The sequence below is a fragment of the Pogoniulus pusillus genome, chromosome 4 (assembly GCF_015220805.1).
Source record: "Pogoniulus pusillus isolate bPogPus1 chromosome 4, bPogPus1.pri, whole genome shotgun sequence".
NCBI classification, from domain to species: domain Eukaryota; kingdom Metazoa; phylum Chordata; class Aves; order Piciformes; family Lybiidae; genus Pogoniulus; species Pogoniulus pusillus.
Window position 1 is genome coordinate 4,022,852 of NC_087267.1, and position 456,871 is coordinate 4,479,722.

General features: G+C 40.8%; 3 protein-coding genes and 2 long non-coding RNA genes across 28 annotated transcripts; all 5 read left to right on the forward strand.

Annotated features, from left to right (window-relative positions):
• Positions 1-15,318: 15,318 nt before the first annotated feature.
• On the forward strand, positions 15,319-61,570 carry LOC135174653 (uncharacterized). 2 transcript variants are annotated; one of them, XR_010302047.1, is made up of 6 exons: positions 15,340-15,373; positions 24,409-24,538; positions 38,089-38,166; positions 48,951-49,023; positions 49,995-50,034; positions 61,227-61,570. It is a non-coding gene; the product is annotated as an uncharacterized LOC135174653 (long non-coding RNA). The 2 variants fall into 2 exon arrangements; XR_010302048.1 differs by lacking the exon at positions 24,409-24,538 and having other exon boundaries at positions 15,319-15,373.
• Positions 61,571-68,414: 6,844 nt separating this feature from the next.
• Positions 68,415-384,048, forward strand: CADPS2 (calcium dependent secretion activator 2). 19 transcript variants are annotated; one of them, XM_064142016.1, is made up of 31 exons: positions 68,419-68,856; positions 134,220-134,333; positions 172,015-172,347; positions 190,805-190,885; positions 193,959-194,195; positions 197,708-197,829; positions 217,868-217,979; positions 233,341-233,480; positions 265,553-265,619; positions 271,674-271,782; positions 272,587-272,790; positions 281,016-281,152; positions 284,550-284,737; positions 299,719-299,820; positions 303,079-303,142; positions 306,963-307,086; positions 309,496-309,516; positions 319,248-319,351; positions 322,697-322,853; positions 330,009-330,150; positions 330,281-330,400; positions 337,383-337,538; positions 340,028-340,175; positions 341,175-341,189; positions 345,442-345,516; positions 349,032-349,115; positions 349,236-349,268; positions 358,578-358,685; positions 378,123-378,227; positions 382,058-382,224; positions 382,870-384,048. In XM_064142016.1, exons 1-31 carry the CDS (start codon positions 68,533-68,535, stop codon positions 383,090-383,092), a joined length of 4,116 nt encoding a protein of 1,371 aa, XP_063998086.1. In that variant the 5' UTR covers positions 68,419-68,532; the 3' UTR covers positions 383,093-384,048. The 19 variants fall into 19 exon arrangements, with proteins under 19 accessions (XP_063998103.1, XP_063998098.1, XP_063998097.1 ...); XM_064142017.1 differs by having other exon boundaries at positions 330,281-330,388; XM_064142025.1 differs by having other exon boundaries at positions 68,420-68,856; positions 382,058-382,259; positions 382,870-383,037.
• LOC135174658 (uncharacterized) lies at positions 73,598-86,402 on the forward strand. The gene is made up of 2 exons (XR_010302049.1): positions 73,598-73,658; positions 85,545-86,402. It is a non-coding gene; the product is annotated as an uncharacterized LOC135174658 (long non-coding RNA).
• An 8,084-nt stretch (positions 384,049-392,132) lies between the features above and the next one.
• FEZF1 (FEZ family zinc finger 1) lies at positions 392,133-394,979 on the forward strand. The gene is made up of 4 exons (XM_064142884.1): positions 392,133-393,004; positions 393,185-393,319; positions 393,596-393,728; positions 394,345-394,979. The coding sequence occupies exons 1-4, from the start codon at positions 392,207-392,209 to the stop codon at positions 394,650-394,652; spliced, it is 1,374 nt and encodes a 457-aa protein (XP_063998954.1). The 5' UTR covers positions 392,133-392,206; the 3' UTR covers positions 394,653-394,979.
• Positions 394,980-420,371: 25,392 nt separating this feature from the next.
• On the forward strand, positions 420,372-453,034 carry AASS (aminoadipate-semialdehyde synthase). Of its 5 annotated transcripts, none has more exons than XM_064142037.1 (24): positions 420,372-420,667; positions 425,531-425,751; positions 426,923-427,099; positions 427,664-427,748; positions 428,465-428,532; positions 428,646-428,792; positions 430,176-430,254; positions 430,340-430,467; positions 430,628-430,776; positions 431,861-431,983; positions 432,136-432,247; positions 432,752-432,811; positions 432,904-432,971; positions 436,639-436,757; positions 439,458-439,587; positions 440,461-440,571; positions 441,609-441,717; positions 442,111-442,251; positions 443,723-443,890; positions 446,116-446,211; positions 448,608-448,723; positions 448,832-448,920; positions 449,255-449,431; positions 450,870-453,034. In XM_064142037.1, the coding sequence occupies exons 2-24, from the start codon at positions 425,539-425,541 to the stop codon at positions 450,986-450,988; spliced, it is 2,784 nt and encodes a 927-aa protein (XP_063998107.1). In that variant the 5' UTR covers positions 420,372-420,667; positions 425,531-425,538; the 3' UTR covers positions 450,989-453,034. The 5 variants fall into 5 exon arrangements, with proteins under 5 accessions (XP_063998107.1, XP_063998108.1, XP_063998109.1 ...); XM_064142038.1 differs by having other exon boundaries at positions 420,372-420,663; XM_064142039.1 differs by lacking the exon at positions 420,372-420,667 and adding an exon at positions 423,403-423,552.
• The last annotated feature ends 3,837 nt before the right edge of the window (positions 453,035-456,871 follow it).

A 456,871-nucleotide genomic window follows, 5' to 3' on the forward strand; every position in this document is an offset into this window, starting at 1 on the left:
GTGAAGAAAAAAAAAGTCTTAAACCCTGCTTTCTACAACTTTTTTATTAGATCTAGATACCAAGCCAGTTCACATACTAATTACAACAACCAAATGACTATTGTATGTTATGTGCAGGTGCTGGCAGGAGTGGATGGCTTCTAGTGACCCTTTAGATGCACAAAAGTCTAGTCATGATGTCTTGCCTTACCATTGGCAATCCACAGTAGGACACCACCTGCCCTGATGGAGACACCCTGCTGCCCCAGAGCTCTTGGGGTGGGGGATATTCCCCAGTGGTCAGATGTGTACAGATGTCAGATTGCTTGACAGCTATTAGTGGCAGTTATCAGGTTAGATCTTTGTTTCCACGGAGCTGATTTGATGGTTTATGGGTTTTAACAATTTCTGAAGCTTTTCTCAGTGTTGTTCCTTAATACTTTCACCTTTGGAAGCTGTTGTACATTTCTGTAACCTGCACGATGCTCGATTTCTATACAACTTTCATCTACAATACTGATCTTCCATATTTCCCAAATACTGTACAGTCCAATCTGTATTGATCAATTACCAAGAGCTACAATTATGGTCTGTGAAGAAAGTTTATCTTTCAATAAAAGCACCTTAGATTTCTTTAAACTTTTTTATTGTTATAATATCTCAACATCTGAGAGAGGAGTGGCAGAGTACTCACTTTGTCGTTAGATAATAATGATTTAAACTTCCTGCATACTTTTTTAGATACACTTATAAAATTTTAACAGGAGAAAGGTCTTCTAGCTTTATTAAACAGTTATAGTAAAATTTCTGCTCCCTGCTATGCTTCTCTACAAACATAGAATAAATATATCATAGTCTCTAACTGCTTGATGTTTCCATTAGAAAATCAGAAAGCAGTGCATATACCTGTGCAAAACAGCCTCTGAGTGCCCAGTACCTGATTTAGAGCCCCTTGAAGACAGGAAGAATCATATTAGGTCAGACTGCTGGAGCAGGCTCTCAAAGATAGCTGGAAGAGTCATTTCCAAGCATTTCATTTGGTCATATTTGACATCTGCTGTGCTCACTTATGACAAATGTGGAAACTTGGGTGTCAAGCTCCAACCGTGGGCTTCAGAATGTACAAGATGTGTGAGAAATTAGGTATCACATGAGGACTGAAGAATCAGAAGGCTGATAAACTCAAATCTTCCAAAATAAAATGCTAATGAAAAGCACGTGCCTGAAAATCTGTTTTCAGAGGTAGAGTGCTACAGGGCATTTTTATGCAGCCTGCTTGAGTCACTTAAAATCACAAAACCATAGAACATTTCTGGTTGAAAGGGACCTTAAAATCATTTAGCTCCAACCACCTCGCCATTGATAGGGTTGCTCAAGGTGCCATCCAACCTGTTCCCACCCTCCCTTTGATTCTGACCCATAAACCCTTGGTTGATACTCATCCACTCCCAGGTGGAGCTTCGTGAACTCCAGCTGATCACATAGAGGGTGACATTCCCTCCTTGTCTCCCTTGCCTATCCTCCCTAAAGGGCCTGTATCCTTCCATTTCAGTGCCCCAGTTATAAGAGCCAAACCACTACCTCTCCATGATGTCAATAAGACTGTAGCCTTGCAGGCTTGCTAAGGTCTCTAACTCCTCTTGTTTATTGGTGTGTAATTTTTAGTCATGTTTTATTTATTCATGTGTATTTGCATGACCCTAATGAAGCCAATTTACTGGATAAAGTGGCTGGAATCTTGGAGGGCTCTTCCAACCTGGTCGATTCTATGATTCTATAAATTTCTTGGTGCTGCTCCTCGGGTGTTCTCCTGCTGACCTGTGATAATTTTCCAGACTCTGGGTATCTATGGGTAGAGCAACACTGGCATCAAACTGGTAGAAATTGGATGGCCTGAAGTTTCTTCTCCACCAGAAACATTAAAGCTCCTTTCACCAATGAAAATGCAATTAATTCAGTGCAAATGCACTTAATTTCAAGTGCATCCATTTCAAATGCACTTATAAAAAGGTTCATAGAACCAAGGCAATTGGAAAATAAACAACTACATAAAAGCACTCATTTGATTCATTGAAGTAAATTTGTTTGTTTGTTTGTTTGTTCTGGGGGGAGGGAGGAAGAAAAAGACCATCCAAATCATAGAATTATAGAATCAACCATGTTGGAAGAGACCTCCAAGATCATCCAGTCCATACTATCCCCCAGCTTATGCAATCAATGAGACCATGGCACTAAGTGCCTCATCCAGTCTTTTCTTGAACACCTCCAGGAATGGTGACTCCACCACCTCTCTGGGCAGCCCATTCCAATGGCAAATCACTCTCTCTGTGAAGAACTTACTCCTGACATCCAGCCTATACCTCACCCAGCACAACTTGAGACTGTGTCCCCCCTTTCTGTTGCTGGTATATGTTCATATTCCTGCTTTTCCAGACTTTAATTTTGATAGACTCAAAAAAGTAATTTCAAGGAGTAATTTCTAGGAGTTCATAAAAATAAAATATTAGTCCCTACACAAAATTATTCCTTTGGACTGAACTTGGCTGAGTTGACTTTCTTCAGAGAGTGTAATGTCACTATCTCCATGGACCAGTTCTATTCACTGCCAGTCTATCACTTTTCAGAATTATTGGACACTAAAAAGTAAACAGAAACAAGTAGACTGGAAATAATATTCTCCAGAGTTTTTCAGCTGCTAGTTTTGTTTTTTCACATCTCTATACATGAACAGGAGAATAGATTCCTCTTCCCAGTACTATAAACACAGATAGATGTTCTCACTGTACTACCAGTCAAATATTTCAGGAACATGTGGCAAGAAAGTAGTAGCAGAATGAAGCATTGCTATAAGTGGAGGAAGATCGGTATACAGAACAGGGTGCATTTTATAACTACTAACCAACACTAAAATACTTTGAAGAACTAGAGTAACAGACAGATGAAAATGCCTTCATTTCTGGTATGAAAAATGCACAAATTAAAGCTAGTTTAACAGTTTGCCTAAAGATATCAAGCAAGCCATCAAGATAGGAACCATCCCTGCTCCTTCTTCCTTTATGCTTCCTTTTCGTTTGAATTAAGTCAGAAGAAGTTCTCTGTTCATTCATGCTGCCTTATGGCAGGGTAGACAAGAGGATAAATTTTACTAAGCATTCTTGCAAAGAGGGTGTCTGGCATACATTGGCAACTTAAGCATTCCAGGCATGGCTAACTAAACCATGAACCTTTGGTAGCTTTTACTACTTGGCTCAGCAGAAGTAAACAGTATAAAAGATTTATTTATTGTAGCACTTGCTTGAGTGCATAACAAATGGAAAAAACAATTTCTGTTTCTTGGAATCATTATCCTTTATCAGACTTTTTATGTTGTCTTGAAAAATTCCACCTGTTATTGTAAAGAAATGAAAAGAAAAAAAATCAAACTGAAACAAACACAAAATAATTGAGAAGGGGATGGGAACAGGGAAGAAGCAAAGAGGAGAAGGACAGAAAGCAGCTAACCTGCACTCCGCAGTTGTGAGTCTCACCTTTCAGAGTTGAAAATGATCTGCATACAAGACTGACAAGTTTTGCTGACATCCTTCCGAATTTGAAAAGTTCAGTTTGCATTATACAGAAAACCATGTGCTGGCTACTTCTGTCTTTAGATGCTATTATAATGCATTAGAGGAGAAGGAAAAGAGGACGGCAAGGATAGTGCCATAATTTTCCCTGTCCGCACTGTGAAAGCAGATGGAGTTTTGCACCCATTAAGAACAATTCTTCAATTTCAGTGTGCCATTAACCCTTTTGTAGTTGGACTGCATATTTTCAGTGTAGCAATCATCTAATTCATGGCACAGACAGCATCACCTGAGTGACGTTTTTGAAAACTACTAAGTTCTTAGGCGTGGGACACTCTCCATATAATAGCAAATTATGACTAAAACCTTATAATTAGAGTTGAAATTCCAGTGCCCTTCTGCAGACTATTGCCCCCCAATCTCAAATTGTAATGCACTTCCAGGATGATTTTAGAGATCACACTGAAATAATAGATTCTGTTAGGCATGATGCTGATAAAGCTAGTGAAGGCTATTACATGAATGTGCCAAGAGCATAGGAACTTTCTGCTTGTGCTACGCAGCCATGGTGGGACTAAATCACAGGAAACCAAAAGCTCCTCCTAGCTAATCAGAGATAGAAACTCCCATCTGCTCTGACTCCTCTTCAAAGAGCAGTGGACAGATAGCCTTTGTCCAGCCAAACAGATATCTTGTCTATAATGCTCCTTCAAATTGTTTCCTAACCAATATTAGCTAAATTTTAGCTGGACCTTGACCCGGCCTTTTCCCATTGCCTTAACTTGTACTCCTACCTGGAATTACTATCCTTGAGACAATACTGGAGATAGCCTTCTGACAGCAGATACCACTACAAGGAGCCTATTGTCCAAACAGGCATCCTCAATTTGATTGAGATTTTGCAGCAACTTCCAGAATGAACCTTCCCTAAGAACATCATAGGTATTCTTTTTACTGTGTGTCTGTGTTTGAGAAATGTCAATATATATCTGATTTGAAACCACTGTGGTATTCTTCTGGCAAGCAGAAAGATAGAAAACATTAAAAGAAAACAACAGTACTAATTACTGATAGCTAGTGGGTTGTGTAAGCTTTGGCAAAATTGTGTCTTTTAAGGCAGGTGAAGCAAATGAAGGTAAAAAACCTTTTGAGAAACCAGTGACAGGCAACATTAATGGAAATCTAGAGCTTTAAGCAGTGGATCAGAGCTGTAGAAAATCTTATTTTTCTACTCAGGAGAATAGTTGCAAGCCTTTCCATTTTGATTACCCAAGGTTGTGAGCCACATCCTGCTGAAATCCATTTGTAAATAAAATTCATACCTTTTTTTTTTTTTGCATAAATAAAGTCATAGCATTTGATTATGGCTGTAAATGAAATAGAACATTTTCCAAGATACATGCTCCCCTAGGATAAAATGATTCATCTCAGCAGGACCAAACAATTACTTGTCAGCATTATATTGGCTCCTTTCTTAATTGTGAAAATAGCTACAGATTGATTGTAAAGGGGAATTGGCTTTGGTGTTTTTTATGTTTTCTTCCTGTAGCTGCTAAGATCTCAAAGAATAGAAACAGGAAAATGTTGTTGTAGCTATTTATAGCCAAAAATTCAAAGTGGAAATATTCCTTTGTAAGTTTGATTATAGACAAAACAGTAATTAAATTGTGTCAGCAATACTTGTAAAAGCAAGGAAGTGTGGTAAAATGGTTTGAATTTGGCTAACCATTAGCAAGCAATAATGCTGCTGTTAACTTCAGGAGATGCTACTCCAGCTAGAAATTAATAGCTAATGAGGAAAGAGAGCTGCATGTTACAGAAAGTTGTATAGTACAAATTCTAATTCTAGATATATAATCTATTTTTTTCTCATGCAAATTAGTTCCATCTCAGATACTGCCAGAGGACATGGTGAGCAGTTGCAATGGAGGGGTAATTAATTAATGCAAGACTTCCCTCCCTCCCCAATTTAATATTGTTTAGTAATGTTGATATTCAGAACTCTCACCATCCCAGACCACTGATTTTAATAATAGTTAGTTCTTTGCATGGCCACGGAAACTTTATACAGGTCATAAAATAGTATCTAGAAATAACCAGCAAAAATAGAAACATTAATTGAACTGGAAGAGAAGATTCCTGCAGTGAATCTATATACTGCTTGCAGTAAATACTGCTTGCCCACTGGATGGACTCAAGGAGCTCCTTTCTGCTTATGGCAGAAGGCTATGGTGAACTACAAGAGGCTATAAATATTTACTCACAAAATATTCTCTCCCAACTCCTGGGGCTAGCTACAACTTCAGACAGTACCCAAACACTTTCAAGGAATTCTGTTACTTGTCTTGTTGGCCACTGAGACTTCTGATTCTTCCTAGGCTTCTGAGAAAAGGAAGCAGACTATCTTTGACCTGGTCCTCTGGATGATCTGTGTATCCAGGACTTCCCGTCTTGGCAGAAGACTTTCAGGTTTAGGCAGGATGTCTTGTGATGTGCAGTCTTAGCATGATGCCATGCTGACTACAGAGGCTGATCACATGGAGATATTTAGAGCCTGTTCCTGGTAAACTCGAGGCAGGCAGTTTCCAGGCAATACATCAGAGCTAGCTTACAGCTTTAGCATAATGCTGCTGAAGGCAATAAGGCAGCAAGGCACTATACTGCCAGGAAAAGAGAGCAATGGCAGCAGGCAGCAACAAGCTTGAATACAACAGTAGAGTATATTGTGTTTACCTGCATATCTCCTTTTACCAATGTAGCTGAGACTAATGGGACTGTGGACACAGAATAGCCAGTCAGAATGGCAGTTTTCCACGCTTGTCCTCCTGACATCCAGCCTGTACTTCCCCCAGCACAACTTGAGACTGTGTCCCCTTGTTCTGTTGGTGGTTGCATGGGAGAAGAGGCCACCCCCACCTGGCTATGACCTCCCTTCAGGTGGTTGTAGACAGCAATGAGGTCACCCCTGAGCCTCCTCTTCTCCAGGCTAAACAACCCCAGCTCCCTCAGCCTCTCCTCATAGGGTTTGTGTTCCAGGCCCCACACCAGTTTCATTGTACTTCTCTGGACGTGTTCCAGTACCTCAACATCTCTCTTGAATTGAGGAACCCAGAACTGGACACAGTACTCAAGGTGTGGCCTGAGCAGTGCTGAGTACAGGGGAAGAATAACCTCCCTTGTCCTAGTGTTCGGCATTTTACACAGTTCAGTATTTTACACTAAACTCTATGGTTTAATTTTACTTCCCATATGACAATCCCATAGTTTAAGATACGGCTTGTCTTTGCTTCTTTCTCACCGGGTCACTTGGGCTAAAAGGAATTTTGCTGAAATGAAAGCAGAAGACATTTTCTCAGCGTGAAGTGATACATAAATGGGCTTTTTGTCACCATGTTTTTCTGCTTCAGGATGCACATCATTATTGAACTAATGATGCAGAAGCATGTTGGAAGTTCTTTTAACAGATGAGCAGAAACTTAAATGTATCTACCTGGGATGTAACAGAGTGGCAATTTTGGCTATTCTGTTTCTGAGCAGTGTCCATATTTATGGATGTTTTGCTAGTTTCACAGAACTTTGATGAAGTGCCTCCAAGAAAGAAGCATCTGAATTATTTAGGGAAACATTTGCAGCACTATAATGACTACTAATCCAACTCAAGAATAAAGGTCAGTAAATCTATTGAGGTCCTTGAGCTTTACCTTGCTGATATTTCCAATGCCTTTAGCTCATTTCCCTCTTCTGTTTAAGAAAAATAAGATAGTTTGACCTTGAATTTATTAATGGCCTATGGCACTATTTGAACTGCAGGTAGCAGTTAGAAAAACACAAGGAAGATGAAACTAAATAATTATCCACACACTTACATTTTCTAGTTTAAGTTTTAACTGACATTGCCTTAGATAATCACAGTTAATGAAGCAAATATGCAACTTGATATACTCAGCTACAAGTACACTTGTATCAAAAAGCTGCTTAATGGATCTGTGGTGAAATAACAAATTACACTAATATAGCAACATGGTACTCACTATTCAGCTCTCACTGGAAAAAAGTTAATGTACAAAAGGTCAGTATAGTGGCTAAGAGAGGAGCCTGGGGTAGGCAGCATAGGCTTCTCTTCATTATTTTGCTATTGCCTCATGATAAGCAATATCCCAAACTTCCTGTACTGTACTCTTCTCTTCTCCTTTTCTTTTCTTTTCTTTTCTTTTCTTTTCTTTTCTTTTCTTTTCTTTTCTTTTCTTTTCTTTTCTTTTCTTTTCTTTTCTTTTCTTTTCTTTTCTTTTCTTTTCTTTTCTTTTCTTTTCTTTTCTTTTCTTTTCGTTTCTTTTCTTTTCTTTTCTTTTCTCTTCTCTTCTCTTCTCTTCTCTTCTCTTCTTTTCTTTTCTTTTCTTTTCTTTTCTTTTCTTTTCTTTTCTTTTCTTTTCTTTTCTTTTCTTTTCTTTTCTTTTCTTTTCTTTTCTTTTCTTTTCTTTTCTTTTCTTTTCTTCTTCTCTTCTCTTCTCTTCTCTTCTCTTCTCTTCTCTTCTCTTCTCTTCTCTTCTCTTCTCTTCTCTTCTCTTCTCTTCTCTTCTCTTCTCTTCTCTTCTCTTCTCTTCTCTTCTCTTTTCATTTCATTATTATTCCTGGCTATGCCAACACTATTGAAGGTGATGGAAAAATCACAGTATCACAGCATCACAGTATCACCAAGGTTGGAAGAGACCTCATAGATCATCAAGTCCAACCCTTTAGCACAGAGCTCAAGGCTAGACCATGGCACCAAGTGCCACGTCCAATCCTGCCTTGATCAGCTCCAGGGACGGCAACTCCACCACCTCTCCGGGCAGCCCATTCCAGTGTCCAATGACTCTCTCAGTGAAGAACTTTCTCCTCACCTCCAGCCTAAATCTCCCCTGGAGTAGCTTGAGGCTGTGTCCTCTCGTTGTGGTGCTGGCCACCTGAGAGAAGAGAGCAACCTCCTCCTGGCTACAACCTCCCCTCAGGTAATTGTAGACAGCAACAAGGTCACCCCTGAGCCTCTTCCCCTGAATCCCTCTCTCACACTTCTGGAAACTGATGACATTCAAAAGAATTTGTTCAGTATTGCTTGAGTCAGAATTAATGCTTTCATTGGAACAAGGAAAAGGTCATAAGAAGGTGCATTGAAACTTTCACTGTAATGCTTTGTTAAATCTGTACTTGAAATAAAAATTATCCATTGTCAGGATAATACAAATGAGTATATCACACCAAATCCAAGTTTTGGTAAAAGGCAGCCAACTTCAGGATGAAATGGGGAAGCTCTTCAGTAGTAAAGAGGGCAAAACTTAGTGTGTAAACATTGAGTCATAGGATCACAGAATCGCAGGATCATAGGGTATTAGGGGTTTGCAAGAGAGCTCCACAAATCATCCAGTCCAACCCTCCTGCCAGAGCAGGACCATCATCTACTGCAGGTCACACAGGAACACATCCAGAGAGGTCCTGAAAGTCTCCAGAGAAGGAGACTCCACAATCTCTCTGGGGAGGCTGTTCCAGTGTTCCATGACCCTTACAGTAAAGAAGTTCCTCCTCATGTCCTTTAGAATCATAGAATCGTAGAATCAACCAGGTTGGAAGAGACCTCCAAGATCATCCAGTCCAACCTAGCACCCAGCCCTAGCCAGTCAACTAGACCATGGCACTAAGTGGATCATCCAGTCCAACCTAGCACCCAGCCCTAGCCAGTCAACTAGACCATGGCACTAAGTGCCTCATCCAGTCCTTTAGGAGGACTCCATACTTGGAAAAAATGCAGAGCCAGTTATTGTAGAGAAGAATGGCATGGTTCAAACAGAGGGAAAGAACCTGAAAAAATGATGCAGTGCTGTTCAGCTGTAGCTCAAAACATTACCACTTATTCCAAAAGTGCTGAATATCACTGACATCTGTGTAATGCATCATGAACAAATACTAATGATCAGCGAAGGACTCGTCTGCCGTGGCCAAATGTTCAATCATTTTAAATTAGGACGATGATCATAAGCCTGATTTACATGAAGTTGTTTATCCAACCCATGTGTACACTGTGATGTGAATGTGGCTGTAAAGCACTATAGTATACCAGTATACCACTTGCTGATAACAGATAGCATATTGATTATTCTACTCAAAGAAAAAAGAAAGGGGGAAAAAAAGGAAAATGATGCTTAAAGTAACTCAGATGAGGCATGCTGAGCATAATGTGGGAATATTGTACTTTATTCGGATCTACCAAGAGCAAAATCAACTAAGGTTAACTGTTTCTGGGATTGAGAACTACCCATAGGAGAGACAGCCTCCTAATGAGAGAGTTGAGCCCAGTGAGATCATGGCACAATCCCTAGACCTCACATTTTGAAGCTAAAAAATAAAGAAATCCTCAAATCCTTTTTAGCACCTAAACAAAGGAGTTTTGTTAGCCACTCTACTGGCTGCCTGGTTTTCCTAGATAGTTCAGTTTCCAATTCCATTTTATAAAACAACCCTCTCCTCTGCATTGTCACATTTCTTTTGTCCTGAAGTAAATGTTCAAGCACATGCATAAAAGAGGACACACATGGTTATGGCTCCCTCGGGAGACTGGGTTAGTATTTGGCCAATCTTGTTCAATGCTGACAAAACAGTGGGAATGCTTTGTTCTACAAAAATGCCACAGTGAATAGATCCCAAATTTCCACAAGCCATGATAACTGTTTGTTTGGTCATCACTGCTCTTCCTTGGCTATGACTTGCTGGTATCAGGACAAATCTCCTGCGTGGACAGGAGCACTAAATGCGTGGATTTCAAAAGAAAGAGTTATGACTTCTTGAAACATTCCTTGAAGACATAGCAGCAAGAGAACTTGGCCAATGTAAAAATAACTATCTGAAAGGGTCTCACATGTGCCCAGCTAAGACAGAGTTTTGTGAACAAATACAGTCTGTTCACAGAAAGTAGTTTAAATGGTGCCATGGTCTAGCCTTGAGCTCAGTGGTAAAGGGTTGGACTTGATGATCTATGAGGTCTCTTCCAACCTTGGTGATACTGTGATACTGTGAATAGTCCCATTTCATGACAATCCAGTATTTTTGTACCATAGAAGAATTACTGCTTTCTGGGAATTCAAATTTCTGCTGTGTGGTCAGCTACTGAACATAAATATGTGACTTACAGAACCTAAAGTCAAAAGGTGATTTCTGATCTAACAACGTGGAGTCGCCGTCCTTGGAGCTGTTCAATGCAGGATTGGGCGTGGCACTTGGTGCCATGGTCTAGCCTTGAGCTCTGTGGTAAAGGGTTGGACTTGATGATCTGTGAGGTCTCCTCCAACCCTGATGATACTGTGATACTGTAATATGTCTCATCTGCCTTAAAAAACTCCAGAGATCAGAGTTTGCCCTTTAATCCATGTAACACAACTGTTACCATCCAGGGTTGGGTGGTGGTTTGGAAAAATAATGACCCTTGTGGTCTGGATTCACTGAAAGGAAGGTATTCTAAAGCACTAGTTTTGCTAGAAATAATTTTAAATGCTGCAGTAGAGTGCATTTTTTTTTGTTTATTTTAGTCATTTGGGTTGAAGACAGATGAGAAAAATATCCTTTTACATCTTAAAAAAGTAGGGGGGATGAAGAGGAAGTGCTGGCATCCATGGTAAGAAAATGACAGATGTGACAGTCCAATAACGTGTTTATAACAAGGTAGAAGAAATAAACATATATTCCCAGGCAGAATCTTCAGGAATCCTAATCTGACAAGCTATGGCCTTATTTCAGCAATAGCAGCCAAACAAAAAATTGACTTTACAGAAATGCACATTAGCACTTTTTTTTTCCTATCAGATACAGATTCAGAAGATGTGAACTATTATTTATCTGGACGTTGGACTGCAGACATAGCAACAAATCTGCTAACTGTAGTTAAAATTGAAATAATGGAGAAAAAAAGTGTATATAATGTAGGTGTACCTTCCCTACCTGGTGGTATAATAATACATTTGAATCAACACTACACATAGGTGACTTTAAAAAGCAGCAGGGTAGTACTTCTTCCAGGGCTTGTGAAACTGCTTATCACTGGTTTGTTCCAATATGCTGCTGGGTACTCTGATTTGAAACCAGGGCATCATGTCCTTAGATTAACAATGTGTAAGTGCTCTACTGGATAGTGGCCAATGATACCATGGTGAGCTTTTAATGCTACAGTTGTAAAGTTAAAATTTACAGATAACATAAATTAGATATACTTGAGAGTCTCTTTTTTTTTCCCCCATCATATTTGGGAACATATCCAAGTGTTTTCCTTACTATTTATTATTAATAGATTTACCCTGAAGACCATGATGTTTGTACCTTTAAATTCCACCTGTTTGGTAGGGAACCCAGCTGCTTGACAGGTTAACTGCTTTTAAAACCAGAAGCCTAATTACCTGTGAAAAGAAATATTCTCTTTCAGTAGCAGAGTCTTAAACTCCAAACTATCTCACTCTGTTGATTTTCTTTTCTCACAGTCACAGAGATTGTATGTACATAAGTAAGGAGGGGAAATGAGTTAATATTTTCTCAAAATGTATCTAAGCACTGTAAAATGAAAGTCAGAGGCAATTATTATCCTGTTTTCCCATTCTGTGACTTCCTGTCCCACCCTGCTGTCTGCAATATAAAGATCCATTGAATCATTTTTTTTTCTATTGCAAATTAAAACTATGTGAATGCAGCTCTGTTTCATGTTTAATATAAAGTCTTTATATAAAGCATTAAAGATTATAGGACATGCTATTGATTTTGAATGAGTTTATGAAAGACAGTTTGTAGTGTCATTTGGACATATCCTCTTCTTTACATGTATGAGATAAATAATTTCACCTTTAAACCCACAGTTGCTGTCCAAAAGAAATTAACATCTGAGGTTCACCAAGCAAAAGTACAAGCTGAAGTAGGAGCTGAGGTATTGAAATGAAGTGATATTTTAGGTCTGCACAGAACTTTCACTATGTTTTAGCTGTCTGCAGCACAGATGTTTTAATCAATCCACTTGCCTGGAAGTCCATGCCATTGGAAAGGAAGAGAGAGATGCCCTTGGAAGATTCATTTAACGTAGTAGCTATGCTACAGAACACAGCTTCAGCTTTCTGAAATGGCTCCTTCCAGAGACAAGAGAAGAAAGACTGGCAAGAGGATGCTTTGACTAAGACGTTCAACAGTAAAATGGCTAAAGTCTCGGCTTGCTTTGAAACAGTGCCACAAGCTGTTGAGTCAAAGAGCCAAGAAAAATTAGATGGTTACGTCTGGTGGCAGATGTCATCAGCTCAAAGTTTTCAGGTGTTGGCAAGTAGCAGAGTATGGCCGGCTGCAGATCCTGGCATGTCAATACTGACAGGTATGGCTGTGATATGGGCGCAAAATTTAGTAGCCCTGGAGTTACTTATTACTGCCTTCGCCTGCTTTGGGCTACAAATACTCTCCTGGGAATGTCACAGTGACACAGAGCTTATTACTAGGTCTTTACTCACCTCTTTCTGCAATTCCTTTAGGGCATTTTGTAGCTTCAGACAGATAGAAACAGCAACTGGCAGTCAGTACATGGCGACAATTTTCAGAGAACCTATGGTTGGTTTAAATTACAGAAATCTTCAGGCTATTATATGAGTGTCTGAATTTCTCAGGGTTGTAAGAGAAAAAAACAAGGACATTTTCTCTTCTGCTCAGTAAAAGAAAATTTCTTGTTGTAGGCTAAGACAAAAAGAAAAACCAAACACAAAGCAAACTTTCTCATTAGTTTTTGTTCATATGAACAAGACATCAAAATTTTAATGGCAATTAAATATTTTTTAGATAGTCCCCAGGACTATGGAGAAAGAGAACAGAGAGAGATGTATACAGCCTCACACAACTCACACTGTGGTCCCAGCTTGTTCTGAACACTATCCCATCAATCCTAACTCATAAAGGCAGTTCAGCGTAAGGAGGGAAAAATCGTTACTGATTGTTCAGTGTTTTATCACAAGTTGCATTCTCCCAGAAATGACTTTTCAACCCATAACGAGCCCATTAAATGGCACTTTAAAAAAAAGAAGTTTGAAAGACTTTTTGATTCTGTCATCTGACTTCGTTGTACTTGTCTAAAATTCACCCTGCAATTTATTTAACCATAAGTATAAATTATGTAGCTGCTAGCTGAAGAGCTCTTAATAAGTGGAAGTGACAGAAGGACAGAAAGAATGAAATTAGCTGACCAGTTCCTTTCTCCACAGAACACAGAGCTCTGATTTTAAATCACATGATATTAATTTGCTTTTCCTTCACAAATTATTTCTAGTTCCAGCCCTTTCAGACTGATGTGCATCAATATAAAACAGGGCAAGTGCATGAGCTTCTTGGTGTTTCATTTGAATATTTACAAGTGGAGAAAGTAAGACTCAACAACAAGATTTCACAGTATCACAGTATCATCAGGGTTGGAAGAGACCTCACAGATCATCAAGTCCAACCCTTTCCCACAGAGCTCAAGGCTAGACCATGGCACCAAGTGCCATGTTTCAACGCAGGATTTTGCAGTGCCACTTTGGAAAGATATTTGTATGATTAACAGTCATTGTTGCAAGTACAGGATATGAATCAGCCTCTATGTCCTGATGATTGGCTCTGTAAGAAGAAAAAAAAAAATCATCATACCAGGAGAAAAAAATGTATTTATGAAAAATTACTGGAAGTGATTTAAAGCAATTTACTCGGTGACTTGCTTAGCTGGGTAATCACTACATCAACAAACTAGGGAAAGAAAGATTTCTGGCCCAGCTTCAGTTTAAAAATATGAACTGATATTTCAGAACATCATTCCAGAGCAGGTCATTTCTGCTTTTTATGCACTGGGCAGTTTAACTGCTCAGTGGAGGGCCTAATTGCTATGAATGTAATGTGCCTAGCATAAAAAGAAAGATAATGATTCATTGTACAGATCTGAAAAGTGGTGCAAACATAGACTTACCTAAGGGGGAGAAAAAACACACCAAAACAAACCAAAAAAACCACAAAAAAAAACCCAAAACAAAACAAAAACAAAGAGAGAGAGAGAGAGAGAGAGAGAGAGAGAAAAGGTGCTATATTTAATTATCTTAGATCAATAGCAAATCTCTGACTATAACACTGCAAATTAGACATTCCTGTGCATTCTGTATTACAGCAATTTGTGATCTCTTTTTCCTTTGGTAATAGGTTTTATCTAGAGAAATGTAGGCATTAACATCTTCAATTATCCTCCTGAAATACAGTGTCGTTGTTTCTTTCTCCTGCCGCTTTATCCATGGATGTTTTCCCAGCCGTTTTTAGTTATTGCCTCCTGTGGGCTTCTACAGCAGACATGCTGACTCCTTAATTAAAATTGCATGCCAGGAAGTAAGTAACTGCCAACTGAATGCTTCCCTCCTACTGTTGCATTCTGTCAGCTCAGGGATGGTTTTCTTTCTCCTCCCCTTTTATTATATTTTTTTAGGAAATATCAGTTTCTATTTCTGAAAATAAACTTTGGAAACTCTGGAAGATCACAGAACGTTAGAAGCTGAAAAGGGCCTTGAAAGATCACCTAGTCCAACCCCCCTGCCAGAGCAGGACCACCTATACCAGATCACACTGAAACACCGTTTCTACCCCTTTTCAACCCTACCCACCCCATTTTGCCACCTTTTCTTCCCCTAAACCCAGAACGCCTGGGTTCTATTGGAGTCTCCTCCCACCACAGGTGTGACCACTTTGCCCTCCCTGCCCACTCCCCTTTATAATCATCCCCAGAAAAGGCAGGTCCTAAGCTTGCCCTGCTGGGCAGAGGGATCCTTCTTCCATCATCACTGGTGAGTAAACTGCCTTTGTGTTAGATACATGCGAATCTGAAATTTCATCTTCACCCAAGTTAGAACAGCACCTTTCAGTAGGGACCAGGATTCAAGGCATATACCAATGTGCTGAAGCAGTCATGGTCCTTGGCTTCCACTATTTCTTCAGGCTCACTTAACTGCTATGAGCAGAAACAGATATGTTAGAAGCACAGCCAAAAATGAAAAATCCTGTTTCGCTGCATCAGTAGATCTGCAATGCTTTCTACCACACTGCATTCAGAGGTGTTGTTGACCACCACTGGTGTTAAAGGGTATGATAAGAAATAATCAGCTTCCAGGTAAATTCTGCTTTATCAGTCCCCCGGAATGGAACTCCTGGGCAGCTGCAGACCTTGGCAGTTGGCACTTCATGGGCATGCTGCTCTCCAGAGCTTTCAGGCAGAAACAAAACTCTATTGTATGGGATGGTTTGCCACTTTAGTTATGTGTATCTTTGGGGTATGATTGTTTGTTTTTAAATCTTTGCTTTTTTACTAACAGAGTAAAAAAATTTATCCCAGGAAAAATACTAGAAAAGTTGTTGCTAATTTTAGCTAGGCTAGGATGTCACCTTAATCATGTAAAATGGTGAAGTAAAACAAAGATTTTAGAGACAAACAGCGTATTTTATTGCAGAAATTGACATACTTGGAAACAACATGTAAGCCTTTGGGTGCACAAGTTTTATAGTTCATATTGCACTGTGTTAAATATTCATCTCAATGAGCATTAGCTAAACACAGCTGGAGTAATATTTTAGCTAATTCTCAAATTAAACACACTTTTGAGGATTCATTTTGAAGACCCCACTCATTTTAGGATTCCAGTTTTAGGCTGAAACTGATAAAGCACAAAATCCCACCACAACCAAAATAAAATTAAACCAAAAAAAAAAAAACAAACCCACAAACTAAAAATATTCTTATGGTTTGCTCTAGGTTATTTTCTCTGCCTAAGCCATCATAGTACAAATTAAAAGCTAGGTAAGAACAGATCCTCACATAGATGAGATAGCAATGGCTTTCTTTCCCTGGTTTGTGTTTTAATTCCTTTCCCTGTTTATTTGCAAGCAAGTAGGAGCAAAGATCATGAATTCAGATGCCTAGCTGCACTCAAAATTTCTGGAGTTTAAATTCCAGTGAGGAGAAAAGGAGTAGAGAAAAAACATGGATAAACACATGATAAAATTTGAAACAAAACCTTTAAAAACTAATTACGGTTGCTAAGTAACAAAAACATACTTAACCTCTGCTAATGATTAACAAACCTCAAAAATCACATAAGCCAGGAAACAAAGGACCTAAGGAATATTGCAGGCATTAGTTTGGGGAATTTTCCAGGTTGTTTACAGTTTTTGCTCTTTTACAATTTGTAAGGAGGTAAGAGGGAGGAACATAATTAGACCAGTGAACTAAAGAAGGCATTGTTCCCCTGTGAATTCCTAGCAAGTGTTACTTGTGTTCTGAAGTTACCTTTTTACCCTAGTGAATGATACCCTGGAATGAGATCTGAGCCTGAATGTACCAAGTGAGCTTTAAGGGAAGGACCTGGTTTTGTAAGGTTTATGTCACCTACTCATCACTGCAAAGATATGGTATATAACCTTTCCTTTGACTCTTAAGAGTCAACTGATAAGAGCCTTCACAACATATATTGTCTATCAGATCTTTTTGCTTTTAATCTCAGCATAACTGATCACAGATATTGCTTAGAAGTTATTATTTCTGCCTTTGAAACTATCCTGTTGCATTTGCTGAAGTGAAACCCAGTCTATCTCATCCATGTATCTCTAGTGTCTTATGTTTATAAAGTCTTTATCAATATGTATTGCTAAGCTTCTTGCAAGCTTCACACAGAACTATGTATGAGGGATCAAATTAATCTCTAAGGGTCAAGCTGTTAGATAACCAAAGATTGTGCAGTGAGGTGAGCATAAAGCTATGAAAAATGCATTCTACATAACTATGAGAACATAGTTCAATCCACAGCTGTCAATGCCTCAAATATATTTTACTTCCCAAGTAGTTTTGCTTATAAAAATCTCAAGAAATGAAAGACTTTACAGAACAATCTATCTCTTTTTTTTTCTATCTAATGAAGCCCAGCTAGATAAGCTTGGCTTTAGCTGTTAATTACAGCTCATCTAAATGTGTTTGTGTGTATGTGGCTATTTGAGAACGGAAGAAGAAACATCCTGCAGTTATAAAAGCAATGGTTTAATCTCTGACTGTAAGATCTCTGATCTCTGCACGTTTCTGCTGCGTTATTCCATTTCTGGATCTTGTGACATCTTTTACTGTTCTCCACTCTGCTTTCCCTTTCTGGATTTCAATAGCAGGCAGTACTTCCTCCCAGGGTACACTGACTTCATGCAAAGAGTAGGTGTCCATTACTATCACACAGCCTTTGTTTGGACAACCAAAGACAAGAGAATAAAATGGAACATTCTTATTAGCTCCAGCTCAGAATAGCATGTCACACACAGCTCTGTCCTGGAAAATGAGATTGTCTGTAAAACTGCCTGGATATTTGCTGGCTTATACCTTTTGCTCTCAGCAAAATAACAATTTCTTGAAATGGAAGCATTGAAAGGAAACAGTATTGGTGTTCTTTGATCCAATTGCTCTTATAAAAATACAGGTTCTGGCTTCCCAGTCTCAAATTATATTTGGCTTCATCATTTAGGATCATAGAATCAACCAGGTTGGAAGAGACCTTCAAGCTCATCCAGTCCAACCTAGCACCCAGCCCTAGCCAGTCAACTAGACCATGGCACTAAGTGCCTCAGCCAGGCTTTGCTTGAGCACCTCCAGGGATGGTGACTCCACCACCTCCCTGGGCAGCCCATTCCAATGCCAATCACTCTCTCTGGGAAGAACTTCCTCCTAACATCCAGCCTAGACCTCCCCCAGCACAACTTGAGACTGTGTCCCCTTATTCTGTTGCTGGTTGCCTGGGAGAAGAGGCCAACCCCTACCTGGCTACAAACTCCCTTCAGGGAGTTGTAGACAGCAACGAGGTCCCCCCTGAGCCTCCTCTTCTCCAGGCTGCACACCCCCAGCTCCCTCAGCCTCTCCTCACAGGGTTTGTGTTCCAGGCCCCTCACCAGCTTTGTCGCCCTTCTCTGGACATATTCCAGCACCTCAACATCTCTCTTGAATTGAGGAGCCCAGAACTGGACACATTTAAGCCAACAAGGGAGAACTTTAAAAACTATCTAGTATCAATTGGAGCAGTACATTTTGATGGACACAAAGATGGTCATCATGGCAAAAACTTTCAAGATGTCAACTGCTTATCTAGAGCTTTGAAAGGAAATGCTTTTGATATCACAAGAAGGTTCTTGGGATTCATTGCAGCCATTGGATTTACTGCTCTGAGAACGAGGTCCTTCACAGTCAGCAGGTGTTTGTTAAATGGTGATCTGCCAAGCTGGCCTGCTGAAGAAGGGAGTTTTCTGAAGGAAAATGGCCCTGTTTTGATTAGAACTGATGAAGCAGGTTCAGGTAACAAACGTCCAGCTTCGAAGCAGTTTGAGGTGCAGGGTGCCCAAACAGACTTTTGTCCAGTTGACTGTAATTTTAACATTAAAGCAGGCACTGCTCAATATGTTAACGAGGAAAATCAAGTACGTGCTGAACATATCTGACTTTGTGTTGTGGGCTAAGGGTTAACTGGTAGGCAGGTGGCAGTCATCGGACCCCAGGTGGCAGTTACCAGGTCATGTTTTTCCCTCCCCTTTCCTGCCTCTGTTTAAGGGGACAAGAAATTCTGGTTGCTATCTCTTGCCCTTCGCCTGCCTGCTCGAGAGCTGCTGAGTACGCGGGCAGGCCTCTTTGACACACAGCTGGGCCTACTCTGCGTGCTCTGGCCTGTCTCTGGGGAATCCATTGCCATCCAGGGAATCCATTGCCATCCACGGTCTGGTTTTGCATATATTCCTCCCCTCAACATCCCTGTACGTTCCTTTTCCCTAAATACCTTTCATTTTGTCATAAATAACAGGCATAAACTGGCGTTCATGTGTTCAGTTCTGGGCCCCCCCAGTTTAGGAGGGACACTGAGATGCTTGAGCGTGTCCAGAGAAGGGCGACGAGGCTGGGGAGAGGCCTTGAGCACAGCCCTACGAGGAGAGGCTGAGGGAGCTGGGATTGGTTAGCCTGGAGAAGAGGAGGCTCAGGGGAGACCTTATTGCTGTCTACAACTACCTGAGGGGTGGTTGTGGCCAGGAGGAGGTTGCTCTCTTCTCTCAGGTGGCCAGCACCAGAACAAGAGGACACAGCCTCAGGCTGCACCAGGGGAAATTTAGGCTGGAGGTGAGGAGAAAGTTCCTCACTGAGAGAGTCATTGGACACTGGAATGGGCTGCCCGGGGAGGTGGTGGAGTCGCCGTCCCTGGAGCTGTTCAAGGCAGGATTGGACGTGGCACTTGGTGCCATGGTCTAGCCTTGAGCTCTGTGGTAAAGGGTTGGACCTGATGATCTGTGAGGTCTCTTCCAACCCTGATGATACTGTGATAAGGGTTTAATAGAGTTGCAGGAATCAAGCAGTGTACAGGCCTGGGTGCGCAGGGAGGCTCAGCTCTACCTTAACACACAAACTTTGCCTTCAGTTTTCTCTTTTTATACTCTATTCTATTATGTATTCATTACCAATTCTAAGAAAGTTAGAAGTTCCAAGAATGGGAGGTGTCTCTTCCACACATGTCTCTTTATCCGGTGGTCCCTCTGGTGGTCTTCAGTGATGAAGAAAGGGGTCTTCCTCAAGTGTCCTTTCCCTGAACTCCAGACTAGTGCTCTGTTTGCTCATGCACAAAGGCTGTCTCTTCCACCTGCCTCCCTCCTCCACCAACCTTTCTAGTTTCTAATTATTTATTGCTGTTATCTTAAGCCAAGTGTATGCTTTTGTGATGGTTGTGCAAGGAGGAGTGCAGCTCCACTCAAAACCCCCCTTCCTCCCCGTCTGTGGCCTCTTGCCATGAATTGATCACATCAAACATATATTTCTCACAATTTTTTTACTTAATTACCTTTTTTTTAACCTCCAGTTCTGCTCAAGTCCTTTCTGTTTATCCCTTTACCTCCTTTCCCTATCTTTTCCCTACAGGGGGAGGGGAAGAGGGAAGTAACCAAAACTCTATCCCGTGGAGTTTTGGCCCTGAAAACTTAAAGGGTGAGATTCTGTTACTTCACTTTCCTATCAAATAATGCTAAACATCACTTAGAAGCCAGAAACAATCTGGAATGGGGTATAAATCCCATGAGAGGGACATTTTGGGACACACCACCTCTGGCATTGGGAGCATGTGTGCTGTTGGTGCTGGTTTGAAGGTCAGCAAGGTGGCATGTGGAGTGCGCCAACATAGGCACCACCAGCAGCTGCAGTAGAATCTGAGACTGGGGAAAGAGACAGAGACAAGGATGGTCTGTGGGCTGTGCTCCTTTTCCTCCACCCAAGACAGGGACACCTTTTTTGGTGAGAATTGCACCTTCAAAATATGGCTTAACTTTTGCTGTGTTTCTGTTAGAGCTATTGCAAAGGTTTGCTTCTCTGTGTCAGATATTACCCAGGATTTGTTAATCATAGAATCATAAAATGGATTATGATGGAAGGGACCTTAGAGATCATCTACTCCAACCTCCCTGCCATGGGTAGAGACATCTCTGAATTAGACCTGGCTGCTCATTCTCATCCAACTTGGTACTGAGCACCTTCAGGGAGGGAGTAACCCCAACCTATTCCAAAGGACCTTGCACTTTGACTTGTAAAAACTCATGCAGTTCACACTTGCCCACTTCTCAAGTCTATCAAGATCCTTCTGGATGGCATCTCATCTCAAGTGAGTCCATCAAAACACACAGCTTGGTGTCATCATCAAACAACTACTTGAAAAGATGATGTCACGAGGTGGGAGTCCATCTCCTCTGTAGAATCAGGTAACAAGATGTGAAGAAATGGCCCAAAATTGTGGCAGGGAAGGTTTAGATTGGATATTAGGAAAAAATTCTTTACTGAAAGAGTTGTCAGACACTAGAACAGGGCACCCAGAGAAGTGGTGGAGTCACTGGAGGTGTTCAAGAAATGTGTGGACATGGCAGTTCAGGATGTGGTTTAATGGCCATCACGATTTTAGGTGGATGGTTGAACTCAATGATCTTCAAAGTCTTTTCCAACCAAAACAATTCTATGATTTTATGGTCCTGGCTAATCAGCTGTGTCTCTGGAGAAAATATTAGATCTTCACATAGCTCTAGATAGGATTAATCACAAATACAAGTTCTATTAGCATTTCCAGTGTACTAAAAACTTTCAATGCAAGCAAACTGAAATTGCTCCAGCATTATGCATGCCACTACAACAGCTTCCTAACAGTGCTCTTTTTAAGTACATTAAATATCAAATTGATCTTAAATGCCAAGGTACAAAATCAAGAAGAATCATGGATTTGTTTGGCATAAATATTTCTGGAGTTGTATAATTTCAGAGCAAAACCAAACTACATGAATGCACTCCCCTTATATTTGCAGTTGAGCGCTCATATGAAACAAGAGAAAATTATTAAGGCTGATGAAATTAGGTAATAGACTCTGCTATAATCAATGAAAACATCTTAATGAGTTTTCTTTTTAGCGTGAAAAGTTATATGAAACTAACCAATGCACTGGAAAATGAAAACACTGATGGGCTGGAGGAAGTGTCATGATTAGTCACAAAATACCCCAGGTGTAATACTTTGCCCATTTGCAAGCTATAAGAAGACACAGCTTAACTAATTTAGATATTCAACAAGCAGTTACTCTTTATATTGAAAGAAGAGAGAGAGAGAGGCTTTATTTAAAAAAAAACCCAACTCCTTCTTTCCCTTTGCAACATCCTCACAGGAGGGGAAATCTCCTGCTCTGGTGCAATTCAAAAGTCTAGTTCTGCAGTTATGCTCAGAATTTAGATGGTCTGATATGGCAATCTCCAGGTGAAACATTAATATCCTGACAGCTTATTTTTCAATTCTACTTGAAATTTTGCATCAGCTACATATGTTCCACGTTCCAAGATTAATTTGCTTTAAAAAAACGTTGTCAGGAGTCCAGTCATTGTACAAAAACAAGGAAAGCCTGTCAGAGATTTTACTTTCCTGAGGAAGCATGGCTTTTGAGCCTAAGTCCTGGCTCAGAGTGAACTGAGTATCTGATGTACAGTGGGAAATAGTGCTCAGAGATCTGACAAAGACAAGACAGAGATATTCCCATGCCTGACACAAATGAAACAGAAGTTTAACTCTCCTACCACAGAAGACTTAATCAGCCCCCTACTTTGTTACATGTAGTATTCCAGAGCAATTTTGTTTCCTGTATCAAGGCTCACATGTGCCTGCACAAAAGAAAGCTCCCCCATGATCAGATGTCTCCTCTAAAATCTAATTTCAGTGCCAAAGTATCATGGCTACTGGACAGCTCAATGTCCAAAGAGGAGTAGATAGGCTGATTTAATCATTTGCCTGTCAGAGTAGAAAATGAGTTCTCAGTTCTATTGCCATTAGCATTTCAAAGACAGTGTGACAGGCATATATAGTATTTTATAAGAAGTAATAACTCTGTTTCTTAGGTGCAGAATCCAGCTGTCTGAAACTAACACAAATAGGAAACCAGAGGCTATTGCATATAATCCAAAGGAGTTGGCCCTCCCAATCTCCACTTAAAGGCTGGATTTGATATAAATGCTTGAAACTCTTGGATTGTTCAGCTATTTATTATTTCAGTAAAAGTAACACTTCAAGGAAAACTGATAAAGGAGTAGCAAAACCACAGAGGTTAAGCATGAAACTTGAGAAAAAACCCACCCCACCCCGGCAGGTTTAAAATTGCCAAAAAGCATAACCCAGCACTGAAGATCAAATAATCCCTAGTGAGCTCCTACTGAATCTAAAAGTCACCAGGTGCTTCTGTTTTGGTTCTGAAAGTTCTTTTGCCTTTGGCATCTGATCTTAATCTTATGGAGACATCCTGACTGCTGACAGCACAAAGTCCTAGCAAAGGCACAGTTACTGCTCAGATTCACAGCAAATAAAGGTGGCAATAAGTTCTACAGCTCGATCCTGCCACACACTACCATGAAGGAAAGAAAGATCAGGGTTTAATTCACTCCCTACTTTGATGGCATTCAGAGCCACTTTCCCCAAAAGAGTGCTGCAACCATCAGGCTAAAAAATATTACCAAGCAAATGGATGCATCCTGTGGGCAGATGCATTTTGTGCTTTAGCTAAAGAGAAACAGGAAATCAGATACTGCCTGTACTCACTCCTCTCTTGTTCTGTAGACCATTCTAAAACAGCCAGGTGCTTCAAATCATTCAGCATCAAATCATCTTCATGACAAAACTCTTTTCCCTGACTACATTACAAGGAATATTGCAGCCCTAGCTTAACCCTCCAAGATACCTTAATGGTGTTAGTGGCTAACTTCATAGTGTTGCAATGGTTGATTTGCCAGGGTTTAAGTGGCTTCTTTTCATCTGGGTCTCAGTACACAAGGCCCTCAAGAGATTCCTGTGGAGTGGAGATAAAAATGTGTTCCCTGTGGCTTTATTGAAGTTTAGATTATTTTTTTTTCCTGTAAATAAGTCCTTTGGCTTTATGAATGGCTCCACAGGACAGCCCTTCATATGAACTATACTACATCAACATCTAAAGTGATTCTAAAGAAAAATGTTTCATATCTCACATGAATGCCTGAGAAACTTGCTCCTTCATTGACTGAAAGGCATTTATTTTGGAATCTAAGGTTTTTTACTTCTGTTTTTGTCATATCACTAATTAATTGATTATCTTGTTCCGTGACATATCTGTGAATGCTTAATATTTACACATGTGTACAGATTCTTTCATGTTGGGAGGGGGCCTGTTTATACACTCATACTGACCAACATTTTCTTTCATAGAAATAATTCATTCACAGATTAAGTGCAGTTATTATAAGTTTGGAAAATAAATACCTTTGCATTCCTGGTGTTTTCAGGAACTGGATACAGACCAAATTCCTGCAAGTCATGTGCTCCATTTGTTTTCTGCCATTCCAGTACATGATCTTCACTACTCACTAAGGCTGCTGTATTCTTGTTGATGAGACTTTTACTTTGGATCAAAGGGTAAGAAAAGTAGCAGTTAGCCAGACTGGCCAGCTTTCTACAAGTCTCCCAGTCTTGCTCAGACTAGCCCACCGTGTTATTGCTATCTTGTCAATTTTCTGTTGGCATTTTTTGTCCTCACTCATATTAAAAAAAACTTACTGGGGTTTATTGCTCATATGGGAGAGCAGAGTATCATCCTAAATCCTCTGTGCCCTTTTAAGAGTTACTATACAAAACACCATCAAAAGTTTTCACATCTGGACTTTATAGCATGTTTCTCAGTGTCAGGTGCAGAGTGAAAAATCCCAGCTCCATCTCTGTGATATTAATGGTGTGCAGGGACATCAAATTAGCCTAGGTATATGTTGGAAGTTGAAAGAAACAGAGTTGTAGAGGCAGAAAATCAAGCCCATAGCTTAGGCAAGAAATTAAACAGTTGTCCAGAATTTTGATATATCAGAGCTACTAGTTCAGATGTGTATAACCCATCCCACTGTACAAATGTAGATAAAGATCAAGGCTGAGTGTAGAATGTTTCTGGCAGGAGAGCATGTCACATCTCATGTAACTTGCAACCACTTTAGTTCTTTCTGTTAATTCAACACTGATTAACCTGAGAAGAGTTGGGCTTCATTCCTCTTTCTGCAGTGTGACTTTGGGGAAATCAGCTTCCACAGATGTCATTTCCCCTTCCCATGAAATGGAATAATAAGAGCTATCTAAAATATTCTAAGACCTAAGAGGGGAAGGAAGCACAGAGAGAAAAGCACTGGTTTTACTTCATCTTATCTATACTATAACTCTTCCTTCAAAGAGCTTTTTATTCTAAACAAAGGGAAATCATCAGAAGTTCATCATTATCCTTGGCCCAGCATGTTTCTATGGTTACAGAGCTTGTGTTTTTCATCTGTAGAAACTAGAGCGATTTTTCCCTTTTTTGTAAGACTGCTGTGCCTTGTATCTTTGACCCTCCCTTATCAAGGACTGGTTCTTCTCATTTTACCAGTCTCACCAAGCCCTGTACTGAAAGCATCTCGGAATCAGACTTCAGGGCAGAACATTTACATACAACATACACATTGTTTGCAGTAATATCCAGAAATATCATCACAAAACCCCCCGGGAATGTTGGAAGAGATGTTAAGCTTTACCCCAGAAGGCTTATCCAGTCTCTGTTTTTCAGCTGATTGGGCAAGGCTTTGAATGAATGAGGGAATCACAATCCTCTTGCTAATTGCTTCATGCCTTGGCCTTTCCTTCAAGCATGTTGCATAGCTCACGTCAAAGGCAAGCCACCAAGGTTCATCTCAAATCTAGCCCAGCTTGGGTATTTTCTCATGCAACTACGTTTCCTATATGAAGTGTGATACAGTGCATACACAAGCATCCATCTATCTATGCATGCAGAGATTCAGTAGATAGGCTTCCATGTGTTTGTGTATTTACATCTATTGCTTACCTACTTCACAAGCTACTGTGATGCAGCACATCTGTACTCACCTCCAACTATTCATTTCTATGATAAGAGGGTATTCTTACTGACTAAACTTAAGCTTCTCATAAGCACAAGCTTGCCCTTAAGATCTTTATAAGGCACCACTTTTATCTCTTTTCCACTATGAAGAAAAGAAGAACTCACTTCTCAGAAAAGAAACACAGCCCATCCCTTCTCAGGGCAATGTTAGAATATGGCTGCTTCTCAGCCAGGTCTCCCTTTACTCTTGACTGCTGTATTACTCATTTGCATTCCTCTCCTTCAGAAATCTGCATCATTTCATCTGTTGCAGTAACATTAGTGCAAATTGCTACTAAATCAAAGGTAGTTTGGTGCAGTGATCTACTGTGACTTCCTCACAGCATGCTTGATAGTAGGTTTTGTGGTGACACAATAACCTGTGCCAGTACCATGCAAGAGGTTGAGGTGCCCTTGAAAGAGCAATAGTGATGCTGGATGATTCATCTGTTTCTCCTGTTTGAGGGGAAGCCACAGAATCATAGAATTGTTTCATTTGGGAAAAAACCTTTAAGACTATTGAGACCAACCATTAGCCTAGCACTGCCTGCTGCTAATCCATGTCCCTAGCACCACATCTACAGGTGACTCAATCACTTCCCCAGGGGCAGCCTGTTCCAATATTTTTCCAATCCTGGCACAACTTGAGGACATTTTCTCTTGTCCTATCATTTGTTACCTGGGAGAAGAGACTGACCCCCCCCCCCCCCACACACACACACCTTGCTACAACTCAGGAGAGTTGTAGAAAGCCAATAGGAATTGTGTTGTAGAGCTCTCATCAGCTTTGAGCCCTCCTTTGGATGCACTCCAGCACCTCAATGCCTTTCTTGTAGTAAAGGAGTCATGTAAGCTCTCCCTAGGCCAACCATGACCACTAAGCTCCAGCTTGCAGACGTTGCTGTAAGTTTGTCCACCTGAAGTTGTCTGAATGCAAGCTTTGCTTCTGTGACCACATCCCTCTAACAGAAACCAGTGCAGGTGCCTTTTCCATTTTTAAAAAAAATTCTTTCATCATTCCTAGTCTGATTCCTTATTTTACTGGGCTACTGCTGACTCCACAGGAAAAACCGAGGCTTAAGAAACCTGAAAAAGTGCCTGAAAAGAAGCCCACGAAAAAGTACAAAACAGAATAACCAAATCTCCTCCTAAGCATCACTAGAGGAAATGGAGACTTCCTCTACTTCATTAAAAGCAACTTTTCTGTTTAATAACTCTTTCTGGTCATTTTTTTCCCATGACCCAATGTCAAACCTCTACAGTATCCCAGAGCAAGGAGTTTTGATGTAACTAGGCATGCAGTGAAGCAACTCTCTCTCTCTTTTGTTTGATTTTGTAACATCTCTACCATGCAATGTCAAAGTATATTTCTCTGGACTGTATTTTTTGCTGTTAGCTTGTTTCAATTTACAGTGAAGCAAAGCAGATTAATAAATCAATAGTCAGCATGCTGTTCCAAATGATTGACAGAAAGGTTCAAAGCAGAGATGAGAAGACACAACCAAGACGTCATTAGTTTAAGAGGTAGATCAACTAAAAGTCACTGAAGTGCAAGGTGCTTTTCACTTTTTCTTCTAGACTACAGAATGTAGTAATAGCACAGATATTTTAAGTGTGAAAGAAGGGTGACATTTGCCACAAAAAGGATAAAAGAATGAGAGCAGGGTGCCTTAGAAAGAAACATGTCATGGCCTATGTCTGAAAAGCTGCTGGTTCAGCATGATAACTACTCCCAAATGTTCAATTACTGCTTTACTTTTTGCTTTCAAATCTTAGCAATGCTGCCAGAAACAGATAGCTGCTCAGCCTAGCTCAGGAGGAGGACAGGACAGAAATGATCAGACTGGGATTTTTCTGGGGAAAGAAAAATATTCTTCTACAAAAGTTTCAGTTGGGGAAGGATCTATTCTGTGGTGGGCTAAAGTGTAGCTGCCTTGGGGTGGTTTACAGGAGAATCGCATACCATGAGCAATACCCTCAGTATAAAGAAGGAAGTTTGCTATGGAGAAGGAAGCCTCATGCTTGGGCCTTCTTCTTTGGCTCCTCTTCTTCCTGCTTTTGAGGACTGCTTTCTGGATATTGTGCATGCTGAAGCTTTGCTCATCTGAGTATGATTTTATTTATCTTGTATTGATGTTGGTATTAATTTGACTACTCCATAATATCTGGTTTAATTTCATCCTCTGAGTCATCTCCCCTTTCCTAATTCCCATCTTTGCTGGGGAGGGGTCATTAGATGATAGAGTAACTGCCGTATCTTAGCCCCAGATACAAGCTAAATGTATACACTGATATAATTAATAATTAACAACTTTATTCTGGATTATTTTCTCCTTTTAATTGCATTTTGTTAAGCTGTCAGCAGAACAGAGTAAAACTAAATACCTCCATCAATTTTAGACTGAGCATTTCTGTAGAATAGAAATAAACTGCAATATTAAGGCCAAAGTGTATTTAAAAGGTCACTTTTTACTCTTTTGGATGTAATTTTCTGGAAATAAAATCTTTGAATTGTCAGCTGATAAAGGCTACCTCAGGGGTGACCTCATTGCTGTCTACAGCTACCTGAAGGGAGGCTGTAGCCAGGTGGGGTTGGTCTCTTCTGCCAGGCAAACAGCAATAGAACAAGGGGGGACAGTCTCAAGTTGTGCTGGGGGAAGTACAGGCTGAATGTTAGGAGGAAGTTGTTGGCAGAGAGAGTGATTGGCATTGGAATGGGCTGCCCAGGGAGGTGGTGGAGGCACCGTCCCTGGAGTTGTTCAAGCAAAGCCTGGCTGAGGCACTTAGTGCCATGGTCTGGTTGATTGGCCAGGGCTGGGTGCTAGGTTGGACTGGATGATCTTGGAGGTCTCTTCCAGCCTGCTTGTTTCTATGATTCTGCTGACATCTGTTTCCCCTAGCTGTGAATTTGGGGACATAGCTTAGGTCTGGTTATGGTTAAGGGTTTTTTTAATGCCTTAACAGAAACTTAAATGCTTGGGTTTTGTTTTGTGTTTTTTTTATTAAATTGATAAGAAAGTGGTTGCAAATTCCTCCTTAATTATCACATTGCATACTAGAGCTAGCTTGTCAGCATTTTGAATTTCCTAAGTGGAAAGAAAGACAGAAAATAGATGTCAATTTTGCAAACTGCAATTAAGATTATTGGCAGATGAAGACCCTCAGGGAACTGGAGTATCACATAGCAGTAAGCCTGATAATCAGATGGTCTGCTCTTGCACTGAAGTGAATGAGTCATGTTATACAAGATAGATTAGCCATTTAAAATTTTAGGAGAAAAATAGCATAGAGAAACACACATGCAAAACTGTTACTATTTTTCTCATGTTCCAAGGGAGAAATACATTTATCATCTGATTACAGGGTTTGATGATCTCAAAGGTCTTTTCCAATCTAGGCAATTCTGTAATTCCTGACTACATGCAAGGCAGAGAACCCAGGACCTCCTGGCACACATCAGCCGTGTCCCATCTTTGCAATGTAGTGAGACCCAAGTGTACTCTTGACTAAATAACATCTGACAAAGGAGCTTGAGCATGTAGTCCCTAAGGAGACTAACTGCTCCCTGTCTTAGCTGGGGGAAGATCTATTGGACAGCCTTGCAGGATTGTTGGTGGGACCTACATGTCAAGGCCCACCACCAGCACATCCCCAACAGAAAAATCAAGATGCTGCTTTTTCTGTTGTTAAACCACAGCGAAAGCAGTCAGCTGGCCTCCTGTAGATTATCATAACAGCAGAAACATCTGAGAACTGACATTGACAACAATATCTGGAATTTAGGAAGTTTCTTAGCTTACTACCTTCTGTGGCAAACTCAAAAATTACTGCATTGAAAGAGAAAAATCCATACCCTCTGCTATTGAAGACAAGAACAGCTGTTTAGAAATGGTGGCAATCTTTCTACCAGCCAGCATCCTCATACAGCAGTATTAGTGTCAAACGATAAGATTGTTTCAGTTCATGCTTCTTCCCATCACATCTCTCTCCAACAATAATGAGGAAAGAATAGAGCTCAAGTTTGAGAACTAGGATAGACTGGGCATGGAAACTGAGGTTTTTTTCAGAGGCAAGATATTTCTTCAGTGGTTACTTGAAAGATCCAGAAGCTTAGCACCCTGTGCCTAGAAAGGCTGACAAAACTTGGCAATTATTCCTAATAGCTGTCAAAGATGACAGCTGCTTTTCTGCATACCTGGAATATTGTGACTTCCAGCATCCAGTGCAGATAATGGGGTTGTGCAGGTGACATCCACCTATCACTGACTGGTCTTGGGCCATGCGCTCAGAGGGTAGCTGGGGGCCATGGTGCCTTATCAGTAGGTGATAGGCACAGTTCAGGCTGCAGTTTTACAACCTTAGGCTGCAGTTCCATAATCTGCTGAAAATCATCAGTTTACCAGGCACAGTGGAACACAGCATTCTTCCTTATCACAGCTGCAGTAGTGAGCTGCTCTCCAGTGTTAGCACAGAATGGGAGAGTGGGCCCAGGGCTCAGGCTGTTCCTGGAAACTTCTCCTACTCTGAAAGACGGTTTTGGTTTGAAAGAATTATTATAGGTCTATACAACTATATAATATTGGCCCCATATTCTTGAGTAATGTCTCCTTTATTTCTTTTAGCTGAAACTTAGTACACTACAGTGTCCTGGGAAATATCTGGCAGCCTTTTATTGGTGATCTCTTACAATACAGCATAGGAGTGACAGGTTTGCCTAAGTAGTACCAGGATTAAAGAAAATAGCAATGCATGGCAGTTAGTTGGAACTATATCCTGTGCATGTGGGTGTTTTTGAAGCAAGCATAACTCTTGGTAATAACACAATCATTTGAAATGAGATGCAGATATTCCACAGTAATCATTAAATTACACTTTCTTAAGGATAAGAAAAAAAATAAATCCCTGTGGTTAAGGCACTTCATGTTTACCTTCGTGTGCTATAGCATTGATTATTGTAGGGCTTTTTCCTTTATTAACTTTACATCAGAATTATCTTTCCAAAAGGCATGCTGTATCTTAAATGGAAAAGAAACAATTCAGAGAAAAAAAATTGGGAAGGAAGGCTGGAAGATCTTAAAAAAAAAAAAACCAAAACATTTTAAGGTAAATTGGGACAGGTTTTTGCAGTGTTTCAGAAAAGCAGAATTCCATTTTGTACTTAACCTTGGAGGAAAACCAAACAGATTTTGAATGGAGCTACAGATGGTTTGGTTGCAAAAGTTTCTTAAAGGTGTGCATATATGCAATTAATTATTTAACAGTCTAACAATCTCAAGACTGAATGTAGAATGCTGATAGCCTATCCAAAGCTAATATTTAATAAAGCATTTCTATATGATTCTGGTATAGAAAACTACTTCCAGCTTCAGTGCTTTTCTTCTTCCCAATTTCATCAAAAGAAAGAAAATATACAATTTGCACAGATGAGCTCATCCCTGTCCAGAGAAGTTTTTCAAGGAAATTATAGTAGTTATTTCTGTTTATTTTTTAACATTTCTTTAACTTTGTTTTCTAATTTTCTGAAAATGACAATGGCATGCAGGAAATTTATTTCAATAGGACAAGGGAGCTTATTCTTCCCCTGTACTCAGCACTGGTCAGGCCACACCTTGAGTACTGTGTCCAGTTCTGAGCCCCTCAATTCAAGAAAGATGTTGAGGTGCTGGAACATGTCCAGAGAAGGGCAACAAAGCTGGTGAGGGGCCTGGAACACAAATCCTATGAGGAGAGGCTGAGAGAGCTGGGCCTGTTTAGCCTGGAGAAGAGGAGGCTCAGGGGTGATCTTATTACTGTCTACAACTACCTGAAGGGACATTGTAGCCAGGTGGGGGGTGGCCTCTTCTCCCAGGCAACCAGCAATAGAACAAGGGGACACAGTCTCAAGTTGTGCCAGGGTAGGTATAGGCTGGATATTAGGAAGAAGTTCTTGCCAGAGAGAGTGATTTCCCACTGGAGTGGGCTGCCCAGGGAGGTGGTGGAGTCACCGTCCCTGGGGGTCTTCAAGAAAAGCCTGAATGAGGCACTTAGTGCCATGGTCTGGTTGATTGGATAGGGCAGGGTGATAGGTTGGACTGGCTGATCTTGGAGGTCTCTTCCAACCTGGTTGATTCTATGATTCTATACAGTTTTCATAAGCTGTATATATCTCTGAAATTATATGACAAATATCTTCTTGGAAGGGATATTAGGAAACTGGGGGTCTATGAGAAGAAAACTAAGAGCTAGATATTAAAATTAGTTCAAAGTGAAAGCCATCTTTTGAGTGTAATGCATATTAGTTGATAGCTTCAACAGTAATGGACTACCCTCCCAGTCACAGCTGCCAGTGGTTTATCATCTTTGATTGCTCTAAAAAGGTTTAAAGCAGGTACGTGCGTCTGCTTACATGTTCCTCTCCAAAACAGGATGGAGAGTGTCCTCTCAGTGACGTGGAGCACTCCAGATGGTGGGCAGCACAAAATCTGTAGGCACAGCACATGAGCCTTGCTATTCCATTCTTCCGTTTCTCAAAAGAAAAAAGTGTATTTTCTTTCTTTGCCACCAGTTACCTCTCATGAAAGCTACTTCTTCAGGGAGTCCATCCCCTCCTTCAGAACATGTTTCTGCACCTAAGAACTAGACAGTGTCTGAAACATCCTTTTATCTCCTCCTTCCTGATGTAAGATGGAGAAGATCCCCATTTACTCAGGTGTGCTTTTCTGCTGGTTTTTGCTGACCTACTTTGTCATCTGATTGACCATACACCACAAGCAACAAAACACCTCTCCTCTTCCTTTTACCAGTCTGATTAAGCTTTCTAATGTCTCTGAGGCCCAAAGAACATCCTTTCCTGGCTGGAGAGGTGAAAATCAGAAGTGTGTCATAGTCTCCCTCCTGTATTTATTCCACATGCGAGGGGCTGTCAGCCTCTCCTTGTGTTTTGTCTGCAATAACTGCAGCGTCCAAACAGCTCCCAAGACTTATGCTGAAAGCATTTGCTGCTCTGGGATTTGACTGCTACATTCTGCAGTGCTGTTGCAATTTTCAACCATGCATGAGCCATAGTTGCAATGGTAGAAAGCCAATTATCATACCAATAGATACAATCCGGAGGAAATTCCAGTGCTGCTGTTGAAATGCTCTCCTCTATGAAGTGTACTCCATCCACATACTTATCTTAATGGAGCTCAGATAAAGTCCAATGCCTCTCTATCTCTTTCCATTCCTCTCTTTTCAAATTCATGTTTTCTTCTTTAGTTATGTTTGTCAGATCCATGTTAAGCAAACAGTCACAGTTAACACATCACAACCTAGCATTCTCCCCTCCCTTAGTGAACTTATGCATATAGTTTTGCAATATACAGCTTTATGCATAGTTCAACTTTGTGGTCCTGCACCTGCCATTAAACAGGTTTTGCACAATTGTTATCTCAAAAATAAATGCAGAACAATATATATATTTTAAAGAGTAGTTATGCAACATATAAGTAAATTATTTCTAGTATATTTAATTGAATCTCTGAACTGCAGAGAAAGTATATAGCTGAGGTTACCTTGAAAAATGGCTAAACTATGTCTTTACAGTTTACTAATTATTTAATCTACTAAAAATAATTTTTAAGCACCTAAGCATTTGTTATAACTATATTTTAAGTAGTTATTAATAACCATTATGTAATTAAAACTTTATGCATGTATTTATACATTCATCAGTGATCACTGGCTTTAATTTACTTTGCTGTAATTTTACATTCACCCTTCACACAACCTTGTGGTTTTTTTTCTACCATTTATTTATGCCAGATATACTTTATATCATTTATTTAGAATCACAGAATCAACCAGGTTGGAAGAGACCTCCAAGATCATCCAGTCCAACCTAGCACCCAGCCCTAGCCAGTCAACCAGACCATGGCACTAAGTGCCTCATCCAGGCTTTTCTTGAACACCTCCAGGGACGGTGACTCCACCACCTCCCTGGGCAGCCCTTTCCAATGCCAGTCACTCCCTCTGGGAAGAACTTCCTCCTGACATCCAGCCTAGACCTCCCCCAGCACAACTTGAGACTGTGTCCCCTTGTTCTATTGCTGGTTGCCTGGGAGAAGAGGCCACCCCCCACCTGGCTACGATGTCTCTTCAGGTAGTTGTAAACAGCAATGAGGTCCCCCTTGAGCCTCCTCTTCTCCAGGATAAACAACCCCAGCTCCCTCAGCCTCTCCTCATGACAAATTCATCCTGTATGCCTTTCAGCTACTTCTCTATACCATGCAAATATTTTTGATTTTGTTTCCTCCAGGTCAAGTATTGGCAGAGTTGATCCAGAGAAATCAAAATCACACTGAATATAACCAGTCGACCCCAAGGAGTCCAGCAGTATCTGATTCACATACAAAGTATTTCCTTCTGACTCCTGTTTGAATTTTAGCATTTCTGAAAACCACTCTCCAGTGTAAAAACAGAGAGAAACAATACAGAGATCAAGGAGTTTTGCAAAATCCCTGGGCACTGGGAAATCCAATTGCACAGATGCAGCTCCTTGAGGAAAGTAGCCTTCAAGCCTGGTGGGGTTGGTGTAACCTGGTGCTGTTGGGAGGCATCCATCATTCATTCCCACGAATCACATTGGCTTAAGTCGCTCTCATCACTGTTGGAGACAAAAGGTTTAATTCAATCTCTTATCTTCCTCTCAGTGAATTTAGCTGGAAGTACTGCTTTGTGTTATCCCTCTGACATTTAGCACAAAGGCTTTCTCTTTGGCTTTCAGCTTCTAACACCCCTTTTCTCTTTCCCTGGTTTTGTTTTGATTTGAGTTTTGTTGAGTTTTTTCTGGTTTGGGGTTGGTTTGTTTGCCTGCTTGGTTTTAAATTCTGTTAGTGAAGCAGAAGCTACACTTAGCAATTCCTCCATGAGTCTTTCTTTCAAGTGAAACTTGCACAGTCCTGCTCTTGGCAGGAAGTACTTTCCCCATTCCAGAAAAGCCTCTGCTACAGCACTGTCCTTTCCAGAATCAAGGCCATGGGGATAGAGACAGAGTTTAACATTAGGACTTGTATGATTATTTAACTTCATTAACTACCCCAAGCTTTCACTGTCAGAAAAATCTTCCAAATACCATACTGAAATGTGTATGGTTACCTGAGAAGTGTCTAGTTGTTTTACTTGGAGTATTGTAATGTCTTTCTCACACTTCAGTGCTGTTGCTGCTGCCTGTAACAGATGGCTGGTTTAGATCTTTTACCCTTTGCACAGAAATATTGTCGTTATTGTCATTTGAGGAAATAACTGGCTGTCAGCAGTGCTTTTGATTTAACTGATGTACTTTTGGGGAGACAGGTGAAACTCTAAAATATTTTGTTGAGCCAAAGTGTCTGGTCACAGGCACACGTACATAAAATGAGGAACACGTACAAGGCATTTGGGGCAGACATTCAGAACAATGGCTTGCAAAAACAGTGCTGTTTCTAAACATCTATTTACATAACCTGCCGTCTCTGTTATCTGCAACGTTCTGCACAACAAAGCTACTGTGAACAAATGAAATTTAAATGTCACCACGCAAACTGATCTTAGCCAAAGAATGAAAAATTTAGCTCATACATAAAGCAGCTTGCATGGCACACTTAGATAATGAAGTATTCTCTTCAGCAGGACAAGGATGGCGGCTCCACCATGGTCTTTGCTCAGCTGGTAATTTGGCAGTCCTTCCATTTTTTCCATGTGAGAGCTGTCATTCTTAGAAGGTGGCACACCAGGCTGCCAAAATGACACGTCACATGGCAACTCACCTGCAGTTCACCTTATGCTTCAGTTTGAACTTTTGAACAAAGAGTGATCCTTTAACAGCACAGTAATTGATATTGTCACATCTGGAGCAACTTACCAACAGTGAAAAAACTTTGAGCATTATGTGTTCAGTCCCTGCAAGTATCTTCCAGCCCTGATTCAGCAAAGCATTTAAGGCTATGCTAAATGGGAAGAATAGTCCCAGTGAAACTATGCTATTTGAACTCAGCACTGTGGGTTCCAGTAAGATATCTAACCCAGTTTTCTTGAGTTTACCTATAAGGATGTTGTGGGAGACGGCATCAGAAGCCTTGCTGAAGACAGATGATATCCTCTGCTCTCCCTACATCTATCCATTTGGTCATGCCTTCCTAGAAGAATATAAGATTAGTTAAGCAAAATTTCTCCTGAGTGAATCCATGCTGACTATTCTTGATAACCCTCTTTCCTTTCATATGGTTAGGTATTGCCTCCAGAACAAGTTGCTCCATCACCTTTTGTGCTGGTTTGAGGCTAACTGGAATATATTACTGAGAGAAATGAAATCCTTATCTGTGAGGGGGAAAAAAAAAATCAGTACCCTGTATCACTCATTCTTCTGCTGAGATACACAACTAGTCAAAATATAGCTAAGACACTCACTTCTCAGCTCTCAGTTCTGTTCTTTCTTTCTGGCAGTCTGGTCTCTGTGGTGGCCTCTGCCTTAATTCTAATCCGACCTAACCTTTTTTTCCCTCTAACCTCCTTGATGTCTCACCTCCGATCTCTCCAGATATACCACATGAGATATACAGAGGTTGATCAGGTTATTTCTGAAAGGATGGAAAGAGGGAGGAGGTTTGGGTTGGGAGCCTCCTGGGGACTCTGATTTTTCTGGGAGGGGTATTGTGTTTCTGTATTACCTTTAACTTCTATAATCAAGTCCTTTCCTTACATCCACCATGGCCTTAGTGGCTGAGGAAGACCTGGCTCTTAGGAGTGGAGTCATCTTCTCTGGAGACTTCAAAAACCAACTTGGACACGTTCCTGTGCAACTGACCTAGATGACCCTCCTTTAGCAGGGTAGTTGGCCTAGATGATGTCCAGGGTCCCATCCAATTTCTACTATTCTGTGATCTCGTGCAGTTCAGCATATCATTGGAATTACATTCAGTTGCAGCCAAGAAACACACCTGTATGCATATGTTCCTCATGTCTAACTCTGGATCCACAGTGCAATTTAATTTATACAAAGCCAGCTCAATCCAGGTGATGTGGTGTAGCTTCACAGGGGAAGTCAACAAGAGAGGGAGAGGAGCTTTTTAATGCCCAGATGCAAACATCACTTTTGCAGATCTTATCTCACCTCATATACATGTTTTTGTAATGGGAACCATATATGAATTCATGACACAGTGATAGAGATAAAAAATGAGCTACAAACTTTACACAGACAAAAGTAGCATAGACAACTGCTACTCTAAAGAGGTACAGGAACATCTTATGGTCCCATGTAACAGGAAGAAAAAAATGTCAGAGAAAAATCCATGTAGGAAACCCTTCTAAGAGGTGTGCATAAAGATAAAAACTCCTAACTTTGTATAAAAAGGATCAGCTTCAAAACAACTATTTCCAAGGGAGAAAAAAAAAGGTATTGTACTAAGCAGTTTTATAGAAAGTAGTTTTATGAAAGGTAAGAATTCTAAGTCATCAGTGGAACTCTTTCCAGAGAAGAATAAATCTGTTTGTTCTTTCACGTAGTTCTAAGGAATACTTTGCAAATACTCCTGCAACTAATGATTTTACAATGATATGTTAATAGTTTTGTGCTTAAATTGATATTGTGAGAAAAAACTCATGCAGATTGTTTTGTTTCCTGCACTTTATCATTTCCTTATCAAGTTGCTTGTAAAGGCTGCTGAAAAATTCTGAGGGTGCCATAACTGTGTTTCATAATACAGTGCTTGTATGTGTAAAGCTTCAAAAAGGAGAAATCTTTAGGGACATCTTCCTTTTATGGGAAGGATCATGGCACTATCACAATCATCTACAGTCCTACAGAAACTGAAATAATTAAATGACTGAATTTACACCTGGTTTTAACTTTTGCCACTAACCCTGTCACCCTCACTTGCTAATACATCTTCTTATAGTCACCTATACAGTGTTGTCAGAGAAAACCCCCTTACAAATCATTAATATTTTGGGTATTTCAAAGAATAAACTTTATCTATTTTTTTAAAAAATAACTCATGTATCAGATACTAGATCAGTACCACTGAAATGACTTCTGCTTTTCTGAACTGTGTTACAGGACTAAATGACCTCCTGAGTTCCTTCCAACCCGGATTACTTAACAGCTCTGTGATCACTGCCCAGGACCAAGCCTGTGGTAAAGTATAGTCTACCCCTTCAGTAGCACCCTAGTAGTTAAATGCATTCTTTGCAGAATAAAAAAAGATATGGGCAATATTTTTTATTTCCCCTCTTCCTTATGAGAAAGTAAGGAATCACAGCCCAGCCCCAGCACTGTAGCTGTAGCTTTAAACCTGTGTGTAGTCTTTTATCAGTCTATCTCCATTTACTTTGGCTGCCTTTTACAGTCACATGAGTGTGAAATGAATCATGGCCTGTATTTTCTGTTAGCATGCTTACAACCAAAGTAAAATCCTAAGATAAGCCAATGCAAAGGGAAGCCAGGATCTTAAAAGGCAAACTGTTAAGTTACTTTCATACCCTACTCCTAAGTTGGAAACTGACCATTTCGATGCTGAGACAAAGAAAACCAGGAATGGTGAGAAACATAAGGACTGTGGCAGAGAGGAGGATCCCTGAACAGTTGTCTGACCTCTGTGCCTTTTCAAATCCAGCAATAGAAAATTGTCATATTAATGCCTATTAAAGAAAGGACTAGTAAAAGTCAATGGAAGAAGAATTATAGCCTTCCTTGGACTACAGATTTATTCCAGTTAGTTGAACTACTCCCAAAACCTGAAATAATAATAGTATTAGCTAATTAAGTGATCAAAGGCTATATTTATATCATAATGTTTCTGAGGTTTTAGCATAATAAACTCAGTAAACACAGAATTTGTCCTGCTTAACATAAACTCTATTAACAATCACTTAATTAAATACTGATTCATTTGACTTGCTTCACCATGGTAAGTGGAGATCTATGTCCGTATGTAATGAATCTTGGCAGTAATGGTCTTCATGCAATGAAAACTTGTGATAGTGGGTGTCATTGCATTTAAAAAAGCAATATAAGCAGTCACAGAAGACTGCATGGTGGCCACCTGGAGATGTATTTCAGAGTATTGAGTTTTTGACATGTGAGCACACACAGGCATAAGGAATTCAAATGCACAAAATAGATGTGTCCTACAACGCTAGATTAATGGGCAAGTAAAGGCTAAACATAATTTCCACCAAAGTGAAACCACAGAGAGCAGAAGATAAAGCTTTGTCTCTCCAAGGAGAGAATGAAATGTAAGGTAAATAGAAAGGCCTCTGATAAAGGAGAAGGGTGCATGCCTCTATTTACTGCATGTCATGGGTTTTCTTAAAAGAGAGCTGACAGAATGAAGCTCTCAAATGAACTGGAGGGAAAAAAAACACCACAATTATATTTGGAAAGAGAGATACAGAAAATACATTACAATGCAGATATAAAATCCACAGCAAACCCCTTGAATTTTCCCCCATGACAAAGGGAGGAGGAGGAAAGGAGAACGAGTCCCTAGATGATTTTCTAACCCTGTAGTTCCCAACCTGGGACACTGCTCTATTTCAAAACTGTAGAGACTGAGGCACTAGCTCCTAAGTTCACTTTAGAAATACAACTCCCTTGATTTCAGTGGAGCAGATCCAGAGTTTCAGCATTTTTAATGGCATCTGTCCTTGGACTCTCCATTTGACTCTAACATCTTTGTTTTCCCTAAACCTTAAATATTATTGCTGTAGAATGTTTGAGTAAGATCAATATTTTATCTCTTGATGTTCTTTCTAACATTGCAGGGCATCAGACAGTTTCTGTAATGTTCTGTGTGGATGATGCCTCCACAAACTGTTCTTATTCTAAATTGATTGAGCAGGTGTTACTTTTATACACTTGCAGAAGGTAAGGCTGCCAGAAAGGCAATCAAAAGAAAGCTAAATGGCACTTCTGATAATATATAATGTCAATTCTTCAGTCAGTGTATGGCTATCATGACTAACTTGAGCAGCCTCTAAATACTGAAGTAGACTTAAGAGTAGTGGAGATACAGTTAGGGATCCAGTCCACAAAGTCTCACACTTTCTACTGAAAAGTATGATTTTATTTTACATAAAAGTTTCTCCCCAGCACTTGTTTCTGATCATCATATTTGACTAGACAATGTCTTAACTGCTTTCCTTTAAAATAACTGCACAGATTCAGACCAATCCAAAAGTTGCCATGACACAACCTTATTACCCTGATCCAATGCCTTTCTCACCAAGAAGGATGTGAGCTTCTTTTGCTGCCTGAAAGATGACTCTGCACTCTTTGCCTCCTTCCCACCATAGTTCTGATGCAGGAGGCACCTGCAGTTCAGGGAGGTTATATGCACTATCAGAATACAAAACCAACATCCTCTAAATTGGCATTGAAAGTTGTCATAGATTGGCTAAGGTTCTAGATGGAATTAATAGAGGTTATGATTTTCTCAGCAAAATGCACCAAAAAATTCTGTTGATCTGAAGGCAAATGGAATCACAGGCCTATTGCATGCTAAATCACAAGATGCAGTCTACACTTTGGATTTAGGGAATCTTTAACAATATTTACAATACACAGTGTAAACTGTTATTCTAGTAGCCTCCACAACATTAGGTAATGTTTGATGCATGTCAAACACATTGTATTTGAAGGTTTCTAACCAAATATAACATTTCAGGCAAACAAACTAAGTCACAGAGGTAAATGGTGAAGTAAACCTTCCTTGTTACTTAGCAATGAATGTTAAGTAAAGAAAAAGCTAGCTTGTTTCTGATTGAACCACTAGGTCTTGAAAACTGCTATATTATTTATCAAGTCCAGTTGGAAAAAAACTGTATATCAGTACCCAGACTTGAATATACATGCAACTAGCTGAACAGGCAGACTGACTGTGCAAGTACTCATATTCAAGGCCAATTTACATTTATGACCAAGTCCTGAATATGTGTAGTTATATGAAGTCTTAGAGTTCTGTATTCATGTCCTTGTTTATTTAATATACAAAATGCAACACCAGGTACATTAACAAAGAAACCATAATATTTTATTAGACAAGAATAAGCACACAAAAGGAAAGGAAGCATTATTATCCCAATTTTACAGAGCATGAAATAACGAACAAGGAGCTTAGCAACTTATCTTGGGGTACATAGCAAGTCGGTGGCACAGCCAGGAAATGAAACCACATCTGCCTGTCTTTCCAATTTCTTAGATCATCCCTCATCTTTAAGTCTGCATATCTGGAATCAAAGGCACATGCATTCTTTCAGGCTAAATCGAGGAAGGGTTGTACAGCTCTGTCCTTGCAAGTAGCAAACCTTAAACTTAATCTCTATTTGAAGAGACAGCATTTCCATGAAGCAAGCCCATGCCAGGGCACTGGGTGAGTACAGAACATAGCTACTCGTGAAATTTTTAATATTTTTTTTCTAATATCACCTATGTGCTCCTTAAAGATTGCAGTCTGAACTTGCAATACCTAGTAAAATCATGACTATAAATAATAGGGCAGCAAGGAAATGAAGCAATAAAGAATAGCACAGAAATAGTCTGACCAAGAGACCACTAGTTTTTACAGAGCAGAACAAGAGATATTACCTCATTAGACCTAAGGCCACAGGTTTGTAAAATGAAGTCATATTGACAGGTTACTAGCCAGTGTAAGCTCTTGCTGGACATGTCTCCATTGTGAGCTGTACACCCATACAGGCCTCTGTTACACAAGCTCCTAGATGCTAAGACTGAGAGCACTGCTGGAGAGCCCTACCTGACGGTTCTCTTTCCTTCCTGAGAAAATCAAGGTGTACAGAAGAATGATGAGGATCAGATTTGTCATGATGTACAGTCTGCAAGAGGCCAGACTAGACATAGCTATCACACTACAGCCTTACAGTACACACACAGCTTCTAAGGCTCAGATTTTCCACCACATCTCCTGCTTTTTGATTCAGCTTAGCCCATCACAACACCAAAAAGAAAGGTAACCTTTCTACTACTAAATCTTCACGAGAAATTATTGTCTATCTGAAGTTCCATTTTTTTAATAGAGTATAAGACACTCAAAGAAAAATAAATGAACTTTCTAAATGCAAAACAGAATTAAGAATATAACATATGTATGTTATTATGACTTAGAATGCTAACATGAACTACTGTTGCTAAGAAAACGTACTTTGAGGTCACAGAACAAATACCAGTGAGTTAAAGCGACGGTGCTACAGAGGTAGTTTATGAATGGAGAATCCAGACCAGCAGTTTCCATTAATATATGTGACTTATCAGTACCACTGTTGTTTTCTTGAGTGGAATGAGAGTTCTTGCTGAGAAGAATAGATTCCTCACCTCATAATGAGCAATAAAAAATCTAGGCACTAGAGCCAAATGCTCTATGTTTAATTATGCGCTGCTTGATGGATGTTAGCTCATGTATTGTTCTCCTATAAACATAGAACTGCATAACCTCAACGTTCATGTATTATACATAGCTGGATAAATATATATGCACAAATAACCTACCCACACTTTAGCATTGCTACTACTATTTTTACTGTTTCCTTGTCATGCACAAAAAAAATACAGCTCCTTAGTTGTCACATGGAGTTTACAGAGTTTAAGGCGGATTTTATTTCTTTTTACCTTTTCCACTTACACTAAAAGAAGATCTCACCTTCTGGAGAAATGCACAAAAAAAGTACTCCTAGAAAACTTGCACTTCAACAGTCCACAAAGCTATTTGGCCAAGAAAACCAAGGATATTTACCCACCCAGCAGTCCTGTACAGAGTGCATGGCTGCAATTCTATTTGCTTGTGTATCTGAGGCCTCGAGAGAAGGGCTTCAAGTACACATGGAGACTGTTCCAGTCTTTCTGGAGTCTAAGTGAAAATTGCTTTCAAAATGCTTTCTATTCTTTCTGCCTTAGCATTTCCACTTGAGCAGAAATTTCAGAATGGTTTCACTTGCTTAGATGCTGCACTTCCAGGGCCTTCTCCTTCCCACGGTTAAATTCTCTGCTCTACCTGCCTGCCAACTATTAGTTGATAGCTGGGGACCTTCCAATCGCATCTTCCCGTTCATTTGAAGGAATACCATAGCTTCTCAGCTGGCCCATTAAAGTTCTCCCTGATTTAATTAAGAACTGGTCTGCACCCCCTGCTGAACTTCAGAAGATTACCACAGTCTCAATATTGTTTCATAACTCCTTTAAAACTCTGATAAAATCACCTTGGGTGATTATAGGACTTTCTACTGCTCATTTGACTCCTCTGTGCTCATTGCTTTAACTCAGCTCACAGCTTTAATTGCATTATTCCTGGCTGCCATGGGGGCCTCATAGTTGCCTTGGTTCTTGGGAAGTGCTGCTCTGATCCAACTTCCTCCCTAAGGGATTCTCCATCTCCCACATCTCGGTGTGGCTGCCTCTCCTGAGCTTATCAACATTTTCTGTTCAACCTCTATGTGACTTTAAATCTGTGAGCCTCAATGACTTCTTGTAAGCATTCAATTCTCATCCAATTTGTCTGCCCTTTACTTTGCTAATGTAGTAGTCGGTCCTGTCTATGTCTCCTCCACCTTTGGCCATCACCATGGAAACCTCCTCCATCTTGCATGTCAGTCAAGCCCACAGCACAGCCAGGCCTTATGTCAAGAGCTCAGAAATTCCAGGATGTTTTCTCAATTACAATCTTTATTACTGTCGTGCAGCTAAACATTTTGCCAGATTCTTATGATCTCAATATTTCATTGTTGTAATAAAATTTTCACTGATTTTGACATGCATCTTCTTGTCCAGTTACACCTATCAAAACACTTATTTCAAGGGCACCTTCCTGGCATGTGGCTACTGCAGTGTCACTTTCCTCTCTGTCATTCCATGGATTCTGCTTTTGCTGCTTCCTAGATACAGATCATACATCTTGAATTCCTCCTAGCCTCTGTCTATTCCACCTGAACTTCTTATTCAGTGTCAAGTTAATTCATAGCTCCCAATTTCCAGCCTCCACCATGCACTTGCCTTTTTTTTTTTTTCCTTTTCTGAGGCATCTTTAGGTTTTCTCCCAGTGTTCAGCACTGGCTGCTTCCAGTGTAAAATCTCCTGGGTTTTATGTCATACTTGAGAGGCTACCATTAATATTCTCTATTTGTTGGGATAAGCAAGTCAGAACAGAGCTTCGGGCTCCTTAGCAGCATGGTGTTGGAACTAATATATATGCTTCAAGATCTGAGTCCTAATACTTTCATAGCTGAATTTGATGATCCCAGTAGACTCTCTGAACTTAAGTCAAAGGCAAGCAGGAATCAGTTTGTGGATTACAGGTTTCATTTTAATCTGCATAATGTGGTCACAGTCTGAATATGATTTTACAGTATGCAAGGACTATTTCCTACCATATACATCTTTATCTAAGGAAGAATGTAGCTATGTCACTTAATCACAGGATATCTTCCTCATCACAAATTATACATGAAGTCTTGTTATGATGTACTAAACCTTCTGAAAATGTCTGCACTCATGTGTCAGCATGAATGATTCCAGATTTTGAGGTGTTTCACAGATACCTGTAGAAGACACTTTTAGAGTTGCCAATTTAGACTCAATACTCTATGAAAATTACTCAGGAAAGGTTTGTTATAGTATTAATGAAATTCAATACTGGGTGACTTTATTAAATCTACCAACTAAAGGAATAAGATAGAATAAGCAAGAGAAACTGAAAAGCAGTTACAACACGTGGCAGGGGAACTGCTTTACTTTTAAGGTTTACCTGAATTGATCCTGAATTTCTGCACTGGGTTAATACATTGGTTCGTGTGGGACTGGTCTCTGATAACTACACAAATGCAATTCACCCAGTAAGGTTAGGGGGAGAAAGAAGAGGTTTTGTATAAACTCATAGGTACAAATCTATTCTGTTTTACCAGGTTGGCAGGTTTGCGATGATGCATTTAAAACTCTGTGAACAGTTTTTCAGATCTATGACTTTCCCGGTCACAATGTTTAACAAAAGCTCCAAGTGCAGGGTGCTGCACTTTGGCCACAACAACCCCATGCAGAGATACAGGCTGGGGTCAGAGTGGCTGGAGAGCAGCCAGACAGAAAGGGATCTGGGGGTGCTGATTGATACCCACCTGAACATGAGCCAGCAGTGTGCCCAGGTGGCCAAGAGAGCCAGTGGCATCCTGGCCTGCATCAGGAATGGTGTGGCCAGCAGGAGCAGGGAGGTCATTCTGCCCCTGTACTCTGCACTGGTTAGACCACACCTTGAGTACTGTGTTCAGTTCTGGGCCCCCTAGTTTAGGAGGGACATTGAGATGCTTGAGTGTGTCCAGAGAAGGGCGACGAGGCTTGGGAGAGGCCTTGAGCACAGCCCTACGAGGAGAGGCTGAGGGACCTGGGATTGGTTAGCCTGGAGAAGAGGAGGCTCAGGGCAGACCTTATTGCTGTCTACAACTACCTGAGGGGTGGTTGTGGCCAGGGGGAGGTTGCTCTCTTCTCTCAGGTGGCCAGCACCAGAACAAGAGGACACAGCCTCAGGCTGCACCAGGGGAGATTTAGGCTTGAGGTGAGGAGAAAGTTCTTCACTGAGAGAGTCATTGGGCACTGGAACGGGCTGCCCGGGAAGGTGGTGGAGTCGCAGTCCCTGGAGCTGTTCAAGGCAGGGTTGGACGTGGCACTTGGTGCCATGGTCTAGCCTTGAGCTCTGTGGTAAAGGGTTGGACTTGATGATCTATGAGGTCTCTTCCAACCTTGGTGATACTGTGATACTGAGAAAAGGTGCAAGAGAAAATTAATCTGAAACAAGGTTACTGCTGATAAAACAGCTGTTTAAGACCAACCCTCCATAAAACCAGGTCACAATGAATTTGTGAGGAGCTACAGCCCACGCTGAGGTCGCACCACTGCATGGGGACCCGCTGCCGGGCAGGCGGCTAGATGGCGCTGTTCTGCTGCGCAGCGCCGCGAACGCAAGCCCTTCGCCTGCTCCAGCGAAACCCAAGTCCTCACTGAAGTGGCTTTCGACATCGATACTAGCACACGCCAAAAAGAAAAGTGAAGCTTATTATCTTTTTATGTTGACTACGTATGTTTTGTTTTGCTCTTGAAGAATTTTAAAGTTCCCGTTTGCCGTAAGGCTACTTAAAGGAAATCATGCATTAAAACCAGGTAGACTCTACGTATGAAGAGGTGCTACCTACAGGTCAGTACACTCAAGTACAGGTCAGTACACTCAAGATGGATTTTCTATCTTTGGTACAGCAAGAGGTGAATTCTTCATTGTCCAGTTCAGGAGGAATCAGACGAATTAACTTATATCCCCTCCAAAGCGGCTCCAAGGAGAATGCTTGTGTGATCCCATCTGTTCTACAGAAAAGCCTGGGAAGCAAATATTCCCAGACTGGCATAAAATCCAAGCAGAATAATGCTTTGTAACAAAGTGTAGCTTTAAATAATTTAGATAATTCAACACCGTATTTACAATTCTGTTAGTCTTGGATGTGATCTTATTAGATAAATGCTTTAATTCATTGTAGAGTCTGAATTAAAACCAAGGTGCAGTAAGCAAGGTCAGTCACATCAATAACATATTTTCCATATGAGTCTTAATGGTTTTAAGAAAAGCTAACTTTAATATGATTGATGGTCTAAGAAGAATTCAGTCTTCCTTGTCATTCAGAAGGAGATTCAAAACCAATTACATATTTGAAAAGTAATTGTATCTATGAAGCAGAGGAATTTAAAAGACAGACCCAAAGGATGAAAACGTTAATAGTTAAATGATGACATATCTCAATGCATTGTTTGAACCAAGACAAGAACCTCTGATTAACAAAATCAGGGTTTAAATCTGCTTTGTTAACAACCTAGGGTGAATTTGTAGTCTGTACTTTAAAGCCCAGAGGTGACCTCCCTCTGCAAAGCCAGCTGGAGCCACAGACCTGCATGGATGCATCAACTGGAGCTCATGGATTTTCCAGCTTTGGTATACAGCAAGAGGTGAATTGTTCATTGTCCAGTTCAGGAGAAATCAGGCAAGTTAACTTATATTCCCTCCAGAGTGGCTCCAAAGAAAATGCCTGTGTGATCCCATCTCTTCAACAGAAAAGCCTGGGAAGCAAATATTCCCAGAAAAAGGAGCTGCAATAAATGCTTGCAGGTTAAAAACATCCTCAGTCATTGATGGTCTTTGCAAAGTTAATGTCTACACTTAACATATTTTTTCCTTATAGGGTTAGTTTGTCCAGAAGTTGGAGAAGACCTAAAGTACTTCAGATTGCACTGGAGAAAGACAAAATATCTTTATAAAAGTTAGCCTTTCCCAGTATGCTTCTGTCCCTGTCTGCAATAATCTTGTGCATCCCGCACCTCCAACTCAGACTTGGCTTTTTCTTTTCTGCTGAAGCTATGAGGAACACTTCAGAGTGTTTGGCAGTGTGAATCTGCCACATGCCAACCATAAAACTTTACGGTCTTATTCTAGCACTTCAGTTTTTTAATCCAGAAAAGAAAAGCCAAAAAGTGAGGACTTTTTATCTTACATTTATTCAGACATCTAAAGTATCTTTCTCTACTACATCAAAGAATGCTGTAGATTGTTGTGTGACAAAAGATTTGTCTGGTTCATCAAATCTTTTGCCTGAGGACTTTTGTGCCTCCAGTATTTGCAATGAGGCACCTTCAATTTCTAGTAGCTACATTATTCTTTAACAAACCTTTGGCCTACTATTATTGTAGTTCAAATGTAAACTATTCAGCTATGCCCACAATTAACCATAGAATGAATTGCCTTGAAGCACAGAAAAGAAAATATGACTCAAAGACCTTTAGAATCAATTCAATAAAATTGATAGAATGCTTCCAGCACTTTGTCTGGGAGCAAAGCATTTCTCAGCAGGTCCATCAGATCTGGCACAGGAAAACCAGACACACCACTCACACTGCCTCTTGGCGTGGGCTAGAGCCCATACATTTATGTACAGCAGCCTCTTTTCTAGCCTCTAATCCCACATGTCAGACCCAGTTAGATGATGGGGCACTCCTGAATGTTCAGAGACAGATTCAGTCACTGAGGTTTTGGTGTGTCATCTTTTTCATTGCAGTTCTTTTATACATAGCTTTTGTTGTTATCATTATTCTTGCTTAAGAAGACTGAGAGGATGGTTTACAAAATTGATATACTTTCTGGGACCATTAAATTGTGTTAAAAGTAACTTATCAGGGGTTTATTATGGTTTGGTTTTGGTTTTTTTTCTGTAGTGTGTTTTAACCCACTTTAGTCCTTTGTTGTACAGCTGACAGGAGATTGACTTAGTACAAGGGAACTAATGATGTGAGGATAAGAAGAGACAAGCATGTGAAACAGCGGCAGGGACAGCTTTTCCTATGGCAAGGAAGTGTTACTCTGGCTTGATGCTGAAACAAAATACAGCCTTTGACTTATCACGGGAAGACTGTTGCCCTAGGTCCTCCTGGAGCATGGGATGGTCAGGTGTTTCACTCCTGGCAGAAGAGCGGAGTCTAAGGTCAGACATTCAAACAGCAAACTGATGGTGAGCATTGTGCCTCTGTGCCTCACCACAAGGGTAATGCTGCAGAGCCCTTCATTTTTTTCTCTTGAGTCAGCAGTGAAGACTTGGAGGTCTCTTCCAACCTGGTTGATTCTATGATTCTATGACTGTTAAAATATTTAAAAGAGTACTGTAGGAATTAGTTGTTTTCTATCTAATACCTACAGATGTGATTCTTTCAACTTGCCTTTTTCTATCTATTAACATCTGTTTTTCTTTATTAGCCCAGAAAAGCAGACGTCAATAAAAATGCCACTACCACAAGCTTCAGGATAAAATTCTGTTAACTGGCAATGCTGAGTGTATGAGATGCTACCTTCTGAATTACCAATTCACTTTGTGTTATTTTTTCTGTCTTATTTCCAGTGTAAACCCATCTCACTGCCTCACCAACTCCTCTCTGCTTTGCTTATGAGCTCTGATAAGATCACAGCTTGAGGTAGGGTGGCTTGCATACAATAGGATGAAAAGGCTTGTGATCATGATAATTGACTGAGCCATCCAGGCCCATAATTGCTTAATAATAACCCTATCTGGTGGGGTTTTTTTTCACACAGCAATCCTGTGTTAAAATTGTCTCTGACTGCTTAGCTAACTAAAAGCCATAGTGGAACTGCATGCATATGGTGTGACAAACATAGAAACTATCACATATGTAAAATATTCTGGGGTAGAGAAATTCCTGCTGTGGAAAATCAAGGTTTGAGAAGTATCTCGGGTTCCTGAAATAAAATAGTTCTTGACAATGACAATTCTAGAAAATACAATTCTCTATTTCAGATTCCTGTTTTGTACAACACCCTTCCATTGTCCACTTCTGGCCACTTCTTAATTTTTCTTAGTTGTTTTTCCACAAACTGGTCTCACAGTGACTCTTCACTCCATGTCCAGCAGTTATTGTATGTTATTCTCTCAATGCTATTTGTTAAAGAAAGCCACCTGGGTGAGGGTTATAAAGAGGCAGTTTTGAGGACCAGCTTTCATGAAATGTCCTCTGTATTAAACTGTTTTAAGGACTCTGATTGGCATGAATTTCTGTGAACCAACCACTATAAATATTAGCAAGAGCAAGTCCTGAGGATATTGAGATGATTTTTTTTTTTGAGCAGGAGGAAATTAATATCTGGGACAGATTGTCAAGTAGTAGTTGTATCTGTCACCATCACTTTGTATGTCTGTGAAATAAAAAATGGTTAACTGTACAGAACAAAATGACAGTCTAGATGTCAAAGTTAGACAGGATATACAGACTCTGATAAGTCACTTTATCTGCCTTTTCTAATGAAATTTTACCATTTGGATTTGCTTCTCAAGACAATAAGCACAGAAATTATATGAACAAAAACGCAGTCTAGGTTTTTTTATTTACTCTTTTAGCAATTACATTCTCTGTATGTGCTTTCTTTTTAGGTGCAGAGGCAGGACTGCGGCACTCAGGAGACGACTCACTGTGAGTTAGCTGCAAGTAGTGCACTTTATTGAGGCAATACAGCAGATTATCTACTAACTTGGAAGAGGCACGCAGAGCCAGCTTAGTTTAAGATTGGTACATGTGTCCAGTTCTGGGTCCCTCAATTCAAGAGAGATGTTCAGACACTGGAGCATGCCCAGAGAAGGGCAACAAAGCTGGTGAGGGGCCTGGAACACAAACCCTATGAGGAGAGGCTGAGGGAGCTAGGGGTGTTTAGTCTGGGGAAGAGGAGGCTCAGGGGTGACCTCATTGCTGTCTACAACTACCTGAAGGGAGGCTGTAGCCAGGTGGGGGGTGGCCTCTTCTCCCAGGCAACCAGCAACAGAACAAGGGGACACAGTCTCAAGCTGTGCCAGGGGAAGTACAGGCTGGATGCTAGGAGGAAGTTGTTGCCAGAGAGAGTGATTGGCATTGGAATGGGCTGCCCAGGGAGGTGGTGGAGTCACCATCCCTGGAGGTGTTCAGGAAAAGCCTGGCTGAGGCACTTAGTGCCATGGTCTAGTTGACTGGCTAGGGCTGGGTGCTAGGTTGGACTGGATGCTCTTGGAGGTCTCTTCCAACCTGGTTGATTCTATGATTCTTCCACACGGAAAGAAGAAGCGGGAAGAAGGGGCCAAAGTATTCAGGCAGGTGTTTAGGGCATATGATAGATACATATTCTAGGTGTAATTTGGACGTTCCACCACACTTACTCAGGGCAGTTGAAAACTGTTATGAAGATGAAGGGGTTTGACTGGTCACAGATACTCCAAAAGACGTTTCACCAGCTCCAAAACAGCAGCAGTTAAGGCCCTAGACTTCCCTCCACAGGCTACAGCTAGTATTTAACTGATAATGTTGACAGGTATGTCCAAGCACTGCTACTAATAATGAAATTTTGCCTTCCTCCTACATTCATGTTCTTGTACTTGAAAAGTTATACAACTAGGGTGAAAAGTGAGCTAAATTACTTTCTACAAGTTAAGAGTGTGTAGATAACCTATCAAAAATACCGTGCAGGTCAAAGAAAGAGATTTGTACATATACAAATATAGCGAGACTTAAGCAATCATTCTCTACCACTCTTACTCTAAAAATTAAGCTACTTTTTTTTTTCCTTTTTCTTCCCATGGGTATACTAATAAAAAGTTGACAAGTCAATTGTTATCCTTGGCAGCACTGCATTTTCACCTTCTGTTTTTTTTTTTTTTAACATGATTATATTACAAGCAAAGGTCCTGCAGGTCCAGTTCTGGTTTGTTTGTGTTTTATCCAGCTGCAGTGTTTTGGAAAGTGTGAGAAGTAGAAAAGTCAAAAGAGATAACTGGGATAACTTTTGGGATGAAAACCATGTAGGGCTTCAAAGAGAAGATTCACTTTCATACAGTAAGAGAAAAAATAGTAATTTAGGAGCTATGTGACTAGAGAGACTGGTGATAGAGATGAATTTTGGAGCACCCTATTGGTCATGCTGATGTGAACAGATAAAGCATTAGCTTGAGCAACTAAGTTGCCTTGGGCAGGAATTTTAATGGTGAGGGAGAGCAGAATTTGAAATGTTAATCAAGAAAAAGCAACAGGAATTTGAAAGGAGCTTGATCTTGGGGAACTAGAGACAGTCATTAGGGAATATGACTCCAATTGCACGTATTACCTTAGGAATATCTGTACTTGGTACAGGGATTACATTGAATGTGTCATTCTTCATCAGTCCTTTCTCTTGTGTCAGAAGGCCTGTACAAATAGTCTCTTGAAGTTAACCTGAAAAATCCCTTTTTCTTTTTTGGCAATCAAAGACTTTCTAAAGGCTGGGGAACAAAGGTAATTGGCTTTCACACAGTAAGTAGCAGGGCTTCAATCTAATTTGGTAGGGGATGCTTTTCAAATTGAGTATTCAAGGCTTTCTTTCCTAAAATGATACAAGCATATACTTTTTCCTTCATTCTTATGTTCATGCAACCTAATTAACAGTAAAAAGGATTAAGCTTTTCTTAAAAGTTGACAAATGTAGCTTAATGAGCAATGGAAAGAGCAATTTGAACCATGCAGCCATGCTACTTGGTTTTAAATTAAGTGTAACCATTCAGGAAATGGACTTGGGAATCATTGTGGACAGTGCAATACAAATCTCTGATCTGTCTGTGAGAGCAGTTAAGAAGCAAACAAATTGCTAGAATTTAAAAGGAGCAGGTGGGAAAGCAATAACAAAAGTATAATAATACAGCTCTGAATTGACAGAATAATGCATCTCTTAAAAAAAAAAAAGCTGTACAGAAGTAAAGAGCTCAGAGGTAAAGAATGAGGATAATCAGTACTGTTTTAAGAAAAGAATTTACACAGATATGGACATTACTGAATGAAAAATCCCTTTTTAAATACATTTGTACACTGTGCCTGTTTCTAAATCATAGAATCATAGAATCAAGCAGGTTCGAAGAGACCTCCAGGATCATCCAGTCCAACCTAGCACCCAGCCCTATCCAATCAACTAGACCATGGCACTAAGTGCCTCATCCAGTCTTTTCTTGAAGACCCCCAGGGACGGTGGGAAGCAACCAATCTTGACAGTGCTTTTACTATAGATACTTCATGTCAGTCTTATCTACTTCCCAGGTGATAATACTAGCACCAAAAAAATCTGTGTTAAAGATTTTCTTTAAGCCAGCTCTGTGGGCACCTTGCTATGTAATCTGTCTTTGACATTTTTTGTGACCTGTCTCCTATCCCTAATGAGGCCTATTGATGTACTTGGAATCCAAAGCAACACAATTATGCTAGCAGTAGGTGAGCCACTGACAGAGACATGCATAGTAATGCCATGCAGATGGCACAGCTCTAGCTGTTCTTCAAAATACTTGGTCACATCCGTGTTGGTAAGTTGCTGGGTTGTTTGGTGTATTCTCTCCAGTGTAAGGACCAGCAAGCTGCCTCTGATCTCAGATGAGGCAGGACTGTCATAGCAGGAAGGTGAAAGCATTTTGAAGAGTTTTCTGTGCAGCCATGGTTAGAGGAACATACTCATATGGCCTACTGAGCTTGTAGCTAAGGCATGCTCTTTCAGTTTTTAGTGTCACTAAACTCTCCCAGGCAGTATCTCCAACTGGCTTTGGCCTGGAAGACCCCACTCCACCCTGGCAAGTGGCAGCTGGCCTCCCTTAAACACATCTTCACAAACATCTCTTCCAGGCTACAGTGACCTGCCTGTGCACAAAGCAGTCAAGTCAGCATCATAAAGCACACTTGTCCATCCCTCCAACAACCTGAGCAACTAGAGAAGACCACTGATTTCCCTCAGAATGCCATTCAGTTTCACAGCAGACATATTTGTTTTAAAGATATTCCACAGCACAGGCCCAAACCAGCTGGAAAATCCAGGATGAGTACCAAGATTTGTTTATACCTCAGGGACAAAATAATTTAGTTCTTAAATGGTTACAGAGAACTCAAGAGTTTTCAGGTGTATGAAAACGTGATGTGCATTCCCATAGGCAGTAAGGTCAGCTGCAAACTTCACTCTGTTGCTTCAACTGCAGAGAAAATAGCTTCAAAATTACCTTCTGTTAAAGTAAACAGCAGATTATGTAATGAAAATGGAAAAAAAACCCAACGTAACCTTAAACAATAATCCCATCAAAGCAAAGCACATTTATTTCCTTGGAGAACAGAGGAAGAAAAGAATGAACCACATGTAGTTTGGGTCGTTTAAAGAACTACTGCCAAGAAACTGGGCGAACTTGGCTGTGACTCACATTTTTCTCTTAACATCTCCTAGTGAAAAAAACAACATTTGTGACAAACCTTGTCTTCTTAGCAATAGCACATCGCATAACTGCTTGACTCTTTGGGCCTGTCTTATTCCTGAACCAAGAATCTTCAAGCTTCCAGGGAAGATTATGGCTGTTTTCTTTCAGAACTGAATTTGCATGGAAACTTTTCAAGAAACAAACCAAACCCCTGAAAATGCACGAAGCAGATCTTTAGCTATCATCACAAAAGAAAAAAAAATCTTCAAATAACACAGGTCCTTCTTCTTTACATGCAAATATTTATCTGATATGCTGTGGAGTATTTTACAAAAGCTGTTTAGATCTTGTTGAATCATAGAATCAACCAGGTTGGAAGAGATCTCCAAGATCAGAAATGCAAGGATTTACACTTGCACTCTTACCAGAATTTACTGGAATTCAGTTGGACATTTTGAATGAGCTATATAGAATCATAGAATCAACCAGGTTGGAAGAGACCTCCAAGATCATCCAGTGCAACCTATCAACCAGCCCTAGTCAGTCAACTAGATCATGGCACTAAGTGCCTCATCCAGGCTTTTCTTGAACACCTCCAGGGATGGTGAGTCCACCACCTCCCTGGGCAGCCCATTCCAATGCCAATCACTCTCTCTGGCAACAACTTCCTCCTAGCATCCAGTCTGTACTTCCCCTGGCACAGCTTGAGACTGTCCCCCCTTGTTCTGTTGCTGGTTGCCTGGGAGAAGAGGCCACCCCCCACCTGGCTACAGCCTCCCTTCAGGTAGTTGTAGACAGCAACGAGGTCACCCCTGAGCCTCCTCTACTCCAGGCTAAACACCCCCAGCTCCCTCAGCCTCTCCTCATAGGGTTTGTGCTCCAGGCCCCTCACCAGCTTTGTCGCCCTTCTCTGGACATGTTCCAACACCTCAACATCTCTCTTGAATTGAGGAGTCCAGAACTGGACACAGCACTCAAGGTGTGGCCTGACCAGTGCTGAGTACAGGGAGAGAATAACCTCCCTTGTCATACTGGCCACACTATTCCTGATCCAGGCCAGGTTGCCATTGGCTCTCTTGGCCACCTGGGCACACTGCTGCCTCGTCTGCAGCCTACTGAATATAGATCTATTCCTTCAAATAATTTTTTTTTTTTTTAAAGTGTTCCTTTAAACCTCTGTTGTAATCAGCCTTCAGATAAAATTCCCAGATGGTAGTTTCATTCTAGACAATCTGCTCTCTCGAGTGCCTCTCTTTGTAAAGCCCAATGAACATCAAGTGCATTTATTACTCTCTGATGCAACTCCTAGCACAAGGTAAGTTTACTTCTCCTCTAATAGTATATAAAATACTTTGCACTGTAATGATTGATGCAGTGATTGAAAAATTGCTGTTAAGCAGAGGAAAATAATGTCATTGAGGAACAAAGCCAAGCCTGCTGACAACAGCACGTGAACTCTAATGAATAAGCTGATGAATGAGCACAATAAGTTTTGCTCAAGTGTGTTCTCTAAGTGGCTATTCAGTAAATCTGCTTTTCATTGTATTTTTCCCTTACATGGATAAAGTCCACTCAAATTACTTCTCAGCTGGGGTGTCAGGTGAAATGTACAGAAACATACCAAGATCAGCTTCCAGTGCCCATTCTGGCTCTGTGTTGTGCTCAGCAGTTCCTTTATGCACACTAAACACCCGAGTCTCTCAGCACTAGCAATGCTTTAACACTTAGGATCTATGACATTGAAAGAGGTAGAAGAGATGGAACAATGACATTTTTACACTTCAGCATAAACCAGGTTTTGCTCTGCTGAGGAGTGATTCCCTTGGACTCTTGTAGCCTTTGTCTCAGGAGAGTCCTGCTCTAGACTCCCAGGCCCACACTGCACCTGATGAAAACTCCACTACACTGAATCTGCTAAAGATACATTCAAGTTCTTTACCCCAATCATTGCACAAAATCTGCCCATCAAGTGCTCTGCAAATCCTGTGCTGGAATATTTTGACTCAGGAGTAAGATGTAGCCCTTGTGTCAGCAAAGGCTTACATGTCATTACACACATACTATGAAAATCACTGTTGTAATCTTAAGCATGTTTTCCACAACTGATTCAGCACCGACATTTGCTCTCCATTGTCACAGTATTGGGTAGCCTGGATGTTTTTTGGCTGTTCCTTGTGAACTCATAATAGTCTTCATCACTTCAAACAGAGATGGGACAATTCTGCATGGAAACACCAATGTACATCTTGTCAGAAAACAAGGTCCCCATTCTGAACAATCAGGAAAGACTGTCGATATGAAACTGCAACTGTAGGTCTAGTCACTTTGAGATGGGATTATTCTTTACAACACTGTGCTCTGGGCCTGAAGATCTCACGTGGCAATAGATACAAAAGCAAAAAACAAAACAAACAAATAACTTTGGAAATGGAGATTCCTTTGCTCTGCTAATAGTTTGCAACAGGAGCAACTTCCTCAGTCTCAGCAAGCCCTGGCTGCTAAGGTCACAGGAACAAGCAGACCAGCAGTCAACTCAGCAGGAAGGGCTTAAATCAGAGTGGAAGAAGTTTAGCTCAAAGCTGCATCCATATTTGTTGTTCCCTTCAGTACCTGAAAGCTTAATTGCCTCATCATCCTCATTATCCAGCCACAGTGCCTGACAAACACACCACAAATACTCAGGTATGAAGGTACGAGGGAAAGGAGAGAAGACTCAGGGCTGCTCACCCTGTCGTAGTACCCAGAAGTCCTCTGGCCAGAGTGCCCCTTGGAGATGACAGTGATTTTCCATCCATCTGGAAGGAGTGCCTCTTGGAAAACATTTTCAGGAATCTGACCCACTGCTGTCACATAGGAGACCACAGATGACCTTGCAGAGAAAGCATTGTGATAGAGTGTGATGGTAGCTTAAGCTGAAAAAAAGGGAGAAGGCCTATGCTTAAGCCACAGAGAGCAATTCTCCATTGCAGAGTTTTACTTGCAGAGATAGAAAAGGTACATCAGAAATGCAATAAGATAAGTACATTCCAGAAACAGTTTACTTTCTTCCTTTTCTTTTTTTGAATTTTATTTTAATGATGGGCTATATATATAAAAGGCAAACCAAGAATTCTGCACATCAAGATCATATGGATGAGTTCATGAGTTCCTCTTCTTTTTAATAGTCCTTCTTGGTTTTGAATTATCTAAGAAGTTTCATATAGTGGAAAAGACAAAGCCCACAGGGCATTTTGGTACTGCTGCATGCATACAGCTTTTACCCTGAATTCATGCTTGGCACATTTCATCTTTGTAGAAATAATGTGAGCACTTTGCTTTGTTGATGTAGTACACCACCTAATGTATCAAATGAATGAGGTATCAGGTGGCATTATAATAACACAGCATATCAGCAGAGTTAGCTGTCTCTAAAATCAGGTCTTGCATCATTACACCAGAGAGCAATCAGAATGCTGCTTGAAAGATGGCACTATAGGAAGAAAGAAGAATTCCAAAGTGTGTTTAAGAAGAATTCACAGGATTAAAGCAAAACAAAATACATTGTCAGTTTACTGGCCTTCCATGACAGTCAGCAACTGTTACATAATGTAAAGTTCTACCCATAAATTTATACACAGCCTCTTGAAACTAATCACCGTCCCTGGGGGTGTTCAAGAAAAGACTGGATGAGGCACTTAGTGCTATGGTCTGGTTGACTGGACAGGGCTGGGTGCTAGGTTGGACTGGATGATCTTGGAGGTCTCTTCCAACCTGGTTCATTCTGTGATTCTGTAGCATTTCATGAATAATCTGGCATACAATATATTTGCTTTATATAGGCATAGTTTTAGACTCTGATTTATATAAGCTCCATTGAAGTATCATATCATTCCCTCTTTTCCCCCTTGATTATCAGTTCCTCCTTGATACCAGTTGAAGTCTCAGGGATCAAATTACATGCAGAGAGGTGTTATCATATGATCCTGTACCACTAAGAATGATAATTTACTCTTTGCTTAACAGCTGAAGTGGTATGTTGGCTGCAAGAACCTTCTTTTCCAGTTCAATTAATGTTCATATATTTTTGCAAGTTATTTCTAGATCGAGTTATTCCTCTATTAATTTCCTCTTCATAACACAGCTCGGGTGCAATGCCAACACTAAGCGTTCTCCCTCTCTTTCAGTCATGGACAATTTATTTACCTAGATTTTTTGCCTTTTTGCCTACAACATGGTGCTGCACCAAATCCATCTTCTCTTTCTTGTTTTCTTTCTGTATTAGGTAGTTCATATATTGTGTCTTCCCTGATTCTTTTTTTCCAGAAGATAGACTCAAGCCATGTATAAATAACTCCAGAAGTAAATACGTAACTGAAATATTGAGAGCCAGAGATTTATCAGATGATCAGCTGCTCTTGTCACCTCACCCCTTCAGAGAAATGAGCAGGGAGGAAACATACAAGCAAAGCTGAATGATTGCTGCAGGCAGAATACCCAGTGTGACAAAGTCTTTGGGGCATTATGGCCTTTGATCTGAAACACACATGGAACTGCAGGGACCTCATCAGAGCATCAGAGGGGACAACCTTTTTCCTCTTTGATGGTCTTTTCTCTCCTCCTGTTTGGCAATTTAGCTGGTTTGGGCTGGAAGCCACAGTACCACCACCATACCACCCTGGCTATGCACAACTCCAGCCATGAGATGTGGAGGAAGGTTGCAAAACTCAGTTGTGAAAGCAAGCTCCTAACAACTCATATTCCATGCAAATCTGAAACTACCTTTTAGCTAGTTTAATAATTTTCAGGCTTGAACAAAGATGCTGTTGACTAATATTTTAATACATGTAAATTAACATATTGGGAGTGTCTGGAAACTAACATTTGCAATATGCCTGCCAAAGTAATTGTTCCCAACATTCAGTTTATAACAAGAGCTCTAAGCTACAATTGCCATGTGTTTTTTAGTTTTCAAAGCAAATTTCTCCAGTCAGGTTTAAGATACAGCACCATCTTATGGATATTTTTGTATATGTTAACAAGTGCAACTGTTTCTGTGCTGGCAAAAATGTTTCTTTGCCAATAAAACATAGCAAGGCAGAATTATCCATCACTGTGCTTTCTCTATCAGCAAGTCAGAATGAGCTCTGGGGATATGGAGTTGACACAGTTCTGACACACTTGCTTTTGCACATTTTCCATTTAAACACCAAGTCACCAACCAGGACACTGAGTATTCCTAGCCTCCCAGTATCACAGCTTCCAATAAGTACTGGAATTTCATGCAAGAGATCTCAAAACACTTGAATTTTATTTCTTAATCAGGATATTAAAAAATACTTTGAAATCTCATTTTATTTCTGTTTTGGTTTCTGGGCCATTGAGATGAGGTAGAGTTCATATTGTCAAGAGTTTCTCTGAAACTTTAACACTGACTATATTTTTTCATTGGTTTTTTTGTGTCATGGTATAAGTTCATTCCTATTTCAATGGTTCCAGAAGCTCCAAAAGAAAAATACAACAAAAGGCAAATAGAAAACAAAGCAGAGGTGATTGGTGGTAACCAGCAATGGCTTCACCAAGGGCAAATCATGCCTGACACATTTAGTGGCTTTTCATGATGAAGTCACAGCAACAGTGGACAGGGGAAGGACAACTGACATCATCTACCTGGACCTGAGCAAGGCATTTGAGTCTGTTCCACATGACATCCTGGTCACCAAACTGGAAGAACACAGACTGGATGTGTGGAGCACTGCTGGGTAAGGAATTGGCTGGATGGTCACACAGAGAGATTGGTGATCAAGGGCACAATGTCCACCTGAAGACCAGTGCCAAGTGGTGTTCCTCAAGGTCAGTTCTGGGACCTGTGTTGTTTACCATCTTTGTCAGTGACATGGACAGAGGAATCGAGTGCACCCTCAGCAAGTCTGCAGATGACACCAAGCTGTGTGGCACAGTCAACTTGCTAGAGGGCAGGGATGCCATCCACAGGGACCTGGACAGGCTAGAGAGGTGGGCCCAGGCCAACTGGATGAAACTGAACAAGGCCAAGTGTAAAGTCCTGCACCTGGGTCGGCGCAATCCAAAGCACAGATACAGGCTGGGTGGTGAATGGGTGAGAGCAGCCTTGAGGAAAAGGACCTGGGAGTCTGGGTTGATGAAAAGCTCAACATGAGCTGGCAGTGTGCACAGGCAGCCCAGACAGTTTTGGAGCCACCAACACAAGAAGGTCATTGAACTGTTGGAGCTAGTCCACAGGAGGGCCACAAAGATGCTCAGAGGGCTGCAGCAGCTCTGCTATGAGGACAGGCTACAAGAGTTGGGGATCTTCATCCTGGAGAAGAGAAGGCTTCAAGGAGACCTTCTAGTGGCCTTCCAGTGTCTGAAGGGGGCCTACAGGAAGGCTGGGGAGGGACTATTTACAAGGTCTTGTAATGACAGGGCAAGGGGTAATGGGTTTAAACTGGAAGAGGGGAGATTCAAACTAGATGTTAAGAAAGGATTCTTTGCAGTGAGGGTGGTGAGACACTGGAACAGGCCTAAAAATAACCCTCTCCAGAAAGACTATAAGAAGGTCTTCTAAAGGTTCTACTAACAAAACTTCTCTTCTCCATGGTTTAAAAATTACTGTGTTCTGATATATGCAACTAGCAACTTCATACAAATGCCAGGCAGAGTTGAGGAGCCTGTGGAAAATGAATGAAAAAAGCCCACTGAAGTGAAAAACAAAAAAAAAAAAAGGCTTATTTCTGTCATCAGTGGACTTTGAATTGAGTCCTAACTTAGCAGGATTTACATTCAAACCATGGACAACCAGCTTCAATCAGAAGGCTTTTCAAAGGCGTATAATCACAATGATAAACTTTCTGTCCTTCCCAGTGAGCAGTCTCTGAGTATGCTTGGTACAGCTGCCCCTATCTTTATGCACTGTAATATTTTCCTGTACTTAAGTACATAAGCTGCTTGCAAGGAATTCCATAGAAGAAAATATATCCAATTCAATCTTATACATAGGCATCTGAGCAGATTTTGACTGTCCAAGTACTCAACAGGCAGACTTCAACTGTGACAGCAGGGATTGTTTTTGATTTGACCATATGCTGTGAAAGCTCTGCCAACGTGTTCATACACTCCATCACAAAACAGAAAGCTATCATCTATCACTCCATAACACTTTGAACCAAGCTGATTTACTTACATATGTAGGAAGACCTGGTTGTAACCTCAAGGTTCTCTTGTTGGCATTTCAGACTTTTGAAGACCATACTTGCAGAATAGTTTGATTAAACAGCTAATCTTGGTTTGCCACCTAGGAATACTTTCTCTATAAGAATCATTTAGGATATGAGTGAATTACTCTCTGTACCATTTATTTACTTATCCAGAATGTGAAATGGAAGACATTGACTCTGAGTGTATATCTTGATGTTAGGGCATCGATGCTTAAAGTTAATCTGTTTCCTTTTCCAGCAGGTTGATTCTCCACTCATCAGTCAGTACAGTGCAGAACAGGATCACATTAAGTGACAACTGGAATGGAATGGAAGATATGCAAATGATATTGTTTATCCACCTGGACTCCAGCATACATCTTAAAATCAAAAGAGGATCTCCTGGAACTATGCAAGTAGTCATTCATTTCACCATTCAGGTGAAATACAGGCTCAGTTCTTGGTAAAGGTTCACATAAACTGGATTTTTTTTTTGGTTAATTAATCACTTATGTACACAGACAAGAATCTGAGTTCACACGTGAAACGGAATTAACATGACAATAATGACCTCAAAACATTTTTAAAGTGGTTGGTACAAAACTGCAGGCTTGTGTGGGAAGAGTATGATGAAGTGGAAAGGCTGAGCCCCTGCTGCATCCATTTTGTTTTTCTCCCCACCTCAGCTCTACTCCTCTCGTGATCACAGAGCTGTTCACACTGCCAACAGCGCTATGCAAAATCCCTGCTTTAACTGGAGAGTGATGCCACATTTCTAACACAAGCAGAATGACATCAGTGGGTGCTCAGAGCACAGCGTTAGGAGAAAAAGAGGCTCTGCCACTGGAAGGATTAGAAGGATCATTGTGTGATCTTAACATACTCTGTCTGCTCAGCATGATGTGGTAAAGTCTGGCTTACATTTGAGAGTGATGCTTCAGGAAAAGTTAACTTCAAGTGGGAAGAAACAGGAATAATCAGAGTTTGCACCATTCCCTATGTAGAAAGACTGAGGAATCATGTAGCCTACAGAAAGGTGAGCAGATGGGAAATAATTCCCTTTTTATACAAAACCCTTTTATAAGGAGCAAGGGAACTAACTTTTCTCTATGTTCACTGCTGACAGATAAGACTGATAGGTTTAAATTGCTCAGGGACATAGTGTTGATTTTTGTGACTCTGAGCTTATCACTGCCAAGAGGCTGAAAACTTCTTCTCTTGATCTTCCTTGCCTCTCCCAGCCACTGTTCCTTTTGATTCCTGTCTGACTCTCTGCAGAACTGGGACCAAGTGCAAAGGCAATGCTGAAGGGAGAAGAAGAATGAGACAGCTCCTTTGCTCCATGCCCTAAAGCACCTCTGGAGCACACCTCGTAAAAAGAGGGATGGGGTCTGGATCAGTGCATGCCTGACCTCTGCTTGCTTCCCAAGAAACAAACACTATGCCCATTCTCCACACTCTAGTATCAAGTGAAGAACCAGATGAGAGCCCCTTTGCAAGCATCTTTCTTCTTCTGCATATAAAGATGAACATCACAGGTTTTTTTCCACATAAGCTCCTTTTGCGCCCAGATAGATTTCACTCAGGGTCTTTCCCTTCAACACAGGGAAAGTTCTTAAGGTCTGCCCTTGACTCAACTGAGCAGAACAGATGCCATAGGAAAGCGGTTTTGTCCTCCTGTGTGCCCAGGAACTGAGAAAACAGTGCAGGGTAGGCTGGGACAGGATTTAGGATCTTTTGAGCAACACCGACAGGGGCTAGGGTGCATGCTCCCACGCATGGCACAAGATTCTAGAACGAGAGGCTCAGAGTAACATTAAGCTTTCTGAATTCAAAGAGTTCAGTGTTGCAAACGTTTGCCTAGGGAGATGAAATGCTAGAAAGTCCTGAGATTAGATAGCATCAATCACAAATTAGTTAGGTGCAGCAGGTCTTATCTGGGAGCAGAAGTACAATTCCAGTAACTTCTTAAGACCTTTTCCAAGCTTATTTTCTATTATTGTTTATAGACCTAAAGAGGTCTTAAGCAAGCACATTCCTCTGGAGACGTGACAGGATTCACTGGAACTCACTACCAGTGCAGCATCTGTATCATGCCCAAAAAGATAGTGTTTCCCACTACATTGCTCACAGGGCTCCACACCACTCACGTCAGCAACTTTTGTGTCATCTGGGCTTGCTAGGAAACCAGGTGCTTTTTAAAAGCAGTAACAATCCCTAGTAAATAACACTACCTGTGCGTTGATCATAACCACCACATCAAAGTATCCATGCACTGTGGCTAAACGACAGCTACTTTATGTCTGTGGTTTATGGCTCTCTACATTTCTTGACTTGCTATTTCAGAAGTTCATTAGCCTATAACATGACTAATTTTAAGATTCCCACTGGCATTATTCAGCTAATAGGACAATAGACCCTGTGATGTGTATGGTCCTAACATCCTTTGCCAACACACACAAGTTGCAGGGTAGAGAGCCTTCTTCTTCTTGTCACAAATATCCTTTTAAGAAAAATAGGTTTAGATATTTCTTAAGAATTTTAAAGGATACACTCATGTAACTTTCAACTCTACACTCAAAAATCAGACTGCCTTAGCTACTCGAGCTTCAGGGGTGCTGAACACAGCATCACAGACACAAGGCTACTCTGAATCAAATTAATTATGAAATCTCCTTCTTTTTTTTAAATAGCTCTTGGTACTAACTGATGTGACATAAATTTTAATCTGACCCATTAATAATAATCTCATTACATTGATGCTGCACAGCTGCAGCATCTCTAAAATGTTAGAGTAGGACATATGATTAGGATTTTCTCATATATTCACATACATTTACATACATATGTATGAACTAACTCTGAATTACAAAACTGGGAACTATGCATGGAAATACTTGGATCTGACAGGTTGTTGTTTTGTTTGTTTGTTTGTTTTCTATATATGAAGTGGATATTAACATTACTTACCGTGGTCATCTGCCCCTCTGGACTCACCTGAGGAGAGGGCTGGAAAAGCTAGTTAAGAATTAATCTTGTGGATGCTCTTTATTACTGCCTATGCTCTTATTTGAGACCTATCCAGCTCATGAACACTGCCATTCAGTTTTGGCACAGCAAAATAAAATATCAGCACAAGTTTTTCTCCACAAGTTCATGATATACAAAGAAAGATGGTCACAGTGGCGAGGGCATAAAGGAAAGGCAGCACTTCACCCACCACACAGTGTTGCCTGGGACAGTATATTCCCATAACAGAGCAGCCTAGATACATAAATGCCATGTCTAGCTTCAGCTATGATTTACTTACAAATAACATAAGGTGAGATTCTTCCTTACTTGCACGATTTGTCAGTCCAAAGCGTTAGGGGAAAATTGTACAAGAAACATCTAAATGGACAATACACTTCATGGAGCTAAAACTCATTCCTGTGAACTACTGAGCTACCAAATAATAATGAATTTTATGAACAAATGACAATTTATAAGTGAATTACAAGGCAATGATTCTTTAACAGGAAACATTTACTGACAATAAATATATTCTTATACACATTATTTTTAGTCACATATTTCTCAAGTAAAGGATTCAAAACCATAGCTAAAATCTTTATCTGCATTTTGAAATCCTGAAAATCTTAGATCAGTTCAGAACTGTATTTTCCACAACTATTTTTTCTGCTCTTTTTATCCCCTAAATAGAAGGCTTTATTGACAAAATCCTCGTTGCACTGACATATGAAAAAAAGAGCAATTCAGTTCTTAATGCCATTTTGTTAAAATAAAGATGCTCTCCAACTAAATTAGGCAAAATTTGACATCTAGATAGAAAAAAACTGCTCTTGAATGAGTGCAGTTGTAAATAAATCTGTACTGAGGTTGGACAAAGTCAAGCAAAAGTACAAATCAAATGCAGTTGGTTAGAAGAAGAACTAATGAATTACTTTTCATTGCTGTGAATGGATTTTTATGTGCTTATAGGCATTTGAATATAATATTCCACATTGACATTTGTGTACTTAACCATCTGAGCAACATCTGAGCACAAGCATCTGAAGGGAGGTTGTAGCCACGTAGGGGTTGGTCTCTTCTCCCAGGAGGCCAGCAACAGAACAAGGGGACACAGTCTCAAGCTGTGCTGGGGGAGGTATAGGCTGGATGTTAGGAGGAAGTTGTTGGCAGAGAGAGTGATTGGCATTGGAATGGGCTGCCCAGGGAGGTGGTGGAGTCACCATCCCTGGAGGTGTTCAAGCAAAGCCTGGCTGAGGCACTTAGTGCCATGGTCTAGTTAATTGGATAGGGCTGGATGATCTTGGAGGTCTCTTCCAACCTGGTTGATTCTATGATTCTATGAATTCAGGGACAAGCTCTGATTGATCCTTATGAGGCTGATACCACCAGGGTTTGATGGTATCATTATCAGTAAAGCATACAAGAGGAACTCAGGAAGGGTGGCTTTTGTGCTCTGCAGAAATGTTTAAAGTATAGAAGAACATACTCTACATTTAAATGCACTCAATGAAAAAATAGCACCAAGAAACAAGAGATACAAATCAAAAACTGCAGTAGTGTTAGAGGAGAGTAGCTTTACAGAATGGAAGCACAGAATATCAAATAAAGTAGCTGCAAAAGGTAAGTGTTCATCATAAGCTGTTAGATATGCTGATATTGTCAATTCATTTTATCAATGCAGTCAATTCCAATATGAGAACATTCTATTATGAGCCTAGTATGATAGAAAAAAAATCTAGATTGTTCTTGATTTTACCTTTTTTCCCCCAAATAAAGAGATACAGTGAAAATAGATGAGGCCTAAGAGTAAAGTATGAGACTTTTGCTGCCTTGCTAGAGGTCCTTTGCATGCAGCTCCAGAGAAGATATTTTAAATTGATGTTTAAGAGATGGAGTAAAGCAAATAACACTCCTAGCTTCAAGAAAGGAAAGAAAAAAGAACTACAGGTTGGCTTGATCCCTAGGAAGGTGACAGAACAAATCCTGAAAAGTCTTTCCAAACATACTGAAAACAAAAAAGTAAGAGAGTACTCAGCATGGAGAAGCCACAGCTGACCAACCTTAAGCTTCTATGACCAGATGACTGGTTTGGTGGATGAAAGCAGTGGATGTTGTTTATTATGACTTCACTCAGGCTTTCAACACTGTCTTTTGTAACATCTTCATAGACAAATCAATGCTGTGCAGGCTAGAAAAGCATGCAGTGTAGTGAGAACTGACTGAACTATCATCTGTCTGAGATCGTTGTGATCAACAGCACAAAGATCAATCAGTCTGTGTTTGTAGCACAGAAACAAAAATGGGGAACCATGGGAATCGAAGAAAGGAGTCAGCTAAATGTGATAAATGATGTGTCTCTGGAGTGCATCCCTGTGTACCCTTAATGCAGAAAGATTGAGGCTAGAAACAGTAAACTGGCATTCTCACCTCGTGTAACATTTGTATAGGAGCACAGCAAACTTAGAACAAAGAACTGAAAATAGTCTGTGCCAAGATAGCCAACACCTCACTGTTACCCATTAAGAATGTTAAAAACAATATTTTACTCAATCATTGTATACCATAACCACAATTTGTAGAATGGCATATAAAAAGACTGCTGCTATAGTAATAAATGGCTTCAGCTTCAACTACTATATCCACTTATTCTCATAGAATCATAGAATCAACCAGGTTGGAAGAGACCTCCAAGATCATCCAGTCCAACCTATCATGCCACTGTTATTTTGTCCATCACTAACTAATATATACAACAACACTTATCTACTACAGGACTAGCACTACTTGCAGTGACACCCTGAGAATACAAGCACTGACACATGACTGGTGATGGTGGTACTCACAAACACTGGCTTTAGAAATTCTTGTACTAAGGAAATATGACCAAAGATGTTCATTAGGTTAGCATTAATACTTCTCCCTGACTGCTTGCCTGCATTTCAGAAAATTTGCCTACTATTAGCAGTTAAATGTTAAGAACATGAGCCAATTGCATAAATAATCCATCTATTTTTATGACTGCTACACTTAGCACCCAAACTTGGCAGAAAGCAGGTGCGTTTGTCAGCGTGACCCTCCCTCAGCGCTCTGCTTCCTTCCCCTGGCACAGATTCAGAAGCAGAACCCAGGCTCTTCATGCTCCATGGTGCCACCTAGTCAGCAGCTGCTGCCCGCAGCAGGAATCATGCCACTTTCGGGAAGCTGGCTTACTCAGGAGGTAACTGCCAGCTTTAGAGATCCTTTCCTAAATCTCCTATGGGAGTACTGGGTACTTCAATATATTGGTAACAGACTGAAGCCTTTCACCTCGCTAAACCCAGCCCAGCTCACACGGTGAGAACTGGGTAGACCAGTGGAGTCTGTTGAGTTTCCATTCAGCGCTCGGAAAACTCAACACTGTGAGTGGGCAGAGGTCTAGAGCTATGTGGGCAGTTGTTTCAAAGCAGCCTACAGGGACACTGCCTTTCTGTGAGCCAGTCCACTCCTTCAGCCTCTGCCCTCCTGACCCGTGGTCCTTCACTGTTCAGTGCTTCCCGTATCTTCCTGGTACCTGTGTCACTGTGAGTGCATAGGGAGCAAGAGAAGCACTTGTTGATCCATGTGGATTCTAAGATGCTTTCCCCCCCAAGGCCACTTTCCCTTAAGGCCCTAACAGGCTCCAGAAATTTATCTTTCACATTGCAAAGCCCTTTTATTTTGGGATATGATAGCGGTGGGCTTCCATACGTTTCTCACAGCCTTAACTGCAGTGATAACCATCGTGAATACGAACTCGGTTGGATCTGTAGATAGCCTGGGACAAGTTCAGAGTGTGAAATAGCTATTTGTGGCAGTGAGCTCTCCAAACAAGTATCCTGCTTAGCAACGCGTGCTTCCGCATCAGCTCTCGGCACTTCGGAGAGGCATGGTTTCTTCGGCTTCTTTTTCTGGGACTGTTCGAGATCCCTCTCGTTTTTTCTGCACACTACATGGCAGAGGATGCCAGTGAGCGCGGTGGCGAGCTGTGCCGCACCGTGCCGAGCGAAGCGAGAGCACAGTCTCCGCTCCCCCGTAGCACGGCGTGCTCCGGAATGTCTGAGCCAGGTGGCGCACGGCGGGCGCGTCCTCCACGCGGCCCCGAACGCCGCTCTGGGCGCAGCCAGGGCAGCTGCTGTCAGCACCTGCAGGGTCCGAGCCGCACAGCGCTGCTGCGCGCAAGCCAACGCTTCCCCGGCCAGCACCTGCGCTCGTCGTTAGGAGCAGGGCAGCCGTGCCGTGACACGGTTGGCTCGGCCCCTCCCGGCCAGGCCACCTGCGGGCCGCTGCTCCCGCCGGGGCGGGCGGAGGTGCAACTGCGGCCCCGCCTCTGCCGGGAGCCGTTCGGACCAATTCCCACGGCAACCCAGGCTCGACCCCTTTCCCAAACCCCGCCTTCACTCTCCGCCCCTCCGCTCCCGCCCGGCGGCCCGCGGCGGTCGGAAACAGTCTGTGTGTAAACTCGACGTGTCCGGAAAGGTGTGCGCTGGTCTCCGCGTCGCTCCGCGCCCGGCAGTGGGGCGCGTCCTCCGACCACCATGCTGGACCCTTCCTCCAGCGAGGAGGAGTCCGATGAGCTGCTGGAAGAGGAGCGGCGGGACGTAATGGTGGCGGCAAGCAGTGATTCCCCGCGCTCGCTGCCGCCGCCGCCCCGGGACGCACGGGGCAGGGAGGCCGGCGCGGCTCGGGCGGCCAGTCCTAGCCCCTCGGTGCTGAGCGAGGGCCAGGAGGAGCAGGAACGACAGCAGCGAGAGGAGCGGGAGAAGCGGCTCCGGCTGCAGCTCTACGTGTTCATCGCGAGGTGCATCGCACACCCCTTCAACGCCAAGCAGCCTACGGACATGGCCCGCCGGCAGCAGAAGGTGAGCCCCCGGCTCGTCGCCCCTACCCTGCCCTCCCGGCCCCACCGCCTGCGCTCGCTCCGCGGCGGCCCATCCCGTGGCTGCCCGCTGGCAAGTGCCGCGGTGCGGTTCGCAACAGGTTGAGGCGGGCGGGGGAGCCGGACCGGGCCACGGCAGGGGGAGAGGACAGCGGCCCCGCGGTCGCAGGCGGTGTGCCGGCAGGGTGCTGTAAAGCGGGGTTCAACGAGGCTTCTCTAAGTCTGTCCGTTTGCCAGGGAATGCAGGGAGAAAGTGTTTTAAGTGTTTAGAGCTGCACTTAAAGTGGCCGTTCGGAGTGCGGGCATGAGGGCTGGCCGGGCCACTTCGCAGTGGAGATGTTTCTGCTGCGCGGCGTTGCGTGAGGGATGGAGTTAAACCTCCCAGAGGTACCTCCTGCAAGTCGCGTTCTGGCCGTTTGTACCCAGCTCCAGCATATGCAACCACAATACGGAGGTGAACGAGAAAACTTTTGTTTCATTAATAATTAAGTGCGGTCTCTCTGTTCAGAGGAAGAATAAGCTCGCGTGTGTGTGATGAGCATGGCCTTCTAGCCAAAGTTCACTGAAATTATTCTCTGCATCTCGTACATCAGAGACAAGCTCTTGAGAGCTGGCAGTTATCTACTAGGTATTTATGCTCTACCAGCGCTCTTTCTCCGTTACTTCTGAGCTACTGAATAGGTAGAATACTTAGTTTTGAAACAAAGTGCGTCATTCCCAGATCACCTCTTAAAAGGTCGTTTTAAAAACATTTCACCTGAAAAAAAAAACCAAAAACAAAGCAAAACCCACTCAAAAAAAATCTTTAAAACAAACAAACCCAAACCAGAACTGAAAAGAAATGCAGACACAACAACAACAGCAAGCAACCCTTCCCCATCACCTTCCAGAAGGACACAAAAAGTGAGAGAGTTCCACTTGGCTTTTTATCATATTGATACTTCCATATCTCAAAGGGTTTGTAAAATCCAGTAGTAAATGTTTTGAGGTGTCTGAATTTATGCCCACTATAGGTAATTTGTGTTTGGTCAATTACCTAACAAGCTAATGTAGCAATAATATTATTTCTGGAAGAACATTTTGGGTTTAATTAGTGGCAGATACTTAAACTGTGAAGCCTATATAAAGATTTCTTGTATGCAGGAAGGCAAAGAAAATACGGCAAAATGAGAATTTTCACTACTCCACTGAGGACTCCCTACCCCAAAACAGTCACTGTAGAAATGATACTTAGATACCTGGAGAGTCATCTAAGTGTGACTTTCCACTGGACAGAGCCAGAGCTGACCCTATGTAGTATTGATACTCTAGATTAAAGCAGAAAGCTTAGAGGTCTGCAGAGTTAAGACACCACAACCCTTTTGTGTGACCTGCTCCAGTGCTGCATTGCCCTCCTCTTGAAATTTTCCTAATCGGCTTCCAGCTTGCACCATGTAGCTATCACCTGCAGAAAACACCAAACATTAAGAAGTTCTTCCTGATTTCAGTCATTAAGTATAGGATTGCCATATTAAAAAGGACTGCAGTGTGAATTGTTTTTATTAGTAAATGTATGAAAAGAGGTAATGATGTGCAGTGAGTACAGAAATACAACAGTTGTAGATAGAAGTTGTGAATAATGAACAATAGTGATCGGCAAAACTGACTCGATACCTGAAATGAAATGGTACTTTTGCTGTTTACTGCTTTATTGTGAAATCTGACTTTTGGTTTAAGTGCTGTATGTGTAAAGAAATTTTTGTCATGTTTAGGAATTTAACTGCAGAATGAGGATGATTTGTCTTTTGCTGATATTTTTAAATAAGACATAACACCAACAATATGTAGTCTTTCTAGAAGGTGCACTTCTCTCCAGAGGTAATGAAGTGCACATGAACACCCTTCCTTCCTATTTTACAATTTGATCTATTACCCAATGAATTACTAAATATAGGGTAACAGAACTGGTTCTGGGTTTTGAAAGTTCAGGGAAACTGCTTGGGTAGTTCAGAGTAGCTGAGAGCCGTATGAAGGAGCCCTCTTGAGCTCTTAATGCCCTCTATTCTGCACAGTGGGCCCAGGTGAGATAAAGATATGGACTGTTCCTTAATCTCTTGCTCTGTTGTTTCCCATCTGTCTTCTGTGATGTGACTGGCAGGTGACATCAAGTTGAGAGCATGTGTCGATCTGTTAGAGGGTAGGAGGGCTCTGCAGAGGGACCTGGACAGGCTGAACAGATGGGCACAATCCAATGCCATGAGTTTTAACAAGGCCAACTGCTGGGTTCTGCACTTTGGCCACAACAACCCCATGCAGCACTACAGGCTGGAAAGCAGCCAGGCAGAGAGGGATCTGGGAATGCTGGTCGACAGCAGCTGAACAAGAGCCAGCAGTGTGCCGAGGTGGCCAAGAAGGCCAACAGTATCCTGGCCTATGTCAGGAATAGTGTGACCGTCAGGACCAGGGAAGTCTTTCTGCCCCAGTGCTCAGCACTGGTCAGGCCAAACTTTGAGCACTGTATCTGGTTCTGGGCCCCTCAATTCAAGGAAGATGTTGAGATGCTGGAAGTTGGGGAGCTGGGGTTTTTCAGCCTGGAGAAGAGGAGGCTCAGGGGAGACCTTATTGTTCTCTACAACTACCTGAAAGGAGGTTGTAGCCAGATGAGGGTCTTCTCCCAGGCACCCAGTGACAGAGCAAGAGGACACAGTCTCAAGCTTGAGACAGGGGCAGATTTAGGATGGATGTTAGAAAGAAATTCTTCACAGAAAGAATGATTTGCTATTGGAATGGGCTGCCCAGGGAGGTGGTGGAGTCACCATCCCTGGAGGTGTTTAAGAGGAGGCTTAGTGCAGTGGTTTCATTAATTAGAAGGCGTTGGGTGATAGTTTGACTCTATGATCTTAGAGGTCTTTTCCAACCCGGTTAATTCTGTGATTCTGTGACTGTCCATTGTGAACTGGACTGAGATTTCTTACATATTTTATTTCACTGGAATCATTAACAAACACACTGTGTTCGTCATCAGTGGTAGGTGATCCAAAGTATGGTTTCAAACCAGAACCTATTCTGCTCTGTGGTTTCAGCTCTCAGCCCAGTCTGCCTGTCTCTGGCTGTGCACTCTTCATAATGCTTTTGCACCAGCAGTCTTTCTGATAACCTAAGAATAGTATCCACCCTGCTTGAGAGTAGAAGTAATTTGTTCTTTCTGCCAGTTCATTCGGCATATTGCTGAGCAAATATTGCAGAAGGCATCTTTAATGTGGAACATATTATCCAGTAAGGGAATGAGATGTAATCCACATATTGAATATCTTCAATTGCATTGTCAGATTGGTAAGGCAATAGTTTACAATATGGCTGGCTTCTTATGTTCTTGCTTCAGTACCAGATTGAAATGTACTATATGGTGTCTTGAAACCATCGTACTTAATGGACAGAGTTGCACTAATTAGTGTGAAGAATTTTAATTGCAAGTAGTGTTTCACTCCTCTGTTGTAATTTCTCATGCTTCTTTCTTCTTCCTAAGAAAAATGACCTCAACTCTATTCTGATAGATCACATTAAATAAATAAATTAAACCAACAAACCTTGGGGGAAAAATGAGAGCTACCATAATTCACCGGAGTCCATCCACTTTGCTAACTTGTTTTTAATGCCAAATTAATTGTAATTTAGCCCAGATTTTGCTGAAACACATCTTTCTATAATCTGGCTGCATTTCTTTTTTTCATCTGTGACGTGTAGTAGAAGTACTCTTGAACTGTTCTGAGTTAGTTACTGGCCATCTATAACATCTGGTCTCACTCTGGTCACTGATGGAATTGTGTTGGAGAAAGAAAAGTAAGGTAATATTGGACATTTTCCAGGAAAATAACTAATATGTACTTCATAACACATTTTCAATAGATGTTTATAGACATTTAGTCACGTATTTCCCAAACAGTTAGAGAAATATTAATGCATTGATGCATTACATGTTGTGCTTTATCAAGGAAAGTTTATCTGTCTGTGGTTTAAAAGAGACTTGTTTATTTCTTTGTAGTTTCCTCTTTGTAAAATGAGCCTTTTGGAACATATTTCAGCTTGTTTGTTTTTGCTGCCTTTCCACTCCTCTTCCTTTCTAGCTCAACAAAAGAAAAGAGAATAATTAACTAATCTCATTCCTCTTTTTTTCTCTCCTGAATTTCAAACCAGCAGACTGAACTTGTCAATGGAATGGGGTTTAGATGGTGAAAAGAAATGCATTCCTTCCATGGCTGTGTTCTATCAAGAGAAAGTGATGTATGTGAATGACATAGTCACTGATTAGATGATGTACCTTAGTAACTATGGTTTATGCTAATCAGTTGTACACTTCACAGAATCACAGAATGTTAGGGGCTAGAAGGGACCTTGAAAGATCATCTAGTCCAACCCTCTTGCCAGAGCAGGAACCTTTTTTTTTTCTCACAGTTCTGTTTTAGTTTAGTTTTGTTTTGTTTTTTAAATCCCACTTCTCCCCCATCTTCCTCTTTTCCTCTCCATCTGCTTCATTGTCTCCCATATTCCTCTTTTCATCTCCATCCTTTTCCTCTCTATCTCCCTTCTTTCAGCACCACCTCCTCTTTTCCACTCCACCTGCCCACACTGCATTTTCTCCTTATTTCCCCCAAACTCAGAGCACCTGGGCTCTGTTAGAGTCTCCTCCCACCCCAGGTGTGTCCAATTTGCCCTGCCTGCCCACTCCCCTTTATAATTGGCCCCAGGAAAGGCAGAAGCCTCAAGCTTGCCCGACTGGGCAGAGGGATCCTCCTCCTGGCATCACTGGTGAGTTCCTGTGGTGTGCACTGGGTGAATGGTGGAGGGGATCAAAAGGCCGGGGGGCCTGGTGGCCCCCCGGTTAGGTAGGCTGGAGAACCAATGCTCATTCTAACATCACCTGTGGGTGCTGGCTGGACCTACTTACTTAGGCTGAGCTTCTCTATGTTTAGCTGCTTCCTGCTCACTTATGATCACAGAATCACAGAATGTAGAGGTTGGAAGGGTGGTCTGGTGAGGAGTGGCTGAGGGAACTGGGGTTGTTTGGGTCAGAAGAGGCTGAGGGGACACCTTATTGCCCTCTACAACTCCCTGAAAGGAGGCTGGAGTGAGGTGGGTGTTTGTCTCTTCTCCCAAGTATCAGGTGATAGAACAAGAGGAAATGGTCTGAAATTGTCCTGGGGGAGGTTTAGGTTGGATATTAACTAAAACTTCATTGCTGCAAGAAAGAGTGGTCAGGCATCGGAACAGGTAGTAGAGTCACCACCCCTGGAGGTGTTCAAGAGAAGTGTAGACATGGCATCTTGGGATGTGGTTTAATGGCTTCAATCTTAAAGCTTTTTTTCCAACTGAAACAATTCTGTGTTTTTATGATACATGTACTTCATTTTGAGTTCTCTCCACCTTCAAAACGAGCTATAATTTTTCTTAAGTTTGTCAATCAAGCACCTTCATAAATTCTCTTGTATGTACATGTATTGTTTTGCTCAAGGAGTGTGTGCCAAAGGTATGTTTTGTATCTGAGAGTTGAAGCTCCTGGGGAAGGAAGGAAGACACCCTGAAATGCTACAGTTAGCTGACAAAAGTGATGTCCTCTCAGTGTTTATCTTCATCAGCATTTTAAAACTTAGAATTCAGATGGTAACTCAGAAACTCAAAAGTGGAGAAGTAACACTCCTGTGCTGAAGAAGAATTCATAATGCTTGAAAGTCTTTGTACATCAAACCTGATAATTCAGGTTTTGCTTTCATGGGTAGTAAGTAGTAGGAGTAATTGAGTTGACTGTTTAGAAATAGTAACTAAATTACTTTCTGAATACATGACAACACATTTTCCTTCCATTTCTTCTCTGTCTACCTGCTCATTTATGAGATCAAAACCATTTACTTCTAGTTAATTCTCAAAAGTAGCTGTGGTAATAATCAATAGTTTATTTTCATCTGAAACTCACAAGTTTGTTCCTTCCTATTTCTTGGACTTCACCTCTAAAGGATAGTTTTGAAATGGTGCATGCCTACTAAATATCAAGAAAATACTGGTTACAGGGATAGACTTAATTCTCTGGATCACACTTTTATTCTTACCATTTTTATTTTGGTTCTCCTGCTCCAAGTCTCACTTTTCATTGCTTTTGAGATAGTAGCATTTTTTTTTTACTGACTGAGCATGTTTTCAGAGAGGAAAAAGTGTCTTTTGACTTCTGAGCCTTTGTAAGATGCTGTTTTCCACTGCTAAGACAACATGGAAAGTACATCCCAAGACATTGAAACGTTAGAACTTCTAAATGTATTTCAATGGAAGAATTTAGCTATAAAATGTGTTCATCTGTTCAAAATTCTGCTAAAGAGCTTTCATGACTGACATCTTCCATCCCTATTGTCAGTGTTTTCTTTACAAATTTAAGAGTTTTTGTGAAGTGTTTCAAGTCATTTTAACTCAAGTTGATTTGCTGCTCTTTTTGTTGTGATGCCCTGAGCTGCGTATATATCACACTTTGTTGTAATGCCCTAAGATGCATGTATTTTGTTTTCAGTCAAGTATACAGTATTTTGGTAAATCCAGTCAAAGCCCATTAAGGTAGTACCCTACACAGGTCTGTACTTATTATTCACAAACAGATCATTTTACCCTAGACAGAGCACACTCTTCAGCGAGGAAGCATAGGCTGGATGTTAGGAGCAAGTTCTTCCCAGAGAGAGTGATTGGCATTGGAATGGGCTGCCCAGGGAGGTGGTGGAGGCACCGTCCCTGGGGGTCTTCAAGAAAAGCCTGGATGAGGCACTTAGTGCCATGATCTGGTTGACTGGCTAGGGCTGGGTGCTAGGTTGGACTGGATGATCTTGGAGATCCCTTCCAACCTGGTTGATTCTATGCACTAGGAAAGGAAAGGGCAACTGAGTCAACCATGGTGGAAGAAACAGAATCATAGAATTCAGCAGGTTGGAAGGGACTTTTAAAGGTTATCTAGTCCTACCCCAAGTACTGAAGTGTGATGAGAGAAGCAGAGCCTTCTCTCTTACCAGCACCACTTCAGAAATGACAGTTTTGTTTTAATCTTAAGTTCTTCTGCTGGCCTGCTAGCTCAGCCCTGATTAGTGTGTCTTGGCAAAAACCTTGTCAATGTGCAGGGTAAACGAGGCTTTGGTAAACAGCCTTTTAATAGAGTGGACATGTAGCAACAGTCTGCAAGCAGTTTACTATGCTGAAAAATTCATCAGTCTCTTCTTTTGGTTGCTTGCTTTGTTTTCCCTGCCCGTGCTTGCCTTTGAAATTGGATTAATTTAAGCTAATTATTTTTTGAGGGGACAACTTCAAATTTCTTTCTGAATGAGCGATCTCAGGTTGGTTGTCATCTGCAGTTTGACTAGTGTTATTAACTCTGTGGGAAAATAACCTGTTCAAAGTGCATGAGAAAGACTACTCAGGGTTTTTTTTTTTCTACAGGGAGCTGACCTGAAAGGAGTTTGAAGGATCAGTTGACTGTCACCATGCCTGTAGGAGCAGTATAAGGAAATTGGCTGGCAAGGCTGCCTTGCATTTCTCACCATTTGCAGGCAGTTGTTCTTGCATTATTTTTTGTGTATCTGAGCCACTGGTAATTGGTGACAGAGAAGCAGAAATAGGAAATCAGCTCCTCTCGTGCATGCAACTTTCTCTGACATCATGTAAGGAACTTATTCATTGCTGTCATGGAAGAACAAAGCTGGTGAAAATAATGATTTTTTCCCCTCTGAGCCATGCTCCTTTCCCTGTATCTGGAAAGGGGTGGTGTATACAAATATTCATTGCTGTATACTGTCTTCATCTGTAGAATACTGCCAGAGCAGAAAATACTCATTACTTGCCAGTTGACTATCCATTGAATGATTTATTTCTATAAAAGCAAATTTACCATTTTCCCCTTCTTCCTTCTCCATGCACACTTGCCTCTAGTTCATGTACATCTCTCCACCTGCGTGCTGCTTATTAGACTTATTTCTTTCTGGCTTTGTACCATTTATTTTTAATATGGAAGATCATGATCCTGAAGTTTTTTATATGTACTTTCTTGCTTTTTTTAATGTATCTCTGTGTTTTGTTCAGCTTTCCTGTTATCCTTTTTTCTTTTTTTGTGTGTAGATGTCTTCTACTTTGCTAGCTTAAAATGTTCTTGTCTCCTGCTGCTTCCATTTTATTAACACACTTGCTAGAACTGGAAAGCTAATAGCCAAGGGACAAAATTTGTTTACTGTCTATCAACTCAAGATGTATCCTTGATGTAAGATGGCATGATGTGTCTTCTTGGAGGATGCATCTAGAAGAATGGGTTAGCATGTCTTCTTGGCTGTTCTCTACTGATTGAGGGGCATATGTTGCAGTGCTAGTCCTCGTGCCTCAATTCTGGTCCTATATGTAGTTGTACTGAGCCCCAGCTTGTGTATTACACCATCTGAACTGGGTGCCAGCCTCTGAGTTTTTTTAACTTAAAGTCTTTTTTCCTGTAGTTTTTTGGGTTATTTTTTTTTGGCACAGTGGCTGAAGAGATGCCTGCTGTATTTCTTTCCAGCTTACTCTTCTTGTTCCCTGCTGATGGCTGTGGCATGCACAGGTCTGGTACTCAAACTTTTCCTTGTCTTCTAGCTATTGCCATTCGGAGTAGGAGGCAGGAAGAGAAACAGCATCTGCTGGACGCCTGTTCCTTTTGCTTAGGGCCTCTCTCCAATACTCGCTCCTGCCTAGAAATGCTGGCACCAAATCGAAAGCAGCCCAGTTATTGTGTGTTGCAGCTGATTCCTCCAGGTTTCAGAATAGCAGCTGTGAAAAGACAGTTTTCAGTTTGTTGCTGTGTGGGGGGAAACTGAGCAGCCAGAGAGGCAGAGTGTTTACATGTGGGTACCAGGATGCATCAGCTTTGCTTGTGTTTTGATGATTATTTGTGTTGAAGGCTTCTTGTTTTCTTTTGTGTAAAGTACTCTAGAAGTTGATGTTACTTGCCCAAAAGAATTTATTTATGGTTCTCATTTGTTTTGCTGTGAGAAGATAAAGCATATGGTCCTCTTTAAGTGTGTGTCAGTTTAGGAAGGTAGTTGAGTGTTTACCTGTCAGGAAGGGGAAAAGCATTAATTAACAACACTGTGACAAATGAACAGAGCTACAGTGAGTACTTCTTTAATGGCATGACCTGGAGAAGAATAACTAGGAAAAAAAGGTGATTGCACAGGAATTTTGTTTTCACCTCTTGTTTCCATTTTGCTCTCATGCATTAATTAATGATTTGTATTTCTTGTCTTGGCTATGGGGTTTTGGAAATAGAGGCCTACAGCTTTGAGTGATACAATATTCACACACAAGAAATCCTTGGGATCGTACTTTGAGTAGACTTGTTTGGGCCACAGACAAGGATGTAAAGGAGAGGTCAAAACTCACAACTGTATAAATGAGATCTCCAAAGAGATGATGTAGAGCTACAAAGGTTAGGCAAGAAGTGGAAATCCCTAATGGAGGATTTAATGGACCAAGTTAAAAGTATAGAGAAAGTGCATGTAGCTGAATTAATTTTGGATTAGAGGAACTGTTCAGCAAGGACAATGACAAAGTTAAGAGCAATGAATTTGTAGCAGAGAAGTCTACTGGTCACAAGAGTAATGGTTTTCAGAATGAAACAGACATGAAGGAAGAATGGAGGGACCTAGACAGGCTGGATGGGTGGGCAGAGGCCAATGGGATGAGATTTAACAAGGCCAAGTGCAGGTTTCCACACTTTGGCCACAACAACCCCAAGCAGCACTACAGGCTGGGGACTGAGTGGCTGGAAAGCAGCCAGGCAGAGAGGGACCTGGAGGTACTGGTAGATAGTAGGCTGAAGATGAGCCAGCAGTGTGCCCAGGTGGCCAAGAGAGCCAATGGCCTCTTCTCCCAGGCAACCAGCAATAGAACAAGGGGACACAGTCTCAAGTTGTGCTGGGGGAAGTACAGGCTGGATGTTAGGAGGAAGTTCTTCCCCGAGGGAGTGATTTGCCATTGGAATGGGCTGCCCAGGGAGGTGGTGGAGTCACCATCCCTGGAGGTGGTCAAGCAAAGACTGGATGAGGCACTTAGTGCCATGGTCTAGTCGACTTGATTGGGCTGGGTGCTAGGTTGGACTGGATGCTCTTGGAGGTCTCTTCCAACCTGGTTGATTCTATGAATACCATGGGGATAAGAATTTGTAAGAAAGATAGTGGTCTAAGAAAAGGAGATAAGGTTTAAGCTGGAAAAAAGAAAAGTAGTCACAATATCCATGTCAGTGTAATACAGAATAACAAAGACAAAGAGTTGGTGAGAAGCATCATGCTTGGAAGTTGGAGTTCATGGAAATCAGAGGTTTAGGATGTGGGAAAACTGTGGTTTTGTCATCACAGTGTCTTTGTTGTACAAAAGGTTGCAGTTGTTGTGTCTTCTGTTTTTTCTTATAGTGAATCCAAGAGTTTTCTTTTAAAAAAAAAAAAATTGAAATACCCACCTCCAGACTGTCTACACCAAATATTTATCTTGCTGGCTTTTGCTGGAGAGCATCCCCAGTTTGTGCCTATTGCTCATATGTCCTTTCATTCATTTACAAATTAAGCACTCTGAGGCCTTGTAGCAAAGTGCTGGCGGCTTTCTAATTCAAAAGTATTCTATGAACATTTCACCATTCCAACTGTTTAATGCATCAAATATGCATTAGTGTTAAAATATTTATATTGACCAAGTGTTTTATTTATTTATTTGGCATCTCTTTCTGCATAGAGCATCAGAAAAGAAAAGATAAAGTTGTTTGGTATAGATCTGATATTAAACCATCTTAGCAATCAGTTCCCCTCTGACTCTATTAAATGGCAGAGGATTTTTAAGTCTCTTACTGATGGGTAGAAGTATTCTTTAGAGATGGAAGTTAACAAACTCCATTAGACTGTTTCTCTAAATATTTTTTTCCCCAGTAACATTCAACTTGCAGAGTTGGAACACAAACCATATGAGAGGAGGCTGAGGGAGCTGGGGTTGTTTATCTTGGAGAGGAGGAGGCTCAGGGGGGATCTCATTGCTGTCTACAACTACCTGAAGGGAGGTTGTAGCCAGGTGGGGGTTGGCCTCTTCTCCCAGGCAACCAGCAACAGAACAAGGGGACACAGTCTCAAGTTGTGCCAGGGGAAGTATAGGCTGGATGCTAGGAGGAAGTTCTTGCCAGAGAGAGTGATTGGCATTGGAATGGGCTGCCCAGGGAGGTGGTGGAGGCACTGTCCCTGGAGGTGTTCAAGCAAAGCCTGGCTGAGGCACTTAGTGCCATGGTCTAGTTGACTGGCTAGGGCTGGGTGCTAGGTTGGACTGTATGATCTTGGAGGTCTCTTCCAACCTGGTTGATTCTATGATTCTGTTTGCTAGAATGGACATTTGTGGATTCAGCTACAATGACTTCAAAATGGCAGTGTGCTCAACTTGTAGTGACTTAATACCAAATGCCATATCACTTTCATGATGACCTATAACTTGTGGAGGTTTTGAGCATGGTAGCACATGGTTATGAAATAATTAGAACCATTTTAGTGGAAATATTTGGTGGTAGGAATTCTACCAATCTCATTTATATGATTTCAGGGGTTTGTTTCAGCATACTTTGGCTCCTCAAATTCATTACTTTAAAAACATCACTTGAGATTTTTAAGGCCTGCTTTTAAAGTTGTCTTTCTCTGCCATACAGGTTTTTTTACAGTTCTTAGTTTTACATAATGCTTCCAGGCCTTTTTCTGTTAGAAAATGGCTAACTATGCTTTGTGTATATAGGCCCTCAGTTTTACCACTTGAAATATCAAAAAATAAGTGTTCTATAACCATACTCTGAGCCTTATGAGACCTGGCAACCCATGGATACACTGATAGATTTTTCTTGTATGTTGCTAAAATGGAAAGAAATGTAGAATGTCACCCTTAGCTGCTTCATGTGCTGATCAGTCACCTGCTAGTATCCCAGTTTGTGACTATTTTTGTGCGTGGCTCTAATTCAGACACTGTCTGTAGGATGGTGAGCACCTTCTGGGACTGCTGTTACAGTTAGATGAAGATTTGTTTGGCCCCTTATTGCTCCCACCTCTCAAAGGCAGGGGTGTGGAATTTTTAAGACTTCTTTTTTTGCAAGGAAGAGCAGTGATACACTGTGAACAGGGGTGGGTATTTATAATAATAGGTGGTCCTTCCTTGGCTCTTCCTCAAAGCTGCCTTTGAGCAACTGTATTACAACAGTCTTTCTGCTACCTAAATGCAATTTACTGTCTGCAGATGGAAAGCATGATGTAAGGAAGAATGTATTTGAAATGGTAACAAGATTATCCAGATATTCACTAAGCCACTAGCTGTTTTATGTGTTCTGGATATTACAATTCAAATAGATTATTAACACATTAATTTGATAACTGTAGTTGTTAGTGAGAACTCAGTCTGGTATGTGCTTCAAGAGGTCGCAGAGATGTGATAAAATCAGTAAACTGGTTAAAGCCTCCATGCATGACCCTCTTGCTGTGTTACAGATTGTATCTGTTTCAAGTGCACTTGATTATGCAGAGGAGCACACAAGGGAAGGGGACTGTGCAGGCTGCCGGAGTTCTTCCCCTATTTGTCAAAATCTACTTCGAATCCTAACTGCTGTATTTTACTACTCCATCCTTGATAGCACTGGGCTCATGTGCTGTGGTCATGGCTACTGTCCAGTAGCTTCAGAAGTAGGATCTAAAATAATTGAGGCTCTTCTAATAAGGAAAGACATCTCCAAAGGCAGCACACTTAATTACTGACAACATCATCATCTGCAACACCATTTTAGCTTGGATCACCATTCTAGTGGTGCCGTGTGCAGGGTTCTAGTGGTGCCGTGTGCAGGGTTCTAGTGGTGCCGTGTGCAGGGTTCTAGTGGTGCCGTGTGCAGGGTTCTAGTGGTGCCGTGTGCAGGGTTCTAGTGGTGCCGTGTGCAGGGTTCTAGTGGTGCCGTGTGCAGGGTTCTAGTGGTGCCGTGTGCAGGGTTCTAGTGGTGCCGTGTGCAGGGTTCTAGTGGTGCCGTGTGCAGGGTTCTAGTGGTGCCGTGTGCAGGGTTCTAGTGGTGCCGTGTGCAGGGTTCTAGTGGTGCCGTGTGCAGGGTTCTAGTGGTGCCGTGTGCAGGGTTCTAGTGGTGCCGTGTGCAGGGTTCTAGTGGTGCCGTGTGCAGGGTTCTAGTGGTGCCGTGTGCAGGGTTCTAGTGGTGCCGTGTGCAGGGTTCTAGTGGTGCCGTGTGCAGGGTTCTAATTTGGACTGCATGAATTTGACTGTGTTTGGTTAAAGGTAGACCAGCAAGTTGCGTTCCAGGATCAGACTAAGTCTGTGCAACTGGATTGAGGTAAAGCCTCCTGAAATACATTTAGAGTGGCTATTAGGTCCTCAGCATGAACTGTTTCATAATGTAGATGCATTTTTTATGGTGTCACACTGCTTGCTAGTGTAGATGTAACTTCTGAGAGATTTAAAATCCATGGCTAACAGAAAGTCAAGAGAGAGAGATGGAACCTAAATGAGATAAGTAACACAACAGGGCAGTCTCCTTTCTGAGCCAGTAAAACAGGAGAGAATATGCAATGCAAACATAAAAACAGAGGAAAGAACAAAGTAACAGAGTTGCTATGTCTGAAGTTAATTAGGGGAAGCAAACTGCCCCTAATTACTGAAAGTGTGGAATCCTCAGCAAAGCTGCCTTGTATACTAATTAAAAGAACTTATTATAAGTAATAGAATGCATAATTAATGACTGAGAAATCATTTTCAGGAGTATCTCCAGACAGCAAAAAGGTGCCCTTGGAAAATACTGTGACACTCTGAATCATCCACTGAATCTAATCTCTCAGATAGACCTGAAGTGATTTGTAAGAGGTGGCTGTAGCTCTGCTCTGTAGTGCTGAGTTAGAGATTAGTGGGGGCAGAATGACAAGTGAAATAAGAATAGTATTTCCATTTTAATATCAAATCCTCTCTTGATTTTTGTTTTATGTATGACTTCAATAAAAAAATGCTCACAAAATATGCTGACATCCTGTATTTTGGTTTAATAGTTGTCTTGGTGATAATATGTTGCTCCTACAGTTGAATAAGTTCTCTAATACTTGGAGAGGGTCTTTGGGTGGCATCCTCTCTGTGTTGATTAGTAGCATGTGCATGTGTTGGCTGTCATGTGTACAGGCCACTGAATGGACTGTGATTTTATGAAAATAAATACCAATCTGAAAATTACAGAACAAAATTGGAGAGTTTCAAGATACATCCTCCCCAGGAAAAAAAACCAGTTCAGTTATTGAGGTGATTTTATCCTAATCAGTTCTTTAAAGGGGTTAGTCAGAGGTTAAGTTTTATCCAGGCACCTGTTTGGGTGTTCCTGCCTAATGGGCTCTCCTTAATTTGTGAATTTGAGATGTTTTAAATAGCCTTGGTCCTCAATTACTTTGACATGTTTGTAGAAACAGATTTGGAATAAGAAAGTTATAAATTCTTGAAAGCACTGAACCTAAGTTTAATTTTCTATACTGCTTTTAAATGTCTACTGGGGGCCAAGATGGGAGGCTGGATGTGCCTTCAAGTGCTGGGATATACACGAGGGCAGCCAAGAGGCTTTGTGACCAACCCACAGCTGTCTGATATCCCTCCAGGCAGACATTATGCATCTTTTTTGCTGGTAAGTCTGTGATCGTTGTAGTGAGCCCCACTTCATGTGGGATTTATGCTCGTAGTGGGAGCAGACCCAGACCTCCGTAGTGTCTTGTACATGTTCTCGTGCTTCAGCAAACTGATCAGTGTCTCTGTGATGCCTTAAGGCTGTGTGCTGTCAGGTTGTGTTTTAACTTTGAATCTATTGATATACTGGAGAAGGGGAAGCAATCAGTATCACAGTATCACCAAGGTTGGAAGAGACCTCACAGATCATCAAGTCCAACCCTTTACCACAGAGCTCAAGGCCAGACCATGGCACCAAGTGCCACGTCCAATCTTGCCTTGAACAGCCCCAGGGACGGCGACTCCACCACCTCCCCGGGCAGCCCATTCCAGTGTCCAATGACTCTCTCAGTGAAGAACTTTCTCCTCACCTCCAGCCTAAATTTCCCCTGGCACAGCCTGAGGCTGTGTCCTCTTGTTCTGGTGCTGGCCACCTGAGAGAAGAGAGCAACCTCCTCCTGGCCACAACCTCCCCTCAGGTAGTTGTAGACAGCGATAAGGTCTCCCCTGAGCCTCCTCTTTTCCAGGCTAAGCAATCCCAGCTGAGACCACAACTGAGGCAGGGGTGTCCTGCTAGTGGTGGCATATCCCTGTTTCCCTGCACACTCTGGCTCTGCCAAATTCTCTATGGGATATGAACTGGATATGTATGGATATATATAAAAGGAGGGAGAGAATGTGTGCACACGCGTGGGAGAGGTGGGGGGAGGAAGAGCTATGGATACTAATATGAGGGTGGTAGAATTTGTGCTCTCTATCATTTTATGATGTAATTTGTTACACGGTGAGCACGAAATACTGAATACATGTCACTTAGTGCTGCTACTTTGGCAAGTATCTTTTTCTGTTTGTTGTGAAAGTTGTAAATTGCCAGTTTCCATCTTCCCAAACCAACAAACCAAGCACCTGAAACCTTGCCTTGGCTCAATTTGGTAGCTATGACATGGAAAATGAAACTTCTAAACCTATGATAAGGAGGCAAAGATGTTCCTATGGCTTCTTTTAACAGTAGACATTTTGTTTTTTATTAATACTGACTTTTCAGAATTGATCTGATTCCTTAGGGCTAACTCAGAGTGTGTCCTGTTGACATCTTTATACCGAGTTTCTACTTTGGTATTTCTGCTCTTTAAGTCTTAAAGGTATAAGACTGAAATATCTGATTTGGTTTTGTATTTGACAATGGATTTACACCTTGGCTGCAGACACTTGCTCTGGATTGGAACAGCATATGTGTTACCAGTGTGAAGGATAATTTATTTTCCCAATGTAATTCAATTTGTACTTTTTGCCCAGGGTGGAAAAATAATTAGTTGCAACAGGCAAACAACTGTCTTCATGGTGTGGTTAAAAAAAAAAAAAAGGATAAACACAAAACAGGCAAAAAAAATACCTCTCTGCTCTGTACAACTGTGCAGATGCTCTTACATTTTTGTCATTCTGACTTCAGTGAGCTAAAGAGCAAATAGTACATCTTGTCATAAGCTACTCTTTAGGGAAAAATAAGTTGCCTATTTTATTTTTACCAGTGTTGTTAGAGTGAAGCAGCTTCTTCAAGTCAGTGATCAGAGTCACGCTGCCTTAGTGCCAATAAGACAAATGACATTTAACAAGGCCAAGAATGGCAGTATTTTAATTTGCAAATAGAACTCTCCAGAACTTTGCAGCAACTTTTCTGGAGGCCTTCTGTTACTCCTTTAATTCTTACCTACATGATTTTATGGAATTTTTTATTCCCCTTTGTGGTGTTATCTCAACTGTTGTCCACACAAGGTCCACAGAATTCTTCTTCCCAGAAAGCAAGAATAAAAAGCAAATGGATTATGTGATTTTATAGTATTTTTAAATAATTTTGGCAATTTTATGGCCTTGTGTGACTAATCCTTCCCATTTGGGATCAGTTCTTGACTCTTTACCCCAATTCTAACATTATTTTTGTATCTTTTTCCTGAGGAATCTGTGCTTCACCGAATATAGAGACCTCCTGCCATCCTTTGGGAACAGGCTTCTTTAGGTGATACTGGACAACTTTTGGACTCCTGTTCTAAGGAACCTCCATGCAGCCTCATTCAGGTCTCTCAACAATTCAGTCCAAATTCCTGAATTAACTAACCTCTTCTTAATTCCTTGTCATAGACAATAAATTGTCAGATCTCATTTTCTAGGCTAAAAAGTCTTTCTGACAATATAAAAACTGCTGACACTAGATTCATGTTCAATAACCATCCATATGAGCAACCTCTCAAAATAATTAAGTGCTGCAGTGATAAAGAACAAAGACCATTCAGTAGTGTAATTAATTTGCTGCATTCAGTTGCAGCATTCCTGCATGCCTTCCTTCTAATACATTCTTAGCCTAACAGCTATCACAAGTCCTGAGTTCCAGGTTGTCCAATACCCTTCTGAAAGGGCTGATTCTGGCATTCTGCCCCAGTCACATTTGGAATGCTGCAGAGCACAGCTTAACAAACATCTGTTGGGCCAAGCTTTTTTGTTGACCATGGGTGGCTAACTGGTTAGAACATCCTGATTCCTTTACCAAGTATGTCTAGCCTTGTGATTTTTTACTGTGCATGTAACTTGAATGCTTGTAGCAGACAGCATGTCTAACAGTGCAGTTATGTTCCAGCATTTGGAGTTAATTCTCCCCTCTAAGATATTTTCCAGCATATTTGAGCCAGAGTTTTTGTTTTCAAGCCCACTGTCATATATATGTGTGTGTGTGTGTGTTTTCTGGGTGACTAAAGACTTGTATGCTTCTTTCCTACCTTATGTTGACAACAGAACTTTGAATAGAGCACTACAAGTGACTTTGGGTCTACCTCATCTTTTACCCTGCCAATTCAAGCATTTCCCAGCTTTGGAAAATTGTAAGGAGCCAAGGCCTGTCTGCCATACACCTACTCAGCACTTTTAAGTAATTACAGTTTTTGGAAAAGCTGGTAGAAATAACATACTGTGAATTATTTTGAGGGGAGGTCGTTGTTTCTGTGCTGCTTAGGATCAGTGTTCATGCTTGGGTTAGAGACAGTGAATCACTTAGAAGCTTTGTTTCTTGTTCCTGTGAGTTTTATCTGCATGGACTTAAGTAAACTTCATTCAGCACAATTTTCTTCCACTTCTCACACTTCTCAACTGTATTGGATTTTACAGAACAGCATGTGTCTTTTCTTTTTCTGCAGGATTGTGTTGTGTAGTCCTTTGCAGCAGAGGGAAGAAAAGATTTAGAAAGGAGAGAAGAGGCATCTTAGAGGCATCTTGTCAAATTAACTTGATAGTCTTGGTAAAAGTGTAGAACTGGGAGCTGGAGGGAGGAGTAAACTCAATCTCTCCCTCCAAAAGCTCTGATTTCTGTATGCTCAGTCCTTCATTATTATGCTCTCTGCACAAAAGATGGAGGATTGATAAGTACTGGTCACCTTGCAAACAATAGAGGTATTGAAAGTTGGGATTTTTTAGTCTCATTTGGAAAGGAAATTGCATCTTCAGCATAGCAGATACATACACTTAGTAGATGTGTGCCCCCAACAATTCACTGTGCAATAGCTATGTAAGAGTGTCAGCTGTGTTCCTCTGGCATTTCCTGATCAACATCTCTTTTTTTTTTTTTTTTCCCCCTCTCATAGTGGGAGAGGAATTCTGTTGTGCTGCTTTTAGTTAGATACATGAATTATCAGCACAAAATCTTATGCAGCTTTTGCAGGATAAAATATAAGAATTTGATGTAGACTGAACATCTGAAGATCTGTCACCCAGCCCCTCTTAGTGACCTGAGTGGGAAGAGAACTCATAAGTGACAAGGTTAGTCCAATTTCTTTCCCCAAAAGTGATGTTTTACTGTTAGAAAAATTTGCTTTAAAGCAAATCAAACAAACAAAAAAAACCCACCACAAACCAAACCAACACCAAAACCACAAACCTCAACCTCTGGATTATGCAGTGTTGTGGGGAGATTAAAAATGCAGGTTTTCACCTCCTATTAGTCTTAGCAAGACTTTGATGTCATTTCAGACACTGATAGGTTGACTGAGTACCTTACTCAAGTTAACTCATTAGAGGTTTAAAAGACATCTGAAAACACTGCATTATATTCCTACATTTTACTGCTCCATTCATAAGCAGAGAGTGACTGTTGGCTGTCTCCTAAGCTTGTTGTAAGACCACCTGCAAAGAACTTAGTGTGTGAGTTTATTCCAGAGTAAGGTCATTGGTTTCATTGTGTGTGAGTTTATTCCAGAGTAAGGTCATTGGTTTCATTGTGTGTTGAGTTTATTCCAGAGTAAGGTCATTGGTTTTATTGTGTGTGAGTTTATTCCAGAGTAAGGTCATTGGTTTTATTGTGTGTGAGTTTATTCCAGAGTAAGGTCATTGGTTTCATTGTGTGTGAGTTTATTCCAGAGTAAGGTCATTGGTTTCATTGTGTGTGAGTTTATTCCAGAGTAAGGTCATTGGTTTCATTGTGTGTGAGTTTATTCCAGAGTAAGGTCATTGGTTTCATTGTGTGTTGAGTTTATTCCAGAGTAAGGTCATTGGTTTTATTGTGTGTGAGTTTATTCCAGAGTAAGGTCATTGGTGTCATTGTGTGTGAGTTTATTCCAGAGTAAGGTCATTGGTGTCATTGTGTGGTGAGTTTATTCCAGAGTAAGGTCATTGGTTTTATTGTGTGTGAGTTTATTCCAGAGTAAGGTCATTGGTTTCATTGTGTGTGAGTTTATTCCAGAGTAAGGTCATTGGTTTTATTGTGTGTGAGTTTATTCCAGAGTAAGGTCATTGGTTTTATTGTGTGTGAGTTTATTCCAGAGTAAGGTCATTGGTTTCATTGTGTGGTGAGTTTATTCCAGAGTAAGGTCATTGGTTTTATTGTGTGGTGAGTTTATTCCAGAGTAAGGTCATTGGTTTTATTGTGTGTGAGTTTATTCCAGAGTAAGGTCATTGGTTTTATTGTGTGTGAGTTTATTCCAGAGTAAGGTCATTGGTTTTATTGTGTGTGAGTTTATTCCAGAGTAAGGTCATTGGTTTTATTGTGTGGTGAGTTTATTCCAGAGTAAGGTCATTGGTTTTATTGTGTGTGAGTTTATTCCAGAGTAAGGTCATTGGTTTTATTGTGTGTGAGTTTATTCCAGAGTAAGGTCATTGGTTTTATTGTGTGGTGAGTTTATTCCAGAGTAAGGTCATTGGTTTCATTGTGTGTGAGTTTATTCCAGAGTAAGGTCCTTGGTGTCATTGTGTGTGAGTTTATTCCAGAGTAAGGTCCTTGGTTTTAGTGTGTGAGTTTATTCCAGAGTAAGGTCATTGGTTTTAGTGTGTGAGTTTATTCCAGAGTAAGGTCCTTGGTTTTAGTGTGTGAGTTTATTCCAGAGTAAGGTCATTGGTTTTATTGTGTGTGAGTTTATTCCAGAGTAAGGTCATTGGTTTTATTGTGTGTGAGTTTATTCCAGAGTAAGGTCATTGGTTTTATTGTGTGTGAATTTAAATGGAAGACCCGAGAACAGAAAATAAACCTTTAACATAAACTGTAGCCAGTTAGTGGGTTCTTGCTGGGTTGAAACAGTTACTATGCTGTTCAGAGGAGAAAGCCCTGGCTTCCCCTGCTGTTTAAATATGGAAGGAGAGACACTGTCATGCACTCACACACCCTGGAGAGAGTAGTTAATTGTTTTTTCTTGGCCATACGCTGGAGATGAACAGGGCATGTTCACAGGGCAGTGGGGCATGCTAACCTACCAATTTGGGATTTTGTTCTTGCTCCTTGTACCTTTGTGTTCCTGCTTTGTGGTGCCAAGGTGACATGCCAGTCTCTCCTTCAGCTCCTTGGTGGCACTCCCCAACGCCCTGAGGAGCTGCTCTTTAAATTCAGACACATAATGGTTTGTCTTTGAAAGTGTCTTTGTTCTCCCTCGGATCTGTTTTTTATACCTTTTGTTCAACTTTTTTAATTCTCACTGGCTTTTTTTTGTTAGTCTTGTCTTTGAGCATGATTATTGTCAACAGGGGAGGTTGGGAGGCTTTCAGCTGACTTCCTTTCATTGTTTCTTTCAAACATCTGATGTTATCTCATCTCTCTTCATGTTATTAAGTGTATGCTGTCCTGGAATCACTTGATCTCTTACCATTGACGTGCCTGCAATGCCCTGCTCAATGCTGGCTTTTAGAGAATATGCACAAGTGATTAATTTCACTGGGGTGTGTGCTAGTTTGAAGCTAGCTAGAATGTTTTGGTGAGAAGAACTAGATTATAGGCTGTGAAAGAAATAGTGGTGATGTCTGCTTCACTCATAGGCTTGCTGAGATGTATGAGAGCAAGAATCCACACACAGAAAAGACATTTGGTCACTACCTGGGTTTTGAGATGCATTTCTCTCTCTCTCTAACCTAACCTGATTAATCCACCTGCTTCCTAGCTCCCCCTGGCCAACCCTCCATTCTTCCTTGGGCTCAAGGCAACATCTGTGGTAAGGCAGAGAGATGGGTGGGAGAAGGCAGAAGGGCAGTTGGGAGCCCCTCCTGGGGACTCAGGTTTCTGAGAGGGCTGTTGTGTTTCTGTATTACTTTTTACCTTGTATATTTCTGTCTATAACTGCATGCGCTGTAAATATCTGCTTGTATATTGTGCTAAGCTTTCAATGTAAAAGCTTCATTCAATTTCCAGAGCTGGCTGAGTCTAGTCTGGGTGATTTCTAAAGTGGGGTGGGGGTGGGTAACACCCAAACCATCACAGGGTGTTTGCACAAGTAGATGCTCTTTGAATGTGCATTTGAAGTTGTAACTAAGCATTTACAGAGGGCAATAATTTAAGACTATTTTATTTTTTTTCTTTCTTTTTTTTTTTCCTTTATGAAGGGAACAAAAAGTAGTCACATCACTAAGCTCTAATTAGAGCAGCTTCAGAGAGACCTGCTTGATTTGCCTTTTGAGCTCTGTGCTGTGTCAGGCAGGTTTTGATTGTTCCTGCCAGCATTCAGTCATTACGATTCAGTCTAAGTTAGTCACCACTGAATTATGGTCTGTGATATGGTCCAGGTCACATTGCTGTGGTTCTTTTTATTGATACTCATTCTTGTTTTCATTATGGCCTTGGTCTCTCACTGCATGCTTCCTAGTGCTTTTATTTTATAGCTTTTCAGAATGAATATCCATGAGTCATGATTTGAAATGAAATGCTAATAATGACATTATGCAACACTTTGAAATAAACACTTCTGAGATTGTTCCTAGAGCTTAAGTGGTAGACTTTGAGAAAAAAAAAATAGAATCATGAATCATAGAATCAACTGGTTGGAAGAGACCTCCAAGATCATCCAGTCCAACCTAGCACCCAGCCCTAGCCAGTCAACTAGACCATGGCACTAAGTGCCTCAGCCAGGCTTCTCTTGAACACCTCCAGGGACAGTGACTCCACCACCTCCCTGGGCAGCCCATTCCAAAGCCAATCACTCTCTCTGGGAAGAACTTCCTCCTAACATCCAGCCTGTACTTCCCCCAGCACAACTTGAGACTGTGTCCCCTTGTTCTATTGCTGGTTGCCTGGGAGAAGAGGCCAACCCCCACCTGGCTACAACGTCCCTTCAGGTAGTTGTAGACAGCAACCTCCTCTTCTCCAGGCTAAACAACCCCAGCTACTCTGCAATGATAAATCAATAGTGAAAAAAACCCCAAAAGGGCTGGTTAACTAATACTTTAATTTAAATACCTCATTCTTGAGTATATTTGCCCTCATCAAGCAGATTTAGAAAATTTTCTTGGCCATTTCCTTTAATAAGGAATCAAGTAATTAAATCATAACTGCTGCAGAATTAGAAGTGCAATAAAATTGTGCACATATGTCCACATAATCTACACAGATCTAGAAAATGGATAAAGAGTGTCCCACTCCCTCTGGGTTCCTGTCTGGAACGATGTGCAAACATGAAATCAGCCAAGTTCTTCTTAGTTATCTGGGGAAATGCAACATGGTATGGCCAGAGAGTCAGCCACTGCAGTAAAATCTGTAGTTAGGAGCATGGGCTATAAGTATACTCACATCTTGCTAGTTTTTCATTCTCTCTAATCAACTGCTGGGTCTTTGTTTCCAGACCGATTTCCTCACCCCCTTTTTTCACTGGTTTGCTTCTGCCTGGAAGTAGAATTTTAAAGACCTATTGATAGAAGTGGAGAGCTCTTCTGCTACAAATTTGTGTCCCTTGTTTTCCTTTTTTTTACAACAGCTGTCTTCAAACTCAGTGAGGTTATGGGATGCAGCTGTTGATGTTTCATTATATGTTTTGCTGCAGTGCAGCTCCCATCCTCGCTCCTGATTTCTCATTAAATAATTTGTAATCTGAATATTATAATTTTGATTATTAGTTTCCATAGGGGAAGCCTTCTCAGCTGTGCTTGCTGTCACTGAAGAGCAGCAAAGCTGCCAGCAAATAACTTGCTGGAGTTGGTGACTGAAACTTTGGGTAGCTTGTCTTTAAAACAAAACCTCACAACAAAACAAACTCTGCAAGTGAAGAAATCTATCTGTTATCACTCCTATCTCATGGTGTTTTCATTTATTTGTTCATATTTTTGCAGTGAGATTGTTTTATTGAACATTTTCAGCTCTTTGTTCTTTTGGTTGATGTATTTTGAGAACTTGTTACCTGTGCAGTTTGTTCTCAGTGATTCACCGTAGTGTGAAACATGTTATTTGGAAATAAGCCTCATGCTCAACTTGTAGTGAGTGCTAGGAGGATTTTTCCTGTCTCTTGCTCTGAGCAAGGGAGGAATTTACATTTTTTTTTTTTCTTAAACTTCTTCCTACCTTGAAAAATCTTTAAGATTTGAGAGGAAGTTGTCCTTATTTTGAAATACCTTAAATTTATTTTAAGGTCCTTGAACCTTATGGCTGAAGGTCTAAGCTTATCTCTCTTTATTACAGGATGACATTTGAGAGTAAGTTGTCCTTATTTTGAAATACTTTAAATATATTTTAAGGTCCTTGAACCTTATGGCTGAAGGTCTAAGCTTATCTCTGTTTATTACAGGATGACCTTTTTATTTAAGGCAAATTGCCTCCAGCCTATCATGAAGATGTTGCATTTTCTTCTAGAGAACCTGATGCTGGCATATGTTGTAGAGTACTGGCTTAGCCTGAAAGTGAAATGTTTTTGACCCTCTAAGTTCATGGCTGAAGGAAATCTAGTCTATTTTCAGGAAGATGTATAGTATGTACTTTCTTGACTATTATTGTAAGAAAGGAGTAATGTCATAGAATCATAGAGTCAACCAGGTTGGAAGAGACCTCCAAGATCATCCAGTCCAACCTATCCCCCAGCCCTACTCAGTCAACTAGACCATGGCACCAAGTGCCTTATCCAGTCTTTTCTTGAAGACCTCCAGGGAGGGGAGAGGTTGGAGGTACCTCAGTTTTGTCTAGAGGTTCAGTTATCCTTTGCTAGAAAGTTGGTGAATCTGCTAGTCTCATTGCTTTGCAAGCAAAAAGCCCTCGAGACTGAAGGCTACTGCTCTTCTGTCCTGCTCCATGTGTGCCCTAGGTGACAGCATGAGGAGCAGGCTGAGTATTAGCAGAGAGGTCAATACACAGTGTAATAACATGTAGGTGAAAGGGGAACCAATTTATTCTGGGGGAGACAGTCTGGATTTTCCCTTACTGGTGGTGATGAGCACCCTTGCATGAATGTTCCTGACTTAACAGAAAACTGCAGTGGGGTTAATGAAGGAAAACTGTCCCTTTTTTTGGACACAATTGTTCAGAACACAGTGTAAGTTTAGTTTAGGGTTGTAAAATATTTTGTTGCAATTTATATTTTAAAAAAAAAAGAGAGTTTAATTGATTTTTACCTGTTTTGACAACAGTGCCTCTGAAGGTCAGATATGAATAAAAGAAACATCTCAAGCTGCCCAATCTTTTTGCTCTTCTTTGAAGATACTCATTTAGTCCAGTTAATAGGAGTTACACAACTGTTGGTTGATGGAAGCTTACTACTTATGACTGTAAGGATAAAAATCAGTATTAGAGAAGAGACTAGCATCTGAAAGGTTTGGATAACTTAAACACTGGTATCAGACATTAGGTATTTGAGGCAAATCTGTCATTATTGGACTTTAAATGGGCTGCCCAGAGAGGTGGTGGAGGCACCGTCCCTGGAGGTGTTCAAGCAAAGCCTGGATGAGGCACTTAGTGCCATGGTCTAGTTGATTGGAGGGGGCTGGGTGCTAGGTTGGCCTGGATGATCTTGGAGGTCTCTTCCAACCTGGTTGATTCTATGATTCTAAAAGACCTGGTGAGCTAATATGCAGCTGAACAATCATGAATTGGCTTATGATGTAAAGGCAGTGGGATAAGTAATCAAACAACTTCAGTGTCAGGGGTGACCTCATTGCTGTCTACAACTACCTGAAGGGAGGTTGTAGCCAGGTGGGGGTGGCCTCTTCTCCCATGAAACCAGCAATAGAACAAGGGGACACAGTCTCAAATTGTGCCAGGGGAAGTATAGGCTGGATGTTAGGAGGAAGTTGTTGGCAGAGAGAGTGATTGGCATTGGAATGGGCTGCCCAGGGAGGTGGTGGAGTCACCGTCCCTGGAGGTGTTCAAGCAAAGCCTGGCTGAGGCACTTAGTGCCATGGTCTGGTTGACTGGCTAGGGCTGGGTGCTAGGTTGGACTGGATGATCTTGGAGGTCTCTTCCAACCTGGTTGATTCTATGATTCTAAGTGAGGCCATGCTACCTGTAATGGGAACTACTGCACTGAAAATTAGGTGCATGGCAGTACCAGCTCATGGCTATATTCTAAAATGCCTTCCTTTTTTTCTTGTTTAATTTCTTTCAACTTTTTCTTCAGAAGTAGATATTCTTCTGACTGCTGTCAAAAGGGACAAGCTGCAAATTTACTTTCAAAAGATGTGTTTGTGAATGTGCCTTAGAGGGATTTGTTATTTTTTTACTAGGTGTGTTCCTCTCAAAAGAACAGTCATGTATTATTCTTATGTTTATACAAGAGTTCTGGGTGGAGAGGGTGAATTTGTCCTTTAACATGTGACTCTGGGACTTCATTGTACATAAGCAACATAATCATCAATGTTTTTGTTTTTAAAGATTCTTTTGTTGCAGTTGTTCATAAGAGCAATATGATGTGGCTAAACATTCCTGCATCTCTTTTTCAGATGTTAGGAATTTAGGTTAAATATGCATTATTTCAGTAGCTCTGAAAGTTAAAAGAAGTGGAGATTAAATACTGGGGGGGAAATAGCATTGTCAAAGGATGAGGTGATGTTTACAGAAGGCTCACAGAATCTTGGTTTCTTTTCCTTATTTTTCTGTTGTTTGATATTGTTTCTTTTTAAGCAATTCATCAAATACTGTTATGAAAACTCCAATTTTTGGCTTATACAGATATATTTTCTAAAGTAAGAGAGGCATTGGTCCTTAAGTATTACTCCTTTTAAGTGTGGTTTTCTACAAGCTGTAGGTTATTGTGGATGTTGTGAACATGCTGCTGTCTTGTTGTGATGCTAGAAACATCTGGTATTTTTGAGTAATAAAATACTCTACTTTCAGAGTGTCTTATAATCTGTGATGCAGCATCAAGAAAAGCCTGGATGAGGCACTCAGTGCCATGGTCTGGTTGACTGGATAGGGCTGGGTGCTAGGTTGGACTGGATGATCTTGGAGGTCTCTTCCAGCCTGGTTGATTCTATGGTGGAACACTGGAAGAGTTTACCCAGGGAGGTGGTGGAGGCTCCATCTCTGGAGCCATTCAATAGAGATGGAAACTGAGCAATGTAGTCTCATGTCAGCTTTTTTAGTGCCTGTACACTATTTGTGTACAGAATCTGTGTTTGTTATACCATCCTGCACTGCAATTACCCTTCATTTATTGTACAAATAAACCAATGGAAAATATGCAGGGAAAATACCTAATTACTGTAAACTACAGAAATCATCCATACAGTAGGACTCTTTCTCTCAGTGGATCTATGAAGAGACTTCAGTACTTCTCAAGAGCTGTAATGTTGAACTAGCAGATATTGTCATGGATATAACCAGTCATTCAGAAATTATCTATCTAGTTTTAATGTTTTTATTTAACTGGAAAGATTCTTTTGCTCATGCAAGGAGAAAAGTTTGGGAGGGTGACAGGTTCAATAGGATCGGTAAATATGGGCCCATTTGTCTGGACTTGCATGTAGTTAGTGTGATCTGGTCAGCAGAGGCTAGTGTGCATCAGTTCATTCATTAGGGCATCCATTCATCTGGGCCATTTATAAGACATCTGCTAAAGTGGAATAAATACAGGTGGTGGAGTCACCATCCCTGGAGGTGTTCAAGAAAAGCCTGGATGAAGCACTTAGTGCCATGGTCTAGTTGACTGGCTAGGGCTGGGGGATAGGTTGGACTGGATGATCTTGGAGGTCTCTTCCAACCTGGTTGATTCCATGATTCTATGAAAGAGTGAGGTGACTTGCTTGCTTCAGTACTTTGACTGTATGGACAAGATCTCCACTGAGAGTCTGGGAGTATTTTAACAGCTCAAGGGTGAAGACTGTGTCCTCTCTGGACATGATTTTAGGAGTTTGACTGCTCTTACCCTTTATCTTCTTTACAATATTAACTTTATCCGCAGTCGAATTTGTGAGTTGTCTTCATTTTGTTAATGATCTACATTTTTACAACTTTATGTTTTTTTTTAATGAACTCTGATCTTTCAGGACCAGAGTTCATTAAATCCAAAATGATTGGACTCTCACAACACTTTTTGCTTACAGACAAGAAGGAGATTAGGGAAGAGGCTGTGAGAAATCTGTTTTTTCTCTTGAGGAAACCAAGATGTCTTTGTATTTACTGAGAAAATCATAGAATCATAGAATCAACCAGGTTGGAAGAGACCTCCAAGAGCATCCAGGCCAACCTATCCCCCAGCCCTAGCCAGTCAACTAGACCATGGCATTAAGTGCCTCAGCCAGTCTTCTCAGGAACACCCCCAGGGATGGTGACTCCACCACCTCCCTGGGCAGCCCATTCCAATGCCAATCACTCTCTCTGGCAACAACTTCCTCCTAACATCCAGCCTGTACTTTCCTCAGCACAGCTTGAGACTGTGTCCCCTTGTTCTATTGCTGGTTGCCTGGGAGAAGAGGCCACCCCCCACCTGGCTACAACCTCCCTTCAGGTAGTTGTAGACAGCAATGAGGTCACCCCTGAGCCTCCTCTTCTGCAGGCTGCACACCCCCAGCTCCCTCAGCCTCTCCTCATAGGGTTTGTGCTCCAGGCCCCTCACCAGCTTTGTTCCCCTTCTCTGGACACGTTCCAGCACCTCAACATCTCTCTTGAATTGAGGGGCCCAGAACTGGACACAGTACTCAAGGTGTGGCATGGTATTTCATTCTGTTGAAAGATGGAATCTTATTCTTTACATGAGTAGCTTTGCATGATAGCTTCTGCTGTCTCAGGAATATTAAACTAATTTTCAGTCATTCTCCTGAGAGAAAATCCTTTTAGGGTATCTTGCCTCTGAAACCTTTCATAATAAATTCATGCTACTGTACCTATTGCTTCACAGTGTGATATCCTATGTTAGTCTTCAAAATAACAGAAGCTCTGCCTCCTTCTTTGCAATTTTTAAAGGCAAAAGTTCTTGGAATGTGGGCTTTTGAAAATAAAACTTGTAAGTTTCAAGTTCTGTTTCAAAGGAAGACATAATGCCTTTATGAGGAATGCTTTCTTCTCTGCAAGCTTTGACTTCTTGTGCATTGGAGGCAATACCTTGAGGAATCAGTGTTCTCTTCAAAGAAGTAGACTTGCAGATTGTAATGAATTCTAATATCAGGAAAGATTGTGATGTGAGATTTCTGTATTTAGAATCGTAGAATTGTTTTGATTGGAAAAGACCTCTAAGATCATAGAGTCAAACCACTGACCTAAAACACCTAGGCAGTTAAAACATGCCCCAAAGTGTCATGTCCACATGTTTCTTGAACACCTCCAGAGGCAGTGACTCCATCACCTCCCCGGGTAACCTATTACAATGCCTGACCACTATCTGTAAAGAAATTCCTGCTAATATCCAATCTAAACTTCTCTGACTCAATTTCAGGCCATTTCCTCTCATCTTCTCACCTGATACTGGAGAGAAGAGGCTGACCCTCATGGCACTATGGCTTGCTTTCAGATAATTGTAGAGAGCAGTGAGGACTCTTTTAAGTCTCCTCTTCAGACTCAACAATCCCAGTTCCCTCAGCTGCTCCCCATAAGACTTCTTTGATAGACCCTTCACCAGCTTTGTTGCTGGACATGTTCCTGCAGCAAAGTGTTGCAATTTCAGTAGTATTAGAGCAGAATTGTCAGTTAAAATTTGAGTTGTTTTCAGCTGACTAGCTTTAAAAGCCAGTAGTAGCAAAGAGTTTTGAAATGTTATGAGAAAGATGTAAAATTGAATTATTTAATGAATTTAGCTGAAGGTGCATGTGTAGTAACTAAAATAGATGAAAACTAAAATACAAAGTTGTGTTGCCTTTAGAGAATAGGAACAAAATCTGGAGGAACAAAGGATCATAGAATCATAGAATCAACCAGGTTGGAAGAGACCTCCAAGATCATCCAGTCCAACCTAGCACCCAGCCCTAGCCAGTCAACTAGACCATGGCACTAAGTGCCTCAGCCAGGCTTTTCTTGAACACTTCCAGGGACAGAGACTCCACCACCTCCCTGGGCAGCCCATTCCAATGCCAATCACTCTCTCTGGCAACAACTTCCTCCTAACATCCAGCCTGTACTTCCCCCAGCACAACTTGAGACTGTGACCCCTTGTTGCAGGTTGGTCATCTTGACCAGCTTGTTTTGGAGCCACAGCTGTGTAAAATGATTTTTTTTTCCTAAAAAGAACAGAAAAGTCAGAACTTAAATGTCATATTCATGTAGTCTTAAAACATATCTGTAGGCCTTCCTATGACATTTTGTTTAAAAGCCAAAACAAAACCTTGACTTCTTTTTACAGATCTTTGTGGGGGGAAAATAGTTTTGTTTAGCACTTTTTTTCTAAACTGCCTTCATGATAAGGAAAAGGAATTTTCCTTCCCAGGCTTAATATCTCTCCTTGCTTGATTATTTTTGGAGCTTTTTCTTGTCTTCTGTTGGACTGGAATATGGACTGGAGAGGTTACAGCAATGACTCTGCCAGAGTATGTTCACAGCCTGGTGGTGCTCTGGGATGGGCACTGCCTTCTGTTTCTTCAGACTTCACCTACAGGAGGACTGAATTACAGCTCTGTTTACTTGAACTCGTGCTTGTAACAATGGTCTGCCTTCAGCCAAGGAATGTAATTATGTAGAGGAGACTCGTATAAAGTAGGAACAGGCATGCCATGTGCATAATGCAGCATTTATATTGAGTTCCAGTTTCATTCACTGCAAGTCTTGTCTTCAAGTGTAACATGCTCCTAAGATCTGGCACTTGAGGATTTCTAAGAGCTCTTCCATCGGTGCTGCTACTTGTCTCTCGAGGGTAGAAATGCTTTTGATGTGCTACCCTAGAGTGCTATCTAAGAGTTCACTTAGGTGAGGGATGGAATAATCTGTTTCAGAGGGATAAACAAAAGTATTGCAGAGATGTAATCTTTCATATAATTACTACTTATAGTAGTGATGATCTACAGCACTTCTGAGAGTGTACTGTGATGGTTTGGGTGTTCCCCACCCCCCACTTTAGTAATCACCCAGACTAGACTCAGCCAGCTCTGGAAATATGAATGAAGCTTATATTTACAGCTAGCAAAATATACAAGCAGATATTACAGTATATACAGTTATGGACAGAAATAGACAAGGTAAAAGGTAATACAGAAACACAACTCCCCTCCCAGAAACCTGAGTCCCCAGAAGGGGCTCCAAACCACCCCTGCACCTTCCCCCTGCCCCTCTCAACCTTACCCCAGTCCCAAGGAAGAACAGAGGTTCAGCCAGAGGTTAAGAAGCAAAGTGGGTTAGCCCAAAATGGAGGGTGAGGTTAGAGAGATGCAGCTCAGCCCCAGCGAGAGTGATGGCGAGAGTGTTATCTAATGTTTTTGTTTCTTACTCCTATACATCTCAGCAAGGCTGTGAGCGAAGTAGACATCACCATTGTTTTCTTTTCACAGCCTGTAACCTAGTTCTTCTCACCAAAACATTCTAGCCTGCTTCAAACCAGCACATGTACAAAATTTACACATGACTTGAAGCACAAGAAAAAAAATTGCTCCATAATAGTTAATATATGTCGGAATCCAGGCTCACATCACGTCTGAATGCCAGTGAGAAAGCAGGTGAGAACCTTTATGAAGGGCTGTAGCTAAAAAATTGACATCAGTGATCCTTCAGCTAAAGTTTCCTAACTGTGTTACAAATTAGGAAAGGAGTGGCTGGCAGTTACTTGGCGTACCTGGGAAACAATTTTTGGAGTCTTCACTCTGACTAGACTAGTGTGTAGCTGAGAGGCTGGGAAGCTAGGTGCAAGGTCCTTATATGGGCCATGGGATGGAAGCGGAATACTTACTGGGGTAGATGTTCTAAGGCCAGAAATCTTATTGCAAGTGTCTTGCAGAGAACTGGTGAATCTTAGTTCTGTGAGCTTTGCTCCTTTTTTTGTATCATCTTGACCACTTTTTCCCATCTTGCAGGGAAAGAAATTACTTTGAAACCACAGAAAGCTCCTTTTAAAAAAAGATATTAAGAAGCAGAAGCTTTTTGGTGTTGCAGTCTCTTCACATGGATAGCACAGCAGTTATCTTGTCAGACATTTTTTTTGTACAATCACTTAATTTACTGTGTGGTAGGGTTTTTTTCCCTCCTAAGTAGCTCTTTATCTGTGAAAAGCTCCATTTAGGAAAAAATTATCTAAAGTAAACTAGGGGATGGGAAAGATGCTGCATTTAAAAGATACATCAGCAGGCATGTCTCCTCAAACCCAAATGTAAGTAGTGGTTAGTATAGGATGTCACTTGCAGTGATGAATAATCAAGTTACTTAGAATCATAGAATCAACCAGGTTGGAAGAGACCTCCAAGATCATCCAGGCCAACCTAGCACCTAGCCCGATCCAGTCAACCAGACCATGGCACTAAGTGCCTCATCCAGGCTTTTCTTGACCACCTCCAGGGATGGTGACTCCACCATCTCCCTGGGCAGCCCATTCCAATGCCAATCACTCCCTCGGGGAAGAACTTCCTCCTAACATCCAGCCTGTACTTCCCCTGGCACAACTTGAGACTGTGTCCCCTTGTTCTGTTGCTGGTTGCCTGGGAGAAGAGACCAACCCCCACCTGGCTACAGCCTCCCTTCAGGTAGTTGTAGACAGCAATGAGGTCCACCTTGAGCCTCCTCTTCTCCAGGCTGAACAACCCCAGCTCCCTCAGCCTCTCCTCATAGGGTTTGTGTTCCAGGCCCTTCACCAGCTTTGTCACCCTTCTCTGGACACGTTCCAGCATCTCAACATCTCTCTTGAATATAGTGCTGTTGGTCTTACCATAGCAGAACATCTATATAAGAATGTTTGGTCATGCATAAGAAGAGTCAGGATTATTAAGAAGTGAACTGTCTTTTTATATAGCACAGTTATTACTTATTTGTTGGTTTTCTTCTCTCTGCATTCTGGTAGAATAATAATCTTGATTACTTTCTTCTGGTAATACTGAAATCCATCATCCTTGCACTTTGGTTATTTGAAAAGCTGTAATTAGCTTTCTATTTGCTTGGTTTGTTGAGGTCTAAGTTGACTGGATACTATGCTCTTTTTATTTACTGGTCATGGCAGCCAGAGAAGCAGTGTTCAATCAACAACTCTACAGTCCTTTGTCAGATTGCTGCCTTTTTAAAAGTTACTTCTTTAAAACAAAGAATTGATGTAAATAATGTGGGAAGAAAAAACAGCAGGCTTTACAGAGGTTTCATTTTTGTTCTTTGTACTCATAAAAGCTTGAGGAGGGAGCTTTTCTGAAAAATACAGCCACTTAAACCTCCTTGTGTTAAATGTTATTTCTTCATGGCTGTTGTTGCTGTTCTTAATGGTTTGTTTTCAATATTAAAAAGACAAAGGGAACTCAAGCCTCCTAATGTGTGAGGTTAGACCCTTAGAGGTGTAAAGCAGACACCATTCCCTTTTTGTGCCAGTGGCATTGGTGGAGTTTTGTTGTTTCTGTGGCACAAGTGTTCATACCTGAACTGATTCCAGTTTTGAGGCTGGAATATGAGAGAGCATGTATGGTGGGAGGTATGATGAGAGGCTCTTTTTTTCCCCCTTTCTCTCTCAGGTTTTATCTTTTACTTGAAGGACACAAACAAGACACAAATATAAAGGTTTTCTGTCCATTGCAGCTTTGATTGGTTCCAGGAGGGAAAATAAGAGCTGCTCTGCAGTACTCTGTCTGTAAAGGTGACCCTGTACCACTGCTGGAGATAAGAGATTTACTTTCATCCCTCCTAGCTTTTTAATGTACCAGGAAACCAAACTTCTTAGCAAAAGCTAAGGGTTTTGGTGCTTTATTGCACAGGGGAAATTCTTGGGTTTTTTGTAATCTTTCCTCTTCTGCCTGATGCACTTGAGGGAGTGCTTAGTTTTGGGCTTACACTAGACAAGTAAAGCTGGTGTGAAGCATGGGACTTAGTTATTTTTTAGACTACTTAATGTTTAGAAATTCTTGGACTTTAGCTGTGATAGCATTACATACAGATGCATGAAGTAAGTTCACATTGTTCCTCTTGTTGGAGAAGTCATCTTGACTTTTCTAGTGTAGGTGTTCTCTTGAAATACAGAACAAGGGTAAAAGAGTTATCTGTGGGAAGACTGCATCTGTAAAACAAGTTAAATCTTCAGGAAGAATCAGGAAGCTAAAAGAAATGCAGTTAGAAATGTAGTAACCTACAGCTAAAAACAGAGCATTATCCAAATACATATAATAGTGGAACTTGGTGTTAAGTTCAACTTGATGAATTTTAACTAAAAAATATTACAAATTGTTTTTATCTTTTTAAATCAGGACTTTAATTGCATTCCCATTTTTAATTACTGATGCAAATGATACCTCATATTCCTTGTTAGATACAGTAATTTCAACTGGACCTTTCTTTAAGTGTAAGGGAAAATCTGTTTTTTTAGGATTTGGGTAAGATTTTATTTGCTACTTAGAACGGGTTGGGTTGGAAAGGACCTCCAAAGGTCATCTAGTCCAACCCCCCTGCAATGAGCAGGGATATCCTCCAGTAGAGCAGGTTGCTCAGAGCCTTGTTGAGTCTGCCCTTAAATGTCTCCAGGGATGGAGCCTCAACTATCTCCTTGGACAAGCTATTGGGGTGTTGCACCACCCTCACTGTAAAGAACTTGTTCCTAACATTCAGTCTAAATCTACTTTTCACTGTATCACACAGTATCACAGTATCACCAAGGTTGGAAGAGACCTCACAGATCATCAAGTCCAACCCTTTACCACAGAGCTCAAGGCTAGACCATGGCACCAAGTGCCACGTCCAATCCTGCCTTGAACAGCTCCAGGGACGGCGACTCCACCACCTCCCCGGGCAGCCCATTCCAGTGTCCAATGACTCTCTCAGGGAAGAACTTTCTCCTCACCTCCAGCCTAAATCTCCCCTGGCACAGCCTGAGGCTGTGTCCTCTCATTCTGGTGCTGGCCACCTGAAAGAAGAGAGCAACCTCCTCCTGGCCACAACCACCCCTCAGGTAGCTGTAGACAGCAATGAGGTCTCCCCTGAGCCTCCTCTTCTCCAGGCTAACCAATCCCAGCTCCCTCAGCCTCTCCTCGTAGGGCTGTGCTCAAGGCCTCTCCCCAGCCTCGTCGCCCTTCTCTGGACACGCTCAAGCATCTCAGTGTCCCTCCTAAACTGGGGGGCCCAGAACTGGACACAGGACTCAAGGTGTGGTCTAACCAGTGCAGAGTACAGGGGCAGAATGACCTCCCTGCTCCTACTGGCCACACCATTCCTGATGCAGGCCAGGATGCCACTGGCTCTCTTGGCCACCTGGGCACACTGCTGGCTCATGTCTTATTGGTGCTTTTCCTGCCTCTAGTTTGCCATATAATGCTTTATGCAAATGTTGTTTCCTCTCTTGTGATTCCTTTTCTACAGTGCTTGTAGAGGTATTTAAAATTCTTCTGCAGTCTAAGAAGTGTGGTAACATATTTAAAGTCACTAATGTAAACATTCTTTACTGCCTTCTTATTATGTGAGTTGCTGTTGTATTTTGCATGACTTGGGTGGATCAAGGACTTACTATTTGTGAACATAAATGAGTTCCTTCACTTGTTCAGTCTGACCTCAAGATTTTGTATGCTTCCTTCTACCTTTCTAGCTCAAATTAGAAGACATAACTCAGAAAATTCCTCGGATGTGGTTTGTCTGTTTGAATCCCTTCTTGGACTCTTTCAAAATGTTCTAAACTTAAAGATGTATGTCTTGACATATAAGGAGGGAAGTTGTTGCTAGGAAGACTTTGAGATACAAGACTATAAACTTCTGGCACAATGGTTTTATTGCCAGTCAAGTTGCTGTGTAATTAACTAATGAATTGGAATCACAAGCTTTTGTCAGGAAATGAAGTACTACATCATTAAGAATTAAGTGTAATCTGTTTGCTTAAAAACAGAGTAAATTGTCCTCTGCTTCCCAATACTTAATGCTTTTTTTCCATGATTTTCTTTGGGAAATGAATTTTCTTAAAAAATTCTGAGTATTTGCTTTATCTTCAGCAGTTTGCATTTAAATGCAAACTATGACTTGGTCTTTTTGTGCAAGCAGAATATAAGGAAATGCTGATAAAGTCATAATTAGCTAGCACTTTACTTCAAGATAATGGTTTGAGGATTTATAATTGTTTGGTACTAAGATAAGGGAAAGGAAAGAAAATTGATCATGTTGTGCTGGTCCTTCATATGCTCTACTTCCATAATGCATCCATTGCATGCCTGGAATTTGAAACCAGAAATCTGTACTGACATCAGAGTTTTAGGGGTAATTGGTCTTCATACTTTATAAGAGTGATGGTCTGTGAGGCTCTGAATATGTACACATATATAGAATGTACTGATGAAGAAAGGTACCATTTATCTAATTACTGATTTTTTTCCCCCCTTCCTCTACTTCCTTTGCTTTTCCATTATGTTAACACTTAAAGTGGAACTTGACAGTCATCTCTTCAAACGTGTTCTGTAGGAATGAGGAAATGAGAGGGGGAAATGACTGTTGTATTTGCTTACATGGACCTGTAGAATCACTCCAGCAGGATAAATGGTTTTGGCATTTATGGTATAAAAGTATCTGTATGTATAGGAGTGAAATGACAGTGTGTAGCTATGAATAATTGAAATAACATACTATCTATAAAATACACTCCTAATAGGTACTACAGAAGCTTTGCTGTGATGTGTATGGTTCTGGAAGAGACAGAAGTGGGAAAAGGAGGCAAAAGAGATAGTAGAAAGAAGCATAGAAAGAGAAGATAAACACACTGTCTTCTCTTGTCAGGGAGTCTTCTGTAAGCTGGGAGATCACAGGAGCACAGGATGTTAGGGGTTGCAAGGGACCCAAAGAGGTCATCGAGTCCAACCATCACGCGAGAGCAGGACCATATAATGTGGCTCAGGTCACAGAGGAATGCATCCAGACAGGCCTTGAAAGTCTCCAGAAAAGGAGAGTCCACAACCTCTCTGGGGAGCCTCTTCCAGTCATCTGTGATGCTTACAGTAAAGAAGTCCTCACTTGTGTTGAGGTGAAACCTCTTGTGCTGCAGCTTATATCCATTGCTCCTTGTCCTATCACAGGGAGCAAGTGAGAAGAGCCCTTCTTCTCTTCTCCAGATTAATAAGCTCCAGGTCCTTCAGCCTCTCCTCATAAGGCAGTGCTCCAGTCCCTTTATGGTCCTCCACTGGACTCTCTTGAGCAAGTTTTTGCACCTCCTTCTATTCAAACCCACGGGGGCAGGTGAGAGAAGAAAGGAATTTTGAGTACCCAGGAACAAGGAGAACCTCCCTCAATCTGCTGGACACACTCTTCTTTATACACCCCAGGATCCCACTGGCCCTCTTGGCCACAAGGGCACATTACTGTCCCATGGGCAACTTGTTATCCACCAGGACTCCCAGATCCCTCTCCGTGGGGCTGCCCTCCATCAGATCACCTCCCAAAGTTTGTTGCATGTATGAACCCTTTTGGTACTTACAGTAGTTTGTATAGAAATGAATCCTAGAGAGTACAAAAGCCCAAATTTGTATTTTCATCAAACTTTTGTAAAATCACTTATGCTACAAGGTTGAAAGAGATATAAACTCTAATACCCTGAAGTTTCAGCTAGCAGAATTTAGTTTCCTAATATTAAATGGGAGGATTTAAGTAAATGCAGTACTCTAACTATAGAAAAAAAGAGCTATTTAGATTGTTTTCACACTGATAGCAATTTGATAGCATTCCTTCTGCCCAAGAAGTTGAGAAATAGGAAATAACTACTACCATAGAATCTCTTGTGGTTATATCCCCACTAAAGATCTTTTAACTTCACTTTTTAATTTCTTCTCATAGAAATTTATAGACTTGTTTGAAAAATCTTTCAGTGTCTGGTCAAAGCAGACTGCAGAAAAATGTAATACATGTTATTTTATCTCCTTTGCTCAGAACTTTTCTCAGCTTATTCAAAGACTTTAGCTATGTTTCTGTGGTTTCAAACACTTTGAAAACTGTTTAAGGTTGTATTATCTTATGAGATGCAGCTGTTTGTTGCCCAGAGTAGAGTTGAAAGCTCTAGGCTTAGGTGTGACTTCACGTGGAGTTCTGCACTCTGTAACTTAGTGATCAGCCAACATAGGAAGTGTGGAGGCTTCTCCACACCTTTCTGCACATCAAACAGAAAAAGGTGGCAGGGCTCAGAATTGATGAATTATGTTTGGTTTTTGTAATCACCATCGAGATAGTCACCTAGAGATGAGAGAGAGTTTTAACTGTTGCACTAGTTCACTTAGACAAATTTCTACAGGCTAGCAGTGCTCTCTCAGAGATTATGGGATTTGGGGGTTTTGTTTGTGGGGTGTTCCATTGGTTTGGGGTATTTTGTTGTTTGTGTTGGGTTTTGTGTGTGTGTGTGAAAGAACTGAATTTTAGTTTTTTATTTTGGATTTTGTATATTTTAATGTGACACAAGTAGGATTTAGCACATTTTTAAAGGAAGAATGGAAAATGATTGTAATTTTCCTACCCTAAGGAATCAGTTTTCCTAATCCTAATGGACCTCTTCTTGCCTGGTGATTTGAGCACTTTCTCTGCTAAAGAGCATTTGGAAGCTTTACGCTTTTTGGCTTCTTGGAAAGAACTTGGGTGAAGTGTGGCATTTGATATTGCACAAATTGTTGCAAATTGGTGTAATTTAAAATGTACAAGGCATTATTTTAACTTTATTTTTTTTAATACCTATTGCCTTTCAGGCAGAAAGGGCTGAACTGTGTTGCTTCTAAATTGAACCCTTGGCTGTATTAGAGTGCCTATATATTTTAGTATTCTAACAGGGGATCATGCCTGTTTTCTTTCATGTAGATTACTCTAGAGGGTTATTTTGAAACCAGATATGCTGCCTGTGCTCTTTAGACCACACTCAGTTATATATACACCTCTTACCCTGAAAATTCAGCTGCTGCCACAAAGTTAGTGGTTTCCTGGTGGAGCATATGTTGCCCATATGGACATCTCTACATGCTGCTTCCTCTCCAGTCATTCATTGCAACTGTGTTGTGGATCTGAGAGTTTTAAATTCCAACACTGGATCACCTACATAAGGCTGAAGTGTAGACTTGTTTTTTAAGCTACTGCAGGTATTTTCAAGCAACTGTGGAAAGTGTTTAGGAGAAGTTGCATTTTGAAGTATGTCAGGCTGTCTTTGTGCAAAACACTTAAATTGTGTGCTTTTGCTTAATGCTGTGTGTTTGCTTAGGCCAGGGAGGTATGCTTTATGGGCTTGGCAACTGACAGAAGAATGTGGAAGAGCCACCAGCGTGCCAAGTGCTTCCATGAGGAGCGAGTGGTATTAGACCAGCACTTGCCTCTAGCATTCGGCTTGTGCACAAGCTCCATGCTGCACAGTGAGATGAAGAGGTGCTGGAGCATATAAGCATAAGAAGAGTCAAGCTGACCGTTGTCCCAGAGCCTGGTGGCTGGCAGGGAGTCTGTCATCAGTGCTGATTAGAGGAAGGGACGTGAGCCAGGGCATGGACTGAAGTGTGAGCCGAGCTAGATGCGGAATCCACTCTGAATGCAAAAGGCCAGAAAACAGGGAAAATTAGTTGATGGCAAGAATATTACCTAGGAAAACCATCAGTTGGGATTGATGAGAATGGTGTGGTAGGAGAGAGCTGATGGCAGGGGGAATGGTAAAAAAAGTTTCTTCAACAGGAACAAAACAAATTAAATGAACAACTGCCTAAGCAGTTTGTATTAACCAGGCTCTGAGATAATTCACCAGTGTAATAAAATCAATTACATGCTGCAGCTCCTGTAGCCAAATATTTCTTGGGCAAAGCAAACTAATAAAATGCATCACTAAAGGGCCATCTGTTAACATGAGACATTATATTTAAACCTGTCCTATTACAATTAGCATGTGTGCATATATAAAAAAGGCATCCTCTAGTCCTCTAGAAAGGAAAAAAATGTAATAGTCTCATCTCGTGGGAAAAAAGCTATGCAGATACAGTAATTCTAATAATATTTTGCCAGTCCCCTTGTTGATGTACATGTTTACAATTGTGTAGAATGTTTTTAAGTGAGAGAATTCAATTGTCTTTCCAAAAGATAGAAATTGTTAGCATAGAGAAGCCTTGAAAAAGGACTTTGCACCAGCCTCTGGTATTACCACAATGTTCAGTCATGTCATAGAATCAACCAGGTTGGAAGAGACCTCCAAGATCAGCCAGTCCAACCTATCCCCCAGCCCTATCCAGTCAACTAGACCATGGCACTAAGTGCCTCATCCAGGCTTTGTTTGAGCACTTCCAGGGATGGTGCCTCCACCATCTCCCTGGAGCCAGGCTCTTCTCAGTGATGCCCAATGACAGGACAAGGGGCAGAGAGTGGAAGCATAGAATGTTCCATGGAACATGAGGAAAAGTGTTTTCATTGTGAGGGTGGCAGAGCACTGGAACAGGCTGCCCAAGGTGGTTGTGAAGTCTGTTTCTCTGGAGATATTCAAGACCTGCCTGGATGCATTCCTGATCTGGTATAGGTGATCCTGCTCTGGCAGAGGTGTTTGACTAGATGATCTTTTGAGGTCCCTTCCAATCCCTAACCTTCTGTGATTCTGTGGTTATTCAAAAATGACTATGGAAGCACCAAACCACCACATATCATGGTTCTAATGCATTTGACAAATTAGGACATTGGTAGAATTGTCTTGAGGTGTGTCAGGATGGTAAATGCTGGATTAATCTGATTGTCTCAGGAAGGCTTTTAAATACTAGTCGGAGATGACTTAACTGGACAGACAAAATTTCACAGAAACCTGCAGAATCCCTGAATACCAGGTTGGAATGACCCCAAGGATCATCTGGTCCAAGCTTTCTAAAACCAAGGTTTAATTTCTTTTTATTACTTTGAAGTAATTTATTGTTTGTTGATTTTTGTTGTTGTTGTTGTTGTGTTTTGTTGGATTTGGTGGTTTTGTTTTTGTTGTGTGGGTTTTTTTTTCCTTGAAACCTTTCTTACATCAATCAATTCACAACAGTCTCAAGTTGTGCCAGAGTAGGTATAGGCTGGATATTAGGAAGTTCCTCACAGAGAGAGTGATTGGCATTGGAATGGGCTGCCCAGGGAGGTGGTGGAGGCACCGTCCCTGGGGGTCTTCAAGAAAAGACTGGATGAGGCACTTAGTGCCATGGTCTAGTTGATTGGATAGGGCTGGGTGCTAGGTTGGACTGGATGATCTTGGAGGTCTCTTCCAACCTGGTTGATTCTATGATTCTATTCTATGACTTACAAATGAAGGCTATCTGAATTATCTTGGATAGCTATATCCCTGTGAATGCTCTAGACAACTTTATTTACCTTTGAAGATAGCTTTGTTCTGGGTCCTGGGGTTACATTAAATGACTTCCAGGCATTCCTGACAACCTAAATTTTTCTGTGATTGCATTGAAACAATGGGTGGCTACAGGATTGGATCAAATTGATACTTCAAATCCAAAGTTCAAAGACTGCAAACATGCTTGATCTCAGGTGTGATTGCAGATTAGGCAATTAACTTGTCAAACTCCATTTAGAACTCATGTTTCATGCAGGTTTGAAAAAGACAATTTGACTGCTCTGAAATAAATCTTCAGTTTGAACTCTAAACCAAATTAGAATTTGTCACTTGGATTGGTTTCTTGTCTTCTATGGACAGCTAGGATTTAAGGAGCTCATTAACTAGTCATTCCGCATCTTTCAACATAAGTATCTATCATTTAGAGCCAATGGATCATTAATTAGTGTACTAATGATCTTCTTGCCTTTCATGATTTCATGCTAAGAAATCTGTGAAGCAGTCTTGCACAGCAGATTTAGTAGAAATGCAGTGGTTAATAGGACAGATCTGAAAACACTTGGTCCGACTGCTTGGTTCAGTTCTTTGACACAATTACTTATTTATTTACTCTTGCTCTTGAGATTCAGCTTCATCTGTGTAAATGAAGATCATTGTATTGCAGAAAAGAAAAAAAAGTGAATAGTTTGGATTTCCACCAGCTGTTTAATTGCCTCTTTTCATAGAATCATAGAATCAACCAGGTTGGAACAGACCTCCAAGAGCATCCAGTCCAACCTAGCACCCAGCCCTAGCCAGTCAACTAGACCATGGCACTAAGTGCCTCAGCCAGGCTTTTCTTGAAGACCACCAGGGACAGTGACTCCACCACCTCCCTGGGCAGCCCATTCCAATGCCAGTCACTCTCTCTGGGAAGAACTTCTTCCTAACATCCAGCCTATACCTCCCCCGGCACAACTTGAGATAGCAACAAATGGGGTACAAGAAGCATTCTTAACTTTGTCCTCACTTGGAGAGTTGTTTATACTTCAGAATGGGAACAGTTTTCTGTATAGATACCTGACATGTAGGGAAAGCAAACATACATATGTCTGTGTGCATGCTATTTGTCTGCAGCAATAAAACAGGGAGCAGCAGGTACAAAATGGAACATAGACAATTTCACCTCAACATAAGGAGAAACTTCTTTACAGTGTGGGTGATAGAGCACTGGAACAGTCTGGCCAGAAAGGTTGTGGAGGCTGTGTCTCTGGAGATTTTTTGAGACCCACCTGGATGCATTCCTGTGCAAACCACCCTAAGTGGTCCTGCTTTGGCAGGGGGATTGGACTTGATCTCTGGAGGTCCCTTCTAACCTTTAATGTTCTGTGATTCTGTGAATGTCACATCAGAAAAATACATGATTGTGGTCACTTTTGTGATGTCAATCAGTGTGACAGCAGTGTGTATGGATACAATGGAGCCAAGACAGGGTGGCAAGTTTAATTTTGATTTTCTAGAGTCTTTGGTGGATTTGTGCTTTGAATGGGTAATTTGAACATATCTTAAACATACAATTGCTTATCTTTTTGCTAATGAAATCATATTCCATAATCACTCAATTTTATTAACAAGAATTCCAGTTTGTGGGAACATGCTATTAACTGCTTGCAAATGTCTCATTACAAAAGGAGAGGTAGGCTAACAGTACTGCTGTTGCTGTATTGGCTTGGTTGTCAAACTTCTTAGTACACATACACAATTTTGTTTGTTTCTATATGAGAATTTAAGAAGGACATTGAGATGCTTGAGCGTGTCCAGAGAAGGGCAACAAGGCTGGTGAGAGGCCTTGAGCACAGCCCTACGAGGAGAGGCTGAGGGAGCTGGGATTGGTTAGCCTGGAGAAGAGGAGGCTCAGGGGTGACCTTATTGCTGTCTACAACTACCTGAGGGGTGGTTGTGGCCAGGAGGAGGTTGCTCTCTTCTCTCAGGTGGCCAGCACCAGAACGAGAGGACACAGCCTCAGGCTGTGCCAGGGGAGATTTAGGCTGGAGGTGAGGAGAAAGTTCTTCCCTGAGAGAGTCATTGGACACTGGAATGGGCTGCCCGGGGAGGTGGTGGAGTCGCCGTCCCTGGAGCTGTTCAAGGCAGGATTGGACGTGGCACTTGGTGCCATGGTCTGGCCTTGAGCTCTGTGGTAAAGGGTTGGACTTGATGATCTGTGAGGTCTCTTCCAACCTTGGTGATACTGTGATAGAAGCCAGGACATATTCAGACATCTATAGTAGCTGAATCCGAACAAAGCTTCAGGGCAAGTACAAAACAAATTAGAAGTTCAGGGCTGTGATTTAGCTGGCAAAGATGTGCTGCAAAGATTCAGAGCTTCTATGGGATACTGCATTTATCTTGTCTGAAAGGACACAATATTAGGTGGTGAAAATTACACTTATTTGTAGGCATAACAAACATTTTAAAATACTGAAATGAGAGAAAAATGTATTGGATGTGTTATTTTCTGCAAGGAGCTGAAAGCAATACTAAAATCTTGACAACTTGCAACCTAGCTAATGGCCATCAGTTCTTTCCTCCAAATTGAGTGCTTAAAATACATTTAATGCCACTTTATTGGAGAGTTTTTACCAAAAATCATTTAAAAAATGTGGCAATCACTTGATCTGGTGAAGTGCTTCTTTTTTCTTTATGTGTTGTTTGGGTTTGTTTTTTTTTCCAGTGAAAAATACCAGATGCTGAAGAGTAAAACAGCATAATGGGGGGAAATACCTACACAAAACCCCTTAACAAAAACAGTGCATGAAATGAAACCTCTGTGTATGCAGCCCACAAATAACCATGCCTTTTTCCTCTGTCTTCTCTCTTCAAGGCAAGGTTTAGCAAGCCCTTGAACTTAAAGATACATTTTCCTGCTTGGTATACAAATTGTCACTTTGGAGTCGATGTTTGTGTGGAATTGGTGGTATCTAATAGCCAGGTCTCAAGTGGTGGGTGTCTGTAGTGCCATCCTAATGATTCTGCTTTTTGCCTTCCTCCTGTAAGTTTGTTGTAAACTGGGGGGTTTGCACTCATTCACTGCTGAAGTTGGAGGGCCTTTCAGAAGCAAATAGTCCTGCCTGTGCCACTTGTTTTCTCTCTGCCAAGGTAGCAGTTCTGTCATCAGGTTGTTTTCTGGACACTGTGCCATCCTTCTGGTGAGGCAGAAATATCTGAGGCTGTGTTTTAAAGCACAAAACTATACCATTTTTATGAGAGCTTTTCCTGTTTTCCTTATCAGTAGCATCCTCATCTTTTACTTTCTTATCTCTGTTCCTCAGTTCAAATTGCTCTCCTGTGTGCTAGCAGAGACCTGGCTGGGCTTGTGTGAGGACACTCTTCTTTCTCCTCTTTAAAGGACAGTTTCTGCTAGTGTTGAAATAGTTATCATCTACTCTTCTGTAGTCATGTATGTTGAAATCCCTTGTTCAAGGTGGATGGATGTTTGGCCTTTTAAGTTAGGGAGCAAATAAGTGTGACCGTGGTGAAACTGACTTAAAATGAATAACATAAAGCTGAAGTCTGATAGGGACTAAAAGATCATTTCAGAGTGGAAAGTAATTTTAAGGGAACTAGAAGATTTGAATCAATACTCTTTCAGTATCTTTTTCAGTCTGGTTGGAAGATCCAATTGCTCCATGGGAAGCTTGTTTCCTTTCCTGTAGTATTCAGCCTCTGACTTAAAACTCACTTGGACTATACCAGTCTAGAACTCACTGTCTTCCTTCCCACATACTCTTGGAGTGGATGTGGAGAAGATTGTAAGGAATTGGATATTGATGAACTAGAAAAAAAAAAATCTTGAGTTGATATATGGAGAATCTTGGCAGACATTTCTTATCATAGTTGGCACACAGTAACTGTGCTGCAGGTGCATAAGTAAGTGTAATTTGTAGTTGTGAACATACTCTGTTTCTCTGGTCAGGATGATAAATTCCCAATAGGTGTACACAATATAAGCTAAAACACATTGATAACAAAGGGTCCACATGAAGATTTTTAGGCAAACTGATGCTTAAGATTACTGGAAGAAAATACACTGACCTGTTTATTTGGCTCACAGAGGTGGAAAATGCAGCCTAATTTCTTCAAAAATAAGTACGAGTTTAATACTTTGTGCCATCATGTTAAGTGACAAAGGTACCTTGTATGATGTGGGATCTTCAGAAGAGGAGGCTCAGGGGTGACCTCACTGCTGTCTACAGCTGCCTTGAAGGGAGGCTGTAGCCAGGTGGGGGCTGGTTCCTTCTCCCAGACAACCAGCAACAGAAGAAGGGGACACAGTCTCAAGTTGTGCCAGGGGAAGTACAGGCTGGATGTTAGGAGGAAGTTGTTGGCAGAGAGAGTGATTTGCATTGGAATGGGCTGCCCAGGGAGGTGGTGGAGGCACCGTCCCTGGAGGTGTTCAAGAAAAGCCTGGATGGGGCACTTAGTGCCATGGTCTGGTTGACTGGCTAGGGCTGGGGGATAGGTTGGCCTGGATGCTCTTGGAGGTCTCTTCCAACCTGGTTGAGTCTATGAAATGCTATGAAAAATTCTATCTTCCAAAAATTGTATGATGTGTAGTTAATTACTGCACATCAGTTTCTTTTACAGTTTGTTAGTTTCTTCCTAGCTTACTTGGTTACCTAATTTTTATATGTTACGATGGCAGCAATGTGAGGGAGTGAAATGACTCTCAGAGCCATAACTTGCAATGTGTTAACCAGGCACATCATCCTGCAAATACTTGTTGGCGTAGAAGGAAAGGCAAATTAGGAAGTGTTCCTTTTGTAGATTTCATAAATTTGGGAATGAATTCCAGCAGGCCAGAGACAGAGTGTTCCCAGTAGGTTTTTAATGAATGCTCAGGAATAACTGGATTTGGCAGGCTCTGGTGCTCTGATGTTGCGCATCAGTTAGGTTGATTTTTTTAGTGGTTTTTTTTTTTTTTTAGCCGTTTACTTCCTCTTCCCTTTTTCCCTTTTGTACTTGTCTGTGAAAATCTGGCGCAGGACATTGTCCCTTGGTGCCTGGATCCCATCAAGTGTTGTCCTTGTCTTGCAGCTGGCCAGTTTGAATGCCAGAAAGTGGTGGAACTGATACTAATGAATTCCGCTATTTATTCATGACTAGCTGATTTCATTTGCATATGTCTCCCCCCCCCCTCTTTTACACAGTATCACAGTATCACCAAGGTTGGAAGAGACCTCATACATCATCTAGTCCAACCTGTAACCACAGAGCTCAAGGATAGACCATGGCACCAAGTGCCACATCCAGTCCTGCCTTGAACAGCTCCAGGGACGGCGACTCCACCACCTCCCCGGGCAGCCCATTCCAGTGTCCAATGACTCTCTCAGTGAAGAACTTTCTCCTCACCTCCAGCCTAAATTTCCCCTGGTGCAGCCTGAGAGAAGAGAGCAATCCCCTCCTGGCTACAACCACCCTTCAGGTAGTTGTAGAGAGCAATGAGGTCTCCCCTGAGCCTCCTCTTCTCCAGGCTAACCAATCCCAGCTCCCTCAGCCTCTCCTCGTAGGGCTGTGCTCAAGGCCTCTCACCAGCCTCGTTGCCCTTCTCTGGACACACTCGAGCATCTCAATGTCCCTCCTAAATTGAGGGGCCCAGAACTGGACACAGTACTCAAGGTGTGGTCTCACCAGTGCAGAGTACAGGGGCAGAATGACCTCCCTGCTCCTGCTGGCCACACCATTCCTGATGCAGGCCAGGATGCCACTGGCTCTCTTGGCCACCTGGGCACACTGCTGGCTCATGTTCAGGCGGGTATCAATCAGCACCCCCAGATCTCTTTCTGTTTGGCTGCTCTCCAGCCACTCCGACCCCAGCCTGTATCTCTGCATGGGGTTGTTGTGGCCAAAGTGCAGCACCCTGCACTTGGAGTTATTGAACCCCATCCCATTGGACTCTGCCCCTCTGTCCATGTTTTCCTACCGTTATAAATTGTTCTAGTCTAAAAAGAAGCAAAGCAAAATATGTAATGAAAAGTTTTATTGTCTTATATTAGGTTGTCAGTAGTGAAGAGCTTTCATCAAGTGTGAAAGCTGAGCGACAGGCTCCATTCTCTCCTTCATATCCTCACACCAAGTTTTAGTTGTTTACCTTGCACATAAAATCCAAGCAGTTCAGTACCCAGGCAGTTGCTGTATTCATAATAATGTATCCATAATAATATTTTTATGGACTACATTCCCTCAATGGCTGTCCTCTAAATAAGTGGTAGTTGAATTTTAAAAGTATTTTACCGTGAAATGTCCTGTAACAGTGTAGTACTTTTCTATTTTCTTTAGCTAGCTCCTAATCAGAAATGGAAGACTTCTACAATGTTTATTTAATCTTGATTGGGATTAGGTTTTTTTGCCTCTGCACTGCATGTAACAAATGCACACACTCCAAAATACCATGTCAGTCCAGTTCCCTTTCAAACCTTAATGAACATGCTATGACAAGCTAATTAGGGATATTTATAACAGTTCTAGACTTCATATATTTATCTAAAAAAAAAAAGTTAAGTGCTGTACTGTCCTTGCACAAAGAAGTGGTCTTAGATGAGGTACAGTTCAAAGGTGATAGAAATGGAATTATCTATTGGTAATTGATATTGAAAAAATGAGTTATCTATTGGTGTGTCCTGTCATTGCAGAGAAACCCTGGCAGTGGTTTATGTGATGTAATTTCTAGCTAATGTTAAAGGGGAGAAAATGAAAATCATCACTTGTTGGCTGATTGCTAGCTTGAGCTGAAGATCAGTAGAATATTGTTGCCATAAAATGATTTCCAGATTTGGGCTACTTTATCATGTCAGAGGACAGTTGTTTCCTCTAGCCAAATGCTTTGGCAAGTGACAACCTACTGAGTTTGACTCAGACTTGACTCCTTCACTGGGCTCTTGTACAGTCTGTCCCTGCTCTAGCTAGCTCGGTGTGCTAGTTTGAAGCAGGCTAGAATGTTTTGGTGAGAAGTAGTAGATTACAGGCTGTGAAAAGAAAACAATGGTGATGTCTACTTTGCTCACAGTCTTGCTGAGATGTATGGGAACAAGAAGTAAAAACATTTGATAACCACTCTCACCTTCACTCTCACTGGGGCTGCTGACTGAGCTGCATCTTACTCTCTAACCTCACCCTCCAGTTTGGGCTAACCTACTTTGCTTCTTAAACCTCTGGCCAAACCTCCATTCTTCCTTGGGACTGGGGTAAGGTTGAGAGGGGTAGGGGGAAGGTGTTGGGGTGGTTGAAAGCCCTTCCTGGGGACTCAGGTTTCTGGGAGGGGAATTGTGTTTCTGTATTACCTTTTACCTTGTATATTTCTGTATCTACTGTAAGTATCTGCTTGTATACTGTGCTAGCTGTAAATATAAGCTTCATTCATATTTCCAGAGCTGTCTGAGTCTAGTCTGGGTGATTTCTAAAGTGTGGGGGGTGGGGAACACCCAAACCATCACACTTGCATCCAATGCTATTGCCTTTTCCTGATGCTTTCTTCCTGTGTTTTATCAAACCTGATTCTGCAGCGTGCCCTGAGAATTGCTGCAGTCTAATTCAATAGTATAGGCATGTCAGGTTTTCTGTCACTTTTCTCTTTCCATCCTCATTCCTGGAGGGCTGTACACTGCACTTTCACTTCTTACCAGGGAAAAGGGGACTGTTGATATAAGAAAGGAATACTCAGGTTTCACAGTTATGGGCTGTTCTGGGAGAGTCATGAATCCTACTAGGAGTATAAAAAAGAATATAGTTTTTAAGATGTTACCATAGGCAAGTCTTCAAATTCAAATGTTTTTGTAGTGACTTTTCTCCTAACATTATTATTTGGACTATTGCTTTGGAGAATGTCATAGAATCACAGAATCAACCAGATTGGAAAAGACCTCCAAGATCATCCAGTCCAACCTATCCCCTAGCCCTATCCAATCAACCAGACCATAGAATCATAGAATCAACCAGGTTGGAAGAGACCTCCAAGATCATCCAGTCTAACCTAGCACCCAGCCCTAGCCAGTCAGCTAGACCATGGCACTAAGTGCCCCATCCAGGCTTTTCTTGAGCACCTCCAGGGACAGTGCCTCCACCACCTCCCTGGGCAGCCCATTCCAATGGCAAATCACTCTCTCTGGGAAGAATTGCTTCCTAACATCCAGCCTATACTTTCCCCTTTGTATGGAGGCTCTACAAAAGGGGAGGAAAATAAAACATACTTGCTGCATGCTGCACAGAGTAAGAATGAAGACCTTAGAGGAAACATTTCCAGTAGATGCTCTTTATAATATTGCAAGTTGCAAAAAAAAAAGAAAAATCTTTGCTAGGGAATGAGTTTCAGTAACTGTGTTTGTTGTTGAATTGAACATGCATGTATGGAGTCAGCAGATCTGTAGTATTATATCATACAACCTTGTTGTCTGTTGTGATTCCTTTGGTTTACTGAATGGAGAGAGAACAAGTTGTCAATCCATCCTGCATAGTAGAGAGTTGTGTTTCAACTGGCAGACGGTCAGCTTTTGTTTTCAGTGTCTGTCCTGTTTAGTACTCAGAGCATGGAGGAGAATGTGATGTAATGGAATTGGTTTGCTGTTTTACCGACTGACTCAGCCATTTAACTCTGCTCCCTCAGGGCATCAAAGACTGCAATAAAGGAAATACGTTTTGCTAATAACTTTCTGTGGAAGTAAGTGCAGCTTAATAACTTTTCTTTAAATGAGTACTAACATTATTGCACAGCAGAGAACACCTTAATTAAACTTGGCTTTTGGTTGTTTCCTCCATATTACTGAAATTCAAAATCTTCTCTAAATCTAACCTGGTTTATAATTGAGAATGAGTTTTGTTTTGTTTTTTTTAAGGTGAAACTTCAATTGAAAAGTGATTTCTTCCAATACTGTTTCCGATGGGAAAGCAGAATTTTGCTATGACTTTACTTCTTCTTGTTTTTAAGTAGGAGAAGTGATAAGGTTGAGGCCAGACTTCCTCAGATTTTTATGCTCTATTTTCACATAATTAAATTTCTCTCAACACTTTGCATTGTGCATTCTAATGTGTCTGATGGTCCTTGCTGCTTGTACAAAAAGGCTGTGTGGCAAATGAGTTACTGGGATACAGCTGTACAGGTACAGTAAGTTTTTAGTTAAACCCCGTTTTGGAAACCTATTAAAATATCCTAATAGGTCTACCTGGAGTGCTGTGTTGAACTCTCAAGCCCCCAACACACAAAGGATATGGAACTATGTTAGAGCAGGTCCAGGGGAGGGCCACAAAGATGGTCATAGGGATGCAGCACCTCTCCTATGAAGACAGGCTGAAAGAGCTGGGGTTGTTCAGGCTGAGGAGAGAAGGCTCTGAGAAGACCTTAAAGCAGCCTTCCAGTATTTGAAGGGGGCCTACAAGATAGCTGGAGACAGACTTTTTACAAAGGATTGTAGTGATAGGAGAAGTAGTAATGGCTTCAAACTCAAAGAATTTAAATTTAGATTAGATATTAGGAAGAAATTCTTCAGCATGATGATGGTGAGGTACTTAAACAGGTTGCCCAGAGCCATCCGGAAGGCTCCAACCATGGTCAGATGGTGCTTTGAGCATCCTGGGCTAGTAGGAAGTGTCCCTGCCCATAGCAAGGAGGTTTGACTGAGTGATCTTTTAAAGTCCCTTCCAACCCAAACCATTCTGTGGTATGACAAGATCATATGTCAACTGTTTGTCTTTTTTTCATGGCAAAAGGGAGGAGCAGGTATTTGCAGTGGTGAATAATCACACGTTTGGAAGATAATGGTACTGTGCTCCTAGGGTAGAATTTGAAGGTTGTATTGGATGTAGGAGAAGTTGGATCAGAGGTTATTTAAGCAGAAGCAAAAACTCAACCTTGAAGGAGGACTGAGCTGGAGCTGATTTCTAGTACTGGCTGAGAATTGCAGTGTTCATGCAAGAGTAATGAGGAAGGGAGGGAAAGGAGTACTCAACTGCAGGTAACATTGTATGCCTCTGAAGGGGACTGTACTGACCTCAGGTTAACACCACAGGTGTTATAGGAGATATATCAGAATGATATATATAGGAGGTATATCAGAATGACAGTGTAACACCAGTCTGTTTTTCTAAATCACAGTATCACAGTATCACCAAGGCTGGAAGAGACCTCACAGATCATCAAGTCCAACCCTTTACCACAGTGCCCAAGGCTAGACCATGGCACCAAGTGCCACATCCAACCTTGCCTTGAACTGCCCCAGGGACGACGACTCCACCACCTCCCCGGGCAGCCCATTCCAGTGTCCAATGACTCTCTCAGTGAAGAACTTTCTCCTCACCTCCAGCCTAAATTTCCCCTGGCGCAGCCTGAGGCTGTGTCCTCTTGTTCTGGTGCTGGCCACCTGAGAGAAGAGAACAACCTCCTCCTGGCCACAACCACCCTTCAGGTAGTTGTAGACAGAAATGAAACCTGAGGGAAAGGAAGAAGCAGAGAGAACTGTGGATACTCTGGTTACATGAGCATGTTGAATGAGATTTCCTTGTGCGTGTGAGCTGAAGTAGATCCGAAAGAGGTAAAATCTTCTGGATCCCTTCTGAAGCATCTGTGAGGAAGAAGATACATAAGGAGAAATTTGATTTATGAAAGACTGTAAAAAAAAAAAAAAGAGAGAGAGAGTACAAAAATGAGGAAAAGAAAGATACAGCATGAGCTATGTTTGGAAAGAAATAATTTCAGATCCTGATGAGAGCTACTCTGAAAGCATCAGTGAACAGCTTGTATGGTTTACATAGGGTGGACACAGAGATCTGCAGGAGGGTGTTATAAATGGCATAGTTTCTGCTTGTATTTTGTGTAATGTAGATTCAAATGTCAAAGGTACATTTTTGTTAATGAGAGTGAGGTGAGGAGTGGTTGGTTTTCAGGATATTCTTCTGCCATTGTGCTGAGAGTGTGCCTGACAGAAGATGAGGAGAGGTGACATGGGGATCAACGTGCCGCAGCGTTGTGGTCACCAAACCTAGAGGCAAGAGTAAGGTGAGGGAGGAGAATAGATGTGGAGGCCCTAGGAAGGGGGTGATTTTGAAAGACACTGAGGGGAAGTGAAAGAGATGTTGTGGAGCATTAAGAGCAGTCTGGCTTTTAAGGACAGGCAAGCTGGGATTCTGGCTGGAACATGGAATCAAGATCATGTCTAGAGGCAATGTTAAGGGTCAGCCTGTGTCTGGTGGTCCCTTGGGGAAGCTATGGTGATGATGAGAGTCCAAGGTCAAGCCAAGGAGACATGTCAGTGAATGAGGATTGAGCTGATGATCAAGGAGGCAAGAGACAGGATGTTGACAAGTGCAGTGCAGCCACCATAAGGGCCAGAGACAAGCAGCTCCCAAGACAGAAGGACCTTGTTGCTGCTCTTCACCACAGATCTTTTTCATGAAGGGGCTGATCCCTGACTCAGCCAGCACATTGTATGGCAAGGGTGACAAACCCAGCTATTTTACTCAGAAATCTTAATGTGCTAATATTGACCATTGTTCAGGTCATCTGGTGTGCAAGTATCTGTGGGCTAGAAACCAAAGTAAAGCTCAGCAATTCCAGGAAATGCAGTGACCTGAGTTGTCATCAGGTCACAGAAGGGCTTAGTGAGAACTAAGGAGCATCTGTGTTGGGTTTCTTTATGCAGCATTTTCACAAGGGAAGACAAAAGTAACACTTAGAATGAAATTTGTAGATGATAATTGGTAGGCAGTGTGATAGCAAATACTGCATCTTCATTTCAAATGGTTAGGAAGAGAGAAATAATTACATAAAGAAGGATACAGAATTCAGAATCTTGGTTATGAAAGAAAAAAATCCATCAGATATGTTCTTCTTAATGTACAAATCTGTTTCTTCCCTCAAAAAACCCTCACAGGAACAAGGATGAGATGGGAAAAACATGCACATAAACAGAAGTAAATTCTAAAAGGCTTGGATGATGTATCCTAAGTAGAGGACATTGCTTAACATAGCAGAAGTCAGTGTTAGAAATAGAATTAAAATACAGCAAAAAAGGATGAAGATCTCAATCACAGTGAGGAAAAGCCTGACACTAAAATCTAGTATCTACTGTCACTGCTGGAGAGCAGCCAAACTGAGAGGGATCTGGGGGTGCTGATTGATACCCGCCTGAACATGAGCCAGCAGTGTGCCCAGGTGGCCAAGAGAGCCAGTGGCATCCTGGCCTGCATCAGGAATGGTGTGGCCAGCAGGAGCAGGGAGGTCATTCTGCCCCTGTACTCTGCACTGGTTAGACCACACCTTGAGTACTGTGTCCAGTTCTGGGCCCCCCAGTTTAGGAGGGACATTGAGATGCTTGAGCGTGTCCAGAGAAGGGCGACGAGGCTGGGGAGAGGCCTTGAGCACAGCCCTACAAGGAGAGGCTGAGGGAGCTGGGATTGGTTAGCCTGGAGAAGAGGAGGCTCAGGGGTGACCTCATTGCTGTCTACAACTACCTGAGGGGTGGTTGTGGCCAGGGGGAGGTTGCTCTCTTCTCTCAGGTGGCCAGCACCAGAACAAGAGGACACAGCCTCAGGCTGTGCCAGGGGAAATTTAGGCTTGAGGTGAGGAGAAAGTTCTTCCCTGAGAGAGTCATTGGACACTGGAATGGGCTGCCCGGGGAGGTGGTGGAGTCGCCGTCCCTGGAGCTGTTCAAGGCAGGACTGGACGTGGCACTTGGTGCCATGGTCTGGCCTTGAGCTCTGTGGTAAAGGGTTGGACTTGATGATCTGTGAGGTCTCTTCCAACCTCGGTGATACTGTGATACTGTAATTTCACTTTTTATATATATATATGTATTAACCTTTATGAATATCCCATTGCTGGAAACCTCTAAACCAGCTCTTTATTTGTGAAATGCTAGGGGGCATATTTTTAAGTGCTTTTCTTTTTTAGGGAATTTTAATCAAGTGTTTTCTTGTCGCTCTTCGTTATATAAAGATTGCCCAGGGAAATATCACTTTGAATAGAATTAGTATACCAATCTCTGGGGCCTCTCAAGAAAATGTTTGAAGTCTGACACATTTATTTAGAACTTGAAAGCTGTGCATTTAGATTTATATACTATATTTTCTTTCTACATTTGAATGTTACAGCGTAGGCTTCTGAGTCAAGCTCATTTTTCTAGAGAGATGAGTGAATTTGCACCAATTGGTGAATTTGCCTGTTAGTAAATATGCTCTGGAAAACAAATGCCAACAGATGTTTCAGTGCTGTGTGTAAGCTTTTCACAAACTAAAAGCATGCTTTGACAAAAGAGGACACCATGCCATGTATGGTATATGTATTTATGACTGAAGTGAGATTGACTGTGCAGTGGTAGATCTTACACTTCACATTTGTGGGTCAGTATGACCACATCTGTGGATTTGGATAGTGTGTCTGTGGATTTTGATATAGAAAGAATTAACACAGACATCTGACAGAATATGTTTGCTCACAGGATGCTTGCAGATCATATGAGAAAAGGCTGAGGGAGTTTGGTTTCTCTTACTTGGAGAAGAGGAGGCTGAGAGGTGACTTCATTAATGTTTATAAAGATGTATACTGTGAGTGTCAGGAGGACACAGCCAGGCTCTTCTTGGTGATGTCCAATGATAGGACAAGGGGCAGTGAGTGCCAACTGGAACCTAGGAGGTTCTGTGTGAAGGTAAGTAAAAACTTTATCACTGTGGGAGCGACAAAACACTGGAGCAGGCTGCCCAGGGAGGTTGTGGAGTCTCCTTCTCTGGAGACATTCCAAACCTGCCTGGACACATTCCTGTGTGACCTACTCTGGTGATCCTGTTCTGGCAGGGGTGTTGGACTAGATCATCTTTAAAGATTCCTTCCAACTCCTAATGTTCTGTGATTCTGTATGTTACTGTTGCATGCCTGTTAGAAGGCTTTTTTCTTTTCTTTTTTCCCTCCTTTCTTTTTCCTTTCTTTTTCCCCCTTTTTTCCTTGCCTTTTTTTTTTCTTTTTTTTAATTACATTTTTTTTTTATTGTTTGAAAAATCAAAGTTGAGTGAAGTAAGTTTGTGGATGACCCCAAGTTGAGAGCATGTGTCGATCTGTTAGAGGGCAGGAGGGCTCTGCAGAGGGACCTGGACAGGCTGAATAGATGGGCACAGTCCAATGCCATGGGTCAGCTGCTGGGTTCTGCACTTTGGCCACAACAACCCAGTGCAGTGCCACAGGCTGGGGACAGCATGGCTGAAGAGCAGCCAGGCAGAGAGGGACCTGGGGATACTGGTTGACTGAATGTAAGCCAGCAGTGTGCCCAGATGGCCAAGAAGGCCAACAGCATCCTGGCCTGTATCAGGAATAGTGTGACCATCAGGACCAGGGAAGTCTTTCTGCCCCAGTACTCAGCACTGGTTAGGCCACACCTTGAGCACTCTGTCCAGTTCTGGGCCCCTCAATTCAAGGAAGATGTTGAGGTGCCTGAATATGTCCAGAGAAGGGCACCAAGGCTGATGAGGGGGCTGGAGCACAGCCCTACAAGGAGCAGCTAAGGGAGCTGAGGTTGTTCAGCCTGGAGAAGAGGCTCAGGGGAGACCCTATTGCTTTCTATATCTACCTGATAGGAGGTTGTAGCCAGGTGGAGGTTGGTCTCTTCTCCCAGGCACCCAGTGACAGAACAAGAGGACACAGTCTCAAACTTCACCAGGGCAGGTTTAGGCTGGACATTAGGAAGAAATTCTTCACAGAAAGAGTGATTTTCCATCAGAGTGGGCTGCCTGGAAAGATGGTGGAGTCACCATCCCTGGAGGTGTTTGAGAGGAGGCTGTATGAGACACTTAGTGCCATGGTTTAGTTAATTAGGAGGGTTAGGCGATAGGTTGGACTCTATGATCTTGGAGGTCTTTTCCAACCTGGTTAATTCTTTGATTCTGTGAGGTACTGCTTAAAGCTACAATCACATGTCATTGTAAAACCTGTATTGCTCACATGGTAGTTTCAGGTGCATAAATTAAACCCTTAGAACTTTGTGCAAACTGACCAGAAGAGCTGTGGTGATCTAATCTGACTTCCTAATTATATGCATGCAAAACTGCATCCTGTTGTTCCTTTTTCATAATCCTTTCTTTCTACCAGAACATTTGGTTCAGGAAGATGTTGCTTTATACTTAAGCCTTCACATGATGTAGACCTCAAGTGGGTTTCATGAGAAGCAAAACGTAATGGTGTATTAAAAAAAATTGTTTGAGTGTACTAGATAAACTGCTGCTGTTGAGTAATGCTGTGGAAGTCATGGATCTTGAATCTAAGAAGGAAAAGATTTGTGTGGGGAAATTTGTGCCTTCTGTTAGACTAAACTGGTTGATTTTGGAGGGATGGGGCAAGGAGGGAAAGAAGTTTTAAGCAGGTGAGATACTTAAGGCTGAGACAGAAGCATAGAATTTCAGGATGAATTGCTACCTGAGGATGCTTGTTTTGATTGAACTATGTTGCAGTAGTCAATCAGATTGTGTTAGAGAGTAAATAGTTGTAGAAGGTGTACATGGGTATTGGGGAGTGAGTGGACATGACAAAGCTTTTACTTATTGGACATCTCTGTGGTAGAATGCAACACAAATGTAAACCTGGATTCATGAATATTGCAATCCTCTAGGTTTATGGAAATTTATTCCCAGATATAGCTCTGAAAGATGGGTCTGTGAGGTCAGAGATGGAGCACTTGCATGGGAAGTGATCTCTACTGTTAAGGAAATGTTTGTGCAAGTTGGTTGCCATGTGCAGTTGCTTAGTTTCATCCCTGTGGTTTTCCTGATATTGTCTTTTGTACTGATTCAAAATCACATGATGTGCTGAGAAATAAATCTATTAATGTGACTGCCACAGAAAATGTGGGGATTTTTTCTGTTTGGTTGTGTTTTTTGTGAAGGCTGTGCAGATGTTGGAATTTATTGTTTAGATTGGGTATAGGTGGTGGAGTCGCCGTCCCTGGGGCTGTTCAAGGCAGGATTGGACGTGGCACTTGGTGCCATGGTCTAGCCTTGAGCTCTGTGGTAAAGGGCTGGACTTGATGATCTGTGAGGTCTCTTCCAACCTTTGTGATACTGTGATAATATCAAGGAAACAAAGCTACAGTGCCACTGTGTACTCTGCAGTGGAGTTGGTCCCAAACAGTGGTGGCATGAGCAACAGCAAAACATAGCTGGCCTAGCTCTAGTGTGTCTGTGCAGTGTTATTCCTCTGTAAGCAGTGATGCCTGCTTACAGGAGAAATGATTGCAGCAGCCTAAATCTAGCTGGTGATTGTGAGACTCTATAGCAAATCTCAAGCAGTAGGAGTATAGGTACAAAGAAAATGATTGCAGCTGCACAGACAACCTCATCTCAGAGGAGACAGCTTTTAATGGAATGGGGTATTTACTACATTTATGGCAAACACATAGCAGATGCTTTCTGACCTAATGTGGCACAGTCTGTAAAAGGTTGGCAATTAATTTTAACAATAAAGTTATATACCATTGCTGTGGGGAACCTCAAAGTACTTTTTTTTCCCTGCATTTCTTGATCTATTTTTTATTATTCTGTCTCAATTTAGGTAAGTGATTGTTTTTCATTCCCTCCCCCCACTCCTAAAATATGTGTCCCCCTTTGTTATCAAAATACCTTGTTTTCTTCTCCTGTGAAGTGGACAATCTGTTTGGAAGCTGTCTTTAGGCCTGTGTTTTGCTTGTCAGAGTTGTACACTTGAATGCCTTCACATAAGTCAACACTTTACCTTTGTTTGCTGCCTCTGATTTTTGTCCCAACCCAGTCTAATCCCTGAAGAAAAACAACCCCCAGACCTGCTCTTTGTTGTGAAGTCTTTTACAGTCATAGAATCATAGAATCAACCAGGTTGGAAGAGACCTCCAAGATCATCCAGTCCAACCTAGCACCCAGCCCCATCCAGTCAACCAGACCATGGCACTAAGTGCCTCATCCAGGCTTTGCTTGAACACCTCCAGGGACGGTGCCTCCACCACCTCCCTGGGCAGCCCATTCCAATGCCAATCACTCTCTCTGACAACAACTTCCTCCTAACATCCAGCCTAGACCTCCCCCGGCACACCTTGAGACTGTGTCCCCTTGTTCTATTGCTGGTTGCCTGGGAGAAGAGGCCACCCCCCACCTGGCTACAACCTCCCTTCAGGTAGAGCCTCCTCTTCTCCAGGCTAAACACTCCCAGCTCCCTCAGCCTCTCCTCATAGTGTTTGTGTTCCAGGCCCCTCACCAGCTTTGTTGCCCTTCTCTGGACACATTCCAATACCTCAACATCTCTCTTGAATTGAGGGGCCCAGAACTGGACACAGGACTCAAGGTGTGGCCTGACCAGTGCTGAGTACAGGGGCAGAATAACCTCCCTTGTCCTACTGGCCACACTGTTCCTGATTCAGGCCAGGATGCCATTGGCTCTCTTGGCCACCTGGGCACACTGCTGCCTCATCTTCAGCCTACTATCCACCAGTACTCCCAGGTCCCTTTCTTCCTGACTGCTTTCCAGCCACTCTTGGTTGGCTCCTCCCTATGACTTTCTTTTTGTAGTCAGCATAAGGAATATTTTAACTCTATAAATGCAGTCATCAGCTCCCAGTGTTTTCCTGAAGCATCCATGTAGTCTGAGAAAGGGTAGTTTCACACTACGGTATGGGAGTAAGGAACTAGTGCTGTTGCCTGTGTTAAGATCAGGGGTTGATTGATACTTGCACAAATCTCAGCTCTGAGTTTGAAGGTGTGCAACCTGCAACTCTTTCATTGCTATATTTCTAAAATTGCCACAAGATGGCAATGGTTCAGAACATTATTTCTCCAGTACTGGCTCTTTGGCTGACTGCTTGTGGGGAATAGGGTCAGCTGCAGGCTGTGGTTGCACTGCAAGACACATCCTCTGTGCTCTGGGACATGGCAGCAGAGGCTGGTTGTGGCCAGCACATGGGTCCTATTTTAAGCTTTTTTTCATTTGAAAGGCCAAAGTTTTGTAGAGGACAGTTGTGCTGTGAGTGATGTCTTTGTCAGCTGCTGTTTTAGGGCAGTAGTGAGCTGCTCTGTGTGGAGGTGAGAGCAGTGGAAATAACATCAACTCTGCAGAACTAGGGTTCTTCTTCAAACAAGACATAAGGAGCATTACTGTTACACATACATACATGCTTCATTTTTCCTCTCAAAATGTTGGAGTTTATTATTTAATGGAGTAAAACCTGTAAGTATTTAAACTCTGTGTGAAATCCTTTTTTTTTTTAATTGTTTTAATAATGAGTGGAACTAAACCAGAAGTGCCTCTAGCTTTTCATACCCAAGTTTAGAAAGGAAAAAAACCACACATTTTAAATTGGTGCTCAAAAAGGAATACATTCAATATATAAGACCTCTTTGAAATGTTAAATGCAAGGTGAGAATTCTTTAGAGTTAACTGCTTGAGGCTCTGTTGAGACTTTTGTATTACTTTGCAAATTATGAAAAGTTAAATTACTACTGCAACTTGGAAAAAAAAGGTACTCTATAATTAAATAGCTCATCGAGGAGTTTGTTATAGCTTAAATGTGTTTTTATTCTTTGATAGTCTACTAAGACTGGCAAATGTAAAGAAAAAAAAATAGGTGTTTACTTTGCACAAGGTACAGGAACAGAGGACAAGAGTTTTTCTCTGTTGAGTGGCTGCAATAAAAAAAGCAGTTAACTATATAGGTGCTGGAAGGTGTCCAGAGAAGGGAGATAAAGCTGGTGAGGGGCCTGGAACACAAACCCTGTGAGGAGAGGCTGAGGGAGCTGGGGGTGTGCAGCCTGGAGAAGAGGAGGCTCAGGGGGGGCCTCATTGCTGTCTACAACTACCTGAAGGGAGGTCATAGCCTGGTGGGGGTTGGCCTCTTCTCCCAGGCAACCAGCAATAGAACAAGGGGACACAGTCTCAAGTTGTGCTGGGGGAAAGTATAGGCTGGATGTTAGGAGGAAGTTGTTGCCAGAGAGAGTGATTGGCATTGGAATGGGCTGCCCAGGGAGGTGGTGGAGTCACCATCCCTGGAGGTGTTCTAGAAAAGCCTGGATGAGGCACTTAGTGCCATGGTCTAGTTGACTGGCTAGGGCTGGGTGCTAGGTTGGACTGGATGATCTTGGAGGTCTCTTCCAACCTGGTTGATTCTATGATTGGACTCAGTGATCTTAAAAGTCTTTTCCAATCTAAGAAATTCTGTGATTCTATGAATGGTTTGGGTTGGTAATGACCTTTACAGGTCATCTAGTCCAACCTTCCTGCAGTAAGCAGGGACATCTTTAACTTGATCAGGTTGCTCAGAGCCCATTCCAACCTGATCTTGAATATCTGAAGCAATGAGGTTTCTGCCATCTCTCTGGGCAACTTGTGCCAGTGTTGCATCACCCTCGCTGTAAAAAAATTCTTCCTTGTATCTAATCTAAATCTACCCTTAACCCTTGTCCTGTTAAATCATGCCCTGCTCAAAACATTGTCTCCTTTCATGTAGGCCATCTTTAGGTGCTGAAAGGCTGTTGTAAGGTCTCCTTAGAGTCGTCTTTTCTCCAGGCTGAGCAACACCAACTCAGCCACTCCTCACAGGAGGAGTGCTCCATCTCTGATGATTTTTGTGGTCCTCCTCTGGACTCAGGCAAAGGAGGTTCCACATGGATATAAGGAAAAACTTCTTCCACTGTGATGGTGACAGAACACTGGAACAGGCTTTCCAGAGAGGTCGTGCAGTCTCTTTCTCTGGAGACATTCCAAACCTACCTGGACGTGTTCCTGTGTGACCTACTGTAGGTGATCCTGCTCTGGCAGGGGGATTGGACTTGAATGATCTTGTGAGGTTCCCTCCAACCTCCTAACATGCTGTGATTCTGTGTTTCTTTCCTGCGTTGGGTACTCCAGAGCTGTATGCAGTAGTCCAAGTGCAGTGTCAGAGGAGAAGCATAGAAGGGGAGGATCACTTTATTTGACTTACTGGCCATGCATTTTTGATGCAGCCCAGTTTACAGTTGGCCTTCTTGGCTGCAAGCAGACATTTCCAGCTCATGTTTAATCTCTATTTTCCTTCAAGTTATCACTACTTCTCTTTGGTCACCACAAAACACAATGAAACCTGATATATTCCAAGTTACTGAAATTCAGTTATATGTTCTCCCATGAAGCAGCAGGAGTTAATTATGAAGGATCCCACAAAACGATGGCAACAGTTTTCATACCACTGAGAATGCAAAATCCAACTAAGTAGTAGAAAACTAACCCATATTGATGGAAAGCAGCAGAATCAGAGAGGCTTTGCTGTAAGCTTTTGGTGATAATCAGAGTTTAGTTTTTACATTTAGGAGTACATGTAGTAGTGTCAAATTTTAGTTTCATTTTGCTGTTCATGGTTCCTTTAGGTGGAATTAAAATGTGAACACAAAGATGCTGAGGGCAAGGGACTGAAAGCAAAGACTGACTTGTATGGATCTCACACAAAGGAAAAGGCATGTGCAGTGGTGAGGTAAACCTACTGCAGAAGGTCCTTTATGTGATCATCTACCAGAGAGAATGTAGCTAGGCTTATTGCCCTTCAGTTTAAGCATTTCACTTGGAATTCTGCTTATGCATAATGTCCTCATCTTTTATTCCTTATTAACCAAGGTGGAGAACTTCAAAAGGTAGCCCAGACCCAGGCTGAGCTCTTTGGCTGTAACCAGCAGTTGATGTACTGTACAGACACCTGTTTCTCTCCATTTACTATTATGGCATTCTAAGGCAATTAAACTTCCTTTTTTTTCTCCACATTTCTAAGTTACTACTTCTGTTGTTTTGTTTTACTTTTAATGACACTAAGATGCAAATTGAAAAATGTCAATGAATTAATTAAAAAATACCAATATTTAAACAATTATAATTAAATTAGAATTCACTATACACTGAATATTGCAGCAAATGAAAAACCTGGTGAAACTGTGTGCTACAACACACTGCCATAAATTATTCTGTATCTCAACAGCTAACACAGCTGCATCTCTGTGTATGATGGTACTTAGGACCTGTAAAACAGCATTTGGATCATCCTCACTGCAAAGGGTAGCTTTTCATATTTTCCATTGGAATTATTACTCTTATTTTTTAGCTTGACAGGAGAACTTCATTCCCCTACACATCCAGATTTTGCACTAAAATAGTACAGTAATCCTAAAATGCCACTCAACCCTTAGAATTACTACCAGAAGCAGTGAATATGAAAACCATATATACATATTTTAAAGACATTTCAGTTCGCTTAACTATGATGGTTAGCAGTGAGGAAATCAGAATTATATTTCTATTTCATTGCCTTATTCATAATGTTTTTGTTTGATATGTGGGTAATTGACAAGCAAATCACCTAAAGAATGAAGTTTGCAAGCATGAAAACAGATTTCCATAATTGCTTTGGCAAGAAGCCCACATGTTCTTGTGGCAGAGCTGTGAATGTTCCATGGGATGAAGAAGCTACTTGCTCAGCAATGGTATACCATCTGTGGGAGCCCTTGACTCCTTTTTTAAATCCCTCATGAGAATAAGTTTGTGTTGAAATAAACCTCAGACCATCCTTAATGATTTGCATTTTCTAGTGTCTCATCTTGTTCAGTATCTTTAGAAAATAAATAAAGGATTGAGGAAAGGGAAAGACCTATCCTGTATGTCTGTGAATAAAGTTCAATTTGTGTTAGGAACAGCTAACCTTTGTGGGGGCAGATTCTATGTGAGGAATGGATGCCTGGCAGACAGGTGACTAGATGGCATTTTTGGTGTATCTGCAGGCATAATACAAATATTTCTATCCCATATATTTTTAACTAGCAGTGGTAGAGGCTGGCAGTGTGTTAGTGTTGGACCACTGCTCTCAGAATCATAGAATCAACCAGATTGGAAGAGACCTCCAAGAGCATCCAGTCCAACCTAGCACCTAGCCCGAGCCAGTCAACTAGACCATGGCACTAAGTGCCTCAGCCAGGCTTTGCTTCAACATCTCCAGGGACAGAGACTCCACCACCTCCCTGGGCAGCCCATTCCAATGCCAATCACTCTCTCTGGCAAGAACTTCCTCCTAACATCCAGCCTAGACTTCCCCTGGCACAACTTGAGACTGTGTCCCTTTGTTCTATTGCTGGTTTGCCTGGGAGAAGAGGCCACCCCCCACCTGGCTACAATGTCCCTTCAGGTAGTTGTAGACAGCAATGAGGTCCCCCCTGAGCCTCCTCTTCTCCAGGCTGCACACCCCCAGCTCCCTCAGCCTCTCCTCATAGGGTTTGTGTTCCAGGCCCCTCACCAGCTTTGTTGCCCTTCTCTGGACACCTTCCAGTACCTCAACATCTCTCTTGAATTGAGTGGCCCAGAACTGGACACAGCACTCAAGCTCATGCAGAAAGTTTTTGTGAGTCACAGCAACCTCTGTTGAAGTTTGCTTGCCTCAGTGAGAGGCTTTTTCATGTGTTAGAGTTTCTTGGGGCTTGTTCTGTATCACTAATCATTTTTGTAAAGAAGAGAAATAGGATTCTCATGTGCTTTTAACTAGCTGAGATTCTTTTCATAGGCATAGTTCTTTGGCTTTGCATTGCTACTGCCTGCATTCCACCACTTTTCAGAGGATTTCTGGTATCAAGTATTTAGATGGCATCTATACTAAGCTTTCAGGTTTGTGCTTGTTGAAAGTGCATTACTCGACAAAACTTAGCAAACTCCACGTGGGATAAAAATCCTCCCTTGATGTGAAGGAAACAGAGGTTGGACAAGATAGGCACATTATCAGAATAGCAGCAATTTTGCTAATCTCTGAGTAGTGTTATAGTCTAAATGGCATCAAAGTGTCCACACCAGAGACCTGAATGCCCAAGGTCACCATACTTACTGTACATCCCCAAAAGTTTCAGTGTAAAAAGTAGTGATGTTATTTGGGTAGTGTTATCTGTTGCAGGTTGGCCTTTACAAATAGAACTTTCTGTTCTCTGGAAAAGCATTTTCAATTGCTGGCTAGACTGTGGGAATGCAAAATGCAGAAGAGTTGTGGGGTTCATAGAATCAACCAGGTTGGAAGAGACCTCCAAGATCATCCAGTCCAACCTAGCACCCAGCCCTAGCCAGTCAACCAGACCATGGCACTAAGTGCCTCATCCAGGCTTTGCTTGAACACCTCCAGGGACGGTGCCTCCACCACCTCCCTGGGCAGCCCATTCCAATGCCAATCACTCTCTCTGGGAAGAACTTCCTCCTATAACATCCAGCCTAGACCTCCCCCGGCACAACTTGAGACTGTGTCCCCTTGTTCTATTGCTGGTTGCCTGGGAGAAGAGGCCACCCCCCACCTGGCTACAGCCTCCCTTCAGGTAGTTGTAGGCAGTAATAAGATCACCCCTGAACCTCCTCTTCTCCAGGCTGCACACCCCCAGCTCCCTCAGCCTCTCCTCATAGGATTTGTGTTCCAGGCCCCTCACCAGCTTTGTTGCCCTTCTGTGGACACCTTCCAGCACCTCAACATCTCTCTTGAATTGAGGAACCCAGAACTGGACACAGTACTCAAGCTGTGGCCTGAACAGTGCTGAGTACAGGGGAAGCATAACCTCCCTTGTCCTACTGGCCACACTGTTCCTGATGCAGGTGCAGGACTGCTGTGGGAACGGAATGAAGAGAAGTGAAAACCTTTTTCAACCAGTTTCATTTGTATTTTATTTAATGTTAAATTTAAAGTTCAGGAGCACTCAGTTGAATAAAATATTTGTATTGGGTTTTGAGATCTATGAAAGCAAATGAACTATTCCAAATGTTGCTTTGTTAGGATGTTAGTGACAGTCTCCTCTGATGTGACAGTCTAACTTCTCACAGATTTAATAAGGAGAAGAACCTTACTAAATAATTTAAGAGTTGATAGCAATCTTGACAAAAGGCCTGTGTCTGGAGAGCTTCCAGATTCTGGTTTTTTCCCTATGACATTAAAGTTTGGTAGAAATGGGTTGATTAGAAGGTTTGGTCACTCTCTGCTAGGAGTCTGCTTTCAGAAAATGCACCCAGGTTTAATATGAAGTTCAAGTTGTCAATGTTGGAGCCTTGTGATTGCTGTACCCCAAGATTGGTTGTTTCATGTCACTCATAGCAGTGTAACATGGGTGGTTAGAAGTCCATTTTCTTCAGGTGAAGCAAGTTTCATCCATTTCATTCACAATGTGTTTGCTGAAACATGCCAAATGTGGTGCCTAGATTACTCAGATGAGGCATCTGAGTTGTTTTTCACTTATTTGAAGGCTGGAAAAAAAGTAAATATTTGAAGACAGGAATCAAAATCTAATTTTTATTAGCTGGTGCTGCTGCCTTGGGGATGGTCAACTGTTTTATTCAACATATATATATATATATAATATAACATTCAGTATTTTACACCCATGCAGACTTACCTGTAGCATCCCAAGGGCACAAGGGAAAAAGCAGAGGTTTAGTTGCATGCTGAGTGCATGGATGACTTGCTGCAGCAACCTGGCTTGCCACTCAAGGAGGAGTCAGATGTCCTGGGAGCCTTTTCTTTCCTATTCACAGCTTAGTGTGTGTAGTGCTTCGTATTTTTACTCCAGGACTAACTTTGTTTATTATTCTCTCCCCTCTCCTTTTTGTCTTGCATAGCTCAATAAGCAGCAACTGCAGATACTGAAGGAACGATTCCTGGCCTTTTTGAATGGGGAAACACAAATTGTAGCAGATGAAGCATTTTGCAATGCTGTGCGGAGTTACTACGAGGTAAGTTCTCTGCTTTGACTTCTGTATTGTTTAAAAAGTTTATAGGATCTCTTTTAATGCAGATAGGATGAAAATCATTTTAAGTTTTGAAGGCTGTGAACCTTCTAGAACCAGCTTTCTCCTATTCCAGCTTTGCTATTTTGAAGTTTGAAATCCACTGCCTGGGCATGAGAGATAAACCAAAGTGGAAAATACCAACTTTTTTGGAAAGGGGGGGGGGAGGGGGGAGGGAAGAGACAAAGTGAAGAGACAAAGTGAAGAACCCCTGGTGCTAAAAATCTTTCTGGCAGCGTGTGATATGATGAGGCACCACTATCTTTATCTCCATATGTTTGTTACCTCTTTTAATCAGTGCTTCAGCTCTAAGTTACCATCTTGAGAAATATGCCTCTTCTCCCAGGCAACCAGCAACAGAACAAGGGGACAGAGTCTCAAGTTGTGCCAGGGAAAGTATAGGCTGGATGTTAGGAGGAAGTTGTTGCCAGAGAGAGTGATTGGCGTTGGGATGGGCTGCCCAGGGAGGTGGTGGAGGCACCGTCCCTGGAGGTCTTCAAGAAAAGCCTGGATGAGGCACTTAGTGCCATGGTCTAGTTGACTGGCTAGGGCTGGGTGCTAGGTTGGGCTGGATGATCTTGGAAGTCTTTTACAACCTGGTTGATTCTATGATTCTATGTAACATCAGCAGCAACATCAGCAAAATTTTTTTTCTTGCTCTTAGCAAATGGTATTGCAAATTAATTTCATTTCATCTAACTTCAGACTTGCTCAATGAATCACCAGGGCTATGTGTTAAAATTCTCTTTCTCTTGAAGGATCTTCCTCCATTTTCACGCTACCACATTTTTATCTTTGTTTTTTTTTTATTCAACATTTGTAGCTTTTTTATGTATTGTTTTCCTTTGTTGCCTACTCTTTGCTAGTGAATGAAACTTCTTCACAAAGAATATGTGGATTGTGGCACAGCTTGTTTTTATCCACCTGAAGTTATACTGCGCAAGAGAAAGATTGAGTGGACAAATGATTTCCCTTTTGTACAGAAATGTGATTACTTAATGCAAATTTCTCCATGTCACAGTCTAATTAGTACTGTGGTAGTTGAAACTACAGAGATCTCATAAAAACACTTGTGTAAGGGATGGGTCTGCAGATGAAACAGTATTACAGATTCACAATGCACTACATTAGGATGCAAGAGCAGTACAGAAGTTTATAGAAAGTAGTCATTTTTTCTCAGTCACTGATGAAGGCTGTCAGGAAGGACAGTTTGGAATGTGTTGCAAAGCTCAGCAAAGCAAGGCTGAGTTAGTTAGTGGCCCAGCAGTAGGTTTTAGAGGAATGGAATTTCTCAAGATGCTGGATATAGGTTAGAATTGAAAAGGACATAATGTTTATAGTTCTTTCTGTATAAGAAACTTGATGTGTAAGAGAATTTAGCTTGCCCTTGGAAATTATATGATAGTGAATAAAAAATGCTTTAAAAATTAGTGCCTGAATGGTAACTGTCCAGCTAAAATTCACTTTGTGTCTCTTGTTAATATGACACTTTGGACACATGGAGAGTTCTCAGCTTATCAGCATCTACAGTGCAAGGCCACACATGACCCAGACAGTCCTATAAAATGGATGACTCAAATTCTCCAGCTGTTTTGAGCCATTCACCACTTTGAGTTGAATGTACAAATGTTCTAGCTGTTCAGTTTCAAAGAGAGGATTCCAAAGACCTAAGCCTGTAGTGACACCGTGGGCTATTGGGATCTTCATCTTGTGTTAATACAATGTAAATATATCTACCAGGATTAATTTGGTATTTTAGTATTTTGTTGTTGTTTATCCCAGCCCTTCAGTTACATTTTTCACTCTTTCCAGATATTTCCTTCCAGACTTGCACAGTCTTGTCCTTTTCTGCAGTTGGAGTGAGCATTTGCCATTTATTATTGATTTCTCTCCAGGGTTGTAGTAGACAGTCACCACTATGCAATATTAGATTCAATGAACAGTGCAGTGGTGGAATCCATCTGGAGATTTAGTACAAGCTACTGTTCCTCTTTAATGCATTTTAATCACATTTCATGCATCTTGTCACATACTCTTCTCATATCTCTTATATGTATATCTTGTGCCTTTACTATTTGCTTCGTTGCCCATTGGTTGAAAATAACTAATGTCTCTTCTTTCTGTGTTCTGTGGATGCTCTGATCTGATGCTTTCTCATCTCAGTCTTCCACATGTGGTCCATCATATCTGGTGTTTGATTATGTTTGTTAGTAATTTAAATTGTGGACATCTTGCTTGTTTCTGTCATACAGCATCTCATCAGCTTTAGTGCTAACTTCCTTATAATTTAATTGCTGAGATACAGTTCTATTTTTATCTGACATGGAAGGAAACCCAAATGGGAGGGTATCCTGAAGCACTCACGGGCACATCAGCCTCTCTTGACTGCCAGAGCAGGTTTGCTGGATTGAATCTAAGATTTGGGGTAGGAATGGTGATGGTACTGCTCACTTCTGTATGGATTGAGCTTTTTGGTCATGAGGATTAGTTGGAAAGCCCCTGGCTCTAGGGAACCATGTGCCTGCCTTGGCTAAGGGTAGGTAGATCTGGTAGAGGTCTTGACAGGGTGTTTGTTGAGTGATGTAGAAGGACCTCTTGCTGACAGCTGAGTTTGAGAGGATTCCTCTCAGTGGTATTGGGATTTGGAGGCTCAGCTCTGCTAACTAGAGTCTTCATCTTTCACTTTGACCTGGTGCAAGTGTTGGTGAAGGGGTTTGTGAGATTTCCATTTGATGGCTTCCCTTCTCCATGTGTTGTTTAGCTTTGTTCTTTCTTGCACAGAGCTACTGGAACAAGGTCAAAGAGGAGAAAGGTTCCCAGGGCAGTGGCACAGTCGCCACGGCTGAAGGGATTAAAAAACTGTGTAGATGTGCCACTTGGGTCCATGGTTAGTGGGCATGGTGGTGTTGGGTTAAGAGTTGATCTTGGAGGTCTTTTCCAACCTAAATAATTCTATGATTCTGCAACAAATATGTGGTCTGCACAGTAATTATTTTACTCTGAAAATGATTAATTAATCTGTAATCCTATGCAGTCGTCATGGTTTGTGACTTACTGCATTGCTGCCAAAGCCAGGGTTTCTTATTAGTGTAGCTGATATTCTGCACCCAACTCTTTTAACTTTGGATGTGAAAGAGAAGACTTGTTTTGAGCCACGCTTATGTTCAGGACTATTTGGGAAGGTTTACTCTGAGTCAGTTTGGTTACTTTGTTCTCCAGCAGGATGTTTTTTTTCCAATGCTACTGTGTTTTTTAAGATTTTCTATCCATATTCTAGCATTGTTTTTCATTTATCTTAAAAATTTAATAGGAAAAATAAATCATAGGAAGAATTCAGTTTTCCAGAAATGTTTCTTCTCTTTTTCTGTGTAATCTCCCCTTAGTATCCCACCACAGTTCCTGAAAATCTCACTGAAATTTAGCATGATTCATTCCTGTATATATATGATTATCATTGTCTCAAGGAATTCTTTCTTTTTGCCTCTCAGTTTTAGAGAAGGCATGGAAGTGTTTACAATTCTCGTTCTGTAATCACTCTCTCAGAATTAACAGAGGATATATTTGTGGAAAATTCCATTACAGGCATTGAGCCACATTCTGATCAGTAGAACATCAGATGCTGGTAATGCTTTTTGGATAAAAAGAGAAATTCAATCATATGGCAATTTATTATCAGTAATTATATTGGACATGCTGCTAATTGTAAAATTAAGGGCAAAAGGGGACTTAGGAAAGTCTTTCTTTGCATATCTCAACCCAGTTTTTAAAAGCAAGTTATCAATAAAATAGCAGATAGTCTTTCAGTCACCATGCTCTTTTGTGCAGGTTGGGAAACACTCTTGTGCAGAGCCCTAAGAGTTCGTTTGCCACCTTCAATATATATGTGTATACCTTGGGCTGAACTCACAGTGCTAATTCTATGTTACATAGAATCAACCAGGTTGGAAGGGACCTCCAAGATCATCCAGTCCAACCTATCACCCAGCCCTAGCCAGTCAACCAGACCATGGCACCAAGTGCTTCATCCAGGCTTTTCTTGAACACCTCCGGCAACGGTGCCTCCACCACCTCCCTGGGCAGCCCATTCCAATGCCAATCACTCTCTCTGGGATGAACTTCCTCCTGACATCCAGCCTGTACTTCCCCTGGCACAACTTGAGACTGTGTCATAGAATCATAGAATCAGGAACAGTGTGGCCAGTAGGACAAGGGAGGTTCTTCTTCTCCTGTACTCAGCACTGGTCAGACCACACCTTGAGTACTGTGTCCAGTTCTGGCCCCCTCAATTCAAGAGAGATGTTGAGGTGCTGGAAGGTGACCAGAGAAGGGCAACAAAGCTGGTGAGGGGCCTGGAGCACAAATCCTATGAGGAGAGGCTGAGGGAGCTGGGGGTGTGCAGCCTGGAGAAGAGGAGGCTCAGGGGTGATCTTATTACTGTCTACAACTACCTGAAGGGGCATTGTTGCCAGGTGGGGGTTGGTCTCTTCTCCCAGGCAACCAGCAATAGAACAAGGGGACACAGTCTCAAGTTGTGCCAGGGTAGGTATAGGCTGGATGTTAGGAGGAAGTTGTTCCCAGAGAGAGTGATTGGCATTGGAATGGGCTGCCCAGAGAGGTGGTCGAGGCACTGTCCCTGGAGGTGTTCAAGCAAAGCCTGGCTGAGGCACTTAGTGCCATGGTCTGGTTGACTGGCTAGGGCTGGGTGCTAGGTTGGGCTGGATGATCTTGGAGGTCTCTTCCAACCTGGTTGATTCTATGATTTTATTCCTTACTCTTGAATTTATGCAGACTTAAATATGAGTAAAATGCATGCAAAGAACTATAATGAATGTTTAGAATACTGTGAAAACCTTTTTCAGTATTGTAGCAATTGAAGATTCTCAGGTTTTCGACTCTCTGCTTAAAGCATTGTGAAGCTGCAAGAAATTTTATGTACTGCTGTTTTTCCTGTTTTTCTTGCTGCTTCATTTTAAATACCTGGTTCTAACCCATAATTGCTGCATACTGCTCACATCTGAATGTTAAATGCAGGATCTGTAGCAGTTAGCACTATGAGGGGTTTCCAGAATTTCAAATCAGCCTTAATTCGACTGCACCAGTTTGCCTGTGATACAGAGATCATATTTAACTTGATTTCTATCTACATTCAGGTGTTGTAGTCCTTAGTAAATTAAACTGTTGTCTGCTACGGTCAGGCAATAGGGCAAAGATGAGGTGTGGCCAATGGCAGAAACTAATGAGGTAGGAGATTTGTGTACAAAGCTAGCTAATGGATCGACACTGCCTGGCTGGGGGCAGGGCCCAGGGGAGGGAGAGGATTAAAAAAAAAAGAAAGAAAGAGCAGTGTTTTCATGTCATAGAATCACAGAATGGTTTGCACTGGAAAGGACCTTAAAGCTCACATAGTCCAACCTGCCACAGGCGAAGATACTTTTCACTTTCTGCTCCAAGCCCTGTCCAGCCGTGAGTGATTCCAGTGATGAGACATCTACAGCTTTTCTGGGCAGCCTCCTCCAATGACTTACCACTCTTAACTCAAAAATGTCTTCCTAGTTTCCAGCCCAATGTCTACTAAACCTATTTCTAAATGGTAAGAGAAACCTTTTCCTTTCCCTTTCTACAGTGGGCATAGGTGACATCTTTCAGCTTCTGCAGTAAGTAGAGCAAGTGTACTACAAATACCTTATTCATTTGGTACCAAATCCTGAACTGCCAGTGCAAGCCCCTGTGGGTCATGTGGGCAAAGGATGAACAGGGCATGAATCCTGGTGGCATGTTGCTGGTTAGAAATGCAGTGGTGTTTGTAGGCACACCTCTCCTTAACCTGACTGAGCTGCTTTGATCAATCTTTGCTTGTGTAGCCTGCTTTCCTTTCCTCTTGAGGCTGGGGTCACTTTTCTTCCCTGTGCTGTGGCTGGCATGCAGAAAGGATTTCTCACGTGGGATTTGGCAGCTAGTCAGGAAGATCATGGTGTGAGTCAAAGGTGGGCAGCTTGTCTTGGACACATTCATAATGGTTGGTATTGGGTTGTGAAGAAGTCTGAAGGCTCTACATAGGCTGAGAATGAAAGAAAAGCATATGTAAAATAATTCCATAAACATCTGCCAGTGCAAAGGTGCCTGTGCTAACACAACCATTTGTTTGTTTTGGTCAAATCTGTGTGACCATTTACAGGCATCCTGAAAATGTTTTCTTCCCTTAAGACAAAACATTTGTTTGGCCTATAGTGGAAGCACACACACTAATTATTTCTTGCACTTGTTCTTGGGAAAGGATGAATTGTGCTTATGGGGTATTTTTTTGTATGAATCCATTCAGATGTTGTGTTAGTCTGAAAAAAGCTGAGGCATTTCTGTAAAAGCAGTAATGAAGCAATGATGCTATTTCTGCCTGTAATTGCAGAAGATTTGGTGGGAAGGTTGTTTTGCATGGAAGTGAGAGGCAAAATGAAACTGCTGATGCAACTGCAGAAGAGAACTGTCTTTCTGCACTAAATGGTATTTTGGTTGCTTTTACAGCTCAGTTTTTAATATCAGCTATTTTAGGTACACAGCTTTTATTCAGAGCAACAAAAGGCATAGTTGATCCTGATGAATACTTAAGGGATGAAGATGACACCTAAAGGAACTAAAAAGCACTCATTAAAATTAAAGCATAGTACACACAAAATAAACAGTAATTAAATGTTGGATGGTTCTGTATTGATGTTATTGAGGCAAAATAATGGTATCAGTAGGTTAAACATTTGTTTAAATACATTAGGGTAATAATTATAGAAGCTAACAGGGTTTCAGGACATACATTCACTGGTTTCTGCTTTCATGTTTCTCAAAAGTGATAACTGGCAAACATAAGTATTGGAGGATGTAGGCTTTTTGCTCTGTTCAGATCCTCTTCAAAAACCTGAATAGTAGGGCAAATTGGGATATTTGTTGATACACAGAGAGAGTGATTGGCATTGGAATGGGCTGCCCAGAGAGGTGGTGGAGGCACTGTCCCTTGAGGTCTTCAAGAAAACACTGAATGAGGCACTCGATGCCATGGTCTAGTTGACTGGCTAGGGCTGGGGGATAGGTTGGACTGGATGATCTTGGAGGTCTCTTCCAACCTAGTTGATTCTATGAACTATGAACTACAGTCTCATTTGGAGAAGCTGTTTCATCAGGATGTTTTCTAATGTGAACTCTAGTCTAGTCATGTATTTTGCCTTGTGAGGGAGCCTTTTGAAAACGAATAGGTTTTTTGTTGCACTTAGCACCTTACACAGTTAGTTCCCTTCCAGTTGCTTTAAATCATTGGTACACTCAGTGTCAGTATTCTTAGGCATGTGTGCGTCTATGTGCCACACCTTCACTGGAATTCTCTCCAGTACGATGTTGGCATGAGGGCTGATAGTTTAGACATCTGGTTTAGCTCAGTTCTTTGAAAACCTTCATAAAAGTGTTTTTAGGCCACCTCCAAGAAAAAGGCATAACAAAGGATTATCTGGGTCATCCATTTCACTGAAGAAGCTCTGATGCCTTCAACATTTTGGATCTACTACCGCAATTTGGTGTGTAATGGAGATTATAACAGTGTTAGCAGTCTAACTATTTTCTTCAAAGAAGTGAGGAAGAGATAAGATATGATGATTAAAATAGGCTTTACATGACCTAGACCTCTTTCATGCTAAGGAGAGACCTGACAGAGTCAAATTGCAGGCTTTGTGATGCACAGCTTTCTCTTGAGAGAATAGTGATGTATTGCTCTTGCATGGATGGCATGCCAGTGCTGAAATCCTCTACTCTCTTGCTTTACAAATAGCTACATGTAACCTTTTTTTTTCCCTTTTTTTGAAGATTAGCAATCTTGTTTTTACTTCCACTTGTATGGTGCCAGAGAAATCAAGCATTTCACTGTACTTAATTGCTACCTCTTGAAAATGTCTATCCAGTCTCTTGGGACATGGATATTCGTGGATGATCATTGTGAATTTCACTGCAGATGTTATATGATTTCCATATTAGTGTTACAGAGGTAATTATAACAGGCCTGCATTTCAAACCTGTACATGTAGACAGGTAGGCAGACAGAGTTCAGTGCATTTTGGAATGGGCTGCCCAGGGAGGTGGTGGAGGCACCATCCCTGGGGGTGTTCATGAGAAGACTGGATGAGGCACTTAGTGCCATGGTCTAGTTGACTGGATAGGGCTGGGGGATAGGTTGGACTGGATGATCTTGGGTGTCTCTTCCAACCTGGCTGATTCTACGATTTGCAGGCAATGTGTGCTGAGATGGAGAGCAGGGAAAGCGGCTCAGTATATTTAGATTAAAAAAAATTCCCAGTAAGGGTATCCTTTCTTTTTGTTTTGTGACCACAGTTGTTCCAGGAAAATGAGGATGCCTTGTGGATCTGCACTACACTGCAGAAGTCATTAGTGCTGAGTAGTGGGGTGTGTCTCTACTGTAGTAAGCATTGCATGACATTATTTACTTGTTTATTAGGTAAATTTTGAGTGTCTGTTAATCTGAGCAAACCAATTGGAAACTCGGGAATGGCTCAAATTGTTGCACAGCAGTGAATTTTGTATATATAATATACATATATATGTAATTTTGTATAGTTATTTTTCTCCTAATCACAGTGTGGTTTTACTTGATCTTAAAGGAAAACAAAACTCAGATAGATGTGTTTTTGGACAGTTAACAGTATGTTGTACTGAGGCACAATTATAGCATCATTTTGGTTGGAAAAAAGACCTTTAAGATATCAAAGTCCAACCATTATTTAACTACCAAGTCTGGTGTTAAACCATGTCCCTTAACACCACATTTACATGTCTTTTAAACACCTCTCGGGATGGGGATTCAACCACCTCCCTGGGGAGCCTATTCCAATGTTTAATAACTCTTTCAGTGAAGAAGTTTTCTCTCGCAGCCAATCTAAATCTTCCCTATTGCAACTTGAGGCTACCTGCTCTTGTCCTATCATTTCACAGTATCATCAGGGTTGGAAGAGACCTCACAGATCATCAAGTCCCACCCTTTACCACACAGCTCAAGGCTAGACCATGGCACCAAGTGCCATGTCCAATCCTGCCTTGAACAGCTCCAGGGACGGCGACTCCACCACCTCCCCGGGCAGCCCATTCCAGTGTCCAATGACTCTCTCAGGGAAGAACTTTCTCCTCACCTCGAGCCTAAATTTCCCCTGGCGCAGCCTGAGGCTGTGTCCTCTTGTTCTGGTGCTGGCCACCTGAGAGAAGAGAGCAACCTCCTCCTGGCCACAACCACGCCTCAGGTAGTTGTAGGCAGCAATAAGGTCTCCCCTGAGCCTCCTCTTCTCCAGGCTAACCAATCCCAGCTCCCTCAGCCTCTCCTCGTAGGGCTTGTTACCAGAGAGAAGAGATGAACCCCTATGGACTGTACATGTTTTTGTTGATGTTGTCTTCTGGGCAACTGAAAGTAGTGGTGTTCTTTTCAGCTAGTCTGATACTAATAGGCAGTGTGACTCTTTGACATCAGTGCTGCAGAAATCTCTCAGGAGATACTATTTTTTTAAATCATTATTTGAAGGGCTTTCTGTTTCACTAGATGATAAAATGATGCCAACTCTTGATACTTAAAGTTATTCTTCCAGCTGCCTTTTCCAGCTCTCAGTACAGAGCCGACCATAAGGCCCATTGGAAATAGAAATCATATTGCAAAACATTTCATTACAAGTGTAATGTCAATGCCAATGAATTTTCAGTGGTACCTTTGTATTGTTATGTATGTGTGTTCTGGTGAACAGTATCTTAGAGACTCTCTGAACTAGTGGGAAGCAACAGGACACTTTTTCAGCTGTCAGCAGTTTTGCAGGTATTTAGCCCAATCTCTGACTTGCTCTCTTTCTCCTTGACCAGGGGGAGGCATATAGTTTCACATTTCACTTACACTTGAAGTATCTAAATATGACAGACTCTGTGTCTTGCATACAAACTCTGCTCAAAAAACCAAGGTCTCTTTCTGCTGACTCCGTTGACATATTTTTCTAATTAATAATTCCACTGAATTGCAAGTAACTAATAGCTAAAAGGTTTCTTGGTCTTCAAAGCAAAGCAAGCAAACAGATAAAAGCCACAAGTAGAATCATAGAATCAACCAGGTTGGAAGAGACCTCCAAGATCATCCAGTCCAACCTATCCCCCAGCCCTATCCAGTCAACTAGACCATGGCACCGAGTGCCTCACCAAGCAAACAAACAGAAGAGGAGGAGAAAACCTCCTATTTTCATGTATCATTAGATTAAATTCATAGGACTGGCATTTACTCTGGGCATTATTTAGTTTACTCTCAGGTTTCTAGATGATGTGATAAGTAACTTCTGTTTGCATATTTTAATTGAAACTCTCTGTTAACATTTTACTTCATGATAAAAAGCTTTAGCTGTCAAATCTTTGAGGTGTGTGACAAAAACATTAAAGTAACATCTTGGAAAAGTGGCATTTCATTCCTGATGGTGAGTTGATAATCTCTGAATAAACCCAGCCAGAGATCATTGTGGTAAGGGATAAAAAAGGTCAGCAAATGCAAATGCATGGCTGAAATTCAGAATTCAGTGAATGATAAGCAAGGTTTTAAATTCTCAGCAGTATTTCTCAATCCCATTTAATTTCTGTACTATTACTAATATCAAATGATGGCAACAAATTCTTGCATCTTGTGAACTGTGAAGGTAGAACGCAGGCAATGATGAGATAAATATTTTCTTAAGTGATTATTTTCAGGTCTTGATTTATCTGTTTTTCCCACCACTGGGTATTGCTGAAAAAAAAAGAAAGTAGAAAACAACTATTTTCAAACTTTTGTCTTCTGAAACAAGCTTTAGGGTACTGTTGACATGTCATTTTCTAGTTCATTTTGCTTTAAAAAGTTATTACTCCTCACAGAGCAAGAGAGAGGTTTCTTCCAAGTGAAATCAAAGCATAAAGTTGCTCTTCACCCAAGATTCTAGACAAGAAACAACATTATCTTAAACAGAGCATACTAAAAGAAATAGATTACCCAGTCTGTTCCGGTTTGTAAATGCCTGCTTTGAGCACTGCTAGTGAATAGTAAGTACCTCATTAAGGAAACTCTTCTTTCTGCTTGGCTTTGCCATCAAACCATTTCCCCTAATTTTCTTATTAACTGAAGCTCATTGCTGAGCTTGCTGTTTTCTGAATGTACATGGTACAATGTCTTCTCTTATTGTGTTCCACTTTGTAGAAGAGGGACTGTTTTGTACCTCCTTAGCAAAACCAAAGTTATGAGCAAATTATATGATCTTAATCTTCACTAAACAATTTGATATTGGGCATTTATTATGGCCCTCTTTGGACCTCTCTCTTCATGTAGTTTCAAAAGGAGGTTTCAGGCACAGCCCCAAATCCTGGTGTGGTTCTGATACCTTGTACTGCTTCATCTTTTAGCCCTGTAAGTCTGATTGCCTAGGTGACAGTCCTTAAAAAAATAAGTGATCAGCAGTGGTATGAGTTTTGAGGTTGGTGGAAGGAGGATTCACAAGAACTGTACTAGGACAGGAAATGCCATGGACCTTTGATCTATGTCTGCAGGTATTTTGAGCAGGTGTCTGGGGTAGCTGTGTGCAGATCTACTCTGTCTGTAGAACTTGAATTGCCTAGCGCAGGACTAGCTTCTCTCTGCTTGCCTGCATGTTGTCATGGAAGTGCACTCCAACACTCTGAGTCCCACACAGCATACCCACTTGCAGAGTTGCCAGTGACTGTCAAAATGATTAAAGACAGTGCTGCTGTCTTCTTTTTTTTTTTTTTTTTTTTTTGTTTTGTTTAGTTTCAATGAAATGACAGAGTCAAAAGATGCAGTTCTGCATCTCTGTATACACATTCATAGGATCCTAGACATACAGGTAGTTTTCTGGACATCTTTCTGTTTCTTGATCTTTTCAGCAGTGATGGCAAAGTAAAGGTTAAGATGCTCACCTGTAGTATGCTACTAGGCCAACATGGCCCAGCTGGAAAGCTGCAGCTCAGTGCTTGGGACCTGAGAGCATTGCATGACCCTGTACTCAACACTGCTCAGGCCACACCTTGAGTACTGTGTCCAGTTCTGGGCCACTCAATTCAAGAGAGATGTTGAGGTGCTGGAACGTGTCCAGAGAAGGGTGACAAAGCTGGTGAGGGGCCTGGAGCACAAATCCTATGAGGAGAGGCTGAGGGAGCTGGGGGTGTGCAGCCTGGAGAGGAGGTTCAGGGCAGACCTCATTGCTGTCTACAACTACCTGAAGGGAGGCTGTAGCCTGGTGGGGTTTGGTCTCTTCTCCCAGACAACCAGCAACAGGACAAGGGGACACAGTCTCAAGTTGTGCCAGGGAAAGTCTAGGCTGGATGTTAGGAAGAAGTTCTTGCCAGAGAGAGTGATTGGCATTGGAATGGGCTGCCCAGGGAGGTGGTGGAGGCACCATCCCTGGGGGGGTTCAAGCAAAGCCTGGATGAGGCACTTAGTGCCATGGTCTAGTTGACTGGCTAGGGCTGGGTGCTAGGTTGGCCTGGATGATCTTGGAGGTCTTTTCCAACCTGGTTGATTCTATGATTCTATGATTTTCCCTCAGTTTGGAATGTCGACGTGCTGGTTTACAGCCCAACATGAGAAAATAAATAATCACCTGGGGATGAGACTGTGATGTTTGTGCTACCCTTAAGTTTTCTGTTCTTGGTGTACCTTTCCTAAAACTAGGAAGGATTTTCCACTGACAGCAGCAGGCATCCTTTGTGTGCATTTGTATCTCTTCAGTCTCACTGTGGTAAATAAGCCCACGAATACTGTGTTGTTCTGCTCACTGTATGCAGATACTACTGCAGCACAGCCTTCCAGGTGTAAGAGAGACTTTAATCAGATATTAGTTTCAATGAAATCCAGTGTTTTCTTAGCCCTTTCTTCCTGATTAGCACAAAAATAGCTATGAATACATACTTATCTCCCTGGTTTGAGTCTGTTCACTTGTGAGCCTTCTATAATCTTCCTTTAAACATTAACAATAAAACGAGTATACCTTTGTCAGTTTGTATATGAAATTGCAGCCTTGTTTGGGCATTTTTCAGTTCCACTTCTTGGTTTGTTTACGTCTAGACAGTCTAGAATGCTGTGGTAGGTAAGTTACAGGAGTCAATATTCCTAGTGCTGGCCCCTGTTTATCTTACTGATTGTGTCTGAACACAGATCAGTTTGTAATGCTTTCACAAATATTTTCTCTTCAAGTAGTTACAATGGATGGAAACAAAATGATACAAAGCAAAAGCAACAGGTTCAGTACTTTTTTCTTATACCTGGAATGAGCTGTGGCACATAGAATGTGATCAGTAGTACTGAAAGGTCCCCATCAAACCCCGTTGGCTTTACTCTTGTGTAATCTCTCTGCACATTCCTCCAGGGAAATAGTTTCTTATTTGAGATAAATCTGCAAATTAAAAATATCCTTATTTTATTGCAATTACCTTAGAAGTAGGTTTGTGATTTTAAAGTCTAACCTTTCATAATGGAAAGCAAGTCACCTTTTTACTTGGCTTCTGAGCTTTCGCTAGCTCAGTAAAACTTAGTGGAAAACTAAGAAAAAGAAACACACAGCCAAATGTTTTACCAAATTGTCCTGATAAAAAAAAGACAATGGACAAGTGCAAGTTTTGCAAGCTCATAGCATTTGAGTAGCAATATTGTTTGAGATCAAAGTCCAAGGAAATCAGTGTCCTTTCTCAGATATTACCAGATCAAAGGAGATGTCGCATGAGAAATACTGGGGCAGAAGAGAGCCACACAGTGATTTCCATATATTCTCCCTGATTCAAGTCATCAGAGCTCAGGGCCATTCTGCACTTACCTACCTTTCCAGCACTGATAACATCATAAGGCAATTAAATAGTTCTTCAGTTTTGGCTTCCATCAACTGGAAGAGCTTGGTATTACTGAGTTCATCTTCTGTGCAGGCAGTCTTTTGTATCTAGAAAATGAAACTTGCATCAGTTGTTAAATGTTTCCATTTCTCAGTGTGATGGTTTGGGTGTTCCCTGTCCCCCCACACTTTAGAAATCACCCAGACTAGACTCAGCTGGCTCTGGAAATATGAATGAAGCTTATATTTACAGCTAGCACAATAGACAAGCAGATATTTACAGTATATACAGATATATACAAGGTAAAAGGTAATACAGAATCACAACTCCCCTCCCAGAAACCTGAGTCCCCAGGAGGGGCTCTCAACCACCCCTGCACCTTCCCCCTACCCCTCTCAACCTTACACCAGTCCCAAGGAAGAATAGAGGTTTGGCCAGAGGTTAAGAAGCAAAGTGGGTTAGCCCAAACTGGAGGGTGTGGTTAGGAGAGAGATGCAGCTCAGAGCTCACCAGCTGGCTTTATCTCTATGTTCTGCTTTTTATTCTTACACATCTCAGCGAGCCTGTGAGGGAAGTAGACATCACCATTGTTTTCTTTCCACAGCCTGCAATCTAGTTCTTCTCACCAAAACATTGTAGCCTGCTTTAAACTAGCACACTCAGAATTTTATTTTGGGGGTAGAAAGGATGGATGTGGTTGAGGTTTTAGAAGTCCTGTGGTCTTAGCTTCAGAATCAATTGATTTCCATGTCTTTGCTGTAGTGGAGCTGGTTTTGGTTGCTCTCTGACCATTTCTCTGTTTGTGGTGAAAGAGAATGATGCACTTACAGACGTGATCTTAAGGTACAATCCTTTTTATTCTGGACAGTGACTTCCCGTCCTAACAACTATACAAATGTTCAATTGTGAAAATACCAAGTAGGCTGGTCCTTGCAGCCCCAGTAATTGATGTAATTTGTGTAGCTGGAGAGGAAAGCTCTTTGGAAACACAGTTTCTGATCTGAGGCAGTAATTGGTGATTAATTGTAAATGATCCCCATTGCCTTATTCTAGCTCTGAGCTTCTGAATGTGCTTCAGACCTGCAGCAAATACGACTGAGAAAATTAAACAAGGGAACAAAAGGAACTGATGGTTTCTATCTAGCTCCCTCCCTTTCTCTGCATGCTTTGAGCTGATGGGTCTTCAGTGCCTTCCTTCTGGCAAGGGACTCAGAGGGGAGCAAGAGTAAACATGTGTCTCAAAGTATTCTGGGAATCCACAGCTCCACCACAGCAGTGCAGCTCGCTGTGATGCTTTTAGTTCTGTTTTACTCTTGAAGTGCTGAACATATCCATAAAGGCTCACTGGGAAGTAAGCTAAAGCTTTCATCTTTCATATGAGAGAGGCTTAGCGCTTTTCTGATCCAGCTAGTAGCGAGCACTGCTTTGGAAAGTCAAGTCTCTGCTGCTGCTGGATTGATGAAAAGGAAAAGCTAAAGAATGTTCTTCCTTCTTGGATTCTTCTTTGAGCAGAAGAATCGCTTTAACTGCATTTTTCCCTTTACTGTAGAGAAAGGTTGAAAAGCATGGGCTGCCTTCCTGGTTTTATATTTGCATTTCCATGAGCATGACATTGACATTAAGGATGAACTTGAGGCAAGTATTTGTATCTAAACAGAAATGTATTCTTCTTATGCTCTGGGTGTGACATGTGGTGTTAACTACACCGGCAGCTCTCTCAGCTGCTGGCATAGTTAACACTGATTCCTCATTAGTCACGTTCAGCTTACTCTGCGACTTAGTGCTCTGATGCTTTTGTCTAAAGGATTTTCAGATGTGCAGAGCTGCATGGCTAAAACTGCACCATCATCATTTGCTAACAACACATTCTGTGGCATGGAATGTCTCAGATAAGGGACAGGAAAGTTCATCATCTGACTGTAGCTATTTCCTCGATGCAGTGACATTCCCACTGTTGGGAACCACACCTGAAACGGTTGTTACTCTGAAATGACTTGGAGAGAGAAGTGCATTATACTTTAGAGTTACAGAATTATTGAGGCTGGAATAGACCTCCAAGATCATCAAGTCCAACCTATGACCTCACACCACCCCATCAACTAGGCAATGTCACTAAGTGCCACATTCAGTTTTTCCTTAAACACCTCCAGGGACATGACTCCCATCACCTCCCTGGCCAGTGCATTCCAGTGTCTAATCACCCTTTCTGTGAGGAAGTGCTTCCTAACAGCCAGCCTAAAACTGTCTTGGTGCCGCTTCAGGCCATTCTCTCCTGTCTTGTCACAAATTGCCTTGGAGAAGAGCCCAATCCCCACCTTACTACAGCTTCCTTCAGGTAGTTGTAGAGTGTGGTAAGGTCCCCCCTGAGTCTCCTTTTCTCCAAGTTCAACAACTCCAGCTCCGTCAGCCTCTTCTCATAAGACCTTCCAGCCCCCTCACCAGTCTTGTCACTCTCCTCTGGACCTGCTTTGGACACAGAATAGCCAATCAGAATGGCAGTTAGCCAAGCCTGACCATATTAGGTGAAACCATAGGCTTGCTTTACCCAAATCTGGGGAAAAACATAAGCCTTGCATGAGGCAGGCAAAAGTGAGTACCTTGTTTACCACAGGATGTAAACAGGAGCAAAATCAGTCTGGGCAAGTCAGAGTCCTTAGACTCACTGGCTCCAGGTTCTTTGTCCTCTTCCCTGCAGTTGTTTCTCCCCACAGCAGAAGAAGGGAGAGCAGAAAAAGACATCTGGGCAAGCCAGGACATATATAAGCCTATTTTGGCCTATTTAGGCCTACCACAACAGTTGGATATCTGTTCTGTTCACCTGCTCAAGGCCTTGGCAGACAAAGCACTGACCCCAAGGAGTGCTGCTGGATGAGTTTTCAGAGCTGGTATAAGACCTCTGTCATGTGCAAGGCAGCTGGTACTGCTCTTCAGGCCCCCACTATCTGCTCACAGCATCCCAACTCACACTTCTGGCAAAGAAAATCCTGGCCAGCTGTATCATACTGCTTAACAAACAGAAAAACCAAGGGCATGGAATGAAAGGATGTATCCAGCCCTAAGGAAAACATGTGAAAAGTACACAGTCCTGCCCATGATCAATTCATCTGAAGCACCCCAAAAATAGAAAATAGTAATTATGTTAAAAAAGTAGTTCTGATCATGTATGCCTTGTGGCCATGCTCATCTTCTTGGCAGAAAAGTAATGGAAGCAACAATCTGAAAGATAAGAAATTCTCAAAATTAACTTCACAGATAGGAGGCATTTCATGCAGGTCACTGATTTAAGTTTGAGAGTAGGAAAAGCTGGGGTCTCAATTTCATTTCAAGGAGAAAAGTTGTCCTGGGAAATTAGGTGGCTTTGGTTAGAGATTTCATGGGTCTGTTTGTAAAATACTCTCATCTCTCTTAAGGGTTCTTATGGTGCTGTTTCATATAGTATAGACTTCTAAAGGGAAGGAATTGTTTTGGGTCACGTTCAAAAAAGGGTTAAAGACTAGAATTTCCACAGCAGCTTTCTGTTTAGCTGGCCCTGTGCCTAGTGCTGGGAGCATTTCAGTATGTTCTTGAGGAGAATATTGTGAGGAGGAGGAGGTTTGTTAAGAATTAGCCGAAGTTTCAGCAGACAGCCGTATAAAAAAGCATCACTTAAGCCAGAAAAGAACTAGGTTGCTGGTACCTAAAATTAGAAAAACATTGTATCAGATTTGTGAAAGTAAACTGTAGGGGAAGGTAATCACTTTGAGGTGATACATTCTTTGTAAATTAAATCATAATATAATGTCTTAGGAAAAATAGGAAACAACCTGTAAAAATCAGTTACTAAATGGCAAAGAGCAATCCAAACAAATGTCAGTTAAGAAGAGCATGTAAATTATAAGCTGAAAATAATTTCCAGTAAATCCAGCCATAAAGTCCAAATGAGTACTCATGTGAATATTCCCCATAGTCAGTTGAAGGGGCAGATATCTTCAGGAAGGTGCAGCATATTTTCAGATGGCAGGAAAATCAAACTGTGATCTAAGAGAGCAAGCAAGACCTTTACAACGGGAAGTCTACTTAAGAAAGAAAGCAAAGCCAGCATTATTCTGTGTGAATTTAACTGCTGTCTACTGCTACAGTTGTTCCACCTATAGAAATGGATATATCAAATCTACTTAAGAAAGAAAGCAAAGCCAGCATTATTCTGTGTGAATTTAACTGCTGTCTACTGCTACAGTTGTTCCACCTATAGAAATGGATATATCAAATCTACTTAAGAAAGAAAGCAAAGCCAGCATTATTCTGTGTGAATTTAACTGCTGTCTACTGCTACAGTTGTTCCACTTATAGAAATGGATATATCAAAACTAGAAAAGCCAAATAAAAGGACATCATATGTAGAGAATCATGAAATTGTTGTGGATGGAAAAGGCCTTAAGATCATTGAGTTCAACTGATTTGTTGGCTGCCAAGCTCAGGTTGCCTCAAACATGTCTGTTCAAAACTATTTCTTGTTTCTAACATTTTAATAGTTTGCAGGGAAAACTGAATGAGGCTGTTATTGGCCTTGTTAGATGTCATTATTTAGGTGATAGAGACAGTGTTAATATACACGTGTACAATAATTCAAACTTAATAATTGGAAGAACTCTTTGTTTAATAGTATTTTTCAAAGTTATTAGACAATTCCAATACCTTTTCAGTTTCATCAAGCATTCTGTAGCAGAGATCTTAAATCTTTGTCCAGAAATAGCAATACTATAGGTACACACCTGTGCTATGTATTTGCACAGATTAGAACATGCAACTTTCCTCCTGCATTGTTCTCAGAGCTCCCAACTAGATAAAAAGAGAAAAGCTGATCCTAGCTGAAGTACCAGAAGATGTCATCCCGGAAGATGAGAAAGTAAATAACTCATTTCCATTGGGTTTTAGATTGATAACACTGATTTCTTCTCCATGGCTGTGTTAGAACCAGAAATTCATATTGCCTGTATACAATTAATTACTCTGAAGCGTTCTCCAGTCCTTTAGCTGTTTCTTCTATGAATAATGGTGCAGAGTGGAAGCCCAGCCTCAGGCTTACTTTAAAATTAAAAAAAGCCAAGCAAACAAAAAAAAGAAGATAAAGCATAGTGAATATGAGCATAATATCTAGAAAGTTGTAGCAAATTAGAGTTAGCTAAGTTACTTCTGGACTGGAACTGTGCAATGTTGACAACATAAAACTACTGTTTCCTCTTGCTTTATGACTTGCTTCCCAGCTACCTTGATGGGCATAACAGTCATAAATGGGCACTGTTCATAAACAGTGTGTTTGATGGAGTAAACACTAATGTGGAGGATGCATCTGGTTTAATGCCCTTCTTCAGTTTGGTGGTTATTTCCAAGTGTGGCTGGGCAGTCAAGAGAAAGGGATCTGACTGCATTCAGTAGAGGCTGAATGCTGAGTCAGGAGAGACCTCTGATGAAGTGACGTTCCATCTTCCTTCATGGAAGATCTCCTAAAGATCTTCCACCAGGGAGCAGACCCCGCATCACAGGCAATAAACAGGAGTTTTACTTTCCTGAGGACCAGGAAAGCATTAAAAGTTTCTAGACTATAAAAGAAGAGCAATGGAAAAGGAGTCCATCTTGAAGGACTGCTGGAGAGATCTGAGGTCAAGGACTGTTTTATCTGAATTACCCAATTTTTCTCTGAGTTCTCAGTAATCAGAGTTTCATTCTTCTAGATTACTATCTCAACTTCTTTTTAACAGGAAACATGTCTTCAGAATTTTGAAGCTTTGATGTTTTTCTGATGTATTTGATTTAAACTGAGAGTGATTTGCCATTGGAATGGGCTGCCCAGGGAGGTGGTGGAGTCGCCGTCCCTGGAGGTGTTCAAGAAGAGACTGGCTGAGGCACTTAGTGCCATGGTCTAGTTGATTGGATAGGGCTGGGGGATAGGTTGGACTGGATGATCTTGGAGGTCTCTTCCAACCTGGTTGATTCTATGACTGAAGGTGGGACAAAGTTGGCTGAGGGAGCTGGAGTTGCCCAACCTGGAGTAGAAAAGGCTCTGGGGAGACCTAATAGCGACCCACCAGTATCTTAAGTGTGCCTACAAGAAGGATGGAGAGAGTGGGCCTGTAGTGACAGGACAAGGGGCAATGGCTTCAAACTAGAGAAGAACATATTTAGATTGGATGTTAGGAACAAGTTCTTTACCATGAGCATGGTAGAGCACTGAAACAAGTTTCTCAGGGAGGTGGTCAAGGCCCCATCCCTGGAGATAATTTCAGGGTGAGGCTCAACAGGGCTCTGGGCAACCTGTTCTAGTTGAGGATGTCCCTGCTTGCTGCAGTCACCATTAGAGGGGCCTTCCAATCCAAGCCATTCTGTGTTATAAACTCGTATATCAGATGACATAGAGAAAGGCAGCTTTTGTCAAAGTAGCACCAATATGGTCAAACTTCAATATAATTCTGTTTCTGTTGCTGACGTTGAGACATAACTAATTGCCTTTGCTAAAGCTTTAACTTGGGATTGGTTCAAACCTAGCAGTGACTGCTCAGCTGGATGTCATTTTATTTTGGTGTCAGTTCTTTGTACCTCAAAATGTCAAAGGTTTGAGAGTGACAGTGAAGTTTTCAACCCTTTTCACAATGTGCTTATGAACTGCCTCTATGGTAATTTCACTCCTGATCTCTTACTTAGTGACATTGCAGATTTAATTGCTTCCTGATTATGAGTGATGCTTCACCTTGCTCTGTGCCTAGATGCTCCAAGGGTTTTGGTATAATTTAACGTAGACAGATTCCAAATGTAGCCTGCCAAAAGACATATTATCTTGGAAATTAAAATTGCTGAACTTGGTGCTGTCAATGTGTGAAGGAGTACTCACCAAAAACAATTAGATGAGCTGAATGAGGAGGACAAAGGCAACTCCAGGTAATATGAAGGCATCGTTCTTGTACTTGCTGAAGCTTTTGTACATTGTTGTGAAGGGTCTTGAGAATAAGTTGTATAAAGAGCAGCTCAGGGAGCTGGGATTGCTTACTCTGAAGAAAAGGAGGCTGAGAGGAAACCTTTCCATTCCCTACATCTGCCTGAAACTAGTTGTGGAGAGATGAGTGTTGGTCACTTCTCACAAGTCACAACTGATAGGACTAGAGGAAATAGCAAGTTACATGAGTGGAGGTTTAGGTTAGACATCAGGAATAACTTGTACATGAAAAGGGTTATCAAAGTCTTGAACAGGCTGCCCAGGGAAGTGGTTGAATTGCCAGTCCTGGATGTAATTAAAAATTATCTGGGTATGGTGCTTAAGGTGTAGTAATGGCCCTGTACAGTTAAGTAATGATTTGACTTGATGATCTTGAAGGTCTTTTACAATCATAGTGATTCTGTCTTCTTCATTGTTGCTGCTCTGCTAGCACATGTTCTGGATGTGGTAGCTGACAGCTACTCAGCTTTACTTCAGTGTACCATTGTAGTTTGTATCTAGCAATCCTGTAAAAACTCTTTCCTTCTTGGCAAAAAATGTTACTTCACATTTTTTCACATATGGCACCTGTGTACTGACTTTGTGACTGCAGCAAGTATTAAACTTACCTTCTAGTTAGCTGCCTTCTAGGTTTGTTTCTCCTTTTTTTCTTACCTGTTCAAATTCAAAAAGCCTTTTGCCTGTTTCATTATTTATGGGCACAATTCTTAATGTAAAGGTCAGACAAAAGGAATTGTTTCACTGAGCAGAAGCATTAGTCCTGCCATGACACTAATAGTACAAATTCTGAATGTGTAGTTCCCTGATTTTTTTGCTAACTGCTTTTTTTCTGTTGTTATTTGAATAATAATGAAAAAATATATATATAAATTCAACTGTAAATTAATCTGCTTGCAATATAAGTGTCTTGGAAAGTACAATTGCTTTTAGAAGTGGCCGAGATAAGGAGGTTGTTTCTGCCTGTCATAAAATTTATGATGAAAGTTAAAAACCTTGAGGGATTATTCTGGGCTTTTCAGACCTTCAAATTGGAAATCTGTGTTGGAAGATGGCAGAAGGCTCTTGCTATGAGTAATGTGTTTCAGAAGTTGGCAGACGAATGCTGCAAATGTTTCCAAATAGCCTGACACAGAATTGAGTTACTTTTTTTATAAGAACTACTTAGATCAGTGCAAGTCTGCTTCTTAGATAAGTGGGAAATATGTTTGCAGAACAGTCTAGAAGAAGCTGTAATAAAATTGAAGAATCTTATGCATTAGTGGAATTATGTCTAGAAATTGGGTAGAATAACAGCACAGAAACTAAGATGAGAAGAATTGCTATCGGGCTTGGGCTTTGCAGTGTTTAGAACTCAGCTCTAGAGGTGACAGGAGATGCACCTTATTCTCTCTGCGCATTCAAAAGACATCAGGATGTTGACTAATAGGATACTCGCAATAACCAAGCAACTTAAGCCTTATCTTGCCCTAAGTAGCACTGTTTTTACAGCAGGAGGGTAATGCTTGTTTGCTTTTTATGTTTGACTTGCATACCATTTGCATTTCTTTCCAAGGCTCTTGACTGGCTTATTTTGCAAATATTTTGCAATATCTGTATAGGTACTGCTGGCATTTTAAAGCTAAAAGGAAAAGCATAATGCCCTGTATCTTCCTAGTTTGCTTTTTAAACCAATGCCCATAATTGCAGAAAAGAAGATGAAGTCTTGTTAATGTGAAGTTGAAATTGGTCTAGGAATCCAGTTTGGACTGGAGAAGTAAAACTTTTCAACATCATGGGCGGCAGTGGTGGTTTTCCTTTCTTTTTCAGTTCTGTACTCTGTACTCATTGCTAAGAACTGTGAAGCAAAGAGGTTCTGGAGTTTGGAGGGGAGTGGGGTGGGATGGGATGGGTTGGCAGGTAGCAACTGGTGCTGTAGTAGATAGAGGTAATAACTAGCCAGTGTGGCTATAAGGAAATCTGAAGGAAAGTTAATGTTCACTTTTATGTCTTAATTTGTTTGCTTAACTAAATCCCTGCTATAGAATATTCTGATAGCAAGACAAAATAACTGATAGTGGCATAAAATAAAGCAGAAACTGAAAGCATTTCAGACTTGAGATGATGTAGTAGAAAATATTCTTTTAAATGGCCTGAGGGCTACTGCCGTGATGTGAATTAAGTTTGTCAAAAACTTAAGTGGTCTTAAAAAGAGAGCAAACTATGACTAAGAAGCCTGCAAGTTACCATTAAAGCTATTTGGACCTTTACATATAATTGGAATGCATAAAAATAGTCTCTTTTATAAAAGTTTGTACTGTGTGTGCTAAACTCTAGAGGGATTAAACTACAGACCAAATGGGACACAGTCTCAAGTTGTGTCAGGGTAGGTCTAGGCTGGATATTAGGAAGAAGTTCTTCACAGAGAGAGTGATTTGCCATTGGAATGGGCTGCCCAGGGAGGTGGTGGAGTCGCCATCCCTGGAGGTGTTCAAGAAGAGACTGGCTGAGACACTTAGTGCCATGGTCTAGTTGATTGGATAGGGCTGGGGGATAGGTTGGACTGGATGATCTTGGAGGTCTCTTCCAACCTAGTTGATTCTATGATTATATGATTCATTAATCTTCCCATAGAGGCATTGCTGTCTGAAGTTTAGCCAGCTGGGTGATTATTAAATCTAAAGAAGGATTTATAATTCAGAATGCATTGTGATGCTTTTATGTATATTACAACTTTTCTACCAACACCATGAATTGGTCACCTTGTTTAAAAAAAACCACAATAGATAGATAGATATACAAATTAATCAAGGAAAGAATGCTGTGTCTTGACACAGAAAGATTGCAATCCCAGTCCTGCTAGGGCATAAATTCTGACAGGGTGATTTAACCCTTGCTCTCTTCCTCTTTGTATAGGGTTAACCCTCCAGGGGGAGTAACCTTGAACCTGACGCTAGGTGGTCTTGACCCCTCCCCAGGTGATGGTTAGCCCACTCCCCCTTCCTGTCGAAAGATCCATGAAAGCAGGGGGACTTCTTGTTTCTCTCTCTCTGCTCCCTGCCTCCCTGCTTAGCAGGATCACCATCCTGTTCCTCCTTGTTTTACCACGTGGCCATCACCCATGAGGCAGACAAAGCCATCACCATCCAAAATAGGGTTGTATTTAGACATTTTGTATTTGTTTTCCCTTCCCTATACCTTTGGAACTTCCCTACTTCAGATACCCTTTTTAAGTTATTGTTAAACTTTTCTTTTTAACTTCCAAGTTGAGTGAGATTTATTTATTTGGGTGTGCTTACCTTTTCTCTCTCTACATCTAATCCCTTTCTTTTGAGAAAGAAGGGGGAAGAGGAGAGGGCACTCTAAAAAAAATTGTTATTTGTTCTATCAAATTTATTTGAGTCTCTGGACATTTAAATTAGAACTGAGACACTCCTATTGTGGCTATGGGAGTGGATGAGCAAAATGAGAGTTTGGGCTAGAGGCTTAGCACCATGTGCCGCCCCTCAACATGCCTGCATGGTCACACGAGGCACGAAGCTTTGAATTCATTGGCCAGAACAGTGATGCTGGTGCCTACTGGCCAGCTTCATTTTCAGAATGATGTGTTTGATGGGGGGTGATTTAGAAACTGCCTTTCTGCACTGACCCTCCACCAGCAGTAGTGCCCTGTTTGCAGCTTGTTAACTGGGAATCACGGTGGCCACATGTTTGCAGCTTGCACTAGCAGCTCAGCAGGAGCAACTCAGTTCTTCTCTCCTTCCCTCTATCTGGAGTACTTCATATTTTTACCTCGGGATAATGAGTTTTGGAAGGGTCTTTGTGCAGGAAACTTACTCAGGGACCAAAGCGTCGAGAGTACATATGCTAGAGTTAATGCTAAGGCTCCATAAGCATGGTTAGAATGTTCCTGGTTTTGCATTCCTATTTTTCCAAGTTCTGATTGTTTAAAGTGTTTAATACCATGTTCATAAATACCCTTTGATTCTGTGCAACTACTTCCTGTTGACCAAAAATCCAAAGAATCTCTGGGAATTTTCCCACTTAAAAATATTAATAATAAAAACAATATTCATACAAAAATAATATTAATAATTCATAACAGGTTATTGATGTTCACCACACTCCATAATGGTGGAGAGAAGGGAATGTATTTATAATAAAAGCTGACTCTGTAAAAACTTGTATTGGAATAAATACAGGTGGTGGAGTCACTGCCCCTGGACGTATCACAGTATCACCAAGGTTGGAAGAGACCTCACAGATCATCAAGTCCAACCCTTTACCACAGAGCTCAAGGCTAGACCATGGCACCAAGTGCCACGTCCAGTCCTGCCTTGAACTGCCCCAGGGACGTGCCTGGATGAGGCACTCAGTGCCATGGTCTGGTTGACTGGCTAGGGCTGGGTGCTAGGTTGGACTGGATGATCTTGGAGGTCTCTTCCAACCTGCTTGATTCTATGATTCTGTGAAAAATATTTATAAGACTACAGTTAACAGCTAAATCCTACACACCAATGACTTTATGTCTAACAGCTGCATAACTTTGGTATCACTTTCCAGAACACAAAGTAAAATCACTGGAATGAGTGATGAGATGATATTGCTGTAAGAGAAATGTCAAGATGAATAGTAATGCATTTCAAGTGTAAAACGAAAACAATTCCCCAAGCACTCCTGTTTTCGTGATGCATTGTCCTTGTCTGCATTTGTACTGCTGTTCATGTCTTCCTCTTGAAACAGAAACATTTGGAAATACACTTTGTCTTGGGGAGGGGGCAAAGAGGCAATTTCTCTAACATCAGCTATGTTGTCTGTGCTAGTTAGAAGCAAGCTGGAATGTTTTGGTAAAAGAACTAGATAATGGGCAGTGAAATGAAAACAATTGATGTCAACTTCTCTCACAGTCTCGCTGAGAACTCTGGGAAGAAGTAGTAAACTTTCTTCATTTTGTCTTTCACTTCTGCCTTTGCCTTCAGACCTGGTCACATCTCATTAACCTTGCTCCCACTAACCTTGCTCCCTAACCTCTTGGCTGCACCTCTCTTCTTCCTGAGAACTGGGGTAAGGTTGAGAGGGCGAGAGGAGGTGTTGGGGTGGTTTGAGAGCCCCTCCTGGGGACTCAGGTTTCTGGGAGGGGAGTTGTGCTTTTGTATTGTTTATCCTTTGTATATTCCTGTATATAATTGTATATAACTGTATATATTGTAAATAGCTGCTTGTAAATTCTGCTAGCTGTAAATAAATTGCTTCATCTATATTCCCAGGGTCCGTCTGAGTTAGCTGGGGCACATACAAAGTGTGGGGGGCGGGTAAGAGCCCAAACCATCACATTGTCACCACAAAGCAAGTATTATCCATCACATCAACCTGCACTTAAACTTGACTGTGCCTTTGAAGTCTTATGGTTGGACAACTTTGAAACTTTAGGAAAGCCATCACATCACTTGCCTCGAGATGCTTGGTAAAGCAAACTGGACAAGGAAACTTTGTGAGCTTCTCTGTCCTGTTTGTGCAGAGAGTTTCCTCCACGGAGCGCTTCAGAAGACTGTCACGGAAGACAGTTTGGGGGGATTAGGGGAAAATAGGCGAAGGCTCACGTGTGGATTTCAAGTGATTTATTGCTCAGACACGGAGATCCCCTCCCGAACTAAATTCCCCACCTGAATTCTTTTGATCTGAGGGTGTAGAATAACATTTCAGAAAATAGCAAATAAAAGAGAGTCTGTGATTTCTTTAGAGTCTTTAAAGCTACTCAGTCTTTAGGTAGAAGAGTCTTTTCTTTGACTCACTCACTGTCCCGCAGCTCAGCTCAGCCAGGTTCGAAGCTTTGGGCGTGTCCCTTTGTTTGTCAGGATCAGGCCTAGGCGGGCTTCAGGCCTCTGCGGCCCCTGCGTGGGGCAGGCCAAGGCAGGCAGCGAGCAGGCACAGAGCCGAGAGCAGAGCGAGCAGCTCCCGACCCAGGCAGGCACAACCATTCTATAGTGTTCTCAAAGAGCTGTAACCCACCAGCCCAGGCTATTTTACGTTGTTCTTACAGATTGGCACAAAGTTATCAGCAATCCATACAACTGGAGAACTTTTACCAAAACAGTTTCCAAGACCACCCCAAGCTCGGCCCACACCAGGTGTCGAGCGGGCATGAGAACTGCCCTTCCCCCTGGCCCAAACAGTGGCCATTGTTTGCCTTTCCTCTCGACTAGGGAGAGATTCTCTCATGGGACTGAAAGATTGTTTTGGTTTTGCGATACTCTTGGCATTAATGTGAGACACTGTAACTTTCACAACAGGGAGGCCTGCTAAGGGCTTCTGCTACTCTCCATGACAGCCACACCTTGAGTACTGTGTCCAGTTCTGGGCCCCCCAGTTTAGGAGGGACATTGAGATGCTTGAGCGTGTCCAGAGAAGGGCAACGAGGCTGGGGAGAGGCCTTGAGCACAGCCCTATGAGGAGAGGCTGAGGGAGCTGGGATTGGTTAGCCTGGAGAAGAGGAGGCTCAGGGGAGACCTTATTGCTGTCTACAACTACCTGAGGGGTGGTTGTGGCCAGGAGGAGGTTGCTCTCTTCTCTCAGGTGGCCAGCACCAGAATGAGAGGACACAGCCTCAGGCTGCACCAGGGGAGATTTAGGCTTGAGGTGAGGAGAAAGTTCTTCACTGAGAGAGTCATTGGACACTGGAATGGGCTGCCCGGGGAGGTGGTGGAGTCGTCGTCCCTGGGGCACTTCAAGGCAGGATTGGACGTGGCACTTGGTGCCATGGTCTAGCCTTGAGCTCTGTGGTAAAGGGTTGGACTTGATGATCTGTGAGGTCTCTTCCAACCCTGATGATACTGTGATGCTGTGATATTTAGAGTGGCAATGGGATGGGAACAATCTGAGCAAAGGTCCTCTGACTATTTGCTGCAGGTGTTGTTTTTAAAAAGGATCAGACAGTAGTGTATTCATTCAAACTAAAAAGCTATTAAAGCATACTTTGAAAGTGGTTAACTCAGTAGAACGTTAATGGTAACAGGTAAATGAAACAGCCAGGTTTTTTCAGTCGCTGACAATATGAACCCATTGCAATGTCAACGATGAAACCTTTACATAAGTTCCACTTTTTCAGTCAGCTGGGGTTGTTTAGCCTGGAGAAGAGTAGGCTCGGGGGGACCTCATTGCTGTCTACAACTACCTGAAGGGACATTGTAGCCAGGTGGGGGGTGGCCTCTTCTCCCAGGCAACCAGCAATAGAACAAGGGGACACAGTCTCAAGTTGTGCCAGGGGAAGTATAGGCTGGATGTTAGGAGGAAGTTGTTGCTAGAAAGAGTGATTGGCATTGGGATGGGCTGCCCAGGGAGGTGGTGGAGTCACCATCCCTTGAGGTGTTCAAGAAAAGCCTGGATGAGGCACTTAGTGCCATGGTCTAGTTGACTGGCTAGGGCTGGGGGATAAGTTGAACTGGATGATCTTGGAGGTCTCTTCCAACCTGGTTGATTCTATGATTAGGAGCACAAGTGACTCCAGAGAAAAAATTGGTGGATCCTTATTGTACTTGCTTATTTACTTCACTTTTTCTCAAAGTTAATGCACTAATTTTGATCTTATATTTAGAAAGCTTATATGCTAAGAGTTAAACACTGTGATAAGAGATAAAGTGGTGGGTTTTGAGTTTTGTACAGTACTAAATCAACACAAATTGAGGAATTCCTTAGCAAGGGAAATGGAAATGTGTGCTGTTGATTTTGAGCAGCTGTGTGTTTTCTCAAGTTTGCAGATACCAAAGGAGGCAGTTATGCATAAACTAATCATCATCTGTGATTGTGAATTAAATAAATACTCTAAGTAAATGCTTTTTCTAATCCTTTTGGCATGGCTGTGTTTGGTCTTCACCATTTTTTATGCATATATGTTATTTTAGAAGTCTGTTTCTTTCAATCTTCAGTTGCATCTTATTTTTACTTTATTTCTAGCAGCTTTTGTTGTCTTTTATCCTCTTCCCTCATAGTTAGTCACAGAACTTCCTTCTATAGTTTATATGCTGGAAAATGAATGGGACCAACAGTAGAGTGAAAGTAAGCCTTTTTTCAGGGGTTATCTCCAAGGCATGCTGTGTTACAAGTTCATGTTAATAGCATTTACCTGGCTTATGGTAGCTAAAATAGACCTTTTGAAACTCTAACCAGCTGCAGATTTCCATTGGTCCCCAAAGGGAGGAATTCTGGTCATGCAATATCAGCATACTGGGGAGCAAGTTTTCAGCTCATACAGAAAGGTGGCTGAAACTCTCACTGTCAAGACACTGGTCTTGACGAGCTCCTAATGTTTGCTGAATTTCACTTTACTACCAAAAAAAATGCAGTTTAGCAAAAAGAGACTTTGCAAATTACTTCTTTGCCAAGTAGACGATGATGGATATCATAGAATCATGCAATGGTTTAGGTTGGAAGGGACCTCACAGATCATCCAACCCCTGCCATAGGCAGGTACACCTCTCATTATAACTAAGGACAGTGAGCATGTTGCAGTCTTGCACCATGAAGGAAGAAGTTCCCTACATGGTCAAGGAAAACCTCTGTTCTGTATCTTCATGCTGATATAGTTTCATGTCTACTCTAATTTCCAAGACCTGAATAAACTGGGAAAATAGCATAGCAATGTGTTATTGGTAACTTGTCTGGCCTGGTGACAAGGCAGCCCCTGCATTTTACTTGCAAGAGAACAAATGTGTGCTTCAAAGCATAAGCTTTCTCTCTCCCTTTGGGGTCATGTGTTGTTCAGTATGGTCTATATCAGTCAATAGGTTGAAAAGGTAGATGTTGAAAACATTTCATGTCTAGCAAGGCAGTTTTGTTTCTCTTGCTATGATGGTGATTACCATCCTTCCCTGGGCAGGCTAACAGCTGGAATACCACTTCTGTTTGGAGCTATTGAGCTTAATGATTTCTTCTAGGTCCACTCTGTGCTGTCTTTCTCCTATGTCTGACAGTCTTGAGAAGCGTCTACAGAGATAATAAGGCTTTTTCAGCAGGAGAGAGCTGTTGGATAGAAAAGCCCTAAATTTACCCTGCTCCAGTTTAAAACCATTGCCCCTCATCCTGTTGCTATAAGCCCTTCCCATGCCTTCCTGTAGGTCTCCATACTGAAAGGTATGTATACGGTCTCCCCAGAGCTGCCTCTTCTGCAGGCTGAACAGCCCCCATTCTTTCAGCCTGTCTTCATGGGACAGGTGCTTCGGCCGACTAAACATCCTTGTAGCACTCCCCTGGACCCACTCCAGCAGATCCATGTCTCTCTGGTTTAGGGGGGGCCCATAGCTGGACACAGGTGAGATATCATCAAAGTGAAGTAGAGAATCACCTCTCTCAATCTGTTGAATTTGTGGATCAGCATTCACAGATCTCAAACACGCAAACATTCATTGCCTGTGTGAGCAGAGTGACTTATGAGGGAGGTTGGATCACTTTGAAGTTGAACATCAAGGTGATATTTGGAGGATAACTTCTCCAAATGGTGGTATCAGTAGTTTGCAGAGCAAACACCACTCTGCACAAAGTCTCTCAACATGCTCCAGACAGTCAGTGAACTGTGAGGCTTAGTGGGAGACTAGTTTTAAAGAGGAGATAGCAGTGGCTGTATCAAGTAGAGTTATTGCTAAAGTAATCTGCAACTATGCTCATACAGTCAGCAGTATATAACTTGCTCACTAGGGTACAAGAACAATTGTTGATGTTGTCAGCTTTGAAAGGAGGATAAATATGCTTGTTCCAAAAAGGCATCTGGATAACTTTAATAAATGAATCCAGGAGAAAACATTACTTCTGGGTGAAATAGTTTTGTGGGTTTTTTTCTTTTATGGTAATTGTCACTGTAGTTCTGTTTGCTCTTGTGCCCAAGGCACAAACATTTCAGTACATGAGCCTGTGAAATGTGTAGCCATTAGGAACAGAAATTTGGGAAGACCTTGGGCAATTGCTTGTGCCAATTTAAAAATGTAGGCAAATAAACAAATCATTTTGCACATTGTTGTGTAGTATGCTTACAAGCAGATAGGCCTAGAGAAGGAGCAGACATGTTAATTTGAAAAGGTTCTGGTGTTGAGGTTTTTGTGCAGATAGCTGGTTGAGAAGTTGTGTGGAATGTCTGATGTGCAGCTGTAATACTGCCCAAAAGAGCTGAAGGAAACAACGTAAAACTTCTAAAGTTTCTTTTAGTTGTGAGACACTGCTCTTGATAAGGAGAAATAATAGTTTAATATACTCCAGAAGAGTAATAGATGTGGTACTGAAAAAATAAAAAGAGGAGGAACAGCAAATGAAGATTAAACCCATTCAGATGGTGAGGGCTTATTCCTTTAAATTTTGTTTCTTTTTCTCATTTTAATGTAATCTGATATTTTAAGGAGGTTTTAGAAAACAAAACAAAACAAAACCACCTAACTTCATAGAATCATAGAATCAACCAGGTTGGAAGAGACCTCCAAGATCATCCAGTCCAACCTAGCACCCAGCCCTAGCCAGTCAACTAGACCATGGCACTAAGTGCCTCACCCAGGCTTTGCTTGAACGCCTCCAGGGATGATGCCTCCACCGCCTCCCTGGGCAGCCCATTCCAATGGCAAAGCTTCCAATGGTGAACTTGCTGTTCACCAAAATCTAAAGTGCTAGGGTTTTTTTAATTCCAGCTTTTTTTCTTCCTCTGTATTAGAAAAAAATATAGTGTAGTAGATGTCCAGGAGAAGATACTTATGATGAATATAATCATGACAATAATACTTAAATAGAGAAATGGGAGTTAATTAGTGTGATCTCTTGAAATTTCATTATCTTTTACCTGAAGGTAAGTACTCTGTTCTGAAGACTTGTAAAGAAAAATGGCCATTTAACACTGATGAATTCATTGAGGAAAAAGAAAGGGGGGGGGGGGGGAACAAAAAAAACAGTGCCTGGAGGTTATTTCTATGGGGTGATAAAGAATAGGTGAGGAAGAAGACCTCTAAGCTAGCTTGTCTTTTTTTTTCTCTAAAAATGTAGAAAGCAATTCTGATCTTGAAACACTGAGCAAATCTCCAGAACTCACTTTCCAGTCATGTTCAGCAGCCAATAGTTGTTAGCATAGAATTTAGCATAGAATCGGTCAGGGATGGAAGGGACCACAACCCCCCTGCCATGGGCAGGGGCACATCTTACATCAATTTCACATCTCGCCCCAAAATTTAGCATCTCACCTCAATTTACATCTTGTCTTTATTTTATATCTTACCCCAAAAATTCAGCATCCTACCTACATTTGATATCTTACCCCAAAATTTAGCATCCTACTTCAATTTACATCTTATCTCCATTTTATATCTCACCCCAAAATTTAGCAGCTTATCTCCATTTTAGATCTCACTCCAAAATTTAGCAGCTTATCTCCATTTTGTATCTCACCCCAAAATTTAGCATCCTACTTCAATTTACATCTTATCTCCATTGTATATCTCACCCCAAAATTTAGCACCTTATCTCCATTTTGTATCTCACCCCAAAATTTGGCATCCTACTTCAATTTACATCTTATCTCCATTTTATATCTCACCCCAAAATTTAGCAGCTTATCTCCATTTTAGATCTCACCACAAAATTTAGCAGCTTATCTCCATTTTAGATCTTACCCCAATTTAGCATCCTACCCCAAAATTTAGCTGCTTATCTCCATTCTATATCTCACCACAAAATTTAGCAGCTTATCTCCATTTTAGATCTTACCCCAATTTAGCATCTTACCCCAAAATTTAGCATCCTACCCCAAAATTTAGCATCTTGTCTCCATTTTAGATCTCACCCCAAAATTTAGCTGCTTATCTCCATTTTGTATCTCACCCCAAAATTTAGCATCCTACTTCAATTTACATCTTATCTCCATTGTATATCTCACCCCAAAATTTAGCAGCTTATCTCCATTTTAGATCTTACCCCAAAATTTAGCATCCTACCCCAAAATTTAGCAGCTTGTCTCCATTTTAGATCTCACCACAAAATTTAGCAGCTTATCTCCATTTTAGATCTTACCCCAATTTAGCATCTTACCCCAAAATTTAGCAGCTTATCTCCATTTTAGATCTTACCCCAATTTAGCATCTTACCCCAAAATTTAGCAGCTTATCTCCATTTTAGATCTCACCACAAAATTTAGCATCCTACCCCAAAATTTAGCAGCTTATCTCCATTTTAGATCTCACCACAAAATTTAGCAGCTTATCTCCATTTTAGATCTTACCCCAATTTAGCATCTTACCCCAAAATTTAGCAGCTTATCTCCATTTTAGATCTCACCACAAAATTTAGCATCCTACCCCAAAATTTAGCAGCTTATCTCCATTTTAGATCTCCACACCAAATTTAGCAGCTTATCTCCATTTTAGATCTTACCCCAATTTAGCATCTTACCCCAAAATTTAGCTGCTTATCTCCATTTTATATCTTACCCCAATTTAGCATCCTACCCCAAAATTTAGCATCCTACCCCAAAATTTAGCTGCTTATCTCCATTTTATATCTCACTCCAAAATTTAGCAGCTTATCTCCATTTTGTATCTCACCCCAAAATTTAGCATCCTACTTCAATTTACATTTTATCTCCATTTTATATCCCACCCCAACATTTAGCATCTTGTCTCCATTTTAGATCTCACCCCAAAATTTAGCATCTTATCACCATTTTATATTTTACCCCAAAATTTAGCATCCCACCCCAACATTTAGCATCTTGTCTCCATTTTATATCTTACCCCAAAATTTAGCATCCTACCCCAACATTTAGCAGTTGAAAGCAGTTGAAACTGTTGAAAGCAGTTATTAAAATGCATTGGTAACTATTAGTCTCTCCATAGAATATAAATGCTGATTCAATTCATAATGCAGTACTTCAACTAGCAAAAAAAAGAACAAATATGTACTATTAGATGTAGGAAGCTGCTACATATGCTGCTTATTTTTTACCCCAGATCTTGTTCTTGGAGTCAGATTAGTTGATCAATTAAAGAGAATCTAAACATCAATTTCATAATTTTCTGAGTGTTTTTTTTGTTTCTTTCAAGATGTTTAATTGTGGTGAGAATGTCATGTCTGAAGTAGTGTCTTTTTTTTTTCTACAGCTCAAGGGTACAGCAGCAAATAGTGTTAGTTGCAATTACATTAATTCCTGCTAGGTATAAGTCTTTGTTCCTAAAATATGTAGCTGTGGAAGCTGTTCTCCAAACTGTCAGAAGTTTTTTGCAGCTTCATCAAACTATTCCTAATTCTCAATGTCATGCACTGTGCAGTTTCAGAATGCAGTGGAATTACTAAGGGCTGTGTGAGCAGATCCCAGAGAACATCACTCCTGGTAATGACTGTAATGGGGTATATTTTTACTCCTGTGGAACACGAAGGACTTTAAAAAGTGTGTAAGAGCTATTGACTACAGTGAGAGTTGATAATGAGCTTTTGTGAGAGGCTTTGAGCACCTGCTGCAGTAGCAAAAATGGTACTTAATATTATGTAGTAATTGTCCTGTGCTTTGTTTTGGATCGAGTGATGCTCCTAGCACAGCAGGGTGATGCACATCACATAAAATTTTATGTAAGAAACTTAATCCAATTCAGTTTAGCTCCTAGGGAGAGAATTACTGTCTTTTGCAGAAAAATTTAGATCTCAGATTAACTTCAAAAAAATTCTGTCTGTTCTTTAAAAAAAAAATGTGTGTGTCTTAATATCAAGAGTTCTGATGACTGTAAGGGTCACATAGAATCATAGAATCAACCAGGTTGGAAGAGACCTCCAAGATCATCCAGTCCCTGAATACCTCACATGTTTTTATAGAGTGATTCCTTTTGGTGTTTAGTAGTTAGCAATAGGTAACATGGAGAATTGATGTTGACTTAGATTCAGGGATGCAAAAATGATACTACAAGCTCAAATGCTCCCTGACAAAGAGCATCACTCCAGAACTTCTTTGAGCAAGTCCAAAAAACTTTGGTAGAAACAGGAGGAGAAAGTTCTTCACTGAGAGAGTCATTGGATACTGGAATGGGCTGCCCAGGGAGGTGGTGATATCTGCCATATCTTTTTGTGAAAGTACTTCTTCTTGTTGTGATTATTATATACCAACATTTAAATAAAAATACAGGTTTTGACCAAAAATACTTCAGAAGGGAACATTTTAAGGTCAGGGATACGTGTGAAATTGTGTTTTGCATTTGCACATACCTGTTGTTTTGGCCAACGTCAACATACTGTCATTTTGTCAGTGTTGCAGGCAACAAATGTTAAAATATTACTTTCCTGCCACAGATAAGTGTTGAAAAAAAATGGAACAGATTCTTCCTGCAGTCTCCTAGAAAATTGACTTCAAAATTAGAAATAGATTTTGAATTAGTCTGGTTCATTAATCAAGGGTAGTGCTAACAGCTTTTCAGCCTCGGCATTCTGGATTAATGGGTTTGAATAATATGACTGAAAGAAGGTAAAGAGAGATGGATGATATTCTGGTGGTCTTACAGTGTGTATTTTGCATGTTTTTAATTTTACCTTTATTAGATTGACCCAGTTACACACAGTATATACACCCAATACATAGGATTGTGTAGAAACATGAGGTCTTGGGGGCAGAGCCTGTAAACACCCTTGATTTAACTTTTTTTCTTCTGTATCTGCTTTCACTCATTGGATATGGAAATTAACGAGATGGAGGATTTAATGTTGTTTATGAACACTCCAAAGTAGCTGAAGTTAGCTTACAAAGTCATTTTCTTTAAAATATGGGTTTTTTTCTTCTATTTGCTCTACAGTGAAGCCGATGGAGAAATTAATCAATTGTAATTGCAGAGTGTCAAAACAAGGAAAGGCTTCATATCCTTTTACCAGTTCGTGTTGATAAGTTTTATTGCTGCGTGGAATTTATGGCTACTACTTGTTTTGAAATTAAATTGGATTCAATATTTATGTAGTGTTTTGAGGAAATTAATATCAGCATTAATTGGCAGTAACTATGCTAGGTTCCATTATGGGTAAGAATTTAACCTTAGATGCTTATATCTCCAAAAAAGTAAGTCCATCATAGAATCAACCAGGTTGGAAGAGACCTCCAAGATCAGCCAGTCCAACCTAGCACCCAGCCCTAGCCAGGCAACTAGACCATGGCACTAAGTGCCTCATCCAGGCTTCTCTTGAACACCTCCAGGGACAGTGACTCCACCACCTCCCTGGGCAGCCCATTCCAATGCAAATCACTGTCTCTGGGAAGAACTCTCTCCTAACATCCAGCCTGTACTTCTCCTGGCACAACTTGTTTATTCCTTGTCCAAGGCACACGTCAGTTGTGTTGAACTGCTCATGCTACAGTGGTCATCCCCTTGTTGCATTTTGCAAAGGAACAGTTTCATGAGACTTTTCTACTAGAAATGGGCTTGCCACACAGAGGGGGTGAAAAGATCAACCTTGCCAGGGCCTGGGTTTGATAAAATATAGGCATCTGTCCCTGAACACTGAAAAATTCCTACAGAATGCTGATTTAATTAGTTTGTGGTTGTAATTTGCTTTGTCATACCCTAAGAGTACATGTGCTTGGGCAGGATTTTTTTAGTATTGGTTTGGGTTTTTTTGTTTGGGTTTTTTCACAGAGAAATCATATTCTCTGTCTTCAGTATTCTGTCTGCAGTGCAGAACAGGTTCTGTATCTCTGCATTGTTCTTCTCACTATAGTTTATATTTATTGTAGTATTTCTCTGGGTTTATTTGCTTTTCTCTTGGATTTCTGTCTCATCTTGCATTAGATTCTTGATTGGCTTAAAGATGGTATTTTAACTTACACATGCAAGTTTTGAAACAGTTTGGCTTATCCTTTAGTTACTTGCAATTAACTTTAGGCTTTTGTCATTTCCACAAAGTAAAGGTTAATTAAATCCTGTAGGTAAGTTTAAAATTGGCTACTGTTAACTCAAACTTAATTCTAGCTTAGCTACTGTAAGTTTATGTATAAATAGCCTTAAAAATACTTATTTTAGATACTTATTCAGTCATAGAATCATAGAATCAAGCAGGTTGGAAGAGACCTCCAAGATCATCCAGTCCAACCTAGCACCCAGCCCTAGCCAGTCAAACAGACCATGGCACTAAGTGCCTCAGCCAGGCTTTGCTTGAAGACCTCCAGGGACGGTGCCTTCACCACCTCTCTGGGCAACCCATTCCAATGCCAATCACTCTCTCTGGGAACAACTTCCTCCTAACATCCAGCCTAGACCTCCCCTGGCACAACTTGAGACTGTGTCCCCTTGTTCTATTGCTGTTTCCCTGGGAGAAGAGGCCACCCCCCACCTGGCTACAATGTCCCTTCAGGTAATTGTAGACAGTAATAAGATCACCCCTGAGCCTCCTCTTCTCCAGGCTAAACACCCCCAGCTCCCTCAGCCTCTCCTCATAGGATTTGTGTTCCAGGCCCCTCATCAGCTTTGTTGCCCTTCTCTGGATACATTCCAGCACCTCAACATCTTTCTTGAATTGAGGGGCCCAGAACTGGACACAGCACTCAAGGTGTGGCCTGACCAGTGCTGAGTACAGGGGAAGAATAACCTCCCTTGTCCTACTGGCCACACTGTTCCTGATGCAGGCAGAGACTTACTTTTTTCAAATGGTTATTTGTGTTTTTAGGAAACATTTAGCAGGTGTGGCCTGTGTAACTCTTTATTCTAAGGCCATTTTACACAGAAGTTGAATGTTAGCTTGTACTCTCTTTGTAAGAGACTGGTTTCTGTTTGTGTCCATGCCTAACTTTCTGGGCTTTTTTGTTGTTTCTTTTCTCTTCTTTTATTTTTAAAGGTATTTCTCAAGAGTGACCGAGTTGCAAGAATGGTCCACAGTGGAGGATGTTCTGCAAATGACTTCAGAGATGTTTTTAAGAAAAACATAGAAAAGAGAGTCCGAAGCTTGCCAGAAATTGATGGATTGAGCAAGGAGACTGTGTTAAGTTCTTGGCTAGCCAAATATGATGCCATATACAGAGGAGAAGAGGACTTCTGCAAACAGACGAATAGAATGGCCTTAAGTGCTGTATCGGAGCTGATTCTGAGCAAGGAGCAGCTTTATGAAATGTTTCAGCAGATCCTAGGGATCAAAAAATTGGAACATCAATTGATTTATAATGCCTGCCAAGTAAGTATTGGTGTCACTTGGTTCTGTTGTGTTCATAATATCTCCCCCATGCCAACAGGTCAATTGCTTCCTCTCTGTGTGTAGAAGCCTTCAATTTTAAGTACATCTCCACAGTCCCAGGAGATGAAAACCCTCAGAAAGGAATCTTGGAATCATTTGATTGCTGGAGAACAATTGGAAAAAGGGTATGCCAGACTATATGATACTTACTATGCAGAGATCTCCTGAGACCTTTTACAGTGTCACAGTGATTTGAGTGAGTCTGCAGAATGTTATGTGGCCTATATGCCTGCACACCCTCATATAAATCACATGTGAATGCACATACATTTATGTGTCTGTGTGTACATCTTTAAAAGACTTTTGCTAATACAAATAGATAGATGACAAGAGACTGAATTCAGGATGCTCTTGTCCATCTGGTATCTAGAAGGTCCCTGTGTTAAAACTCATTGTGCTTCATTTCAAACACCATCTACAATGCTGATTGGCACAAGTTTACTTCATTGTTTCATTCTATAAATGTGGTATTCCATGCAAATTACTGAGGCCAAGACAAGCAGTCCATTCAGCAATCATATTTGGATTTATGTGTGTCACCATCTGTAGTGTTAATGGTACATAAAATATTTTATCTGGACAGTCTGCATAGTGATACAACTATAAATTATCAGTTACTTAGGGAGGGAAAACCTGGAAAATGGGAAGTGTTTCTGAAAGTCTCACAACTGACCAGAGTGGATGTGGCGTTTAAACTTAGCTCACACAGTTCTTTACACTGTCTATAAATTACTACACCAGAATACAGCTAAGTTGTTTTCATATATTCTGTTGAAGGTTGGCTTGTAGTTATGGGCCATCTTATTAGGCAAGCAAATGAGGAATCTTTGACATTGTTACTTATTTCATCTATATATTAGTGTGGCATGGAATTGTGCAACTATTTTGTGAAACATCTATAGAGTTCAGTGCTTCTCAAGGTCATAAAACCAAGTTTCATAATGAGGATCTGCATCATAATGCATCAAATTAGTAAGGCTTCCTGTTTTCATGGTGAGCTGTTTACCAGCAGGGTGGAAAGTGAGCAGTGGTTTGAATGGCAAGAGATAGAAAATACTCCTTTTTTTCCCCTATTTGCCCCATCTTCTTTCTTTTGATCCTCCATTCACATACATGTACATTGTGAAGCTAACCTCTGGGCCATGCAGGCTGGTAATGAGAGATAAAAACACTGACATCTTGGGGAATACTCCTATAGATTTGGGGATTTCTCTTTTTTTTTTTTTTCACAATATCATGTAGAGACATGAAATAATTCAGTTTGGAAAAGACTGTAGGAGGCCATTCAGTCCAGCTTCTTATGAAGACATATCAGGTTACTGAGGCCAGTAACATGGGTCTTAAAGAATGGAGGTAGACCACACAAACTGGGTGTGAAGAAACTGACTGGTGTAGAGGAATCCACTGCTTCTCTTGGGAGATTATTCCGATGTCTCACTGTTCTCATGTGAAAAATTCTCTTCTGCAGTCCAACCAGAATCTCCCCAGAAATAACTCGTACCCATTACCCCTTGTCTTTTCCATGTGACTCCTAGTAAACAAGGGAATTTCTGTCCTCCTGGTAGCCACCCTGTATGTATTGATATGTGGTAATGAGGTCTCCCCTAAGCCTTCTCAAGGCTGAACACTCCCAGTTCTCTCAGCCTTTCCTCATATGGGAAGTCCTCTCATCATTCTCATGGCCCTTCTATGAACACTTTCCAGCTAGCCTGTTCATTTAGCCTGTCCAGGGCTTCCTGATGGTGACTCTCCCTTCTGGAGTGTCAATCTCCCTGCTTATTTTGGTGTCATTTGCAAACTTCACCTGAGTGCTCTTGATCCCAACATCCAAATCAGTTATGAAGATATTAAGCAGTGCTGGGTCCAATATTGATCTCTGGGAAGCCCCACTTGTGGCTAGCCAGATTGAGAAAGAACTATTTATTACCACCCTTCGGGTACACCTGTCAGCTATTTCCCCACTCACCACACAGACCACCTATCTATGCCATAACATCTCAGGTTCTCTAGGAGGATGTTGTGGGTGACTGTCAAAAGCCTTGGCGAAGTCCAGGTAGACCATGTCAGCTGCTCACCCTGCAGTTCTGCTTTGGAACCTATAGGGAACACCTGTAGATGATGGTGACATTAACCTTCTTCCAGTCTTTAGGAATGCCTCCTGATTCCCATGACTTATAGGTTATGCAGAGCAGCCTTGCAACATCAGCCAGCTCTGTTGGCACCCTTGGGTGGATGGTATCCAGGCCCACCAATCTATACTGATTAAGCTCCTGTAGCTGTTGGCTACACCACCTTTTCCTTCATTGTAGGTAGTTTTGTGTCTACATCAACCTGCATTTTTATTCCCGTGGCTGGGACCCAGAAGCATTGGTAAAGACAAAGGTGAAAAAGGTGTTGAAGATTCCTGCCTTTTCAGGTTTGTTGATGACTGGTTCATCTCCCCTGTTTAATAGTGGGGCTGTAGTCTCTCTGGTTTTGCTTGTTGTTAATGTATCTGAGGAACCCTTTCTTGAAGTTTTCATCATCTTTGGCCAGTTCCAGTTCAAGCTGAGCTTTTGCTTTCCTGACTGCATCTCTGTTAATGCCCTTGTAATCTTCAGCAGGTAATGTTCTGTTTTCCCACATTTGATACATTTCCCTTCAGGTTCTGAGCAGATCCAGAAGCTCAGACTTAAGCCAAGAGGGTTCTTGTTCTGCCTACTTCACTTGCCTTTAGAAAGGATGAGCTGACCTGGGTTTGTGTGTCTAGGAGAGTGTTCTTGAAAAAGTCCCTGCACTCCCTGGCTCTTTTGTTATCGATGGAAGCTTCCTTTACGGTCACTTCCAACTGAGCCCTGAGCAGGCTGAGGCTTGCTCTTCTAAGATCTAAACCCTTTGTTTTGGAACTGATTTTTAGATCCCCTGTCCAAGTCTCCAAAGTACACAGTGTCATACAAGTCATAGAAGTATTGGAGAACAAGAAGAAAAGGAGACTTACTTTTTGAGAGCAGATGTAGGAGTACCTACATGTTTCAAGCTGAGAAGAATGAAGAAGGAAAGGCTTTGAGCTTATACCCTTCTTGTTTGGGGTTCTAGCTTTCAAGGCAAAGACTACATTATATTGATAAAACAAAAAAATTTCATTATGTCCTCCAGGAGAATTGTTACAAACCATACATTTCATATACTGTTCCTGTGTCCAGTCAAGCACTAAAGGTATGAGAGGTCTGTTGCAAATAAAAGGGCAGCAATTGTATCCTTCCCAGGAGGTGTAATGCAGACAGCAACTGGTTTGTGATCATGTAGTGCCTTTTTTCCACTGATGCAATCCCCTTTTTTCTCATTATAGTTTTAATAAATATTTTTGTTTAGGCTGTATCTTGCTCCTTTCTATTGACTGTGTACTTATGGAAGATGAGGTGAAGTTAGGCTCAAATTTCAATCAACATGATCAATTTTCATTCTGCCTCAGAAGCCTCTGTCTGCCTTTGTATGAGAATGCTCACTTTCATTTCCCTTTGCCACTGCTGTTTAGAATACTAGAGACTTGCAGATAACGATAATCAATACTGTCTGGGAGCAGTGAGATAAGTGAAAGTCCAAACAGATGTTAAAATTGTATTTTGGTAGAGGTTTTAATGAGTTGGCTTCTAGCAGAGAACCAGGTATATGAAATTCTGTGTATTTTGCAGCTCTGAGAAACAGCTACCCTTAACAGCAAGTCTGCACAGTTATCATTTGTGCAGAAAAGTCTGCATTTTTCTTCTCCCACCGTTTTTGTGTTTTGGTTTGGTTTGAGGGTTTTTGTTGTTTTTTTTGTTTGTTGGGTTTTTGTTGGGGTTTTTTTGTTCCTTCCAGCCCTTTGGAAATAGGAAGCAGAAAAAGTCTTGTAATGTCGATAAGAGTAAATTATCCTGCACCTAGAGGGCTGCTAAGCAGACAAGAATGTTATTTGTAACAGTAGGAGGTATTGTCTGTCAGCTGCCTCCTCCTGACTTTCTCTGCGTCTAGAAACTTTTTAATAGTGTTTCAGGAGCTTTTGCTCCCCAGACTCTTCTAAATGGCACATTCTCTTCAACCCTTCAACCTTTGGTATCTTGCAGCAGCTCATCAGATAATTCTGGTAGGGTGTACGTTATTAGAGGTCCATCTAGGTTGCCAGTCTCCATCCTTGGTGTGATAGCAGTGAGAAACTGTTCATTCAGTCGTCCCAAGAACTTAAGAAAAAACGTAGCAAATAGTAGTACAGCAGCTCTCTGACACTGTCAAACACAGTCCACATAGCTAGGAGAATTTTATCTTTGAAGAATAATTTCCTTGAGATGTTGAGGTGCTGGAAGGTGTCCAGAGAAGGGCAACAAAGCTGGTGAGGGGCCTGGAACACAAAGCCTATGAGGAGAGGCTGAGGGAACTGGGGGTGTGCAGCCTGGAGAAGAGGAGGCTCATTGCTGTCTACAACTACATGAAGGGAGGTTGTAGCCAGGTGGGGGTTGGCCTCTTCTCCCAGGCAACCAGCAACAGAACACGGGGACACAGTCTCAAGTTGTGCCAGGCAAAGTACAGGCTGGATGTTAGGCATAAATAAGCCTATTTTCAGGCCTACAGGCCCTCCTCGACAATGTTGCTTTGAGCTGTATTTTGTGATAAAGAAGTGATTGCCAGTTAAGTGGAACTTAATGATCTCCTTCGCCCACTTTAGAGATTCCTGGCCATGGTATGGTGTTACAGTTTCTTTGATTTCTAGAGATCAAACATGAGATAGTCTTTTTCTTTCCTTTATTTTTTTTTCCTTAATTATTCACTAATGTAGATGATAACATTGATGCAGAAAGTCAAACTGAAAGTCAAATTCAGACTAATTCATGGCTGTGCTCTATTATTACAGTGTTTCTCCAGTAATAAAATTCTGCACCAGGTAATTTGTAATTCCATGCAGCATATATTTTGTTTTGAAGCTGCCTGTAGAAAACTGAATTCTTTTGCTGATCTAAAGCCCTTGTCTTGGGTGTGGAAAGGAGGGAACGACACTGGTATTGGTAATGAAAGAATTCCAGCAAATCACATTCTTTTTCTGAGAGGTAATAAATAATTTTCATAGAATCATAGAATCAACCAGGTTGGAAGAGACCTCCAAGATCATCCAGTCCAACCTAGCACCCAGCCCTAGCCAGTCAAACAGACCATGGCACTAAGTGCCTCACCCAGGCTTTTCCTGAACACCTCCAGGGACGGTGCCTCCACCACCTCCCTGGGCAGCCCATTCCAATGCCAATCACTCTCTCTGGGAACAACTTTCTCCTAACATCCAGCCTAGACCTCCCCCGGCACAACTTGAGACTGTGTCCCCTTGTTCTATTGCTGGTTGCCTGGCAGAAGAGACCAACCCCCACCTGGCTACAATGTCCCTTCAGGTAGTTGTAGACAGCAATGAGGTCCCCCCTGAGCCTCCTCTTCTCCAGGCTGCACACCCCCAGCTCCCTCAGCCTCTCCTCATAGGGTTTGTGTTCCAGGCCCCTCACCAGCTTTGTCACCCTTCTCTGGACACGTTCCAGCACCTCAACATCTTTCTTGAATTGGGGGGCCCAGAACTGGACACAGTACTCAAGGTGTGGCCTGACCAGTGCTGAGCACAGGGGCAGAATAACCTCTCTTGTCCTACTGGCCACACTGTTCCTGATGCAAGCCAGGATGCCATTGGCTCTCTTGGCCACCTGGGCACATAATGTAGGAGATTTTGGAAACAAGTCAGACTAAGGGCAATTTAATTTGCAGCAGGGACTTCATGACTTTGGCACATGTGTAGTTCTGATCCTTTCTTCAGTAAAATTGTGAAAAGTAGTGCAAGAATTTCCCATACTTCTGGATATTTTCCTTGGAAACGTTCATACCCTGTATAAGTTCAGAGGGACAAATGCAGCTTTATGAAACACAAAGTATAATGTATCTGGAGAGAAAGTTTTAGTGTAGAGATTATAATCTTATCAAAGTAAGTAAACAACTGTTAAGATTTTCTGCAGTATACAGATCAAAATTTAAACAGATTGATTTTTTTTAAGTTGGAGCAAAGCATAGGAGAGAAAAATGGATTGGGCCTTTAAGCAATACATGTGTCTGACTCTGTTTAGGAAAAAGAAAAGATACTGGCTCTGTGAGGTAATGTGATGTAACCAAGGCTTCAGCTAAGCCAAATGCCAAGTTATCAATGTGCCCTTGAGGCCAAGAAGGCCAGTGGTATCCTAGACTGCATTAAGAAGACTGTGTCCAGCAGATTAAGTGAGGTTCTTCTCCACCACCTCTACTTCACTCTAGTGAGGCCCTACTTGGAATATTGCATCCAGTTCTAGGCTCCCCAGTTCAAGAGGGAAAGCAATCTACTTGAGAGAGTCCAAAGGAGGGCTACAAGGATGCTTAAGGGACTGGAGCACTGCCTTATAATGACAGGCTGAGATACCCAGGGCTTTTTAGTCTGGAGAGAAGCCTGAGAGGGGATCTTATAAATGTATACTAATAGATGAGGGCTGGGTGTCAAGAAGGAAGGGACAGCCTCTGCTTCTTTGTGCCCTGTGATAGGACAAGGGGCAATGGATTTAAACAACAGCACAGAAAGTTCCACCTCAACATCAGGAAGAACTTCTTTACTGTAAGGTTAACAGCACAGAAACAGGTTCACCAGAGAGGTTGTGGAGTCTCCTTCTCAGGAGACTTTCAAGAGCCATTTGGATGCATTCCCCTGTGATCTATGCTAGATTATACAGTCCCTTCCAATGCCTAACATCCTGTGATCCTGCAAGCTGTTATCTTTCTGTTGGTCAGTAATAACCCGATAACAAAGTAAACTCTGAAAAACAGTTGACAAGGCACATTGCTGTACTTGTGAGGCAGCATCAGGTGTTCAGTAAGACATCCACTAATGTCTTAAAGTCATAGAATCAACCAGGTTGGAAGAGACCTCCAAGATCATCCAGTCCAACCTAGCACCCAGCCCTAGCCAGTCGACCAGACCATGGCACTAAGTGCCTCATCCAGGCTTTGCTTGAACACCTCCAGGGACGGTGCCTCCACCACCTCCCTGGGCAGCCCATTCCAATGCCAATCACTCTCTCTGTGAAGAACTTCCTCCTAACATCCAGCCTGTACTTCCCCCGGCACAACTTGAGACTGTGTCCCCTTGTTTGTTTCTATATTAGAAGAGTGTACTTTGGGGGAAAAAAAATCTCTGATTGCCTCAAAGGGTATTGATTTGTTCTCATTTACTCTAATGACAGAAGCATGATGGAACAAATATTAAAACAGCCTTAGAGAAGCAAGTTACTTTTTTTTCATATTTAAATATCTGACTGTACAACATTTAAAAGCTTTGCAATTTGCATAATGGAGAAAAGTACTTTGAAATATTTTTCTTTGTAGTTGAAGGAAAAATGAGAAAATAACAGTGACAAATGGTGTGTTTGCAACAGCAATGCATTTTCAGTATTTGAGGTATTGAAGCACCTTCCTTATCACAGTATCACCAAGGTTGGAAGAGATCTCATAGATCATCAAGTCCAACCCTTTACCACAGAGCTCAAGGCTACACCATGGCACCAAGTGCCACGTCCAATCCTGCCTTGAACAGCCCCAGGGACGGCGACTCCACCACCTCCCCGGGCAGCCCATTCCAGTGTCCAATGACTCTCTCAGTGAAGAACTTTCTCCTCACCTCCAGCCTAAATTTCCCCCAGCATAGCTTGAGGCCATGTTCAGCTTTTGGGTGAGAAAAATTTGCTTTGACATCTACATTTAGAAGAAAAACCTGAGTGGAACATCTGAAAATCATGACAGTATGTAAAGGTTTATTTGTTCACTCTATGTTTTAGAAATAAACAATGAGGCATGGTTCACTTTTAGTCACTTTCAAGACAATATTTACATGTGCATTTTTCCGTCATGGAGCTCTCTTTGTGCAATTATGGTTTCTGTTCTTGTGTATTGTTTTGCACTTGCATGAAGGAGTTGGATGTGTGTGATTTCTAGCAGCCTGAGAGACTACCAGCACTGATAGACTGGTGGATTTACTTGTATTTGCAAAGCTAGCATCTTTCTAGGCTTATTCTCCTCTGTATCACCTTTCTTGTCACAAGAGGTAAGCCAGGCTTGGCTGACAATCAGCAGAGAGAAGCTGAGAATTACCTATCTCCCTTACTATGGCTTGAACTTCCTCTGAGAATTGAAGTCATCAGTGTTGGGGTTTTGGCTGCAGATCTTCCAGGTAGTTTTGATTTCTGAGACTCTTTGGCATTCAGTGAGTGCAGGAAAACAGTGGCAGAATGGTCATCATAGCATAGAAAAATAAGGGAAGTTTGTTAAAGAAGATCTTTTTAGGTTTCTTCTGGGTTTTTTTCACCTTCCCCCCCTGTTTCTTCCCCTAAAATGTTCTTTTGGAGCCTTCATGAATTAATTAATGCTGATTTCCATATTTTAGGGAGTTAAGCCACCTCAACACTCAAAGCCAAATATATCCCAGCATTTAACTTGCACTTACATTAACATCAGCAGTACATTTGATTCATCATGTTGAACATTACTGGCTGAGGAAAAAGTTCTTCTGCTTTGGCATTAAGCAATTAAAATAAATATTGTCTCCCAAAGGCTGTTTTTTTTTAAGCTGTTTTTTGTGTTTTAAGGAGATATTCATGTAAATAAATGCAAACCAAACAATTCTTACAGCTGCATTACAAAATCTGACCATTAAGTTAATTAATGCATCTGATTACTAGCTTATATGTACATTTGAATGAATTCTTGTGAGCAAGCTGAGTAAGTTAATGTTATCATGAATTTATTACCTGTGCTATTTAAGGCTAGATAGTGTTCTGTATTCCCTCTTTATCAATTCAAAGTAAAGTGGTTTTGCTTAGAACAATCAGTTTCATCCCAAGGATCAATGTTATTCAAGTTTGTTCCTCTGCAAGCTTTTTCATCCTGAGGTGTCTTTAGCAGCCAGTATAAAGCCAGTAGAAGAAGCTGAAAAAGCCACAGGAGGGAGCTGGGATTGTTTAGCCTGGAGAAGAGGAGGCTCAGGGGAGACCTTATTGCTGTCTACAACTACCTGAAGGGTGGTTGTGGCCAGGAGGAGGTTGCTGGCCAGCACCAGAACAAGAGGACACAGCCTCAAGCTGTGCTGGGGGAAATTTAGTTCTTCACTGAGAGAGTCATTGGACACTGGAATGGGCTGCCCGGGGAGGTGGTGGAGTCGCCGTCCCTGGAGCTGTTCAAGGCAGGATTGGACGTGGCACTTGGTGCCATGGTCTGGCCTTGAGCTCTGTGGTAAAGGGTTGGACTTGATGATCTATGAGATCTCTTCCAACCTTGGTTGATACTGTGATACTGTAAAAGAATGAGCCTATGTTTCTGTATCTCTCACACTCATTGGTACTGAGTGTCTTGTTTGGAAGCTTAGCTGCTTTTTCTCAGGGAGAGCTCTCTTGACTTCTAGAGAGGACAAATTCCATATGGGTTCCTGCACCCCAGTCACTCCAAAAGGAAAGATGCAGATAAATTTAGAAATGAGTCAGCTAATATTTATGGTAGATATGCTTTTTAAACAGTGATATTAAAGCACAACCGTAATGGAGGGTAGCCTGTCCTGTTGAGTAGCTGTATGTGTAAAATAGCTGAGAATCTGCTGCTGTCTTATAGCTGTGCTATAATTTCTGTGGTGTTGTTTTTTTTATCTCCTAGAAAGTGTTTTTATGACTGTCCTAAAAAGGAAAGAACTCTCAGGTCACCTTTTCAGCTGTGTCCTCTGCTGAAGCTGTCCTAATCTCCAGGATCTAATCTCCATCTTTCAGGCTGTTGTCCCCAGACATCCTCTCACTTTAAGAGGATTGATTCTCAATGTAATAGTCATCATAAAGGGAGGTGGTCCTTGGCCTGTCATTTATTCCTGTGCTTTGTATTACAAGACTCAAAGATAGTTGCTCATATCATCCAAATTCAGTGTGGTGTCAGTGCTGAGGCTGTCTGCTTTGTGATTAGATGTTCATCATAGCAGACTTCTGACACACTTACAAGAAAGCGACTCTTTCTTCTCTGTAGGTCTTCTATTGGTAGGTTTAGTTTTCTGCTACAGGTATGAAAATTTCTCAGACCAACTGAAGTAACTCTGTGTTTAGTCAGTAACATGAGCAGAGAGAAGGAAAAATCATTGCAACCCTCAGTCCAAAATTTACAGCCAACTAGGAAAGGGAAGCGTAAGAAGAGACTAAAAATTGAGTTCATCTGTATTTTGTGTCCTCTGTGGGAATCTGTTGCTTGAGATAACAGGTAAATAAATTGACTTCCAGGCATTTTAGCTATAAACAGGAAAAATCTGAAATAAAATTGAGGCTACTTCCTTGGTGGAAATATTGACTTCTAGCTGCTCTTAAAAGGAACTGGTGTACGGTAACCACTCTAGGGCCAAGGCAGAAGAAATATGCCTTTGCAAATGAAGTAAGGGAAGAGTCAGTTCCTCTCTCACTTCTGAATAAACTGTTTTCCTAACTGGTCATGCAGTGCCAAGCTTTTCTAATGTAGGAACACTAGGACTGCTCATAAATGAGGGAATATAATATTGAATCATGCCTGTGTCACATACTGAAATAACAAACCATGAAGGGTGTATTGATAGGAGGTCCTGACAGTGGTACACAGTTCCTGATATAAACACCTAGATATTGCTGTCCATAATTTTGCTAGGTACCAAAGACAAGTGTCAAAGTCAGTTGGAATCTAGCTAAGCAATGAAACCTAGAGAGTACTATCAGGTAGACCCTTTCTGGTCAGTTCATCTTTGAGTGAAGCTTCTTAAGTATTGAAGTAGCCTTTAACTAGAGTTGGCTTGGAGAAAATGTGGAGTTTTTGCCACTTGAGACGTTTTAAAGTTGGAGAATTATGTTCCTAGGCTGGGCTAAATATAGCTGGTCCTGCTTTTGGGATAACTGATGCGCTAGATGCTCTCTGAACTATTTTCTAAGCTCTGTTACCCATGGAGTTGGTTGTAAAGTTGGGAAATCTCTTATTACATTACTCTTTCAGCTGAGAGTAACAGTCAATTGGCTTGGAAACAGATCTCTCTCTTCTTGCATCACAGGATACATGCTCTTAAACAGTATTTTTTCATCTTCTTTATTATGATCTTTTCTCCTAATCATTAAATAAGCAAAATATAGAGTGAAGATCTAGAATCTGGGTTTTTTTGGACCTCACTCCAAATGTTAGAACCTTCATAGGTATGGAAGTAATTTTTGATTGGTGCAGCACAAGTCTGTAGATGAAGCCATGCATTAGCCTTCTATAACATTAACATCTGGATTAAACCTATTCATTCTGTCCTTACCTAACTACTCTGGATTTTTCTTTTTATGGATAGCCATTAATACCACTGACCTCTAGGAGAAGGTAGCAATATACAACGTTCTTCAGTCTACAACTACCTGAAGGGACATTGTAGCCAGGTGGGGGGTGGCCTCTTCTCCCAGGCAACCAGCAATAGAACAAGGGGACACAGTCTCAAGTTGTGCTGGGGAAAGTATAGGCTGGATGTTAGGAGGAAGTTCTTCCCAGAGAGAGTGATTGGCATTGGAATGGGCTGCCCAGGGAGGTGGTGGAGGCACCGTCTCTGGGGGTGTTCAAGAGAAGACTGGATGAGGCACTTAGTGCCATGGTCTAGTTGCCTGGCTAGGGCTGGGTGCTAGGTTGGACTGGATGATCTTGGAGGTCTCTTCCAACCTGCTTGATTCTATGATTAGATGATGCTGTAGGATTAAATAGTAAGGGAGAAAATGAGATTCCATTTCCGTCATCTTCTAGCTTCTCCACTTTGTATTTGAAAAAGATTTAAACAACATTTCTTTTTATCCAATTATTGTCTTAAATAGTTTTTCTTGAAGAAATGACTACCTTAAAAACATACATGAAACAAAACATTGTTAGTGTGCTCCCATATTGTGTCATGTTTAAACACAAATGCAGACTTTCAAGTAAATAGAAACATCTCAGCAATTTGAAACAAGAGCTATTTCTATGTGTTATGAGTTTCTGTCTGTTTCCCTTTTGAAAACAACATCATGTTTAGTTTTTGGAGAATCTGTGAGAAATCAGTTGTGAGTCGTCAGCATGAATTTTAATCTTTCTAATTAAGTCAGTCGCATGTAATTATTTGGTAAAAGATACTGGCATGACATCTAAGGTCCTTTTGCTTACTTAATGTAATGCTCATTAACATTTATTGCCCTAATTGCATATATTCCCTTTGGTTTCAACTCCAAAGAAGATCTAACCAGTGATTAACAAGACAAGAAAACATTCTTCATGATATTTTTAGAGGGTGAGGAGGCTAAGCAAAAGGAGAGAGGATTTCTTTCTGAAGCAAGGATAACTTCAGAATAATATAAATTATACTGTGAGCCCATTGAGGACATAAATATGCAAACACCCACGAGATTTGCATGCTAATCTTTGGTTTGTCTTGGATATGGTAATCTCTGTGCAGGGTACAGAAAAGGAGGAGAGTGGAAGACTTTCTCTAAGGAGGATCAGGACATGAGTCATAGCTCATTTAAGGCACATCTCTTCCTGGCTGGGGTGGATGTGGGAGGGTATTCCCTAGACAGAACCTAGAAGCAATTTGTATTGAAGGAGATAGCCAATATTTATTTCAGCAGGGTCTGGGGGAAGGCAAGAGAGAGAGAACAAGAACACCCATTTATTTGATTATCTTCCTTACCAGAGGTTACTAGTGCAGTTAGAATCTCCACAGTATTTGTGTCAGGCATTTAGGTAACCAGCTAAGTAACTCTCTGGAGGCTTCTCTGTCCCTTCATCAATGAGCTATGGACCCTACATTTCTGACTTAAACCAAGCAAGTTTGACTTTTAAAGTGTATAGAATCTGGTTTGACAGCATCCATGAACTCCGATGTGGATGTGATCCTAATGTGGATGTGAAAACTAAGATAAAGTTAGGAAGCATATTTTTACAGTATAACATGTCACAGACCTTAACTTTTCCATTCACGTTAAGAATATATGCATTGCATCCATGTCTTTATGTGTGAGACATACTTCTGATATTTAGAGTGATTGCAGCTGCAATCAGTAAAAGTCTACTGCTGTTCTACTTCCATCTCAGCACACCATACTTTCCTTGGGTTTTGTCCTGTCCAGCAGAGTTTGTTGAATATTGTAGTCTCAACCAGTTAGAAGGGCACATCTGAACTTTGCTAGTTGATGTGTGCAATCACAAATGCCAAAAGAATGAGCAGCAAAAAATCCATTGCTTGTAGTGACAATTTCCACTTGTGCTAGCTTTTCTTTCCCCCCTCTTCTATAATCCACTACTGAGCTGCTAATGTGGATCCTAATGTGATTCTAATTATGTCTAATTTCAGAGTTTAAAGTTACTTCTTGTTGATTTAAAAACAGTGCTGTTCTCAAACAGAGAACACTTTTTTATTTCCTGAATGACAGAGTCTGTAGTAAGTATCCTAGTCCTGATGGTAGTGTTTTTATGCTGCAGTCTTGATATTTTAGAAGGAGGTTCTGGGGGAAGATTTCTTTTGTTTTCTTTTTGACTGTTTCCTAGGGAGTGTGAAGTGTGGTTTCTATTTACTCTGTTTAGGAGAAGTGTTGCATCTTTGCTGCATCTTCATGAATGTGACACCTTCTGGGTGTTCTGGATGCTCTAACATTGCTCTAGTTGCACAGAACTCCAGAAGGACCTCACAAACCTGCATGGGGAAAAGCATGACAAATAAGTGCTAATTTAGCCAAATGTGACAATAGAAGCAATAAACTAGCACATGCCCACAGGATGCTGAAGTGAGCATTGGCAGTTACAGTTTGAGCAAGACGTTGGGGCAGCACCCTGTGCTGCAACTGTAGCATCGTTTTTCTGCTGTATGCAACCTTCTTCTGGCCATACATTTAGTACTGGGTCTAGCTTTGGTGTCCCCATCTCAGAGATGTACGGAAGGCCACTGCAGGCTAGAGTGACGTTGAAAATCACAGAACAGCTGCCTTTCGAGGAGACACTGAAAGGAGTGAAGGGTTTCAGTCTGGAGCTGAGAAGGTTGACAGGGAGGAATGCAGTTGAGGCTTACAAAGTTAGGAAGGTAGTGTCCAAAGAAAATGCCACGCCTCTGGGACACTAGGAATTTGTGAGGAGATTTAAACTAGTTGCCACACTTCCTTATCTGACTTGTGGAGAACTTTTTCCTGGGGATTGATGAGGGAAGACAGCAGCAGGAGGTTCAAAAGGCTTTGGAGATGTTCCTGAAGTGTACAGGGATACTTAAATTTCCTTTTGTTATCTCTGAGTAGGGGCAATCATTTGTGTAACAGGGGAATTGTAGATGAGTTATGAAGACAATGGGAACTACAGCTAAAAGAAACATTATTGGAGGAGGCATGGTTTGTGGTTTTGGGAATCAGCTTTATAGAAAAGAGCCTCTGCCACAAAAAAAAAGTCTGGCATTAATGTTGAAGGAAACTAAAGAAGGTGGAGGAACCCATTTCAGAAAAGGGAATCATTGCAGTGAAACTGTTCTTGGTCAGTATTTCAATCAGTGTGTATATATCTTGATATTTATACAATTAACAAAATTGATATGTGCTTTACTTATTTGTCTTCTTGAAGATACTCAGGAAAAGGTTTTGAAAATATTTATTTGTTTTGGTTTGATTTGATTTTTTAATCTGGTTGAGGCCACTGTAGAGTATTTGACAGCTGACTGGTCTTACTCTTTATCTGCAGTATTACTTGCTAACAATGCTGGCTAGAGAGAAAGTGATACACTAATTGCTTTGTCTGTTCATATATTCCCCCTTTACTCAAGTTTCAATATTTATATTACTGGAAAACTGCTGCTACCATTAAAAAAAACAAACAAAAAACATATAAAAGGGGAGAGGAGTGAAACAATAATAGCAGCCATAAAGAATTTGTATTAAAACTAATTAATCCAAACTGCTGTTTGAGGTTTGTGCTTGCACAGTGTTGCAGGAAAACTGAGTGATCAGTTTAGCCAATTGTCTGAAAGGCAACCACATACCTTAGTAGAGTAAAATAGGTAAGAAAAGGCTGTGAGGCCTCATGGTGCTTTAAGACATTTGAACATTTTATATGGTCTTTAGACATATTCGTTTTTATTAGGTTGCTGGCTGTGAACAAATTGGAAACAGGAATGCTCTAAGTAGTTGCTGAGTTTGATTTACAATCAACTGAAAATATCTGTACTGGTACTCCACAAGAGAAATTTCAAAAAAGGATGCTTCTCCTTCTCTTTATTTTAACCAGTAACAGATTTTTCTCTCACTGACATCCTTGCTCTTATGTTTTACTTTGATGCTGTGTTGCACATGCTCTCTACCACCTCTGAGTTAATTTGCCAGAAATAGCAATTTGTTGTTATTGTGTACATTGACTAGGAGAAGGAGTGAGTTGGGAAGTTTAGGAACTGAGTGTTTAAAGTTTGTTTTTTGCAGAGGTCTGTGTGAAATCCACAGGATTTCACAGTATCACCAAGGTTGGAAGAGACCTCATAGATCATCAAGTCCAACCCTTTACCACAGAGCTCAAGGCTAGACCATGGCACCAAGTGCCACGTCCAATCCTACCTTGAACAGCTCCAGGGACGGCGACTCCACCACCTCCATGGGCAGCCCATTCCAGTGTCCAATGACTCTCTCAGTGAAGAACTTTCTCCTCACCTCAAGCCTAAATTTCCCCTGGCGTAGCTTGAGGCTGTGTCCTCTCATTTCACCTTCACACAGACAGGGTCAGCCATTAGTATAGTCATTTGTGTGATGCATTTACATACCTTATTATTAATCTGTTTTATGAAGCTAAAATGAATACTCCCTACACTCTACACACAAGCAAGAAAAAATACCTTTAAAATAGAAGTTAAATGGCATAGGCTCATTTGAAACAGAGGAGTGCCTACCTTTTCTTTCCTTTTACAGCTGTGTCTTTCTTGCTGTGAAACAGAAGGTAGAAAGTTTATGAAAAGGTCCAGCAGAGCCATTCAGAAAGCTTGACACATCCTGCCCTTTAATCAAATATGGTTTTTCTCTTCTCTAGGAAGTTGAAGCAATTTACTTCTGTCACACCTTTGTTCTTCAGAAGTCCTATCGAGTGCGTGTCCAAAAAGTCCCCACTGTTGCAGACTGGGGCTGGGTCCTCTAGTTTTAGCCTGACCTGGAAGTTGTTGATTCTTTTACATATGTAGCTGCTAATCTTGGTTCACCAGCTTGAGAAGCTTAGGCAATCTCTGCAGGCTTTTTGTGTTCAGTGTATAATGGCTCCATAACACTGTAGATGCTAATTTTCTCCAGTCTGTTCCTTTAGAGCAACTCCACCCGTGTAAAGACAAGACCAGGAATAAATCCTGCAGGTCTTAGAGACAACAGGTCTGTCTGAAACAAAAATCCAATTTTTTGTAAAGTCAAATAAGAGCAGGAACAAAAACAATCTGAAAAATGCTGCTTTTTGCATCTGCTACAACTGTCATCTGCTTGCTGCTTACTTGATTGACAACCAGATTTGAACACTAGGATTTCTCCAGCCTTCACTTTCTCTTCCAGCATTGCTGCCACATGCCGTTAGTTACTTCCAGAAATCCTTGTTTTTTTCAGCATGGTATTATCACCATGCCTTAAATCCAAGCCATTTATTCTATTTGGTGTAGGTTGACAGTTGTTGCTCTGGTTGACAGACAGTAGTCAAAGACATACCCTGCAGGTTACCTTATGTGGGCATCCACAAATAACCTATCATTCAGCAGGGCTGAGTCTTGGTTACTTGTGGCAGACTACAAAGAAAACATTACCATTACTGTCACACAGAGTGAAAAGACTTTGGATTTTGTGATGCAGAAAGAAGAGCAAGTCCTAAGATACATGTACTGTTGAGATAGTCATTAAATGTAGAGAAATTTATATCCCTTTGGGCAGGTAAACATAGTTTCACACTGATGTTACTGTGAATTGAAAAGCTGCGGGGAAGCTAACCAAATATTAATGAAATAGTCACTTGGAGGAGCTGGCAGTTAGCTTAAACACTTGTGAATGTAAAGAACAATTTGCAGCAGGTCAGTACTCATACATACTTAAACTTGTTTCTTGGATACGAGATATCTGACTCACTTTGTACTTAGAGGATGCATGTAAGTGCCAGGAGCTTCAGTGCAATACCTTTGGACAGCATTCATACCTTTTTTAGCTTAAGTCGCTCTTGCACTTTAACCAGATTTTTTTGCCACTGTGCTATTTTTCTTTTGTTCTGAAGCACAAAGATATGTTACAGCTTTTTATTTTTTAAAGTTCTTATTTAAATAGGAATCTCAATGCATGCAGTCTTTTTCAACCTGTTAAAACAGAGAACTGTTAATTCATTCAGATGTATTTCTATTCTGCGCGGTTATGCACAGAAATTAAGCAAGTTTGTCAAGCACAATATCATGCTGTTGATCCAAATAATGACTTCCAACTGATAACTTAGAATCTTTTTTAAATGAGCAAACAATCCGAGGAGCTTAGACTGCATCCATGCTCAAGACAGACTGCAGCACATCTTGGAAGATGTGTCTGAATGCTGAATCTGCTTTAGCTTCTGTGGCTGTTTGTAACCTGACTGCTGCGAAGTTGATTTTTCAAAGGTTCGTAACTGGCCAGAGTTGAGCTGATCTTCACAGATGGACCCTGCTGAATTTCTGATCCTTGCATCAAAACAAGATGGTGCTAGAGCTCTTTGACAAGATGGTCACTATTTTTTCTTATTATGGATAAATCCAGTTGTGCCGGGGGAAGTACAGGCTGGATGTTAGGAGGAAGTTCTTCCCAGAGAGAGTGATTGGCATTGGAATGGGCTGCCCAGGGAGGTGGTGGAGGCACCATCCCTGGAGGTGTTCAAGAGAAGACTGGATGAGGCAGTGCCATGGTCTAGTTGCCTGGCTAGGGCTGGGTGCTAGGTTGGACTGGATGATCTTGGAGGTCTCTTCCAACCTGCTTGATTCTATGATTCTATGATCAGTGTGTTCTCTTCAGAAGCCATGGAGTGTTTTGGTTTAAATTGTTACAGCAGAAAATTGGAGTAGAAAACTTCACTCTGTCTTTCAGAAATGAACACTTACATCACTTACATAAGCAACTTAAAATATCATATAATAAGAAATGTTGGGCATATTGAGGATGTTCCCATCTCTGCTGATAAAGTTGTTAGTAAAAGGAATGGTTCCCCATTTCAGAGTGAGAAAAAATAAAGGCTATTTCAAGGATTAGTGACTAAACCATTTTTAAATGAATGCTGTCTTGTTTTTAACTACATTGCTTGCTATACAGTTAAAATGCAGTGCATATTTCTCACAGTTAGCTTTGGGTTTTTTTCTCTATCCAAGCTGGATAATGGAGATGAGCAAGCAGCCCAGATCAGACGTGAACTAGATGGACGACTACAACTGGCAGAACAAATGGCAAGGGTAAGTAGTTGCTTTCGTGTACCAAAATCATCTCTCCATATAAGATCAAGTGGGATGGTACATAGCATGGGTTTCCAGCTTCTGACTCTAAGGCTGAGGAGAGGATTTTCTGAAGATGGTCTGGCTAGTGTACACATATGCATAGAATGGTTTGGTTTGGAAGGCACCTGAAAGATCATCTAGCTGCAGTCTCCCTGACATCAGCAGGGACACTTTCCACTAGACCTGGCTGATCAGTGTCTCACATCTGTCCCCACTGTCTTTCTTTTGGGGTATATTCCCATACGTTGCAATCAGAGTTCCAGTGCTGTGCTGGAGCATGTGTTCTTCAGACTTCTCAAATCAATGTAATCTTATTCCTGTGAATATATACTGAAGAGCAGTAGGAATGCCTCCCTATTTTTGTTGTGTCTCTTAAGTTTTTTTAAATGCTGTGTGCTATAGCAATTTGTTACAAATTCACCATCTTCAAAAGGGAAAAAGGTCGGGGGGGGTGGGTGGGAGATGAGATTTCTATGCCTCAGAGCTATTATGGAGGATCCTCGCCCTTGTTTTGTGAAGAAGTGGCTACAAGAATTCAGATTTTAAAGAAATAAAGTCCTCCACATATTTTAGTAGTGTCATGTTAAATCATGGAAGATTATAGTCATAAAAAATATACAGCAAAAGGCAGTATCAAAGTCCTTAATTTTTACATTGGAGTGAACAAAACATCTTAACAAGTAGAAAGATATTTTAACAACATAATACCAGTCTATCTTCTCTCTCTTCTGGGGTGGAATATTACTATTTGAATGATCTTCACAGGATAAGGTATAGTTTAAGAAACACTCTAAAATGGGTAGGGGGATTTGGCATAGAGCACCCTAGATTTCATAGAATTTCATCGAATCAACCAGATTGGAAGAGACCTCCAAGATCATCCAGTCCAACCTAGCACCCAGCCCTAGCCAGTCAACTAGACCATGGCACTGAATGCCTCATCCAGGCTTTTCTTGAACACCTCCAGGGATGGTGACTCCACCACCTCCCTGGGCAGCCCATTCCAGTGCCAATCACTCTCTCTGGCAAGAACTTCCTCCTAACATCCAGCCTGTGCTTCCCCCGGCACAACTTGAGACTGTGTCCCTGAACTGAACCTTACCCTGTAAATTTGGGTTTTAGCTGTAAGTAACTTTTTTCCTTTTCAATCTATAACTCACTGGCACTGTAATGCAGTAATGAGCCAGACCACTTGACTTGCTGAAGTTCTTTTGGGTCACAGTCAGCTTGATTGCTTTTCATTATTGAGACAATCTGTAAAGGTTTTCATGTGAAACTTTTTATGGTACTCCTCGTAACTCCTTGTAAAAATAACAATTGTCTGGTTTAGGTGCAAGGTGCCTGTTAGACAATATATGGGGACTAGTATTTGTTTCTCATTCATATTTAAAATGTGGTTTTAAATCATTTGGTTTTGTTTAAGCTTGAGTGACATATTCTCCAGAACTGCTCTATATTCAGTGTCAGGAGAAACTGTGCCTAAAATTGGATCTGACCTTGTTCATGTATGCATTATATACATTTATATGTTCCCTCATGGTATCTAAGCACTAATATGTAACCCCTAAAGAGGTAAAAAGCAACTAAGTTCTCTCTAGCACCTCTGTTTAAAACAATCCCTTGTGTAACATTTGAGCATTACTTTCAAAACAAATGACCCATTATTAAAAATAGATATGAATGATGATGGGGGTTTCAAGTCATAGTGGTGACTTATTTTTGGTAGCATGGTAATTAAATTAAATAATGCAATTATTAGTGGACAGTTTCTCATTTAATAAAGTATAAGAAAGTAACACTTAAGGTTTATTGCCAACTGAGGGGTTTAAAACATGTATTAGAAATATCTAACATGTACATATTCAATCTGAGTTTATGGGTAAATGATTTAGAGGGGCAGAAGACTGTTTCTACACAACTAGAGGCAGCAAGATAGGAGCAGGTGTGGATCTGTTGAAGGGTAGGAGAGCCCTGCGGAGGACCTTTGACAGGCTGAATGGGTGAGCAGAGGCCAGTGGGATGAGAATTAACAAGTCTAAGCACAGTTCTACACTTTGGCCAAAACAACCCCAAGCAGCGCTACAGGCTGGGGACAGAGTGGCTGGAGAGCAGCCAGGAAAAAATGGACCTGGGGGCACTGGTAGATAGTAGCTGAACATGAGCCAGCAGTGTGCCCAGGTGGCCAAGAGAGCCAATGGCATCCTGGCCTGGCTCAGGAACAGTGTGGCCAATAGGGCAGGGGAGATTATTCTGCCCCTGTACTCAGCACTGGTCAGGCCACACCTTGAGTACTGTGTCCAGTTCTGGGCCCCTCAATTCAACAGAGATGTTGAGGTGCTGGAGCATGTCCAGAGAAGTGTGATGAAGCTGGTGAGGGTCCTGGAACACAAACTCTATGAGGAGAGGCTGAGGGAGCTGGAGGTGTTTAGACTAGAGGAGGCTCAGGGGTGACCTCATTGCTGTCTACAACTCCCTGAAGGGAGGCTGTAGCCAGGTGCGGTTGGTCTCTTCTGCCAGGCAACCAGCAACAGAACAAGGGCACACAGTCTCTAGTTGTGCCGGGGGAGATCTAGGCTGGATCTTATGAGAAAGTTCTTCCCAGAGAAGAGTGATTTGACATGGGAATGGGCTGCCCAGGGAGGTGGTGGAGTCGCTGTCCCTGGAGGTGTTCAGAAGACTGGATGAGGCACTTAGTGCCTGGCTAGGGCTGGGTGCTAGGTTGGACTGGCTGATCTTGGAGGTCTCTTCCAACCTGGTTGATTCTATGATTTGCTTCTGGCATTGTATTTATTTTGTCCATTATATTTGAGGAATATGATGGAATTCTCAGTTGAAATTACACTTATTTTTTTAAAAGCTAGCTATATATGGGATGGTTTTAGCCTTCTCCATTAATGTTTTAAATAATCAAGACTCTTTTTTTTATTAATATCTTTTAACTGAGAGAAAGTGAATAAATAAATATGATATGATATATAATGTAGGATGATTTTTTTTTTCCCTGCCTAACTTCTAAAATACCTCTTCCAAGGAAAGAAAATTCCCAAAGTTTGTAACAAGAGAAATGGAGAACATGTATATAGAAGAGTTGCGCTCGTCGGTGAATTTGCTGATGGCAAATTTGGAAAGTCTTCCAGTGTCTAAAGGTGGGGCAGAATTTAAACTGCAGAAGTTAAAGCGATCACAGAACTCTGCGTTCTTGGACATAGGAGATGAAAATGAGGTTCAGCTGTCAAAATCTGATGTTGTCCTCTCGTTCACATTAGAGGTAATCACATATTTCACCTAAAAGTCACTAGGTCATCTCTGTCTTGGTACTGTTTTATTATTAGCTCCTTGAAAATGTTCTGTCTTCCAAGTTTCCTTCATGGTGAGAGATGTAAGAAAAATAAAAGCTTCCTTTATGCCTCTAGAGAGAAATAATTTTTAGTGCATACTTAATATATGATCTTTGGGAGAAAAGCACAGTAAAAGACAGAAACAGCCATCATATACAAAATGATGGATGTAATTTTCAGTAAACTTGGATCAGACTTGCTTTGTTTACAGCTCTTTCCCTCTGACATCAGAAATGTAGACTATTAGATTTGGTCATTTAACTTTCTTAGTTTTTTTCCTTCACCATCAATGATAAAGAAAGCACATAAATGTTCTGCAAGGTTAGTAACTGCTTTTCATCATGTGCAAGGCAAAGGATCAAACTGTTGCTCTACCTGCAGCAGTTTTTAGTACAGATTCTTGTTTTCAGACATGATGTTAACCACATAAGTCGAGTTTCTTGCTGGACAAGAATGTGCTTTCAGCCTCTTGGGAGGCTAAATCAGCACATAGGAGGGCAAAAGGAAGCAGCTGAAGTGATAGTTAACTGAAAAATAGAAGATAAGCTCTTTTTCTGTGCAAATGGGCAAATGAAAAAAGCTGGTTGCAGTTCCTTGGAGACATACTACTTTATTTTTTTGAGAATGTGCACACTTTCATGTTTCTTGCATAGCACATAATGCTATCCATGTCATGGCTTTTGTGGTTGTGACTAAATTATGGGTAGCAAGCAAAATCCCCCCTGAAGGTGACTGCTGCTCGGGCACGTGGGCAAATAGGAAATCAGTAATATGTCTAAATACTAGGAAAGAGTAGAAGAGGTCAGTGAAACCTTCATGGCAAGGGGGAAGTGGCTGAGGTTCATGATGCTAATCCAAGTTATTCTTAAGACAGAACAGCAAAAAGTTTTAGTGACATTTATAATGTTCTGGTGGGAACAGACTTTGCTGACTAAGGGAAGAAGCACCCTTGGGCATCACTGCAAGCAGCAGTGACTGGTTTGACAAGTTGGCTGTTTCTCAAATAGCCTGTTTTCAGAAATTTGTAAAATAAAATATCCAAGCAGTAGGAGAAGGTTTAATTGCTTATGTTCTTTAGCTGTGGGACAGTTTCAGAAATAGGCAAGCAATATTTAGGAAGCTGTTATCAGCTGAAGAGCTACTAAATTAACTAGTGACAGTTTCCTTCCTGAAGAAAGGCAGCATTTTTCCATTGCTGGCATCCAGAATTGCTGCCAAGGACAAATGTACTGGGCAATTGGAAAATCAAGGAAAAGAAAGATCAGGATAAAAATGAATAAATATGAAGTCTACATTCAACAAGGACATCCATTTGGCATGTGGAAAGACCATATAGGCAGTATTAGCTACAAGGACCTCTCTGTGGCCACTGATCACTCTGATAACTACTTGAAGGTTGACCATGACCTAGCAATGTGCTCTTGTGTCCAAGGGGCCCCATACCATTCTGAGTTGTATTAGGAGGGTTGTGGTTGGTAGGTTGAGAGAGGTTCTCCTTCCCGACTACTCTGCCTTCATGGGGCTGCACCTGGAATATTGTGTCCCATTCTGGGCCCCTCAGTTCAAGAAGCATGAAGAACTGCTTGAGAGAGTCCAGTGCAGAGCCACAAAGATGATTAAGGGAGTGGAACATCTCCCTTATGAGGAGAGACTGAGGGAATCTGGGCTCTAGTTTGGAGGAGACTGAGGGGTGACCTTATTAATGTTTATGAATATGTAATGGGCAAGTGCCAAGAGAATGGAGCCAAGCTCTTCTGGGTAATGCCCAATGATAGGACAAGGGGCAGTGGGTGGAAGTTGAAGTATAGAAGGTTCCATGGAAACATGAGAAAAAGTTTTTTTCACTGTGAGGGTGGCAGAACACTGCCACAGGCTGCCCAGGATGGTTGTAGAGTTCCTCTCACTGGAGATACTCAAAACCTGCCTTGATGCATAACTGTGTGATCTGGTATAGGTGATCCTGCTCTGGCAGGAGCGTTGGACTAGAAGATGTTTCAAGATCCCTTCCAACCCCCAACATTCTGTGATTCTGTGAATTCTTGGATTATAAAAGATGGAAAAGAGAGATGATCACGTTATTCTTCCTGAACTGCTGTTATTATTTATTAAGCATACCAGGCAGTGTTGACAAGTTACGAGTCATTTTCAAATGTTCTAAATGATCAATGTTTGTCATCTGACTGTAATATTACCAAACTATCAATTTTACAAGACATCTAACTATTACTAAAGTTCTGAGAGTTTTAAGGTACAAAGGATTTTGCAGCTAGAGGTGAAATCTTGAATGGAAAGAAATTGGCAAACATGCAAACAGTAGCAAAATCATTTGTTAGTTAATTGCTGACCTAAGAAACCAATTGCCTCTATTGAGACCAAAAGCAATTATTACTTTTGTCACCTCTGAAACACTGAAAAAAACACTGATTTTTTTTGTGTAGTTCAGTTGAGGGCAGCTTCTCTGCTGATTAAATGGAGTACATTTTCCCCAGTTTCTTCTCGTAGACCCAAACAGGGCTGGAAAGGAAAACAGCTTTTCCAAAGCAAGCAGGGAAACCTGACTTTTTTCTCAAACCTCTGAGTTAGAAACATCTGAAGTGTAAAAATTCCAGTAATTTCACACTGTGACAAACTGTAAGGTTTATAAAAGGCAGACAGCGTTTGAAGTAAGGCTGCATTTGGATCTTCTGAGTACTGTAGAGGAGCTGAAAAGCTATGGTGTCTGCCAAGCTCTGAATTTCCCTGGTGAGGAAATTACTCAGGGTGCAGCTGGTAGAGGTGACTTTTTCCCTTTATCTAGCTCAGCCCCATCCCCCATATGCACACTGAACCTGACTGCAGGTACTGAGCTAGGAGAAGGAAAAGAGCTAAGTGACAAGGAAAAAAAATGCAGCAACTGATAGCAGTCCTCTACCTGCCTCGTGCTCAGCACATCACCAAATAATTTCTGAGATTCAAGGGTTACAACCTCTGGTGTCACAGCATCACGATTAACCTTTCAAGATGTGATCAGTATACTTACTTGTTGTGTTTACAGGCTACAGTTTACTTAGCAACCTGTTCATTCTATCCTTAAACGACTGCTTAAAAGACACATTTACTCATGTATTAAGATTTAGACTTAACCTTTAGACATTAGTCTCAAATTCAGCTACTAGCATTTAAATTATGTTTGGAGTGAGTTTTTAGTAGTTCAAGTAGAAACAGCACAAATATTTCAATTCCTGCTACACCTTGTTCAAAGTGGAAAAAAAGAAGACAAAATGTGGGAAAAAAATAAAAGAAGACAAAATTAAAACTCTTCTCTCTGTGATGATTTGATTGAGTGGGTTGGGGGGGATTTATTTCTTTTCCTTTTTGTTTTTACCTGCATGGAGCTTAGTACAGCATTAGCTGTGCTATGTAATATTTTCTGAAAGATAAACTATTTCTTTCTTTTCCTCAGATTGTTATAATGGAGGTGCAAGGTTTGAAGTCAGTTGCTCCCAATCGAATCGTCTACTGCACCATGGAAGTGGAAGGTGGTGAGAAGCTTCAGACGGACCAGGCAGAAGCTTCCAGGCCACAGTAAGCCATGCTACTGTTTCTTCATCCAGCATCTCTTTCCTTAGTATCCCAAGAAAGCCTAACTAACTGTCTTTGCAGTATTTACAATTAAGTCAGCATCTGATTATATGATGAGTTTTTTTTCCTGGGTAGTTATTCTTCCTGAAAATAAACCCAATAATTATTTATGGGAAAGTACCAAGTGGTTGCTTTCCAAATGAATGCTGTTGAATGTATGTGTGAGGAAAGGAGCTAAAGACTGCATTCTCAGGAAATACAAACCTCTCAATAGATGTTAGCCTGAGGTGATTTTATGGATTCTAGGTTAATGTGCAGGTGGCCTGGTGGAGTGTAACTGGTACAATAGGTGGGAAATCAATACTCAGTAATCAATCTTGACAAAGCTTCCTCACCTGCTGAGCCTATTTCTTTTGAAATTATGGAATCCACTTCTTTCAATTAATTTTTGAAGGAGTCAGTCAACAAACTGACTTGAAGGGGAGAAAACATCATGCCATCTGTAAGTTGAACTAGTCAGAGTAACAGAAAGGAAGAAAATTAAGTGTCATTTTTCTTCTCATTTGATTCGTTGACCTGTGCACTGGTTTCAAACACTTTTTTCTCTGTTAAAATGTCATTTGGAGTCTTTTATAGATAACTTTCCAGACAGTGTGTTGGGTTTTACTGGCACCATAGTGTGCCTTGTGAAAGACAATTTAAAAATTGCAGTTGTTACAGTACCTGAGAAAACATTTTCAAGGGAGTTGAGATTGTAGTCTCAATGCCATGCAGTCTGTAAGTATGGGCTTCTGTTAGGAGGAATTATAAGCATGGATGATTTTTTTTTCTGCCTCTTCTGGGATTGGGAGGAGGAGGAGATCTAATTTGATGGACTTTCTCCTAGTTGCAGCAATTTTCCTTCTCAAGTAACCTAGCAGCCTAGCCCAGTAATATATTCAAACAGCTTTGCAGAACTCATAAGTAAGATGTAAAATTCACTTGGCACAGTCCTCAGCTGCATTCCTTCTCCAGAGCATAGGAATCTTATCATAGTCTTATCATTTGCATGTAGTACATACAAAGCTTTGAAAATCAACAATAGCACAACACTCACACAGATATATGCAAGGTCATAAGTGCGTATGGAACATTCCCTGCTCATTTGTGGGCATGCTGCAAGTGTTCTCTGGTGGCCCAGGGTCCCCAGGGAGCTGCGAGGCTTTCTCATGGAGGGCACATACCCAAGCTGTGCTTTGTCTTCTAACTCAGTTACTCTCAAACTGTTACCTGCAGTGCATGGCCCCAGCCATTGCCTACTATGAATAAAGCATGATGGGGATAATTCATGGTCAGCTGATGGTTTACTTACTACATACTAAGGGCTGCAGGTTAAGGTAAAGGTTGTAAAACCAATCAGAAGGTATACCTGGTGTGTAAATACATCCAGTAAAAGTTAATAACAGATTAGCTGATTTTCCTACCTGTCAGAATAGTCACTTTGTGAAAAAGAAGTTCCAAAGTCAGTGAAGTCAATACAAGAAGTGGAGTTTTTCTAGAAAATGGACCTGCTCTGAGATAGTAAACTGATTTAGCAGATTTCAGGCTTAATGAATCTGAGTTGATTAGATATGGGAGACAGATAGGTTATGGGCTATTCTGTACAAGAGGTATTGTATGAAACAGGTTCATATGGATTTGTGTGGAAAAAAATTCTACATCTTTAGAGGTTAGATGATTGAGAGTCAGCTCTTGACAGCCTGAGGTTAAGGGCTGTGATTGTTTTCTAATTGTTCTAAGCAGGGGAAGAAACAGGCAGCACCAAGCACATGCTGCTTTGGGAAGTACAAGGAAGGTGGGGAAACATAACAGCAAAAACGTGAAAAACACAGAGAAAACATATCATGCTGCTTCAGCAAATGGGTGAGGGGTACTCAGGGTGGGGGAATTTGGTTTGGTTTTTTGTTTGGGGGTTTGTTTAGGGGGGGTTGTTTGTTTTGATTGTTGTAAATGTGGATCTGCTGCTGATATATCCGTAGCTGTCCTTTGCTGCTGATGTCTTAATGACATTATCAAATGACATTTGTCACCTGCTGCAGGTGAATCTGCTTGATCAGCACTGGACCAGATGATCCCCAGAGCTCCCTTCCAACTCTTGCCATTCTAAGAGATGCCGTAAGCTGAACATTAGTGGTGTAACTCAACATCACTGGGAGTTACTGGTGCTGTTGACCTACTGTCCTCCAAAAGAATGTACCCTGAAGGGGCACAGCTGACAGAGTTCTAACATCTCTCTAGTTCTTGTGCTCTTCTGGGTTGTACTGTTCTCCAGGAGTAACTATGAGATGTGACATGCAGTATGACTATGAGTATATAGAAACATACAGTTTGTGAGAGGAGTTTGAGGAGAATATTAGACAACCATGAAATCAGCAAGCTGGGCTAATAGTAAAGAAGATGGTGGGATCTGCCTATGAAATGGGACATCCTTTGATCCACAGTTTAATTTTTCTAGTAGAGCCAAATCATGTTTTCTTCACAGTAGCAATATTCCTTGTTTTTTGCTTGGTGGCAGAAGGATCTAAGAGCTTAATCAGAAAGTTAAGCTAGTGGACAACATCCTAAGAAATACTGCTACAGGCAGGGAGGAGTCCTCAGATTTTAGAATACTTAAAGCATCTCTCTCTTTCCAATCCCATCCTGTGTCACAGTCCTTCTAAGATCTTTCTTATCTTTATGACCAATGCATTTCTTGCCCCATGCAATCATCTGCCTCTCTCATCCTTCTGCTTATTTCAGTATTCCTCACTATTGAATCATAGAATCAACCAGGTTGGAAGAGACCTCCAAGATCATCCAGTCCAACCTATCATCCAGCCTTGTCCAATCAACTAGACCATGGCACTAAGTGCCTCATCCAGGCTTTTCTTGAACACCTCCAGGGATGGCAACTCTACCACCTCCCTGGGGAAGGTGATGAGCGATATAGACCTGGTGGAGTGATGAGGCCAGTAACTGAGGAAGGGTTGGATATTCTTCTGCAAAGAGGAAGTATTGAAGGGGGTGAAAATTGAAGTGACTTTCTGCTTCTGTTGATATTAAATAATGGTATTACTACTGGCAAGAGGAATGCATCTTTTTTCCCTTTGGTTCTCTGGCAGCAGTGGGCAAAGTTATGTAAGTAGAAGCCAGAAACCAGCTGGGCAAGCACAGTCAGTCCATCTCTTCTCTTATACAGAAAAAAGATCAAGGTGTTGGCTGCCCTAGAGTATTGCCACTTTTCTGCTGCTGGAGCTGGCTCCTTACTGGGATAATAATCAGTGAGGTTGGGGGAGAAAACACAAAATTCATTGCAAAAAAAAATGAAATAATCAGAACCATAGTTCAGCTCAACTCTTCAAATCACTCACAGAAATGTATTTCCTCTGACAAATCCCAGATAAATGAGAACACAACTTCAGATTTTATATAGGACATGGAGATAGAAAAGGATAGCAAAGCTGTCATACTAAGTGTTGAATGAGACAGTGATGAAAAGTGAATTATTACCACCAGCCTACTGCAGAAGACTGCTGGCAAGAACTCTGAATCATGTGCTTGTCAAGAAAGACTTCTGTAACTGGTATATCTTTTTGGACTAGTAGCTATATTTGTGGAAAAAAAGCAGTATAGAGAAGTAGTTGTGCCTATTTTTGTCATCTGTGCAACATCAGTGCACGTAGTTTCAAAAGCTTTGATAGTAAAAAGGAGAAAATGACATACTTAAATGCTTCCAAGTGAAGTGCAAACCAATCTAACCTTAAAATGAAGATTAATGAAAGCACAAGTCAAGTGGAGACTTAATTCAGTGTTTATCCACTATTCAAAAATGCTGAATATTTTCTCAATTGTTTTTATGAATATGTATTTAAGTATTCCTCTGAGTCCCTGAAAGCTACCCCCAAAAGTAATAAGGAAATTAGAAACAGTGTTCCTTCTTAAAGGGGAGAGACCTAACTAGAATTCCGGAGAGGAGAGCACAATTATTATCAGTAAGAAATATTTTCTGATTTCTTAAGGCTTTTAACCCCTGTCTGAATTCTCTTGCTTGGAATAGTAATTCTGTGAGTTTATACTGAAGTTCTTCATTTTCTTCTTTAACAAGCTAAATAAAGCACTCTTCGTATGTGTGTTACTGAGTAGCTAATGGTCATTCTAAAATGCAAATTCTATAGAACAATATAATTGGACTGAGCTTAAGTCTTGGGCAGTTTTACAGATGAGTGAGTTATTTAGCTTGACTTGAAAGCCCTATAAAATTTTTATTACTGCCTGTGAAATATTTCTTCATTCCTTCCAGCTGTTTCCTGCCTTTAAGCCTTACTGAAAATCCTTCCAGCATAGCCTGTGACCTTTTCTTCCAGAGATCAGTAAGCAGAGCCTTCAGAGAACCCCTTCAGTTCCGTGAAGCTTTGCATAGCTTTGTTGCTGTGCTGCCACAGGGGGTCATCTTGCAAAATCAAGTGCTAATTTAATGTTTAAAATGTTACTGATGTGGCTTAGTTTTTAGTCTTGTGGAGTCTGGTGTCTGCATGTTTTCTTATCACTGCTTTGTGTTCTTTCTTGAAAGTGTCATCTTTTGGGTATGTGTAATCATGCCTAAAGATAAAATAAGGAAACGTGCTATCTTTTATCTCTACAAGTGGCATTCTGTTGTCACATATCTATGCCATAGAAAAAGATCTTACCTTGCATGAGAAAATGTTTAGGGAACCAGGATTAGAAGTATGTAAAAACAAAAAATCCCAAACCAAAACCCTGTGATTCGGTGTCTGACCAGAGGAGGCAGGAAACTTCAGTCAAGATTGCACAAATACAATAAATGCTGCTCATGTTATTTTCAGGCAATATTATACCATCGTTAATACCATAAAGTATTTTGAGTACTAGAATCATAGAATCAACCAGGTTGGAAGAGAGCTCTAAGATCATCCAGTCCAACCTAGCACCCAGCCCTAGCCAGTCAACTAGACCATGGCACTAAGTGCCTCATCCAGTCTTCTCTTGAACACCTCCAGGGAGGGTGACTCCACCACCCCCCTGGGCAGCCCATTCCAATGCCAGTCACTCTCTCTGGCAAGAACTTGCTCCTAACATCCAGCCTAGACCTACCCTGGCACAACTTGAGACTGTGTCCCCTTGTTCTGTTGCTGGTTGCCTGAGAGAAGAGGCCACCCCCCACCTGGCTACAACCTCCCTTCAGGTAGTTGTAGACAGCAATGAGGTCCCCCCTGAGCCTCCTCTTCTCCAGGCTAAACACCCCCAGCTCCCTCAGCCTCTCCTCATAGGGTTTGTGTTCCAGGCCCCTCACCAGCTTTGTTGCCCTTCTCTGGATACATTCCAGCACCTCAACATCTCTCTTGAATATACTAGTGGATACATAAAGATTGCTTTCAAAAACATTTCTATAACAGCTAAAAAAAAAGAGGGGAAAAAGTGCCTTGGTTTCTCAAATACAGAACTTTTCTTTAAGAACAGGAAAAGAGGTCAGACTTTTTTAGTAGAATATTTTGAGCACATGGCATTTCAAGCATCGATAACATTTATACCCTGTGGCAATCATGCTCCAAGCATCAGATGGGTTTATTTCTTCATTACATGCCCTGCAATTTTGTAATTTTTATTTTTTATTAAGGGAAACAAACCAATGATCATAACTACAACTCTACATCGATAGGGCACACTTAACTTGTGATTGCGCAACACAGACTTACAGTATGCAAGAAAAGCCAAGGCACACCTAGTTTGTTTTTATCTTTTCCACCTGCCACTGCTTTGTATTCAAGATATCTGCATAAATGAGATTAAGTTTTGTCAGTAATACTTCAATTACTTTTAGTTTTCAGTAATCACTCCCGATACTGTTTATGTGTGCAGAAATCTGTGTTATTGCTATTACATGGGAGAAAGAATAGAATTACAGCTTTGTTCCTGCCTTCTTGTTTCAAGACTTAAGTATAAAACTAGAGACTAAACAGGAAGAAATGGAGAACAGAACAAGTGCTTGCTGTTCAGACAACTATTTTGATGATCAGTGTGTTGTTAGCAAGCTGACCAACTCTTCTTAAGGTGTGGGGCTTTTTTCTGTTATATGCCTGGCTGCTTTTTTGTTGAAATCAGTCTATTTACACATGGGATCTTTTTCAGAGGAATAATGAGATTGCAGTTTCATAGTGTCTGATCTAACTGTGCTTAGCTTGGTGTTCATCTCCTTCCTACTCTATCTTAGTCTCAAGTTGTGCCGAGGTAGGTCTAGGCTGGATGTTAGGAGGAAGTTGTTGGCAGAGAGAGTGATTGGCATTGGAATGGGCTGCCCAGGGAGGTGGTGGAGTCACTGTCCCTGGAGGTGTTCAAGCAAAGCCTGGATGAGGCACTTAGTGCTATGGTCTAGTTGGCTGGCTAGGGCTGGGTGCTAGGTTGGACTGGATGCTCTTGGAGGTCTCTTCCAACCTTGTTGATTCTATGATTCTAAGCACTTCTTCCACAAATGGGATAATTGTGGAACGACATTGCCTTCGCAGTGGCAGGGGAGAGCCCAACTGCGCAGCCAGGAAGGAAGTTGCCTGCTGATATAGTCCAAGAGTAGTATGCCCAAGTGCCACTGGCAGCTCCCTCAAAGGACCCCAGGGCTTGCCAAGCCTGCAAGTTTGCACAGAATGGTGCAAAATTGAGGAGAACCATCCAAAGGCAGGGACGGTGTAAAACCAAGAGCCAGGCAAAAAGGTAGGAGCCATCCAAAAGCAGGGACAGTCCAGAACAGGAATTCTGTCACGGCAGGAACCTGTCCTGACGGGCACTCTGTCAAGGCAGGAGCTCTTTCAAGGCAGGAGTCTTTCAGAACAGGAACTCTCAAAGCAGGAACTTTCAAGGCAGGAACCTCCTCCCTTCTCCCTTGCTCTATTTAAGCTTTTCTAGACAAAACGTCCATTTACCATTTTATACTGGGCAGGAAAAGGCAGCCAGCCACTAGGCCAACTCCAGAACGGGCTTCCACATGGCTCAGCCCACACACAGCAAAGTGCCTTTTGCTGTGGCCCCCTCAAGCCCGCAGGGTGGAGGGGAGGGAAGCAGATTTTGCTCCTTCTCCCATTCAAACCTGTGGGGAGGGGATTTGGGGGGTGGGAGAAGAAAGGAATTTGAAGTACTTTGGAACAAAGAGTAAAGAATTGTGACAGGAAAAAAAGGTTATCTATTTGCACAAACTAGATATGATTGAGTTGCATAATGGCTCTTCATCTTTGCATCTTTAAAGAGTAAACATCCTCATGCCTTTCACCTTGTCATATGTCAGTAAGTCTTTCTATTTTGAATTGTCATGATTGTAGCAATTCACAAAATAGGGTGGAAGAAATTACCTTTCAAAAATTGGATAGTATGAGCAAATATATTATATCTTGGTCTAGTATTTGTCTGTGAAGAAGAAAAAAGAAATTGCCAGTAGAAAATTATCTGGTATTTTCTTGGTTCTGCAAAGGAAAAGATGGAAAAGAAAAAGTAGACTTTTATCCCAGCCTGTATTCTGGACTAATAATGGAACAGTTTCACAAAAGAAGTACAGATTCGGATGAAAATTTAGACAATAATTTTATTCAGTTATTCTTTATGTCCAGTCAATTGCTTGTTCTTTAAAGAAATTATACCTAATCGATTCAAATATAAAAAGCAATATGATATCCACAAGAAAAAGATATGCGATTTCTCAAATAAGGAAGCTTCTATGGTATATTCTGCCATTGATTACTATTTCATATTGTATAAGAGAGTTTTGAACTCTCTCATGTCACACAAATATAACTTGCATATGGATTCTTCACATTAAAAGAAATACAAAATTTGAAACGTGCCTGGATAATAACCTGAGCAACCTGATTGTAACTGGCTTTGCTCTGAACAGGTTTTGAACTAGATAACCTCCAAAGGGTCCTTGCAGCCTAAATTAATTCCCAAAATATGCTCCCCTAAATCTATCTACCTAAGGGACTTCTGAAAACTACTGCTGTTAGAAGGGAATGTTCATTTGTAAGATCAAGTATTTCATGGAAGAAATTGGGGTAAGAGAAGGAAGGACATTATTAAAGTTGTTTGTAATCTCTGCTTTATTTCAATAGTTAGCAATAAGCATAACCTTTCTGCCTCCAGGATACATCTCCTTTTTTGCTTTTCCTTCCTAATCTTTTTGTTTGTTCGAGCTAAGTCCTGGTTATTTTTTTTGCTCTTATGTGATCAGCATGCTAATAATGGACTGAAAGTAACCAGAGTTTCTGCTCTGGTATGATGTTTGCACTTGTGAAAAATTGTTCTGGTTTGGTGCAACACCTTCTGCTGTTTGACTTAGACCCGAGGCAGAAAGGCAGTGGTATGAGTGCCATACAATTAATAGATTCTCTGTTCAGAGTCAGGATATTAACCCTCCCACCTTCCTTCTCCCTCTCTCTGTTTCTCTCTCTCCCCTCCACTTATGTGGGATAACAGAAGGGAAGTAGAGAGTTTCAGATGAGGTACACAAACGATTTGCTACTAACAGGATCATAGGATGTCAGGGGTTGGAGGAGACTCAAAGAGATCATCAAGTCCAACCCCCCTGCCAGAGCAGGACCATACAATGTAGCTCAGATTACAGAGGAATGCATCCAGACAGGCCTTGAAAGTCTCCAGAGAAAGAGACTCCACAGCCTCTCTAGGGAGCCTCTTCCAGTGTTCTGTGACTCTTACAGTAAAAAAGTTCCCCCTTGTGTTAAGGTGGAACCTCCTGTGCTGCAACTTACATCCATTGCTCCTTGTCCTATCCCAGGGAGCAAGTGGGCAGAGCCTGTCCCCCCCCCCCCCTCCTGACACCCAGCCCTCAGATATTTATAAACATTTATTAAATCCTCTCTCAGTCTTCTTTTCTCCAGACTAAGAAGTCCCAGGTCCCTCAGCCTCTCCTCGTAAGGTATGTGCTCCAGTCCTCTAATCATCCTTGTAGCCCTCAGCTGGACCCTCCAGCAGATCCCTGTCCCTCTTAAGCTAGGGAGTCCAAAACTGAATGCAGTATTGAAGATGAGGTCTCACCAAGGCAGAGTAGAGGGAGAGCAGAACCTCCTTTGATCTGGTGGATCCTGTATTCTGAGAATATCAGATTACACCAAAAGGGGGAGGGAAGGGGGATGTATAAATTAAAAACAAACAAGGAAAATACCCCAAAACATCCATGCAGGAACCTGTGCCGTGCTACCTGCACAAAACAATGGAAACCAGAAAAAGAAAGCCCAGCCTCTCACCCTGGAAGAAGGAATTTTACAAACTACATAGCATCCCAGAAACACCCACTTCTGTCATGCAGCAAGCATTGCTCAGAGTGGTGTAGGATAGATACATAGATACGTAGATAGATATGTGTGATTTTTGGCTCAAACACCCTTTCACAATGATAATCAGGGCTTGGAGAAAGGCTGTTTACACAGTGCTTGAGATACATCATATATCTGTTTCTCATTCCCACCAATCCACAGCATATATGACTAATATTTCACAGATGGACATAAGTGTCCTCTGACATTGTGCTCAAGTACCTATAGATGTGTGATACAGCTTCAAACTGAAAGGCGTTTGGCAATGAGTTGTGTGGTGTTGAGCCAAAGCCAATTAAATCTTGCTTAGAAGAAAAATATTTTCTGTCAGGCTAAGCCTCATACTATTGTTATTAGATGGTCTCTGGCTGGGTCAAAGGCAGCCTGTAGGCTGTGTCCAGTTCTGGGCCCCTCAATTCAAGAGAGATGTTGAGGTGCTGGAAAGTGTCCAGAGAAGGGCAACAAAGCTGGTGAGGGGCCTGGAGCATAAACCCTATGAGGAGAGGCTGAGGGAGCTGGGGGTGTGCAGCCTGGAGAAGAGGAGGCTCAGGGGTGATCTTATTACTGTCTGCAACTACCTGAAGGGACATTGTAGCCAGGTGGGGGGGTGGCCTCTTCTCCCAGGCAACCAGCAATAGAAGAAGGGGACACAGTCTCAAGTTGTGCCAGGGTAGGTATAGGCTGAATGTTAGGAGGAAGTTCTTGCCAGAGAGAGTGATTGGCATTGGAATGGGCTGCCCAGGGAGGTGGTGGAGTTGCCATCCCTGGAGGTGTTCAAGAGAAGACTGGATGAGGCACTTAGTGCCATGGTCTGGTTGCCTGGCTAGCGCTGGGTGCTAGGTTGGACTGGATGATCTTGGAGGTCTCTTCCAACCTGGTTGATTCTATGATCATGTAGAGGGATGATGGTGAGTGAAACAGAAAAAAATAGATGGAGTAGGGTGGGATTATCTCAATTTTTACCTCAAGTCTCTTTCTGGAATTCTTTGGTGGAGTGGATTTGGAATTTTTTGTTCAAGGTCATCTGTAGCTGCCTTTGGAAAATGTGTAGGTATTGTTTGTGGGCAGTAGCTGACACGAGAACAACTCCTTTGGATTTTTCTGAAGTGCAGTCTGATCAGAAGGTCTCGCTTTACATTTTCAAAGTACACCAGTTTAGTATCTTGGTTTGAAGAGACCTTTCCAAAGTTTGCTTATGTTTGTTGTAAGCAATGGAATACAGGTGCACTCAAAATAACTGCTAAACACTTGACTAGATAGACTATTTACTTATTTAGATTTGGGTTGTTACTTTGGGTGGAGAGGAAGTTTAAGGCAAAGGCTGGTAAAAGAAAAATCAAGGAGTGCTGACAAAGGGCTTTACAGACCAGATGCACATTTTTGAAGAACCGGGGTGGAGAATGGGAAAATACCTAAGTTAATGAACTCTTACTATTAATATGCATGCTCTTGTAATATAAATTGTGGCTTGTACCAGCATGATTGATGGAGCAATTCTACCTGCACCCTACAACTACCTGAAACGAGGTTGTAGCCAGGTGAGGGTTGGCCTCTTCTCCCGGGCAACCAGCAATAGACCAAGGGGACACAGTCTCAAGTTGTGCCGGGGGAAGTACAGGCTGGATGTTAGGAGGAAGTTCTTCACAGAGAGAGTGATTGGCATTGGAATGGGCTGCCTGGGTAGGTGGTGGAGTCACCATCCCTGGGAGTGTTCAATAGAAGACTGCCTGAGGCACTTAGTGCCATGGTCTAGTTGGCTGTATAGGGCTGGGTGCTAGGTTGGACTGGATGATCTTGGAGGTCTCTTCCATTCTATGATTCTGCTTCATAACTCTGTATGAGTTTTGGGGTTTGTTTAGCAGGTCAAGGTCTAAAAAAAAGAATCTTTGGCTTTTGAGTCTTGTTCAGGCTGGTTCAGGCATCTCAAATGCTCATGACACTCAGAAAACTGTTTTTTGCCCCACCACTGGCAGACTCTTCTTTGCTGGCCATGTGCATTGATCCTCAGAGGTGTTAAGAGGTCCAGTACTTTCGGAATACAGAACAGATGAAGAAAAATAGATCCTAAAATCTCTTAATATCTACATAGCATATAAGATGTGGGTCTACAGGCTAATGTGCCTACTTGAAAGCAGTACCAGCAGATTGAGAGTAGGAGGACAACAGAAACAAAGGCAGAGGAATGTGGATAGCTGGTAAGAACATTAAGTCAGAAAGAAGAGTAAAAAATATTTCAGAATAAAAGAGAAGTGGTCTAATGCCAGATAGAACACTGAAATTCTCTCATTTGATTCCTGGGGCTTCCCTGGTATTCTGTGCAGGCTCAGTATGTCAGTTTATTTTGAGAATTGTTTTCCCACATCTTTAGACTGAATTGACAACATCTATCTGCTTCATCAAAGTGCTGTCAGTTTCTCAACACTCGTACAACATTTTGAAGGTTTGAAATGTCACACAAATGCTGAATAACATTCAATCAATAGGATTCACAAGTTTTAACAATGCTGGATGTAGCAATGGTTAACCCTGCCTGGCAGTATGTAGCAGTGGCTAATCCTGGCTGGTAGTGTGTCAGTCTTGTTCCATGACCTTGAAAAACGTCACCCTTACTTCTTGTGGTTGCCTCTCTCACAGTATCACAGTATCATCAAGGTTGGAAGAGACCTCATAGATCATCAAGTCCAACCCTTTACCACAGAGCTCAAGGCTAGACCATGGCACCAAGTGCCACGTCCAATCCTGCCTTGAACAGCTCCAGGGACAGCGACTCCACCACCTCCCCAGGCAGCCCATTCCAGTGTCCAATGACCCTTTCAGTGAAGAACTTTCTCCTCACCTCAAGCCTAAATTTCCCCTGGCGCAGCTTGAGGCTGTGTCCTCTCATTCTGGGAGGTGAGGTAGCAAAGTGCGGGGCTTGCCTGTACTTTTGCCATAAAAGGACATTATGACTTGTTTAGAACTACTTTCAGCTCCAGTTTAATGGCCTTGCTCCAGTGGAGGAAATTTTGCTCCTTGTACTTCCATCAGAAGAGATGATTAATTTTTAAACAGAGAAATACAAAAAATTTTGGCTTTTTCTTTGCTACTTAAACCACATTCTAAGTCTTTTGGAAAGACACAAACTCCCATGTGGCTTCAGATATGAGTTCAGATTCCCACTGATGTAACAGAGAACATATATATATACACAGAGATAGATGGGAGAAAAAAATAATGATTGTACTGTTGCATATAAGGACTAATCACTGCCCTACTAAGTTACTGATGCTGCATAATAAAGCTATGTTATAGTCTATTGTGGACAGATTATAGATACCTGACTTTCTGCCATTTAAGTATGTTTTTAAACAAGGTAGAAACACCAAAGTCTGTACATATCCTTGAAATACTTAAGATAGGGAGATGTTGCAGTGGTATGAACATTGTGTTGCCAGTCTGGCTCTGAGGTGTGCAAGGGTGAACTGCTGGTAAATCTCTTAATCCTGTGGAGCAGTCAGACACTTAACTGTTTTTGGTGAGTGTTCCTGCTCGTTCCAGCTCTGCAGCATGTCCCTAAATATATAGGAAGTAAATGACAGCATGAGGTCTTCTGAAACAGTTTTCTTAACAAAGAATTAAGAAACATCATGAGGTAGTTTTATTGAGTAGATATAAACCAAAGATCACACCTCAAAAGATGCAAAAGTAGGCAAAATAGACCAATACACTCTGGTGCTGTTTTCATAAAGGAGAAGATTTCCTAATTGCTGAGGGAAATCAATTCCTAATGGTGCAAAATTCTGTAGACTTGGTAATCTGTCATAAAGAAAATGTTCCAGTAAGTAAGGCTGAAATAGAATTCCTGGATGTTTACTTAATGATAATAAATTTTATGACAATCACTCCCATTTAAGACTGGAGATTTTAGACCCCATAGAGAAAAGGGTTTTTTTACTAACAGAGACCATGATTAGAGTGGAAAACAGGAGAGAGAGAAATTTGCTGTTTCCAGTTTATGAAGTCATAGAATCATAGAATCAACCAGGTTGGAAGAGACCTCCAAGATCATCCAGACCAACCTAGCACCCAGCCCTATCCAGTCAACTAGACCATGGCACTAAGTGCCTCATCCAGGCTTTTCTTGAAGACCCTCAGGGACGGTGCCTCCACCACCTCCCTGGGCAGCCCATTCCAATGCCAATCACTCTCTCTGGCAAGAACTTCCTTCTAATGTGATCCAAAATAGGGTAGAAAAATAAACTTAGGGTTCTGTGACAGTGATAAATCTTTACCTGAAATAAACATTCACCTCCTTTCTGGTAATGAGCACATTCACAGTGAAAGGAAAACAACTTCTGTGAAGAAGTCTGACTCTGTTTGTGATATTAGCCCACATACTTCTGACAGCGGTGTAAATAGGGTGAAAAGAGTATAGCTTGAAGCTGAACATGATCAAACATAAAATCATTGTAATTTTTATAGTAAAAAGAGTGAGTAGGTGAAAACAGAAAGAATAGATATGCAAAAGAAAGTAATGTGATAAAATGAGAGCCTGAAGAGACAGCATTTTTTTTTCTCAGAGTTAAAACCAGTGCCTTTAGAGGGCTCAAGCATGCTACATGGGCTGCAGCTGACAGTGCAGTGAGTGACAGCAGCATTCAGCACTGAAATCATTGTTAATTCTGACTACTTTGCTAGCAAGATTTTGAAAAAGAGCAGACAGTAATGGGAATTATTTTACTATTTAAATACTGCATGAGACCCAGGCGTGTTTTGACAAAACTGTTGCACTGTTGTCAAAGTAAAGAAGTTTTGCCTCATGTTTAGGTGGAAATTCCTGTGTTCCAGTTTGTGCCTATTCCCCCTTGTCCTATCTCTGGGCACCATTGAAAAGAGTCTGGCCCCATCCTTTTGACACCTGCCCCTTAAATATTTTGGGGCATTGATAAGTTCTTCTATCAGTCTTGTCTTTTCCCAGCTAAACAGCCACAGGTGTCTCAGCCTTTCCTTACCAGAGAGATGTTCCACTTCACCTTCCTAGCCCTCCACTGTACTCAATCCAGTAATTTCTTGTCTCTCTTGAACTGGAGAGCCCAGAACTGGGGACAGTACTCCAGATGCGGCATCACAAGGACGAAGTAGATGTGAGGGAGAACCTCCCTCAACATGCTGGCCACACTCTTTTTAACATACCCCAAGATACCATTGGCCTTCTTGGCCAGAAGGGCACATTGCTGGCTTGTGATTAACTTGCTGTCCACCAAAATGCCCAGATCCTTTTGCACAGATCAGATCAGCTACTAAACAGTACTGGTTCATATATTTATTCTTCCATAGGCATAGGACTCTACACTTGCCCTTGCTGAACTTCCTTAGGTTTGTCTCTGTGCAGCTCTTCAGTTCGTTCAGATCTTGCTGAATAGCAGCACAGCTTTCTGGAATCTCAGCCACTCTTCTCAGTTTTGTGTCATCAGCAAACTTGCTCTGGATGCATTCTGTTCCTTCATTCATGTCATTTATGAATAAGTTGCAATAAGTTATGTTAAGGATATACTTTTTCTAGAAAGCTGTTTCAGAAATTAGGTGAATTAATTCACCTATTCTGCCTTGTCACTCTTCCTGCCACAATCCAGTATCTCCATAGCAGAACAATCTTGAAATAAATCATCTGCAATATGCTTTGACTCAAATGAGATCAAAATGTCACCTATGATTTTCTTCTGTTTTCATTGAAAACCATTTTACAACCGACAAATTCACCTGCTCCTCTAAGTAAAAGTCAGCTCTAGGATTTCTTTTCTTGCAGAAAGTATTTCACTGTTAGTGCTGTTGAAAGTTAAAACAGAAAGAAAAGTATTTTTTCGTAGTTGAAAGCTGACAGGTCTTGAGCACAAACAGAATTTGATTTCATAACAATAAAGTGTATTTGATGACCAGCTTATGTACACCTCAGTCTGTCTCCCTCGTTTTGGATCACCTTTAATAAACATCTCATTATATTCATGGCACAATCTTTACAGCTCAGAATTTTATTTTTAACAAGACAAAAATGTGTTCATTAGCACTGACATCACAAAGTGTGGACAGTAAGGCCATTCTTATTACAACACTTCATTTTGCACTGACAAAACAGGAAAATGCACATTGCAAATTGTTATTAGCAGCAATGCTTGTATAGGTTAAGTCTACAGCTCAGAGTTCAATGCCATAATAATCTGCCTGGATTATTTGGTACCTCATGTTCATTCATGGACAAAACCAATCAGCATGAACATAATCCTGCTTAATGCTTCCACCATGACCATTAAGATTTAGTCCAGGATTTTCACTTGCTACTGCAGATGGAACAAGGAGTTGGGAGAAAGATCTAGGATAGTGATCAGATCTGATGTTAAAGATGATGTATAATACTGCATAAGTGCTAACAACAGGTGACTGAGTTCCACATCAGTTTCTTTCTGTGTATTTAAATTAGAGAAGCAGCAATTTCTGCCAGGCTCCCTGGACAAGGCTTATGGGTGCCCCATCCCTCCCTGCAATGGGGCATATTAGATTGAGGTTTTTTGGGTTGGGGGAAAATTCAAGGGAGTTTGCCAGGGATGTGGTAATTGCTCTGTAATGTCTATCTCTGTATTTCTCTCTAAATATAATTCTGTATTTTTTCTCCAATTTCATTTGAAAGCTTAATTTCTGTCAGTTATCTCTTAAAAACCACAACAGTACCCAAACACTTGCAGGGAATTCTGGTGCTGTCTTCTCAGCTGCTGAGGCTTCTCATCTTCCCAGGCTCATAGCAGGGGTGCTACGCCTGTAGGACTGGTTTATACAGAACTGCTGCTTTCCTAAAGTCTTTGGGTGTGATTGTGTTTTACTTTCTAGATTTTGTACTGGACTCTGTAGGTCACAGTAGATGGAGGATTTTCTTTCACCTGTTAAGTTCCCTTTACTGTAGGACTACTACTGTATGCTCATGTTTCCAACAATGGAAAGTCCATGCATGCTATTTTCTTAAATGTGAAAATGAAAATACTGCTTTTAGCTCATGTAGTACATCCTTTCATAGAGCATACCCTTAACACCACCTAATTTCCTTATTTCTTTATTTTATGCTGATTGTAATGTCACAAGTAGTGGGAAAAAAAAATAAGATAAAGTGGAGTTGCACTTTTTGTTTGTGCCTAATAGGATAATCTGAATCAGTATCATCAATGCAATGAGTATCATGCAATTGTTTAGCAAAATGGAATAGCTTGTCAGACAAAGTTGCAATCCAATTCATTTAACTTCCCTACAGCCTCAACCTGGGACATTCCACCCCTATATTCAATCCCATAATTCCTGCTCATCGCACTCTCATCTAACTAGAAACAGATTCTCTATATAGTGAACAGTGCCATCTAAATCCTGCATCTTTCCAGTGCTTTTTTTCAACCCCATCTGTCGCCCAGATCCTGGACACAACTCTTCTCATCGAATGGGACTTCTCAGATGACATCAACTATCTGAAAGAAACTCAGTAACAACTTGTACATACTCAAAGCCCCTTAGTCCACATCAAAACTTCTTTGCAGAACACACTTGATCTTACCACCTTCCTGCATTGCCCAAACATACATGTGGTGGACTTCCCCCACCAGGAGATAACCACCCCTTGGACAGGTTGTATCCCCACCCAAAGGCAGAAAACGCCCATACAATTCTCCCAACAAATCCTTTTCACAAACAAAGGAACTCTGTTTCCATCTGCATTGTGCTCAGCAGCACTCAGCATCAAATAATGGACAGTCCCAGTCCATTCTCACTTAACTCTGCAGTCCGTGCATCCAAGCAGCCACCCACTGCAAAGTCTCAATTCCTCGTTGTAGAATCCCTCTCAGCACCATCTGGCTCAGTCCACAGTCGTCTCAAATGGCATCTCCACCCCTGGGGCAGTCAAATGGGACAACTAAGTCCAGTTCACTTCCTCTCTTCAAGCTGTTGCTCCAGTTTGCTTCTCATGCATGCAGGAGTGAAGATCCCTTCAGCACAGATGAATTCCACCTCGCTGTCACAGATGAGTTCCAGTACCTACGAGTTCCATGCTTCCACTTGTCTCTTGTACCAGGCCATCCACCACCCCTGAGGTACCGTCCTGCAGCTCCTCTGCGCTAGCTGCACAACCAGAAGTGAACCTGCCCCACCGCCAGTCCCTGCCCTTATCTTCCTTCCCCAGTCTAAACAAAATCGTTTCAAGTTTTATTTAACCTTTCCCAGCACCTCTCCCACCACCTTCTCAACAGACAGATGGAAAAGAGGAGGTTCTGGTGGTGGACGAGGAGCAGGTGGCAGACTTGGGAAGAAAACGGGATGAGTGCCGTTCACAGCAACCACTGCCTGACCAGAGGCGTCCACCCTCACCGCTGCCTCACCGGCCAGAGGAGACGCTACGCTCAGGGCACCCTTGCGGCTCGCCCTGCCGCTTGAGCTCGGCTCCAGGGCTGCCGCTAGTCCTGGCTGGCTGCTCTGTGCAGAACCAGGCAGTGTGCTCGGGAAGCGGGGCAAACCCCCTCTCCCTCCCACGCTCGGTACCGCCAGTGCCGCCACTGTAAAGTTAAGGCTGAGTCGCAGCGGGGGATGGAGATCCCCAATCGCCGCTCTCCGCATGTTCTCCGACAGGACGCAATCCAAATGCAGGCTCGCCGTGTACAGCCTCAGCCTGCCCGTACACGCTGCCTGTGCTGGGACAAAAGGGGTACGGAGGCTCAGTCGTTTCTTCTGGAGCCGCCAGCTCATCCCCTGAATTGGGAGCGGCTGCGCCCAGCAAGAGGGTGGCCGCCACGGCCATCAGCCCGCCAAGGGGGACTGCGCTGCTTCCGCCTGGCGCCATCTTTGAATCGCTGTCCGGGGTCGGAGCTACCGGACCAGAGGCAGCTGCTGGCATGGCTGGAGCCGCCCACGTTTCCACCGCCCGTGGATTCCCATCAGGAGGGGAAAACACGCAGGGGTTTGCCTGCTCCACTCTACCCTACCCCTCCATCTCGCCCCGTGCAGGGCCGTTCGGCACCATGCTGTGGGTCAGCGAGAGCCGTGGCCGCTTCAGGGGCGGGGGTCCCATATCAGCTTCAGCCACCTCAGACCTTTCAACTCGCTTCTTGCCGCTTCTCTCTCCCCACTCCGCCACTTCTCCAAGCCTTCCAACTCTCCATGCCAGTTTCACTAAGAGGCACCATTTCCCCTAAGCTTTAATTCTGTATTTTTCACCAATTCAGTCCATGCAAAACCAACCATCTTGTTCCCCTTACAGGCCACCAGTTATTCTGTCGTGGGTTTTTAAAGAGAGCCGGCAGAAATTAAATCAAATTGGAGAGAAAATACTTCTTTTTAGAGAGAGAGAAACTCAGCAATAGACATTGCAATGCAATTATCATGACAAACCCCCTTGAAGTTTTCCCCATCCCAAAAAACCTAAATCTACATCCCCCAGTGCTCCAGTCCCTCTCCAAGAGGCCTACTACTTACATGTTCTTCCCGATAAATTGGCTTCAGCCACACAGGCAGGAGGAGGAGGCAAGGAGAACAAACTGGCCTTGCTGTGAGTCTGTAAAGAGATAGCAGAATTATGGCATTGAATGACAATCTTCTAGTCCCCAGAAAAAAAAAAAACCTCAACCCTACAGCCTCAACCTGGGACAAGGATTTACAACCAGAGGTTTGTCTCTCTAATTCAGATTCTCTGAAACGATGAGGGCTTGTACTGATAATTATCTTGCAGAGTTACAGCCGCTCTGATAAATGGCTTTTCTTCCTCTATTTTTCTGTTTACATTTTTCCTACATGTTTATACAATGTTATATCTTCTGATATAAAATTTTCTCTGGTCAAGTCTTTTTGCATAGTTTGGTTTCCTAAAGTTATTGTCCCGGGTTGGGGGAGGTTCCCCCCAGGGAGAAGTGGACTCAGCACAACACAAAACCCTTCTTTTTAAAAGTCAGGGAAAGATGAAATTGTGTTTTCTTATAGTATAACAATGTAAAGAGAGATAATAACTAGAGAAGGAAGGAAGGGAAAAAACCAATACAATAACCTTAAGGGAGATGGGGGAGGGGTCAAGCGGCGGCGAAGCAGCAGAAGCAGCAGTAGCCAAAACAGCAGCCGGGGAAGATAGGCAAAGCTGAAGCAGCCGAAGCCAGCGGGAGAAGGGGCAGAACAAACTGTGCTTCTAGACATTAAGTTCTTGATGCTCCAATGAAATGATATTAATTTATCTATTGTTGCCATTTATGTGGCCTATCCCTGGAATGTTCATCTCTCCCCTATGTCTGAGCTAGAGGATCAGCTCAAACGGCCCCAGTTATGCATATAAATTGTCTTTTAGAAATTGAGACATGTTTCTTTACTGAATTAACTTGAATTTTATGTACAATATAACATAGTTTATTTCATAGAAGAAAACTGTTTTTTCCTTTCTTTCTTTTTTTTTTTTCTTTCTGGCCAAATTTTGTTTTTCCCTAGGAGGATATGATTTCAGTTCTGTGGATTTTGCCATTTACAGATTTATGGTTGAGTTTTTTTGGGTGACAAAATTCATACAGAAAAATTCTGGTTTGTTGTATTACAGAGAAAAAAAACCCAGTTTCTCCATGTAGATATTTAATCTTGGAAAATCAAAAATGTACTTGCCCTCTCCCCAGAAAAGTTTTGAAATTAAGTTAATCATCATCTTTTATTTTTTGCAGATGGGGAACTCAAGGAGATTTCACCACTACCCACCCTCGGCCTGTTGTCAAAGTAAAACTCTTTACAGAAAGCACTGGAGTGCTGGCACTTGAAGATAAAGAACTGGGAAGAGTGAGTATTATATGTCAAAACAAACAATATATGAGAAGTAATGCTTAGAAATAGAAGTATGGATAAAATGTGTTGTGAAATGGTATAAGATATTTGGTTCAGCACCTGCTTTGCTGCAGCTGCTTGTCCTCTGTGAAGTTTTCTTCCCTTTTTAGATGACTTTATCCTCACAGGATCATTTATGCTTCTAGGCTAAAGTTAGGTTCTAGATGGTAGAAAGTATCATAAAAAGAGGAGGGTAGTATCATCAAGGCTGAGAGGGTGTAGAAATGTTGCACCCCACTTTCTGCTGAAATTCTCCCCTCTGACATGTAACAAGTGAAGGAGAACTCACTTTTTAATGCTCAGTTCTGCAGAGACATGGCTGTTTCACTGTCAAGAAACCACCTCTAGTTGGGAAAAGCAGGGCTCCTTCCTGCTTCATGTCCTTTAACTGCAGACAGCTGCAGAAAGACAGATTCTCCCATGCAGTGGATCACTTGTTAAGGTCAGGATTGTGTTCCTAGTATTGCTTTTTCATGCCTTCTCTCACATTCCTGTAAGAGGCTTCCAATACGAACGTGAGATAGGCGTAGCAAAGGTTTCCAATAGGATTAATGCACTGACAGGACCCAGACAGATACAGAGGAGCCACAGGTGTGCAGATGAGTAGAGCAGTCAGTAATATCTGGATTCAAAAGAATGAAAAAAGACACTGGAGAGAAGTGCAAATTAAATGCAGTTTCTCTCTATGCTTGCTCAGTCCTCTCAAAGAAGCAGAAGGACAGTCAATGAGAAAGTGCAGGGCGGTGGAGGAGGGACCTTCATGCAAAGCAGCCAACATAGTAATTGCCAAAGAGAGGAGAAAAGAAACAACAACTGAATAAAAGGGCTAAGAATTACAAATGCTATCAGGATCCTCTTACTCTGCAACCTTAAATAGCCAAAGTTCAGGTATAAGCTTGTTTTGCTGTCTTACCATGCAGCTTGTCTGAATTTCTAGAATGGGAAGTTGAAAGATTTTAAATCATTTTAAACAACGGAAACATTTCAAATGTTAAATATTGAATATAGCTTTTACCTTCCCTGTATCCTGGTGGTCCTGAAAGGTTTATTTTCTGGTTTTCTCCCTACCTCCTCTCCCTTCCCACTCTTAGCTACTTTCTCCAATATCTGTATTTGTGAGCTAGCCAAGCCAGTTTAAAGAATGTCATAACTTTTCTTTCTTCATTGGGAGTGGTTGTTCCAGTGGGTTCTTTGGGGACCAGGGAATATATGCACACATGGGTACCCCACTCTGGGTACAGTTTCAACGCTTTATTATAGCTCAAATACTAGAATCAGAGAGAAGGGTGTACTGGAAACTACAATGGTTATCGCTCAAATACTAAAATCATAGAGAGAAAGGTATATGACAAAGAATTCCGAGTAACTCAGTTGATCAAAGAGCAGGTTATACTCGCCTTATCCAACTGACCAATAAAAATCCTGAGATGCATAGATTGCAGAGCTGGCAGGCACTCATCCTCTTAAGGTAGGTGTCCAAACCAGCTACCTTGGCTCTCTGTATTTATGGGTTCAGAATTCTGTGACATATGGCCAGGATGTCCCAGAAGGCCGAACAAAGATGAAGCTCCACCTTTATTTTGGAATCTGTTACATACCATCTTTCCCTTACTGCTCATGCACATACTTGCAAGTATGTAACCTAGTGAGTATCAGCGTGTTGTGACTTCTGATCAAACACATACCAACTCTTCCCTCTTACAATGGTGAGGGGAGAGTGAGAGAATAGAAGCAGGTGGGGCTGAGCTCACTGGCATGTGGTTGGATAGAGACTTACCCAGCTATCACACACACAAGGCAAGATACATAAAAATTGAGTGAGGGAAGAAGAATCTTCTGTTTCTATTGCCAGTCCTTACATGCCTGTTGCTTTTTGGCAGAGACTGCTTACTCCTATCAGATCCTCCAGGTTTGGGCAGTCTGTATCAGTATTAGGCTATTAAAATCACCAGTTCTTGCCGTTTCCCCCCACCCTTTGTCACAAAGAACAAAGACAATAACTCTTCCCCAAATGTTAAAGCTCGTACTGAGATTAGGTGAAACAAGACATGCCTGAGAGTTGCTTGGATACTAATTTTACATTTTATAATCCATTCCTGATTTGCCAAAAATGTCCAGACTCTATCCTTGACCAAAAAGTACCTTCTGCAAACACAAATCAGTAAAAGGTAAACTTCCCACAATGTTCCTATACAGTGCATGAAAAAAGTCGTGTTGGCTGTGCATCAGCATGTTTGGACGTCTGTCCTCCTTACCAGGTCTTGCAGTATCCACCTTCAAGCTGGTGATGGTAGATACTGAACTTGGGAGAAGAGAGTATCTTCCAGTTTACCTCTGTGGTTCAATCAGAGTATTTGAGAAGAGTGGTTGATATGTTCAGGGGAGATTGGGAAAATATTTGACAGAATCTTTACAAAATAATTTTAAGATCCCATGTATACTCATGGCTTTCAAAGCCTTGTTTTGTTGTCAGTGTCTTCATTTTCAGCTTTGTACATGCAACAACTGAGGCAGTGTGAAGAAGCCTTCAGAGTTTGGAGTCAGTCATTCTGAAAAATCAGCCTGGTGGTTTCTGAAGCTTGGAGATCTGACACCTCTTTTCCTTATTCAGTACTTTGTATACAAAGATGTTTAAAACTACTAATTCAAAGTGACAACCATTGTGCTTGCTTAGCACACATGTGAATGCAGTGTGGGAACAGCAGGTAGTGTTTGGTTGCTGGTACTTTTAAAGTGTAAGAGTATTTCAGCCTCGTCGCTCTGACTATTCAATTAAAAGGGAGCTATTGTCTCACAGGCTGCTTGTCACAGTCAGCTGCAGCCAGCAATAATTACTGCGTGCTTACGGTTATTTGCTTTGGTGCTATTACGCTGTGTTTGAGTTGAAGACATTATAAAATAGCTGTGCTGGCTGGGTACCCATACTCACATGATTGCCTAATTTCTGAGTGCTCAGTGCACTGGGCATGTTGTTTATCTTCAGTGCTGCATTTGAAGAGACCACTAAGCAGAGACAATTTCATACTGTGAGTATGTTAATTTAAAACCTGTCATCATGGGGAATGTGTTTCTCCATCACATTTGAAATGACTGTGGTTTTGGAGGTATTTTTTTCCTGATTTTTTCTGTCTAATTTTTAAATTTGGAAAATTACAAGATTGCTTCCATTCCCCGTTTTGCTCTTGCAGCAAGGTGCTGTGTCTGGAGGAGCATTATTGTTCCCACCTAATGGGGATTTTCTCACTAGCTGCTCTGAGAACACCTCTCATCAGAAATTCTTGAGATTTTTCATTCAGGCATACTCTCTTTTAGATTTGGGGGAGGAGCTCTTTAGGAAGGACTTAAAGGCAACTTTTATCATTTGCTGAAATACAAGGAGAATGTTCATCTGGCAGTATCAGCAGAGGTCCATTGATTGTGTAAAATGCTAAATCTTCCTGATTCCTTGTCCGCAGCACTACTTTAGAAAGCTTTGTTACTGTGCTTTTGCTCAGTTGTTTTTCTGCCTGTTTTTTGTTTCTTTTTTACACATCTTTTAAACAGCCTTGTCTAAGTTTTTCAGCTGTAATATTATTGTAGCTGAAAAGCAAGAGATCATAGTAGGTGAGATTATGGAGTTCATAAAGAATACTTACAAGTGCCCTTGGTGATCAGGCTCTTATTAACCCATTTTTAAAGGGTTTGATGGTTGAGAACTTTCCTAAGAGAATCACTTTCAAGCAAGTCATCTCCTTTAACCATTTCTACCTTTTTTCCTATCTTAAAGCAGCTTCAACAATTTTGGTCTATAACACTATTTTAAAATGAATTAAGCAGAGTGGATTTAGCTAGGAAATTTTGCTCAGACAATAACCAGCAGCATAAATGTGTATGTGCCAAATAATAATGGGTGCTTATTTTATAATGTATGATTTGCCTGTCCTCTCTGCTTGCACTGGTATCTTTTTGAATCACTACATTTTGAAACATGCGAGAAAAAGCCATCCACAGAATGAATTAGTTCTGTTGCATGATGAAAGCTTCACCAAGTGCAATTGAAGGAGCACATGATTTTGTGTGTCAGATACTTGCTGGTTTTCAATTTTTAATATGGAAAAATTGAATTGGATGTATCTCCAGTAGAGCACAGAAGTTAGAGAATTTGGTTTCTCCAGTTCATCATGACATTTCTTGTATAACCATGAGTGTATGTACTCTGAACAGTGCTTGCAATGTTGCTTTTGGTTAAAGACACAAAATTCATGTCTCAATTGCTTGTGACTTAGACCATAAGTGTTTGGGCTAAAAATTTTCATCCTAGCTAAAAAGGATAAAATGTAGGCTTGGTCAATGGCAAAACCCAGTCATTTGTGACACCATTTGTGCTCTGAACGACCATGTCAGGGAACTTCTTTTGTCTCATAAAAGCTTTTGGCTTTCCTGTTGCAAACTATACAGTTTGTAGAAACAAGGGAAAGTGAGTGCCAGAAGCAGCATAGGCTACCTGGAGAGACAGGGGGCAGAGCAGGATAGGGGATACTAGGGCAGCCCCAGGCATCATCTCCTTGGGGATGGGGACAGGTTAAAGGTTTGGTCTGCTTTTTGAAGATGGCCTAGGCTGTGTTATGGGGCTATTGATATGCTGTATCTGTATTTCTTTAAGGTCTCATGGCGTGAACTGTACTGAAGGTGAGAGAAGGAGTTTCTGTTAAACTTCATCTGCCTCTGAGCCAGGGCTTCAAGAAGCAGCTGCAGATCTTTTTCACTTCATTTTTTCGCTTGTGACAGTGAGCCAAAAAGTAGCACAGCCTGCTTACCGTTGTCATGATTACCAGGGTCTGGTGTCCAAGTTTGAGATCTTAAAATGTGTCTTAGACCACTCTAACTTGTTAAAATCTACCTCATTTCAAATACTTGGACAATAGAATGAGTGACTTCAGCACTTGGGCGCAGCTCTTGAATGAACATCATGGCCTTGGGTAGAAGTAGAGGGTGTGGAAGGGAAACCAGCTGGGATGGGAGGACACAAGTTAGCTCTGCTTGCCTTGTAGCTTCACTGGTCCTTTTTAAAAGCTGCATTTCCTTTTGACAATAGTACAACTGTTTCTATCTAAACATGGGAATACCAATAGAAAATATTTCTGCAATCACTGTTGCCTCTGAACCTTCTCTCTTGTTACCTGCTCTCAGAAAGCTAAATTGTCCCAAGTTTGATTTGTTCAAGTTTTCAGAATGTTTTGAGTGACTAAACTTTCATTTCATACCTTTTAAAGAAGATATTATCAATGTACCAAAGGTAAAGGAGAGTTAATAGTTGCTTGGCTAGATTGTTTGACTCAGTCATACTTCAAATAACTTCTCTGGTGATACAGCTGCAGACTTAAATCTGCAATTGAAACACAATAAATGATGGTTAGTTAAGTCATTGAATGATATTAGCTTTGTATCTTTCAACTCTTTGTATTTTAAGCCCACATCTTGCACTGATCCATAAATGTACACTCTATAATATTTAAGATTTCTGTGTTTATTTTACATCCAAATTATGAAAGTCATGAAGTGAACTTACTGTTTTTTCAGTCACAGTGTTGTCTGAGGAAAAGTAATATTAGATATAATTGGACCACATGGTCAAGTATTTTTAATGATTGCAAGATAGTTGAATTTAATGAATTATCTCAACCCACACTGTTCTAATACTATTAATTTGCTTTCAATCAGCTGAAGCAACACAATGCATAGCAGCTATCTTTGGTGTGCACTACTCTGGTCATTAATAGTTCATTATACTTTTTAAGGCAGTTTACCTGTTAGTTTACTTATTACAGACACAGTCCTAGACTAACCGTGATTCACTGTGCTACTGCCGAATAATAGACTATGGTGATATTCTCAGATATTAAAAAAATAAGAGTAATTAACATAACTCTGAAATGTCTGCTCTACTGAGTTTTATATCCCTCAGAGGAGACCTATAAATTAATACCTTTTTTTTTTTAATAGATTGTAGAATATCAGCAGTGCTGAAAGGGACTCTGACACAGAATAGCCTAGGAGTTTTCTCCATGGACAGTGGCAATGACACTGTACTGCAGTGTGCCATGGCAGCAAGAATGCTTTTAATAACAAATTTTAGCAAATTTTTACTTTCCCTATATCAAGGGACATCTCTTCAAGTGTTTTGGTTCCAGTGATTCTGTGGAAGCTTAAAGTTTGTGCCACCTGATGGCAATGCTAACCAATACACACTGGTTAGCATTGCTCTTAAGGGCAATACCAGTATGAAGTTTATTGTGAAGATAATGCCTTTCAAATGTCTTATGTGCATCTCTGTACACATCATTGTGTGTAATGATAAAAAGTTTGATGACAAAGTTTTTAGCTCTCATTGTTTAAAGCTGGGAGGCAAGAGAAAGTGCATGAGAAAGCTCCACAATACTTCAGTGTGCTAGTTTGAAGCAAGCTGGAATGTTTTGGTAACAGAACTAGATAACGGGCAGTGAAATGAAAAACAATTGTGTCTACTTCTCTCACAGTCACGCTGAGAACTCTGGGAAGAAGAAAGTCTTATTCTCCATTTTTGTTTCTCACTCTTGCTTTTGCCTTAGACCTGGTCACATCTCATTAACCCTGCTCCTACTAACCTTGCTCCCTAACCTCTTGGCTGCACCTCTCTTCTTCCTGAGAACTGGGGTAAGGTTGAGAGGGCCGGGGGGAGGTGTTGGGGTGGTTTGAGAGCCCCTCCTGGGGACTCAGGTTTCTGGGAGGGGAGTTGTGCTTTTGTATTGTTTATCCTTTGTATATTTCTGTATATAATTGTATATAACTGTATATATTGTAAATAGCTGCTTGTAAATTCTGCTAGCTGTAAATAAATTGCTTCATCTATATTCCCAGAGGCCGTCTGAGTTAGCTGGGGCAAACTCAAAAGTGTGGGGGGGCGGGGTAACCCCCAAACCATCACATTTTTTATTGGCGCCCAACGTGGGGCTAGAGATTTCAGTGAGTGGAAATTAGCTCTGGGAATTAAGATGAAGCTAATCAAGCAGCTATTGTACTTGGTGGGGATTGCTGTGTGGCCTGTTTTCTGGTTTTTTGTGTACAATTGGATCAAAGATCAAATTGGTTATTTCTTGCTTCATGTAGTTTTTAAGAAGGCTAAAGCTAAGGTTTCAAACATGTTCTGGAGCTGGGGTGATTTCATTCTTGGTTATGCTGGTTTTAGTGTCACTGAGAATATTACTAGTGATATTACAAGAGTTTTTGTCAATAATGTTACAATCAGTCAAAATGCTGCTTTATCTACTGCTCTCATGAGGGTCATCCAGCCCCAAACTGAAATGCCAAGTCCATGCAAGGATTTTTACAGAAAAGAGATTGTCACGGGTTTGGTCTGCAGTAATCTGGCTCTTATGATTTTAATATTCATATTAATTTTGGCATTATTGGTGAAAAATTCAAAACCAGCTTCTGTAAGAGTTAGGAAAAATTCTGTGTCTCAGAAGCAGTCTCTTTCACAGCAAAACAAGGGAACACAGTTGTCGGCTTCCCCCTTGCCAGCCTCTGCCCCTCCTTCTCCAAGTGCTGGGAACACAGCCAATGTTCCCGCCAATAACGTAAACAATGATAAGGATAACCAAAACAAGTCACACAGAGTTCAGCAGGAGCCTCAGGAGGACAGGCAGGTACCCAAAATCAGAATGTTCCCAGCAAAAATGATAACACCTCAGGGTTGGCAGGCATCCCAGCAGGACAGGCAAATAATCCCACTAATGCTAATGCTAATGCTGGTAACACTAGCCCAGTCAGTCCAAATCCTAATGACACCAGCTCAGCCAATTCAAACCCCCAGCCAGCAGACCAGAACCAAAATCCTCCTGTTAAAAGCAAGGCAGATCTGAACTCACAAGCTCCAGGTCAGACTCCTAAGGATTCAAACCCTCCAAGTCAGACTCCTAAAGATTCAAATCCTCCAGCAGACACATCCAAGTCTGTTGCTGCTCAGGCCCTTCTGGCACCTGCTAAGGCAAAAGCTAAGACAAAGAGTGGTTCGCAGGAGGATGTAAGACAGGGGACCTCTGGTGATCAGCAGCAAGAGGAGGAAGAGGAGGCAGTTAGTCTACGAGACCTTGTAGATGTGCTGAGACAACAATACTCAAGTGAGAGGAGTGCTGTGAGGTTAGCTGCCAGGAGAGAGGATGGTTCCAATGAGTTTAGGAATGCTATGAGGAAGATTGTGTTAGGCCCGGCACCACCAGATCAACAACAGGAAGAAGAGGAGGAAGATGACATCCAAGGCTCCAAGGATCCACTCAGAGAGGTCAGGGAAGTTAGGAAGGAATACACAAGGGAATCAGGTGAGCCAATCTTAAGCTGGCTAGTGAGATGCCGTGGCATTGGTGCTAATGCTCTGCAGGTAGGAGACAAGTCTGCCAAGCAGCTGGGACCACTCACTAAGGAGAGTGGAGTGGACAAACACCTAGCAAGTCCTCTTGGTAGGGTTAGCTTGTGGACACGCCTTTTGTTGGCTGTGGCTATGAGATATCCTTCCCGAGATGATTTGCCATGGGCTGCCAAGAAGTGGAACACCGTTGAGCAGGGAATTAAGCTTCTGAAGGAGTTTGCTGTGAAGGAAGTGCTTTATGGAGATCATGGTACTCATGAGCCTGATGATATTCCTTTGGGAACAGGTCTCATGAAGAAGCTGATTAAGCTTGCTCCTTCATCCTATGCTAACATCTTGGCCAGTAAGTTTCTAGCAAGGAGTGATAATGGAAGGTCTTTCACTGTTGGTGAATTCACTGATCAGCTCAGGCAGATTGAGGACAGCTTGTCACATTCTGGTTTAGTCTCTGCCATAAAAACTCTAGGTACAGAGATAAGGGATGGCATCAAAGAGAGTATGAAAGAACTGAAGGAGGATCTTAAAAACATTACCAATCTGGTAAAAGATACCATTCCTGCATCATCTGAATGGGTGCATGTTTCTGCAGTCAGGAACAGACGCCCACCTCCTGCAAGGCAATTCCAGCCCAGGAGGAGACAAATTCCACCCAGACAGCAGCAATCACGTGTGTCACTGTGGATACTTCTGCGTGACACATATGGGGAGAACATGAACAAATGGGATGGTAAACCTACTTCAGCTCTTTCAAAGAGGGTCAGGGATCTGCAGAGTGGCAGAAACAGAGGCAGTAATGCCAGGAAAGTAGCTGTCACTTCTTCAGCTCTCGAGAGCAACTGCAATTGTTCCAACAGTTGCAGTTCCTCTCGCAACACCACCAATCATTGTGTACACCCTACATGCCATGTTCAGCATTAGGGGTGCCCTGCCTCCAGCCAGGAGGAGGAAAGGGATAGTGGAGAGAACCGAATCTATTGGAATGTATTCATTAGGTGGCCTGGCAGTTCAAGAGTTCGGAAATACAGGGCTTTAGTTGACACAGGTGCTCAGTGTACTTTATTGCCATCAAATTGCAAAGGGACAGAGTCCATATCTATTTTTGGAATCACTGGTGGATCTCAAGAGTTAACTAAGGTACAGGCTGAGATCAGTTTAACTGGTAAAGAGTGGAAGACACATACTATTGTAACTGGTCCTGATGCACCTTGCATTTTGGGAATTGACTTTTTGAGACAAGGTTGTTTCAAAGATCCTAAGGGTCACAAATGGGCTTTTGGAATAGCATCTGTAGAGATTGAGGATGATGAATTGAAATTGTCCATTAGACCTGAACTTTCTGATGAATCTGCAGTTGTGGGACATCATGACATAGAGGACCTGGAAGTGCCAATTGCAACTCAAACTGTTCATCATAGGCAGTACAGAACTAACCGTGACTCTTTGTTGCCCATTCATCAGCTGATTCGTCAATTGGAGAGTCAGGCTGTCATCGAGAAAGCTCATTCACCTTTCAACAGTCCCATCTGGCCTGTGCGTAAACCTACAGGCGACTGGAGACTGACAGTTGACTTTCGTGCCCTCAATGAGGTGACGCCACCCATGAGTGCAGCTGTGCCGGACATGCTGGAACTCCAGTGCGAGCTGGAATCGAAGGAAGCTAAATGGTATGCAACTATAGACATTGCTAATGCTTTCTTCTCTATTCCCATAGCAAAGGAGTGCAGGCCTCAGTTTGCATTCACCTGGAGAGGAATCCAGTACCAGTTCAATCGTTTGCCTCAGGGGTGGAAACACAGCTCAACCATCTGTCACTCAGTCATCCACAATGCACTGGAGAAAGGTAAAGCTCCAGAGCACATCCAGTACATCGACGACATCATTGTGTGGGGCCAAACTGCTGAGGAAGTCTTCGAGAAAGGTAACAAAATCATTGACATTCTGTTGCAAGCAGGTTTTGCCATTAAGAGAGACAAGGTCAAAGGACCTGCCAGGGAAATTCAGTTTCTAGGGGTGCGGTGGCAGGATGGTCGCCGTTACATTCCTCAGGATGTGATCAACAAAGTCTCTACCATGGCAGTTCCCACCAGTAAGAAGGACACACTTTCTTTCCTTGGTGTGGTGGGATTTTGGAGACTACACATTCCTGGTTTCAGTCAGATTGTCAAACCTCTGCATGATGTGACTCGTAAGAGAAATAATTTCGAGTGGGGACCTGAACAGCAAGCAGCCTTTGATCAGATCAAGCGAGAAGTAGTCCATGCAGTGGGCCTGGGACCTGTGAGATCTGGTCCGGACATTAAAAACATTCTGTACACGGCTGCCAGTGACAATGGTCCAACTTGGAGTCTTTGGCAGAGAGCTCCAAATGAGACACGTGGTCGTCCACTTGGTTTCTGGGGACGTTGTTACAGAGGTTCAGAGACAAATTATACTGCAACTGAGAAAGAGATACTAGCAGCCTATGAGGGAGTGAAAGCAGCTTCTGAAGTGATTGGAACTGAGTCACAATTGCTTTTAGCTCCTAGACTGCCAGTTCTTAACTGGATGTTCAAGGGCAAAGGTTCATCACCACATCATGCCACAGATGCAACCTGGTCTAAATGGATGGCTTTGATAACCCAACGAGCACAAATGGGTAATCTTGACCGACCTGGTCTGGTGGAGGTGATCACCAACTGGCCGGAAGGCACAGACTGTCCCAAACCTCCAGAGGAGAAAATAACTCGTGCTGAGGAAGCTCCTCCCTATGGTGATCTCTCTGATCAGGAAAAGAACTATGCTTTGTTCACAGATGGTTCCTGTCGTCTTGTTGGGAACAAGCGAAGATGGAAGTCAGCGGTTTGGAGTCCAACCAGGAGAGTTACCGAAACGAAAGATGGAGAAGGAGAATCCAGTCAGTTCGCTGAGGTAAAAGCTGTTCAACTTGCTCTTGATGTGGCTGAACGTGAGAATTGGCCTATCCTTTACCTCTACACCGACTCGTGGATGGTAGCCAATGCTCTATGGGGTTGGCTAAAGGACTGGAAGAAGAATGGTTGGCAGAGGAAAGGAAAGCCTATTTGGTGTGCTGATCTATGGCAGGACATTGATGCACGGCTGGAGAAAACTCCAGTGAAGGTGCGGCACGTAGATGCACACATGCCTAAGAGCAGAGCCAATGAGGAACATCACCACAACCAGAAGGCAGATCAAGCTGCTAAGATTGCTCAAGCTGATACCAACTCTGAACTTGACATTGACCTTGATTGGAAACATCGAGGTGAGTTGTTCTTAGCTCGGTGGGCCCATGACTCATCTGGACATCAAGGCAGAGATGGAACATACCGATGGGCTCGTGATAGGTCAATTGACTTGTCCATGGACGCTATCACCCAAGTCATCTATGACTGTGACATTTGTGCTGCTATTAAGCAGGCTAAGCGAATTAAGCCCTTATGGTATGGTGAGAAATGGTCAAAGTACAAGTATGGTGAAGCCTGGCAGATTGACTACATCACTTTACCTCGATCTCGTTCTGGCAAGCAGTATGTGCTAACGATGGTAGAAGCCAGCACTGGATGGTTGGAAACCTATCCAGTTCCACATGCTACTGCACGTAACACCATTGTTGGTTTGGAGAGACAAATCTTGTGGAGACATGGAACTCCAGAGAGAATTGAGTCAGACAATGGTACTCATTTCAAGAACAATCTTGTGAAAAACTGGGCCAAAGAGCATGGTATTGAATGGATCTATCACATACCCTACTATGCACCAGCTTCAGGGAAGATTGAGCGCTACAACGGTTTGCTGAAAACCACCCTCAAAGCCATGGGGGGTGGAACTCTGAAAAACTGGGACAAACATTTAGCACAAGCTACCTGGTTGGTAAATAGTAGAGGTTCAGTAAATAGAGCAGGACCTGCACAATCAGATTTGGTCCAAACAGTAGACGGTGATAAAGTTCCTGTTGTACGTGAGAAGAATCTGTTAGGGAAAACTGTTTGGGTATTTTCTCCTTCGGGCGAAGGGAAACCTGTCCGAGGGGTGGTTTCTGCTGAAGGTCCTGGTCATACATACTGGGTAATGCAGGAGAATGGTGAAATCCAGTGTATTCCACAGAGAAATTTAACTTTAGCTGAGAGAGTTTAAATTAAGCTGTTAGGAGTTTTCTGTTCTAGGTAACATCGGCGCCCAACACTGAGAGAATCTACGATAGAATCTACAGTACGTGAGCACGAACCCAACATCACCTGGGAGTCCCTGTTCTGAGCTTTTGAATCACCTACATCTGATTGAAGTGTGAACTGAACTTGTATATATTGTTTTAGTGTAAATATTGGTTTAGATTAGATTGGATAATTCTCAGCGATACTCTGAGCGAAGTAGACAAGGGGTGGATTGTGCTAGTTTGAAGCAAGCTGGAATGTTTTGGTAACAGAACTAGATAACGGGCAGTGAAATGAAAAACAATTGTGTCTACTTCTCTCACAGTCACGCTGAGAACTCTGGGAAGAAGAAAGTCTTATTCTCCATTTTTGTTTCTCACTCTTGCTTTTGCCTTAGACCTGGTCACATCTCATTAACCCTGCTCCTACTAACCTTGCTCCCTAACCTCTTGGCTGCACCTCTCTTCTTCCTGAGAACTGGGGTAAGGTTGAGAGGGCCGGGGGGAGGTGTTGGGGTGGTTTGAGAGCCCCTCCTGGGGACTCAGGTTTCTGGGAGGGGAGTTGTGCTTTTGTATTGTTTATCCTTTGTATATTTCTGTATATAATTGTATATAACTGTATATATTGTAAATAGCTGCTTGTAAATTCTGCTAGCTGTAAATAAATTGCTTCATCTATATTCCCAGAGGCCGTCTGAGTTAGCTGGGGCAAACTCAAAAGTGTGGGGGGGCGGGGTAACCCCCAAACCATCACATTCAGAAATTCAGAGGGAATTGTCAGTACTGGAGTTATGAATTAGTTATACACTTTTCTCCTTATATTTTCATCAGTGTTCTGAAACCTCAAAAGTTGGGAGGAGAAAGGTATCACTTGAAACATATGAGCTGTAATAAGCTATTACAGGACAAGAGGCACAGTAGCTTGTAGAAAAAGACATAGGACCTGCAGTCCTATGTGAATGTCAGCTGATTAAGTGCAAATATTCTTTTGTTTATATAATCTTGTATTGAAAAAGAGAAACTAAAAATAATTTTCTGTTCAATGCTTTAGAACTCAAAGATTTCCATACTCATGCTGCTTTTAGGTTTTTTTTCTTTTTTTGGTGAGAGATGGCTTTCACTCAAAATGAAAATCAACTTGTTTCTTGGGAGAGAAGGAATAAGCTCTCCTAAATAGTGTTTGCTATGTATTTTCAAAACAAATAAAATAGTCCCCTGATTTATTAAAATCAGACTATACTTTCTCTTTTCCTGTCTCTCTGAAATGCACTGGACATACTCATAGTTCTGACAGGTTATTGCTCCAACTGATAATACAAAGTTTCTGCACCTGATTAGAAATGATGCCTCATATTTCTCTGCTTCACTAGAGCTCCTAGTATGAACAGGATGAAGGAATGTGTTTCTGCAAAATACTGAGCTGAGAAGCTGAAGGCCTTCATAGTATCATATCATAGTATCATAGTATCATCAGGGTTGGAAGAGACCTCACAGATCATCGAGTCCAACCCTTTACCACAGAGCTCAAGGCCAGACCATGGCACCAAGTGCCACGTCCAGTCCTGCCTTGAACAGCTCCAGGGACGACGACTCCACCCTGTCAGATTATTACATCTGAATGACACTGTTGTAATAATTTTTGTTTAATAATATGTTAGATTCATGCTTGGTTGGAAGAGACCTCATAGATGCTTACTCGAATCCTTGTGTTAACTTTACTAATAAGACATGAGAAAATATGTTGTGCTTTATAGAGTGACACAAGGCACAAAAACTATATGTATAAGGAATTAACTTGATGGGTAATTTTGCTTTTCAAAAAAGAAAATATATGAACATTACTGGTTTTTAGAGTGGTGTTACTTCTGAAATACTGCTTCATAATAATGACAATTCAGAACTCACTGAATGTTGTGAAAGTCTCCCAGACAGTGTATTTTAGATTCTAAATTGATTCAAAAGTAGTGCTCATTATAAGAATGAAAGAAAATTATGTTTCGGCAGCATTTAACTGCTAAATGTGTGACTGGCTAAGGATTTTGTGGAGGAGTAATATTTTATTGTACTGGCTATAAATGGATAAACTTTCAGGATGGTAAAGAAACATTTAACAGCTAGCAAAAGTATCAAAAATGTATAATTTTTAATTAAATGCTTAATAATTGATCTTTTTTATGTAATATATTGACCACTGCAGATTACGCAAAAGGTTTGTACCATTATTAGATGTTAACTGGCCATTGTAAGTTACGTTTTGTGTATTCCACTTGCAGCAAAGATGCTTTGGAATTACGCTCCAGTTTATCTGATTTTTACTGAAATTGGCTTTTATTAATGCTAATGATCAAAAAATGGAGCTGGTAAAACAGGGTATATTGCTTGAAGGGTAATCTGTTGTATCATGCTGCTGCAAATTGTTTCAATAGAATGCTTCTATCAGAGGACTGAGTAACATTTAAAAGTTTAGGTTCTTGTTTAATTTTACATGGTCATTTTTGAGTGTTAGTTGTTCCTTTTGGTTTAAAACTCAACTCAGAATGAACTAACAGAGAATTTTATCAACTCATAATATGAAAATTCCTACTTGGAAGAAAGCTAATTACTTAATTTTTTTAAATTTGTCTAAGTAAGATTGAGTCGATTGGTTTATTAGAGTGATGAAACATTTTTCAGACATCTGTTGGATTGGAGGAGATGCAACGAGACTCTTCTCTCCTTTAAAATTGCCATTGAAGATGAGCACATTTTTTGTATCAACTCATTGTAACTTATTTTATGACTTGCAGGTAGTATTGTATCCAACATCCAATAGCCCAAAGTCACCTGATCTGCATAAAATGATAGTCCCCAAAAACAGCCAGGACAGTGACCTTAAAATTAAACTGGCAGTGAGAATGGATAAACCACCTCACATGAAGCACTGTGGGTAAGTGTCCATTTTCTGTCTGTCTGTATTATTTTGCTTCGTTGTGCCTGTGTTTAGGCATGCGTAGCTAAAACCGTCAGGTCTGTAAATCATTATAAATGTGTACTATAGTTCCTACAGTACAGCATCATGTTATATCCTCATTTTATACATAAAGTTTGAATAGTCAGGAATATCATTCACTTCAGATGTTCAGTGATACGTAAAGACAGATGATGAGCTACCTCTGAAATGGGTGAGTATGGTGTCATTTAGAAAATGGTTTTGAATGTTACAATTTTATAGCCCTTTGCAAAAAATAATAGGTTGATATTTAGGAGAAACATATTATTCAATTATAACAGGATTGATTATATACCTGAATGTGACAGCACTTGCAACATAGTCTCTCCTTTCCTTTCTTTGTCTGCTGTGTGGTATTTCTCTTGAAAGGAATTGGTGCATGAATACCAGTTTAAGGATTTTTTTTTTTTGTGTCTAAAACTGAAACTATATGGAACAGATTATTGATAAAGACAGCTCCATGAGCCAGTTACCACCACTATTCCTCATCCCAGTTGCAAAAATCAGGTAGTGCTTTTAATGCTGACATTAAGTGAGGCTGTATCTGTAGTTATGAAGCAATTACCAGGGCTGCTTTAACTTCTGAATGAAGTAGAAGTACATCTAAATAAATAAAATATAAAAAGGAGGGAGAACAGTTAACATAGAATCATGGAGATATAGAATAGTTTGTGTTATAAGGAATCTTTAAAGGCCATCCAGACCAATCACAGGCCAGCCATGGATCCAGACCATTGCAGGCCATCAGCAGTTCTGAGTCAGCCAGGACAGCTGACTCGAGTTGACTCACAAGTGTACCCATACTATCAGCATCACACTCAGCATAAGGGAGTATGTTTGCTGAGGAGAGGAGGGAAGCTTTCTGCTAGAGCTCCCTTCTTGGACTCTTCTGTCCTGCTCTTCAGGATTGCCTTCCTGGATATTGTGCCTGCTGCATGCTTGCTGGGCTAAGGATAGCTCTCTCTCTGTGTTTTACTGACATTGGAACCAGTTTGGCAGTTTCATTAAATCCGTTTTCCTTTCACTCCTTTTTCCAATTCCCCTTCTCTACAAGGGAGGGATCATCAGGCAATAGAGCAACTGCTATAATTTGGCCCCAGCTAAATATGGACAACCACCAAGTCTTTCTCCATGATACTGCTCTCAACCATATCATCCCCCAGCCTCTACTGCTATCACAGATAGCCCTGACCCAGTTGTAGAACCTAGCACTTGACCTTGCTGAACCTTCCAAGGTTTACATAGGCCTGCGTCTCAAACTTGTCCAGGTACACATGGGTGGCGTCCCATCCCTCAGGCATGTCAACGATACCACTCAGCTTGATATCATCTGCAAACTTAGTGTCTGTACTACTTGGATGTCTTTTTTGTCTGCTGTTATTTTTCCGTCTCATTGTGAACAGCAATTACCAAAAGTTCCTATATTCAATATTTACATAAGTTTTGTCAAAACTCTAATTGGTATCAATTCTAGGTATCAATTGGTATCAACCGTAGGTATCAAACTCAGCTCTCCTTTTGGTTTTGGGAAACTTAGACACAAATGAGGCTTTCTGGCCTTTACTTGTTGCTGATGACCAGGAACTGCAAGAAAAGGGAGGGGGAACCAGTTGTGGAGCCAACAGGGAAACTGGAAGTAACGTGTTTGGAAAGGGAGACTGAGATGAGAAAACCTACAAGGCTACAGATACATGAATAAGGGAAATGGGATAATGTGGGAGAGAGCAGGAAGACTGGACTGATTTAAGTAAATTGGAGTGGAGAGCACATAGGGAAGAGAGAAAAGTATTTGTTCTAAGCCATGATGATCTCTGTCAGTCCCCGCCTCATGCATTTGCATTCGCCTCTGAAATAGTCTGGTAGTTGTGGCACATCCTTGTCTGGATTCACTCCACTAGTGTGATTTTATTGTCCTGCTGCTGGCAGGAAGTCAACAATCTGAAGCAATGAACGCTGCAGAGGCAACGTAGTTCAGTAGTTCTTTAGCCAAAAGGCTTGAATTATATACAACAAATGCATCTGACTTCCACATGACCTGGTTCAGTTGCATACTCCACAGTGAGGCTACATCAGGGATCCCATGCACCTATCCCAACACTTTCAGTATTCTATTACTTTCAATAATGTAATTCAATCATCAATCTTTTCCATCTGCTGCTGGTAGTTACTTGCTCACATTGGTTTTTGAATCCTAATCTCCTGGCACAATAGTTTACTTCTTTGTTTTACTTCAGGGTCAGTGCTGTGACTATTCTCCAGTCATTGTGCCTACACCTTAGAAATATGTTTCTAAATAAATACTGGAGGTCAGTCAGTGTTTCCTTTTTCTTTATAACCATTAGCTGTAATATCTACAGAAGCTAGGGTGGTGAGGGTGAACTGTATGGACTCCTTCAACATAAATATATGTGAAAATAAATCTTAAAATGTGTTTATCATATATATCCTGGTGCTCTCTTTCTTGGAAACTGAGCAGTTTCTCTGTCCTTGAACCATTTCAGTTCCTGTTCTGGGAGTACTTTAGCCATTTGGTATTCCTAAATTGCATTGCTTTAAATCAATGATGTGCAGGCAGTGTAATATACATTTGATATTTCATAATTAGTCTATATTGCTAAAGTAAAATTGCAGATAACATTTCCTTCTAAACATTCTTGCAAACTACTTTCAGGTATTGTAGGCTTAGCATGAATGGAGTCAGATGGAAACAACACATCAAAGTTTTATTTTCACCTGGTGTATTGTTCCATTATTTGAGTTGAAGACCAAAATTTGGGAGATCCCTGTTATCTTGCTTTAGTTTGGAGAGAGATCTTAATTTTTTAAAAATAATAGTTAAATGAGGTCCTAGGCATGTTTTGTGTCATAGTGATTTTAATAATGGGGTTAAAGAAATAACCAATAAAAGTAAAAAGAATGGATTAGGTGTTAAATAAAAAAAAATATAATGGCATCTCAAATTTAAGACATTGTAAAGAAAAATATATTTGTGCCATGTTTTATCTCTATGCTCATTCTATTTTTATGAAATGAGAAAAATAGCCTATTTTTGGAAAGGTTGATGAAATACTGTATGATGGCACAGTCATTGCAGTGAGAAGAAAGAAGGTGGTGTTTGGAGGGGGGAAAAAAAGAACAGTTACTAGAAGAAATTTTGATATGTACAGTCAGGAACTGTTAACGTTATGAAAAACCATCAACCAGGCAGTCTCAGGAGCCTTCAAGAGTGAGCTGTTCCTGGAAAAGTGATGGAACAGAACACTTTGGAGATCATCTCTAAGCGTGTGTAGAACAAGATTATCAGAAATAGTCAGCATGGATTCATGTAGGGGAAAATCAGTCTTGACCAATCTGGTGGCCTTCTGTGATGCTGTGACACGCTGGGCAGATGAGCTGTGGGTGTTGTCTACTTTGATTTCAGCAAGGCTGTTTATGCTGTCTCCCATAGATACTCATAAGTAAGCTTGGGAAGTGTGGATTGGACTGTGAGAAGAGTGTCTGACAGAACACAGAGGGTTGTGATTAACAGTGTAGGGTTTAGTTGGAGGCCTGTGGCTAGTGGTGTTCCCCAGTGTCAGTGCTGAGTCCTGTCTTGTACAACATATTCATGGACAACCTGAATGAAGGGACAGAGAGAATCCTCAGCAAGTTTGTCAATGATACAAAATTGGAAGGAGTGGCTGACAAACCAGAAGGCTGTGCTGCCATTCAGTGAGACCTGGACAGGCTGGTGAGCTGGTTAGAGAGGAATCTGATTAAGTTCAACAAAACCAAATACAGGGTGCTGTACCTAGGGAGGAAGAACCCCATGTACCAGTATAGGTTTGGGCTTGACCTGCTGGAAAGAGCTCTGCAGAGGAGAACCTGGAATGTGGGTGGGTAACAAGTTATCCATGTGCCAGTAATGTGCCCTTGTGGCCAAGAAGGCCAACAGTGTTCTGGGGTCCTTTAAGAAGTGTGTGGCCGTCAGGTTGGGGAAGGTCCTTCTTCCCCTCAACTCTGCCCTAGTGAGACCACATCTGGAGTATTGTGTCCATTTCTGGGCCACACGGTGCAAGAGGGACAGGGAACTACTGAAGAAAGTCTAACACAAAGAATATTAGGGGTCTGGAGAGTACTGAAAGGGGATCTTATAAATGCATATAAATATCTAAAGGGTGGAGGTCATGTGATGGGGCCAGGCTCTTTTCAGTGATACCCAGGGCAAGACAGAAGGCAGTGGCACAAACTAGAACATAGTAAGTTTCACTTGAAGTTGAGAAGCTTACTTTGAGTGTGACAGAGCACTGGAACATGTCCAGAGAGGTTGTTGAGTTTCTTCTGGAGGCTTTCAAAACCTACCTGAATGTGTTGCAGTCTAGGCATACCTGTATTAATAGAGGGGTTGGTCTAGATGGTCTCCAGACATCTCTTCTAACACCTACTGTTCTATGGTTCTGTGATTCTCTTGACTTCATGGATTAACGTAAGTGGATAGTTGCTATTTTTTAAAGAGGGATTCCCACTTCAACACATAGATTAAAGCTATTCTAAGAGAAATCCACATCTGTGAAGAGGCTGGAATCATGTGGTAGATGCTGGATGATATTATGGGCAAGTAACTCAGTTCTCTCTGTAAGGCAGTATTCGTGTAACAGGCCATGAAACAGGCCATAGGAGAAAAAGTTTTGAAGAGCTAGAAGGTAGCTGCTGCTGTCCTGAATAGAGAAAAGAGTTGAGGGGATTTTGTTGAGTTTATTTTTAACGTGGTCAGATATTTACAGAACCACAAAATATTGGGGGCTGGAAGTGACCTCAAAGGCTCATCTAATCCAGCCTCCCCCATCAGAGTAGGACCACCTTTTTTTTTTTTTTTTAGCAGTCCAGTCTTCATTTTTTTATCTCCCTTCTCCCCCATTTCTCTCATTTCCTCTCCATCTCCTATTCTCCCCCATCTTCCTCCTTTTCTTTCCATCTCCATCCTTTCCTCTCCCATTTCCTTCCAAATTTTCCCCCATATTTCTCTTTTCATTTTCTTCCTTCCAGAACTGCCTCCCCTTTCCCACCATATCTTTTTCCCAGTCCGCACTGCATTTTCTCCTTTTATGCCCCAAACCCAGAGCACCTGGGTTTTTTGAAGTCTCCTCCCACCCCAGGTGTGACTACTTTGCCCTCTCCACCCACTCCCCATTTTAAGCCACTCCAGGAAAGGCAGAAGCCCTGAGCTGTGCCCAACTGGGCAGAGGGATTCTCCTACTCCTATCATCATGGTGAGTCCTTGTGGTACACACATGGTGAATGGTGAAGGGGATCAAAGGCTGGGGGGCCTGGTGGCCCCCCAGTTAGATAGGAAGAGGGAAATTTAAGCACAATGTCACAGAATATACAGTTGAGGGGAGATAAAAGAAAACAATAATCCTTGCTGCTAGAATTTCTTGTCCACAAGTTTGGTTATACAACCTTAATAGCAGAATTCAAATGTAGCTGATGTGATTATTTCACTTAAGTTCTAATTATTCAGTTATTTTTCAGAAACATCTCATGTTTTCTTTGCCCGATCTTTGACCTAGACAACTTGCATTTTCTGTGTTGTTCTGAGTTAATAAGCTACCTACAAGATTCATTTATTTCTCTTAGGAGAAAAATGTAATCTCTTGGTATTAGATAATGCCTTTCAGTTCAGAATCTCAAAATACATTCAAAGTTTTAATTAAACTTTACCCCAGAGCCAATTGCTGAAAGAAGGGTTTTATTAGATTAATGCTCTATCATGATTGAAAAAAAAAGGTAATAAGGAACCATGTTTGCATATATTGGAGCTACGCTGCAAAATTTCATTTTCTGCTGGGTCAACTAATTGCAAGCTTTCAGGCCAAAGACAGCTGTTGGTTTGCAGCTTTACTCCTTTAGAAAGTTTTCTCCTTTTTTAGAATCATAGAATCAACCAGGTTGGAAGAGTGACTTTACATATTGACTTGGGATACACTGAAAGACTTCAAAACCTGTCTTGCCTTTATGCTCCCAGAATACTCAGTTTTCCAGATTATACTCTCTTTTACATAAACTGAGATTGTTAATTCACATATTGTATTCTGGACTGTGTCACAGTATCACAGTATCATCAGGGTTGGAAGAGACCTCACAGATCATCAAGTCCAACCCTTTACCACAGAGCTCAAGGCTAGACCATGGCACCAAGTGCCACGTCCAACCTTGCCTTGAACTGCCCCAGGGATAGCGACTCCACCACCTCCCTGGGCAGCCCATTCCAGTGTCCAATGACTCTCTCAGTGAAGAACTTTCTCCTCACCTCAAGCCTAAATCTCCCCTGGAGCCTACAGATTGCGTTCCCTCTTTGGGTTTCCACTGTGGTAACAAATGATTTTGTCTCATACCTATAAATGTGAGAAACTTTTATTATAAGCTGCATAAGAGTAAGAAATAAAAATCTTTGACTCAACGATAAATCTCAGTTGCTGTTCATTAGTGCCTCTGTGAAAAAGAGGTAGCTTTGCTACTTACGTGACTTCTACTCTTAGTATTTATGTTGGTACGTTCATACAGCTAATCTGCTGTTACTCCACTGATGTCATTTTTATAAAAACACTATCATGGAAACACTGCATGATTTTGCTGTGCATTCTGATATATGCTTAAAGAATAAGGAATACTCATGTCTTACAGAGAACTTAATCCTATTACTTATTTAGGCATTTATTCTTTCATGAAAGGCTCTCAAATTATGAGACAACCCAAAGGATATATAATCATCTGTCTCTATTTAAAGCCTATCAGCAGATTACCAGGGAAAGCATGCACACCTAGAAATTCTGAGTAATAGCAAGGTAAATGTCACTCATTAATGAGGATTTGTAGAACAGTTCCGATCACTGGCAATTTGTGATGCTTCAGCTTCCTTCCTCATGGTTCATAATCTTTTCTCTTGTCATACAATGTGGTGACCTTTTCCTTGTCTAAAATGCAAGGCACTTACAAAGTATTTTTCAATCTTCTTTATTAAGGCAATAAAGCTAACATACATACAGAAGGGATGGTGGGTTAAACATTTCTATTACTTTATTGCAATCTTGAATCTAAAATTATGATCAGAATTCAGCAATAATATAAAATGCCAGAAGCCTGTTTATTTCTGTTGAGTTAGAATAACAGTGTTAAGGAAATATTGCTTGCTTCAGGAATGTTCACCTGGCTTTCTTTAACTCAGATTAGAGGTGAAAGCAAACAAGGCAGATTAATCCAACATATGCGGATTTCTTTACCTTTTTTAATGTGGCTTTGCACATCTATACGCATTTAAAGCATGCATTATTTTTTTGAAGTAGATTTTCTTGCTTGTGTTTTAGCATAGCCTAGTGGCTACTAAGGGATATTATTTTATGCTTCCAATCTAGAACTGAAAAAGGAATATCGAGGCCTTGAGTGACCTATTCTACTGGGAGTTGTCCCTGCATATGGTGGCAGGTTGGAACTGGATGATCTTGGAGGTCGCTTCCAACCTCAACCATTCTATGATTGAGATTTTTTTCTAATAGCTTGCTTTAAAAGGTTTAGTAGTACTCGATGATCATGCTGAAAAAAGGAAAATACATAATAACAAAACTAAATTCATACAAACTGAACAGCGTAACAGGGAAATAACACAAAGTAGTATTGCATTTATAGTCGACTTCCAAAGTAAAATATTTCAGCATAGTTCTTGTCCAAAACTTTTTCCAAGGCAAAATTTATTCTCTAGTCTACTTTCTACTATGACAAGATTCATATAGAAATGTTATACCTTTTCATGTCTTAAGTTTTTGTGTCTGGTGTATATATATTCTAAAGGCACCTGAGTATGTACATGCCCAGATTTTCTTTTAAAGCATTTGTAAACAATAAATACAACTACTGGATCCAGTATGTGACTGAAGTATAAGATTTCTCCTTCTGCTGCTTTATTTTTAGAGCTAAAAAGAAATCTGTAAAATGAATGCTCTGGTTAGCAGTCTTCCAAGATGCAGAGTTAGAGAATAAGTTGTTTTCCTCTGTCATTTTTCTGACACTTGTCACCTATTGATGAAAGAGTTTATTGTAGTGGAAGGTGAGTGTAATTCTGTTTCACAAATGAGTGAAATGAAGCATGGGAATGATCAGAGATCACTCGAGGTCACGTGCAGTTCTGCAACCAAGCTGGGGATAGCACTGGGGCCTGCTGGCTCTTGGTGGGTAGGGCTGTAGTGTGTGACTGCTACCTGGTAAACTATTGTCACAGTTACTAGTGAGCTCGTAAGTCAGCTAGGAGTCACAGGGACGCCAAAGTTAGGCAGAACAGTGATGGTGCCAGCTCTTACATGCTTCTTCTCCACACTTACCTAGCAAAGAAGGGCAGGATGAGAAACAGAATTAGCTTTATAACTCCAATATGTAATCTGAAGGCTCATCTGAAGATGAGATCTACTACCAGTTTCTTTATTTCAGAGAACTGTGCAAGATGGCCACTTTGAAATGGTTCTATTGCAATTCCTGATTACTTTTCCAGATAAAATAAGACATCAGATATACACTTGCGCTTCTCTTGGCAAATGCTACATGCTCCCTGTCACAGGCCTTTTTGTTGCATATAGCAAATTCAGAACTGGTTTCAGAGCTTTCTCTGAGCTGAAACAAATGTCATAATAGCTCTAATTAATTCATCAACACTATAAAGAGGAAATAGGAAAAAAAAATTTGGCTAAGCTAGAATACCAAGTTCTGCATACCTTCATGCTCAAAGAGAAACTGTTGCTTCAAAGTGAAGAAAAGTGTTAGAAGCCTGAAGATATACAGCATCTTAGAAAATACTTATCACGTTATAACAAGTATTACTAATACGTAGTGTAGACTTTTTCTCTTAGTACTATTTTCCATGAGATAAAAGCAATAACTTTCTACTGCAACTTTATTTTTCAGCAGTTACTGAAAATACTTTTCTCACTAGTGGAATCAGTAACACTTTTCTCTTGTGAAAGGTAGAAATTTATCTGAGACATCACTGTTGTTGCTCTCTTCAGTTTCTCATCACCCTAAAGCAGTTGGCTGAATCAAATGTTAAGATGGGTAGATACTTACCTAATTATAGTGTTTCTTAATCTACCTAAATAAACTCTTCTGGATCTCTTTGTATCATTTGGTCTGTCTGCAGCACATGTAGTTGGAGGCATGAAAGTCGGTGTCTTAGCACCATCTAGCTTTCTGTTTGTTGCTACTGCACTTTTTCTTCCGTATTAAAAATGGGTGTCAGAGCATACTTCAGATGCTGTTTTGAAGATCAAGGTTCTTGCTGTCCTTTTGTCCAGGGCTTATTTTTTGGCTTGTGAACAACAAGACTGGGAAGCATAAGGAGATCAAGATAGAAGAAATTCTTGAGTTTGAACTTTGCACACTTTAGTATCAGATAGTTTGGAATCCTTTTTCTGATCATTTAGTCATATGGCTCCACTCCAGCAGCCCAACAATGAGGCTATTTAGGCTATATTCAGAGCAATCTGAATTTTGTTAAAGCCTCTAAGTAGGGAGGAATACTCTGACAGGTTAGTTTATCAATGTTAGGGTGCTGGCTATGGAATAAAAAGGAAAGATACACTGGATCTGCTAGACTAAGTTACATTCAATAGAAGAATAGGTTATCAAATAAAATGAATGCCTAATTACTGGGCAACAAAGCTTTGGAAAGGTGAATTACCAGAGTAAGAGGTGGGCTTCTGGCATGTCACTTTTTTTTTTCTGCTACCTATTTAGTTTCTCAAGTCTAAATTCAGGTCAGAAACACTATGCTTGGCTGCCTAATTTATTTTAGTAGTGAAGTCTTTTCTATCATGTTAAACTCAGGCTCCTTTGACAGACAATTTTGCTACAGGTATACAGTTAGAAGTTGCTTTTACTGATACTTCTTTTTTTTCTTACTAGTTGTAACTGTTGATCTTCATAGATAAAATAGCGTCTTTGTAGGTATTATTAGGAAAGTAAATAGGGATTTTATATGAAATGTCATTACAGTTAATATTCCTGTGACTTTTTTTTTGTTTGCTCTAGTGGTTGTGATGTCCTCTCACCCATAATGCTTGTTTTATTTGGCATCAGACACTTGGCTTCTATTTTTAACACTTGTGGGTTTGTTCAAAGCATTTTACTATCTTCTCATATGAACAGGAGAGTTATAAGAAATATGTATAACTTTATTACAATTCCTCCTAATTAGCTTTAATCACATTAAAGAGGTACATTTTTCTACAAATATGCTCTAGAGATTGCTTGCTGCTGTTTACAACATCAGACTTTACAGATATTTTCACATGACTGTCATTCGTATACAAATGGAAAGTTATGAAACTACCTTTGTAACCACAGATGAAAAGATAATCCTCAGTCCTCACATGTGAATAAAAGTTGCATGCCATGAAGGAGAGCCTCAGTCTTCACCTGAATTCACTAACCGTAGAGCCAAAAATGTGCCTATTTCCTGGGGCTGTCTGTTAGTTACCTTGTGAATCTTCTTACAGCCTGCTGCAAGGGGATCCCATCACAGGAGCCAAGTGTGTATTCAAGTGAGTTGGGTCCAAGTGGAGACTTTGTCACTCCCTCTAGTTATGATTTTATAGTGTGCACAGCTTTTCTTTCTGCTCTTACTGGCAAATGGTACAAGGTTTGCTAAGTGTAGCTGGCCTCAAAATTAGTTCCCAGGTTGAGCTTAGAACCTCATTTTCCTCTACCCATGTACATGAATTCTTCTCCAGTGTTTCCTTGTATGCTTGTGAATGTGTTAGCAATATGGAGGATGAACAAAAGCAGACATACCTAAATGGAATTCTCTAGTAAAGAAACTTTATTTATGAAATAAATGTGGGGGCTTTTTTTTTAGCAAGATATATTAGAGAGAACCATTTGAGAAGGTCTTGGGATTTGTCAGCATAAAGAGAGAAGGAGAGACAGTGAGATCGTATCTGCCCAGCTCTCTACCCTGACTGAAAACTGACAATGTGATCAAAGAATCACAGGGATTCCTTCCACTAGACCAGGCTGCTCATGGCCCCATCCACCCTTGAACACTTCCAGGGAGGGGGCATTTTACAACTTCTCTGGTCAACATGCTCCAGAATCTCTCCACATTCACTAAAAATTTCTTCCCAATATCTAGTCTAAATCTACCTTCTTCCAGCTTAAAGCCATTTCTTCTCATCCTATCACTTAAAAGCCCTTGTGAGCAGTCCCTTCTTGGCTTTCTTGTAGGCCCCCTTCAGGTACTAGAAGGCTGCTGTAAACTCTCCTTGGAACCTTTTCCAAGCTGAACAGCAAAACTATTGCAGTCTCTTACTATAGAGGAAGTGCTGCAGTCCTCTGATCATCATTGTGACCCTCCTCTGGACCTGTTCTAGCAATTCAGTGTTCTTGAGTTCTTCTGTACTCCAAGTGGGGATCTTATGATAGCAGAGTGGAAGGAGAGAATAAACTCTCTCAACCTGCCAGTCACACTTCTTTTGATGCAGCCCCTGACACAGTTGAGCTGCAAGTGTACATTGCCCTCTCATGTTGAGGTTTTTATCAACTGACACCTCTGTATCCTTCTCCTCAAGACTGGTCTCAAGCCATTCTTTGCCCAGTCTGTATTTGTGCTTGGGATTGCCCTAGCCCAGGTGCAGGACCTTGCATTTGGCCTTGTTGAACTTTGTGAGGTTACCATGAGCCTGTCCAGGTCCCTCTGAATGGTACCCCTTCTGCCCAGTGTGTCAAGCCAACCACACAGCTTGGTGTCATCCCTAGAGCTCCTGAGGGTGTACTCAATCCTACTGTCCATATTACTGACAAAGATGTTGAACCAGCATTGGTCTTGGGACCAACCCTTGAGGAGCACTGCTTGTGACTGGTATCCATTTGGACACTGAGCCATTGACTGGATGGTGACACTGAGAGTTGCAGCCAGTACCTTATCCAGCAAGTACTAACTGCACTGCAGAACTGTTGAGCTCACTGGCATGGTCACAACACTTTTTAATTAGCTTTAGCTCAGGAGCCTGAGAAGGTGACCTTGTATTTGGCTGTCCTATACAGAGGGCATCTGGGACACTGGGTGAAAAATTCCATTGTAGTCTCTGAGAGTAAAGTATAAAGAAGTATTAGAGTTCCATTTAAGGTCCGTCACAGAATGTCAGGGGTTGGAAGGGACCTTGAAATATTATTTATTCCAACCCTTCTGCCAGAGCAGGATCACTTAGACCACATAGGAATACATCCAGGTGACTTTTGAGTATCTCCAGAGAGGAAGACTCCACAAGCCCCTGGGCAGCCTGTTCCAGGGTTCTGTCACCCTCACAGTGAAAAAATTCCTCCTCATGTTTACATGAAATTTCCTATGTCTCAGCTTCCACTCATTGTCCCTTGTTCTGTCATTGGACATCACCCAGAAGAGCCTGGCTCCATCCTCCTGGCACTCGCCCTTTTTCATATTTATAAACATTGATGAGGTCACCTCTCAGTGTCCTCCAAGCTAAAGATCTCCAGCTTCCTCAGTCTCTCTTTGTTCCCTGAATCGTCTCTGTGGCTCTGCACTGGACTCTCTCAAGCAGTTCTATGTCCCTCTCGAACTGTGGGGTCCAGAACTGGACACAGTAATCTGGATGTGGCCTCACCAGGGCAGAGTAGAGGGGCAGGAGTACATCTCTTGACCTACTAGCCACAGCCCTTTTACTGTACACCTGAATGGCATTGGCCCTCCTGGCCACAGGAGCACATTGCTGGTTCATGGTCAACCTCCCATCAGTTAGGATCCTCAGATCCTTTTCCCGTTCACTGCCTTCCGACAGGTCAGTTGATACCTGGGGTTGTTCTTTCCCAGGTGCATGACTCTACACTTGCCCTTGTTGTGTTAAATTTCTCCCTGCCCAGCCCTCCAGCCTGCCCAAATATCACTGCATGGCAGCACAACCACAGTTTTGAAGACTGAGGAGACGTGAACTGCAAAGCTCTATTTTCCAGTCCATATTCAACCTAGACCTAGCACAACAATCCAAATTTTTAGGACCGATCAAGAAAAGCACAGTAGCTCTTAAGTAGTTTTGTAATGCTGAAGCAGACCATATTAATTCCACTACTTTACTCAAAGCCACTTGTGGTAGCTAGTGAAATAGGCTTTGGTTTAATTTCAAACACAGTTAACTGTTGAAGAAAAAAAAAGTATATTTCTGGAAAATATGTGAGCAGCAACAAGAGTACATAAAGCATCAAATATGATTGTGTTCAGGAACATCTGCACTTCCCTGTGCAGAAAGGTATGCCAAAATGCCATCTAACATTTAGCAGCACATATTTATATGTGTAGACTATTATTTTCCCTACAGCAATGATCCTGTAGAAGGATGTTTCAGAAACTGCTATGAAAAGTATCCTGGTTGCAAACATCAAAGTGTTTCATGAAATGTAGTCAGTGCTGAAGACCCTGAACTGGGAAAGACTGATATTGCTGATCTGTAACTTAGCTATTCTACCTACTGCATGATGTTGAGATGATTCTTTTGAAACTATGAGAGTCTTTTCCTAAAACTTAAGAAAAGGAGATTATAATTTTTTTCAACAATAACTCTCAGGCAGTTGCTGGCTCTGAAGGTTTGAGACCTCAAACACAAGCCTGTATCTCTTTCGGCAAAAGAAGTCTAATAAATACCTGCACAGAATAAAGTGTTTAAGAACTTCTCATGTGAGGAATTAAAATACTGAGAAACTGTCCTGGCGTCCTGTATACCCCAAAATTCCTCTCCCTCTGTGGTTTGAATGGGAGAGGAAAAGGTGTGAAAAGACCTGTTTCCCCCCCACCCTGCCCTGCAGGCATGAAGGAGGGGAGCAAGGGGCCCTTCCAACACAAGGGGTGCCCATGCAGTGCCCATGCTGGAATCGGGCTGGAGATTGGCTGTGGTTTTCGTGCCTAGGAAATGGTAACTCTGCTCTTTGTCGTTGAAATGTATAAATATTGGGCAACTTCCTGCCTTGGGGTTCCTGCCTTAGAGTTTGCCCCCGCCTGGATAGATTCTGCAGGAAAGAGTCCCCTGGCACTCCGAAGGACAAGGCTTCCACCATAAGCATCCTTTATACAGCCTCAGTAGTCCTTAATGATCTTTGGATGGCCTCTGAAAGAGAGCCAGAGGACAAGCATCTGCACTGCCCTTTCTTTCACCCAGCCTGACTCACCTGTGAGGAAACATTAATGACTCAGTGTGATTAATAGTAGTAGCCTTTTCCAACTTCTGACTTCTAAAATAGTCAAATTTACCTATGGTATCCTTATAGATCTTCTCAACCTGACTGAATCTGCTAATTTAAACTAAATTAATTTCTGTATATAGTTTGGGGGTGGGTTTTTGGGAAAATAAAATAACTCTATTTTCTTATAAATTCTTGACTTGGCCACATTAATTCCCTGCCTCCACAGCAGAAACTAACACAAAATTTAACTACCCAAACAATGACTTTACAGTTGAGGGGAAATAGTGGTCAAATTTTGGCCCATCACTAATAAGCATGTTCAAGCTTGGGCTCAATAGCAGTGGACTAGGTAATTTTTTTTGTTGTGGAAGGCTGAAAGTGTCATTTCATGTAGCTATATAGTTGGTGAAATCTGCTAAATCTATCCTGATTTTTACATTCATAAGGCAGCATAGGCTTGTATATGGTAAAAAGATTTAAAAACTCCCAGTGTGTGTTATAAGCAGCATGACAGAACTGGCATGGTTTTAAATTCACTTTTAGTGATGTACTATTATTATTCCAAGGTGTTGCATAGCTGTATATTCTGTTATGCTAGTTTAAATTGTGCTAAGTACTGGTGGTTTATTGTGCTAAATGAATGCTAGCATTTAGCCGTGGAGCAAAGTGCTAATGTGTTAACTGTCTTCATTTACATGATTTTAATATTCTACACTTTGACAAAATCACTTGACTGCAACCAGTTACTTTTTTTAAATTAAAATTGAACTTCATGAAAAATGACACATTAAAATTACATTAATGATTGATTGGATAATGATAATGGGTTAATGCAGGAAGAAGTAAGAATGTTTATCCTGCTGCTAGATCCTTAGAGAACAGATTATAGCTATGAGCCTGATTTTTTTTCAATGCTTTCCACAGTAATTGCTTCTGAGGAGGCATGGGGAATCTTGAAGACCTTAATGATATGCCACTGCCACTTTAATTGCTAAGAAAAGCCAAAAGAATCCTAATTGCCAAGAGAAGCATTACTAATTATGGTGTCATTCTTCATTCATTCCATAGTAATTAATCTGAAATATTTGTAAAAGCTGAGATATAAATTTAGATCCAAACTCATTTAGCTTAACCACAACACTCTTTATGTGAAAAAGATATGTGGATTAAGCAAGGTTAGTACTCAGAAAAATTAAAGTATAACTTATTTTTTACAATCCATTTATTTTTACTCATAACTTTTTAAAACATGAAGTAAAAGAATTGAAAATCTAGGAATCCATCCTCAATATTTAATTTCTATTTAAATATTCTGCTCTATCATCAAAAGAAGTTCTGTGCTTCCAAAAATGTTAATATGAGTTTTCTTCATCTCTGTAATGAGCAAAATGATGCAAGTTGAGTGGTGTAAGTGTTGTCTTTAGATGGTAACTTCAACAACACTTGTTCAGTAGCTCTCTACCTTCAATAGGATTGAATGTGTAAAACTGATTAGGTGTGGAGAATCTCCATTATCAGTACTGCGTTATAAATGTGTGCTTTGTTTTCAAAAATATAAAGAATAAAAGCTAAACAGATCTTGCCTAGTAGTGAAAATATTCAAATCACAACATCAGAAAGCTATTAGTGTATGAAAAGGATTTTTTTTCTATGCTTTTATTAAAAACAACAAAGCAGGTGGTAATTAACCTTCAAAATAACTGAGCTGGTGAACTAGCAATCACTACATGTACCCGAACTGAAATATGGACAGGTCATCTCTTTTCCTATGCATCATTTGTCTTAGTGAAATGAGGACAGATTGCTTATTTTTGCTACAATAAATGATGAATAGTTTTAGAAATTGAACTCATCAGAGATGTTCTAAAATTTACATTAATAAGTTGAGATTAGTGGGAACTTCCCAGTAGACTTATGGGAGACTTCAACATCTGTCTGCTGGAAATACAATACAGCAGAGAGAGAACATTCCCAGAGGTTCCTGGAGTGTGTGGAAGATGACTTCTTGACACAGCAGCTAAGGGAGTCAATCAGGGGGATGCCCTTCTGGACCTGCCTCTTATGAATAGAGAACTTGTTGGGGAAGTATACATTGGAGGCTGCTTAGGGCGTAGTAGTCATTAAATGATTGAGTTTTCAGTCCTCGAGGAAGTAAGGAAGAGTGTCAGTAAAACTGCCACCTCAGATTTTGGAGGGCAGACTTTGGCCTGCTCAGGAGACTGAGCAGGAGTCCCTTGGGAGACAGACCTGAAGCATGTGGAGGTCCAGGAAAGCTAGACATACTTTAAGAAGAAAGTCTTGGGTGCACAGGAGCAGTCTGTCACCATGTACGAAAACGAGTCATTGGGGAAGGAGGCTGGCCTGGCTGGATAGCGACCTTTGGCTGGACCTTGGGAACAAAAAGAGAGTTTGTATCCTTTGGAAGAGGGAACAGGCCTCTCCTGAGGGCTATAAAGATCTGTCAGTCTGATCTTGGTGCTAGAGAAAGTCGTGGAACAAATCATCTGGAGTTCTGTTATGCACCTTATAGGGGACAACCAGGGGATCAGACCCAGTCAGCATGGGTTCATGAAAGGCAAGTCCTGCTTTATGAACCTTATCTCCTTCTGTGACAAGGTGACTGGACTTCTTTTTTATTTTTCTATTTTAAGTTCCTTCTAAAAGTTGTCTGGAAACTTCCACTGTGTGCATGAGTCTGTAGTAATAAAGATGTTACTGACTGATAGTCATAACATTATTACTATGCATGTTTACATAAGAAAATATTCTTTTTTTCTCAGACTGCAGGACCAAATATCACTGAAATAATGTTTTTAGGTTTTGTTTATATTTATTCCACTGTGACTCGACATAGTGCACACATCATGTAGGTGAAAGATGTGGTTTATTTATTTGTCTTTCTTGTCAGATGATCTGACTTGTTTCTTGATACCATACACTAATCTGTGACACAGAATTTCAGAGAGATTTATTTCCACTGGACATACATTGACGTTCCATATGGTCTGGCCTGGCATTATTTCTGTACAGAGTGTCAGTACTATTAACTGCAAGGATGAGGCCATACCACCTGTTGTGACCTTCTGTCACTTTCATTGTCTATCTGTTACATATAAGAAGGCAAAATTAGCCTACATTTTGTCCTTTGGAATATAAACCCTTTCAAAATCAAAGGCACTTGAGACAGTAGCATTAATTTTAAATGCTAATGGTATGTAAGCAATCTAATATTCTCTATATGCCAGAATGCTGGCTCAGGTAGGTACCATAGAGTTGTGCTGTGTCTGTAGGTGAACTTCTATTGTCTGTGTGCTACTCTGTATGGGCAAAAAACATTTTAACACAGTACTGGATGTAAAGGCAGAGATAGTTTTCTGTAAATTCAGTTCTATAAATTCTGTAAATTCCCCACAGTAGTATAATGTCAATGAGTACAGTACTGCATTTAATTCTTAGATAGTAACATAGTCCTCATACCCTACACTTCTCTTCTTTTACCCAAATAGTGTATTCTTCACAGCCAGCTCCCTTAAATAGTCCACATCCTGTTAAATGTTGACAGAGTTGTGTTGGCAGTTCAATACTGTACCATTCTGTCAGAGTCTTCAAGTATCTATCGCATCTCCAAATAAGCAGTGTGAAGGCATCACCTTGGTAGGCTGGTGGTTTCTGCAGTATCATCAGGGTAGCAGTGCTTTCATACAGAGGTCCACATGATTAGCTCACTCTGTCTTTCACTGCAGTTTTTATTTAAATAGTTCACCCTGAGCTACAAATAATCTTTTGAGCGTGCTTCTTGTCACAGACTTCTTCTAATTTAATCACATCCTAAATTAACTGTGTCTGTCCAGTGATGCAGTTGTCTTTTCATACTGTGTGGGAGTTGTGGTTTTTTTCACTTCATGCATTAATGATAAAAGAGATCAAGTAGGTGAAAAATGCATGTCAAAGCCTAGGCATGGTTTATCTTTGGAGAAAGAGACAGGAACTTCTGTTTGATCGTGTTTTGTGATGCTTTCATGGAGTAATCCAGGGACAAATTGGGAGGGGAAGCACTGGAGTACCTGTATAGTTTGAGTTCCACTGCTGAGTCTCCATCAGAGTCAGGCCAAATTCCCTTACTTACCAGATGGAGAGCTCTTCTGATACCTATCGATTACTAGTGATGTCCGCCAAGGATCAGTGCTGGGCCCACTCCTGTTCAGTATCTTTACTGGTGATCTGGACCAGGGGATTGAGGGTGTTTATCTGTTGGAAGGTAGAAGAGCCCTGCAGAAGGACCTTGACAGACTGGATGGGTGGGCAGAGGCCAATGGGATGAGATTTAACAAGGCCAAGTGCAGGGTTCTACACTTTGGCCACAACAACCCCAAGCATTGCTACAGGCTGGGGACAGTGGCTGGAGAGCAGCCAGGCAGAAAGGGGGCGTACTGGTAAATAGTAGGCTGAAGATGAGCCAGCAGTGTGCCCAGGTAGCCAAGACAGCCAATGGCATCCTAGACTGTATAAGGAACAGTGTGGCCAGTAGGACAAAGGGAGGTTATTCTTCCCCTGTGCTCAGTACTCATGAGGCCGCACCTTGAGTACTGTGTCCAGTTCTGGGCCCCTCAATTCAAGAGAGATGTTGAGATACTGGAACATGCCCAGAGAAAGGCAACAAAGCTGGTGAAGGGCCTGGAACACAAACCCTATGAGGAGAGGCTGAGAGAGCTGGGCCTGTTTAGCCTGGAGAAGAGGAGGCTCAGGGGAGACTTCATTGCTGTCTACAACTGCCTGAAGGGAGGCTGTAGCCAGGTGAGGGTTGGCCTCTTCTCCCAGGCAAGAAGCAATAGAACAAGGGGACACAGTCTCAAGTTGTGCAAGGGGAAGCATAGGCTGGATGTTAGGAGGAAGTTCTTCCCAGAGAGAGTGATTGGCATTGGAATGGGCTGCCCAGGGAGGTGGTGGAGTCACCGTCCCTGGAGGTGTTCAAGAGAAGACTGGAGGAGGCACTTAGTGTCATGGTCTAGTTGACTGGCTAGGGCTGAGTGCTAGGTTGGACTGGATGCTCTTGGAGGTCTCTTCCAACCTGGTTAATTCTATGATTCTATACCAGCCCAAAGCTGTCGTCTGAGTTTCTTAATATTTTTTTTCCAAAGGTGAAAAACTGTATGGTTCTGGTGTGAAGTCTGATTCCTAAATGCAAAGCTAGTAATGCTTGTTCAGTAAATCAGTGGCTTAAAAGTTACTTTTCTGATTTTGACCACTGCTATTTTAAGCTTATTCAAATTTTGAAACTGTTTTAGGTTCAAAGTCTTAAGTGGCATGCACTATGCTTTTGACTAAGTAGAAGAGTATAAAAACCTTGACTTAGGTCAGGTTGTAGTAGTGCTGGTACGGAGAAGTCTGCTTGAGGATACGCTCCCTTCTGTTGGAATCATGATGACCTGGTCTCTTTTATACTACTGAATGTTTATGACTCTGTAGAGCCTATTCTTGTCTGTCTCAAGTCTTAGCTTTGAAGGCAAGCTGAACACAAACTACAGAATGAGTCCTTTGACATTAAAGGACATAGGCTAAAAAGCGGTGCCACATTTCATGGGTGTGAGATGTGTTACGGGTTTTTCAGTCAAGCCATTTAGAAACACATTCTGAGTAATAAATGTGTTCAGGCAAAATTGGAGTTATGCAAGCAACACCACTGGGCCTGGTATTAAATATAAGCAATATTGCCAGTAGCTGAGAATGTGTACTAGACTAACATCTCCAAAAGTGTTACGGTTGCATTTCTTTGATTCACTACACATGCAAAAAAAAAGTCAGAAAATAGGAACCAGCAATTTGTGTAAATGTAGCTTTGCAGTTCTTTTGTGTACTGAGAAGCGAAGGATCTATTTTCAAACAGAAAATAACACTGACTTCTAGATTAGTACTGTATGATTAAGTTAATAATCATGTCATGTAAAATTTTATTGCCGTTATAGAATATAAGCGTTCAATTCAATCATGAGTGCTACATTAATTTTTAATTGAGCCTGATATATTAATGGCAGGCTTTGGTTTTCTCCCTTGCACGCTCAATAAATTCTAATTGAACACCTGATTCCTGCCAGCAACACATTAACATCTGGACACTATCTTTTATGCATATAGATGCACTCATTAAAACTCAGCAGAAAAGCAGTTATTAGGAAAATAAAAAGACAACGTTCAGGAACACTTTCAGCCAAATTTTTTTATTGTATATTGAGAAGCATTTAATTATTTAATTTAATTAGCCCCACTACCTAGGTCAATTGTTATTTATTGGTGTGGTGTGTTAGCAACTTCCCTAATTGGCTCAAAATGGGATGTAACTCTGCTAAATGTTTGTCCAAATTATTTGCTTTTCACTTTCCTGAGACTTTTTATTCATTTCATGGTCTTTTCAGTAATATAAATGACATTTTGTGGAGAGTGGCTCAATTTAAAACTGGATGTATTAGCTTTCATGTTTATTTTGGAGTTAAAGAGAAGAAAATTCTAAAGAAAAAGTGTTTACTTTCTAACATCTTTTAGAATCAGAATGTGCAACTCTGCCTTTTAGGGCTTTTAGAAGTGTTAGTCTTCAGAAGTTCAGTATACTTTTAAGCATTCTTTCGTATTAAAATTTAAGCAGCTTTTGTCATAATTTCCAAATCTAATTTAGTGCAAACCAGGTGCATTGTATTACTCCAGCTATTGTCCTTTGGTGGGTTTGATATCTGTGCCATATTGATCTGATTTAAACCAGCAATTTAATAAATTCAAATTATATAAATGTTTTAGTGCATGATAATAAATTTCCAGTTAATAAATGTTTTGGTGGGTGATAGGTTGGACTGGATGATCTTGGAGGTCTCTTCCAACCTGGTTGATTCTATGAAAGTCTTCCTTTAAAGACCTATGAAAGTCTATGAAATAAATTTCCAGTTAAATAGTAGCAGAGCTTATTAGAACAGAGACATTATGGAAATGTAATTGATCCTTTTTTTTTTTCCTGCATGAGATAATTTCTTTGACTAATCAATTATACAGCTCCTTAGTTTTAGATTCTTCTATTACAAACCTTTTTTTTTTACTCAATCAAGTAAAATCATATTTTTGACTCGATAATTCCACAATATATATTTGGTATGTCTATACCAGGAAAAATATTACTATTCCATCAATTGGCACTTTTTCAGTTTCCCAAATACTGATACTTTTGCAGCTGATTTTCATGCTTTTTGAGTTGTTGGATAATCTTTATAATGCATGTGTTCAGCTGTATTGGCAATTCAGCAGATGAAGTCGTCATTATGCAGTGAATGCTCTCATCCTAATTTGAGAATAAATGCATCATTAGTATGTATGACTGTGTTTCCATATATACTTGGTTTCTGGAGTGATAAGACATTCTGCTTATTTTAAATACTCATTTTTAAACTATTTCGAATATAAATTTCACAGTCCTTGCTCTGAAATCTAGTTTAACCAGTTTTTTGTGATTACACAGTGGCATTGTCTTCCCTCTAAGTTTGGCACAAACGTGTAGCAGAGACCAACGTGAGCTAGGTTTTCTTATTCTGAGGCATTGCATTATACATATCCTGACATCCACAGGAGGGCAGCATGGTTAAATTAAGGGAGAAGATGGGAATGTGATTGTAATGCAGCTAAGTGAATCACACTTTCGATTGCTTATATTGTTTCATGATTTTTTTTTACATATATATTTATGCATGTGTATACAAATGCATACAAAGTTCTGATTGGAGAAAACAAAATATCTCAATCTCAGATTTGAACCATAATCAGTTAGTAATGCAAAAAGATTAATTGCTATTTTTATTCTGTTTACATTTATCAACAAAATGCTCATCAAAGGTGTTTTACCCTTTGTATTATATACAAATAAATGCTACTTTAACAAAAAATTATAAAACTTCCTGAGGAGAAACCACTTAAACATCCCCTCACATCCAATTCATCTGTGTTACTACTCATATTTTCTTAGATACTAAGAACTGTGTTGGTTTTCTGTAGCAGCAGTTTTACAATTTAATAACTCCTTAGTATGGCTATTTTGGAGAGAGAGTTGCTTGTCACAGCAGTTCTGTGTAGCAGGAATGGATTGGCCTCAATAGATGGCTTTGATGTTTACTTGCAGGTGGGAAATTCTATATTCCTGAAGTCTTACTTCTACTGCTCCATTTAATAACTCTTGTGCAAGGACAGGGCGTTTGACTGTTTCTTATCTTCTGTGTATTTCTAACAGTGAAGAACTTTAGGCAAAGAGCAAATCTATGCTGGTATTATAGCCTTATATCTTTCGTGTGTGTCACTTCCATGATTTTGTCTAACCACCACCCGAACTAAAACCATTTTAAAGATATTTACATATATTTACAAATTTTTTTCCTGATTGTTTTTCCTATTTTAATACATCTTGAGGGATGGATAGAGAGGGTAGTCCACACAGGAATGCATCCAGACAGGTTTTGAAAGTCTCCAGAGGAGTCTGCACAACCTCTCTGGACAGCCTGTCTCATGGAAGGCCAAAATAGGCCTAATCATAGAATCAACCAGGTTGGAAGAGACACCCAAGATCATCCAGTCCAACCTGTCACCCAACTCTATCCAGTCATCTAGACCATGGCACTAAGTGCCTCATCCAGTGTTTTCTTGAACACTTCCAGGAATGGTGACTCCACCACCTCCCTGGGCAGCCCATTCCAATGGGAAATCAGTCTCTCTGTGAAGAACTTCCTCCTATAGAGAGAGGCTCAGCAATAGTATCAGCCAACTCTCTCAGCACACATGGATGCACCCAAGCACAGCTCATCAATCTGTGTGTTTTCACATGGTATAACTGATCTCTAACCTAGTTCTGACCAGCTGGTGGACTGACCTCCTCCCTCATGTTCCCCTCCCTTGCATTCAGAGGCTAGGGTTCCTGAGGGGCTGGTCTTAGGAGTGAAGACTGAAGCAAAGGCAGCATTCAGCATCTCTGCATTCTCTGTTACCCTATCACCCATATCACTCAGTAAGATCTGTAAATGTGACACCTGGGGGCATGCATAGCAGTGGACTTGGCAGTCCTAGGTTAGTAGTTGGATCTGATGATCTTAAAAATCTTTTCCAGAGTAAATGATTCTATGATAAAGTAAATTTCTCAGAGGGGATACATCTCTCAGTGATACATTTCTACTAATAGTTTCCTAGAATAACACCATCAAAATTTGGTTTTCGATTGTTTGCTCCTGTGTGACATTTCCATGGATAAAGTACCCATCATGTGGATGGTTCTGATAGTAATTATTGTACACTGGAAACTGTCTCATCCAGGGCTACCAGATAATCTCTAAATAATACTAGTAGGTAGCAATTTCAGAGCAAATCAAAAGAGCTGCTTCTAGTTGTGGATGTGCAACTGTTCAACTAGGTGTAGATTTTGAAAGTCTAAAAGGGTTGGACAAAAAAAGAAGTTAAAAATTTATTAACAATGAATTTAGACACTGTTGCTAGGTAAATAAACTTGTAAATATAGTAATAAAATGAGTATAGGTCACAATTCTGGTGATTGTCTCCATACCCTGTGGAGAACAAGGTACGGGCCTGCATATGCTCTTGTGGCTGTTTCTCTACATTCTTTCACAGAGGAAAGTTTCTTCAAACCATGTAGACTTGGAACTATGAGACATCGTTTAATAGCCATGGTGGTGCCAGGTCAACAGACTCAATGATCTTAGAGGTCTTTTCCAATCATAGCAATTCTATGCAAAGTGCTGAAGAGACATGGAGTCAGAAGTCTTTGTATCTTTAAAACTTTACACATATTCTGTATAGGAAAGTTTCTTAGGAGAGAACTGATTGTCTGGGTCATTCTATCAAAGATTTCTTCCTCGTTCTAGGACAATGGAGGTTATTCTTCCCCTGTACTCAACACTGGTCAGGCCACACCTTGAGTACTTGTCCAGTTCTGGGCCACTCAATTCAAGAGAGATGTTGAGGTGCTGGAACATGTCCAGAGAAGGGCAAAACAAAGCTGGCAAGGGACCTGGAACACAAACCCTATGAGGGGAGGCTGAGGGAGCTGGGGTTGTTTAGCCTGGAGAAGAGGAGGCTCAGGGGTGACCTCATTGCTGTCTACAACTACCTGAAGGGACATTGTAGCCAGGTGGGGGGTGGACTCTTCTGCCAGGCAACCAGCAATAGAACAAGGGGATACAGTCTCAAGTTGTGCCGGGGGAAGTACAGGCTGGACGTTAGGAGGAAATTCTTCCCAGAGAGAGTGATTGGCATTGGAATGGGCATTGAACACCTTCAGGGAGGTGATGGAGTCACCATCCCTGGAGGTGTTCAAGAAAAGACTGGATGAGGCACTTAGTGCCATGGTCTAGTTGACTGGCTAGGGCTGGGTGCTAGGTTGGACTGGATGATCTTGGAGGTCTCTTCCAACTTGGTTGATTCTATGATAAGGTGATCAAGAGTATAAAATCTTAAAAAAACTACTTTTAATGAAAGGATCACCTACAGTTAACATTCTGCGCTGGTAGATTTTCCAAGGCAGAGTGTCTCTATTGGAATGTTTAATTAGCTCTGTTGTGTTTAACCAAATGTTCATGCAGTATCATGTCTCCCACTATGGCCAGCAGCAGATGACAGAGAATTTCTAAGTGTAGTCTCAGAACTCTTTCAGACTCCACTTGTTTGCAAAGCAAAGACTTTCTGAGCCAGATGGGGTTCTTTGCACATACTAATATTCAATGCAATTGAATTTCTCTTTCACAAACCTGTCCAGGAATGAGTGGAATGCACAGTGAAATGTAACTAATTTGAGTTTGTGGAAACAAGCCTTAACAGTTGCAGTGCTATGTGAGAATGGAAATTAATGTTTGGCACTGTTCCTGTATTCCTTAGGGGTGCTAGAGATGCAATGGAGACAGTCTGCACCTCTGACATAGGCGCCACCATGTGTTTTTCTGCTGTTGTATGTTGGAGAAAAAGGTGACAATCATTGGTTTCAGTGTTTACCTCTAGACTGGTACATTAAAAGGGAATTTTCCAGTGTATGAGAGCATGCAGTATCAAAATGTTAAACCAGAAGAAAATAACATAGTTCTCAATAAAAAGCTTTTTTATCTCTGCGACGCAGGGAGAGACTGCTGTGTCAAAGATTGTATATGAATTCCAAGAAGGTAACTGCATTTTCTTCACTGTTGCTGAAGTTGCACTCTATCACTTTTCATCCTGGACTGCTCTGTAACAGCACAACTGAAAATACTTTTTTTTTTCTCCAAAATGTCCCATGCATTTTGAAATCCTTACAGTCAGCATAGTCTGTGTTCATTATTGACTAAGTACAGTCACTGCATCAACAGAAGCTTTGCCTCATAGCACTGACTTAAAAAGAAAAGACTGATGTGTATTATTATGAATTGTACTTTATAATGAGTATTTTTGCCAAATCCAATAATAAACATTTTCTGCTAATGTCTTTTCATGATGCCTAGGTATAGCAGGCCTCCTTTATTTCATCTGTTTTCAGCCAGCTAACTGCAATGCCTAAGTCTGGAGGCTTGGCACTGTATGGATCTGCTATAGCCAGTGGAGACAGAATGACATTTCCTAAGGGTACTTGCAAAGCTCTGAAGGTGAAATGTGCCCCTAAGAGTTTACAGCTGGATCCATTCGAAGTACAGGGGAAACATGGTCACAGAAAGTGGCATAATGGAGTTGCAAAGATAAATGCTTTTAATATGTTATTTTCCTTTGGAACTTTTTTCAGTTGTTAGGTTTGGTTTTGGTTTGTTGTGGTTTTGGTTTGTGGTTTTTTTTAATTCATTAACAATTTGCATGTTTTGACACATGGAGTGGAAAGTCTGAACATCTTTACAAGCTTCTGAAGTTCAGTGTCTGGAAGATAAGGGCTTTCCTGAGTATTTCTTCTGCTGTGCTAGGAGCTCAGGTTCTGAAAAGTTCTTGCTTTGCTTTGGTTTCTCTACCACAGAAGCTAATGTAATGATGCTAATTTCCTTCACTGGGCATGTTGTGAGGCGCAATTACCTGAAGTTTATAAAGCACTTCTAAAGTGTCAAACAACTTTTGTATTAAGCAAATATTGATAGGTAAGTTAGGATTTGTTATACTGATCTGTTTCAAAACTTTGTGGTGTTTTAAAATATATAGTGGTTTTAATTGAATTATTTTAGGGATTAAAAAAAAAATCCATCTGTTAATAGTTTCAAATCTCAAATAAGGATACTAGGTGTAACATACTTGCTTATGCCTTTGCTAGACCAGATGTACCTCCTCATGCTGATTCATAAGGACTTTAAAGTACTTACTAGTGATATTGACAATACATGTTATGAAAATACTTAAAACAGACAATCTTTAGGATGCAATTGTATGCATCTGTTCTGCTTATATGTTTGATTGTCCAAAAAGTGCAAAATTAGCTCTGCTGAGGTCTGCATTCTTTCTGAAATTAAAGTTCAAAAATAGTTTTCTGGAAAGTGAAAAAATGTGTATACCCAGCCAGAAATAGCCAAAGTCAAGTATCATTCCTAGAAGAGTTCACTGCTCTTACTAGCCTCCATCGGAGCACTCCTCCTGTAAGTGACTTATATTCAACACTGAAATTCCAGAACTGGGATTGCCTCAATTGGCAGTTTATTTAATGGATTTGTTTTATACTGGTGTGATAGTAAGCAAGGTGTTTTGACCAATTCCATCAGTGGGAATGTACGACTAGAAATCAAAGCAGATTTTTCATATTAACAGTTCCTCAACCATATAGGTTTTCTAGATCACAAACAATATCACCACCTCCATGAGGAAAAGGATCACCAGTTTTTCTAATTGCAGTGTCAGATTCTTACACTGACATGGAGGGATGTCCAGACTGGATGCCTGCATGCTTCTGGTTGCTCAGGATGCTTCTGAGTTGATTTGAGGTCTGGCAATGTGAGGAATGGCTTCCAAAGACAGACGTAATGCTAAAGGAAAGGCAATGCAGTTGAAACTTTCTCTACTACATCATTAGCATTTCAGATCAGATTTTCACCTTTGAAACCAATCTCGTAGTTGTTCTTGCTTACAATGCTTTGTTTCACTCTACTGAACAGTTTGTCTTCAGACCCTTATCCTTTTAGATTAAATTAAACCAAGTTATGAGTTCCAGGAATGCACCCATATATATACCACAACCTCTGGTAGTTGTTTGGTCCATGGATTCAGAGTAGATCTACCTCAAAGTAAGCCGCATCGAAAAGCATAGAGAGTGGATGTCTCTTCCACAGCAACAGCTGTTTCACAGTTGTTCTGGATTACCTGTTTGCATTACAATTATGTTACATTGGAACCAGAGCACTTTCTGCATTTATGTTGCATCTGAAGGATTCTTTTGTTGCTTGGAATTCTCTCAAGGCTAAAGGATGTTATTCTATCTTGACAAACACTCCCACTTTGCATACCAAGTAGGTTTCATTATATGACATAAATTGGATTAATAATTCTCAGGTTGCAGTTGCAGTTACTTCACGAGTCTCCTATGTACTGGCATGCATATTCACAAATGTTGAAGCACTGTGTAGTACAGTAAGACCCCACTGTTAAAGAATCTGGGGATATCTGACCTTTCAGCATACCAATAACCATTTATATTGTTAGTGAAAAGTTGTCTAGGGGGAAGAAAAAACTCCTCTGTTTTCCTTTTCGTATTCTGAGCATCTTGCACATTGGAATAAATGGAAATGTTTTCAGTGGCTGTGGTGTTTGTATTACTTGACATTCTTCAGCATTTCTTTATCCTTAGCATGCATAATTACAGTAGCTGTTTAGGCTGATGTTTTTTTTTCCACTCTGTCTGTTGAAGGCTTATTTAGTTCTCTTTCTCAAGAGCACAGAAAGCACTAAAATGAATCCAAGAATGTTTACAGCTAGGTTTCTTATGACCTAGGTCATATTGTTGTCTTGAATCAGTTTTCTCTCTCATCCTCAACTGAAGACAAAAAAGTGGCTTAATCTTGCGGGGTTAAATAAAAGAAGGAATGCAGTGCAAGGAAGATTCCTTTTATGCAAGCACCCAGGGATGACTGAAAGTGCCTGTGGGCAGTTGGTCCCCATTGGCTCTCGAAGTAAATGCAATGATGCCCACAGATAGCCTGTATTGTTGTCAGTTAAATGGGATCATGAGTGTCTGAAAGGTGTTTGAGAATGAACTGAAAATCATTTTCACAAGTGGATGATTACTTCTGCCACATGTTAACCGAACTCTATCAGAGTGGCCCAGATTTTTGAGACTGCATTTATTGCTCTTTCAACCTTGACTGAGGTTCCTCTTTAAGAAAGGCCTTTGCTGGACTAAACTGCTACATGTATTGATTTTTCTTTCTATATTCTTTTTCATTGTTTGTGATAAATGAAGCCTTTTACAAGTAGAGAATTTATCATTCAGGATGTAGATAGATTGCTTCATTCCTTAGAATAAAAAGGCCAGTCTAAAAATGATCTCTGTAGAGGTAGTAAATCCTTTCTTATTTCTCCAGCAGTGAATAGCTCTGGTATTCCACACTCAATTGTGTTTTTCAGCTATTCATTAGTGCTGATTTTTTCATCAGAAAGTAAACCCCTGCACTCTTGTAGCATGGACTTAGAGCTACTATCTTCTTTCCTGTGTATGCCAGCACATAATTGAAACCAAACTATAATATTTAGCAGTATGATTTTACATGAAACCATACATGCTTTAAAAAATACTCAACCTCTATATATTTAGAGTAGTGATGCTCAGATTGTTTTCAAGAAAATGGTTGTTCAATTCTGTTTTTTTATGAAAAAATTAATGCTGACAGAGATTTTAAAAATACATAAAACATTTTTATCTAGGAATTTCTGCATTTCTTAGTGGAAATGTTATTTCCTATTATTATTATTTGTTTTCCAGGAAAATGAACTTTAAATATTAAATGTTTCTTTTTCTGCTATGGTGTAAGTATTGTGAGGTATAAACAGGTAAATCTGTGTCTTCATAAAAATGGATTTTTATTCTTAAGTTTGGGAGTGAGTGAAGAGATCAAAAGCAGTACCAAATACTACTGAGGAAAACAAAATTGTAAACCTGTTTTTTAAGGGCAGAAGTCTTAGAAAAGTGATTGCATGGTTTGTGCCTTTGGCTGTGTTTTCACAAAACAAAACTGTGCTAGAAAATCCTTACATTAAGCACTTAGGATGCTGATCAAACGTGTTGATTCATTAAGTGCTGTTTTCTATGTGCTGCATAAAAGCAGGCATATTAGCCTTAAGTTACTGGAAATTATGTAATATAAAAGGACTGAAAAAAGCAACCAATCATATGTGTAGTAACCATAAATATGCTTTCTAATGTGCACCTGTACAGATATTGACTTTTTGTACACATAATCTTTGTTATATTTGTGTATTTTTACATAATGAAACTCTGCCATCTATACCTGTTTCTATGGACATCAGAAAACAAATCTTATGGGACTTCTTGTCAGGTGACTATCTACCCTTATAAAATGTAGTTTTAAGGAGAAGTCAAATTTAATTGGTAATAATCAATTGCTGTTTCAGCACTCAGATACAGAAGAACAATTTCAGTATCTTCATTCTCAGTATGTAGCTGAACTGTAATAATTATCTTAACTCTGGAACCCGAGTTAGAGTGAGAAAATTTGCAGCAAAAGCTTTGGTTAATTTTTAGAAATAAGGAATTAGCTACTTCTGACTATCAGTTTCTTCTTTGTATTGCACAGAATATTTACCTAAAGAAAGGTACAGCATTTGAAGGAATGGCTGTTATGTTTCTTGTTGCTGTTGAGGGTGTTTATAGTAGTCTGACTCTATACATTTTGTGCACATTATTTTGAATGGAGAGAGGGAGCAGTGCTTATAAGTGAATACAGATACATATACGAGAGGAGAAATAGCAGGCTGTGGCTCTGTGACTTGGCAATTATGAGGGCCCAGTCTGCTCATTTTACTTTTCTCCATCATGGTCATTAATAGTAAAGGCAGACTAAAAGTCGTGAGCTGTTCCTCCTCCGCCCTATGGCAGTATTAGAGACTAAGAGGGCAATAGCAGTGAAGTATGCTTTGGGGAAAGTAACCTGATTTAGAGGAGCATACCTAACTGTTTGGAAACATAAGAAAAGCTAAAGTGTGGGGAAATGTTTGCTGTCACTCTGTGAGGTAAACACTTCCTTAGTTACAAAACATTATAAAGTTTCCAGTAGGCCCTATTTTAATACTCTTTCTGACATAACCCTTACTTCTTTCTTTTTATTAAGATATATAATAATAGCAGATTGGAGAAGCTAAAAAGCACAGCAACGAAAGCTCCATCAACGGGTAATTGTGTGCAGAAAGCTGATGGTCCTTACGTGCAAGTAAAGAACAGAGTAACAAAGCCAGGCAGAGCACAGCATAGTGCAGTAGTACAAACTGATGAAGGGTGAGGTATTTGTGTCATAATAAAGAAGGAGCTGCTACATCATCTGGCAAACCACCACAATTAATAAGCGTTTTCTAACATTCATGTTAGAAAAGTGATACCTGATGTGGGAAGGGATGTAATTGAATGTGTGCACAAGATAAGTGAAAAAAAAAACAATTTGCCTCTGCCTGTTTCACATAGGATGCTGGTTCATTGCTCTATTTTTCAACTGACTTAAAAAACACCAGGCAAAAAAGTCCCAGAAGCGATCAGAATGTTGAAGGCAGTAAACACTGTCCTCCTACCACAAAAGCCCCTGACTGTCTACCAGTGATCTAATCTACCATTTTCAATCTGTTATTATAACTTCCCCATAATATATGTGCCAGCATCCTCTGGAGAGTGCTTTGTTCTGTCATTGACCTACCTACTAGTACTAGATACCCTTGATATAAGCTGTCTGGCTAGAAAGGACATCTTATAGGTAATGTTTTGCTCTCCTGTCAAGTTTTAAGAGGGAGATCCTTACTGCTTCTACTTGTTGCTTACAATCTCTCACCTCATCCTTTTCTTCTTGCTGTCTTTGTGCAACATAACCACAGATACAGAAAAAAAAGTGTCACTAAAATGCCGTAACTCATTCTGTACCTTCTCGGGTAATGAGGGTGCTTCCTCTACCACCAAACAGTATGAACGTCTATGCTTTTGTCGTCTCACTGTTTGATGCTCCTGATTACATTGTCTGATTCAAAACCTGGAAATTGTCGAGGTGACAAGTAGTTTTTTGTAGTCTGAGAGTCTTTGTAGTGAAGTGTTTCTGCTCGGGAAATTAGATTCTAGTTTACTCGGGGGAAAAAAAGATTAATCTTGCATTTCTGCTAACATTTCTTTCAGGTGAGCCTTTTCTCAGACTGACACTGTGGCTGACTTCTCACACTCTGGAGAAACACTAGCAAATCTATGGAAACCAAATGAAAAAAAAAAAGAGGAAAAAGTATTGGAGACTTTTAACTTCAATACTGTTGTATAATCAAAAGTGTTATGTTTAAGTTATTTTTTTACATCTTCTAATGAAATTGGCAAAATATGTGATACCCATGTTAGTCTTCTCAAATGTGAGATCATAGAATCTTTTGTTCCTGTTTTTTTTAATTTATTTTGAGAGAAAAGAAATATATTTTTGCATTTTTATGGTCTGAGTAATTAGAAGAAAAAAAAAAAAAACATTTATCTGTAACAGTACTGAAGAAGCAGCTCAGTGGGTAGAGAAAATTAATGCAGTCGTTCATATTGGGTCCTCCTAGTATCATGCTTCTTATTAATGGAAAAATGTTCCCTTTTGTTATTTCCTTTGCAGATATTTGTATGCTCTAGGACAGAAGGTTTGGAAGCGGTGGAAAAAACGCTACTTTGTTCTTGTTCAGGTTAGTAGTCTGCCATGAAGTTTTGTTAAAGGGTAGTCTTGAACTAGCAACTTTCTTATACATGGTTTCTGGAGCCGTTAGTAAATCAGTGAATTAGGTGGGGGTTGCTCCCAGGCAACCAGCAATAGAACAAGGAGACACAGTCTCAAATATAGGCTGGATATTAGGAGGAAGTTCTTCCCAGAGAGAGTGATTTGCCATTAGAATGGGCTGCCCAGGGAGGTGGTGGAGTCACTGTCCCTGGAGGTGTTCAAGAAAAGACTGGATGAAGCACTTGGTGCCATGGTCTAGTTGATTGGATAGGGCTGAGGGATAGGTTGCAGTGGCTGATCTTGGAGGTCTCTTCCAACCTGGTTGATTCTATGATTCTGTATGCTGATGTCAGTATCTTCAGGCAATATATGCAGCACTGCTCCAACCCTTTTAGAGACATCCAGGGTAGCTTTTTTAAATTTACACGTGTAGTAAACAGAAGTGAGTTTTATAGAGAGTTTTACATACATATAAATGAGTCTCTACACTGAGCAATTTTTCAGCTGAAACTTAGAAATATCTAAGTGAAACTGTAACCTTGAAACTTTGTACCGACTGCTTTCTTGCAGCGCTCAGTTGAAAATACAATTATTTCACAAAGTGGATTGTACTTACTGTTTCATTTGTTCTAACCCAACAAAGATTTCCCACCTTTAAAGTTAAGGCAACAGTTATTATTAAGAACTTTTTCTTGAATATTTTAAAAATAATGCTAATTTTTGTTCTTCCTTGAAAATTAGGATCAGTTGTGTAGTAGTTGTTACCAAAAAATATAGTGTAGCAATTATTCTTTGCCACCAAACTGGCCTGACCTGCTGAGATGATATTTCATAACATTTTGCTCAAGCATTTTCACATGTTAGTGAATGGTGACAATGGCATGAGATAAAAAAAATATGAGAAGTAGATTGTGAGTGGCCAGAACTGAGAGATTAATGACTTCTGTGTCTTTGGAAAAAATCATTATTTTCTGTTTCTTTTCATTTTCAGATTGTGTTTACATATTTGCTACTCTTCTTAGTTCAGAGAATGCTATTTTTTGTGTCCTTTATTTTGTTGACAGCAAATGGTTAAATTGTGAGCCTCCATAAGTCATACAAAGGGTGAAGCCTGTTAATGAGGCTTTTTTAAGAAAAAAGACTTCTAAAACTATTTTACAGAAAGCTTGAGTTTTTTCTCTGCCAGGCTATCAGTTGCATTCATCTGGTCTCCTCCTACTTTTAAATAATGAAAATTGTGAGGATGTAAAAAAAATTAATCCTGAAAAAGATCTTTAATAAAGTGAAGTTACAAGCTGAGAGTAATTGCATAATAGCCTTGCCACAGCATTCTCCCAGACTTCAATGGGAGCTGGCTTGCATGTTGATAATCAATGAATAATGATTATAAGATTAGACAGGATGTTCTGGATAGTGTACTGAATTTATTTGGGTCCTCTGGATTTATTTACTAAGGTCCTCTGTGAAAAGAAGAGGACTTTTTTGTGACTTTAATAAAGATTTGTAAAGGTTGGGAAGATCTATTAAGGCGTGGATGTAAAGGGGAGATAATGTAAACTTGCAGAAAAAAAATAGAATCTTGCTTTTGTTTAACACTACTAATTTATATCTCCCCTTTAAAAAAAAAAATCTTTCTCTCTTCCTCTAAGCTGGAGGTATCATCCAAGTTTTAATATGTGCACCTAAGTGATATAATATTTCTCTGTGTGTATGATATGGAGTCATCTGGGAGACCAGTTCATTTCAGCCAAGTTAAAATTCACTTTCTTCTTCTTTCTATGCTGAAATTAAAATAATGGAGGAGAATATTACACTAATTTAACACATCTATCTCATTTTAAAGTACCCATCAGTTTAAGGTGTATAAAAATTACCACCCTAAATCAGACAGCTTTGATATATTTATGTAGTCCAGCCATGATACGTACACTGATGGTAAGCTGAAGTCAGCATGTGTGAAATAAGCATCCAGTAATGCATATCGGTGGGTTCTATTGATTTTTTATTGACATATTGAGGAGTCATCCTCTGTAGCCTTTTAACTTACATTTGTAAAATATTAAGACCATAAAAATCAGTTCTAAGACAAAGGCTATCAGTACAGTTTAACTTGCTTTGGAGATTTAGCTCAGGTGTGAAATTAGATGAATAACGTTGACTTTTCAGGAGTGTGATGTGTGTAACATGCACCTTCATTACTGCTACATGTATTAGAAGTTAGTGGTGGTTTCTGAGAGAAGAGGTCAACATTATGGGAAGTTTAGTGTCTGAAAATTTGAACCTCTTCATTTTATAACCCAATCACTTCTACAAACGATTATTTATTTCAAACTGGAAAAAGACTGGACACCGTGTGTTTGGTAAAATGCCTCAGCTGGACATGCTGTGCTTTACTTCATTTACTGTCTGGTAATATCTTCCTTCAGTAATCTGAATGCAGATTCATTTCTGTCATTTTAATTTCATGTGCTCTGATGTTTGAAAAGGCAGTCATTTGTTTCATGGATAATTTCTTTTCTCAACATGCCAACCATGCAGGCTAATCCTCACTGCCAAACTCCCGCAGTGAGCTGCCTAGTAGTGCCCTGTAGCAGGGACCACAGAGTCAGCTTCCAGGTTTGAAGTAACAGTTCATCTCAGCACATTAGAAAGGGTCTTTTCTGCCCAATGGGGACATCTCCTAGTGACACTGCTCATAAGTCATGTCCACATTTTTGTGCCTATCTGTCTGTTGTTTTTCCACTGTGTACCAAAGTAAGTAGAAAAGCTAGTAGCCAGATGTTCAGGCCTTTGGAATTTTTTTTAATTCAGAGAAATGCAGTTCCAGTAAGAAGATTGCTTTTTCTCCTGTCAAAAATTGCTATTTAAGAGGCTAGCTTAATTCTAGTTATGTCTGAGAATGTGTTGTACAGAGTCCTGACTTTTGAATATCCATTATTCGATGAAATATTAATGCTAATTTGCTGAATTCTGATGAAAAACTACCTACGAGTAGTCCATTAACTACTAACAATACAGCATCATAGAATCAACCAGGTTGGAAGAGACCTCCAAGATCATCCAGTCCAACCTAGCACCCAGCCCTATCCAGTCAACTAGATCATTGCACTAAGTGCCTCATCCAGTCTTTTCTTGAACACCTCCAGGGACAGTGACTCCACCACCTCCCTGGGCAGCCCATTCCAATGCCAATTACTCTCTCTGCGAAGAACTTCCTCCTAACATCCAGCCTGTACTTCCCCCGGCACAGTTAAACCTTTTCATAGATCTATATTTAAAAGTGTAATTTTATTTTGTGCTGATACTTCATTCTATAATAACCAATGGTAGCCACCAATAACCATAAGGAAGTTGGTTTAAGGGATTGCAAGCATAAACAAACAAAGCAGGATCTATATTTTGTTATTTTGTTGAGGTGTTTCCACAATGTTTTCTGGAATATTTTGTTTCTTTGGTGGGAAGATCTTTCAATGTTACTTTTTCAACAAGAATGCAAAGTTGTGACTTAAAGATCCTTTAATGAATTGTTCCTTTAAAATTAGAGAAAGCACTTGAAATGTTTCCAGAAGGAAAATCAACAGCATTGTTGTCTCTAATTTGTTACAGAGGTAAGTTTAAAAATGAAGAAGCATAGCTCACAACTTCCACAGCCTTATCTTCAAAAACACATAATGGCTGAGGGAAAAAAAATAGGCATCCTGTGCATTTTTTCAGTATCTGCTGGCTTCCTTTTTGATGGCTCTCTATGGCGATTGTTGACATGAAAATGTTTTTATTCTTGCCAACTGAGCCTACAGATTAATTTTTAGTGCCTGGCACTGCGATAAAGCCAAATTGTTCTGGTCAATGGAATTAAATAACGTGGCAGTCACCTACATGCTGCTGCTAGGCCTAGAGCCTTATGACATGGCATAGGGCCATGACAGGGCACGTGACATGGTGTCAATGCCCTGAGAGGACCATCAACTCTGGCTGTCCCTGCCCAGCATCTCAGGGCCTCTTCACCCTGGCCAAGATCCCATTTCAGCCTCTATGGCTGAACCAGTACCCAGCTTGCCAAAGCCCTGCCCTGCAGTGTGTCTTGCTGAGCTGGGCTCACGGGTGGTGGTCAGAGGAGTTAAATGCAGCTGGCAGCTGGTCACAAGTGGTGCTCCTCAGGGCTCAGTGTTGGGATGACTTCTGTTTAACATCTTTTTTTTATGACCTTGATGAAGACATAGAGTGTGTCAGCAATAAGTTTGCAGATGGCACCAAGTTAGGTGTCAGTGTTGATCATCATGAGGATAGGGAGACTCTACAGAGGGACTTGGATAGATGGGATCCATGGGCCAACATTAACAGGGTGAGCTTCAACACGTCCAAATGCCAGATCCTGCACTTGAATCACAACAACCCCAAGCAGTGCTACAGACCTGGGAAAGTGTGTGTGGAAAGCTGTCTGGCAGAAGGAGACCTGGGGGTTTGAACTGACAAGCAACTGAATATGAGCAAGCAGTGTGCCCACATGGCAAAGGAAGCCAATGGCATCCTGGCTTGTATGAGAAATGCTGTGTCCAGCAGGAGTAGGGAGGTGACTGCCCTCTTATGTAGCCTCACCAGAGCAGAGTATCTTGAGTATTGTGTTCAAGTTTGGGCACTTCATTACAAAAGGCATGTTGAGGTGCTGGAGCAAGTGCAGAGGAGTGCAGCAAAGGTGATGAAGGGCCTGGAGGATAAATCATATGAGGAGCAACTGAAGGAGCTGGGGATGGGTAGTTTGAAAAAGAGGAGGCTGAGGGGAGAGCTCATCGCTGTCTACAACTACCTGAAAGAATGTTGTGGAGAGGTTGGTTCTGGTCTCTTGTCAGAGGTTGTTAGTGATAGAACAAGAGGGAATGGCCTCAAGGCTGCAACTGGGTAGGTTTAGACTGGATATTAAGAACATTTTTTTCACAGAAAGAGTGGTCAGGCACTGGAGTGGGTTGCCCAGGGAGGTGGTTGAGTCACCAACCCTGGATGTGTTTAAAAACCATCTATCAGGCATGCTCATTGTGTATCCTTAGATCTTGGCATAATTTTACAGATGTAAGAAAGATTATAGTTCAAAATCAGGCAGTAGCCCAGGTACCCCACAGTCCTTGGAGACAAGAGTTTCAAAGGCCCATATATACTATTAAGTCTCAGGTGTTCAGAGGTTCACAAGCTCTTTCTTCTCATCTCTTTTGATAGTATTTGTAGCTCTTATTTTAGGACTGGGAACATCTCGGGTTTGTTTCAATGATTGTTTTTGCTCTTCTAGTTTTTACATTCCTTTATTGTTTCAGTCACTTTTTCCTCAGCTCTACTTACTGCTTTCTGCTCTGAGGAGCTTTAAGCAACATGGTGACAGATTCTCTTCTTATTGCTTTCTTTTCATTTGATGAGAAGTGTTACTCATGCAAGCTGCAAGCTGCTTAGCCTACACAGTAATATTATCAAGTAAGCCAGGCAACTTGAGATAGGTGTAGAACCAGGCACAAAATATGCAGAAATTAGACTATAAAATGGAACTGAAAATTCTGTTGTTTACTGTCTTTAATTGGCCAGATCATGTATTTCTCTTCCCAGCTACGTGACCATTTTGACACTTCTTACACAAACAGTACTTTTAGATGTGCAAGTCCTTTCTTTCCAATGTCTTGGAATACAGGAGGGTTTTTTTTAACATAGTAAGCTGAGCAGTTTGGTCAGTACCACTGTACCAAGTATTGTGCCTTACCAGAACCTGTTTTACTTCCTTTCAGTTTTTCATAAAACAAAAGCCAAAAATATGTTGTATTTCAGGAAAGTACTGAGAGATGTGTTTATGGGGGTCTTTTTGTGTTTTGTTGTTTTACTTCCTTTTGGCAAGAAGGGGAAAGAATGCAAAGCTTTACACTGTAAATATTTCTATTAATCGAAAATAGGTTGTTTCTTCAGCTCAACTGAAAGTTAATTTAAACCATAGTACAGGTGTTACACAATTCTGGAATGGAATTCAGCAAATAAGTCCTTTCTTGTTTAGGTTAGCCAATACACATTTGCGATGTGCAGTTACAGAGAAAAGAAATCTGAGCCTCAGGAACTGATGCAACTTGAAGGATACACTGTGGATTATACAGCTCCTCACACAGGTACTTTTCGTGAATTTTAAGTGCAATATTGTTGTGATTTTCATTACTCAGAGGAATCAAAAATAAATGGATGTATTAGAGAAATCTGCAAAAGTTAGTATTAAAATGTCAAAGGAAAATCAATGTTATATATGTAAAAACAGTTCTTCATCTTCATATGCATTGGATGGGTATGAATTTAGAGACATCTCAAATACTGGAGATTGACCTATGGAAATGTTGCCTCAATGTTTAGAGCAATTGAGCAGGCAAACAATGCTCAGAAGATGTTTGGAAAGCTAAAACAGTATTATCATTAAAATATCCCTGGCACAGCCACATTGACCATTATGTGCCGCTCTGTTTATGCATTTTCAGAACAAAACGCTGGAATGAGAAAAAGGGACCAAGGAAGGAGCAGCAACACTGATAAAGAGGCATTGAACTGCCTCTGTTCAAGAAGAGTTAAGGTTTATAGGAAGTTTCAGCTAGTGAAATTATGCCAAGGAGGAGAATGTGCTAGAGAAATGCAAAGTAGCACAGGACATAGAGAAAGAAAAAGTGGAATTTAACTGGAAATAGAACTACATGTACATATTCTACTGTGAATTCTGTATTTGCTCTACTTAGATGTTACTTCCACATATTAACACTTGATCTTTATAGCTCTAGATTATATCATATTTCTAGGTCACAAATACCTATAAAGTGTTTTAACACCACTCCACATTCACATACATGGAAAACCAATAATGTGATAAACATTGATAGTGATTTAAAAGTAACTTGTATGTATTAAGTGTATCTTCTCATTTCCTGCTTCAGGTCTTCAGGGTGGACGAATGTTCTTCAATGCTGTTAAAGAAGGTGATACTGTGATCTTTGCCAGTGATGATGAGCAGGATAGAATACTCTGGGTTCAAGCTATGTACAGAGCCACAGGTCAATCATATAAACCCATTCCTGCAAATCAAGCTCAAAAGATGAATCTTAAAGGAGGAAATGCCAACACAGATATATCCCCACTTTGTAAGTTTGCTTTCTTGTTCTTTTGTGGCCTTGGTTTCAGTTTTAGTTGATAAAACGTGTCAGCTCCCTCAATGAAGTTTAATTAGGCAGAACTGGTTCACTAGAGAAATGTGCCTAGCAGTTTGTTCTTGGCTAAAAGCTCTCTTTAACTGAGATTATTATTACCTGCAAGGGAAATCCTCACTCGCAGGTCATCATTTTTATTATTATCCATGAAAATACAACAATTAGCTTCATATTCATTACATTTGACCTATATATTACCATGGTGATGGTGTTTGGTTTACATTATGTTTTTCAGTAGACAACAAATATAGTATTGAATAGAAAAGCATTTTTTAGAATTTCACAGATGTAGGTCAGTTTTATCTCACATTGTACATAGGATCTAAAAATTGATATGCAGACCATACATTTTGAACTAAAAGACACTAGATGTGTTGCTGGATTTTTGCACCCCCCAGTATAATATTAAACTATATATATTTTTAGTTAGTTATTAAATTAACAAAATCAACTTTCCTTGTCTTTGCTTGAATATTGTTTCAGGAAAAATCAAGGTCAATAGCATATATTAACCATATCTTGAAAATTTCATATAATCTCTTTGAAAGCAGTGCTACAGACTGGGGACAGAGTGGCTGGAGAGCAGCCAGGCAGAAAGGGACATGGAGGTACTGGTTGATAGTAGCTGAACATGAGCCAGCAGTGTGTCCAGGTGGCCAAGAGAGCCAATGGCATCCTGGCCTGTGTCAGGAACAGTGTGGCCAGTAGGACAAGGGAGGTTATTCTTCCCCTGTACTCAACACTGGTCAAGCCACACCTTGAGTGCTGTGTCCAGTTCTGGGCCCCTCAATTCAAGAGAGATGTTGAGGTGCTGGAACATGTCCAGAGAAGGGTGACAAAGCTGGTGAGAGGCCTGGAACACAATTCCTATGAGGAGAGGCTGAGGAAGAGCTGGGGTTGTTTAGCCTGCAGAAGAGGAGGCTCGAGGGGGACCTCATTGTTGTCTACAACTACCTGAAGGGAGGTTATAGTCAGGTGGGCATCAGTCCTTTCTCCCGGGCAACCAGTAACAGAACAAGGGGACACAATCTGAAGTCATGCCAGGGGAGGTATAGGCTGGATGTCAGGAAGAAGTTCTTCACAGAGAGAGAATTATTTGCCATTGGAATGGGCTGCCCAGGGAGGTGGTGGTGTTGCTATCCCTGGAAGTGTTGAAGAAAAGATTGGATGAGGCACTTAGTGCCATGTCTAGTTGACTGAGTAGGGCCAGGGGATAGGTTGGACTGGATGATCTTGGAGGTCTCTTCCACCCTGGCTGATTCTATGATTCTATGAAAGTATCCTGTCATGTAAATCCTATCTGCATGTAGGAAGCACCTCTGATTTTATTGGGGTTTTTTTTCATGGAGACTGAGTGCAATCCAAGAATTTTTGTAGTAGCCATAGAATTTTTACATCATGCAACCATACAGAAAAATCCTTCTTCATTATGTAGCATGATAGAAAGGATATGTATGTTTTAGACTCAGCTTGGTTTAATAATTTCTGAAGTGTAACATACAATACCCCCTCCACATACATAAAGCAAAATTCCAACTAGAGCTTTGACAAACAAATGTCATTTAATTATATTCAAGCCTTGAAAGTCTTGGAAGGAAGGTGAGATTTACAAAATGTACAAAAGGAGCTTCCAATGACTTGAAAACAGTTTGAATGACTTTAAACTGCTGGATGTAGAGAAAAATCAACCTAAGGAGACATGTTTCTTATATATATATTGTGTTTGTAAAATATCTTCTCTAAGCATGAAATTTTCTTGATATATAGGAAAAGTAACTCAAAATTGTCACAGAAAAAATAATGCCATATAAATTACTCTATTAAGGTTATTTTTTCATTCAATAAATCTAACATTTCCATTTTCCATTGCCTTGTAGGCAAAATTCTACCTTCCAAAGTTAATTTTACATTAGTAGATAAAAATAAGAACTTGTCAAAGGCAAGCACTTCAACAAATATTTCACATTTTTAATCGATAATGCATAAATGACAGTAGTGATACTTTGTTTGTACAGCTTTTGCTGTTTTGTGTTTTCTCAGGTTGAAAACGCTAAAGAGCTTTTTAAACTAGTAGAATTATTGTTGTAATCTGTACTCTGAATTCCTTTTTTATAAAAGAAATTAGTAGAAAGAAAGGAATAAGAGAGGAATTTGAGTTTGGGGTTTTTTTGCAGTTATTGGTGCCTTTTACCACATAAAATTTTTCCTTGTACAAAGGATTGCTTAAGACTACATGGACAAAGCTCCAGCCACCTTGGAGCTGGATCAAAGCAAACACATCAGGAACTCCTGAAAAGAAAGTAGGCATAAGATAGCCAGTGTCTGAGTGATCTCTACAGCAGTTATCACAAATGCAGGAAACAGAAATATTGTGCTTGCATTTGCACAGCAGCAGTGATCCAAAAGGCCACCCTGCAGATCTCTAACCGATATAAATGCACAGTATCTTCTTGGTGATGCTGTATATAACCATTTAAGACTGTTCATGTAGGACATTCAGAAGAAACATGATATTCTCTACTACCAATGAGGCAAATAACACATTTAAAGTGTGGCACTGGGATCAAACTACAATTTGAAAATTAATACCAGCCATTCCTCTGTAAACAACTTGGTACTGCACTTTTGTAGGAAAAAAGAGACTGCTCTTCAGTTCTGCCATTCCAGATAATCGCTCTGTAAGGTAAAGAACAGAGTATTTAAAGATGCATGATTGTAGCAAAGGCAGAAGTTTCAAAGGACATGCACATTTCAGGAAAAGTACCAATTAAAAGTAGATTGATCTGAGTCATATGAAAAGGCTCAAGAGGTGATCCCGTTCTTAATGAACAAAGCATTAGGAGAACTATTCACACAGTTAGAAAGGCTCCTGAAGTGGTGAAACACCATTAATAACTTGGTCATAACAAAGAAGCAAGAGCAACACAGAAAATAATTTAAGATTTTGCAGAAACCAATCATGAAAATGCTATTTAGAACCCATGTACAAAACATCACATCTTATTTATGGGTTGGACTGGATGATCTTGGAGGTCTCTTCCAACCTGGTTGATTCTATGATTCTATTAATTATTAAGCAAAGGGAGTCAAATACATAGGCCATGCATTGTCAGTACAAGACATCAATCCAACAACAACAACACTGAACACTTTTCCCAATGAAGCATCCATCTGACCAAAAGGGCACTAAAAGGAAGATTGTATGGGCATACAATTCATCCAGGTGGAGCACTCAGTGTTGCTTAATCAACAGGAAAGTGAAAGCAATTAGTCAGGAAAATATAGAATTAACATTTTCAATCTAATTTGTTGTACTGATAAATGTTACATAATTTATCTCCCGATAATAGATTAAAGATGTAAGAATAAATTAGGAATTCCATATATCTTTCCAATGTTGTTTGTATTGCTCTCAGTCATCTATAAGGTACTAGTGCCATAATGCATACATGCAACAAATGCCATTGCTTAACCTCATGGTGGCATTGCTCAGTTTTGGACTAACTGGAAATATTTTTATAAAGCAGTTCCTTTAAAATAGTTATTTTGTTTGAAATAGTTTTCTTAGCAGGTTTAGCAGCTTTATGTCCATCTTAACACTTTACTACCTGTTATGGGTTAAGGGTTAACTCATGGACCCTCAGGTGGAACCCAACACGGGTGAGCAGGTGGGAGTTATCAGATCCTGTTATTCCCTTCCCTTTCTGGCCTACCCTTTGTCTAAGGGAGCTCGCTTTCTGTGGCTTTTTGCCTTCCTGCCTAGTGAGGAGGGTTTTTTTTAGCTTTGCTGCACAGTCGAGCCTAATCTATTGGCATCCATGATCTGGTTTTGTGTGTATCTCTGTTAATCCCTTTTCCATTAATACCTTCTATTTTATTGTTGTCATTGTTGTTAAAAATTACTTTTTTAACTTCCAATTCTGTGCAAGTCGTTTTGCTTATCTTTTTTTACTCCCCCTGCCTGTCTTTTCCATGAGGAGGAAGAGGGAGAGGAGAGAGAGGTGTAATCTAAATTCTGTCCCAGGTTGTTGTCTTGGGAAACCTTAAATGGTGATACTCCCTATAAAAGTAATGTATGGTGACACTACCTACAGAAGTAATGTAACTCCATCCTGCCTGCATATTCCTCCATTCCTTTGCATGTCCCATTCCTGCTTGTCTCCCACTAGCCACATCTCCCTTTTAGAAGGAAAATGTTAATACTGGCCTCCGTCACCTTAGGCAGTCAGTAAGTCACCTTTTTGTAGCTGTTCAGATCCATCCTTTGGCCAAATAGTGGCAGCACACTGGTGTGCTGTCTCCAACCTGACAGTCACCTGGTCCTGCTGCCTTCTCATGTTCCGTCACTTTCTCTCTATGTGCTATTTCATTGTCTGATATTAAAATTACGAGGTTCTGGGGGCATGGATTGTCTCTTTGGCCTGTGTTTCTAAGCACATAGCCCTTTGGAGTCCTGGTCAATGATCAGGAGTCGAGATGTTCCCAATACAAGCTGTCACTGTCTGTGTGGAGTGGCACTTGAAGGAAAGTAATGCATGTCTTGCCACTGTCTTTTGCAAAGAGTATGTGCACCTTCATCTTCATCCAACCAGTTCCAGCCTCTTCTCTGTAAGAGTCATAGTTCTTACCCCACTACTCCTAGTCTTTAAATCTTTTTAATTCCTACAATACTGGATTTCTTTTCTCTGCCTGCTCTTCATTCCTGTCTGCCTGAGTTAGTTCAAATTGCTTCCAAGATGCTCAAACTCAAACAGGAATGTCACTGAGAGTCACAAGAGGGAAGGAGATCACCACTTTTCAAGGCCAGTTCACCTTAGCACAGAGTAAATGCTACAGAAAACATGTATTTGCTTCTGGGCTGGAATGAGACAGAGATGATGCCTGGTGATATAGTTATCACTGGGAGCAACTCAAGCATATACCATAAACACAGAATTCCTGGTAGTCTTAATTCACTCAATTCTACTGAGTCACAGAAGATAGAATGATTTTTATGTAGCCTTTGTAGCTGTACTAACATTGGCATATTCTCCATGCTTGCCAGAATTAATATTCTTGTCTAAAAGAATATCCAGTGAATTTGCTAAAACTCCTGTAATAGATTTTGTAAGTATTTGCCATGGTTTAAAACCATATATTTGTCCTACCTCATTTTAATTTTTTTTCTTCCAAAAGATCAAATAAATACACAATGTGAAGCAGTGTAACATGGAAATAGGGGCAAAAACAGTGAGTGTGAGTTTGAAACCAGGAAAACACTTAAAATCAGGACAACAAACTCCATTAAGAAGGAGGGGAAAAGTAATTGTGAAGAAGCAGAAGTATTACTGCTTCAAAGTTCTCCCAAGATGGAGAAAATGTAGAGTATAAAATAAGATTGTATTTTTTCTTACATGTGTATCACATTACAGCACTCTATGCTGTTGAATTTTCATGTAGCTTGAACATGACATATGAAGCTCAGAGGCAGGAATTTAAAAAATACAATCCAACAATTTTTAAAAGTAAGGTCAGATCAGAGTCAAATAATTGTTCATAGTCTCAGGTCAAGTCCTTTTCTATTTTATTTTTAATCAATTTTGTTTCAAAAAGATTTGCCAGTTACCTTGTGTATGTATATATCATGGCATTAAAATAATATCTAATGTGCTACACTAGATCTATTTTTCTGTTATTTCCTGCTTGCACACAGCTGGCAAAGGTAAGGGGTTTGTTTGTTTGTTTTCTTTGCTAAAATAATAATTGCTAATAGATCTACTATTTAACAGTGTGCTTCATACCAATAGATTTGTTTTAAAAGGTGGTGATAAGTCATAGATCTTCTGCAGAATTAAATTTAGCAGGTATTTATATTTTTAAATACATGGGTTTGCTTATTTTCCCCCTTTATTCTAATAAAGAATTCTGCTTTCACAAGCTGCATCCTGTTAAGTAGATCAGCTTACAAATTCTGTTCATCTGGATAACTGTACCAGAATGTTGAATCTGTTTCTTTTGCAACATCCAGTCTCCTGGTTTTAAAGTACTCCGTTACTTAACAATACTTAACACAGATTTTCTTTTACTGAAGGAGAATCATTTATGTTTGTGTAGTTAACCAGAGAAAAAAACAATCACACCAGTTAATTTAAGAAAGATTCAGCTGTATGTAACTTGTACGTGAGACCAACAACAGAAACAGATATTAATCCTTTTTCATTTCTGTCATCTATCATCCTGTAAGTAATGGTTTAAGGGATCAGACATTCATTTAAGAATAAAAACTTAAAAGAAACGTGGAAACCAATTACATATTAAACATATTAGTTTTGGAGAACTTTTATCTAAAATCTATGGATCATTTTGGAAACTACAGGTAGCTTCCCATTGTAGTTTAGTACTTTTGGCAATGCAGTTGTGTCTATCCGTAGTTTATCTATGAATTCACATGTTTAAGTATATTTAAATGGCACTAATTAAGACAGAATATTTCATGTACCTATGTCAAAATATGACCTAAGTTTGTCATGAGTGGTAGGCTGCTCTGTGCTCATGGAAATAGTTGATCTGTGCAATAATATTGGCAGATGATCTTAATTAAAATATATGCTACTGTTTCTCTGTGATGATGGTCTCATACCTTACTCCATCGATGTATTGTCATACTGTTTATTTGCTGCATCCACCTTGGTGAAATCTGTCACATGGATGTGACTCTTGCTTTGACAGTGCAAAGCCAAGTGATATGAATTAGTTTCTGCATCTTTCTGGGATGTGATGCTGCGGATCCTTCAGCTTGAATTAAATAATTCTCTCATCCACAAATACAGCTGAAAGTTGGACTTGACATGGATCAATATGATCTGGGGCTAAATTTCTAAATGTGACTGATTATGTTAGCATCATGCCCACAGATCAATATTGAGTTTTATTATGAACCTTACTCTATAATTTGGTTTAATCAATAAACTTTTGTCTCCCTTTCTTTAGAAATTTTAGGTTTGTACTATGCAGGTTTTCAAAATTGCATTTAGGATACACTTAGATCTATACTTTTCCAGTAACGAATATAAAAAGACCTGGGTTTGAATTTAAAGGAACAAAGAGCCAAGACCCTATTGAAAGGGGAAGTCAATTTTTAAGTTGATAGGACTGTTCACTCCAGTAGAGTCTATAGAATCCAAGACAGCTAATGTGCTAATACATAACTAGTCCTTTCGGGCACTGTAAGGCTTTTTCTGTCCATACTTGATAGATAATTCACATTGAGGACTTGGACAAAACATAGCATTAATGAAAGCAATCGCTAGAGCTTCTCTTTTGATAAACCCGCGGGGTTTAAAGGCGTTGAAAGATGCAATCTGTGAAGAACAATAAATTTGGGCCTTTGATTGAAGTGCCATTTGGGATGGTATGTTTTCTCAATGTATTTACACAAAAACGCTGCTCCCTTTTTTGCTACTCTTTGCTGGAAGGTTGAAGGAGCTCTTTGCCATTACTACATTAGGGTTTGTCTCATTAGAAGCCGAGTACAAAAAGAAGGCTGGAAATGACCTAGCTCAAGCCAGTGTGTTCATTTCTGCTCCAGTTTGCCATTTGAGAAGTAGGCTTCAAGCCATGGTGAATATTTCTATGAGTGGTACTCTGAACTGCAGTAAAGATGCTCTTTCTTATGTGAAAAAATAAATGCATAAACCTTTTCTTTGCAGTGGAGTGAAGGATATTTTATGTGGTTATTTTGCTAAAATTAGAAACAGAGACACACAAAAGCAGAAAATTGTAGAACACTTCTTTTTTTTAACTTATAACAATTGTAAATTATAACCTTTGGAGAGCTCTGCTAGAAAACAGTGATTTAAGAATTGTTTTAATGTACTATACTGTGTTTTCTGGTAGCCTTTCTGAGTTTTGTTTAATCTGTCAGTGGGTAGTAACTTCAGATTTTTTCATTGTTACAATCCATAGATTGTTGTGATAGAAAAATAATCTATTCATGTTATTTTCAGCTTAAACCCCAATATTTTATAAGTCACCTGCAGACATCTACTTATGTCACTTGTTTCTTGGACATATTTTCAAGTTTGTATATTGAGACTTTTATCCCATGTGTACACTTGCATTTGTAAATCTACATGCACAGTCATACGTATTGTTCTGCACGTTTTTCCTTGTACAAACAGATACAGATCGTGGTCAGAAGCATGGAATGGATGAGTTTATTTCTGCTAACCCCTGCAAATTTGACCATGCCTCCCTTTTTAGACTGCTTCAGAGGCAGACCTTGGATCACAGATTGAATGACTCCTATTCTTGTTTGGTGAGTACTCGCTGGAAGGTAGATATAAAGAAGTAAGAAAGAGTTGTTAAAAAGTAGTCCTTTCTTCCTAGTTTGTTCAATAGCTGTGGTTGGAATAGTTGGAATAAAGAGTCTAATCAATTGGTTTCAGATTTGAAAATTATACACTTACAAGCTGCTGCTGTGCCACTCAGTACAGAGCAAAGAGACCCAAATGGTCTCTGTTTGTATCAGCTGAAATTTACCATGTCTCCTTCGGAGGTCCGAATAAAAACTGAACATTTTGATAATGGTAAGAGCACCTGTGGTAGGATTTACTGGCACCTACACATTTTAAGGTACAGATGTACTCACCTCTTGTCAGGCATTATCACCTGTCTTGTAATTCTCCATTCCACTGTGGTATGAAGAGGGAAAACAGTGAAAGAAAGGAAGCAGAACCTCAAGCAAGTATACATATATGGGCATATATCTAATACCTGAACTACAAGTAACAAAAGGGTTATTAAAGAGAAACAAATAATATGCATCAAAGTGAGTGTTTTTCATATTCCAAGACAGCTATAAAAAATAAGATGCTAGCATAACATGCTTCCACATTTTGAGCTGCAGTTTCCTTTTCCTACATAATGTTTTCTATTTTATGTTTTGTGGACTAGGAGTTGAGGATGGGGCTGCTTCAGCTTCTGTTTATGGTAGGCAAGGTCCAACTGATTATACACCCATGTTAAAGAGGTTTATGTGGGTGATGTCCTGAGGCTTTGTTTTTTTCACCTGATACCGTGCTTGGTATAGCAACCTCTCACTAAAGACTTAAAATGCCTTTTCACTATACTGTCTTAACCCCCAAAAAAGCAACTTTTTTTTACTTCTTTTTTTCCAGTGGTCTGACTAGTCAAGTAATACAAAGAAAATGATGGGAGGGGGGGGCGTTGAGGTTTGTTTGCAAGTGTTAAAAAAAGGGAAACATTGATTATTTGATGACAGTTGCTTCCTTTTTAAAATGCTACCAGATAAGTATGTATAGAAAAAGTTAAATGACTCATTTTCTGTCTGTGGGTTGCACACTGAATCAAAGAAGAGGCCGAAAGGTACATCTGTATGAAGTAATTGGCACTCAAAGAGAAAATGGTTAGCTTTCTAACAGTGCACTGAGGTCAAAATCTTTTTTTATAATAATAATATAGTAAGACACTTAATATAACCTTGAAATCAGGAACTTCTAGAAGAGGTTAGGTGAAATACACAGTGCTATAGCAACCGTAAACCAGACGTATTTCTTATTGTTCTTTCTAAAAGTCAGCTTTTAGCAAGTAGAATGGGTGACTGTATTTTGTTAGATTGCCTATTTAACTATACATTTGTAATTAAAAAAATGGGGAATGTCAAGATAACGATGGAATATATTCATATATGGATGATTTTTTTTTCTTCCCAAGCAGCTCATTTCCTGTCATTTTTAAAAATAATACATCCCTTTATTTACAGCTTACACAGATAAAACCAAAAATGTGTAAACATTAATATTAAGCACGGTTCTGTTTATCACATAAATGTTTTTAATTTTGCATTCATCTCAGTACTGAGGAGCTGCAGTTATCCAATACTCTGTAGAATGCAGTTGACATGTGTTCAGGAGACTTATGAGTGGTATGGGATTGAATAGAGAAAGGCAGGCAGATATATGAAAATGACCACATTAAAAGTACTTCTCCTACAGAAACTGAAGAAATAAGTTCTCAAAAAAAATGTGTAATTGTCACAATTTTCTCTATGACAATGTACAGAAATGTTAATTCTTTCATTTTGTGCTGCTGGGTATTGACATGCAGCATTTTGTTATGTTTTCTATAAAAGCAGAGATCAGTGATGGTGATGACACAGTAGCAGAACACCAGTGACAGTAACCACTTTTTATTATATCTAGGGCTAAGATTAATATTGTTGCAAAAAATCAGTGAAAATATCTTTTCTTTCTTTTTTCAGTTGTATACCTTATTTTCTAGCAAATGCCTTATAAACTGCATTAACTATTGCAGCATGACTAAATAGGAGTTTAAAACATTGAGTACTGCTCTGGGTGTTGGAATAAAGCTCTCTAGAAACAGCTGAAGCTCTTTAATATCATTGGAAAAGTTGAGTCCAAAGAAATTAATCATAAGTAAACTAGTTTTTAAAATAACTGAGATATTCTTTCTTACAAGAGTAGGGAAAGAATGTAAAATTTGAATGCTGGTCTTATGCAAGTCTTTTAGTAAAGCTAAAACACAGGTGTTTTAAGCCTGAAGTGAATATATTTTTAAGTATCTGTGAGGTCTCTTCCAACCCTGATGATACTATGATACTATGAATAGTATTTTTTAATGTTATTTTGTACAAATATTAAACATCTGAGCTTGCAGAGTTGTTCACAATGGTTAAGAAAATATTGGTCTTCATCTGCTAAACTGATGTTACAAATTCACGACTTGCAAAATCATTTTACATATCCAAGTTGTTTCTGTATTTGAGTTTAGGTGTTCTCAAATCTCTCTGAAGCATTTGGCAAGGATTATGAAAGTATCACCATGGTTAACAAAAGAACAAAGGGAAACTCTTATTTAGAGCAGCTATGCTGTAGCTGTGGCTTCCCAAGGTTTATGTTTTTTCCCTGCTGCTTTTTGCACTCCAGATTTACTCAGGAACTGTTGTGGTGATGAGAAGGAGTCCACATTTATTAATGTCCGTGACAGGGTTATGTCATTTGATCTCATAAGGACTGTCCATGTAAGCCCTCATTACGCCCCAGAATATCTAATTATTATTCCAGGTCAAATCATACTCATCTTACTCAGAAGGCTTTTAACAAAGTATTTAGTTTTGTATCCTTTTACTAGTATAAGATATTGATCATAAGTAGTGCACACTTTACATAAGAAACAAGGTAAATCATCAAATCATGATTCTCTGACACGGAAGTTGCAACCATGGGGAACTGACCACCCAGAAACTGTGTTTTAATGTCCATGTTAACATCTCTCAGCATTACTCAAGTGTTCTCTCATAACTTACAACTAATTTGGAAAAAAATCCTTATTTTAAGGTGTTAGTTTATTTTCTGTTAGGTTTTGAGATAATTGAATCTGTGCCAGACTTTGGATGTATTAACATGTTTTTTGTAGACTTCCTATTTGATAGTAGTGGTAACTCAGAACTGCGGATAGTCTCCTGACATTTGCTCCTTCCAGCAAAAGCGCTATTGTTGGATCTAGCCAGCAGTGCCATCACCATTACTCAGATAGAAACCATTCCAGTATAAAAATATTATGTAATACACATAAAAAAAATACATGCTTCTGTTCTTTGCCAGGTTTGAGAGCTGTGAGAAGGAAAAGAAATCTCAAAACATTGTGGATATTTTTTTGCCTTTCTCTTTCAGGGTTGGTTTAGTCCGGGTCAAGTCTTCGTGTTAGATGAGTACTGTGCTCGCTATGGAGTGAGAGGCTGTCACCGCCATCTTTGCTATCTCAATGAATTGATTGAACATTCAGAAAATGGCTCTGTCATTGATCCAACCTTGCTTCACTACAGTTTTGCATTTTGTGCTTCTCATGTTCACGGGAACAGGTAATTTTTAATTATTTATATCCAGAGCCTTTAGAGGAAGCAAATGTATTTCTAAGATCTTGCATTCACTAGGCAGGGAAGTTGTGTGTGATAGAAATCAGGTAGTGGAAGTAGTCTTTTATTGTTTGGGTTTTTTTTAAACTCCTTTCAGTATGTACTGTCCTAATGCAGTGTATTTTCTTAGGCATTGTACAGACAGACCGATTCAAGGCTAATGGATATCACCCTGTTAAAAAGGCAGTCTTCTGCATTCTGTGTTTGTTGTGTTAGTGAATGGTGTTTCCAGGGATGTGTTGAACAATTTTTCTGTATAAGGGAACCGTAGAAGCATAGAATTATTTCAGTTGGAGAAGATGTCTAATATCATTGAGTCCAACAGTTAACATAATACCACCATAGCTATTAAACCATGTCCCAAAGTGCTATATCTACATGCTTTTTTAACAGCTCCAGGGATGGTAACACCACCACCTCCCTGGGCAGCCCATTCCAGTGCCTCACTATTTTTTCAGTAAAGATTTTTTTTCCCTATGTGCCATCTATAACTTCCCTAGTGCAATTTGAGGCCAATTCCTCTTGAATGACTTGTTACCTGGGAGAAGAGCAACACCCATCTCACTACAACCTTCTTTTAGGTGACTGTAGAGAGCAATAAGATCTCTACTCAGCCTTTTATTCTCCAGACTAAACAATCTGAGTTCCCTGAGCTGCTCTTCATAGTACTTGTATTCCAGACATTTCACCAGTTTGATTGCTCTTCCCTAAACAGTATCACAGTATCACCAAGGTTGGAAGAGACCTCACAGATCATCAAGTCCAACCCTTTCTCCAACATCTCAATGTCTTTCCTGTAGCGAGTGGCCCAAAGCTGAACACAGTATTCGAGGTGCAGCCTCACCAGTGCCAAGTATGGAGGCATCACTTGCCTTCTCTTGTTGGCCACACTATTCCTGACACAGGGCAGGATGCAGTTATCCTTCTTGGCTACCTGAGCACACATGCTGGCTCATGTTCTGTTGGCTGTAAACCAGCACATACAGGTCCTTTTCTGCCAGACAGCTTTCCAACCACTCTCCCATAAGTCTGTAGTTTTGCATGGGGTTGTTGTGTCCTAGGTGCAGGACCTGTCAGGTGTCCACCCTCCCAAGCCATAAGCAGCTATTTTCTACAGAAGGATTCTGTGGAGACATTGTAAAAGGCTTTACTAAAGTCCAGATAAACATCATCCTCAGCCATTCCCTCATCCACTAAGTGGGTCACCTTATTGTAGAAGTAGATCAAATCATCAAGCAGGACCTGCCCTTCATGAGCTCACCTTGTTGTCCTGGACGTGCTGCATAAAGGCACTCAACACAACGTGCTCAGCACCAAGGTCAGACTGAGAAGTCTGTAGTTCCCTGGGTCCTCCTTATGCCCCTTCTTATAGATGGACATCATAATTGCCAATCTCCAATCAGCTGGGGCCTCCCCTGTTCACCAGGACTGCTGGCAATTGATGGAAAGTGGCTTGATGAGCTCCCTAAGTTTCCTTTGGTGTATGTCATCCAGCCATATAGGTTTGTGTGTGTGGTGCAGCAGGTCACTAAACAACTCATCTTGGATTAGGGTGTGGTGGTTTAGGTGTACCCCGCCCCCCCACACTTTAGAAGTACCCAAACTAGACTCAGCCAGTTCTGGGAATATAAATGAAGCTATTTATTTACAGCTAGCACAATATACAAGCAGATATTTACAGTATATACAGTTATAGACAGAAATGTACAAAGTAAAAGTAATACAGAAGCACAACTGCCCTCCCAGAAACCTGAGTCCCCAGGAGGGGCTCTCAACCACCCCTGCACCTTCCCCCTGCTCCTCTCAACCTTACCCCAGTCCTAAGGAAGAAGAGAGGTTCGGCCAAGAGGTTAAGGAGCAAGGTTAGTGGCAGGCGAGGTTAGGGAGATGTAGCTCAGCCAGAGCCCAGCCCGAAAGTGAAAGCAAAAATGGCAAAAGTGTTATCTAATGTTTACATTTCTTCTTCAGCAAGGCTCTGAGGGAAGGAGACATCACAGTTGTTTTCCTTTCAGAGCCTATCATCTAGTTCTTTTCACCAAAACATTCTAGCCTGCTTCAAACTAGCACATATGGGGACTTCATTCTGCTTCCAGTTCTGATCTTCCTCCTCAGGGAATGGATGTCCAGTGAACAATTGGTCTTGCTACTAAATACTAAGGCATAGAAGGTATTGAGTACCTCTCCCTTTTCCTCATCCTTGACCACAGTGTTCCTCCCTGCATCCAACAAAGAACTGAGAATTCTCCTTAGTCTTCCTTTTGTGCTAATATATTTGTAGAAGTATTTCTTGTTCTCTTTAATAGCTAAAGCCAAATTAGTTACTAGTTTGTCTTTGGGCTTTCTAATTGACTTCCTGAATAGCCTCACTATTCTGTAGTCCTCCTCAGAGGCCGATGACCATAGACTCCTTTTCTATATAAGCTGCAACCAAATATCTCAATTTAGTCAGGCTGGGCTTCTTCCCCACCAGCTCCTCTTTTAGTCCGTGGAGACAGCCTGTTCCTGCACCTTTTGAATACCATCCAGCCTTCCTGTTCTATTTGGTCCTTCAGGACTGGCTCCCAAAGGAATCCATTTTCCAGTCTCTGAAACAAGCCAAATTCTGCCTGCTAGAGGTCCCAGGTGGCAGTTCTGCTGCCCTTGCTCTTTACTTGGCTAACTGAGAATTCTGTCATTTCATGGTCACAATGCAGCAGGTCCAGCAGGGTGGCAACCCTAATTGGCTTCTTCACCAGCTGTGTCAGGAAGTTATTCTCCACATACTCTCAGAACTTCAGTGCAATCAAAACACACTCTGGCACACCAGACCATTCCATTAACTCTCCTTCCTTGCCTATCTCTTCCAAAGAAGAGATTGATTGTGGCATTCCAGTTGTGTGAGGCATCCCACCGTGTTTCCCGTGGCCACTATGTCATAGTTTTCCTGATATACAATGGCTTCCAGCTCCTCCTGTTTGTTTCCCATGCTGCATGCATTAAGTTTTGACTCTTTCTATAATTTGTAGCTTAGCAACCAATCATACTATAGTGAGCTCTTCTGGCTGTGCTACCACAAGGAGAAGTAACATACCTTGAGAATGTGGTGTGAACCCCAAACAGAAAAAGGTAGAACATTTCTGGAATTCTTTCTGCTAAAGGCATAGGCTGTTTCTAGAGCTGTTGATCACAGTGACATTCCTGTGATGATGTCCTCCTACCACTCACAAGTGAAAAACTTGGTAAAAAAATGCTTCTTTGCAGTGCCAGGCTGCTCTTTAAAAGAATTTTTTACTTTATGTCTTATTCCAAACTGAGGGAACTAGCTCTGCTGTTGAACACAGATGCTGGAGATAGGATCATTGGATAGCTTAGGCTGGAAGGGATGTCAGGTGTCTAGATAAACCACCTTCTGCATGCAGGGTCAGTTGTGATGTTCAGACTAGATTACTGAAGGCTTTATCCAGTCTCAACCTGTGTTATTTCAGTGTTTTGTCAGCCAGTAGAAGCAGGTGGGGGCTATCATTCAGCCTATTTTCCTGGCTGAATAAACTCATCTCTTCTCAGCCTTCCCTCAGAGCAAATACTCTGATCTCTTACTGTCGTGGTGGCCATCTGAATTTGTTTTAGTTTATCTAAGTCTTGTTTGTACTGGAGTGGAGTATGGGGCAGGGAGTCTATCAGATTTTAGGACAACATTTATTTATACCTTACTGTGCACACTAGATCTGCAGAGTTTTGTAGGAAATATGTTTTAAAAGTTCAAAAATAGTAAGGCTAAACCTATTACATATTCTCCTCTCATATGATCCAATCCTGCCAGTCTGGGTAAAATAATCAGTCCCAAAAATTAGCCACTGTGGTTCTGTCAGTAAATCCTCAAAACTGAATGCTGGTAGGACTGGTTGCAAGGCAACTTATGTTGTCTGGCAACCAGTCAGCGATAGAGACTGTTTTACTTGTCCTCAAGATGGTGAAGAAGGGACAATGCTTAAAAGGGACATTGTTTCCTTCGTTGGCCCAAACAAAGCTTTGTCTGTGAGAAGAGGAGCTGGGTATTTGTGACCTGAGTGATTTGATAGTGGAAGATTGATGTCATGTAAACTTTGATAATAACATTCAAAATCTTAATGTTTTTAAATGTGCCTGAAACGTGAAGAATCTTAACAGTCATACTGGTAAGGAAGGAGATTTTTTGGCTCTTACTTGGTAACCTGTTCTCTGTAAAAGCATGCTGCTTTTGTCAGTTCTGAAGAACCTGACACATTCGTATTTCCTATTGAGTCTAAGCTTTTGTTGTTTCTAGCCTTTTTATTACTGGTTCCAACCTAACAAGACAAATACCCAGTGACAATTGTTCAAACTTATTTCAAGAATTCAAAAGAAAGGTAGATACATTTCTTTTTATTGCATAATCTAAGTGAAGGACAACAGCACATGCAATGCACGAAAATATTTCAGGGAGCACATCATTTACACAGTGGTAAGCACTCTGTATTCTGTCTATTCCCTCTGTACAGATAGTCTCTGAATAGCATTATGAGTGTGTTAGGAATAAAAGAAGTGTTGAACAGGGGGAGTCTGACTAGAACTGAGATATTGTAAAAAGGAAGAAAAAAGAAACATGAAGAAAGAAGAAGAGTAAGTCAAGGACAGAAGCAGACACGCTCACTGAGGATGACAAACACACATACGCACATAATACATCCACTCATTCAGCTGCCACAGCACTAAGGAATAGTAAAAGGGAAAAAAGAATTTCACAGACAATGCACTACAGGCCAAAGTTCTAGGCTCATCCCTGGCGTTATACATCTCATTTTTCTAAGTCAGGCTGAGAATTAGAAAGACTACAGTACAAAGACAAACAGCTTTATACTCTAGGCATGATGTCTTCAATTTATATTTCACCTTTGCTGCACAGAAGGATCTTAGACCTTCCACTAGCCTGAGAAAGATCATCAAAAATGATCTTGAAGTCAGATGATGGAGTAGCATATAAAAAAGCAGGCATATCTATAGTTCAAATTATTAATTTCTTTTGGTTATGAATTTTAGAGTAGTGGGCAATCTGGTGACATCAGTCAAATGATCATGTAAAGGTGTCACTTGCCTTCATTTCTTGTAGTCTGTGAAGAGAAACTCAAAATCAGAGCAAATATAAAAAATATACCAGGGCCATACCAGGACATATGCTAAACACTGCATCTGATTTGCTAAATAAAACTGGCAAGGAAGCAATCTTATACAGTGAGCCTCAACTGTCCATCAGTTGTAGCTACTCTCTTAAGATTCCGGGAATGGTTGTGGGATCACGTGTATTGAATACCTGGTAAACCATAGGAACAAAGCTGAATTCGCTTTGACTCTTTCCACCCTTCATATGTCTCCAGAACTCTTCTTGTAGGTTTTGAACTCTTGGATATCCCTTGTGCTCCTTTGCTGCACTCTGGGGCTTGTTGTTTTATGCTGCAGGCTGTAATACTCATACAGGCTGTAACACAGTAGCCATGGTTTTACTTCAAAACTCACAGAATAAACACAAAAAATTAAGTTGTTGTCACATAAAAGTAAATTGTTGTCCTAGACCTTTAGGGATGTTGTGGAGCACAGAAGAGACCTGAACTGAGCTCTAGAGTAGGCTATATGCAGCAGACCTTGCCAGGCAGTCTCAACATCAAAGAACAGCCCTCAGCTGTTTTATTTCCTGAGATGCAGGTAACAAGTTATGACAGAATTATCAAGCATGCTAGTACTTCAGATGTCTCTTATGCCAGTGCTGTTGATTTGGGAACAGAAATGTTTATGCAGGGTCAAGCACGCTATGCTGAGTTCTAGACTGAGGAATTCAAGCCTCATTCATGCCTTTCCCAGTGGGAAGAGCGTTACAACTGGGCTAACAAGCTGCTGGTGTAGAAAAGGTATTTTTGCTGTTGTGGATGATATTCATAAGATGCTCGCTTCCTAAATAGATAAAACCCAAACTATTTTAATAAAAGAATAACATTGCAGAGTGTTGAAATTAAATACATCCTTGTTTCCAAATCAACCGATTCCTTTCCCTCCAGTAAATAAAATCAGCTTTCACCAGTTGTACTTCTGGTGCTGTGTAACTTTACAATTAAAAGCTTCTTCTTTGGCTGCTCTTCACAATGTTTTCCTTCTGAAAAATTCCTCTCTATGATCCCTTTCAAAGTCATTAGTTCACAAGAGAACTTTCTGCAGAGCCATTCTGCATGTCCTCGTGTATCTCTAGTGAAAGAGAAATGGGCAGAACAAGCAACTATAGGATATTCCTGAATGCTGACATTTCAGTCTAAACAGTCCAGGTAGGAGCTATTGTTTTCTTTCCAATTACATTCACTTTTGTATACTTTTCATGCTGTGACTTCTATTCAGTCGCTCCTGTCTGAAATGGATGCCGGTGGGTATCACATGAAGTGCAAAGTGACTTCTTTCCACCTGCTGAGTTACAGACTGAATTGAAAAATTCAAAATTCAAGCATATTCCGTGGTTATACCTTTTTCTATTCAGAAAAACTGATTTACTGGAAGTTCATGTATGAGAGGCGAAGGTGAGACTAATGCTACAAAAATCAGTTGATAACTGAAGATAAATAGTTTATTTCTACCTTCATTTTGAAATCTTCAGCACATGTATGTTTGCACAGAAGAATAGGCACGTTCTTCTAAGTCAGTCAGTCATCTATCTCCAGCAATGACCTGCTTGGAGTAAGAGAAGGATGAGCATATACAGTATTTGCTCTTAGTACTCTTTCTCTTCCCAACTCTTTGCAGCTCAGCGTATACCTGTTCAGTAACCATCAAGCAAGTGGTCTGTTTCAGGTACTTGTCCATTGCACCCCCGAACCAGAGTAAGCCTTTTGCACTCTCAGTATCTTTGGCAGCAAGTTCCTCTTGCTTGAAAAACTCTTGATTTGAACTTGACTCCTACACAGTTTGTTTCATTCTGTGTTGCTATTGGAAGAGATGAGGGTGAGGCAAAAAAATCTTTCTCTCTTGTCTTTTCACTATTTAAGATTCAAGAAGTGTAAGGGAACCATGCATTACTCTGAATGGATATTTTCTGCTAATTTCTTATCCTTTTCAGGTAATCCCCAATGTTGGTTTGCTTCTTCGACTACTAATGAACAGGAATGGTTTCATCAAATTACCCGTCATAACACCAAGATATCTGTCCTGAATAGGAGTTGCTTTCCCTTACATTTATCTACCATGATCAATTGTGCTATTTTATTGCTGTTTGATTTCATAAGATCCTTCTGAAATTCTACACTCTGCCACATAACTATCATTACATTTACTATCAACTTAGTTATTAGCTGTTTGCCAGGTCATTTACAAATACTGTAAAATAACACAGATCTCAGCACAGGTTCCTGCAGAACTCTATTGATGACTTCACTGCAGGTACCTACCATTATTCTTACTCTTTTTTTTTTCCACTGTAAATGTAAGGACTTTCATCTTTACTCAGTGGCTGCTTGCTTACCTCAAAAGTCTTTGGTTAAGGACTCTGACAGCAGATTTTTTTGAAACCCCAGATACATTGTATCAGTCAGGTCACACTTATCTACCTCTTTTAATCCCTTTAGATAGCTTCAGGAAGATCAGAATATGAGATTTCTCTGGCTTCAAAGCCATACAGACTTCCTCATAATGAATAATGTTTGTCGTTGGATGTGTTCCTGTGTGAACTACCCTAGGTGATCCTGCCTCGGCAGGGGGGTTGGACTCAGTCTCTGGAGGCCCCTTCCAACCTCTGAGGTTCTGTGAATTTTTCTTGAATTTTATTCTTAAATATGCTTATATTGTAGTTACCTCTAATTTTCTGAGATACATGTAAAGCTTACTGGACTATAATTCCCTCTCCCTGGAGACTTACAATTTTTTAATAGACCTCACATGTTTCACCTCCATTCCTCATGAGCAAAGCAGTTCTTGTTGAGCACTTTCACACAACCATAGGTAATTCAGTTCTTGCCCTAGCAGCTTATTGCTGTTCATTTACCTAATTTCCTCCATAAGCTTTTTCATAGTTTTCTTTAATTTTGGACAAAATCTGTGCTGAAAATAAAAAATGTTTACTTTTTTTCATTATCAGGAATTTTTGCTGTGAAAGAAAAGAAGGTTCCAGCATAGGTGGCTTCTGAAATTCCTTCATAACAAACACCAGTGAAAAAAATTAATTTCATACCTCATCAGTAGCCTTGTACTCACTGAGAGCTCCTTTTAGATTCTTGCCATCATTTGGCACCAAAGACTCTGATAATCTTCTTGCTTCTGTTATGCTTGAAGGAAATATCTTAAAGTGGAGTAAATGAACACATGAGAATTGAAACTATGGAAACTTCAGAGTGCTATGCATTTGTGTATTTCTCTTCATTTTTCAGTGGTTTGTGAAAAGAGCCATTTATTGCAGTTTTGCACTGTGCCAAGTAAAAGAATGTTCAGAGAAAGGTTTCTAATCTGGGACCAGGAACTTTGAGAAAATAAGGAAAATAATATCCATACGTAGCTCTGTCTCTTCCCATCATTTTTTATGAGCTCCTGAATAGAGATTTCCTTCTCTTTTGTCTAATTCTAGAGTTAAAGACTGCATGTGCCTTGTTGGTTTCTACTTCATTTAATATCTTCCATAAATAATATCTACTGAGAATTAATGTAAAATTCCTGAATTTAAGTCAATAGTTCAACCATGTATCTGGGCATGGTCACCATCTGACATGCAATATTTTGTCCAGTTTATCTCCCCAAGAAGTGTTATGTCTTTATATGCATATTTTTAAAGATAATTTATCTGAATAGCATCTGGATGACTTTTTAGATATTTTTTCCAAGAAAACATTGTTAGCAGGATTTTGTTGAACCTTTGGTCTGAAGCAATTGAAAATGCTGCTTCTTTCTGCCGTGTTTCTTACCTCAACCCTACATGTTTTGTCTCTGTTGTAGTGATAGCAGGTGCAAGATTTTCTTTCACTCACTTCTATTGGCAATTAGGTACTCTGCTTTAATCTTAGTTCTGTCCCAACAGCTGCAGAAAGAGCCATGGGATCCCTCACAGTGTGGAACTTCAAGGGGAGTGTGTTATATCAGAAGATCCATTCCATCAGTTTACCAACTTCTATAAATTGTGCCTCATGTCTGATACAGCATCTAGAGACTTAACAGGAGTCTTCTGGTTTTGTAGCTTTTCTCATTTTTCATCAGTCCTGCACAATGACAATGGTTAGAGTGGATGTCTTATATTCAAAAGTGGGTTTTATTCAGAAGTCATTTGTCATCAGTCACTATCTCTCTGGAACAGTGCAAAGTACTCATTTCAGAATTGATACGTTATGTGAGTTTATGCTTCTAGTTGAGAGGCAGTGTTCTCTCAAAACCGGAAAATCTCTATGATCCTTGGGCATTTATATCCCTTTTCTTCAAGGGAATGTAATCTTCCCATTTTTCTGAGGCTCTTTGGGCAATGCTGAGAACACAACTTTTTCACTAAGTCTTGTCAGGTTTTTTTATTGCCCTGTGCCAAGCGTTTATCACTGAATTCATCATTTTCAGAAGCCTGTCATCTTGAAGATGTATGGAGCACAGAGGAAAGTAAACTGTCTTCAATTCAGTTGTGTTCTCTGAAGTGAGATCTCTCTAAATAGTTATGTTTGAGGGATTCTTAATTACTGCTGTTTTAATTGCTGACAGAGCTTTTTATGTATCATAAACAGCCACGAGAAAGTTATCATCAAAGTTCTCCTGAGTTCAAAGCTAGAAGCAAAATTCTTTACCCTGTTGCAGGTACCAAATGAAGTCATGTTGACCTCACCTTGAGTTTAAGGAAGGATGTTGTCCTCTGCTTGAAAGTGCTAATAACTATGATAGTGTTACAATAGAATGTGTCCTTACTACAATATTGACAAAGACACATTTTTTTCAACATATAAAAAAAAATCTGCTTCTGGAAGACCTCATTGCTGTCTACAACTGCCTGAAGGGAAGCTGTAGCCAGGTGGGGGTTGGTCTCTTCTCCCAGGCAACCAGCAATAGAACAAGGGGACACAGTCTCAAGTTGTGCTGGGGCAAGTATAGGCTGGATGTTAGGAGGAAGTTCTTCCCAGAGAGAGTGATTTGCCATTGGAATGGGCTGCCCAGGGAGGTGGTGGAGTCACCATCCCTGGAGGTGTTCAAGAAAAGACTGGATGAGGCACTTAGTGCCATGGTCTAGTTGATTGGATAGGGCTGGGGGATAGGTGGATAGGTTGGACTGGATGATCTTGGAGGTCTCTTCCAGCCTGGTTGATACTATGATTTTATGATCAGGAAAACTGTCAGTAGAAAAATAATCAGTATTTACACATTATTAAGAAATATTAGAAGTTTTGCATGTTTAAAGCTATACTTGCCATCTTAGGCCGTGAAGGAGCAGCTGATACCTGTACATTCTCTCGTCTGCCCTAAACTTTATACATTGTTTTGTCGTTCATTTCAATTGATTAATGCCTATATATACCCTTATACTTTGGGTAAAACTGTATAATACTAGTATATTCTTAGGTAGGAAAATGTTGAAAACTTAAAATATAACTGCATAAAAATCAAGTTAACTTGATTTATCGTACTAATCTGTTTCAGTGGCTTTCAGAATTGGTGTTTTTCATTCACTTGTGAAAAAGGAGGTATGACCTGTAAGCAGATGTAGGATCAGCCTGAGAAATGCATACAGCAGAAGGCTCTATTGTGCCTTTTTATTTTTTAATTCCCTCAGAATGTCAGAAGAATAGTTAATATGAACTACAAAATGCCCAGGTTTCAAGTACTTGCTGTTTAGAGCTGTGTTTATGTGCCACGTGATAGTTTGCTCTCTTTGTTTTCTTTCAACAGAAAGATGTCTACTCTGCCTGCTTTTAAGATGATAATGTAAACTGTTTTTCTTAGATGTGTCTAACATCAACCATGGGCTTTGCAAAAAGCCTTAACTAATACAATATCTTTCAAAGGGAAATGTGGATATATCTTTTAAAGGGAAATGTGGATACTACAGATCTTGGATATTGAAGTCTTAAAATAGATAATGAAATCTCTCCATCAAAATTCTAAATATTCAGTTTACTGAGAAACAAGAAGTCAAACATTTACCTTGCTAATTTGAAAATTGACACTCTTCTTTTGTTTTCCTGCAGAACTTAAAAACAAATATTCTAAGAAAGCACTGGGGTCTTCTAAAACAAATTGTATCTCTTAATCTTAGTATCTTAAATGTTGACATTTAAGTTTTGGCGTTTTTTTTCCTACAGCCTTAAAATGTAGTTTATTCTATATCTGTCTTGAAGTAAGACTTTAGCTGAAGTATTTTTCTTGTATTTCATTTTTCATCATAATTTCTCATCTTTCTCTGGTAGATTCTTTGGGTCCACCTTACCATTCCCATCTCTCTATGTGCATACACGTTAGACTATCAGTTTGCACATTCTCCTCTTGAAACTTCTTTTTGTTTTATTGCTTGGATTTGATTTTTTTGGTGGTTTTTTTTTATGACAAGCCAAAGTGATGGTCTGTTTTTAATGAGGGAAGCTCACTAAAAAGACTTTGAATGTATTTTAAATTTGTTAATATGCAAAAACCAGCAGTATCAGTGATCCAGAGGAAGAAACAAAAGGCAAGCTCGTTTAGCTAGTATTTCACAGGGATGTCATAACAAAACAGTTTTGCTTACTAAAGAAATTCACTCTTTGAGAGGCCACTAGGAGAAGCTGTTTCCAAAGGTGAGGACTGGAAACAGTCTGCAGTCAACCCAGTGTCCATCACATCCAATTCCCATTGGAACTGGAATACCTTTTTTATTTCACATGCCATAGCTTTTCACAAGAAACTTAATCCTACCGTGCATCAAGTGACATCTGCAAATTATTATATGTTTTAGGACCTCTAGGAATCAAAATATTTCTAGCCTTATTTCCAAGCTTTAAAGGATTGTATCAAGTGAAGAAAAACAGTCCATTCCTGGAAGAAAACCTAAATCTCCCACCTAATCAATCAGCTTCCTTAGAATAACTGCCATCAGAACAGCAGTCTTATAAGATGGTCGCAGTAAAAGCTCCTGTAGAAACTCTGGTGACTTTTGGTGTCATTAAGTTCTTTATGGACAAACAGCTATTTCACACTTCATTTTACCAGGTCGAGTCTATAAGGTATTTATTTGAAATCTCTTGATATTTAATTCTGAGTGAATCAAAGTATTTGAGACAAGAGCTAATGTTACATCTGTGCCACTTAGACTGTGATCTAAGTAGACAAGACAAGCAAGTACAAATCCAATTCACAGAGTTTTCAAAAAATGGAAAACTAATATAGGCGAGAGAGAAGGCTACTCAGATTTTGGATGTTCACTGTTTCACCTAGTTCTTTAGTCCCAAAGGTAGTTATAAAGAGTAAGGTGGAAAAGAATGTGGACAAAAGAAACATTTACTTTCTCTTCATCTTCTTGAGAAGGTAATGTCACAAGGAAAACTCTTAAGAGTGTCCACTGCTTTTCTTGGATGAGTTCCAAGAGGGCCTATACTGCGAGATGAAAGATAGATGTTGGGTTTGAGTAGAAAAAATCAAGTCTAAACTGGGCTGCCCAGGGAGGTGGTGGAGTTGCTGTCCCTGGAGCTGTTCAAGGCAGGATTGGATGTGGCACTTGGTGCCAGGGTCTAGCCTTGAGCTCTGTGGTGAAGGGTTGGACTTGACGATCTATGAGGTCTCTTCCAACCTTGGTGATACTGTGATACAATCTCTAGCTTTTGGAATAGTGGGAAAGGCACATTTGTTGTGGGTTTTAGTTGCAGAATAGCTCCCACATAGTTTGTGGCTGATCTACACATTTGATTTCCAAATTACTGCTTGAGTCTAATTTTTTTGGCAGGCACAGTAGTTTGTAGACAGAAATAACCAACTTATAACAATGCTATTTTATTCTGCCTTCAAAGCAATTAAAGAAAAATATTGAGAGGACAAAATGAGTGGGAAATTTTAGATTACTTTTTTTTCTGTCTTTGTGTCAGATTATTTTTCATAAATAACAGATAGATATTCCCAAGAGTAATAAAAAAATTATCTCCAACACTATATGTGTCTCAGAGCTGCGTTGCAAAAATGCATTTTTATGTTCTACTTGTTGCAATAAGGCTAACAGGACCAAAGGAAATAATGATTCAGAGTTTGTGCTGCTTTCTAAAAGCATGGTTTGAAGAGATTAGTATTTCAGTGCTATAGATAGTATGTTTTTCTAACACCTTTTTCTCTACTCTTTCTTCTGGGACATTTCCTTCTGTGCTAACATACACTGAAAATATATTTAATAGTTCTGAAAATTGTAGGTGTTGTCAGTAAGGTTCTTTATGACAACAAACTCAGTGAAGTGACAGGTGCCTGGTACATAGTGATCCCAGCCTTAGTGCAGGTTGACAGATATGACATCCTACTGGCTCACCTTTTTCACTTACTGTTATCTGGACCCCTAGGTCTTTTCTGTCATATATATGACATGTCTCAACAAGGTTTAATATGACAGAACTATTTGCTTTATCACTCCAGAGCACAATCTCTCTTGACAATGAAATCAGACAGTACCATTTACTTAAATTTGAACCCATTCCATCTGTCAGAAGGCTGAGGTAAAGTATCCTGGCATCCATCAAAAGAGAGAAGATCAGCTATTTGCTCTTTCACATCAAATTTATACAATACTATAGTGATGTGCCTGGTTACTCATATCTCCACCATATCTGATTTTTATTGTTGTCTTCCTGATAATTTGAGGAGTTCAGGCATTCTTTCCACATTTTCTTGACAGATCACAAATATAAAGGTGAGAAGATTAATGTCATGAGCAGGTAGCTCTTATCCTGTCTAGATTTAAGTATAGTGCATAAAGTTAAAGGAACTATTCGGTAAAATCATATTTATAGAATCTAGAATGATTCTTAGAACAGTCGTAGGATGTCATCTTTCTTCCTGCTATTTCACTACATTTTCTTAGGACTAGAAACATTGAGGTACAGCTTTGGACACTCTGAAGGAGTTAAAGGGTGCATCTACACTTGTTAGAGGGCAGATCTGCACTTATAAATGCAGGTGGGAAGCAATAACTGCTTTGTTACCCTCAAGCTGGAAGTTCAGAGCGTAATAGGAAGTTTCCTGATACTTCTTTTTCAAGTGTGCTATACATGGGGAATTTATGGAAATATACATTTAAATGTCTTTAATTTTGTCTTTATTTTAATATAAAAGCCTTCAGGCTGAGATTTGACTAAGCAAGTGCTTGACATATTTAATAAAAGGCTTAATCTAAATCATTGAGATGTCTAAAAATGCCAGTTAGCTCTTAAAGCTTTATGTTATTTTTATATGCAAGTCTTGCTTACATGCTACTATTTGTCAGTCGGGAATGGGGAATAAAAAATCTATGCTTACTCTAAACAGAGTTATTCCTAAGTGTTGCCTGCTCTGGCACTTCTCAGTGTAGTTTTCCTCCCATCTTTATTTTAAAGTTGCTTTCAACCATAGTATGCCTCTGGAGAAAATACCAGGAAGATTCGAGGAGTCGAAATACAACAAGATCTGAGCAGGCTCGTCTGTTGTGCCATTAGTACTGATTTTCTGAGAAAGGCTATTAATTAGCTTTGGGAATTATTTGAGAGAAGTATATACTACTTTGTGTTCATATTGGGATCAGGTGGAAACTTAGGATGTGAATTCAGAAGTTCAGCTCCAATGTTAAACTGTATGACTAGTTGCTTTCTGTTGTTCAATTCACAAGACACTGCTTATCCTTCAAGACAATGGGTGAGGGGAAAGGTGAGTTAGCATGCATGTTAACTAAAAGCTTTAAAGATCACTATTCAAAGCAGAATCAGTGTGAAGAGATACTGACAATTATTAAATATTTAATATTACAGGCCAGATGGAATTGGAACAGTATCTGTAGAAGAGAAGGAAAGGTTTGAGGAAATTAAGGACAGACTTTCCTTCCTTTTAGAAAACCAAATAAGCCATTTCAGGTGAGTATATTATTTATGCAACACGTACTAAGATTTCTTTAGAAGAATTTCCTTGTGATTTTTGTCTTGAATAAGTAGAGTGAAAATAGTCTACCTGTAAATAAATTTTGAATATATTCAATGTGGAATACTTTATTTGCAGAAATTATTGTACTTAAAATCTATTTGTATATCACATGATTTGTATTTTTTCTTTGGTAGAAGAGCCTGTGCAAGAACGTAGGCCTGCTTTTTGTTGTTGTTTTTAATCTTTAAGCTTTCTGTAACTCTTACCTAAGAAAGATATCAGAATTAAAACGATCCATGGCAATTTCTGGATTAGTGCTGGTCAGTGTAATGGAGGGGTAATTAATGTGAGATGATATTTTTCCAAAATTGATGTTGTTTGTTAAATTTGGTATTCAAAACTGTCAGCCTTCCAGGCTGGCTTCCATCTTCTACTGATCTTTCTATTGTCAGTCTGAGCATCTGTGCCATTTGCACGTGCCCTGGAATATTTTAGATACTTCCATGTCCAGCTTGCTTGCATAGGTTTTACAGGTTTAAAATACCAAATTCTCTATGATAACCTCTTTATCTTCCTTATGTTATCATATAGAGGGATTTTGTTTCAGGTTTTGACCACTGTATTTTATTTTGTGGCCTATGTTTTACTTGGGCACCTGATTTCTTCATTTTCCCTGATGTTTCTTTTATGTTTCTTGCTTTTTTGATTATTCTTTAAGATTTTATGCTTGGTTGGGGTTTTTTTTGGGGGAGCTGTTTTCTTTGGTTTGGTTTTTGTTGGGTTTTTTCTCTCAGGTTGTTCAATTTTTCTTAGTTCCCTTTATTGAAAATTGAATGTACTGATTTTTTTAACCTGTTCTCTTTTGTTGCATTACTAAATTTTGTTGGTTTATAATAACTAGTTCAGAGCACCTTTCAAACCATTGGAGACCAAGTCCGAACTAGCATCTTTTCATGTCTCAAATTAGCTGTCCAAGGAAGCGGTTCAGAACTATGTCCTGAAATAGTATTGTTAAGTCTCATCCTAATGAGATCTATGCATGTGTATGACTGAAATGTCTTGCTTTTACTATTTAGCATTGAGTTATAGCTCCTTTAATCTCATTTAACATTTTATAATCACTCTCACCATCTTAATTGGAGATTCTAAACTTTTCTAAGCTTTGCCTCCACTCCATTGCTTAGCATTGAATGCACTGGTGGAGAGTTTAACTGAAGAGTGTATTTATCTTCCTGCCTTTTCAGAGATGCACTGAACATCTTCTGTGCCCACCTATGTCACTAGGTCACACTCATTTGAGAAAGATACTCTCCTGTGCTTTTCAGCTAACTTACAGCTTCCAGTTTTAATATTCCCCTATGACCTTTTTTATTTTAATTTTCATTGCTATCAGCCTCACTCTATTATGAATAAGATGCAGTCAGTTCATCCCCTACAGTTGCTTCTCATCTAAACTATTTCCCAGTTCATAAGGTAGCTAAGCATTTCCTCTCTGTTGCCTTCCACTGAGACTTCAGGTCTGCCTGCCTCTCAGGCATCAAATGAAGACACACTGCAGTGACAGCTCCCATGGCCTTTAAACTCATACTTGGCTGTGTGAATTTTATCTCTGCAATGTCCCTCCTATGCTTTCCGATGTTACTGGTACTAATGTAGGCCATGAGTGCTTCTCCCTCTCTGTTCTCCTATAGGTAACTTAAATACCTTTGTACCCAGCAACTAACTTACTGCTTGGGCGTTTTGGATGTCACGGACCTAATTGTCCATACACCTAACAAATTAATTTACTTCTGTTACTATCTATATCTCCTTGTCCTTAAAGTTCCCCTCAGTTGTGGACATATGCTTGCCACAGCCAAACAATGTGGAATCAGCTGCCATGGGGGCTTAAGGCGAGATGGAATTCCTCCTTGCCATTAAGATGCTGCTTCCCTGTCTCCTCAGCAGTACAGAGGCTTGCAGGATTGCTCAGAGTGTCCCCTTAGGCCTCTGCAGTAAACATATCCTTTTCTTTAAGCTGCTTCTCCAAAGAAAACTTTGTGAGAAATGCCTCATACCAATTGCAAACATAAGCTTGCTGCCCATGTTGTCTCTGCAGTAGAGTAACTTATGTTATCTACATTGCAGAACACTCCTGGGAGGAAGTCTTTGATTTGAAATACTAAGTATAATCAAGAAATGAGTGACTATTAATAAAAAAACTGTCATTAGAGGTTGATAGGAATAAACAGTGGAAAAGATAAGTGAAGGATTGTGGTGATAATGCAAAAGAAGACAAAACACCTAAAGACATGTTTTAAGGTTTTCTCAGCACCTAAGATCATTAAAACATGTCCTCAAAAACTATTAGCACAACAGTAAAAATTAAATAGGGCAAAACAAATACTAGAACTCTCACTGTGGGAAATCCTTTTTTGACCTCATTTACAAGGCTTTATTTTGGCTGACCAAAATGTATACCTAGTCAGAATCCTTTTATCCTTTGAAAAGACTTTTCTATTGGAGAACATTAGAATATGAGGCTACCACTCTCAGTGAGTAATAAGAAAAATTAATCTCAGCAAAGTAAAAAATCCTTTTTCCAATTGGGAATATCCCAGCAAGATTTTATAAACAGGATTAAGCGAGGTTATAGTTGCTGGGGTATTATAGTCTCATAGAGCTGATACATTGGGTTATTTAGTAGACAAAAATGAAAAACAAAGCTATGAATGGGATCACTTTTTAATCTAAAAAGTACAGAGACAGAAATGGGTATGGTTTAAGCTGTAGCTGATAAAACTTAAGATAACATAAAATGTTTTTTTCAAGCTATTTATAGTATTATTGGAATTTTTCTCATTCACATGTATCTCTAGAAACTTAAATATCTGACATTTTATGCTTAGCTTAATCCAATATTAAAACAATATATGCTATGCAGAGAAATAGCATCCCTTTCCAGGAAGGTGAGCTAAGCTGGTTTGAGACCATTAAATGTCCTTCATAGTTGAGGAAGTGGAAGTGATGTGTGTTTTGCTTTTTGTGTATTTTTTGTATGCACACCTGGGCTGCTGGTGAAATGATGGTGTACTGTGTATACGCTACATGATAGATTGCTGAAGAGGCCTACTGCCTTCATAAGTACTTTGTGTATGGGAGTCTAATGCTAGCATAAATAGATGCAGGTGGTATACAGTTATATTTCAAAGTGAATTCTTAGGTATTATAATTCTGATAATTTTCTCTCTCTCTTTCTCTTTTTTTTTAAGATACTGTTTCCCTTTTGGACGTCCTGAAGGAGCTTTAAAAGCTACACTTTCATTACTTGAAAGGGTGAGTTTGAGAACATACTTTAAATTCTGCTTGAGTACTAAATGTGCATACAGGTTGCTGAAAGGAGTCTCATGTCTTTGCAGATATTTTACAGGTAGTTTTAGTTGTTCAGTGGGAGGTTTTTTTCCTCATTGCCTTCCACAGAGACAGACATTTGTTTTCGGTTCTGTTACTTGGGTTTTCACTTCAGGCCACTCTATTTCTTTATAATTCTAAGATTGCCCAATGTTACCTCTGAAGTAGTACAAGTCTACTCTACAGCCCCTTTGCCTGGGCAGCTATAAACTCATGCATAGCAAATCCTCTTATATTGACTGGGCTATGAAAGACTTTGTAATAGTCAGTCATTTCCAAGGAAAGAGAATTTAAATTCCAGCAGGGATTGCAGAGGAATTGTATCAGCAGGAGCCTGATGAAGGCATGAATTTAAAAAAAAAAAAAAAAGCCAAAACACAGAAACCTTAGGACTCAGTTTGCATAACTGCCCAAATCTGTCAGGTCTGGTCCTAGGGAGTGTCAGTTGTTCTGCACTGCAGAACACTCTGTGGCTAGAGATTCTGTCTTAGAAAACATCTACCACATTCCAACCTTATAGGGAGTCTGGGTATTTATGTTTTCTGTCGCTTACAATCTCAGTGCTGGTAGTGCTGTGTAGATTCCTTTGTGTTATGTGAAACAGCCATTTACTCTCCCTTTCCACAGAATCACAGAAACATTCAGCTTGGAAAAAACCCTCAGGATCACCAAGTCCAACTGACAACCCTACTCTACGAGGTTCACTCTAAACCATATCCCCAAGCACCACATCCAAATGACTTTTAAGCACATCCAGGGTAGGTGACTCCCTGAGCAGCCCATTCCAATGCCTGACCACTCTTTCTGTGAAAAAATGTTTCCTAATATTCAGTCTAAACCTACACAGTCACAGCTTGAGGGCATTCCCTCTCGTTCAGTCACTACCTGTGGGAAGAGACCAGCATGAACCTCTGCACAACGTCCTTTCACATAGGTGTAGACATTGATGAGGTCTCCCTTCAGCCTCCTTTTTTTCAAACTAAACAGCCCCAGCATCTTCAGTCACTCCTCATAACGTTTGTTCCCTAGGCCCTTCACCAGCTTCCTTGCCCTCCTCTGCACTTTCTCCAGCACCTTGACATCTCTCTTGTATTGAGGTGCCCAAAATTGAACACAGTACTCAAAGTGTGGCTTCACTGTGACGGATTATGCAAAACTAATAATCTGTATTAATTTTGATATCCAGGCAATGATTGTTAATAACTATGAAAACTGTTTATTAACATTAAAACTCGCCAGAAAACTAATTCACAAGGTTCAAAAAAATGCACACTTTGGAAATTTATGCACGCAGAAAACAGGCAAAACTAGAACACTTATTTCTTAAAGTGGCAAATGCAAACGTTAAGAACACTTATTTCTTAAAGTGGCAAATGCAAACATTAAGAACACTTATTTCTTACAGTGGCAAATGCAAACGTTATACTGGAAGAGAAGATTCTTGCGGTTGGTTATGATGTGTATCCTCTAGAGGACACAAGAAGCGCCTTTCTGCTCATGGCAGAAGGCATTTAATGAATTAGAGGAGGCTTTTAAATTTTTACTTACAAAAGAGTATCAGACAGTACCCAAAGTACATGGAGGGGTTGCTGTCAGTGGTCTTAAAGCTGTTGGAGGCTTTGGAGTTTCCCAGTGTTTTTTCTCAAGGAGCTGAGAGTCTATGGCATAGTCTCTGACCTGTATCCTCTTGATTCCCTATTCAGCAGAAGCCTTGCAGAGGGGCAGGCAGGATGCAATGAGGCAGCAGAGCATGCCATACTACCTGCTCATCCCTTTTTATCAACACCACCCAAGACTAATGGGGCTTTGGACATAGATTAGCCAATCAAAATGGCACTTTTCCAAGCTTGACCATATTAGCTGAAGCCAGGGTTTTTGTTTTCCTTTCCTGCAATTGCTTCCCTGAGCACAGAAGTAGGGGGAACAGGGGGACATGTCTGGACAAGCCAGAGTCCTCTTTCCCACAGTTGCTTCTCCCCACAGCAGAAGCAGGGAGAGCAGGAAAACATGCCTGGGCAAGCCAGGGCATGGATAAGCCCAGTTTTGGCCTATCAGGCCTAGCACAACACTCACCAGAGCCAAGTACAAGGGGACAATCACCTCCCTACTCCTGCTGCACACAGCATTTTTTTATACACATCATTTCTTTTTTCCTGCTGTTAAAAATAGCAATGGTACTATGACACTCAACGCCATTGTCAGTCTGCTGGGAGTGAATGTGCATTCTTATACTTATGGATGTGGAATGGGTTAGAAATACTTTTTTTACCTGTCTTTGAAATTTTTGAAGACAAATCAGATCCAGAATAAAAGGGTTTGAGTACTGGGTTTTCACTTCTCAATAATCCAAATGTTATTCATTAAAAAGGAGCAAGTTAGCAAAGGCAGACAGTGTCATATGTGCATGAAAGTAAAGAAGTCTAACTTTGCAACAATATTTTCCTAATAGCTTCTTAGTTGCTGAACTAGGTTTATCTTCTCCCATATCCTTCTCCACACCATATCTCTTGCTCAGTCCCTTTAATAGTGATTTTGAGATATGTTTTATAGGAGTGTAGCTTGTCTGTGAATCCAGTGGAGAAGCATTTTTTAAAGGATGTGAGTTATCTGAAATTTTGTTATTTTACAGTAAAATATTTTTACCTACCCATTGAAAGTGAATGTAGTATAGCATTGAAGTAAAAATGCAATACAATATTTACTCCATCTTTTTCATGGTAATGCAGAGTATATAATGTTGCTTACATATAAAGAGGATATATATCCTCAGCTTACCTCATTTGCAATAAGTGTTTCATTTTATCAAAGTCCTATGTTTTAAAAATTAATAAGCTTTAGAAACTGTGAGGTTTTGAAAAGCTTTATATGATCTGTTCTTCTACTCATCCATAATAAGATATTCTGCAAGAAATTAAATTTTTTCTTGCCTACTCTAGCTCACCGTTTTTCAGAGTAAGGCCAAATTGTGTTTGAATAAGTTTGTGAAGGAAAAAATCGAGTCAGTATTAGCTCTGATGTTGTTGTTTAATTTATCCTTGAATAGTCAGTGGTTATGCAGTGGTGGAAGCTTTTCCACAGATAAGAACCAGGATTTCCACATCTTTAATGAACATGACAATGCAGCCCATCTGTGTTCTTGTTATATTGGCCTTGACCTTTGCACCACTGTGTAAAGACTGGCTGGCATACTGCAAGATGCTACCTGAAGGGAGGCTGTAGCCAGGTGGGGGTTGCTCTCCTCTCCCAGGCAATCAGCAACAGAAAAAGGGGACACAGTCTCAAGTTGTGCTGGGGAAAGTACAGGCTGGATGTTAGGAGGAAGTTCTTCCCAGAGAGAGTGATTGGCATTGGAATGGGCTGCCCAGGGAGGTGGTGGAGTCACCATCCCTGGCGGTGTTCAAGAAAAGGCTGGCTGAGGCACTTAGTGCCATGGTCTAGTTGACTGGATAGGGCTGTGTGCTAGGTTGGACTGGATGATCTTGGAAATCTCTTCCAACTTGGTTGATTCTATGATTCTATGATGAACAGTATGGGTATTGTATATAAATACCATATAGGCAGTCAAGTTAGAGTTGAAAAGAAACCTTCATAGACAATTACGTAGTTCTACCAACTGAAATAGTTCCTTTTTGATTTCTGCCTTTAACCATTATCAGATCCATAGTAACTTTAGAATAGATTTTTCCTTTTCCCTAAGGATTTCAATAATTACTGTAACCAAGTGATACCATTCTCTCTGATACAGGTTTTAATGAAAGATATTGCCACTCCCATACCAGCAGAAGAGGTGAAGAAAGTGGTTAGAAAATGTCTGGAGAAGGCTGCCTTGATCAATTACACTCGACTTACAGAATATGCCAAAATAGAAGGTTAGTACAGCAATCAGCTGCCAAAGTGGCTGTAAAAGCCAACAATGCCTATTAACTGAATATTCTGTGAGCTGCCTTTTTCCTTTCCAGAACAAACCCCTTCCACAGGGAGAGGAAATGTCTCATTAAAATCTCAGCTGGTGAACTAGGGAGCTTTTTCCTATTCATTGCTTTAATATGCCTCCTGGGACCCTGTTTGAATGATAGACTAGGACTTCTTAATTTAAGTTGCTCTTTGTTCTTACTTTAGAGTCTTCCATAAAACTAAAAGGTTGGTTTAAGGTTATTTTTTATTTCTCAAACTATTTCTATTAATTAAAATACTAGTAGGAAGTTCTTTCCCTAACAGTAGTGACAGTACCTTGAAACATGAAAACTCTAGGTATAGATGCATTTCTGATGTATTTGTAAGGCAGATAAGTGTTGGGTTTGGGATCTGGGCTTTTTTTGCTGTTGTGTCATCAAAATAATCTGATTCTTTTAACTTTACTTACATCCTGGTTTTCTGAATGAATTAATGGGACAAAATACTGGATTTGATGGTATTCAGAAGGTTTTCTGGAATTCAGGTATCTTCTAGAAAGTATATCATGGAATTAAGTATAATTATACTCCAAAAAAAGCATTTAGGATACACTATGTAGTTTTTTCTATTTGTAAACCTTATTTAGAAGAAAAAGGAAGTCATAATAGTCAAATGCCTTGTTGAGACACATCTGCTATTCTCCTAAATTGCAGAAAGCTTGAGATACTTATGTGGGTATATTGAGGAGTGAAAAAAAGAGTGTTCACATCTATATAACTGGATTTTTGGAGGCAGAGTCAAGTAGCATAAAAATGCATGAACAGTGAATCCCACTTAAAAAATGCAGGTCTTTTTATTATGTGTTTCTAGCAATACACTAGAAGAAATGGAGTTATCATACCAGCAAAATGATGAAGCCTCATATATTTAGCTGCATTAGAAAGCCACCTTTTTTACTTTTTTCCATTTCTGCTCAAATTATCTGAAAACATGAGTTAAACAATCTCAGAAGTGATTAACAAAAAAACCTATCTTATCACTATAGCAACCAGTATTATATCATGGGAGTAACAACATGAAACCATCTTAGAAACCATTTTATCATAATTAATTATGATATCATGTTGTGTTAAAGAAAAAAAGGATGTATATTAAATCTGTTCTGGCAAATGAGAAAGGCAAAAATAACAGTTTTCTCTAGTTTTTGTCTTTCTCTATTCATAAAGGAGATTTTTTTTTCATGTTCAGTATTTCAGTCTTTTAGCAAACCTTTTTTGAAAGGTGACAAAAACATGCCAAAGAGATGATTCACTGACACCAAATTGGATTGAAAAAGGTTTTTTTTATGGTGATGTAAATACATCTTTGCCCAAGATTTTTAACTGTGTCCATGTCCAATGGTGGCAGTTCTGCTGCAAGGAGCACAGAAATATGTGCCCATAAAACTGCCTTGCATTCCATGGCCTGTTTTGACCTGCATGTTTCTTTTTGGATTTATTCTCTTTTGGTTGAAACATGACTAGATCTCTCTAAGTAGCTGTATGCTCAGGTAAGTGCAATCCCAAAGCACAGCAGATAATTGAAAATGAGTCTAGTATCTCAATGAGTAATAGGTTGAGTAGGTTTTCTGAGAATAGACTACTATGTCAAAATGAAGGGCTCTGGCATCATAACATCAGAAAATGAAACGCATTGGTTTGTAGTAGCAGTGACACCTGTCTCTTTTTATACTCTGGTCATTAAGAATACCCTAGCTTTTTACCAATACATGTGTTATTGTGCTTCTTTAGGTTTATGGAAGCATTATTTTATCCCTGCACTGAAATGACATTCTTCTGTTGAAATTAATTCATGTTAATGTTTGCATTAATTGCTTACTCTTCAGTTTGCATACAGAAAGCAAACAGTCATTATCCTTATAACATTACTGATGTCTTCAAATTAAGCTGTAATTTCAGGGATTTTTGCCCTGTTCTGTGAATATGTCTTCAATGAACCACGTCATATCAGTCAGTCAAAATGCATGATGTCAACTATAGACAAATAGTAACTAGTTGAGATGCAAAGAAGGGTCTAACAAAAATAACATTCTTATATTCATATTTCCCTGTATTCTTTTACTGTTACTTATATTTTTAAATTTCTAGGCACAGTATGGATTCAAACTCAGCCAGTGAGCCAAAGTGTAAATGTAGGACTAGTATAATATAAATATACAACCTAAAAACATGCACCATTTCTTCCTCAGATGACAAAACTCATCACTTGTGAGAGCTTTTAAGAAGATTTTAACTCATTATTTGGTACTCATTCTTCTCTAACTAAATTAAAATAGTAATATTCCTGTAATGATGTTTTTCTTCTCTTTCTTGTTTCATGTTTAGCAACAGTGGAAAAGGACTCAGGTGATTATTATTTGTGTGTATGTCTGCATGCATTGCAAATGTAGTGTGTTGTGTCTGTTGTTTTAGTATTTGTGTTGATTTCAACAATACAAGATACCTACCAGAACATGTGTGAATGTTAAAAATCATTTTGATGTCCGTGCATTCTTTATCTGTATTGACACTCAACTACAATGTGCATATTTATTAGGAAGGTAGATAATTTTGTTCTTTGGACTATGACACAATTGTAGTTTGTGTTAAAGAGCTGTAACTAAAGGATGCAGAAAGGCTTGCTTGTTAAATTCAAAATTAGTTTGTGTATTTAGAGAAATACAATTTCATAGTCATCAGCAAAAATGGTATCCATTTGTTAATGGGACCGCTGGATTTATTTATGAAGGTTTTGGTAGTGTTCTCAGAATGAAGTAGTTTTCCATCTGTCATGAGAGACCAGGATGATGACTACAGGCTGCATAAAAGTATTCCACAATGGAACTCCTTGCCAAGGAGGGACTTGAAGAGAGAAAGATTGTCCATTTTTGGAGGAACAGCTTCTTTAACCAGTAAACAACAAAGTGTCTGTTAGCTTCTGCTACAGCTGGTAGTGGTGCTGGTGCTGGCTCTGGCTTATGCTGCTCCCCCACTTGCTGACGCTGGTACCATTGCTAGTGACACACATGCTTCCTGGTGTAAGAGGAACACGTGCTGAGATGTCCCTCTCATGAGATTAATACCATAAGTTTCAGCCAAAACAGGTTTTTCTTATCTTCATAAGACTTCCTCCTTTAGCTCTTTGTCAGGCCAACTTCACAAATCTTCATTTAACACACATACCTGCTTATTGTAGATGACCTTCGTCTCAAAGCATGGTAAATCAAATTGTCTTCCTGTTCCGTGGCCACCTAGGCCACTTCACAACACATATTTTCAAGAAAAACAAGGAAGAACTATTTCTTGACAACTCTTATTTATCCTTAACTTCTGCAGTCTATACAGAATAATGAACTTCAATTGCAGGAGTGTCCTTGTTAGGTAATACAGAGGTGAACATGCAGATTCTTTTTGTTGCGAGGATCCTTCTTCAGCAGTGTGGTTGCCAGGTTCCCGGGTCTATTCCCCAAGTGCTCTCATTTCCACAGTCTCAATTCAGCACGACTCTGAATGCTTTCCCAGAAGACAGTGGTTACTTTCTTAATGGCCAATACTTGCATCAACAGGATTTGTTTGCTATCAGGATGACATTTTATTTAGCACTCCCTTGTCGCTGTACTATTATGAATATAGAAGAGCTTTTTCTCAGTGAAAATCACATGTGACAGTTACACAAGGTTCAGCACGTCATTCCTTATGGCACATACAGCTGAAATTCTCATGAAGTAGCTAACCTATTCAGTCAGTATAATTGCCATTATGAAGAGAAGAGCAGCAAGCCTACTATTATAATTTTGAACTATGTCTGAGAATTCTTGTAGTTTGCAGCAAGGAGATGATCACAGCATCAGTAGATTTTCATTTCAGCATATGCTGCCTTTGAGATTCCACTAACTGGAAGTACTTTGTAGGTTATTATGTGTATGGTGTGTTTTTCTGTCTTATTCAGGAATTTACTTGAGTTAACTCTTCTCATAGACATAAACATAACTGGACCTGCTGGATGCTAAGGCTAGAGACAAGGAGCATTCTTCAGGTGCATTTTATATAGTTTCCAATGAACAGCTTATAGAAATGTGCATACTTCTCTCATGTATTATCTCTTCTTCAGAAAAGATGGCCTTCCTCATATAGAGTTCAGAGGGGTTACTTATATTTTTTGTGTGTCAATTTGCACACAGAGAAAGTATTAACATATTTCATTTATTTCTTCTCACAAATGACTGGCTTTTCCCATTTAAATTTGTTTGAAATCTAATACATTTTTCAGCACAATGGCTTTACCTTACAGGGTAAGGGATTAGAGTGGTAAATGTCTGTGAAGCAAACAGAGCAGGATTTATCATCATCTGTAGATACTAATTTCTGAGGCTATAGAGTGTAAAAGTTTGAATTGTTAGGTAATTGTCTTTTAACTTCTGAAAGTCTATAGTAACTGAGTATAGAATCATAGGATGGTGTAGGTTGGAAGGCACCTCAAAGATCATCCAGTTCCAACCTCCTGCTATAGGCAGGGACACTTCCCACTAGAACAGGTTGCTCAAGGCCCTCGTCCAACCTAACCCTGAACACCTCCAGGGAGGGAGCATCCACAAACTCATAGCCGAGCTGCTCCAGCCCTCTGATCATCTTTGTGGCCCTCCTCTGGACTCGCTCCAGCAGTTCAATGTCCTTCTTGTGTTGGAGGCTCCAGAACTGTAAACCGTACTCTAGGTGGGGTCTGAGAAGAACAGAGTAAAAGGGGAGATATACTGAGCTCCTTCTGTCACTCAATTTTAATAAAGGTAATGAAAAGAAATCAAATTTACTGTATAGTGTGCAATTGCTGAAAGACAAGTCACAGTTGTCATCCCAATATTTCTTTCTATAAAACAGACTGCCAAAGGCTGGGTAACTGTTAACTCCATGTCACAGAAGGTCAGGAGCAACTCAACAGTTCGCTGGTTTTTAAAGGACATCGATAGCTAACGTAGTCATTACATACAAGTTTCCAAAAGAAGGGTAGTATGTAAATGCCCTCTAGGCTCAGAAGCATCTATCTGACTTAAAAAGAAGAACACTACAAACATTATTGAAATTGAGAAGGAAGTGGAGAGAGTCATTGTACCTGGAGAGGACTTGATTAAAGCTCTCCCTGCATGTTCATTTCACTGAACAAACAGAAATGGAGTTGTGCAGTGTCATAGCACCTTCTTTGTTTGTTGTGCAATTACATCGAAAGAACAGGGTATGAGCAAATATCCCTGGTTTCAGTTTTGAGGCAGAAATCTGAAAGAGAACCTGGTCTGAGTCAATCTTTGTCACTGCTTTTTGCTTTTTCCACCCTCTGTTTAACTCATGTGACAGCTGTTCCAAACCTTGTTTGGTTTATGGGTATAGGAATCAGAGTCAAATTAGTTTCTAATTTTTAGTTAGGAATCAGCTAACTTTGTCTTGTATCTTTAATACCTCCCTGCAGTTTTGGACAATTCTTTGAATACTCCAACTTAGACATTCATTGTCTTGTCTCAGGGTTTTAGCTGTCCGTTCTTCATTTCATCTTAGGCACCTTTCTTTGTTAAAGGTTGAATTCCACTTTCTTGAACATTTATGAGTTTCAAAGTTTTGGTCCTTTCCAGATGATAAGTTCCTGGTTTACTTATGTTTATTGCTGTTCATGAGGCAACAAGTATTACCTTCCTTTTTAAAGCATTACATTTTATTTAGCTTTTCCCATGCTTTGGAATCACTCAGTTCATGTTACTTCATTTTGACTCTACTGTCTGTTGCCAGTGTCTTATCAGTGCATTCCTAATATTCATTCTGAAGTCACTGGTGAAACTACCAAGGAAAGTCAGCCTTAAGATGAATCTTCAAGGTTTTCCTCAAGAAACCTTTCATTGCCATTTTCCAGGGCTACCTATTGTCTTTCTCCTGAGGCAGCTTCTTTATCCAACATAGAATTTCTCTCTTATTCCTCATTTTCTTCAGCTTAAATGGTAATTTTGCCATAAGGCACAGTATCAAAGGCTTTATTCAAGTCAGAATAGATGAGATCTACTGAATTTCTTTTATAAGAAAATACCCTATCAAATAAAAGGCTACTGTACAAGCCTAGAGAGTCTTATCTCTGCAAATCTATTTCCATTTTTTTTCTGTTTTCCAGTCATTTTGTGTATTTTGTGATTTCTTCAACATTTGTTTTAAAGCTAATAATTGATGGAATCACTCTTCCCTCCTGCTTACCCACTGGCATTACATTTGTTGTTGTCATCTTTCAGTAACTCCCAAAAATTACTAGATTAAAAAAAAAAAAAAACAACCAACCCCACAACCACTTATTACTAAGCCTGCACTTTTCAAGTGCCAATTTTCTCTCAGTCTACTATGTCAGTCACTCAATTCCCTTCATTTACGGAGCCCTTCAGTTTGCCATGTTTGCTACCTCTGACTCTTAGACCACAGGAACAGCAAATGCTGAGAACATTCGTCTTTACGAATAAAAGAAATTAAAAGTGAGAGAAAGGAAGAAAACACCAACTGCTCATGACTGTGTTGCCAGAAAGAGAATACAGAGATTCTAAATTAAGTGCCTTTCATCAGCAATTAGAAGTTGAGATTTCCTTTAATCTTTGCCTTTTATTCTTTTGCTTTTACTTTGCCTGTGATTGTCCCATGAAGGCAATTCCATTGAATACTTTGAATTCCATTGAATTCCAGCTTTTTGAAAACCTGCAACATTGTAGTGTCATGCACTTTATAACGTTATAGATTATAGACCAGGGGATGTGAACATCATACACATTTCATCATTTCTCTGTACATAGGTGATAACAGTAATTTTTGTGGGGTTTGGGGTTGCTTGTTTGTGTGAGGTTTTGTTGGGATTTTTTGGTTGGGTGGGTTTTTTTAGCTCCAGAACTCAGAATCCTATTGAATTCTTAGTATCTATGGAAAGACTGTTTTCAGCTTTATAATTAAAGCTAAATTCCATTATTTATATAAAGCCAGAATTATTTTTAATCAGAATAATCTAAGACATTCTCCCAGATGACCATCCCTTACTTTTTCATGAGAATTTGCAAGAAAATCCACCACAGCCAAATTGGGGTTATTTGTGGGTGGATTACCCTGGTTAAGGATCAGCTCTGCAGAGTCAGTTCAGGTCTGGTAACATATGTTAGCTCCGTTGTAGTGATGTTTGTACTGCTTTTGATACAAGTCTAGAAGCAACTTTGCTGCTTTCATTTATCAAAAAGTTTGAATTGATGTACCTTAGTGGAGCAGAGTTGGCTCTATACAGCTCAAATAATGATGTGTCTGTATTAGCACATTATGTTATGGCCTGCAGGGCTTCTCTGTCATCCCCTCTGCAACACTGTGTTCACTCTCTTGATCCTGTTTGGATTGAATCAGACGTATTCCTTGGCAAGAGAGTTGACATATGATAAAGGATATCTCATTTAGGCTCCATGGACTACAATTGGGTTTGGGAAGAAGTACCTCAGATTTGCACAACATCCAAACAGGTAATAGGCCTTCAGAAACTCCAAAATTTGCTCAGGCTGTGCACTGCTGTGTGTGCAGCACATGCAAGGAGTTTGGCAGCCATATATTGTCTGCCCTCTTGTGAGTCTAATTCTGGCTCATGCATTGAAACAAATTAGTTGGTGGTAAGACACAAGCATTAGTAAGTAATTTTGCACTTTCTCCAGATCTTAATGCTGGTAACATTAGTTTTAAATATCACAGAAGCTGGGTGTTGCCTGTAACCAGAGCAACAATACCAGCAAAAATTAAGATAAATGCCAGTTGTGTTATGTGAAAGGTCAAAATGCAAACTTTTTTTTCTGTCACAGTTTGACATAAAATGATCTGGACCAAATCTTAGGCTGCAACATCAGCATGTAAGTCTCCAGCCCCGTCTAGCTGTCTGGATATAAGGATACTCATAGGCCCACTGAAGTTGTGAACTCCCTATCTCTAGTATTTTCTACTATTGCCATTGACCTGTTGGAGACATTCAGGTCTGGAGACAGATTTGCTCTCCTTAGTATTCAGCTGGATATGTTTGTTTGAAGAAAGAAGTATGAAATACTGAACAGGGAAAAACAATGTGGGAGATGCTGTGCTGTAGTGGGGAAACTAGCAGGACAGAGACAGATACTTCCTAGTTATACTGTGTTCATACCTGAGAAGGAGAATCACCTCTTTAATCAGCAGTTTCCTGTGCTCAGGAAATGCCAGTGAGAAATTAAACACCCATGTTTAACAGCTAGCATGTTGTGGAGAAAAAGAAAGAGGCAAATTGTACATTTGTCTTTAGGAATAAACTTCCCTTTGGAAAAACAAGCTGAAGTTCAATTTTAAACATCCCAGTGGGCTCAGGCAAAGAGGAGTGGGGAGAAGTTCTCTGACCTGTGTGATAAAGGAGGTCAGATAGGATGATCTGACAGTCCCTTGTGGCCCTAGGCTCCATCAGTCCATGAAGCAGTCACCTTTTCATTGCAGTAGCGTTTTAGACAGTTAACTCATTTAACGGCATTTTCTCAGAACCTGCGTGACTCCCTGTTAATGCATACTTGAGAGAGCATCCATTATTTGCAGAGCCTGCCTTGCTTTTTCATTTTGGCAGAATGTGAAGCTCAACACCGATGATTGATGGCTTTTTCTGTTTGTTTTCTGAAAGATGTCAAGCAGCATATTTACTGACTCGACTCCTGCTGCAACTTGTTAGTTTGAGCAGTGTAAACACATTTTAGCAACTCTTAGTAATTGTGGGGAGAAAGATATCATGAATATAATGAAAACTGACAGTACTGATTTTTCATTCCTGTCATTTTATTTTTACACCTAAGACAAGCAGAATATTTTGCTCAGGTGTTTTTAAGGTTCTAAAACTTTCAGAGAACAATTTATTAGTACTCGTATTTCAAATATACTCTTTGTTTTGGTTTGTTGGGGGGTGGTTAATATTAATATTTCATTATTTTTATATCAAGTTACTGTGGAACCCCATGTTTATACACCTGTGGTTATCCATAACACATATTCACTAGATGTTGGAAAGGTCTTAAGCTGCATAGAGAAAAAAAGACTAAAAAAGACTAACTTATGTAATAACTTACCAGGATGGAAAAGGAAACTTTAGACAAAGCCTGAGAGAAATGTAGGAATCACACATAGTCCAAATCAAGCTGCATGTACTGATTCTTCTGTGATTAAGTAAAGGACAACGAAGTTAGTGAGATTTGTCCAAGGATGCAGAGTGAATGCAGTTCTCTGCCTCCTTCACTTATCAATAAATCTTACAGGAAAACAGTGATTTTTAAAACGTTTGAAAGCTGTATGAAGCATCAACAGTAGTTTGCGTATTTTTAGCAAGCAAATAATTCCAGAGTAAACTAGTGAATAGTAAATAGCATGGGGAATTTCATGCAAAATTGAAAGTGAGATGATTGTGCCTAAATCTGTCTCATATCTTTAGTTATTGCTGCCAAGACAGAAACATGGCATGCTCACCTCAAGTGGAAGTTTACAGGTTTTGTCCTTCTCCTCCTAAACAAACTAATACTGTTGAAAAAAACTGTTCTTGAACATTGGTCCCATAACAGCTGAAGTTCTTGTAATTTCTGGCTTAAATAATTTATCATGACTGATCAATTTTTATGCTAACATCATCCCTGTTCCTAAGTAGGTTTTCTTTCCACATACTCCCACTGTGGCAACACTGTATTCCCACAATGCCTGTGTGGGATCTCATCTTTCATCCTTCATTTTATTAGGCTTATTATGTCTTACAAATAAACAAAACCCTGACTCTCCATTTAATACCATTCCTGGTTGAAATTCAGAAATCTTTTCAATAAAATTGATCATCAAAACCAGATAACCAGTACTGCTCAATGGAGTTGATTTTTCCCCTAGACCATGTTTCTGTTCATTATGATCTCATCACAGTGGTAGTTCTGGATAATCTCACAGTTAAATAGTAAATCTATGATCTTTCTCCTGTTCTCCATACTGATAAAAATGTCTGTTCATTAGCCATTTTTAGACTGACTTGAGCTTACTCCACATGTGCAATAAGTGGACTACTCCAGTGCAAAAATGCATCAGTTTCAATACAGCAATCAGGATTGCTTTCTTACTAATTTAGAGGAGCCCTTCTAAGATACAGTTCTTTAATAGTTTACAGGTTGTTTCATTTCATTGGGAATAAAGGCAATTATGAATGCAATTATTTTGTTTATTTGGCTAATGGTAAGGTCTGTGAAGATCAGGCTGAATTTGTAATAAAATGAGTTGTTTACACTGAAATCAGATGTGCCAGTTGTGCACTGTATTAATATCCCTGGTTTCTTCTGAAGACTCATTAACATCAGTGATACTAATAGTGATGTATCAACTATATGAATTGCACTTGCAGTGTATTCAGGGAGGGGAAGACACTGACCACTAGTGGAAGCTGCAGATTCAGTCCAGTATGAGCATAGAAACCTCTCTTTAAGTCTGAATCTAATAGTAGTCTTTATCAACCAAATAATATGAGGTTTGTGCTTGGTCCACATTGAAACAATAATTCTTTCTTAGGATAGATTGATTCAACATATCTGCTTGTGTGGTCTGGTCTAATAAGATTTGAAAAGTGGGGTGTTTTTAGTTACTTCAGTAGCTCCAGTTTGCCTGCTTTGGTTTTTGCATGGGGAAAAAAATGTGGCATTTTAGTCATCTTTAAATCTGTTTGCTGGAGGTTATAAGCCAATGTTTCTTCAAAAATCACATTAAAACAATGTATTTCACCAAGGTACTGTGTATCACTGTGTTAGTGATGAAGGACTGGGCAAGCTGATCTGCTTTTTGAGATATCTGGAAAGTCATTTTGACCTGCCAGAAATATTAAACATTAAAAACGTTTAGTGCATGCAATTTGATATTCTTGACTTACACAAAGGAGTTTATGTAAGTTTTGTAATTAATCTGCCAATATTCTGTGTCATGAATGCATAAAGTGGGAAGGAAATATCAGAAGGATTTCCTATACATGAAGATGTGTATTCATGTGGTTGGCTCTTCATGTGATCCATGAACATTGACAGAAAATGAGAAAACAGGACTCCTAAGAGCCTCACTCACCTTGTGTTGTTAACCATGTAAATTCTTTGCAAACCTAGCTAATGTGACCAGGTTTGGGAATCATACTCTATATATGATTCTGTTGTACAATATGGTTTCCATTACAGCTAGTACTGGACAGATTTTTTGTCACTGATTAAACTACAGTTGTAAGAAATGTCAGTTGTTCTCTTCCCTTATCTCTCATGGCTCTTCGATGGATCTAGTCCTATCACTTTTCTTTTTGTTTTTTCTTTAGTTTTAAAACTAAACTGAGCTTAATTGCTTTGTAGGAATTTTAGTTATTTGTTTTACCTTTGTTTGCTTTCTTTTTGAATTCTGCCTGTGTCATGGTGGTTTTGGTAGGCTTCTGTCAATTCTGCTCTAACTCTTTTATACTGCTACTTTCAGTATAATACTGAAAAGAGTGCTGATTCACTTTTGCTGAACAGCAGGTAGAAAATTAGTTATTTGAATAATTGGTTTGGTTTGTATTTTTCTTATTTTTTAAGTATACTTAAAATGCAGTGCCTTATTTAGAAGGAACATGTGGAATTTTTGGCTGCTGCAAAATGCATGAATCTTGCTGATAATGGTAACGAGTCATCTAGTAAGAACAGCATTGTACTGACAGTAACAATAACAAAAAAGGGCTTTCCTATCTGCTGTCTTTATGTATCTGTCCTTGAAGAGAAATAGAACTTGCTTGTTGCAGAATTTGAGCCTCTAATACGTTGATGCATCTGTTATTTCTTGCATATTGAATCAGCTAATGTTTATCGTGACCAGTGATTCTTTTGTGATTCGAGTGTTTTTTTTTTTTAGTGATCTGAACGTTCAGCTGCATTTACTTGGATTACATGATTGTCTTGATGTGAAATTACTTATACTTTAGAAAATTGTGACTTTGCACCATTTCCATACCTTTCTGACATTGTTCTGCCTTAGTGTTGCATCATGTTTGTAACTAAAGTGATTTTGGTTTGCATTTTATATTTGTATAGAGACCATGAACCAAGCACCACCTACTAGAAAACTGGAAGAGGTTCTTCACCTTGGAGAACTCTGTATCGAAGTATTGCAGCAAAATGAAGAACATCATTCAGAGGTGAGGCCATAACTGCATTTGCTGTAGAGAATTGTGTTTCCTAGGTTTTTTGTTCTCTGATGCGAGGCAATTCTGTCAAGAAACATTTTAGCTTTACTTTCTGACATATGTTTAAGGCAGTTCACATTTACAGAAGACTGAAAGACTTGAAGCTTATGAAAAGTGAAGTGAAATAAAACTCTACTTGAATTCGCTTGAATGGACTGTAGGTTTAGAAAGGAAAATTCAAGAGCATAAAATAGTGAAAGCATCTTTGTGCTGGAGGTGGTGAAATGGTATGGAAAACATTCATAGCCTTATACAGATGTTCCTTCCAACTTTTCACCTTTTGTTGAAAATAGAAAGGAACTATACCTGAATGCTAGTTTTTATAATGCTGTGTAGGTCTTGCTTTTAGCATAAAAATAATGATGGTTATAATAATCATATTAACATTGCTCTTCTGTTGATTGGAAAAGTACTGCTTCTAAACTTGCACTTTTAAAAATGGAATTCTGAGGCAGAAGAAGTAAAGTATAACAATCTCATGTTTCTTATTCACAAGTCTTCTGCTTCATGCTGCAGAAGCCATAATATTTAGAATTCTAGTGCCACTTATATCAAGGAATTGAAAAAATAAACTTGACCAGAAACATATAATTGTATATATTATTAGCATTTAATTAATAAATACAGTTTTGTAAGGTTCAGAATACTGTTTTTAAAATGTTCTCCAAAAAATCAAAATATTTTTGGGGAAAGTATGCAAAGGGATAAACATGAGTTAGTAATACAGTTATAAGTATGATCATTCAAAACATCTGGTTTTATATCACACTATGGAACCCAGGTTTTGGCTTACATCTGTCATGTGTGAACTTGTTATAGATGTTTTATCTTATGCTGAAGAAACAGCTGTTTCAATCATTTGAAATTAATTCCCTGGAGGTCCTGTTCTACACTACTGTTGCCACTGTGATACTCTGTAATTATTACTTAATAAAATGTATATATTGTTGTCTTTGTCTTTTGAGGAGCTGCAGTGCTGTATGAATATTAGATTTCTGTGGACTAGAACACAGAAGAAGCAGATCAAATGATTTATAATTAAACATCTGTGTTCAAAAATGACTGCTTATTTGTAGCAGAGATGTGGTATTTTTCAAAAGGGTAAATACATTGCATATGCCTTCAGAAAAATTAATTCAGCAAAAGCTTTTAAGATTGGTTGAAAAGAATTGAAATAACATTAAAATTATTTTCCTCTTCACTCATGTACTAAATGTTCAATTTACTGAAATGTATAGACTATGCAGAACTAACTATGGTGACTTCACATCATAGCATAAGGTAAATATGCAGTGCTTTGATGGTACAGTTGGCATAAAGGATCAGTAATCTCTAAAATAGCATTATCACAGTTTTTTAATACTAGGTTTTTGTGTTTGTTTTTTTTTAATTCATAACACTTCCAAATTTCTGGGATTCCCAAAGGGAAGAGAGGTATGTGATTCCTGATAGACTAAGCATTATTTTTCACCATTTATTGCATGGAAAATGTGCATTAAATATGTAGAATATGTTGTTCTGCTGATTTCTCATATTGTATTGTCACATTTGTGTGTCTTTCTAGAATCTAAGAACTTCAGTCTGCCTTTAATATGGTCATTTTTGTTCTTTTAGTGTGTCTCACCAATTGCTGACTGCCTTTAGCCTGTTTTCATACTATCTTTAATGACTGGACAACTCTCAGCAGAATTTCTGTGTAGACTGAAAGTGTGGCTGCAAAGGGGGAAAAAGATGGAAAGAAAATGTGCTAGCCTTCTGGTTTGGGTTTTACTTTGGTTTGAATTTTTTGGGAATATTTTTTGAAAATAGTTTTGCTTGCCTCCAAGGGACACCTGACAATGCCTGTATGCATTTATTTTCATCTCTTTGTACTCATTTCTAGTTATTTTGTGAGCTAAGGAGTCTGTTCCTTTTATATACTCCCATTTAGAAAGGCTTTACTAATAAGAAACTTCTTCCAGTTTGAGAAAAATTATTCCATTTCAAGTTTCTGGCAGTTTTTTTTTCAAGTTTTATCTGTCTTTTTCACTATGGTGTCAGCATCTTCCAATCCTGACACTGCAACACACAAAGTACTTCTCAGTAATAGCAGAGGCTGCTCAGCATTTCTGTAAAACTTCTTGCCAATTCATCTTTTCTCAGTTTCTCCCATGTCAAAAAGGATTACAGGCAGTCATCAGAAAGTCCAGGATGCAGAAACATAGTTGTACACCACTTTCCAGATGTTTATGCCTTTCAGCCATGAGTACACAATTCCACATTACCTAGGATCTGCGTTTCAGAAATGCAAGTGAGGATTTCTATGCCTTTATTTGAACTTGTGGGAGCTCAGTACTTGTATAGCTTAAGCTACATATATCTCACGCTCGTAATGCAAAAATTCTCAAAACAAGACACTCAAAATGAGGGACAGGAATTTGAAAGCAATGACATTTTGTTTTCTAGTCTGTGTAGACATTAGTCACTGCCAGATGTTGTCACAAACTCTGAGCAAAATGCTCTGAGGAGTATGTGTGATTCATCTGATGTCATAAACTCACTTCGTCTTTAACACCAGGATCATACAGCTACCACTGATGCAGTACTCTGCTTCAATACTGACCTCTCAAAGCTTAGATTTAAGTGATAGCAAAAAGATGTAGCTAGCCTCGCTTTCTGGCACACTGTTTTTCCACAGGTATCTTCTTTTGAACTAGAGCTACCCAACATTCTAGATTTTTACCAAAGAAAAACTGTACATTTCAGCATGTTGTTATTTGTGGCATTTGTGGAAGGAAATGTGGATGGCTTCCTCTGGAGATCTGACATCTTTAAAGCAAAAATAAGAATTAAAAAGCACTAGAGTTTAAGAAGTAAAATTTCACACTGACCCCTTGGTTTTGATTAAGAAATCAGTGTGAAATGCATTCACTTGCATTCACAACAGTTTATTGCAAAGAGAAGTTAATTTAGTAACTTACAGCTTTATAATTGAATTAAATCGAAAGAAGCATATACAGTGATTTTTTTTCAAGGGTGAGGCCTCATTCTTTGCTCTCTGGTCAAAAAGAGTTGGATTTATAATTCTATTTTTATTTTCATGTGCTACATTTTAATTCTGTTTCTAACAGCTTTCCCAGCATAATCTGTTTGATTACTTGTATTTTTGATGCAAAGTTTTAGGAAATATTTTCACATTTTCACTTGGTGTTTTCATATTCAAATGTATTCATATTCAAAATGTATTTTGCCACAGATACAACACATTTCCTTGCTTTGCAACTCATGTTTAGTAATTGTATTTTTTCATGTTTGCAGGCATTTGCTTGGTGGCCAGAATTATTGGCTGAGCATGCAGAGAAGTTTTTGTCTCTCTATTCTGTTGATATGGATTCAGCACTTGAGGCACAGCCACCGGATTCCTGGGACAGCTTCCCACTTTTCCAGCTGCTGAATAATGCCCTCAGAAATGACAGTAAGGTCTTAAGATATTTACTTACACTGTGTGTAAGATTTTTCAGTGTACCTATATCTTACAGATATGTTTCTGAACAATGGAATTCTCAAAACAAAAGTGGCAGTGCCTGTCATAGATAGATAGATATAGATATCCTGAGTTTATAGAATCATAGAATCAACCAGTCTGGAAGACACGTCCAAGATCATCCAACCTATCCCCCATGCCTATCCAGTCAACTAGACCATGGCACTAAGTGCCTCATCCAGTCTTTTCTTGAAGACCTCAAGGGATGGTGCCTCCACCACCTCCCTGGGCAGCCCATTCCAATGGCAAATCACTCTCTCTGGGAAGAACTTCCTCCTAACATCCAGCCTGTACTTCTCCCGGCACAACTTGAGACTGTGTCCCCTTGTTCTATTGCTGGTTGCCTGGGAGACACTATCAAATCAGGCTGAGCAGAAGATTAAGAGAACAGTAGGTCTTACTCACATAGGTGAGATAGGCATTTGACAGTGATCCCTTGCTGGATTCCTCTGCAGGAGCACCCTTCTGACGCTGCAGGCAATGTCCAGTAGTGTATGTCCATGCAGCAGAATTCCAAGGTGAATGGCAAAGCCACCAAACTCAGAAATGTCTCACGCAGTTCATCCATGAGTGGGGTGATCGTGGAATGATGCTGCCTTTGCAGCGGCAGGGGAGAGCCAAACCATTAGCGTCTTCCCAGTTTGGGAGGCAGCCAGGAAGTCGGCTGCTGATATGGTCTGAGAGTGACTGGTCTGGGTGCTGCCGGCAGCTCTCTCAAAGGACCCCAGGGCTTGCCAAGCCTGCAAGTTTGCACAGGAGGGTGCAAAAGTGGGGAGAACTGTCCAGAGGCAGGGACGGTGTAAAACCAGAAGCCATGCAAAAGATAGGAGCTATCCAAAAGTGGGGATGGTCCAGTCACAGCAGGAACCTGTCCTGTCAGGCAGGAACACTTTCAAGGCGGGAATCTATCGAGACAGGAACTGTCAAGGCAGGAACCCTTTCCCATTCAACATACTCTACACTTGCCCTTGCCGACTTCATAAGGCTGCTGTCTGTCCGATTCTCCAGCCTGTCCAGGTCATGCTGGATGTCAGCACAGCCTTCTGGTGTGTCAACCACCCCTTCCAGTTCTGTGTTGTTAGCAAACTTGCTGAATTTGCATTCTATCCCTTCATCCAGGTCATTGATGTATATGTTGAAGATGAGTGTATCCAGAACTGACACCTAGGGGACACCACTTGTTATGAACCTCCAGTTAGACTGCCACTAACCACAACCCTCTGAGCTCTATCTTTCAGGCAGTTTTCAATCCACCCCACTGTCCATTCATTTAACCCACACTTCCTAAGCTTGTCTGTGAGGATGCTGTGGGAGACAGTGTTGAAAGCCTAGCGGAAGTCAATGTAGGCAATGTCCACTGCCCTCCCCTCAACTAGCTATCCTGTCATGCCATCATAGAAGTCTGTCAGATTAGACATGACTTTTCCTTGGTGAATCTGTGTTGACTACTTCAGATAACCCTCTTTTCTTCCACATATTTTGAGATGATGCTCAGAACAAGCTGTTCCATCATCTTTCCAGGGATGGAGGTGTGGCTGACAGGGATGTAGTTTCCTGGGTCTTCCTTCTTGACCTCTTTGAATACTGGAGTGACACTGGCTTTCCTCTAGTCTTCAGATACCTTGCCTGTTCTTCAGAACCTTCCAAAGACAATGTTATTGTGTCATTTTTGTTCCTCTGCACTTTGATTTCAACATGAGAGAAATGATAGAAACAAACAGTTGACCTTATGTGTAAAGGCGTAGGCTGCTGGCTTTGCTTCTCCTAAAAAATTAAATGCCAAATCATTGAGACAGCTTTAGGAAATACATGTTATGATAACTTTCATGTCAAAGTATTTGTTAGAGAAATTGTAAAACCTTAACTGAAGGATGCGAAACAAGTGCTGTTTGAAATGTCACACCTGTGTACCAATTTCAGTAATTCCCTAATGGTAACAGATACAGTAAGTGGCAGTTTCGGGCAAATGAAAGCCATCTGGAAAGTAATACACCTTTTTTTTTACCTACAACTATTGGAAAGCAACCCTAGAATCAGCCACCTTTTAATCAGTGGATATGTTAGCGAGTGGCAAGTGACCATTCTACCAGGAACCAATTCCCAAGTGGAACATACCTCAGTGGTTATTCTCTAATTAACAGCCTCTTCACCTTGCAAGTGCACTAAAGACATTAGAAGGATCTCCCCATGATTATGTAATCAATTTTGAAGTCGACAAAAGTGAAATAAATAATTCCTGCTTTACCCTAAGTGAAACATTTTTTTTCTTGAAACTATCACCTTAAAAAAGGTAGATTTAGGGAAAAAATCTAAAAAGGGAAAAACTGGAATATGGTCTCATGAGGATAAAAAGGCTAGTGTTAATAATTAACAAGGAGAGTGAAGTGGAGCAAATTAGCCATAATAGAGCCCACAGTGACTGGCGAAGTCACCTCTCATTATCAAAAAACTCATTAGGAAATGAAGAGGTGGAAATCCCACTGGGTTATTCTCACTATCCAGCTATATCAGAGATTACTTTTCAGATTTCTTTCAAATGAAGAACTGTTAGGTCACCATATTGCATATTAGGTTAATCTTCAGTAAAATTTGGAGGATTGACACCTGCGTGCTATTCTTTCTCAAGAGCTTTAAATGAGCTCTAAATCTTCAAAGCAGGAGTCAGTTTTCATGTAAACCTGACATGGACAAACTCTTAACAATAAAAAAACAATCTGACATTTGCATCATTTAAAAAAACAACAACTTATAAGACTATTTTTATAACTATGTCACTAAAATATAATATTACAAAGACTGTGAGATAACGAAAATTAAGTCTTTACTATTCACAGAGGTATGTGGCCACATCAGATGTGTTATTTTGTATTGTATACAAAGCATTATACAGGATTCAAACTGAATACTTTAGAGCCAATGTTCATTTAACAATGAGGGGAAAAATAAGTTTTCTAGTACAACAGAACTCTTCATAAAAAGTCTCAGGATTGTGTCTTATTTTCTGTAATGATTGTGCTACTTTTTGCTCACAGAGCCTCTAAGTTATGATATGAAGGGGCCTGCTGTAGAGGGCAGATTACTTTCTGTAGTTTAATTATTCAGATTTATCAGGTCTTCAGTCCCTTAAGACAGAGGTGTATCAATTCCTCTTTATTTCAGACATCAAAGATATTTTTAGTGGCATATGTCTAGTTATGAAATGTCTGTATATATGGTTTCTTTTACAGGTTGTGTATTGAATAATCTGCTTCTTTCTTGGCCAAATATTCTTTCCAAGTATCACTTACTGACACTACATACTGTGCTGTTGCTCAGCATTATTGCATTGCATATTGTCATGAATCAGTCGAAAACTTAGGAGCATTATAAAGTTAACTAATTATCTTCGTAGCCCATTGAGTATTACTCAGTGAAATGTCTGTGGATGTGCTCCTAACTCATCCAAGGTACATCTGTAGACAGTGTGATTGAGCTGATTTAGAAAAAAAAAGCATTTTGAATGTTAGCCTCTTGAACATCATCACCATGGCTGTTGATTTCAAAGAGGAATTATCTGATCTATTTTTTCCACTATTTCTATTGCTGGTAATGAAACAGCAAACATCACCAAAGACAGCATTGCCTTCCTGCTCTGCTACAGCCTGTGTATACTTTTATACTAGAATTTGCACATAGAACTTGTAGTCTGTTTTCCGTTCATATTCTCTGTGCGTTACCCTGCCCTAGCATCAGCTTTCATTTCATTGTTGTTTGTGTGAAAATGAGATGGCTCATATGAAGAGCATGTCTTGTGTCTATATTGACAAGACATTGGAGAATTAAACTATGTAGCTGTGGAGACAAGTGGTAGTTGAGGAATTTGAAGTGTGGCATTACCTCAAGGATCTCTTGTTTCCCATCTGCTTTGCTGCATAGGTGGTACCTTTTGGCAAGATCAGTCCTAATCGCAGGGTAGAGTGCCACGAGTCTGATGATGATACTCAGCTATATCACTTAGCGCTGCGCTCTGAGTTCTTTCTCTGCCCTGCAGTAATCCTTGACATGGATCTCCAGATGGGTGAATCAGAGCTGCCATGTCCTCAGCCCTGAGTAAACAGAATGCTCACCAGGTTGTTCATCTGAAACAGCACTTTCTTGTGTGTACCAGAATATGGAGTGATTTCTGTGGAAAACAGTCATGTTAAGAGTTTAATTTACCTTCAAAGACTGGTATCAGAATATTAGGAGAATTATTCAGCTTTTTAAGTTGAACAGCTTTTATTATCTGTGACTTCTTTAAATTTTATTCTGACTTTGGCCTAACAGAAGCTACTCTCCTGCCATGAGGCTTTGTTACTGTAATTCCCAGAGTAGGGCTTGGAGCAGAGCATTTCTGCTTTGTACTCGGAAAACAGTAAACTACAAGCTCAGCCCTTCAGGTAACTGTGATTGCCTGATTAATGCTAGTCCTGCACTGATTTGCTTGTAAGTCAGTAATATTGACTTGATTGACACAGTTGTATTCTTGTTTTTAAGTTCAGTTACCTTGAAAAATGAGCCTAATATGTAGTTTGATACCAGCCACCTTTTGTTTCTCAAAGATAATGCCGATGAGCTGCTCACTGTGAAACTTTTGTTTCAATACCCAAATCCTTCTCTGTTGTTATTGTTGGTCACAGATGCTGCAGTTTTAAGATGTATTAATATAGAAAAATAACACTGTTTTGAGTGCCTGATATACAATTAATTATGTCAGAACTGTCTAGTTAACAAGTAGTTCCGGAGGCAGTGTAAATAATGGAGCATGTTGGTGATGAGCTCATAGGTGCTCTCAAGGGTAGATTCTCAAGTGTTTAATAAGAGATGAGTCTATACCGCTGCCTTTTTCTCAGTGGAAACCCTAATAGTCTCTGCCTGCTACCTAGCTGCCTATTTTCATGAAACTTCATATATCTGATATCTCCAGCCCTGTGTGTAACGTAGTTGATATTAGTTCAAAGTCTTAACATTCTTAGCAGAATGTCATAGAATCAAGCAGGTTGGAAGAGACTTCCAAGATCATCCAGTCCAACCTAGCACCCAGCCCCATGCAGTCAACTAGACCATGGCACTAAGTGCCTCATCCAGTCTTTTCTTGAACACCTCCAGGGACGGTGCCTCCACCACCTCCCTGGGCAGCCCATTCCAATGGGAAATCACTCTCTCTGTGAAGATGAGAGAGGCATGTGAGCAAATCAGAGAAAGCTGATTGCGTTGCTTTTGCCTCCTTAGATAAAAATGGGTGATACATGATTTCTCATTACTTTACAAAGACATTTTCAAGAATATAGTTCTTGCTTTCAGATCAATGCATGCAAGAAAAAAAAATTAATGTTCAGACAATCAGCACAAAGGCTCTCACTTGCAATGCAAGAAGCAATGGGGGACTGAATCTCAATGACACATTTTCCCCATAGTCTCCGTCTCTCCCAGGGTCAGTTTATGGTGGACATCATTCATGGAAAGCAAAGGAGCTTCTGGAAGCTACGGAAATTATTTTTATATGGAGCTGTAGTAGTAACAGAACAAGAGGGATTGTAATTTCATGAGATAGTTTCCGGGGTTTTTTCCAGTCTTTCTTAGGAAGAGGAGGAAGTCTCCTCAAATTGTGGCTGTGGTACCCATGCAAATCAAATGAGAAGCCTGGATACAGGAATAAGGGGAGAAGAAATCCACAAGAGAATTAAAAAAAAACAGAATATGAGTGGGAGCAAAGGATGGCTATGAAAGTTGTGAAAACTTCTCTATGGCTCAGCTTGCCTGTGTGATTTCCTTGTACACATGGGAATATTCTTATAGGTCTTAACGATAATGCTGGATTAATGGGTGAACACAGACATATTCAAAACATGAAACTGATCTACTCCCTTGGTGAGACAGTGTGTTAAGAGTTAAGGATTGCTTAAAGAACATTTCATGGAGTACACAGAAGCAGTGGTTATGGTAAACTAATTTTCAGGTATTGAGTATCTTCAATTTGCATTGTGTATACATTTTTTTCTTTGTACAGTAAATCCCATCAGTAAGCAGGTAACTTCCTACAGCTTATAGGTGCTTTTCTGAGTAATATGCTTTCTGCTTATAATGCTCACCAGTCAACTCCATTTCTTTTGAAAAGCAAGAGAATCCCTTTAGGCGTGTTACCCATCAGCTTTATTCAGATCTAGAGGTAACTGTATTTCAGGACTTCCTTTAAATAACTATAAAACTAAACTGCTGTGAACTTGGAGACAATCACACTAGAGAATTAGCAAATTTCCAGAAAGGAAGTGTACTGTTAGCATCCCTTAAAATTTTGCCAGGCAGTTGAGAGGGCAGAGGAGAGCAAGCTGGATGAGGCTGAGTTTCATGTGAACACTGGCAGGGAGGTACTTGTGTTCAGGAGTTTTATGCGTGAACATGCATAGGTACACCAAGGTGTCTTTTCTGTTCAAGAGCTCACTGGATGTCTGTGTAGCTATAAGCAATGATTCAGGAATTTGCCAGCTCCCAAGGACACAAAACAGAGGAGTAAACTGTGTGAGGAAACAAAGCTGATGAATAAACTGTTCTTAACTCCCCCAGACTGTCATGGTCACATATTGCCTTTTTCCATTAAGCAATCTGCAAAAAGTGTTGTATACCTGTATATTTTTAATATATTCTAGTGAGGCTGGAATGTTTTACTACAACCTTTCTTCTTTGCCATAAGAAGAGTTAAAGTATTTGTTACGTTCAAATTTCAGTTCAGGGTTTTCTTGTTCTATCTTGGTGTCTAAGCATTGAAAAAAATTGCTAAGGCTTATGTTGACTAAGTGTATTATTTTAAGAAGATGCAAAAGGGTTCAGGTTCAATAAAGAACTTCAGTATGTGCTCAATTTTTATTACAGTGAAAGTTTAAAATATATTGCAAGGTCTTCATGGAGCATTTTATCTTTTTGAACTGTATTTCCTACACAGGCTGGCTCTTGTTCTTAAAATGCTTTTCTGCACTAAAAAAAAGTTATTTTAAGAGATACTTTTTCCTCTAGTAAAATTAAGTGAGGAAAAGCATAACATTTTAATTTGTGTTTTGCTTGTTTTTAAAGCCTTTTTGTGCAACGGGAAGTTTCATAAGCACTTGCAAGAAATTTTTGTTCCCATGGTCATCCGCTACATTGATCTCATGGAATCATCAATTGCCCAGTCCATTCACAGAAGTCTTGAACAAGAGTCATGGCAACCTGTCAAGTAAGTACTTTCTACAAGATCTGAAAAAAAGCACCTGCCTATAGCTTTCTGTCTAATCAGGTGTTCTCCCCCACTGTCCTCTAAATATTCTATTTTTTATTGTATTCCTACATTGTTTATTTCTTCACAGGAGCATCACCAACAGTCTTCCTAATGTAGCTCTTCCAAAAGTTCCAAGTTTGCCTCTTAACCTTCCACAAATACCTAGCTTTACTACACCAACCTGGATGACTTCTATGTATGACTCCACGTGTGTATTCTTCAGTAACCTTCTGACTGTATGTCAGCTCTGCATGGCCTTGCTAGTGTTCTGTGCAGCTGTATTTGGATTGCATGGTGTTTGTAATCTCTTAGTCGGAAGTTATTGTTTCTTGGGAGTCAGCCAAGCATGGACTGTTAGTGAGTTGCTCTTTCCAGTGCATTCAAATGTAGCAGTCTTAAACCTGGTAACTTAAAAAGCAACTTGACAGAGGTCTGTCGTGGTATGAATAGTGTTTAATGCCCTAAACAGCCTAATGACTCTTCTGAATTAATAAGCAGTGGGGAATCTTTTGGATAATTGATTTTAGATTGTGGTTTTATAAAGTGAGTTGGCCCGTCATATTTTTGTGGGGGTTTGATTAACTCATTACATATTGGTTCTGAAAAACGTTGGTTGCAAATATTATCATTAGATTAAATATCCATATTACAGGAAAATAGTAAAAGGTTAATAAGTACTCAGAATAGAAGTACCTCCATTTCTTTGCTTGAAAAGTTATGCCTTTCCTTGGATTTCTACCCAGCACTTTAGTGCTCTTTTCTTACATAAAACAGAGCAGACTTCCCCTGTTCTGTGGGAATATTCCCATAGTTACAGGCTAGATTTCTGCATGAGGATACAAACATTGTAGAAGAGCTCAAGAGGAACTTTATTTTAGCTAAAGTTTTATTGGGAAGTGATGAATGTGGAAGACTTCAATGCACACACTTTTTTAATATGCAAAGCTTAATTTTAATGATTTCAAGCCAAGTATTCTGAAGATTTATGATGGAGTTAAAGACTCCTAACAAGCACTCAGATACGTAGCTGCAAGAGGTAGCAGGACCGTAGAATACCAGGTTGGAAGGGACCTCAAGGATCAGCTGGTCCAGCCTGACATCCTAAACTAATCAGTGAGGTTTTGAAAGTGTTTGCTAAACACCAGGGTTGATGTATGCTGCAAATCACAGTGGCTGTTGTTCTGTTGCTTTGCAAGAGTAATGGGGATGAGCAGTGTAAGGTCATCCCCTTTCAGCTGCCTTGCACAGCATTTGAGAAGAGGTCTGCCAAGGTGTTGACTCTTTTGTAGGCATCTCTCCTTGCTCTTTTTTCCCTAAACATTGAGCTTTGAGGTTTTATTTTATAAAATTTGTATAAATTAACATTCAAGACTGCAGGTAGTATTGTTACCTTTGTAATACTGTGGAATTAAAATAGTATTTTAAGAGTCAGCCTAACTATGTCCTACCTAACTTCTCAGAATGGCCATGTATTATATTTGGATCAAAAAATTAAAGCAGGGACGCTACAAGCCAATTATCCCTTCTTCCAGAATAATTAGTTTCCTCTTTCCTGCTGTTTACAATGTTAGTTTCAGCAGAAGAAAGGGTTTACTTTCACTATTACATGAAAGAAAGGAGGAATGTTTTATTTCCTACACTTCCCCCATCCCATCCTTTACAGGAAGAGTTAAGCATCCTCTTTCTCGTTAAATTCTGCAACAGGGAGTAACCAAATACTTAGGCTCCAATACTTGTCAAGCAAAACTCATTGTTTCCTGCTAGTTTTTGCTTTTGTTACAGTGAACACCCATCTTAAATGGACTACAGTGACATATGGCATTGTATATGGTCAGTCAAGGCCTCTAAGCTTGTGCTCTGCTTTGTCAAGTGTCAAAGGTAGCTGCTTCTTCCTGCTGACTCTCCCAAGTCCTTCTCTCCTGGTCTACTATACTCCCCATATATTCACTTGATGCTTTAGGAAGAAGATGTGTACAGATGTCACTACACTGTTCTGGACTACCCTCCCTCTTTTTGAAAATTGTAATTTTGGCCAGTTAATTATTACAAATTTGAATTACACAAAGAAGAAGCTACAGGCAAAATAAAGGAGAAAAATTACATCCGTGGACCAGCCGAGTTACAGTTAAATCACAGAATGTTAGGTATTGGAAGTGACCTCCAGAGATCATTGAGTCCAACCCTCCTGCCAAAAGCAGGATCACTTCAGGTAGTCTGAGCAGGAATGCATCCAGGTGGGTTTTGAAAATCTCCAGAGAAGTATTTGCCAAGAACTACAAGTTCTGTGTCTAATTTGCCCACAATGGAAAAGATAGGAACTTTACTAATGTTCATGTTCATGCTTGCATGTTCTAGTCCATTCGTATTCAGCAGAGCTCTTATGTGCCTACCTAAGAACTTGTTGAGGAAAAAGAGGTGAAAAGCTGTTCACATTAGGCATTTCTTTGTGTGCTTTATTGCTGAAAATGGATTTTCACCTCTTTCACAGAAAAGTTGCTGCAATTATTTTGAACATTACCAGAGAAGATTATGGGTCTTCAAAGCACCTTGATCACATGTTTTGGAGCAGTAAATATATGCTGCCTATAAAAATTCTTGGGAAGATCATTACCTCATTTTCAATTGCTTTATCTTAACCTTTTATTACTGGATATTGGAAAGGGAGATATGAAGAAGGGTATGTTACAAGTAGTAGTCTGTTTCTTGATTGGTCCCTGGAAAGGACAGCTCAGGGGACACCTTAGCTAGACATGCAGACGCTGCAGATGACTGTTCCATTTGGCTGAAGACATCCTTAAAGAGCAAAAAATGTTCAAATCCTCTGTAAAAGCTACTAATCTGCCAGCGTGAGAGATTTCCCCCCCCCCCCCCCCCCCCCTTACTTATTAGTTCAAATATACTAATTTACTGTAAGGGTCATGTAGCACTGGAACATGGTCACCACAGAGGTTGTAGAGTCTTCTCTCGAGACTTTCAAGACCCATCTAGATGCGTTCCTGTGCACCCTACACTAGATTCTGTGGTCCTACTCTGGCAGGGGAGTTGGACTCTATGATCTCTGGAGGTTTCTTCCAACCCCTAGCATCCTGTGGTCCGGTGAAATTACAGTTTTCTTCCATTTTATATTTTAAATCTCATTTTTCTGCATCTTCTGGGCTTGACTTTTAAATTAAACTTGTGAATTATTTGAATTGTTTATGATTTAGCTTATATAACTCTTTTCAGTTCAGATATGGCATAGACTGGCTGGCCAAAAATACTGTACATGCAGACTCCAGATTGTCTATTGCTATTTGACGCCAGCTTAGAACATCAGGTTGAACAAAACTGAAGACTGGGGAACCATGGAATACGATACATTCTTGCAGGAGAATAGACCTGTCTTGTTTTCCAGGCAGAACAGGTACCATCAAAGCAAACGTGTCAGCTGTATTCTTCCTGCTGTGGCTCTGTTATGATGTGACAAGAGGGACTGGCTGAGGCAGTCACAGTGCGCTTATTGTGATATAAAGGGATATGGTCTGAATGTGCCTGAGTCTTCATGCTGGACCTCTCTGTGTGTTCATGCATGCTGACTAAGTCAGCAAGCCAGCTTTAAGTATGTTTTGAGGGATTGCTACCATAGTGCTTGCTGCCAGTAGAGTGGAAAGACACCGTGGTTGATATTTTCATTGATGAATATAGCCACAGGACTGATGCAATAGTGACATATAGCTGATCTGCTTTCTCTGCAATAAGGAATTTTGACTAGAGTTGAGTTTCTGCCTAGCATTCTGGAAGATTAACATATATTGTAGCATAAATTTCTTCAAAAACTAGTAAGATGCAGGAAGAAAGAACAGTGGGGAAACATGGCTTGATTGCATGATCATCAGATTGCCTCACTCTCGAACCAAATAGGAAGAACTGTGAAGTAACTGTCCCTAATATTTTCAAAGGCCCATGTACAAGTAGTTACTTGCTATGCTAAAATTCTTCTCCATCTTTCTCCCCCTTATCTGATCATTGAATATAGAGAGAAGGGACTGAGAACCATTGACTCCATAATTATTAAAAATCCTTTTCTGTTGAAGAAATTCTCAGTTGACTTTCTTGTCCCTGAAAATATCTCTTGAGTCAGCATAAAGGAAGTGGAGCCGGAGGTCACCGGCTGAAGGCTCAAACACAACACAGAGATGGTGCCCTGCCCTGTAAACAGTCCCCACAGAACTGTAATAGGTAGTAACTTTGTATAAGCTTAAAAAAAGAAAAAGGATAATCACAGTAATTTATAAAATCACTATCATTGCTTGTGGTAAATTCTATAGGAGCAGAAGCCAACTGGTCTGTCTCATGGTTGATTGGAAAGGTCCTCAGATGTTTAGTATTTCAGCTTTGTTTTCATATTCCAAGCTACTTCATGGATAAATGACATATTACACATCTACTCTGGAGTCGTGTGTGTGCTGATATTGAAGCCAGTGTGCTTTATTAGTGGACTGTTTACTACTTAGATAGCTGGCAAGCCTAGTGGGAAGCTGCCTCTTTCAGCTCTCAGTGGATAAGTGAATGGTTAGAAGGCAACAGACAGCTCCTAAGATTAAAGTTTTGCAGGATCTTTGAGAAACATTAGGAGTCTTGGACCTTTTGTTGCTATGTTCATTAGGATACATGGTATAAAGCTATAGAATAATTTAGGTTAGAATGGACTTCTGGAGATACTTGGTCCAATATCCTGGTCAAAGTCTTACCAAATATAAAGTTCAATTGCCATTGGAAAAAAACAAAAAACAAACAAACCAAAAAAGGGTGGACATAGTATTTGTCTCATAATTATTCCAAACCTTCACTTTCTGATATGACCACCACTGAAAGCTTAAGTTTAGACCAGCAAAACAGTGGAATTTCTGCTCAATTTTAAAATTATAGTTAACTATATTGAATGTAAAGTGTTTTTTCAAAAGGGTAGCAGCTCCATTTCCTGGTAGAGAAAGATTAATCCATTCATTACACTGTGGTAACTTTACTGTACCCGTTCAAATAGTTTTTCTATAGCCAAGAACGTGTCCTGTGACAAAAAAAAAAAAAGAGAGACAAAACTAACAAAAAAAAAAAAAAAAAAAAAAAAAAAGAAAACAAAAAACCCAACCAAACAAAAAAAGATATTGGAGATTCAAACCTGAGTTTGGGCCTTTTTCATGTTTACACTTGAGTGACATAAGCAGCTCTTAGTAGAGAAAGCTTAATCTATGGACTGTACAGCCATTTCAGAGATGCTGAGGTGCCTCATCCAGCCTGAGGTGCCACCTCCAGGCATGGGGCCCTGGGCAACCTATTCCAGCCTCTCCACAACTCTCATGCTCAAGAACTTCCTCCTCACATCCAGTCTGAATATCCCCACCTCCAGCTTTGCTCCATTCCCCCTAGTCCTGTCACTCCCTAATATCCTAGAAAGTCCCTCCCCAGCTTTTTTGTAGGCCCCTTTCAGATCCTGGCAGGCCACAAGAAGGTCACCTGGGAGCCTCCTCTTCTCCAGACTGAACAGCCCCAACTCTTTCAGTCTGTCCTCATAGCAGAGGTGCTCCAGCCCTCTGATCATCCCAGTGGCCCTTCTACCTGTAGAAATTTCTTGGTGTTCCCTTTGACCTCCCTATCTAGATTCAATTCAGACTGTGTCTTGGCTGCTCAGGCAGCTTCCTTATAGAGCCCCCCATTCTAGCTATTCCTTTCTTCCATTCCTTGTAAAGTCTCTTTTTGTGTGACAGCATGTCCAGGAGCATCTTGCTCAGCCAGATCCCCTCTGGGGTTTTTTTATATGTTTTGTAATGTAACCCTGCTCTGTCCTGAGCACACTCAACACTCTCTGTTTCCTTCCATGAGAGCTGGAGTCATGCAGCATTTTTGTGCTTATGTTCTTTTGTCATGAGGCAGAAGAAAGAAAATGGTAGCAGTGACATATTAAACTATTTGGATCAGAATCGAGCCTGTCAGACTGAGGTTTGGTTGCTTGTGTGACTAACATTCTGGAATGACATACTTCATACTGAAACTGTCCTTACACCATAACCTGGGCACTGCAAAACACCACACCATAAAAATGTAATCAATCCTCAGTGCCAGTGAAACTGTGACTGTAGTTACTGCTAAGATTGGCCTCAAATTGTTATGTATTCTCACAAGCAAATGTCTTTACATTTGGATCAGCGTGGAAAAAGATGTTTAAAACTACATGGACAATCTTAAGATGACCTAGGGCCATTTTAGTTCAAGCACAAATTTCTTTAAATAGTTTCTGTTCTCTTTTTTCCACCAGGATCTGGTTTTATTCCCTCAGTTACAATTAATGAGCATTTATCAAGGGATTATTTGTCTGGGTATCTCTTACAGTATTGCTGTTAGCATCCTCGCTTCTTTGGTAGGCTTACCTACCACTTGTGCAGGCAAGAAAAGATACATGCAAATTCCTCACTGTTTTGAAAAGGTCTTTGCTAATTAATAACTCCTATACCCTTTATTCTTCCTATCTTGATCTGGAACTTGAGCTACTTCTTTTTCCATGTTCCCTAGCACCCCGTCTATATTGCTAGTCTGTCATAGTTCTCAGTTAGCAGATGAGAAAACTTTACTTTTTTCACCCTAAAGGAAATTATTTTCATTTTTTTCACATTATTTTCACATTATTCACATTCTTGTAATAGTAACAACTGTATTGTGAGTTACTGTGCAGTGAAGTGAATCATAGAATCATAGAATCAACCAGGTTGGAAGAGACCTCCAAGATCATCTAGTCCAACCTAGCACCCAGCCCTAACCAATCAACTAGACCATGGCACTAAGTGCCTCAGCCAGGCTTTTCTTGAAGACCCCCAGGGACGGTGCCTCCACCACCTCCCTGGGCAGCCCATTCCAATGCCAATCACTCTCTCTGTGAAGAACTTCTTCCTAATATCCAGCCTATACCTACCCTGGCACAACTTGAGACTGTGTCCCCTTGTTCTATTGCTGGTTGCCTGGGAGAAGAGGCCACCCCCCACCTGGCTACAATGCCCCTTCAGGTAGTTGTAGACAGTAATAAGATCACCCCTGAGTGAAGATGATTTGATAAGGAAATCTTGTTACCTTAGACAATTCTGTGGCAACTGGGATAGACATCTATGCACTTGCCTTCTGTTTCTTGGGGACTTTGGGTTTTTCTTGTTTGTTTCTTATAGCAATGGCTCAGCTACGTCAGAAGATCTTTTCTGGAAACTGGATGCTCTGCAGATGTTTGTCTTTGATCTTCACTGGCCTGAACCAGAATTCGCCCACCATTTAGAGCAGAGACTTAAACTCATGGCCACTGACATGATAGAAGCCTGTGTTAAAAGGTATGGTTGAAATGATCAGTTAAAAACTGAGAGAGATTTGAAAATTAACACAGTAACAGCCATACTGACTTGCAAGAGGTACATCTGTGCCAGAATCATGTCATAGGAGTCAGGACAATTGTAAAGAGGTCGTGACTTGCCTGTATTTCCCAGCATCTGGCAATCAGCAGTGTGGCACCATCTGGGAAACACCAGGGCGAATTTCTACATATGTTGTGGATAGACCTTTGGAAGTAAATAAACCAAATCTCTTTTCTATTCCATATTTGGGGCAAATATTAACAAATCTCAGAATCCTGCTGGAAGAAATCCTTTTTACATGCTTCCCTTCTCCATTACTATATTATGTTCTATGTTCTGTTAATAATAACAATACCTAATTTGTCCTTATTTAAGAGTACTGTCTCTGAGAAATATATTGCAAACTAAAGAGCATACAGCATTTATGCATTCATACAGTAAACAAAAGAATGCTATCTCTTACTCATCCAATTGAAACTACTTTTATATTGCTGAGCTTCTGGGAATTGTAGAAAGCACAGTGTTTTCTTCTTGAGCTGTGTAGTAAGATTGTGGCTATATTCTTTTAAATTAAGCGTAAGTGATCTGGAAAGATCTCAGCCATAGCTTTTATTGCATACCATTGAGTTTAGAATACATATCTGTGTGTCAACAAAATTTGCAGAAATCTATAATGTACTTCAGAAGCCATAATCACACAGAGAAAGCTCTGTCTGGACACTTCTTTTTTGAAGAGAAAGAAGAATGGTGGGGGAAATACTATATTTTCCAATTATCAATAAGTATACAACATTGCTAAGGAAGGCTTTAGGAAACAGAACCTTTAATGTCCACTAAGATTAAATCTTGTAGCATTTTATTATTTCCTGTAAACCACAGTAAGAACAAGGAGAACCTCAGGCTTAGTATATGAGCCTATTGCTAGAGCTACAATAAAGAAGTTATGGCAAAAATGGCAGAAGCACTTCACAAACATTTCTATATAGTTTTGGAGGGGGATGATATAGCACATGAAATAAGAGTTTAAGCTCTATAGCAAAATAAGACATGAGACAATATCTGTTAAAACTGAAGTCATGTAAGCTTGCATCCATCTGTTTTAAAGAATTTGGTGTAGCAGCTCAGTCACCTACAAATATCTAACAAATCGTATCCAAATGGTGACGTCTCAAAGGACTTGGAACACTGTCAGTATAATCTTAATCTCAAAAACTCTAAAGGGAGTAGCATGGAGGTAAAGTAATATATTAATCACATTGACTTTGAGTCTGAAAAAAAAAAGAAAATCTTTACATTTGTACTTTTGCTAGCAGGACTAAAATACAAATATGTATATAATTAATACTAGGTAAAATAATTAATTGAAAGCTTTTTTTTTTTTTCCAGTTAATCTCCCTTTTAAACAATTGTTACAGATTAACGTGGAAAGGCAATTGTGTTAATATATATACTTGGGTTTCTCCTAGGCAATGAATCTAATTCCCTGTGTTGTCACAACCAGAAACTTTTATGATACCAATCCTGACATCTCTGTGCTTGCTCTTATAGAAAGTAAGAAGATTCTGGTGGCAATAAATGAAGGTTTCATTAATATTACAGAATTATCCTAGTGCCAATACAGAGCATGTGTTAATCTCTTAAATACATAACATACTAATGTTACTACATTGAATATGTTTTAATGTGGTCAAACATACTGTACATCAGGTAATAAAGAACGTAATTTGTACTCATAGGATGGAGTGTATTGAACAGTAGTAACTCAGAAAAGAATGATGGAACCACTCTGTTAAAACTTTTCTTGTGATGCTAGTATGATCTATAAGAATTTCTAAGATGCTTCTATTCCCATCTTCTGATGAAGTTTCTGATTCCCACATGTAAAAATTAAGGTGGAAGAAAATTACTTTTATCCATTCTGAACTATTAGCATTTTTTTGCATTTGTTACTTCTTATTTACATTGGTGTGAGAAGAAAATGAGATTTTCTCTTTTAGGTATCTCCTGACAGATCTTACTTTTCAGTATCAATATTAATATTCCTTAATAATAAACTGATTTTCTTCAACATTTTTTTCCTTTCTATTAAAGACGGATATTTAAATGATATTTCTTAGAAGCTAGCATTTGGTATGACAAACTGCATTTTAACACAGAAGTGCTGGAAAATGTGGGTTATTTTCATTTTTTCAAATTGCTCTTGGTCATCATTGTTACCTTGTAGACAAGAAGAGAATACTTCTATTATTCCACTGAATTAGTTGAAGCAATGCAGAACCTTGAGATGGCCATCAATGAAATTGTTTATTGACTGGGTGGCTATTCTGCCCTTGCAGAATTTTGTTTCTAAGTTGCCCTCACATACACAAACATTGTTTATTAAGTGTTTATTAAGTGTTAATGTATTTGTACACTAGCTCTTCAGAGCAGTCAGAAACTCATAATATGATTTGTGTTTTAATAAACAGGACAAGAATTGCATTTGAACTCAAGCTGCAAAAGACAAACAAATCAACAGACTTGCGTATCCCTCCTTCTCTATGTACAATGTTTAATGTCTTAGTTGATGCTAAAAAACAGACAGCTAAACTCTGCATACTGGATGGGGGGCAAGAGGTAAGTGAAATTTTGTATGTTTAATTAGCTCCTATGTTTGGTTAAACTGAAACATCTCAAACTGCAGGCAGTCCTTTGTAGATTGATTTCAAGCTAGCTGAAATATGTCATGTAGCTTTATTTGTACAGGAGCACACATAGACTGTTCCCTAGAAGCATCACACTTGGAAGCACAATCCATCACCTTCCACCAGAGAAGATACAGAGTGCTTCTGTAATTTGTTTGCATTGACTTTTGAGTCTACTGAACATTGAGAGTATTTTTGACTCACAGTCCCGCCGGGAATTTGTCTTGGATTGCAAGGGAGAGACAGCCCACATCAGGGCTCTTCTGTAGTAGTAAAATGGAGCCAAAATATTGTCCTTTTCAGCCAGAATTTAAAGAAGATTTAGTTTTAAATGTCTCACATACCCACTATACATACTGAAAATAGAGGAAAGAAATAATCAGGTTATTTAATGGGATTTTTTTTGTTTGGCATACAAAAATAGGGACCATTTTGGCAACAGACTTTTGCCAGGACTGTACACGCTCCGTAACAGTAAGCATTGATGTGCTTTTGAAGGATATGTAAACCTCCTTGGCTGCTGTCCTTCCCATGTTGTCAGTTTCAGCAGGAATAATCTGTGAAGTGAAAAGGGCATAGTATATAGTGAGAATGGTGAGAATACCAACACAAAATTAAAGCCATTCTTACTGATCTAATGCATTAGCAATTTAATTTTCCTTGATTGGGTTCTGAAGAGAAGGTAAAAATATTTACCAGAATTTGGCAACAAGAAAAGTATGTCTGCTTTGGGGAGTTTCACATGTACATAGTTTGTTCATACTGTTTCTGTTGATATGTCCATTTTGGTACTGTGTTATTAATTTTATTGACTCATCTTTTTTATGTTAGCTTATTTGATGTAATTTTTATTTCCAATTCAATGAGACATTCATAATTTTCTGCTGTGTCATTTTTATTTTTCATTTTGGTTTTCCATGCCATGAACCAGTTTGCTAGTCAGTGGGTAAGTGTCTTTTCATTTTTTTTAACCTACATTTTTTCTTTTAATATTGACACTTTTTGTTTTAAAATGTAATATTTGTTTTCATGTTAATTTATTAGCCTGACCTTGCTACAAACTGATCATCAGCTTCTCAGTTCTTACTTTCTTGTTCACCCTCTAAGGTGGCTCCAGATGACTTCTTCACTCACGGTTGTCAAACCCATTGTCCTGTCCTACCAGGTCACTAAATGTTGGACTCTTTCACCTCCCAGTGAATCAAAAGAACCACAAACCATTTGTTTCAGGTTCATCAGAAGTAAATCACAACTAGCAACATTTTGCCTTTTGCTGGTGCTGCAATTTTATCTTTACTAAACTTTCTGAGCAGTAACCTGCAAGCACACAGATGCACATCCTTCCTTGCAGACAAGCAATACCAGTAACTTCATAGCAACCTGCAGACAGATGGTGCAGCCTCAATCTCCACAGAGAAGCAGAGCACTAACTGCTCTGGACAATCCCTCCTGCACCATTGGCCAACCCCCATCAGCATCAGAGTTCAGCATCTGCAGTTGCCTTGTTGACTGCAGACCCTCAGCAGATTCTCTTCAGAAATTTTCCTATTCTTTATCTCGCATTTCAAGCTCCGTCATACACTCTTCACAACACCAGAAGAGAATCACAGTTCTTATTCTGTACTCGATCAGACCATGACCCCAAATTATTCCAATGCTTATTTTCAGTGCTAGAGTTTGTGTAGCCTACCTGTGATGAAATACATACATCTTTCAAAGTCCCCAGATTAACCTTCATCCTAATTCATCTAATAAACCAAAGGAAACTTAAATCCTTCACGTATCAGAAATTGTCAGACAATGTGGAAAATTCTTTCTCACAAACTTTGAATTGTCTATCACTTTCTTGGACACCTAAGGCTTTTTTGAAGATGAAGAAAAAACAGGCTTTTCATTTGCATGTAGCTGGTATCAAGGTTATTTAAAATGCATCAAGATCTGTTGAGTGAGCTACTAATGGAACCTGCCCATCTGTCAAAGCAGGCAGGAGATCATTTCATAATGTAAATAGATGCATCTCTGGCTCCTCTGTAGCAGCTCTGGCATTTCCAATTATTCTTACTTAGCCACTTGAAACCTTTTTCACATTACCTTTCTTTCCCTCATCTTCCTTCATCTTCATTTTAGTCTCAAACACGGTCTTTTCTGTCAGTCAAGAAGAGCGTTCCATAAGACCTGAGTTAACATTTGTAAAAAGCCTCTTCATTCACCTAAAACTCAACACTGAATATCTGACAGTTTCTAGAACTTCCTCTGAAAGTAAGGGAAGGTGTTACTTAATGAGATCTCTTTAAACATAATAGGCTCTTTCCATTCTTTTTGCAGAGCTATGAGCGGTTGCTGTAACTTGTTTAAGGAAAGCAGAAATTTTTGCCCTGTGTTGTCAGATAGGGGAGGACTAGAATCATAGAATCAACCATCTTGTACAGTTGGACTAGATGACCCTTGAGGTCTCTTCCAACCTGATATTCTATGAATCCATGAATCCCCAGGTTTTCCTACATCATGCACTGCTCACCATTCTCCAAAATGTCTTCCAGTTATGTCTTCTCTTAACGAATTGCCAAGTCTACCATTCAGAAGGCTTCCTCTCAATGCATTCTGGATATCATCTTAAAACCTAAGAGAAGCATAGCATAATTTGGTTACAAGCATGATAAGTACATTGTGTTTAGATGTAGGTGGCTGGATGCCTTCCACCTTGGTTGGCAATTGCATGCATTGGTGTGAGAAGTAGGTCTGGGGAAAATCACCTTGTCATACTAGTTGCTTGTGCCTGCACCTTGCTTCATGGACAAACAAAATGGCAATTCATGGAGTACAGGGGAAGCATACAGCAAGATGGCAAAGTAACACACTGATTGCTGCTATTTCTCAAATTGTTGTCTTCCTGTCTTCTTAGTTTCAGTGTATGTCATCTCAGGTAACTGTATAGTAAGCAATATTCCACTTCCTTCTTTCCTGGACCAGAAGCCAAATGGTGCTACTCCTTTACAGTCCATGGATCCTGAATCAAATGAATAGCAGCAGTAAAAATTATTTTCTATCATGCAACATTCAGTGCAGGATTTTTTGGCCTCTGTTACTCACAATAAATAGTTTAAACCCTGTTACTTTATAACTTTCTGATCTAGATGCTGCAGTATGAATCACAGAGAAAGTATTGCTGAGGACATGAATCAAAAGAAAATATTTCTGGGGCTGCTTAGGTTGAGAAATCATCAGATACAAGCAGGGCATTAGATCTGAGTCACAGCCTATTTCTTGTTTTGTTTAATGGGGTAGCATAAACAGAATAAATACTATTGGTCTACACTGTTGAGTGCTTCATAGCACATAGAAGCTGTTTGAGTTGTTTCAGGATTCCAGCCTCCTTGTACACTATCATGCTTGTAAAAGAAGAGAGACACACTTCTTAATCTGGGGAAAATTGAGTGATGTGCCATTTCAGTGGAATGTGATACAGCCGCTGCTGTGTCAGAGGGTTTAGGAACAAACTTTTCTTTCTCCAAAACATGAGTATCAAAAGGCAATAAAATGCTTTGTCTTCTTCAAACTGCTACTAGGAGCAGAGTGCCATATTTGGAAGACCAGCTGGATTCTGTTCAAATGACAATCTGATTTGGTTACATCTTATGACACATTTTGCCGCTAAGCGTAGTTTTCTTCTATGGACTTCCTACAGCCGCAGCTGTATTTCATATTTTAATAGGTATTACTCTAGGGCAGCTGGTAAAGCAGAGCCCTGTTTTGCATTACATTCTTCAGGAGCTTTAGGAATGAAGGATTCCACAATTTGTCTTCAAGTAATTCAGCTGTGGGATCTGATTTGTCTCTGTGTGGACTGTGATCGTGTCAGTCAGCAGTTGAAAAATTGTGCTGACTTCAGAATCATGCATACAGCCTTTTCAGCTCATACAATTTATTCTATTATTTATTCTACACTGCTTGGCATCTTCTTAAAACCTGTCTTTGAAGTTTTTTAAACCTTGAAAGAAATTAAACCAAAAAATTCATACACTTCATGTTGATTGCTATAGCAGATAAATGTGTATGACCAAACACGTCTCACAGTTTTATCCTTTTAATTCAAATGCACTGTTCAGAAACTCATTTCTAAATATATTAACCAGATCAGAGTTAATGTTTTGGTTTGTATGGCAACTCTGAGACAGATGAAAAACAGCCTTTAAAAACTTGCAACTCTGAAAACTATTCAGCTGGCAGCTGCTAAGTTAGGCTAATGTTTATTGTGACCTCAGTACTTTCACTCCAAGCATTACGCTGTTAGCTGTTCCAAGTAGCCTTGAACTATGAAGATAGGGTTAGTCTTTACAAGTCACATTTTCTGTGAAGTAGCTATTGGGGACAATCTTTGCTGTCAGATAAATGTTTCTAAAGGAAGAATTACTGTTTAAATTGATGTGCCTCCTTGACAGAATGGGATCCCTAGTTCCTGTTAATTTCAGGAGAGAACTCTGTAGTGTTATCTAAAAAGTCTTTCAGATTTATTTTAAAAGCATTTACTTAAAAGCACCTTCTTTATGAAAGAAGGCAAAAGAAAAAGGCTATGGAGATTGAAGTCTGTTTTATTATGCCTTTTATGGCCTATTAATTTGTTACCATCCATTCTGCTTTGTTGATGAAATTTTAATTTTGCCCTTGCTTGAGCATATTGTAAGATTTGTATAAACCATGGCTCACTATGCTAACAGAAAGGCTCTTTTAGGATGAACAATTGGAGTTCATTTTATTTCTAGAGGACATTTAAAATAACTTGTGAATGAGAGTTGTCAGACATGAAATGCTGTATTAATTAAATCTTATTCTAGTCTTTTTGCTTCTCCAGCTAAACCAGCCCTTTAGAAAAAAATACATGGCCACCTTAATTATATAGGAGAAGACAAAAAGTATCCTTCACATTCCTTCGCCTGAATAAGAATAAGAACTCAATTCATCTAAATAATAACCCCATTAGCTGCTTAACTCAACAGTGTACATGGGAAAATTTTCAACACAGAATGTAAGAAAGTGTTGATTGGGTGGATCATTTTCAAGGGTTTGTTCTTCTGATGTTCAAAATGATAATTTTAAGTAAATCTGATCTGGCAGGGTTATCAGCTTTGTACCGTTTATGACTTATGACAAAAGTGTGTGTTCATATACATGCTAATGCTTCTTTATCTTCTGAAATGCAGCAACAATACCATTCGAAAATAGATGACTTGATTGAAGAAACTGTCAAAGAAATTATTTCACTTCTTGTTTCAAAGGTAAAACTGTTTAGATTTTAATTTGTAATAAAGCAGAAAATATCTCTAATTATTGAACTTCTGAAGTGTCTTTAAGCATCACAGCTTTTCTAAACTTGGTGAGATTGAGAGGGGAAAACAATGTGAATTGTAAGTAAGAACTGTCTGGATGCATTCCAGTATGATCTGCTCTAGGTGATCCTGCTGTGGCAGAGGAGGCTGGACCAGATGATCTTTCGAGGTGCCTTCCAGCCCCTGACATTCTAGGATTCTAACAGTCATGCAAGTGATATTGAATTTGCAAAGTTAGATTTTAAAACCCAGTGCAGCCTGCTAATCATACAAGTTTGTCTTCTGTATTTCTGTTGCAGATAAGAACTGCTAGCAGCTAGCAGAGGTGGACAGATTTAATTATAATAATAGCATGTTTTATTTGTTGTTGGAATTTCACCTGAAAACTTTCTTCCTACCACTGAGTGGTATTTAAATTTTGTATTTAGAGATTGCCAACATCCAGAATGTTGGTATAACTTTTAAATGAGGTTTTGTTCCACATGCCATTTAATTTTAAAGTAGTTTATAAGTTGATAGCTCTTGAAATTGACCTTGCAGGTTTTTATGTTTAAAAAGCAAATACATTTTGACAGGATATAGGTACTTGGAGAATAAATGAACAAAACTTAAACAGTCTCTTATGTTACTGCAAAACCTCTAGTCCAGTAAATGTGTTAAGTGCTTGATATAAAAGAAGAATTTTCAGTCCCTAATAGTTTGAAGGACACAAAAAAGAAAGAAAATGGTTTTGCTATCTATGTATTGCAAACTCCAAAAGAAAGAAAATGGGTTTGCTATCTATGTATTGCAAAATCCCCAGAAATGCCCAATTTTCAAAGTAGGAGAAATAGGCCATACCTTAGCAATTTTTGAGTTAGGGACAAAAAGTAAGACCCTGGTCATATTTTCATCATGGCTTCATTTTCACTTGTCACAACTTGCTAGCAGGGAGTGGCAGAGTGGGAATCTCCTTTCAGATTGACACTCACCGTGCTTGCATAGGAATTAAAGAGAAAGGCTTTGTAGAATTGTAGAAGCTTGAGTAAATTATGTTCACTTACTGATAAATGTCTAGAAACCACACCTTTTTTTTGTTCTCCATAGTGAAGTTTTGATGTAAACGCAACAACTTGGCAGGTTCAAGTTTTCCATGCCTGCTAGCATCACTATGAACTAACCTGTCAGTTTCTGGGTTTACTGTTATTTAAGAGGAAACAAGGAGAATGTAGTTAGAGCAAATTATAATCTTAAAAGTTAAACCTTTTGAGTAATATTTTTAATGCCTGAGATTACAGAAGAATGTATAAAATAGTCATATCCCTCCTGTATCTGCTGTCAATGTGGAGGGCTTGTCATTATTATTTATCACATCGACTATTACCAGAGGCTGAAATCTTGGAACAGGAAGTAAATATTGTATCATTGGCTGATCATTAGAAGCTTAACCCAGGTCTTCTCACTTGAGATGTGAAGTGCCAATGACATTCTGATTGCTTCTGTTTCAAGACAGAAAGCCTCTGAGGGTACAGAGGAAGGCTGATGTTTCAGTCTTACTTTTGGCCAAGAAAAATGCACATCGATGTGCATAACATCCATGTGTGTCCATTTTTTTCATGTCATATAATTTCATTATATTTTAGCCTCTGCCTTTATTTTATTTCTTTCATGTTCCAGTGGAATAAGTTTTTCAATCATTTTTTTAGTCATGAGTCATCTATGAAAATGAAGAGTATTTTCACTTCAGTGAGACTTTACTTGGTAAAGATTGTGCTGTGCATTTTATACATAACATTTACTGACCAAAAGCATTTGGCAAATGACAGGAATAGCACAAAACAGAGAAACAAAGCACAGTGCTTCTCAGGATAACCAACTGAGAGAATGTCTGATTTACACAGGAGTGTTCTTAGAGCTTCACGTGTTCCTACCTGAGATCTCAGGAAACATCATAATTAAGCTTTTCATTTAAGTGGACACCCTTTACACACTGGTGTTTTGCTCTCTGATCTTTTTGTGTTACAATTGTATTGGAACCATTTGTTGGCACTCCGGACACCGTGTTTGTGAGATCAGGCCCTTCCGTAGCAGATCTTTGCACAATAAATTTGAGCAGCCTTCTGCAGAAAGAATTCTCACCAGTCAGATTAAATGAGTTAAAGTATCATTGGCAGCTTTTCACAGGCATGCAACAGCGAAGCAGAAAGCTGGTATTTGCTTACTAAAGAGGCTGTAATTATACTGTGCATGGAGTGCAGAAATAACTGCCACTCTCTCTCATAATGTGGTTTTATTCCTTGGTTAGTACCTACATACCAGTGCCTTAATTAATCACTGTAAATATGACAGGTTAGATTGATAAATGGCAAATGTAGGTTTGCACTTACTCCTGCTCCTTGAACTGTTAAGAGCAGGGCTTATTGTAAAGTGATGATCTCAGTTCCTCTGGTGGTGACACTGTTGTGACACTGTTACAGTGCCCATTAACAGCATGCCAGATGGAATTTTGTTCTGTCCTCACACTCATAAAATGATACTCATGATTGTGGGAATGACTGTGTTGGGAGCAAGGAATGACTTTTTAAACAATCTTTATATAAAGTGGAAAGCAATTCCTATGTGTAAAATAAATGTGCATGAATACAACAGGTGTCAGATTTTTTTTTTTCATTAGATGCTATGAATTACTTGAGCAAAATAACATCACAGAGGGATGTGAGAAAAGAATTTGTTTTCTTTAAGGCTAATTTGGGGGAGGTGAAACATTAAAATTATAATTAATGCAACTAATAAGACATTTTTGGTCAGAAATAAATTTTGGCAAAAACACCTTTTTATGCTACTTGTCAAGAAGATACTCAGAGAATCACAAGAGATGGAAGAAAAGGAATCATACCATAGCAGAGATTTGAGGCATACATTTTCTTGCCCCTCCTTGGCCATATAGTAGTAATTCAACAACACCTGCTATTGACAGAAAATCCCAGTGCTATTACACTGTTGGGTGAAATCAGAGCTGGGTTTCTATTCAATAGTTAAGAGAAATGTGATATCAACGTCACCACCCTTAACAATTGTGCTCCGTCGTCTTTGAAGCTGTGCTCTTAGAATCTGTGGTCACAGAAAGTAGTATGTGTTTTCTACCCAAATACATGCCTGGTGCACACAGACCTGTGTTTAACCATGCATTCTAGAGGCAGAAAAGTGGTGTTGGATAGCAGGTCCACCTCAAGAGTGTTTTGGATCTGTATTTCTATTTCAGCAGTGGTTCAGTGATTTCCATCAGTCTGATCAATAGGTGAAGCTGCAAAGAGAATGTTGTCCTTGGTCTCAGCACTTTGTGAGATGGTGAATGTGGTCAAAATTATATTTTGCATTGCCCTTCTGATCAATAAAAATCTGAGGAAGAAAAACTCCCATTCTTGTTTGAAATATTTACTTTTCATAGTGTGTATTTAGATTTTCCTCTGTGCTTTTTCCTCCAGGTTGTTTCAGTATTAGAGGGTGTACTGTCTAAATTGTCAAGATATGATGAAGGGACTTTCTTCTCATCTTTAGTTTCATTCACTGTAAGTGTTTGGATTCACAATGGTTTGGTTTTGCTTCTTTCCATGTATAATTCTGAAACAGTACCCAGTCTCTAGTAATAAGTACTAACTGTGTGTTGGTTTATTTTCCATTTTCTAAAGGTGAAAGCAGCTGCAAAATATGTTGATGTTCCTGTAAGTACAACCCTTTTAATTTATTTTTTTTCTAGTGTTCATAATAATTTACAAAATAGGGAGTTTGTTAGCTCACATTTTTTATTGTTGACATTTTGCTTTCCTACAGAGATTCATTATAGCTTTACACAGAGTATTTAAACAGCCACTACAACCCTCAGAGGGTGTTTAATTTCCCTCAAGCAACAAGTAACTCTCAAAGCAAAGCTTAGAAAGGTTATTCTCAATGCACTTTTTCAGTTGTGGAAGAGTGAGGATTGTAACTTAGATACTCTTTTGTAGGGTAGCTATCATTTGGCTTAATTATTCAAATGTACAGGATAAACAAGTAAAAGCATCACACTTAAATATCCACTGTTTATTGATTTCTTGCTTATTTAATCCTTTGCTTACTAAGTCTTTATTTGATTTACCCTTGCCTGTGCAGTCTTTTTGTGGTATAAATATAAACTAAAAAGAATAACTGTTGAAGCTCTTTTATATATAAAACCAAAATTCATTTCAACTGTTACAGTATTTTTATAAGAGTATCATAGTGGAATGTCTTTTCTTCTAAAAAGTTATCAAATAGTCATTATCATCGCCAGTAAACATCCTTTGTTCTCTCATAAGTCTGTGTTCTCATCCCTTTTTAATGTGATTCTAAAACAATCTGCTTTTCCAAGCACAGCAAAAAAAATTGTTAAAATCATTATGTTGATGACCCTACAAAAATAAAATTGCAAGAACAGACATGGGAGACTATACAATGGCTAGAAATCAATTCAGCAGTTCTATACTTAATAATGTAACACTTGCAAGCTTAAATAAATAGTCCCTTTTAATCAGAGCATGCTAAATAAGAGGGGGAAATTATGTTTCTGGAATGTGTCATTTGGCTGTATTTATATTTCATAGAATCATAGAATCAACCAGGTTGGAATAGATCTCCAAGATCATGAGTCCAACCTATCCTCTAGCCCTATCCAGTCAACTAGACCATGGCACTAAGTGCCCCATCGAGTCTTTTCTTGAACACCTCCAGGGACAGTGACTCCACCACCTCCCTGGGCAGCCCATTCCAATGCCAATCACTCTCTCTGGCAAGAACTTCCTCCTAACATCCAGCCTATACCTACCCCGGCACAACTTGAGACTGTGTCCCCTTGTTCTGTTGCTGGTTGCCTGGGAGAAGAGGTCACCCCCCACCTGGCTACAATGTCCCTTCAGGTAGTTGTAGACAGCAATGAGGTCTGCCCTGAGCCTCCTCTTCTCCAGGCTAAACAACCCCAGCTCCCTCAGCCTCTCCTCATAGGGTTTGTGTTCCAGGCCTTTCACCAGCTTTGTTGCCCTTATTCATAAGGTAAAAAATGGCAACATTTCAGTTTGGATGATATTTTCAGATTTATTTTCATACTTGAATGCACATGGACTTTTTGTTGAATTATATAAATGCTCTTGCCCTTTGTAAAAAAGAAAATAAAAGAAGGACCAATCTTGCATTTGAAAGAATGATCTCATGTCAAATCCAGTTAATTTAGAATACCTCTTGGTAATATATTTTGCTTTGGAGCTGCCCCGAAAAGGTCCTTGGTGAGGCTCTTAGGATTTGAAAGCCTAAAGAAAAGATTACTGAACAAACTAAAAATTCACTGACTCCTTTCAGATAACATGAAAAACTCTCCAAAATTACATGGAATACCTGTGAGGAGCTGTCAAAGTCTTCCACCATTTGCCTGTACACATTGAAGTGCACATTAAAGATAAAAACATTTGAAAATACCTTTGCCACAAGCTCAGGGGAATACTGAGTCAGGTCACACGGGAGTTATGCAATGCTCGGGAGAGGAGAAAGCAGAGTGAGGAAGTGGGTGCTGGAGCCCCATTGCCATTCCAACATTGACAGAATGGTGGTGTATGGTCTGAAGAGACGACCACATTAAAGACAGGCAGTCCCTGTCTTTGAATTGAACTATAGTAGTGCGGTTGCAAACTATGGTTGTACACAGTACTTCAGGGGGGCTATTTCTGTGACCTAGCAAATATATTGCAAGTCCTGGGTTGAAGGGGTTTGGTAGTCTGGGGTTTGTTTCTTCTTATTAGTTCTTCCCCTTACAAGGATGCATTTGAGGCTAAGAACAGACATTTCTGTCACAACTGTCGGTGAGTCTCAAGTCTGAACAGGGTCTGAAATCACCAGTTGTGGAAGTGCAAACTGCAAAAGGAGACTGTAAGTCATCACAATACAAGGTCATCTCCTGTGATCAGAACTGACATGAGAAGTGGAGACAGGGGTGGCGCAGGGTGAGGAACTGAGCTCTTGATCATATGATGGTAACCTAGTAAGCCTGAAGGTAATTAAATGCTTCATGAGGCTGTGTTTTGAAGTGACATGGTTTGAAACATGTTCTTCTCCCTCCTTACAATATAGCTACATATAATGGAAGTAACTTAAAGGTGACCACCGTAGGCCCCTTCTTAGAAATAATGAAAGAGGCAAAAAGGATTACTTTTTTTCTGAATGCTTCTTGGTCATTTTGAGGAAAAGGTTAATTCTATGAATATTAAGAGGAGATTTAGACATTAAATAGTTGGGCACAAAGATACACACTCTCCAGAAGGCATCCCTCACCTTCTCAGGGACAGAGTGGGAAATGTAGAGAGAGCCTTGCAGTCCATGTGGCAGATATGTTTGTAAAAATGTTGCTGGGTCTGCATATATTCATTAATCATGCCAGAGAATTATGAATAACTCTATCCAAAAAGAGTGTCATCTTCTTTTTAACCTGTATAAGAGAACTTTCAGCACACTTCTCTGGTTTTCAGCATACTCTTTAGGAACTGGGACATCTGCAGTCACAAGGAGCTGTCATTGCTTTTGCTAACCGTTACATGCATGCAGACTGTGTCTGTTTTGGTAGTAGAAACACCAACAGAAATAACCATATAAAATAACCCAGGCTAGGAAGTGGCAGTGATGACTTATGATCTCCTAAAAATAGTAATGATAATGCATAGATGCTATGATGATCTTTTTCTTACTGTCACAGTATGCTGGGCTCTGAGGTGAAAGAAATAGTGGCTGCAGTGAACCTCAGATAAACCAAATGTTCAGAGGGAAAGAACATAAACATTATATGTAGTACATGAGGGATGAAGTTTATTCTCTTGCTGATTATTTTGGTGTTTGGGAATGCAGAACTTGATTTAGGTTACTTTAAAAAAAAGATCACTCAAATTCACTAAAACTCTTTGTCAGGTTGTCTGAAAGTCCAAGCAATCCTTAGGAGATGCAGAAGGACAAGCTGTCTCCTTTTTCCCTCATATTTTGTTAACAAAAGCAGTTAATTAATTGTAATAGGAAAAGAATGCAGTAGAATTGGGGGGGTGGGGGGGGCAGGAATGTATATTGTTAATCTCAGACTATTATTTCTCAATCATGTTGATAATTTCATTGTGCTCAGTTTCTTGTCACGTAAGTCAGTTTTGCACACAAATAATTGTGTGTCTAGCTGGTCATTTCTACACACATTTGCCTCATTTACAGATATAACCAGAGCAATTACTTATACAAATTGAGCATCCAGGATACATGCATATGTATATACTGCTTTTTGTTCAGAAAGGTATGTTTAAATCCCCTCGTAGGAGCCAGTAATCTATGCCATTTATTGAGAGGGCGCAGAAGGAACCTAATCCTCCCTCACTTCATGTAGGCCACCTGTCATACCAAGTGCAGAAAGGCCATTTGAGGGACCCAGGGCTGACAGCAGTGCATAGCTCACACAATGCCAGACCTCTTGCTCCACTCTTGTCTTTATGCAGAGATCAAAGGTATGAAAAGGGGCCTCACACATGTGCCAGCATTTGACTTACAGGGTCCTGCAGAGGTCCTGTAGGAACTCCTGCTGCCTACCAAACAGACATACATTGGGACCTTCCAGATACCTTCATTTCTAAATATCACACTTGTATACTCTGTGGTCTTATTCAGCTGGTTTTAAGCAGCAAATGCCTTTTTCTGTGAAATCAGTGTTTATTCAGGTGTAACCATACTGTGCCATTCCTTTTTTAGCAGGATTTACATGGAGACCTCTGTTTAAAATAAAGAGCACAGAACAGTCATTATCCTCATGCTTAGGGCCTCTGCCTTCCTCTGTCTACTCAAACCTGGGAACTTCTGTTTTCAAATTCATAAAAACAAGTTGTTGCAGAATTGGAGGTAAAGTCTTGCACCATCTGTTTTAAGTCAACAGTATTTTTGGGATCTTTCTTAAAGGCAGATCAGAAGGATGGCTGCTAATCAGTAGGAAACTTGAAGTAACATAGTGGAAAATAGTTAATATTGAGGGGGAAAAAGCATAGATTTTGCCATTGGAACTATGACTTTCTGAAGACCTTTTACACTAGAGAATCATGAACTTGGTGCAGGCACTTGTAAGCTTATGTTGCCCCACAAATGCAATGAAACTACATATATATCAAAAAAGAGTTTATATGAATTCTTGCAGAGTCAGAGCTTAGGTCCTACATGACATATTTCAAAATACACATTCAGTTTTGCCAAGGATTTTTTTTGTCTACAGGAACATGTACTAGATGCAGGGAGAATGCATAATATTTTTTCATTTAAGCAAAATACTTTATTTCATAACTGATTATACAAATGATGCATCTCCGACCTGGGCTGTGTATTTTTATTTGTAAAAATGGGAATATCTTTTAATGAGTACAAGTAGTTTCTATTCCAAAAATATTTTAGTGATGTTTTAATTCTGCCATTCCAAAGCACAAGTGATGAGCCTTGCAGTATTTAGAGGAGAAATTTCAGACAGAGAAATTTTCCAGCATTCTCTTTTATTTGGTAGTGGGCACTGAATAAGGAGTTCCTGTGTTTCTTACAATAGCCCTCTCCAGCTCATCACTCCTTTTCATTTCATTGTTATATTCATGCTGTAGTTAAAACATCTCCCTCCAAGATGCAGGGGAGGGAAGAGGGTAGAAAAGAAAGCAAAGATGAAATAGAATGAAGTGTGTTATTATATAGTTACTCTCTAACATCTGTTCTTATCTTTGAAACCTGAATGCTTTGATGGGATATCAACTTGCTAAAACTAGAGACCTGGGTTTTGGGAGGTTTTTTGCTCATATCACAGGTATAAGTTTGTTCAATGCTCTCTGGTGCTAAGAAATGTTCTGCAACAAATGCCAAAATGAGAATAAACATAGCTCAAGTATTTAACAAATGTACACAGGTTTTACTGAGATTTGGGCACTGTTGCACTGCAAAAAGCTGCACAGAAACTTAGGTGTATCTCTCCTATAGGAAAAGCCTGATAGTGGCAATATTAAACTTGTTGCAGACCTTTCAGCAGAAAAGTGTTTGAAGGCCTGCAAATGAAAGCAATGCAGCATTACTTTTGACTAGATGCTTCAGGGAAATGTTGCCAGTAGGAGCAATGTGTGTCAATCAGAATAGAGGTGCTTCATAATTTTGAAAGCTAGAATCATGTGTTTTTAAATCTGCCATCTTATTAAGTAGGCAGCATGATAGTTTTCCTGTTTAAAGGGGAAAGTTAAGCTGGTGCTTCTTTATTTGAATTTGCTGCTGTGAAAAAGTGCCTGTTGATCTGGACCCACCTACCAGTGAACAGTAAGAGACAAGCTGCACCTGTGGGATTAGGTGCAGCAGCAGGAAGTAAGAGCACTTGCAGTATATAATTAACAGGGATTTTATTTTTTTTTCCAAAACAGCATGTTCATCTTGCCAGGTTAACTAGTGATTAACCCTAAAAAAGAATGTGCTGAAGCCTACACCCTTGTTTAAACTCATTCAGTGGCCAGTGTATTCAGTTACTTGTGTAACCAGTGACAAAGTAACCCTATTTACAACTCTTCATTTCCTGGTATTTCATTTGATGTCTTTGTGTTTGCAGTTTCTCCATTCATCTCTTTGTTTGGTTCTCTTTCATTTTCAGATAGACAAAACATCTTGTCTGCTGTTCTGAATAAAACAAACCTACAATAACTTTTTATCATAAAAAAAAAACCCACACTTTTTTTTCCTTTGGGGAAGATTTCAGACAGAATACCTTTCTTTTACCCTTATCCAAATAACTACACCAGGTTGCATTCTTCTCCCAAAGATGTGCAAATAACTCTGTCGCATTCATTTCACCAGATGTTCTGCCAGAAATTCAGAGGAACAGAATTTTTTTTTTATATTGAGTGTGAATGTTCAAACTGGATTGTTTAAGTCTAATAGTAGTAGTAAAATTCCCACTGTGACAGTCACTAAAAATGCATCTCAGTTTCTATTTGTTTGTCTTTTGACATACATCTAATTGTTTATTTGTTTTTTTGAGTGTTGGGTGGAGGGATTTGGATTTTTTTTTCATTCTACATTAAGCTGGTGGTTTTTTTCTGAAGTTTAATAATCTACAATAGAGGATCATGTAGTCAGAGGTTCCCATCTAATGCATAATCCCTGTTAAAAAGTAGTTAAAACATGAAATGTATAGCACTGTGCTTGTTTTGATGCTTATAATAGCTTTCTTGTCTTTCACTTTTAGAGAAAACAAATACATTTGATGCATGCAATATGGAAGATAATGGAGTGTTTGATATACTATTGATTCATTCAATGTTTAGTATGTTTTGCCCACCTTGAGCAAAGATAGTTAAGTTGCACTTATTTTGGTGAAGTTTCAAAGCAGAGTCATACTGCTGGAGTATTGATAATCTTCCTTACCCAGACATATTTGTACCGTAGGCAGATGCTGTTTCAAATTAACATCAGGGTTTTTTTTTCCATAGCAATGTCAAAGACACATTAAAGAATTATGAAGTGTTTTAAAGAACTGTAATTCTAATTGGTAAATGTCACCAGCTGTTGCAGTTACTCTTACTTGTGTATATTCTTTTAATTGTTACACTCCTGTTCCACAAGCTACAAGAAAATATATTCACTAGGTGTGAAATTCCCATATGTCACAGCTTCAAGACTAGGTAAACATCTAAAAGATAAGGGGAGAGTAAATGCTGATGGGAACTGTTATTTTTCTAGCTTTGGTTGTCTGCAAGAGGAATAAACTTAGTGAAATAAAAAGATTGTATGAATCAGAACCATTTGCATTTACCATTCAGTGGAATCTTCATTTATCCATTTGAATACATATGTCCAAGAACGAGAGTCAGCCTTTCATTTGTTAGGTTATCTCTTTCACCCCTGGAGATTTCAAAATACTTTCCCATTATTCTCTCAGTTTAAAACTAGCCCAACTCCTATAAATTGCCTGTCAGATTTTAGAAAGCAGGTAAAGTTTCCACACTGGCTGTATTCCTTCATAGCATCAAAAATGAGTGTACTAAAATGCAAAGGTTTCCATTTTAAATCTCCTTCACTTCATGATTTAATGCAAAAACATTTCTGTCACGTTCTAATGAAAGCACAGTTTTGTAAAGGAAACATTGATTTCCTTGAACCAACAGAAAACTACTTTATTTATTGTAATCTTATATATTTATTTCTACACCTAGGATCAAGTTGTGCAACTCAGCTGTAAATACAAAGAGTTTATGTAGAACTGTAGGTATGTGAGAAGTTATCAAAAAGGACTTTCATTGCATCCGTAGTGATCAGTCCAAATGTGCAGGAGACATTTCAGTTTTACAGTATGAGTTTTCCTGTTTAACTGTTACTATTAAGAAATGAAAAAGCCATCAGTGCACCTGCATAAATGTAAAAGAAAATCTTGGTTTGGATCAGACTCCTGTGTGTCCATGGTAGATTCAGGAATAAAGAGATGAAGCTCGTTATCCAGGAAGTTTTGCTTGTTACAGATTTGAGGAGGAAATGCTCTCATCTTATTCTTGTAATGACAGTTTCTGAACAGGTATTAGTTTGGACATGTTGCACCTTTCCTTCCCTCTTGTGCACTGACTCATTTGTGTGCAATATAGTGTATTGCATCCAAGATAATAAGGATAGACTAGAGAAGGCTAAAAAAATATGTAAATATTTTAACTATAAGAGCATGTTAACTATGTGAGCATGTTTATTCATAAAGGCCTTTAAAATATGCTAAATACTTTACAGCTTTGTACTTATGTTGTTTTCAGAAAGTAACAGCTTCTGACAAACAGAGATGATTAATGTTTGGAAATTTAAGGACTGGGTGTAGCAGCTTTCATCCTGCTTTCCTAGAGCTTTTACTTACTCAGTTCAGAATCAGTCTTAACCAAAACTGAATCCTTTATAAATAGCTTTGTGATAAGGCTTATGGTAAAGTACTATAAAAACTAACTTGCTTTTGCATGCCATGAACTTCAAGACCTATTATTTTGGAGCAAGTGATACTTTTACAAACTTGCTTACAAGAGGACATCTACAAAAGACCTTCTGAAGGGTTCATGTTCGTTATTGGTTTCTGTTAGAGAAAGGGAAACCCCTGCTACTGCCAGGAAACGAGATATTGCAGATTGTTACAGGCTTTAGGGTAGAACATTTTGTGGCTACAGAGGTCCAGAAGTCTCAGCTAGGTAGGAGAGAGTAGTTTCAGCCACCACTCTGGCTGGCTTGGCATAGTGTCACATACACATAACATATCCTGGCCTGTTCCATGTTTTGGAGTGCAGTATGGAAATCATGCCTACTCTGCTACTCATACAGAATGTTGATTGGTACATCAACATTCAGCCCTTGCCCCTTCCCTACGCATCCTCTGAGCTGATTGTGCCAGTGCAACAGTTTCAGAAAAATAGAGTGGCAGGTCTGCTCCCATACCAACCTCTTTATGCCATTGATACAATGAAATGCTTGAACATCATTTGAATATGTATTAGTAGAAGCTAACCTCCAAATGCAAAATTTGTCTATACATTGGAAGCAAATGACAACAAATTTGAGTCAATGAAAAGGGAACTGAATGCTTTCTTAGACCATTTTCCAAATGCCGTAACAGGATCTGGACTGTGAGGGTGGAGTGGCTATGAGAGCCTAACTAACAAGAAAGGGGGAAATGTCCAAGTTTGGCATTGATATTACCAGAGCCAAAACTTCATACCATTACATATGGCAATGTACCTTCATGGCTCAAAGCATCTATAAATTGTAACACTGAGAACTTTATTAACAATGAACCCTCCTGAACTTGGTAACTAACCCAAAATTCACAGCAGATTTAGTAAATCCAGTTTATACATATGTGAACATTGTAACATAATCTTAATTTTCATTATGCCTAAGTATAACTTCTTTAAACTCTCCATCATTTAGTGATCTATCTCTTTCCCTTCCCACTACTTCCCCCCCACACTTTGTCTCCACAGAAACCCGGGATGGATCTAGCAGACACCTACATTATGTTTGTTCGACAAAACCAGGATATACTCCGAGAAAAAGTCAATGAGGAGATGTACATAGAGAAGTTATTTGATGTAAGTAACTACCACTGCAAAACTTGCCAGTGTCACTACTACATCAGAGGTGATAATATGCATTTTGGTGATATTCAGTGAGCCATTAAGATCTTCTTCCCTGATGATTACTTTTATTTACTCTCTTCAGCTGTCAAGGGTGGCTTTTCTTTAAATATCTTTGCATGAAACTTTCAAGTGCTGGAAGATATAAATAAAATTGATAGAATGTTATTATTTGAAATAGTAATATTTTCCCTGTAGGTAGTCCAATTTTATTCCATCTTTTGATTTTGAGTAATGGAAAAATTTGGATTGCTGCAGTTTGTGGACTTCATTGCAGACCTGATCTTCCTAAGTAAAGAACTTGTACACATCACTACTTGCTTCTATATAGAAAGAGGCCAATTATACAAGGTACGGCTATGAGTTTGACTGGTACTTTCATGGAGTGACTTTTAGTTTAAGACTTGAAATTTCTTAAAGTTGCCTAAAGATTTATTGAATTCTCAAACTCATTTACAGTATTCTAATCCCTCTACTGCACATTTAGAGCAATCCTTGTCTTCATCCTCAGGGCTCACACATCTGCTAGCCAGTCTGTACCTCTGCAATAACTTCCCTCAGCTTTGACACTGGCTTCTACAGCCTCTTTCCACTCATCACTTCCTTTCTATTCCTCCTATTTTTGTCAGAAATTGTCTCTTTACCAAAATTTTCCTCTTAAGACCAATAGCCACTAGCAACTCTCTTGGGCATATTCCTGCTCGTTCATGTTCTGACTACTAATTTATGTCTAGCATACCCCTTGTTTAGCTTGTAGGCAGCTGAAATTCTGCCTTCTGAATAAATTTACATGCTACATATCCATATCTAAAGCAAAAGTTATTTTATTACAAGCCTGGGTCAGTTTACATGGCAGCGACATCAGTCACGTAACGGTCACGTAAGAATTTGAACAAGGAAAGAAGTCATCTTTTGCCCTTTGCATTGCAATTCATCACAAAACAAGTTCTGGAACAAAATACAGACTTTGAAATGCATTTGTTTGTGTGTCATCTCCCAGGTATTTTAGAAAGCTTTGCTGGCAGTTACATTTAATTATGCAAGTTAGAGCAAATGTTTTCATAACAGCAATTCACAGCCTTTACTGTGACACTACAGTTGTGGCAGCCACAGAAGGTCCCATAACATAGACTCTCAGCCATGGTATGTCATGTCAGTGTTTGTTGTTTGTTAGACTGGGTGGTCAAAATGAGACTTACCTCTCAGATTCTCTATTTCCAGACACTCCCAGGCAGCTTTGCAAAAAAAAAAAAAAAAAGTATCATCTGTTTTAATAAGCTAAGTGCTAATATGTGTGAAAAGAATGGTTTTATAAAAGCTTTGATGCCCTGCAGAGGTAGAAAAATTATCATCTATCCAGCTGGCACCTTCACAAAGTACTAAAGCCATATTAGCAACTTCTGCTTCAGTTTGCTTTTGCACTGAATCTGCAAGCATATGTTTCATTCTCAAGTTTCTATTTTTTGTTTTTCTTTGGGGTTATTTTTGCTTATGTTGTAATTTTCTGAGTGTTAATAAGATTATATGCCTAAGGCCAAGACTAACCCTCACTAGAGAGGCTCCATTGACTTTGTTGATGAGTTGATTGGACCAAGACTATGTCCATAGCAGTAAATTGGCTAGGGCAAATCATTCATACCACTAAATCATCATCAAGGCTACTGGGGTAGGCCAACTAGCACTAACCCAGGGACAGGGCCTCACTACAGTTTGTTTAGGATGGATCGAGGACCTCTTCCAAGTTTCATTTCAGCAATCAAGCTTTTGAGCACGATAAAAAAATCTACTGTGTAGATGCAAGTCATGACATCACTTGCTTTGAGATACAAAACCATTCTACCTCCTTTTACTCAGTAGTATGTGCTGTGTGCTGTCAGGGTCAATGCTTGTAGCTTGTAATATTCCATGTATCAGGTATCTATTCTTATCTTTTTATTTTCTTAGTACATGTAGAATGGCATCACATTTCTACAGAACATCACACAAGGAGATAAAACCTATTGGACAGGTTCAGATAAATACATTAACAAAACAGTAAGATCATAGCATGCAGAAATTTAGGACAAAGACATCTCACTGTGATAACTCACTTTTTGTAAGCTCAGTTCAGATTTAGAACAGTATGACTGGGCAACATTTTGACCATAGGTTTTGGAAGTGTTTTTCAAATTACTGGCATAACAAAACCTGAGTATTGTTTGTAAATTCAAATATATTAAGCTATATTTAATCTATTAAGCTATATTTCAATAGAAAGAATAAAATATATTCACGTTTTTATGTAAATATACTTCAAGCCATTTACTGGCTGCAGCTGTAGATCTCAGTTGGTTTCTTCTTAAATTGTATTTGTATCAGATATGAAATCATCAGCCATGCAAAATACAGAAAGTGCCTGTCTGTGCTTCAGCCAGGGGAATATCTAGTCCAGAATAACAAAAACAAAACACACAAAAAAAAAATCCAGACTGTTCTCTGTGCTAGAAATATTAGTTATAAATAGAGACAGAATCAGTGGATGCTATTTTAATCCTGGAAAAATGTATAATTACAAACCATGGATTTCATTGACTTGGTTCAGGGTTTCTGCATACTAACAGCTTTTACAGTGGCCAAGAGAATGGCATGTGTGTCTATCATATGAAGTAATTGTAATGGAGGGGTATTAATTGATGTGAGAAAGGATTTTTTTTCTAAATTAATATTGTTTATTAATTTTCAATATTCAGGAGGCTCGCCCCTCCTGACCACTAATTTTAATAATAATCAGGTTTTCTGGCAACGGCCGTGGAAACATTATACAGATAATAACATAGGATCTAGAACATTTAGGAAATCATTAGCTGTGATGGTTTGGGTGTTACCTGCCCCCACACACTTTGTAAAATCATCCAGACTAGACTCAGTGACTCTGGAAATTGAATGAAGCTTTATATTTGAAGCTTAGCACAATATACAAGTGGATATTTACAGTATATACAGTTATATACAGAAATATACAAGTTAAAGGTAATACAGAAACACAACACTCCTCCCAGAAACCAGAGTTCCCAGAAGGGGCTCTCAACCACCACCCCTCTACCTTACCCAAGACTTGGCTTTATGCTCAAGGTAGCTTGGAGGGTCAGCCAGAGGGGTTAGGAAGCAGATGGATTAGCCACACAGACGGCAAGTTAGGTTAGAGAGAGAGGTGCAGCCCACAAAGCCCAGAGAGCAACTCTGTTATCTGTATTTATGTTCTTGTTCTTATACATCTCAGCAAGCCTATGAGTGAAGTAGACATCAACATTGTTTCCTTTTCACAGCCTGTAATCTGATTCTTCTCACCAAAACATTCTAGTTAGGCTCAAACTAGCACACTAGCAAAAACATTAAACTCAATTGAACTGGAAGAGAAGGTTCTTGCAGTCAATATACTGCTTGCCCACTAGATGAACTCAGGGAGCTCCTTTCTGCTTATGGCAGAAGGCAATTGGTGAAGAGGCTTTAATTATCTCCTGACTCACAGGGCTAGCTACAGATTCAGACAGTACCCATACATTTACAGGGAATTGTATCGATGTCATGCCAGCCACTGAGGCTTCTGATTCTTCCCAGGCTTCATAGGGTGCTGGGGAAATCTCTGACTTTCTCCTGGCCCCTCCGGGTGATCTGTGTGTCCCTACCAGGGCAACTTACCTTGGCAGGTGTAGGCAGGATGTCTTGCAATGCACAGTCTTAGCACCATGTCATGCTGGCTATGCAGGCCTTTCGCATGGAGGCTTTTAAAGCCCGTTCCTGGTAAACTTCAGGCAGGCAGTTTCTAGGCAGTCCATGCCCAAAGCATCATGCTTCTTCTTGTGCAGCAGAGCTACCTTATAGCTTAGTATAGCATGGCAAGATGCAATAAGGCAGTGAGGCAGAATACTGCCAGAAGCAAAGAGCAATGGCCGCAGGCAGTGGCTGCAGCAGCAAGTGAGCAAGCAAGCACAAATACAACAGCAGAGCACGTTATGTCACCTGCTCGTCTCTTTTTATCAATACAGCCCAAGACTAATGGGCTTTTGGACACGGAATAGCCAATCAGAATGGCAGTTAACCAAGCTTGACCATATTAGGTAAAACCATTGTCTTACTTTACCCAAATTTGGGAAAAACATAGGCCTTGCACCAGGCAGGCACAAGCCGAGTGTGTGTGCCCTGTTTACTACAGGATGTAAACGGGAGCGAAGCAAGCCTGGGCAAGCCAGAGTCCTTAGACTCAGTGGCTCCAGGTTCTTTGTCCTCTTTCCCATGGTTGCCATTCTCCCAAAACAGAGAGAGGGAGAGCAGAAGAACATATCTGGGCAGGCCAGTACATGTTCAAGCCTGTTTTGGCTTATTCAGGCCTACCACGACAGTAATGTACATAGCAAAGAAGATGACTTAAGAATTGTGTCAATCTAAGTACAGATGTCTTCCAGTGAGACACAATATGTTAAGGCTAGAAGCTGGGAACTTTTCTGTTTACCTAGTTGCAAGCTAGGGAGAGGATAAAATTGTGCATTGCTTTATTGTAGTCCTTGATAAGCCTGGAAAAGCACTGCCATGTTATATAAAATGTGAAAATCAGAGCATCTGATTGAAGTTTGTTGTATGAATCCTTACATATGGGAGGCTAAAATCTCCAGGGGGATTTGAAACAAGTTGCTATTTTTTTACTGCACCATTTCAAAACTATTTAAATCCTATGCTTCAGTACCTCTGCTGATCATGCAGCACAACCAAGGTGGTTATCTTTTGTCCTTCCTTTCCTCTGCAAAGTTTGACTTCTGGGTGCATTTCATTCATATCTCCTCCAGCAGAAGTATAGGCAGCACGCAGAGCAATATGGCATGGCAGTGCTGCCTAGTACTGGTCTATCCTAGGTCAGTGTGCTATGTTCTTGCTCTCAAAATTAATCAAGAGTTTTTGCTTGACCAGTTTGTCAGAAACATTTAGGACTTTTTATTTTCCTTTGAGGTTTGCAATACGGACTTCTTCCTAAGAGCAGCTGGAAATGTTACCATCAAGTCTCTTCCTTTTGCAGAAACTTGAGACATTTCTCTCCTGTTCTCATGTTGTAGCAGCTTGTAGCTGAGGGGGGGGGAGGGGGAGAGTTGTTTGCTGGTTTTGTTTGTAACACCACAGAACTTAAAGAGCATTAGAAGGATTTTATAATACACTGCACATATGAATTGTCTGCAGTAGCTCTGGGTTAAATGTCTGCTCTATGGTTTTAATTCTGGAAGGCTTAGTGCATTAAATTACCCATGTGTTGTCTTCCAATCCCATACTCCACTCAAGTAAACTAAGACAATGAGGTTACACTGGGACAAGTTTTTCTGGTAGCTTTAAATAAAGCAAACTTTTCTACTATTAATACTACAGAGGCTCAGGTAGATTCAGTGTATTACAACTAAATTAGAAAGATAGGCACTGAAGTGTTTGTTTAACTAATACAAATTTTAATTATGACTAAAAGCATCACCCATGGAACCTTTTTTAAGTTTTAGTCACTTCAACCAAGACCTAAGTTTCTAAAATAAAGTGTAGTGAAATATTTTAGGAACAAAAGTTTTTTAACAAGTGTTTGAAAAATACTTATTTTCAGAAATGTCTGTAAAAGTAGAAGTTTGTGAATGGGAAAATGAAGTATTTAGACTAAAATTATGTAAAACGAGAATAAGTCTGAAATATCAATAATTATTATTATTATTATTAAGGCCTCTCATTTCTAATCTGCTTGATGGATGATATATGAATATTTGTGCAGCCTGTCAAAGAACAGTGCTGTGTATCTGATCACAAAAGTACAAATGTAAAAAACACCAACTATGAAATTCCCATGGGATCTGGTTCTACACTATCAAAATCAATGGCAGCTTTACCATTAAGATTAATAAATGCAGAGTTATGTCCATCAATGTGTCAGGTTGACATCACTAACTAGACTTAGATTAATGTTTCAATCTGAATTTTTAAGATGGGACTACTAAGTCTTGAACTCCTGAGCATTTTAAATTCCATTAGATTTATAAATTAAAAGCTCTTTCCTTGAAACAAAACTGAATTCTGGTAACAAACCAGCTTACAGGAAAAAAATGTTTTGCTTAAAGCAGTGTGTAAAACATCCATGTATTACTTAACTATCTGTAGTTCCTAGGTTCCACTCGGGTAGATTCCTACTTCTTGTACCTGTTAATTGCACAGAGGTATGGATATTCTTCTTCATATACAGAAAAGTGTTGTTTCAAATGTTTTCCCTGCAAAATCCTTTTTGTTTTATTCACCATTACAAGCACTGTCCTGAGGGTTTTATTTGTGTTGGATCCATTGTGAAAAACTCATAATGTAAACAGATATATGACTTGAATTTTATTAAGATTATATATGCCATGAAATCTTGATATAATAATTGATTTCTGCTTTGAGAAGTAAAGAATGGTTTAAGAGAACAGTTTTAACACATAGGTGATTAGCCCTTGACCCATCTTCAACGTTTTCCAAATTTTTTAGGCTTCAGTTCTAGGAAACCTGTGCACAGCTGTACCATAAATGCATACAATAGTCAAAGTGCACATCCTGGAAAGGTCAGTGTTGGCAATCAGGTCCTGTTGTTATCTTGTACAAGATGGCACCTGTTAGAAAGTATTGACTTTGGTCTTTATTGCCCATCTCTTCTGGGTGTTGTGATTGCCCATTCTTTCTGGGTCTTAAACTGGTGTGATGTGACTGAGTAGTCCTGTTGACTTGGCAGGGACTGCTCATGTAATAAGGAGAATGTCCTCAGGATTGTGGTCTTGTTAAGGGTAACAAAGAAACAATGTAAGAATTGTTGATGGCAGGGAACTCGTTCAACTTTCTTTGCAGTGCAGAAAGATTGCACGCTGTTATGAGTACTAGAAATGCTTGGGCACTCCAGATTCGTGTAGATGCTTCTGGCTTTTGTTTTTCAAAAGCTCAGCTGTAGTCTAATGTTCTTTTTCTGGTTAAAAAAAAATGTTTGTAGTTTGTCTGGAATGTGAATTAAATGCTACTGGCATTCACATAACACAAGCATGATTTTCTTTTTCCATGAGTAACCCAGATGATTTAAGATCAGTGATATACCTGAGGTTATACTTTAGTCTATGCCTAGCTAAATACACACAGTACTATCTGGTTCATGTCTGTTTGCTGTCGTATCTTTAGCAAATGCTTTATTCAATCGCATCATTTCTGTACATTTTCTGACCTTTTACACCAAAGGTGTGTAAAATGTGCAAATGCTTCTCCCTGGCACGTGAGTTAATGTTCAGTTGCTGTTAAACAGCTAAGAGTACCACCTCCTTCTGCTCTTCCCAACTCTTTCTGCGTCCATGCCTCGCTCAAAAGCACCATTCCTGTCGTACTGAATATTCAGTGTTTGTTGAGAAACTTCAGTTGTGAATTTTTCTTTCTCAGTTCTCAAATTGCTTCCTGTCACGTTAATTTTAATAAGTAATCTCCACTTTCATTATGTAATTATTTGTAAATGTGTGATTTGACAAAAGGTCTCCTTTTTGATCTAGACTGTATGCCAAAGCAACCTCAGCAAGTCGAGGCTAGGTAGGACTGGTTAAAGGCCACATTTGAAGCAAAAGCTGTGTTTGTATTAACCTCTGAGAAACACGAGAGGACCGTGGCTAATTACTTAAAAGAGACTCAACAAAAATGGATTGTAGCTTGTTGATCTTCTTGTTTCTTTGATAACTCAGAATAATCTTCAAGAAATATGTGGGCTTCTTTCTCAGATTCTTGACATTTGATCAGAGTGCAAAATTGTCCTTTGGCGCAAACCCAGAAATACACATCTTTGCATGATGCACCTGGACATATGTGGCAGGTCTGGTAGAATCAGCTAATTAACAACACAGGCTTAAACAGGCACCTCATCTGGCAGTGTAGTTAGTTGCCTGATGGTGCTCAGCAGGATTTGGTAGTGCTTTTTATTTTCCTATCCTAATGGTCTGCTGCCCACCTAATTTTGCCTTATTGTCAGCCACTACTTACCGCAGCTTGAGGCCCTCCCAGGAGGCTAAATTATTATCAAAGGATTAGGGAGATGTAGCCTTGCAGCTCTGACATTTCTGATTACTTGTCTATGCCAGAACACTAATTAGCTGTGACTAATTAAGAAAAATGTTCCTGCCATAGAAAACCATTTAAAAGAACTGAGAAGTAGAGAAGCAATTGAAAAGCTGAGCAGTGCTCAGATTTGCCGATGCTCTTTAGATTTTCACCAAAGTCTTAACTCATCTTTAATTATGTCTAATATTTTATAGGGCAAATAGAAAGCTCTTGAAAACCACTCTGCAATTTCCTCTTGATCTAAAGACATTCTTGTAATTTTAAAATGGTTTGTTGTGTCTTTTTGGTAAAAGAACAAATACTAGAGAAAACTGTAGGCAGTCTAAATATGAACTGAAAAAGTGAATTATATTTACACGTCAAAGATGTGACTCTTTCTGCAAAATGAAAGCAGCATCTTGCAAATTTACTCTTCAAAGTTTTTTCATAGTTCACTAAATTATTCATGACGTTTTCAAGTAGTTTCACTTCAATTTTGGAGAAAGAAATCTCTATAAAATAATAGCAGTTCATTTGAAAGCTTTAAAAAAAAGTAAGTTCCATCTGATTGTACATAATGTAAATGTTTTCTTTGATTTTTGTTTGTTTGTTGCTTGCTTGTGGTTTTTTTCCTGGAATATGCTGAGAAAAGGAGTGCCAGTCTTGGAAGGTGCTGATAATGCTGCTGTGAATGCATCAGAACTCAGTACTGTTGAAATCAATAGGACCACAACACACTTAAAGCAAAGTATGTACTTCAGAGTTTGCTGCTTCAGGATTAGAATATTCAGCACTTTGTAAGCTATTTTACCCTGTAGCTGAGAGTATTGTCTCTAGAGGAAACCACAACACTACAATTGGTTTTGACACATTTTTTGGTATGTCATATTTCCCCTTTTCTTCTTTCTTTATGCCATTTTTTATTTCTGAGTTTCTATCTTGCTGAGTACCAAACAGCCAAAAAAGAAATGTAAAGGTTTTTCTCAAGACACTATGTGTCTCATAATCCAGTCCAAATTTAGTATTCATGACACCTTTTTCACACTAATTCAATCATATTATTTAAATCTTCCTAGCAGGAGACTAAGAAACTATTAAATGGATGTTTTGTTATCTTGATAAAAGAATTCTTTTAGTATAAAAGATAAATAGATAATTATTTTTAAGGGTATTGAATTTAATATCTTTATAGTCAGAATTTCCTATGTCACCCTACTCCCTAATTTCCCTTGACCTGTGTGAGCTGACTTTTCTCTGAGGAGAAAAAGAAACCATATATATATATATATATATATATATATAAATTTATATTCAAAGGCAATTTTAAATGTACATCATGAGTCAAAATGGAAAAAAATCCTTAAGATTCAAATCCTCAAGATTCAGCCCATCTGAATTTTTTTTTTTTCCCTGAGAGAATTTTATCAGTGAGGAATAGAACTATGAGGGGGTTTTGCTTGTTTGTTTGGGGAGAGTCTGTGACATGGGGAGGTTCCAGTACACTTCAATTTCCCCATAGACACCCCTGGTCTGTACTGTTAGTTCATTTATTTAACTTAGTTAAGTCCATCTATCCGTCACTCGCAGTATCCATTCACTAAGAAACAGTAACAATTCTATCAAATAAAAGAACTCCTTCCAACATCCAGGCACCGTTTAGTCCTTTAACCTTTTTATCCTGCTAGGTACAAAGTAGCAGCATCTCATTCCAGTCACTGCATTTTTTTTTTCCTTATCTAGATGACTTGAAATGTGTCTGGCAACTTAATGGAATCAATTGAACGTGGACAACTATAAAAATATAAAATAGCACTGAAACTTTAGATGAGTCTGTCAGTAAGTGTTAACTGTGGCTGCAGCTTTCACATTCTACACAGTCAAGAGAAATCAATAAGGATTGTACCATTTATATTGTCTTACCTAATGTTTGTTCACCATGAAGTGCCAGGCACAAGCACCATCTAGGGAATATTGATTTCTTGATGTACTGTAATTCACACACATATAAACAGCAGAACCTTGTGGCTTCTCAAACCTTGCCTGAGGATTTCATATTTATACTTGTATTTCGTTTGGGTCAAGCTTAGTTTAAAAAGGAAAATCAAGCAAACCCTGCTTAGGTGTTCACAGATAGACACACAACCAAAATGTTGATCGTATTACAGCAGAAATAGTGCCAGAAAGCATAAGAATAGTCTATTTTTACTATCATGAGACTGGAGTAACAAAAATGAATTGCTATGTTATAAATTGAAATAGTACCAGATGAGGATACTGCAGAGTGCTCTGACAGAGTCAGAATCCAGAGGTTCATCATTGGGAAGAACTACATAACCTGTTTAATCACAGGGAAATGAAGCTTGCTTTGGTGTTCATTTAAATGTGCAAAAGTGTTGACCTATATAGAGATTACTTCCTTTAAATCATTTTCAAGCATTTCATCATATATTTTCTTCATTGACACTATACTGCCTATCCTTTGTAGTACACTGTAATAAAAAGGTTTACTGTATGTGGAAAAAAAAGTATTAAAAATAATAGAAAAATAGGAGGAAAAAAAGACAAGAAAATGTAAAAATTTAAAAAAAAAAAAAAAACCCAAAGCTACACAGGTGTAAAATCTGCATAGCTGAAAGAGTGCACACGGGCAGTTGGGTCAGAGGTGGAAAGAAGCAAACTAATCCAAGGTTACTTTCTCCAAAGAGATGAGTGAAAGAGAGGAACGAGAGGAAGGCAAGAGGTTGGACCTCTGCTCTGCATTAGCACTGCTCAGTGTGGTGCCAAATCGATGCAGTGTAGGAGAGGAGTGGCTCCACCACTGTGCAGCTCCCTATCAACTTCACAGCTGCATCCAGCCCTGTCATATGCCACTACAATAACGTGCAGAGTAAACAGGTGATGAGTCAAGATTTCTGAGGTGGAAAGAAATGAGCTGCCTATAAATATATACCTAGATGAACCCAGGGTGTTTTATATAGTCTCAAATAGACTCCCACATGGAGCAGGGAGTCTAAATAGAAGACTCTAAGACAAGAACTACTAATGTGAGTGTTAAAACTACAGCTCAGGCTCTGTCCCAACTTTGATCCTCCTCACTTTTGGTACATGGTACAGAGATTAAGAGTATGCTCCCTTTAAGGGTTCTCTTCTGGCAGTACCTTTTCCAATGCCTCACTCCAGGGACTCCTCATGGAGTCCTGGATGACTGGGCAAAAGCAAAGATAGGTATTTCAGTTATATTCTTCAGAGGCAGAATGAATATGAACATTTAACCTTATTAACATTCTGGGTCCACTTAGAAAGACTGTTCATCATTTGTGCAGCTAAAGCATGTCCATAGGGTTTGTAAAACTGGAGCCTGATAGCAAGAAGTTATCATTACAGTGAGTGACAACTTGGTGATGTTATTCTTTGTTCATATGTTTATTCTGAGGCTCCCAGATGGCTTTCATTTCAAGGTCACTCAAATGTTGTTCACCATTCCGTGCCTTGGAGGATATTTGCAGACATACCCAAATTGCAGCAGAGCACACAGTGAAGCAGGACATAAGTGTTTGTTCTAGAGAGTTTCAGCACCAAAAATAACCTGTGGAAGTACTGTTCACAGATGCAGTGAGTATCCGGTGTGGGGCAGGGAAATTTGTATTGTCAGTCTCTTGCAGTCATGAGCATTGTTTTGGTACCCAGTGTTTAAAATCAGAGGAGCAACACTATGTATGGCCAGATACAGAAGGAAGTTGTGCATGTCTGGGTTTGCAAACTTCCAGTTTCCAAATGTATCTACCATATGTGAAGAAGCCAGAAAAAAATTAAGGTCACAAACATTATAAAGTAGCATAAATATTGTAAACTGCTGTTTAGCAACCAATACAGAGTGTAGGAAGAGATGAGTACTGTTTATTTTACATTGAAAGTGTGTATTTATTTGTGACTTGGCACCAGTTCCATAGCAACTAGCTGGCTTCTATCTAGGAAACATTTTTTCACAGCAAGGGTCATCAGACACTAGAACAGGTTGCCCAGGGAAGTGGTGGAGTCATTATCCCTAGAAGTGTTTAAAAAATGCCTAGATGAGCTGGTTAGGGATGTGGTCCAACAGTGAGGAGATGTTAGATTATTATTGGATCTTAAGGTCTTTTCCAACCATGCAATACTATGGTAAGCCTAGAATATTGAGAATTTGCTTTCCTCCTAAAAGATAGGCTTTTCATGTGTTACATGTTCTTTGTTACTTCAGAACAATGTCAGCTTTGCCTAGGAGTTTTGAAGATGCTTATTATGCTCTTAAGTGAGCCCTCTCCTCTCTCATTATTACTGAAAACTAGCTGGCCTAATTTCTTTCCTTGTAAGATCAAAATATCTTATCCTGGTGAACAGGGTTTTTGCGTTCCTATTTCTGCTGAGCTCCTTTCCCTTTTCTCCCTGTTGCTTTGGAAGTGGGAATCCTTTATTCAAACAGGCAGGGAAGAGACTGACCAGAGAATAAAGTGTTTTTTTCATTAATTAGTCATTCTCAAGAAAAATAAAATGTGGGTTTTTTTAGTTCCTTGAGAACTTCATTGGAGTAATGGCACAAAAAAAAAAAAAAAAAAAAAAAAAAAAAAAAACACAGAAAGAAACCAAAGGAGGAATCTTTCTGAAAGGAAGAAAACATTTCTTCCCTGGCCAAGCAAGAGAAAAGGCAACTTGTGTAGTTTGAAATGACCAAGATAAAGAAATCTTGGTCCTGATCCCTTTATCACAAGAAATGTAAAGTGTTGAAGCAGACAGTAACTATGTGGCTTCTTTGTCATTTTTCCTCTCCTGGTAATTATGGAGCTGTAATTTAGGCACCAAATATTTCTGCACATTCTCAAGCCAAAGTTCCAAATTTGGCTTATTATTTCAGACCTAGAGGAAGAAGTAAAACAGACACTGGAATAAAAACAGTGACAGCATATTGATCCCCAGAATTAATATTATTCTTCTTGAACTTTGTGAACATTGAAGAAGCAGAATTAAGCCCCCAAACTTTCCAGATCTGATGTCTGCATGTTAATTTTTATGTACTGTTACTGGTTAAAAGGTATAAAAGTAAGTAAAGCAAATACACAGGACCTAAACAAGTCTGTAAGTACATGTGGTAGTTTCAACCCACCACGAAGTGAGGATACAATTCTAACTCTCAGCACAATTGTAATGATAGCTGTTTCCCTCTATAATCATTTTGCCATGAAACTTATGCCACACCATTTTTTTCCCCAGTCATAGAAAATACCTTGAGTAAAACAGTGGAGATTGTTTTCTCCCATTTTTCAGAGAAATAATGTAAACTTCTTTGATGTTATAAACAGAAGGATTACTTTCTTGCCAAGAAGACAAATGACCAGAAGTATTAGGATGGCTGCAAGTATATCCAGGCTACTAGCATACTTTAATTTTTTATTGTACATAGGGATGATGTGATTTTTATTTCCACAGTCACAGGCCAGCTAAATGACCACTTCTGCCAAATGAAATGTTACTGTAACATAACAACAACGTTGAGAGGCACACACAAATAGCACTTCTGCATGGGCTTCCTGCAAAAGCAAAATTCTGGATTTTGGTGAGAATAGTCCGAGATGTCACTGCAAGCTTGAGTACTCAGAGCAAAACCTAGCCTAATGTTTTGTGTTGTGGCATTACAAGGCTATGTATAAGGAGAAACAACACTGTCATGGGGTCGAACAACATGTGACAGAAGTGCAGTGGCTGTTACCATGATGGAGCTGATAGTGGGATTGGAAAGCTCTTGCATGAGAATTTTTTCTTCTTTGAGGTTTCCCCAGCTTTTGTTCCTTCAGTTTCCTAGTGATTGACACAGATACTCTCAGTGGAAATGCGACTGAAAGTGCCTCACAGATTAGTCCAAATCTATGAAGAGTGCAATCTAGTAAAAGTCACTGGAGAGATTTTGTTCTTCCCAGGGGAGCAAGGATACAGCAGGGAGTGACAGGAGGGTGCAGCGTCATTAGTCAGCAAGGTCTGGTCTCATTCCAGCAGAAGAAATAGATATTTTGACCAGTTCATAAATCACCTGCATCAGGAATGAGAACTGAGAAGGTAGGAAGAGAGTACAAAACAAATTTATAGATGCTGGTATGTGGATTTTTTTTTGTCTGTGTCTACCTAAAGTTTCCACAATCTTCAAAGGTTTCTCAGACTTTCGTATTCAAGAGGCTACCTAAAGCTGACAGAAAAGCATAAACATCTTTTGCAATCTTACATCATTGCTGCTAAATATTTTTCATTTCTGAAAAATAATGTATTTTACATGTCAACTGCTGCTTCTGATCTGATACCTTAGCTTGATATTTCAGTGTAGATTTACAGATGCAGATGACCTACTGATGTATCATGTTGGGCACAGGTTGAGAAATCCTTCCCCAATTATCTGGGTTTTTGTAAGAGCTACCAAGGCTTTCCAGCCTTCAGAAGAGTCTATGAACTATTCACTGCTCAGGTAAAAATCTACATTTAGATGGGTGATGTCTATAGCTAAACTTGAAAATATTGCTGCAACTTCTAAACCTCAGACTGTGTTCAAAGGCACTACCTCGGTTCTCTTACTATCATTAAGATTCAACAAAAGAGGGCAGTGTAATTATTCACATTTTACAAAGACAGAAAGAAAACTGAAATTAGAAACTTTCTCCTAACTTTTACTGTTTGCACTTTTAACTAATAACCTGTTTATTCTTTCATGATTTAACATTTTTTAATGGTTTTTAAGTTCCTTAGCACACTGCTATTGCTAGCTATCAATACCTTGAAGCAATGTGAGAGCATTGCCTTTTAGTAAAAATGAGGCATTTTAGCACTTAATGTTTAACATGCTCATAGTATTTCTTACACGTTTTTGCTTGTGCTACCTTTCACGTACAATCTCTTTAGCGAGAAGAATACTTTTTGTTACTGTTCCTGATAGCAAAAGTGGAGCTGAAGGAAGTACAAACATCCCATTGCCATCTGAGTGACCCAATTCCTGATCAATAGTGCAATAAAGGCTTCCATAGGAAGGTAAAATGCTGCTGCTAGAAAAGCTGTTCTCCAAGCCATATTCAGTAGAAAAAGCATTTTGACAGTGCCCATTTATCAAGAGCAGCTAGATATAGAAACTCGGCGGGGTCTTGTGTCTCAGGCGTTAGGGATACCAGCCCTAGAAGGACTAAAGCATTGTGTGGTACTATGTATTGAGCCTCCTTCCAGGTGGCAAACAGCTGCACCGTTTTATAAAACTTCAAAACTAAATCTGAAGTGCTTGCTTTCAGCCACGAAGTGCTATATTTAATTGAAGCATTCTGTGAACCTTAGAGCTCGGGCACCCAGAAAGATGGTGAATATTTAATATATTTGTTTTGCATTTCCACCGGTCAACAGAAGAATGAAATTCCTTAACTACTTCTCTTTAACTTGCCTGAAGAAAGCACGGTATGTTGCTAAATCGCTTTTCACTGGCCCTCCCGAGAAACAACTTTAATCCTTGTTAGAAAATTGCAGAGTCTGGGCCTGACAAAGAGCTCATGCCTGGTGCATTGTGAGTGCTGGGAGCGGGGCAAGGGGAGCCCTTTACAGCTGCGTGTCTCCAGCCTGCCTCAGCTGGACTATTTAGGGCAGGAGGTTTGTCAATTCCTCCTGACAATGGTGCGAGTTTTTCAGTGCCTGTAGCCGAGCCGAGCCCCGTTGGGGATCAATGCTGGCCATTCACGCTGCACCCTCTTTCATTGCTTTGGTTTGTTAATTTAAGACTAAAGATCCGCTGAGGGGGTTTAGGGTGTTTAAGAAAGCTGATGAACTGTTTAAGAAATCTGATGAACTGAGAGCGTTTATTGCCCTGGTGTGGCAACTATTGGCACTGAGGGAGCTGTGTCCTTGTTGACCCTCTTGTTATTAAAAATGCACAAGTGCTGCGCTTCTCAATATTTCAACACTCTTTCATTGTCAATACCACCTTCTGAGCCCTTCAGCTTGTTGCTTGCTCTAAAGATCTTCTTAGATTGGGTTTGAAAACTTCACCTTAAACACTAGATTAGACTGATGTTCTGTTTTCCGTGCTCCTGTTGATTTGTTGAACCTTCCCAGGGCTGGAAAGCAAGTAGCAGCTTGATGGGGAGATGGGCTGCTAATATGATTTACCAGTCTACAGTCATGCACAATAAGTGTGAATAAATACAGGGGTCTCACAAAGTCAAGCCTAGCCTTTCCTTTTCTCTTATTTTTTGCTTTAAAAGAGGTATCTCAGGAAAATGAAGTGAGTAATGCATGCCCTTACAGGAGCTGGATGAGCTGTGAATAAGGAGAGGAGAGGGAAACAAGGAAGCAAACATATTTTTGTTAAAGTGGTTGGCTGCTGTTATGTGCTGATGTGAAAAAATACGTAATAAACATTTCCTGCTTTATTCTCACATCGACAACAGCCGAGAACATGACAGCAATACCATTTAATTGACATCTGCAGGAGTCTTTTCAGTGCCATTGTTACTAATGGGAAAATTACTTCTTCTTAAACAAGTTTAAAGTACTTTCAAATTATTATTATTACTCCTATTACTTTAAAACTGTGTCATCTCAGGACCATTATCTCATTGATTAAGCTGTTAAGCTTGCGGTAGACTCCCATAAGTCACAGTAGATGCATCTCAGCCTCTATAACATTCTCATGATTGTCTAAATGTGTAGCCTCGGATTCCACCTCTGAGAGACATTTGTGGTGCTTTTGCATTTTAACAGGCTCCAAATGAAGCGTTAGGGAAATATTTACTTTCTTTCTTATGAAATCCAGTATGTTTATGCAGCTTCAGCCTGTACTAAGTGCTCGAAACTATAACACAAACCCTAGCCACAGGTACCTCTAGAAGAATTCTGGAAGTATACTGGAATATGATTTTTGTCAAAAACACTGTGGAAATTCTAAATCATAATGCATATTTTTCTGATATTCAAGAGCAGCCATATTTTTTTTCTGAACAAGGTACATTGACAGAAGAGCAAGTACCATAGTGTCATTTCACAGTCACCAAATGTTTCTAGTGCAGGTTTTAACAAATCAAAGCTAGTCAGGAAAACTTAGTTGTTGTTGTTGTTTTTTCATTCACAAATTTGAGAAGCAAAATTAATTCCCTCCGGTTTCTTACATTTGTTTTCAGTGCATGTGAGCATATCCCAGATGTGGATATACAGAGTCTAATTTTTCACTGCATCCGTCCTACATAAATTGTCTGGCTGGGCCTTAAAACCCTTTTTTGCCAAACAAATAAAACTAGGTCTTTCTCAGCAATCTTGCACTGTTGAGTGGGGCTAAAAGAGAAAACCAATCACAGAATTTTTGACCCTGTCTGTAGTTTGTATGAGCATGTTTGAGCCCCTTCTGCTTTCCACTTAAACCGAATGCAGCACGTATGTGTTAGTGGCTTTTTTTTTTATGGCAGAGTGTCAGTTTTGAGACAACTCTACCACTAAAATCATTCTGTCTACTGCAAATATGTTAAAGATTAACAGCTGTAGAGTTTGAGCAATAATGTAATAATTGGGCTCATCTTATTGCAAATAACAATAGATATTCTGAGTAGAATGCTTGGCATACAATTTTTGTGCTTATTAGATCAATACAGTCCCCCAAGTGAATAAGCTCAACTGCATTTTATTTTCTGGACATCTGTATACATACATCAGTAGTTTACAGTTGCCCCTTGGTAACAACTCTGTCACATCACCTTATTTTGCAGGTACTTATAGAGGAAATCAAAACCAGCATGCATGTTTGGAGTAAAATAATATAAGTAGTGTAAAAATTTCATTTGGTGATGAAAGTCCAGTATGTTATGGATAAAAAATCAGTTACACTTCTTTTTTTATTAACAAATCAAACTACTTTTGTGAAAAGCACAGCTATCTGGATTTTTTTTTTTTGTGTTGATTTTGCTCATTTCTGTAAAATAGTAAATTAATAGGAGAAACTCTTTTAAAAATTGAAAGTAATTACTTTCCAATTGTTTTAATTAAAATACATTTTAATATATTAAAGGAGAACTGAAAGCTATTATTATGTAAAAATCTTATTTCAGACTTAGCTTGAAACTGGTAGTTACAGTAAAATGAGACTGTTTCCTATAAGCTTTTTCTAGAGAGCTTACATTTTGATAAAAGAATTCTATGTATATCTTTTGTTACACCTGGTAGCCAGTAATTTAGCTTCAGTTTTTTTTCTTCATTTGTTCATATAGATATTGCTAATGAGACTTTGGATCCTTCCTTCATGATGCATCCCTTCCCAAACATGCTTCATTCAGTGTTTCCTCTCTTTGCATAGCTGTGTATTTTGTAAAGACACAGGACATTACGTTAGAAAATAATTTAATCCTCTTGCCTGTGGGGAAGGAGACTAGAAACAGAGCTAGGACACAAACTTTCTTAATCTCTCTTTAAAATAAAAACAACCCAAAAAAACCTCTTCATTTTTGCTTTTTGGCTAAATGATCTTTGGTTGGTATTCTACAGAAGGGAAAGGAAAGTAGCTACAACTGTATTTAGTAAAAATCTCTTTTAATCCAGTTAAAGTGCAAGAGTTATTATAGTAGCTAGTTGGATCTGAGCAGATTTTTTTGCCATAACAGACACAAACAGCAGAGAGCTTATTCTTACCCTGTCTGCTTGTGAAGCTTTGAGTGAAAACATACCTGTGCCTAAGACATAAAAAGGAACTGAGCTAGGCTGTAATTATAATTAGTCATTTACGTAAATTAAAACCTTAATGTGGTTATTTTGTGATGAGTGGAATGGTTGTTTACTACTTCAATACAGTTTTCATGGATTTCTGATTTTTTTTTCTTAATAAAAAATTGATTTAATTTGAAGAAAGCAGGACAGCTTTCATAGTTTGATGCTCTTTCCTGTTTGGCTTGCAAAATCTAGGTATTGCAAACTCTCTCAGAAGATACACTACTTGATTTGTTCCCTTGCTGTTTTAGCTGTCAGTTCTGTCGTGTAATTGTGTATTTAATATGCATTCTTACTGGCAGATAGCAAAGTGCATAACACTGTTTTGCTTGAAAATGTTGTAACTGAAAGATAAAATGGCAGTTGCTAATTCATGTAAAGAACAGTCTAGGTCAAGTTATTTGATTTCCTGCTGGCATGCAATTCTCTTAACAGGAAATTATATCATTGTTGACTTCAAGTGCTGATCTGTGATCATTTCAAAGTGTTTCATTACCTCTCATTACCAAATCTGTTAAATGAATACTGCAAGATTGTTTAGTGAGGTTTTTTTATCATTTTTTTCAGCAATGGTACAGTGGCTCCATGAAAGTCATATGCATGTGGTTGGCTGATAGATTAGACCTTCAGCTTCACGTCTATCAGCTGAAGACTCTCATCAAGATAGTGAAGGTAAATAAAATATATTTGTGTTAGGCTGCATAGTAAAGAGAGAAAAGATGCAAATCATTTATATGGTCAAGTACAGATCACACTAAAAATTAAATTAAAAAATATAGGTGGGCTGAAGTTACAAACTTAGATAGTTTCAGGTTAAGAGGTTGGATTTTTTTTCATAATTGGAGCAAATTTCAGAATGAAAAAAAATATACTAAAACCTCTAATGTTAATTATATGTGCCTTAGCAATTGGCATCCATTCTTGCCTCAGTAACAATTCAAATTGTTCCAAGGAACACTGGCAGGTTACTACTAGCTGTAATGCCCTATGGAGTTTCTAATAAGTTGATTGTTATACTGCTGTTTTTTACTTTTAACTTAATAATGCAAATTATGTTCTTTCTCTGGTTTTTTCACTTTCCTGAACAGAGCTACTTTTTTTTATGTGATTACTAGGTTCAACTGAAAACAATACTCAATATATTAGGTAATATTTTACTGTCTTTCGTATGCTAGGAGAAGTATCAAAGGAAATACCAAAGCCTTCAGTTCTCAGCCGTTTGCACTGATCAATGTCAAATGCTCGTGGGCAAAGTGTGAAGTACATTGCAGTAGGCAATTACAGGTTACCTTCCATAAAAGAAAGTTTCATCCTAAATCACTTTCAGATGTCAACCAATATACTTAAGCAAGAAACAGAAAAACTTTGCACTTTTTTTCCCCCTTTTAATTCTGTTATTTAACTCTGAACATTCTTGCTATCTATATAAATGTGGAATAATAAGCACCTGTTGTCAGTGGTGACCATGATTTCTTAAAAATATCTTCCCATTAAATTCAGGCAAGACTGTCAAATCAAACAGATTTTAACACGTGGACACCAGATTTGCAGCTGCACTTGTCAGGATTCTCTAGCTAAAAGGGAAAGAATAGAGCAAGAGATGCAAGAAAACAGTCATAACAGCCATGGCATTATGACTCTCTGAACCACACAAGCGTAGCTTTGCTGCTTCTGACCTTCTCTGGAAACAAGGTTTAGCTCTTCATTATATTATATGCCAAAATGGCAAAAGCAGTTTGCTGTTTGTGGTTGAAACGACTGGCTTTTGTGAAAGGTTTAAAGCTTTTCTTAAGTGAAGAGAGTTACCATCTGGGAGAAAAGAGAAAAAGTAACTGTCACAGGATCTAAAACTTGTGCCCAGTTAGATGTAAGAATGGGCAGGCTGAAATATACCAGTTAAATATCACCTGTGAGATTAAAAGAAGAGGCTTTTGCAAAACTGAACTTCATCAGCACTGTCAAACAGCAATCCCTTTGCAGGCTGACACACTGGTTAGCTGTGTTCAGAGGAAGCAGGCTCCCAATGGCAATGAAACACATTGGGTTAGGGCAGTAGCCTTCTGTGCCAATACACCTGATCAGCTTTGCACACAAATTCCAAGTGTGCTATTCCATGGCACCTTCAAGGTTGAAGAAATTTATGTCAGTCATAGAGGTTCTGATGAATGTGTTGAAAGACATAAAATCGTGCCCACCTGTGTGGTGAAGAAGACAGTACTGATAAAAACTGGAACCCAGCAAACAGTAGGCTGCTGGGAAATAAGAAACAATGGTTCAAGGAGAGTCTTATAAGAAACGTTCACTGCCAAAGCCCAGCTGGAGAGAGGCACGTGGTGAGGCACAGTTCCTCCAAACTCTGGAGTGAATGAAGGCACTTTTCGTGTTGTTATTAGAAAAAAACTTGGAGCCTGTGTTGCCCCTCTCTTGGAAATAATCCAAAAAAGGGGAAAAAAATAGAAGATCATTTTTAAGGGACATGGGATGACTAAGAAATAGATTATTTCATGTTTGGCTGCAGCAAAGGTAGTGGCATTCTTAAGAATGACCACAAGAGCAAAACACTGCTTGCTCCTATTAAAGCCAATACTGAAGGATGCCATAAAAATCTCATTAGATGTCTGAGACACATACATAAGGATGTGACTGAAGAAGAGTCAAGGACCAAGAGGAAGATTGGGGAGAAATAAAAAAAATAAGCTTGTAAGTGAACATTATTATCCTGCAAAAATATGTCAAGAGAAGAGGAATTACTGAACCCTAGAGTGCTGGTCTGAGAAGGGGAGGATTGCTATGTAAAATGGAAAGAAAATGCTGTAGGACCTGTTAACAGCATAAAAGGAAATTGAATGTGCAGTGTTATAAAAGGGGAATGTAATGGTGACACTTGAAAAAGACCAGGCAGGATACTTACAGGAGTGTGTGAGCAAAACATAAGCTGCATCCATCGATTCTGAAGTTGACCTATGAAAGTCAAATAAACCTCAGTTGCAGTGATTCAGACAAGGTTTAAATAATCATTATAGATAGTGGCAGAGAAAATTCTCCCAGATGCATGTTACCCATTTTGAGAGGTCTTTTGCACTTCTCTGAACTACTGAGTGAAACAAGATCATCTCTTTTCTCTTTTTTTGCTCTAGGGACTGTGCACAGTCTCATCTGGAAAAGAAACAGGCCTGACAACCCTTAATTATTTTCCATTTCCTTTTCCACATAGTCTCTTGCACAGACATTGGGACCTCATAGTAGCAGTGTACACAAGATTAGAAACTAGCTAGGTCAAGGTGTCCTTAAGGTTTTAGGCTATCTTCAGGAGAGGTTATTTCAAATATGCTACAGTCTAAAATTAAGAAAGACAAAGTAGATGGGTTTCCATTTGTTCACTTGAACATAGTATCAATGAAGGAAACAATTTCAGTCAGAATTCTTACTTGATAGAAAGCTAAAGAAAAAAAATGTTCTACTGTCTGCTGGTTTACAGGAAGGCTGGATATCAAGGGAAAAAATCTTAAGTGGGGAAAAAATAAGTAAATGTGTAGATTTGAGTCAAAATGTTGATGTCAATGTAAATTAACTGAAGTAGTCACCTGAGAAACATTCACAGTATAGATAACAATCTAAACATTATTTTATTTTTCAACATTTGGCCTATAAATGTCAAGGTAAATGCAAACAAAATCTTATAATGGAGAAAGAAACAGACATTCACATTTTCTGTAAAATGATAGGGCTACCTGAAGGCAAATTTGCATGCCAATATGCAGCTGGAAGAATTCTTTGTTGATTTCTTATTAAATGAAACAAATGAAAGTTGTTGAGAAACCTGCATACAGTAATAGAATCATAGAATCAACCAGCCTGGAAGACACCTCCAAGATCATCCAGTCGAGCCTATCACCCAACCCTAACCAAACAACTAGACCATGGCACTAAGTGCCTCATCCAGTCTTTTCTTGAACATCTCCAGGGACAGTGACTCCACCACCTCCCTGGGCAGCCCATTCCAATGCCAATCACTCTCTCTGGGAAGAACTTCCTCCTAACATCCAGCCTATACCTACCCCGGCACAACTTGAGACTGTGTCCCCTTGTTCTGTTGCTGGTTGTCTGGGAGAAGAGGCCACCCCCCACCTGGCTACAACCTCCCTTCAGGTAGTTGTAGACAGCAGTGAGGTCCCCCCTGAGCCTCCTCTTCTCCAGGCTAAACAACCCCAGCTCCCTCAGCCTCTCCTCATAGAGTTTGTGTTCCAGGCCCCTCACCAGCTTTAGAAATGTACAGAACAGAGTCTTTTAAAGAAATGACCATCAAAGTGTGGCTTGTGGACTCTCTAGAGTTTCAGCCTAGAAACGAAGACTGCAAGATGTTTATCAAACTCTAGGTGAGAGGTCCCTAACTCCGGAAGACATGAAGCTGTTGCACCAGCATAGTAGAAGTGGCCAGTGTCTAGTGGGAAACTGCTCAGACTTGCTAGAGACCAATTCAGGATATTTTCTTTATGCTGCAGAAAACCTACCGAGACTTCAGATTGCAAGGCGTCCTGGAGGCAACACTCAACAGTAAAACCTACGACACTGTTCACAGCCGTCTGACCGTAGAAGAGGCCACAGTCTCAGTCACAGATGCTGGAGGACTTCAGGGCATTAGTATGAAAGACAGTGATGAAGAAGAAGGGTGATATTATTTCACCAAGAACTTGGAGTTCTGGGGTGATTGGGATGATGGTCTGGGCAGGATGTGTTTGGCTCGGGGTTTTTTTTTTTTGTAACTTGTCCTTGTTGTGTTTATAGTTTTGCCTTATGATACAGGCGCAGAAATGCAATTTGCTCCTCTTTTTTTCTTTTTCCTTTTTTTTTTTTTAATGACAGTAAGATTATCAGAGGGAAAGTGCCAAGGACATTTTGAGAACAGTGGTTGTAGCATATTTTAATGTATAGCTTTGCTTAGGGCTGTCAGAACCCTGGCATGGAGTTTGAGGTCCACTTGTGGTTACGTTTCTTTCCCTTTCGTTACCATTTGTTCTTGTAGCTCCATCAGATATTGATGTCTTGTGCAGCAGAACAAAATGTGTGCCTCACTTAAAACACAGCTATACAGGAGTAATTCAGAGCCCTATGTAAAAAATAGTGTATTTTCAGTTTTACACCCTGTTTACTTCTTTTTTTGTGCTTAATTTTACATTATTTTGTGATGTGCATTGAAAAGTTTTAATCTTTGGCTCACTGTATTTTGAGGTTGGTATATAAGTAGTAGGAGTTTGAGAACTGTCAAACACATACAAACTACTTAGGAGTGCTGTTGTGTCTATTCTTTTTGCAGGTTTGAAGATTATCTCATCATGTTGAATGTCAGTAAGCTTGCCATCAATGTTTCTATTTCTGTGGGAAAAAAATCAGGCAATAAGAACACATTTTGGTGTGTCCCCTTCTGCATCTACCCAAGTTTGTATAGAATTCTACAATTAAAAGATGTTTTCAATATTTCAAACCATTTGAACTCTTATATGATTCCTCAAGATAGCAACTGTGGGGTTTTGTTCTAAGATTATATTATGTTAATTTATAGTAAATGTGTATCTGATCTACAAATGTACAGCAAACAAATATTCAACAATATCATGCCTTTATAAAGAAAAAAGGCAAACAAAACCCCCTCTCTGTTAAGCAAACCACTAGTGCCTACTACCTGTTTTCCTGTGCTGTAAGGCTTCAGGAGTTTGTTGGCTTCAGGAGTTTGTTGAAGCATGCCAGGCTGCAGGAACTGGAACAAGATGGATATGGCCATTTTCACTTCTTTGTGCTGTGATGGAGGACTCAACCAGAGGTGTCATGAGAGACTTGAAGCCTTTGAGTCGCTCATGATTCTGCCCCCGGGGTGCATGCAGCTGCAAGCAAATGCACTTTTCAGGCAGCAGCAGAGTGGGAGACAGCCTCTGTAGGGCCAGGAGTGTGGGGTGTGCACAACAGGTACCCCTCCGCCATTTTTGCATGCACAAGTAGTTGTAGAGATCAATAGGATCTCCCCTTAGCCTTCTCTTCTCCAGACTAAATAACCCCAGTTCCATATGGGGACTAACCCATATGACATAGAATCATAGAATCAAACAGGTTGGAAGAGACCTCCTTCCAAAACCCTCACCAGCCTTGTTGCTCTTCTCTAGACACACTGCAGAACCTCAATGTGTGTCTCATGCTGTGGTGCCCAGAACTGAACAAAGTACTCAAGATAAGGCCTCACCAAGGCCAAGTACAGGGGCACAATCACTTTCCTACTCCTTCTGAACACACTATTTTTTATACAGGCCAGGATACCATTGGCCTTGTTGGCCATCTGAAGGCACTGCTCATTTATGTTCAGCCAGTTGTCCACCAGCACTCCCAGATCCATTTCTACTAGGCTTGCTTTCCAACCACTCTACACCAAACCTGTAGTGCTGCCTGGGGTTCTTATGACCAAAGTGCAGGACCTGACACTTGTTAAAGCTCATCTCATTGGCTTCAGCACCTGTATTGGTCCTTCCAGATCTTTCTGTAGTGCCTTCCTAGCCTCGAGCAGATCAACACTCCTGCTCACCTCAGTGTTGTCTGCAAATGCTGTGGGTGCACTCAATCCCTTCATCCAAATCATTGATAAAGATATTAAACAGAACTGGGCCCAATGCCAAGCTGTGGGGCACTTACAGAATTTAACTCAGTTTACCACAACTCTTTGGGCCCAACTATCCAGAGAGCTTTTAATCCATCTGTTGATCAAGACTGCCCATGGATTGACTTCAGACCTGCCTGTTGATAACAGACAGGTTAGCTATCTGGGCTTTGGATTGCCACTGTCTCTTTCCTTGTTTCAGCCCATCTTCCTCCTTGGCTGGAAGTCATGGGACCAGCCCTGGCTGGCTAGTTGGACCCTGCCCTGCCAGGCTGCAGAGTCTCCCCAGCTCCCTGTCCCTTAGGGAGCAGTCAAACCTTGAGATTATCTTTAAAAACAAAACAAAACAAATGGACCAAAACAATTTTTTGTGGCTTGAAGTGGTTCTGAGTTACTCAGACTTCGTGAAGCACAATACATTTACACCCCATATTTGGAGCACTTTGTTATACAGTGTCATGTGCAAGTAGTACCTGCAGGACATGTCTGTCAGTAAAATCAAGATGTGTAAAGAAGTATAAAACAAAACGAAGGCGATGTAACCATGAAAAGTTATGTGTTTGTAATGTCAAAGAAATCAGACACAAAGTACGTGCTAAGTTGTTGTTGTTGTTGTTGTTATTAGAAAAGCAGCACAGCAGACATCACAGGAAGGCAGGTACAGAAATTACAGTGCTACTAAGGTCGCTCTGTTTCTGATTAATTCACGTACTTTCTTAGTAACTAGATTTGTGAAAGCGTGAACCAATGCCGTACTTGCGAAGGCCACTGAGTATCTGTGCGACAGCTCCGGAGTCAGGCGCCGCCGCGACACAGCCCTGCTGACATGGAAGCAAGGTCCGCCGACACATTGTAATTTACGTGTCTGAAACCTCAGCACACTCCTGAGAGTGTGTGCCCGTCAGGGAGAGACGAGCATCCCCTCTAGCTCTACGGCTTGGAGCGAAGCAGGCAGCGGTTCTCCCGCCGCCCTGTCCCGGGGCTCCGCGGGACAGAGTGAAGGGCACTGCTCCAGCACCCGCCCCCACCGCGGCCTTCGCTTTTCCTATGCAAGCGCGGAGTGCAAGGAGCCTTTAGTCGAGGGGCAGGAAGGATTTCGTTTAATTCACCTCCTTGCATCTTTGTAGCATCAAAAAAGAACCGGAGAAAGCCACGACCGGCCCTGCGGTCAGCGCTGCGGCCGGGTCCTAGTGCTGGGGTGGGAGAGCCTCTGGGGCAGGGGAATGCGCGCGGCCAAAACCTCGCCCCCTTCGGCTGTCACTTCCTCCCGCCCCCGGCCCGGGGAGGCCGAGCAAGAGGCCGGGGAAAACACCTCGGCGGCAGAGCGGGCTTGGGGTATCAAGTTCCCCACCTCCAGCCGAATTCAGTCCTTCGTTGCCTCCGAGGCCAAGAGGGCAGAGCGCCGAGAGCCCGTCCTAGTCTTCACAGGTCGCGCAGCTCTCCCTTGCATGGCCCCGCGGCTGCCGCGGCCCGCCACGGCCGGTGCCGCCGGCAGGGAGGCCCATCTCCGGCTCCTGGCTGTTGGCGCCCGCACTGACCGCTCGCCGAGGACGAGACTCGTGCTTGTAGAGCCCCCCGCCGAGCTTTCAATCCGGTCCCTAGCAGAGACAGCGGGCACCTCTGCCGAAAGAGTTCTGGCAAGAGCGGGACGCGAGCGGCTCCCACAGGACTGCGTCCTCATCAAAGGTGCCCAGAGGTGCGGCTTCCCTTCTTGGCCTTGGGGACATGCTGCCTACTCGACGCTTCCTCCAGTCTCGGGGTAATGTCGGGTCAGGCCCCGGGTGTTTCCAGGTCTCTGGAGCGCAAAGCTCCTGCTGAGACACGGCAAACTCTTGGCGCGGAGAGCCTTCGGGGCACCTCTGCGTGGGCAGCAAGCGCAAGCCCCGCAAGGGTCAGGGCAGTGAGCACAGGGTACGGGTAGGAGATGTGGGGCTGTGCGTAGCTGGTGAGCCTTCCTGCCACAGCATCTTCCGCAGGCAGTTTCAAACACTCGAAGAACGGCAAACGAACGCACAGCAGATGGCGGGACCCGCAAATTAAGCAACAGGAGAGTCCTCTTGCAGAGAGGGAGACAGACTCGTTTTGGGGGAAAAAGGGGGGATCTGGGACCCTCACGACACCCGCAGAGACGCCTCGGTCAGCCTGGGATGGCCAGCGCAGCCACCGGCCCTGGCGGATTCCCACCGGCACAGGCGCCTTTCGTTCTGATAGCGACTGGGCGAAACAAAACAAAACACCACCACCGACCCACAACCAAACAGCGAAATAACAATCAAAGTTTAAGATTTTGTCCTTAAAGGAAATACTAATACGTCCGTCCCCACCCCACCGAGGGCTGCTCAATTCTGCCCCGTGTCTGTGCCCAGAGTAGGAGTGCTTGGCGAGCAGCTGGGGAAGGCAAGGAACCCTCTCCGGCTGCTGTCCAGGAGTGCCTGCGACGAGACATGGCTCCTGCTTCTGTCTTTATTCTCGTGCTTTTCGCTTGGCTTCGCTCTCTTTCTTGGCAGCCGCACACCGAAACGGACCCCACAGAGGGAGAGTGGGGTTTTGTTCCGGGGTCGCGTCTGCAAGCCGGCTGACGGAGGACGCCTCTTCCCCGCCGTCAAGGCAAGCCCGGCATACTCCGGTGCCGGGAAGGCGGCACTTAGGCGCCGACAGCTCTTTGGTCTAGGTTAGCTCCCAGTACCCTGGGAGAAAATAGAAACAAAAATAAGTTAATTGCTCCAGATCCTATTCAGGAACCTTAAAAACAAATAGTTTCCCCGAGCCAAAGAGCGCAGGGCGTTCATTTAGCAGCAACGGGGCTAAACATTTGTTGAGCTGGGAAAGGAACAAATGAGAAAGTGTCATTCATGGCTCCAGCTGCCGCTGGCCTCTCCCAGCCACTTCCACCAAGGGCCCTTTGGAGTTGATGACACTGCTGGGTCCCCTCACAGGCGGACTGATTAGATTAGACGTGATTGCTGCCGTTCACGTTCATAGCTGGCACACTTGTAGACAAATCGCTTGCATGAATTACGGGAGGGCTGGGAGCGCTGCTTTAGATGGTCACTTGTAATTTCGATTACATGTGACTAAAGGCTTTATACGTGAAAAGGCTTAATTTGCACCCGTTTGGCTTTCGGTTTAGAGGCATCTGTACGAGACGCAGTGTACTGACAAACTTTGTTTTACCTCCCACTCGTGTTTTGCGGGGCAATGTCAACTGCTTCTCTTTATGTGATGGACTCGGTTAAAAATAGCAACATTTTATTCTTTTCTTTGCAGTGGAACTGATACACAGAGATGTTAACCTGCAGTTACTGCATGGGAGACTATACATATGTTTATTGGTCTCAGAAAGTGAATTCACATACATATAATGTCAGTGGAGAAAACGGAGAGCAATTGCAACTCAAAACAGCCTGGCAAAGCCCAAGGGCCTTTGCATAAGCTCTTGAAGCAGCAGAGCCCGTTGCTGCTGTCCACTGCTCCCGAACACTGCTGACGCCTCCGCCTCGCCCCGCAGGGCCCGGAGGGCCGCCCTGGAAGCCAGGCGGACAGCAGCAGGTTCCCACAGAGAAGAACGACGGAGCTGGATGTCCCCTAGCGCCGATGATAAACGGGTACCGCAGTTGGCCCATCGTCCCGGTAATCCCAGAGTCTACTCCCCCCCGCTTTAACTTTTTCCCTTCAAAAGACTTTAAACGAGAAGGCCTGAATGGGAATGGACAGCGACCTGAGCAGCCAAGGGGCTAACTCCTGATTTTAGCAAGCCGGGGCCGGCGCTTCAAGCTGCGGCGGGGTCTGGGAAGGAAAGGAGTTACTTGGGCTGGGGCACGGCGGGGCTGAGAGAGGGAGGGAGCTCTCCTTCGTCTAGACAGTAAATCGCCTCCCCACGAAGACGGCGGCTCGAGAGAGTGAGAGAAACCCCCGGCTTCTGCAATGAACCTTGGTGGTGGCACTGCTACTACTAGTCCTACTACTAACAACAACAATAATCGAGTTCTGACCAGGCGCTGTCGGGTCCTGCGGTGCCCCGGCCGGAGGTATTTTCCCTAGCCTCCTTATTCACGCACACGCGTTAAACTCGCCCAGACACGCCGCCCAGGAACCTGAGTGATCTGTGTCTTTCTAGCCGTGGGGAGCCACTCAGGGCTCCCGAAGGGAGCTCGCTGCGACAGGCAGCCTTCTCGTGCAACAGGACTGTGGTTAAACACTTCCAGGAAAAGATTAATACACGCAACAGAAGGTTAGCGGAGTTATTATCCTTTTCAATTCATTTTTTACTTAAAAACGCAATGGAATTATTCATTTTATTAAGGAGGAAGAAATTAAAGATTAGGCTTTAGGCGGTATTTTACCTCCCTCTAATCGCTTCTGAGATCGGATTGGAGTAATCCTGACGACGAGATGAATTCGCCGGTGACTCGGATTTTGAATGCATGTTGAGATAAGTTATGACAATAATGCAAGTGAGCAATATCAAGAACATAGCTTAAGAGGGAATGAAACACAAAACCGATTACAGGGAAAAAGAGAACAGCAGCTTTCACGGGCAGAACATGAAATCAGCTCCAAGCAAAACTTTTGCCCTTAATTCCTCCCGCAGTTTGTAACTCTGACAAACTGGCAGGACCCTTCTGCCGGGCTCGGTCTGTGGCTCCAGCTTGGAGAGAAGTCCGGCTCCTGAGAAGTTGACCCTGCCTGCGGCTAGAGGTGTACTCAGGGAAGAAAAAACAAAACAAAACCAGAAACAAAAAAAACCCCAAACAATCTGGCCAAGAGGTTACTTTTCGCCACTCTCAGAGCCTGTAAATCTCTCTGCCTCTCTGTCGGGAGCGCGGCTGGAGGAAATTTGCAACTCGGATGATAAATATAAAATATAGCTAAAAAGATGCAGTCCGAGAGCAAAGCAAAGCTCGGGACAGCAAAAAGAGAAACAAATAAAATATACCGGCACTGATTTAAGCAAGTCTGTCCATATTGCAGACAACTCCAGCACTAGCAAGGCTCCATCTCTGAGTCGGAACAGAATTACCTCCGGGAAAACAAACAAACAAGCAAAAAAAAAACCCACTACTTTTGAATCGCTATTTTATAATCAGCCACGAACGTAAGTTTTCTTGTGCTGCCCAGAAATAAAAGGACGTATATCCGTAAAAAAAAAAAAAAAACAAAAACAACGGATAATAAAGCTCCTGGTTCTCCAGGAGTGTGTCTCAGTAACGAGGAGGCCAGTATAATTGTAACGGCAGGGCTGTAATTGCTGCTTTGGGATATTTACCCTGCTCAAATGACACTACATATTTTACTTTCAAACACGTGTCAAAAAGTCAATCCCAAAACGACCAGTTAAGAGCAGGCTGTTAACATATTAAGAGTATGGGATTTGACGCCTCTAAAACCCACTCAACAATAATTCTCTTCTTCAGCACCAATCAAGAGGAAATTTGCCTAGATGGAATTAAATGTAAATTGCTCTGAAGGAGGAAACTGTCCTCTGGCAGACGGAAAATAAGCGAGACACACCCGAGGAAGTGGTAGCGTGGGGCAGCTGCTCTCACGGCGCTAGGGAGAACACGACTCGGGTGCCACTCCAGTCCCCACATCCCCCTACCCTCCCTTGCCCCAGCTTCGTCGTCCTTTGCCCTCATCGCCGTCCCGCCCTCCCCCCCCCCCCCCCCCCCCCGCCCCGGGTTTGGTGACAGGGTTGGAGTTGTGGTGCCGATAGCAGCAGGTAAGAAGCGGGCGGCTGCGGCAACCCGATCAGCGGCAGCAATTTAGGTGCTAACGCCTCGACCCATCTGCAGCGGCCCCCATGTCGGCCGAAAAAAAGGGAGGAGAAGGGCTGGAGCGGAGCATCGTGGCTGGGGACACGGCACAGGTCTTTCCTCCGCCCCACGCTTGTCTGCAAGACTGTGTCCTTCCAGGCACGCCCCCGGGGTCAGCCTCAACTTCTGCCATCTGCGTGCGCTCCGGGGCACCGAGGGGACTGGCGGACACGGAGGTCGTAAGATGCGGGGGGGCATCCCCTGCAGCGAACGATGCCCGAATCAGGCGCTTGTGCCAGGGACTGGGGCACATATCTCCCTCTGTTTCCCATATCTTCCTGGTGCTCGAGCGGCAGCTCTCGGCTGCCAAACTAGTGTCGTGCAACAGTGGCTACCTTGTCCTCAAACGGGGCCTCTGTGACCTAGGGGGGGATCGGCCCAATCACAGCGCCGTGGACAAGGATGTCACCTCCACCCCACCCTCCATCCTTTCATACTCGGGGCCCCAAGCCCCTTCTCCCTTCTCTCAGTTCCCCACCAGTGAGTTGTCCTGGGGCGAGGGGGTCAGGGAAGGCATGGCCTTCTGCAGAATCCCCGGCTGGTACCCGAGTAACGGGGGCCAAGCCTTCCTGCCTCACTGGAGTCTTCTCTCCACTACTAAGTCGGGACTCCCTCCCTCCCTGAGACCCGAAGAAGGGCAGCGCTAGGCCGGGGGAGTGGAGGCCTCATGGACTCCTCCGCCGGTGGTCACAGAGGGACCCTTGGCTGCTCCCAGGGATTTCCGTAGCGACCTCTCCGTAACCAGAAGGCGGAAGGAACAGGAACTTGTTCTGTCGAGTGGCAGGACGGAGAGTAAAATACAGAAAGCCCTTCACTCACCACTGTCCCTTCTCCTTTCCCCGAACCCCACCTTGCTATAAATAAAAAACAACTGGGGCATTGGAGGTACCCATATAGAACAGGATCAAGTTTTGCCTAAATACTTTGGGAACACATCTGTTTATTTATATATATGCCTATAAGCAGTTTGTATGCCACAAATTTCTTTGCGTATCTATATCGATCCTGTACATTCCCCTGTTTGTGTCGTGCCTGCATTATTTAAGGACAGAGAAGTTATACCTAGTGTACACGCAGCTTACTTTGTATACATCTATAAGTGCTTCGGATTTAAACGCCATTCCCTCCTTCTACCTCCTTTTCCTTCTTTCCTCCAGCCCCGAGTTTGATTTATCCTTTTGGTCACAAGCACTCGCACGGTTTGGCCCGGATGCTTCTTGCATCCCGATGCGCTGCCCTCGCCGTCTGCTTGTCACAAGTTCCTGCTCATTTGTTTATTCTGTTTTCCAAAACCTCACAGCCACCCGACCTTGTTCTTTAAAGCAGTGAGCAGACCAGGAGCAGAGCACCCATCTCCCCCCTTCAAATACACACCCACGCACAAAAAGAGCTCGGGCTGGAAAGTGGCAAGGAAAAAAAAAAACAGCTTCCCCTCCAGCCGCTTCTTCTGCAACACCTCGTTTGACAAATACCCTGGCGCTTGCCCTTGAATTGGGTTTCACATTCCTATTTAGCACTTGGACAATGATTTTAGTTGATGTCACTTAAAGCCAAAGAAGAAAATTGATCTCGGATTTGCTTGGCCTCTAAAGCCTGGTTAAGCAGATTGCACATAATGATAATAATAAAGAGAGAGAGAGAGAGAGAGAGAGAGAGAGAGAGAGAAAGAGAAAGAGAAGGCAGAGAGGAGAGAGGCAAGGAAGAAGAGACACCTCCTTCCCTGGGCGGGGGAGGCGCGGGCGCCAATGAAAAGTAGCCGCTTACTGGGGAGGGGGGAAAACTTTTCCTGTTGACTGTTGGAAGCGAATTGAGCAATTATCTAGTTTACCTTCTCCTCTTGGAAGTTAACGATTGGCGAGATCTTGGCTGCGTTATTGACACAACACTTTCTATTGACAGAAATAAGTAGCGATTGTCCCGAGTCATTGGTGCGCCAAAGTAAACTGTGATGGGCTGGCATGAGTCCACTGGACTGAGAAGGCTGGTTCCGCCGGAGGAGGCTGTGGTGATGGTAACTACAGCGATGCTGATCTCCCTCCTTGCAGATCAGTGACAAGAAAAAGAGTACAGAGAGAGAGAGAGAGGTGAGGAGAAAAGGGGGAAAAAAAGAAAATAAAGGGGGAAAAAAAAAAAAAGAAAGAAAGAAAAAAGGCGTCTACCAAAGCGGCTCAAAACGGGCGAACGAATGCAACCCAGCCATGGACAATAGTGGCCACCACACTGCGACCAAAATCCTAGCGACTTCTTCGGCCAGAGAAAACTTGTCTTCCAGGAGCAACATGATCAGCACGCCCAAGCCCCTCGCCTTCTCCATTGAGCGCATCATGGCGCGGACGCCAGAGCCCCGCTCCATCCCCGTCCCGCAGCTCCTCCACAACTCCGTGGCCAAAGGCGACCCCAAGCACCCGCTGCACCTGAACTCCTCCATCCCCTGCATGATCCCCTTTGTCCCGGTGGCGTACGATCCTCTGCCCAAAGCGGCGGTGGCCGGAGCGGAACCCAGGAAGGCTCATTCAGACTCTTCTTCCTCGCCCTCCTTTAGCTGCGGCGATCTCTTGAACTGTGCCCTGAGTCTGAAAGGAGATTTCCCCCGCGATGCCCTGCCCTTGCAGCAGTACAAACTGGTAAGACCCCGAGTGGTCAATCACTCCTCCTTCCACGCCATGGGAGCCCTGTGCTATTTCAACCGAGGCGACAGCCCTTGTCACCCGTCCTCCAGTGTCAACATCCACCCAGTAGCTTCTTATTTCCTCAGCTCTCCCTTGCACCCTCAGCCCAAGGCTTACCTGGCGGAGCGGAACAAGCTGGTGCTGCCGGCCGTGGAAAAGTACCCAGCGGCGGTGGCCTTCAAGGACTTGTCACAGGCTCAGCTGCAGCATTACATGAAAGAAAGTGCTCAGATCCTCTCGGAAAAAATCGCCTATAAGACCTCGGAGTTTAGCCGCGGCTCCCCGACCAGCAAGCCCAAAGTTTTCACGTGTGAAGTTTGTGGAAAGGCAAGTAGAGCCTCCCCCTGCTCCCTCAGACTTCCCGGTCGCTTGCTTGCTTTATTTTTAAACGACGGCTTTCCCTCTACGCTACCACCTTATAATCGCTGTTTTGCCTTTTTTTTTTCCTTTGTTTTTGTTTGTTTGTTTGTTTTCTTTTGTGTGTGTATGTCTGATTTCACTCTCAAGGTATTTAATGCACATTATAACTTAACTCGCCATATGCCGGTGCACACCGGAGCCAGACCCTTTGTTTGCAAAGTTTGCGGGAAGGGCTTCAGACAGGCAAGCACGCTCTGCCGGCACAAGATCATCCACACTCAGGTGAGCCTCCATCTCTCTTTCCCTTTCGCTCATGGCTTTTGGGGTGCCCGGCGTTGTCCATCGGCTCGGAGGCAGCGTCGCGGGGCGGGGAGCGGCTGTGCCGAGTCGCAGGGGATTTGGTTTGCGCCAAGCGCGTGAGGGTGCCGGGGGGTATCTGGCACTGGTACCGGGTCGAGCCGGCGGCGAGCCGTCAGCTAACACCCGCACCCTGCGCACCAGCACAGAAACCCCGCAGATCAACCAACGCGCCGCGTCTCGGCACTTGTTTCCTTTCAGGAAAAGCCACACAAGTGCAACCAGTGCGGCAAAGCTTTTAACCGGAGCTCGACCCTGAACACGCACACACGAATACACGCCGGCTACAAACCTTTTGTGTGTGAATTTTGCGGCAAAGGATTTCACCAGAAAGGTACCCTTCTCCAGCGCCCTCTCTCTTGCCCAGGGTGCCCCTAGGCAAGGCCAGGTGTCGGGACAAATTGTGACAAGGAGGAGAAGAGTTGCTTTTGGTTTTAATTTCTGTTAGTAGAGAATTTGGGTTAATTTTAAGTGTTGCTAGTCCCGACACATATCCTACAGCACGGCGTAGGGGAGCGGGACAGGGCTTTCGTTTTCGAGAGAGCACAGCTCAGCCTTTCGCGGGTAGCGACCCTTTTCCGTGCACCGCAGCGTGCAGCTTCCCGCGCAGCTCGGCAAACGAACTTGCTGCCCTTTCACCCCTCTGAGTGTAGGAGATAAGTTAGTTTTTATCCTCATATTTCTGGAAAGGCAAAAGTCAGGCATTTTTTTCCCCTGCAGTTGATGTAATTTTGGTTTATTTGATAATTGCCTTCTCGTCTGTCAAAAGACCAGCCGCGGGGAGAATGGGGAGAAAGATGTTTGCTAAGAGATTGGTGGGTCATTTTTGGCTGAAATCGAGCTCTGGGGACGGGTTAGGGTTTGGGACCTTTTTTTTTTCTTTAAATTCCCTCCTGGCAGAATCCTGTTCTGAGTCCCAGGTCCCTTTGCCCTTCTCGTCTCGTTCCCAGGCAATTACAAAAACCACAAGCTAACTCACAGCGGGGAGAAACAGTTCAAGTGCAATATCTGCAACAAGGCTTTCCACCAGGTGTACAACCTGACCTTCCACATGCACACCCACAACGACAAGAAGCCCTTCACCTGCCCCACCTGCGGCAAGGGCTTCTGCAGGAACTTTGACCTCAAGAAGCACGTCCGCAAGCTGCACGACAGTGCTCTGGGACTACCCCGGCCCCCGACAGAGCTGGAGGGTCCCGACCAGCTACCCCTGCCCGGGCCGCTGCCTCAGGGCCCGCCGCCACCGCTCCAGCCATGAGACTCGGGGCCAGCTCTCGCAGTGCGCCTCTTTGCATGCACCTGTTAAGCGGTTTTGTGTATTATGCTCTATATCGCCGTTAACGTTCATGGGACTGACTGTTCTATAATTTTAAAAATTTGTTTTCTAAAGACTGTTTTTTTTTGGTGGTGTTGCTGCACCTCAAGTGCAGAGATGGTTTAAAAAAACAAAACCAAAACAACAAAAAGGAAAAAAATGTCAAGCCAATTTCTGCTGTATTTATTTGGGATCTGTATTACCCGAGTCGGGAATGCTGCACCACTTTAATTATTTCGATGTATATATATTTCCATTGTGTTGATTCTGCCCTGCCTCCACTGCCTGGTGGTTATTCCCCTCCTCCCTTTTTGGTTTCCTCCTTTCCCCTTGAATATCGTATCTATATGGACAGAGCTGATTCACTATGTATAGGTTTGAATTTCGGTTTGGTTCTTGCACGTGAAAAAAAAAAAGACAGAAAGAAAAGAAAAGAGAAGGAAAAAAGAATGAATTCGTTGACCTGGTGGGAATAAACATTTGACTACGCTTGTCTGCAGCGGCGGGAGCGGGAGCTGCCTGCCTGGGGACTGCGTCTCGGCCGGGAGGGAAGCGCGCCGCTGGTGCCGACTGCAAACCTCTCTCACTTGCTTGCCAAAACACTGAAACAACCGCTAAAGACTTTAATTAAGAGGGGTAATTAGTTCGGATTGATCAAAGCCGGGTTGTTATGTTATTAGCTGCTCGGCAGGCTTTGCCAAGCCGAGCTTTGAAAGCGAAGCCTGCTCGTTTGGGGCCGCTTTGAGCAGCGGCGGTAGGTGGGAGCCAGGTTTCTAAGGCTCCCGGGAGTGACCAAAACAGGCACGGACAACGGGTGCTCGGCCCTCGAGAAGTACAGGCGTCCCCGCTCACCTTCCACTGCTTGCCCAGGACCGTGCCTGCCGTACCCGCCGGGGGTCCGAACCAGGTAAGGGAATCACAAGTGTCCAGACTGCGCTTCTCTCCGAGGCTGGGCCTGAGAGCGGCGCCAGGGGGGTGCGGGGAGAAACGCGGGGCGCTCCCGTTCTCGGGGCACCTGAAGACCACGTTCGCGGGACTGCTCCAGAGCGGAGCCCTCGCAAACAGCCGCTTTGGTCCCGTGCTCCCGCCTAAGGCTTTGCAGCACCTAGAGCCTCCCCAGGGTTTTGTCCGTCTGTGCAGGAGAGGGATACCCTTTTGCAGGCGGCGCTCCCGCCCCTTTTCCGGGCCGCCCCCCTCAGGGGTGTTTGCAGCCGGCAGACCTGGCCCTAGCGCTTAGGCCGGCGGCACTCGTGCAGCTTTGGAAGTGGCTGGGCGGGGAAGCTCGCCTTTCTCCTTTCACCAGCCTCAGATTACTGCAGCAAGCCCCCGAGCGGACGGTTCTGCCCTTAAAACGCAAAGCAACAAGTCGGGTCGGCAGCGGCACTCGAGCGGGACTTAGGGCCTCAGAGAGCCCGGGGTAGGCCGGCGGCACGCCGCTTCCCTCCAGGGGAAGAGCAGCCCGGAGACTGGGTGGCCGTTTGTGTGGAGGGACTTCATCGTAGCTCCCTGACACATGTTGCATGTGCAGCGGCATGGGGGCTCCCCACGCAGTGGGACTCCGCTTCGGAGATCCTGGGGGAACGGGCAGCTGCTCCCCGCCTTACCACGCTGGTTCGGGACAGCAGGGCCAGCCGTAGGTGGCCAGGTTGCGGGATGGCGGAGGTGAGTGGCTGGCTGAAGTGACCCCTGGTAAATTGGAAGGCAGGCTACGAAGAAGCAGAGAGGGAAACGATCCTGCAGTGTGGTGAGGACAGACTGTGTTTCCCCTGAGGATCCGTCCCTGTGGTCGCATTCCCTCTAGCTCTGCCCAGCCAGGAGGTTATACAGGCTTCAGCAGTGATGAATTCCTCCCTAAACAGGTGACCGAAGTGCTTAGTTTCTCTTCTTTACTTGCTTGCCAAAGGTAAACTCTTCCGCAGAGTGTAACAAAAGGTAAGGTGTCGCAGGGGTCCCACCGAAATTATGTGGCTGTGCTATTACTGTGAGCCTCTACTTGAGGGGGAAAAAAACTCAAAGCAGAAGTCTAACTTACTTTTCTTGCTGCTCAGGAACTGCACTAGTACAAGACACCGCAAACTCCTCGGCAAGGTGCTAAATGCCTTCATTTTTGAACTCTTTGAAACAGTTCAAAACTATTCAAACATTTCAGGCATACTGAAACAGTCACAAAAGTATATCATGTCACGCTGAAGGGCTTGCTGCTCAAGGCAGGACTGGACGTGGCACTTGGTGCCATGGTCTGGCCTTGAGCTCTGTGGTAAAGGGTTGGACTTGATGATCTATGAGGTCTCTTCCAACCTTGGTGATACTGTGATAAAATGAAAGGAGACTCTAATCTTGCGATGAGCATGTAACATCAATTTCAAACCAAACATCTACATGAGGTCCCTACAGAAGGTTGTGTGCTGTGGTTACGCAGGTGCCCAGTAATTCTTTGCTCTACACCTTGTTTCTTCAGGCGGTTTTCTAAATGCTGGGAAAACTGAAGGCTCAGGCTTCCCGAGGCAGCAGCAGTTAATTTCTATTGTGTGGTTAGAGAGGGAGAGAGAATATCCGGTGATGGGTGATTGTAGACCATTTACAGGTTTATAAACGGTAATCAGTATTTTGCCTTTCCTTCTGTAAAAGAAGCCACTGCATAATCTGTGTTCTTCCACGCCTTCCTGATAAGAAATGCTATTTTGCAAAGGAACTTGCATGCAAGAGTGACTGTGTTTTGAAATGAAGTGGAAATAAGGCACTCTAGTTTTATTCCAAGGTGAAGTAGGTAAAGTCAGTGATGGCCATGAATAAATGTTCCTCCTTCCTAGATTTCTTGGGGTAAACATTACAGACATAGAACTTCACAGGGAGATAAAGACAGCTCATTTGTTACTTCACTGTATAAAACCATGTTTGTGTCAAAGGCTGGGATTAATACATGTCTCGGAAACTCTCTGCAGCATTACCTTTCATTTCCTGTCTTTCAAGATTAATCTCAGGTTAAGTGAGTTTCTAGTTAATGGTCAGAGGCAGTTCAAAGCTGATGAAATCATCATGAGAGACAAAAGCCATAATTTCATATATATCCAAAGCTTAGAGATATTAACAGCTCTCCTCACCACAGACAAGATTTATTCTCCCTCCTTCCCTCCCTCCTTCCCTCCCTCCTTCCCTCCCTCCTTCCCTCCCTCCTTCCCTCCCTCCTTCCCTCCCTCCTTCCCTCCCTCCTTTGATTGTGCATAGTTTTAGCGGAGTCATCTGTCTGTGAAGGAAAGGTTATATGTTTTGTTTCCTGTATAACAGTTAGCATCTTTGCCACTATATCCGTATCCCGGTCAGCCTCCCTCTACTAGTTCCTCCTCTATGCTGGGAGTGGAAGGCATTTATGTCTCTGGGTCTGCTAAAAACAGAGCTGTGGAGTTAAACGTTAGCATCCTAAGGACATTGTAGCCCACCCCTCATAAATCCCCAAAGCTTCATTTTAGTGCCTATGTGACTCTGAAACGAGGAGCCCATGTAAAAGAGAAGCTGTTGCCCTCTACCTGTCTCTGCCCAGGACTGTTGTGATGAGATTGAACTTCTGTGCCCATCAGATGCTACAGCTACTTTAACATGTCAGTGATGAAAGTGCCCTGTATCTGAAAGAACTACCAGAGTTACTATAGCTGTCATGAATGGCTGTAGGCATAAAATACAGCAACGGCTGGATCTTCTCAGAGGGTTAGATACAGAGTTCTTTCTGAAAATTAAATGGTTTTAGCTTGATTTTGCTACAGCTTTATTGGTGATCAAACACTCCTCAACAACAACAACTCCCAAACCAGACAACATCAACAACAAACAAAACACCAAAATGAAACAGAACAAAATGCACAAACAAATAATAATAAAACCCAAGAAAAAATACAAAAGCAAACAACCACCACAATAATGAGAAGAAAAAAACCTAGACAGATATTAGTAATGGCCTCTAGGGTTTGTAGTGTTTTGGTTTGTTTTTTTTTTAACTATTTATTATTATTTAGAAATATTTTCTTGTTGGTTTGGTTTTTTGGGTTTTTTTCTGGTTGGTTGATTGTTTTCCCTATTCCTCCCCCTTCCCTTTTTCCCCAATTCCTTTTTCTTTTGTGTTGCTTTTTTTCTTTTAAAGAAAAAAAAAATGCTGATCAAAATGCAAACTAAGAACAAAACTTTAGAAAAGCTACCCAAAATCATGCTCTTGTTCACAAGTAATTAAATAGAAATCCATCATACCTCACTCTCCAAAATGGATCTTGGACAAAACTTGGTCAAGGGAGCATTTTGTTTAAAATGTCATTTTATTTCTTTGTTATCACAGTGGTGAAAACAGACAGACTAAACAGAACACCAGAAGTCATCCAGAGCCAGCTCAAATGAAAGCATGTGGGACACAGCTTAGTATCAGAACAATTTAATTGGTCAGTGCTTGAAAACTAGAAATTAGCTTCTACTCTGCATCTCCTGTGCTGTGCTTAGAGTGAGTCAGTCACCATTTTGTTCTTTGGAGCTTACTAGAGAAAACAGGGATCTAATTCGCACCTGGCATTTTAACATGCTAATACAAAATGATTATAACTCTGTAGGTATGTAGATCTTTCTACCCACTGGCTATTTGGCTACAGATTTGTTCAGGAACCAACCTTACATAGGGAGAATTGTGTTGTGTGTCCTGCTGGCAACTGTAGTAGTGACAATTCAGTACTAACTCCCACCTTTCCTGCAAAAGCAGTGGTAGCTGTAGTTCCTGTAAGTGCAGTGCTACCTCTAACTGCACTCCATGCTGAGTCTTCCTTCTCCTGGTCTTAGGCTGCAGGCTGAATTATTTTAGAGGACCACTTACTGGCTGTGCAACACATCACTACCCCCCTGCAACAGCTGGTTGGACTCACCGTTAGTCCTGTGAATCTGCAGAAAATCGTTTTGTGTCAGTAATCTACAGCTCTTGAAATAACACAAAACTTCTAACTTTAGAATCTCTGGCATTATTGCAACGTATGAGCAGTGTTTGCCTTTGGTCCTCATTTGAGGCTTTCACATCAGTTAGTGGCTCCACTCTGTTGTAATAGAATCTTCATGTACGTGATTAGGCACAGTATTAAATCCAATAACCATGCCTGTGGAAATACAAAACCTCCTCCTTTTCTGCCTTGGAGATATCTAAGATTTCATCACCATTGCTAAGGGATGTCTTTAAAAAACCATCTTCAGTTACAAGTCAATTCAGATGCACGGAGAATATGTTTCCCTAATTATTATTTCTGAATAATTACATAGAATCATAGAATCAACCAGGTTGGAAGAGACCTCCAAGATCATCCAGTCCAACCCAGCCCTAGCCAGTCAACTAGACCATGGCACCAAGTGCCTCATCCAGTCTTTCCTTGAACACCTCCAGGGATGGTGACTCCACCACCTCCCTGGGCAGTCCATGAAAAAAATAATGCATGATAAGTTTTATTTTGGTTGGAAAATGAGAGAGTGATACTTTGCAGACGTAAGCATGAGCAGCTATCCACAAATGCACAAGTAGGTTAAATGTTTGCTTTCAGAGATGGGACTACAAGATTCAGTTGCATATTGACAAAGCATGTAAGAGAAACCTTCATGCAGAGTTTTTCAGCTTAGAGGGATTAAATACAACTGATGATGACACAAAATAAACCTTTTCAAAATATTTCTAAAACACCTATTAACCTCTTGGTATTACCATGAAACATCTGAAGAGTTTATACCTCTCCATAAAACCCTCACCTCAATCAGATTAAAAAGAAACAGCATTGCACTAGAACCTTTCTAAATAACAATATTGAAAAATCCTTTGAAGAAAAATAAGTTCAGATTAATATTTTTTTCCAAACAAGAAAAAAAAATTCTGTTAAAGTAATTTCTTCTGAAGAAGTTACCTGCAACATGATCTTAAAAAGTTATTTAGCTTTAGCTAGAAAAGACTTTGTTTCTTTTCCTGTGCTTACCAGAAAGTAAAAAAAAAGAAAATGGCAATATTATTTTTAATCTGCTGTATTTTAAAGGAACAATATGCTGGTTTTTAAAATAAATAATTAAAAATTACATGAGCAACACAGGAAATATTTTTTCATTTATATTTGCCAACAAGCAAATACATCCATCTACATATAATAAATAAGAATATATCTAAAAAGTCACACTTTTAGAGATACTTTAACCAAATACTAAAAGGTGAGGGGCAGTGCTTGCTTATATCCAGTAATCAGGAGCAGTGTGGCCAGTAGGACAAGGGAGGTTATTCTTTCCCTGTACTCAGCACTGCTCAGGCCACACCTTGAGTAATGTGTCCAGTTCTGGGCTCCTCAATTCAAGAAAGATGTTGAGGTGCTGGAACGTGTCCAGAGAAAGGCAACAAAGCTGGTGAGGGGCCTGGAACACAAACCCTATGAGGGGAGGCTGAGGGAGTTTAGCCTGGAGAAGAGGAGGCTCAGGGGGGACCTCATTGCTGTCTACAACTACCTGAAGGGAGGTTGTAGCCAGGTGGGGTTGGTCTCTTCTCTCAGGCAACCACCAATAGAACAAGGGGACACAGTCTCAAGTTGTGCCAGGGGAGGTGTAGGCTGGATGTTAGGAGGAAGTTCTTGCCAGAGAGAGTGATTGGCATTGGAATGGGCTGCCCAGGGAGGTGGTGGAGGCACTGTCCCTGGAGGTGTTCAAGGAAAGACTGGATGAGGCACAACTAGGTCTAGTTGATTGGATAGGGCTGGGTGCTAGGTTGGACTGGATGATCTTGGAGGTCTCTTACAACCTGGTTGATTCTATGATTCTATATCCAGTAATGCTTTTGCATTCTGTGAACCTGAGAAGTTCATGTGACACAGATAAACTAATTTTGATGACATGTTTCAATTCACAGGAACTGACAGTTTGAAAAGCTGCAGTAGAACTGGCTTGAATAGTTAGGTAATGACCAAAACAAATTCAAAATTACTTTTGTGGGCAACCTGTAATTATTACTAGTTCACATAATAAAGTCATAGGCTGTTTTGATTTGCTAGTCCTAAGAAGCAGAGACGCCCTTCCCTACAAACAGTGTTTCTTCTGTTCTTGTGGAGCATGCTGGTTCTGTGGATATGTTCTCCTCACATACCTTTAGAAATGCAGTGTACAGTTACCTTAAAAAAAATCCATAAGGATTATAACTACAGCAGAGTCTGAGCTTCTCTAAGATGGATCTCCCACAAGACAGGCAGCTGAGTCCTCAGCAACACACAACTCTTATTTCTTGAAAAAGCAGTCAGTAGTTGTTCACTTAGAACAATTCCAACCCTGATACTGAATGTTAGTGTACACCAGACTGACTTGTAGTGGGAGTTACAGTGGGCAGAGAGCTACTCTAATTTATGCAAGCAAGGGAGTGCATCACATCCAAGTTGCATTTTCTATATTTAACTTACATCTGTCTCTGTACTAATTACAGAGGGTGCTACTTTCTAAGATTTTTTTTTTTCCCCTATGGAAGTTTCTTTGCCTAATCAGCATTTTTAACTCTGTAGAAGTTTACAAGTAGATTCTGATAGAACATTAATATAATTACTCTATGCATGAGGAAGAATTTGCTTGAAACCAGAGATAACCAGATTAAGGGTAGTGTCTGCTAGGTTGGGCTCTTGCCTGAGGAAGTCACGCTCACATTCAAACATCCATTTTGCTTCACATGCTTCCAAGCACTTTGGTGGTGTCTGTCACAGGTTAGAGAGTCCATGTGTCTGTTTTGGTCTTTCTTGCATTCTTTGAACTGCTTCTCTTTGCATAAATGACAAAGAGTCATGCATAGGATCAGAGTTGGGGACTGCATTTGGTCTGAGATCTGCACTGGCACAATTGCAGGAGTTTGGTATCACAGTATCATCAGGGTTGGAAGAGACCTCACAGATCATCAAGCCCAACCCTTCAGTTGGACCAGTGTTATGCAAGAGAACTGCCCTTTAGAATGTGGATTAATTAAAACTTACCTCACTATGCTTAAGCAATTTATAAGCAGACAGAAATAATTTAAACATGAGTGTTGTGCATCTCAGGAACATTCCCCAGTCTCTAGACTGTTTGCTGTTCCACATTCTGGGAATTAAGTTTTCATGATGCTAGCAGCAGAAAAGGACTGTTGGTTATTCCCAGTGGAGTTGCAATACCTCAGAAAGACCTCGACTTCACTCTAGTACACATGAAGATAAATTTTGGAATGATGAGATTACTCACTAATCAGCATTCCTGCTTTCCTAGCCAGTTTTGTTGGCTGTGCTCTTTGCACAAGTTGTCTGCTTATTTTACAGCACACTCACCCTCTAGGTCTTTTTATTTCTTAAGAAGCATGAAGCACCAACTTGTAAAGTGTCCCATAGTCTTACACAAGGTTTAGGTACAGTTACCCCCTCCTCCCTTTTATTAATCAAATGGTGGCCAAACACTATATGGAGAATTTAGGTTATTAATACTTTATTTTATGGATTTTAATTTCTTTTTAGCTAAGTTTGCTTCAGTTCAGAACAATCTCGTTCAAGACATGAGTCAGACCAGCTTGTCTACCTCAGGGAATGTTTACACCAAAACTTACAGTATCTTAACAGGAAGCAAATTAACATTAATGTTGTCTGTGTTTTCTGCACTGCCAATGGAGGGATGTAGGTGCACCTAACAGCATGAAAAAGAGAACCAGCCTCTTCTGTGTTAGGCTGTTTCTTCACTGCAGGTAGCTCACTGCTCTTCTTGCAGCCTTCTAAAGCAACCCATTTTCCACAGCACTTCTCTATTATTACTTCTGGAGGACACAAGAAAATTCCAGGAACTGGTGCTCATGATCAGTTTTTAGGTAATGATTTGGAGGTGAATCTGCTTATCCACACAGCCAGAGGATGGGGAGTTATACCCTACTCTACCAGGCTGACTCAGAATGTCAATATCTGCACCCCAGGAGACCATCTAAATCCTCAGGCCATGGAACATGCCCAGTAAAAGCACCCTCCAAGCATCCTAGTTCACTTTGCACCTGACATGAAAACACTGATGTGGAGAATAGGACAGCAAGCAAAAAGGACTCTTTCCCCTGCCCTCCTGGGTCAGGCTTTCATAGAATTATAGAATGGTTTAGATTGGAAGTAACCTCAAAGATCATCTAGTTCAAACCCCCTGACATAGGCAGAGACAACTCCTACTAGAACAGGTCACTCAAAACCTCATCCAAGCTAGCCTTGGACATCTCCAGGGAGGAAGCATCCACAAACTCCTTGGGCAATCTGTTCCAATGTCTCACCACCCTCACTGTAAAGAACTTCTTCCTAACATCTATTTTGAATCTCCCCTCTTCCAGTTTAAGCCCATTACTCTTCATCCTGTCATTACAAGACCTCATAAACTGTCCCTCTCCAGCCCTCCTGTAACCCCTCTTCAGATACTGGAAGGCAACTACAAGGTTTCCTTGGTGTCTTCTCTTCTCCAGGCTGAAGAGCCCCAACTGTCATAGCTTGTTCTTGTAGGAGAGGTGTTCCAGCCCTCTGATCATCTTCCTGGATCTCCTCTGGACTTGCTTCAACAGTTCAGAGGGCACAGAACTGCTGTGCAAAGTGCCCTGCACTGCAAGTGCTGTTTTCAAGCAGCCTTGGAACTAGGGACGAAATCCCAATCCTACTGCCTCATGAGTGTGCTGTAACCACTGGCCGCTCTGTCTTGCTGTCTGGCTGTGTGGTGGCTCTGTTTAAAGAAGAGAGATGAAAAATGCTCTCATGTAAGATATTGTGTGGCTTGCTTCTTTTCAACTTTCCTCTCGGATTTAGATACAGTCTGACATGTGTTGTGCAGATTAAGCAGTCTTTCATGCTGTCTACAACTACCTGAAGGGAGGATGTAGCCAGGTGGGGGTTGGTCTCTTCTCCCAGGCGGCCGCCAGCAGAACGAGGGGACACAGTCTCAAGTTGTGCCGGGGGAGGTGTAGGCTGGATGTTAGGAGGAAGTTCTTGCCAGAGAGAGTGACTGGCACTGGAATGGGCTGCCCAGGGAGGTGGTGGAGTCACCATCCCTGGAGGTGTTCAAGAGAAGCCTGGCTGAGGCACTTAGTGCCATGGTTTAGTTTACTGGAATAGGGCTGGGTGCTAGGTTGGACTGGGGACACAGTCTCAAGTTGTGCCAGGGTAGGTATAGGCTGGATATTAGGAAGAAGTTCTTCACAGAGAGAGTGATTTCCCATTGGAATGGGCTGCCCAGGGAGGTGATGGAGGCACTGTCCCTGGGGGTCTTCAAGAAAACACTGGATGAGGCACTTAGTGCCATGGTCTAGTTGATTGGATAGGGCTGGGTGATAGGTTGGACTGGATGATCTTGGAGGTCTCTTCCAACCTGGTCGATTCTATGATTAACTATTAAGAGTAAGAGCACTGTAAATGGATTGACAATTTTCTTGTGGTAAGTTGCACAGGCTGTTATCCAGTAAAAGGGGGTAAATTTCAGATATGGTTGAAGTTAAGGATCTATTTTGGGTTGTCTTTGACCTTTCTGAGGATAGGTCTCTTGATATTCAGACTTTTTGATGGGCACAATCAAGACTGAGCTCTCATGGGCTCCTTGTGAGGGATTATCATGTTTGTTTGCTTTGCTTTTTTGTTTTCTTAAGTCAAGAGATTTTCCTGATCTTTGCCATAAGGAAAGATGCAAGGAGTTGAGAAGGTATTTTGTTATTGGCTGTTTCTGTCCTAAATCTTCATCACACAGCGAAGGAATCTGTTGTCAAGGAAGACAGATGGATTTCTAAATTGTGCTTCAAAAAAAATCCCAATCTGAGCACTAATGCCATCATTTTATATTTGTCCACATTAAAGACAAATGTAGGTCATAACAAGATATTCTTGAACAATATACTCTTTTAATTAAGAGGTGCATGCCCCTCATAATGATGAAGTGGGTGACTACTGCACCTGTTTCAGCTATAAAACTCTGTAATACCTAACAGGTCCCTCCCCATTCTGAAGAAACAGTCTGGGTTAGACTTTTGCACTGGAATTACACCGATCATGTCTAAGCACAAAGGAACTTGGCATGTAAAACCTGACACAGGAGAAAATCTTCATTGTTGAAGTCACTGACAGAACCTGTCATCTCTGTGAAATCCAATTGAACTAAATCTTTGCTTGATGATTCGTCTGTACAGGACAGAGATTTAAGCAATTGTTTTCTGTGTCTGGTAATTTAAAGCAAACAAGTAGAAATCCAGTGGGTGGTTTTGGGGAAAACCCAAGATTAGAAACTTGTTTTTCCCATGATTTCCCTTTGCGTAAGTAGTTAATTCTTTCCCCCCACCTCTCTCCACCTCACATCACTGCAGAGTTAAAAATGAAAACATACTTCATGGTTTGTTTGGGTTTTTTTTGTCCTTTCTTTTGTTTTCTTGTTCTTGTTGTTTGTTTCATTTTGCAGACAAAACTAACACTAGGGGCAATGTAGGCCCACTGCTGAATAAAATGGGTGCCCTGCTGACGGGGGATACAAAGAAGGCAGAGTTGCCAAATGCCTTCTTTGTCTATACTGCTGGAGATTGTCCTCAGGAGCCCCAGGCCCTGAGGCCCCAGAGCAAGTCAGGATAAAGGTGGAATTTGTCTTGGTTGACAAAGACTGTGTTAGGGATCGATTAAGTGATCTGGATGGCCATAAATCCATGGGTCCTGATGGGATGCATCCATGGGTGCTGAGTGAGCTGGTGGAAGTCACTGCCATTCTCCCTCTTTGGCAAGTTGTGGGGAACAGGAGAGGTGCCTGAGCACTGGAGAAAAGCAAATGTCACTCCAGTCTTCAAAAAGGGCAAGAAAGAGGCCCTGGATAACTGTAAGACTGGTCAGCCTCACTTCCATCCCTGAAAAGGTGATGGCACAACTTGGTGCAGTCTCTAGACGTATCAAAGATAAGAAGGTCGTGGGGAGCAGTCAGCATGGAACTCATGTTTAACCAACCTGATAACCTTTTATCAGGACATAACCAGATGATGGTAGAGCAGTGAATGTGGTTCATCTTGATTTCAGTAAAGCATTTGATACCACCTAGCACCAAACTGGGCAGCTTGGCTGATACAGCTGAAGGCTGTGAGGCCACCCAGCAAGAGTTGGACAGATTGAAGAGCTGGGCAAAGAGGAACCAAATGAGATTCAACAAGGACAAGTGCAGAGTCCTGCATCTGGGGAATAATAATAAACTGCACCAGTACAGGTTGGGAGGTGATCTGTTGGAGAGCAGCCCTGTGGAGAGGGACCTGGGAGCCCTGGTGGATAACCAACTGTCCATGGGACAGCAATGTGCCCTTGTGGCCAAGAAGGGCAATGGGATCCTGGGGTGTATAAAGAAGAATGTATCCAGCAGATCAAGGGAGGTTCTCCTCCCCCTCTACTCTGCCCTGGTGAGACCTCATCTTGAGTATTGCCTTCAGTTTTGGGCTCCCCAGTTTAAGAGGGACAGGGATCTACTGGAGAAGGTCCAGCAGAGGGCTACGAGGATGATTAGGGGACTGGAGCACTGCCTGATGAGGAGAGGCTGAGGGACCTGGGGCTGTTTAGTCTGCAGAAGAGAAGACTGAGAGGGGATTTAATAAATGTCTATAAATATCTGAGGGCTGGGGGTCAGGAGGGGGGGACAGGCTCCCCTTTCTTGTTCCCTGTGACAGGACAAGGAGCAATGGGCGTAAGCTGCAGCACAGGAGGTTCCATCTCAGGACAAGGCAGAACTTCTTTAGTGTAAGGGTCACGGAACACTGGAAGAGGCTCCCCAGAGAGGTTGTGGAATCTCCTTCTCTGCAGACTTTCAAGGCCTGTCTGGATGCATTCCTCTGTGACCTGAGCTAGATTGTATGGTCCTGCTCTGTCAGGGGGGTTGGACTTGATGATCTCTTTGGGTCCCTTCCAACCCCTAACATCCTGTGATCCTGTGATCTGAGGGATCTAGAGATGTTCAGTCTAGAGAAGAGGAGGCTGAGATGAGACCTTACAGCTTTCTACAACTACCTGAAATGAGGTTGAAGTGAGAAGTGGACCAGTCTCTTCTTGATGACAAGCTGCAGGACTAAAGGAAATGGTTACAAGCTGCATCAGAGGAGGTTCAGGCTGGATATTAGGAAATATTTCTCCACTGAAACGGTTATCAACCATTGGAGTGATCTGCCCAAGGCAGTGGTGGAATTACCATCCCTGAAGGAGTTTAAGTGCCATGTGGACCTGGTGCTTAAGGACATAGTTGAACCTTCAGTACTGGGTCAGAGTTTGGTCTGGATGATCTTCAAGGTCTCTTCCAATCAGGAATATTCTGTGATTCTGTGAGAGCTAAATTATAGGTTAGTTTTCAGGATACTACTCAGGGGAAAGATGTTGCTAGACTATGAGATGGGAAAGAGTAATTTAAGGAGTGCCTGGGTTGGTTTGGGTTTTTTTTGTGGCATTAGTAATTTCTGTTTTAATTTTGAGTAAAGACTAACATGACCAACCTTACAAGGTTCAACAAGACCAAGTGCATGTTCCTGCACCTGGGCCAGAGCAATCCTAATTATCAATACAGGCTGGGGGATGAGGTGATAGACATCATTCCTGCTTAAATCATATGAGACTCAGTAAGACCAAATAGCAGGTCTTGCACTTTGGTCATACCAGTTCCATGCAGTGCTAGAGGCATGGGGGAGAGTGGCTGGAAAGCTGCCCAGCAGGAAAGGATCTGGGGCTGCTGGTTGACAGCTATCTGAAAAGAAGCCAGCAGTGTGCTCAGGTAGCCAAGAAAGCAAACAGTATGTGGTCAGTAGGTGTAGGGAAGTGATTGTTCCCCTGTTCTAGGCACTGGTGAGGCTGCATCTCAGTTTGTTCAGTTTGGGACCCTCACTAGATGATGGTGCCCAGAGAAGCTGGTGAATGGTCTAGAATTCTCATGAGGAGCAGTTGAGGGAACTGGGGTTATTTAGCCTGGAGAAAAAGAGTTGGAAGGGAGAGTTTATTGCTCTCTACAATTATCTGAAAGGAGGCTGTGTCAAGGTGGATGTTAGTCTCTTCTTGACCGAAGCAAACAGGACAAGAGGAAACTGATCTTATTACTGTCTACAACTACCTGAAGGGGCATTGTAGCCAGGTGGGGGGTGGCCTCTTCTCCCAGGCAACCAGCAATAGAACAAGGGGACACAGTCTCAAGTTGTGCCGGGGGAGCTATAGGCTGGATATTAGGAAGAAGTTCTTCACACGGAGAGTGATTTCCCATTGGAATGGGCTGCCCAGGGAGGTGGTGGAGGCACCGTCCCTGGGGGTCTTCAAGAAAAGACTGGATGAAGCACTTGGTGCCATGGTCTAGTTGACTGGCTAGGGCTGGGTGCTAGGTTGGACTGGATGATCTTGGAGGTCTTTTCCAACCTGGTTGATTCTATGATTGTATGAAATGTCTTTAAGTTGCAACAGGAGAGGTTTAGACTGGATATTAGGAGAAAATTCTTCACAGAAAGAACTGTCAAACCCTGGAAGAGACTCTCCAGGAAAGCAGTTAAATCACCTGAATGTATCTAAAAGATGTACAGATGTGGTGCTTAGGGAAATGGTTACTGATGGATTTGGCAGTGCTAGGTTAACAGTTGGACTTGATGACCTTAAAAGTAATTTCCAACCTAAACGACTCTGTGATTTTAAGAAAACAAATGTGCTGAGAAATAAGCAGGTTTTCCCCCCCGATTATCTACTCAGGACTTGGCATCTCTTGTTAGAGAGCTGAGGTTCTAAAAAAAACAAACCCATAAATAAAAAAATTTGGTGCCATCAAGTGGAAATCGTCTGTATTGCTGAGGAGAGCTGGCAAAGGCACAGTGCAGGCATTCCATTAGATGTACGACTACTATCGAGCGCTGCAGTGGAAATGTTTTCTCCACCACACCACGTTACATCCTGGTCTAAAATTGCCAAGAAATTCCACCTGTTCATGTAGGAACTTACATCCTCCTCTCTTACACACAGATTCTTTTTTTTTTTTTTTTTTTTTTTTTTTTTTTTTTTTTTTTACAAATGACATTTAAGGCTCTCATTAGAATCATAGAATCAACCAAAGATCATCCAGTCCAACCTAGCACCCAGCCCTAGTCAGTCAACCAGACCATGGCACTAAGTGCCTCATCCAGGCTTTTCTTGAACACCTCCAGGGACAGTGCCCCCACCACCTCCCTGGGCAGCCCATTCCAATGCCAATCACTCTCTCTGCCAGCAACTTCCTCCTAACATCCAGCCTGTACTTCCCCTGGCACAACTTGAGACTGTGTCCCCTTGTTCTATTGCTGGTTGCCTGACAGAAGACGCCACCCCCCACCTGGCTACAGCCTCCCTTCAGGTAGTTGTAGACAGCAATGAGGTCCCCCCTGAGCCTCCTCTTCTCCAGGCTAAACACCCCCAGCTCCCTCAGCCTCTCCTCACAGGGTTTGTGCTCCAGGCCTCTCACCAGCTTTGTCGCCCTTCTCTGGACATGTTCCAGCACCTCAGCATCTCTCTTAAATTGAGGAGCCCAGAACTGGACACAGTACTCAAGACAGTATTAAAGACCATTGCTCTCTGGTTTGTGATTTCCCTGCTATTGGGGTGGCAGTGTGCTCCTGGTTGGATGTTGCCTGTTGCCAGGTGCCCCTTTCAGTGCACAGTGGTCCCTTCTGAGAGAGGCTTTCTGCAGAGCCAGACAGCAGTCAGTGCTGGGTTTTGAATTGATTCCAATCTGCAGGGATTAGAAGTCACATTCCTTTGCATTTCCACATTTCTCATGGCAAGCACTTTTTCTTTTTTGGTTTTGACTGCAGGATCACCTGACAGGAGGGAAACTCACTCTAGCAGGTCCCCTTGCAATGGTTCAAAAAGCTGCTCTTCAGAAGTACCCTACCTTCACTGAAACTGGCAGAGCATAATGTCCCTTGGAGATGGGTAACGCTCAACACTGTCTAAGCTGCTTGCTCACTCAACATCCATCAGATCCCTTGGTTCCCTTTTAGGGAGGAACTGCATGGGATAAACTTCAGTTCAACAGAAAGAATAGTCATGGATTTCAGAGACTGGAAAAATATGTTTCCTGCCCTCTGGAGGCTTCTTTTTCAACATCAAGACATCTGGATGAAACTAAATAAGGTAGGACTTTATGATGTTTTTACTGTGTTTTCCCACAGCTATCCTAAATGTGTTAAAAACAAACATGTAGATATTTATTATTTTAAATCCTTTTGTGGTGGTTTGGGTGTTCCCCCTCCCACTTTAGAAATCACCCAGACTAGACTCAGCCAGCTCTAGAAATTTGAATGAAGCTTATATTTACAGCTTAGCACAAAATACAAGCAGATATTTACAGTATATGCAGTTATAGACAGAAATATACAAGGTAAAAGGTAATACAGAAACACAACTGCCCTCCCAGAAACCTGAGTCCCCAGGAGGGGCTCCCAACTACCCTTTCACCTTCTCCCACTCCCCTACCTTACCCCAGACATTGCCTTGTGCCCCGAGGAAGAAAGGAGGGTCACCCAGGGGGATTAGGAAGCAAGTGGATTAATCAGAGAGACACAGGGTGAGGTCAGAGAGAAACGCAGCTCAAAGCCCAGGCTGTGCCCAAATGCCCTATCCATGTTTATACTCTTGTTCTTGTACATCTCAGCAAGCCTATGGGTGAAGTAGACATCACCATTGTTTCTCTTTCCCAGCCTGTGATCTAATTCTTATCACCAAACATTCTAGCTAGGCTCAAACTAGCACACCTTTTATCTAAAAAGAAAAATGAAGCAATTTTATTTTGGAATGTTAATAGCTTTTCAAAATAAAAGAAGCAGCTTCACTTTTGCTGAACCAAGATTCTTCAGTTTAAACTCAATAATCAAAATCTTTCAAGTCTTTTTTTTTTTTTTTTTTTTTTTTTTTTAAGTGGAACACTGGAAAAATTTCCCCTCAATCACTTCTGGTATTTTTTGTTCTTATTTTTTGGAACTGTTACTCCACCAAAAGATATTTTACATGCAGGGAGATCCCATTATAAAGTATAATGCGTTTGTAGTGGCTGGACTGAAGTATCACAGTATTATCAGGGTTGGAAGAGACCTCACAGATCATCAAGTCCAACCCTTTACCACAGAGCTCAAGGCTAGACCATGGCACCAAGTGCCACATCCAATCTTGCCTTGAACAGCCCCAGGGACAGTGACTCCACCACCTCCCCGGGCAGCCCATTCCAGTGTCCAATGACTCTCTCAGGGAAGAACTTTCTCCTCACCTCCAGCCTAAAATTCCCCTGGTGTAGCTTGAGGCTGTGTCCTCTTGTTCTGGTGCTGGCCACCTGAGAGAAGAGAGCAACCTCCTCCTGGCCACAACCTCCCTTCAGGTAGTTGTAGACAGCAATAAGGTCTCCCCTGAGCTTCCTCTTCTCCAGGCTAACCAATCCCAGCTCCCTCAGCCTCTCCTCGTAGGGCTGTGCTCAAGGCCTCTCACCAGCCTCGTTGCCCTTCTCTGGACACGCTCAAGCATCTCAATGTCCCTCCTAAACTGGGGGGCCCAGAACACTGTGTTGTAACAGTGTTTTCCTAACTGTATGATTAAACAGCATAAACTCCAAAGGCAGCATTATTTGATTAATTCCACTGTCCTTTTCAATGATAAAATGATAAACATTCTCATTAAAGAGGTACTCTGAACTCAGCCTATTAAAACCTTAGCTATTCTATCAAGTTTAGGGATGGCATCTCTGTTTTTGTGTTCTTTCTGTCCAAGACCTGAAATCAAAGTAACAGTCTAGTGGTAGTGCACTAGTTTGAAGCTAGCTAGAATGTTTTGGTGAGAAGAACTAGATTACAGGCTGTGAAAGGAATACAGTGGTGAAATGGTGATGTCTACTTCGCTCATAGGCTTGCTGAGATGTATAGGAACAAGAAATAAAAACGTAGATAACCACATCTCTCCCACTTCTGCTGGGGAACTGGCTGAGCTGCATCTTAGTCTCTAACCTCACCCTCCATTTGGACTAATCCACTTTGCTTCCTAACCCCCTTGCCGAACCTCTATTCTTCTTTGGGACTGGGGTAAGGTTGAGAGGGGTAGGGGGAAGGTGAAAGGGTGGTTGAGAGACCCTCCTGGGGACTCAGGTTTCTGGGAGAGGAGTTGTGTTTCTGTATTACCTTTTACCTTGCATATTTCTGTCTATATCTGTACTCTAAGTATCTGCTTGTATATTGTACCAGCTGTAAATATAAGCTTCATTCATATTTCCAGAGCTGGCTGAGTCTAGTCTGGGTGATTTCTAAAGCGTGGGAGGGCGGGGAACACCCAAACCATCACAGATAGACTTGTGTTGCTATGGAACAAATCCTTATTTTATGAAATGGGATGCACGAAGCAGAGACACAGAAGATTTGATTTCAGAAAGATGAAACGTTTAATCGCTTCACTCTCATTGAGCAATTTACATGGCACACTGACTTTCAGTACATTTTTTATTCTCCAAATATGTATCACAGTATCACCAAGGTTGGAAGAGACCTCACAGATCATCAAGTCCAACCCTTTACCACAATTCTCAAGGCTAGACCATGGCACCAAGTGCCATGTCCAGTCCTGCCTTGAACAGTCCCAGGGACGGTGACTCCACCACCTCCCCGGGCAGCCCATTCCAGTGTCCAATGACTCTCTCAGTGAAGAACTTTCTCCTCACCTTGAGCCTAAATTTCCCCTGATGTAGCTTGAGGCTGTGTGTGCCAGATGTATTTCAAGTGCTCTCCCCAAGAGGTGAAGACATAGAGTACCAGTACCTCTTGGCATGGAGGTTTGCAGAGGTGCAGGCAGGATCTCTTGCACATGTGCAGAGAGCACAATGTTGGTGGCACTTCTCAGGACATCGTGAGGCACTTAATGCCTTCTCTTGGTAAACCTGAAGCATTTAAGTTTCCAGATAGTTTAAGCTCAAAATGGCAGGGCTAAACTGGTCTAAAGCACAAGACAGAGCAGAGCAGTGAGGCAGAAACAGCACAATTGCTTGCAACTTAGCTGACTATGTTGTTTGCCCCAGTATAATGCATCCTTTGGCCATAGAACATTTGCAGAGCTGACCCAATTAGGTGAAACCAGGGCTTGCTTACCCATATTTGGGCAAGACACTCACAAGTGCATAAACACCTGTGAGTACCTGTTCATCAATTTGGAAGGGGACATATGGGCCCAAGCCTTTGTTTTCCCCCTGCCCTTGCTCCCCCCATCAACAGAAGGGTGGGGCAAGTTAGGACATGTTTTAGGCCTATTAGCCTTACAGGACAAGTACACACCTTCAGTGGTTTGAGTCTGCTGATTTGTACTGGAGAATAAAGAGTATCCTCATTTGAAAAAATAGCTAATTAAAAAAAACAATTCAGTTCTGTTTCACTAGATGGATACAGAGATAGCTGTGCCAGTCTAGAACCTGTCACCATACATGTTACATACTTCCTTACTCTTTTAATGGTTTTGTTGAAATGGTTTTAGAATCTCTTATTTTAAAGGCCCATAAAGAATCAAGAAGTCTTGCAAAGAAATATTAGGCAGAAAATTCTGAACTTCTGTTATGACACCACATAGACTGAACCATATTTTTTGTGTCATTTTTCCTAGCTTTAAAATGTGGGGAAAAAGCACATTCTCCTACTACCAAATTGGTAAAGACATTAATGGTACAAAACCAGAAAGTGTTAAATACAGACAAAAAAGACACCAGATTTGTTGTGATTTTTTTTTTCAGAAGAAGGTGACTTTCTGACAAAGACAAAGCACTGCTGGAGGAGCTAGGGCAGGGACAACTGTTATTTGTTGGAGGAGCTGCAGAAGCAAGGTTACACTTCTAATGCAGCTATGGCATAACTGCTTTAATGAGCTCTTTAAGCACTAAACCCTGATTCTTTCAAAAGAAGGCCCTGGTTTTGATTCTATTCACATTATGGATCCATATGTAGTGGTGAATTGTTATTGACGTGAAAGCCTTACCAGTGTGAGCATCACTAGGTCTAATGAACAGTCAGTGAAGATTCTTTGGAAGTATGTTTCAGATTATTTTAGCTGATATGCAGTGGTTGCTTGTAATGAACCTAGTACTTTGATACTATAGGCTGTAATTTTCTGTGTTTAGGTTTATCTCCACAGTAGCTAAAAAAATACTCATGTGGGGTCTAAGAAACTCTGAGAATGACTTAAATGGGCATCTCAGTTTGATGCAGCAGTCTAAGTATGCACTTCAAATGCAAAAGTACCAAGTTTTACTGTGAATTCTAGTTTGTACAAATGTGAAGAGACCTGCTCTATGCCTTAAGTGCAACTAAAAGTGGAAGGTCTTTTTTTGGGGTCCTGTAAGCCCTTAGAGATGGCAATTTCCCCTGCTGGGCAAGAGGACTGTAAATATATTCTCTACATGATTGTAAAGAACATAACACTGTGCTGTTCAGTGATGTTGAGTACTCTGCTGTGAGGTCAGCATTCACAGTGGCAGTCAACAGCCACTGCAGGTAGTGGCTTTTGAATAAAAGGTCATGTTTTTCAATAGCCTCATTCTAACTGAAAGTCTGAAAGCTTCTTGGAACTTCTTGATCTCTGCAGTATAAAATCTGAAATACATGAGAAAAAGAGTTTGACAGGTAGACACACTGCAAAAAATCTCTTCAGGTTGCCAATTCTTCTGTTCATTTGAGACCTAGGGGAGAAACCCTATCTCAGCAGAAGTTGGGCTAAGTTTTTCATTTACTTCAGTGGATTCAAGGTTTATCCTTGATATTCTAAGAATAAATCTACAAAGACCACCTCTCTCTTAGTACTCTGGGAGTTTATTGTTACTGTAATGGAAGTCAGCACTCCTCCCACAGTGCTGAGTAAAAAGCATTCCAGATGAGTAAGAAGTAGACCTTATAATCAGGGATTGCCAGAGAGATGGAATCGCAGTCTACCCAAAGCAGGAGGTGTTTACTACAGCAAACAGCTCCAATTATGTATTACTATGTTTTGTAAAACCCGATTTCCAGATCTGTTTTATTATTTTATGCAATTCTGCCTTCCCTATCTGGAACACCATACAGTGCAGGTGGCATTCATCTTACTTGGCTTTACATTGTCACAGCATGAGCCCGTGCTGGTTACTCAGGCTGCCTTTCTCTCTATAGAGCACAATGGGCATTTTGGAGTACAGTCCACCTGTTGTGTTTCAGATGTGGGAAGACCCTTAAATGGTGATAGTAAAATTCTGTCTCCCTTCAGAGAGATGGAAAACCTGTGACAGATATTAAATCTCTGACAGGCATTTAGGCAGAGTATCTCATTCACATTCTCACTTGTTCTGCTTCTCCTGCTTGCACTTGAAGCTCTGCTGCGGATTGTATCTCTGTGAATAGAGATGGATGGATCGCTGTTTTGCTGATTGTTTTGACACAGTCTGGAATTTCATTTCCCTAGAAAAGTAATCTAAAAGGCTAAGTAAACTAAAATGTACAATCTTCAATAATTTCAAATCTTTCAAAGAACACTTTGATATCAAATGAAGGGGCACATACAGATTTTTAGCTAAAAGGCAAGTGTCTTTTATGCATATGTGAAGGAATCTCACAAGAAAAAGTTCCTTTAAACAGAAATGTACTGAAAATGAAACACTTTGGTGTTAAAAAAGGGGGTTTAATAACCATTTTTAAAAATCCAGTTCTGTGTTTGTAGATCTGACTGGCAATTTCTTCCTGAGAATATCGAAGCAACACTCTCAAATTAGGAATCAACCTACACACCTCTCATCTTCAGGTGCCACTGTAGTAGGTGTCTAGGTCATGGTTCCCACAGTGGACAAAGGAAATTTGTAAAAAAGTTTTTCATTACCACCACAGGATTTAGGGCACTCAGTGGGGACTTGAATACATAATCTTCAGCTGCAAGTATTTATTTACACACAGAATCTTCCAATGTAAAAAGCTGTAAGAGGATCGTTTTAGAAACCCCAGTTTTGGGGTTTCTAAAGCATATGCTACAGACACATGCTTTTAAACCAATGCTTTCAAGGATGTTGCAACTTTGAAAACAGCCTTCAGCTTCCTGGAGCACTCTAAGCACTTGGCTAGTGGCCAAATCAGAGCTTGCAAGACAAGGGAGAGTATCTATATAAAATTTCCATTGGATGGGCAGAGGTGCCAAACACCAGGGGAGAGTTCAGAGATGGCAGCTCACGGTGACTCCTTTCTGAGCAGCACCAGGTTCAGGCACAGAGCCTTTTCCTGGCATGCTCCACGGAATTGCCAGGATAACTCCTGCTTGGTTTCTGTGAATATCCTTTTCAATGTATTTCCATGTAGCGTAAAGACTGAGCTCCCAGCTCAGGCTTGGGAACTCCAGTGACAGACAGAGCATGTTGTGGGTTTCATCCTTAATTTCTCTGGGTTCAGATTCTTACCTGCAGGAGTTAGAGGAACGCTGAGACATAATTAGGCATCAAATCTACAAAAATCTATTGTAGGCAGCCATGAGATAACATCTTACTCAAACAAAGAACTTACAAAAACCCTGAAAACTTATAAAAGAACAATCATAAACCCCCACCCAGTGAGTAGATTTGGTAAGGACCACTTCTTGCAATAAACTCATCACTGTTTGGTTCCAAATTCATCCAGTAAACAAAGCAGCTCCTAAAATACTTGCATTAATTTAATTAAAACCAGACTGTGTAGGGGTAAATGATGGATTCAGCCATTCCTTTCTGCTTATTTACAACATAAATTCATCGAGATGATGAAATGACACAAAATTATGAGGGCCCATCACCACTGCACTTTTTTCAGTGTCATGGTTGAATTAAATTCTACCACCACCAGGTAATGACATGCTTTTGCAAGGATTACTATAATTCAGTTTAATACTGTGAGTAAAGCCAAGAAAAATCAGCACTGCGTACACCAACAACTCTATTCTTGCCAAAGTCCATATTTGCATTTAACAATAAAATAATTTCAAAGCCTCTGAAAAATCAGTTCTTACCAATAGTTTAGAATCATTGAGTGCAAGAACTGAGGAATGGCATAATCCTTATAAATTTCTATTTAGTTTACACTTTCTGCAGTTCCAGTGAATTTGCCTCCAGTGAAGCAGTTTTGGCAAATTTGATCAATATTTTTATCAATAAACCAGAAAAAAACACTAAAATTTCTAAAAGGAATGGATATCCTTATACTGTGTACATGTAACTTATAGACCTTGAAATACTTCATTAAGCCCACAAAGTGGAAATTAGACACAGGGGGTGTATACATAATGTCCTTGTGCAATAGCAGTATTTCCTAGAGTGAAGTCTTTAGGAACAAGCAAAACGTTTATTGTATCTGCTTCTTGGACCCAAAGGGAACATAATATCCTTCATGTCTCTTACTGCTTGACAGACAAATCTATCCCAACTGTTGCAGGTCTTTCAAATTCTTCACTGAAAGGCTCATCAAACACTGAAATAGGCTGCCCTGGGAGGTGGTTGAATAACCATCTTTGGAGGTGCTTAAGTTTAACAGATGTGGTATTAAAGGACATGGTAGAATTAGATAACAGTCAGACTCAATGATCTTAAAGGTCTTTCCCAATCAAAACCTTTCTAAGACTCTGTGTTTTAGTAATTTTATATATAGGAGCTGGTTTTGGAGCCCTTGCTTCTCACCCAAGCTAATCTTTCCATAGTGGCTGAGAGGTATAGTTTCCTCTTCAGATCTCAAGCAAGGGGACAGTTTGCAATCCATGGTACAGTCACAGATTATATCTTGGCAATCCATCTTCTGATCTAGAAAGTTGGGGGGGAGGGGTTGTTCTTATTATAGCAAGGAAGACTGTGAGTTTGTCAGTAGAGAGAAAGATTTTGTACTTATACAGTATCCCTGAACCTCACTTATTTTGTCCATTCTGCTGAGGCCTCAAACTCTCAAAATCTCTGGGACCATTTCAGACCACACTTCATAGTGTTCACCTCACGGGCTCTGAAAGCAATGCAACCCAGAAAGATCCACTCAGTTCTTACTTCCTTTCACTCCCAAAATCTTTGCTGTGTCTCATTCTCTGAAACTCATTTCTTCATATAGCTTATGTTATGGCAGCAAGTCTTGATGCTGCTTTCCATCTTTCCCATTCTGCCCTGGTTAGTTATGAAAATACTTGGGTCTAAACCAGAGAACAGAAATCACAGATTACTACTGACAGTTGATGCTGCCTCCAGACACAGAAGAAGGAAAGAGAAAAGTTCAGGGTCATATAATGGAAAAAAGACCAAGTGTTGAAGAAAACTCATAAAACTCGAAGGAGAAAGGAATCTATGAAGAGATGCCTCTGAAGCCATGTAGTGGCAGTACCATAAAAATTTAACTTTCTTAAGATGTTAAGTGGTAGAGGCTGGGACAGCTTGAGTAGATCGTGCCACAGCTCCAATTTGTCCATCCTTGTGCTGAGATCTTGCTGTGGCAAAGCAGGGCCTTTTTGTTCTCGTGGCTTCTGCTGAGTGCAGTCACAACACCTCACCTTCTCAGCACTCCACAGCCATGTCCTCATATCTACTAACAGAGACTGCAAGAGCAGCTACAGCTGCTCCTAGGAGACTCCTGCAGTGTGTTTTCCAGGGAGCACAGCACATGAAAGCCCTTCTTCAATGCACAAACCCAGTACATAATTATGGCTTTGCTTTGGTTACTCACAACTCATAATTTTCATAGTTATTGTGATAAGCCCATTTAGCAGTTGAGGGGTATCACAAGTGGACCTCAAAAAAAAGCACCAAATTCCATCTTATGTAGCAATCCTTGCTTCGGTTCTCTTCCTCAGAGTCATTTTTACCATTTCTCATGTAATTTTAACCACACTTGAAAGGGACAAAGTGACTGAACGCTCAGAAATAACTTGTATCAATGTGTAGATGTTTTCATAGAATCATAGAATCAACCAGGTTGGAAGAGACCTCCAAGATCATCCAGTCCAACCTATCCCCCAGCCCTAGCCAGTCAACCAGACCATGGCACTAAGTGCCTCATCCAGGCTTTGCTTGAACACCTCCAGGGACGGTGCCTCCACCACCTCCCTGGGCAGCCCATTCCGATGGGAAATCCTCTCTCTGTGAAGAACTTCTTCCTAATATCCAGCCTATACCTACCCTGGCACAACTTGAGACTGTGTCCCCTTGTTCTATTGCTGGTTGCCTGGGAGAAGAGGCCACCCCCCACCTGGCTACGATGCCCCTTCAGGTAGTTGTAGACAGTAATAAGATCACCCCGAGCCTCCTCTTCTCCAGGCTAAACAGGCCCAGCACAAGCCTGTGATGGGTCATTGGTGTGACAAGTAAATTGGGATCATTGAATAAATTACTGTACCAGAAATGAGAATTAGATCCCATGGCAAAACCAGACATTCCTCCCGAGGCCACCGCTGAAGCAGCATCCCGGTTTGAGGTGGCTGGGGGGGAGGATTACCAGGGAGGAGTGGTCCACGCTGCTGTAAGTGGGAAGTTCTTTGTGGCCGCTGTTCTGGTTAGCAGTGTGCTCGGCCTGTGGTTGGAGCACCTGTCAGAATTTCTGCCTGGCAACAGCCCCTAACCTGCTTCAGACATGCGTGGGGCAGCTGCTGCCTCGTGGCAGCTGCGTCTATTAAGGGGTTTGGAAGCGCAGACATTTTGAGAGCCGTTGGTGGGCAGGAGGCTGCCTGGGCGCCCAGCGCTGCTTTGGCTTATTTTGCTTAAATATTTCTCGTATTCGATCTCAAAGTGTGCCAGAACTATTTTTAACAAATTTGGTGCCGTGACTCTGATCCTCGTTGCTCTGAGCTGGTACTAAGGCTCTGGAAAAGGCGCCTCCGTCTCAGACGGTTCTGGGGCTGAGCTCAGGCCGCTTGGATCCGAACGCAGGTAGAATAAGCAAAAGGAAAAGAAACCTGTAATTTTTGTGCACGAAGAGCCAAGCAAAGGCGCCTGCTGTCCCTAAGGAGTACGTGAGTACCGTTTTTTTCGCGGGTTCTGCTTGGTCGGGGAATTCGGGTTCCTGGAGTGCAAACGAGTGAGACGCTTAATGGCGGGCGAAGCGAGTGCGGGCCCTTTAGTAGCGCAGTTCCCATGTCGCCCGAGCGACTGGGTCTCGAACAAGGGGCAGCGAGTGTGTCTATGTAAGAAGGCACTCCAGAAGCGGTTCCTGGAAGTGCAAAAGGCGCTCCAGAAGACATGGGAGTTCGGGTTCCTGGAAGTGCAAACGAAGGCACTCCAGCAGACATGGGATCCAAAGCTGCAAACACAACAGGAAAGGATTAGGTTACCTGACATCCCGCCTGAGGTTGGGGGAGGCAGGGAAATTAGGAGGGGAACATTATACGGGATTCCTGCCAGGGCTAGCCGCGGAGAGCTGCCCCTGATCCCCGCCCGGTGCCAGGGCTAGCCACGGAGAGCTGACAGTAGAGGGGCAGGCTGAGGTGGGATCCCGGGGCGCACCAGCGGCCCGGCCCGCCCGCGCCGCCCGGCCGGGGAGGTGGAGCGTGGGCGTCCGTGCTAGGACTCGAAAGAAGGGGCTTTATTTAATTGAGGCTCCAATGTTCCGGAGTGGCGCAGTCGGGCGCTGCAGCCGATCCTGGAGAAGCCGGCGGGAGCCCTGGGGAGAGTTCTATTTGTGAAGGGCCGGGCGCCCCGGAATGGGTTCGCCCCGAGAGAGGGGCCCGCACCTTGGCCTTTAAGAGAGATATCTATGGGCGGACGCCTGCCAGGAGTAGGGTTTGTGTCCGTACCTCTAAATTCAGGTGGTGTTAGAGAATTTAAGAAATAAATGGGGAATCTTTGAGAAGATCCCCTGGGGTTGCTGAGAAAATTTGATCAATTTTTAGGACCCTTCATTTATACGTGGGATGAATTGCAATCAATTCTAAGGATTTTATTTACAGTAGAGGAGCGGGAAATGATTAGAAGAGCTGGAATGAGAAATTTGGAACACAGGCATCAACGGGGTCCTGCTGGAGAGGTTAAGTGGCCCTTCCAGAGGCCAAACTGGGATCACCAGAATCCAGCACCAGGAATTCACATTTTTAGTAGATTCCAGAGCAGAAAGATCTACTATACACACTGTTCCTTTAGGATGTAGGGAATCTTTAGAGAGAATGCAGGTGTTTGGAGCAAAAGGAGAACCTTAAAGAGGTGGAGATTGAATCATCTACTAAATTTAAAATTGGAATTTTTTTTTTTAGTCCCAGAAGCAGAATATAATCTACTAGGATGGGACTTGATGGTAGAGTTAGGAGTCAATTTAGAGGTTAGTAGGCAGGAAATAAAAGTAAGATTATGTGTCCTCACTGCAGAAGATGAAAAAGAGATAAACCCTGAGGTTTGGTACATTCCAGACTCTGCAGGAAAATTGCATATCAAACCTTTAGAGGTTAAAATTAAAGGTCCATCAGAGCTGCCTGTAAGGATAAAACCATATCCTATATCCCTTGAAGGAAGAAGGGGATTGCAACCCACTATTGATAGGCTGTTGGAACAGGGAATACTAGAACCACATATGTCCCTTCATAATACACCAGTTTTACCTATTAGGGACGTACAGATCAGTACAAGATTTAAGGGCAGTGAACCAATGAACTCTTACTCAGTTCCCTGTGGTGGCAAATCCATACACCTTATTAAGTAAATTGTCACCTGAGCATACCTGGTGTAGTGTAATAGATTTGAAAGATGCCTTTTGGGCTTGCCTTCTTAAGGAAGAGAGTAGAGAATACTTTGCCTTTGAATGGGAAAATACAGAAACCTGCAGAACTCAACAGCTGAGATGGACCGAATCATTTTGGGCAAGCTTTGGAACTGATACTGCAAGATTTTGAAGTTGATCCTGATGTAACTGTCTTGCAATATGTAGGTGATTTACTGTTACTAGGGAAAGAACAAGAGAAAGTCAGGAGAGAAAGCATTAAATTATTGGGGTTGGTTTTTTTTTTGGGGTCAAAAGGATTAAAAGTGTCAAAATAGAAACTGCAGTTCACTGAAGAAAAAGTGAAATATTTAGGACATTGGCTGGAGAAAGAGGAAAAATTGTTAGATCCCCAGTGGGTTAAGGGAATATTGGACTTGCCACCCCTGAAAACTAAGAGGCAAGTTTGGCAACTTTTGGGATTGCTAGGATACTGTGTTGCTGCTGTTCTGGTTAGCAGTGTGCTTGGCTTGTGGTCAGTGCACCTGTTAGAATTTCTGCCTGGCAACAGCCCTTAACCTGCTTTAGACATGCGTGGGAGGCGAGGGATAGCTGCTGCCTCGTGGCAGCTGCGTCTATAAAGGGGTCTGGAAGCGCAGACATTTTGAGAGCCGTTGGTGGGCAGGAGGCTGCCTGGGCGCCCAGCGCTGCTTTGGCTTATTTCGCTTAAATATTTCTCGTATTCGATCTCAAAGTGTGCCAGAACTATTTTTAACAAAATTGGCAGCCTGTCCTTGAGCTCGCCCCGGGCATGGCGAGGTTGAGAGCCCGGGGCGGGCGCTGGCGATCGTAGTCGTGGGGCTTTGGAGGGATGGCTGTCGGTGACGGGAGCCTGCAGAACTTCGCGTGGGGCCCGCGGGGCTCCCCGCAGCGCACGATTCTCCCGAGGCCGCAGCGCTGACCTCTCGTCCCTCCGGGTGCGTGAACGCCCCAAGGCCTTCCAGGAACCTGGCGGGCGGAGAGGAGACGTGCCGGCGTCCGCCGTGACGTGTGCGCCGGGGCCCCTCGGCATTGGCGGGAAGCGAAGGGTGTATCCGGAGGGAGGCTGGTGGTTGGCTGCCTTCCTGGGCGTCGGCGCTGAGCTGGACGTCTGCCGGAGGAAGGAGCCGGACCGAGCGGCTGTGCTTCTCCCGTTGCTCCCCTCGCCTCAAGGTAGGTATGACGCTGCGCTGCCCGCCGCACCACCGCGGCACCCGTCGGTAGCCGTCGGCTCCTGTGGCAGCGAGCGCGGCCTGGTGCCTTCAAGGCAGACAGCGCTCTCCGCAAGGCTGCCGCTCCGCCCCGGCCTCCCGCTGCCGGAGTCCCCCACTCCCTGCGCTTCTCCTCCTGCCCGCTTGCGCCTCTTCGCCGCTCTTAATGGGAACGTTTTTTCCCTTCTCGGCATCGCCCTTCCGCAGCTGTGGAGGGTTCCGTGAGAGCCAAAGCCGCAGGTTCGGAGGAGGCGAAATACGCTGGCAGCGCCGGCGCTGTGGTTTAGCAGGGTCTGGAATGGTAAATGGAGGTACAAGTTGCCCCCATAAGTGTATCCAGCTTTCTTTAGAAACAGGATCGTACTCAAACATTGTGCTGCAATCAAATACATTGCCATTACTTTTATTGCTTTGATACTCAAAACTATTTTAGTAACAGTGGAACTTAAGGATGGGTGGAATAGCTACCACAGCATGAATGGTGAAGAACTCATGTTTGGCTCTCTGGCACAGCTGATATGCTGGCGAAGCCGGGGAGGATTCTCCATCTCTGCAGGCTTTGAATTCTAAAATTACTTTCACCTTTACAACGAGATAGCTGTATCTCTGTGGCTAAGCCTGAGCATACACAGGGAGGCATGTGTACGAACTTCTGGCCGGCCAGAGGTCATGCAGAGTGCTGACTGCCATGATACCTCTTCACATGTGTAAATGTGGGGCAGCTCACTCCCTCCTGAAAGGGGCATTTGTATTCTTGTTGGACTCCTCTGCACGAGGGAAATTTCCTTCACTGTAGGCTTAGGTATGAACTGCACTTAGCATTAAAGTGCAGTAATAGTGACATTGTGTGACAACCTCTCTTTTTGAGAGGTGCCAGCATGCTCTCTAAAGATCCTTTTAGCTTGCTAAAGGGCAGTGTCAAAGTAACTCCAGCTTTAGTACAGTAACCTCTGCTGGTGGACAAATCTAGTGATGGTAGGAGTACCACACCTGGGGTTAATGCCGAGGACTGTTTAGTTTTGTCGACGCCTTCCTTTGTGTGCTATTTTTTTCTCTTTAAGCAGGCCTGGAGTTAAATAAGACCCTCTTAGGTCTTTAGACGTATAGAGATTTTAAAAGATTGAGGCGTGGCGACAAACAGGATTCCCCAAGTATTGCATTGGAAGCAAAATTCACATATTTGAAGCCTCTGTCTTTGAGATCCATATATTAATCACATAAAAATCTGAAGTCCTTGGAATCCTAGGTGGCTGGTGCTAGACTTGTTCAGAACCCATACTGTTCATGGCAATGCAAAGCAGTGGCATGTATGCTTCATGAGGAATGGAGAGGAATAAAAAAAGGGATAATCTTTAACAGTGGGAATTTGTCCTAAAAATGCTGTTCAGCTTTGTATAAAATTTTGATTAAGAAGAAAACCTGTAACTCCTGGCTCTGCATATGTTGACTGCTAACCAGTAGTCTTCTGGTTTTGCCTCATGTAAGAAATAGTTGTGTAAAAATACTTCGCATTCATTTTGCATATTGGGCTTTCTCTTTTGATAAATTGTTTGTGTTACAGCCTGTGCTTTTTCTTTTCGTGTGTTACTTCTTACTGTTGTTGACTTGGTCTTTGTAAGTTTATAATGGCAATTTAGTTAAATTAGTATCTTTTGAGATTTTTTTTAAGCCATGTAATTAAGACCTTGGTACCCTGAACACGTGAAAATTCTTCCTTTACAGTATACGAACAATTTGCCTCTATAACAGCACCCCACCAAACTGAGATGAGAGAAAGTACACTGAAAGTAAATTCACATCTGACAAAAGTAACTGGAGTATAAAGTACCTGGTTTGTGTTTTACAGCAGATATTAAAGGAGACCAGAAATTTTGCACAAACAATGTTTGAAGCATGCATATACATATATTATTTTACTACTTTGTCTTTGCTGCCATCAGGCCTTACCATGCTCCGAGCCTTTAGTCACACAAACGGTAGGTGTGTGTTCCATCATGCTAAGTGTTGGCATCGTCGTAAATCTGTGCTGGCAATCAGGAGAGAAGATGTTAATGCTTGGGAAAGAAGAGCACCACTAGCACCAAAGCATGTTAAGGAGTTGACTCAAATGGGATACAAGGTCTTAGTGCAGCCATCAAACCGGAGAGCCATCCATGAAAAGGTAAGGTCCCATTTTGAATTAGATAAGCAAAACCATACTGAAGTTGTTAACCTCAGTACAGGAGAAATAATATTCAAAGGATGTATAAGAGAAAACATACTGTTAATTTGTTATTACATGAGGAGTCATTGTGTCCTAGTGGGGAGAAGGTTTAGCCTTTTAATGTAATGTTAGCACACTGGTTGTTTTTTAAAGTTGTTTTTATTGATTTATTGATCTTTCATCAGTCTCTGAAAAAAAAATCTAGCTGCTCTTGAAGTAGAAACTGGGTGATTCATTTAATGCTGGTATTTTTGTCTTCTATTGGTGTTGAGGGAACACTCTAAAAAACATGAATATTTTTTAAAAAAGAAAGAAGAATCTGGTGAATCTTGTCCCTTCCTATTTGTCATGAAGAACGAAGAGAGACTTTTTTTTCTGTAATGCCGTGAACATCAAGACGGTGAGCTTTTAGTTCTTGTAGCAGCAGTCAAGTTTCTGCTCTGAAGTATCTCTGCCAACAGATTACAAACTGAAGCATAAGTAGGCAATTAGTGAGCACTTGCACATTTTAGTTAAGATGCAGCACTGGTTTTCATAGATTACATTAAGCATACAACTATTATATTGAAAGCTGAAATTTTAGTATGTTTTTGAGAAAAGAACTAAAATAAATTTTGACATGTAAACCCAGTCTTTTAGAAGTTACTTTTCATCTTGGACTTAGCCTTACACAGTTATATAAAATCACATCATCTGTCTGCAGCACATTACAAATTACTAGGCTGGATGTTAGGAGGAAGTTCTTGACAGAGAGAGTGATTGGCATTGGAATGGGCTGCCCAAAGAGGTGGTGGAGGCACCGTCCCTTGAGGTCTTCAAGAAAAGCCTGGATGAGGCACTCAGTGCCATGATCTAGTTGACTGGATAGGGCTGAGTGCTAGGTTGGACTGGATGATCGTGGAGGTCTCTTCCAACCTGGTTGATTCTATGATAATAGGATATTGGCATGAAAATTCAGTTTGATATTTGATACCACTTTTGATAAAGAAGTTTCTGAATTTATTGAATACAGTAACTTGTTTCTGCTTTGTGGAATTATTTGTTTGTCCTCTGTTCTATTTACTTATGTGCTGGCATCTGAATATGAAAAAAACTCAGAAAAAATTACTTTGCTGTCTTTCTTTCATAGGATTACGTCAAAGCAGGTGGCATTATTCAAGAAGATATTTCTGAGGCTTCTCTGATAATAGGCGTGAAGAGACCTCCAGAAGAAAAATTAATCCCTAAAAAGAACTATGCCTTCTTCTCTCACACTATTAAAGCCCAAGAAGCAAACATGCCCCTTTTGGATGAGATTCTAAGACAGGTAAATTGTGTCAGAGCAAGACAATTGGCTGTTAGCAGGGAATGGAAACTGGACTGACTGCTGAACATGATTGAAGCTTGCTGCTTAGTGTGGTTACTTTCACAATGAGTGTTTGTAGGTAGTATCCTTCCCTTCAGCTGAGTATTTGTTGCTCAGAGTATCGTGTGTGTGCAGTGCTTTCCTGTTTGTGTGTGCGAGGTAAGGTGAGTTGCAAGCACAGTATGTTCTCATTACAGAGGCAGCAGCCAGTTCACTTGAAAGTAAGCAGCCTCTTGGCAGAGTGTGTGAATAGGTCTGCAGCAATTGCAGTGACACTTTGGCAAGCTCTATGTCAAGAGTGCACAGGCAGTGCAGAGACTCTAAGCCAAGAATTTGATGCAATTTTCAGGGATTTATTTTTATACTTAAATCTTGTGACAAATTATTTGCCTTTTTCAACTATACCTATCAGCCTCCATCATGAAGGATGACAAAGGCTTATGTAAAGGTAGTTCCATGGAGAGCAATGTGCCACAGACTGCATTCACTGAAAATTTTAATACTCAGTTTGCTGTGTATTTCCAGGAAATTCGACTGTTTGACTATGAAAAAATGGTTGATCATAAAGGAATGCGAGTTGTGGCCTTTGGAAAGTGGGCTGGTGTAGCAGGTATAGTGCATAAAGTAAAGGCAGGCTTGCAGCATGTAATACTTCTGGTTGTCTACATTTCTTGAAAGCTGAGGCTCTGCATTTTTAACTGCATTTTAACTCCTGCTTTTAAGAGCTTTTTTCCATTCTGTTTTGTGTTCTCTACTTTTGATGAGGCAATGTGTCAAATAGTCCTGTGGATTCCTGGCAAATCTATTTTACGTTGTCTTGAAATCCCATTTGTCAACTAATCTGAGGTAGACTAAATATCAAGAGATAGATGAATAGGTGTTTGAAAGAAATGGCTGCTGTCGGTCCTGTGAGTTTGAACAGCATCTCTTTGTCACTCTGTTATCCATTTGCACTAATTTCTGTGAGGCATCATTATGGTTTCTTTCTGCTGAACTTTGGAATCTGATTCTTTAGGATGTTCTTTTTTAAATATCCTTTGGAAGCTGGTGACGTGGATGCATCTCATAAAAGGATATCCAAGTATTACATAGCTCTGAAGTGTGTAATGTGGGTCAAAAGAAGGTTTAAGGCCATGGCCTGCCATTAAATGTCTCCTTCCATGGTTTTGTGTGGGTCTTTCTCTAGAAGTAAAGTATTAATATTAAAACATGGGTAAAAATATCCAGGATAATTTTAACTTAGGTCAGTCTCTGCAGTTTCTAACTGCATATTAATAATTAACACTGATGCTCTGAGTTTTATTTCACTTTTTGTTTTAACAATAGGAATGATCAACATTCTACATGGATTGGGATTGCGATTTTTAGCCCTGGGACATCACACTCCTTTCATGGTAAGAGTGTATCCACATGCATTTTTCTTTAGCAAAGTTACATTTGGGCATCTGCTCTTTACCTGTGTTTGAATATGGAAAACATCTTGATGGCTCTGTACCTTTGATTTCAGCATATTGGAATGGCGCATAACTACAGGAATAGCAGTCAGGCTGTGCAGGCAGTGCGGGATGCTGGGTATGAAATTTCACTGGGATTGATGCCAAAGTCAATTGGGCCCTTAACATTTGTGTTTACAGGCACTGGTAATGTTTCTAAGGTAAGAATTCTGTCTTCAAGATGAAATGCTGTATTAGAATATATTGACATTTCATCCATATCATATGAAATAGATTGAAATATTTATTTTGTTTGCTTGAAATGCAGTTTTTCCTTTACTAGTAATAATTTAAGTACCCTAAAATGAAATTTTAAGTACACTTGAGATCATGCCTGACAAGGCTGGCTATGTTAACTTACTACCATGAAAAACAGATGAAGACTTACTGGTACATCAAATCACCCCATTAAAGTCAGGAGGAAAGAAGTACTTCTTATAATACTTGCTGAGATTTAAAATATGTTTTTATAGCATTGAGTAGTCATGTAAGTGCTGGACTTTAGAGCTTACCCCTGACATTGGCAAGAAATACCAGTCAGCTGGGCTCCAGCTATAGAGTGAAATCACTGCCTGTGTAAATGTGTGCCTTCTGGACACAAGGGTAGCACGTCTCAATGGTGTGTGCTCTGTGGTATCAGGCTGTGGGAAAGTTACTAGGAAGTTCTTTGCTTGCCTTTAGGACATCCTGGTTGTTGAGACTTAGAGGTCATCCCTGAAGAGAAACTGCTTCTTAGAGTGGCAGTAAAACCTGGCTGAGTTGACACCTCCCAACTCTGCCATTAGAAATACAAACAAGGTGTTGTATTGTGGGCATACTGTAGTAATGAGAAGTGGTGTAAATTCCTTGTGCAGAGATCCAGGCAGCTGTAGTCTGGTGTGATGGTTTGGGGGTTACCCCGCCCCCCCACACTTTTGAATTTGCCCCAGCTAACTCAGACGGACCCTGGGAATATAGATGAAGCAATTTATTTACAGCTAGCAGAATTTACAAGCAGCTATTTACAATATATACAGTTATATACAATTATATACAGAAATATACAAAGGATAAACAATACAAAAGCACAACTCCCCTCCCAGAAACCTGAGTCCCCAGGAGGGGCTCTCAAACCACCCCAACACCTCCCCCCCCGGCCCTCTCAACCTTACCCCAGTTCTCAGGAAAAAGAGAGGTGCAGCCAAGAGGTTAGGGAGCAAGGTTAGTAGGAGCAGGGTTAATGAGATGTGACCAGGTCTAAGGCAAAAGCAAGAATGAGAAACAAAATGGAGAAAAAGTCTTTCTTCTTCCCAGAGTTCTCAGCGTGACTGTGAGAGAAGTAGACACAATTGTTTTTCATTTCACTGCCTGTTATCTAGTTCTTTTACCAAAACATTCCAGCTTGCTTCAAACTAGCACATCTGGATAAGTAGGGATGTGTGTGACACAGTTTATGTATCTCTGAAGATGTTCTCTGGCAGGACTGATAAGCTGTGTGTGATGTTTTTATATGCGTGCTACGTTTATGTTCTCTGCTCATTTGAATCCTACTTCATGGTTTACAGGGTGCTCAAGAAATGTTCAATGCCCTCCCATGTGAGTTTGTGGAACCACATGAGTTAAAGGAAGTTTCCAGATCTGGAGGTACGCTGTCACAATAGTGACTGAAAATCACTTTGTCTAAGTATAACAGCTAATTTATGTATTCTTTATTTCTCCTTAACCTCAGACCTCAGAAAAGTCTATGGGACAGTGTTAAGTCGTCACCATCACCTTGTAAGGAGACGTGATGGACTGTATGATCCAGTGGACTACGATAAACATCCAGAACTTTATACTTCTCGCTTTAACATCGATGTGAGCATCTCTTCTGTTCTCTGTTCTCTTATGAGAGGTTTTCTACTGAGTGTAGTTACTACACCTTTGCATATATGTTAATTTAAGACACTAGATGAGGTGCTTTCAGCCTCCTAAAGTACTAGAAGAGAACATCAGGCATCTGTAACTTTCTTTGCAGATTGCACCCTACACAACTTGTTTAATTAATGGCATATACTGGGAACAACATACTCCTCGCTTGTTAAGTCGACAGGATGCTCAGAAGCTGCTGGTGCCAGTTAGATCTTCTACTGGTGCAATGGAGGGCTGTCCTGAGTTACCACACAAGTAAGCACCTCAGTTCACTTGTAACAGTCTCATAGTGCAATAATTGAAGTCATAGCATTAGGGAGTTTCCCCACAGTATCTGCTAAATGATTCTGTTACTTATGCTGTGCCTCTTGCATGTTGCACAATGCCCCATTGATTCTGCTTTTCTTCTGTGCTTGTGTTTTTGTTTTCAGTTTGGAGTTTTGAAAACTTTACAATACAAATGATTGACAGGTGTTGTCTGTCTTTCTGCAAAAGTAGTTCTGCTGTTGATCCAACAGAAACAGTGTGACATCTGGAAAAAGAACCTTCTGCACCATTATTGTTAGATGTTTCAGTGCCTGAGCACAGTTTTTTGGTTTATTTATTCCTACACTGTCATTTGGTTTGTACAGGTAGTAGAAATGCTTCAAAACCCTGAATAGCTTTAAGGATGGAACATGAGATACAAATCCAGGGTTAGTCTCCTTTCAAGTGGGTGTGGGAGGTACCCTCTCTCCAGTAGCCCTTTGGGGAGGATATGGCAGTGTATCCCAGTGAGGAAGCTGGTCTTTGTCTCTGCCTACTCTTGACACTTTCCTTTCTCACACATGACAAATAAAGACTTTAAACGTTAACCTTGAGTGGAGCCAGAGGTTGTGAGTTAGACTAACAAATGCTTGATCTCTGCTAGCTATCTGTGAAGTGAAAGAAGGCAACCACTTCTTCAGGTTTCCCTTTATGATGATGAAATTATTCTTAGTGTAGGACTGCCTAGTGACAGCTTAGGGGAATTGGTAGATGGATGATGATTGGGAGGTGTTGGCAGTACATGGAGTATGTAGAAAAAAGCGGTTCACCTGTTCTTTGAGAATTTACACATGAAATAGGAATCCCATTGATGTGAATGGAAATCTTGTGACTACAGTAAGGCCAGATTTCCGTTACGCTTCTAGATGTCATTTGTGTTGTGTTGACTTCTAAACTGGTTAAGATGAATGAAGATGCAAGTCTGATAGGTCTTCTCACGTTTCTTACTTTCCTGTTCATTTGTAATCTTTTATGTTTCTTAGTATTTTGGATAATGCTCTATTCCTTTGTCTTTTTTGTTTAACTATTCTAGACTTATAGCAATATGTGACATTTCAGCAGACACTGGAGGATCTATAGAATTTATGACAGAGTGTACAACAATTGACAGCCCATTTTGTATGTATGATGCTGACCAGCATATTATTCATGACAGGTGGGGAGAGCCTTTGATTTTTACTGTTTTTCTCTGTAGTTTATACAGTGAAACATTGTGTTGAAAAATCATGTGTTTTATACACTTCTAAAAGGTGGTACTTTCAGGTAGCAAGAAGAAGTAGTTTAGAAGAGCTGTGTTCTCTCTTCCAGTGTTGAGGGCTCTGGGATTTTGATGTGTTCTATTGACAATCTGCCAGCACAGCTTCCCATAGAAGCGACAGAATACTTTGGTGATATGCTTTTCCCCTATATTGAAGAGATGGTAAGGTTTTATGTGTCCAACAAGAAGGTAAAAAGACTGGTCTGCATGTGTGTTGTTTTTTCTGGTCTCCTGTATATATTTGAGAGGAATCTGCTGTAGAACATAACAGACTTTGTACTCATTAAAAAAGATTAAAAGGCTTTCTGTGTTTTGAGGCAATACATTCAAAAAACAGCACGTGAATGAGACATTAGTGACCTGGATATCTTATGAATTTATCAAGAACACTTTCTGTAGGCAGGAAATATGCATGAGCAAGTAGTTCATAGTTTCTGGACCTTATCATTGGTGTCAATCTGATTTCCTTGGGCCTCTCAATAGTCACTTGCAATCAGACTGCTGTTTGAATTTCTTTGTTTTCATAAAAGTCAAATAATAACTGGTCAGGGCCAGGAGAATTTATTCCAGAGCTGTGAGGTTGTTTAATATTTTGATGCTTTTCTGTGGGAAAAAAAATATTGTGGAAAATAAATTGACCTGATTTAAAATAACTTCTCTCCCTAGCTGTTGTCAGATGGCTCAGAACCTCTTGAAAACCAGAATTACTCACCTGTTGTTCGAGATGTAAGTTTTACAATCTGTCACTCAGCTAGACTTACTGTGCTTTATAATGTACAGGTCCAAAAATCCTCAATGTTTGCTCTATGTATTTCTAGGCAGTGATTGCATCCAATGGCTCACTGACAGCTAAATACGAATATATCCAGAAATTGAGGGAGAACAGGTAATATACCACTTCTTAAAGTTTATTTACTTCAGGATTAAAACATTTAATTTTGCTGTATTCTTTGCTCTCTTTTGCATTTATTCACTCCTGTGTATTGTTGGAACACTGCTATTTCGCACTGTGTTTAAATGTGATCTGGATGGATGATTTCCTTCTTTCTTCATGCACATTGCCTAAGTCATTGACATGTGTCATTAGTAACTTACGTGGAAGTTGAGAAAGTGTTCGATTTTCTTCTCCTTACATTATGAAGACTGTTTTGCCAGAGGCAGAAAAGAGCCACAGGTCAGTGTTACTCTGTTAATCCTTGCCCTTGAAAAATGAATATAATGTACAGACCTTTGAAAAGGATGACTGAAAGGAAAAGACTCTCTAATATACCTTGAATCTATTTTCCTCTAGTGTGTCTCAAGTGCTGTGCTGTATAGCATTGTTCTGTGACTGGTTGTATTCAGGAGCCTCTGTGAGACTCTCAGACTTTTCATTACATTCCTGTAGCTACAGCTTTAGTTACCACTTCATCCATACCCTGGCTCAGTAGTTACTTGCCAGTGCTGACAAAAGAAATCATAAGAACAAAGTAGCATTAAGTGGCTTAAGTTGAAAAAAGTACAAATAACCTGAATATCCTTTCCCTTTGCCTTGCTCCCCATTATTAACAGATACCTATAGTTTACCTATGAAAAATGTTAATTTGACAATTAGTGGGTACCTCTGGATTAATTTTCATGGTCAATGCCAGCTGTACTGTACGTCTTATAAGTTGAAATCACTCTGACCATAAGCATTGCATGCAGTATAAGCATAGTGCATTGACTTCTGCATGCCAGACTTCTCCAGTTTCGTTCAGAAACACCAAGAGTCCTGGTTGTGAACTTGTATAGGTGTGTTTCCCACCTGAGGTAACATTCTGTTTGCCACTTCAAGACTTAAGCTCATAGTGTTTTTTGCTGTGTGCTGTTTGGTAGACCACCTGAGGAGGCTGACTAACAAATGTTCTTACACAAAATTCCTCACGCATGTTTTTTTTTTCTTTCTCCATAGTTGCTTGCATGGTCTGTGTGTAGTACCTAATGAATCTGGAGACTGCCTTCCCAAGGGGGTTTTTGAGGGTAGATTTTTGCTATTTCTGCAGACCTATGCATGTGTTGCATGCGATGTTCAGGTGTTTATTGGTGTTGCTTAGCTGTCAGGAAAGAAGACCTGCTGACATTACCCTCCTTAACTTTGCATACTTTGGAGATAATGTAAATGAAAGCAGGATTTTACTGCTTAAGGTGTGATATTTTAGCTACTCTTGTTTAGAGCATGTAGGAGCTATGTGGCTGTAAAGTATAACACTGTGTCTAGTTTCTGAGGTCTCTATTAGACTAATTGCTTATACCCTTTGAAAGTCTATAAACATTTCAGACATTGGATACCCAGACCGTATGAACTGAACTGTCCTGAGTGCCAGTAGAATGCTGGAGCAGTATAATTTACTGAACTTAACTCCATCTTTTCACCTTTACTTGCTTCATTCTTGCTACTGGCTTCTCATCCACAGTTGCAATGGCTTATTAATGACATGGACTGCTAAGTATTGCTATTACTTGTTCATAGGTCAACATAATGAAACAAAATTTTATGTAGAGAACAAGCATAAACTGAAATGTTCTTTTGTGGGACTGTGTAGATGCTGTTCCCATTCTTGATCACTCATCTGGCAGTTCATGTTTGTGCCCAGTTTAGAGCAGATAGGCTATGTTTAGTCCAAGTATGACCTCATTCTAAACACCAGAAAACACTTTATAAGAGATTTGATTGCAAAATCTATCTTTCTTTCATGCAGGAAGTCTCCCCATTGTCATCACTGTTTCTCCAAGCTACTGTATACTGCTGCTGCTCACTATAAATTAAAGGGTAGATAGGAATTCTTTCTCTTCCCTTGCCTATGAAGGTGTGGCTGTGGAAGAGGTTAAGTTAATTAGAAGGTGTTAGGTTGGACTTGATGATCTTGAAGGTCTTTTCCAATCTGGTTAATTCTATGATTCTGTGATAATCCACAATGCAGTGTATACCTGTGTAAGCTCTCAGTAGATAAAGGGGGAATTGAGGAACTTGCTTATACACTTAAAGAGTTATCTCTAAGTTTGTATCTTTGAAGGTCCTGTCTACCTATTGAAATTTGTTTTCAGGACATTTGATAAGAAAAAACAAACCTCAATTTCCATTAATTATGTTAAACAACAGGGCAATGAACAGGTTTCCTTTCTTCAACAATAAAAAGTGTTTTTTTTTAAAGAGTGTTTTTTTAATTTACTAAATAGTTTTTACCTGCATAGCTATGCTGTTTTAGACAAAAACAGTTTAACAGTCCTAATTCTACAACTTAATGAAAAAATGGAAGCTAAGAGACAAAATAATGATAAAGAACCAAAATGTATTTTCCTGTTAAAATTCATTTTTATAAGAGTATTTTTAGCAACTGCTGAAGTACATTATTCTGGTTGGCAAGAAGTAGTGCAAATCTGGTATGAATCCATTTTATATTGCAAGTCATCAGGAGAGCTACTTTGTTTATAGACTAGAGGAAGCTTAGCAGTGATGGTTTTCAAATCTGAGCTCTTGTCTGAAAACAGGACTTTTTAATTGGGCATAAACTTTTATTTGCCATCATGTTCCTATGATGTACTGACATGAACTTAGTATAACTTAACCCAAAATATGCCTTCTGCAGCATGGTTTTGTGTGCTATAGCAGTTACCTGTGATATAAAAGGAGCAAGGCAGAGCATGACAAACTTGCTGACAGCCCAACATGACACAGATAGCTTGGCAGTTCTCAAGTGATCAGGTTACAGTGATTTGGCCATTGGGAAAAATATAGTGACCACTCTGGAAAAAAGTATGAAATGACCAGTAGCAACTGGGGAAGCAGCTGAGGTGTTGATGGGTTTGATCTTGTTTATGTTTGTGATGGGTTGAAATTACCCCCAAAATAAATGACCAGAGTAGCTCAGAAGGTTTAGAAGCAAAATGAAGCTATATTTACAAAAAGCAAGCTAAAGTCTAGAAGTGTAAAATGCAATTAATATGTAGAAAATATATTTACAGTTCAGAAACAACACAAGGGCCCCCTTGAATTTTTCCCCACTCCCAGGGTCAAGGGAAAAGTGAATAGCTCTCCCCCCTAGAGAAAAAAAACAGAAAGGTCCACTGCTACTACTTCGCCATAATAAGAACCTCAGCCAAGGTCAGTGAAGCCATGCAAAAGCACCAGCCAGCAGCATCCAGAGTGAAGAGGGAAGAGAGAATAGTTTGTGCAGCACACTATATCCCAAGCAACAAGCAAGTGGACTGATACAGACTTACTATTTTTCTTCTGTGTCCAATCCCCTATTTTATTCACATTTTATTTGATTATGTCCAGAAAATTCCTGTTTCTTGATTGTAATTAAGAACTAGGCTAGGGTGTTAGTTTTAAAACCACCACAGTATTAAAGGAAGGAAACATGTAAGTTACGCAGCAGAAGAAAGGAAGCAGTGCAGTCTGGGTTAGTAGTCAGGAACTTGATCGGAATAGAACTCTTGGTTTGTAGACAGACTTACTCCATTAGTTTTAGCCACTTTCAGTTTTCATTCTTTTGTTTCCCTCTTTTAATTTTTCCTGTAACACCTCCTAGGGAGCGTGCTCAATCATTGAAGATGGGTAATAAGAGAGTCTTATTGCTTGGATCTGGATATGTTTCTGGCCCTGTACTTGAATATCTTACTAGAGACTCCAACATTGACATCACAGTTGGTATGTAAAACTTTGCTTGGCTTTGGTTGAAAAATTGTGTCTAACTTTAATGTCCTAGCCTGGCAGAAACTTTGTCTTAAGTAATAAATACATCTGGTTGAAAGAACAGATAAAGAAAACCATTCTTGGTTCCCTACTGCTGATCAACTTTTGTTTTGATTAGAACTTTTAGATGATTTTGCTTTGCTGTTTTCTCTCAGTGCAAGTCAATTAGTAGCTTATGGTTAATTTCCCTGTGGCGAAGATTATGTTCCATTGACACTGGGAGGGCCACAAGGAAAAAGCCTGAAGTTAGAACCACAGATGCTTTTAAATCTCCGTAAGCCTGTAGCCCACCTGCTACCCTCGTTGCCTACTACTGCCTGTGTTCCCATTGCCATCCTTGTTCTGGCTCTCCGTGCTGCCAGCACAAGGAACCAATTCACTTTCAGTCACATGTGGTAAATACTGGTTTCTTTAACCTGCATATGCTGATGGCAGTAGGGGCAAGGTAGTAGGACAGAATGAATGGAAGCAGGCAGACACCGGATTTGGGTATTTTAGTAATAATATTGGCATATGCAGGATTGGTAGGACTAAGCTGTAAGCAAGTATAGAAACTATTCAGATTGAATTTAGGCCTTCAGTCATATCTGGCCTAGAGCAAAAGCTTCATGTTTTTACCTTTGTTGTGTTAAAATCAGTGAATTATGTGTATTGTTTTTAAGATTTTAAGTTGTTCGTGGCTATGAGTGGGAATTCCGTTAGAATGTACTGAAGCAGAGTTTTGAAATACTTCTTTTTTGACCAGATTTATCTGTAAGTAGATGGTATGAGACATGGGGTATGTTTTTCTGGACATGCATTTGTTTAATAATTCTGTTCATCAAGACCTTAAAACTTGGAAACAGAAAACCCTAATTTTCTTCTTTGCACTTTTGCCCCTTCTAGACTTACAGTCCACTTCTTGCTTTTCAGTGAAGTACTCTGTGTTTTGCAGAAATAGCTACTCTCATCAAAAAGTGATTGAATGCTTTACTTCTGCATTCATTTGACCAGGTTAGAAAAGTGACCATTTTTAAAACCAGGACAAAATAAGTGCTAGATGGTGACCTAAAGTACTTCAGGCCCCAAGAGAAATTGTTGCAGTAATTGAAATGATTGCTTTTCCACAGGATGATCCTAATCCATACTCAGTCTACTTTTAAAACACATTGAGTGTACAATTTTTGTGTTGCAACTTTCCCACAAGGGTTAGTGCAACAGGAATACTTTGTGTCTATGTGTGAAAGTCAAAGCAAGAACAAAACGTGCCTGTTCCACTGCTGTGTAGTTACTCTGTTTGACGTGAAGTTGCAGACTTCCAAGGAAAGGCACTTTTCGAGGCGGGCAATTGCCTGTTATTTTTAATGTTGCCTTTCTAGTTATGCAGTACTCCTTCAGAAAATTCATGAGCTCATGAATGCCAAAAGTATTTAATACATCTGGGATTATGATGTGACCTTCTAGTGGTTTTTCCTGCACTGTCTTCTAAGCAGATCAGTGGATGACTCATTTAAGTAAGGGCTTGTAGATCCAAGGGGTGATAGCCAACCCAATTCAAAGCATGAAGATCAAGTCTGTTGTAAGATGTCCACCAAATAAAGAAAAGAACAATTCATACAATAGCTTGAGTTGGAAGGGACCTTGAAACTCATCTACTTCCAGCCCCTCTGCCATGGGCAGGAACACCTCCCGCTAGACTAGGTTGCTTAAAGCCTCAACTAGCCAGTTCTTCCAGGGATGAGGTGTCACAGGTTCTCTGGACAACCTGCTCCAGTGTCTTACCGCCTTCATAGTAAATAGCTTCTGAATGTCCAACCTAAATCTACCCTGCTCTAGTTCAAATCCATTTGCCCTTATAAAAAGTTCCTCTCCCCTTTTTTTTTATGAGAGGTGACAGTTGAAGACATGGGACTATGCTTTTGGGGTGGATCACAACCCTGGATAGCCTATAATAAAATTGTTGACTTTTTGTAGTTAAGGACACTTTTGTGATGTTTCTGCTTAAGAGAAACCCCAAACAAAAAAACATGTAGGTGTTAAAGTATTCTGCTTTGTCTTTAGTTTGTCTGTTTTCCCACCACGTGGTTGCTCAGTTACCTGGCAAATGTAGACAGTGCTGCTGTACAAAACCATGCTGGGAGAGCATATGCATGTGATACAAGTAAAACAGTGAGTTCTAGGGTGTCATACTGCACAAAGATAAGTTTAACAGTCCTTTGTCTCATCTTCTAGACCTACTTCTTCATAGTATGGAAAAAGAGACGACTTTTAGTTTTGCGTAACTACATTGTGCCAGCCTAGCCTGCTGGTAGGAAACCTGCAGATAAAACTTGTATTCAGTTAAATACACCTACAAGGTTTCTAATTGGTTACATCCTATTCTCATTACATGTTTTAATGGCGAGTGGTTCTTAACTTTTGAGGGTAAGTATTCTCTGTAGGTTCTGGTTCTTGAGTTATAGCTGCTACAGTTTGATGCTGGCAATTAATAACAAAACTGACTGCTTCAAGGGAAGTAAGGTGCGTTATGTCTGATTTCTCTTCAACTGTTAGTGAAGGAAAACGTCCATGCAACTGTTTCTCTTTGAGAAGAAGGAGGTGTGTGCAAAATGGTTACACATGAGAATGCTTTGGATGTCTTTAGATAATGATTGATGTGTTTTACTTTTGAAACAGCATCTGTCATGAAGGAACAGCTTGAACAGCTGACAGAAAAACACAGCACTGTTACTTCAATTCATATGGATGTCATTAAGGACGAGGAAAAGCTGTCCTCTTTGGTGAAGAAACATGACCTTGTGATCAGGTCAGAATTCTGTGTAAAACTTGGTAGGCTCAACCTGAAGTCATGCTGCTTTTTTTTCTTGTAGTTCATTGACCTAAACCATCATGGTAGCTTTTTTTTTTAATGCCTGAGAACTGGAGTCCTCTTGGTGTATGTAAATAGTTGTAACTGGCCACTGCCTTCTCAAAGAGGGAAGCATTAGGACTTTTAAAGGGGCTTTGACTGCAGCATCTCTTCAGAAGCATTCACCAGTTTCAGGGACAGCCTCCTTAGTGTGACAGGCCAGTCGTGTCCACCAGTGTATATATGTTCCTGGCATCAAATTTGCATGCTTGCAAGAGAAGGCGAAATTCTCACATCTTGGTCATTTCTCTTGAATATCCCACTAAGAAAGATCTCTTTCCAGATACTGAAAAGGGAGGAAATGACTTCACAGTCCTTAACCATTTTGGTTTTTTTTGGCATGGATGTCATGAGTGTTGTCCTCTTTCCCTATAGAGCATGCCTTTCATAAAGTGCTCCAGCAAGATCATTGTAATGCAAGCTTTCTCCATAACGTTTTTTCAATTTGTGTCTTCTAAACCTGCACCGTGCCTGTTTACAAGGTGGCCTTGAAAAGAGATCGGTGGGATTTTTTTAGAGGAGTACAGACACAATGGGGTCTGAAGAATGACTCCCCTATTGTCCTGTGCCCTGTTCTGAGTGCGTATAACAATGCACTTCTGATAGGGTAGCGTTTCACTTCTGTAGGTATGAAACTGCTCAGGGGAGGCAGGTGTGACCATTGCATTCACTTGAGCTCTTTTGTGTGTATGTAAGAAACATTTATGTGTGTCTTTCCAGCAGAAGTAACTGGCTGGATTTTGATGTTCTATATTTGTCCTTCATTTGTAGTTTGCTGCCTTATTCAGCACATCCTTTGGTTGCTAAGAAATGTATTGACAACAAAGTGAACTTGGTAACAGCCAGCTACTTAACACCAGCTATGAAAGAACTCCAGGACAGGTAGGTATGAGAGTAGCATCTCCCCAGTGTTGCTTCCTTCTTTTTAGTGTGTTATTTGAATATTTTGCCATCCATTACACCTGTAACTTTTCCTGTGAATTGCTGTTTTCAGCAATGGAGGACTAAGGAGCTCTCCCTGAAGTTTCATGTAGAGGTTGTGGCAAACCAGAGGAACAAGTGCATACCTTAATCTGGTCAGGCTAGTGCTCTAAACACTGGAATGTGCTATTCTGCATCTTATTCCATGTTAATGTGCTTCCCCCTCTCCCCTCAAATCTGTAAGGATGTTTGAGCTGGGCTGATACTCAAGCCAAGTAGCTGGCCTGTCCTGTTTTACCAGTGACAGAAGTTTGTTTGATATCCTTCTCATTCCCCTAAATAAAAATTCATTCTTGGCTTATTGTGCCTATAACAGTATTCTCCTCTATGCCACCTCTTTTTGGATAGGGCCACTCTAGTATTATCTCAAACTGGTGACAGTTCTAATTATTGTTTCTGTTGTCCTACTTAAATGATTGGAAATTGTTTTGGGCATGGAGCTTCATGCAGCTGCTCCTCTCATTTATGGTACTGGAAATTCTGGAGTGAATTCAAGGGATTGAGATGAGCATTGTACCTGCATGCACAGATAACTGTTAAAGAAGAAATCCCAAATGCATGTAATCTGGGAAAGAGGCATTTAAATCCCTGCCCCACTTCAGGAGGTGCTTAGGGCAATTATGACCAGATCTTTGCTGTCCTCTTTGTGACCACCTTCCACCACTATAGTACTGTTCAGGAGACTGTAGGATATGGAGTAGCTGATGGGGTTTTCTTTTTCCACCGGGCTCTAGGTGTTATAGCAAAGTAAGAAAACCCAGGACTACAGTGGCTTTTAGAAATTGTCACTCTTCAGCTTTCAACATCTCTTTTTATTTTCCCACAAGCTGCAGAGAGAGACCAGAATTTTCTGTGTTGAGTAAAGTGTTGGACAGATTTCCCAAATAAAAGGCCAGTGATAGTGAATATTCTAACAGCTCTGCATTTCTGTTATTTAGTGTAGAAGCTGCTGGTATTACAGTTGTCAGCGAAATGGGTTTGGATCCTGGCCTTGACCACATGTTGGCGAAGGAATGTATTGACAAGGCAAAAGAAGTCGGTGCTACGGTAAGCTTGGCAGGTAGTGCAGAGTTCTGCCAAGGCTTTGTTAGTAAAATTGTTCCTTTAATACCAGCCTATTTTGGGCATGTCACTGATAGGTGGTGGACTCTGGACACCTTTCATTTTCTTGTTTGGAATTTGGTGTCAACTAATCTACTTGGTGAGACCAACTGAAATTGCTTTGCCTCTCCTTTATTAGCAGTACCTGCAGTGTGACAGCTTGAAACTGCTGGGCAGTGAAATTCTTTTGGTTTCCCCTGTTTGATGTAGACCCATTTTGGGGGATAATGTCCATAGGAAGTTTAAGAACAAATGGGGATTCTGCAGGGTATCTTTCTTCTATTTGCATCTTTGTCTGTTTTCTCTTCATTTTTTATTTTCTTTGGATAAATGTGACAGGTTGTATCCTACACTTCTTTCTGTGGTGGCCTACCAGCTCCAGAGCACTCTGACAACCCTCTGCGATACAAGTTCAGCTGGAGCCCACAAGGAGTGTTGCTGAATACAGTTCAGTCTGCTACATACTTAAAAAATGGAGAGGTGAAGTAATCCTTACATTTCCATTTAAAGTCAGACAGAGGGTGGTATTGGACTGAGGAGGGAATTGGAGTTTGTAAGCTGCTATGTTTACTTTCAAGCCAGTGGCAGTCAGTTGCCTAAGGAATTTGCATACATCACTTAATCCTGTGTTTGAAACATGATGGTACCTGCATGTAGCCAGCTCCATTCTTCCTTAATATAGATAGGCTGATTGGAAAGAAGGAGCGTGTTCTAATGACTAAAGTACTAGATTGAGGTTCACGTTTTGAGTTCAGCTTCCATCCCTGTTGTGTGTTGCCTTTGGAACCTAATTGCCCTGTCTTTGGCACTGCGACACAAAAGCGAGAGTGCTTCCTTCAAATTGCTTTTCAATGTAGTTGTGTTTGTGAACCAAACAGCTGCACTTGCACAGGTGTATAGCGGAGCTCCTGATTTTCTGGTGCAGTCTGTAATACCAATAATCTACTGAATGGGTTTTATGAAGATACACAGTGCTTTCATATGTGTTTTATATGAGCTCTGTTATGTTCCTTGTGCAAAAGTCTTAACTGAATAAATGTCACTCCATGGTTTATTGAAAGATCACAACTGATTTGTGCAAAGCTATCACAAGCCATTATCCTGTTTCTGCTTTCCAGTCCTGTCTGTTTGATCACTCCACTTGCTCAGAGTAGTTACTAAGCAGGGGCTCTTCAAATGTCAAGGAGACTGCCTTGTATAACCATTGGAAAGTTTAGCTAATTGTCTAAACTTTTTGATCTGCAAAATGGAGAAATCTTTTGAAATGGTTTGTCATGACATTTTGGTGCTCTAATGTTCTTACTGCAGTAAGAAAGGAGAAATTCAGGTACCGTGCATTGGATTGTTACTTGAAAAGCAACAATGTACGATTATAAGTTTCACATGGAAGGGTCACTTGGAGAACGTGAAAACACTTCTTATTTAATTCTGACCTTGTTCACTCATTGCTAGGAAAAAAATAGATCATGTATATGAATGATTCTTTTCTGAGAATGTTACATGAGCTTGTCAGTAAATTTTGCAGATTTTCCTCCTTACAACTAAATCCTTAGCTGTCTGTGACTGTTGTGCAGAACTCTTCCACACTGGTGTCTTACCTGACAAACACAGTCAGATCTTTCAACATGGCTACAGACTTCATTGCTTTAGTTTTTCTTCTAGAATGAAACCTTGCCCTGTTGCTCAGAAGTCACAGAATGAGTTTGTCTTGATGCTGCAGAGCAGGTCTGTGCATCAGCTACTTGAAGGTAGCAGAGTTCAGGACTTTGGGTGTGATTAATAGGCAGGATGTGCTTAAATGGCTTGTGCGACTGCTTCATTTAGATGGAGTTTTTGTTTGCACCAGAAACAAGAAGCATATTATTCCTTTCTTTGAGCTCACTTCATCTTTTCTGTTGTAAAATAAACAGCACTGCACCAAAATAATATTGCTGTTCTTTCCAAAATTTAGATTGTCAATATTCCAGCTGGAGGAGCCTTACTTGATTCTGTTACTCCGATGGATTTTTATCCAGGATTAAATCTCGAAGGTTTTCCTAACAGAGACAGTACAAAATATGCTGAGCCATACGGCATTCAGACAGCTCACACTTTATTGAGAGGCACCCTAAGATACAAAGTAAGTTGTTGTTACTTTATTAGGTACTGTTTTCCTCAGGTGATGAATGTTGTCATTTCAAGAAAACTCTGTGTTTAAGTCAGCCTTCTGTGGCTTTCTGCTTGCTATTTATGAGCTCTCCACTATCTTAACTGAGAGATGGCTGAAAGCGCTCCTCTCATGTTTTCTCATGTGGCTTTACTTAATTTATAAGACAGGTATTTGTTGCAAATTGGAACAATAGTTTTACTTGTTCTAGGTAGGTGGTCATACAATAGTCTGTACCCGTCTTCTCTCTTTCTCTTGCTCTGATTTGGTGTCAGATCAGTAGATGTAAACAGAAAAATTAAACTGAGTCAGGTGGGTTTGTGTGATGTGTGTTGGTGTGATGTGTTTTTAAGAAGATCTGTTCTCTTGACAAAAAATTGAACTTGCAGTTTGCCACTTATACTCTTATGAATAACATAATATAAGCCCCTTGTTTTTCCATCAAAGTGAGAACATTTTTAATTTACTGTAAATCTTTATCTGGAGCAGTTTTAGCATTTTGTTCAGTTAAGAAATGTGTTTTCTCTCAGACTGATAGACTTTTCCTTTAATTTTTTAGGTGCACAAAGCAGAATCAAACCAGTATTTTTTCCTCACATTTTTTAAATTTTATTATTAATTTGTGGTCAGTATACATTAAGAGGGAATAAACCTAAAACCGTATGGAACATTTGTAAAGGTTTTTATGGATGTTGTGGTATTTCTATTGAGTTAAGGTTTATGTCAAAGTTTAAGTTACTGTTGTTTTGTACATAGCTTGAGGAATGAGTATGTCCTTTCCCTCTTAATTCCTCTGTTGCAATACAACAGGATTTCATTATTTCTTGGAGGGAGGCTGGCTTAGCAAAAGAAGATGGAAGGCCAGTGTGGGGGGAATGAAGGTTACCAATTGCAATAGCTCTCTTTTTGTCAGTCTAGATACGATCTCTTGTTCAGAAGCTAAAAATATGTGGAAGGCATCTATCTCGTCATGAAGTCTTAATATGACAGTACCTACTCATCCATTTGGTGCCTGGTAAAAATTTCTTCTTTTGTATAAGCATTAGCACGAGGAAAAGCAGAAATGTCAGGATGACACCAAGAGCTGTTATCAATGTACTGCAAGAATGATATTTCTGTGGTTAGAGCTGTTTTTTTAACCCCCAGAGCAGGCTTATCGCTTTGGGTTGGGGTGATGTTGGTAGCGGGTTGGGGTGATGTTGGTAGTGTTGCATGGAGTGTCTTACCCCACCTCTGTCCTGTGTGGTGCCTCCATGCCAGAACGTAACGCTGGCAGGGCAGAAGTTAGTGGTGGCCCTTTGCATGTGTTGCTCTGTTGCGGACAAAGCAGTCCGTTCAGTGTGGAGGCTCACATCTCCAGTGTGCCTTTTATAGGTTAGGGTCAAATAGCTAATGGAGTCAGTTTAAAAAGATGTCACAGAAGTATCTCACTGCAGGGCCATCTGAACTGGTAACCTAGTGCCGGTGGAGGTGGCTCCTACTCATAATTAACCCCCTTTCAGAGTGCCTTATTTCCACCATTCTACTTGTTTATAATGTTTCTAGTCACTTGCATGCTAGTGTCTACAGGTATCCAGCAACTGTGTGGGAGTGTTCATGGGATATATATATATATGAGCAGAAACCAGTTGAGACTCTTAATTATTGTGCAGGCTGTTGGAGTTTGTTTTAATTGCCATTCTGCTGCTCTTCTGGCTTTGTCTCTGATATTCCTGAAGGAAAGCACAAAAGCACAAAACTCTTATCTCTAAAATGACTTCATTAAACGCTTACAGTCATACTGGTGTATAACTGGGGTGAGCTAAGTTCAGTATTTGTATTCAGTAGTTTGATTATGGGCTAGCTGGCTGATACAACTCAGTCTGTAACGATGTGCTGGAGCTGGAAGTAGTGCTGGCCAGCTTAGCCCTCTTATCTCAAGAACTGATGCTACTTGCTGTGAAAGTATTGATGGCAGAATAAGTCATTAAGGAGAGTATTGAAAAGGTAGAGGGAGAGGTAGAGAGGGGCTGAGGAAGGTAACCCTCTGTAGCAGTAACCCCATTGATTTTTTTTTTTTGTTACTGTGTCTGTCTTCCCATGGGAATATTTCTTAGCACTGTTATGGTTATGTCCACCACTACATTCAAACCAAGGAAGAATATTCACCTCAGTTTCAAGTGATTGTTATTGATAACTATGTTATTCTTTTATTTCAGGGATACTCTAAAGCTATGGGAGGCTTTGTAAAACTAGGATTAATTAACCCAGATCCTTATCCTTTGCTAAGCTCCACCACGCCACCTCTAACCTGGGTGAGTGACTTCGATTACTTTCCCTTCTCTCTCTTTATTAGTGTTTTTCTTATTGCTCAGCTTGTGTGTGCTTACAGCAATGGGGATCTTGAATTGCATCCTCGTGTTCTTTGTTTTTTGTTCCTGGAAATCAGCAAGATTTTCCTCATCAGGAATGTACTGTGGTGCTGGAACAGGTTCCTCAGAGAGCTTCCAGTGTCAGATATTCCAGAGTCTATCACGATGTAGCTAGACAAAGCCACAGCAGGCCTGAGTGTTGATGTTGGCTCCTTCTTCAAGTTGGGCATTAAGATAGATGACCCTCAGAGGTCCCATACAATACTTTTATGAATTGTCTTAAATTTTGTTAGTCAGAATCCAGCCTTCAGGTCTGTGAGTTTGCAGTGGTGCTGTGAGTGTCCATATTGGTATTGGCCCATGATCTTCAGTGAAAAAGTATTTTTTACAGCATCAAGAAGTCAGAGATTGTACTTAAATGAGTATATTATTTTTTTTTTTCCTGTTAAAACTCTGTACAAGCTTTTTATTCTCTCTGTGTGTGTTATGCTGCTTTTCTGTCTTGCTTGTTGATGCCTCCTTCATGAGTTATTGGGCTGCCATATGGGAATTACCTTTATCTTTTTGAGATTATTTTTATCGACTCTCCATTTTAGGGCTGATATCTTCAAATTCTCTTTGCAAAGATGGCTAGAATTTCCAGTCCTTCTGGGCCTCAATGAATAAATATGCATGAAATCTGTGAAAATAACTGTAAATTTACTGTTTTTGTTGTGTCAGCAATGTTGTTACTTCTTAGTATAGTCAAAGAATCATAGAATGGTTTAGGTTGGAAGAGACCTCATTGATCATCTAGTTCCAACCCCCTGCCATAGGCAGGGACACCTCCCACTAGAACGGGTCACTCAAGGCCTCATACAATCTGGCCTTGAACATCTCCAGGGAGGAAGCATCCACAACCTCCCTGAGCAACCTGTTCCAGTGTCTCCCCACCCTCACTGTAAAGAACTTCTTCCTAACATCTAGTTTGAATCTCCCCTCTTCAAGTTTAAACCCATTACTCCATATCTTGTCATTACAAGACGTTGTCAGTAGTCCTTCCCCAGCCTTTCTGTAGGTCCCTTTCAGATACTGGAAGGCCACTCTAAGGTCTTCTAGAAACCTTCTCTTCTCCAGGCTGATGAGCCCCAGCTCTCATAACCTGTCCTCATAGCAGAGGTGCTCCAGCCCTCTGATCATCTTTGTGGCCCTGCTCTGGACTTGCTCTAACAGCTCAATGTCCTTCATGTGTTGGGGGCTCCAGCACTGCACACAGTACTCCAGGTAGGGTCTGATGAGAGCAGGGTAAAGGGGGAGAATCCCCTCCCTTGCCCTGCTGGCCGCACTTCTCTTGATGCAGCCTGGGGCTTGGTTGCTGTCTGGGCTGCACATGCACGTTGCTGCCTCATGTTGAGCTTGTCATCAACCCAGACCCCCAGGTCCTTTTCCTCAGGGCTGCTCTTAGCCATTCGCCACCCAGCCTGAATCTGTCTTGGGATTGCACAGGCTCACATGCAGAGCCTTACACTTGGCCTTGCTGAACGTCACGAGGTTGGCCTGGGCCCACCTGTCCTGCCTGTCCACATCCCTCTGGATGGTATCCCTGCCCTCTGGCAAGTCTGTTGTGCCACACAGCTTCGTGCCATCTGCAAACTTGCTGAGGGTGCCCTCGATTGTACTTTTTTTACTCTAGTGTACTTTGCCTTCATCTGCTCTTCCTGGATGAAAAAGGAGATTGGCTAACCTGAGTTTCTAAACACTCTTCAGTGTTTTTTTCACTTCATGGTTTGTTCATAGTTCTGTTTGTTATTCATCTTGCTGTGAATGTAGCAAGCAGTAATTATTTTCTAGATAGCACAGAATGGTCTTCAGATATGCACAAAAGTCTTCAGAATAGTTTTGGTAATATTTCCAGAGCCTTATTCATTTCACCAGTCTGTTTCCTTGCTTTTGAGAGGGACGTTCTCCATTACTACACTAGTTGGAACATATCCTTAAGTTCTTGACTCTCTGGCTGTCTCCAAATGGCTTCTCTTTCTCCCTAAAATCCTCTCAATATTCTCTTGTTTATGCAGATTTCTGTGTTATTTCTTCACTGGCAGAGGAAGGGATAAGACTAAACAGTAGGAGGAAGCAGCTGAGTGGTGGGGTACAAAGTGTTTAAAGAAAAAACGGTCTTCATTCTCACCTGTTGCAATCAAAAATCTCAAACTGTCTCACTCTCCCTGTATGCATAATCTTCTCAGAAATTCTGGACATTAGCTGAGCTTAGAGGAAAAATGGGTTTTGAAACCTTGACTGGTAAGGAGTGGGAACAAATGTTAAGCCTCCAGGAGCTTTTGTGTTTTCTTTTAATATAGAAAGAGCTCGTGTGCAACCTGGTTGGAATTAAGTCACCTGTAGAGTACCACGTTCTTAAAGAAGCTGTGTTTAGCAAACTGGAAGAGGACAAAAGTCAGCTGGAGGCAGTGGAATGGTAAAATGCTCCAGTGAATTAAACCCCAAAACAACAAATACGCAGTTCTGTTCTTTGTGGTGAATGTTGATAGGCAATGATGAAAGTCTGTCTCCTATCTTTTGCTAGGCTAGGTTTATTGGGAGATGAACCAGTTCCAGCTGCAGATTCCATTGTGGGGGCTCTTGCAAAGCACATGGAGAGGAAGCTGCCCTTTGGTATGTGAGAGATGGGAGGTTTTTATGGCTTTGAGTGGAACAAGTTGATATGTCTTATCAGCCTTAATTGGATAAAATTTTTGGCCTTCGTTAGTGGACCTTTGTGTTAGTTGTTTTTAATGACTCGTGGTGTTCTCTACTCCCATAGTTTATCCTTTTGTGTCCCTCTCCTATTTATTGTTTCATCTCAGTATTTTGTCCTCCTTAATAGTCTCTGTCATAAGTCACTTGCTTGGTACACACGCTGTGTGTGCATAGCACTCTGCTCATCGGGAGTCTCATCTTGATATGGCTGAAATACAGGAAAGGAATGATTTGTGTGCTTTTCTTTTAGGCACTGGAGAGAGAGATATGATTGTTATGAGAAATGAAATAGGTCTCAGGCATCCTTCTGGTCATTTGGAAGACAAATTTATTGATCTAGTTGTCTATGGTGATAACAAAGGATATTCTGCAATGGCTAAAACAGTAGGATACCCCACAGCTATTGCTGCTAAAATGGTTCTAGATGGTAAGTTGCTCTTCGAATTTCACTATCAGTATTTTAACCCCCTGTGTTTTCCTACCTGTAGGAAGCAGATGTGTAGTGTTTCTGAAATGTGTGTATAGGTATGTTTTTTAAAAATCAAACATGTCCTACCTTCATTATGAAAGTTTTAATCTTCATGTTTCAGTGACAACTTGTAATTTATTACTTAGAGAACTTTGGCAAGGACTTTGGACTAGGTGATCTCCAGAGATCACTTCCAACCCTTAGATCATTCTTTGATTCTGTGATCTGTAGTTATTTAATCTTGAACATTTCACTGATGTAGAGAAGACTTTTAGCATGGTAAATTGCAACTGATTATGCCACAGTGAAGCAAGCTAACGTGTACCTGTGCTGAAGAAACTACCTGCTTCCAGTACCACTTTTTGTATTGGTGAAGTCTGAAGCCTGGAATATATGACCTGATCATGTTGTGTGTGTTTAAACAGGTAGACTGCCTAGTCATCACTGTGGTTGAGGAAAGATGTGCGTTTTCCTCTTGCTTATTACTCCTAATCTTTAGAACTTCATTCCTCTGGCTGACTGAGCAGAATTATGTGGGGTTTTAAAATTGTTGTTACTTAAAAAAATCCCAACAACCCAAACTTTGAAGTTTAGATGTTTTTCGCCTAAATGCAGTTTTCATGGTTTCAAGAGTTAAATTCAACCTGTGTATGCTACTGTGTGCTTCAACTATTGTTTCCTTCTTTGATCCAGTACTGTTGCTGTGTGAGATCATAATGCCAGAGCTGATAAATCTCTGTGTGTATATAGGTGTAGGTAAACAATATAGAAAGCAAAACTTACGTAATTGCAGATTGATATTTTTGTTTGTGCGGGGTTGACCTTATCTGGCTGCCAGATGCTTACTCAGCCACTCTCTCACTCCTCTTCAATAGGAACAGGGAGAAAACCAGATGAAAAAGCTTTTGAGTTGAGATGAAGTACCAGTTACTGTCATGGGCAAACTTGGGGGAAAATATTTTTTTGGTTTACTGCCAATTCAAATAGATTTGGATAGTGGAAATAAAAAAGTACTCAAACAGCACTTTCCCCTGCTTTTTTCCAAGGCTCAAATGTACTTCTCCATTTCTGACTCTTCAGCCTCTTCCCTTCAGGGGAGTCTTGCCTCTGATGCCTGGAACACCTCTTCCCTGCGTCTTTTCTGACACTGGTGTCACAGGGCTGTTTCTCACACCTCTTCTCTCACTGCTGTGGAGCATTTTGCCCTTTCTTAAATGGATTTTCCCAGAAGTGCTACCGTCTTGGCAGAGGGGCTCAGCTGTGTCCTGTGGCGGGGCATTTGGAGCCAGCTGGAAGCGACCCTAGCCCATCCTCACAGAAGCCACCCTGCAGCCCCACTGTTGCCAAAGCCTTGACGAGTAAACACTTAATGCTTTTTCTCCTGCCTTTATTTCAGGTGAAATAGATGCTAAAGGCATGGTTATACCACTGACGAAGAATGTTTATGGACCAATACTAGAACGTGTTCGGGCAGAGGGCATTATGTACAGTACTCATAGTGTTATCAGACAGTAACTGGAAGCACTGGATTCACTTGTCTGTGTTTGGTTCCCCCCACTTTTAGACAATCTAACTTTGCCCAACTTTGATGCAGAAACTGTAGATACCTAAATGCATGAACTGTGCTGTTTTCCTCTTAAAACTGTTATGCTGCCATGTACATTTCAGCATTAATCAGATGGTTTTGATTAACAGTTTGTCTTGTAAGTATGTAGTGTTATTGAGACATTTAATCTGAAAGAGAAATCTATTTGTGGATTCTTCTGCGGTGGAAAAGTCTGGTTATTGAAGTCTATCGAGTAAGTTTGATTTTTCATGTGACAAAAATAATTTATCAGACTAGCAGAGATGAAAGTGATACTTAAATTTTGTGTCTTGATCTCCCTTTCCCTTTAAAGACATTTGTGAATGTTTTCACAGTAACAATATGCAAGGAATAGTTTAGAAATCCTGTGCTACTAGCAAATAAGATGCTATTAAATCTTGAAAATACTCAGTTGTTAAATATTTGAAACCTAGATCTTAATATTTTAAAATTCTTTTCTTATGAACATAAAAAATTAATTGAAAAGGGAGGAAGTTCAAAGTAAACCTCCTCTGTAACCTTTGCTGTTACAGAATGGAAGCTGTTGCTGTTACACCTTGCCTTGGGCTGTGAAGAGAGCACATTAGCATCTAGCTCTGTGGTTAGGAAGGGCGTTCTAAAATGCCACACAGATAATATGTTTAGAAGCTGCTCCAAATTATGTTTACTATTTCCAGTTACACTTTGTGCCCACTCCAGATGAAGTACTGTTACAAAGGGAATAGGCTGTGTGGGATAAGCAGCTTTGAAATGCAGTAGGCCTGGAAGTTTAAATCACTAGGTTTTGAGTCAGCTTCTGACCTTTTGCTGTCATGCTTTTGAAATGTTCATTTGGGAACCTATCTATACCACTCTGTATAGTGTCTCTTTAGACTGATGAATCAGCCAGTGTACCAGCTCATTTGATGCCAAGTGCTGTGCTGCAAGATTGTCCAGCTCTAGCACCAGTTTAGCTGCATCAGCCCAGAACTGAACTTTAGCTTGAGTGCAGCTTCTCTCTGACAAAACAGCAGTTGCCTCCTTCCAGTTCAGGGCTGCTTCTGTGGCTTTTGCTCAGGGATTTCTACACCTTGCAATGCAAGCATGGCTTACACTTCATTGGTTAGGTCTGCTGAGTTGTAATGCTGTGGGCAGGTGCCATTTGCACTTGTATTTGTGCAGCTGCCAGGAGCTTCCCTTTTCTAAAGCTGAATACTGATGCTGGAAGCTGTCTGCTTTCAGCTTAGCTCACAAGTGCACTTTGCTAATAAACGCACATCCTTTACCTCCTGAGGAAGCATAGTGCTAGTATCATGGTCCCAAGGGGCTGGAATTCCAGGTGTTGCTCTGCCTGGTAGCAAAAGCAGCTATACTAATAGCTAAAGTTTTGATCTCCAAGTCCTGCTACTTGGGATTTGGATTTTCTTTGCGCACATGTAACAAAGTAGCAACTGCAATGAAGAAGAAGATGAAAGGGGCCAAAGAGAGCTCTCTGCTGCTTCCTCCTTTCCCAAGCAGATTGAAAATCCACAATTAAGGGTTAAAATTAGACCTTTATCTGCTGGTCCTTCTAGTCCAGTGCTTGGTAAGATGAGGATTTCACCCAAGGAGTCTCTCTTTTTTACCCCACCAAGACACAACCATGGAGATGTGATTCTAAGCATATGCATGCAGCTTGCTTACTTTTCTGCCTAGGAAATGCAGTATGCAAAGAAATTGGGATTTTTTAGTAAGAATGTAATCGCTTTGGAGCACAAAAAGAGTGTGCACTATAGAGTGTTTTCCTCAAGAAACTACACTAATATTTTTGAATCATTTTGTATCAGAATATTTCTGTTTGCCAGTGCAATGCTGCTTTTCATTTTCTAAGTTTAGACTTGAATTTATTGCTCAGCTTTCGTATGAAGATTAGACTTCTCAGTTATCTTTGAATAGTATTGAAAAAGTAATTGTATCTTATACACAAAAACTGCTTGAAAAATAAATCTGAAGCCCTATGTTTGTCTTGTCATCTTTACAGTCTAATGAGATGTATGCAAATGGTATCTTTTTAATTCTGTAATGGTTTTATTGAAAGGGAATCTACACATGGACTTCTCTGTGTACATGAATTAACTTTTTAGTACTTGCTAGATTCACAAGAGACTTCAAGTAAGCATCCACATCTAACACCTGTAGGTATTTTTATATGCATATGTATGTACCCAGCCATCGTTTTCAGCTGTAGTCTAAAGGTGATGCTTTCCTGTATTTTTTTTCAGCATGTTTTGTGCTTGGGCACAAGGACAACTACTTAAATGGAATGCTAAGGAACAGTAGCTGTATAATGTCTCCCTGTGCCCCAGGAAGGAAGGAAAGCCTAGTATCTCACAGCCCACTTCAGCGCTCAGTGATGGTTCTACTCAGCTGAATACATAGTTTGGTTTGTGCTATCACCACTGGGTTGAAAGGCTCTTAAGCTGTTTATTCACATCAGGCTTTAAGGAACAGATTGTTTGTCCCTGCCTTGTCTCTTATTTTTTTGTTTTGGAATTCTAGTTCCAGCTCTCCAGGTAATATCTAGGTAAGATCCTAGTTTCTTTTTGAGATAGAGGTGCTCAAATCCAGTTGCATGCAGATTCCCTTTCTTGCTTTAATTGTTTCTGTTGTGGTAGGCCTGATAGGCCCAAAATAGGCTCATACATGTCCTGCATGTATAAGCCTTTTTTTTTTTTTTTTGAAACAGAGGGGAATCAGGAAATGTGACCAGATGTCCTGAGAGAGACTCTTCTCTCTTGTCCTTTGAAAATAAAGTCCCCAAATTCACCAAGGCACGAACCTGTGAAACAGAAATGGTCAGACCTTAGGGGAGTAGTGAAAATCAAGACTGTAACTTAGGATGGCTTAGACTCGTCGTAGTATTTTGGTCTCTCTCTCAGTTTTTAACCCGAAGAGGCTCTTCTGCTTCCCAGCTCCACTTTGCTTGTGCTTCAGAATGATTAGAGAGAAAAAAATAATTCAACTTTGCCAACCTCATCCCGAAGGAAGCATTAACTGTAGAACGTCTCTACCCTTCTGAGATGACCTGTGGCCTTAGGACGTTGCGATCAACTGTGCCAGGTGAGCATTGTGGCTACTGCAGTCATAGACTTGCTTCAATTAGCAAAGACCTCTAAGGGTCTTGGAGTTCAACTGCCAACACCACTGTGACCATTTAACTATGCCCCATAGTACCGTGTCTACACATTTCTTATCACCTCCAGCAATGGTCACTCCACCACGTTCCCAAGTAACCTATTCCAATGCTTGATGACTCCTTCAGTAAAGATTTTTTTTTCCCCTAATATGCATTCTAAACCTTCCCTTGCAGCTGATCTTCAAAGTCCATACTAAGGTCTTTAACTGATACACTGTTGTACTGATAGCTCTGAGTTTGTAAAGCTTTTCCTTGTGCCTTAAATTGCAACACCACAACCATGGAAGAGTTGGTGGTGTTAGTAAATTACTGAAGCTGTCTTTCTGTGTTTAACTCTACTTCATGTATGCTTTCTTGGGAAGCAGCTCAGCAACCAAGTTTTTCATGGCACACAGGACTTAACAGCAGCTTGTAAAAAAAAATAGAAGTCTTCAACTGATGTTGTTTATTAATAGCCTGCTTCTTGCAGGAGATACATAACATCTTTTCCACACTTGACCCAGTTTGAAAGGGCAGGTTGTGTGTCTTTTGAGTCTGTAGCTTGGATTACAAGAAAAAATTAATTAGAATATGGCCTTTGTCTGAGAGAGGAACTGACACGCATTTATTAAAAGCTGTAATCCATCACAGTTGAAGATTATAGAAGATTTTTTTTTATGATTCTTATTTTGTTTTTTCTAGATCAGAACCAATATGTATGAGTAAAGAGATTATCCTAAGCACTTCTGTTTTAAATAACTTGTCAGCATGCTAACATGATGAATCTCTGGAAGAAACCTTGAATGATGGCTGATTCCTTGGATTATCATTTTAAAATGTCTGCAAAACATTTAGGTTGAAAGAACAGTTATATCAAGATGGGATTTTAGAGAGGATTCCTGTTCTCCTTTTGGCCCATAGAGACTTGTAGACCTAATTGGCCTAAAAAAGACTTTATATATATAATTCTATGAAACTGTAAATACAATAATAGAAGCTAGCAAAATTAAAAAGCACTGAGACTACAAACCAGTTTTCCTAAAGAAAAGGCTGGAGAAAGAGCACATGAGCATTACAGTTACTTATATTGTATGTTACTGTTACATGGCAAGAAGGTTATGTATGAATATGGTTTGCAACTGACTGTGAGATCCCAATTAATCTCACTAGTATGGGCACCCTTAGTGGTTGAGTAAAACTTATTTCTGTGTTTTTGGAAGGAGAGGAGGGGAGTTAGAGAATATCACCAGCCTTGTTATGCTACACATGCAAGTGGAGGGTCTTGGTCAGCCTGAGCATTTTAAAGGAAGTAGTAGGGAACTCACAGACCATTGGGGAAAAGCTATTCTTTTCTTCAGGGAGCAGTCATTACACACCTTCGTGTATGCCAACTTTGTGCCTAAAAGCTGTGAAGAAAGTGTATGTGTAACATATATATGTATGTGTATATATATATATATTTAAGCCCCACTCTTCCTGGACAGGTATGACAAGGACTACAGGAAAAGAAGACAACAGAGCAGAAGCATAAAAGCTGAATAACAGTGTGTTGGATCATAAAAGTAAGTTCTTCCACTTCTGAATTAATCAACTGTAATGGCTGTGAACTGATGTGGCACATGCTAGTAGCTGCAGACACATGGCTGCACACCTGGCTAAGGCTGAGCTACTTTAACAGATCCTGAGAAAGTGCTGAACATGAGAAACTGCTGAAGACAGCAGGAGTGAGCAGCTTGCAGATATCATAGAATCAACCAGGTTGGAAGAAACCTCCCAAGATCATCCAGTCCAACCTATCACTCAGCCTTAGCCAGTCAACTAGATCATGGCACTAAGTGCCTCATCCAGTCTTTTCTTGAACACCTCCAGGGATGGTGATGCCACCACCTCCTTGGGCAGCCCATTCCAATGGCAAATCACTCTCTTTGGGAAGCATTTCCTCCTAATATCCAGCCTATGCCTCCCCTGACACAGCTTGAGACTGTCCCCTTGTTCTGTTGCTGGTTGCCTGGGAGAAGAGAGCAACCCCCACCTGGCTACAACCTCCCTTCTATCACACAGTCGATCACCTTCATGCTCATTTCATGTAGCAACAGTATGAGGATTTGAGGGGAAAAGCATCTTGAAAAATTGCTTGTCAGAAAGGGATCTAGGGGTACTGGTCAGCAGCTCCCAGCACTGCGCTCAAGCAGCCAAGGCCTACAACAGCCTGGCCTGTATCAGAAACAGTGTGGGCAGCAGGACTAGGAAAGTGATCATGCACCTCTCTGTATTCAGCACTGGTGGGGCAGCATCTCAAATACCATGTTCAGGTTTGGGCCCATTGGTAGAAGAAGGACATTGAGTTGATGGAGTGCGTCCAGAGAAGGGCAATGAGGCTGGTGAGGCATCCTGAACATATGTCCTATGAGGCGTGGCTGAGGGAGCTGTGGTTGTTCAGCCTAGAGAAGAGGAAGCTGAGGGGGAACCTTACTGCTCTCTAGAACTACTTGAAAGGAGGTTGCAGCAAGGTGGGGCCTGGCCTCTTCTCCTATGTGAAAACTGACAGGATAAGAGGAAATGGGCTTCAGGTTGCCACAGGGAAGGTTGACATTGGGTATTGGGAAAAAATACTTCACTGAAAGGGTCATTGGGAACTGAAACAGACTGCCCAAGAAAGTGGAGTCACCGTCTCTCGAGG

Coding starts and splice junctions, on each gene's coding strand:
- CADPS2 (XM_064142016.1), top strand. CDS start 68,533: ATGCTGGACCCTTCCTCCAGCGAGGAGGAGTCCGATGAGCTGCTGGAA. Junction 330,151..330,280: donor GAGTCATGGCAACCTGTCAA/GTAAGTACTTTC, acceptor ATTTCTTCACAG/GAGCATCACCAACAGTCTTC. Junction 358,686..378,122: donor ACATAGAGAAGTTATTTGAT/GTAAGTAACTAC, acceptor CATTTTTTTCAG/CAATGGTACAGTGGCTCCAT.
- FEZF1 (XM_064142884.1), top strand. CDS start 392,207: ATGGACAATAGTGGCCACCACACTGCGACCAAAATCCTAGCGACTTCT. Junction 393,005..393,184: donor CGTGTGAAGTTTGTGGAAAG/GCAAGTAGAGCC, acceptor TTCACTCTCAAG/GTATTTAATGCACATTATAA. Junction 393,729..394,344: donor CAAAGGATTTCACCAGAAAG/GTACCCTTCTCC, acceptor TCTCGTTCCCAG/GCAATTACAAAAACCACAAG.
- AASS (XM_064142037.1), top strand. CDS start 425,539: ATGCTCCGAGCCTTTAGTCACACAAACGGTAGGTGTGTGTTCCATCAT. Junction 428,793..430,175: donor GCACTGGTAATGTTTCTAAG/GTAAGAATTCTG, acceptor CATGGTTTACAG/GGTGCTCAAGAAATGTTCAA. Junction 432,972..436,638: donor CAGAAATTGAGGGAGAACAG/GTAATATACCAC, acceptor AACACCTCCTAG/GGAGCGTGCTCAATCATTGA.